General features: G+C 41.3%; 15 protein-coding genes, 1 long non-coding RNA gene and 1 other non-coding gene across 58 annotated transcripts in view; 9 read left to right on the forward strand and 8 right to left on the reverse strand.

Annotated features, from left to right (window-relative positions):
• fbrsl1 (fibrosin-like 1) overlaps positions 1-12,939 on the forward strand; it is a 274,086-nt gene extending 261,147 nt beyond the window's left edge. For 9 of the 13 annotated variants that reach the window (XM_051423587.1, XM_051423589.1, XM_051423591.1 and 6 more), the window contains 10 exons: positions 3,212-3,262; positions 3,471-3,566; positions 4,667-4,738; positions 5,065-5,094; positions 5,404-5,475; positions 6,252-6,384; positions 7,140-7,223; positions 8,471-8,554; positions 9,363-9,609; positions 10,441-12,939. In XM_051423587.1, coding sequence (XP_051279547.1) covers positions 3,212-3,262; positions 3,471-3,566; positions 4,667-4,738; positions 5,065-5,094; positions 5,404-5,475; positions 6,252-6,384; positions 7,140-7,223; positions 8,471-8,554; positions 9,363-9,609; positions 10,441-11,743 — 2,172 coding nt within the window. In that variant the 3' untranslated portion in view covers positions 11,744-12,939. The remainder of the gene's footprint in view (positions 1-3,211; positions 3,263-3,470; positions 3,567-4,666; positions 4,739-5,064; positions 5,095-5,403; positions 5,476-6,251; positions 6,385-7,139; positions 7,224-8,470; positions 8,555-9,362; positions 9,610-10,440) is intronic. The other 4 variants (XM_051423588.1, XM_051423597.1, XM_051423598.1 and 1 more) reach the window with 4 other exon arrangements.
• Positions 12,940-25,943: 13,004 nt separating this feature from the next.
• On the forward strand, positions 25,944-39,442 carry chfr (checkpoint with forkhead and ring finger domains, E3 ubiquitin protein ligase). Its single transcript, XM_051423400.1, has 18 exons — positions 25,944-26,064; positions 26,992-27,117; positions 27,851-27,950; positions 28,161-28,267; positions 28,367-28,423; positions 28,533-28,730; positions 30,630-30,713; positions 31,187-31,361; positions 31,508-31,662; positions 31,871-32,033; positions 33,384-33,583; positions 33,779-33,895; positions 34,221-34,304; positions 34,761-34,831; positions 35,237-35,324; positions 35,523-35,630; positions 35,765-35,837; positions 36,077-39,442. The coding sequence occupies exons 2-18, from the start codon at positions 27,012-27,014 to the stop codon at positions 36,117-36,119; spliced, it is 1,929 nt and encodes a 642-aa protein (XP_051279360.1). The 5' UTR covers positions 25,944-26,064; positions 26,992-27,011; the 3' UTR covers positions 36,120-39,442.
• An 82-nt stretch (positions 39,443-39,524) lies between these two features.
• On the reverse strand, positions 39,525-60,695 carry si:dkey-112e17.1 (uncharacterized). The gene is made up of 7 exons (XM_051423398.1): positions 60,525-60,695; positions 49,946-50,922; positions 47,549-47,600; positions 46,033-46,156; positions 44,543-44,685; positions 41,850-42,086; positions 39,525-40,978 (listed from the first exon to the last, which is right to left on the reverse strand). The coding sequence occupies exons 1-7, from the start codon at positions 60,603-60,605 to the stop codon at positions 40,289-40,291; spliced, it is 2,304 nt and encodes a 767-aa protein (XP_051279358.1). The 5' UTR covers positions 60,606-60,695; the 3' UTR covers positions 39,525-40,288.
• A 2,176-nt stretch (positions 60,696-62,871) lies between these two features.
• Positions 62,872-80,130, forward strand: golga3 (golgin A3). Of its 2 annotated transcripts, none has more exons than XM_051423391.1 (24): positions 62,872-63,107; positions 64,307-64,600; positions 66,336-66,617; positions 67,555-67,667; positions 68,872-69,593; positions 69,816-69,924; positions 70,483-70,789; positions 70,957-71,159; positions 71,251-71,388; positions 71,553-71,714; positions 71,820-72,188; positions 72,547-72,624; positions 73,700-73,963; positions 74,104-74,198; positions 74,530-74,746; positions 75,157-75,300; positions 75,501-75,698; positions 75,850-75,966; positions 76,262-76,401; positions 76,515-76,647; positions 76,878-77,000; positions 77,189-77,353; positions 77,882-78,048; positions 78,175-80,130. In XM_051423391.1, the coding sequence occupies exons 2-24, from the start codon at positions 64,429-64,431 to the stop codon at positions 78,362-78,364; spliced, it is 4,608 nt and encodes a 1,535-aa protein (XP_051279351.1). In that variant the 5' UTR covers positions 62,872-63,107; positions 64,307-64,428; the 3' UTR covers positions 78,365-80,130. The 2 variants fall into 2 exon arrangements, with proteins under 2 accessions (XP_051279351.1, XP_051279352.1); XM_051423392.1 differs by having other exon boundaries at positions 66,336-66,491.
• Positions 80,131-80,236: 106 nt separating this feature from the next.
• Positions 80,237-94,466, forward strand: ankle2 (ankyrin repeat and LEM domain containing 2). 5 transcript variants are annotated; one of them, XM_051423394.1, is made up of 13 exons: positions 80,237-80,330; positions 82,747-83,256; positions 84,585-84,779; positions 85,158-85,342; positions 85,940-86,128; positions 86,222-86,344; positions 86,745-86,808; positions 87,517-87,696; positions 87,795-87,897; positions 88,638-88,828; positions 89,773-90,676; positions 91,367-91,498; positions 92,441-94,466. In XM_051423394.1, exons 2-13 carry the CDS (start codon positions 82,758-82,760, stop codon positions 92,649-92,651), a joined length of 2,976 nt encoding a protein of 991 aa, XP_051279354.1. In that variant the 5' UTR covers positions 80,237-80,330; positions 82,747-82,757; the 3' UTR covers positions 92,652-94,466. The 5 variants fall into 5 exon arrangements, with proteins under 5 accessions (XP_051279354.1, XP_051279355.1, XP_051279357.1 ...); XM_051423395.1 differs by lacking the exon at positions 80,237-80,330 and adding an exon at positions 80,916-80,938; XM_051423397.1 differs by lacking the exon at positions 80,237-80,330 and adding an exon at positions 81,432-81,582 and having other exon boundaries at positions 92,376-92,507.
• Positions 94,467-94,538: 72 nt separating this feature from the next.
• On the reverse strand, positions 94,539-98,801 carry pgam5 (PGAM family member 5, serine/threonine protein phosphatase, mitochondrial). Of its 4 annotated transcripts, none has more exons than XM_051423404.1 (6): positions 98,282-98,801; positions 97,625-97,797; positions 97,309-97,434; positions 96,506-96,594; positions 95,490-95,620; positions 94,539-95,074 (listed from the first exon to the last, which is right to left on the reverse strand). In XM_051423404.1, the coding sequence occupies exons 1-6, from the start codon at positions 98,509-98,511 to the stop codon at positions 94,924-94,926; spliced, it is 900 nt and encodes a 299-aa protein (XP_051279364.1). In that variant the 5' UTR covers positions 98,512-98,801; the 3' UTR covers positions 94,539-94,923. The 4 variants fall into 4 exon arrangements, with proteins under 4 accessions (XP_051279364.1, XP_051279363.1, XP_051279362.1 ...); XM_051423403.1 differs by having other exon boundaries at positions 95,490-95,623; XM_051423402.1 differs by having other exon boundaries at positions 96,506-96,598; positions 97,307-97,434; positions 98,282-98,800.
• Positions 98,802-99,537: 736 nt separating this feature from the next.
• Positions 99,538-163,956, forward strand: zdhhc8b (zinc finger DHHC-type palmitoyltransferase 8b). Its single transcript, XM_051423399.1, has 11 exons — positions 99,538-99,893; positions 149,502-149,623; positions 153,400-153,557; positions 154,393-154,565; positions 154,736-154,838; positions 155,232-155,323; positions 156,769-156,901; positions 157,801-157,906; positions 159,082-159,188; positions 159,376-160,442; positions 160,985-163,956. The coding sequence occupies exons 1-11, from the start codon at positions 99,790-99,792 to the stop codon at positions 161,115-161,117; spliced, it is 2,298 nt and encodes a 765-aa protein (XP_051279359.1). The 5' UTR covers positions 99,538-99,789; the 3' UTR covers positions 161,118-163,956.
• A 269-nt stretch (positions 163,957-164,225) lies between these two features.
• On the reverse strand, positions 164,226-168,935 carry ranbp1 (RAN binding protein 1). Its single transcript, XM_051423405.1, has 6 exons — positions 168,785-168,935; positions 167,090-167,214; positions 166,758-166,915; positions 166,327-166,455; positions 166,045-166,104; positions 164,226-165,484 (listed from the first exon to the last, which is right to left on the reverse strand). Exons 1-6 carry the CDS (start codon positions 168,797-168,799, stop codon positions 165,333-165,335), a joined length of 639 nt encoding a protein of 212 aa, XP_051279365.1. The 5' UTR covers positions 168,800-168,935; the 3' UTR covers positions 164,226-165,332.
• Positions 165,682-165,810, reverse strand: LOC127376737 (small nucleolar RNA SNORA77). The gene has a single exon (XR_007887564.1). It is a non-coding gene; the product is annotated as a small nucleolar RNA SNORA77 (small nucleolar RNA).
• A 769-nt stretch (positions 168,936-169,704) lies between the features above and the next one.
• Positions 169,705-174,393, forward strand: trmt2a (tRNA methyltransferase 2 homolog A). 2 transcript variants are annotated; one of them, XM_051421936.1, is made up of 12 exons: positions 169,705-169,817; positions 170,307-170,927; positions 171,211-171,319; positions 171,445-171,626; positions 171,854-171,968; positions 172,065-172,180; positions 172,287-172,398; positions 172,525-172,647; positions 172,911-172,986; positions 173,190-173,306; positions 173,390-173,486; positions 173,640-174,393. In XM_051421936.1, the coding sequence occupies exons 2-12, from the start codon at positions 170,311-170,313 to the stop codon at positions 173,815-173,817; spliced, it is 1,842 nt and encodes a 613-aa protein (XP_051277896.1). In that variant the 5' UTR covers positions 169,705-169,817; positions 170,307-170,310; the 3' UTR covers positions 173,818-174,393. The 2 variants fall into 2 exon arrangements, with proteins under 2 accessions (XP_051277896.1, XP_051277897.1); XM_051421937.1 differs by having other exon boundaries at positions 169,724-169,809.
• Positions 174,382-186,324, reverse strand: dgcr8 (DGCR8 microprocessor complex subunit). The gene is made up of 14 exons (XM_051421935.1): positions 186,190-186,324; positions 184,858-185,823; positions 183,161-183,323; positions 182,287-182,429; positions 181,610-181,949; positions 181,305-181,502; positions 180,862-180,963; positions 180,431-180,529; positions 179,998-180,080; positions 179,686-179,786; positions 177,896-178,002; positions 177,580-177,707; positions 177,077-177,190; positions 174,382-176,334 (listed from the first exon to the last, which is right to left on the reverse strand). Exons 2-14 carry the CDS (start codon positions 185,542-185,544, stop codon positions 176,251-176,253), a joined length of 2,349 nt encoding a protein of 782 aa, XP_051277895.1. The 5' UTR covers positions 185,545-185,823; positions 186,190-186,324; the 3' UTR covers positions 174,382-176,250.
• An 819-nt stretch (positions 186,325-187,143) lies between these two features.
• On the reverse strand, positions 187,144-206,313 carry tango2 (transport and golgi organization 2 homolog (Drosophila)). Of its 5 annotated transcripts, none has more exons than XM_051422930.1 (10): positions 206,117-206,284; positions 205,526-205,589; positions 205,126-205,257; positions 199,529-199,617; positions 197,371-197,490; positions 197,000-197,117; positions 191,099-191,166; positions 190,742-190,895; positions 189,326-189,430; positions 187,144-188,875 (listed from the first exon to the last, which is right to left on the reverse strand). In XM_051422930.1, the coding sequence occupies exons 3-10, from the start codon at positions 205,179-205,181 to the stop codon at positions 188,755-188,757; spliced, it is 831 nt and encodes a 276-aa protein (XP_051278890.1). In that variant the 5' UTR covers positions 205,182-205,257; positions 205,526-205,589; positions 206,117-206,284; the 3' UTR covers positions 187,144-188,754. The 5 variants fall into 5 exon arrangements, with proteins under 5 accessions (XP_051278890.1, XP_051278893.1, XP_051278895.1 ...); XM_051422933.1 differs by having other exon boundaries at positions 205,526-205,661; XM_051422935.1 differs by having other exon boundaries at positions 190,742-190,892; positions 206,117-206,283.
• An 856-nt stretch (positions 206,314-207,169) lies between these two features.
• On the forward strand, positions 207,170-406,114 carry arvcfb (ARVCF delta catenin family member b). 13 transcript variants are annotated; one of them, XM_051421939.1, is made up of 23 exons: positions 207,170-207,554; positions 249,542-249,626; positions 281,334-281,429; positions 286,885-286,975; positions 287,935-288,154; positions 329,826-329,984; positions 330,617-330,637; positions 335,823-336,463; positions 343,602-344,107; positions 354,507-354,690; positions 361,560-361,677; positions 361,850-362,021; positions 364,086-364,103; positions 366,272-366,343; positions 389,156-389,283; positions 390,993-391,143; positions 391,641-391,833; positions 392,986-393,097; positions 393,577-393,664; positions 395,113-395,166; positions 397,210-397,304; positions 399,244-399,356; positions 403,045-406,114. In XM_051421939.1, the coding sequence occupies exons 5-22, from the start codon at positions 287,963-287,965 to the stop codon at positions 399,343-399,345; spliced, it is 3,006 nt and encodes a 1,001-aa protein (XP_051277899.1). In that variant the 5' UTR covers positions 207,170-207,554; positions 249,542-249,626; positions 281,334-281,429; positions 286,885-286,975; positions 287,935-287,962; the 3' UTR covers positions 399,346-399,356; positions 403,045-406,114. The 13 variants fall into 13 exon arrangements, with proteins under 13 accessions (XP_051277899.1, XP_051277906.1, XP_051277901.1 ...); XM_051421946.1 differs by lacking the exon at positions 399,244-399,356; XM_051421941.1 differs by lacking the exon at positions 364,086-364,103.
• A 1,625-nt stretch (positions 406,115-407,739) lies between these two features.
• txnrd2.2 (thioredoxin reductase 2, tandem duplicate 2) lies at positions 407,740-430,410 on the forward strand. The gene is made up of 17 exons (XM_051422911.1): positions 407,740-407,858; positions 408,881-408,946; positions 409,034-409,090; positions 409,204-409,348; positions 409,593-409,667; positions 411,042-411,120; positions 411,655-411,717; positions 412,011-412,081; positions 416,555-416,574; positions 416,877-416,968; positions 417,064-417,238; positions 422,721-422,857; positions 424,856-424,951; positions 425,525-425,617; positions 426,771-426,842; positions 427,311-427,408; positions 428,059-430,410. Exons 1-17 carry the CDS (start codon positions 407,777-407,779, stop codon positions 428,180-428,182), a joined length of 1,545 nt encoding a protein of 514 aa, XP_051278871.1. The 5' UTR covers positions 407,740-407,776; the 3' UTR covers positions 428,183-430,410.
• Positions 430,411-439,131: 8,721 nt separating this feature from the next.
• On the forward strand, positions 439,132-464,129 carry gnb1l (guanine nucleotide binding protein (G protein), beta polypeptide 1-like). Of its 4 annotated transcripts, none has more exons than XM_051423067.1 (8): positions 439,158-439,247; positions 442,810-442,872; positions 445,769-445,940; positions 446,291-446,416; positions 446,705-446,867; positions 449,657-449,749; positions 455,919-456,134; positions 461,901-464,129. In XM_051423067.1, the coding sequence occupies exons 3-8, from the start codon at positions 445,831-445,833 to the stop codon at positions 462,177-462,179; spliced, it is 987 nt and encodes a 328-aa protein (XP_051279027.1). In that variant the 5' UTR covers positions 439,158-439,247; positions 442,810-442,872; positions 445,769-445,830; the 3' UTR covers positions 462,180-464,129. The 4 variants fall into 4 exon arrangements, with proteins under 4 accessions (XP_051279025.1, XP_051279027.1, XP_051279026.1 ...); XM_051423066.1 differs by lacking the exon at positions 442,810-442,872 and adding an exon at positions 445,159-445,289 and having other exon boundaries at positions 439,161-439,247; XM_051423065.1 differs by lacking the exon at positions 442,810-442,872 and having other exon boundaries at positions 439,132-439,247.
• A 3,959-nt stretch (positions 464,130-468,088) lies between these two features.
• On the reverse strand, positions 468,089-478,358 carry tbx1 (T-box transcription factor 1). Of its 2 annotated transcripts, none has more exons than XM_051421397.1 (8): positions 477,677-478,358; positions 476,101-476,491; positions 473,652-473,753; positions 473,079-473,250; positions 471,946-472,101; positions 470,756-470,823; positions 470,045-470,145; positions 468,089-469,178 (listed from the first exon to the last, which is right to left on the reverse strand). In XM_051421397.1, exons 1-8 carry the CDS (start codon positions 477,858-477,860, stop codon positions 468,796-468,798), a joined length of 1,557 nt encoding a protein of 518 aa, XP_051277357.1. In that variant the 5' UTR covers positions 477,861-478,358; the 3' UTR covers positions 468,089-468,795. The 2 variants fall into 2 exon arrangements, with proteins under 2 accessions (XP_051277357.1, XP_051277358.1); XM_051421398.1 differs by having other exon boundaries at positions 476,101-476,440; positions 477,677-478,357.
• Positions 478,359-544,757: 66,399 nt separating this feature from the next.
• On the reverse strand, positions 544,758-545,606 carry LOC127375502 (uncharacterized). The gene is made up of 2 exons (XR_007887374.1): positions 545,482-545,606; positions 544,758-545,398 (listed from the first exon to the last, which is right to left on the reverse strand). It is a non-coding gene; the product is annotated as an uncharacterized LOC127375502 (long non-coding RNA).
• Positions 545,607-576,716: the final 31,110 nt, after the last annotated feature.

The following is a 576,716-nucleotide window of genomic DNA, read 5'->3' on the forward strand; positions in this document are numbered from 1 at the left end:
TATATTTTCATGTTTTGCAACTTCTTCATCCATAGGGAAATTATTTATAAAATTGCACATCCTCATTATGCATCATTTTTCATAGAGGCCCTTTTTCTGACTCGTACGTCAGCAGGCCAGTGTTACCCAATTTAATTTAAATTATTAACCTCCTTTTTAACTTTGACATAGATTTTGCTGTTCAGTGTTTGCTGAGGATCAAAAAAGGGTGATTGCCTTAAGGCAGGCTTTTCAATTGTTTGCATATGGCTGTGTTTTAAATGGTTTTGAATGTTTTCATTTGCCTGTTCACAAAGAGCAACAAAGGCGCCGTCAAAAAGATCTGTCTGTCTGTCTGTCTGTCTGTCTGTCTGTGTGTGTGTGTGTGCGCGCGTACGCGTGCGTGCGTGCGTGCGAATAAATGTATTCCTACAGACTTGTATATTTGTGTGAAAGTTCCTTGCCACGTGTGTGTGTGTGTGTGTGTGTGTGTGTGTGTGTGTGTGTGTGTGTGTGTGTGTGTGTGTGTGTGTGTGTGTGTGTGTGTGTGTGTGTGTGTGTGTGTGTGTGTGTGTGTGTGTGTGTGTGTCGTGTGTGTGTGTGTGTGCACAATTCAAAGGCAACCGTACTTGCCAATGACAAATTCAAAGCCTTGCAGTTGGTCAAATGACTTCATTGTGAATGAAGCAAGGATGACATCACTGCAAAACTGTTTTGAATATGTTTGTAATTGCTTCCCTGCTTTGACTGCCATCAAGTCTGGGGGTGGGGGTGTCTAACACTAGCTCTAAGATTAGTACAGAGGAAAAAAGGTTATGACTATACATCCATCATTTCGATCTCTGACAGTCAATTCAAACATTTATAGCTTTTTGGCATTAGTCTAATAGATCCAATCCATTGTGTCATGACCTCTGTGGTCCCGTAAAGGCTAAGATTATCCCCATCCTGTACATTAGAAATCAAAGCTCTGGTATTTATGACACAGTCTCAGATAAGACTAAAGGCTATGCCGTTATCTGGTCTGCTGTTCATTCCTGACATGGTAGGAATTATATACAGCACACAGTCCTGTCTTTGAAGATGAAAGAGCTGATTTTCCTCATCTCACTAATGCTGCCATTATGTAGCCCGTGATGTACATGCCCCCCATCTCTTGTTGTGTTGTTACAATGGAATTTGAGACTGCCATTAATGTCTTGTTTTTTTCCTTTTAATTGAAACTGTGTTGTTACTTAACGTATGCCTTTCCCCCTCCCTTCCTACCCTCAGTAATAATGCTGTTTTTCTTCTCTTTGTTGTTTGCTTAGAGAGCCAGGAGTAATGATGATGTTGTGGTTGTTTTTACTGTATTGTCATGAAAAGGCAAACCAAGTATGGCCCAGTTGTGCAGCCTCTCTCTCTCTCTCTCTCTCTCTCTCTCTCTCTCTCTCTCTCTCTCTCCGTCTCTCTCACTCTCTTTTATTTTCTACTGCTCTCTAGACGCTCCATGTCATTTCAACTATGTAACAGTCCTTGGCTAATGGTTGTAATTAATGAAATTATGAAGCCTCTATTTTTGTTTATTGTTCAACGCCCTCAAGCAGCTGGCTTGCCAAATGGCAGCACCAAGTGTCTTTTCTACCCCGCCCCCTTGCCCCTGCCATGTCTTTGGACAAGGAATATCCTTAATTGTTATAAGATGAAATATTAAGCTTTAATTAGCCAAAGCTGTTTACTCTAAAACTGTGACAGGCACCATAAATTACAAGGGCAAGAGTTTTGTTTTTTTCTTTTTTTCTTTCTCTACAAGGCCATAAAGCGGCCAAATTCCCTCTCCCAGTGTCAGACATTAAACAGGCCGCGCCTTCAGAAATGCAGAGGAGCTGTTTAATGAGCTCGGAAGCTGGCTCGGCGTTTCCTCTCAGTAGGCTGTCTGTCTTTGATTTGGGCCCATTATCGCCCACAAACACACAAGGCCGCCAACACCATCACTGCCGCTGCGGCCATTTTGCGTGCAGATGTGAATGGCCCTGCTTCAACAGAGGGCCCCTGACCCAAACTCTGTGTCTGCACCAGCAGCTTAGCCAACCCTGCACCCGCTCCCCCCTCAACCACCCGTGTCGCTGCACGCGCGCACCCACAGAAACACTGATTCATACCCACTCATTTTCCTGTTTTATGTAAACCCAAAACGTCTGCGCCTGCCAAGAGAGCTTTGTGAAAACACTCGCAAAAAGTACCTGCAAATGGTTTGTGTATTTGCGGAAAAGGAATAAGTTACTGTCACTTGTAATTAGCCTGTTTCAAAATAGAGAGCCAGTATTGGCTTGTGAACAGACGTACAAAGTCCCCATTCATACATGGGGCAACCTTCTCGGTTCTCTTCCTCCCTCTGCTCCTTCTCAGCTTACTGACTAGATTCCCATGTGTTCAGGACATGATCAGGACATAGTTTTTTTTAAGGCAAATTCCAATTGAAATCGTTGTGGTAGGCATAAGCTCTGCTTCCTCACATCAATTCAGCTTGTCAAGGTTACATCAGTTTCATGCTGAGATGTCCTGAATTAGCTTCTAACCATTGCAAATGTCATCTACTCTATTCAGTTTCAATCATAAAAGACAGACACACAGGATGCTCTATATGTTCTTTCCATGATTTTACGCACAGAGAAGAGGCCTGTTTTTTGACTAAATCCCTTTTGAAGTCTGGTTTTTTAACACCCAAATCAAGCTGTATGTCTCCACGTATTGCGCTCTCATCTATACCATCAAGGCTCATTGTAAAAAAAAATAAAAAAATAAGCCATAGCAGTCAAAAGCAATTAGATTCACATTTCTACAAATTTTCCAGTGAATAGAAACAACTGGTCTGGTTTTAAAATGGTCTGATTCCCAAGCCGGGCCTCCACGCCCAACGTCTGTATGCTCAATTGGAAAATCATGCAGGCTGTCTTCATCTTGGCAGTCTGCTAAAGCGGTCGTATTGTTAGTAATTTAACTGCCTATCTGACCATGCAGTTTAAGTAAACCCATGACCGGTGCAAGCCAGCTGCTTTACTCTAGGGCTTATTATTCTGGATCAAAACCCTGCTTATTACCAGTTACAGATGTTGATCATGTGTTTTGTTTTTGTGATGTAAAAATAATGAGACCTTATTATTAAAGAAAGCTTTTGCATGAAGGATTTTGGTAAAGTAGATCATTTTGTGGGCTTTTTCTTTCTAATTCTTTCCTTTCCTATCTCTTCCAGTTCGACAAATACACCCCCAAACTGGACAATCCATTCATCAGACATTCAAATGTGAGTTTTTTTTTTATTTAACATCTCTAATTTGAATTTGTTATTTGCATTTGGCAAATCAAATATTTTACATATTTGAATGTTGCCATGACAGCATTTATTGTGGCTGTGGTTTTGCGTGTACATTATGCTTGAGTCCTGTATGTATCTCTGTATGATTCTGTTATGTGTCTTTTTGTGTCTTCCATCCTTCCTCTTCTCTCCCCAGTTCTTCCCCTCCTATCCCCCCACCATGCCAGGCATGCCCCCGCTGCTCCCACACTCAGGACCCTTCAGCTCGCTGCAAGGAGCCTTCCAGCCCAAGGTCAGCCCCACATCCCTACCCTCAACCCACGATCTACAAACAGGCAGAGAATTAAAGGAAGCACGGGCACAAAATAAATCACATAAGCTTGTACACAACTGAAGCAAAAACTCACTTATAGCACACTTTTTTTTTCTTAACTGGACCTGAACCAGGGTCAGCTTTGTGCTGACCTGAGCTGTGACAGGCCATGCCAAAGATAAGAAAGTGATGCCTGTCTGCTTTGGAAAGCAAAGGAGAGAAGATGCAGCGGCGGTGGGGATGCGAGGGATGGGAAGGGGTGGGAGGGTGTGAGTCTGTCTGGCAGATGCCCAGCGGCTGTGACCCGGTGTAAGCCACCAATCAAAGCTAGCCTAAATCCGCTGGCCCTATTCCCAGGGGGCTCCGTCATGGAGGGGCCCTTTTGTCAAAGGCCCCTCCAGATGGTTCAAGGAACAGTCTTATGCCTCCAAAGCCCCTGCTAAGTATTCTTGGAGAGGAGCTTGTGGGGGGAGGGCTAGGGATGTGTATTTGTTTGTGGGGGCTGGTGACCCAGGTCACGCTGCAGGATCCTCATATCCCTGATGTACAGTAGGGATGGATTAATAAGGCTGATCTAGGCACTTGCGCTCCAAAGACTTAAAGTGGAGATCGGAGAGATCAGAGATGTGTTACTGTGGCAAGGCTCAGGGCCTGCAGCATTATTGCAGTTTTATCTACTGACATCAGCCATACAGTAGCAGTTGTTGAGGATTAGTGTGCTATAGTGCTACTGAAGGAGGATATAAAGTTCGAGTGATGCTGGCATCACTAGCTCAAGGATCTCCATGGTTTTGAAACCATGCCACTGACATCAATGCTGAGTTGTTCTAATGTATATCTACATTGCGTGTGAGAACACTGAGATAGTGAGAGTGAAAGTTAGGATTATAATTCTCAAAGGGAAAAAATTACAATTAAACAGTGCTTTTCCTTTTTATGATGGCGTATATGGGATTAAAATACCTGCTAAAGTTTTGTGTATGCTATAGTTTCTTTCTTTTATCTATAAATATTTTAACTACTGTAAATCTGGTTGATCACCAAGCATCTCTTTCCCTTTGTGTCTCTCTCTCTGTCAGGCATCTAATCCCATCGATGTAGCGGCACGTCCTGGAGCAGTACCTCACACACTCCTACAGAAGGATCCACGGGTAAGCATCAGGCCGAATGCATCCGAACGAATCTCTCCCGCTCTGCTCCTTCTGGTGAAAGCCACACATGTGCCGTACATGCAGTATGTGTCTCAGAGAGACGTGAATGCATGTATTTGCATTTTATGAGACAGTATTTCTCCTCATGCATCTCTATGGACACATTTATCCAAAGTGCCTAAAAGTAAAGATGTGCATTTTTTAAAATGGAAAGTCCCAGTGTGAATTGCCTCCCAACACTGGTGATTTTTGAGCTCTGCAGAACTGCACATTTTGGCTACTTATCTTTGTTGTTGGTGATTATGATTGTCTGTTTGTCCATACAGATAACAGATCCATTCAGGACATCTGTTAGGGTAAGTGGTCGCCTTGTGCATCTTTTGTTAAATGTTTCATCTCTCTGGCCAGGCCACAAAGTCTAAAACTGCAAATTCTTCAACAATTTCAGATCAAGGAAATGCAGGGTTTTGGCTGCATTTAAGGTTAGCTTTGAGGTCTCTATTGGGCTAAAGTCGGGGTTAGATTTTCTTAATCCGTTGCCTGGTTGAAAATTCTGACGAGTTCCCACTTTGTAGTTTGGCCAGAAAATCTCAATGCCAGAATCCATTTTTAGCTCCCTATATCAAAGCCAGCAGGCTAACCTCAGTTTCTCTCTAAATTTTTAGAAACCTGGCAAGTGGTGCGCAGTGCATGTCCAGATCGCATGGCAGATCTACCACCACCAGCAGAAAATGAAGGTGCGTGAGATGGATAATGATGTCTTGCAGGAATCTTGCTGTCATTTAAAACCAGATAAAGTGTATTGCTAATGGAGTAAGTAGGGCTGATCATGTCATAGTTGGATTTTTGCTTGTAAAATGATCTATAATCTTGTTACTGGATTCAGAGAGACCATGTGGGTGGGAAAAGGCAGATTACAAAAAAGAAACAGAAGGCTGTAATAGTTAATAACGATCGGAAATCCAACAAAAATATGTCTTAAAAATACCACATTCTCAAAAATACAGTAAGAAGGTTACACTTCCTAAGCATAAGGTCTTATGCATGGCTCACTCTGCTTAAAGAAAAATGGGCAAATCATAAATTGACACAATTATAGCACTCAGGTGACTGAATTAGCAGTTGACGTAATAGTTTTATTGACCAAAATGCAACAAGACAAAAAATGCTTGTCTGCAAATACTCCTCTTACTGACGGAGGACGGTGTGGCCTCGCCATGGAGATCCTCTGCTAATGCCACTGGCCCGGTGGTGTCAGTTCTTCTTGGGCCTTGAACCCCTGTTACCAAGGATTTAGTGTCCCTAATCAGCTTACATATATTTGTTATAACACAGTTGGATTGGAGACATGGAGCCTTTGTTGATGTATCTGTCCTTCTCTGATCTCTCACCCAGTGTAGCCGAGGGTAAATCCCTCTGACTCTGCCGTTGGAAATGTGTGGTACTGTTTTCTACCGACCTAATTTTCTTTGTCTGTCTCCCTCTCCTTTTTCTCTGCCTCTCTCGACTACAGCAAATGCAGCTGGATCCTCACAAACTAGACATGAATGGGAAGCTGGACCTGTTCAGTCGACCCCCAGCTCCAGGAGTCTTCCCTGGGTTCCCGTACCCCCATGACCTGGCACGACCCCTCTTCTCTTCCACAGGTCAGTAGGGTCTCCCAGTACCCTGAGGAGAGAACTGAACTGAACCCTCAAAGACAAATCATTCAAAAACACTAAAATGATCCCATTTTCGAATCAGTCCGATGCCAGTTTTGTCTTTATGCAAATGAGCATTTATAGCCACATTTTGAAATTATTCCTCCGCCACTGTAATGAAATGGCATCATTTTTTTCTCTCCTCTCATGTAATGTTCACTTAATTATAGAGCTTTTGTAGCAAATGTTTTGCCAGTAAAGGGAGTCAGATATGTCTATGAATATGGATGACTCTCGGTTAGGTAATTGACTGATTTGCCCTGCGTTGGAGGGCAACAAAGAGGCGAACGCCCTTTGACTGGTAATTATGCAGTGGTGTGTCAGAGGCACTCCTGTAATTGGTTCATTCATTAACAATTCATGGAATATGGGTGATGGTAACAGTGTTTTGTGAAAGAGGCCAGCTTCAGGAACTGACCTCAATAAGCCACTATAGATTCACACACAAACATGCAACAGCTCAAATAAAAGCTAATTTGCTCCATCTCTAACTCACATATATATTCAACAGGTTTGTGATGCTGTTGCAGAAAAATACCTGTGGATATTTACTCACATTTACATTTTTAGTCCTGGCTAATCACAGGGGTCAGGATTGTGTTTGTTTTGGATGGAGAATAATCTCTGCATGGCTAATTAGAGAATTTATAACTGTCTGATTGGATAATAATAACACTGTTACATCCTGTCCATTCTGATAGGCTCTGGCCACCCAGCTCCCTCTCCATACGGCCCCGCCCCCCACCCCAGCGGCTTCCTGCCTCCGAGCCATTTGGCAGGTAAGTGTAAGTAACTCCATGTTCAATTTTTTTTTAGACATTTATCTCCTCCTCTTTCTCTCACTCTCTATCTCTCTCTCTTTTGCACTCATGTTTTAAACACATTACAAGCCACCAAGGGTAATTTAAAGCCTAGATATGTCTAGTTTTCATCTCAGGTTCATTTGAATGTTAATATGGAGTCCAGCTGGCCACTGTAGTCAGTGGGTTGCGGCACTCCTTGAGTACATTCAGAGTTCATGGTAATGGAGAATGTAGCCATCCCATAATCAGACAGTATGATTCATAACACAGCCTTCAATAAAATAGCTAGCCTAGTATTCGGTCTCCCCTCATTTGTTTAGACAACCAACATGCAGAGCCGCAGCATACACAACACTATTTTCTACATGCTTCCAAAGTTGATTTTGTAGTTCACATGAAGAATGGAAGGAAGATAGTGTTGTTGGACTTATTTGTGCATTTATTTTTTTATGCATTCATTTATTTTCCTCCATTCTATCTGAGACACTGTGTGGGTTCAGAGTGGCAAGTTGATTTCATGGAATAAGCCCTTGAGTCAATCCATTTTGTGCTTATGAATACATGGTGCACTGAGGGGGAAGATTTAGCGAACTATTTTTTTTCTTTCCTGTCCGGGGAATTCATGTGTGAGGCAGAGGAGATTTCGCAATTGTTGTCTTTTCTGATATATCAACAAGCCGCAGAGCTGAAAATCCTTAAACCCTAATCTGTTGAGAAGTTCCACATTTCCTGATGGATTTTTGCTGAATTAAAATGGGACTGCAAATTAACAGTTGATGAATGTTATTCACTGACTTCTCTGGGTAAATATTTGTGCTATTCCTATAAATTCGAAGGCTCTAGTGTGCGTCAGCGGAGCCCATCAGACACTGATTCTCCAGTTAAATCATTGTGGTCTGTCTAGCCTAATTTTTACAGCCTCCAGTTCCCCTGTCCTACCACAGTCTATTTCCATCTCAGCTCCAACAACTCAAAACTAATTTCCCCATCAAGCAGCGTTGTTCCATTAGCCCCAGCAAGGTCAGAGACACTCCACTCCAGTTAGTGGCAGTGAATCCAGCATCCAAGTGACCTGGCTACTGCAGGATTACCAGGCAGAGAGCTAGGGCGGCAGCGCTAAAAAACCACAGCTCGCTTGTAAGAGAAAAGCCGAGTGGAACGGGTTGGTGTTGGGGTGAGCACCGCTAGCCAGCCCCCCCCTTTGCTAATCCCTGTTTGGCATTTTACAGATCCTTTCAGTCGCTCCAGTTCCTTTGGCGGCCTCGGCAACCTTTCAAGCAGTGCCTTCGGAGGATTAGGCAACCCCTCGCTTGGTAAGCGCTGGCCCCCTCTCCTCCTCCACCGCTCCCCCCTTCAATCTGGCCCCTATGGCCAGTAACAGAACAGAGCAGGGCAGCGTTAGACCACAGGGAGAGCCAGGAGGGGAGGAAAAAAAATTCAAGACACTTAGCTCTAGTTTCTGTGTCAAAACAGCCATAGCCCAGGGAAGCCCAACTAGGCAGTTCAACACACCACAGCAAACCTCCTCCCTGCCTCCACTTCATCCACCAACCATGTCCCCAACAGCCTGGCTTTAATCTGGCTGCGCTGCTGCCAACAGGCACTCTCAGGTCCGCTGTTTGGTGGCAGTTCATCAATTAATTATTTGACAAGCCCCTTCTGCACCACCATGGAGGGCTTTCTCTTCCCCCCCTGCATCCTTCTCTCTATGCCTTTCTCTCTTTCTCTTCATCCCTCCTATTTTTGTGTGCCAAATCGGTCACCCTGTTGTGAAAATGGATGTGATTGGAATAGACATGCTGTGGAATGCTAAGGTCTCCCTTGGCTTTTCACAGCCCTCAACTCCAGAGGGCAAGTGAGTCTCCCCTGTTCATCCAGACCAAAAAAAAAGGGAGGGGGGAAAGCCCTTTAGTCCAAAAGCAAATGAGTAGTTTTTTTTTCTCTGGTGGGGGGAGCCATTAACCTCTAACTCTTTCAAACAGCTTCAGTGAGAGAACCTCCAGAGACAAAGACAAAAGCAGCTTTTGTTGTCGAGTCTTTCTCATCTTATGTGTCCTCAAGAAGGTTTTGTGCCCAATTAACTTACAGTGGGTCCCACGCCTTTCTTCCCCTTCCCTCCAGGGTCCAACAATATGTTTGGCACCAAGGAGGGGCCAGGAGGACTGCCCACGTTTGGCAGCCCCCACCACGACACCTGGAACAGACTTCGACGCACCCCGCCGTCTTTCCCCACTCCGCCACAGTGGCCGAAAACCGCAGACGCAGAGAGGAGCAGCTCAGCCAACAGCCATGAGAGAGAGAGAGAAAGAGAACGGGAAAGAGAGAAAAGAGACCCGTCTATCGGTAAAGAGGAGAAGGATAAAGACAGGTGAGTTTGAGGCAGATGCAAATATACTTTTTATGTATTATTATGTAGGTATTATTTAGAGGATATTAGCTTTCAGTTTAACTCAGTGAAAAATAATATTTCTGCAGTAATTCAATTACCCTTATTTTTGCTTTCATCACAACTCAACATTTGAACCAGGACTTCACTTCAATGTATTTTTTCAAAGCATCATGTGATTCCCCCAACAGGGTAACTTAGATTTATTTGTTGTAATAAAGGTATCTCACTCACAACAAATGTAAAACACAGAAATTGTGAATACTTGAAAACACATAACAAAGCTACTCAAATACATGATTGCAACTCTAAAGACATGGCCACAATAATGATCCCCTTTACAGCTAGCATTACCATATATACAAGATGGTTAAATTATCTTTGGACAGAACAAAAACACTTGAATCCCCCAAATTAGCTCTGGAGATGGAAAGATTAACTGTTAAAGACAAATATAAAATGTGACAATTCTCCACTCCATTACTAGTATCCGTGGAAACGGAGATAAATTGAATCCGTGGATCTAACAAGGAAACACAAATCAAACGGGCAACAGGCAGCTGTGAGAGAAGCTATCTGTCAAAAATTAATTGGAAGGATCTCTGTGGATGATATTCTACCAAAAAAAACATAGGTTTACTTTCAAATTTAAAACCAGTAATCATTATCAGGGGGAGACAAGAGCAGGGTAACCTGTATTTTTAAACAGAATTATAAGTCAGATTTGTTTTGGGAAACTTAATCAAGGTAAATTATGCCAACCCACCTACATGATGCTTGTCTTAACTGGCTCTTAACATTATGTTATTACAGGGATTCTGTGGATCGCAACCGCCACTCCAACCGTTCATCTCCAGCTTCTGCACCAGTCAGCTACCAGATCAGCAGCCTGATTCGCTCGAACAGCCAGAACTCCAGTGATTCGGGTCGACATCACACTGGCAGTGTAGACCGGGTCCGTGAGGCAGAGAAGGAGCTGCTGGAGCGCCACAGAGAGTCTTCCACGCTGGCTGACGTGAAGGTGAAGGAGAGCCGCTCGCCTGGCAAGGAGATGCTCGAGAGGAGATCCTCAGAAGACTCTATCAAACCCGCTCAACGTTCTCCTTCTCCATACTCCAAGGCAGTGATCAATGAGCAGGGCATGAAGATGGCAGGTGGTCCCCCACCTACACTCAAGGACAGCGAGAGGAAAGAGCCCCCACCTGCTGAGCTCCTCCACAAGGTTAAAAATGACATGAAGATTAAGGAGGAGAGGAAGGAGGAGCAGGAGGTCATGGTGGTGAGTTCCGAGCCTGCCCCCCAACCGCCAGGCCAAGCTCTTCCTGCTCACATCAGCCAACCTGCAAACCCGCACCACCACCACCCACCTTTGTCCCAGCAGCCCCCTCTTCCCTCACCACGTGGCAGTGACATCCCAGCACCTGGCATGCATGGTGTCCCCATGGCACACTCTCTGCCCATTTCCATGAGTGCCATGCCCCAGATGGGCAGCCTCAATGTGCTAGACCGTGCTCGCATGGCTCCTTTCATGGGAGTGAGCCCCCTGGCAGGAAGAGAGCGCCTGCCCCACCCTGCCTTCCCTTGGGACCCACTTAGAGAGGCCTATCGCAGCCTGGACCTGCAGCGGCGCATGGACTTCCAGCTCAGGGCCGAACAAGGACATCGCTTCCCCAGTGTGTACGAGCAGGAACGAGCCTACCGCGAGAGGGAGGCTCATGACTACTCTCACCACGAGCACCTGTTGGAGGTGCGCAGGGAGCATGAGAGGATGAGACAGCAGGCAGAGGAGCGAGAGCGCCTCCACCTGAGGGAGGAGCTGGACAGAGCACGCCTCCATCAGCTGCACCAGTCCCCCATGGAGGGCCATCTACCCCACATGCCCCCCTTTATGCCCCACCTAGGTGGCATGCCCTACCCTAGACTCAGCCCCTCCACAGGTCACAATGGCCCTTTGAACAGAACACCCCCCACTGCTGCACTCAGTGCGCCCCCGCCCCTCGTGCCAGCCGGCAGTGCCAGGCCAGCCTCGCCCAGGAGGACTACCCCCCTCACCACCACCCAGGACCCACGGGACTACTCCCCATCTCGCAACCCCAAAGAGGTAGAGGCTCGGTAGCTTCTTAGAAAAGTGCACAAAGTCTTACTAGACACACTCACAAGTCTCACTCCCCTAATCTGAAATCTTCTTGTGAACAAAATGCACTGCTCTTCACCCGAGAAGAGCAAAACTTCCTAAGGGAAAGGGTATGATTGTACAAAGTAAAGGTGTGTAAGGCTGATTAAGCACATGCCATGACTTTATTTTTAGTGGACTGGAGGTTGAATAATGTCGGTAAAGAGAACACAAATATGTGTATGTTTATATCCGACTTAAATATTTGATAATTATTAATATATTAATCCAATACCTTTTTTCAGCTTTGTGCGAAAAGAGAGGTCCTGAAATGAGTTTGTACATTTCCTATCCTTGTTCCATGTATAGATATCATTTCTATGAATTTTATGTATTTTGTGCATTAGTCACGGCTTTTACAATATTTATCCCAGTTGATTGTGAGACATATCCATTATGACACACTGTAAAGACTGGATTTTGGTTTCAACCTTCAGTAATTTAACCTCATGGTACCAGGATATCCTCAATGATGACAATGTACAATGTTACATTACCAATTTTTTTTGTTAATTTGTTTTGCCTTTGAGATATGCAGATAAATATATATTATGAGGTCTTTGTTCAGTCTCTGTAAAGAAAACTGATGTAAATATCTTGTTGATATTCCTTCGCTGCAAAATTACTGTGTAAATTTATTAGTCTTTTTAACCATTTCTAGAAAAACAAAATTAAATGAAACATGGGGAGTCACTTCCCTGTTGAATATCATGGCAACAGAAAAGCCTGGCCAATTGACGGGAAGTATGACGGGAGGGTGTTGTAAGGAGGCCTAGAAGGATCATCTGCAATCTATGCAAAGCAGCACACAGCACCCTAATGAAGAGATCACGTGGAGGGAGCAGACGATACTGGTGAAACGGAGAGAAACTTGGATTAACACATGTTTATATTGTCAATGAAATAATGATGGAATTATTAAAAGACTTCCAAGTCACAAACTGGACCAGCCCCAGACAGACAAGAAGGACACTTTTTAGTGGGCAGCAAAAGGACTTTCTCTGTCAACCTTGTGGTGTTGTGCAGTTGTTTTTCTTAGACTCTTGTATACAAAACAAGTAGAGTTTTAGGCGTGCAAAAAAATGAAAATGAACATTCATGGTTTAAAATGTACGGAATAAAGTTTGGACCTAATGTCATACATTTGTTGCTTGTTTTTCATCCTAGTGCTCACTGTCAGTACTGACTACAAGTACTGAATTTGTCTGTAAGCCAAACCTGCTGAGTGGAATGCTGATGTGAGGTTGATAGGTCTGCCAATAACGCTTTTGCCACAGTTTTCAGCATTAGATCATCAGAGTATTTGCTCATCTGATATCAAGCTATTACTTTAAAATCATAAAGGTAACAGACTTGGCTGCCATAGTAGCCTAAGCCATCAGATCATTTGACCATAATCTGTCATACATGGGCTGCAGAGCTCTTCAGAGGGGATCGATGAGATTGGGCCAAGGCAATATAGGGAGGGACTAATAGGACATTGATTTCGTATGAAAGCAGGTTTTGAGTGTTTGTGTTGCAGGTAACCGGTATTGACTGGCAGCCCAGCGGCATATTGACCCGCGGTCTGGACTCATTAAGAGGAGCAATGCCTGGGAGGCAGGCTATCGGATGGTAGAGGAGAGGCTCTTCTTTCTTCTCATAAGCCTCCTCTCCTCATGCACACCACTCATCTGCTTTTCTAATGAGGCCGGAAGGCGCTCTGGAGTGGGCTGCTGAGGGAGCCCTGAGGCGCCCCATCCTGTTATTGACAAGACCTCGGCTGTGCTTGCCGCCTGTCCAGAGACGGCCAATTCATCCTGATAATGCCCCGACTACTCATCTCGCTGCTGTGTGCCGTGAGACCCACCAATCCTGTCCCATGGTATCAGCCCATAATGACAGCGTGGATCAAACCGCGGCCAGGTCATTAGGGGATGTTATTGAAAATCAATGGCGCTCCTGTGTCTCACACACTCCAGCAGGGTTTTTTAAAAGGGCTCCTTGAAAAGACTGTTTGCCAGAATGGGGCTGGCATATTGGGAAGACTTAAATCACTATCACTTTCAATTTAGGCTCCCAGTAATTGAGCCACATATTCCTCCGACGGGTAGCATCTGTCAGTGGCCAGCGCTGTGTGCTTTTAGTCCTAATCATCTAGTCAACAACAGGTACTTAACCCCTGTACTTGTTACCGCATAGTGATTTTTCCTGTAACTATTATTTACCAAGCAAGCTTTGGTAGAAGAAAAACACACACCTTACATTTCCCCCCGACTCAATCACTGTCCTGTCCTCTATCCATTTTATGCCTGAGTGTGGAACGGCCCTCCGGAGATGAAAAGCTCCATCAATTTCACTCATCGTCTGGCAAGGTCAATTTATTTCAGCACACAGTCCATCATCAGATAGGAATCAATTGACACATTGCCTAGCATATCCAACCCAAGGTGGATTATTACAGGTTCTGCAATTGTCAGCTCTTTTCTACAGCTATTCTTCATGTGTCCAAGCTTTTTTTTTTTTTTTTTTTTTGGCTGGGATTGTTCATGATTTTCTGTATTTACTTGTTCATAATTTGGAACACATTTCCTATTTGATGGAACATTGTTACAGTGACAGGCCTTCATATAGCAGCTTGTCACGAAAAAGCAACTGTGATACAAGATTGTGGGTTGTTGTTTTTTTTTTTACACATTTCACCACTATAATCCCAATTAATAGGATACGGTGGTATCTGAGGTAAGACATTGTTTTATTGTTCCACTAATCCTCTTCATTTATCTGTGAGAAACCTCAATGCTGAGGGTTTGGGATTGAATTTTCATGGTCTCAAATACCTCCAAAAAGTACTTGGCACAGAGCTCACCCCAGATTCAGCGAACAGTGGGACAGGCCTGAGGGGCTTTTATAGAGCACAATGGCAGCTAATAACACAGTGCCAAGCTAATAAGATGGGCAACAAATGAATGGTTCGGTCCAAGCTCCTTTTCTCTCTTGCTCACTCTTCCCCCGCTGATAAAACATGTATGAAAGCGTTTTTGAGCCGCTATGTAGTGGCTCCCTAGACTTTTTCCTCAGCGAGAGCTAATGCATTAGTTCCCATTTGAAGGCTGTTTTGAAATGGAGATTGGTAATGAGACGGGAGGCCCCCGCCATGATCACATTTGGATTGCTGGGGCTTCAGCTGGGCCTGGTGATTTGGGAGACCATGGCTCTGCTCGGAGTTCAAGCCCATCTCTCTGCAGGGGTTAGCAAACCCTGACGAGAGCCATTCTAAACCACTAAACTATATCTGAACTGTGAACTGAGGGAGAGTGCACCAAGTCAAGAGCTTTGGCTTTGGATCCCTGTCACGGCGCTCTTTGTAAACTGCATGTTGTTTTGACCACCTAAAAAGGCTAGCAGCATACATCCTTCCATGTTGCCATCTTTTTTTAGCCCTCAATGTCAACAGAGCGGCAGCTGACAGAAAGCAGGCCAGTCAGCGGTTAAGGAGCTGACTTGGAAACAGCCAAATGGTGTGAATTCCGGACCCTGGTGACAAAGTGCTGTCTAATGTCTTTGCACCTCTGGACCTATGACAAATATTCCGGCTGTCTCATTCCACCACCAAGATGGCTGTGCAAGGAGACCAGCCAAAGCAGCCTAGGAGAAAGAATATATTGTAAATCACTCACAGAGGAACCTCAGAGAGCACGATGTGAGACAGGGAGGAGTAGAAGAGAATTAAGGGAGATGGAAAAGGAGGAGGTCCAGAACAGCCACCAGCCAAAATAAGTTTTCCACTTTGATTCAATTTTGAGGATTTTTCCAGCCTTTAGTGGAACCTCACAATCTCCCACACTGGCCATATTATATACACAAGCCATAAAAATGAATAACATTTATGCAGCTGGGTGCATCTGGCAGCGATAGTCCTCTCATTCAGGGACCCACAGGATGGCACTGTGCCGCCACACCACCCTCTCTGTTCTATGTATGGGCACTAGACAAGAGAAGACTTAAGGGAGGGGTGGGTGGTGTAAAGGGAGGCTCTCAAATGCTTCGAATGAGTTTAAAAAAATAAGAGATTTCAAGGCAAATGGAGGCCATACGTGGCTCGTCCAATTTGGCACAGCCAATGCACATGATTAGCCGTAGAGACGTTAATCAAAAGTGGCTCAGTATTTGAAGGGGCGGTGAGAGGCACTGCCAGCTGGTGACAACATGGCTTGTGTGCACGGGCCAAGAGTGAAGTTTATTTGAATATGGATCTTGCCGTGACCGTATTTCTCCAGAGCTCAGTTAGCAGAGCGTTCCTTGGCTCATCACTGGGATCGCCTCAGAGCCGCTTGGCATCCGGGAAGGCGGAAGTTTTTCCAAGCCGCAGAATGAGAATTACGATTTAGTCCATCCCCTCTGGTGGTGTGGGCATATTCATAAGCATTTATTCAGTTTGACGCTGGCAGAAACGCAACACCTAGCTCTTGGCATCCATGTGTGAGGATTTCCTTTCCAATATGAAATTATGAAATTGACAGAAAGGTTGTTTTTACAGCCTATGAATTAATAACACATTTAAAAATAAAACATCCTATCTTTACACATAAAACCATGCTAGCCCTCTACTATAAACACAGAGCTTAAATGTTAAACTGTCAGTGTTCACTTAGAGCCGGGGCTCAGGTCGGAATACGACCACCAGTACTCTAAACCAGCAACAGCACTGTATCTGTCTTGACCTTTAATGAGTAATAAGGGTGGTTTTTGTTTGGTGCAATTTCGTAAATTACCAATAATTGAGCTATGTTTTTTAGATTAGATGTAATTAACAATATATATAATATATTAACATATACAGTTACTTTTATTATTAGGACTCATTATATAAAATATATCCCTTTCGGAGGCCTAATGATCTAAGCAACAAACATAGTCCTACTTGGTTGTGTGTGTGTGTGTGTGTGTGTGTGTGTGTGTGTGTGGTATTGAAGTTACCAAATGTTTCCCTTGTAAAATTTTTTATTTAGGAAACAAATCAATCTTCTTTAGGGGAGGGCACATTTCAGTGTGCATCAAGTGGACACAGTTTGCATGAATATATATATGATATTATTTATGATAATCAAAAGTTGCTAATAATACCTGCAGTCAGATCATATTTCAACACAAGAATAATCAAAACCAGCAGCGGTACTTGTAACCGTGGTTCAATCCCTGGACCAGCAGGAAAAATCTGGATGGTAGCCATAATGGGCTTACATTATACTAAACCTTATAATTTCCAGAATACCAAAATTTTACATTATGATTAGTATAAATACCTTCAGTAATGTCAAAAACCTAAAAAAAACATTACACATATTGAACATTTTATTAGTATTTTATTATGTTATGTATATTGGCGAGTGGCACAACAAAGTCTCACCATGCTCAGGTTTTAATGTGTTTATCAAAGTGAGATGTTTCAGTTTTAAATACATTATAGGTTGTTGTTATGTCATATGTCAGCCTGATTTAAAAAAAGAAAGAAAGAAATATGAAATCAGTGCTCAGACTGTAGCCAACTCCCATTGTTCACTTAAAGAAGCTGGCTCATAGAGCTGACTCGTTCATGAACAACCCATCACTACTGTGTGAGGAAAGTTAACTAACTGGAAATATTAGCTAGCTTTAAAGTTAGCTAATATTTTATATTATTTGTTGCTAACTTTAAAGTTTAATTTAAAAGTTATTTAAGTTTTTAGAGTTATCATTTTAATACTGGCCTCAAGAGTTCTATAAATACAAGCTAAGTCATTAATAATGAGTCAGTAACTTTTGATTGTTAGTTCAGTCATTTTGTCACTAAAGCAACTTGCACAGTAAAAATAAAGTGATGAAATTATTCTTATGCTGGCTGTAAATGCAGTACATAGTGAATGATACTCCAAACCCAGCCATGGTTGTCCAGGATTAATTATGGATAAATAAATCCTGCATTCCCACTTAAATTATCTCTGACTGCATCCTCTGAATCAATTTTTTCCTTCAAAGCAAACTAAACATACTTTTATAACTGAAAATGGAAATGCAGGTCAACCAAGTTATGTCAGCATCAAGGTTACTCAGTGGCAACCAATGATAAATCTGAGTTGGCGAACAAACAATTAGACAACAATGCCATATACTGAATGATACAATGTCTATCTGGAACATAATGTTTGTGTCAGTCAGTATGGCAAAAGGAGACACTGTTAAAGGAAGTTCACTGCCCTTGAGCATGTGAATAACATATGAAACAACAAAAATAATGCTCTAGTACACTGCACCTGCAGTTACCGTTTCTTTCAGTTTGGTTTATGGCACTCAGCATCCCTGTGTGAGGTCGTACTCTTGATGCATATTTGATTCTTATTGCTTCTCTCAGCACAGGAAGGTCCGCACTCCTGTGCATAGACTAGCCACTGGTGTTACTGCATTTATGTCATCAACAACTTATAAACCTCACTCACCAAAATATCAAAAGAGGCTATAATAAGGTGGAAAAGGGCAGGGGGATCATATTCTTCATGAGACTGGCTTCGACAAGGCTTCTCAGCATTCCAGGCCTGGCTTTGCTTGCCTCCCATGCTTCTTTGGAAATTTGTCTGGCAGCAAACATGCTTTGAAAGGCTCTTATCTCCTATCTGGGCAGGAGTTCCATGCACCAAGATAACAAACCCTATCTTATCTCGCTGTGTTCGTTAATGTCACAGCTTAAGGGGCTTGTTCTTCCACTTGCAATGGGGCTTGCAGAGCGGATTGTTTGCAGATTAGTCAACACAGGCCTCTGGAGGTCTTGGAGCACGTTCAAAATGCTTGTCTTGTCCCACAGACGTTCTTGTATACGCGCATTGGTGTATTGGCTGCCTCCCACTTTCCTGTGTCAAATGGCAGGAGTACCACGCAATGGTTGGTAGGCATCATTACACACAGTGAGATCTACAGTAATACTTATCACATCAGACAAGCCAGTCGTACAGGCCAAAACAAAACTGTGCACGATAGCCACCCAAGGCCAACTATGTTGTTAAATGTTTTGGGGATGACTTGTTATTTTTTTGTTTTTGATTAGCCCAGAGGCATAATCAGAGATACATTTTGAAACAACGTCTATTTGAGCTTATCAACCTAGGAAAACATTCAGCCTGTAATAGTTCATGTATTTTGTCCAGTCTGTGTGGCCAGATTCACGATCCTCCCTTTGTGACACAAGAGACCAGGCAAAGCTCCATTGACTTCAGCCATCTGGCTATCTCACACAACCCTTGGCTACACAGTGGCTCACTCAGCGATTGATTGGGGTGTTGAAGGCCAGCTATTTAACACATCAGAACAACAAGTACTGCTATCAAGCTGGCCCTTCTCATGCCTCGTTTCTGTGCCGCCCAAGAATGTCTCTTATCTCTTCCTCTCTGCTTGTTGGTTTAAGCCAGACAGCATATGCCTGCATTCCCCATGTAATACACCGTTGTGCTTTTGGTAGAACCCTGACAGATTCACAGGTTGCAGCTGTGATCTGATGGGGGGCTGTAACCCTTGTGTTGGTGGGTAAAAAGTGGGCCTCTAAAAAAGAAAATCTGCTCCCATATTGCAGCCTCTGGGAAGAATGTAACACCAGGGCATTTTCTTCCACCAAAAGACTGACAGATGAGAATAAAGCTCTGCGTTCCATATCATTAAATCCCACTCTCTCACCTGATTACATTCTTATTAGTGCCTCCATTCTTCTCCCATTATTGTTACTTCTAGTGAAACAGGCCTGATAATGTGCACTCACTCGCTAGATGCACAACCTGCTCATTCCCATCTCTGATTCTTTGTTGTTGCCGAATGGTTTTTAAATGAAAAGTGTGAGTGCGGTGTAATTATAATTCTGGGGGTATTATGAAATCAAATATCACAATGAATGTAATTTTATTTGCTTGTAATCTCTCTCACCCAGGCTAATAGGCGTTTTCAAAGGGCACGCTCGGGGGGTTTAAACGGCGGACCGTCTCTAAATAGAATGGCTGCTCTGCTCTCTTGCTCTCCGGCTCTGTTCTTTTGTCTTTGATATGCAGGCAAAGAGCTTGACAGTCTGGGAGACGTGGGAGATTTGTCGGCCTGTGATCTCCATGCCTCTCTGACAAATGAGCGCCTTTGGCAGGGCTGCTGGAGGTAAGGCTTCTCTGCCCTGCTGGAATCCTGATGAGACTACACTGGAGCTGCTGGTAATGAAGCCGGGGCACAGGACCAAACTGCTGCCAGAATTGACCTTTAATCTACACACATGCAGGTCATTTGGCATGCTATGACTCAAAATTGCACATACCTTTTTGCTATCATGTCTAGCACATTTTTCAGAAAGATGTTGCAAAAATGGGCCTAAACACACAATTTAAATTCTTATAGCAATGCATTTGCCACATTTTTAAAAGCACATTTAAACTAAAAATACTAATTCAATAATGTTATGGCCGAGACAAATTTTATATTTCCTAACAATCAGAGGTGGCTGATGTTTTGTCTGTATTCATATTTGACTTGTGGGGTAATTTAGGATGCAATCACCATCCAGTCAATCTTCATTACATTGGACTCAACTGCTCCACCAAGCACACAATTGCTTGACATTGATTTCGCAGATTCTTTCAGTCCATGTAATTCCTCTTATAGAGTATGGTGAAGATCTCTCCTTTGGTATGTCTGTGCAAAGTAAGATGTTAACAAATTATGACCCAAAAATTTGAATCCCCCAAGGAATGTTCTAATTTCAGCCCCACAGTGAGTAGGAAATAGCTGATATTGATTCTGGACATTCCAATTCCATACAGGAATCTCAAACCCACAGTGCTCACTCAGTGCAGCCCAACATGGTTGCCTTTGATTTCAGCTCTCGACTTCAAGGGGGCTGAGTAATGATTCATAGGAAGAACAAGCACTACCCCTTGTGGCCCAGTTGGCCCAGTGCAGCATGGGTAAATGGCACCTCCAGCTGCTTCTGGGCCCCTCCTGATAAGTTAACCTTGTGATAACATGCTAATGCCTGATTAATGTTGCCGTAATTAGACACAGCTTTTCACACTCAGTTAAGAGGACATCCTCCAGCAATTAGCCTGAGCCAGAGAGAGATAATTTCAGAGAGCACAGCAGAATCACGTTCTCAGCTCGCCTTCATTCCCTCTTGGCAACATTAAGGTTTATTTTCTCATTATTTCATTTAATTACCCGTTTGATGTTTTATACAGCTGCCACAAGTAATCTTTGATCCAATTAGGAAATGCTGATTGACAGCATGGGTGTGGGATTCAATAAGCTGCATTCAATTTACCGTTGTGACCTTATCAGAGGATCTGCAGAGGATTCTGTGTTCAACATTGAATGCCAACTAAAAATATAATAATTTCCCTTAAGTATTCTGCGTGGATGGCACACCTTTATATGTAGACGTGTGTGTGTGTGTGTGTGTGTGTGTGTGTGTGTGTGTGTGTGTGTGCGTGCATGTATGTGTGCCTGTAAGTATTAGTCTGTAAGAGGCCAGCATGTGTTTTCTTCACCAGACATCTAACAATGAGGAATGAACACATTAGTGAGGAGAGGCCCCTGTACTCACCAGCCCCCACACTGCCCATTAATAATGCACTGCCAGGGAATAGATGGGGATTTGCAGAGATTAGTCCTGCATTAAGGACTCGCTTGCTATTTCCATTAGAGAGACATGTTGGTCTTTCTTAAACAAGAAAGATCAGCCCACTTGTAATTGGACTATAAAATCCTATATCAAAATTGTCAGTGTTCCCACAAAGGCAGCTGTATAATTTCCTTTCAATGTGAGCAGTGACCGAAGCCTGCAGGATTTATTATATATGTGGACATGGTGAATGCTGTTAGTATGAAACGAGGTACAATGAGGTTTTGTATTATTGCAACGACTCAAATACTCTGTGACAAGCATTTAAACCATTTTTTTTTTGGAGGCAGACACAAGTTGTGAACAAGACATATCAGCTGTAGGATTTAGTGCCATCTAGCGGTGTGGTTGCGATTTCCTCGCTTCACCCTCCCTTTCTAAGCTCAAATAAGAAACTACGTTGACTGCGAAATGAATTAAAAACATGAGCCCTATCTAGAGCCAGTGTTTGATTTGTCTGTTCTGCTCTACTCTAGAAACAGGGCAGACTCCATGGAAGGCAACCCACAGCATCTGAAGATAGTAATAGCTCATTCTAACATAACAAAAACACAACGATTCTTATTTAAGTGATTATACCTATGGCTATTATATTCTATTTCTGCCAATAAAGCCTCATAAATGTGGCCTTTAAAGTTGATATGGTAAACTTGTTAAAAGTTCCTTATTTACACATTCAGCAATAACTAATATTGCTCATTAGCATTCATTTGGAGCCATGTATCTGGCCATCTGGCAAATGTTAGTCCAATATTCACTCTCTCGACCAACTCCTGAAGAAAATATCTAGTTTTTAGCTGCTAAAAATCCACTATCACCAGCTAGTCTCTAACTGTGTCTGTTTGCCGTTTGTGTACAGTGAGTTTTTAGAGCTTTTCAACTGAATGTCCTTGTAAAAAACAGATATTAATTAGTTTGTGTTTCCTTATACATTTACTGGAAAATCTGGAGGGTGTATATAATAAACATAATTTTTGCTTTCTGAACCTCTTTCCAGAACATATGGAGCGTCCGACACTCCCACATACAAGGTACAGGTGAAACAGGGTACAGATTTCTTCATTGCATTTCATTTAATGCAGCGGTCAAGAATATAGGAGTGGTGTAATTTAACAGGATATAATGTAAGTCCTGATAAGCAACAGTTTGCATTGGGTATTTTACAGTTCAGACACTTTTTAAATAATAACTAAATTATTGTTTGTCTATAAATGAATGAATATGAGGTAAAGCAGGATTTGTAAAGATGAGTAAAGAAACACATTTAGCATTTACAAGTGATGATATGTGACATGTGACATGTGACATGTGACATACATTGAAAAATGAGGATATATGAACATATGGAGCATGGCATTATACAAGCAGAGCTATGATGTAGTGTTTGCATTAGCTGACAATCAATCATATTGCTGCAGCTGTATTAATGCCATCATAAAACACTCACTCTGCTGATACACTCATTCCAAACTAGGACCTCATCACTATGTGTTATATTTTGGGCATTGTTGATTTTTTATGTATGGGTTTGTAGTCCTGCATTCAGAATCCTAAGTGAAAGTACTAAGTATTGTCAGCAAGTACAGTTAAAGTACTCATTCCACAGGTAAATGGGATATATTATTATATGGTATTATTAAATTGTTAATACTGATGCAACACTAAGTCGCATTTTGTTGTTGTAGTGACTGGTTGGACCTAGTTTTAATTACTTTATAGACAGTTTAGTCCAGTAGTTCCAAATCTAGGGGTTTGGCCCCTTCAAAGCGTCACAAGATAAATCTAAGTGATCATGAGATAATTGATGGGGTTGAAAAATTTCTGCTGATTAAATTTATATATATCTATTGGGCTTTGTTGTAATCTGTAATTTGACCTTTTTCAGCCTCACTTTAAATTAAACCATCTAAGAAGAAATATCTCTTTGGTGGAACTACTAACAGGTCATAGACATCTGAAATTCAAAAAGGGGGCCTAACCAGACTAGACACTGAGGTCACAAGTCAAAAAGGTTTCGTAATGAACTATATTTTATAAACAAAATATATTTAGTGTAAAATCTGATCTGAAAATATAACTAGTATGACTAGTATATTGGTTAGATAAATGTAGTGGAGTAAAATGTACAGTATTTCCCTTGTATATAAGAGGAATAAAGTAGCATAAAATGAAAAGTACTAGTTCCTCAAAATTTTACTGAAGTACAATACTTGAGTACATTAAGTTACTTTGTAACACTGTCTGAAAAACTGTAGTAATAATTTGCACCAGTAATCTTCTTTAAGCCATCTTAATGAGTCTGTATGTCATTTCTGTTGAGCTGCACAGTCATATCTGTAATTGTGAATGTGATAAATGTTCTCCTGAAAGCAGAAAAAGTGTGACTCAAACCTATGATGTCATCAGCATTTGAACAATGAATCAGGGGTTAATTTCTCTGAAATGGTTGACGATTTGTTTTCCTTATGAGCCTAAAATGAGCTGTTAGGGTAATTCTAATAAAATATAAAATGAACACGGACCATGTGTGTGTTCCTGAATGTCAAAAAACATTTTTCAAAGCTTGCTGTTGTAGACACCAACCTTTCAGGGAGGAGCTGGTTTATATGAATTCACTCTGCTTTTAAAAATTTAACTTGAACCTTATTAAGTGTAAGGCTGAAAAGATCTGAACTGAAATTGATCCTACCAACAAGTATAGAACAAACATTGAACATCATATCCTGTGTGACCCCTTAACTGCAGTATGCTGAACTATGATTTCTGTCTGCTGTTACATTCCGATTGTGTACACAATTTAATCGGTGTGTGCGTATCAGTAATCTGATACAGAAACATTTTCTGGATATGAACATATAATGAGCTGCGAACAGATACAAATGACCTCCAAATTGGAACACTTGGGCATGTTGAATGGACTGTGTGTGATAAATGTTGTAGCAGAGCCTCTTGCCCCTGCAATCTGCCTCACTGTACTTTCTTATTCATCACTTTTATCATTTTACATTTAGATTTTGTTGTTTAAGTTGAAGAACGTACTGCCTTTGATTAGGACCTGTCTTGTCATTCCCAAAAGATAAAGGAAGAAGAAGGTTCATTTTCAGTTCTTCTATCAAAGTCTGAGAGGAATAGGAGAGACCAGAGGAACCCTGATGAATTTTGAGGAGAGGCAGAGATGTATTTTGCATCATATCCCCTGAACCAAACATGATAATACAGACAAGCTGATGTCTTCCCGACTCTGATACTCAAGGATTGGTACCATATACACCACCATCATAAACTGATCAACATTTAATCCTTATTGATCTTACTATTATAAAAGGGATGTAAGCTGAACTTGTTTTAGAGTCTCTTTTGGTGTATTGCTCCTGAAGTGAAAGCGCTGACCGCAGAGAAGCAGGAAACCTTCTTCTCTCTGCTCGTTAGATGCTGCCAGAAGGAGTTTCAACCAAATCATTGCAAGGATGTTAACAACAGCTGGAAGAAATGTGTAACTATCACAACCACCTGGGTTTGGGGGGAAGAATAAAGGCTAGTTGTAGCAATTTAATCAGTTCAGCTTATTTGATGAAGTACTTGCATTATTGCAATTGCAATTTTTGGGTTGTATCCCCACGGCTCATGACTGAATGCATGTAAGTCCCTTTGGATACAAACGTCAGCTAAATAAATGTAATGCAATGTAATGGCGAATAATGAATAATGATTTAACATGAAGTGAAAAAGTTCAATCTCATCCTCTGTCTGCTGATTTTGATTAGTAAATGATTTTGACTGAACTCTTTACATTTTCACTGTAGGTACCTGCCTGATGCCTTTAGAGCAACTTATGCCAAAAAATAAAGGAGAGCGTTCCCAAATAACTTCTCCTCACCTCTTTGATTTGTCAGTTAATCCAAAGTGGAGATAAAAGGCTCCAGCAAATAGCTGCAGACAGGGACTGTCAGTAATACCCTTTTCTGGGCCAGTCTAATAAAAGTTTAAATAGTCAAAAAAAAAAAGCTGCATAAAGATGAGGAGTGGGTGAAAACAGTTTTTCACAGTAACCATAAAAACCAAGAATTATTCTGAACATTTACTAAATGAAAAATAAAAGTTAAATACACAGGTGCAGTTTGTGCATGACATTCTTATCACTGACTAGGTATTACAAATGTGCATTCTGTGTGCTTAACATTTGTTGCTTGCTGGGTGTAACAGAAATGTCTTTTGTACCACATGATACAAACTCCAAATACAAACTCTATTTTCCAGCATCAATTTATCTGATACAATAGTGGCTATGTGTGCATGCACTCAGGCCACTTAATGTATGTCTTAGGTTGTATTAAATTCAGCATGTGACACTTATTAGGTTACATATTATTAAATACCATTATTATTATATAGTATTGGACCTGCCAGTGAATAGTGTCTGCTTTTGTGTGAGGGTGTACACCCTCACACTTTAAAGCCACACTCAGGCTGCCCCTCCTCCATCAGCTGATGACGGTATATAATGTCAACCCTGAGCTGGGCAGGAAGTGCATCTTGTGTTTAGCTGGAACATGAGGGGAAGAAGCGGTTTTATACAGCGCTATCGGGACAACAAACTAAGCTTTTGACGGTAAAGTAACCGTTTCAGACATGAGATAAGAATAATGCTGCGGGCGTATCTGGTCTGTTCCCGATTACCTCTGGTAACCAGGATGGTCGGCTGCTAATGCTAGCTAGTTTGTTAGCTTACTGTTATTATTGAGCGAAGTTGTGTGTGTTCGCGTTATGTGTTATGATATCCCACAGCATGCGTATTATGAAACATTTTATCAAATTAGTTTATAATTGACGCTTGAAATTACTACGTTTTACCAGCTTGTCACACGAAAAAGTCAGCTAATGACGCGAGATGGCTAGTAAGCTCTGGAAAAGCTAACTAACAGTTAGGTCTCGGTAGCAGGTTTTCCCCCAGTGGGTGCGAAACCAAACCTGATGGAAACTCTAACTCTCCTAATGTATCCTTGCTTTTTTGGCAAGGTGAATATCTTTCCTAACAAGGCTCATATTCTTTTATGAATCGTTAAAGTTCCCTTCTGACTTCGGCACACGTAAAACATGATATAACCAACAGCACTGGACTTAAAACCACTCAAAATGTACGTTTTGACATAAGATAATAGTTGGACTTAAATACGAAACAGTTACTTATATACAGAATATGTGCAAAGTGGTGTTTTAGATGACTGCCGAAATTAAGATTGGATATATATTCTTGGTTTGGATAGTTTATATCATGTTTTATGAAAAGATGTCTATGAGGGTATGATTTTAACCTAATTTGGCTTTTGATATCAGAACCCTGGCAACAATGCATAGTTGGTTTGACATATTAGTAACTAACTCTACTGACCAAATAAGGTTTTGATTACACGCCATACTGATGATTCTTTCACTTTCTCTTTGCTACCATTAAACAATGCCAGAAAAAGTGATATCACGACAGAGTATTTAATTTAGTTGAACATTACTGAGCTTGTTTTCTTATAACTTCTTACAGGGAAAAAAAAACACTGGAAGATGGACACTTATAGAAGAGGACAACCGTGGGGAAAGCTAGTCAAAGTGGACTCCAGTGAAACTGTCCTGCTTTTCAACAAGGAATGCACTGTTGGCAGAAAAAAAGGTGGGTTAGTCTCTGTATTTTATGGATTGAACAATACAGATTTGTCTTCACCTTAAATCTTATTTCATAAAACGTTGTGAAATTTTTTTTATCCTGCTTTATAAAGCTCTAAATGTGGTGATGGAAACAGACAAGACAGTCCCGTCTGTGGAATAGACTTTGCTGTCAGTGTCTGGAGGAGCCTTTAAAAACCTCCCCCTTGAAAACACAAAGACTTCTTTAGTGCACCAAACTTAGACAGCCCCTTGTGATGATAACAAAAGGCTTCCATTGAGAACATGTGTGCGGAATATTAAGTAGATTTTTTTTTTTTTGTATGGGTTTTGCTTAAGAAAAGGTTAGGCCTATATTTCCCCCTGTGTCTGCTTTGTTGTCGGGAGCTTTTGGGCTCCACGTTTTTGCAATGCAAAGTGACTAGCCTTAATTGGTTAGCTTATGTCTGGGTAGTGAAAGGTATAAAAAAACATCATTACAAGGTAAATCTTAATAGTACTTATTTTAAAAGATAGGCTGACAATCTTATATATGGCAACTATATTGCCATGTTGCTAGAATTGCTAAGAATTTGTTTTGGAATGGGTAGAGGTAGAAAAAAACACATTAAAATGTAAACACATGTTTTCATACTCTTGACAGATACATATATTACATATTAGTACCCAAAAGGGGTGCAAAAAGCTAAAATGTAATCTGATTGTGTTTTCATGGTGGTGCTTTATTATTTTCTTGCCAGGATGTTATCTGTCCTTTCCAGCCAACAAACTGGTATCAGGGGAGCACTGCAAGATTGTGCAAGATGAAAGCTCAGGGCTGGTGTGGCTTGAAGACATGAGGTACTGTATACTGAATATTCACCCATCAGTGAATTATAACTGCAGTACAAAACTAGAGCATCATGTGCTTGTGTCCTGGTGGACTGAGCTGAATAATGTATGTTCTGTGAGGCAAACATTTGAAATGTGTTTGAAAGGAAGACTAAACTTGTTTTTTCAGAGCTGTTCAAGTGTGAAACACATTTTAATTACATGCTTGTTTGTCTGTAGCACTAATGGCACAATGATCAACATGTCCACGGTCAAGAAACAAACTCACATGCTGCAGAGTGGGGATGTCATCCACTTTGTGTACAGGAAAAGTGAGCCAGAACAAAGTGAGTCGTTTTTTTTTTTTTTTTTTTGCCAAGAGAATAAAGTTTATATAAATCTATAACAAGGAAAGACAGACTACATCTTCTCTTGTCACCCTGTAGACATCGCCTATGTTTACCACTCAATCAAAATGGAGCAGGCTATTTCACAACATTATGGTAAGTAGTCGGGTAATTACCCACGACTCCTTTTGTTGAATGCAAGCACTTTTATTCCACAGCTATACTTTGCCTCACTAGTAACCCCCATCCTCTGTCTAAACTTCAGACATGGACAGTTCTGCCCACAGTCATGTTCCTGTTCCACCTTCAGAGATGTCACTCTCTGTGGAGCCTGTAATGCTCACAAAGGCTCCTCATGACCCAACTCAGGAGGAACCTCAGCCCTCCACCTCCACTTCCCACTTCTGCATCGGGAGTCCTACCACTTCTGGTCTCATGGCAACCACAGCCTGTCCTGCCCCTGGTAGGTTCTCTGCTAACACACTGCTGAAGAGGGGTCATCCATTGTGATGGGAGGGAGGACTTTTTCTTTTCTTCTTCTCTATCCCTCTGGAAATTCAGGGTGAATCATCTTCTATACATTCAACTTTATACATTTGCTATGTGAAGTTTTTATTAATTTATGTAGATTCATTTTTAATGATTGGGTGTTCTCAACCTTTCTGATTGTTAAAAAAAGATTTCTGAGTACCACCTTCCCGAGTAAATAGGAGGAAAAAAAACAGCATGACCAAAAATAAACTGGACTGTAAATATATGTTATCCCACTGTCAGCTGTAATGGCCTAAAATAAATATTCTGCTTACCCTCAGTGAAACTCTTGGGCTTACTACTGGGAGATAATGAGATCAAGTTGTGGTGGTATGGGCTGACGTGCAGAGTAACATTCAAAGTAGCTTTGAGTTTGTTCTTTGCCACAATGGAAAACCCTGACTCATAACTCTGGAGCTTCAGTGGTTTTAGTGCCTAATTTGACAGGATTTTACCACATTCAACTCACGGTGCTTTCGGCTCAGCGTCACTGGCTGCCATTTTGAATATATATACCTCACCACAGTTTGGAGCTTTTACAGGCGCAAGTTTGTTTTCATTTCAAAAACTGATCCATTTTGTATCACTGGTTTACACGTTACCTAGCTAACAGTGGCAAAACATGTTTGTCTCTACCTGAGGATGTGTCGGGATTGGAGTGATGATATTCAAACATAACTGTTAAATCATGCATTTATAATTAAACTTTTGTTATTTTTCATTTATGTGCATTCTTGAACATATTTAGATATGAAAATAACTAGTATTGTAAATTACCCAAAACAATTATTTTAAATTATAATCCAACCATTGTTCTGTGGTTAGCTTCTGGACTATTTCTTCTTCAAAAATCACAATATTTTCAATTCTTTCATCCTCCTGTCTTCAGTCTTTCTAAGCTAAGCAAACCGGCTCCTGGCTGTTGCTTCATGTTTGACAGATATGAGAGTGTTATCGATCTTCTCAGCAAAAAGGTGCATTAGCAGATTTCTCCAAATGTCAAATTATTCATTTTAATCACTCTAGTAGCAACATACGCTATGTTATATTAGCCTATGGCCTCAGCATACGCTATACTGGATTAACCCATTAGGAATTTTGATTGTCCAAAGTAGTGATGGTTGATATAGCTTTAAAATAATATAATATTGCATTAACACAGCATATAGAATGGTAATATAATCGTAATAACATAATTTCAGCCTCTGTATTTTTGGTAGCGACCGATTCAGGATTCACAGGATGAACAGACAGAGAGGCAGTGTTGTGGCAGATTACAGCTGATCCATACTGAACTTTAAACTAACTTCAAACTGTATAGAAGGTTTTTACAACATTGGGACATGCTGCACTGGTTAATTACCCTCAAAGTGATTTATGGTTGATTGAACTAAGCTCAGTCAGGTCCTGGTGTGAATCGTCTTGTGTAGTTAGTAGATTATGGAGTTTTGTGTTGTAGGGCCTCTGCTTTTCTTCTCTAATGGTTAATATTATCAAGCTCCTTTACCAGAACAACTACAGAAATTGCTCCTTTACCGGAACTAACTCCTCCACAGTGACACCAGTAGCAACCTTCACATTTGCTTTTAGCCATGTGTGTGGCTGCTGTAAACAGTCATAATGTAAACCACATTGCAATAATGGTTTGCTATGACAAATTTCTATTACATAAAGTTGCATACCAGTACTATTATGAGCAATATGATATGATACACCCCACATCAAAGTATTTTCAACAAAATTATTTAATCATCTGTGTATGTTTTTGAAAAAAGCAGTTTGAAGTCCTAACAACATTATTTGACCTATCTCTGTTCATTCATCCTAACAGGCCAAGCTAAAGACGCTTCCCCGGCACAAGAAAAAGACACAGACAGCATGGAGCCAGAAAACAAGAGGAGGAAAACTGATGACGGTATTAACCTGTTTTTTTTCTTGATATATCACATTATTTTTGTGGCGGTGCAATGACCAGCATAAGCAACATTCTGATTTTGTATTTTCCCGCCCTCCAAATGTGTATGCCTTTGGCTGCAAATTATTGTGCTGTGTGTTCATGTTGTACTGCTTGGCACCAGAAAACAATATAATGTCCTGTAGGACCTGATTACTACTAAACAACTAATGTTGTAGTGCTTCACTGTGATTGGCACAGTCTGATGTGACTGGCTGAGAGTGTATTTATTCATCACCAGCACAGACATGAACCAGTCCGAGTGAACCACACTGGCCGTTGTGCTTGCATGAATAAAATGGGGCCCATTGTGTCTGACCAGAGCTTTACTTAAAGCTTTTGTCCAAACCCCAAAAACTTCTTTTCAACTTCAAGCCAAACCAGACAACTGCCATTATTATTATTAGCATGTAATATACAGTTATTGTTTACAGATAAAGATTATGATTTGGGCCTGCCACACACCTCCAGTACAGAAGTGGTCGGGTCAACTAAGGGAAGTCTTGGGAGTCTTTTGTCTAAACCACCAGTGGAAGGGGCTAAGACAGACAAGATGGAGGAGAGCCTGACATGTGTTATTTGCCAGGACCTACTGCATGACTGTGTAAGGTAAGATCTCAAGGACTGTGGCATTCAAACAGATATCTAAAGTCAGGGGCTTGAATCCTACTTTGTGGTCCTGTAAGACACTTTGTACGTCCACTTAATGTCAACAGTGTGCGAGTTTGACTCTAAGCCTCTTGTTTTTGCTTTAGCTTGCAGCCTTGCATGCATGTCTTCTGTGCTGCCTGCTACTCAGGCTGGATGGAGCGTTCTTCTCTTTGCCCCACCTGCCGCTGCCCCGTGGAGAGGATTCGTAAGAACCACATCCTCAACAACCTGGTGGAGGCCTACCTCATTCAGCACCCAGGTTTGCACAGATAAAGATTGAATTTAATAGAATCTTTTAATCATGACACACTTGCACTTCATTTTATTATAAATGCCAGCACCTTTATTGCCTTCAGCTGAAAAGATTCAGGGGAAAATTACATATAGAGCTTTTTAAAATTGTCAGCCAAATGTAGCTGTGGCTGACCCTGTCTGTATACGTTTGTGTGTCCACTTCTGTCCCACAGAAAAGTGTCGCAGTGAGGAGGACCTGAAGAGTATGGAAAGCCGTAACAAGATAACTCAGGACATGTTACAGCCAAAAGTTGAGCGCTCGTTCTCTGATGAGGAGGGCAGCTCAGATTATCTCTTTGAGCTCTCTGACAATGACAGTGACTCTTCAGACATTAGGTAAAATGTCTAATTGTTTGTATTTGTTGGAAACCAGTTTTAATCTTGATTTAGTTATTCTTTTAATGAAAATATATTAGTTTTAGTAACATTTTAATCATAAAAAAACAAACGTTTTAGTTTTCATCTGTGAAATTTTTGTCTATTTTTGGTCACACATTCTGAACAATTTGAGTCTTTGTAGTGTACAGTTACTATGGTTACAGGTGTGGTTCTCGTCTATTCCAAGTTTAATAGAAAAGGCACTGGTACACAAGTGTGACATACACAGTAATGATATCTGTTTGAACAGAACCGCTCACACTCTGTTATTTTGCTCAACTAGCATTAGCATTACTAAAGCTACTTGTTTTCTCCACTGCAGAAGAGCCAATCATTCAGAAGCTGGATTAACTCACTTCACTAAAATATTTATCGTTGTCTGGGTTTAACTTGAGAGTAGAATTTAACTTGGAGCGGCTGTGACTCAGTGGCAGAGCGGGTCAGCCACTAATCGGAAGGTTGTTGGTTTGATCCCTGGCTCCTCCCGCCACGTGTCGAAGTATCCTTGAGCAAGATACTGAACCCCGAATTGAATTGTGTGAATGTTTATGAATGGGTTAGTTCCTGTTCAATGGACTTTGCTATCACTGAGTGAATTTGTGTCAAAGGGCGAATGTGGCATGTAGTGTTAAAGCGCTTTGAGGGGTCGGAAGACTAGAAAGGCGTTATACAAGTACAGGTCTGCCATTTAGAAGCTAAAACATCAGATAATGTAGTGATAATTCTTTAGCAAACATCTAGAGGAATATTTTAGATTGTTGACTGCTAATATTAATCCTGGAACTTACTTAGTTCCATGTTGCTATCAGAAGAAGGAATGAGACTGAAAGTAACCTTAACGTTACATCCACAGTACCTGATAAAGTTACATTAGCTTAACTTTTAAAAAAAACGTCAGTGTTCTGCCTGCCTTTTATTGTAGTGTGTCCCAGCTATTTTGTTGACACATCTAATTCTCAGGGAGACTGTGATGAATTTAGTCCATGAAGACTTTTTTTTAATGCCATAAACAAGAATTAACACTGTAGGAAGTGGAGTATAAAATATATTTATTGTGTTGCATAGGCAATTATTTAAAAATGGACCTAAAATTAGATGTAAAATATCTTAAATTAAACAAAAACTTTACTTTGTGAAAATGTTCCCAGGTCTACAGGTAAATAAAGTGTGTATTCATGCACTGTTTAAAAAAAAAAAAATTCACGAACTATGAAAATCATCAGTGGCATAAGAATATCATGACATGGGAAAATTCTGCTTCTTTAGTAACCAAGTTCTCCACTTGATGATTTTCTCTTGTGTTTTCAGTCAACCTCTCGTGGTGTGCAGACAGTGTCCAGGCTACAGGAGTGACATCAGTCAGGTCCTGTTTGCTACAGGTTCAAACTACTGGCTCCCTGGTCTGCCAGCTCCACCGCCAATACCTCCTCCACCCAAACCAGCAACTGAGGATGGATCTGCTAAACCCACAGGGGAGCAGCCCTCAACGTCCTCTGATCTCCCATCAGGTGATTATAAGTGTAGATTAGATTGGAAGATCAGTAGCTAAAGTTACACTTTTCACTCAATGGTACATTGCAGGGTACAGCATTCTGTTATAATCCTAATGCCAAAAACATTACAGTGTGTGTCTGCCTTCCATTTAAGATCTGCATGTCTTAGCTCCTGTCTCCAACCTTTTTCTGCTCCCGTTCTGTCTGCAGCTCCTCAGGAGTACCGCTGCCCCCCTCAGGGCTGCCATCTCATCTGCACCTGCTGCCTCCAGCCAATGCCAGACAGACGGGGCGAGCTAAACAGCCAGCAGGTTATTGCTCAACAATGTGAGTGGTCCCTGGGCTTGTTAGTACCTCTGCAGACATGTAATGTAATGTGGTTGATAAAATTATAGTCATTCAAATTACAGGTAACTACAGTGACATAGAAAGGGACTTGATATAGGAAATTTAAAATTCATACATTATATAAGTTAGTCAGGGCTTGTAAATTTAAATTGTGTAAGGCATAAAGACATATTTGATACACATACGCAGAGGTATGCAATACATGTAAAATCACCTGATACTTAAACTTTACCAACCATTCACATGCATTGTTGCACAAACTCCATTATGCACCTCATATACATGATGTGCTGTGTGTTGGCAGGTATGCTGTGCCAGCGACCCTTCTGTCATATGTACTGGGGTTGCCAGAGGATTGGCTGTCAAGGCTGTCTGGCTCGATTCAGTGGTATGTATCTGTTTCAGCAAAACAGCCCCAGGGGGATCTGCACCCTTAGGCTTATTGCTGGCTAGCAGGGTTCAACCAGTATGGTATTTTTTGGCTGATGCCAACATGCCTTTAATTAAAGAAGCTGATTCCTAAATAATGTCCAAATGCAGTATCTGAAATAATACATTTGCAGACTGGAAAAGTGATGAAACATATTCCTGCATGGGTTTTTTTTTTTTTTTTTTAAACTCAGCATTTCACAGCAGAATAAATGTTGGCGTTTTCCTTTTTATAACAGGTGCAGTCTAGAATCTGTATAATGTCTCAACATGTACGCATAAAATGTGCATCATATGTGCATCATAACCTGCAAACCTAAAAAACATCTGTGATTTAGCTGTCTCGGATATTTATCTGTTGGAGTTTGCTAAATGTTTTGTAGTTCGAATCCCCTTTTTGTTCTTTTTTTTTCAGAGCTCAATCTGACAGACAAATGCCTGGATGGTGTGCTAAATAACAACAACTATGAATCAGAGATCCTTCAGGTAAAGTGGACATGTCAAATATTCCAATGATATTATTATTATTATTATTATTATTATTTATTATTTTATTTTGTTGGTCCGTTATTTATTTGTATATTAGAATGCGTTGCTTGTTTAGATCAGTGGCATAGATGATGCTGTATTCTCGGTGGTTGGTTCTGACCGGGCCACCTGCTTCCAAACGTGTTTGCCTTCATCACGCTCCAAGACACTTTGGATCTGTGTCCACCAAACAGCTTGTGCCACTCTAAGCTAAATTAACTCTCCGAATTACAACATGTTAATTGCATCAACTAAAGCTCCTATAATTAGCAAACTTTGGACGCCACTTCTATATCTGCACCAACTCCTATGCATATGCAATGTTAAGTTGTTTTTGTTTGTGTGTTTCCATCCTTCCAACAGAACTACCTGTCCTCTAGAGGGAAGTCGTGGAGAGATCTGCACCAGGAGTCTTTGCAGAGCTTACAGCAGGGAAACTACTACCTGACAGGTGAGCCTGCAGATAAAAACCCAAGGCTCTTTTATTATTATTAAGTGGTGGATTTTGATACAGATACATTTGGAAGATCCACTGTGACACATTGCCTCGTTCCCTACCATTTAGCACATACAATGTCCAGACTGTCCTATTTTAAAAAAAAAAAAAAAAGAGTGAATATATCCTGTCCTTTTTAACTGACTCTGTCAGATTGTCGTATCTCTGCAAATGCCATCGTGTGCTTCTGCTGCGGCCTGCGAGCATTCAAGGAGCTCGCCTACAAGTACAGACAGAACATCACGCCATCTGAACTGCCAGGTCAGACAAACCCAAATTATTTTTTATAGAGCCATCTTTATTAGCATTTCAGCTTTTTACACATTAAGGGGTTACATTTATCCTAAATGTTTGTTGTACTCACGCAATAACTTCACTTAATGTTCTTTCCTCAGCTGCTGTAACATCTCGTCCTGACTGTTACTGGGGACGCAACTGTCGCACGCAGGTGAAGGCACATCATGCGACGTAAGTCTTCCTTTAAATCTGTTAGCTCTGACTGTACTTTGGACAGACATGACAGAGATGTGCTACGCATGTTGTTCACTTGTTTTACCACTAGAAGGAGTCCTTGTATAAATTTGGTCCTATAGTTCCTCATGTCTACTGTTTGTGTGTGTAAGATGCTTCATGCCATATCTATGGTTTTCATGTTTTTACAGGCAGCACTTAATCTATACGGTTTCTTTTCTTTACTTATATTTCAGGAAATTCAACCACATATGTGAGCAGACACGTTTCAAGAGCTGAAGGACCAGAGTGGTTTGTTTCTTGTGTCAAATGTAGATAACCGAGCATCTCATAGACATGATCTTATTAAGTTTTGTTGTCTGTTACAGCTTACCGCCTTCCAGATGTTATGCAATAACCTCATGCAGATATTACAATCAATATCCATTTACAATAGTGACCAGTGTCTTACTTGACACAGGGCTGTGTGAAATAATGCTATGCACAATAACATTAAAGTTCAATGTTTACTTAAGGTTTGAGCTGCTTTTTAAGTTAAGGCCTGTGAGGGCTTTTAACGCTAGCCACCATTTAAATTTAGATACATTTTGTCAGTGGCTCATGTCTGTCTACCAGGTAACCAACCACCAACTGTTAGAGTAATTTATTTGTTTGTTAAAAATGCTTCCTGATTTGTCCTCCAGCCTAGGTGACAAAAATGTTAGTTGTCTCAGATTAAGAGTGAGTGAGGCAATCTGTTTGGATTAAGGCCATTTATACGCTTACACATGGTGAGCATGTTTTTTATATATTTTCTTCTTCCAGCCTTGGTAATTTAGGCTAACAACACCAGATGTATATTTACCTTCTTTACTTGTGATGTATTTTACTAATCTTATGAAACGTAGAGTGAAGAATCCAGGGCTTCCTACAATATAATGCCGATGAAAACATCTATCACAGTTATTAGTAGCACCCGTTTGGGCCAAGAAATGAGTTGTTTCCATGATCCAACCTTTTGAACTATATTATGAAGTGAAAATGTCTCACCTCTAGGGACTTAGTGTGTTCCCAGGCGAGGCCAAAAAGCCACGTTAAAGCCCCACATACATACTAGGATAAATTCATAATCCCATGTGATATTTGTACAGGTTTGGGAAGGGGATCAATGTGTTGTAACACTGTCAGAGGGCATGGGGGCCTCTGTTGTATGCTTTGCTCTGGATAATCATCTCCATGGTGATTTAAAAAGTAGTGTAGAAAGGGACGCTTGCTCAGATCTTGTAGTAAGAGCTGAGCTGTGATAAAATGCACAGCTTTAGTCCATATAGAGAAGAAAAAATAGACTGCACTTCAGGCAACCTCTAACGGTTGAATATGCTGAAAGTGGTGCTGCTTTTAGTGGCATTGGCCCATGGAGTAGTTTCCATGTGCAGACGTCTGCAGGATGCACTTGCAGAACAGAGAATTGTGCCAATACAACAGTATGATCTGTTGTGTTCCAGTTATGTATAACTTATAGCTTACCTTGCAAGAATTTGGATAGAGGTTTATTCAAATGTTTTCGAGACATTAGTTGATCAGTGTGTGGTTAGATTTTCTCTGGTTCCTCAGGTACACAAAGCTGCTGTTTTAGCTTAACCATGTTTGTTGGTTAGAAAATGTCTGTGTCAACATGTAAGAGCTGTCACTGTTCAGTGACAGTGTAGAATCTAATGACTTCTCACCTATGACTATCATCACCCAAGTGTCAGTAAGTCCCCACCATGAAAACATGCACAGCTTGTATTGATGTCTACTAAAAAATCAAAATTGACAAATCAGCCATAGTTTCTAGCGTAGTCCAATAAGAACACCCAGACATTAGTTTCAAGAGGCCTTATATATTGGAATACGAGGATCATGTAGTAGTCTCTATTTTCCCCTTTTTTTTGTAGGATCACTATTATTCGTGTATAGAAAATGCTGGTGGGCATGTGAAGAATGTGGGTGTAGAAAATGTTAAAAGTGGGCCTTATCTTGCTATTTAGTACATTTTGTATAATTTCACACACAAAGGTTGGGCTTATTGTTCCATTTGTATTCTTTTTTTTTGGTGGCTTTAGAAGGATGCGTACTAAATGTCTAAAAATGTTTGTTTATTTTGTACAACTATGAGGATATTTGCACATAACTGTTCTCTCTCTCAAATGGAAAGTCTACAAGGTTATGATATGAACCCAACATCCTAGAGGAGCTGTCTTTATCCAGTGTATGTGATGTCAATACTCATAATATCTCATTTGTAATCATGTGAAGAGTTTAAATCCAAAATGACATATACATCAAAGAGAAGGAAAATATAACTTTTATCCTTGATTGTGCTGAATGTTAGAAGATTATATGCATTTTTGTTATCTAGTTCTTAGCATTACCCATAGTGAATATGGATACAGTGTGTGTTGTTTTGGAATTTAACTCTTCAATTTTTTCGTTGTGTTGTTGGGAAATTGGGGTTGTGAATGGGCCCTTTGCTAACCTCTGCCAGAGCTCCTGGCTTAATTTGTGGTATTAGCAAGGTGGTTTAGGTTTATTTTTCTGTGTATTTTTTTTTTTTTTTTACCTCTTCTATCACGGTGGGTCCACACTGGCATTCCTTAGCGGCTCAGGCCCTCAGCACAAACCCAGTCGATCCCCCAACAGAGTGGCTGAGTTTTAATTATTCCCTACCGGAGATCTTGGCACCATAAGCCAACAACAGTCCCAAGCCGCTCCAATCAGGAATTGGTATTAAAGAGGCTTTGGAGGAGTGCTTTGCATTCTCCCTGGGGTGGGGTATGTTGTATACTAAGGCAAATATTTACTCACTTTGTGTGCAAAAGTCTGGACCAGGCTGCTCAGCAGTATGGAAGAGGCAGGTTTCATTCTACCTCATCACAGCTCCCAGTAACATGGGAGACTGAACAGGCATCAATCACCATCAGTTCAAAGCTGGGAAAGCATCCGCTATATGAGGGATGGAAGTCCTTGCTAGTGCCTGTAAACTTTGTATGCAATGCACTATTTGGACAGATTAGATTATCTAGACTATAATCAGCTTCTACTAGAATAGCACTAGGCACATGTATAGTTTTGTGAGGACAAATACATTTGATATATGCCTCTTTACCCTGTATGTTACCCTGTACGTTGTATTAGCAATGCTGAAATTGTCTTTGAAATGCGTATGGATCTGATTTGCTGTTTTATCTTAACAAATTAAAAGACTGATTTAGCTTTCTGTAGTAACCGATTTGCTTTTTTTTTTTTTCCAATACCTTCAAGTCCCTGTCCACTTAAAAATGTGTTCAGCTTAATGGTACTTCACTTGGGTGCTTCACTGCGCACAATGATGCATGTGCAGAGTTTGACACTAGACGGCTGTTTTCACATTCATCTGCTAATGGTGGAAAGTTGCTGGCAGCGAAGTAGAAGACATGGCAGTGAAATAAAACAAGTTGCATAGTTATAATAGATTCTGGATTTCTCATGAGTATACATGTGTCACTTATTGTAAATAGAGTAAAGCCTTATTTTTTTCTTCCTTTGCATTTGTATTGCCATCTTTCCTGAAGAATGAGTGCTGGATTAAAAAACTCACAAGATCCTGTGATTCCAGAATGGCAGTTTTTTTTTAGGTTCCTATTGATTGTTTAACATCTCGAATCAGATCAAGGACACAACATGTGAATGACATAACCTTTATTAAAACTTAACATTAATTCATAACTCATTTTAAATACTATGATTGCTAATTATCTTTTTTATACTACATAATAGTGTAAATTAGTACTCTATATGCTTTTACTCACTGTTATGATTTCCCTTTTATAATCCAGTATGAGCCTTAGGAGTACATACTGTATGCATACACTGTTGCAACATTTATATTAATGTACGATCTATGCTCTGCAGAACACTTTTGGGTAATAAGTAATTGTATAAGCATTTATTAGCCTGTGCTAAAAAAAAAAAACACATTAAGGAAAAAGCAGGAATCTGGCACAAGGCAGCACAAAATCCACAATGAATGAGCTACTGAAAGCAAAGTGCAATGGTTGGAGTATTGTAAATAGCGTCAAACTGGTTAATAAATCTGGTTAAAAAGTGCTCCTAAGAGTTTGGGGTTATGGAATACTCACTCAGAAAATACTTTTTTGTTCATGTTGGCAATCAGTCATCTTTTTTTTAACAAATAATACCACAGCAGTCAGTGCCTTGGCTTAGTAAGCAGCATATTATTCCATCTTTGTCATAACACAACTTTATAAAAATAGAAAACAACTAGTGAAAAGCAGGAGGCTACAGTATATGTAGTAATCATTTTGTAAAAGTTGATTTCAGATGTTAAAGAAGTAGGTTATATATTTCAGTGGCACTAACAGAGTTCAGAAATGCATAACTGGCCCACCAGAGTCCCTGCTCTTTTCTCCAACTTAAAGCCCGTCTGGTCACATCTGGTTGATCACACTGCACAGCACTGTGGACTGACTGAGAGACGGCTGGCTGTCACTGACTGTGTTTGCCTCGGTCATGGTGTTAAGCGCGTTGGAAGGGAGTGGACCAACCCCTCCTGACACCTGGCTACCCCATGGCCTCCACTCTGGTCTGGCCCTCTGGCTCTGGGGACTGAGGCTGGTGCTTCCAACGACAGGCCTTTTCCCCTCATGTGTCCCCTTAACCAATCCATTCAGCACGGTGGAGGCAGAGGTCTGGTCCAGGTGCTCAGCTGAGACCAGAGGCTGCCGGTCCTCCTCCTCAGAGATTGCAAACACCGGCACGCTGATGTGATCGCCCTCACCTGGGAACTCGCGCCTCTCACTCTGACACTGGGTAGAGGAAGAAGACCCAGGGCTGTGTTCAGATGGTGAGCCCTGGGCATGAGGAACCCCGGAGGCCTTTATTGGGTCTGCCGTCCCAGAGAGAAGGCCAAAGCAAGGCCCTGTGAAGCGCGAGCGGCGCAGGTTGCTGGTGGAGTTGAGACGACGTTGCCTCTGGGCAGGCTGCGTAAGGGGGTAGGAGGCATTGCTGATGGATGAGTCAGAGATGGTGCTGTTGTCTGCCTTGGCCTCCAGGTGAACATCAGAGAAGACCTTCCTGCTGTCAGCCCCTCTGCAGTCAGCTACCAAACTGGATGGAGCCTGCAATGATATAAGACTGTTTGTAGACCCTCAAGACTTTTACAGACATTTAGACTGGAGAAAAGGCAATTCTGTAATTAATTACACTAAAGATGGCTCCATTCCATTCAACTGTCCCAGTAAGGCCGCCAGTGAGCCAGCAGGCACAATATCAGGACCCTGTAGCCATTTTAATGTTCTAAATCATAGCTGTGCTTTTAATGCTATAAAAAGTAATTGTGATGTGTGTAAATGCTATTCTGCATGCCCCAAAACAACAAGAAAATACTACTGTTGAATAAAAGAAGAGGAGGTTTTGATAATAAATATACAGCTGTGTCGATGGTGATTTCGGAAACAGAGCTTGTTCCTGCTATTGAAATCATTTCTCCCTAAAATCTAGTTTTCCCTAAATCAATGGAACAGATAACAGGATAGAATAATCTGTCAATTCAAATGAAATTTCAACAGTTTCAAGAATTTTCTTAAAGGGGCAGTTCACCCAAATTACCAAAAAACATTTTCTTACTTACTCCTGGTGGTATCAACAAATAAAATCCAACCTATTTCTATGTGTAAAGGTTTTGAGAAATCCATATCTGGAATTTCTACATCCAACTCGGTAATGTATGAAAAAATCCATCACTTGTCTTTCGAGACCCGATGTCCTGGTTACTCTAGAGAACACTTGTTTTATTGATAATCAAAACTAACTGCATTAATAAAGTAGGAAGTCAGTTTTTCTTTTAAGTCAAGTAAGTAAACTTTACAGAGACGAGATCATTTACTGTAAACAAATGAAATCATCATTCGACACACTCCACTGACCACTCCTCATCACATGCAATGAACAGTCCTGGGTGTGAAAACATCAAAAGGTTTTAGTACTGACGCTGTCCACCAGCTTGGTGAAGGGACTAGTGGAGTTCCAGCTGCACCACTTCTTATGCAGCTGTGGCAGTGGAGGGAGGAAGTCCTGGAAGGTGCGTACGCTCCATGCTCTCGGCCTGGCACCGCTGCCGTCCTTGGTGGACCTGGCACTAGAGGGTGACGTGGTGGAGTCTGGTGAGGGCCAGTCACCTGCAGGGCTGGGACCAGTGTCACTGTGCCGCAGAAACCTCTCCCGCCGCTAGGAGACACAGAATGCATAAATGTATAAATTAAAATGTGTAGTCCAGGCCTGTCTGCAGAGGGCTTTTAACATAACATACCCATTAGAAGCTATATCATCAGCTGGGTCTTCAGCTGTCTCAGAAGACTATATTAAGAGGTGCTTAAAAAATGCTAATTTTGTCCATGATGTATATGATCCCCCAGCTGCTCAGTGTCCAGAAGCAAAGACTGTGGTTCCACATGTGAAAATGTGTTCACTTGTGAATACCAAGCAAGAAAGTGCTGAAGAAATACAGTTTAGCTTTGGTAGAACAAAGGCTAAAAAACACGAGTATCCTAGAAAGTATAAACAACCTAATTAGGGATGAAGACGGCTCACATATAAGAGGTGGCATTATGCTCAAGTACTCAACTGCAGCTGCAATGGTCAATGACCTGCACAGAGCAGCAGGCTTGTTATTGAATCATGCACGCATCTTTGGTGTTGGTATTTGGTATATTTCATTTGAAGCCAAGCCAAGAGACGAAAGTTGGTTGACAAAAATAAAAATGTATCGCTGCATGCAAGAATCTAGTAGTCGGGGTAGGAATATTGGGAACTGACCGGCTGCCAGTCTGCTGGTTGCACCTGCTACATTACCTCCTCACACCTGAATTTCTCCCTGCAGATTGTGTTGTGTACTACATTTATGGATTAACAAGACCGAACAGTGCTGATTAGCTTGGCCCGCTCAGTCACACAGCCAGCCAGCCAGCTAAGCGCGTGTGGCTCACGTACTGATCTCAATCATTATTTATTAAGTATATTAAAGCTGTCAAGAGAACAGCAGGGGCTTTGGAACGTGTTGTGGTGTTGTGTATGCACCACTCTTACCATCTGAACTGTACAATACAGGTCCAAACAAATGTCTGTTTGAGAGAAACTGTACTGCGACTGCGAAGTCATATTTACTTGAGCAACCAGGAGAGGTTAATTGTGATTGTGACAGGTTAGATGTGCAAAGTGCATGTTATCCTCGCTGATCGGTCAGCTGCTGTTGATCAGGGGAGGGGGAAGGTTTTAGGGGTTGCAACCATCAGACACAGAACGAGTCCAGATAATCCTTCAGAGTCACTAGCAGCTAGCTTTGTCTAGACAAGAATTAGCTAGGGGTTTAAATAAAATGTTCTTTTGGTTACTTAAGCCCCACAAACACAATGGCAACTTTTAGATTTGACACACGAGGTGAAAAATCAGCCACCAAACACAATCACTCACAAAGTGTGGTTCCAAAGGTGGGGTCTGAGACCCTTAATGGCTGCTTGGAGACACTCAATATATGCCCCAGACAAAAAATTACAAACAGCTGAAATAGGTCAGTATTAAGTTTTGGATAGCGAGGAATGTACAATAGCATTTTGATCCAGACTTCTCTGTCTTTATCTCATCACCCGGCCTACAGCAAGAAAGGTTTTAAAGTCTCCTCATTGCTTTACTGTAACAGAACTTAAGCTCCTCCTAAGAGAGGTTGTTATAAATAACAAAAACATTATTAATACGTGTTCATATTTGAGGGTGTCTGGCATGAAAATACCTCGCTAACCTGCAAGTTTACCTGGCAATGACATCGAGAAGATAAATTTGGCATTTTTCAGTGCCATCATTAGACCAAGCAACATTTGTCAAACATTATTTACATGGACATCTGCATTGAGGACACACACAGGCAGACCACACACTGTGTGCCAAAGCGCACATGACACACACACACACAGACACAACCACACACACACACACACACACACACACACAATTGGAGCTGGGAATCTGGCTCTGTAGATAATACTCCATTAGCCTAGGCTGCAGAAAAGCTTGCCAGTCCTTCAAAAAGCTGCCAGAGCTGTTTTATGCCAACACTTATTCCAAGAGAATACAAAAGAGAGAAGAGAAAAAAATGCCTGGTCGAACTGTTGCTTCTTCCTCAACGCTCCTCCCATCTTTTTAATTATCCTCATTTCCCATTTATGTCCTCATAGTTTTCATAGTTTTAGACTGTACTATGCGTACGCCAATAAACTGGTGTCAGTCTTATTAGGAACACTGGGTCAATTCAAAGCACTGAATGCCCCGTCACCTCTGATGTTCATTGGTTCAGGTATCATTTCCCTAAAGCGAGGAGATCACCCACTGAGAGTTTGGCCTCAAGATTAAAAAGACATTTTCACTGTTCACTGTATAGCTACGTTCAGATAGAGAGAAGTCTGTCTCAGGCAGAGTGTTGAAGTTACACCATTGGTCTGTCGAGTGTTGCCAATTATCACTAAACACAGTCTACAGCTGATGCTGATGGGAATGCTGCAACGTATTGGACAAATGTAACTGATATTGTCACCCATAAAGCCAAAGCATGTAGCTTTTTAGGGCTCCTGAATGTTGCTTAATAGAGGGCAACACAGGCAATACAACTGTTTTTGCAGGAAACTGGGCCTTACTGTATGGGGTGAGAAAGGTAGCCTGCTTGGGCTAGGGGCTGAAGATACAATGAAAACCTCATCCGCACCAAGGTCAAGTTCAGTCAAACCGCTGCAGGAAAGGTCCACTTCTGCATTCTGGGAAATGTCACCACCAGCACTGCCTGCAGAGAAACAGAAAAAAATGCAGACAAAATATATTGAGTACTGTGATGAGCATTTGTATACATAAGTTCAAATCCAAGCAATTTCAGAGAAATCAGTTATTATTTGCACTATTTACACAGTTTTGGACTATAATTACATACACATTCAAACAGTTTTCACCATTAAAAATGTATTTGTACCAATGCTCCACCTTGATTTCATGCTGCCTGCATCTTTAACTAAGGACTGTAAGCAGTAGGGCTTATGATGTTGTACTGCAATTTAACTGGTTCAGTGAAACAACATGCAGAGTAGGCTAATCTCAACTCCTTCACTGTTTATAGGCTGTGTGTTTTGGTGTAAACTCCTTACACCATGACTGGAACACATGGAGAATGGGACTGTACTCCCCTGTTGTTCAAACTACTCCCAGGCTGCTTTGTGGGTTAAATGCCACAACCCACAAATCTCTCAGCCTGTTTTCAGTCCCACAGAGAGAGAGTGAGAGAGAGAGGAGAGAGAATGAGAGAGAGAGGAGAGAGAAAGAGAGAGAGAAGCCTTTGGACTGTTCCAGGATCAAGCTGCTGCAAAACAAATGTAATTTTCCTTTCCATTAAAAACTCTACACACTGACCCCTCATACATAGTTTGTTTTCATTTAAAGTAATATCTTGTGCCATATTTAAAACACAATAGTGATTCAACTTATAAATGGTTCATGAAAACTTGTAACGGTCAGTGTTAAGTCAATCTTTCCTAGGAAAACTCCTGGAAGGCAGGAGAGATTTCCTGTTTCCATTTCCCGAAACAGCAGTGGCAATTTGCTTGGAATAAATAGAAGAAGAACTGGGTGGTTAGCATTAGCAGAGATAACCACCATAGATGAGCATAGAAAGAGCACCACCTAGAGATACTCATTCGCAGAAAATCCAGTCCCACACTGTTTGACTGACAAGGCATCTCCTGAAAAATGTCAAGGCAATCGAGGCACATTCCTCAAACCCCAGGCCTTCACTTTTAAACCACAGCACTAAAACTTTATCAGATCATTGCTTTGCCAGGAAATGAATTAATGGCAGATTTATATTCCTGGAGGTATTATTATCATTCCTAAAATGATTGTAGTCAAAAGTCTAAACACGTTGTTTAAATATAAATCAAAATGATTGACATGCAGTTATGTGCAATTGTGGCCTTTGGGCTTGCTGCAATAGTGTACAACTTAGAAGTTTGCAAGAGGAACTGAGATTAACCACAAAGTACCTTAAATTGTTTTTTTAAAGGGCCAACATTAGCAATCAAATACATGAGTCTATCCACTGTGTGTGTGCATTCATGTGTGTGCAGGTGCGCGTCCTCTCAACCTGTGTGCGGTGGGATGTCGTTATTGTTGTCCTGCTCCGTGGTCGCCTCCAGGTTGGTCTGATTCTCAGCCATCAGCTGAAGCTCGCTGACCTCAGCCCCGGTGTTCTGGACTCCCTCTGGCACCTACAACACAAGCACACAGCACCACGTCATTCAGTTCATCCACGGTGCTTCGTCATGATACCAGCAGTGCAAACATGCTCAGAGAGAATCAACCTATGGTGTCTTGGATTGCACAGAGCCATAGCACAGCACATTGGCAGTCAAATCAAATGCATGTATACATTGAATGTTTACATGGTATATAAAGAATACTATCTAACAGTGTTACATTTATTCAGTTCAAATCACACTAATGTGATGTCTATTTTTAGTTATATCCTTGTAGTTAAACTACTATGATGATGATGAATCTTTTTTCATTTGGTTAGGCACTTAACTTGATTTGTCTAAAACGTCTAAAATGTCCGTTATAATTTCCAGCGCAAGTTGATGTCTTCAAATGTTTTTTCTCAATGTCCAAAAAACATAGATATTCAGTTTACTATTGTATATGACACAGAAAGAATCAAATCCCTACTTTTGAGAAGCTGAAACCAAATAATGTTTGGAGATGTAAATGGAAACAATAATTGATTATTTGACTAATTGTTGAGTGCAGAGTACTCCAACAATGTAGCATTTCACCCCTATAAACACATTTTTTTATTCCAGGCATTCTTCATCCTTCAACCTGGTGCCTACATTACCCATAATGCAACTCGACCGCCAACAGTTCAGGTCAGAGATTGAGGTGTGTTGTGCTAGAGCTACCTAGTGTTTTGAGCTGCAAGCTTGCAGCAGAGATGAGGCGCTGGCAAGAGTGATCTGCTTAACTCCACAACTCCAGATTTGTTTCACTTTCAAACTAGTGTTCGTCCCCAACCGATGCTGACTCAAGCAACATATCTTGAGAACATTCAGACAATGTCAAGTTTCATGCACCTGTAAACAGATTTTCCAAGTGTAAGTGTAGTTTTTAAAGTGTAAAATTGGTGCTGCGATTCAAGATGTAATTGTTACTAAGACACAACTGACAGGGATAATGAGAGATAATGTTACTGATATACAGCCTTTAGGGTGTCACAGAAATGTATGTAAAGAATCTAAATAAGAGCAAGTGCCAATTTCAGCAGTTTAAAGCTCATAATGATGCAAATCACTATAACACATATTTTAAAATCCCTCCTGCTTCATCATCAGGTTGATCAAAACTTTGTGAACTATATAACCTGGTGTGAACCTGAGGTAGTATGGCTATGGTGGAATTGAAGGGTGCAGTGCTACAACAGTAGACTGTGTTGGCTTCAGTGGCAAAAAAGAAGGAATATTAAAATATGATCCCAGATAAAGCTCTGTTTTTAGAGGAATGTCTGACAAATAAGGCAATAGAGAGAGAAAGACAGGTAGGGGAGGAGAGGGAGTGACATGCAGAGAGGACAAAGGGAGAAGAAATGGAAAGATTAGTGTCTGTACCTCAGAGTTGCTGGATGCACAGGAGCTGGCTCTTTTTGGACACAGTTTGGGTCTGGAAAACATACAGTACCACAGCAATTCGGTTTATAATTACAGACATATCCAAAAACCAGCTTTTTATGAATGTCCCCTATTTTTTCCACTCTTGGCTGAGTTTTCCCAAGAATAAAAATCATTCTGGTGTTCACAGTTTGACCAGAAATGTAAAATAGGACACTGCATACAACTGTACCAAAAAGAGATCTTTTTGACATAGTAACCACCTCACTCAATATATAATAGCTCCAACATACCCGTGGCTATTTCCCCTTCAATGGTTGCTCTATTGTGGTGTTGGATGATTAAGCAGAATGCACCACAATCTTGCATTCACACATACCACAACTCCTGCAGTTCACATAGTAGTTGTTATTGCTATTGCATTGCTTTTTTCCCTGTAAGGATGCACCAGTCACTTTATCACTGCTGATAGCCATGTTCAGTATTTGTTTCCACAGACACACTAGTGGCTATTAGATTCTTTTACAAATTACTAATATCACTTACTTATTTTACCATGCTTTTCTGTCATATTCTTAAGCCCATATGAACCAATGAAGCTTGCAGAAATAATTGAGCAAGTACCCTGTTATTAAAAATTACCCTTACAGCTGAATGAGTTCATTACCAGCCACGGGTCATCTTAGGGCAACCCCAGCTGTGACTCTCATCCACCTTTGGCTGTTTTCTGACCAGAGGGGAACTTGGGAGTTAATCTCACTGGTGCAAAACTAGCAAGATCTAAACTAGATCGCCAGGCTAGTTGTTTTCCAATGGTTCCTGTGAACTCATTTAAATTAATAGGGAACAACAGAATGAAGGGGAAAAAACAGCAACTGAGGCTGCTCATGAGCTTGACGTTTCATGGTAATGCATTTCCTGGCTTCTGAATGACTCGTGTTGTTGTTCTTGCTAATTACACTTTCATTTTATTGAACACGTGTTTCCAATTTCCATGTCATTAATACTGAGAACCCATGGAGTTATTAGTGCCTAACAGATGAGTTGGAGACACTGAGCTGCATTTGAAATTAACACAAATCATATTAAACAGGGGTGTTTCTCACAGCAAGCACAACACCAAGGCTAAACCTAAATCTAAACCTTCCTGGTTTTTGAATCTATCTAGACCAGTAGGATAAAACAGCCACCTTGTCAGAGCAGATAGTATTACAAACATCCAAACCTAACCCCTCAGCTTGTGTTCATTGTCCCCTGGGATGGACAAGAGGGAAAAGCTTGTAAATTACACCTTTTGATTGTCTGAGAATGCTATTTGTACCGAACTCACATTGAGTTTTAATTCTCCTCGTTGTCCCTCTTCCCCTCATTTCCCCGCCCATTCACTTTCATGCAGCCTCTGTGTTTTTGTGTGCTGGAATTGATGCCAGGTGCTGTACCTTGAATGCCCCGCTGTCTATGGTGAGAATGCTCCACATCAAGGAAGCCGCACAGTTGCAGCCAAACCCAACTAATCTCCAAGGGTCACCACATCAGGGAATGAGGCTTCCAGCTGAGTCAACATAACAAAGTGGTGACTGTGTATGTGCAAGTGGGTGCATCTGCACATTTACTCTTCGATCAACCCATTTTAATTCATGGGAGAAATCAAAGGTAAGACTTTTCTCAAGAGAATATCTATTGTGGACCTTGAGGGTTTATCTTTATGAAGCTTTTATCTGAGAAAACCAGATACTGTACATTTTTTAAAAAAGACTAAAGAGTCTACAGTCATGCTGGCGGTTCTATAAGGCTGTACTTAAACACACGGTGCTTTGAGCTTTATGGTATTGTCAAGCTCACAGTGACAATGCTAACATTTAGCAGGTATACTGTTCACCAACTTATTTTAGCTTGTTAGAATGATAATATTTACTAAGAGGCAGCAAGCTAAGTACAGTGAAGGCTGGTAGGAATGTTATTAGTTTTGCAGGTTTTTGGCCACTGGACAAATGACACTTTCAGTCTGATGATGGGAATAGATGATGGGAATAGATGACGGGATCAACAAATAATCATTCGCCTATATCTTCTGGGGACCATGAATGCCTGTACCAAAGTTCAAGTATGTCAATCTGAATGCTGTTGAAACATTTCAATCTGAATTAAAAATGTCAAACTGCTGGTGGCGCTAGATATAAATTCAAGGGATCACCAAAGTCATTAGGATATATCTTCCGAGGAACAGGAATGTTTGTACAAAATGTTCTGCTAATGCATCAACTTTGAGCTTAGGTAGCAACCATAATTTAATTAAATTTTATGGTGTTGTTGCAATTCAGTAACAGTCAAGTTAAGTCAAACTGTATTGGATTAAGTCTACTATATGGTGGTTACATCAAATAGTTCTTCTGTTACCTGAAAACGATGCAGAGGGCACTTGTAAGTATCATAGCGAAGAAGGCAGCTCCACTCACAGCAGCCAACAGAGAGTCTACCTTGCCGGCTGTGGGAGCGGAGGCACGGTGGTCCCCCCCTGGCTCAGTCAGATTGTGGTAGTGGAAAAGAAGAGCGAAGCCGCGGCCCCAGTGGGTGGTGGTGATGAGCTCCATGATGACCTCCACCATCTCCTGGCTAGAGCCGAAAACCAGCTGACTGCTAGGTGGCCGGTTGGACCCACAGAACCTGGAGGAGAACGTTATGAGGTCTGAGATGTAGAGGACATCATGGGGGCAGGCGTCAAGCACAGAGTGCTGGGTTTCAGGGCTCACAGCTGGAGTGTCAGTTGAGTGTGGCGAGGCAAGCGTGGTTTCCTCCACAGTTGTGCTTGGATGGGAACTGGGGTTGACGTCTCCCCTGAGGTGGGACGAGGAGGCAGAGTTGACAGCCTTGTCCCCTGGAGGTGCAGCCCCAGGTAGGAGGAGAAGAGATGGAGGAGGTGGCGAAGACAGAACCGAGGAGATCTCTGCAGATCTTTTGGCAGAATTTGAGACTTTGGCTATCTCCATCTTTGTGGACTGTTCCTGGACCACTACTTGCTTGACCTCACCATCTTGGGAGGACTGCTGAGTCTTTGTGACATCCCCTACACTCCGAAGCATAGGATCTTTAGCTTCTGAGGAAGTTTCATCAGCCACTAAGCTGTCAGGAGTGAAAGTCACCTCTTCCTCTGCCTCATCCTCTTCAAAATTAGAGAAAGCAGAGTACTGTGCGGCCGCATCATGGCTTTCAAACACGTCAAAGTCAAATATCTCCAGAATAAGCTGGTAATCAACAGGCACAAAGAACTGCCAAACACAGTGTGTCCCCGAGGAGTAGTTGTAGGGGAAGCCAGGGGACAGAATGAGGCCTTGGACATCCACCACATCCACCTTGGCACCACAGTCAAAGTATACCTGTAACACGAATCACATTAAGTTAATCCTGTCAGAATTTAACGCTGCTTTTAAAAGGCACTATGAGCACATTTTAAGGTTTGTTCTAGGCACTTACTGACAATACAATACTGACACCCCCCACCCCCCTCAGAGTGACAATGAACATGAGTCATACAGCTCTACAGTTAGAGCTCAACACAAATACTGCCAAGGTTAAGGCTTTTGATTCCCACTGGCACCACATAGCATTCATGTCATTCTTCAGCATTATGTTTAAAGTGTTGACCAGAATTATGTTACACTCTGTCTAAATTCTGATTTGAGTCATGTATTCAGATAATGGCCACTAAGTGATTAAGTTCTCTGTGTCAAAGGCACCAACAACCAAGGTACCTATCAGCAAATAATACACTCGACTTGTGGTCTGATTACTCACTGACATAAACCAGCTTGAAACTGAACTATTCAACCCTGCTTTTCTGCCTTTATATCAAAGTCTGTGTTTTGCCTGTATTGCCTGCTTGGGTAACCCTGGGGAGGGTATTTCTTCAAACATACTAGCTGTAATTCTTCCCAGGTGTGTGGGGATGTAAGGGGGACCTGGGGCCTAAGCAGAGGCAGATGTGTTGCTGGGCCGGGGAGCTGAGGACCAGACCATTGTAGGGGGCCTGTGTGTTTATGAGCTTTCCTGTTGGCCTCAGTTCTGGACTGTGGGAATGACCCAGACTGGTGGACCCCCATGCCAGACAGGTAACAAACCAATGCCCGCAGGCGACGCTTGTGCTTTGGACTAGACTAAAAGCATGAGAGATCATTTTGAGAATGCATTTTAGATTGAGGGGGGCAAAGAGGGCAACAGGGACACAGTCGACAGAGCCAGACAGTCACTTTGATTGCTCCATGGACCATATATCCCCATCTGAATGCATTTATCAAAGGCATTCCTCTTTCAGTATATCTTAAATAGCCAAATATACATGTAATTTTCAATCATGACTTGAAGAGAGGACCACTGGCAGTTGGATGACCCTCCAGTCATCAGGATCAAACCAAAAGCCCTCTCCATAGTTGATACAGCTGAGAGCCTCACAGCCAGGCCACAACATATTACTGACAAATGGAAGGTCAGAGAGGGTAAGGAGGGAAGCACGATCGACGTAACTAAAGACAATAATGTGTGTGCTTGTGTGTGTGTGCTTGTGTGTGTGTGTGTGTGTGTTCTGTTGGATGTTAAAAGTAAGAGGTTAAACCTGCAGTGCAGAACTTTTGTCTCCCCCTCTAGCAGTGAGCAATATTACACAAAACAGACAAGAATTTGACTGATGCCAGGAGAACGTTATTGGCCTGGCTGCATTGTGCCAACTGTGAAGTTGATGGAGGAGGGATAATGGTATGGGGCTGTTTTTCAGGGTTTGGGCTAGGCACCTTATATCCAGTGAAGGACTACATTAATGCTTTAGCATATCAAAAGGCCCTTTTCTGTTCAAACATGACTGTGCCCCAGCGCACAAAGTAAGGTCCATAAAGACATGGTTTGATGAGTTCAGTGTGGAAGAACTTGACTGGCCTGCACAGAGCCCTGACCTCAACCCCATCGAGCACCTTTGGGATGAACTGGAACGGAGATTGCGAGCCAGGCCTTCTCGTCCAACATCAGTGCTTGATAACATAAATGTTCTTATGGACACAAATTCCCACAGAAACACTCCAAAATCTTGTGGAAAGCCTTTCAAGAAGAGTGGAAGCTGTTATAGCTGCAAAAGGTGGACCAACTCCATATTAAAGTATATGTATTTGAATACAATGTCATTTCAGTCCCTGTTGGTATTATGGTCAGGTAGCCGAATACTTTTGTCCATATAGTGTACAACCATTGGCCAACAGAATAATAGATATGCTTAGTGATTCTCCGACAACTCCGGAGTTACTTCCCGTAGTCCGGCCAGTGCTTAACCGAATGGCCCTGGGAGCCGGGACGGTTTGATGGCGGGTCTACGAAGTAGAGGATGGAGTTGGAGAATAATCTGATTCTGTACGGGTGAACTATGAAATATGGACCTCTAGGCTCGTTGCCAGGGGTTGGCAAGCTAATCGACCACCACTCTAGGATGACTGGGCCTCTTCCACTGGTGAGTAGAAGCGCCCACATTGCTGGTTGATGTAAAACACATCAATAATGGTGCTCCATCACCACAGACACCAGATTCAAATACTCCATATACCACGAAATACAGGGAGATTTACCTGGCAATGATAGGCTTAATCAGAATTGCCTGAACTCATCTGGCAAGGGCTTGAATGTACTCCAGCTTTAAGACATATTGCTTTCCGAGTGATTTTGTTCTGATATTGGAGTTTCATTCAAGAAAAGATCATCAAAAATCACCATCTGCCCTTAACAATGATATATGGTAAAGAAAAAAAAGAAAAAAAGCATAAGCAACAGGTCCACACCTGAACTTAAATTAAATGATCATTACATGATGATTTTCCTTAGACTCGTCTGTGACCTCAGCACTCTGTATCTTACTCAGAATTATATTTGTGATCTTACAGGTGTCTACTTTCTGCCATGAATGATAAAATATTTGCCCTGGGCAAAATCAGTGTTTATGCGTCTGATATTTCCACAAACTGGGCTGCTTTTCTACTCTCTGTCTATGCTGGGCCGTACTGTATGTTAAGTCCACTGCTCAGGGCATGCCAGTGGCAGGCACAGTCTGAACTCCATTAAAATTTTGGTTACGTCTCAGGCAAACATTTAATCTTTCCCGGCAGACAGCGGTCTGTCGGATGGCAAGAATACTTTCAAAGGTACAACAAGCTGCTTACAAAACATTTTAATCGTCACCCAAAGGATTGTGTACAGAACGCTAATGCGGGTTTGCAACAGACAAATTCAAATTCAAATGTTTGAATGTGAAACAAATCAGCCTGCTATAGTAAAAGCCAAAAGTCTTCTTAAAACTGCACATTTTGAATATCAATTTTTCAAATTACCACAATTCTGATATAAATTTTTATCATTATAGTCCTTTAATGATAGTTTTATTTTGTGGTTTTTCTCTCTGACTGACATTTGGAAGTAATTACATTAGCTTATGACATACATTTGCACTGCCTACACACTTCACAATCAATTAATGTGCTACAGCAAAGAATTACACGGATGACATTTGAACGGGCCAAATGCCATTCCTGCTGAGGTTAGAGAGAGTAAGCCGATTTGGGGTTCACACTGTTTGCAGCAATGTTGCGCAATGAGGGGAACCACTTCACAACATGGGGGCATAACAGGGGGAAGAGAAGGACACCGTGTCCCTTTTTCAGGGCAAAAATGACCAGTGGTGAGAGAATGTATGTTTGCTCATTTCTCTCTGCTTTGTTGCTGCTTTGCTGGCCTTTCCTAAAATTGCCTTACAAACTTGTTTCACTCTGTTTTCGTCACCCTACAGTAGATAAATCAATGAAACTTTAAAGGGTAAAAAAAAAAAAATAATAGATGCTGCAAAAACGTTTCTTGTATGATGCGAAATTTTGCATCTGATGAAAGAAAACCGTGTCATGGATAGAGACTGTGTCATCTCTCCCACCAGGACGAGGCGGCCGGGAGGTCCCCAGCACCCTGGGATGTGCATGCTAGACTACACATGAAAGGGCCCCAAAGTGCCACAGTGTCGAATGGAAATGGGACATTCTTATAATGCCAAACATCTCAGTTCCGTTACATCACAGGCCGCTCCACTGGCAGGCCGCTAATTATTCAAGGATGCCTTTTCTCATGGCGGAACAATGGGCCGCAGTGCCATTTTGGTGAGCCACTCCACAAACGGGGAGGGCGGATAATATTTTAATGAAGTGATGCTAATAAGTACAAGGCAAGCTGAAAGTTTACATAAGAGCCGGCTGGTCATTGCGCCCCAGTTGTGCCACTGACAGGGGCTTCCCTGGACAGAAGTAGATCAACTGAGCACATAATTGTCTAAAATGACTTGTTCAGTGAAACATCAGACCAGCTGCTGTCATTACTAGGAGGCCCTGCACAAATAGTATTGTTCTATCGTTTTCACTTTGCATCAGTACATCTTTTTTTAAAATCAATCACATTCCACGATGGGGTTCATAAGTGTCTAATTACCGCAGAGGCTACGTTAAATCCACTAACTGATGAATTTGTATAGCACCATTACATTATCTATACACCACTATATTAGAATATTATATTAAAATTGAATCTAAATATTATTTATTATTAAAAATATTATTTAAAACTAATAAAAACATGGGGGGAATAGATATGAGATGAACAAAAAAGAAAAAGGTAGTTTTTACAAACTTGTATCTGAGCATTAAACTTAAATTCTGGGGGGGGCTAAAAGAATATCATCCGAGCTTGTACCTGTTACAAAAAACAATTCCTTTTAGACTTTGATTTGTAGTGTAACAGTGAACAAGCTAAAAAAAAACACTACTTGTCAGTATACCTTTATTTGACAAAACAGAAGTCTGCAGTCTGACCTAACTGTTGGCTGTAACATGTTTTTGGTTTTTTTTTAAACCACCCAGGCTGACGACACCACTGTGAAAACTCTGTAACACGAGCTGGCTTCTGCTGAAGTACTGTTAAAACACACACACACACACACACCCACACCCCCACACACCCACACACACACACACACACACACACACACACACACACACACACTCTGCCTCTCATGCACAAACAGCCCAGGACTGGCTCATAAACAGGCAGGCGGGCCCCTCAAAAGGGGGCAGGAATCCTCACCAGCCCTGTTTACTGGAGGAGAAAAGTGACACTGCTTCACAGGCTAGTGCTTGAGCATCAGCAGTCCACTCAGGATGCTTCACAATCGCACTCAATGTCTCACATTTGTACCAATATCAACATAGTACACCTTTGTGGACCAGTAGTTTGTAGCCTGCGCTGAATGAAATGTCCATTATCTTTAATTGAATCAAGTCATTTGACAGTCAGGGTCTGAGATCTGAGTGATACAGACCTGAGGAGAAAAACTATAAAAAAAATATAGTCAATAATATAATGCAGCTTCATATCAGTCATATTAGAACAGACAGAAAAAGTGAAATAGAAAATGTAAGAATTTATGCTGTAAAATCAATGGCAGGGATGAGACTAATCTTACCACAAATCAAATTAAAGCTGGAGCTGGAGCTGGAGCTTGCAGGGTACACAGAACATAGAAAATGTCACGAACTGCTCCTCTTTTCAAAAAAAAAAAAAAAACCACTGGTTTCTCCCATCATACCAATCATAAACAGAGAAAAAGAAGTCAGAATGGGATTTTTGAGTCAGCAGCTGCAACTCAATGTCAGCCAGATGCCTCATTTGTGTTTTTATATTTTGTACAGCTCCTTCCAAATACACAGATAGAAAACAAGCTCCTTGAGGTCATTCTCCACAGCTGTGAAAAGCGCTGATACTCGAGCCAAGGATTTATCACATATCTCCCCTGTGATGTCAATGCCTCTCCTGGTGGGCTCATGTCAGTGGCTCTGGTTCAAGCCAGGGTGAGTTTACAAACAACTGGTGTGGCGGCCTGATTAAGCCCAGGCATTTCTAGGGTCGCCCTCATTGGCCACTGTGGCGCTGGCTCAGCACATTTCCACCACCGTGCGCATCGTGAGTGACTTATGAAAGGCCTCTTTGAGCCCATCCATGTTCGATCAACATTTTATTTACAGAGCAATCACAGGACATTCACAGTAGCCTACATGGAAAAGTGGAACGCTGGAAATTATTACTGCTGTGGTCCTCAAACTCGCAAGGATATACGACCGGGTGAGCGAGAGGACAGATGCAGGCTCTCTCTTCCGTGTTTGTGGTGTAAAACCTATTAACATATTTCTTCTTAAAGGAGCTGCTGCTGTGGTAGCTGTTAAACCTATGGAGCCCTGTGGTAAATCATGACCTTATCTCCACAGTGGTTTCAACCAGTTTGGAGAAATCTTTTCCAGATTTTGGAATGCGGTCCAGTGAATGCATCAATGATAATTAGTCCGTCGGCAGCACCTCGGTGAGGAGCCCAATCTCGTAGGCTGGGCTGCACTGTACTGACATAATTAAACTGCAATCAATCAGAGTCATTTCCAAGTGCAACCACAGCATCAAAATTGCCAGACAAGCTTAATTTTTTAATATCTTCTCCAGCAACACTTAAATATAGTATGTTTTCTGACAACTGTCGTCAAAGCTGAACCACTCTTCTTCAAAATGTAGTGATCTAACTTTGTTCTTCAGAGGAAATCCTACAATCAGCATTAGGTTGAAGTCCTCCAAATTTAAATGATATATTTTAATTTAATTTATCTTCTTGTGTCTACTGAGCCTATTTCACCTTAGCTGTTCTTGTGCATTGACTCAGCCACAGTATGTGCCTCTTATGTATTAGCATTATATTTGAGACATAGAGCTAAGCATCTGATTTTCCAAAAAATAAATACCAGGCGACCTTTAAAAAACCCAGAAGGTTGTTTAACAAAACCTACTGCTGTTCTAAAGGTATCTCAAGAATCCGCAAAGACTTTTCTAACCATCTGGATGAAAAAAAGAGTCCCTCTGCTGCACGACCAGAAAGACTTTTATCCTGTTTGTCAAGTTGTGACTCTATTTGCAAAACAGGAAGCCGGAAATGACATATTTATTTTTCTCTGCTTTGTTTTGGTTTTTTTGTCATTATGGAAATACCTTAAGAATAGTGTTAAGTTTTGTTGAACTGGGTTTTTCAAAGATGCCTGGCATTTAGATGCCTAGCATACATACATATATAATACACATCTAGCATTAAAAAAAATACACACACATACATATATGTGTGTGTGTGTGTGTGTGTGTGTGCATGTGTGTTTATGAGATAAAATAAGCATCCCTAGTGCGGTACTGTCACTGTCACACCTTCAACTGAGGGAAGTGAAGCAAATGCTGCTACTACAGCTTTTATTGTGAAAGCTAAAATGTTTTTATCAGCCATTAACTCAGTGTGGTTCAGCCACCTGAAAACCTCATTCAGTATAAGCAAAAGCAGCATCTTAAAGTTTTGATGCTACCGCAGACAGTATTGAAAACAAAGTTTGTTTTCTACTGAACAATCGACAGGACTGCATCTACAACAGGACGACTTTCACTTACTCTGTTCATCACTCTGTCTCTAGCCCTGGTCTTTTCATCTTCCCTAAAGTCCCACTGCAGTTCATGAACACACTGTGACATGTTTATCTGTTGACACACTGAGTATCTGTTGTCAGACAATCCATAGGAGGAATAAGTGAATTTACAGTTCACTGGGGTCCTACAACTCAATTCAATTGGAGATGAATGTCCCCTCTTTCCACCGCAAATAAAACCTTCTGAAAGACAGAGAGGAGCCACAAAACAACGATCAAATTCACTCTCCCTCGTCCACAGTGCTGAATTGTGGACAGACAGACTTGGATGCCTCCCTTTTTTTCTGAGGGGGATAGAATAAATCCCAAGCTTGTTTATGCTGTTCCAAAAATCAACTTAATACAAAAGGGGAGCGGAGGACAAAGACATCATTTACCGTGCCCCCTCAGGCAGATAATTGCAAAGATAGTGAGCACCCTATGCACACAGGAACTAAAGCTGGAGATGCTGACAATTCAATATACCAAGGGCTTTTGTTGTCTAGTTCCAAGAATTGTGCTGCTGAGCTGCCATTGTCCATCAGCCGAAGAGGACAATTCTTGACAGGTGGAAGCTTCTCATAGCTGACAGTGTGTTCTTGATGTCCTAGAGGAGATCTATGTCAAGGGTGATCCTTATATGTTGTAACACCAGCCACTATCCCACATGCAGGACATTATTTTGCATCACACATTTAATCAGAATCCACAGCAATATATGAGACCCTTTGGAAAGACTTGTCCCCAGCAGGGACAGCTTACATTGCTAGGGATGGACATGACACTCCAACACAATACATCGTCTAGCTATTACAGACAGTGTTTGCTGTTCTGAGCAATGAGCCACCACTGTTACTTTCTTCAGGAGCAAGTACCATGGAGTCTATGTAAACATGATTGCTCCAGGTGGCTGACATTGTACATCAACAAGTCCTGTCCTCCTTAGTCACATGTGGGGTTATTCTTATGGTGCAGGTATCCATATAAACCGAAATTATAGAGTGACACAGGTTATGGCATCTCAACAACTTTTAAACCTCAACCAATCAGCTCTAAAGCACCCATACACGGCTAAGCCAAACAAACCTGGCAGGAGCTTTGACAATACCACAGGAGAAGCTAAAACATGTCCAACATGAATCAGAGCCTTGATTGAATGAAAAACATGCCCGAGAAGCAACCCCAGACTGTTTGCTGTTCCTGTTTCTTCAGACACAAACTTTTGATCATGAGCCCCTCGCATGTCAGAGGCAAAGCTTGGGAATTCGCCTCAATGAGTATGAAAAGTGCAACATAAGGTTTACATGCTCTCAATGTGGTTCTCATTTCAGCAGTTTAGACTCTGCATGCCATTCTCTAACTCTGTGAAGTGCAATAACATCAAAACATGCCAGTGCCATCAAAACATCCCTTTGAAAGCCCTGGAGGATGCAATGTGACACGAAGTTGGGAAATGTTTCAATACAGCCAAAAGCTTTCCGAATTTGGCCGAGAATGCCAAAGGTGGACAAGAGTAAGTCAGCATGATGTAAGGTGATTAAAAAAAGTTTGGCTATGGCTAACGCTACTGGTTTTTTTTCTGGATTTAACTGTTTGGGGGTGTTAAATAAACACATGGGATATTTTTATAAAACAAACAAAGAAACCAAACTTCCCTCTTCGAAATGCAAACCGTACTTTAAAAAGAAACATTTACAGTAGTGTATAGGTATGCTACATGAGGCGGATGTGCTATTGGCTAAATGTTAAGGACAGACATTGTTTCAGATCACCAGCTCACTATAAAACCATTTTGATAACCTCCTTATATTTGTTTCCAACACAACTTTCGTAATTACAGAGGCAGCGTAAGAGGAGGTAATGTTACGTCCTTTTCTGTTATCAAACAGAACGTGCGCAAAACTCAATTGTAAAAATTGTAAATTTAAAAGTCCATCGCTAACAGCTAAACTTTTCTACACTTCAATAAATGGGTTTAGAGGTTTTCCGATGCAGAGTTGTTTTGTGTTACAGTCGGCTTAAATGTTATCTAACATAAAGCATTTACAGTATTAAAAATGTCAACTTTTAAAAAGTGTCTCATACGCACCGCTTCTTTCTACCGCCTACAGCAGTGTACTGTATTTTGGTCGTACGAAATCGTTGACAGAACAGACGAACTAGATTTCAATTTTAAATGTAGCGTACGCAAGAGTTCCCTTGGGCATGGGATGTCTGCCGAAATGAATAGTAGCATCTAACCTTTCCTAACATAACTTGCTTCAAGTCCCTTGGGGTCGGAATGTTTGCTGAGAAGGAAACAATTGTTGAATATCAAGGTTTACAAACGGAGTTCGTGGCTTGATACTCTCCATGCAAGTCAGCACGGTACTCAACTCACTGGAGGTAAAGCTTGTGAATTATTGTCAGCTTATTGTCAACAAATGAAAACTTACTTTCTGTGCAACGCATCCCATCACGAAGAGTAGATATGTTGTCACAAAAACATGCGCCCCAAGCGACGTAACACAAGTCATTTTCTTCTAGTTGTTCCTTTTTAATGCGACGCACAGTGAACCGTATCCCGCTCCTCTGCTTCCCTCTCATTCACCTGAAGTATCGGGAGCGCGCTTCCATCGTTCATGGGCGAACTCGAACACAGGACCAGACCCCTACATGAAAACTCTGCTGCTCTTTACTTTATGCTAACTTAACTATTATTTGGGACATTTGTTTTGAAATCTAATTAAAAACTTTATATTGCGTGAGTGTATGACTGTAGTTCCAGCCAGTACAATTAATGACCATACACTTATATGATTAGGTTTAGTTATTATATTTCTCTAGCCTCCCATTCCATACTTCATCCAATCTAGCAGATACACAATGTGATGTTAATAAAGGATTAGGATTTTTTTTCCTTCAGTTTCTTTCAATCTGCTTGCCTCATGCATAAAGCAATGCGCAGATTGTTTTATTTGTGGTAGACTATCGTTTTAGCTGCCTATATGTAATCAGTGCAGTCTGAATGAATGAATACACGAATGAATTAACAATTATTTCGTCTGTCTTTCAGAATTCTATTTTAGCCCTTGTAAAGCAGTCTAAAGAGTAAGCAAATCAAATAGGCCTAGTCATTGTTGCACCATAATTTATAGAGACTTATAGCCTCATTTTGAACTATTTTTCTTAAACTTGTGCACAATACGTTTTGTGTCTGTGTGCTTCTACCACCCTATTTGTGTATGTTTATATATGCATGAATCAGATTGATTCCAAAAGATTATATCAACTTGATATAACTTATTTAACTTGAATTTGGTTTGAGTTCTTTAATAACCAGAACAAATGGGCCTACTTATATTTCATTTAGTAAGATAAAGAAAACACAGGGGGGCTTGCTTTGTTTCTTCTGATGTGCTATTACTACATTCTTTAGAGAGCCATCCTGTAGGCTATGTCTTTGGGAGAGCACCAAATCTCAGAGACTCAACTGGTAGATCTGGTAGATACCAGTGTCAGTGACATTAAGGAAGGTATATGCACACTGTTTAATTTTACTCCAAAGTGACGTCCTTCAACCACCCTCACTCGGGATATCAAACATGCATCCTTGTAGAATAATGCAGAGGAAGAGATCTAAAAAAAAAGAATATATATAGTTAATATTGAGGGCTATTGGGAACACAGACTGGAGACATTCACTCCTTACAAAGTTTAGCAGCTTCCATTTCATTATTCTGATGGATTACATTTTGGGGTGCAGAAAAGGAAACAATTGTGGGGAAAATTAGGGTGGTCTATATGTTTTCAGTCCATTCAGTCTGTGTCTTATGTCTAAGACAGTGACATTCTTAATACTACCACTAGATGGCACCAAAATAAGACAGTTTGAAATCTTACAGTGGCTTAGTCATTTTTTATATTTAACCTTTTCATTAAAAATGACAATTTTACCCATGACCATATACTTTTATTTGCACTAAAATGGTATGTGGGTTACACTAGTTTGACTTTGTCCTTTGACTGGAGACTTTGATGTAATATGCCTGGCACTTTACACCTTACATCAGATCACTGTTTGTTGTCTTATAGTGGGAACTCTGCAGAGGGACCCTGCACTGGATGGTGTTTATTAGTTTGAGGATCCTGTTGTGGATGTTGGTGGCAGGGCCCTTAGGGGTGTCTATGGCTGGGGGTTGTGATCTCAGCCAGTCCTCAATGTGCTGGTAATGTAGGAGTATGCTACATGGAGACATGTATCACACATGTTAGTTTATTATTATTACATACACGATGTGATTAGAGAAAATGTATTAAATCCTGCAAGATATTTATTTTATTGTATTTTCTTATACAGGTGACAGCACGGTGTCACTAGTAGAAATATTCTTGCATACACAAAATCAACCGATGATGATGAGCCTCGAGGACATATGCAATTCAACAAATTGCGTCAATGGGCGACGATGATAGATATTTTGAATAAAAGGCCAATGCAAATATGTAATCTTAATTTAAGTCCTCTATGTGAAATAATCCATTATAATCTCATTACACTGAGCAGTGGCATTATATAATGATGTGCGTATTAATTCAATCCATTCATTCTGTGCAGCATATGGCGGCAGGCTCTGAAACTGGCACTGGCAGCATGTAAAGGCACTTCTGGTGACACCCGCAGCTGCAGGCTCGCTGCAGGATGCCACAGCAGAAAAGCTGGGCGCAGCTCTTTTACCACAAGAGTGAAGCACTGTACCACATCCGACCGATCCACCAATAGTATTGTCCGTTCCACATTATAGTTCGTGTAAGAAATGTATCGTCGCCATACGCCTTTGCAATATGACTCTATCGTGGAATTAGGTTAATAGGTTTTTGTATTTAAGATCAAAACGTTGTGAGTATACACAGCAGACACTCCGTTGTCTGACAGGGTATTTGTTATTCCAGATGTGTATGCGCCCTCTGTTTCTAGTCGGACAGATAAGGGACGGAAACCAAACAGCCACGTAGAGAAAGGCGAAGCTCGCAAAGAGGTGAGCATTTATTGTCCTTTGTAACATTTACTGATATTGTCATTTTATAATTTGCACTCGAGGGTCGTAAGGGACAGAAGGTAATTCGTTAATTTATTTAAATATTTGAGAAATCCCACATCTACACAGGCGCTGGCGGTTCTAGCTAGCGAGTTAGCCAATTTAGCTTGACAGCTCCCGTCATAAACACCAGCTAGCTGTCTCGCTAGCATCGCGAGCTAGTTTTATCCACCTACCTTTTAAGTCTACCCTCCTCATTAGCCGGCTCAGCTTTACTAAACCCAGTCAGCACCTGACAATGTGACAGCCTGTAACGTTACATTCACGTTTATCAGTGACTCCATCAGTGCTGAACAGAGGCTAGCGAAGTAACCCAGCTACTGTCAGATGACGTTTGCTAACCTAGCAACCCAGCCTTGGAGTCAAAGGTTATCATTAATGGCTAAAGTGACAGATAGCATATAGTAATGATATAACTCTGGGCATGCGGGAGTTTTGAATTATGATGCTGTCACCACAGTTTGAGCCATCAACTGCGACCCTCCCGCCCCCCCAATGAAGAGAGAACATAATAGCAGACTCGTTAAACTCTTAACGTTCAGAAACATAAACCGGAGGCTTGCCTGTCGACAAATGTACACAATGTCTAAGTATGGTGTGTATTTTTCTAAATTATTTGTGCAAATTCGACCAACATATATCAGAATCAGAAACTGCTGCTCTCCCAGTTCAACGGATATTCCCCACATTCAAGTTAAAGTGTGGAATAAAGAAAGGCTTGGGTTTAACTGTCAGACCAAATCTGTCAGTCTCATGTTTAGCTCTTTATAGGCTTTTTTTTACAATCTGTTGACGAGACAAACATGTGCCGTGCATGTCTCATCATATGACAGTTTTGGCCTGTCATATCTGTTTCTCCGTATGTAAAAGTATAATAATTCAATGCTAGCTGCCAGGTAATCTATATTTAACGCGACACAATCTACTTAACGTTAACTACCTAGCCAGCTTGTTAGCCCTTGACTTTAGCTTATGGTTAAATGAAAGCGCGCTGTGTTGTTACATAACGTTATGACCGTCTCCTCCTGAGAAGCTACAACTTCTTCTATGATGCAGATTGATCTTTATAACTTGTCATATTCTCCAAACAAGACTCATATTATAAGCCAGATGTTAAAGTCAATGTTTTCTCTCCTCAGTGTTGTCTGTGTTCAGAAGTGTTCCTGGACACTGACATGCTCCCAGCTGGCCTGCCTCCTAAGAAGATGGTTTTGTGAGAAGTTCTTAATACACTGGCACCAGCAGACTGTTCAACTTCTTAATGCGAATGGATACTAACAAATCAGAAACAGCTACAATGGAGACTAACACTTATCAAGAAGCCCACGTTATGAAATCCAAAGAGGCTGAAGGTCATACTGTGGACGCTAAAACACAATTGAAACAACAAGGACTGGAGAACACGCAAAACGTAAAAGAGGATATTCACAATGGTGAGTACTGATGTTGTTTCAATAGAATATGATTAGGTTTCATTGTGTGTATGTTTAGAAATTATATATATTCATGTGACACTACCACCCTCGGACCAAATGGACCCAAAGCTGGATGCTATGCATTGGTAGAGCTGTGCTACTTGGGGGGGGGGACTAACTAAACAAAATGAATATCTTTAAAAAATAAAGGCCATCTGAATATGCAATGATTCCTATGCCAAAATTTAGTGTGTACATATGTAGCCCAACCTCAGGGAAGTATTGTTACAGTACCTAAAGCCTGTAGAGGGCTGGTCCTATTTGAAAGCAGTACTCATCATTTTGGTTGGACATTGGTTGTCTGTGGGCAGGTTAGTTAGAAACTTAGATTTTATTAAATGTTTCATTAATAGCAAACATGCTTGGGTAGGTAATGTTAAACAGCCCTTTTGAAATGATCGCTTCGTTTTAGGATTCATTTTGTGTTGGGCCTATTTATAACATATTCCTGCTAGAATGACTGTCCTTGTGCTATGATTAGCTTGTTTCCAACTCTGCTCTCTGATCTGCAAAGTCCTTTCCCCTTTAGGGAAATTACTGGTATTTCTTTTATCTAACAATTGTATCCTGCCATGCATGACCTGTTTTTGTGACTACTACAAGGCCTGAGGCCTTCTGCTAATGTGTGAAACTGAATTTAAATTAGTAATCATCAGGGGGGCACTATGCTTACAGTCTACAGTGTTTAAGCTTCAGGAGAAAAAAGCAGGGTGGTGTGAAAATTACTGAAAATACATTTTCGAGCCTTCAGTACTTCAGTAAAACAACGTTCAAAATCAAAGCAGCAGAGAGAGAGAGAGAGAGAGAGAGAGAAAGAAAGATATCCTCAAAGGTTATTTTCTTAGACATGATGAAGCTCCCCCAGAGTGCCGAAAGACCTGTTTTTCCAGGCTGAACAGAACTCCTCATGACTACTATGTTGATTTTGATGTTTCAAATCAATGAAATTGGGCTTCATTTTCAATTGAAGGCAGTTTATTTCAATGGTAATATGAATGTGTATTTGGCAAATATTGTATGTAACAATGTTTGAATTTGTATTTTAAGCCTCTGAAAACTTGGTTTCAAATCTCTCTATAACATTAAATATTCACAACTAAATAAGCGACAATTAAAGTTGAAGTTTTGGGAGTTTGGCGTTCCTTTGACCAGCTAAGATTTTAACACTTAAACTCAACTTATCTCATACAGCAGGACTGTGTCCGTTTGGTTTGATTAGATTTGTTTCACAGTGGCCTGGCAACCTTAAGCAAGCAATTCCCCAACTGTTATCAGCTTTTGATTCAACTACTGATAAATTCTGATTGGTACATAGACATACTGTGTGTGTCACCACCATTTCCCCCGCTAATCTCTTTTCACTTTAAACCAGTGAGAAGAGCACAGACAAAACACAGACCAAACTGTTTTATGGCAGAAAATTGTGTTTTTGTTTGACCTACTTCGCCATAGTTTAAAGCTACCTTTAAACGTGATTAACCTGCAAGATGTGCCCCAATTGTGCTCCCTTATACAACAATAGGTGCCGCATGAATGTTGCAAGTACCTTTTTCCCTTAAGCTATTGTAGCTTGACAAAGTCGCCCAGCCAGCTTGCCAAGTGCAATAACTTTCATTTTGCAATGTAGTTCACAAGAACCCCTCATGACTAATTGTTACATTCCTCTGGGCTTCTCTTCCCCCTTCCCTTTCAGGTCCTGTCAGTTCAGATGTGATGCCAAATGGAGACGGACTAGCAGAAGGCTTCGGTGCTGCAGGGAACACTCATATAAATGGCTCCCTGCCTCCACCACCACCTCCCCAGAGCACCAGCTCCCCTGTCAACTCCCAGATCCAAGAGCCCTCCCCAGGTGTGGCTTCTTATCCACCCATGATGCTAGAGAAGTCTGAGGGAGCTAGTGCTGAGGTCACGGTTCACACGAGTGATTCATTGCAGTCACTCAGACTCAGTATGCCTATGCAGGAGACTCAATTGTGTAAGCATAAACTCGTGTGGAGTGAATGCCCCCTCTATTATCCCTCCTTCCCCTATATTTTAACCTCATTTTGCTGTGGGATGTTTTGCTTTTTTGGCTCATCTACGCATCCTTTTTTAACTCCATTGTCTGTGTATTCTCTGAACAAAAGGATTCACTGAGAATTTCTTTTAGTTGTTTGAGTCTACCCCCTTTCAGCAACTCGCACAGGCATTTGATTGCTTGATTAGAATTTGGTGTGGGTGCTTTATTTGGAACACGGTTTGGACTAATGGCTGCATTTTGGAACTAATCCTTCTGTTATGGTATTTTTTGGTGGTATTTTAAAGTCAGGCACAGTTGCCTTGTTCAGTTATGAAATGTAATATTTTTAGGCATGGCATAAACTGTGGTGATTTTGCCTGGCTTCACATTGTAACTCCCACACATAATATGAACGTGACTGATCCAATGTACATCTGTTTAATGCAGTCTTCATTTAACTCATTCCAATATTGCGTTAAAGCTTGTTATATGTGCGTAACCTAACCAAGCAAATAAAGACAGTGATACAGCATGGGGCATGCTTTAGATATATGGGTGTAACGTGTGGTGTAACACCCATACTGTTGCCTGCAACTCTGCAATAGCTGTCAGGTAAAATTGAGTTGTTTGTGACCTACTAGTCACTGTGGCTTGTACTTAAAAAAATGTTTCCCAGGGAACAAGAACTCCAATTTGAATAATTTGTTTACTGTGGAGGATAGGATTCCGGACAGCTTCACTCTTATATACCATACACAACCAACATAATACAAGCATTTACATTGAATCAGTGATAAAGCTCAACTCTTACAGTCATATAAAACCTGGTCTTGTGTATATAAAGTGGTGTAGTTGTGCAGTATGTGATGATTGGGAACATTCCTCTTTTTGGCTTAACATACTTTCCCTTTAGCCAACCAGAAGCCCTTGTTGGAGATGGAGAATGAGGAGAGGATTCGGCTAGAAGCTCGCCGGCGTCTGGAGGAGCAACTCAAACAGTACAGAGTGCAGAGACATAAGGAGAGGGTGAGTGAATGGAATAGCTGTCTTTTTAACTCTTTTTCCATTAGCCTTCGTGGTCCTCATGTTTCCTCAACTAGCATCGACATTATTTAATTGTGTGATTTCTCCATTTGACAACTATTTATTTTGATGGGGTATATGCAGCATTCAACTTGTGCTTCATGCCTGTAGAAAGACTTGCTCTCAGCTGAAGTAGGCAGCTAAACACGCTGCTTTCTTGGAGAATGTAACCCAAAGGATAAACAGTTTAAGAGCTATACAGTCCACAGCTTTTCAATTTGGAGAAGTGTTCAGCATGGTTGCAGGTTTGTCTCCAGACTGCCCTATATTTGTGTGTTTGTTCTGTTTCTGTCTCTGCTTTTCCTAATTCATACTTTGCACGTGACGTCACTACTACTAGCTGGCAGGCAAGAACATCGTTCTCCAGCAACGAAACCCAGTAAACTAATCAAGGATCTTGCCAGGACGTCGCCAGTTTTACTATACAAAAGTATATATATATATCATATGTACGTGATTTGATATGATATGATGAGAAGAAGAATACACGTTACAGTACACACGTTACTGTTGTACTGCGTCTACTTACTTACTTACGTACAGTTACTTTGCATACATACTATCGTACAGTTATTACTACTACATTAACGTTACAACCCAACAGATTGCTAACAGGATTAAAGGCATTTCGCTGCCCCAGCTGCCAATGTTTGACATCCTGCTAGCCATATATGATACAGCCTAGTTGGCATAAGGTTTTTTTTAAACTAACGTTACTTATCAAGCTGTCATGCGCGGGCAGGCAGGGTGTACATATTCAGATGAAGACTTCATCACACGACAGAACAGATGACACTTTGTGTATAGCTACAAACATGCAAACGTTAGCGGGTAACATTAGCTAGCTAACTAGTAACACTCACATTTGCTTTGATTATGAAGATATTCCTGTTTTTCATCTCCATTACGACAGCGTTGTTAACCTATAGCTATAGGTACTTTTGTAGGCTTTCATTTTTTGTGCGGTGTCAGGTGATGTATATATGTAAATATATATGTTTCTTGCCCGCCAGGTAACCATGGTAATCACGTGAGTGCAAAGTATGAATTGAATACATTTTACTGTGTCTTTCAAGTTGGGCAATCTTGTGTCAGATGTTGTCAGGATGCCTGTACCATGGATTCCTTTCTTTCTATCTGTTTCTAGTCTCACCGCACTACCCCCAAGAGCAGGCCATTCAGCACTCTGGATCCAGAGCTCATGCTGCATCCTGAGGCTCTGCCTAGGGCCAACACCGTTGCCATGACCAAGGAGTATTCTTTCCTGAGGACCAGTGTCCCCCGTGGTCCCAAACTGGGTAGCTTGGGAATTCCACCTTCCAAGGAGAGAAAGTCCAGATCACCCCGCCCGAACAAGATCCACTCCTTGGCTGACTACAAGTCTCCTGAGAATGATGGTGGAGGTGGAGGAGGTGGTGGAGTAAGAACAGCAGACAACACCATGAGCTCCCTCCAGTCCACCATTAGCTCAGTGTCCACCCTGTCTGAGGTCAGTGTGATGTCTGAAGGCAGTACCTGCGAGACAGAGACACCGCCCGGCGCTTCGCTCCAAGGCGGGGACAGTGTGTCAGAAATTGATGGCAGTGAATCAGGAACGAGGCCAGGGAATGATGGCAACGACAGTGACAGCTCGTCTTACAGCAGTGTGTCTACCAGGGGGACATACGGCATGCTCTCCGCAGCAGTGGAAAGGCAGCGGGGGCCCTACACAGTGGAGGGGAGGGAGATTGCCCCAGAGGCCATGGGTCAGTTCCCCTCCCTGCAGGAGGTGCTGCAGGCAGCCAGTGAAGAGCAGCACCTGCTGGAACTGGAGCAGGACAGAGAAGGGACAGCGGAGCCTCGCAGCCGCAGGGACAGCTTCTCCAGCAGGTATTTGTCAACATCAGATAGGGAGGGAATAAATGAATGACTACAATCAGCAATTGTAGGCATTAGTGTTGTGTTTACTGCCAAATTTAAGCCAGTAAATTTACATTGAGATACTGCTTGATGAGAACTGCAATTCCTCACACTGAAGGGGCTGGTAATAATTAAGAATGTTAGACGGTTAATTACAAATCCTAATTGTAATGTTATTGACATTTGTTTCAGTGTCTCTTTGGAGAGTTCAGTGATGGGCCATGATGAAATGCTGCAGGTGTTGAAAGAGAAAATGAGACTGGAGGGTCAGCTGGAATCTTTGTCTTCTGAGGCTAATCAGGTAATATAACACACCGATTTCTGTAATCACATTTTCCATTTCCTTCTACACAAATCACCCATCCATACACACTCCGTACCGGAGTGGTCCAGATAACAAGGCAAATACTCATCGAACATCCATTACAGACTACACTCTCAAAAATTAGCATCAACTTGAGTCAATCTGTCTTTCAGTTTCACGTACAGTTAGTTGTTAATGCTAACCCAAGGACATGTCTTAAAAAAACACATTAACTATAGAATTAATATATGTTTGCAAATGTTTGATCTGCTAAATGGATAAGTAAAAGTTTACTGTGTTGTTTTTCCAGAGTAGTATTTGTATTGAGTGTCGTTTTTTTTTAATTACCCACTTTATGATGCTAACAGTGCTAGCTGTGTTATTACAAATAATCAACTTTGCCTGTAAATGTCAGTATTGATACTGAACTCACACCTTCCAAGATACGATAAAATGGTTGTTAACTTACCTGGACGGGCCGTCCAGGTGACACTATATTGGAAACACCAAGAATAATTTGGTGCATGTGCTGACCACGCTTGTCCTGTCCTTCAGGCTCTCAAGGAGAAGACAGAGCTTCAGGCCCAGCTCGCTACAGTGAATGCTCAGCTGCAGGCTAAGAAGGAGGAGGCTCAGTTCAGCCAGGAGAAGCAGAGCGCCCTTACTACAGAGGTTGGCACACTGCGGCAGAACTGCAGCCAGCTAGAGAAGGCCATGGTGGAGCTCCAGGGAAGTCTGGAGAGCAAGAATGCCAGTCTGGCTTCTCTAAGCAATGACCTGAAGGTGGCTGAAGACCAGTATAACAGGCTGATGGGGAAGGTGGAGGAGATGCAAAACACTGTAGCCTTGAGAGACAATACAGGTGAGTGATGGAGACCCAGAGAACTGAGTGTAACAATGGTCAACATTTCTGATTGTGCTTTGAGTTAATAAACCAGACAATATAGTTGTGGAGAACACACTGATTACTGGTTTGCATATCCACTCAGCATTAAATGAGGCGTTTTGGTCTCAACTGCACTTTTGCAGTTCAGGATTTGCGTCAGCAGATGGGTGGACTTCAGAGCCAACTTCAACAGGTCCAGCTGGAGCGCAGCACCCTGCAGAGCCGTTTGAAGACCTCCCAGGCTGAAATTGACTCACTCCAGCAGCTCAGACAGTGGTACCAGCAGCAGCTAGCACTGGCCCAGGAGGCAAGAGTACGACTGCAAAGTGAAATGGCCAACATGCAGGTATGGCTGACACTAAAGCAGTTATTTTTTCATCAAGGCTTGACAATTGTCAGAAAAGACATGACACTTTTGTTGTTTTTTTCTCTCCCAGGCTGGGCAGATGACGCAGATCGGTGTTGTGGAGCATCTGAAGCTGGAGAACGTGACTCTGTCCCACCAACTCACTGAGACCCAACACCGCTCCATCAAAGACAAAGAGCGTATTGCTGTGCAGCTGCAGAGCATTGAGGTAAACTCTCTTTTCTGAATATGCTATCATTAGGTTTGTAAAGTCTATATATCCACTTAGGAAACAACCCATATAGTCAAGGATAGATAAAAGTAAGCTTTTCTAAATTACCAAGTCTAATGTTTTTGATAAATATGTCTCTGTTTTTCCTGTCTGTGACTTAGGCTGACATGCTGACCCAGGAAGCTAATTACAAGCAGATCCAGGATGCAAAGACCATGGTGGAAGATGATCTGCAGCACAAACTGGACGAGTTTGAGGAAGAGCGAGAACGCTTATTGAAACTGGCCAACACGGCCAGCACCCTTGAAAGGGAACTAGAGCAGGTAGTCATGCCAATGACTGTAACAGTAATTTGTTTTCCACATTGTATGGGCAGTATAATTCTTGTTGTATTCTGCTCTAAACTGCCTTTCAAACTTCCCACTTAGGTGAGGTTGACACTTTCCCAGAAGGACTTGCAGCTGCAGTCACTTCAGAAAGAGCATCTGGAGCTGATGCGCCAGCTGACCACCACTCAGGAGAATCTGCACACCAAAGAGCAGTCCATCAACCAGCTAGAGGCCCGCTACCTGGAGCTGGAGGCCCAGCTGGCCGAGCTACAGACAGAGAGCAGCGCCAAGGATGACACCATCCAGTACCTCCAGAACGAGAAGATTGTCTTGGAGGTAGCGCTGCAGGCAGCCCGGGCCGACAAGAGCCAACTTGACGACAATGCAGAACGGCTTGGAGAGGAGGTTCTGGTGGCTTCAGATGTCTTGGATCAGCTCAGACAGGAAGTCCAAATCAAAGCCAATCAGGTAGGAGAAGGGAGGTGAAAAATAATCCCAAACATGATTAAATCATTACCAGTAATGCATAATCAAATATTGACATTCCCTTGTGGGCATCATTAGATTCCTATCTACCTCTGTAGTAACACCTCCAGTCAGATATGTTATGGTTTAATACTTTCTCAGTCATGGTGAGCAGCCGTTCTTTTGGCTATAAACCTCAGTAGGAATTGCTGAGCTGCAAGTGACTTGGTTTGCCATGACGTGTGTGTGTTCCATTCAGCTGAAGCGGTGATCAGTTGTACAAAAAACATTCAAGTAGCATTTTGTTCTACCCTCACCAACAACATGTAGTGAATAACGAAGGGCCTTTGCTTTGTTACAGATTGAAACTCTTCAACAGGAAAATAGCTCGTTGAAGAAACAAGCTCAGAAACTGAAGGAGCAGTTCCAGCAACAAAAGGTAAGTCATCTCCCTTGCTCTTACAAGGGATCATGTACAGCTCTACTTTTACTGAGTAAAGTTAATAGAAAGCAAGGAGAAGTGTAGACTGTGTAGACTTTGCGTACATTTCTAAAACACTTGTCAGGAATCCACCAGCTGGCTTAGGCGGACGGTGTCGTGGGAGGATGTATTGTAGAGCCAGATGGCTGTCGTCTCAGAAGAGAGCTGGTCGACACGCCTCAGTAGATTGAGCAGCGGTGGATGCTGCTCATTTTGCATTGACAGGCTTTCATAAAGAGGGTGGAGTTTATTGACAGAATGACATAAATGTGAATTATGTTTGATTGCTTTGAAGACTTGAGTTTTTGTGGACCCTTCAGGCTCATGCATTAACATTCATCTTCGTCCATCAATTTGCATTGGGACTGCTTAATTCAGCAATCCATTAAAAACCTCTGGTGATAAAGACGAGACATTTGGAAGCAAACTAATATGTCTCTTCTCTGCATCTAAAGTAACTACGTGAGGTACTGTAGCATGACTGATGCCACCCATTAAAAGTGTGCAGGATACTGGGAGACGAGGAATATGATGTATTTGCTTTCACTTGTGGAGATGCTTGGTCTACCAAGTGACTCTGGTTGCAGTGTGTTTCAAACTTGATCCTCTTTTCTGTGTTCCTACATGATACAGCTGCACGTGGCACAGCTGTACCTGCATTAACATTTGTAAAGCAATTAGAATATATTAGAAGCTTAAAAGCTCTACATGAACTAAAACCACCTCCATCACAGCTTTCCTTTGGTGGTTTCCTGTGAATATTTTGTGAAATGTCCGTATGATATGCGTGTTCCTGTTAGGAACAAACACAAGGCTGTTTGGGCAGAAAAAGTAAAGGCTGTACAACTCGTTATGTGTAGATGATGCAGTGTGGCATTCAATTCCTGTTGCAGCCCTCTCTCCTTCACTGTTTCTGCAGTATGTTGTGAAATGTCTTTTGCTTACTGTCTCAGTCAAGAGAACAACTTACACTCGTTGAAAGGAGAGCGGATATTCACTTCATTAGTAAGATGCACTGTTACTTACTTTACAGGTGATGGTGGAAGCCTACCGTCGGGACGCCAGCTCCAAAGACCAGCTGATCAGTGAGCTCAAGTCCACCAAAAAGCGTCTGTTGTCGGAGGTGAAGGACCTGAAGCAGGAGCTGCTGGACGTTCAGGGTGAGAAGCAGAAGGTAGAGCTGGAGCATGCCCGGCTGCAGAAGGAGGTGGTGAGAGTCCAGGAGCAGATGAGCAACATGGAGGCCCATCTGCAAACCATTCAGACAGAGAGGGATCATCTTGAAACCCAGTTCCAGGTAATTCTACATTTTGTTCAATACTTCTTATCAAATTTAGGTAAATGTTGATGTTTTGGGTGTGGTATACGCAGGTCAAAGTAAACAGTTTGTTTTAGTGTAAATCCTGTAATGTAAAGTATTAATTTTTCCCACTTCAGTCTCTACAGTTTGATCAGAGCCAGCTAGCTGCAGTGACAGAAGAGAACGAAAGCCTGAGGAAACAGGTGGAGCAAATGGAGTCAGGAGCCAAAAAGTGAGTCATGTGCTGCATAGAGATTTGGGGAGCTTGAATGATGCCCACAGTAATCACTTGGAGCATGATGCCTATCTCTGTTGTCAAGTGTTATTTATAAATAGAGGTTATTGCTTATACAATTCCTGATCTCCACATATGAGTCAGTACGTGGTTCGAAAAGTACATCTATCCAGATCATTACGCTCTATTTGTGTGTTATCTATATCTGTACATTAAGACAGTTAACATTTTGAGCTTGTATTCATGTGTATGTATGGTGTGCTGGCAGAGCAACCTGTTTTCTCCATGGACATTTTGAACTTTTTCATTTCTTCTACGCATCAAATAGGGCCATCTCAGAGCAGAAGGTGCGCGTGAAGCGGCTGGGGACAGATTTAACCAGTGCTCAGAAGGAGATGAAGGCCAAACACAAGGCCTACGAGAACGCTGTGGGCATCCTCAGCAGGAGGCTCCAAGAGGCTCTGACTGACAAAGAGACGGCCGAGGCAGAGCTGGTCAAACTCAAGGCCCAGGTGTCGGATGGGGGCAACAGCCAGGCCTTACAGGTACCGTATAAACCTGCCAGTCAGCAGAACATTACAGCAATTGAAAATAGGATGTAGAAGTGGGACTCTAGACCTAAGGGAGTAGGGGTATGTGGTCCATAACAACTGTTTTTCTAATAAGTCAGTATTTATCATTGCTAACTAGAGTAAACTGCACATTCTATGCAGTGAGCTTGTACTATAAGCACTTCTCCATAATCTTAATGAGAAATGAATTTAAAAGCCCTGTTTTTCTCTTGCTTTTGTCCATAAAAACAAGAATACCACTTTAAAACCATCCCTTCTGTCTATCCTTGACCTCAACTCATATTTCTTTATAATAAAGATATTTGTCATTTCATTGTGAATAATGCTGGTATAACGGCGCCTGTTGAATAACCGAAATGTGTGTGGTGTTATTTATCATCCAGGAAAAGATTAAGGTTCTGCAAGCTGAGCTGCAAGTGGTGAGCAACAGCAAGTCTATGCTAGAGAAGGAGCTGCAGGAAGTGATCACCCTCACCTCCACAGAACTGGAGGAGTACCAGGAGAAGGTCATGGAGCTCGAGGATGAGGTGAACAATGATAATGTTGTGTCAGTTTGTGTTAGTATGTTTGGATTTTTTAACAGAATTGCTCTTTGGTTCTAAAAGGAAATGATTGTTTCCTGTATTTTTTCATTTTGTGACACTGATCACAACCCAGAACGAGCGTTTCTGTAATCAATCAATTCATATATGTCATGTTGAATTAATGGCGTGAATTGATTTCACAGCTTCAAGAGTCACGATGCTTCAAGAAGCGGATTCGGAAGTTAGAAGATGCCAACAAGAAGCTGGCACTTGAGCTGGAACATGAAAAAGGGAAATTGGCTGGATTGGCGCAGTCCCACAATACACTGCGGGAGCATTCCAACATCTTGGAGTCTGCCTTAGCTAAGAGAGAGGCAGATCTTGTCCAGCTCAACTTACAGGTGAAAAATGTGTTTGCATCTTATTATGTTTATGTTTTTGTATTACCCCCGTGTTGAAAAGTGTTTGCCAAAATAGAAACATTTGTTTGAGAAATATGCACTTTTAATATCTATAAACATAACATTGTTTTCCCATTCATGCTTTTGACAGGTTCAAGCTGTTCTGAAACGTAAAGAGGAGGAGGACCAGCAAATGAAGCAGGTGGTACAAACTCTGCAGCTTGCTTTGGAAAAAGAGAAAACCAAAGTCAAGGACCTGAAAGAACAGGTAGGGGCTCTAAGGCAGACATCAGGATGTACCATGTCATGCAATATGTACTCTTGTTTTTAAATCGAAATGCCCACTGAACATCATTTTTATTTTTTTCTTTCAAACGATTCCAAAGAGTCATTTAAATGTATTTGAATATTTATTTTGAGATTATTTGTTTGGCATAAAGCACAATAAAAAGCCTCTTGAAAATATAAAAGTTAGAAAGCTGAACTGTAGTAAGTCCACTAGCTTTTATCATTTGCCCATTGGGGGGGTCTTTTGGGCTGTAATGATGTTATATGTCCTTTAGGTGGCAGCAGCAAAGGCTGAAGCGGCCCACAATAGACGGCACTACAGGGCAGCTATGTTGGAGCTGTCAGAGATCAAGAAGGACCTGCAGGCCAAAGAGGACCTGGTCAAAGCTCTGCAGAGTGAATCCCACAAACTACAGTATGTGCATTTGAAGTTTCATTAAATACAGAGACTTGTGTCAAATTACTTTATTCAATCTAATATTGAGTTGCAAATTCTGCAGTAGTTCTTAACACTGTGGTACTCTGCAGGGCTCAGGATGAACAACATGCACAGGAGGTTTCCAGGTTCCAAGAGGAGCTGGCTGAGGCCCATTCACAGCTCCAGATCCTCCAGAAACAACTAGATGAGGAACTGTCCAAACAGCCCCTCACTAACCAGGAGGTAAGGATTCTGAGCAAGGGTTAGACTTTAGTATATCTATAGTATATCTTCACAAAGCGAAGCCATGGTACACCTAATATGACACACAATGAATGGAGTTTGTTGATTATAATAGTTTATAGGGTTACAGTTCTTTAAAACCAGTTACAGCCTTAGATTGACCCATCTCTTGTTGTTATTGGAGAACATCTCTCTGTGACACTGATGTCTAACATCGACCGCTTGTTCAGGTTGAGGACCTGAAGTGGGAGGTGGAGCAGAGGCAGAGGGAGATAGAGGCTCAGAAGCAGCAGCTGGAGATGATGGAGGAGTGTCAACACAGGGAGCTGGACAACCTACAGAGAGCTCTGCAGGCAAGTATTCACTTGAGTGTAAATTATAAACAAACGCAAAGCTCCCAAGTATACCTCACTTCTTAACTAGATGTTGAATAAAAAATAAAATGTTGCCATATTTGCAAATGCACAGGATTACTTTTGCTAAAGTAAACAGTTTGTTACAAACAGTGTTCATGACTAACAAAGATTACTTTCTGTCTCAGAGCATCAAAGTGGAGCTGGAGTCGGTACAGGAGGAGCTGAGCGGCACCCGGAAGGACAAGTTTATGCTGCAGGCCAAAGTGGGCGAGCTGAGGAACAGCATGAAGACGGTCCTGCTGCAGAACCAGCAACTCAAACAGGACCTCAAACAGACCCGTCTGAGGAAGGTAGGGCCCCTTACTTTTCTCATGAAAGTGAGAAATTGTTATTTCCTGTGACAGTTTTAGTGCGTTTGTAGACACAGCACTGCCCTGCCAGCAAATGTTTGTACACATTTGAATGGTATTTGCATTTGCTTATTTGTCATAATTTACGCCAACATATCAAATGGGCCTACTCATATAATGGTCAGACTCTAATTTGAGTTGCTCTTTAATTGTCGTCTATGGCATTAAGGCTTACAGATGCTTAGAATATTTAACATTACTAAAATATATCAGCTTTCATCAGACACAATTTAAAAAAAGACATTATAACTGCAGTAATTAAAAAATAATGTCAGTATTTTTAGCATTTCACATGGATAGCAGTGAGAACTGGCTGGTTTTTACACAACTGGGGTATTAGAAATGCTTATAAAGCCCCTATCCTCTCTATATAAATATTTAATGGCCAAAGTATAATACCAAATAAGAAGTGCCTGCTGAAGATAAATGACTAAATACATCCCTGTAATGATGGTTTTGTTGGAGCAGCAGCGCATGGAACTGAAGAGTGAGGGGAACCCATCCAACCCAGTGACTCCAGTCAAGATCCCAGACTGCCCAGTGCCTGCCTCTCTGTTGGATGAGTTGCTGAAACCATCAACTTCTGTCAACAAGGAGCCCCTCAACAACCTGCACAACTGTCTACGGCAGCTCAAGTAAGACTCAAATGACTCGGTTAACATTATCAACATACCTACATGACTACCTACTTTTTGTTACTGTGCTGAGCATCTATCCAAATGCCAGAATGTATTCAGTCTGTAATGATTCTTTTTTCACAGGGAGGAGATGGACAGCCTCCAAAGGCAGATGGAGGAACACACAGTAACGGTACATGAGTCAATGAGCTCGTGGACAAACACAGAGGAGGAACTGGCTCAACTGGGGATTCAAAACATCTCCAAATCATCAACACCACTAAACAACATGGTGGCGGAAAATAACAATGAAGCTGAAGAGCCGCAATCATAACAGAAGAACTTTTCTCAGGCCAATAGAGGGAGAGTGGAGTTTTATCCACAAAGGCACTTTTAGCCCCTTATTCCCTTTCTCTTTTCTTAACAATTGCTGCCAACATTTGGCATTCTCCCATCAGCACAGAAGTGCTTTCGCAGAGTAATACTTTATATACCATAGCTTTATTCTTTGCTCTTTATTTGACGGTTGTTTATATTTTGTTATGCTGTTGTCACATTTATTTATTTAGAGTTAAGGAATGACAACTTATCTGACAGCCTCTCCAAGAGGATCCCCCATCTTCAGTTTTGTTATAGATACACATGGTCTAGTTGTTTAACTGATCTGTTGGGCCAGTTTTCCCCTGTTGAGTCAGCAGTTTTCCACACTAAAAGGTATTTAGTCATCATCCGCCTCGTAATATGAAATCAGTGGCTTGGATGCTGCTTCATAATGGCTGACATTATTTCAAAAAGTGTTTTTAGTGACAGAAACAAACCATGATTCTGCACAGACTGGCTATGAACTGTTCTTCCATTTCTTTGTGCCTGTGTACAAGCAAAGTTGCTCATATATGATTTAACTGAGGTGATTGGTTTCACATCCACATGGTTTCCAAGCAGTTATTGATGAAACATCATCACTCCTCTTCATGAAGTTAAGTCGTGCACAATTGTGGTCAGTTGTTTTTGTATCGCCTCGTGTTAAAATGCAGTGTTTCTTACATTGGTTGTAACCATATCACCTTTGGGTTCTTAAGCTCTAAAAACATTAATCTCAGTTCTCTATGGAGGTGTTTTGTCTAGCATGGACTGCAGTAATCTGTACTCAAAAAAGCCTTAAGCAATCTTGAATATGCTGTAATGGTCTAAGTTGGTTTGAATGAGTGTATTTCTGCTTAGGGTGTGTGCAAGATGTAACATGTTGTATTGTATATGCGTGCAAATCCTTACTGAAGAATGGTGTGTTGTAAAATAAGTGGGTTACATCAACTGACATTGCACAGAAAACTTTAAGTGACTGAGTGAGAAAGTTGTAAGATGAAGCAGAAATTGTACTTCTTCTAACAGCAGGTGCAATCAGATGTGTTCATTTTCTGTTACGTTTGGTACATACTCTATTTACAAAAAAAATGATTACCCCTGAATCAGATGTTATACTTGTTTTATGGATGTTTCATGGGTAAGGGAATAAGTTTATTGTTTCCAGAGGTTAATATATAAATACACTTCCTTTTTTTGTATGATTGTAAAGTCATAATTGTTTAATAGTGTAACAAAGATAAAATACAAGATCTCAAATACAAACCATAAATCAAAGCTGATAGTATTTCTGCTACAGCTGCACTAAACCTTCAGTGGAGAGGGGTCATTGGCTGGTACAGTAGCTTTCTGCATGCAACTGTGCTACAGCTGCTGTGTTGCTGATCATTCCCACACTGAAAAACTTTTTTTTTTTTTTAAAAACACCGTTGTATGCTTGTGAATTTCCAAAGGGACAATAAATATTTTGAGGAATGCTTATTGAGACAAATAACAACAAATATATTGATATACTGTGTACTGAAAAATATTTTGGACTGTATCTTCCAAACTACCTTTCACTGTAACGTTAGGTAGTATGTAATAACATTGCTAGGGTACCTGCGCTCAATGCATAAACCTTGCCGTATCTGCTTTTTTTTTTCTTTTTCAAAGATTGGAATTGATTCATTCCTGTTTTAACATTTGTGTTGGGAGATGTGATTGTATTTATCATAAAATTGCACTATTCATCTGTCATGGCAGTTTGTGCTCATTCAGTGAATACTGTGTACAAAGACTATAAATATGTCTCAAGTTCTGCCCTATTCCCCCACATTTACGCCGTCATTTTGTTCAGGCGCTATGTTAGACGGAACCGGGTCCTCGCTCTCTGCATTTTGAAACCGTCGCGGTGAGAAGACACCTAGCAACAGTAGCCGGGGAGAGAGGAGGAGGAGGTGGGCATGGCACTATATATAAAATATATTTTCAACCAGCAGTTCACTACAGTTAACGGTGGTAACTTGTTTTATGGTTATGTGTGCGGTAAGAGTGAAAACTGTTCTTACCGTACGAATGAACATGCGCTATTGCTAACCGGTGGCATGAGTGATTAGCTTCCTGCTTCGCTAAGTGGCTAATGACTGTTAGCATGCCTGTCAAACTACAAAAGCGTCCAATACTGGACCGTGCAGCCAACGTTGTCCTCGCGTTAGTTGTCTTTGCTTCGACCATTAACAAAGATTGGTCTCTATATAACGTTATGTAACTCGTGTTTCTTTTTTTCTGCTATGAGAATCTTGAGAATCGTCAGGACTTGTTTTTGGTTTGCTTCATACATGCCCGGCCAAGTTGGCCTGCATACAAGGGATTGTGCCAACACGAAACATCTTTATTGTGTTTATACCAACATTACATGTCCACCAATTCGTCATTTGTATTAACCTTAAATAGGTCAATGTGTTACTCATGAAACCCCAGACGTGAGCTCGCTAGGTTATCGTTTCCTTGGATTAGTCACGTCTGCTGTGTGAGAGCATGATGCTACATTCACAACTCTGGGAAAGTATGTAAATATGAGAGACGTACTCAAATGTTTTTTCGTTTGTTTGTTTTTTTTTTTTCATGGACCTGCTTTGTGAGATTCATGATGTAATAGAACACGAATTGCGTCTGATTAACGTAATTTGTTGTGGCATGGCTTTTAACAGGAAGTGTTAAAAGTAGTTTGATATTGATATTGTAGCTTAAAGAAAAATACCGGACATGTGCATAATGTGTTAACCACAAGGACCAGCAAGCCAATTTTGAGTGATGCTTTATGAGAATGGTATAGTTAAAAACAATAGCCGTGTTTCGATGATTGATGTAGTGTAGATGGAGTTAAGCGATTACATTCTTCAGTATAATGTCGGCGTAAAGTATTTAGAAAGTTATCTAGTCCATCGCTGCTTAGAGTTGTAGAGAGAATAGTGAAAAGTCACTTTGTGTTCAGCGGCTTTCACCTTCAAGTCGTCTACATTTGAGTTTTCCCACAGGTCGGGAATGCAACGTGCGCCCTCCCTTTAAACTGAGCATGCGCAGAACATGTTGTAAACAATGAGACTATTCCAGACCGTCTTCAGCTTTGTGTCTACCCAACAGTTTATCTGTGCACAACTAACAACGATTTCGCATAGTTCCTCGTATATGAAATAAAAATGTCCCGTGGTAAGTATAGGTGCACATTTGTTACTAGATGTCATCACGTACACTTTGATTTTTATCGGCATCATCACCACGAAGACGTATCAAATTTGTTACGTTACAGCCCGAAAACCCACCTCGATGACATACTTGGGCGTGACAGCATGCGAATGAACCGACTATTATTGTTATAATGTATCCAGGTTTCTATGTATTTGTAATGGTTAACCTCCCTGCTACAATTGCGTGGTTTACTCTGTGTAGATTTCCATCTGAGCACTTTCCCTCATGCTAGCTTTGTCAGGCACACTCCCCGGCTGCTAAAGCTGACTTGTGGGTTAGCAAGCTAGCTAGCAGATGCTAGTCCAACATTAGTGTGGTGGGTTCTGATGTTGTTATTTGTTGGTTAGAAATATGGGTATTTCGATGTAAGTAGCACCTGCATCATTTCATTGCAGAGACTTCCATTTGAAAAAGACTTTGTAGCTGTTTAGCACACACGAGCGATGTAATTGTGCAACCTACCTGGAAACGCTTGACACTGAAGGGCAAGGGTTTACTTGTCTTGCAGTCTGTGTTATATTTTACAATGTGTGGTAGCTTTTAGTATGCAAAAGATGGGTAGCATTTAATGTATGTGCATACAGCTGTTTAAGGCTGCTGGATTGCTAATTTGGGGGCAATATAGTGGAAGGTACGTTAAAAGCATACTAAACTCAATTTGTCATTTAATTTAGTGTTTTGCTAACGTCTTGGTTCAGTATTAGCTTTATGATTGATGAAATAAAGTTATGCATTCAGATGGTCTAAAGGCAGGTGGTAAACATTTTTTTTTTTTTTAAATGTATGATTGTTATTAATAATTAATGGTAGTGGAGCTGTACGGATGAGGAAACATATTAGCAAAACCAGAAGACCAATATTTATGTATGTTTTTTGTGTCTAAATTAGATTTATTATAGTCTGCCTAGAACTGTCATTTTAAATTGGCATTCTCAAGTATTGAAGAAATCATTCAGGATTTTTGATTGATTGATACAGCAGAATTATATATTATGATTCTTGATATTTAGTTTAAAAAATCTGGATCGCTAATAACAAACTAATGCCAAGCATCACATGGTGGTTCATTTTAATTAACAATTACTGGTCATAATTGCGTGTATTGTAATGTGTGGTTTGTTGTAGGGAGCTGAAGCATGGAGGCGGTTCTGAGCAGGCTGAGGGGGCTAAGTGCTGATGAACTGCGTGAGGAGTTTACCCGAGCAGACCTCCAGTGCGGCCCTATCACAGCTACCACCCGAGCCACCTTTGAAAGGAAGTTAGCCCGAGTCTTGGCTGGGCCAGAGAGCAGTGCCACTGAATCGGACAGTTCTTCAGCAGGCGTCTCGGGTTATGTGGCCTCCGTTGCCGAACATGCCAAACCTGTGTCATGTGCCACCTCAGCAGTTGCACCCACCACTGCTGCAAGAAGCAGCAAGCCCACTGAGACTGCCAGTGAAGAATTGGACTTTGGCTATGGTGTGGGTCTCAACCCTCCAGACGAAGAGGAGATCTCAGAAAAGACGATCTCAGGCAGCGCTGCTGAAGGCAGTAACTCTCAGTCCAAAACAGAAACCCCTTCAAAGTCGGCACAAGTTTCTCCAACCTTTTATTTTGGAGTATGTCCACTGTGGGAGGATGTTTTGGCTAGAAATGGTAAGAGCCTCATCTTGTTACTTTGTGTGGTGTCATACAGACTTCAGTGTTACATATTGAGTTTGTAAAAGTTACATCTCAGCTCAGAATCGCGTGCATGGTCTTAATCCCTTAATTTTGGAATATGCAGGAAAAAGTTTAAATGAGTGTAGACGATACCTTCAAAATGTGACTAGACCTCATAATATGTAGTTGTAAATTCAGCATCATTTTACACAATCTGAATTTATTCCACAAGTACTCAATATATTGATTATCAGTCTAAACATAAAAATATAGTTGTAAAATTGAAAAAGCCTGCAGGTTACCACTATTCAGTTATATCATCACTTGATATCAAGAACTCAGTAAGGTTAGATTAATAATATAGTTTTTGTAATGCATAAATGTATGTTTTGCTGTCCGAACACTTATACAATCAGGGTATTGGTAACTAATTCAAACAATTAATTTATTGGTGTGCAACAACACCATTCTGGTTTAGTTTACTGACCATTGCCACAGGTTCATAAAGACAATTTTCATCTAAATGATAGAGACAATCAGTTATTTTGCTGTTACAATAAAATGCCAATACTAAATAGACCATAGAATTTAAAACAGAAGAATTGAATTTAAATAACTTAAGATCTTGCTGTTACACTGGAAACATACATGTTAAATATATAAATTCAATTCAAATTATTTAATCTTATCATTTAAAAAAATTACCCAAACATTTTGTGTAACTACAATAAATGTAAATTCTTCATTCATTTCGTATTGCCTCAGCCTTAAAGAAAACACACAAGCTATTTTCTCTAATAAGTTTCACTTTTGGCTTTATACTGACTAGAGGCTAAAGTCCGCCTTAAACGAATATTATGTTGTTTGTTTAATCGTAATATCTACTGTGTTGTCCAGTTTCTTTATTTGTTTAGAAGTACTGGCTGCTGAAGTAGTCTGACATCCACATGTGTTTGCTAAGTGGATGAAAACATTTGTTGTCATTTCTTTGGTGGTAAGCAGCAGGGCAGTAGGATTGCCTGACCTCTCTGGAATAGAGTATTGATCTAAATTAATCTTGAGCTACCACAAAAATCAATGCTGGTAATGTTAATCTGTCAGGGCAGGTTTTTATTGCCATTTCGTAGATCCTCATCAAAATATGACTTTACAGGCTGACTGGACAAAAAGAATGCAAAAAAAATTCCCTCAATTACCAGTTTAAATGCTGCATTAACAAACAGTAAAAATTAAACAGCAACAATTAATCAGGTACTCATCATGTAGAAACATTGAAAATGTGAAATAATAAGCTGATTCTGAGACGTGTTTTTTTTCTGCAGAGAGAGCACATGTGTACACAGATAAGAAAGATGCCCTTCAAGCTGTAAAGCAGATGAAGGGAGCCCGCTTCAAAGCCTTCCCCAATCGCGAGGATGCTGAGAAGTTTGCTAAGGGGATCTGTGACTATTTCCCTTCTCCCAACAAATGTACACCCTGTGTATCTCCTGTCAAACCAGGCCTGGTCATTAGTAAAGGTAAGTAGATACGATGTCTGAGACCTCTGTAGAAAGGGCCCTAAAATACACATATATATATATGTATATATATATATATTCAAATCATGTGACCAAAACAGAAAAACAAACAGACGCATGGGGCACACCAGCCCTTAAATATAAAGTGTTTGTGCCTGTCCTGTAACCTGGGTGGACCACAGAGGTTGTTAGACAGAACCATTCAAGAAGTCGTAGTTGGAAATTGTTCGGAAAAGAGTAGGCATTTTCAGAAATTACTCGCCAGGTGATTGGATGAACCTTCTGTCTATCGCAGTACTTCCTCAAAGGACACTTATTGTAACCCAGCTGCCTCGCAAGGTTACCTGTCCTTCACTCTATTCTCCCTCTCCACACCAGACAACATGGAGGTTGATACCGTCAACCGGGAGCGAGCCAACAGTTTCAAGAGCCCACGCACACAGGACCTGACCGCCAAGCTGAGGAAAGCTGTGGAGAAGGGGGATGAGGTGGTCTTTAGCGAGCTGGTGTGGACCAACCCTCGCTATCTCATTGGCTCAGGGGATAATCCCACTATTGTGCAGGTGAGAATTTAAAGTTAATTTCTTTGTTCAGGTTGTTAAACCAGTCAAACAAAGAGGCAGCATTGTTTGAGCTTGTTTTTGCAGTTTTTCACGCTCTGTGGAAACTCCAACTCATTACTATTAATAGAGATGCATAGCCTTTCTTGGAACGTTATTTGTTGATACATAAACGTCTTTTCTACATCAGCGCCAACCTTTCAGCTAATGCCCTTGTCAAGTTTGCAGTTGCTAAGATGAAGACAAACATGACCGTGTGTGTGTGTGTGTGTGTGTGTGTGCGCGTGTGTGTGTGCGCGTGTAATGAAGGTTTTTCTTTCTTGTTTGTCTTAAATTCAAAGTTTTAAATCAGTCTTTAGATGTTGGTATTTTAAACTTGCAAACTTGATGCTACTACTTTTATAAATACCAACTGCTGTTTCTAATCCCTAGTCCTAAAAAAATTAAATAAATATTGGGTGATACATCCCTAACTTCAGGAGGTGAAGTTCAGGTCAGATGCTGCTTTTAAACAAAATGAAGCACCCTTTCCTGTTGACAGGAGATTAAAGAGGATTGTGTCCTGATCCATAGAGTTGTTCCCTTGTTTTGTCTGGTTAGGAGGGCTGCCGGTACAATGTCATGCACGTGGCTGCCAAGGAGAACCAGGCAGGAATTGCCCAACTGCTGCTCGACACCTTGGAAAACCCAGAGTTTATGCGGCTCATGTACCCAGACGACCAGGAAGTTATGCTGCAGAAACGTATCCGCTACATTGTAGATCTTTACCTCAACACTCCAGATAAGGCTGTAAGCTCTTTTACCATACCAGCTAAAGCAGATTAAATTATATTCTTTAAACATGTAACATTGTATCTTGCTTTGTTTGTCTGTATGTTCCAGGGCTTTGAAACACCACTTCACTTTGCCTGTAAGTTTGGGTGCCCAGACGTGGTCAATGTCCTGTGCTCGCATCCTGACATCGATAAGAATTGCAAGAACAAGGATGGCCACAGGCCATGTGATGTAAGGAGTTTTTTTTTTTTAACCCTTATTTATTCAACTTAGTAACATGAACACATAGTGAGAGAACCTCCAACTGTGGGTTATTACACAAAGTATTTGTGAACCTGTACATGTACGTATGGAAGCTGTCTAGCAGCTGCTCAGCTTTGCACAGTACTGCTGAACACTGACATCCTGCCAGTCGTTGCTGAGGGAGGTAGAGTTATGCTTACCCAGGTTTTTGAAGCTGTGACCTTTTAGCTTGCTTTTTAAATCTTTTGGCAGCAATCACTCACTGCACATTGAAGGCTAAACATAGATGAGCATGAGCAAATTCTTTCCCCAGCTAATCCAGCAACAGTTGTATGTTGTCAGCTGTACATACTGTATCCTCAATTGTTCTTTTTTTTTCTTTCCACAGGTTATTTGTAGCAGAAAAAATAAAACACAAGAAGTGAAGCAGAAGATAAGTGACTATTTGGAGGGTAAGGAAACACATTTCTTAAACCATTACAGGTTATTATTCCTATTCTCACCTGTTTCCTGAAGCACACCGACAAGTGCCATGTAGTGAACTGCTGATTAAATATAAGCAGCATGTTACATCATGTAGTTTGAATTTGGCTCTGTGCCTCAACCTTGATGGGTTTTTTTTCTATTTATCTGTCCTGTTTGTCATGGCGTGAGCCATGTTGACTGATAAAGCTGAAAACATCATTAGTAGGTTAAGGTGCTATGGACTGGTGTAATTGGGTTAGTGTGACTTTCTGTGGGTGCTATTGAGTTAACAGTCAGTCTGAGGTGTGAAAAAGAAAGAAGTTTGATAAATCTGACAGTGGCAAAGTAAGACTGGCACTGCTGAATTTGGTGTGTGAGCATGGCATTTGGCAAGAAGTTCAGCATACTGTATATCTTTACTCACTGTTTCAAGTAGACTGCCAGCTTAAGATTTGATTCCCACTGGTGCCAGCCTCATTGAAAATGAATGCAGTTGGGTGCCCTTTTGGAGTGTGTGCCCTATGTGCCAGCACTCTGTCCTTGCTGTGGCCTGGATTTGATTCTGGCCCGTTGCCCTTTGCTGCGGCTCATCCCTTCTCTCTCTCCCCCTCTTCCTGTATATCTTTAGCTGTCTCTATAGAATAAATGTCCATCGAACATGTTATCTAACCTTCAAATTGTCCGTTGTCTCACAGACCGCTGCTATATTCCTTTGCTGAGGGCGGCTGACAACACGTCTCAGCCCATCATTGGTGCTCTGTGGTCACCTGAGTCTTCAGAAAGTCTCTCGCTGATCCAGCGTCATACAAGAAGCCCTATGGATCCAGTGATGACTGTCACAGCCTTTGCTGGTCCCTTGAGCCCTTCTAAAGCAAGTTATTTTACCTGATTGCCTGTCTGTGCCTACTCAAGTCCAACACTACATCATTAAAACAATTTATTGACCAGAACTTCTCGTTTCTCCTGCAGGCAGATGATTTTCGTCGGTCCTGGAAAACGCCTCCGAGAGACCGGGCAGAGCTTTTCCACCACATTCTTAAATCTGATCCTGACCGTGGGGCAGAGAGAGTGGGCAGGTAGGTCCAAAACATTACTCTCTACATGTATTACTAAGATATTTTGACCCAGTTGAAGGGTGACACTACTGGGCTTATTGCTTTTGATTGTGATGAAGATAATAAACAGGAGGAAATAGATTTTGCATGTCTGGTCATGTACTACACACCCTGGGATCAAACCTGGTTCATCCTTTGTTAAATGTCATCTCCACTCTCTCTCATAGAACATTTTTGCTTACCTCATTGATATAAATGGGGTGGTCAAAATAATAAAAACACCTGTTAGTATAGCTCAATACAATTCAACAGCACCACAAACTACAGCCTCCAAAATGACAATACAGTTGATTCAACACCTCCTGAAACTTTTTTTTTTGTTTTTTAAACTAAACATTGTAACTGTCATGAAAGTAGGATTTATTGTAGGGCCGTTGTATTAGACTGCTTTAGTTTTAGCTAAGTGTAACAAACTGGCAACTTAGTGCAATTCCTTCTCCACTTCATGCAGTTAGTACAAGGAGAACGGCAACAAAATGAATCTGAATATAATAGTTTGCCTTGAAAGTATCAAATTAGTAGTTGGCTGAAGAGCACTGTTGAATAATGTGTAGCATAAGAAAATATTTGATATCAGGCAAATATTAAACCTATATTATTCCTTCTCCAGCAACTATGATAACACCATTTTTGAAATAATACAGAGATCTGAATGAATTCTTTGTTAAATAATCTAAACAATGAGTCTCTTTTATCTACAGAGACCTGGCTCATGTGATGGGCCACCCATGGGCTGAGTACTGGGACTTTCTAGACAGTTTTGTGGATCTGTCGTCAGCTGAGGGGCTGCGCAAGCTGGACGAGTACCTCAGCAAGAGGGATTTCAGCCCTCTGGTCCATGAAGAGGCTGGGGAGAATGAAACCAGCAACAGGTTCAAAACCCCCTCTCCAGGTACCTTCACCTTCTTTACAGTTTATCAGGGAAGCTACTTGGGAATCGGACTAGTTAATTCAGTCATGGAAACAAATGACTGAATATCCTGGAAAGAATTTATGTTGTCCTGAAATGTTTTTATTTTAGCCCAACAGATTGCCTACATAAACCTAGGTGTGTATTTTGTCTAACACTCGACTGTCGATGGTCATATCTACATGCATACAGCCTATACGTTATCAATTTTACGTTTGTTGTTGATAAATACATGCACAGCAATGTTAATTGTATGTGCAACAAACCCTTTAAATGTCCCTTGTGTAACATTTAGGAGGCTCTATTGGCAGAAATGAAACATAATATTTATAGGCACATTTTAATTGGTGAATAATCACTTGAATATAGAAATTATGTTTTTGTTACCTTAGAATGAGCCGCTGGTTACTTTCCATGAAGCCCGCTATGTTGAACCGCCATGTTTCTACGGTAGCCCTAGAAGGGACAAACACTGGCTTTAGATTGGGGTGCTTTTCACTGTCTCCTTCACGCTTGGAAGGGGAGGTTAAAATTAGGAACTTGCAATCTGTAACTACACCACTAGATGCCACTTAATCCCTTGGACCTTTGAATTTCTACTTCTATTAACTGGCTAATAGGAGAGAAGAGATCTTTTCTGTAAAATAATTATTATTATTAATTTATTAATAAACTAGGCCTTGTGCTATCCTGTATTGTCAAGAAAAACTCCTGGAAAAAGATTTCTTTAATAAAGTGGGAACCCTGTCCAGATAATTCTCCCTGATAGTTTATTCAGTCGCCTGTTACTTGGCATTGTATTGTAATCAGTGCAGTGCTTTCATGTGTAGTTTCTTGTCAGATATGAAAAACACAAAGCTTAGTACAAAGCTACATAATCTCCTGCAAAGAATTATATGATAAAATGACATCGTAATAATGACTAGTTATATGTCTGTGTGGGGCATCCTCCCTGCTTGCAGGCAAGCCCAAGAAGTTCTGCAACTCCATCTCTGTTGGTGCCTTCCTGGACGAGGGGGATGACATCAGCCTTGAGGAGATGAAGAACCGTCAGAACGCAGCACTCACCAGCATCACCTCCTCTGCTGCATCCAAGGACGGCCTGAAGGGAGCAGTGGGTGGCCGTGAGTTTCACATCCTGCCCATCGCACTGCACCACCGTGGGGCCGACCTGATCGAGACGGCGGCCGAGCAAGACCTGCTGTGCTGCTGCGATGACGGCCTCCTGTCGCCCGGCGTAGTCTGCAAAAATGGGGTGTGCTCCTCCTCCAGAGATAGGACTCACAATGGAGACAAGGTGACCCCTCGCACCTCCCCGTCCTCCTCCTGCCTGCTGTCGCCCATCTCCAACCTTATGGTGGAGTTTGAGCGCATGTCGCTGCAAGAGCCGCTAGACAGCCCCACCACCAGCTGCAGGGAGAGGAGGAGCAGTGGCGGGAGCCGCCACAGGGATGTCCGGGACTCCTCCTCGGCCACAGACCTTAGCTCTGGGCTGAACCGTCTGTCTCTTGGTCACAGCAGTCAGGACAGTGAGACCGTTGAGGGGCCAGGCTGGAGAACAGAGGGAGGAGGAGAGACAGAGGAGAGGCGCAGCAGTGGCAGCTCAGAGGAGTACTTTGAAGTAGAGGAGAGTCTGGAGGTGCTGGGCAGGACTAGGGGGTCAGTTTCAGGGGGGCGCAACTTCTGTGCTAGGTCCAAGTCATGGGACCACGGGGGAAGGGACCTGAGCAGCTCAGGATCCTCTGGGTCCTCCTATAAGTCCTTAGATAACTCCAATGAGTTCCTACCCAGGACCCCACCGCACATTAGAAGAGGACTTTTCATTGAAGGGTGAGTCACACTGGTTTCTTTGCAAAGGCCATAATGGGGTTGTCTTACATGTTGAAGGAACTTGAAGCTATTCAAACAGAAAATTTCCCAGATAATATTTTACAAGATGGTGATGATGTGTCACAATATTTACACTTGATATCCCAATTGGAAAGAAGCAGCGAGTTTTGTCTAATATTTCAGGGGTACTTGTATTATTTTAGTCCAGACAAGTTTTCTGTAATACTAGTTGACAAATGCTTAATCAGTTTACAAAAAAAACAATGTAAAGGCAGAATGAGAAAAACTGTGTATAGACTCAAAACTAATCCAAATAATCCCCTTCAATCACCCACTAGTAGTGTGTTGTGGTGTCTGCAGAGACCCGTACTTTCTTATTTTGCTGTGTCTGGGACTTTTCTGGGCGTCAGCGTTTGTGCAGTGAGTGTGTAGCCCACAGCCAATAATAACCTGGGTCGGGACTCTATAAAAACGACCAGATTCCAGATCTTAAGCATCCAAGGGGGCTGGTGAGGAGGTTCCAACTTTGAATGTAAAACAAACTGCAACAGACAAATCCTACTATTTCTGCTCTTAACTGCTATTAGGGAAATGTGACAGGCAGCCAGATACAAAAAGGGTTGATGATCCCCCAAACCTATGACTTACAATCATGGTAATACAGTATATTAATCTTGTGTGTTTTTACAGGGATTCACCAAGCAAGTTGGACAGAGAGGTCTGGTCAGCAATAGAAGGCATAGACGTCGATCCCCAGAAGTATCCCAGCATTCAGAAGTGGAAGAGCACAATGAAGTCGTACTCTGGATCAGACATGCAGAGGTTAGTCGGCTTGGCTGACATTTTATTGCAATGCATATTATTTTCTATGGATGGTTTACTGATTTTACTGTGTGTTTATGGTGCCGTCCTAGCCTAAAAAGTGAGGTTCTCAGTGGCTGATTAAATCAGATTAAAGGTTAAGTACTGGAATACTTATTTATTGTGTGGGGAAACAATTCAGCTTCTGAGTTCCTTTTGTCAGAGAAATGCATGGCCATGATATTATAGACTACATTTCACAATTTCAAAGTTTTCTAGATACTGGCATGGTAGATATACTATATATATAGTAGATATAATGCTTCATGCACACATTTACTGTCTCTCAAATATTCCTGTGTTGAAACGTAAAAGCTTTGAAACGGTAATCAGTTTGTCTGTACCGAGGTTGTTAATAGTCTTCCTACACCACACTGAAATGACTTCTCTGGCCAGCCATCTAAAATGGTTACTATAGGTGGACAATACTGACTACCCGATACTTCGTACTTCAGTCACTTGTTATAGGGTGTAATACTCTAGTCACAAGACATTTTTAGGAATTAGTAGTGAGGTGCCAGCCATTGTGAAAGAGTTTGTGCTCTTCAGGCTTTTCATGAAGTAGTGTCAGGTGCATGCAGACAAAATCAAAAAATGGAAGAGGCTCTAGATGCAAAAATTTGGGTGCTATCATCAGCACCAGCATCAGCGTTCTATGACTTGTTTGTCATGTTTTGTCACCCTTCACATATGAAGGTGAGGTGTTGTTTCAGTGTGTGGGCAATAAATCTGAAAGAGCATGAATCAGCACCAGGTACTGTAATTGTTCAGTCACTGGAGTTGATAAACAACCATCTCAACCCTATGTAGCTATAACTGTACTAATCTTTCCTTTCAGTATTAGTACCAAAAGAGCAATGCTGTAAATGTAATCGCTGACTGGTGTTAACGTGTGTCATCTAGCTGGCCCAGCCCGGCGGTGGTAAAACCACGACTCAGGATGCAGCATCAGACTCCGGTCTCTCCAGTCAGCGGCCTGATGTCTCCCACCGGTCGCTTCAGTCCAGCCCGGCACGCCGCCTCACCGGACTTCAGCCCCAGCCGTTACAGCCCTGCCAATGCTAGCTACATCCAGCGCATCCGCCTCAAGCACTTGAACGAGCCACCAATCTAACTGCCCACGGCTCTCCTGCCTCCCATCACTTACGGCCATACCCTCTCCAAGATCCCACCCTCTCCTTCCCACTACAAACCCAGCTGCACCAAGGTGGCTACACCAGAGCTCAGAAACCACATACCTAACAGAAATATGCACAAGTGTCTGGAAGATTTGTATTAATGATGTATGGTACTACTCCTATGTAATACAGAAATTCTCATCACGTTGGGTTGTGATGTACACTCAAGACTTTAAAAAGGAAAAAAAGAAACCTTGATAATTTATGTACTGTATGGGTGTGGACCATGTTGAATTGACGGTAATGTTATTTGTGGCAAGTGTGAAGCACCTGTATCATAGCCTGAGTCAACTTTTTTGAATATCGTGAATACAAGTCGCACTCCCCAAAGTTAGTTCATCACTAAAACCTTAGTGTGGAATCCTCAATAGGATTCTCTCACTGAAGATGTTCTTAAAAAAAGTAAAATGTCAATATTTTAAAAGTTATTTTTTGTATGTTGGTCAGTAGCACAAAATTTAAATGTTTTTATTAATGGTGTTAAAACCGACTGCCATTTCCTATGTTTTCCTCAGTTCAGGAATTGCCTTAATTTTCTGAAGTGATGGACCAGTTTCTGTCAGTTTGGACACTCTCTAGTTCATACATGAAATATCTGGAAATGGCGACCTCACTGGCTGCATTGGTCCAGATGATTACGGCAAACATGGGAAAAACTGATAAGACTGAAATCTTCCATGTTTTTTTTATTTTGTTCTTTAATAAATGCATACATTGTCCATCTTTTCTCGGTGGTTCCTGGACATGTCTTGACTTTTCCTTTCTGCCACTACCTGTGGCCTTAGACTGTGCAATTTTTATTTTTTCTCTGAAATATCATTCATTCACAAGCATCTCCAACAGTGCGAGTATGAATGACAAAACACACCCATCAGTAAGTGTAATTTCAAATTTGTCTTGCCTGGTCTAAACCTCAAAATTACCCGGTCTGGGACCACCTTAAAGCTGTAGTAAGTGATTTTCAACCACTAGGGGGCAGAAAGACTCCAAAACTAACTCAAGGGTAACAGAACCCTGATATAATTATGAGCTTATTATGACCATCTTGTTAACAAAAACATGCCTTACACATACAGGGAACCCAACGGAGTATCTGAGTAGATGGAGTTGGGTGTTAATTCCCAGTGGGATCAGCAGTACTCACACCCTTTTCACATTACAAGTAGTTTGATTCAGTGTTAATTTAAAAACTAGCACTTAATAGAGCTTTAATGCCCAAAGTTATGTCATGAATCTCGTAGGTAGTTCAGACTGGCTTAAAGTAAACTCGTACACGTGGTAGGTTCTTGCAGTTCTCCAAAACATGGTGGAATTAGCACAATCCTGCTGTATCCAAATTATTTACAACTTTGAGTTAGAGTCACTGCTGTATGAGAGTTTATCAGCTATGTCTATGACAAAAATAGCCAATCATTTTAAATATTCAGATTGCCACTCTACTTGAGAGAAACCAGTGTTCTGAATGTAATTTTTTTGTGAACTAAACCTTTATGTGAGAGCACAAACTACTTCACTGAGAAGATTGTATTGTCATCCTTGTGCTCTCAGGTGACAACAGATCTAATTCTGGTCTCTGAATGTTTATGAATGTGGAACTTTGCAAAAATGCACCTAAAAAACTTAAAACATGCTTCTTGTGCTTTCAGCATTCTGTGCTTTATTAAAAATTAACTTTCATGGTGAATTCTCTTTCTGTATGTCTAGACTTCATTTGCTTTCAATTAATCAATAAAAACATCACTCCTACTTTACTGCCAATGTGTCTATGTGCTTTTTCTGAAGATAGTTCAATTTATTTTAAGGAAAGAAATGTTGACAAAAACTGAGGCAGTCATTTTATTTTATTTACTATAGCTGCACCATACAACACATAAACCTCGCTTCAGCATACTGTAATGACATAAGCTGAGAGCAAGAGTTGCATTTACAACAGCTATACAAATACAACTTTTTTGGTTTAAAAATCAGTCGTGTAAAAATCCTGTTACATTCAGGAGGAGTGGCTATGCAGCTGTTAAACACTTCTGCTGGCGTTCTATGGCACAGACGTAAACGTAACCACAGAGTCTCTCATTACATGATGGAAGTTCAATTACAAAGTAATAACAACAGTAATTTTCAAGACACTTAAGGAGAAAACTGAGCTTTGACCCTGTGACCAAATGACTGGGCACCAAGAGTCCCAGAAACCTGCGATACGGTGGGCCATCAGGTCCGTGTTAGTTTGTCCGGGGGCATGAATCCCGAGTCTCCCAGAGTTCTGAGGGCCACCCTGCCGCTAGGGCGGATGGTGAGCCACGTGATGCTGCCGTTGTTCAAGCCCATACGCAACCAACCCTCTGCAGGGAACTGCAGAGCCCTGAGAGAACAAAAGCAACATATCAGCAGCTGAGAATGAGCATCTGAATACTGGATCTACTTTACGTGGCACTTAAAAAACTAATAATTTCATTTGAGGGGGACACCGTCTTGTAAATAGTAGCACGGAGTATTTGAAACCCTTGTCATATTTAACTAAATGTCCCTTTTAACCAGACCCAAAGGACATGCAGTCACCAAGAAAAGGCACATGGCTGTATGTAGCAGCTAGAATATTTAAATTAAACAAGAATTTTCATTTAAGGATTCTGTTAAAAGCACAACGACACAAGTGAAGCACATATTCAATAAAAAAAAATTGACACATAATTTAAACACAATGGTTTTGCAAAGCAAGAAGGCCACACTCTAGCCTCGGCTGAGCCGTGACCACCGAGACCGCCGGCGACACAAACCTGCAGACAAAATAACGGATGACATTGGCATGACACACGATGATCTCGTAGCTGTCCTCCTTCTGCTTGGGGTCAGCCCGGTGGATGTAGCGGCGGAAGGCTGCCTCAATACGCGCTCCGTCTTCGTGGTACTGCTGGAGGATGGTAGAGAGGTTGAAAGCCACCATTGTCACATGAAAGGATTCTGTTTGAACCCCTCAGTCAGTACAGAGTCAATACATGATGCTGCTGTGCATTGTAGGGAATGTATGAAGAGTTTCATTCCAAAATGAGGCCTACTATATGGAAAACGTTACTTCTACTAAAGGCTGAATCAGCACTGCTGCATTGCTCTCTTTAGGCAGTATTAGTGGTTACATTCACATTAGTGAATAATGAATTGTGTTTTAGAGTAAGGCATTACTGAATCCTACATGGGTTGTTCATAGGATTGTTCCATTAATAATTCTGTTTTCATGCAATAAAGCAAAGGTCAGGACAGTGTCTTGGTTAATCTGGCTAATCCACAGACCTCACTGTCAGTTTTCTTTGTAACAACTTCTCAGTGAAAGTAACCAGGGAAGTGAATCTGGAAATATTGAATATTTATTTGTATTTGATTTCAAAAGGTGTGAAGAAAACCGAAAACTACCTGCATGGCTAGAGAGATCATTGGAGATCATTTTGCAGTTGGGTAAACCAAAGCCTTCATGTCCTCAATAATAAAAATAACATTTACCAACGGATTATATAACAATGGCAAAATGCCCATTTAAACAAATACACTAAAATAAAAAGCTGCCAGACTCTTTTAAATGTTGGCATTTTGGAAAGTAACTCTTGCTATGAGCCATTCCCGTGGCAGTGCACTGATGTATTGGCAGATTTTTGCAGCTGTAAGCCTTAACACGCACTTGACAGGACACCTGCACACACATAGACAGCAGAAAGTGACCCGAACAAGGATATGAAAATATAGAAAATCCATCATGCTTACAGCCCGCTCTAGAGGTAGAGTGGGTGTAGCTTTGCCTCACCACAGCATCGGGCTTCCAGTGAGTGACAGGTGGAACCGGTTCAATAGGTGCGCCCTCTCTCAGCAAATCACAGCTCAACAGCTCCACTCCTGGACCCGTATGACAGTTAGGGCGCAGGGAAAATATTTTAATATGCATTTGTGATGTTCAGCATTTCTACACCAGCTTTAACTGGTGATGCACTAGTCTCAGCTTGCTAAACAGGAAAAAATTAACAGGATGCAAAAAAGATAAACAGAATATGATTAGCCAACGTATCTTAATTGTGTTACGTACGTGTCAAGCAGATACGTATGTAAGAGGGAAAATGTGTCATTTACAGCATTGTGGAAACATTGTAATTAAATCTTTTAAGACTTTTAACTATTAAGGGGCCAAACACAGATATTTGAAGTAGCATATATGCTGGCCAAAATTACATAGGTACATTATTATTTCGTAATCGTTGTGTAATTTGTCCAATAAAACTATTTTACACCAAATACCCATATCAACTCAAAATTAGCAAACCAGAACTAAAAAATTACCATCGGGAAAAAAGTGCATCAATGTGAGAAACCAAAAACTACTTTAGCTGAGGACTGCTTTTAACAACCACAACTATAACTAAATATATGAAGGATGTGGATATACAGCTAACATCTAGTACACACTGGAGCTGAAAAACAAGATTACACCAATACTTTCAACCTTAGTTTCAGCTGGTTTTGTTTAACTGATATTGTTCATATAAAATTAATCCTATGAAAACCCATAAACTGAAACAGTGCTTTGGGCGACAGAAATAAACTTCTATCCACTACCTGGGAGATGTTTGCTGATGATATGTGCCGTCTCTGTAGCCCTGGCCATGCTGGAGTGGACCAGAACATCATACTTCAGTCCCAACGCTGCCAACCGCTTGCCCGTGAGCTCAGCCTGCTCACGACCTGTAAATGGAGACGCAAAGGTCATTATAACAAATGGCTGGTCTGTCAGAAACAGCCAGCTAACAGAGACTGCAATGCTGTAATACTATCAGAGCCAGAACTGCAGCTTATGTGCTCTGTGTTTGACTGAAATTACTCTCCAGACTGCTGCCTGGTCAACTTTCCAGGTGACATAAGGGCAGATAAGGACCTAATGGAGTGAGGATCCTCTCCTTGTCGCTGTTCCCACTCAGGTTGTACTGGGAGTGTCTGATGAGGAGGATGTTGCGCGTAGCTTTTGGTTTGCCGTTGTCCTGCTCTGAGCTGGGGTCTTCAGTTGCAGTCTCTTTCTTCTTCCCATTGGTCAGTGTAGACGGGTCTCTCCTGAACAGAGTTAAGACGAGGTGATCTTGAGATTAGAAGTGGCTTTGTCTGACATGGTTAACTTGAGGGATGGAAAACTAGGTTAACAAAACTATGATTGAAGATATTTATCAGTATGATAGTGTGAGGAACTTCCACACACCTGGACTCAGTTTTAAAAACTGTATTTGTTGCTCTTGTAAACAACAATAAGGTTCATTACACCCTCACACAGGTTTATCACCCTTAGATTCGGTATGGATCCAATACTTCAATTCAATTTCGCAGGATATTAAAATGTAGTCCAATATGAACTTCCACCCAATTCAACCGTATCACCATGGTAGACAGTGTATTATTACATTGGTATATATTTGACAGAGATGTGACGTGGCGTTCAACCCATATAAAAGCTACAGGAGGTAAATGGAGGTAATGTAACAGTACTAGGTTAGCCACCTTCAATAACCAAACAATACGAGACAACGCGTGCAGAGGGGCTTACTTATCCCAGTTGAAGTCCCAGGAGTGTCCAGTCGGGGCTGGTGTGTGGCTGGCAGGTGTCCACGCCGGCTGCGCAGCTTGAAGAACGGTGAATCTGGACCACCGACTGGCCGCCTCTCCGCGCTGCTCACCGAAATATCCGCGGGAGTCGGCGGCCGCAGCCGCGAACACGAGGACGGCAGAGCCTCCAGCGAACCCGCAAATAAGTTTAAAAGTCTTCCTGTACGACATCCTGCGAGACGCCGAAGAAGCAAACTACTGCTAGCTAATTAGCTCAGCTTAACTGGTTTACCGTGAACAAGGTGTAACGCCGTCCTCCTCACAAATAAATGGATTTATTTCGCTGAATGGCGTTTCAGTGTCAACTCCAACTCCAGCAAGGGAAACAAAATACGATTTTTGTGGTATAAATATCTAACAGGCGGCGGCTCTTGCCCAGAAACTAAAAATACAGCCCGGCACAAGAGATAGCAAGCTAATCTAGACAGTTTCCCACAAACATTACGGTGGCTCGCCCCAGCCAAAACACTTGGCCTTTGCAATTCGCATAAACCCCGACATGTGCCACTTGATGGCGCTCTAATCCCTAAATCCACAGCAGTAGCCCTGATTACTTTCCGCTCTCTGTTAGTGGCACTGTAAGCTCCATTCAACATGTAATGTTTAAGCGGGGCTAATTATGTTTGAGCTCCTGAGACACTGGTTTACAGTTATAACCCGCACAAAGCGACACATATTCCCGGCTCCTTTCAGTAGTTTATTTTGGTGATAGAGGGCTGTGGATGTAATGGGTAATGTCATTTTATAGATGTCCGTTGGTATACAATAACCACACCGAATTTGAGAGTGGTCGTCGACCCTTTATAAAAAACCTATCATACATTGTTTGACCGTGTGTGTACGCGTGTAGGTAAACAAAGCAACAATAAACCGCCAGATTGTAAATGAAGTTTGGTGTTGCACTCACACACTGCAGTGCAGCTTCCAGACCATTGAACAGCTATACACTTAAGTCCTCTTAAACTTCGGGACACTTTTTGATATTAAATTAATTTAATATACAGTTACATTGTTATAGCCTGAGAGCATTTGGGAGAGAAGTAGATTTTTATATATATATATATATATATATATATATATTCGCGGAAACTCCGGTTAAGATAAAAGAAGTGCAGAGTGACTGTGTCTTCCGACGACATGCAGCCTGATCAGGTCCGATCATTCTCTCATGAAGACGCTTGCAGGGTTTGCACACAGAGGCTCCACCTTTTCAAGCGGTTCAGTGACCTCAGCAGTGGGCTGGATTGGAAGGGTGGGATTTCTAGGCTTTCAGAGAGCTTGGTGTATTCCTGCCTCTCTGTCCTAGGATCTATGCGGCTTCAGCGATAGCAAACACGGACTGGTTGTACCTTTAATAGCCATAGAAAGGCCTATATACTGCATACCGGATCCCTTTTCTACATGCGACTCCAATCGGAATAAATAATTGAGGAATGTGGAAATTACAGAATGCCCAACAGCGCTGGAAAGAGATTTAAACCCACCAAATACATCCCAGTGTCCACTGCTGCCACACTCCTTGTGGGATCGACCACTTTATTTTTCGTTTTCACGTAAGTTTGCATCGCTTCTTGTTCTCAATCGTTGGACGCCGGGGTTTTCATACACTGTGTGCCTCCACATTGCACAGGCAGGAGTGGATTTGCAGCTCGAAGTTTGCATGTGTGGATTCAGTCACTTAGGTAGAATAAGTGTATCTATAAGAGTGTATCTATCCCAACGGGGGATCTCGCAGCGGTTTTGAAATGGGTTTGCAAAAAGCAGCCTTGTATGCTGCTTTCATGGGCAGCCTGAGACAGACCATTGAGCCATTATACCTGCAAGGCAAACTTCCTATAAGCCGGGCAAGTTCAACAGCGCTATGATCCTGCAGGAGAACACATCTTAGGCCGCAGATACTCACTTTCCATTGAAGAAATGCCGCAGGCAGTTAGTTGATACTATTAAAATGGTTGCGCTGGCCCAGCAGGCTGTTGTGTTTGACTCATGCACACTCAGTTGGGACAGTTACAGTGCCACACAACCTATCCAGAAGCATTAGAATCATTCTAGGCTTGAGGCTCGCAGAGTGAAGCCCCAGCTAGGTCTACAGAGCCACCATGTCTCACCTAATGTGTATGCAGTAATTTAGGTTTTCCCTTTGGAGGAAATGAGAATTATGGACAACCTGTGACCAAGGCCAGCAGGTCCTTGCACTCTCAGGAGCGGATATTAATTCAGTTCAAGTGAATTTCTGTGTTCTGACATGCAGGTGACAGTGCTTCATCCACAACAGCAATCAGGTTCATTACACAGTCACATAGCCAGCATCACAATCATGCCAAGGACTCCCCCCCCCCCACGTGGGACGGCTTTCATCCCAGGCCCCTCCATCTGATGAATTAGGAGCACTGTAGGAAGGGAGATAACAGCAGACACAGTGATGTCTCTGGTCTGAATCTTCATCGCCACATATTTTCATCTATTGTTAACACCCCCCCCAGGTGAATGGATTATCAGTGAAATCAACACGTCATCAAGGAACCCTCAGGGGGGTTGAAAATCATTTTTGAAAACCTCTGACCTGGACTGAGGACTGTAGGGATGAATCATCCAACCTTTACCCTGTGCAGTCATTTTGTCTGCCAAAGAATAATGTGATTGTTCACCCTCCAATGTGAAGGGTTTTACATTGTTTTAAAGACCTTGTGTCACTGTGGCTGATGGGAACATGTTGGATGTGTAGGCCATGTGTGTATTTGCTTTATAAGCTATTTCTATAATTATAAATACATTTTTACTTAATGTGTCTCCAGTTAATAGCTGTAGTGGATGTAGGGTTGTGTGTACCATTTAAATCATTTATTGCTTGTTGACACTAGATCTGTAATGGATGCAAAAGTGCGATTCAGTGTGTGTTCTTGACTTGTATGAACAAGATTTGTCCCACCCGGACAAATGCAGGAAGACATGGAAAATGCTTTAGCTGCACCCTGAGTGGTTTTGCACTGTCAGTCTCAGGTCAATGACTGAGTCTGAAGGAAACATATGGTGTTTGTGGGTTGTGTCGGCAGGTTGGATTGTAGCTTTAAAAATCCCCAGCACTCCTTGGTGCACTGTCTAGGGCTTTACATAAACAAATGGCCTGATTTACAAGTCTTGATTTAGAACAATACGCTATGATTTAATAAGAGATCTGCATTTCAGATATATTGTTCACTCATAGCAGTCAGAATCTTTGCTGCCTAGAGGTTTTTGAAAAATAATATTGGGGCCTCTTGTGTTGGGGTTCACTTCAATTCACACATTAAGGATCATCCCCCGGCAGATGGTTCAAGGGTAAGGATTAAGACTTTACTCTGTTGCTCCTTCATTTGCCAGTAAAAGGTCCAGGGGATTGAGTCACATATAATAGGACCCCCTGGGGAGCCGTGAACTAGGCCATGCCTCCTCATTCTCAAACACACATTGAGTCCATTATGTTGAACCCAGTCTAGCCTTGTCTTTGGCCTGAGTGCAAAGCTACACATTTACAGTGCAAGCCACAGGACAGTGGTATACCTTGATCTAAACTGTCTTAAGCAGAATTACATATAACAAGTGCAAAAGCAGGGACATTTTACATTTCTATGTCACCGACAGCCACAAACATAAGACAGGCAGGGGTTAAAACTACTAGACCCTCATATACACTCATGCCAGGCACACAAATCTTTTTATATTCCAAGGCCAGAGTGTGTTAAAGGTCTCACTGTTGCCAGCAGGCCACTTGGTGTCATATGGGCAATGGAGGATGAGATTTGGGGCCAGCACTGGCTCCCACACACACTGTCCATGGTGTGTTTCTGTGTTTGGCTTACTGACGCCTGACAGTTTGTGTTTCCCACAGAGATTGAATTAGAACACATTAGAACAGAATTATTTATATCTCCACCACAACTCATCACAAAAAATACAGATGATAAATTAAGCTTTTAGTCATGGATTAGCCAGCATAATATTATCCCAGCCTTATCTGGGTATATAGTGAGATTCTATTATGCAGTAGCTTAGACCCCTTGCTATGTCTAAATTTGTCCCAGCTCTGTTTGGCTGCAATGGAGAAGCTTTTTTACCTTTCAGTAATTCCTTAGAATGGCTTCATCACTGGCCTTGACCATATGCCAAATGAATAACTTGTTAAGGAAACAGAGCGGCAAGGCTGGCCGTTATCATTTGTTGCTAAGCCTAATAGTCCATACTTTAGAGCATGCATGGATAGATGTGTGGGAACTATCAATTGATCATCTGGACAAGACCTGCGTTCAGCAGTTTTTGCTGTGTGGATGTGAATTATGAGAGAGGTAGTCAGTGGTGGCAGTTGGAGCCAGCATATCACCAGGCTGAGAGCAGAGCTGCACAAGAGAGCAGGCCTGACAGGAATCTAATCTTCAGCTTCCACATCTGTTTCCTCCTTTTCACTGTATATCCATTGAATCAGGCTTCATTCAGCTCCTACTGCATGCATTGTTTTGCGTTTGTGCTCCACTCAAAGGTTCATGTAGAGATTTTTAAAGGTATTTCCGATTCTTGGTTGAGAGAGTTCAATATAGGAAAGAAGGATGACCGTTAATCATGATGTATTGTTAAAACAAGTGCTCCTATATTTAACCTCTTTGGTTCTACATGTTGGTACTATATGGTTTCCTTAAACGGTTCAGTGGTATACAGGGTTAATTATATAGAACCTCTGTTTTACTGTGAACTATATGGGAAACAAGTGGCCACATTTACACAGCACAGGATTTTTAAAATCTTTTCTCAGAAAAAGTCTTGTAGTATAGAAGTGTAGTATTCCTCTGTTAATCTAAAGGAATACAGAGACACTGATACAAAGAATGCATAATAAAACTGAGCCACTTAACTGTTTCAAAGAACATCATGTACAAATCTAATATTGAACCTTTTTGTGCCAAATATTTTTAACTGTACGATTATCCTATTTAGCCTAGCAACTTTACATTCAACATATGGGCAAGCCCAGAGGGGGTGTTGGTAATCTCACAGTCCACCCCCCCACCCCTCCCCTCCCCTGTGTACACCTCGGCTGTATGTAACATTGTGGTTTTCCCTGTCTTATTAATTGAAGGTCTAAAAGCATAATTGAATGTTTGTTCATTGATCCTAATCCGCATGCTGTGTGTGATGATGTATGTTGAGCTGCTGTCGTCTTTTTGTCAAGGGGCTTTTCGGTAAATAAGCTTGTAACCATTAACGCCTCACTGCTTGGTATTAGTGTCCATTAGAGCCGGTGTGCCTTCCTCCTGTGTGGCGTTAGTGGCTTGGAGGCGCCCCGTGTTTGACTGTAGTTAAATCAATTGTTGGTTAGAGTCGTCCTGTTTACGCTGGGTGCGCAAAGCCAGCCCATCTTGGCTGCCTGTTTTAAATATTGCTCATGTGACATTGGGACTGATTTGTGTTTAGTTTGTTTATTTAAATGTGTGATTGAGAATATATTGCCAAGTTTGAGACGTCACAGGGGCAGAGCATTTCTCGGAAGGAGGAAATTGCCAATTGACGTGTTATTAATACGCCGTTGTAGATCTGCCTGTGCTCATGAACAAGCATCTATCAAATCTAGAAACCAGAGGATCTCAACCTCCCTGGTGTGCTACTCATGCACAGCATACTGACAAATGAGCAGGGCCCTTTGACATGCTCACACAACTTTGACCTCCAATCAGCCTTTACAAAAATATTCCATGATTCCCACGAGAGCAGCAAATTTCAGCTCTTAAGGCAGGCTCATCAGTATTCAGTATAAATCTTCTTTTATTTATCGTCCACATGTCCTGCCATCATCTGAAAATCTGAAATATTATTATTTTGTCCTCACACACTGTCACAGCATTGGATTTCAGCCCTTCATCTGAGTTAGGTAAGGAGCTATCCTGCCCCCATGTCACACAGAGGATAAAAATGTGATTATCTTGACCAAAAGCAGCCGATAGACACACAAGCTCACCATGGCCAACATATTTCCTTGGCCTATTCATAAAATCTAAAAGTCTCGTGGTTTGTTCGAGATAACTGCTGTATTTTTTTTCTCACTGGGGCTAAAACCAGCAGCAGGTCGTGTGGTGTGACTAGCTTTGTCAGATGATTAGATAAAGGTGTAATTTCCTCTGCAGCTCCTCATCCATCAGCACCGTGGAGTGAGGGCCTGGAGACGAGTGCAGTGCAGGGTTGTGTCACCTCTGTTTTCAGAAGGTACTTAAGGTGACAGGCAATAATAACTGGAGGAGAGGGTCACATTTATAAATTTTCCTTTTTGTCTGTGTGGTGGTTTATGGTTAATTTGCATTCGTATTGTGGTTTATGGTTTACCACAAGGCATGTTTCCAACCCGATCAGCACACATTGTAGACCTATCCCCTGCAGCTTCACAGCCTTAAAGGATCTTTTTTTTTTTACTTTATTTTACTTCAACCTGGCGTATTACCTATACATTTGGTGTTTGTTGCTCTATGGGTCACGCTTACTTTGCAATCTCTACCTTTGTTGTAGAGATGTAGAGTGACAGACTTAATTTACTTTATTTTCTTTGGTATTTATACTGGCAAATAGTCTGTAGTCTGTGTTGTGTCCCATCCCCCAATGTCCTCATTTCATCAAGCAAAGAAGCAAAACTCCTTTGAAATTCTGTTTCTTTGATACCGTCATGTAGCTCCAATCTGAGGTACTTTCTATTTAAACCCACCAGTATTGTATTGTTTCCATTTCTAATGTAGAACATTACTACTCAGGAACTACACTACAGTTATGAGTATGAGATAGATTTCAGTGTAAAAGAATGAATGAATTTACCCATTAGTGTATTAGAATGTATGTATGTATGTACGTACAAGGGTTCCTTTTATAATCCAAGGCTTGACTCTCAAGGCATTGCCTTTACATAGTTACACAATTTACTACCTAATCAAAATGAATCCTTCCAGCATGGCTGTAGGGGCGGAAATGATGGTCTGTCGGTTGGTCGGTCGATCACTTTGGTCCAGCCTGAAATATCTCAACCACTATTGGATGGATTGCTGTAACATTTAGTACAGGCCTTCATGGTCCCTGTTGCACGACTGTGTCTAATTACAGCCTTATAGAGCCACTAGACTAGACTTGCTGTATGCTCGTCTTGTTTTTAGTTTTCAGAGGTTGATGTAATTGTCAAATGTTTGAGCATGCTCATGTTCAGCTTTTAACATTCAAAAATAAGATAAGTCATGTAGCTAGCCTCTGTGGTAGGATTAAAAAAACCATTTCTGGAATACCATTATTGTTTTATGGATTCAGAAAGTCATCCACATTCATCGCATTTATAGGCTAAAGAAAAAACTATTTTGGAATGATCATCTTGTAAATGTCAGCCGGAGTGAATTTAAGAGTTGTTACACATGCATTGACTTTGATCTGTTGTGTCATTGCTGTACGTCTTGTACAAAATTCAAAGATCATCTTGGATGGATTCTGTTGATGTTCTGAAAATGTCTCCTATCAAAGATCAAAGTCTTGTTTCAAACAGCGGAGCCAACAGGAGAACTAGCATGCGGGAGTTTGACATGTCTGAATGGGTTCCATGGCTCTTGCAGTATATTTTTATCTTGACAGCAATGATGTGATCAAATGGGAGTTTCAGACAAATTGATCTAACACAGTGTGGTTCTTAAGGGACCTCTGAATGGGACTGTTTTGGCTTGGAGCAAACCATTACCAAACAGCTAATACATCCAAGATACACACACACACACACACACACACACACACACACACACACACACACACACACACACACACACACACACACACACAAACCAGTCCTGTCCGCCATGGCGGGGAACTGCCATATATCTGTCGAGCCAAGGTATGTCCAGCTGTTGTGTCTCCTCAGAGTAAAGCAGAGAGAGTAGAGTTCTATAGAGTAGTGGCTCTAACTGGGGGGGTCAGGACTCCAACGAAGGTCCTTTTAAAGACTGCAGAAAAATAGTCTGTTTGTCTATTGTTGTTGTGTTGATGATAGAATTACCTGGGTGGACACTTTGTGTAGACCGCCATCTCTCCTGCCTGCAGCCCTAGACAGACCCAACCTGCAGTGCAGTCAGTGGCCAGTATACAAAGGCAAACTTACACTGAAGATAAAAGTAATTAACTGCCACCTCGTCTTCCTACATCAAGGTTCAAGTAGGGCCAAGGTTCAACAGGCTGCTTTCATGCAGTCAGAACAGTCTGTCTCCATCGGTATTGATGAGTGAGAGAGGCCCAGAGAATAAAAGGCCAGGTCTTCTAATCTCATTCTATCCCAGCCGTCCTGTCACTGCTTGACATCTAGGTTAAGATAATGCTGACAGATCCTCTTCCCTGGCTCTCTACTGTGCATCTGTGAGCTGGGCAACTGCCTACTGTACATGGCACACAAACACAAACTGGTGCCAACTTTAAATTGCATCAAGTTTCAAGTTGAGACAAGTTTTCTTAATTTAGTTCCCCTGTCATTTCCAACAAAATCAACATTCCTGTCACCTGCTTTACAAGATGAACACAGTTATTACATTGTAGATGGTTTGCTGTTCCATGTATTGATCATATTTGTAGTAAATAATAAGCTTGTCAAACTTAAGAGCAACAGTTTCCTCTATATACAATGTGTTCCCTGTTTCTTGGAAGGATTTAAATGGTTGCAACAGAGTGCCAATTTCCAGTAAAATTCCACTAATTTGCATAAGACCATATGTCTTTAACTGGGTGAGATCGATGTTTGCAGATTGCATGATCTAATTGTGCTTCATGTTCTTAGCATGATTTTCAAGCACATAATAGCGATCAGTGCTTTCTAAAATTAGTCCCTTCCTCTTTCTGCCCAGCTCTGAACTTGTATTTTGCTTGTGCACTCTTTTGTAATATGCATAAATTAAACCAATTTAACATGCCTTGAAGAAGGAAGGCTTGAAATGTGTTAAAGTTGTCCGAATGTGTCATCTGTGCTCTGGATCAATAGAGTTCATTTTGTTTCACTGCAGCTCGTGACTGTGTTCCTTTCTCTATTTCTATTTAAAGTCATTTTTGGTTTCTCTGAAGCAGTAACTTTCTGGAGCTCTGGCGCTTGCCAAAAAAGTAAATTGTGCCCTGTGATGCCATAGTTGAGCTAAATGGATCCATGTGGATTCAGTGCACAGCAGTGTGTGGGCGAAAAGTGCGGGAAAGTGCAGCGAGGTGCTCTCAGAGTTTGCTGTACTCCACCACCCTCCCACCAGCCGAATAAGCTGAGGCCGCCTGGAAAGTCTCCTCTTGGGGAACATGTGGGATTAATTTAGACCTCCAGCCTCTCCCTCCATGGGTGTCTCCACCCTGTTTCCCCTCATGTTGTTTTGCCAGAGGGAGACCATGACTGGTAATAAGTAGAAACAGAGCTCTGTGCCTTAACACCCTTGGCCGGAGTGGCTTTCTGAGAGATCAAGGAATCTGTAGCAAGCCGAGGCTTTCCGTGTTTACAAGAGTGAAGCAGTGTCCATCTCTGGGACACAGTGGAAGACAGGCAGATAGACTCTGTGATTAAAAGGGCCGGTCTTCCGCATCTTTGCCACTTTTTGAAGTAAGTGGTTTTAGTTCTGTGGAGATGAGTGGGCACAGCAAACAAAGCCACCACTTATTCATCTGCGTAGAAGAGAGTAACCACTTAGCTACTGTAGACCAAGATATCAACATTTTTGACTTATGTGACTACAGCATCCTTTAAATTATTCTGATGATCGTTTTAGTGGGAAAATGTAAAATTTTAATACATTTATAGGAAAAATTGACAAAATTCCAGTCTGTATGGTGCGTATTGATGTCAGCTGAAATGTCTTTTTGATACTACCACTTAAATCTTTCTTTAATCTTTCAATTCATTCAATTGATATTTTAATAACAATGTATCAAGTGAAAACAATGTCGCAAGAATGTGGAAGTGGTCACTCGTAGTGATGAACCTACAGAGAAATTATCACCTGAATCTGCAGCTCCCCTCCGCCCACAACTTGGTTTGGTTCACTAACTGCTCTCATAACATTGTTCTTTACCACAGCAGGCAGCCATAAAAAAACACTATATGCTACCCACAGACCCAGTTATTACCCTCAGGTGTTGGTAGAGACCAAACACACAGCTAAAAGGGGAGTGAATATTGGACTTATATTCACCAGGTGGTCAGAAACACGACTGGATGTGAAAATAAGAGTGGCGCAAAAATAAATTATTGCAGGTTTAAAGCTTCTGTGATAAATATGTTAACAATGGATCAGATAACAACATGTATGTGAAAGGGGTCGCTTGAAGCGATGAGCCCACATAGAATTCATTCACTCATTATTTCGGTTTTTACGGCCTGAAACTTTATTGTTTTGGTTCACTTTCACCAGTGTCATCAGTATCACTTCCAGACACAGCAGGAATAAAAGCTCTATAAAACTGCTGTAGCCTATCCTGCCTGCCTAACATTAAATGACTGACGGGCAAAGTTAGCTACTAGCTGGTGAATACAGTGAAGCGTTTAGATCTACAGAGTAGTAAATATTGGACTTACGTTCATTAGTTGGTCAGAAACAAGAATGAATGGTAATGTTTAATGCTCTGTGTCTGCCACTGTTTGCTCACATGTTTTGCCATAATATCAATGTAAAAAATCACTTAATGCTGGTTTAAGTAAAAATCAACTGCTGTCAATTGGATCATTTCTTGCCAAATATAACGTTATATTATTATAGATTCTAAAGCAAACATAACACTCCAGGCTAAGATTGTTCTTATATATCCGTCTGAAGTACTTGTGCGAGGTGACATTCTATTAATACAAGTGGTCTTCTTTGAAGCCATGGATCCAGAGGGCTCCAGCCAGGCTTGCCTCTGTTAGACTTTTGCCCAGTCCCTTTGTAGTTCACTGTGACAACTGAGACAACCTTATGCTGTCAGGCCTGTCACATGCTATTATTTCACACCTCTCTGGACAGTTTATGAATAGGCATCAGTTTTATATTCATATTTATTAGAGCTTGACCTGCCAAATGTCATGCACTTAAAGAAAGAAACCTCATATCTTGCTCATAAACCTATATACAAATATGTGTTGTCCTTAGAACCACCCCACGGTGGGGGTTTTTAGCTTTAACTTCTCAGAAGTTGTTTTCTTACAAAACCTTTTATATACATATATACAGTGATTCAGTGTGTTGTGCGTTAGCTGCTTTTTGCCTTACACCCAAGCTTCACCTTTTTAGCTTTCACCCACTCTCCATCATCCATTCTCGTATCTGAAATTGTAATCTACCTCTATCCACACATATGAAAAGGCAAATGCATCCCTGTGATTTATTTATATTTTGCTGGACTAAACAGATTTGTCTATTGAACCCTAGCCAATATGCTATGCTACTGCTATAATGCAGAGACAGACCATAAACCCCCCAAAAAGCTTCACCATGAACCAGGTCTATTTAAAAGAATGGCATCATGCTTGACAGTGAGGATATTTTAAAATGAGGTTAAATTCACAATGGACAAATGTATTCAGCCCTCAGGCCTTCACCATTCTCTACGGATTCCAGGTCCACTTCTACCTCATAGTGAATGTCTGAGTGTCATAAGAAAAGAAATCTCTGGCATAGTTTGAATCTTAAAGCTAGAAGAAGCTAAAAGAAGGATCTATTGGTTATTTATAGGGATGTTTTCATTAGCGTATAATCACCTATAAATAAGAATCGTTGTGGTTTTATTAATGTAGATTGAGCTGTGTATCTACAGAGGGAGCGGGTCCTCTTCTACAGAGTCCGCCGTGTTGTATTGCCATGTTTCTACAGTAGCCCAGAATGAACAAACCAAACTGTCAGTGGATAGGGCATTTCACCTTTTTTTTGTTGAATTGGCAGCCACTGTAGTTTCACCCACTTGCTTGGAAATGGAGGCGTGCAGAGTATTCAGTTGGTTACAATCTGCATCCTTACTGCTGTCACTAAATCCGACACACTGGTCCTTTCACTTTTGCACCAACAATTGTTTTGTTTAGCTATTGTTCAAGCCAGTGAAGAGACCCATTTATGCAGCTGTGCAATTTTTATTATACAATTGGACAGACAATATAAAAATGTGTAATGAATTAACACTCTTGGTAGTGTGGAAGGAAGTTGATGACCGCATCTGTGACAGACGCAGTGCTCTGAAGCTTCTGCTGGAGAGCACACCGCCAGCTTTAAGCTTTCTTTGGGGCAGTAGTAGCAGTTGGAGACACGATGGTCAGTGATGCACATACAGAACTACAGTACCTAATGCAATCGAAACAAAAACAAAGCTGTTCCCTGGCTCTATTAGTAATAATGTACACAGCCATTTTTCACATTTTAATGATATGGGTCTGTTAAGCACTTTAATTGGGTGGTCTGGATGTTTTTGTTAGGCAGTGTGCAGTGTGGTTCTGCAGCTCTCAATATGCTTTGGCCTCATCCTGCCTTATCTCTTCCAGGGTGAGGATGTTTTCTGTTTGTTTTGCCTCTTGTCTCAGGGGAATTTACCGTTCACTAAATCCTGTCCCCGAAAAACGATCGTCCATACCAAGCCACAGCAGGTCTGTTAAGCGTTACATTTCTCCATAAGGCGCAGCAGTGTGCACGGGGCTGTTGTAAGAGCAAAAGTGTGTATGGATTAAACAGTCATACTTTCACTTTATCACATTTATTTAGCTTATATCTAAAGTGACTTATGATAAGTGCAGACAACCATGTGGATACAATGCAAAGAATTGCAAGAATCATACAAGGACATCAACTTCATCAAATACATTGAACTGCTTCAAGTGCTACAAGAGCTTACGTAGACTACTGGCACTAAGCATTTCTGCACTGCAATACAAGAACAATGCTGATTCTTAATTTCCATGTCTTTCACATTATCAGTTGTAAAAAAAAATCTGCTTGGACAGTTATAGCTAGAACATAGACACCTGCTCTTGTATGCCTCTGAAATCAAGGACCTGTTGTTTGAGTGGTAAATCTGCCACCATAATTATTGTAAACTGCATATGTGCTGACACTGGAAAGCTTGGCAGACGTAGAAATGTAACTAATCGGGGCGGGGCTCAGTGAGCGGTTATTGGGCAGTCTGGATGTTTTTGTAAGGCAGTGTGCCATGTGGTTGTGCAGCCTTAAGTGCTTGAAGTCCTCTATTACTTGAAATCCCAGGGAAGGAGCTTCATCCTGCCTTATCTCCTCCTGAGGATGTTTTCTGTTTGTTTTGCCTCTTGTCTCGGGTGTATTGACTGAAATTGTCCATCCTGAGAGATGGGCTGGAACCAAGAGCCTGAGCTTTTTGGTAAAACAGTTAATGCAAGCTCAGACCTCACCAACTGACCATACTGCACAGAAATTTAGCTCTGGCCGAAGTGCAAATTATCAACAATGATAATGAGTGATGAACTAAACCAGAGCCCTTGGGAGTCCATGGTGTGAGTGCTTCACAGCAGTGCCACTTTACCCCAAATGTGCATCTTAGTTGGAGTTTTAATCCGACCGGCACACAGCAGTGATCTGGCTGCACTCAGTAGTTCTCCAGCCTAAAACCATTTGATCAGAAATGACATGAACAGCAGACTTTGTTATTTTCAAAGTCTGTTGCACAGCACCCTGCCCTCATTACTACTGCCACCATGTGCATTCTCAGCAGTGTGAATAATTGCTAAGGTCCTGATTAAACTGCTGGGGAACTATTAGCCACCCAGCCAAATCCAGCTGATCCCTCAAATTGTTTTAATAGAATTCCCTGTTAACATCGGGGCCACCCTACACCCTTAAAAGGTTTTAATTTCTAATAAGTCACATAAAATAATGGCTCCAAATAGCTGATCTTCAGTATTTAGTTGATCCCAGGGTTTGACAGGTCCATGGTTGGGGAGCACATCTCTCTACTGAGGGTGCCATCCTTTCCAGCTGCGTGTTGTTTGATCTACAATGTCTGTGAATGTGCTGCCAGACTGACCAAGTTTGGCCGTGTTGAAGTTCCAGTCAAATATTTACTCAGCTCAATATCTCAAGACCTCTCCTCTTCTCTCTCTGACAGATACACTACTTCAATTCCACTTTACCCACATAAGTTTAATAATGCTGCAGTTATAATGTACCTCCTTGCATTATTCCCATGAGCACGCTGGCTTTTACCATCACTGAATATCGGGGCCAGATAACCTGTGAATATCAATTAGTTTGTTTTATCGATCCTAATGCAAGGCCATAATGCAGCTCGGTACTCACAGCCATCCTTAATTCATTTCCTATTCTGATCCTGCACATCCTACTCTGCCATGTGTTTTGTGAGGATGGTGGCTACTGTCAGTTTGCATTTTTCCCCCAGCTGTACTCACCTCCATGGAAGTTTTAATCTGGCCATGGTTTAAATGAAGAGCAGCAGGCTGAAGTTAGGTTGGCTTGACAGTAACAAGTGCTGCACAAACACCTGTGATGAGTATATTCATGCCTGTCAATCCCAAAGCATGATGCCATGTTTGAGTCCCTGCTTTCAGTTTGTAAAAAGAGAAAATGTCTGAGGAGATGCACGTTTTCATCTTCTCACTGTGGCAGGTTAAAGCTCCCCCGATACGTGCCTGAGGGTTTAGCCTGCCCTGCGCAATATATCTTGCTTCATGTTAATGAAATCAGAGCTTATCTGCGACGAGCCCCGGCGTTCCTCGTTCCTAAGCATATTCCTGCCTGCACTAATGCGCTGGGTGCTGCAAATTGAGAAGTTCCCCCTGAGAATCTGTGCAGAATGTTATTAGTGAGTCTTAGGTCTTCCCTGGAGACCTCTGTCACGGTTTACTTTCAGAACAAAGTTTTATTTCCTGGTTTGTCAAGAATCTCTGGTTGTCAGATGTACTTTCTTGAAAAAGGAAAGTTTTAATGCCAATTTAATTTAGGTTTTTAAGTTTTTGGATTATCCCAGCATTACAGTATTACTGTTACACATTTCTGACATATTTCTTGCATATGTCTGTATTTCTAAACATTTTCTTAAATAAAAAGTAAAATCTTTTTTTCCAAGGTGATGGAGCTTACTGTGATGTTCACAATATGTGCAATAAACAACATATATTAATTGCACTGTGCAGGTCACAGTCGCCCTTGCTGCAGGAAATCTACACTGTTTTTAGTTGGGGTTAAATTGTCCTTGGTGTTTTTAGGGATCTTTTAGAAGCCTGAGTGTAGGAACTGGAGATAGATGACCCACCAGATAGCCACAACTCCAATCAACAACATTGTGACTTATTTGATTGAAAGCCCCAAATGAATAGATTTCCCAAAACCGAGGTGGAGGAGCAGGAATCGCAGAGAAACTGCTGAACAGTCGAAAAACTACACCTGGCTCAGGGAAGCACCAACTACATAAACAATTGGGGAGGATAGTGCAGAAGTAGCAACAGTACAGCTGTCTCAACCCCTGAGCTAAGTTAAGACTCAAAGGAGTCCGTACGCAAGTGTGGCTCAAATGTCAAGCTTCAGCCTGAACCCTAGAAAGACGTCCACTCAGCTCTGACAGTGACGGGCAAGGAGTTGGAGTTGTTGTGTCTGGAGTGGCTGACAAAAGGTCTGTCCCTCAGCACAGGGTGACAGGGAATGTGACAACAGCTGGCCATGAAGCGTGCTTTCATGTGGCATGGGTTGAGGTGCGGTGGCAGCTGGAACAGGAGAGTACTGATACAGATATGCAGAGCAGCAACTAAAGACAAGAAAATGGGAAAAACCAATCTGCATCCATGCATCAGCCTCCTGCTTCTACTGTAGATTTTTAGACCATCACTAGTATAAATCTGAGCATCTGTCTCACAATTTCAGGAGCCCGCCATGATGTTGATCATGTTGACTTTAACATATTTGTCTGTCGCCACTGTCTGCAGTCTGTAAAATCTTTGTAATGCATAATTTGTTATGGTAACAAGCAGAAAGAGGCTTTTCACATGGGAGAAAAATACAATCCATGAAGATAACTTTACATACAGTGGGTATGGAAAGTATTCAGACCCCTTTCAATTTTTCACTCTTTGTTTCATTGCAGCCATTTACTAAAATCAAAAAAGTTAATTTTATTTCTCATTAATGTAAACTCAGCACCCCATCTTGACAGAAAAAAACAGAAATGTAGACATTTTTGCAAATTTATTAAAAAAGAAAAACTGAAATATCACATGGTCATAAGTATTCAGACCCTTTGCTGTGACACTCATATTTAACTCACATACTGTCCATTTCTTCTGATCCTCCTTGAGATGGTTCTGTTCCTTCATTGGAGTCCAGCTGTGTTTAATTAAACTGATTGGACTTGATTAGGAAAGGCACACACCTGTCTATATAAGACCTTACAGCTCACAGTGCATGTCAGAGCAAATGAGAATCATGAGGTCGAAGGAACTGCCCAAGGAGCTCAGAGACAGAATTGTGGCAAGGCACAGATCTGGCCAAGGTTACAAAAGAATTTCTGCAGCACTCAAGGTTCCTAAGAGCACAGTGGCCTCCATAATCCTTAAATGGAAGAAGTTTGGGACGACCAGAACTCTTCCTAGACCTGGCCGTCCAGCCAAACTGAGCAGTTGTGGGAGAAGAGCCTTGGTGAGAGAGGTAAAGAAGAACCCAAAGATCACTGTGGCTGAGCTCCAGAGATGCAGTAGGGAGATGGGAGAAAGTTCCACAAAGTCAACTATCACTGCAGCCCTGCACCAGCTGGGGCTTTATGGCAGAGTGGCCCGACGGAAGCCTCTCCTCAGTGCAAGACATATTAAAAGCCCACATAGAGTTTGCCAAAAAACACAGGAAGGACTCCCAGACTATGAGAAAGAAGATTCTCTGGTCTGATGAGACCAAGATTGAACTTTTTGGCGTTAATTCTAAGCGGTATGTGTGGAGAAAACCAGGCACTGCTTATCACCTGCCCAATACAATCCCAACAGTGAAACATGGTGGTGGCAGCATCATGCTATGGGGATGTTTTTCAGCTGCAGGGACAGGACGACTGGTTGCAATTGAAGGAAAGATGAATGCGGCCAAGTACAGAGAGATCCTGGAAGAAAACCTCTTCCAGAGTACTCAGGACCTCAGACTGGGCTGAAGGTTCACCTTCCAACAAGACAATAACCCTAAGCACACAGCTAAAATAACAAAGGAGTGGCTTCGGAACAACTCTGTGACCATTCTTGACTGGCCCAGCCAGAGCCCTGACCCAATTGAGCATCTCTGGAGAGATCTGAAAATGACTGTCCACCAACGTTCACCATCCAACCTGACAGAACTGGAGAGGATCTGCAAGGAAGAATGGCAGAGGATCCCCAAATCCAGGTGTGAAAAACTTGTTGCATCATTCCCAAGAAGACTCATGGCTGTAGTAGCTCAAAAGGGTGCTTCTACTCAATACTGAGCAAAGGGTCTGAATACTTATGACCATGTGATATTTCAGTTTTTCTTTTTTAATTTGCAAAAAATTTCTACATTTCTGTTTTTTTTTCTGTCAAGATGGGGAGTGTACATTAATGAGAAATAAAATGAACTTTTTTGATTTTAGCAAATGGCTGCAATGAAACAAAGAGTGAAAAATTTAAAGGGGTCTGAATACTTTCCGTACCCACTGTATGTACAGTAGATGAATTGTTTGAGAAATAACCGTTCTATTTTAAATGTATAGCAACCAAATCTGGTGGAAACACTACTTGTTTCATATGTCAGAAGTGCAATAATTGTATCTGAATGTGAAGATGCACAAATGCATATCCTTACTGATGCATAACGTTTTGGTGGGATTTAGCTTAATTGTATTAATTATGTGTAAGTGTAACAATTTTACAGACAGAAAATTTCAAGCATTTAGCGCTCTCAGATAATTAGATTCTTGGCAGGAAGGATAAGCTTCTGAAATGGCAGTTCCACCACACAACACCCATGCTCTGTTAAATTAAAGGACAGGAATAGCAAAATATTTACATATTTGTACTGTACCTTAGCAAAGCAGTACATTAGAGTGAATTTATATGGCTAGCTTCAAAGCATTGATAAACTATACAGTTTGTGAAATCCTATAGGCTGTGGCACATCAGTCACATCAGATGTGGCTTTCAGTGACTGGACAGTAACCAGTTTTCAGGTCGGTGCTGCTAATAGACTCTCTGGGTCACGTCCTCCCATCAACCTCCTAGCTTGGCCTGACCTCACACCTCGTATACACATGCATTTACAAAGACAAAAAACACATGGTGCTGTGTAAAAGACTGATTGTTTCAGACGTTGAAAGGCCTTACCAGTCTTTTCTCTTTCACATAGCCTGAGAACTTTTTATTTTATTTTGTTATAACAACTTAGCAAGGACATTAAGCATGGCTGCAGGAAAAGGGCTGTATACTGTGACTCTCCACACTTCTATGCATTTCATTAGTATAATCGTTGTATAATCACTTCTCCATGGCCCGCAGGGTCAAAATTCAATGTGACTTAGCCTGTGTGTCAGCAAGAGCAGTCAGACATGTGATACTGTCTGCCTCTGAAGTAGAGTTGTGTTTTGATGCAGTGTTTGCAGACATGTGGCTCTGCCCCGAGACCAGTGTCGACAAGGAGGGAGGCTGCTGGTGCTGCCAACACATTTTTCAGGCCCTGTTGAGGTGATGCCTCGTGGTGCGCTTAATGAAGCACATGCAGAATGAGCAGGGGTATTGATCTTCCCCCCATGGGTTATGCATGAAGCAGGAGCTAATTATTTTCTGATATAATCTGAGTTCATGTAGGCAGCGTTGCATGACTGAATCTTTTTTACTCTGGGTTTATTTTAATAGCATACAGGACCAGTGTGTAGGATTTAGTGGCATCTAGCGGTGAAGTTGTAGATTACAGCTATTTGAATACAGCTCAGCCTTCCATGCATGTTGGAGAAAATGGGAAAGGCCTCATCTAGAGCCAGTGTTTGGTTTGTCTGTTCTGGGCTACTGTAGAAACATGGCAGTTTTAAGAAGAGGACTCACTCCCTGTGTAGATAAAAACAGCTCATGCTAAGGTAACAACAACACACTGGTTCTTATTTTCAGGTGATTAGACACTAATGAAAACATACCTATGACTATTATATTAAATTTCTGCCAATAGATCCTCCTAAATGTTACACACTGGACCTTTATGGTAATTGTTTTGGTTTTACGAGCCACAACCTAAGTGTTTTCTGGCAGCTCTTATTAGTCTAAACAACTCAGTGTTTCAGTATTAACTGTAATTGACATTTCATTTGTTGGTAGATTAATAAGGGGGATGAGATTAGTTGGATGCAACGAGGTGCAGTACCCATTGATCTGTCAAATTCCCTATAGCTCAAAAGGAACCACCTCACTCCTCTGTCAGGCAACGCCTCACCTACAAGGCTTTATGCCACAAGATCTTCAATCTGTAGCCAGTTTTTGGTCACTTTCCTGGGATCATAATCTGTCAAACACTGTTACAGAGAATGACATGTGTCCACAGCTGCTCCAGGTGCCTCCAAGGGAAGAGCTAAACTTAAGCTTTAGTGCAGACTTTCAACAAAGATGTCTGGTTTTTAGTTAGAGGCTGTAATATCAATCCATTAGCAAACCAGTGACTAGGTCTAACCATACAGCTAAGCATAATTCCTTATGCTGATGAGTCATGCTCTTTCAGAGCAACAGACTTTCTCTTGTCCTTATCTGCCCCGCATACAGACCCCTTAATACATGATAAGTGTGTTTACTGCTCAGTCGTTAGCAGTGTGTGTTACTGCTTTACATTCAGTGTGTGTATCAGAGCCCAGAGAGCCCGCGACAAGGACTGCCATTCAAGCACTTCACTGTGCTCATTTACAATCTGCTCTCCACATTGCCAGGCTAAGTGGTGACTGAGTGAGGCCTATTTTTAACTCCCCCCTGTAACTGGAGCACACTCTCTCATTGAAATGGCTAACAGGGCTTAAAGGCAGGTAGTTGTCAATCAGCAACTATGGACACATAGTTGTAGTTTATGTTCATTTCCCCTACCTTTTCCTCCTTTCCCTCTTTTAATACACAGACAAAAGTGGCTCTTTTTTTTAATTTAAAGCTGGGATCTGCGCTTTACGGTAAATATTGCTTCTGGGAACATTTAGGAGTTTAACTTGGCTGTGAGATCAGGAATCTCAGTCGCTTGTTGGGCTCACTGAGTTGGCCGCCTGCCAGCCCTTATCTTCGAACCATATCCAGAGGACATTTTTATCACCCTTCCAAGGGCCCGACACAGCCTGGCCAGTTTACTGAGCAAACAGCTCTGATAAACTTTTATCTTCCTCCACTTGAACATTTCAGCCAAATACATCATCAGGTATAGGAAAGTGCAAACATCAATAAATATTGTGACTCTTCTGCCTCTTGATGGAGATGTTTACTTCTTGGCGACATCACAAGCTGTTCCTATTCACAGAGTTCTTCCTCACATAAGGTTTGAGCACCTGGTGATCATCAGTCGACTTGTAATGCCTGGCTGTGGCTGTGACCTGTCTCCACTGGGTATGAATGGAACAGATGGGCCTGGGGCTTAAGTGGGGAAGTGACTCTGTTGATGACACCTGTGCATCACAAGTGCGCTTCGTGCTCTCGGAGCTGCGTACGCACACACACACACACACACACACACACACACACACACACACACACACACACACACACACACACACACACACACACACACACTGATCTCGTAATGTAGGCTGAGGTCAGATCAGTCTCAGCCAGATGGGCATAATTAGTTGATGTGAGAAAACATAAGTCACAGAGTTAAGGTAAAATATGTAATCCCTGCATATTTGTCCTGTTGGTTTTCCATTTACAGAAAGGGCAATGGCAGAATTTTTTTCCCCCTTTATTTTTTGATAGGGCAGCTTGAGAGATAGACAGGAAAAGAGGAGAGAGAGGGGATGACACGTAGCAAATCAGGTCCGATTCAAACCCATTGTCACTGCAGCAAGGACTCAGCCTTGGTACATGGGGTGCCAGCTCTACCAGGTGAGCTGCCATGGCACCCAGCAAGGCATAATATTAACACAGTGATTTGATTTCTGTTTTATATGCTAATTCACAATTCAACTACAGGCCACAGTTATGTCTAATTTTTCAAAGACTCAGTAATTTAATGTGATAGCTGAGCATTGTAATTATAGCAAACTTTACTAAATAGTTCATTTGTTGGGGACTATTTTCAGATGTGGACTGATACACATTTGCTGCTATAGTGAGTATTTATGCCACCAGGACAGTGTATTAGCGATCGACTCAAATTAAAGTCCCCATGTTTATCACAATGAAGAAACATTTGATTGACATTTCATTGATGTTTTTTTAATAGTTTTTGGAGGTCTATGGAACTTATGCTTGAACAATGGGAAAAAAATGTAATATTTGGACTCTAAAGACCTGTCCTCTTTAAGTGCAACAAACTGTTAAACAAAATAGTTTGCCTTTTGGCCCAGCTCTTAAAATTCACCATCAGCCAGACCTATTGCATGATGTTTAGTAAATGCCTATTAGTAAACCGAGCAAATAAATTAAAATGGAGGAGCACTATAGCAAGCAAAGCCGTGCTGCTCAGATAATCACGACTCTGAAGCATCTGCAAAGCAGTGTGTGGATTTTGGGTTGGATTTTTGAAAAAGTGACAGCCATAGTCAACATATTATAACAGGGTAATGTTCAATTAATTGTTAGTTTGGGTGGTTTTCATTCAGTTGTTAACAATAAATAATACATGAAATAACAACCTATCCTCTAAACCTACTGAACTATAAGGCTAAACAAACACAGCAAGTGTGTGTCTCAAGTGGGTCCCTAACCTCAAAACAGCAAATCACTTCAGAAGTAGAAAAAAATGTGGCACACCATCAAACAATGTCTGTAGAGCTTTACATTTAATTCAAATATTAGAGGTTGTCAGTCATCTCTGAGTACTGGGAACATTTCTGAAAACCTCTTTAAACTTGGCTCACTATTTCTACCAGTCTAGAAACTCATCTTTGCTGAGTCATGGCTGGACTGTACTGAAATATGGGTTCTGGGATGCTGAGGCGGTAGCTTGTCAAATACAGACATTTCTACGTCAAGAAGCTGTGACACAGCACAGTTTAGATCAATCTGAATATAGCAGACTTCCTCGTTAGCCCATAATGGAGATCAGTCCTCTGTTCTCCTCTTACACCTGCTGCGTTTCAGAGAAAATGGAGTGTCTTAGCAGCACTCTGTTGCTCGGGTGCTGCCAGTCTCTCCCATGCCAGTGCCTAATGAGGCTTGCATTATACTGCAGCTGGCAGAGGCCTGGTCCCAACACCGGATACTGAATCAGAAGGTGAGGCTCAGGGCCCTGCTGGAGGCTTGTCTCTTTCTAGAGACCACCGTCCAGGCAGTTTTTATACCAACACACACACACACACACACACACGCACGCACGCAAGCACACACACACACACCTGTCCTTGCACATGATGAAGGCCTAAATTAATTTGAACTGAAATGTTAGCTGTGATTTAGGTATTTCTGAACTTAAAATAGGGATATATTAGTATCATCACTGCATATCCATCACATGGAAACATCAGCCTAACAACATATCTTCAGTACAAGTACAGTTTCTTTACTGAAAAGTTAAAAATCCTAACTTAAGGTCCACTTACTTTCCAAGGTCAAGTATTAGCGTTTACAGTGAGCCTTGGTATGACTAAGCATTAATTGTTAAGTTTAAGAAGTTAAAAAGATGCAAATGTAGACATATGAACTGTATTTATTATTAATTAACATTGCTAAATTGTTTCTTTTGCTAGCTGCTCTCCAGCTAGCAGGCAGAGATAGCAAACAAGCCAGCTAGCTAGAAGTCTAGCTAGCATGTCAGTAAAACATGGATAAAAGATGGCTGAAGCAACAGTAGCCTACTCAATAACCATAATGACTTTATTGAAATAACGTATATTCAGTACAGTACAGTACATTGTGTGTAGCACTGAGAGTAGCAGCCAATGAATCTCTGTGGGAGGCTGTGTTCAGTCTGGAAGGGACAACCATGCAGGATAACACTGCTGATGCCTACACCCACACACACCTGCCCCAAGCCATGCTTATACATTTAAACAAACACAAAGAGACACACACACACACACACACACACACACACACACACACACACACACACAGTTGGCAGTGGCTGGTTATCATGTATAAACTGAGTCTACTGGAAAAACAGTGGCAGCTGGAGAAACTGGACACTGCTTTACTAAGCAGGGTTAAACAGTAAAATGCAGCCGGTTGTTGTAACATTTTGGGCCCTACTCTGCTGCATGAATACGATAATGTTGCTCCAAAGCCTGCATTCAATTCCTGCAAGGCACAACAACAGTTCAAATCTCTGGTGTCCCACAGAGAAAATTAGATTTTGGGGTGTAACAAGTCACACCAAGAGACTGACACTACAATTACAGCTTCCCTGTGCAGAAAAATAAAACCTTACAGCAGTCGTTTAGCTATAGAATGATAACCTTTGTTGCTGTGATATGATAGATTTTATTTCCAAAGGTCTACACTAACCACATTTAACAATTCAGTTGGATGGGTTTCAAATTATTTATTGGGTCTTTAGCAGAGCCTGGTCATGTTGCATTGTAATGACTGTTGTTATTGAAATGGCTAATTGATTTGCAGAGAGTCGCTCTTTGCAAATTGGAAGACTTTTAAACCGCTGTTATCTCTTTCTTCTTGTTTAGTCCACTGCTTTTCATTTAATAATGCAGGCAGAGTGACAATCACTTTCATGAGTCTGTAATGAATTATCGTAGCTAGTGTCGTGTGTGTGTGTGTGTGTGTGTGTGTGTGTGTGTGTGTGTGTGTCAGCACTTTAGAGAGAGCACAGTTTATCTGCCACCAGGTTGAACACCACCTCTCCATACTTGCAAATCATGGACACCAGCTTAATGGCTTATCTCCATCCCTTTGTTAAGTCAACCTTCTCAGCATGAAATTGTTGCAGTCATTATAATAGTGTCAGCAGGCACGGCGATATCCCTCTTGGCATAAAGTTGTGGGTGTTTTATTAGATTGACCCCAGAGGGCAGAGGTGAGCTTTGAGGTACAGAGAAGCAGAGTCAGCGTTAAGAAGAAACACGACGTGCTGTTCGCTTTGTGCTAAACTCCAAATGTAGGCATTTAAACACAAAGGTGCACTGACATTTCTCCCACTGTGAGACCTAACAGCTTGAATAGACAGAACAAACACATAGGAGTTTACTAAACAAGCTGTTCGCACACAGTCCTGGGGCATGCCCAGGGCAAGGTGCTTAACTAAGGCTTCAGCTTGTTATGGTTTTTTTGCTATGCAGCTGTGTGTGTGTGTGTGTGTGTGTGTGTGTGTGTGTGTGTGTGTGTGTGTGTGTGTGTGTGTGTGTGTGTGTGTGTATGTATGTGTGTGTGTCTCTTTGTGTGAACTTTGACCTGTCACAGCTATAAAAAGGTGTGAAGTCATGGCAAGGTGACAGTGAATGCAAGGCCTAGTTTTCCCTGACTAATCCCTGCAGGATGGGACGCCTGGCTCCACATAATCACAGTGCACTGATTATGTTCCTGTTACGGCCCATTGTATCAGCACATTCTGCTCCTTTTATATAATATTATCTGCTGTTTAATGGATGCCTTTATGCGAAGCACATTTCTGGAGCCAACCATACCAAATATGTAGGCACTCTCCCGGTGCTGTAATGTACTGCTTTTATCCAAAGTGCCTTCATTAGAGGGCATACATACTGTATTTAGTATGGGTAGCTTCAGGGATAATGGAAACACTATCTTTGGCAGCGTGAAAGCAGTGCAAGATAAACCAGACTAAAGTTAGTTTGCAGCATTTCAAATGGAGACACGTCAGTCCAGTTTTACCTTGTTGCCAGGCAATCAGGCTCTAAGCAGGACATAGCTCACCAACCTTTAATTTAGCACTACCTGGCTCTATTGACTGTGTGTGCACTACTCATTATACTGAAGAGCAACTGGAGTCAACCAAAATGGGTTGCACCACACTAGGTAGTTCCAATGTAGAGATTAGCTGTCACTAAATATCTAAATATAATTGTTGCAAAGCTAATTAAACTGACTGACAAAACTTGCTTGTACGACCCATTAAGAATATAAGAGGTGGTACGGCATATGGCCAGCATACCTGACCGGGCAGCTGTTAAATAATGATGTCAACTGGTATGCCTTAAAACTACCAGTATATTTAACAAAAGTAACATAATATACCATCAATGTATTATATATATATATACTATTATATAAGTGTGTAGGAGAAACTACAGTGACTGTGAAACTTGCGAAAGGCCCAACCAAGAGCCATCGTTATTCCTTTCTGGACTACTGTAGAAACATGGCAGTCGAAATGGAAAACTCTGCAGAAGAGGCTCCCCCTGTAGATAGAAACAGCTCATTCTAAGGTAAAAAAAACACAACGATTCTCATTTTCAGGTGATAATACACTAATGAAAACATAGCCATGTATATTCTTTTCCATTTCTGATAATAGATCCTCCTAAATGTTACACGCTGGACCTTTTCAAAAGACCAATCTATAAGATTCAGTGGCTTCTAGCGTGAAGTTGCAGATTGCAGCCAACTGAATACCGTTTGCCTTCCAAGAGTGTAGAAGAAACTACGGTGGCTTCAGAACTCACAGAAAACTTGAGAGGCCCAATCTACTTCCAGTTTTTAGTTTGTCCGTTCTGACCTACTGAAACATTGCAGTTCTGTAGATAACAGCGGCTCATTCTAAGGTAACATACAGGTTCTGGCATGACACTAGTCTGTCTGTCTATCAGGAAACTCTGTAAATCACCAAAAGACATCAGAGGGAAAACCAGAAAAAAGTTTCTCCATAAAAACTTAACCAGTTTCCCCAACTTCACAGTACATAGGCAGCTGATGTGTGCTGATTACATATTGTTAAATGGCAGACTGACTGAAATAGAATAAGTTAGTCTTACATTTGGCAGCTATAAATATTTTATGGCCTTCAATGGAAAACTCTTTTTCTCTTTGTTCTGAACAACTGAAACAAGAACGGGCTCTGTGTTAGATTGGGAAATGGCTGTGATGAAGGGAGTACTGTACAATTTGGCAGCTGTGTATTTCAAAAGGAAGAGCTTTTAGTCGCAAGTTGACAGGTCACTTTAATGCTAGATTGGTGGTAGGAGACAGAGGGTGGGGGGGATCCAAAGCCTGTCATGTTGTTTCCTCTACTATCTCTGTAATTTGCTTTGCTTGGTTATGCGAGGAGGTGTGGTGTCACTGTTGGAGGGAGATGGATAGCCGTAGAGGATGACGTCCAATACATTACATGAGTCACAAGTAAATAATGTGTGAGGACGCTAGTTGATGAAGATGTAGAGATTAAGATAAATGCAGTTTCTTGCAGTGTAATGTCCTCTGCAAAAAAACCTTTGTCATTAGAATTCAATTAATATGCGTTGTAAAAGCCAAAAACATCTTCCACTGTGACGATTTTCAACCTTGCTTTGTTGACAATGTGGGCTGTTTTTTGTGTGGAAAATGTGTCCAATTATTGCCGCACTCCTCCACTCAAAATGTCACGCAGCTCCCTGACCATAGAGCCATTTCACCGTTGAGGAGTGAGACATTTGAGGTGAAGTCCTACTTGTTTCAACGGCAGACAAATGTTCACTCACCCTCTGGCATTAAAGCCTGAGTGTGTGGGTAGGTGGAAAGGGAGGATGGAAGCAGAGGGAGATGAGACAAGAGGCCCTGTGTGTTTTCCTAGAAGCTGCCAGTAATCAGAGCGACTGCTTGTGCCAGAGTTCTGCACTATAGCTGTTTAGTAATTATTGTCATGAGCACTAGGTTACTACCTTATATTGATTCTCTTGGTTGCAACACCACATTCATAATAAAGTGAGAGATGAAAAGAAAATCTCCTTCCCCTTGGCTGTTATTTTCTCACCAAGCAATTTTCTGTCTCACAAAGGCATTTTAGTCTGTTCTACAACATGTCTGTGTGCTGCAATCATGACCGTTGCACCTTTCAGGTGGGACACCCACTAGATGCAGCTTTTCCGAGGACACCTCACGGTAATGGGTATCATTTCTGTCCTTGGTTACAGTAATAATGTGGCTCATTCAGCTGCTGACACCACAACCATCGACAGAAATGTCAAGCATGTTTGATGACGATCAGCACATCCCTGATGAGGTCAAGAGCAAGGGAGGAATATGACGTTGACTCTGTTGATGTGCAGGTCCTGGAAGCTTCTCCTGTCGTCTAGGGGGTGCTTGACCTTGACTGTTAGAATGTATTTCTGCTAAAAGATCAAACAGCAAGCGAAGAGCAACACAGAAGAAGAAGGGAGTCAGGGTACATTAGCCTAGATGTGGGAGCAAATACGGCATGGCATTGATGCTGGGTGTATCTGGGTTACACAGAAAACAATAGGCACAAGTGATTTGACTCCAGGTGTATGCTAATTATTGTGTTTGCACTATAATTTAGCCCTCTTTATAATTAATCACTACGACAAGTGAAGCATGTCATACTTTTTCTTGATAACAGTGAAATCTTAAGGAGCTGATTTGAAACCAGCCCGATTATTCATTATTTCTTAACGTCAGTAATTTATGGATTTGCCATAAATGATCCAATCACATCTCTGCAGACATCTTGATGAGATAGCCACTGCTGCTGGACTGGTATCATTCAAATAAATAAGGGTGCTGCGTTTCTTCATGCACGTCAGTCTGAACGTGGCCTAATGGCTAAAGAGCCAACACCAGACAGAACCAGGCTCCTCTGGTGCAAATGGGGATGCTACGTTCTTTTAAAAGGTTCCCAAGTTAGAACTTAATTAGCATGTGTTGTTGCCTGAGAAATCACTAAATTTCAAGACAAAGCTGAACTCTTAACCTTGAGCTTCAAAGTGGCTCTGGTTATAATTGTCTGTTCAACATCTACAAAGACATACAAACGGCTGTGTGTAAAGTGGTGGTATTCGCGGTGGGACCTCCCACCCATGCTGCCCCAGAAGCCTCTTTCTCCTACCTGCTGCTGGGTCGTCATATTTTCCACCGCGGGTTGAAGCAACAGACCATCCAGGCTCAATAGAGCCTCCATTCATTCATTGAACCAAGGGAGGGAGGTGGAGGCTGCACCCAGTAACGGCTGCTGTTCTCCTCTCCTCGTGAATAGGTGTGGATGTAAAAGGTTCTGACTCATGAACTGTTCGTTTTATTCATGGCTCAGGAGAGACCAGCGCTGGTTATAATCCAGACTCAGGGGAGGTTATGTGGAATGAAAAAGAGAGGCAGCATTGTTGCGTGGAAAGAGACAGGCTTTGCTCTGTTTGCGGTTGTTTTTTTAATGAGATCCTTCATTCGCGAATGTGTGTTTACTGTAAAGCCCTCCTGCCAGTTAGTCTGAAATGCACTGATGAGCAAGGTGTTGCTCTACTGAAGATCTCAAAAAAAGTGTGAATGTTACACTGCTGATCCAACATGCGCCAGCATGGGAATGAAAAAGAGCTTTTTATGATCAGATTCCTGGTGTTACAAATTGCCTTCATGCATATGTGATTTTGGCCCTTCACCCCTTTGCCCGCCTCTCACTATATGATTAATGGTTCAGGGATGAGATGAGTGCCTGTGGCTGACAGTGGAACAATTAATACCCCACTCTGCTTCTTTTCTCTGCAGACTGAATGAGACTGAGCCACCCTACCCTTCAGTGACTGTCAGAAAATTGCAGAACACAAGTAGACAGGGCCAGTAAACAAGAGAAATAATCCTCTAATTAAATCTTTTTTGGCTGGAAAGTGGGAACGTTAAAGTTTTTCTACAGTGTACTTTTAATAGTCCAGCCAGGTAGCGGAAACAGATCAAGAAAATGTCTGTTTCAAAGGCCTACAATCAACTGATTGACAGAAATAGCTTGTGAAGAGCGAGTAACATCCCCAACACACACACACACACCACCGCCAGCTCTCTAAACCAGCCATAAGAGACGCACTGTGAAGTCTCTACTCCAGTTGGCTGTCTGCCACCGTCACAAATTGAACGAGAATTGAATCTCCTCGCCATTTGTACACTCACTGAAAAAGCTGCATTACCTCGGCAGATGCAGATTTAAAAAAAAAAAATTTCCAATGCTAAAAAGTCATTTTAACACTCCCAACGGTATTTCACATGTTTGCAATTCTTGCTATAAACCATCAACATCTGACATGAAGCCAAAAGCTCAGCCCTCCCCAGGGAAGCAATATTTCACTTCAAGGAATCCCTTTGCTGATTCAATCTACTTAAATCTGGAAAATGACTTGAATTCTTGCATGTCCTGCCAGAAGGGAGGTGGTTTGCGTCAGATAAACTCTTTGGCTTTTACTGCAACGTTTTAGGCTGTGAGCTGACACTTTTACCAAGAGGAAACTACACAGAGTTCAGCACATATATGTCAAGAATACAAGACTATAAATATCAGAGGAAGATGGAGAGATGTGTTATTTCAAGTGATAGATAGTGTCATAAAGCGTTCGCTGACAAGACGTGGAGTTTTAAAGCCGATTATATCGAGACGGAGTTTGCTTTCTATGAAGCAGGGGAATAAAGAAAAGCAAGTGGAGTCATGGCTGGGTTACGACAGGGAAGAGAGAACTAGTAAAGTCCTGGAAGTAGCAGAGCAGATTACAGAGAGTGCAGAGTTGAACCTTTTACTCACTCAAGAAGAATCAAATAGAAAAAACCTCATTCATTGGTGCCTCCTTTTGACTGACCTTATGCCTGCCAAGGCGAGGGGAGTAAGTGAAGGTTTTGGCTTATGGAGAAAGATTTCTTTGGAAGTAAGATCAGAAAATGCCCTCTGCATCCGGTTGCATCCTATTGCATCAAGCTGGGTTGTGTGAATTGGCTCAGTGTGTTTCACCTGCAGTGAGTACACAGAGAGGGGAAGCCCGGCTTTGCCTATATTTGTTCTCCATACACTTGTTATCAGTGACGGGAAGCCTTTCTCTGCTTTAAACCTTTCATTTTTTCCTTTGGTTGCTCTTCAGGTACTCATTTCACATCAGAGATTCAGCTCACTGTGGAGTGTCATGGGACACACTGATGGTGTCAGGCCTGCTGTAGTAGTCACAATGAGTGTGCTGTTCAGTCTGAGGCCCGGTGGGCAGAACAGCATGGATATGGCTCATCATTCACTGATAATGTCGTAAAAGGGCAGTACTCCAGTTTCATGTTGATACGTACTGGGGCAGAGCAAAGTGTCCATGCAGGCTGGTCAGCTGAGTCTCAGATGTTACAAACTGTTTCTGCATAAAGTCATCGTGGAAAGGCATGAATTTATGGGCAGCACAGATTGAGAAATATAGCTAAAGCATTCCAGATTAACTCCAGCTCATTTAGTGTTTTATTGCCTTGTTCTCCCATTATTAGATTTTCACAGTATATTGACTCAGCAAACTAACACGCTTGGATTTAATTGTCATTTGACAGTCCATTTCATTTTATAAATCATCTGTAGAGGCCCACAAATGCAGGAAATTATGCAAAGGTACACTTGTTTCTTGTGTGCAGAGCCCCACAGATAAATAATCTGTAATAGAATCATCAGTGTGTACTTTATATATTTGTTTTTGTACTCATAATTTCAGCAGACAGGCGTATGGAAATAATCAACCCTTTTAATATTGTATTGCACAGTTAATTATAGATTAGGTGTATCATGAGTCCACAACTGCCAAGCTATGAATCTAGAATAAATTGTTTTTTTTCACGATTCAGTATATCAACAACCTCTATTATGTGTAACCAGTCACAGCTTCTGAATGTGCAATGGACTGAAGCAGACTGAGAACACTTAAGGAAAGTAGATTTGTACCAAGAGACAATAAGCAGCCCTCCATCAGAAACCACAGGGGTGTAGGTTGGGTGGGTGCGTGTTTTTTTGAGGCACTGGGGAGATCCACAGATGTGAAACACAGCTAGCAAGCTCATGATTGCTTCTGTTTAGAATCTCTGGCTCTCCATTCCTGCTAAGGTCAGCACTTTCAGAAGTGTTTATTATTGGTCATCAGTGCAAATTGACCTTCGAAAGTTGAACCTTCTTGCTTTTGGGACCAGTCACTTTCTCACAATTGATATGTTTTTGTCCTGTGAAACAGAGACACATCTTGAATATTTCTCCTATTATTATGTCTGACTTGTAAGATAGTTGCAACTCTGAAGCACAGATATGAGCCGTGTGTATCTGTCTGTGTGAGGTATATCAAAGGGTCACTGTGTGAATCCACTGGTTTGTTCCTCACCCTCAGGTGGTAGAAGTCTCACCACACCCGCTGATACCCAATGACAGTCTGTCCACCCTTTTGTGTCCCACATGGAGTGTCACGCCACTGAGGTCACTGCCATATCTGTTTCCTCTCTGTCTGCCTATCGGTCACTGTCATCTCTCAGTGGACGTTTGCAGAGCTTCTGTGTCACTGCGACTCAGCACCAGAAGAAAGAGTATGGACACAAAGTGACGAGTGTTTCTCTGCCAAGTCATGAAGGGTGCAGCGCCACACTCTTTCTCGCTGATGAGATCCAGTTTTTTGGATCTCAGAGTAAATATTCAGCCCCAGGGATGTTGGGATGGGTTTAGCTTTGATATGTCCCAAACATTTCCCTCCCAGATGGTTCTTTTAACTGTTATAGATGCAGTTTAAAGGAGGATTTTATTAATTGCACTTCACCATGAGCACATACAGCCTCTGCCTTAGCTAAGCCATGCTTTTAAAGGTCCAGAGTGTAACATTTAGGAGGATCTATTGGCAGGGATGGAATAGGTATGTTTTCATTAGTGTTACCTCACCTGAAAATAAGAATCATGTTTTTGTTTTCTTAGCGCAAACCTTAGTGATCTAGCACCATCATCAAATCAAAATGTGAATTTCTTCAATACTCTTATTTATGAACAAATAACCTGTAAAACTATTGGTATTCCCATCAACCTCATCTGTACTTGGTGCTTAGTTACAATGATACCATGCTAACAAGCTAAACTAAGATGGTGAACATGGAACATAATATCTGCTATGTATCAGTTAGCATTGTTTTTGTGCACATTAGCATGCTGACATTAGCATTTGTCTCAAACCATTCCTGTGCCTATAGTCTCACTTTCTCTCTTTATGGTTTTCAATGGAAAGCTTTAGTGACCCATGATGCCTTTTCATAGGATTTTACACTTTTGTGAGATTAAACATTTGCGGGGAGACAAAGACATGTGATTTTTTAGGCATAATAATATATTCAAGCATATTGAATGTTAGCGCGTACAGAAATCTGCAGCCTCACTACAAAAAAACATATTAACTTCAAAATCCTTTAAACCCAAGTCATTGCTGTGTACTGTTTTGTACATGGCGAACTAGTCAGGTCACGCCACAAAAGAAAAAACGTGGGCTTTTGAGAAAGCCAGGAACACTGTCCCACACTCAGATACCCCCGGCCTGTTCCTTCTTTTTTGTATGTTGCAGAGCTGATGCAGCCCATGCATGTCACATTGTGTGCTCAACAAAAGCCAAGACCACACAGGCTAAACAAAACTCTTATTTAGAAAGGTCGTGATTGTGCTTGTGTGAATAGCTGGCTCCCCAGACTAGCCCAGGGGCCTGTCAGCCTTATTCCCCCTTTAACAACGTAACACATTTGGACTGCTACAATAGAATTTATGTCTGCTTGCTCTCTGGCTCCTCCACCCACTTACGGCGATAGGAGTGGAAGGATTACTCTCTCTGCATTTTTCAAGGCAGAATCCAGACCCCACTGGTTCTTAGAAGAAATTGTTTTCATTACAGCTTTTCAAACAGTGCCCTGAGCCATTCTGTCAGTGCGATAGGGGAAACTTGGTGGTATTGAAAACGAGACAAATTGGTTTCTGGCCCAAAGGGAAAAGTATAATTAGCAGAGCTCAAACTCTGCTGCATTCGTGAGAGCTTTGGTTTGCCGTACTGTGCTTTTGCCATGACGATTCTATACTCAAAGGGTGCAATCAATCCGTCTTGTGGCTCCTGTCAAAGCCACTCACCCCGCCATTAGTGTCCACCAGGTGCTGCACTGCCTGATGGGACTCTTAGTTTTCAAGAGGACTTGGAAAAAACAAAAAACAAAGGAGACTCTAAAGTAAATCTTGTAATCCCCTCCTTTCCTTTAAACTCTTCCTCCTCCTGTGATTCCAACACTTTTCTGGCATCCATGTTGCCTAAGCACTCTGAGTGAACTCTGTGTGAAGACATTTCCTCAATCTGGGATCAAGGAGATCTCCCCTCTTTGCTGCCCTGATTGTTAATGACTCAGCTTCATACAATAGGAGCAGAAGTGCAGATGGTGCAGAATGATAGAGCTGATAAAAACTCAGCCCATCCAGAAATACTCTGGAAGACTATATCCTCTCCTTCATTAACTGCTTAGCTGGAAAAAAAAAGAAGCACCTTTTTCTCTCCCTGACATAGAGACCGGGACTCTCTGCCACCAAGCTGCAAGGTCCAGCTTCTTAATAGGGCTTAAAATCGGCTCCTAGATGCTCTGTCCTTATCGCTATGGCAACTCTTGGTCTTTATAAGTTTAAAATTCTGATCTATATTTATACAATGCTGAATCTATTCTATTCTATTCACAATATCTAATTCTTGCATTGTAGTCTTCGAGGACCACAACAGAAATGTGTCTCTTGTGCCAATTATGTAGATTTCAGGCCTTGAGGCATTTATGAGTGTACTGGTTAATATTGTTAATCATCTCTTGGTTTTAATGACTTTACACACAGCTAAATGTGATACTAAATTGAATGGGTAGTACCAATTTACCATTGTATTTGAAAATAGCCTGCTCAGTCAAACACTTCAGCACTCTCTCCGAGGGAAGGGTGGTGAAAGCTTTGGTTTCTTAAGTGGTTTTCCTCATGCAGATTTCCACAGCTCATTCAGGACTCAATGCTTTGTTTCTCTGCCCATAATCCAGGAAAGGCCGACACAAGGAAGAAAAACAGGGGGAAAACACATACAGTAGAGAGTGGGAGAGGAGAAAGAGGGTTGGGATTCCAATGGATGGATTGAAGAGGATTTGGTCCTTTAAATAGAAGCACCTGTTCATCTGGGATTAGTAGGAAGCAGAGCTCTATTTTGGTTCAGTGGGGATGTTTGCCCATCACGCCCTGGGTCCTAATGGGTGCCTGGGTGTGAAGCAGATTCCTTGTGCCCTCATGTAGGGTTATGGTGTGTGAGGACTTGATATCTGGGTTGACACCAGGATATTGCTGGTGCAGATGCCTGGACCAACTGGGAGAAGCTCTGTCCTTCTTCAGCAAATGCCATTAAGATGCCCCAGAGTAAAACACTTGCTGATCATTGGCTAACAGCAGAACTACCGGCAAGCTCCCTGGTACAAATGTTTATATAGCTGTGTTAATTATAAATGAGAACATGTTAGAAAAAGCATGCATAAACTGGATGAATGCAGGTTTGACTGGCCTTACAGGGGTTGTGTTAATGAGGGAGATTGAAGAGCTGTGAAGGTGTGCAGATCTCACATCACAACAGTTGAAAATGCTGCTGCAAATGCTATGCAAACACTGGCATGAGCAATAAATTGTGAACTTTTTGTTCATACGTGTATATACAGATTAGATACAGTTGTTGCAGTTGACAACTGGTATAAGTGTAAGGCAACAGCTCAGCATTTTGGGAAATACACTTATTGGCTTAGAGGTACATGAGAAGATTAATACCACTCTTAAATCTGTAACATAAAGGAAATTGCTAAAGACAACTTAGCTTAGCATTTAGCCTGGAAACAGCTAGCCAGCCTCTGTCCAGTGGAAACAGTCCACTTCCAGCACCTATAAAGCTCATAAATGAATGCCATTTTACAGAGGGGTCATGTGCTGGACTATTTACTGGTTGCCAGGTTATCAGTGCAAACTCCAGAGAGTTACAGTTATGTGTTTACCAAACAGACATGAGAGTGGCATTTAAGCCAATGAGGAAGTTAGTGTTCCATTAGTTCTATTTTTTGACCCGCTGGTGATTTTGAGCTTCCACTTTCACCCATAGTGGATTCCTTACTTCATCTTAACAAGGCCTCCTCCCTTTAGGCCAAACAGGGATTTTCTGGTTTCATTATTATATGGAAAAGATGACGGCAAGCGGAAAAACCCAGATCCAGGCTTCAGAAAAAAAAACTTCCACCAGAGACCTGATAAAAGGATGCACATGTTCACTCAGCCATACAGCTTTGGTGGTTCTTCTATGTGGGATGCATTTGGATTCACAACACGTGCAGCGCATACAGTATGTGGACACATGACCACCACGAAATATGGCTTGAGTGAGTGAGTCCTCAATGCATTCTGGATGCACTCATGCCTGCGTCCACTGTGAAGGTATTTTGTTACTGCAATTTGTTGACTATAACATCATGTAGCAAAGTATTGCCTTAGACGAAAGTCATTTAAATGCCAAATTAAGTTGGAACAACACTTGACAACTATTCCATTGTTGCTGCCAATTGACTATGGTTTTAACCTGATTATATGTGGGTTTTCACATGCAATTCACCGACACCATGCTCAGAAGACCATTATTAATAATGGTTAACGTTATTTGTCAAAATTATTTTACAACATATCAAAATGACTGTTTCTTTAAACATCCAGCTCTAATTGTTTTCAGAGTATTGGCTTAGCCCCACCCAGCCTACTCAAGGGGATTTTTTTTGGCTGGCTTCAAACAGACTAAATCACAGATGACTCTACTCCACCTATAATTGGGTCAGCATGTGTATTTATAGACAGAATATGTCTTTCCAAACACATAAAAAACGAAACAGAGCTAGTTGCACTAAATGGCCTGAGCTGTGCTCTAAGTAAACACCAGCTATTATCAGTTTCGCTCATTAGCGTCCTGTGAAACGACCACTTAGAGCATCACCCAGAATTTAACACTCAACTGTTGGATGTCTAAGCTGTAATAAAACTGCAAGGAATGAGCAAAAGCAGATGCACTCAGTGTTGGTTTGTGTTACTGTGCAAAGTAGAGGACTAGCAAATAAATCTTTATCCTTCTCACCTTCTCCAGGGCTGTACTCTCAGAGTAACAGGAGTTGATACGGTGAAAGAGCAAAATACATTTATCTTAATAAAGCCCATCAGTCTTCATTCCAGCATGTCACCATTTCCCTACTTCCCATCACTGCGTTGAGCCTTTCAGCAAAAGATATACCCATGAATCACTTAACAATTCCATAATGAAATCCCACACCCTTAACGTGAATATGTTGTTATTGTAAAAGCCTAGCAGGGCAGCCCTGGAGTCCCCCTTATTGAATCAGCAGTGACCTGACATCAGCGTTTATCCCTGCATATGGCTCCGGCTAGGCTCCCGCTGCTCTGACTTTCCAGCTCTTGCCTGCCGTGTCTGCAGGCAAACAGACCTCAACAGCCGCCTAAGAGGATCAGACCTTACATATTGCTCCACAATTTCATTAAGGGTCACAATTCGCAGGGCTGTCAGCGCCATAATAAACTCCCCAGTTCAGCCGGAGCAGATGGCGGGACCCAGGCGTCGAGGGAGAGGAATCTAGAGGAATCCCCTTAATAACAGAAGTAGGCCAGCAGCAGGCGCTTTAGAAGATAACTCCTGCCTTTTCATATGATATTCACAAGATCCTTTGGTGTGTGAGTTGAGCCAGATAAAACTGTTAATCTATTTATATTTATATACTTATTTGGCTGAGCTTCCTTCAAACAATTTAGTAAAATATAACTTTTTTTTATCTCATTATGCATTCAAAATTGTTTTTGGACAGGCTGAAATGTTGTCTGTAAAATATAAAAAATATAGTCCTAAAAGTATTGATCCTGCTCTCTGAGTTGGTTGAAAATTGATAGTTTAATTTTTCTAGATGCCTCATTTTCTAGCTGACTCATGCTAACATTTTCAGCTTATATTAGAGCAGATAAACACTTTTTAATCCTTGCCTTACACTTTTTCTCTTGTGTTTTGGGTTTTTCAAAGGCTCAAAGAAACACTCCATCCTTTAAACTTTCTAGTGAGTATTTCTCTTATAGGCATGGAGAAATCCAACGCTTGTCAGGTTGATATGATTGGACAGTTCTAGAAAACAGACAATTACATTACTTTGCAGCTAAAATGATTTGTGTCAGAATCTAACCAGAATTTGTCTGATCTGGTCTGGACCAGGCACACTGACATTCTAACTAACCACTCACATATGGAATAGGCAGTATCAGTATCATTGTATCAGTTGTGATACAACTCCTGCTTTCCCTGTATCTTGCATGCCACAGGGCGCTTATTTAGCCCAACCACTTCTAACTGCTATCCATCTCTCTTATATTTCACTCAGCAGGTTCTTAAATGTTCCCTCGGAAAGAATGGGTGCTCCATTGAATCTGCATCACAGCAGGAGCTCTTTTTTCGGGTGGTGGAGCCTGGATGCTGTAACTGTCCCTATGAGGGTTTAACGTCATCGACCTATATTTACATCTGTCTACTGGCAACAAGTTTGCCAACTAAGCAAGGCTCACTGAGCAGTGGCGTGTGAATTGGCACTTGATGTGAAAGAACATATTGATGCTCTCCGTACAACGCTAACACTGCTGTAGCATCAATTATGCAACCATTCAGTGTTAGTGTGAATGTGCCCAGTCATGTATGTGCCGTCATGCCGTTCTGTGCACTGACTTGCTGTACGCTGGAGCTACAGAGCTTGCATTGAAGACAGGTCAACCCAGTTTTCTGACCCTCCCACCCTCTGTCTGTCCCTCTCTTTGTCCCCAAGTTCCCAGAGAACACTGGTGGGATTCTGCCCAGTGCTACCAGCCTCTGTTTCTAAAAGGAATCATTGTCTTGTCTTATTGAAGCTCGGTAAATCAATAGGACTCTTTGTTCCCTCTGCAGCATGTAGGACGAGGAGCCCCAGCCCGTACTGACGTGTCACGATTGCGGCCTGCTGAGCATAGACTCAGACAAATTTGAGTCTTCTGTGCTTTTAGAAAAGATGCAAAAAGGGGCCCCAAACCCGGGAGCTATCAAAACAGAGAAGGAACAGGGAACTATGATATCACAGAGCTTCCATACTTCCATACTATCTCCTCAGAGGTTTCCCATCTTGCTCATTCTCTCTCTCTCTCTCTCTCTCTCTCTCTCTCTCTCTCTCTCTCTCTCTCTCTCTCTCTCTCTCTCTCTCTCTCTCTCTCTCTCTCTGAGCCTCTGTGAATATGTGTGCCTGCTTCCCTATGTCACACATGCTCATCCATATGTACTGTACATATGGTTTGCACACACATCTGGGAGCAAGTATGCATACTCTTGCCTTTGAAACAGTGTGTGTGGATGTTCATAAATTCAGCTTTGTGTGTGTGTGCGTGCTTAGCCTCTCTCCAGTCCCCCCAGCTGATCTAGATCACCTCCCTTGCTGGATAAAAAATCCCCCGTTTGACAATATACAATTAAGATTCCTGCAGATCTGAAGGGGCCACTGATGAGTTCCTTCAGTAGGAGAGAGGAGAGAGGGAGGCGTGGAGACAGAGATGAAGGAGGAGAAGGAGAGGGTAGGAGGAAGAAGAGAGAAGGAGGCGGAGGGGGGGGTTCTTCAAGAAGGTTTAGTGAAAGCACCTGTGTCAGCTCCGGGGCTCATGATGGATGAAGAGGAACAACTGAGAATGAGAAGAAGGGAGGGGGACGGAGCAAGTTTCAGCTCAAAGTGAAGGACGAGTTGGACTCCTGCAAATTCTTCACTTTATGCTGTTCAGCAGACACATCACTGGGGATGGGGTTAATTTATGTTAAATCCACGCAATTCAGGAAGGAGATTCTTTTGAAAAGTCCCAAGATGGATTTTTTTTTTTTGCCCTGAAAAGCTTCTCAAATCCAAACATGCTCTAATTTAATCCAATTCGCCTGCTTAAACCTCTGCAACTCTGTTGTGCCTCAATTTACATTTTCAGTGGAGTGAATTTAAAGTTGCTGCTTGTGTTTTGAAATCAATAAATCATTACCACATTCATTTTTACACATGGAAAGAAACAGCTAGATTGGCAGCTTCTACTGGGTCTTAACTGCATGCCAGCTGGCTGGGTTTGTTGGGAGTTTTGCTTTATAGCACAAATGTTCATTAATGGTTCAAAACGGGATTAGGAGGTAGAGTTTGTTGGTAGTGGTAATTAGTGAGCTGTGGAGACACATGTAGGCAGATTGTGTTACCGTTGGACAAAGCCAGACTAGCTGTTACCCCCGTCTTTACACTAAGCTAAGCTAATGATCACTCGGCTGTAGCTTCATATTTAACGGGGAAAGGTAAGAGTGGTATCGGTCTTAGTTAATACGTTTATTCCCCCAAACACTGGATCATATTACAGAAATTGAATCTGCCGTGCATTCTGACATCACATAGTTTGTAAGAGCTCACAGGTAATTTGACAAAATATATTGATGTTCACAAAGGCTACAACAAGCACCTTTTCACTGAAATGCGCACATGCACTCCTACGCTAACCGTAGCTATTTTCCACCTACAATTGTAGGCATCAGATCAGAACCCACAGGGAAGCACATCTGGACGTCAGTGGCGGGAGAGCAGGTCTGATCCCAGGCCTAGTCTGTTATAATACATCCAGGCATGTGGGCTGCTGTGGAGGATAGGCTATTATTGAGCCCACCACCACCACACGACAGAAACCTCCCTTCAGAGACTGAGGCCACACTACACATGGAACACATGCACCATACTGTAAATAAAAAAAAGAAAATCATCTATTATGCTTTGAAAAACCTGTGAGGCAGCAGTGTTTTCACCCAGTTTCCTGAACAAAGGCTTCTTGTGCTGCATTGAAACTCTATATAAAGACGTGTGTGGGTCTCTTGTTTTAATAAAACCAAAGTTATATATTTTAAGCATTCACCTTGCACACTTAGACATTTTCGGCACATTTTTAAAACCTTAGAAAAAATATGTGGAAAGACATGTCCCTTTTTGTGTTTTAATTTTAATATTACATTCGTAATATTCAGCAAATGATTGTGAGTAGTGTGCAGCAGCACTGCTCCACCCTCCCTCACAGTGCACCATGGTATTTTGTGCTAAATATACATTCAATCTGACTGCAGATTCAATCTCTTTCCACATCTGTCAGTGGCTCTATTGAATTGGAAAGCACAGCATTATGAGAAGCATATGGACAATCACTTAGGATTAAGAATTTCATATTGCAACGCTGGCTCTGAATATTCCATCATATTGTCTTGAAAGTCCAATAATGACTTTTTTAGCATGATGTCAAATCTGTCAGAGGTGAGCGGAAGGCCAAATCGCTCCAAATGAAATAGGTATTAAGCCTTGAGACTGGGTTGGACTGTTGGAGCTGAAAGAAGGGTATTTTCAGTTGGTGCAGAAATGACATGAGTTTACTAGTAACTCTGTGTATCTGGGTGTATTAAAGTTACTGCTGTAGTTGAATTGAAAGATAATAATATTCTCTGTTTGCAAAGCTGAACTGATGTTTTACCACTCCCTGTGCTTGTGAAGTTCAAATTCTTTAGTATCCACTTATAATGCAAGGTACTAGGTGAGCCAAGTGTGAAAATAGCTTAAAAACATGATGTATACACTGAATGTTTTTTCCTGTGGTGCCTGAAAGCTGTGAAAGCTGAGGGTGTTTTCATATCTAACACAAGCAGAAGATATTAGGCAATTTTTGGCTTTCTTTTCTGACTTTTACATAGGGGAATTTTATCACACGTTCTGACTATTTCTGGCAGTTGTTGCCTCACAAGTTGAGTCTACACAGGACTCTCCAGGATCATTCCCAAAACCTTCACTATCTCCTGGTATCTGACTCAAATCTTTGGCTGTAAGGGAGGAGGACTGTGTGGACATCTCCCCTTGTTTTATTATACCCATCAAGTCTTGTGCCATCCATCTCTGCCAACCTCTGTACCAGCCAGGGCCTGTGTGTGTGTACATTAAACTGATTGATGAACAGTTCATTAGGCTGATGGGCTCTGCAGGGGCAGACAAGCATCCGGCAACAAGAAGTGGATTTAAAATGCAACCAGAATTTGCTGCGGCTTGCTGCCGGCGGCGTTAGGGGTTCAGCATGACTCTGCAGCCTTTGTGATAGATTTTTGTGCTGTGAATATGAAAATACATTATAATTGCTATTAGTTAAAAACATAGCTGAGGTTTGTTTAAATAGTAACTGCCATTGTGGTACACATTTTAGGGGTTGGTTATGTGATTAAGTGGATTAGCAGGTGTTTGACTTGTGAAAACGACACTGTTTGCCCATCCCATTTAATCAGTGGTTTTTGGAAAGGTGTTTGAGTGTTGTACTGTAAATATCACCAGGACCAGAAGGAAGGCAGGCAAGCAGCTGATCCACCACTAACTGCCAACAGTGCCCACAGAGAAGCAACATGACTGTACATAGCATGGTGTGAATGTGTGTGTGTTTAACCTTTATTTATCCAAAGAACAAACTTATCACATGTTTTCTGACAGCTCTTCATATTAATGGACTCTTCAAGTCAGCATCAGCTCCAGTCCTCAAATATTGGAATCAGTTCTGGCCCCTCAGAAAATAATCAAACCTAGGTCACAAGGTCTTCTACACACCATGCTACTGCTTCTGTTTGTGTGTTTAAGTTAAAACCTGGTGTGACTGTGTGTGTGTGTGTGTGTGTGTTTGTGTTTGTGTTTGTGTGTGTGTTTTCATGTGCACTGTATCCCTGATTAAACTCTCCACAATCTCCACACTGTGCCTACTGCAGACTGAGAGGATTGCTCTGTTCTCTGGAGAGCAGCTTGTGTGTGTCCAGTCCAAGCTCAGCCTCGGCTTCCTGCAGGAAGTGAGAAGAGAATTGGACTGACCTCACTGGTGTGGCGAAGGCAGCTTGCAGATGGCGCTTGCAGATAAATAGGCATAACAGTCATAATTGTGTCAGAGAGAGCAGGGTGGGGCGGGGAGGAGGTGGAGGGTCATTGTGCATTAAGTCATGGACATTAAGGTCAACGACTTGTCCCGCTTCTTAAAACTCTATCAGGGGTTTGTGTTTATCTGACTTTTAGGTTCTGCCTGCTGTATCTCTGGAGAACCTCCTCAGGTTTCAGCTCAGTTCCTCTTATCTCTCTTCTTCCTGGAACTGCTGAGTCTTCACCGGCCGGGTGCTGGCAGAGAGGATTTGGCATTGTTGCCCTTTGCTTTGGTGGAGAATGAATCTACATTTACCAAAGCTCATTGACTGGCATCTATCTGGTAGATGTGTTGGATAAGAAACAGGGACTTCAAACATACTTCTTGTTGTTAGATTTGTTAGTTTTTGTTGTTAGAATTGTTATTTGAAAATCAGTTGAAGTTTGATTAGAACACAAAAGCTCATTCTTGATCTTAGGAGCAATTGTTTGTTGAAATAATCGTAACTCAAGGCCCCTTACTTGCTTTTTCCAGAGACATTCATCGGTTTGCTCTATTGTCATGGAGTTTCTTTGGTCTTAATGTACTGTAAAATACATTGGAAAGATACGCAGATGAAAGGTGGCACACATCTTTACAGCCTTCTTTTATGATCTAGACTTTAACCCTCCAAAATGTGTATTTGTATATGAGGCCTGGCCACAACCGCATTTAAAAGTCCAGTGTGTAACATTTAGGAGTATCTATTGGCAGAAATTGAATATAATATTCATAGGTATGTCACTCAAAGCAGTCATGCCCTTTTAACTTTAAGCCTTAAAGTTATGCACAGTTATAATGAACAGGGAAATTGGCGATCGAGACCTAAACGTTTTTTTTTTTTTTTTTTTGCACCAGACTGTAAACATGATTATTTCTACTGTAAAGTTGGTGCATTGTAATATGGGGCCTTACGGAGATGGATCACTTTTGTAGCCGGCCTCAAGTGGCCGCTCAGCGAACTACACAACACTTACACCCAGCACCTAATTACCTGACAACAGGCTGCTGAAACAGACTGAAGGGCTCTGTCTGTCGCCTCTTTGAGTCATAACTCTTGAAGCTCTTGACAGTGGCCACACATACAGGCCGCTATGCTCGGAGCTTAGAATAAGAGTTGCTAGGAATGTGACACATAGCAAGCCAACTTCTGCAGGCATTGCTTTCCCTTCGTACATATCAGCCTGGCAACTGAACGAGCAGCCCCGTCGGTTGTCTGAAGCAAGGGCCGTCTGAGGCGTCCATGTTAGCTGAATCCACCCACTCATCCCTCCACAAAAGCCAATATCCAGATTAGGTTTCATACAGATGCATATTTCAAACTGGCAGAGCTTAACATGGACACAGAGGCAACAGTTGCACTGGCGGAGCAGGCTGTCCTTGCTACTGTGGTCTAAATACCCACAGATATTTACTGTACTTGTCTAGTTAAGCCTCAGTGTCTTAGGCCCCGTAAGCCTCATTTATTCCAACTGACCCATGGCACTGTACTGGTTTTCCAGATTCCCACGGGGTGCCTGAAAGACAGGCCGCACATGTGTCATCACTCCTTGGGGAGATTGCACTACCCACCAGGCCATACACCACACTGTGTTTGTTGTGCCAGTTTATGTACACATGTCAGTGCAAACTGTTTTTCATTAGGAAAAGTGATTGACATTTGTTTTATTGGATTATGAGAGCAGACGTTGTTGATTTGTTTGAGGTTTAGGCTACTGAGTGTGTGACGACATTGTGTGTGTGTGTGTGTGTGTCTGTGTGTGTGTGTGTGTGTGTGTGTGTGTGTGTGTGTGTGTGTGTGTGTGTGTGTGTGTGTGTATTTATTTTATTAAAAAGACAGTAGTAGGAGGATAAAGGGGAAAAAGGTGACACTAACCCTGTACCTTGACACACACACACACACACACACACACACACACACACACACACACACACACACACACACACACACACACACACACACACTAGCAAGCACACACACTAACTTATTCCTCTCCCATTAGAAAAATGTGACATCTGCTCCCACAAACTGCTTACCCACATTAAGAGGAAACGCTGCAGGGAATATGAATGAATGTTTGTTATCCAAAGTCAGATTATGTTAGAGTCAGTGTTACAAAAAACTAAATCCTACTCTGTTTCAGTTGAATGACCAGTCACCATGCATTTTTTAAATGTAATTTTAGATTTTTGATGAATTTTTTTAGCTCAAAGGTGAGTTATGTAGCAGCTGTAAATATAGCTTCGGAATGAAACTGTTCATTTAAACATGAGCCTCATATGTATGGAGCCAGGCAACGTTTGTAATAGTATCAGTGCTCACTGTGCTTATTTACAGTGTGATGTAATTTAGTGTGGTAGGTGGTTAGACTACATCTGTGGCTAAGGGGGAAAAGAAATGTTTTTTTCCTCTGGACAGTTCTCCTCTTTTCTTCTTTCTGCAGACAATAAGAACTAGGTTATGAATATGTAAATTACAAAAGGGCAATGTTTGGGGGGCAAAGCATTTTATTTCATTTCAAATGGACCTCTTATGCAATTATGAAAATGCAAATTACATTGAGAGCTCAGAGATATAATTCAGATGGAATACAGTACCCTGCAGCTGCACAGGTCCCCCCTCTGCTGCGTTGTCCTAGAGTGAAGTCAACCATTCCTCAAGGCTGTCTCCTCATCAATAAACAGAGCTGAATTGGGACTTGACTTGTGTTTCCAAATCTCTTAATTTCTATTAATTTTGCAAGTCTGTTCATGTATAATAAACATAAAAAACTTAGAAGTCCCCCTTCTCTTGGATGCTTTTGTTTGCTGAAGATTTTCATATAACATTTGTAGGTTTCAACTTCTTTGAGATTTGCTGTTTTTTCTTTTTGATATGTATATATAACTGTTAATTATACTGGATTGATAACATGACTGCACATGCATAGATTGAAGCTTGACCAGATGGATTCTTGCACTGTTTTGTGAGTCCAGCTGCCTGGCAAGGTTAGGTAGGTGAGACAAAAAAAGAAAATTTTAAGACATCATTTTGGGTTCTGGGAACTTGTGATGACCATTATTTACTATGTTCTGACATTTTATAGATTAAAGGCAAAGAAATTTAAATTAAATACATACTCTTAAAGTAAATGCACAACTAAGAAAATTGTTGTGTGGGTTCAAAAAAAGAGAAAATACCCATCCCTAATGAATAACTTAGGGCTTGAGGAAATGAATATCACGACACCCAGTCAATCTGTGCAGCTCTGCCTCTCATCTGACCTGCCTAGAGCTGCTCTGCTCCACGCCTCCAGCAAACATAACCGCTGTCTGCGCTGACAACAGGCCTGCTGCTGCTGTGTGTGTTTGTGTGTGGAATACTAAATGCCATGTGTGTGAAGGCAGAGACTCAGCGATGTGTTTGCGTCAGAGATTGGCAGGTCCCTGGGGATTTGGCAGCGAGTCATTCTGCCGTTCATGAATCCTACGAGGAGTAAAATAAGTTTGACAGAATTTAAAGAGTCTGTGTGAATCTGGAAAATAACCACAGGAGTGTTTCAGCTGGCGCAGGGCTTCTGTGGGCGAAAATGGGGGGAAAAGTATGTGGATGGACTGTTAATCATGGGGGCCCGGTGAGACAGATGTGAAAAGATTTCTTAATATGGCATGTGGATCAGGACTGAAACATAATGATTGAGCCCTCGGTCTCATTTCCTTATAGAATATTAAACGATTCCCATTTTTTACATCATAATGAGAATTCACTTCCTGGAGGGTGAAATGACACCTGCCTTGCAACAGATTCTGGATCAGTGGGTCTCAGCAGGCAGTCTGCAGGAGAACAGGCCTCCCATGTGCGTCCCACTGGGTTCAGCGTTAATGAACTAATCAATGGTATGGTGTTCTCACTGTGTGCTGAATACATTACTGTAAGTGTTCCCAGAGGCCTGGCAGTGTTACAGGTGTCATTCATGCTCAAGCATTATAGTCAGAAATGGCTTCATTTCTGATCCTGATAATAGATGCTATATTGTTCCTATACAGAACATCTCTGACTTTGAACATTTGAATACTAACAGAAATATTGAATATAATAAATATAGGGATCGTGTATGCTAACCTTAGAATGTTCCGTTTTTATCTACAGACGTTGCAGGTTACCATCCATAGAGGCCGCCATTTGAACTGCCATGTTTCCGGCCCAGAACTGGCCTCACTGGCCGTAGATAGGACATTTCGGGAAATTTCACGGCCACTTTAATTTCTCCTACATAGGTCACAGCATGTTCTCATTACCAGGTTGTCAAATACAGAGAATAGAATAGTAGTGTTCAGTTAGTTGCAATCTGCAACTTCACAGCTAGATTCTGTTAAATCCTACACACTGGCTGCCTGACCCTGTGAAAATATAATGAAGGAAAACAGAACTAAAGGATTTGTTTCTTTTCATTTAGAATCAAATTTCAGTTTGATAGTCCTCTCCTGTTCTCCTTCAAAAGCGAATAAGCACTACTTTATTTGATTTTAAACTTAATATTGACTGAAAAGCAGAGTATTACTGCTATCTCTGGTCAAAAGTCTGAAATGTCACAGTGTATTGACTCACTGGAGTAGACTTGTGTATCCTGCAGCGAGATATGAAGTTAAAGTACTGGACGTCTGCAAAAAGAGCTCTGCCTCTGCCGCAACAATTATGACCATTCTTTTTTTAATCTGTCTTTTGTGAGTTTCCAAATTATATGGAAGTGGAATACTAAATAACTGGCATGCCCCTGTAATTATCACACACAATATTGTGTTTCTAGATTGGATATAAAAGCAGCTAATCAACAAGAGGATGAAAAACGTTGAATCTTAACAAGCAAGCAAACAACGATTGCGCCCATAATAATGGATTAGAGCTGACTGACATGAATGTCACTGAGCCGCTTTCAACTCCTGAATGAATCAGACACATATTGTGCATATTAGTCCATCTCCCTTCATTCACAAAAACTGATGAAAACGCCTTCATGTTGGACTAAGAAAAGTGTTACCTGCCAGTGTCGGTGCCAAAAGGATTGACTCCATTTTCTCTTTGATGGTTGTTCAGACTCTACCCTCCACACAAGACCCCCCCCCATCTAGAGCCACTAAAAGAACAGATAAGAGCAACTTCAAAGACAAGGGCTGCTCCTATCCGAAGGCAAGCAAATGAAGGACAGGAAGATTTGAGTAGCCAAATAGCTTTGGGGTGTGTAGCGAGCATGTAGGCTGCTTTCTATGGTATATGTGCCTTATTTAAATATATAACTGTGCCAACAGACCAGTCCTACCACCTTAAAAAGCTTTAAGTTCTTCATCAAGCAATTATTTACTTTACAAAGACCACAGAGGGTTTTCCTCCCTCTATAGGTTTTCCACAGCAGCGGGGGTAGAGGCTTCATTTCAAAGAGTTCCACACAGATTCTGTTTAATCAGTGGGCTCAAGCCTGGGTTTTTTAGGGTGGCTGGCAATCAGCTGAATTTTTAAGACAGGATTTGTGTCCAGGCTTTTTTTTTTTTTTTTTTGAAAGACAGCTGGGTTATCATCACCAGAAAGCCCAGGCATTTTCTCTAATCTTAATACTCAACTAGAGACACCCCTACTGCTGCAGTGACTGAGAAGGCTATCAGATACCCTAGGCTAAGATTCTGCCTTTCAGCTCCTAAGCTGATGCTGAACGGAGCTAAGTGTGTGTTTGTGGCTGTCTGTGTGTATTATATGATTTCACTGTATGCCTCTGTGGTGGATATCAGATGAAGTATCTGTGTTATCCAGAAATGAGATGGGGCCTGCAAGAGAAGGGAAAACTGGTTCCTCTTTACAACTTTATAGTGAGTTAAAGCTGCAGTTTACATGAAACCAATCCCAGTTTGTGGTGGTTGATTTTTACTGCACACGACTTGACCAGAAAAGGAAGGAAAGAAAACATTAAATAAAAGCTGCAGTTCTTTTTTTCTTTGTTTTGTATTATTAAGAGTTTTTGGCTACAAGCTATAAACACGCTCCTAAAGTTGCTATGGTGACTTTAGCAAACAGTCAGGTCTCCACCTGTGGAAGTCCACTCTCCTTTAAGCTCTTTTTTTGGTCTCCACCGACTTCTGACAGAAATACCTGGCTCTGTGTTCCCCAGCTAGTCGGCAACTTTGTCTGCATGCTTTAGCTGGAAACAGGGCCGATGACAGCAGTCAGTCTGAACCTGAACAATAAAGTTGGGGGCCATAAACGAGTGAGCAAAGTGAGCTGCAGTCGGGTGATAATTCTCTGTGGATTCGTCACTACACCTTTTACAAGGAAAGCTGCAGAAAGAGAGTCCAAACTCATTATGACTTTAACGATGCTAATGTATGAAGACAAGGTGAACGCTGCTGTGTGGAAGGGGTGTACCCTGTGGTAGCAGTCTGCCTCATGTAGATTAAGGTTAGTGAGGGGAACGGTGTGTTGCTCTGCCAGCTTGAGCTGTGGATTATTCCTCTTTAAGCTCTTTTTTTTTCTACCTTGCTCTTTCCCCTATTTCAGCCAGGAGCTGAACTGTGATTTTCATTTATTTTATTCCTCAGCATGAACGTTATCTTTACACTTCTGTCGTGACAGTGTGCTGTGCATGTTCAGGGGCTTTTTTAGCTGGCGTTGTAAATTCAGATTGGCTGGAGGGTGCCCGTCTCGTTACCTCTCCAGCTCCTGTTTGCAGGCATTTTAATTACCACAGAGAATCCAGGACTCTCTTCCACTTTGGCCAGCCTCAGGACTGTAAGCTAGGACACAACCAAACTCATTATATTACTGCACTTTTGGCAGCAGAAGCTCCCAGCTTTATAAACTTGGTCCAAACTTTTTGACTAGGCGGAGGCTTTTCTGCCCCAGTTGAGGTATCATGGTTACACAAGCAGTAAAAGTGGCTTGTAAACAGTGTCGATAAGCACTCTGTGGTTATTTGTTACTCCTACACAATTAACCAATGTCTGTGCCTTAATCAGACTTTTTCTCAGTCACATTTTACTCCCACACTGTCTGCTCCCTGGCTCCTAAAATGGTTGCTGTCAGCTGCGCTCCATTTTTCCTTCTCTCTGGCTCGACTGTATCACACTGTTGGCAAAAATACATGAACCTCTGACAAGCGAGTAAATTGGGATTTTGTAAGACGGTGGAGCTGCATGCTATTGCTTTTCTTTGATCAATTTTTTTAGCGTTTGTACCTTGTCTACTTGCTGCCAAAGCTGTGATGACACAGCACCGTACTACTCACTACAGTCGCCTGCGTATTTGGCAATTCCACTGAAATGTACTTTGAGGTTGTTATCTTGCAAAAGTAAATATGCGCCATAAAATAAGCCACTGAAACTGCATTTAGAGAAAAAGTTGTAGCAAAACTTAAATTACCAAGTGTTTAGTTTGTGAGACAGAACTTTTTCTTCATTTTTATCTGATATAAGTATGAAACATATGATTATTCTAAATAGAAGCACACTGATGGAGACAAAAATGGTTGAAGTTGTAAACTTTACATCAAGTACAAAAGTGGATATTCTTCAGAGGTCTGGCCAATCCATTCTAGCAGATGCTGATATTTCAGTCTGGACCAAAGTGGTGGACCTACATTGCAATCCCTAGAGCCACACTGCTAAAATATATATAAAAAAACAAAAACAAAACACCAAAAAACCTGATGAGATAATTAAAGGCTCATTGCATCCTCAGACAGTTTAGCCTTCATAATGGGATCACAAACAATACTTGGCATGTGATTTCCTTGTTATTGTCTTATTATCTAATTATAATAAAGTGTATCTCTGCCTTTAATGAGTTTAGAATATACTTGTAATACATCATTGAGGTATTGATTATAATGTGAGCTACATTTTCCAGTGAGGCGTATAAAATCAACTCCCAACATTGTCCTGATATGTTGCAGTGATATCTTGGAAGAATGAATAGAGCCCACACTAGCCCTGACAAAGCTGTGGACTAGTGCAGACTGGTTATGAGTGGCCACCGCACCCCCGTTAGCGCCTCTCTATTCTCTGTCAGTGGCTCTCTAGAGCCACAGCTCTGAATAATTCAACAAAGCAAAAGAGGACTGGTGGAGCAGGTGGGGGGGATATGGATTGAAGATGATCTCAGGGCACAGGTACCGGGAAATTAACTTTTTGACGTCAGAATAAGCTGGAGAAGCACACTTGAAGTGCGTGTACATGTGCAAGTGAATATGGGTGTATTAGTCATTATGTCAGGAGAGGGAGCTGGAAACAAGTGAGGGTCTCTCTTTGAATTCTCCCTCTATTGCAAGATACTTTATTAATTCATAAATTCTCTCTGAGTCTCTGACCTGCAGGATCTCTGCTGTGTGTCCAACCGTAGGCGTTAACGCTTCTTCATTCTGACGGTGTTTCATCTCTAGAGAGACCACACAAACAGTTGGCTTGAAAGATAGCTCCCTAGGAGGTACACAGCGACTTGACATTTGAGTCCAGGTGATTGAGCAGGGCTGTGGGTGTGATTCAGGGGTCTCCACAGTTGAATATTTCACAGCGCTGACTGAGTTATGACTTGCAGGCAGTGGAGAAGGTCAGTCTTGGCGTAAAATGTTGGTGGAATTTAAAGGAGGTTCTCAATTGATACATTTTGCTCAATGACACTTGGCCCATCACTTTAGTCCAGACACAATTTCTCAACTACAGGTTGAACTGCTGTGACATTTTGTACAAACATTTCCATTTCTACTGGATTAAAATACAAATTAAGCAAGTAATGGTCTTTGAGATAACTGCATTAGTTTTATTTTATGAAACAACAACAACATCTTTTTTGCACACGTAATTCTAAAAGAGCCTTTCAGGCTAAGGATTAACACTTTAGTTAAATAATTTCACATTGAGTCACAGTTATCCCGCTAATTAGCAAAAATTACAATATTATTAGGATTAATATCAAGCTGGCTCAAATTCTGTCATCCACTGTTTACCTTATTTAATTCGCTCTCTGTAATCAGCTCTCCAGTTGTAGTTATAACCAAGAACAGAGACTGTAATGTGTGTGACTATGTGTCACATGATAAACAGAAAGCATCCTAATCTCTGTCCCTTCATTTGTGTCCCTAGGTGCCCCTGGTTGACAAAGGTAATCTCTCCCGCTGTCCCTCTCTACAATGGCCTGGTCTTCCTCTTCGTCTTGGCCAACTTCAGCATGGCAACCTTCATGGACCCTGGTGTTTACCCCAGAGGTTAGTATGCATGTGTGTGGCAAAAAGCTTTAGTGTCTTTAAATGGTAAATTATGTTTCTAACTTAAAAAGATTTCTGGGGAAAAACAGCATTACTTACAATATTCGTTTGACATTTAAAAAATATTAGCATCCATCATAGTGTATGTGCACACAAGTATGAGTAATGTTTCCTCCCTGTGAGTCCTCATATGGAGGGCACACCTTTAATAGCAGCGCATTTATCAGAGCACCACATTGTCTCAGAACCTCATATTCCGCTTTACAGCCTGTTAAAGTCCACATGCAAGACACTGGTGGAAGTTATACAAGCCTTTATACTACAAGGTGTACAGTGTATCTCTCAGCTGCTCAGCCTGTCAAACAAGCTGCACTGACTTATGCTTCTGATGCAGGCTTCTTGTCCTCAGCCTTATCCGGGTTAAGTAATAATGATTGAACTCATCCCCAGGGATGTTCGTAATGCGCTTGTAAATGATAAGCACCTGTCTTCAGGAAGAGCTTTCTCTGCCCATAAAGAGGTAATAATCATCAGGTTGTATAAAGTGCAGGTTATCTGCCTCCCCAGAGGTGGCAGTGTCCTTCTACTGCCACTACCCTGCTGAGTTTTATAGGCTACTGAGAGATGAGGAGTTTTATCTCACAGGCAGCAGAGTCACCACTAAAGTTTTGATTTAAAAAAATGAAGAACTGACATAGCCATTAACTGACATCTGCTCAGAAAATCACTCTGTCATCCAGATTGTAAAAGTGAGAATGAAAGGTTGGTGTGTACTAAGGATTTTTCCATTCAGGTCATTGACGCATGGTACAGCGATTTATTGTCATTTTCTTTTGGGGGGGAAACTGCAAAATGAGGTAATAGACAGATGAAAGAGGTGATTGTGGCTAATAGGGCTACATGGTTACAAGCAAAAATATCAGACAGTTCTGCAATTTTTACAGTTTAGTTCAATTTTGCCAAATGTACTGCAATTTGCAGAAGTCAGTAATATTTTCAGTTAGAAAAGTTTCCTCTGTGGTTGAAATGTGCTTTAACATTATGCAGGATCTCAGGCTTGTCTGAATGACCAGTTAATCTTAAATTTATTTGGTCAACATACTGTTGACTAGCACAAAAATTGTAACGTAATTGCGATGCAGTGATTTTTCTTTATGGTCACCTAATATGATTTGACCTGTAAACAGGAAGTGGAGTGACAAAACTATACTGTTTGCCACAAATCAGTATTTTATATCAACAGTGGGTCAATTACCATATTTAATGTAGTCGATAGTGACAAACCGACAGATAATTACTACCAGACTCTGCAGTTTCTCTTCAGTTCTATGAAACGTTTTAGCACCTTTCAGCTTTATTTTGGCAACTTTACTCTTTTGGTTCAGTCTAACCTTTCCCATTAGCGTAGTTTCCAGCTTCAGGAAGCAGCTGTTTTTAACTCAATGTTCTGATAACCCCCCTGTATACTACCTGTTCAGGGCAACAGACAAAGTAAGCAACTAGCTGGTGAACATAGAAGAGCATTTAGCAGCTAAAGAACATATTTTTTTGAGGACCTAGTGGAGACCAGAACGAGTCAAAAGAAGAGTAAATAATGAACTGTCAGGTTGCAAGAAACAGGATTTCAAATGAATATTAATGCATTTTGGTAGATGGGTAAATCGGCAACTGTTGCTAACATGTTCAACTTTATAATGAGATAATATGTCCATTTTGTGTTTACAGCTTGTTCTGCTGTCCCCTAGTGGCCATCTATTAATACTACTTTTAGTTTAGCATATGTAACATTTAGCTCAACAGAACACAGCGTGTCTACGTTTCACAATCACAGGATGAAAGGATGATCCGTTCAACATACAACATAGTAAACAGGAGTCATGTCAACATTAAGTTTGTTAAGAGTTGCTAAAGTTAGCCACCATAAGCCACCTACTGATCACAACAATAGAACTTTTTCACATCAGCCATTTTAACACGAAGTTTAAACAGTAGTTTAAACACAAGTAGTTTAAACACAAGTGCTACCAATGATACTAATTAAAGTTGTGATATATTACATTTATAGTCATTGTGCTGCTCTCGAAGGGCAGGCCAGCGGCTTACATAGCGTGTCTGTGTGTGTGTGTGTGTGACTGGGTGAATGAGAGGCCAATTTTAAAGCGCTTTGTCTGTTAAGGTAGAAAAGCGCCATGTAAGTGCAGTCCATTCACCATTCACTGTTCTCAACAGCTGTTGAGTTTCTGAGAGCAAGACATGTTATCCTAGTCAGCAGCTACAGTCAATGTTAGCCATGTACGTGTAAAAACTGTGTGGATGAGGGTTTTTAGTGCTGATTTTATTGCTGAAAGGTCAATGGTTTGATCCCCATTAGTAGCCATTCATGCTGCCAAAGTGTCATTGAGCAAAATACCCAAAACAGTGCGAGTTGCCTATCTCATCTAGATACACAGTTTATCCTTTCATGAGGGACGATACACTTGTAATCAATGGCAAACACTTGTGCATGCATGCTCAGACACAAAGACACACACACCCACACACATATTGATGCTGTGATGGGTAATAATTGCAGTAAAATGATGTTGGATATGTCCTCAGAATGCTTCTCAGCCACTGAGTATTCCAAAGAAAAGCCATAATGCCATTAATATTCCACCTGACCCTCACGCGAGCAATCGTTTTATCAAAGAAGGTGTCTTTGTACGTATATACTATACGTACACAGTAAGATGTACCTCATCATGAATAAATTAGTAAATAAGCAGTAAATGCAAACCAACAATTTTAGTGAAAATACTGAATTTGTTTCACTTATTTCAGGCAAAAAGTGATTGTAATTTAATTGGACTGCGTGTTATTTTTGCAGTGTAAATGCATATTGTATGAAATAGGCCACTGCTTTGTCTGCTGAATACTTCTTGCATTGAGCGTTTGTAGAAAAGAGGCTGTTGGAGGAGGTGCAGGCGTAACTGTTGTTTGTGCCTGTTGGTTTGGCAGGCGGTTTACCTTTAAAATCTATTTGAAGAGACTTGACAGCCATAATAACAGAGCAATCTCTGCTTATGGAACTGTTTATTTCTGTGCTCTACCTTTGTTTCTCTCTTGTTTTGTCTTTTCACTCTCTCTTGCTTCCTGGTTGTCTGTGTGTGTTCAGCTACCTGGATCTCCCTGCAGTTATTATTATACTGTGAAATTATTCTCTCAGGTTGGTGCTCTGTGTAGATTGCGTGAATGTGCCCTTTGATCAGCTGAAAGACATTTTATTTTGCTCTGCAGCTCCAAAGGAAAAAGCTCTGTCGTAAGAAAGTAGCACCCTGTACAAAGCTGTTTGATTGACTGCAGAGGACAATGAATATGCCACTTGTTCTCTCATACTGTAGTTTAGAGGTTATGGGTCTATGTTCAGGTCAAAAAAACAGAAGGCACCAACTCTGCCAGGGTTAGAGGTTGAATTTCCATTTAAAAAACCTCTTCCATTCTGATAATGTATGAAATGAAACAGCATCTGCTATACACGAATCAGCCTTAATGTTGAAAGCAGAACAATCAGGTCACGTCTATAAAAATGCTGTTGTCTCTGCTCTGCTGTTGTCCCTGTCAAATGGAATCATCAATCAAAACCATGCCTTTTTTTTTCTGTGTTTGTGTTTGTTTTTCTCACTCTACCATATGCATCTGTGCCCTGCTAATGTGCTTCTGTGTGTGTGTGTGTGTGTGTGTGTGTGTGTGTGTGTGTGTGTGTGTGTGTGTGTGTGTGTGTGTGTGTTTCCCCGCAGCGGACGAGGACGAGGACAAGGACGATGATTTCCGAGCGCCGCTCTACAAGAACGTGGAGATCAAGGGCATTCAAGTCCGGATGAAGTGGTGTGCCACCTGTCACTTCTACCGGCCGCCTCGCTGCTCGCACTGCAGCGTCTGTGACAACTGTGTGGAGGTGTGTGTGTGTGTGTGTGTGTGTGTGTGAATACAAATGTGCAAAAAGATAGACTGTTTTATGTTCAGTATACATTCATACACTGAAATCTAATCATGCATCAAGGTTAGACTGATTTATCAGGTCAATATTAGCTTTTGCTGTTCTGTTAGCACTGGGCATGTCTGATCTGATATATTTGTTTGTACATAGTTTGTATGTTCTGTCCTTTTAAAGAATAAAAAAACAATATATATAAATAATTTCTTAATATCTATGTCTTGTTGGCAAAATAAATATTCATCATTACAGATCATAATTACTGGCATAAATCTAGAAATTGGCAGCTTCAACCGTAAAATCAGTATTATTATCAGTAATAGCTTTACAGCAGCAATAACATTCTCATGTTGGTCTGACAAATGTACACACACACACACACACACACACACACACACACACACACACACACACACACACACACATAAGGACATTAATACACACCCACACACAGGGTGCAGAATTACACAGGTTGTATTCCTGCATCCTGTTTACTTCTACATTTTAATTTAAAAAAGGCTGAATGTTTGACTGTCAAAACAAATGATAAAAATTGGGACTGTAAAAGCCTAGTTTAGAATTTCATTATGACCCCTTGCAACCTTGTTGTACAACCAAGAACATTGTGTTCCTTAATTTGGCTTGCCTTATTAGTGGAGATGTAAATTAGTGCCAGTGATAAGAGACAATGCATGGGACAAATGTATGAACTTAAATTTACAATAAGATTTAAAGCTTTAGGCTCAGTTTTAGGTCACATCATTTAATTTAATCTCCCTCCTCCCTCCCTCCTCAGGACTTCGACCACCACTGTCCCTGGGTAAACAACTGCATTGGACGGAGGAACTATCGCTACTTCTTCCTTTTCTTGCTGTCACTGAGCATCCACATGGTGGGAGTTTTCTCCTTTGGCCTCATCTTTGTCCTTCACCACCGAGAGAGACTGGGAGCACTGCACACCACTGTCACGTATCCTTCCCCTGCAAAGCCAAGTTCTTTTCTTCAATGACCGATTTTGTTGGTTGTCTATTTCATTTTTCAGAATAATGTTTCCTGGGCTGTCTAGAGGTTGTGTAGAGTTATTCTTACAGTGTATTTGGTATTCTTATATTGTTGTTGAGCTTAACCTTTGTGTCCAGTCTGGTGGTGATGTGTATAGCAGGGCTTTTCTTTATTCCAGTCATGGGACTCACAGGTTTCCATATGGTGCTCGTAGCTCGAGGTCGAACCACCAACGAACAGGTGAGGAGCTGCTGACTTGCTTGTTCTGAATATACACACACAAACAATCATTTGCCCATAATTTATCCAGCCAAAGTCAACAGAGCTGTGCAGCCCTACTTCACACTCACACAGATCCAAGCATTCCCACCCGGAGCCGCCTGACTGTTGGCACCTGGGCTGCACACACAGTAGAATAATACACTCCAATTAGTCCAATTAATTTGCAGAAATATGTTTAATAAAGATAACCACCCACGCAGTTAAAGGAATATGCTTCAGCAACATGAATCACCCTCTTTGTATTCAAGCACTGGACCTCTGTGTATATATGTGTGTATGTACATGTGTGTGTGCACTGTGGCCTTGTGCTTCCTTTGCTGCTGACTCTAAACAAGGTGTTGTGTTCCTCAGGTGACGGGCAAGTTTCGTGGAGGAGTAAATCCCTTCACTAAGGGTTGCTGTGGCAACGTGGAGTATGTCTTATGTAGTCCCCTGGCACCTAGGTAAGATGCTTTACAATGCTGCTGTGTGTGTGTGTGTGTGTGTGTGTGTGTGTGTGTGTGTGTGTGTGTGTGTGTGTGTGTGTGTGTGTGTGTGTGTGTGTGTTTGTGTGTGTATGAATGGTAGATGCTTTTCAGGTTGTTTTTTTGTAAGTACACATTTAACTCTCAGGGATTTTTATTCAGTAGTGTTGTATTCCTGCTTTGAGAGAATACGTTGGTTTAAATGCAGATGTGTGTGTGTGTGTCCGTGTGTCCATCATAGCCCATAACATCAATGCCATTGCACCAGTGCAGCACCATGTAACTGCAACAATAACACAGACTGCAGCAATGTACGTGGGTGTGCATACGAGTGTATGCACGTGTTCTTGGTGGTTGTGGAGGTGCGTATCCAGTTATGCCTGAAAGCAGCCAGCAACCCTGGGGGAAGGCAGATGGCTGAAAGAATTGAATCACTCTGTAGAACAACAGTTAATGGGAAACGGAGCACAGAGGTAGTCAATGTGCTTTTTACACACACACACACACACACACGCACACACACACACATACAAGATTGCTAAAAACCCATGAACACCAGTTTTACAACCTATAGGGATGAGTCCAATTCCATAAAAATCAACAGTGCGACTGCAGAGACAACAGCAGGTGGGGGTGAAATGCTGTGCTACAAGCATCTGCCGTTAAGTTGTTGCATAATCCCTGGTGGGGGGTTTTTGATTTACCGCACCACTGACTCAAACCATGTTGGACCTGACTGCTACTGAATGAACTGTTAGAGTAGTATCTTTAAATTTCCACACTAACCATTAAATGTTAAAAGAGATCACAGTGACAGTATTTAATTATGAAAAAACCCTTAAGACTAATTTAGAGGATGTTTTTCTGTCGGGAAGTTGTGTTTGAAATGTCTGTTTTAAACTGTGTGACTAGCCAAATGGGATTATGCAAAGTGATTAACTTACTTAATCATTGTACTCCGCACTGTATGTCTCTGGAAGGCCAAATGAGTTGACAGTGGAGTATATGGTGTAGTATATCAAGTAGGAGCAGAGTACTGAAATAGCATTAGGAATGATGGCTGGGTTTTTGTTTTTTTCATTGATTCAAAAATACTTTATTCAGTCTGGTACAACTTAAGAAGTTAATTTGTGTAAAAAAAAAAAAAAAAAAAGGAAAGTAAAATTAAAGACTTGATCGTAAAGAGACTTAAAGAATAGGTAGGGCTTTCTGACAGGAATTGAATTTGATGTGCAGCATTTTGCATGAGCTGTGTATACTTTGATGTAAGTAGTAATAGTACATTTTGTACTGTTTGGCTCTGTCACTAAGTTGCAATCCTGGTTGTATCACTAAACATTCCTAATGCAATGGCATTGTTGAGCGCTGGACTATTCTAAAAATTGTAGAATGTTTGTTTATGCCTGTTGCCCATATTTGTGCAGGTACATGTTGGACCCCAGGAAAAAGCCCCATGCGAAAATTCAGCCCCCATTCATCAGACCTGACCTGTCAGAAAGGCAGATCACCATCAAGGTCAGCGACAACGGCATCCACACCACCATCATCAGCTCCAAGGTGAGCTGTTCACAATTACTACAGAGCTTTGCACTGTTGTTTTCCTGTTACTCCATCATCCAACTGACCTACATTTAGTCCCTCTTCTGCGGCAGTGTAAGCATTTCCTCTTGTTTTATTCCCATAGTGTCATGTCACAAATGTGTAACATGGTGTATCCCCAGTTGTGTTCCTACTTTCCTATTTTAATACAGGCTCATGCTCAAAGATAACATATAAAAGGATACAATAGCTCATTAAAGCTAGATATATTGGAGAATTTTCTCTTGCTAAAAATGACATTATTAGACACTCACAGACAGAGGGGAAATTAATTTGACAATTTTTTACCCTAAGGGATATACTATCACTATAAGGGTGGTTTTAATGGCAAACATCCAAAAATAATATAAAAAACGTACACAATTTAGTGGTGACAGTAGTAGTTTTATATTTTTCAAATGAATGACTATTGTGTGATTGTGTGCTCAATGTGCTTGATGTTTTACATTGATTTTTATGTTTTAGTTTAGCATTGTGGGTAATGTAGTCACCATATTTTGACAAGCAAGAAGAATTTGTGGAATAAAAAAGATGATATCTCTGGTTGATTTCTTCCTCGTGAGTCCGAGCATTACAAAAGCTCAATGCTAAATGTGTTGAGTACTCTTTTAAGATGAAAAAAGAGAGAACAAAATACTCATCCAACTCTGAGATCATTTCCTCTCATCATTTCCACACCATTTACTAGAATAAATTTAAGCTCAAGTAGAGCAGCTGCCTAGTGCAGCTTTGCTACCCTACAGCCATCTGTGAGAGTTGTATTGGTGCATCCCCAATACTAACACATGCTGTCCTCTATTTCATCTGCTGTTCCCCCACCTGTTCTGGATGCTAACACCCTGCTCTCCTCCCTGCAGTCCAAAAGCAGCCTGGACGGCCTGGACGACAAAGAAACCCAACCACCGCTGCCGCCCAAAGCTGACAGGTACAACCAGCTGAAAAGCCAGCTGACCTCCAGCGAAGGTAAGAAACACAAGAGCACAGCCCCTCTGTGTTTTCACCAGCAACTCTCCTGTCAGTCATCATCAATCCCATTTCTCTTTCCTGTCAGGGTGTGCCAAACCGCAATTCCCCAAACTCCCTCTGTACATCACCAGTGTCCCAGTGTGTGACATGGTGCTAGTTTAGCGTGATAAATGTCTGTCCCAGTGGAAGGTCAATGGCCTTATTTATGCTGGGCCTGAGAATAACCATGATTTGTAGTGAGGAGGCGAGCCCTGTTCACGGAATCAGTACCAGATTTGTGGCACAGTGGCGAGATTTCAGAGTGAATCATTGCAATATGAATCACCACCTTTTTGTTCGTGGTGTATAACAATAGGAGCTCTTTCAAATGGAGGGATGGGAGAGGACTATGGTCTAGAATCAGGACTCTAACTAAATGAAAATGCCTGACTGCCTTTGGAATGGTCATTTGTTTCTGCATAAAATAGGATCTGTGACAGATTCTATTTTTCTGGGGCTTTTACAGTTTTACACAGTGTTAGCCAGTGGTACTGTGTTCTTTATACTGCTGCATTTAACAGTATGTGGTGTCAATAATATATAGTTTAGAACCTACAACAGCAGGTTCCCTCCAGAGGATCTCCAGTGTCATGGTGCATTATGTCAGGGAGTGAACATTTTCTACTCTTCCATGGAATACTATTGCTGCCTGGTGGTACTCCAAAGTACTGCAGTTGGTCTAAATAGATTGCCTCCATTAAAGCAAGTTAGGGGACTCATCATTTGTGGAAATAAGTGTTCTTTGCATATTCTTCAGAGACACTCATGCACCAGTGCACAGGAGCAGCTACTTGCTAAGAAGTGACTTGGGATTTCAGGCTCTGCTTAAGGATAAGGTAGTTTGTCGGGGATGGACAGCTGGCTGCTGCAGGACTCGAATGTGTTACATATCAGTTACAGAAAAGACCACGTGACCACCCACCCACTCCAATTCATTTTCATTCTGTAGCAATTGTGATGGTGTGGGTTTCAAGAACTCAATCCCTACAGCCTATTTATTACTCTGATAATAGAATTCAGCTCTGAGGTCTTTTCCTTTCTCCCAGAAATGACTTTCAATCAGAGCTGGTATAATAGTGTATTTCTATATCTCTACATTGTTAACTCCGGTCTTCTTTCAATGTTTGTTGTAGAGAGTTCTCTTTCTGGTAAGACCCACCCTTCCACTCCAGCCATGTACAAATTCAGGCCGTCCTTTGGCACCATGCCTAAAGTCCATTACCACACTGCTGGAGAGAAGGTAAGATATGATTTGTTTAATACTTATGTATGAGGTAGATCTTTAATATACTATCATTATTATTATGTATGATTAGTAATATCCCAGGGGTTCACTGTCTGGGGCAACAGCTTCAGTAGCAGTTGTTAAGGACTTCATTCACAATTCCACTTAGATTTGACGTGTTACTATGCTCTTTACTCCTCAGATTATCATGCCAGATGAACGGAAGACCTCAGCCATCTTGGAAGAGGGTGTCCGTGGTCATGATTACCGATCTGAGCCAAACCTGGACCTGCCGGAGTACACCAATGCTCCCCTCCACCGCACCTTCCAGTCCTCCCCCCTCCAGCTGGACTCTGACCCCATCAACTCCCGCTCTCTTAGCCTGAAGCAGGGTCAACGCCGGCCGGAGAAGGGCCAGCTCCCAGCCCTGCAGCCGCAGACAGTCACTTCCACCCCGTATAAGAGTGTCTTCTCGCCCAACACACTCTCTAACCGTAACGGCAGCCTGTCTTATGACAGCCTGCTCAACCCTAGCATCTCGCCAGCCACTGCCAGTGAGTGCATGGCCCATCGTGGTATGCCATCCATGGGGTTCCACTCGCCCTACCTGCCCACCAAAATGTGCCACATCCGGGAACCTGAAATGCAAAGGCACCAGGTTGCTCCCACCTACAGTCCAGTGATGCCACCAAGGGGGGTGGGAAGGCAGTCCCCTCACTCAAGGGACAGGGACCCATCCCCGGTGCGCTACGACAACCTCTCCCAGACCATCATGGCCTCCATCCAGGAGCGAAAGGAAATGGAGGAGAGGGAGAAGCGGCAGATGCTGCATGGGCGCTCCCAGACCCATATCTATGCCCAGGACTCTGGTGTGTTTGATGGGGGCTATGGCCTACCCCCCAATGTTTGCTACCCAGATGGGCCACGTGGCCCTGGTTCCAGAGGCCCAACACCCCCAGCCTACGGAGGCTCCAGGGACAACCTGATGGGGGTCGGGCTAGTGAGCTATGGCCAACGAACCCCTGTGTTACGTCATGCCGGCTCAACGCTGGGCCGCGCCCCTAGGACTTCATCCACCTCCCTGCACACAGATCACAGTAGTACCAACAGCAGCCACAGCAGGGCCACTGCCCCAGAGGGCCTCTATCGCTCCCCAGCCCACCAGCCACACTCCCCTGCTATGCCCCGATCCCCCTCCTACTCCCACCAGAAACTCTCCTACATCAGTGCCCATGAGAGGACAGACTCACCTCGTCTGGGGGGTCCAAGGTATGAAACCTGACGTTGCCCCTGTGGGACTGCATGCATTATACTGAGCCAGTGGGGACTGGTGGGCTCCTTCTGCTGGACACAAACAGCAAATTATGAGCACTAGTGTACTAGTCCTAAATGTGGCAATGTGTAGCATTTGTGTATGGTCTATGGTATTTGTCCAGCAGTTATGTCAATTTATTCATATAAAGTGCTGTCTGGTGTGGATTCTTACATGTTCTGTTCTGATTTATGTTTGCCTTTCTAGTAAAATATTATTTTTTGTATCATTTCACGAATGTCAGATGAATAAAGTTGTGTGACTCCTCATTTCTTTTTCTTTTGCATGCTTTTCATCTACTCGTCTAACATTTCCAAGCCTTTTGCTTCACTAACAAGTACACTTTCCAGTAATCACCCATACTGTTGTTCTGTTTTTGCCATTTAAAACTGTCATGCACCATAAAATTAATCTGCATGCTGCCACAACCTCTTATTGTTTGCTTTGTATTTGGCTCTTTGTGTTGAATCATCTTCTCTGTTCTTCTCTTTCCACTCAGAGAGGCCATGAAAGTTAATGGGCAGATGGACTGCCACCCCAGTGCCCAGGGTGCCACCCACAGCCCCAGTCGCCACAGTAATGTCAAAAAGGTGACAGGCGTCGGAGGCACTACGTATGAGATATCAGTGTGAGCAGGGACACCGCATCCACCAACAGCGACAGCCACCCAGCTACAAAGAGATTCTCTCCTCTTTGTTATTTTTGTGAAGTCTAGATAGCGGCCAGTCAGGGGCACATAGCACTCCCTGTATTGGAGTTATTATCCAATCAGAGGATCTGTCTGCTCCTTTGTGGGTCTGTCTAGCCAAATGCCCGTGTATGTTTGTACGGCAGGGGTTGTTTGTCAGTTGAGACCACTGCAGGCTTTATGTGTGAGGAGTGTCTTGTCATTAACATTTTGTGGCTCATCATCTTGGTCGTAAAAGTGGACCGTCCAAACAGAACGTCAATGTTATTACTGTTGTCTCTCAGCCGTGGTCATTAAGTGTACGGTGTTCCAAATGTCACACACAAACTTTGCTCTGAAGGCTGAACAAAAACCCTGCAGATGAATCATACGCCGACATCCTAACCGTGGACCTCTGAGAGAAGACTAGCGTCCTTTCCGACTCAGTTGACCTCAAGAAGTCAAGGTGCTTCACATTAACTTGTACTGTTCGTGCTCAACATATTTAGTGTTTGGAGTTGAGAGGTGATGGAGGGCAGATCAGTTAGATCAGCAGCCACTGCAACTGATGAGGAGCTGGGAAAGGAGAGGGGAAAGCCATCGTATCATATCTGGTGGTTGCATTCCAAATTCATTGAGAAAGGCTTGCTTTTAATTAAAAGTCAAATAAACTAAGTTAAGTAAAATTAAGTTCATTCTTTGTCAAAAAGACATTTCTCAGGAATGAATGCAACCAGCAGAGATGTTAATTCATACATTATGAATGTCTCCTTCTTTGTCTCAGTTGAGAGTAGACTTTTAGGGCTTAGGTATAGCTTAGCCTGCTTTATTCCGTTCGCGTCATCACAGGTGTCTGTTTGTTCTCGTGAAGTTCAGTTTGGTGATTTCAACATGACCCATGACACAAGCGCTGGGCAGATACATCAGCGTTCTGAAAGTAAGAATACCTCATCCTGACGGTTCTCACCAAGTTCAGAACGAGTCCAGCCTTGCACAACCAAAACAACTTTTCTGTTTATGTTTAGTCTAAAAAAAAAAAAAAAAAAAGAACATTTGTTTAGTACGTAAGGTAGGTTTGTGTTATAACCATAGGAATGGAATTGTGAAGTGAAACAAGCCATTGTCCCATGTAGTAAAATCAAGATAATTGGTTATCCGTTCATTATTTTGTAGTTTTTTTAATCGGTTTGTTTCCTTTTTATATACCCAACCTTTCAAAAACTATGTTTGATACATCTTTTTTATACAGATAATTAAGCGTGGAATGGATGTTTTATTTTGAGTGGAGTTTTTGTTGATAAATTATAAATTCAGTAAATAAATGAGATTGTGATAATGGTTAAAATCCATAAAGTAAATATATCTTATTCTACCTTTGCAGTGTAAAAAAAAAAAAAAGTATGATGAAATGTAACTACAAGATGTGTGATCTGAGGAAGTGAAATATTAAAGTCCGTCTTTGACTTGTGAACAGTCACATGATCCACACTGAACAGTCCACATGTGCTGTACACAGGTCAATGCTTGGGCTCTCAATAGAAACTGCCTTGAGATTACAGTGCCAAACGTTGACACCCCTTAATTACTGAAAGAGCGTAAATGGGTGAGTGTCACAGCGATATCACGCAGACTGAAAATGTCACATCGATTTGCAGCAGCTGTCTGGTACAGCTCCAGTATTACCTGCTACTCAGCGTTCAAACTGAACTTTTTTTTTTGCTGTTAATTGAAAAGAGTCTCATAACATTTATTACTTCTGATCATAAAATGAACTGAAAATATCTAAGTGGAAGGTTTTCATTTATATTCAGCACCAACTGAATATGAAATACATGGATATAAAGTGGTGGATTTGGTCCAGCTACATTCACATTAAGAATAAACCGTTGTTGCCTTTCAAGAGGAAAAGTTATGTTTCATAAACAATGAAATGTGGCTACTTGAAAAACTATTGTACACTAAGGGACAGTGAAATAACATTAGTGTTTTGTATTAAGCTTGGCAAAACTTAAGACTGGGGAAATTTCAAACTTCAAAAGTTCTGGAAGAAAGGCCAATGTTTACGGTAATTAATTGCTGTGCTTAATTTTTGAATTAGATTTTACAGGATTTTCCTTTCTTCCCATTTCTGATTCCTCCATAGATTCCTTTCTGCAGAGATCAGAGTGTAAAGGCCTGTAGCTGTGGTAGAGTTGCTTTCTGACATGGTTGGATGTTATCAAAACTCGCTGTAGTTGCAACCTTCTGGCCAGTATGGTCTTCTTTTAAGGTCTCACCCAGCTGCCTTAGCATGAACACAGTAATGTGAGCCTGGATACTCTATTTAAGTCATGTATTTCTGAATCGTTAAACAGTGTCTCTGTTGTAAGGCTGCGGTATACAGGGCTACTTATTTGCAAATCTGAGTGTCAGTGGAACAGCTAACTGGAACATTTTGAAATACCTGAACAGATTGTCAGCTGCTGAGTTGCCTGAAAATACCCCAGTATATCATGACTCTCAGACCCCCATTTGACCACATATCAAAACCCTATCGATGTCATTCCTCTTTAAGATGACTGCCATTAGTCCAAGGTTATTTTTTGGAATGGACATCACTGCAGGTCAGGGACCATTCCTGACAGTCAGCAATGAATCTGTTCCATCAGCCACAAGCTGATTTTGTTTTCTGAAACTCAAATAGAAAATTCAATATGTATTAAAATATAGAATATACTATAAATGTACATGCGTTCCTATTTTTGTGAAGAGGAAAGATTTCCCAATGACCTGAGCAGAGTAAATAAAGTTTCCAACTCTTTGAATGAATGGGATTGATTCTTGTTGATAAGAAGATTCAGTGTGGGCCACCTGCACAACATTAATACATCATTAACTCTTTCTTCAGGCCACCGCTGTTGCATAACGGTTGAATTGACATTTTATATAAAAATTTAATCCACACATATGCCAAGTAGTTTGCATATGACCAGTCACAAGATCTTGTTTCAACTCCTACAACACAATTGTTTGAATATATGCACTTTTTTTTAGCTATCCTAGAAAACAAGCAATTTTTTTGTGAACGCAAACATGTGGTCTTTGACAACTTTTATTCGAAGGTGGAGGAAACATTTCCAATCATTTGAGTGCAAATGAAAAGCAATATTTCATCCATATACATGTATTTACAGATGCACTGGCACTTAGATGCGCTTTAGAGGCAAGGTTAAGAACTCAATTAGTGGAAAGAAAAGGAGAGGGTGGTGAGCACACAGATCAGATAGGGCACACTCTGTTACATATACTCTACATGCTTCAAGTCTGGGAATGTTATGATCTAAAGAATACAAACTTGATTTCCTGGTGAGGAACTTAAGTCAAGCGTAGCTGCACCTAACTCTGATGAACCGTTGACTTTGGACTTTATGGTGTTCAGATATTTAAAACAAAAAAAAAGGAAATAGAAAAAAAAATGAATGCTTAGCTAAGTGCATCTGATCGCCTATCAGTCAGCTATCAGTGGACACTGCCATCTGCCGCACCCATCTGATGCCCCTCAACCATATGGAGTGGATTCCTCTTCTAGTCAGTTCCCAACAGAACTGATCAAAAGAAGGAAGCAAGAACTATTTCTACAAGGCATCCACTGAAAAGTCTTGACCTTACTTGCTGTGTCTAACCGTGGAAGCATTGACAGTGGACAGGGTAAGAAGGCCCACTGAGATGCATCATGAGATTTTACATTTACAATGCACCTACATAATGCCTGGTCCCTGACCCTGTGCTGCTAACAAGCAGGCTACATTATCCCCTCTACAAACAAACTCTGCTTCAGAATAACAAAAACAAACAAAAAAAAAATAATACCCCAATGTGGGAATTATCACTATCACAAGCCTCTTTTCACAGTTTGTCAAATGTAACATTGAACTGTAGATGACGAGGATGGAAAGCGTGGCATTCCATGGTGCAGAGGGAAAGGGGTGGGAGGGAACGGGCTGCTTTTTTTTCTCATAAATTCACTATCTTGTTTATTTTTTCCCTCCCCAGTGGCATCAAGGACTTGTGATCTTGAGGCAAAACAGATAATAAAAAAACTAATAATATGCAAGTGTCCAAATTCAGTTCATTTAGAGTCTATTGTAGAAAAAGAGGAAAAACTGATAAGTTGAAGATCAGCAAAGCAAGTTCTTGGTTCTCAATTCTTCTCCTCGGCCTTCACCTCCTTTTTCTCTTCTTCTTTCTTCTCAGTCTCATTTTTGTCCTCTTCCTTCTTTCCTTCTGAAGCCTTTTCTTTTACAGAGAGTTCCTCCAGCTTCTCTGCCACTTTGTTTGCGCTATCAGTGTTGCCTGTGACAAAACAGTAAAATGTGCTGTCAACTAAAAAGCTATAAAAAGGTTAAACAACATTCCTGTTATTTTCACTTTGCATCTCAACTCACTGTTTTAAAAAGTCCCCACATCTTCACACAGCCACTGTATTTCATTTATGATTTAAGGTGGACCAAGTGACCTTTTGCTATTGTGGTCCTGTACAAAATCTCAATTGTAATGTAGCAGAACATAGTGACACCGGCCTTTTAGAAAGTCAGTAAAGTGTTACATTCTGCATGTTCATGTAGCAGACAGAAAAAGTTCCAGGCTGGAGTGAGCAGCAAAGAACAGAGTGAGTCTGCATGTTACCCCTAGTTTGAGTTTAATTTAAAACAGGTCTCAGTACACATTACTCAAACCTGAGTACAACAGTGTATTGGGGCATTATCATGTCAAATGGATTACAGCTTCTAGTAAGCCAATGCACTCTTTGCTAAAGTAGTTCACATTTTAATTAAGTAAAACATATCTCATCTCACCTGTATGTCATCAAGTTTACACATTACATTAGCAAACATTTTAAAAGTTTCACATACCTAGAGTTTTTCTGACCTCCTCCTTGCACTCATCAAACTTCCCCTTGAACTTCTGAGCATCTGTAAACAGAACAGAAAATTAGTATACATCCTCATTATGAGGATATAATGAGGCTGATTAATCACCAAATTAGAAAACCAGTAAGATATAGCTTCTGTGTCGTGTTGCCCAAACTTTAGATGGAAAATGGCTTGTCACTTCAGTGTGATCGTTTTATAATGCAAATTAAATACTAGTTTGAGTATCTTTCAATTGTAATATTGGATTAGATGTATACTTACTTTCTGCGTTTAAAAAGCGTATTGCCAAGAGTTCAGGTTTGGGGCATTCATCAGCATAATCTGCTAGTGTGTTCCACACCCATGCCCTGTCGCTGCCTGCATTGGGCTTCAGCTCCATTGCAGTTGTAACTGTAGTTCACAAGAGGGGGAACAAGGTTGACAAAAAAGGCAAAATTATATAGCACATACCTTGTCTCACATTAAGTGGTCACACCATTGTTAGCTGGACTGCTTATACTGATGGCTAATTGTAGAATCGGAAGATGTTGATGTAAAATTTAATGTATCCTAAACTGGCCAGTGAACATAACCATCATAGTTTGGGATTTCAAAGATAACGTCTGGATTGGTGAGAACACAAAGATGGTGAATACCAGTCAAATAACCAGCAGACTGCAGCGTGATAGCAAGAGTTCCTTTGTTTGACTCACTGTGATGATTGGCACAAATCTTCAAGGTTCGGTCTCTCCTCATCAGGAGGCGGATTGTGCCCTTCTCTTTGTGTTTCAGCAGCTTGACGTCGCCGGTTCCTCTCTCCTTCCACTCCGGTGGGTCGTTCTCAGAGGCAAAACGATATAGTTTGGCCCGCCTGGGAAAACAGTGGGATACTTAATTAACAGGATGCCATTTCTAATGAAGACACCAATGTACTGGTCTACCAAACAGTCCCAGATGCCTGGCCAGCAAAATGTATATTAGATCACAACAATTGTGTGACAAATAACACTTGAGTGAACATAAAAAGATTATTAAAGCAACTTACATTTTGAAGAGCTCCTCCTCATCCTCTTCTAATGTTTTCACATCCTGCTCAGGAAGGGACACGATGGGCTCAAAGTGGGGATCATGATTAGAGTCCTCTGTAGTGGTTTCGTGGTCTTCCGGTTCCTAAAAGGAAAAGCAAGAGAATGAGATACCTCAAAAAGAAAACCCTTCTGTAGTTATCTGTGTCAGAGTGAGTTAGAAGTCATTAGGCATGTGGTATCTTTCAGCGTGATTCTTTGAAACTCACTGGAACAAAGTGACTTCTGACAACTGACCAACAGGCCATGGATGCTTCAATGGAGGGATTTAAGGGCTCATTGGTTAAGTATAGCTTTTGTAGGGGGAACTGGCAAAGCCTTTAGTAAAGCGTTGTTGCTGAGCCAAGCATCTTTAATTCTATTTGGGGTTGAATGTTCTCACGTTGATGTGTGCACGATTAAATGTACATTATTGATATTGCAAGAACGTACATCACCTTCATACAGAAAACGACTGAGGACAAAGGCGGCTATCCACAAAGAAAATGTGCAAGTTCACGATTAGTGACAAAGTGTGAAAAGAGCCCACAGTCAATAACTCATGTGCAGTATCATTTCAAACACGACACTGAGCACACGCGGGAGATTTCCTCGGTGGCAAACACACTTCTAGCCTATCAAGCTACTAGTTAGCGACATAGCATGTTAGCTGCATCTCAATGTAACGATGAAATCTTTGTGCCTTAGCTAAAAGAGGTAAGCTACATCTGCTGCTGGCGTTAAAGATGCCAGACGCAATAACGTATAATTAATTAAGGCCACTAGCTTGGATGAAGAGGTGGATTTTTTTAAACGTTGTTTCTTTTGGTCGTAGTTACACTGTACTTCATTAATGTTAACTAATAGTTGTTGAACTTTGTTTTTCTAAGACAACTCATTGTGAAGTTGCCTAGCTAGGTGATGAGGCCTAATATAAGCGGGCTAGTCCCGAGCTAATCGTTCGGCTCTTTGCACCGCGGTGTGTGTCACTAACTAATAACATACTTAATTTGACTATAATTTATATGATATAATTTGTGGGCTAACTGGCACCCCAGTCAATGTAGCCGTGTTACAGTTAACTGCCCGGTAATACGCAGTCACTGGCTCCAGCGCCCTGCTATTGAGCTAACATTAGCCAACTTATGTTAGCAACTGTTGTGTTTGCCAGACAAAGGCAACCCAGCTAACCAGCTAACCTCATTGTCTTTGGCCAGCAGGTTACACGCAGTTTGTGAAATACCCTGTTCAAACGACTGCCAAAGTTTAGTTCAATCGTAAGGACGATGTGTCCATTGCCTTCCTGAGCTAATGATCCCAGTGTGAGGCTAATGTTAACATGCTGCCTGGCTGCACACTTCAGAGTACTTCTGAGCTCGTCAGCGTTCAACTCTGAAGAAATGCTGCAGAGTTTCAAACCTTACACTGGAAGCACCGGACATTTCTAGCTTCCTGCCATGAAGTTCACAAGCTTTTATTACATCCTATAGCCGTGAAATTAGACCAATTAGCTGTTCTGGCATCACGAAAAGACAACATCATTGTCGGCATTTGTAGCTCGCAGCTTCTTTTACCAACTTTGACGAATTACGACATATAAACTACCATGTGTGTCACTAAATTCCGGGTTCAAAGCAAACATAATGCATTCGATGACCTAAAATGAGTGACCTTACCTTCGGGTCTGCCATATTAATGTAGATGTTTGTAGATTATGGAAGTAGTTAGATAGATTCAAATCCCAGACTGGCCGCCGTTTCCCTTCAGCTACTCTCACTTCCTGCTGCAGCTTTCGCGCGCCGAATTTCCTACGTATGCCCGCGCCCACATTGTGACAGCGCGCGCACCGCCTCTCTCGGACTGCCTGCATCAACCTCACATACATTGTCTGACTATTGATTACTAATGCAAACATGTGCCCGTTTGTATTATGCACAATATATATGCTTTAATATGTTGATATGTGAATGAATTCTTCTGTCAATAAAGAGAAAACAATACCTCAAACTGGCTCAGTATAAGTAAGTAAACCATTATGCTGCCAAATAAATATTGTGTGTGTGTGTGTGTGTGTGTGTGTTATGATTTTTCAGTTTTAAAATGAGCTACGACCACTATAGCCCCCTTGTTCCACTCTATGCATCATGTATGTATTACTTGGTCCTAACTTGATAAAGCACACATTTATTTATTTATTTATTTATTATATAGAATGCAACATTTGAGCTCATTATAACTTTAAGTGAGAAAGGCCTTCAACTATACTTTAACTAAAGGCCTCAACGTGATGCAGGTATGACACGTTTATAATGTGCTGTAGTGGTGCATATAGTATAAAGAACAATCAATAATCACAAACAAATGAAAGTGGAGTCAGGAGGTCTGATACCCCCGGGGCAGTTATGGGATTATGAATGCACCTAGTTCTAGTTGGTGGGGGGAAATAAAAAAGGTTAATGGGAAAACTGAAGTCCTTTCAACGCATTAAAAACAATACAAGTCACAAGTATATAGGCCTAGGAAGTATATACCGTCAATGTTCAACACACGTCAAATGAAACGATATGGACGTGACGCGCGAGCCCCGAAATGACGGCCACCACTGCCACTTTAACAAAGTTCAGAGTTCACCGCTGCACGTGGTTCAATCAACATGGCTGCGCCCTGAACGTTTCACTAAGAAGTGGATTTGAAAGTAAAAGTAAGGAGGTAAGGCACTTGAAAAACGTTATCTGGACTGACAGTGAATGTAGCCATTTCTGATATTTAGCACGACAGCGAACGACAGACTGTCAGATATTAAATTAGACAGCGACGAACTGTTTGTTTCTAAAGAAGAAAGAACGCAGCTGCAGTGAACATGAGAGACCTCTGTATGCACAACAAGTGATGGGGGTGTCTTTACCGTGACACAGCGCGAAAAATAAAGTCCTTAAATGATATAAATTATTATTCACAGAGCTACATTCAAGTTTTTAAACGTTTTTTTTTTTAACTTTCACCGTTACATTTGGATTTTTAAAGTTATTGTAACCATTATTAAAAAGCTACAACGTCTCCCAAACCAAACCTGACATTTAACAAATAAAACTAGTGTCTTGTAATGTTGAAAAGACTCTCAGAGCTAACACGTTGTCCTTTTTAAAAGTGAACCTGTATCAGTCTGCTCATTGGATTGTTAATTCTACCACCCAACAGAGTGATGGCAGATGTTAGTGGCAGCCAGGTGGCTGATCCTCCACCATCAAAGGAGGAGAAGTCTGATGACCTCCCCCAGGACTCCCACAATGATGAGGATGTCAAAGCTGAGGGCGAGACAGAGGCAGCCTCTGACCCCAGCATGTACCGCTACATCAAAGAGGACCTCTTCACATCAGAGATCTACAAAGTGGAGATCAGGAATCTACCCAAGTTCACCGGCTTTAACGACCTGAAGAAGTTCCTGGCCAAACACAGCCTCAACCCGCACAAAATCAAGTTGTTTGGCAAGCAGACGTTTGCTTTCGTCACCTTCAAGAACGAGGAAGAGCGCGACAAGGCCATGAAGATGGTTCATGGCATGCAGTGGAAGGGCCAGGTGCTGAGCGTCAGGCTGGCCAAACCTAAAGCAGACCCCATCCAGAGGAAGAGGAAGCAGGAGGAAGGGGAGGGTGCAGGAGGAGGGCAGCCGGCATCCAAGCGGACAGAGGGAGACGAGGAAGAGGAGCCGCTCAGTGTCCAGATAGCCAACGTGGTGACTCCTCTGTGGAACGTGCCTTATGAGGAGCAGCTGAGGAGGAAGGAGCAGGAGGTGGTGGGGGTTCTGCAGAGGCTGGCCAGGTGAGTGGTGTCATTAATGTACAGTCTGCTGCATACCAGTGGTACCATGTGTGTCCATAACAGGAGTTGTGCAGTATTAACACTAAATTTCAGACCAAATATATGTTAATGGAGGTCAATATCTTATTTATGGAAGCTCCTGACAGCCCCAGTATTCTGTGTCCTCATTGAATAACTTTTTTTTATATACCATAATACCTTAATTCTTATCAGCAGAAAACACTTAAAAAGAGTATTCAGAACATCACATTAAACCAATATACTACACTTGTGTCTTTTTCAGAGAGATTGGCAGCACCAACAAGGCCATGTTGCCGTGGCTGTTTGCACAGAAAGGGAAATATAACAAAATGTGTTGTCCTCTGGAAACTATCCGGCCATCTCCTACACAGGTTTGTTCCTTTTTATTTCTCATAACTTATTACAAAAGTGTACTCTGTAGTTTTACACCTTGGAGTGCAGTAGTGTCTAATATTCCCCTAATCCCTTTCACATTTCTCCACTTGCATCTCGGCAGACAGAGTACAGAAACAAGTGCGAGTTCCTCATTTCGGTGGGTGCAGACGGCGAGGATAAGACCATCGGTTTCCGCCTGGGAAAATATAAAGGCGGCTCCTGTGCTGTGGTCGGGCCAGCCGAGACGCGCCATGTCTCGGCCGAGGCCAAGAGAGTGGTCAGCGAGTTTCAGAAGTTCATCAGGTATTATAACATGATCGTCCACAGCAAGTTATATGGAGAACAGAACATTTTAGATTTCATTTGTCTGCGGCCATGAGACTTGGATTTAATTTAGCTTGTTTGGATGTCCTGTGTCACTGGATCTGCATCAGAGCCTAGTCTGAACCCAGAATACTAAAATAGTTGAAAAATACTCACACACACATTCCCTCTATTGTATTTAATCTCATCATTATTTTTGCACACAGGACGACCCCATACTCTGTGTACAGTCCTGAAACATATGAAGGACACTGGAAGCAGCTGACTGTACGGACCACAAGGACCAAACAAGCCATGGCTGTAGTGTTCTTCAACCCACAGGTGAGGAACTGTTTGGTGTGTGAGCCTGCTTTCGGAGTCACACATTGTTAGATTTCTCCTTTTTTGATGTCTTTTGCTTGTTTAATGACACTCTAGAAACTTGATGAGGAGGAAGTCGGCGCACTGAAGAGCTCCATGAGGAAGCACTTCACAGAAGGAGAGGGGAAAGAGAGTGGAGTAACCTCTCTTTACTTTGTTAGAGAGGGTCAGAGGTAAGAAAAAACAAAAACACGATGCTTCATGAGTCAAGTTTAAAAAATGCAGGACAAACTATAAATCACTGAATATTGCACTAAACTTGTGTTTTCTGCTTCCAAGGACTTCACCTAACATAGAGGACTTGCCCTGTGAGCTGGTGGCTGGAGAGGGCTGCATTCACGAGGAGCTCCTGGGTCTAAAGTTCAGAATATCTCCTCATTCTTTCTTCCAGGTAAGAAATATCTGCTGCAAAGACTTCCAGAAACACATGCTCCTTTCCAGCTAATTCATGCGATTTCAGTCACTTCCTGTTTGCACAAACTTTGCCAGTGTTGAGTGTGTCTGTGTTGCCTGGCAGGTGAACACAGGAGCTGCAGAGGTGCTGTACTCTGCTGTGGGGGAATGGGCCCAGCTGGATCAGGATAGCACAGTACTGGATGTGTGCTGTGGGACAGGGACCATCGGCATCTCTCTGGCTAAGGTAACATTAGTTGTCTGTAACAGAAACGTAACTTGCTGGCAACCTTTTTTATGTATACCTTGGTATTAGTAAGACTTCCCTAAGATTACTTACTGTATGAAATGCCGCATTGAATACCGCACTTGCACTATATTGAATCGATAATGTCCCCTTGCAAACAGCGACCTCTGCACTATTTTAAATAGCTGTGTCAGGGTTGGTACAAGCATTGGAAATGGAGGCTCTGGCAGGTTTTGACGTTTTTTGTTGACTTTTATCTCTAGAGGGTGAAGAAGGTGATTGGGATCGAGCTCTGCCAGGAAGCAGTGGAGGATGCCAAAGTTAATGCAAAGCTCAATGGTAAGAGATCAGATAACGTCAAACTACCGCCAGTGATTTGTGTGTGAAATGTGAATATTTAAAATGGAGGATGGTGAGTATTGAGGATGTCAGAAATGTATTGTAGAAATCAGGAATATTTTGTGTTTCCCCCTCAATGTTGTCGGGGTGCATAAGTCCTGTTCAGGCTTTTTGATCAGTTATTCATTTGTTTGTATTCAAAGGTCTAAGCAATGTTGAGTTTCACTGTGGAAAAGCCGAGGACGTGTTCCCAAACATTCTCAATGCTCTGGTGTCACCCAACATCACAGCCATCGTGGATCCACCGAGGGCAGGCCTACGTAAGTGAACAGCCAAGAACACTGAAGTGAATCTCACTCAACTTCAAGGTGTCACATAATAAGAGTTGTTGTTTTTAACACAGATTCCAAGGTGATACTTGCCATCAGGAGGGCAGAGCATCTGAAGAGGCTGGTTTACGTGGCATGCAATGCTAAGGCTGCCATGAACAACTTCATTGAGTGAGTCATTGTGTTTTAAAGCAGCAGTTGGGATTTGTTTTGTGGGTGCGAGAGGATTATCTGACACGTCAAAGTAAAACGAAACCCTGCATGAATGGGTGTATCATTTTGAAAGGTGGCAGATCTGAGGTTGGAAATTTTTTTTGTCTGTAGTCTGTGCAGAGCGCCATCCAACAGAGTTCACGGGGCCCCCTTCCGTCCGGTGCGAGCCATGGCCGTGGATCTGTTCCCTCAGACCATGCACGTTGAGATGCTTCTGTTGCTGGAGAGAGTGGACTACAATTCCCAGCAGCAGCAGACCAGCAGCACTCAGGAAAAGACAGGGTCTTAGCCTTTATAGGAGACCCTGTACAATTTGATAGAGCATGGGCTCTCTATAGTAGAAATGTACACACACCCTCAGTGCTAAAATTAATTACAATAGCTTTCTTTCCTCTGTCATTTCTCTTAGTAACTGCACAGCCTTACAGTCTTAACTTTAAAAGGGTCACTAAATCCAAATAACAACTTACCAGTGTCCCATCCAGTTTTGTCCTCTTATCCCATAATGCAATAATTTGTGCTTCAAATAAATGTGTTAATACAGTATTCATTGCAGTGCATTTGTTTTATGGGCAGTGACCCTTTGCCTATTCTTCCTTGTTTAGTTTGAGAATCTTTGTAAAAGTAGTAGTTTGTCATGGCGTATGTCTAAAAGCTGTAATGCTACCTAGACTACCTAAATGTTTTTGGTTTACTGAAATTTTCACATACCTTGTTCCAACTTTTAAGGATAATGCAGCACAGATTGGGTACTGTGGAATTGATAGCTTTTCCTATTATAGTGTCACCTTAGTTTACCTTCCTCTTGTTTCTGTTCTGTTCAATCATTCTGCGACTGAATAAAACAAAGCCCTTCTCGTCATTAGTCAAGACATTTTATTTTGCATAACAAATATCACTGAAGTCATGGAGCTCAGGTTGCAATACATACTTCATTTTCTAGGCAGCAACATATCAAACAATTCATTGGTACAACTCAACAGCAACACATGTAAAAGCAGTATTTTTTTTTTCCTCTTCTCACACCAACACACACTTGGCAAGACAACAAACGCACAGCGGGGAAAGCACATTCTTAAAGCAATCTACATTATCACTACAGCCTTGTGTTAAAACTGTGTCCTTGGGTATTTTGTAGAAAAACCACAGGCCAAATACTTGACAGAATGCACAGCAGTTTCTATTTTGTTCCAGCAAGTAATGAGTCTGTATTTTCCTGTGTTAGATGATTCTACTGTACAGTTTGCAGCAACATTATTCTATAAAATGCATAAGACTGTATGTAAGCTTTGGTATACACAGTTTCATCAGCTTGTGTTGGACTAAACGACTTGATTGTATTTTGTTCAGGTCAGTGTACCAACTACATTTTGCAAGGCTGCCTTTTGAAAAATGTATTCTACTTGTCATCAGAAAATATGATCAACTTTCACAATGATGGCAAACGTACACAAAATACACAATCCATTAAGACGAGTCTTAAAAATCTGCACATGCTGTAGGCTTTTTCCTCTAAAGTAACTGATGTTTTACAGGCTGTCTTCATTAAAATACTAAACTTGCTAAAGAATAAATGCTTTATCAAGTAAAGGGGGCTTGGTCTTTCCACTTCCTGCTGAAGGGTGTTTTAGGTCCAATGTACTGTATATACTCTGAGCCCTTCATGAAATGAATTAACTAAGGCAACATGTAGCCAACATGATTTCTTAAGGGCACCAAAAATGAAAAGCTACTGAAATGTACCAAGTGGTTAGTTGGTGTGCATGGCATTAGTACTTTAATAAAAAGATAGCAAGAACTAAGAGCATAAAAGAAACAATCCTGTAACTTAAACACGACAGTAATGTGTGGCCCTGTGTTTGGGTTTACTGCAGTGTTAGCATGGGGAGCAGGACGTTTCTTGTATTGCCAAAGCAAAAAGAGGAGAAAAAGAAGGGAAAAAAGGCAACAAGTTCCTCCAAATACAAAAGTCCTCCCAAATATCCCAAAAGCAGTTGGTTACTATACCAACAGCATGATCAGTCAACAAAAATATCTGACAGGACACAAGTGCATAACAATAGTTCTGAATAGTGATCACTTCACAACGCATGTTTTTAAATCGTGCAAACCAAGACAGCAACTGTCCATTTTGAGGAAAAACAAAACGGCATATTTTGTGTTTGTCTACCAAAATATCCATTACACCAACCAGTAAAATACCCAATAAACAAGTAACTTTGTTTCCTAATTAAATGAATGGTATAAATACACAAGTGTTAGTAGTCCCTTTCAAATACTTGAAGCAAAAACAAAACCAATAGGTGCTGGTACTCTAAGATTGCGACTCTTTATAATGACACTTTAAAAACAAAACCAAGGTGTGCTGAAGCATGCATTTCTTATTTTGATGTGGTTCATCTGTTATCAAGCCATGTTAACTTCTCTGCAGCCCGGTTAATTTTCTTTTTCTAGTGCCACAGCGAGGATGCATCTAGAGAGGTAGACGATATTTGCTCTACTGTCTGTTGTGCATTTAGTCCTACCCTTACATCTACCAGCTGAACCAATAAAACGTGGGCGAAGGAAGCAAGCAGTTCTACCGGCCTGGTCAATGTGTAACTATATTGCCATTAGATCTCAGTGATGCATAATTAAGTGAGGAAGGTGGTGAAGGATGGTGGTGTGTGATGTCTGACAGTGACTGGGTTTCAGTGCCGTGGTTCATCAGTGATTCAGAGACTTAAACGTCAACAGTGCAGAGGGGTTCGCTCCCTGGCTGGGCAGACTCCATTATGGTCATCTTGGGTTTCTTCCTAGTTTCCTCCTGGTATAGAAATACAATAAAAGTAACCATAATATGAGGAGTACATTCTGAAAATGCTACAAGATGTTAAAAATGAGAACGCTAAATCTATTCTCAATTCTAAAATATACAAATCCTGGCAGAAGACATGTAATTTTGTTTGCCACAGACTGACAGCTACTTTAATCAAGACGTGTAAAAATATGTCCATCTTCTATGCCTCGAGCATCAATAGAGAAGAGCATCCCAACCCAACTAATTGAGACCCTGCAGATTTCCTGTTTGCCCAAATGATATTCTGGGCTTCATTTGGAAAAAACTACCACTTCATCTTTCCTTCAATGAGCTCTCTGGTGACAAAAGTTCTTCTACAACAAAGTTTTTAAGTTGTTGGCAAGGAAAGAAAGAAAGGATGAACAAAAGCCCAAAACAAGCCACTTCACACGAGAAGTCCTACAGTACAGAAAGAAAAAAAAAATGCTCACACAGTAGGCATTTATCACTGCAGCCATACTGGCTCACTGTCACACTGTTGTGGCTTACTGGGACACTTTAATAAAACAAAGCTATCTTTAATGTTATTGGTATGACCTGCTATTTGGCTCATTACTATACTTTTCTTCATGTTAGAAAATACAAATGAAAATCTAACTACTGAGTTGCACATCAGCTACATAACGTTGGGATGGGGGTTGTGGAAGACAGGATAAATGTTAAAACACTTGTTAAAATTAAAATGACATTAAAATAAAGATTTTCTCACCCTCTGCGTGGCTAGTTTCCTCATCTCTTCTTGCAGTTTGTTCAAGATATGAAGGTTTGGCTTGTTCTTTTTGGCATACTGCTGGAGCTCGATCACACTCTTGTCACAGTTCTCCTGCAAATGATCAGTGGTTTTAAAACTCATGGAGATGAGCTTGCAAAATGAAGAAACATCTTCATTACCAGCACATCACCACTCACATCTGGTTCCTCTCTGATGTGGCAGGTAGTAAAGTTAACCAAGCAACAAGCCAGTCGAGCATTACAACTGAAATGGCCTAATAGCTGACTCACGACAGTTACAGTTTTATGATGAAAGACGTTTAATTGTTACCAAGGTCCTACTGTTGACCTCTACAATCCACAAACCTCACAACCAAAATGGTCGATTTATTTTTTTTTTTTTATAAACTGTAAATAAAGCTCAACACAAAACATAAATACAACCAAACTCTTCCATGAATACAAAAGTGTTTTTTTATAATTGCTAAAGAGTGTACCTACCTTCTTGACCATCTTATTGCTCTCTCTGCCATACATGCGCAGCAGTGAGCCCCAGTTCTTGACGTGAGGATGAAGCATCTGCAAGATCTTCTGAGATGCTAGTTGTTTGCCAACCCTCTTGTTCTTGCCTGGTGGCAAATGTACAAAACGTGTCACTGAAAGCTACATGTACGTTACTAGTCTGTAAAGTTAGTTAGCTCCACAAGGTGAAACAAAACGAACATGGTAATTAAAAACAGACACCCAACTCTTTAGCTCTACACATTGACTGGTTCAGTCTCACCATGCCAATAGATGAGGATTACAGTCTACTTACACCAGCCACGCACAGTGTGCTTCCCACATGTCATCACATATTCACTCTTCTGGTTTTTCCCTGGGATCACCTCAAATTTAATGCTGGTGTCTCCCATCCCATGGTTTCTACAGGAAAGAAAACAATACATTTTAAATAAATATCTGCAACCCGGCACTTTGTTGTCCCATTTAAATCAAGTAGCAACAGTGAAAGATGGCAGAGTTGTTGTGACGGGTGGTGTGAAAGCTCACCAGCAGCTTTAAACATGATTGGCAATGCCAACAAAGACAGTCTCTATTCAGCAAAGCAAACCCCAAGCAAACGGAACATTCTCAACAGCAGAGTACAGAGACAACATGATATTAATATTTATAGTTACCAACATATCACATAGGGTTCGTACACCCTGTTAAGAGTACAGTGTTTCCTCTATCTTGATTTTGGAGCGGCGGCTCGCCGCTGTTAAATTTCTGCCGCCACGGTATCAGAAATGGTAAATGGTAATGGACCTGTACTTGTATAGCGCCTTTCTAGTCTTCCGACCACTAAGCGCTTTTACACTACGTGCCTTATTACCCTTTCCACACATTCACTCATGATGGCAAAGTCCATCGAACAGAAACAAACATTCATACACATTCACACCGATGCATGGCATCGGGATGGTTTCGTATCTTGCTCAAGGATACTTCGACATGTGGCACCAGGAGCGGGGGATCGAACCCACAACTTTCCGATTAAGGAACGACCCGCTCTGCCTCTGAGCCACAGCCGCCCTAATGGGCAGACACACAATGTAGTCACGGTTGCCTTTTAAATGATCCTGCCGACATAATGCACCCCCGTTGGCTGCCGCTCACATTGCAATTTAACAACAAGTAGAACTATTCAGAGGTTATTGGGGCTGTCCAGTTTAACTCCACATACTGTGTGTTTTTGTTGTTTCTTCCAAGTCGACTATTAAACTAACAGCTCCACCAAAAACGTCACCGCGGTGGGTCCGTTTTAATTGGACAACGTTCAACTTGTCAGTTCTCAGCTCAACGCCCTGATATCAAACATCTGGAAACATTAAAAGGGTAAATATATTTGTTTGTGTTGCAGCGAAGTGTCAGTTCTGTTTCCTACGTAAAACGCTTGCAGGTGTGACGGGACGGGGGGCAGGCCAGCCCCCACTGCTAAAAAAAAAAAATCCTAGAGGAAACACTGGAGTAAATCCAAGCATTTCCAGAAGCTCAAAGCCTTTATCATCATATCTAAATTGTTACTGTTATTAACTTTGATATATTTTGATCATGATTATTTAATGCTCAGTCATTTCCAGAGTAAGGGATCAACAGAGGACTAATCTAGCTATGACTGATGAGTAAACATGGCAGGAGACAGACAGATATGATGACAGGAGGGTTTCATTTCAAATATTAAAAAAGGTTTCTAGTTTACACAAGGGATTGTGTAGATGAAACACCAGATTATGTTAAAAACCAACAATTTTTCAAAAAATATATATTCAAACTCAAGCACATTACTAACTTTGTAAAAATAACGGTTCCAATTAAGCATTTTCTAAACCGTCGGGATGTTGTAAACCAACTGATCACAATATGGCAAATAAAGTAATAACACTTGTGTTCAATGAACAATATGATCATATAATCTATGTGGTCTATTGAAACACAAATACAAGTGTTACTCAAACCTACAATAACTGTTATGTTGGTTAATGTAGATAGGTTAAAAAAAAAAAAAAAAAAAAATGACAAACCAGAAATGATCATATATTAGTGGCATCATGCATTTCCTCTTACCTTTTAAGGCACTCATGAAGAATCTGATATGGCGAAAGTAGTCCTGCTTTGTTGGTCAGCTCATATACTCTTGAGTCTTCTATACTGATATGATTAAAATACTGCGGAGCAGAGGTACATGTAATGTTACAATTGTTCAGTAAATATGCATCAGCTTTCAAGGGAAACACATTCTACCATCAGCCACAATTCTTGGTGTCAAAAATCCCATTGCCTGTCTTTAATGTTAGAGATGGGCACTTGAACTTAAAAAAAAAGATTCCAGGTACAAGAACATAAATAAATGTCAAAAACAGGAAAGAAAAGAAGTACCTCCAGTTCATCGCCCTCAACAGGCTTCTCCTCTGAGGTCTGCTTCACAAAGTCAGGGATGAGGATTTCCAGTGTGGCTCGAGCTGAAGTTCACACAAAAATTAAAAGTGAGGGCAGAACTAGTGACGCATTATAACATGCAAACTTACCAGTGCATAGTCTCATCTAATACATCTAATTCAGTTTGATTAATATACATCAACACCAAGTTAGTTCTTTATGAGAAGCCCTTAAACTGATTTAATTGTCGTTCATTTATGACAAACTGACAATTGTAACAATACATTTACAATTATGGGGATTTAAAAATTCCTCCAGAGGATCTCACCATCTCATTAACCACTGTCACTAGTACCCCTGAGCTAACACAGTGCATATTCAGTTGGGACATACACAAACCACAATGCTAAGTACTGTAAATAAAAGAATTTACCAGCTTTATTCTTGGCAAGTTTTTTACTGCTTGCTGTTCCTGTACCGTAAGTTACTCCATCTATAATGACCGACGCTCCAAAGGGTTCACTTGGGTTCTCTGTGGGGCACACAAATTGAGTTTGATTTTATATGAATCATATTCAAAACTTAATTTATAAGGAGGCAACAGCAATACTTGTGTGCACACATGAATATTTCTGTGACTACAGAGAGGGGTAATACATGTATGTATGTATGTATGTATGTATGTATGTATGTATGTATGTATGTATGTATGTATGTATGTATGTATACAATAGATTTACATCACAATATATATTTTTTAATTTAGGTTTTTTAAGTTAAATAATATATTACTGACAAGGCAGAAGTGGCATAGGACTTAAAATACTTTAATAACATCAAGACACTTACAAAAGAAGAACTTACCACATTCAAAAAAGTTGTAAACAGGTCGAACCTTTAGGACACGTTGCATATATTCATGCAAGATGCAAACTTCAGACTTTCCGTTAGGGTTGATGACAAATTCTGTTAAAATAAGAACAAATGCATCAAAATTCCGCAAACACTTCAACAATTTTATGTCACAATCAGAAATAATATACTGTTTACTACACTTTGATTTTGACCCTTTTTACAAAAACAAAGCTGACAATTAGCAAGTTCCTTTAACTATACTGCAGAAGAACACAAGACAAAAGGAAGAAATCATCCATGTTTTGTTATTTTTAATAGCTTTTTAGATGACCACGGAGTTCTGGTTTTTTATGCTTTCATTGGTTACCGATAATGAAAACTAACACCCCCGCCTTCTTCTTGAAAAGCACAAGTTTTATGAAATTCAGAAAGTATAACTCTATAACAGTTACCTTTCTTAGTGGGTGCATCCTGGACTGACAGTGTGATGAGTTTCTGGTTAGCAGGCAGGATAGGTCTCTCGGACTCTGCCTGTTTCCTCTTCATGTCTCTGTTGAACTGCCTTCGCTCAGCCCAGGTACGAAACTTCTTTACAGTGACTTGTTCAAAGTCAAAGCATTTTTCGAGGTACAAGCGAAAATCTTCAAGTTCTGTGAGGAAGTTTCGTAAAGTTAGATCACGTAATGAAAGACCACATAAAACAAAAGCATGACCTTTCAAAAACCATCACTGACAATGTGCTGTGAAAAGCGCTTACCTATGGACTCGTCCTTGCACACCTCCACCTTGGCCTTGACTTGTCCTAAGGCTCCTTGGGCAGTGTCGAAGGGGCGGTGCCCTTTAACCTGCAGGCTGTTATTAGTGGCACCCTCTCCATCTGGGCCACCGTCAGTCAGGCTGGAGGGAGGGACGGCATCCTGCTCCTCCCCTGTAGCCTCTGATTTGCCTGCTCCCTCTTCACCGTTTGCCTCCTCACTGGGCTTGACTGGAGATACCTCTGCATTAAGTGTCATCTCTCCATTCAGCTCCTTTAACTCCTGATCCTTCATTTTCTTGTAGTGTAAGCATGGGATGCTGCTGGTAGGAGGGTCATGTTTCTGTATCAAAAAAGAAGACAGAGTTGTCACAAAAAGTCTTTAACAGTATTGTCAGTGTGTCAATTCTCTGTAAACCTGACTTAACTTGACCCCTTTGCCAATATTGGCAGGGTTGCCGGTTTCACACCAAGCTCAACTGCTTGTGAAATCAAATTATATATATATATATATATATATATATATATATATATATATAAAAACTTACTTACAATAAACCTATATTTATTTTTTATATTTATATTCTGTTTAGACCTAACACAGAGCTGCCCCAACAAATAATAAGATCGAAATCCCAAAAGAAATTAATAAGACATGACACTTGTGTTCTTCATCTTACCCGAATACTACCAGTCCCAAGGAAGTAGGGTCTTGACCAGGTTACCACCCTGGTCTCTCTGTGCAGGTAGACTGGAATGCCTGAGTTATGGAATGTCATGATCCATCCATCAGGTAGAGGCTCAGTGGGAGGACGACCCCGACCTAGCATAGGAGAAAATGTAAATGTAATGCAAAGCAGACATTGATTACTTTATGTGTGAGGCTGCTCTAACCTGTTAATACGGGCACTGAGATAAAAAGCAAGACATTCTGTGACGCATACACGCTGCAGTGTGTGCAGAACTTTAGATTACCCAAAACTAATTCAGCTGAAACGTTTATCTCGGTGTTACATACTATACACACTGCCAGCAGTTTAGTGTGAGACTTGTGAATTTACCCACTAACGTTACTTCTTACAGCTTTGTTGGATTAATGAAGTATAACACCATGTTACAGTTACAAAGCTTAAACAATTGTTTTATCACTGATCTACAGAGCTTTTAAACAAGCAATTTGGATACTCATTCAAGTTTTTTAGTATTTTTTAAAAATCAGTTTACAAATCTTACTAGTTCAGTGAATCCTTGCATGTAGTGTTTTGTATCTCACCAGCTGACCAAGTGCATATATTAAAAGATATTTCAGAGAACTACAATCGAAAAGAGGGTAACTTGGTTGTCCATTTAAGTTGTGCAGGTCTTACCACTTCTGCTAACCAAATTGCCCAGGAGAAACTGTGTACTGTAATCCAAATCAGCAATGCAAGCAATTGTGTAACATAACACTATAACTAAAAACACAATGCCATCCTATATTCTATAATACTGAAACCACTCCATTGCACCTTCTGTGACAGTACCCAACCCTGAACAGACATATCCACCACTCACTCTTCAGGACAGTCTTAATTTTGGTCATCATGGGCTGAACACCTCCTTCACCGTCTGACTGATGATCACTGTCCCCGCCATACTTGTCCTCTGCTGGACGCATCTTTTTTGGGACTGGCATGCCCTCCTCCAGCAGAGCATCGACATCATTGTCAAACTCCTCCTGGAAGAGTCAATGGTTAAGGCCGGGAGAGAAGGATGGGTCACCAGTTTAAGGGAGTTTTGAATGTTTTGCCTGAGAAGAACTGATGTAATGCCATTGGTGGAGATAAAAACAAAGGCAGTCTACCACAATATAGGAAAAAATTATCAGCTCAACTTTTGAAGCATAAAAGTTAAATACACCTGAATTTTGAAATATATTAACATTGAATCTATATATTAACTACTATTTTTGCATCAAAAGGAAACCCAGCATTTAATAGAAGAAATTAAAAATGGCACTAACCTCTTCCAGCATGTCACTTATCATTTCAGTAATACAAAACAAAGAAATAAACAAAATGCAAACAAACATTTATTTAAATGAATGCTGCTTAATGGAACATTTGACTCTGGTTTATCCAGTCACACTGATAGAGGAAAGGTCTCAAGTGATCATTAGTCATTTTTCTTGCCATGTAGTTGTTTTTGCTTTTTTACTGGTCCTTTGATTCAGTTATAGCTATACTTAATATATACTACAGGTTCCCAAATAAATAGTTTATTTTAATCCATAGTTATCTTGATTGTTCCATTATTCCCTGTAGCCAATAGCATAGCCATAAACATACAACCCAGCTTGTATTTGTATTAGCAGAAGAAAAGAACCTGCCAGCTGTCCTATTAGCATCAAATACATAAAATGCTGTTTTGCAATTAACATTTATAACTATTGGGAGGTTATAATTTGTTAGATAATATTTGTATCTCAATGTAAACAGCAAGCATCACAGCGACATCTGTGGATTATCTATGGTTACCAGGACAGTGTTTTCAGAATCAATAGTGGCTGTTGTAGTTTGATTTCTGATGCTTTCAAGGCACAATCCAATACCATTCAACTGACATAAAACTAAAATGATCTGCATGACTACTAGATACAACTTTTTTTGGGGTGATCGGACACCAGGGAGGCAGTTAAGTAGCAACATTCTCTTTGGCACAAGATATGTTTATAGAAGTGCGATCTCAATTTGGAAAACCACTAACATTAGGCTGCAATCCCAACAGAAACTGCAGGGGCTACACTGCTTTAGAGAGTTGCTCAAGGTATTAGTAAGAGGGCAGGATCCAGAAAGTCCATAACCATTTTTATAATTAGACATCAGTCAGTTTATGATATTATGAAAGAATGATATTACAGCAGCAATCATTTCTCCTTAATCTAAAACAGTGAAGTAAACAGTAAATTGTGCTGGTCATGTTATATGTTATATTCTAAAGAGAATTAGCACCTGCATATATTTGACTGACCTACTATAGGTTGTCAGATGATGCGTTACAGAATTTCTCTTTTTGTTGCCATGTCTGCACCCCTGCTGTGCCATCGCAGTGGTCTCAGTGAGATGACATTTAATGAAACAGCACTTATAATGCCCTCTTTTGTGACTGTACTGTATGGGCTGTAATAGGCCAACATTATTTCTGTAAAAGGACAAATTGGTGGTGTAGCTGATAATGACAAGCGGTAACTGCAGACATAAGAACAGACGTACCTCATAGGAGTAAGCCACGGCCTCGTCATCTGCTTGCTCCTGCTGTACTATGACCTCAGACTTAAAGCCGCCATGCTCCCCATCGTCATTATCCAAGAAGTTCTCGTAGAAGTCATCCAACTCATCCAGGACAGCGAACTCTACCTTGTTTTCCAGGTCTACCTCAGCCTCCTCGGATGTTATGCCTGTTGTGTTTCCTGCTCCAGAGCTACCCTCAGCTACCTCCTGCTCACTAGTCGAGTCATGCAACTCACCATTCAAGCTGTCTAAGCCGTCATCACTTCCTCCCTCCTGCCCTTCACCTGTGTACAAAACCTTCCTGTCTTTGCTACTGCTGCTTTCAGTGAAGCTCACACTGATCTTAACGTCTCTGAGCAGTTTGAGGTCTGGTAAAAAATTGGTGACCGGGGGAGCGTGGCGGGCTGTTCTGGGGCACGGTGGGTTGGGACTGGCCTCATCTGAGAGGTGGCTACAGAAAGTTACTGAGCCCATGCTGAGGGGCTCCTGTGGCTGGGCTTCCCCGTCCCCTGGGGTGTATGTGTATCCATCACCACCAGAGCTAACGTCCATTACCTCTGCGTCACTGGACGTTTGCAGGGGAGGTGGTGGAGGTGCTCTGCCCTCATCTTGGCCAAAATCATCAGGTGGCTCCAAGGGGAGAGGGGGTAGAACATCATCTACTTCCATTCCTTCTGTTTTACCAACTACAACTTATACGGACTGAATAATTATTCTAAAATCTGACCTGCTTAGAGACTTTCTTCTTATCTAAACCCAGAATGCATGCAGAAGCACATCCCTGTATAGACCACGTACCAGAGGTGAAAATGCTAAGCTGACTACATTGTTCTTTTCATTAATGTAGACAGCTTTCAGAATCACTGTCTCAATTATTGGAAATCACAATGCATTCAGCTTAATATGGGATCTAGGCACTGATCATCCTCCACTGGTATCTTCTGGTAGCTAGAAAAAAGGACCGGTGAGAGTAAGAGGTCAGTTTGTGCAACTTTATGACTGATGACAATATCTCTAACAAATTACTACTAAGGTTACTATGTAGCGGCGGGAAATTGACTTCAACTCTACATATGGGTCCCTATGCTGAATAATATGATTAACCTTTATCCAAGTTCAAATAACAAGTAAATGCACCCAAAGAGAAGAACCTCGTTTTAGCGCATATGCTCAGTCTACAGCAGCACAGCGGGCCCCTGGTGAGGTTAACATCAATGCTAACATGCTAGCAAGCAACCATCAGACTGTGCGGATACCCGCGTCTGCAGAAATAGTCAGCGAGCCTAAAAAACAGTTAGCTACAGAAATACTCACCGATAAATATGACACGGCTGTCTCCTATTGGCACCTAACTACCTTTCTAAATTATTTTAATTTTCGACGCGCCGCCATACTGCCTCAGTTGCAGCCCCGCCATCTTGAAGAAAACCACAGCGGCAAACCAGCTCACGCCCCGCCTCCCAGTGCCGGCTTTTTCATAATTGATCGATCAACGAGCCAATCACAACGTCCTTCTACGACGTCTTCCCAAATGATTTAACCAATCAGCATAATAGCATGACACATTTCTTGACAGATGAGCAACATGTTAACATGTAAACGCCGGAATAAATCCCAAAAATGGAAGACTGGAAACATGTTCTGTAGAAATTCACTTCACAGTCGACCTGTTTATTGATTATATGTGTCAGGGAAATAACATAAACGTGCCACCTGCACAGGTTCTGCACCACACATTACACCAAGAGGACAAAAACTGGGAGTCTCTTTTTGAAGGTGTTTGGTCTTTGTACCAAAGATGCACTACACAACTCTTATTACAACCATGAACCCATTTTCTTTGTCAGGTATTGTTAGGTATTTGTGTTGTGGTTTTCTTGTGTTCTCTCACCGCCACTGTCTTTGAAGTAAAATATTCCGAGTAGAAAATGTATTGCACTACAGTATCTGTTTTAATTATACAGTCTATGGTAGCATCCTAAAGGTCTTGAGGGGCAGACTACATGAGGATCATGTGAATCGCAATATCTCGAATTGCCAGTTGGGGTCACTGTTCACTAACAGTAGTAGTAGCCCAGAGTTGTTCAGTTACATTCATTTTCCCCACTAAAAAATACAGTAATATTAGAGATGGGATATTAAATCAATGTTTTAATTTATATAAAGCATCTCAGAATATCATAATAGAAGTTTCATATCAGAAGTTTAGCTCAAATTCAATTCAAGAGCAGCAAGTTTTCATCTTTTTAAGAACATTTTAAGTCAATGCAGTGTTGACTGAATGTCTTTAATAATCTTACAATCTTGTACAGCAGTAATTTTGACTTTTCAAAGTAGGAAAAACACAGGTGTTACAAATAACAATAACAAGGAACCAGAAACCAAAGAAGCTAAATTCAACCAGAATTAATTTTATTATTTGCACCTGTACATTGACTACTGTGACATGTCAAAATGTCACATGTGAAAAAAAATCTTTTTGTGGAGAATAAAGTCTACTATACGTTGCCTGGGACCACCACGTGGCTCCATGAAAGCTCCACACACTGACAGCAGATCAAAGAAAGAAATATTCATAAGTCATATCAAGTGTGGGTTCTGCTTTCATGGGTACCTGAAGAGTTCACATTAACCGAGGGGACCACTGGTTAAGTGTGTCCTCACTGAAATACCACTCTACACACAAGATAGTGGAAATAAATGTAGCTTTAAAAACTTTTTAGTCCTGTATGTATAAGGGCCACAACGAATTGATGACAGATATTAAATATTTGCATGTAGCTTTATCCAGTTTTAAAACACTTAATAGCTTTCTTCAGGTTAGTAAGTGTGAATAATTTTCCTGTTGAATTGGTGTCCAAAGGCCTGTATGAGTGACATGTGTGGGTAAAAGGAACATGGAAAGCTTAAGTAAAAGGGAGAGTCAGCTGTCTATTTGACACAGAGTGAAATGCACTAAATAGATGCTTACTAAAAAGAAACTTGGGGTTCCTCACAGTATGTTTGTGTAATATGCCAGCAGTTATTCTATATATATCTATATGAGTGTTTGGATAAATTGTTTTTATTGTCAAGCAGCTGTAAAATGCATTGTTCTACCATGGAAACAGTCAGAGATCTAGAGCCTGAAACTATTTGCATTCAACACTGAAATACGTGTTGTAACCAACACTGAGACTACTGTTGTGCAGGGCTGGGGCATATATAATGAATTACCTGTAACGGGGTAACAGTAATCAGAAATTTAAAAAGTAGTTGGTAACTCAGTGTGACAATTACTTTGAACTTAAATCAGATTACACATTCTCTAGGAAAATTTAGGGGAAATCCTATTGTGTAAAACAGTAAATCATTTGCAGGATTTTTAAATTAAAACAAGATTTGGTGTAGGGAAAGGATGCTATTTTTAACTGCAGTTGAGAAATTGTGCATAAAGTGTATCATGTCATATGATGGATTTAAAGGGAGAAAATCTGACACCAACAAGAATAAATTAAATCGCATTAAAATAATCTTGTGCACAACAGTATTGATTGCAGTTCAAAGCAGGTTGCCAGCAATCTGTAATGGATGAGACTTTTTGGAGCAGCCCAACCCTGCTGTTTTGTGACATGTAGGTAAAATATGTTCTTCTACAAAACTACAAATGTTCTTTGGCAATCTTTTAAATTAGCACACATTTTCAAAAGATGCATTTTAACTTAAATCAAGAATAAGAAATACATGTCACTGATGTCAATGAGGCAGCTAGTACCGACTAGCTGAAGAAAAAAGTGCAGATGAGTCGTCATGTTCACATAGCTGCTACGGCGAAGTGCAGCTGGGGGGGTAGAGAGAGTGGTGCAGAAAGGCACAGAGCGGGTCTTCTCCATCATGTCTTCACACCTGCAGCTGGAACTGGAAAGAACTGGTGCTCCACTTGCTTGTATCACAGTTGAGCATGGTGCGCTCTGTGAAGGTCACATTACCTTCTGCGTCTATCAGGATAATTGTATTGGTCCTAAATGGGCAGGGACACAGGGGACACAAGGATAACATATAAAATTAATGACTGAAAATGAAAAGAAGAAAGCAGAAAGGGGGCGGGAGTAACACTGATCAACAGCTGTAATCATTTAAAAGTCACATTTTCATATTTGAGGTGTTCTGCAAAAAAACATTTTTCAAGAATGAGCGGGCAGTGGCAGACAGTGTCTTGGTAAAGGACTCTTGGATAGGACTCTGGCAAAGACTGACCCTCTTGACCTTTTGGCTAAAGGATAGTCTCTGTACCCACTAATCCACTGTAGCATCACAGTGCAGACGATACCCTTTCATTTTCTTGCTGTGGAGGATTGATTACACCAGGGACTTTTGTGTATCAATACTTTCTATCATCTTGCAGGCGAACACAGCCCTGTCAGTCACCTCAGGTGGAAATAGAGGTTTGGCGTGGGTGGAAGACACTGACCTTGTGCCATAATGAGGGGAGCGAACACACACCGCTGACAGGGCCTGGATCATGGGCTTGCTGTAACCATCACCCTGGCTCTCCTGAGCAGGATCAGGTGTGTTCCTGTTAAACAAACCCACAATAAAAACCTGTGTATCATTTCTGTCAAATTGCCCATGCAGTACGTTGAAGTCAGCAATCAACTGATCCATAATATCAATAAATCCTGTAATATAAGCACAAAGGGTCCCTCAATCTGCCTTGTCCTTGTGATATCTGAAACTCTGTTGTAGCTCTGTGCTTTCAGTCGCTCAAGAGAGAATTTATTTCTACAACCGGAGTCTAGGTCTTGCAAGATTGGCTGTCATTTCTATCAGTTATGAAAAACATTTTACTTAACATTGTCTTGTTGAGACACGTGGCTGTCAGGACAAACACAGCTTTGCATCTGAGTGCTTGGTGAATCCACAACCACTACTAAGCAGACAGATTTTAAACAAATCCCCAGTTTGACCCCATTATCTTAACCACATATTTAGGAATAAAAACCATGCACATTAAACTAAATGTAATGTTCATAATGCCTATTGCATCGTTTCTCCGTTAAAGGAATAGTTGAACATTTTGGGAAATACACTTTCTTGCTGAGAGTCATTAGTAAACATGAAGGTACAGCCAAAAGCTGGTTAGTCTAGCTTAGCACAAAGACAGAGTAAACAGAGCCTGGCTTTGTCCAGTGGTAACAAAATCCACTTGCCGGTACCTCTGAAGCTTACTAATTAGCATGTCATATCTTGGTAGAGCACAATAACTTCCTGAAGCCTCAGCTGGGTTGTCTGACAACCTCATGGTGCTGCCAAGATAAAACTACAACTTGTTGTTTTTACTTACAGTTCCATATTTACCATACAGACACGAGGGTACGGATTATCAATACTCTCATCCAACTCTCAGCAACAAAGTGAATTGCTGTATTTCCCAAAATGTCAATGTTTCTCACACCCTTCTGGCATAACGCAACATCATGCGAAAGCCCAAATCTTATCAAGGGGTCAGCTAGTCCCCTACAGCAGCTCATTCAGAGCCCAGACACAGCATCTATAATACCTGGTATGTTCCTGCGACTCTGTCCAGTTCTTTGCACTCTGAATCAATTAGAGTTTGACCCCACACTTGGCCCCTGACCTGCTTAAATTCTGCAATGGTCACTATCAACATACATACATACATATATACAGTACAACTGACTGGAGATGAAAATAACCAACATTTGTGACACTATCAATGGCAAGTCATCCCTATTTAACCCATAGGCTTGTTTTACATCCAACACAAAGCCTTTAAATGTATAGAGATTATTCATAAACTAATATCAAGATGAAATGTTGTTATGATGTGTGAATCTAAAGCAGTGTTTAAATGTTCACCACTCACAGTTCCTCATTATTGAGGACGTTGAGCAGCTCTTGCACCAGTCCATCGCAGGACAGAGACTGGTCGTTGACAGCGCTGGTGAAGTGACGCTTGCCTTGCAGCAGTTTCCTCCATGGAGTGTCCAGCAACGAATTACTCAAGCCATAGATTCCTGCTGAGGGGCACATGAAAAATACAGACAAATATATACACTAGTAAGCTCTGTTAGTGACCTTATGGCACATGCTCCAATAAATAGACAATCTGAGAGCAGTATCAATGTGGAAATGTCAGGCTAACATGAATGGGCCATAGGCCGAGAGGAGAGGTAAATGTGAAATGAACGGTTTCTACAGCAACCATATTAAAAACACAGACCTGGTTTTAGATGGATGGGTTCAGGGCTGCCTCTGTTTCCATAGTAACACACAATGTCTTGTTTGGCTCTACATGGGACACAGTAAGATGGAAAATTAGACATTGCATTTAGTGATGATTAACCTTGTTTAGGTCTCATTATGAAGGCTGTGTCAAGAGTCATAATGCTTCTATGCTCTCGAAATAAATGCAAAAACAGCAATGTTCAAAGGAGCACAAAGGGGAATCATAAAATGGGTGCTCAGGGTGAAAGAGAATATCAGCAGCGCACCATACAGTATTCTTTAATTTTCTTTTTCTCCTGGAAAACAGGAATTAAGAAGCCTGTTTCATTTGTAGAGGCAATTCAAATGGGAAAACACCCAACACCATAGTTAATTGCAGCATTTAAATCTATCCTAAAGGAACAACTGGATAAAATTAAAGCTTCAAAATACAAATTAGTGCTGCAAACACCTTTGACTACCACAAAACCCGTTAGTTACAGTGTTAGATCTCTTTGCAAAGTCCTCAGTTAGAGGGAATTTATTCAGTCTGAAAAATCTGTCTGACATCAAGGGCATCTGTGACGGCTTTGGTACAGGAGAGTGAATAATAAATTATGACCAAATCCTTTGAACCAGCAGGGGAATGAATTTTTTGATGTCAATTTTATGACAGCCATACCAGTGGCATCAGTCAATCTGAAATGTGGTGCAACACTGCTTCAACATCTAACTTGGAAAGTTTCCCAGTCAAGAGCTGGCAAGGAAGGAACAGAATATGCTGCTGGGCTTGTAGCTCTGCCACACACTTTATTGGATAGTTTTAAAAGCCATAATACAAATCGTCCTTTGGTCTATACCCTATATCACCATAAGCAGCACTGTGAAACCTATTAACAACGATTTCATATCAGATTTTTATAGCTGATCTGAGTTGATCGACAGAAGATTAACCAACAACTACTCCGATAATTGATCAAATGTTTGATTCCCTTTTCAAGTAAAAAGGCCCAAGTTGGACTCTTCCCGCTTCTCGACGTGAAGATTTGCAGCTGTTCTCTGCCTTATATCACTGCAAATTTAATGTCTTTAAACTGGTGGACGGACAAAAGAAGCAATTTGAAGACGTCACATCGGACTATTAGATTAGACCTAACAACTGAGTAATTAATTGAAAAAATACTCTGTAGATAAATGATGAAAATAATCCTTAGTTGCAGCCCTAGTGATGTTTAAGCCCTACAACACCCAGATAACCCCAGTATATGAAGTACTATGTATATGAAAAAAACATGAATTTCACCTACAAGGTTGCTGTTGGGTTGGGTTGAGATGCGATTGAAATTATTAAGCATAAATACAAAATGGACCGCTTCATGTAAATGAATAATTTAGTATATTTTGCTTATTTGTTTATCAAAGTTAGACTTCACTAAGTCTTTATACGATGAAACGCTCATCTTCGTTTTCCTATTAGATCAACCCAACTACATAGACAGAATGATGTAAGAGATGCTGTGACATGATGATACATTTTAACATGTAGGTGGTGACTGGACTAATTAAAATCATCTCATCTGATTAGTCATTTTATTATTTTGTACATCATAACTCAGTCCGCTCTTTCCTCTGGGACAGTTCTTTCCGACCTCTGCAAACTACCAAAGACTGAGGGAATAACATGATGACACAGACTGACACTCACACAGACTCTCATTCCCTACAAATGATTAGTGATAAACTTGCTGTGCAGAGGTCGTTCTTTACTGTTTGCGCAAGGACTCCTCTGTCTTGTGTAAATTTCCCGGAGCAGAGCATTTTCTAAAGGCACAACAATATGTGTCTGAGCAGCTGTGAGAGAATCCTCAAAGCCGTAGGTTGACATTACACTATCTCTCTGACAACAACAAAGACCGTAATATTGTTTCCAGCTTGTATCCAAACCCAGCTGAACAGTCTGAATAAACAACGGCTTTTTCTGGGTGCCTGTGGTTACTATGAACACAGCAGCACTGGCCAATGTTGACTTGGGTGATAGCACTCATCCCTCATACATGCATGTGCACAGTGGCTGCTCAATGGGAACCAGATGGTACTGTAACCTGAAGGGAAACGGAAGAATCTGTGAAGCGTCTGTCAGCAACGCAACGCAATTTTGATGTTTGTTATTGTGACCTGAACTCAACAATACCTGAAAGAGCTTGTGTCTTATGCATACACTTTGCCTGTGATATGCATCAAATTGAGCACCGTAGTAGCAGGTGAAGGATTTGCAGAGAGATAGCTCTACTTCTGCTATTTGAAATTGGCTAGAATATTGAAAGTCCCATCAGGTGTGCTGTGGCTTGATTTGGGCTCAGATGAGGGAACAGCAGGAGGTCAAGGCCACTGGGCAGAGAAAGAACGAGGAGGGAAGATTCGAAAACAGGCTTTTTCAGATCTCAGTCAGAGAGGTGAATCAGTATGCTGGCTGGGAGACGTTCTAATGAAGAGTCGTCTATTGAGGCTGCAGAGCAGTTTCCCCATCCCCAGCTGTGGTGTAGTTGCCTGGAGATGGTTGGATGAGCTTTCAACATTATCAGTTCAGAATGTAGATAGGCATGTTGGTGTGGGCTCCTGGGTAGCAACAACATGTACTCTTGCAATCACACACATCTGTGCATGTACACCCACACATGCTGACATTAAAAGGCATGGAATGGGGGGAAAAAACACTTGTTTGTAATCATTTTTAGCCATGCTATTTTACAGCTCTATGGTTGGTCTGTCAGAGTGAAATATCTCAAAAGCTACTGGATAGATTACCATGACATTTGATTTTGAACATGGTAAAAGCATTCTGAAATGATCATTTTGCACAAAACCCTGCTGTGGCACAGCCTTACAAAGCTGCTAGCAAGGCTGTAGACTCTTATTATGTTTAGATACACAGTAAAATTATGAACTTGATTTAATTATTATGAATAATAATAATAACATATCCATGTGGTACTCTATTTCAACATCAGCTACTGTATGTGACCTCAAGGTGGCTGCAGACTTGATAGGATCTGTTCTTATATAACTTTAGTAACAAAATCACACCCGACCTAGAAAAGTTAGCTAATCAAAATCAGACTTTTATGGAAAGTCAATTCAGGGAAATGTAGTCGGATTCAGATCTCCTTCTGATGTAAAATATGACCCCATGCTAACCACTGTAAAGCCAAAATAAACATTATTTGGATTTTTGTGGCAATCTTTGGACATCTGGATTCACTCAATGAACAATGCAGGCTATATTTACCGCGATCACCTTTTAACTAACTGCTAATTCTTTTCAGCACAAAAACATGTTCTGTTCTACTCAAAGAGAGTGTCTTTTCCCCACAGGTAATCTTACTAGCGCTTGGAAAAAACAAACACTACAAGTTGTTCCTCTTTAAACAGAGTTCATCCACCCCTGATACTCCACCCCTGGAATGTGCATATCTGCTGCACCGCTGTTTTTCTTCTTCAGCTCAAACAAGTTTCTGCCAAGAATTACTACACATGGTTTGAGGCCATAAGATTGAACCACTTTCTAACGTTGTTTTTATAAAGCAGCCACACTCTGCTCGACTGAAACTGCATTAAGCGAGGCATTTTTTTGCAGGCAAACATCAGAGGAGATAGTCATTAAAATGGATAATCTCTGGGCATTGACTTTAAAGCGAGAGTGACATAAAGTGGGATCAAAAACCAAAGCTATAGGAAAGACAGATGAAATGTTGGATATGGAGCCTTGAGGGCATCAAGCAGAGAATATCTCAGATCAAAATTTAAATATATATGGCAGTTGCTCCACTGAGGGAGAATTCAGTGCGATGCTTTGGGAAATGACCAAATCACTCCAGCTCAACCCAACATGATTAAAGATTATTAATCAAGGCAGTATTAGTCGAACAAGCATCACAATTAAAGAGTAGCAATACATAAATCATGGCCTGACTGCCTCTGGGTTGTGTATTCGGTGTACATCCTTTCTCTCATATGCATCTCTGTGTGGGTGATCCCTCTCACTAACTGAGTGAAGACAGAGAAGGCTTAAAAATGGTGGGCACATCTTCCCCCACCGCCACCTCATCATAAATCACGTCTTTGGTTACAGATGGATGAGGAATCCTCTAATTGTAATATAGAGCTACTCTCTATCCACCAGATGTAGTTATTGATTCGGAAAGAAACTAGACGCCTTATTTCCTCTGGGCTGCAGGACGCACTACAGTGGGAAACAAATTGACTGGTAATGACGGTGTTTATTAAAAAGATGTAGGCTTGCTTTGTGTCACTCTGTGTCATCTCTATCTGCAGTGAACGCGGCTCCCATCAGACAGGTATTAGTGGAAAAAGCATATACAGTATCTTTCAAAGCAGGAGCCCCCAGATAACAGCCCAGCCAAAGTGGAAGACAGGCATTATTACAACATAAACATTTGGCTTCGCTGGCGTCTCACGAGCATGAGGTGGTACCTCATTCTTTCATTTAAGAGGAATGCAGTGGGGGCGGTGCAGCTGTAACTACGGTTCCTGGTCTTAACAAGGACATTTGCATATCTTGATGGCTTTAGCCTATCAAAGAAACAACAGTCGAACCATCAAGCTGCTGTTTAGTCCTATGTGAAAAGAGAAAAAAAAAGAGGCTTCAAAGGCTGAATACTGATATTCCTGGAATGAGGCTGCAAATAGCTTACAATCTGTGCTGATGTTAAATACCAGGAAAGACTAAAACTTCTCCTTTGAAACTTGCATGTTTCTTCTTGACTGCATTTTCCTCAGTTCACTAAATCCCTCCCCCAAACAGTGATAATCCAATCATAGCATAGCAACCATAACCTGGAACTACCCAGGTCTGGGTCAAGCCTGTGGCTCTTTGCTGCATGTCGTCCCCTCTCTCTCCCCGTTACGTGTCTATCCTGCCCTCTTAAGCCCTGCCCACCCACCACCCAAAAAAATATGATGTGCCTAATACAGCAGAAAACCAATGCATCTCTCTAACCCAAAAGCAATGCTAAAAAATGTGGAGGAAGGGATGAACAAGCATAAGAAAATCCCTTCTGAGACGATATCCTGCTTGAGGCCAAGTTACCAGGATACACGGATCATGACACCAAACTCCACCGTGGAAACCCTGATTTCCCCCCCCTCCCCCAGCAGGGATACAGTTTGGTAGGGGTGTGTGTTGGAGCTGAACCTCCAACCTCTCACTGGCAGAAACTGAGACCCGTTTCCATGCCAATTGTCTACAGGGGCCTTCACCATGACAGCTATCTTGGTGTGCACTGATCCCACTTTGATTTTTCTCCCTTAAACAGATCACCAAATTCACTCAAGTCAGGCTGGGCAAGGCAGACGAGGGAAGAAGAAAAAAAGAAAAGCCCCTCATTATTTTTAATGCTGTCTCGTTTTTCTTTGTCTGAAACCCTGAAATATGAACAGGTGTTCCTTTAGAATTTTAATGCGGGCTCTTTCACAGCTCAGCGGCTGAGATTTCTTTTCTGTTCTGCCTGCATAGCACACCAGAGATGAAGACACTACCTTTGTGGTTTCATTCCGAGGTAAGGCCAGAACTCCGAGGAACAGAGTTACATCCCAAAAATCTCTGGAGTTAGATTTCTTTAGTATGCAAGAATATGCCAATGGTACTTCATGACACCCACACAGTGCAATAAAGAACTTGTCTTAACATATAATATATTACGTATTGTTCCCGACTCTCTGGAATAAATTTCATGTCGGGAAATATATTGCATTGAGAATTCTTACTGACTTTACTGGAAGTGTTGTTTTGTGTTGAAATGTAAAGATTCTCACACTGTTAACACATCTTTGACTCAGCTTTATCAGCTGATGAACCATACGCTCAGATGAATTTCACCTGACCACACCTTTCACTCACTTGAATTCTGCTGTGATGAGGTTGAAGCCGTTGTACAAATGGCTTTCTGTCGACACCTTCTTCAGGTAGGAGTAGCTGTCCTGATCCTTGTCCATCAGGTAGTTAGACACTAGAAATCCTGCACAACGACAAAGGTAAATAGAAATGGTTCTGTCATTATGCATTCAATAAACCCAGCCTAGTTGTTAATAATATGTTAAAATATGTACATACACATAATAAAAAAAGATGAATATGTGAAGCACAAAAGATGTCGTGAGCAATGTTGTGCTTAAAATGGATTCGTAATGTGTAAGCAACATGCAAGATACTTCACGGGAGACTGTAGAGACTTGAGATGCATGATGTTTGACTTTTCATGGCCTGCTCACCTCTTCCTTGCGCGTCAGGGTTGGGACGTCCCTCCATGTAGTTGGTGATTGCAGCCAGCTTGCCCCGCTTGCTGATCCCCAGCCATGATCCTCCTTCCTTACCATATTCCAGATCCAGGCCTGGTTAAAACAAAAGTAGTTTATGAAACACATATGATATTATATTGATGAAAATAACTAACAACTCTGAAAAAGAAAATAAGGGATCCTAACTTCACTGCAGGGTGGAACAGTGCGTCATCCATACTTCTGAACAATTCCCACAAAATACTAAACCCTATTAGTATCCATACATTAGGCATTTCCCATGTTTCTGCAATTTCCCACAATGTTTTCAGGGCCGTCAGTTCCACATAGGTCAGTCTCCCTTAAGAAGTGCATTGGATAACAAATTATTTACAAGTATAATTTTCATGATGTTTCCTGGAATGAACTATGTAATTTGGTAGTAATTATGGGGAAATCGAGACAGTGTTCAACTGGCAGACTTCCAACTGATTAACTATAATTAATAGCTGCTGTCTTTAGCTCAAACACAGCAGGTCAGCTGAACATGCAAAAATGTGAAATTTGCCAATGAGTCAACAGGCAAGCAAACAAGCCAACCTATGAAAAACACCAATATTTCAATGATAAACAAATAAGGAATAATTCCTTTAAATTAGCTTTTTTTAGCTAACAATTGTTCGCAGGAAACTTCCTTGAACATTTACAGACCTGTAAAAAAATATATATATATAGCATTACTTAACATGGACCTTAATCTCATAGGTCTCTCTTTATCCATTTTACAACGTTTGTCTTACAACAATGCCCTTGGCAATGCTGACCCTCCATCTGCAAGTTTCAAAGCAAAATGTCTGGAAAACTGAACTACATCTGATCAAATACACAACTGAAAAAATGATGTTATCTCCACTGACTGTCACTGACATTAAGGAGTAGTATAGTATAGTATAAGAGGTACATTGATTTGATTGGACTACACTCGTGTAGCTTTGGCAGTAATGAAATAAACTCAATCCATCAGTAACGTTGTCTTCTTTCTGCATTCCACTTCTTCATACAGCATGGAAAAAGGTGGGGCACTCAAAGTCTGCTGCACTTCCTGGTGATCAATAAAGACAGGTCCACTTACACTGACAGTGACCAAGAGAGCCACACGGTCTTACTCCTCTGGGGGTTGAGTGGAAAGCTAACCCGATCCCACTGGGAGCTATAGCTTACTTCCCTTCTCGTCATGCTATGTCTCCTTCAGGGCCCTGCCTCCGTACCCCCCCTAGCCCTGCAGATAAGGCAGGGCCATTTATTTCTGTCACATCGCATAAAAGCAGCCATCAATTAAGGGCCCACTACTGGAGTCCTGACCCCTCTATTACAGAGGGGAGAAGGAGACGGATGAACAACGAGGCTATCTCTGTGTTTCCTCCTTCAGCAAAAAAAAAGGATGATTGATTTCCTCTGCTTGGCTATAATGTGTATTAGACATCAGTCAATTAAATATAGTTTACTGCGGGTGGGGATGTCCTGTGACGGAGTAGAGGAGAATTGGATTCTGGGGTGAAGGAGACAGATTTTTCCTTGATTATTGAAAGCCATTTAAACCTTGAATAAAAGCCAAAATCTGCTGCAGTTTCACATAGTCACAGAGCAAAGATGTTTTAAAGTCTAACATATTCCATTTGTCTAGATTTAAAACAAACTCAGTTCATCAGTTAAACATTTAATCTGTAGTTAATTGTGGTTTTTGTTACGATTTTGACCAGGTCTCCCTTGCAAAAGAGCCTTCCAACCTTAATCTTATTCTTTATTGCTACTATTTTTTGTGTGTATGTAAAGCACTTTGTAAACATTGTTTTTTAAAAAAGTGCTATTTAAAAAAAGTGCTATACAAATAAAGTTATTTTATTAATCATAGGGCTTAAATAAAGATCAAATAGATAGAAAGCCAGACTTTATCCAGTCACTGCTATTTACTTTACTCTTAATAATTTGTATTTGTGTTCTAAAAGGGGGAAAAATGGGTGAAATATATCCTTACTGATTGAACATGTATTGTGTCTTGATAACCCAATAAAGATATATATGGAAAAATGCGTGATTTGTGCTGACATTTGTGCTGTAGTGAAATGGTGAGTGGTGAGCTGGAATAACTCACCGCTGAGGATCTCATTGTTGGTCCCCCAGAAGTCCGCAGGCTTGGACGGCCTGTTGTAGAACTCATCTCTGTTTGCAGCCAAAATTAGCCTGAGGAGAGGGAGGGAGAGAGGTTTAGTTTGTTTAGCTTTTTTTCATTCGCTCTTGATGTAAACCATTGAGGTACGACCACTGGTCTCAACAGCAGCTCCATCACCAACGACTCCTTCATCATTATCAATACATGCTATCCCACCCCAGAAGTTAATGAGTTGGTAGACGGACAGACTTTACCGCGGACTCCTGGGCACAGCGTTAAATATTTACTGTAACAACCCCAGTCTCTCTCCCCGACTTTATAAAGGCCTCAGATGTGTCCGGGAGTCTTCAAGTACAGTGATGTTACAAATTGATTGAGCGGGATGCAGAGGATACAAAAGGTCGAGGTTACATGGAGGAGGAGGTGCTTTGATGGCGACCAAAGAAGAGAGGATCAAAAGAAGTGTGACATCAAAAGGCCAAGCCAATATAAAAGTTAGTCAGTCAGTCTTAATAGAGAAGGAAGTAAAGTAAGCAAGTAAAGTGAAACAGAACTTCAAGTTCAACAGGTTGTACAGGTACAGCTCTGTACACGAGCTGTGTCAGTGTAATACAGCTGCTTGGCGCAATTTCTTTTTGTGATTCTTTATGTTTTTGTAAGCTTTACTTACAATTTGAATTACTATGACCGCTTTCAATAATTATAATAATAATACAAATGTTTTAGTTGTAGGAGTGACTTCTCCTTTCTTTCAGAAAGCCATCGGTTACAACCACATCAGTGCATAATAAATAACTACTTAGAGACAGGGGTGGGCGAAAATGAATAACATTATACTGTAACCATCACACTGTTGCATCTGTACTGATGTTGTTATATCTAGTCTATCTGTTATATATAAGTATTCACATAATACAAAGTCAAACAAAATCCTACAAAACCATATACTTTCTCACATTTTAGCCCTTTGTCTAAAATCCAAATCGGATTTCTTTAAAACAATTTAAAAACAGAAACACTTATTTATATAGGCTAAATTACAATTTGCCTCAGGGGGGCTTTGCACCCTCTGTCTGACCCTCAAATTTGATTGAGGAAAAGCAAAAGGAAAACTCAGGCAGAGGGGGGAATAGCTCTCCCAGGATGGAGAGACATGCAATAGATGTTGCAAGCACAGAACAAACCAAAAAAAAAAAAAAAAACACATTTTATCTCATCTTCATCTTTTTTACAAAGCTGTTTGTGCCTGCCTTGCTTCACTTACCACTGCAGGTGTTCTGCCCAATTTTAAATCTGTTTTTATTGCAAGGCTATGAAACAAACATTTACTTTACTGCTACAAACAATTGTAAACAGCCTGAACAAGATTGTGATCTGATAATGAAAATAAATCAGCTTGAATGTTGAGTCTGTAGTCAGTCAATGCATTACACTTTGACCTGCAATTTTATGCAGGGTGCCATTACGTTCAAGGACATTAACAACTGGAATGTGACCTGTGTCTAATGCAACATCAGCCATTAGTTTCTACATGCCTTTACTAGCAGGTCACTACTGTCAATCCTATAACAAGGAAACGCAACCTCACTTATTTATATACATACATACATACATACATACATACATACATACATACACACAATCAGCTTCTGTTTACAATTCACATGCACACAGCAACATTCAGCTCATCCCACCCATTCAGCAGTTATGAAACACAGGAAACAATTATTCCCTTGCTCAGAGGAAAATATGAACTCTCACCATTGGACCCTGTGACTTTAGTAAACATGAGTTAGCATTTTAGCAAAGAGACACACTCTAGGCTTATGTATTATATGCTGTGTTCGAATGCAATACACCAACATGTGTTTATCTTTGTCAATAAAACTTGTACATTTATAGAATTTGAGTTAAAGATCATTGAGATATGGATTTAAACACAGCTGAAAGGCATGTATACTCCCTTTGGGCAAACTATGCAGGCTGAAAAGGGGAGGGCAATAAAATGTATTGACCTCTATAATAGCTGTATGTACCTTCTGAGCTTGGCAATGGCCTCCCTATTAATCTTTCAGGGTGAGAGCTTGGATCCTGTTAAGAGCAAACAAATAAACCAAACTGACCTAATAGGGGTCGACCTCTGTGCATCAAGGGCTAATGATAGCTTGTTCCCATGGCACTGTGTGAGCCACCACTGGTCCAGAAAACAAAGCTAACACTAATGATGCTACACCAGAGAGAGCATCTGCTATCTGATCCTGAGGGGAAAATCACACGCGAGCAGCCCTGATCACAGTCGGCCAGCTGCATCATATAAGAGGGATGGTGAGAAGCAGAGAAGTATCAAAGCTCTTCATGAATATTGAACCTTTTTTTGGGGATTCAATAAACACAGTGACTTGTGGACTTGGCAGCAGCCACTGGGTTGCTGTGGGATTATGTATTCAAGGATATTAATGAGTGCCATAGGATCATTCCCTATAATTTATGTGAGCCTTTGACCTTTCATCTTGCATTAACTTCACGTCAAAGTTCCACCAGACCAACCATTTGGTCCAAGTCAAAGTATTTCAGCAACTAGTGGGAAGTCTATGAAAATTTGTTGTAGATGGAAACGAGGCAGCTCGACAAAATCATGAGAGAATCCATCTTGCCAGACTTCAATCATTGTGTTTGTGGTCCAACTACAGTGGTACTGGACCAATCAGCATCCTTTGAGAAAGAACTGGCAGCCAAGGTGGTGTGCGCTAGGTACACAGTGAGAAAACACAAAATTGTTGGCTCCCATAGAGGCTAGCGTAGATGCTGCTAGCATCAGTTATATCAGAACTGGAGAGTATTTCTTAATTGAAAGAAGTGAAGGCTTTTCTCAATGTTTCTTTCCTGTTCTTCCGACTTTAGTAAGAGTTTGATTATGGTATTTGGTTCATTGATCTGATTGGTTGAAGTTTCCCCGTGATAGAGAGGTGGTTCATCCAATTCCCTGCCGAGTATTTTTTTAAAGAGCGTGCCCCTTTCCAAACTGTTTCCAACAACGACTTCCCAGATGGTTCTTGAAAGCGAAAACTTTAACATGCTTGCAGCACTACAATAAAAGTTAAGGGTCCTCAAAATCATTAGGATTCATCCTCTGGATATCTGTACACAATTTCATGGCAATCCATCCCAAGTTAAGACATGCTACTGCAGTGCAGTCCTGGTTTACAAATCTTGTTCTCCAGATTTAAGAACAGGTACAGACCCAAAGAATGTAACATCATCATGATTGATCAATGATTCTTTTTTTTACCATATTGTGCAGCCCTAGTCTGGACCAAAGTGGCGGCCTGACCAACTGACAATGCTCTCCCTGGAGCCACGCTGCTAATGTGACTAAAAGTGTTAATATGTAATTGGCAGGCTGCCATGATATACAATAAGAAAATTCATGCTATCAAGAAGATCAGTGTTTTAGGCTTTTGACACTCCATAGGCTTTTCTCTTAAGCCAGCGTTGGGGCAAAATGTCAACTTGCTTACAGCACATATCAAAATTTAACTGGCAGTTTGCCTCGAGTGACATCATACTGCTAAGGGGATAAACAATTTTATCCTCAGCTCTATGGAAAAACTTTCAGTGTATTTCTTTAATCCATTACCTTTGTTTTTTGGGGGACTCTAGGGACTGCAATTCGAGGTGTTGGTGTTTAAATGACACTGACTAGCCTAAAGGAAGTGCTACAATTACAGGTCAAGTTCATATTACAGAGCTGGATGGTTGATTGCAGCACTACTTTTATTCTGAGCAGCAGAAAAAGTCAAAATAATAAATAAAAAAAACATTGCAGGCTAGAAAATTGAGTTTTGAAATCCAGAAATCTCAGCATGTGGGTAATCACTGAGTCATTTGTGCTGAACAACATGAACCCATTTAACCCCCGCAGGTACAATTCTGCCATTTTGTGCTGTGGGAGTGTAATAATTGTACTTAATGAAACTTTAATCTTGCCTTCAACCCAATTTAGTCCAAGTATGTGCGGCACATTCTTTTTGATTTACACATCACTGCAGCATAACAGAACTACTTCTGAAACTAGCAGTCTATATATAGTACTGATGTAACCACATTAGGACACAGTACGTTTCACCTTTCCCCAGGTTCAGGTCTGAGTCAGTACTCATACCACACCTCTGCTGTGATCTCCTTAGGCGGGGTCAGACTCCCAGAGGGAAGGACAGAGATGGACCATGGCCAGGTAGAGAGCTCACTCTCTAGCTCAGGGGAATTATAATAAGCTGGACCCGACATCGCCCCTGTAACTCACACTGACTGCTCATACTGCACTAGTCTGTGCGGTCCACTGAAAGAGCGTTTACTGCTGGGCAGGGCACATGGAGGTTGCACAAAGATTCACTTAGCACTTTAAAATGGTAGATTTTAGCAAGAGATGTGATGTATTTTCGTAAGTATCATGTCTAACTTCATTATGTGCCCAATATAGAGGGCTATACATGTCATCCCATGAACACTTGGGCCGTGGCAAAGACTGACACCTCCAAAATCTGATGTCCCTTAGTTCCACATGTTTAGAAAATACATGATAAAACAACAGATCCTCTTTCCTTAACTCCCTTATTACTTTACCACCATTTGTGTGTTTGCACCTCTGCTCAGTGGCACACTGGAACAAGATGAAAACGCAGAACCTTGCAGCATTGTCAGAGTCTGACGGCAGTGATTTATCAACCTGAAAGGGTGTTCCACTTATATTTGTTTTTATTTTTAAAATTTGTGTCGGTATGTTCTGTAGCTGCATGTTCCAACAATTCACTGAAGCTATATGATGCAAACTGAGTGAAATATTCAATTCCAGCACTGTGGGGTTTCTTTTGTAGCCGCATCAAAAAGAAATATCATGCATAATTTGTATACACATTTCCCAAAGAGCCAGCCTGACATATTGGGGATCTTTTTAAAAAATAGCCTCACAACTGTATCAGGTTGTATCACACGGTGGGTAAGTGAGGATTTAAAAGGTGCTTATGATGTTTGATCCATATCTTGGTGTTTTTCCACTCGTTGCTCAATAATATTCTTTGGCTGCTCTACCGGAGAGTGCCCTTAAACCAGATGCTCTACTAGCTCCAAGGGTGCAGTTCTGTGTGTGTGACTGTGCTCTCTGTCCTCTGTGCATGAAGAGGGTTTGTTTGAAGGTATTAGGATTTTTGGTTAGGATTTTGTAGAACCAAGTTTTGGTGTACTGAGTAATTCTGGCTAGCCTCCTTCATATGTTATATGTTTATATGTATCCTTTGTTTGTTAAAAAACTGCTTATAAGTCTGAGACAATGTTTCCCAAACAGCTGTAGATAGAATAAGTGCAATTGAGATTTTTCTGCACATGATGCATTTCATGATTATTCAGGAGCAGGATCTATGTTGTGACATCATATATGACATATCATATTCCTTGCCAGTCGTTTCTTTTGGATTCCCCCTTACTGTACTGCATGGATGACCAAATTAAGCTTCTTAAATATACTTACATTGCACTGAGAACAGAAAAGCATCAAAGTTTGTTTTAACGGGTTAATGGCTCACCTGTAGGCATTTTTGGATGCAGGACGGGGGTCAAACTTGAAGAAAATTATACACATGGATGTACTGGGGGGGTCAGGGGATTAATGACAAGGTTTCACTCAATCCACATCTGCCTTCAAATAGTTGTCATATCTGACAAAGACAAGAAAAAAGAAAAAGAAATGTGTTTAGTTCTGGCATGGGTGTGTGGGAGTGCGGTGAAATAAAGACATGTGTTGTGAAACAAGATCATGACCTGGGTTTGTTCAAACTGTGCAATATTATACAGATTAAGAAGAGCAGCTAAAGGGTTTCTTCACTGTCTGTGTTCATAGAGAACGTATTGGGAAGAAAAATACTTGTATGTGCCACATCTTTATGATGCACTCATCAGAACACATACACTTATTTCAGTACTTACATGGCTGTAGGGCAAACAAAAGGACCATCCAGAGGGCATGCTGTGTGTGTGTGCCTCTGTGAACCTGGCCCATGTTCAGAATAGCAAGTGTTAGGAATAGTATCACGAAGATTTATTATCTTTAGGATTCTTGTTACTGTAATGAGTGCAAAGGTAGCAATTAAGTAAGATAGGTTCAGAAGCTCCTCCATGAGTCACAATGTCATTCAATGATGTGCTGGGTAATAATCTGATACTACAGATTACTGTAGCACTTTACCAAGCTAAAAGTTATACTATTATATTATTTATTAGACAGGTAACATTGACGGCAAGTTAACAGTCTAATAACAAGCTATTAATAGTTGCTACAGCCCTGGTTCAAGATGAGCTAGCCAAATAGCATAGTCGCTATATGTTATGTATAAACAACTCTCGCCTTGCAGATCAAACTGGTTAAGTAACATCATGACATACGACTAGTTCTGCCTCTACCAACAAACTAGTTTCAGCATTACTTGGTAACCTGAGCAAAAACTAGCTATCGTTAGCATTTTACAGTCACACGTAACAATGGCAGAGAGACTAACCAGGCGGACGTTAGCTACCTACCTAAACTTAGTTAAGCGCCACACATTAAACTGCAGATGTTTGTCCGCTGTCTTCAACTGTTGAAGAGTGTGTGGTGTCGGCTAGTTGTACTCACTGTCCCTTTACACTCGTTGTTGACAACTAAAAGGAAGTGTTCACATTGAGTGTCCTCGATTTGTTTCTCCGGTCGTCTCATAAGCCTTCACAGCGGATGCGAGGGTTTATTCTTCGGCGTTGTCCAGAATCCCGCCCACCCCGCCACTGTAAATACATAAAACGAGTGCACTTCCAACAGAGCTCTGAAGTTGGCTGTAATTGGTCAGTTCACAAGCATTGCGTTTCCTGTTGGACATAGCTGCATTCAAAATAAAAGCATTGATCGTATAAACATGTTTTGGTGAAATTACTTACATTATGGATTTTAGGGATGGCTTGTTGAGACCGCAACAACATTTTGAGCGCGCAAAACATTATTAGGGATAGATAGATAGAGAGATAGATAGAGGGAGAAGATAGATAGATAGATAGATAGATTACTCCAATGTTAAACACATAGCACAGTACTCTGACGCTTGTAGACTGTTTTAAAATGTAAAACCAAACCAATTATTTCTTCTGCAAGGATCTAGACATATTGCACTGTATAATCTATGTTTTACAGTGTGTCGCTTTGAAAACGTTTACTTTGAAAAAAATATTCACTAGAGATTTTCTTTGTATTTGTGCTGACTTGACGATGCCACAGTACCAGTAAATTATTATAACAATAGATGTGCCGAATCAGGGGAAACAAAGTACGGACGAGATGATGAAATAAAATAATATAAGATATAATTGAGACATACGAGGGACTGATATTCTGTGTTTTGTGGCATTTAATGGGCGAGTTAACAGGATACTTTTTGGATGTAATTATAGCACTGAGTATTAACCATATGAGAACAATTTAAAGTGATAATAAGAATACATTCCTTGATTGTTAATTTCTAGATAAAATGATCAACAACAACAACAACAACAATAAAAAAATCAATCAGTGATTGTCCTCCAGTACAGTGCGCGTGGTGATGGGGCGGAGACACTTGCTGTGACCGACAGCATCCAGCACTGGTGCGGATGAGAGGGACAGAGGCTGCTCTGCCTTTTCATACAAAGCAGCGGCGCAGTTACTAATAATTAACAACCAACGACAGTCGCTTCGAGGACAAGAAACAACTTTTAGATCAGTTAGGACACTTCGGGGTTTTTTTTACGTGCGCGCGCGTGACTGAAGGGACGCGCGAGCAGCTACCTGACCACTACAATTTGAGATTTGGACGGTTGTAACAGTAGTAACGTTACCCCTGCAGCAGCCAAGTTGCAGGCACAATAACGTTCATTCAGCCGAGGCTCGGACTACAGCACATCACACGGGGGAGTCTCTTCTCTTCGGGAACGAGGATGAACAACAGAAACTGAGGTAACGTCAACGCAGATACGTGTGGTGATTACCTTGCAACGCCAAGTTTTAGCCTGTGCCGTTACAACTCAGGAGGAGGGTGTGACAACAATGTTATAACAGTAGTGTAATAAGAATGTAAACTGACATAGGAAAAGCTGAAAATAAACCGTGGGCTGCTTCACGGATGAACGAGCGGGTGCTCAGATGAGGAGTATTGATTAGGGTACACGGACCCGGTGTGTTTGAAAAGATTTATCATGCTTTTGTGAAATAGTCGGTGTTTTTTTTTTGATGTGGTACGACAAAGGGAGCTAGATGTTATGCTGCTGAATAGCTTATTGTATCAAATTCGTGTATAAAACGTAATTTATTCTGTGTGTTGGTGTGTTGTTGTAAGCTCTTATCGCTAATGGATGCAGTCAAAGGCGAGCGCGAGCCCGCAACGAGCTGTCAATCATCTCATCCTCACTAGTCCATTGTTTTGCCCCTCCTGTTTGTGAGTGAGTTACCATGGAGAGTCTTCCGGTTTCTCTCCTCTAATTACCTTATTTGGAGAAGGGGCGGCAGTCTGTCAGGGGCCGGACTGACGGTGTTGTTGGGTTAATAGTGCTGTATTCAATGTCCCATGCGAGCAGCAGCCGGCAGAATGACTGAACGCTTCAAAACAACGACCTGAGCTCAGGCCATTACGGAGCCTCAAATGAAGTTCTTAGTAGACTTTGATTGGTGCTGGTCAGCTTTTTCACACCCAGCTAGCACTAATGGCCTCAGGATGTGCTTGGATGCAATTATAGCAATTAATTGTGAGCATGTGCAGTTAATTTGCATTGGCTTATTCTTGAGTTTGAATGTCCTCCACACGAAACCTTTGAAATACTGAACACACACCCTGCTGTAAGAAGCTTCTGGTTTTGGTCGGGTTTAATGTAGCACTGCTTGTGGGGAAAATACTCTTAGAGTGGGAAAGGTGCACATATTGCAATAGCCCATCTCTAATATATAACCTTAATGCCCTTAATAAGATAATATATTATTTTTAATAAATAAGGATAGATTGTTAAAAGAGATCTGTGTGATTTGCAGATTTAAGAAACCCAACAGGCTATGTTGGTCCATATATTTTGGTCAGTGCATATAGCAGGTTCACCCATCGCCATCATTTAAGACATTAACGACAGCCGCATGGTTGTACTTCATAATGTCTCTTATTCACATATTGTTCACACATTGTCATACTCCTGCCTGTAGGACCATGGCAAACGGTAAACTGGAAATGCAATGCCAAAGTTTGAATCATTTTTATATAAAATGAACATACAAGGTTAGTCAGCAGTATAGCACAACTGTGTGTGGACAGTGTAGTGTGGGGTGTTGTGAAGTATGGAACAAACAGCTAAGCAAAACTAGAAAAAGGGTTGCAGGTGCAGGAAAAGAGACACAGATCACTGGGGGCTACATGGTAGTGAGCGCTGAGGCCAGGTGCTCCAGATTTCGCCTGCCAACTCACTCAAGGACCTTCTCACTATATGTGCACTATGTTAACAGTTTTGTTTTTTTTTTTTGTAAGGGAAATGATTGCTGCAAAAGCTATTTTTCAGCAGTTCTGTTTTGTATGGGAGGCCTGTATGTGTACAACGATCACACTCGCAAAGGTCTCCTCAGATGCTACTATGTCAGCACATCTTCACTTTCACAGAATACATTTGGGGCTCATTGGTAATCAGGTAGCAGCTCATTCAGAACACAAAATATTTGCAACTCAAACACGGAGCAGTCTCTGGACAGGATGAGAATTTCCACACCACCTGTGACTGTGCTGAAGACTGAAAAATGCTCCATAACCGGTGGTAAACAAGAAGACTTCTCATGAATGCTAATGTGAAAAAAAATTGGTTTGTCTGTTTCCTGCTTAAGTTATCACGCTTTCCTGTATGCCGACCAAATATAACAACTTTGTTTTGTCCTCTATTATATATTCAGTTTTTCCTCAGGCAAAAAAAAGTGTTAAAATTCACTACCATAATGACCAGTTAAAAAACGAATTAATGACCAACAAAACATAGCTGCATATTGTGGAGAATCATTATATCGCTTTTTTTACCCAGCAGATCGGACCCCAGCTGATCTGCTGTTTCTTTGAACTAGACTTTTTGTTGAAGGAACCAATTCTTATATCACCACTTGAAGATCTTAAAGGTTAAAATGTCATTTTTCTAATGGACTTGACAAGACCTGAGGTCAGTTTTAATCTCAAGAGCAGTTCATGCTCTAATGCACCAATTTATTAGGAAGTGCGGTGCCTGAAGAAGATGTAGTATTCCTTACTGTCAGCCCTGGAGCATGTTGGCAATTTGGATATAAATGTAGAAGCTGGTTACTGTCAGATCCTGTCCTTGTCTCATGTCTGCAGGAACTAACTTGCCATGTCACTGTCTGAGTAGGATTCTCTGCTCTGAAAACCAGGCTTTCGATACATTCATTTTCTATATTGCCGATACTGTTCAAAATTGTGGGGGAGCTGGAGCCTATCCCTGCATACACTGGGCTAAATAACTACACCTTGGACAGGTGGGTCACAAGTGTATCACAGAGGGATAATCATGTCTTAGTGCTCCTGCGACAGTGAGTCATAGAACAAGATTATGATTGAAATGCTGCTAAACCACCTGTTTCACCATACCTTTTTTAGCAATGTATTAGTCAGAAATCTATTTCTCTGCTTCTATGCAGCCATTGCAAAAACATTTGTATAATCTATTTAAAATGAAATCACTCTGCTAGTGGAAGAGATGGAGGAGTTGTCTGCTGCCACTGGTGTTTATTTCTGTGTGTTGGCCTCATGGTAGGCAACAGATACAAGACAAGACAGTATCTGCTCCATAAGGGCTGCAGACTGACCTTGTGCTCCCACGCTTGTGTGAAATGTTTCCAGGGACAACGAAGTTGGCAGGAAAAAAACATAGCAAGAAGGCTGTTTTATGTGACATAAAGGTCTTGGGTGTTTAAGTGTTTCTGATGGCTGAGACATTTCTTGTCAAAACAGCTAGTATGGCCAATATTTTGTATTGTTATTTACATCAGAAGTCGTCTTGGCACTTGAAAAAGAACTAGCAGAGGAAAAAAGAAGTCTCCATGCATTAATTGGTTTTGCAACACACTGCAATAACAGTTGCAATGCACTGCAATAGACCATGGGTATTTTAAGGCAAAAACCTCCACAGATTAAGTATATGCAGACAATGAGTATTCCTAACAGAGTCTCTATAGGCTGGATCATATCATGTAATGCTGAATTTTCAGTAGGGCATGTTGAGTGACAACATTTATTACTGCCTTTAAATAAAAGACGAATCCACTAAAACAATAACAACAACAAACAAATCAAGGAATTTTTTTTTTTAATTCTATACATTTCCTCGCAGATTTTTGTCTGAACAAAAAGGCCAGCTGATACTTGAGATGGATCATTTCCAGATGCTAATTTACCACACCAGAGAAACTGTCTTCCCAACCCCTTTGGCTGTTTTATTTTACTTTTTCACCCAAGTATTTGTTACTGGACTAAGCCAGCCATTTTAATCACACCATAAAGCTCCCCAACAGTAGCAGCAGGGGAATGTTCTCTCTGCATCAGTTGTCGAGAGCCCTAATTGCAATTTTCTTTTTGTCATTTTAAAATGATAAGGTTTTTAGAGCCTACCTTTATTTTTTTTTACAAGTGTGCAGTTTCAGCTCTAACAATAGAGAAGAAATTACCCTTTGCATATGCACATACGTATATTACCACTCTACATTGAGAGCCAATGTTATGTTAATCATATTAGCCTTATACCTACATACCTCATTATAGTTTCATGGTCAGTGTAGCATTTCATTAGTGTGCGTGGGAATTATAAGGAATTATAGAGCAGTAGCATTATTAGGCCTACACAGAGGACGATTGTAAATGATATGCTTCACCCTTGAGTGCTTATTGGATGAAGTTGTTTTCAAAATGTATGCAGTATTTCTTGACTGGGTCACGTACTAGTGATTGTTAATTATCAGCAAAGGTATTATAGTGCACATGAATTATTTCAAGTGACACTCACAGGCTTGTTCCTGCGTGTTCAGTGCAAATGGAGACTAAAATGATTGTGATTCCGAGTTCTTCTGCTCTGTTGGATCATGTGGCTGTTGTGAGCTGACTGAAGCGGTTTGTGATAGCGAGTGGTCAGGGGAAAGCCAGTCCGGAGCCAGAGTGAATGGTTCTTTGTGGGACAGACACCTGCAGAGCTCTGCCTCCTGCTCCTGAAGTGATTAACATGCACCTCCAACCTCCCTGGCCTTCCCGCTCCCCAGTCCCTCGGCCACCCATCCTGGCACTGCTCTGTTGTCTTGGCACCTGTTCTACATCGCCCATCCTGCAAAGGCTATAACTCATGTCTTTGTTTGGGCTGCGCAAACACCGTGTGATTGCAGAACTGTGTTAGAATTGTATCGATTGCCTCTGTCATGGGGTTAAATTTAGATGTTTTGTAAGAGGTAGACACCGTGGCTTTGTTTTAACAGGGGATTTTGTGATGGTGCAAAATGTAGCTTTTTTTATGTCCGTTTTTAAAAGTATTTGCTTTTTCTGGTTAGCCAGTGGAAAGAGAGTAGGGTCGCTTATTTTTCTGCCAGAAAAGTACAAAAGCAAGTAAGCCTACTTGTACGGTAAACTGAACTCCCTTTTGCTCAGAATAATAAAGTAAACAGTAGGCCACTGTAACTGTAACTGTTTAAAAAAAGGTGCAGGTAAAAAATCTATAGTCGTATCTGTAAGAAAGCCACACGGATAGTGAAATGTTAACTTCATCTTCAGTATTTCAGCATTCGCACTTAACTTTAGTAAAGTGTGAACAAACAGAATAGGGTCCAATTTAATGCTAACTTTAAATGTTAGGCAGCTAATATGCTGTTAAAGATCAGCTTGCAATATTGTGTTTGTCACCAACAGTAGCATTAGCCTGTTATCCTGAGCAGGAAGAAGCCTAGAAATAAAATGAATGTTTTGTTTTTATTTTTTGTGTTTCCAGGTTTTCATGGCAGATATGCACACATAATTCACTAAACTCACTAACTCACTAAACACTGGTACTGACAACACAATAAGTTTATTGTATGTTTATTTTGTAGGATATATTAACATCTGTTCCACATGGTTTATATCTGTTAAGGACTAAACCAGAATTCTTCATTACTCCCATCACAACTTTGTCTATAGTGGAGATATTTTCAGTCTGCAGTTGTTTGCTATGAGTCATATTGTCAGTATCTTTCTTTTTTTTTTCAGTCTGACGTTGTGTTGTAACCTTAAACGCGAGGGTCAGTGCAGGCAGCTCTCTGCTGCTAGACGTACGATGATGCTTGTGTCAAAATTGGTTTTAAATTAGATTTTCGTGGCATCATCTCTGTACCCAATTGTTGAGACCTCGGATGGGGTTGTTATTAGAAGATCAGCTGGCCTGTGCTTTGTAACATGCTGACTTGCTGATAATCCACTCCCCATTCTTACGCCCTCCCTGTCATGGGCTCTGCATTAACATAGAGCACTGATTGAATTCCTCTCCTGAATCGTCCTGAAACCTGTCTGCCCCCCTCTCCACTCTCTCCCCCTCCCTCAGTGCATTGTTATAGCAGTATACCTTTATTTTCCCTGTACTGAATACTGTATGTGTAATGTTTGTGTTTTTTATCTGATGGCTTCCACTTGAGACGGTGATCAAACAGAACTATGGATGATGGTCATGTGTCTGTCTGTCCATACTCTGCACCCCCCACCACGGCCTCCTCCTCTGCTCCCAGACTTGGGTTTTGAGGATTAACCCCGTCCTCTACATACTGGCCCTCGATTATGTCCAGGGATAAGAGCTGCTTAATTGTAATCACTGGAGCTGTCCTGAGCAGTGTCAACACAAGAACATGCCACACACTGGAGATGGATATTTACTAGAACATGGAAAAGCAACATTTCCCAACCTGCTCAGAAACTCCAAGATGACCACATTTTCTCACTAACTGACTATCTCTGCAAAGGAGGTTATGTTTTTATTCATATTTTTCTGTTTGTCATTTAGCAGCAAACTACTTGTCATATCTAAATGAAATTCATTGAATAGTTCCTCTTTTAATTATACACTCTTAGAAGTAGAAACGCCTCGAGGAACCTTTTGGGGTTCCTTACCATTGTCACTGTGGAGGAACCTTTACAGTTCAAAAAGGTTCCTTGAGGAGGGAAGTTTCTACTGGAGAACATATTATTATTATTATTATTATTATTATTATTATTATTATTATTATTATTATTATTGTTATTATTATTTAAATTATTTTTATTATTGCACAAATATTATGTAATGACACATATAATTCAAGACAGAATGCTGATGAATGTATTTTCCTCTCTTTTTTCTTTTACAAATGGTTTCTCCAGCACAATGCTTAAACTTGAAATTCAATTCAAGACTACAGAAAAACAAAATCCTCCAGGTCCAGGAACCCCCAAGCAAGCAAAGTTCATTGAATATCCCTAGAGTTACTTGAGAATGATAGGCGCTGACCTCTGAGGTGTAAAAAGAACAGTGACTCACCATATATCTATCCATTTAGACATGGCATGGCCTTTATGATATAAAGTGGCATCATTTAATATTCAGCAATTACAACCAAAGTTAAATGACCCACCAACACAAGTGTTCCTGCAAATTATTATTAACAAGGTGATGTGACAAATGATAATTTTTGAAGTTGAGTATGACTCACTTGACATTTTGTAAAATCTTTCATAATTTGTAATGTCTCTGGATCTGTGCTTTTTATTGAAAAGCTCTAACGAGCTGAAAACATTTACTGTAATCTACTGTGGCATCTGCTACACTGGTGTCACACTTCGGTCAATTGATATCTCAGTGACCAAAAATAATGTAAATTGTTTTGAATTCATTGACATATTTTATAGTTGCAGATCTTCAGAGTACGTATTTGCCTGCAGCCTTTCTCGCAGATAATTTGTGGCTTTGGTCCTATTTGACGTTCGCACCGGAGCTTGAAAGTGTGAAATGAAGTTGGCACATCATTAGATGGTTCAAGGGGGGATAAGGCACCTGAACAGTATTTGTAATTTGTTTGCTTTAGAAGGTAATTGCTTCACAAAGAAAGGTCGGGGGAACTTGATGAGATAGTACAACACTTAAACTATTTCTCTGTAGCGCGTGTAGTCAGAATTTCTGTAAACTGGGGTCAGCACACCAAGGTCTTTGCCTTCTCCTGAGATCCGATGAACAGTGCAGTGAAGTGTTATGCCTTTCCTTTGTGTGGTGAATGCACATGGCGAGGATCACACATTATTTTTCAAAATAATGGTTGAGTTGACTCCATTTGATCCATTTATGACTCTGATTCATGAAGGTTTTTGAATCACTCATGGTCAAGTGCTATGTTGATGGGTATTTGACTTTGGCAAAGCTGTATTTTTTGGATTTGCTTGGATACAATCTTTATGCTCAGCCGTAGAATGGAGAGCTTCCACTTTGGCTACCTCAAGGTTGCATTTCTGCTCTTTCTTGCTGACTTCGTTGGACCCAGATGAGCAGCAAAAAGTGATTCATGGGTAGGTGGCATGTAGTGAGATGCAGTGTGGGAAAACCCTGTCCTCTTGAACTTTCTACTGAGTGCAGGCCCGGCCTCTGGAGAGTACAGCTTGGTGTCTGTTCCACTGAAAAGGACATCTTTATGCCAAAAAACCCTCAAATGAAGATTTTTAAAGGAACAAGTAAATTGAGAAAACGCTCATGTTAAAGGCAGTCTAGCGGAACAGGTTGGCCATCTGGCATTTCAGTCGTGTCAGAGCTGAGGTCAAATCTCAGGCGACCTGTCCTTGGTGCACTACACCATCAGAGCCAATTACTGGCCTCTTAGAATCCCCCTCGAATGCACTTTGTCCCATTTTCCCTCTACAGTGTTTGGATGTTAATACTAGGATGTACTTACAATGACTAGTTCAGTTGCTGTGACATATTAATTGTGTTTTTATTGTGTGTGTTATCACCCCCTCTATATAACAATTATGAGTTAAAACATTTTTAGAAATGGTAACATATAAGACTAGTTTAGATATTCTCAAGCAACCAACCTATCTATCTACCAACCTACCCATGTTTTTATCTGTTAAGATGCATCTGTCAAAGTCAAAGTACTGTTGAGAGTTGCACAATGCGCAGTACCGATGGGACAGGATGTACTGATCGGGCAGTACAGCCAGCCAATCATAATGTATTCATCATTTCATAAGCAAAACCCCAGAGATTTAATTTGCTATAATCATCAGTGATTTTACTCTAACCTAATTTAGATGTGGAATGGAAGGCCAACTAACTTTCTCTTCTAGTTACATTTTATTAAGCAGATAAACATTATGAATATTGTTGTCACTTGCAAAATCTCCAGGCATACAGCCCACTGACAGCATGGGAGTCCTGAAACTGTACTTGAAAGGACACACAGAGAAGCAGCCAACAACGGTTTCAGTCTCGAGAGAGAAAAAAAATCCTCACGGTTGTAAATGTATGCAGAATATGAGTGAACCTCATTAGAGATTTATATACATAAGTTCTTTCCTTTGACTGCATTAATGTTTGCTCTCCTGCTGCGCTGAGCAAAATTATTTAGTTTGCCTGAGCATTTACAGGAAGTGTAATTGAGGTTTGGTAGGTAAGATAGAACACATTAATCAATTTGGGGATTTAACAAAAAATTCATAGCATAAATACAAATGAGAGCAATTACAGCTTTAAGGGAATAATGAGATCAATGTTTCAGAATTTATTTTTGAAATCAGTAGTGAATAATGCTTTATTTTTAATGAGCTACAAAGACAGAAACTAAAGACCCTTGTTTTCTCAGTAATAACCTCAATGTCCATTATTTCCTGGAAACAGATTCTTTTGAATTAAAGTCTTGTTCATGACAGTAATTTCTCTACTGACATACCATGAAAGCAATCATTTCACATTCCTTTAGAGTTGTTGCATGATGGGAAATTAAAAAGTACCTAACCTAAAGAAACATTTATTTTCTTTCTGGCTGAGAGTCAGATGAGGAGATTTCTACCACTCTCACACCATCTGTATGTTACATGTTAACTACATCCAGATTCTTGTTAGCTTAGCATAGCATAAAGACTAGAGTGGGAAACAGCTACCCTTGCGCTGTCAAAGGTAAAAAAAAATCTGCCTACCAGCACCTCGAAAACGGACTAAAAACATTGCATTTGTTTAATTGTAAGTGGTTATTTGCTGCTGAAACTGAATTGCATTCCTCCTTTTAATTGGGAATTATCTGTGATGAGTAGTATTTGAATTCTCGCATATAAGCAGAAAAACAACACACATTCTGCCTGTCCATTTCCATATTGGTCACTCTGGCCAAGCAGCAACGTGACAGCTAATTTATGTGGAGGTCATGCGAGATGGCCTCATGAAGAGGCTGTCAAATAAAGACAGGAAAATGTTTTTCTCCCCTACTTAAGAGCTGGCAGCAAATATAAAGGGACACTGTCAGAACATGAATGTGGCGGAGGAGATGCCAGCGTATTCATCAATGCCGGGCATTATGTGTGGGAGGGTTTTTGATGTGCAGGGCTCGCGCTGCAGCGGTCTTCTGTGGAGGGTGAAAGCCAGGAGCTTTGCCCAGCTGGGACTGAGCGATGGTGGATGCAAGCTGTCTTTTCTGCCTCCTACAGCAGAAAGTTCTTCTAGGACTAGAAGAGAAATGACTAGAGTGTGGAGGTATACCATCCCATTACGAGGGATTTTAGTGATTGGAAGTGACTCGTTTTGAGTTTGTGACAGCGTAATTGGAAACCTCACTTAAGAGCTTTTTTGGATGCTAGCTCATTAATAAAGCATGTTTTCCCTCTTCCTATCTCTATTTGAAGTCTGTGTTTCTCAGATGCAGAGCTCTGTGTACCATGGAGGAGCACTGCAAATGAGTGTCTCTGTGCCACCCAGTGTTATGGTTGTGATGAAATCAATTGTGGCTGCTGCAGAGCTTTGCAGCATAGAGGGCAGTGCTGCAGTGTGTATGAGGTTCCTTAAGCCATGGAGCCAGATGTACTGCACTAATGTACATGCTACACACACACACACACACACACACACACACACACACACACACACACACACACACACACACACACACACACACACAAAATGTCCTTAGCAGACACATCATATGAGACAATAGGACAAATCAAGCTTACTCAGCACTAGAACCCACAAACAGCAATTAGCCTGAATTCAATGGTTGATAATTCTCCAACAAGAGCTTGGCTAAGCCTTTTTATGCCCTAGTTTGACAAGTGTGTTGAATAAATTCAACCACTTCACATGTCCTCTGTTGTTGCCATGGTGTCCGCACTAACTTGTCATCATCATATTTGCGGGAAATACTGTAATCCTCTTATTCTGCTAGTATCCCCACTGCAACTACTATTCAGTCAGGCTCTGGCCGAGCTCCTGCTGTGTGAGCCTCTATTTGTGTCGAAATGTTAGACTTGCATTACCTCCGCTCTTCAGCAGGTTCACTGGAGTCATCCTGCGGCAGCACCACCACAGAGCATCATGGGAGCCCGCAGGCACCACCACGGCATAAAATGATGTGGATCGATCCGTGCAAGCCAAATGTACATCTCCTCCATGCCTGTGTGGAAATCAGAGCCCCAGCGATTGAGCTGTTCCCGCGGACAGCCTCTTCTTCCATTTCAGTTGAGCTCTTTGATAGTGCTGCAGGCCCAGGGGTAGGTGCTGTTGGATGGGTCATGGGTGTTCACTCTGCAGTTCCATGCAAGCCGCACAGACCCGACAGGAGGCCTCAGCTACTGGAGGTCCATAAGGAAGGAGGGAGTGAGGGAGGGAGCAAGAATAGAGAGAACACTTGGTATTACTGGAGCTCAGATTGATTTAATCATTCAGAGCATTTGTTGGGGGTTGTGTAGTGTGTGTGTGTGTGTGTGTTGGAGGGGTATAGAGGTGGGAGAGCTGGCTCTAGGGAAAAAAGGGTTCACTAATAATGATAAGAGCACGAACCACTAACCTTGGCATAGTTGGTGCTGTGTCTCTCTGCTCCAATGCAATGCAGCAGCTGTAAGTTTTAACTATAAATGAACTCCAGTGTACACTGATGTGATATCTTGATAAATAACACCTCTTTTTTGTAAGAGGAGAAATCCCTTTCAGTAATGTTTTTTTTTATTATTAAAGTCTAGTGAGGAAAAGGAATAGTTCATGGTTCAATTCCCATTAAGACATTTAAAATATATGTATAAACAGGACATTTATTTAACATTGACTTACAGTATTATCACCTTGGCAACGTGTTAGCAACAGTAACCTATTAATACATCCAACAGCATTAGTATTCATTTGGATTTGTGTGTCTGGCAAACTGATGAATGTTAACAGACCAAAACAGTAAGTTGCTGGCCATATAACCAAAATAATTAGCTGAAAGACAGTAAAACACTGAGCTCAGAGGGGTTGCAAAGTCAGGTGATCGTTTTCTGTGGGTATGTCTTTAAAAGAGGCCACTGTGACATCAAATTTAGTCATGTGATCCAGCAACTCACTTCACCCTCCAATGCCAAGCGTGAAGGAGAAACTACAGTGGCTGCGAAATGCATGAAAAGTGTGAACGCCCCTATCTAGAGCCAGTGTTTGGTTTGTCCCTTCTGGGCTACTGTAGAAACCTGGCAGTTCAACATGACGGACTCCATGGAAGGCGACCCATGGTGTCTATAGATATCAAGGGCTCATTGTAAGGTAACCAAAACACAACAATCAGCTGATTATACACTAATGAAAACATACCTATGAATACTATTTTCCATTTTTGCCAATATATCTTAAATGTTACACATTGGACCTTTAATACAAGTATATTGATTATGTGTAGCATTAAAAAAAAGATGGTAAATTTAAGGTTGGTTGCTCCATCACATCATGACTTGTAGAACTGTGAGGCATTATGGACGGATGAAAGCAAACCCTCTTAGAGAAATGTCTAACTAAAACAAATGTTTCAGTAAATGGGGTTATATTGCCAGAACACTGAGTTGTTTCTTTTAGGCTGTATGAAAAAAACAAAAACAAGCTAAATGATAAGATTGATTCCACAGCACTGGCTTACTCATCCTCTACATGCTGATATCAATTCAGTATGTCACTCTGTCACAAACACCCCCACCACCCCACCCTGCCTTTTTCTTCACTGAATCACTTCAAACAGATGCTGGCACCATGAATGACAGTACAGTGAGTAAAGTATGGATGCAGGGAATGAGATTGAACGGTAACTGATCCCTTGGTATTGCTGGCATGGTATGGCAGAGGACGAAGCCACGGCCCACAGGGACAGGTTAGCTCAAAACATTTGTCATGGCGAATGATGTAATGGGCTTTGTGCTTTGTTAAAGGATTGTGTGTGTTGATTTATTCGTGACTGTGCACCGACATACCGTATGACATATGCCCAAGCTCTCCCCTCCTTAGACACTGAGATCCCATGCTGCTGGCTCTGGCTGAATTCATTAAAATTTCTAGCAATATTTCTACTCTCTCTCTCACTTAATGCAAATCATCGTGGATTGGATGATAAGAGTTGTGTGTAACCTTGCACTACATAGCGAGGCTATCCCCTTTCTCATATTCACTGGCTTTAATGAGATCTCTCTCTCTCTCTCTCTGTGTTTGTGTGTTTTGAGATTTTAAACAACCTACAGCATATTTAGCATTCAGAGAGTGCATCTCACCTAATATTATTTAGGCTGATATGAGGTGAGATGAATGTTGTTTATCTTCAGTTATATTAGAGCTGCACTTGTTAATATTTCTACTTTTACAATGGATTAAATGAAATGTGTAATGTGAGAGGGGTCACTTGTAGTGTCAAACCCTCAGAGAATTATCACCCAAGTCTGTATTCAACTATACTATATGTACTACTTTATACGTATACTACAGTATGTATATACAACTAGAGTTGTCTTCATCTAAATTAGTGTTTTTCATCTGTCAATTAATTATTTTGGTAAACAACAGACTATAACTAAATGAATACTAATGTTTCTCTGAGTCTGCTGGATGTGTAAATAGGCTATGTAGGCAACTGTAACGGTTTGCTAACACGTTAGCTATAATACCTTTGTAAGTTGAAAATATGCTAATGTGGTTATCATTAGCTCTTTCGGCTCATTGTTTTGGTTTTCAGGACTACAGCTTTACAGTTTTGTTCATTCTCACAGCTCTTCTAGCTGCAGCAGGCAGCTGTTGGAGGTCTGAAAAAAATCCACTGTGTGCTACTTACTAACATTAAACGGCCGACAGCCTAAGTTAGCAATAGCTGTTGAATGCAGTGGAGCACTCAGCAGCTAATAAGTTTCCCTCAGCAGTTGAGTTTTGCGACCAACTTAAAAAGAGCATAAATGGGCACCCCTGTAGCTCACCAGGTGGAGCGCGTGTGTCAAGGCTCAGTTCTTACCTCAGCAGGCCAGGTTCAAGCCTGGCCAGAGCCCCTTATGTCCCTCCCCTCTCTCTCTACCCTGCCTTTCCTGTCTGTCTCGACTGCCCTGTCCAATACAGAGAAATGCCAAATATATATATATGTATATTTAAAGAAAAATAGCACTTACTGACATACGTTCGCCAGGTGGCCAGAAACACAACTTCAGATAAATACTAATGTTGTTCTGCATCTTGTGGATGTGTAAATAAACAAATGTTTGCTGACACTTCATAAGGTGATAATATGCCAATGTTGTGTTTACTTGTTACTCTGGTAAGCTACAGTGTGTTCTCATACTGACATGAAAGGTGACTTGAAGCTGCGATAAGGCTACTTTGTCCACCTTTTCCTTCCTTTCAGTCACTACTATCTCTCTATCGCACTACTAAAAAAAAAATCAAACAACCTTTATATAAAGTGTGAAAGCTGCCTTATTCTCCACTAATAAGACCTAAAAATCTTTCTTGGCTTCATGAGAAGCATTTTTCTTCATGAATGAGATGGCATTTACTTTTCTCACAAAATTAATTACCACTCACTTGGACTTGCAGAGTTCTCCAGTAAGAGTTAATGATTAATATCAAAAGAAGTGTAAGCTAGTGTTATTTCTTTGGAGGGAGTGAAAACTACTTGCACAGTCTATCCATCAAACAAGTGTGTGCTTTCGAATATTCTCAGATGTCTCAAATAGTTTTCTTGTTTGAAGTGTAACCCATCATTTTCAGTATGTTTTAGATATGCATCATGCTTTCAAGTCATGCTCTATTTAACAAAGTCATTCAAAAAAATATGAATAAAGAAGACATCTTCTAACCTTTGTTCGCTCTTCAATTTTTCTCCTTAATGGAAATTAATCTTAACTGAGATCGTCATTCCTGACCTTTTCAAAACTTTGCCAAGTGCAGAGATTAAAATAAAGAGGAGAAATCATGATTTTCATACAAACGCACCCCTGTTTGACCTTGGGGAATGCATTAATTTAAGCTCCACAGACCCAATGTAATAATCCTACCCCATATGCTGAGATCTTACCCACTTCTATCACAAACATACACTTCACCCCATCACTATTAAACCCCCAGATGTTCCTCTGCCAGCACTGTTTAATATGCAGAAAGAATCTGAAAATAATTAAACTCTACGACAAGTGAAATGACCCCAATTACCTCATTCTAGCTGTGGTAGCAGCGTGGACACAAGTACTGCACTGCACTGCATGGTTTGGGCACTGCAAATGTCAGGATCTCTGCAGAATCACAGCATGTTTTCCCTAATCAGGATTATGCACTCAGGCACACAAGGTGTAAACAGCTCATCGGAAAAAAGAGAATACATTTGCTCTTTTGTTGCCCTGCTATGTAATTTTTTGTAGCTCTGTCTTTTATTGCCCTGCAGAGATTATAGCTGCAGTACAAGATGGTGTAGATTAAGTTAATTCTCTGAAATTACAGTGCAGTCAACTGTTTAAACAAGTTTCTAAATACAGAGTAATCCTTTAGACTGTGTCTGCGTAAACTGTTTCAGGCAAGAATGGTCACAGCTTGAAATGGCCTCAAATAATCTCCTGTCTCAATATAATGGTGTATGTTAATCTGTTGTTTCCTGTTACTCTGTCTACACTACACTGCCCACAAATAAGCAACGTTGGTTGCACCAGGGGGATTTAGAATGTATATTACAGTGCTGCAAATCAATTGGTTGACCTCAGGCAATGCAGATATCTGAATACAGTTTGACACCAATTCCAAATAGCATGCCATCCTCTTGCATGTCTCTCCCCCTTTGTAACTGCTCCCGCTGGGTCTGCAATCTGCATTCAGCTGTTCAGGACAGCATATGAATATTCTGAGCAGTTCTTTTGCATACACAGCAAAGCAAAGCAAAACAAACCCTATCGTGACATTCACTAAAAGATGCCGAGAGGCAACCAGTTGTCAGAGAACTCGCTGTGCAAGGAGATGGCCCACATTGCACACCCAGAGACCCATCTCTCTGTGAGAATGATTGACAGGGCTTCAGCACTGTAACAGGGCAGGCCTTTACCATGTTCCATATTTGTGATGAAAATTTGTCCCTGTCTTCCTCCCCCTCATCTCCTCTTCCTTCTTGTTCCATCCTAATCTGCTCTTATGGGTCTCAGCCCGTGGCGTCTTAAACCCCTCCGTCTCCAACAGCTGCCGAGGACAGGGAGGTATAGAGAGATTAAATGAGTCTTTGCAGCACCCCAAAAGGAATCTCACATGCCTCTCTGCTCTCTGCCTCTAGCCCCTGCTAGTGTCTTTGATCTATTGCATTTTCCAACCTAGTCGAGTCCCACTGGGTGCAAGGGGGTTCCTACACATGGCAACCTACATACAGTCCTCTTTAGACTTTATGATGGCTGTTGAGCTTATCAGTGTTGTTTAGTTCAGATAAAAGACTGCTTTCAAGCTCATAGAGCCATTTCATTGAGAGCTTCTTGCTTGTGCTTCTTGCATTGTCACCTTTTTTCACTGTACTATATGCTGGTGATTCTAGACTTACTACTCATGGGTGCATTGCCATTATTGGTTTCCTTTCTTTTTCTGCTTTATGGTCTCTCATACACAGACTTAGTGGGTGTCAGTGCAGGGCATGGATAAAAAAGTGGAGAACTGAGATCCACTAGTCCAAGACATGATGACCAACCTCTGGGGAATGCCTGTCGCCTCACATTAGCTATTTGCAAATGAATGAGCGTGGATGTAATTTATTTCCCTTTCTCCTCTAGTACAAGGCAAACACACAGACCTGTTAAACAAGTAAGGAACAATAGCACTTTCCCTTTCTCCTGCATACTTGCTGCCTTTCATCCAACCTCTTTGTTGAAACCATTTCAGCATTGGCCATTTCTGACACTCACTGTAGACTTCTCTACTTGTAAATGCAAACACGTTAAAAACCTAGCTTTCCACATGAATGTGAAAATTAATATCAAGCTCTAACAATGCCAACAGGAATCAAAATATGCTCCCATATTATTGCACTGTGTGACCTGTTTGTAATATCTGTTTGTAACATATGGTGATGTCTGCCAAGCATGTACTGCATTTACTTCTAAAATCTGTTTGTGAGCAGAGATGATGTATTAAGTCACACTATGGAACACATTTCTCTTACATAGAAGCAGAGGAAAGCCTCACTAGCTGGCACATGATGGAAATTGAAGCAGTGCATGTGAAATCTCAGGGCTGCTGTAACCCTGGTAACGTTCAGAGGGAATTTGGAGGATGGGTGATAGATTATTCTCAGTGAGTATCCACTAAGCTAATACAGTCTGTTCCTCAAATGTGTGTGTAATTTTCACATTTGGTCCTATACAAGCCTCCTGTGGCTTTTAATTTCAGTTTACCAGTACTGAAGTGAGCCTAGATATCAGGGAAAGATTATGTGGCTATTCAGTAGTCAGTGTGTTGCAAAATGTTGCAGGAGAGGCTGTACTCTAGTATAAACCTTACGATATGTAATATGGAATATTTTTCTTACCTTCAAATATTGTTATCTCTTTCATCTTAGCTTCGCTAACTACATTTGATATGTTGAATATAAAATCGTATTTTATTCATTTATGAATAATGCGTATACTGTCAGTCTCCTTGAAGTACCGCTGGATGTACCCATGTGCTGGAAAATAGTGATCTGCTACATGTGCAACCACAGACGTAGTGTCTGGTTATGTTTGAATGCTGCTGCTTTGGTTTCATATTAGGCTCAGTTCCTTTAATGCATATTTGCTTCTTTACATTTACTGTCAAAACAAAGTAAATGGCAAATGGCCTGTACTTTAATAGTGCCTTTGTTGTCTTCCGGCCACTCAAAGCGCTGTACACTACATGCCACATTTACCCATTCACAGGCCATCACAAACGGAAACTAATAAATTCATGAACTTTCATACATCAATGCACAGTATCGGGAGCAATTTGGGGTTCAGTATTTTGCTCAAGGACGCTTTAACATGCTGTTGGAAGAGCCGGGGATCGAACCACCAACCTTCCGATTTGTGGACGACCCGCTTTATCTCCTTTTTCTCATCTGTGTTGATGAAATATGGATTTATTTCGACCAAACCAGAATTGGTGATTGTGAACCTTGGAAAGATTAGATTACTATTATTATTATTATTATTATTATTATTATTATTATTATTATTACTAAATGATATGGAACGTTAAATTAAAATATTTGTCTACAGAGTCACGAGCGATAGCAATATTGTGGATATTTCTAGTTGAACAAAAGGTCTATCTTTGTAGGGATTCTTTCCATAATATTGTCAGACACTTAGAATAACAATCTGAATCTGTCAGTGGTAAAATCAAGCACTTTAAGTGGACATTCTTAGGCGAATTCGTCCCCAAGGGTTTATTTTAGCCAAGCCACTGTTGGTGGTTGTTGGAAAGACTGTGGAGAGACTAACCAAGGTGGTTTTGGTAAGTTTTATTTTGATTCTGCCCAGTCCAGTTATCGGCGAGGTAAAATTATTGCTTTTGTCTCTGAAGTCTGGTGTGCTGTAGCAGCCATTTGTTTGTGTGACATCTAATAGCAGTGAATTTTTTATGTATAACCTTTAATAAATCCAAAGGGCATTTTTCAAACAATGTCTACAGTTTTAAAAATATTGAACTTTTAAACTTTTTAAAATAGGAAAGTCATAATTTCTTGGGCCGCTAAGAATAACAGCAGTATTTTTTCTCCCATATACTTGGGTGTCTGGTATTACCCTTATGTCTATAAATCTCTGTGATGTTTATTGAAAAAACAAGCAGTTATTATGAATGCATTTACATTCTAGCAGGACTGAGACTGAGACTCATCTGGCTGCCAGTATGGTGGCTGTTGGAGGTTGTGACTGCAGGATCTCAATATAGTTTATAGAAAATACCTACCTACCTGCAGCACCTTTAATCCAAGCACATGAATGTTAGTATTGGTCTGAAACAATACCATCATTTGTTGTACATTTATTGTGCTTGCCAAATAGGATACAGGGCTAAACCAATCATTGAGACTTGCTTGAGTAGTGATCTTGAAATGTTCTGCACAGTTTGAGAGCTCTTTTACCCGACCAAGAAGCAATATTTATTAGGACACACTGCTTTGTTGTCCTGTGGATTCCCCTGTCTAGAGGATTACATTGAGATAAGGCTTCCATTCATCTGTCCGCACTCTCCTTTACGCTATATCCTTTAAGTTAGCAGGTCACCGGAACCCTTGACCCAGAGGTGCTTTTCATTTTCTGCCTGGTCTCCCTACACCAGTCATTTGACTCCAGGAGCCTCATTTGCCTGCACCATCATGACCATCATTACATTGAGTGCAAAAATACATTAGCTCTTACTGGGAGCCGCTAAGCTTATGCCCATCTGCCGCTAGCGAGGGATTAATTAAATGATTCTGCCTGGCCTATTACCTTGTTATACCTTTTGTCATCTGTTTGGTGAGGATACTGAGATTTCTGTGTGCTATACACATTTTTCTGAATATAAGTGCTATTGTTGCATGTATCTGGGAGGATTCAGTTTGTAGCCCATTTTACTTAGGCTTTATTAGGCAAATGGATACAGGGTGCCTAGGAAACCATTACTGAAGGATAGGTAGTGTGATTCATAAGGGCCGCCATTTATTATAGTTTGCCGTTATGACAGAGGCCTATATGGAAGTCAGTAACAATCATGTTTTTATATTTGAATACATTACAAGCTTCATGTTGTTCCTGCGTGCTCTGTGCTTTGTTCCATCATACTGTGTGGGCCATAATCAGTCATTATTATGTGCACCAGCCATGTTCTGCCACACACTGCATTATCCCAGCACTGTTGCATGTTTACAGCTCAATAAATGTTATACTTACAGTTAGTACTCTGCTCACACATGGTCAAATAAGCAGAACTAAAGGACATCTCCAGAGTTTACCTCTAAGAAGACTGTCTACTTGCCTTAGTAATATTAACAAGACATGAGGCTGAAGGGATGAAACAGGAAGGCTGACAGTGATGCACACAGAAGAAAGGGTTCTGATGGATTCAATCTCAAAGCACCTGGGGAACATGGACGTTATTCAAATTACTTTTACACACTAGCGATAAGAGAACTTAAAGGGTTTCCAATTAGCGCTGACCTTTTCTTTTTGAAATCTTGGGATCAGATAGTGTTGCTCTCTGCGACTGTAGTCATTTGGTCAAACTGAAGATGATGATTTCAGAGACAAGGTCCATTATATTTATATTTTTGTGGCACCCTCCATGACTGCGGGTGTTCTTGAAGCAAAAGGAGTGAAAAATGGATTAGTACCCATCCTATAGAATATAATGGTCTTATTTTCAGCACATCATTTTACATTTAAACGACTGACAAAATGGTCAGACCAAGGGGAAAGAAATACCCTTCCGGGAGGATGTTCTTTGAGGAGTGAAGAAACACAATTTTACAGTGACGGAGCTCAGTATTTAGAACCACTGAATCAGAATGCAAGCGTGCAATTCTAATTTGGGCTTAATTTGATTTGCATTCGTTTGGAAGTCCCACTGCTCCCCAGTGACCGTATTACTGAGCTGCCATATAGGCACAAGATGCTCCCAGCCTGCTCCTGTAGACCACATAAGAACCATTAGTAAGGAAATGAAATCCTGAATTGGTTTGTTGATTAATTTTATTTTATGAATCTTCATCAAATAGACCAAACCTGGAGTGCAATATAGTTTTTGTTTAGTTTTTGTTAGTTTCTGTATTAGTATTTATTTTTTATTGTGACATGGGGAGCATTTGTCAGGGTAAGATAAGACATTCAGAATATGCATTACAGTACAAACACAACACTTTGCACAGAATATGTGCAAAGTGCTTATGCTTATGCTTGGAATAGTGCCATGGGAATCTTCTGTCGATAATTAGTTATGATGTTTTTCATGCTAAAACAAAATAAAGTTTTTCTTCAAAAATTTCTTTCATACATTTTTATTAGATTCCATTGTTAAAGTAAATGTTGTACTCATGTTTGTCATGTGCACACACGTACAGCGTCACTCTGTGTTTATATCTGCTAGTGTGTGTGTGTAAGTGAGAGCTGCTGTCCAAGTGTTAGAGATTAATCGGTTTAGTGAAAAGAGAGCTAATTATAGTAGAGTGGGACCTGTACTCCAGATCACTGTTTCTCTCTCTCTCTGTCACACACACACACCTACACACACACACACTACATATAAATACAGGGAAATTAAAACTTATTCAGCATCTTGAATCTAGGAGCAGTCAAATGAAACCATGCTCTTACTCTGGCTCGATGAGTGGATTTTGCAATACTACCATGCAAACAAAGAGGGGCCCCACAGGTGACAGGCTTTACTGGTTTCAATGAAGTCGAATGTACGTCCATTTGTACATGAGAGCAGGCTTACAGGTTTCAATTTTAAACTCATAAAAGCTGAGAACTGAGGCATGGTTGACAACTCCAGCGTTCACTTGTTGTAATTATTGTATTGTATTATATTCCTTGGACTGCCTTTGTAGATACCTCAGTTTGAGTATTGTTTGCGCCATATGCTTGTTTGGTCTGTTATGATGGAAGTCTGGCCTTTATACTCCCTGGAGGCCCTGTGGCCATATGTGTGCCTCGCTCCAGCCTCCACAGTTGGACTGCGTCCTCTTGTATTGGCTAACGACTACTCAAAAAATATATCAAGCTCCTCAATAAAACACAGTGAAGTACTACTTGGGTGTCTGGCATTCCTTTTACCTATTCTCCCTGGGGAGGAATCAAGGTACTTCATAAAGAATTCATGAAATACAGTGGAGACCCTTGTGAATCACTCCAAAAATGGATGAATGTCTAAAGAATTTATGTTAGGGTAGAAATTGAATATAGAAAAGAAGCATACTGGGAGCCAGATTTAGTGTGTGCAAATACTCCTTCTTTTTTTTTAGTATTGGGCTACGTCTTTCTGTGTGACCTCTGTAATCCTAAAGCTGCTGACCAATCCCCAGTGTGGCTCACAGCCCGCTCCTTCACCCCGGTGACAAGTCGTTTAACAACGCTGACTCCAACAACGGACAAGCCCCTGTTTGCCCAGCAGCCATCGATGTGGCCTGTCTGGAAATATTGAGGTCAGGCTAAGCCACTCTGCAGCGGTTTCTAGGGCACGACACATATCAGAACTGCGGCAGAGTTGAAATCTAGTTCAAACAGCAGCTGGGGGAGGTAGGGGAGGTGCGTGATGTCAGCTAAGTCCCCCAAATAGGAACGCTACCACCTCCCTCCATCCCACCCACTTCATAACCAGAGTGTAGGGACAAATGGCTCACCCTGGTGGGGTGTCAATTGGACCTACAGGAGGCTGCATGAAGTTAATGTGGATAAGTGGTTAAGCTGCACTGTGGGATCGGACCTTTCACCATGCTATTTGACAGCACCTACAAGTGTGTGGAATTGAAAATGAGAACCTGGGCTGAACCCTCTTCAGATCCACATGTGGACAAGTTGTGCAGTGCCTCTGTGTATTAGCCACTCAGATTGTTCACCGATTAAAGCTCCTTATGTCCCTGCCCACATTTTGATCCTACACTAAGACTGCGGTTTTTAAATAACACAGAATCTGCTTATTTTTTTATGAGCAGGAGTTCTTACACTGTCAGCTTTTTTTATAGTAATAAAAAGTGTTATGTAAGGAACTTAACTACAAGGGAAAATGGTCTTCTCCCTTACTACTATTGCCATTTTTATGAGAAAATGAAATGGCTTGACTTTTTTTCTGGCAGATCTTAAGGGACAGAACCTCACAGGTTATTATCACCCTGCGAAAAGGTTACAAATCAATACTTGTCATGACAGCAAAATTGTCTTTTTTCAAGTACAGCTCTGCTATAAAATGAGAATGTGTAATCTCTTCCTCCTCCCCTCCTCCTTCAAAGCTCTGGACATGATAATCTGACAGAGTCAGATTGATAGTTTTTTTTCTTTTTGATACAGTTTGTGGATTTTTGGATTTGTGATATAACTACAGTTTGGGTACAAGATAACCAGGGCACTGACAAAGCAGATCTGTCTAGATACCGGGTTGCAGTGATTATTTGGGAGAGCGTGCCAGCTGTAGTGACATACAGGACTGGATAAAATTAAGACAGTGATCATTTACAAAACATATTGGATAGTTTTCAATTAGTGAGGGCAGGGCAGTCATTAGGAATATTGATTTTTCATCATTTTTATATTGAGTGTTTTTTCCCTTTGCATTTTTCAAGGCACTCCGTAACATTATCTGCTAAGTCGAGCTCCACTCCCTTCAGGCTGGAATAGGGCTGCATGACAATCATTTTAACTATCATTTATTTATCATTCTGTTGATCAACTAATTAATTAATTGACTCATTATTTCAGCTTGGCTGTAGTTATGCAGTGTTTATGTGAGATAGGAATATTCACTAAATGGCACGAGATCTTAAAGCAGTGACTTGGAAAGGTTAATTTCATCAAGGACTAATTCTTTCTAATAAGGTCCAGTGTGTAACATTTAGGAGGATCTATTGGCAGAAATGGAATATTATTATATTGTATAGTCATTTGAAAATAAGAATAATTGGTTTTGCTACCTTAGAATGAGCTGCAGGTAACATTCTGTGGCCACCATGTTTCTACAGTAGTCCAGAATGGACAAACACTAAAAAACTGAAACATTGTAACTGTGCTTTTCTCTTAACAGACATTTTTGGAAGTTTTTCTTTCAAAATAAAAGTCAGACATCAGATAGCTAAGCATTTAAAATTGATTTGTTTGTTTTTTTTGACCACACACTCTGAGATCCATTCAGAAGAAGAGACCCAAAAGTGGGTTGAGAAAGCATATTTTGAAGGACCAGTGTGTAGGATTTAGTGGCATCTAGCAGTGCAGATTGCAGGCAGCTGAACAAGCACCAATAAATGCTACTGTTACACTACCTGCCCAACACCTGACAGACAGAGAAGTTTGCAATTAGCTGGTGAAGATAATGAGGCATTTTGGAGCCAGATAAGCCAGATAATTCCCTCAACAGTTGTTAGAGACCAGACCTGAGGTAAAAAGAGGGTGTAAAGGAGGGTGAATATTGGACTGACATTCATCAGGAGGACAGCCAATAAGCCATAACATTAAGGCAGGTTTGAAAATAATGACACTGTATGTTTTGTTTACTACTTCCAGTCATAACTGGAGCCAACAAAGAGTCATATCTGGTATTGTATCTGATCTCATAGTATTGCATGTCATTGTATATTATTAGCAGTAGTTAATGTTAATATTATTCCATGCATCTTTTGTTGTTGTGTACCTTTGTAAAGTACTGTATGACACGTACTGTTGTACTGTATCATGTTCTATTGCACTGTACCTTACTTTGCTATACCATGATTCCGTCATACTGAATCTTCCTTATTTTTTATTTTCACTTTATATTCAGTAACTGTAAACTCAAATAATCATCTCCTCCATGACATATCTCCCATCATATATACTGAGATTGTGCTGAAAGTGACAAGTTCACACCTCCACCGTGCTTTTTATGTCTTCTGTGTCTGTCATCTCTCCTTTATCTAACCCTAACCCTTTGTCTTTTAACCCTTCCCCTCGATTTCTCTTAACCTTGCTGTTACCATAGCCACACTATCAACTGCTTCCAACATATGGAAGGTGATCAAGTTTGAAATGACATATCTCTCTAAGATGAAATCTTGCTGCAGAAGAAATTCTTTCTTAACACAGTGCAAGGATTTGCTCTCCTAGATACTATTTCCCTGCTTTCAAATTTCCTATTCAATACTATCACACTTATTGTAGTTTTTTTCTATCATACTCCATTTCCCTCCATCTCATTTTTTCAGCTCTCTCTCTGTAAAGATTTCCATGGTTCAACAGATATTTTGTGAATAGGGTAGCTTCCGTTTTGATGTACAGATTTATGTTGAGCTTTGCTGGTTGTCAAAAGCAGGCTCAGATATGTCCAACACGAGGAAGAAACATTTTAAGGTTTGGGGCAATAATTTCCAGTTCCTTTTAATAATCTTGAACAGTTTCTTGAGTAATTTCCCTCTCCTGTGGAGGTCTGTTGATTATAGCGTTGCTGCTCGGCTTAGAGCCCAGGCCAAACTGACAGGTGTAGGAGTGTTAGGAGAGCCTTGGCGGAGTTAATTTGGATTAACTGCCTTGGCGTCGAATAGGAGGCGTTTTTCTACAGTGGGCTTTATCTTCAGCACAGCTCTTCAGGCAGGATTCAGTCTTCCCTCATGTATCTGGGAAAATGCCAGAGATGATGGCTGGGGTCCGACGGGTACCCCCTGCTTCTGTTGCTTATTGTGCTTCCACCCCAGACTGACACGAGCCAAGGCTTGACGATGTACAGCTGTGACAGTGACAGAGTCATTGATGAGGAATAGTCATAGCCGTGTGCTGTGTGATTGACAGGGAAACCCGCAGGACTGACACCACCTGAATTAATCTTTCCTGTGTATACATGGTGTGTACATGGTACATTATCATTATTTCCCCATATATTTAAATATATAAACTTGCTTGCCAAGAAATCTTCAGCTCCCCACACTCAGATGTATTCAGACATAATTGAAGGTTTTAATTTGTGCTTTTGCTTGCGTGGGACCAGGTAAAGCCTCGACAGCTCCTTGGCCCTGAACGACCATCCATCCATTGCTACTGAGGCAGAGTGAGTGAGGCTTGTTGCAGCCTCTGATTCATCTTGCCTGTATGCACTCCCATGAAATGCCCACAGTTACTTTCACCTGCATTCCAGTTGGCCGTGTGTCTGTTTGCCCTGTTTGGTGATGCATGGGTCTGTTTATGGGCTGCTATTTTAGGAGGTGCCTCCCTGAATTTATCATTACTTGGGTCAGTGCGATACTAGTAGACTGGTGCTGGTACATGCAAAGATAATAGCGTGCAATCTAAAATACCATTTTACAACCAGTTAAACCTGCACTGATTTGTGTTTTTGGCCTCTTTGGAGCAGTAGAACAAGCTGAAAACACATTTATATTCTATTTCCTTAAAAAGTTGACATGGTGGATGTGTTAGCAAACAATTGCCTTTTTACACAACATTGTATTTCATTTGGAGTCATGTTCTTGGCCACCTGATATTATTAATATTTGCTCTGTTTTTAGCTTTGTTTTGTGTTCTACCAACTCCTGAGGAACATAACTGGCTCTGTAGCAGATAAATGCTCCACTATGTTCACCAGCTAGTCTATAACTTTGTCTGTCTGCTGTCTGGTGCTGGGAGCCTAAAATGTAAACATTTTTTTTTTCTTGTATCCAAGCCACTCTGACTGTTTTTATTAAAGGCCAATATCAAGAGACGATTTGCCTTTCTAATTAGATTTAATACCACTTACCAACCAAACTGTTTGTCCCATTAACTATTTAATTCAAATGCTCATGTGGTTTACCATTATGCATGAAACCCAAAATAGGGGTGCATGATATATATGGGTTGGGATAAATGTATATTATTATGAAAATTAAATTATAATATTACCATCAATTGATAATAATAATTTATTTTTCATTCATAAAAGCCAAAGTGAAGTTTTTGTGAAGTGTTTTGATAGAAAAAAAAAAAAGAACATTCGGTGAAATGACACTCAGTCAAAATGAGTGATTCATATATCTCTGTATTATGCATTTAAAGCTAAACTGTGTTTTGAATTCGCTCTGGTATGATGTCAGGGCAAGATGGGCTAACAGGTTGCAAATAATTCACCCAGCATTAGTGTTGGAAAACCATTCCAGATCTCTGCCATCTGGATGATCTTAGTCAGAAGCAGAGTTTACCAGTTGCAAATATGTAATAGAACATTTGCCAGGTCAAGTCAGGTATGTAACAGGTGTTACTGGATTTTCTGTTATGGAGCTTAACATAGAGAGAGGGAGAGAAATGATTAGATATCCAGAGATAAAGCTATCAGAGAAGGTAAGAATGCATTGTGTAATGTTACCCTGTTACTCTCTTACGTGTATTAACCCTGACAGATTTGGCTTTCTCTTTGAATATGTTGAAATAGGGAGATATCATTGTTGGCTTAAAATTATTCTAGAGTTGACTAATCAGGAAGAATAATTGTCATATTCCATCATTTTTATGTAAAGTGATGCAGGGAATAGATTTGTGAATACCTAAGTCAACCTCCCTTATGAGGAAATATGTGCAGACATTATGGAAAGGGTAATGGTTGTAATATATCTGATATTAAAACATCGCTTTTGTAGCCGAGGTCTGGCTTCATCACGATACTGAATAAATGTTAAGAACGGGATGAAACGTCTGTGCAAATGGATGAGTTTAATATTGTCGATGAAGCCTTGGTCCCTTCAATTACAGATTTTCGGGGTTGATTAAAATGTCAGTTAGCTCTCATACTTTTAAGCTCAAATGTAGAATGTGTGGAATTCCGACACATACACTCACACAGACAGTGAGGTTATGAAATCTAAAAATGCTGAAAGGTATGAAAAGGTTTTAGTGGTCAAGAAGTGGTAAAATATTTGCAGGATGACTGTTTCGACCCCTTCAAACCAGATATTTTGACTGTTGTTTTAGCCACTGGTTTCCTCTGAGGATATACTCTTGCTGTTGAACTTGGACCAGGCCGCTGCATATTTCTAGAAGAAAAATACAGTAAATTAGATATATGTTTTTCTAAAAGTAAAGTGGTGTAGTCCATTATACTCTGCTGTAGAGTGCGGGGTTGTGTGTTTTTTTCATTAAAGATACTGGCTGTAACATTAGATATGTTTACATTTAGATGACATCTAAGTGATTTAAAAAGCAATGTTTATTCGGTTTGTGGTTACAATCTTTCTACATATAAAAAATAAATTCACTGTATTTCATCCTGGATGATGGCAATGAAGAGAAAACAGCAGTAAACATGTCATACACCACCAGTGAAGCATTTACCCCCTGGGCTGTGTAGAGATAGCTGTTTTTCAAGGAACTCCAAATTGTGAGAATCATGTGGTGTACAGTGATAGTCCTGCTAATGTGAAACTGTTGAAATACCACAAAAACCTTTATTTGTTGGGGATGTTTGAACTTTAAATATAATGCAAAGTCCTATCAGTGTGTTTTTTTTGAAAAGCATAGTGTGACTTATTGTTGTGAGGTTAATCACTCATCACAAGTTCTATTACAGAGGAGTGACATATAGATGATGACAAACAAGCGATGAATAGACTTTCCACTGTCCCTGTGTGGATGTTAAAGTGATGGAAATAGTTGTTCTCTCCCTGCATGTCTGTGCTGAGAGATAATACAAAGATACAAAAAAAATAAGATGGACTGATAACTGATGATAAAACATGAAACTTAAACTTTCTGAAAATGGAAAATAGGATATTCCAGCAGCAGTAACCTTGTTTAGTTTTTCTTCTATTGGCCTACTTAAAGTGAAGTGTACTGTTAGTGCCCCCCCCTTGTGGGTCACATTCCCATCCAAGTACTTGTCACTCATCTGTATTGAGACATGATGTAGCCAAGGGCTGAGGTAACCTGTATAAATAACAGACACTGAAGCCAGCACAGAAACTGCTACAGTAATGCAATAAATCAATGCCCATAATTGTATTTTCCAACTGGTTAGTTTCTTCTTTCTTTACTTTCACCACTGTTGTTATGGCTTACCTATGATGTGGCCATTAACTGACATTAAGGGATAAGACTGGTGATTATTTTTTTCTCAACAAATCCCATAAAGACTGAAACCATCTCCATTGTCCAAAATGTTGATACGTACTTTCAATGCATTTGTTGACAAAAGCAAAAGTACAAAATTTATAGTCACTACCAACCAAGGTGTGTAAACATTGTTAAAGCACTGTAAATGTATTTACCTTATCAGATATATTAACATAAAAAACAAAGCCTTAACAGGGCAAAATGACAGAGCTTTAAATGCCCATGTGGTGGTGACTAAACTGTTCATAAAAGCCTTGTTAAATGGCACATGGCAAATCACACATGCTGTGATTCTTTCTGTAATATCAAGTGTGTGTTTGCATGTGTGTATGTGTGTGCGCGTTTTTGGACGCATGAATGAGAGGGTTGCTGAGCAAGTGTATGACTGAAGGAGCTAGTGAATGAGCAAATGGTCGAGCGAGCAAGTGCCTGAGCAAGTGACTTAGTCGAGTGTGTGGGTGAGCGACTGAGCAAACGAGACAGTGTTTGCACGAGTGCGTGAGTGAGTGATTCATTATTATTGATACAGTGTGTTTTCTCTCAGTGTTACTGTCAGTGTTGCTGCAATGTGTTTAATGTCTGTCTGCCTGCCAAAGGTCTGCAATCCAGCATAATAGAGCATGCTGTCGCTGTAACTGGTGCAACAGTCTGAGTAGCTGCACTGCCCACAGCTCTTAGCCTCACTACACGCTGCAGTGATCTCTGCTCACATCTCTCCTCTCCCTTGAGAGATTCTCGACTTTTCTCCGACCTGTGCTAGATCTTTGCCATGGATGACAGGGCCGGCGGAGCAGCAGCAAGGGCAGGCCCTCGTTCAATTACCTGACTCCTGCAACTCTAATAGGGGAGTTTATGCAGCCTTCCTGACACTGGCAGAGGGAATTTGCTTCATTTCTGCTCTGTTCGATATGCGAACTGGTCTGGTGAAGTGCCAAAGTGCCAAACTGTATTATAGTAGTGTCAAGTGAACACACAGCAACTTCTGTCTTGGGTGTTTCGGCATATACTATATTCTTACCATTGAACTCATTTCCATGCAGTATAGTTTACTTCTGCCATATCCCAGTGTGGTCCCATTATGATCATCAAGTTAACTTCATTCTTTATTTTTAGATTCAGCTTTGCCTTACAGTTGAATTATGCTCACATTTTATTGCAGTGATTTAACATCTATACAATTTTCCCCCTATGTCAAAGTATGGCAAAATATTATTCGTATAATAAATAAAATATTATTTGTTTGTTGTTTGTTGACCTTTGTTCTCAAGCACAGCACAGTATTCATCCTGTTCATACTGAGATCCCTTTCTAACACGCTTCCATTGTAAGTTATGGGGGACAGAATTCACTGTTCCTGTTTTGTGTAAAAATGTATTCCATCTGATGCTAATAGAGTCCAATCAAGGAGGTATCTTCTGAAGTTTTTTTTGTGTAAAATGTCTCTTTAACTAACAGAGAGAAGCAAAGGGAATTCCATACTACAGACAGTAATTCTGGAAAATATACACTTGATTTGTCTAACTCAAACTGTTGAAGCCTCAAATTATTTTCACCTTTTGACACAGGATGAGGAGTATGGATTTTGCCCCCCATCATTTATATTGGAAGCACGTTATCTCTTAATGGTCAGCATTAACACAAGGAATGATTACAGCAAGCAAAAACTGCCCGGTTTGCTATTATTCACTCAGCATTGAACTGTTCAATGGTTTGCCGTCCATACAACCCTTAAAAAAGGCATTTACTGTTTCCACCTCATAAAAAAATCCAGAATTCATGAATATGCAAATTTAGTTCATAAATAAAGTTTTTTCAGTGTTTGTACACTTGTGGTTTCACCAACATCACATTTGTTAATTGACTTCCAAACTATATGTGATATCACAAATCATGCTTATTGGCCTACCCCTTAAAATCAGATTTTTATTGAGCACCTTTCAGCATCTTTCTACTTTCAGCAGATGAATGTGAAAACATCCTCAATACTGTACAGTGAAGCTCAAATATCCAACTGTAGGACCAAGAAGAAAAACATATTTTTGAGTGGAGGGGGACTTAAATAAACACAACAGTGGCTATAGTAATATTCTTGATTTCTTGCCTTCCTCAAAAACATAAAATCTTCTCTGAAAACTACAGCATGACTATCTTTGACATGGTAATTAATGTTTTCAGAGATGGAGATCTCATATATTCCTTTTATCCTCTCATGTCTTTGCAGGATCACACATCACAGCGTGTTGCGTATGATCAGGGGCAAGACCTCTTAGTGGCTGGGAGGATTCACACACAGCCTCCCTCCAGAGCTACATGCTTCCTAGGGTGCAGCGGAGAAGCCAGCTGATTTAGAAATATGAACTGCAGCCTCCTCTGGCTCTTTAAAGCTTAGTCAGGGTGCACACAGACCCATTTGTTGGGGCTTGCTCTATAAAATCTATTACCAGACCGGTTCTGTATGTTTTCACCTTGTTTTTTATGGTTTGTGTCCTCAGCATGGGGCAGTGAGGACAAAGCAAAGACAAACACCGCCTTTTCCTTGTGCTATATTGAACTTGGCATGCAAAAGCATAGAATTTGAAACTGGAGGGAGCCGTGTGTGCTGGGGGTTGAGAGTATATTCCACACGCATAAAAATTATGTCAGATCCCTCACATTCCAAGCAAGCAAAATACGCTGGGCTATACTGAGAAATCCCCCTCATTTTCCAGGCAGCTGGAGCCACATTTGATGACTCTGCAACATTAGCAAGATAAGCCGACTAATTAGTGTTAAACACCTGAGCTCCAACAATAGCACCTCGCTGTTTCTTCCAGCCACGGTGCAGCAGCAGAAGAAGAAATCAGAGCTGCGTCTCTGCCAGCGTGCTAGAATGTGTTCACACCCATAGAGGGCAGCTGTGCTCTCCACAATTTCTCCTCTTTGACTAATAGAGTAGCAGACACACACAGAGTAGGAGAGATAGAACACAAGTTATGCAAAGAGGTGGTGTGTTTCCCTGTGTGACCGGCCTGGCTTGCTCATAGTGCTCAGATAGAGTCCATTTCTTCTGTGTTGTTTATGGCTTCCGCCTATTGGAGTGTGTGTGAAGCAGCATGCAAGTCCCTAATAAAGCCAGGCATCTGCCAGAGACAATACATGAGCTTGTTTTGATGCTGAGCTCTCTCATACTTACTTTGTATCTCCCTCTCTCTCCCTCTATCTGAATCTCTCTAACTTAAATGAAGTCGTATAACTAGGTTCTGGAACAAAGACCATGCCCTACACTCATCTCATTTCCGCTCAAAACATACTTAAGCACACCTTATCCGTTCACTCCCTCCTTGACTAATTTTCCACATCTCTCCCCCATGACCCCTTTCTTTTTCTCTCCCTCTCTTATCCAAATACAGGAACCACTAGGGCTCTCTACAAGAGATACAAAGAGACAGTCCCCCACTCAGTCTCACAACCCACTCGGTTTCCTCTTACCATCGTGCCAAACCCCTCCATCCATTCATGCATCCGCCAACAAACCTTTATCCCTCAACCTTCAACCCTTCATCCCTGAACTCTCATCCCTTCTTCCCTTCATCCCTCATCCCTCAACGCTCGACCCTACCCCCCATACCTTCATCCCTCATCCCTTCATCCCTCATCTCCATCCCTTCATCCCTCAAGCCCTTCCCCTCAGCCCTCAGTATACCACATTGGTTCACATTTGTTCATTACGTGCAATAAACTTTTCTAATTTCATACATTCGATGGCATGGTCTTTGTTAGTAAAAAACTTTTATATAGCCATCAACATGGCCAAGCTCGCTATGCAGACGAGCAAGCATTGATTACCACTACCTTAAATGATTGGCAGTAATGAATCATAACGCAGTGAATGGTCGGTTCCTGACACTGGGGCACTGAATGCAGGCTGAAAAAAAAAAAGGCAGCTCCTTGCAGACCGTGGCTACAGCTGAGCTGTTGTTCTCTGGCAATCGGGGAAAAGACTCTTGTAGATGTAATATGTTTTCGTCAAGCAGCAGAGGCAGAGAGAGGGGAGAGACAGCGCGAGATCTGGCATGAAATCAGCTCTATGTAGTCAGGGTCCTGGCAGACACTGGACTGTAATAAACTAAACAATATCACATTAACACTCAAGGTCCGCCATTAATGGGCCCAGCTTTGGCCAGCAGACGATATTGTACATACACACATGCGCACACACACCACTCTAAGTGCGCACTGTCTCTCCACTGACTATTTAATTCCGCGGCTGATAATTATAACTGTTATCTGTTGCCTCTGAAAAATTATTGAGCTTGTCAGCACCCATTAATTTACTCTGTATCATAAATTAAGTGGCACGGGCTGCGTTTTATCCCCTACTTGCTGGAGTAAATGGAGGCAGTTTTTCCAGAGGCTAAGTCTGCTTTACTGTACTGTATGTCACACATGACAGACTTTTGTTCTGCTTCCCTGTTGTTTAAAAGCCTGGAGAAAATGAGTCGGAGATAAATTAGCCACAGTCGAATGTGTGCAGCTCTGAACTGGAATGATTATGTGTCATCTATGCAGAGCGTTGGAGCTGTGAGTTCACATGCAAATGAAGAAACAATTTGCTTTTTAACCATACATATATAGCAACTCCAGAGACCTCTAACTGTCTGTTTTATGATCTATGTCCTGGAAAATGTCAGTTTATGTTAACTATGGTAGCCTCACTTTACCATGTGTTAGCAGAAAAGTGGTTGCCTGAAACCCAAGCTACAGGGAGCATTCATCAGCAAGCCAGTTACATACTGCTGCGGCTGTATGTCCCACCTGTTGCTGCAAGATGATTGGTACTCGAGTTAAAATGAATCATGTACCTCAAATCAGCCGGTGAACAGCAGCAAAGCCATGTGGCTGCCGGCCGGGTAGAAAAGACATGATTTATAGGCTTCTATTGTGTATTGCACTCAGGCAGCGCATTGTGCATCCACCTCCGTCTCTGAGAATAGCCGTCAGTCAAGATGCTAAGGCTCACTTGCTGTAAATGTCTTGGGTGGGTGGGTGGAGGGGGGGGGACCTTTTTTAACCTCAAATCTGCACAAATTGTCTCAGATGTATGCTGTCTATCTCAGGCTGTAGCACATCAGGACAACTCAAGTTCCAGGCAATATTCAGCAACATTTTGGCAGGATGCAGTGAGAGTGTAAGAGTAAGAGGCGGGGTCCACCCTGCGTAGGTCACCAGTCCATCAGTGGGGCGCCACTGCGGAGTATCTGCTTCAACTAACCTGCATGTCTATTTGGACGGGGAATAAAAGAATCATCTAGAATCATAATTGCTGAATATTTAACAATACACCAGATTTCTTTTTAATGTGTGCCTTGTTTGGGTTGACAGTGAGTGAACAGTCCTGCAGGATTTGGATGGATAAACAACCACAACTCTTGTTTCAAGAGAGAAGGAGAGTGTTGATGCTCTTTGACAGCAGCACAGACAGCCTGCCACAAAACTCTCTCATGAGGGAGAACCACGGAGATGTGGAAAGTCCACTACTGCTCCCCAAATCCCTCCCAACACTTCCTTTATCCCCTGTCTACTTACTTATTTAATATCCTTCTCTCCTTTTCCCCACCATTCTTTTCCTTTTTATCCTTCTCTTGCACTATTCCTGTCTCCTTTTCTATACCCTCTCTTACCACCATGTCTTATTTTGGATTCCCTCTTCTGGCAGCCTACAGACACCAGTTAAATTGGATGTAGCTTGTGTGGCTGATACAACACCAACATAAAGATGTGATATTCATTTCTGCAAACAGACAAGGGTGTCACATCCTGGCTGTGTTGGGGAGATGTAGGTCTGTTTGTGAGCCGTAATGAATTGAATGTACAGGTCTTAGTGTTTGTGTGTGTGTGTGTGTGCTATTGTGGTCCGTTATCCAAACTTGTGAGGCTCATTATCTGAGCAGTGTGCTATCATTTCCGATAAAGGTTTGACAGCCTACCATACATTAGTCTACAGTTTGGCCCGCTTTGCTACCCAGCAAAGGAAGTCCTCGTTTGAAAGACTAAAACTTCATAGCTCACTTTGAGACGCTTGGCCCATTTCCTGTCTACCTCTGCCATATTTCCTGCTCTCTTATTGTCTTCTCTTTGCGCTTCCATCTCGACAGCTTTCAGCCCGTGCTCTGCCACAAAGACTAATAAAACCAAAAACATATTGTTGTATCATGTGATGAGCAGAGCAGCCTTTGTCCGTTTATCCACCTGCTGCAGCACAGAACTGATATGATTCAGCACAATGTGGTCTGTTTACCTTTATGTAATAGTTTGGGCTATTTATGCAGCTTTAACTTTGGAAGCTGCCACTCTGAATACCAATCTCCTCTGTAGCGCTGCATTGCCGCTGCCTCTGCACGGGTATTTACCGCCCCTGGATGGGTCCTAGACTCAGATATATGGCTGAAGGCTTAAATAGATGTCAGAAAGGTCTGCACTTGCACTTTCTATTGGGAGAATTCAATATTGTGTAACTTTGTTGGGTGAGAACGGAGAGGGGAGGTGAAGTGGGGCTGAGGATATAAATGGACAGAAATGCACTGAATGTGCAAAGATATTCTGGACATGGTATTGAGTTGCAGCCTCTTTTGTGCAATTTAAAAATCTAACTCGCCCGCTTCTCTTTTGTGACAAGTAAAGATTTTGCAAGGGAAGTCAATAGGGATAATGGCCTTTACCTGAAATCACCTCAACTTTGTACCAATATTTTGTTCATTTATATTTGACTCAGGGCTCATAAATGACTGCTGCGTGTGAGTGTTCAAACTTGAGACAAATTCCAATCAGTGGGGTGAAATAGCAATTAAATATTGAATCTTAAACGTAGGAAGCCAGACAGACTGGGTGCAAAGGGAGGGGTTGGTGTTAGAGTGTATGAGTGTGTGTAAAAACTCAGGGACAATACAGTAGATTTTTGTTTGCATTTGTGAGTGCCACAGATAGGGGGTCGGGCGGGGAAGAGATTCCACGGAGCATTAAGTCTGTCTGAATGGGTTTTCACTCTGTCAGAGCACGCTGCGCTCCAGTTTTCATAACAGCATTGAATCACCATTTCCATTTCTCTAATTCTTTCCATCTTTTGTTGCAGGCAGCAGACTTGGCAACTATTGTTTGACACGTTGCTTGTGCCAGAGAAAGCTATGTGTGTGTGTGTGTGTGTGTGTGTGTGTGTGTGTGTGCATCAGTGTGTGTGGGAGAGCTGCAACTGGCTAATCCATAAGCCACAATAGGAGACTGCTGCTTTAATGCCATATCAAGTGGAATTGTCCACATTTCTCTTTGCCTGTATCCATTTTCCAACCTATCAGAGGTGAGATTGGAGGTTAAACAGAAACCTGGCCAGGACTTTTTATTTAGCTGCTATTGAATTGATACAAAAAGTAAAAGCATTATTTATCACACTGACAATAATGCTTTGTGAGAGCCTAGAATCAGGAAGTTATGCATGAAGAACTATGTTAATTTAAGAACAGAAAAATGAAATGAGTGTTTTGAGGATTTTCTGCAACAGCAGCAATAAGCTTCTTATTAATCTGTGCACCCAAGATAAATGAATAATTTATGTCTGAAGATGGAGAAGGAGACAATAGGTCATAAAGTCAAATGTTACCGTACCTGTATTAAATCTGTTCTATAGTTTGAAGAAATTGGATCTGCAGTCTACAGAGAGTCATTTTTACACTGAAGGGAATCATGACAGAAACTTTTTCACTTCAAAACCATTGAATCCTGCCTTAGAGGCACTTTTACTAGTTTCCATTATGCCTCAGCTGAATTATTTTTGAGGAAAATCAATTCTATCAAGGTGAGCTTTGGAAGAGGTGTTTTAGTATTAACATTCATAAGAATATCAATCAGCCAGCCACTCTGGGTGTGTGAAAAGACTAGGGAACAAAAGTTCTGATGGCTTTTTTCCTTTCTCTAGACAGGGCTTTAATTCTGGTTGTTTTTACAGTAAGACCCCCTCCAGCCCGACTCCCCCACCCTCACTATCCCTTGATCCCATTAGCATTAAACTCATGGGACCTCTGATAAACCATGCAAGGTCACTGAGTCATTGACAAAAGACCCCGGCTAAAGTCGCCGTTTCTTGGTATGAAGTTCTAGAGCCTCATGGGCAAATAATGCAAATTTAAGTGAGTAGTTCAACATTTTGGGAAATATCTTACTTGCTTTCTTGCCTAGAGAAGATGTCACTCATGTGTCTGTGGACAAAGTATAAAGCTAGATCCAGGAGAGTGTTAGCTTGCCTTAGCTTAGACTAGAAACAGGGAAAAACGCTAACACTGTGCATGTGGGAACGTTAGCCTTCTGAAAAGAATCACATCTGTTAACTCCCTCCCTGTCCCTGTGTGTGTGTGTGTGTGTGTGTGTGTGTGTGAGAGAAGAGTACTGTCATTGATAAAGAAGCCAGATCTCTCTTGCAAATGACTTCCATGTTATGTCATCTGTCAGTATCAATTAACCTCCAGCCACTAAGTCTGAAGAGGTCCGAAGCCAAGCTCTGCTGAAGCCAAGAACTGCAGACGGTGAGGATTGTCAGGGGTGCTGAAAACCTTGAAAAATAGACACGCTGCAGGTTTGAATCCTGTACCATATGGGAAAATCAATGCAGGGAATGTGGAAGATGAAAGGCCTGACCTGTTGTGTCTAGTAATTAGTTTAAGTGATTGGTGTTGTTTATTTGTTAAAAAAGATGCGATGAAGCCCGGTTTCATGTGAAAAAAGATGAATTCTCCCACTGCGCAGTGTGTTTTTAGCTGTACGCCGTCTCCTCTACCACCACCCCTTACTACGTGTGTTCCTATGGTAACAGAGAACATACTTGCTGGCACTTCAAAATAGTGTTTATCTTTTAGCTCTGTCAGTGATATGCTTTTGCAGCAGAACCCCTGCTGATGGATTTGGATCTGAAATTTCTACCATTAAACAATAAGTGTGTCAAAGCCACAGCTATGAAACTAATAAAACCAGTTCAAACGTCTCTCACAGAATGTACACTGTGAAGAAAATTCAATTGTGTCTTTGGGTGTGGGTGCAATCTATATTTACAATAAATTGTATCTATGTAATCTGGGACATATATATTTTTTAAGGTTTGTTAAGATTGAATTGGATTATATAGTTTTCTCTTGTCACTCAACTGTCCACAATCTGGGACAAACAGATCATTTTGTTGTTTGTTATCGTCAGTGACAGTCGCTTCACCAATGGGCCAATCTCCCCAAAAAGTGCCCCCATGCAGCTAGGAAAATCCAGGGCCCATCCTGCCTGTCCTCCCCCTTCCCCTCGTCACCCAGCCTCTGTTTCCAGCAGGTGATCAGACACACATGCAGCAGGTTTTGGGCCAGGGGTTACACTGTGTCTGTGGACTGTGTCTATGTGCTTAACATACTGTACGTACAGGAATGTGTGGTATGACTGCAACTAACAATTATTTCCATTAGCTGCTGATTATTTCTCAATCAGTCGATACAGTTTTTGACCTATAAGATGTTATGAGTGAAAACATAGTGAGAAAATAATTTCTCTATTCTCTAGAGGCCAAGTGAACATCTTCAAACACTTTACTATCATGTAAGACAAAGAAAAGCAGCACATCCCTTTATTTGGGATGTTGGAACCACCAAATGTTTGGTATTTTTCTAGTAATCTAATATTTATTTCAGCTCCAGTTTGTGCTGCTGTTGAGCAGAGTGGTGGGTGATGTAGAGGATTATAAGAAATTATTCTAGAATTTATTTCCTGTAATTAATGGTGTAATTGATTGGTATAACTGGTGTAACTGATTGTAATTGTATCCCTTCACAATTCCTTAAAGTTTCCTCTTATCAAGTGTGTAAACCACACTGGAAAATGCTATTTTTCCAGAATAGAGGTAATCTCACCTCACTACCAATTACCTGAGATATCACACAGAGGCACATCAGAAGAGAAATAAGTAAAGTAACTGTATTAATTTCCCATTCCAAAGACTGTGCTGACAAACATGGTCAAAAACAGAACATCTGGTACCAGTGCTACCATATTGTAGTAATGTCTAAACAGTTTATTTAGTGGCAGTATGGCGCCGGTCCAGTGCGCCCTAACAGAAAGTACTGAATCGAATTCGTGCCTCGTCTGAGTTTGTGCCGTGCAACGTTTTGTTCCTGTTTGCCTTAACCTCCCCTCTCACCTCTATGTCAGCTTTCTCAAATGCATTGTATGTTAGAACAAAGTCTAGATTTTCTGTCAGACCAGCAGGGGCTGCCTGGATGTTTCTGCCTGGACGCTTTCCAGGTGACCACCAGACTGTGACCAAGGCTCGGGCTTGGGAGTTGTGGCTGTGTGTGTGTGTGTGTGTGTGTGTGTGTGTGTGTGTGTGTGTGTGTGTGTGTGTGAGGGGATTGGGTCTGCCTGCTGAAGATGTAGTGGCGGGCTCCTCCGACCCCTCAGAGCTCCATCTGGACCGCGGGGGACTGTCATTTAGGAGTGCAGGGCCTGAGCGGAGGAGCAAATTGCTTTTTAATCGATCATATTCCCAGTAAAAGCGACTCCCAGCAGCCACTTGCCTACTTTCCATTCTATTTATGGAAGCTCTCTGCTCTGATTGTGTGTGTGTGTGTGTGTGTGTGTGTGTGTGTGTGAGGGAGGGAGGGAGAGAGAGACAGAAAAGGGAGACAGTAGAAAGGTGAGTTTTGTTGTCCAGTCAGTAAAAACAGAATCACGTTTTCCACTCTTCTCTTAGTCTAGCCTTGTGTGTGGATGAATTTTTGCTCATTAAAATCAGAGTACTACAAGGACCTTGTAATACTCATGTGGTTAGATATGAAGGCTGATGGCAAGCTGTTTTGATAGCAAGCTGTTTCTTTGTATCTGCAGAAGGAAGTGATTCCAGGGCAATGAAACATGAGCATCAGACACTGCTCTATTAACAACAAAAAGAAACCCCTCCCCACCATTCAATACCACAGAGCCACAGTCAAACATGTCATGTACTTTTATAGAAGCCCAACAATGCTGTAATGTGATCGTTTTCCCAGCTCCAGTTTCTTGCATCTATTTTGAGTTTGATGCCCAGTGTTGAGTCTCACACTAACAGGCGCTACTGTGCGTGCACGGGTAATAAATTATGACTCAGCCCAATGCCGCGACTGATTGTTGGATCCATTTTCTAAGATGCTGTTGTTTCTAACTAATCTGCCCCCCAGGGCTCTTGAAAAGGAAGTTTAAGTCTGTATTTGCTTGCTCTGTAGAACTGTTTTTTTTTGGTTTCTTTTCATAAAGCATTGAATCAACCTCTTTGTAAAAACAAAAAAAAGCTTCAGCTGTAATGGTGTCACATAAAGGATCCTGCAGAATGAGCAACACCAGTGAATGAGGCCGCTGCTTGCAAGCACTCCTGTCAGTTTTCCTTTGCAGGCTCCCAGGAATTGTAAATGTCGTCACATTCTCAACAAGACAGGTTTCTGCTATTTGCTGAAAATTTGTTTTGGGGTGTGCTTTTTTTTCTCTGCAGTGCGCCAGAAAAATGTACAACTATTTAATATGACTTTGTAGAAGTTGCAAAGACAGGACCTCAATTAGAGGAGAGCAAAGTTATTTGGAACTATCTGTTTTTATTTATTTATTTATTTTACTTTGGCTCTGAGAGTTCGACACACTGGAGGAAAATAACATGCAAATGGACAAAACAGAAGCAACGAAGAAAGCAGCTGCACTAATTTGACAACACATGCACTGAATTTAGAAAACAAAATGCTGCAAATGACACGGATGAAACACCTTCATCAGTTTAACAACACATACATGACATAACAAAATGCACTGTCAATACATACAACACAAATAAAGAGACACACACACAGTGCAAAAACAGACAACAGCCGAATATAGAAGTGTGCAGCAAAAAGAGACAGCACAAACAAATAAAGAAATGCACCTAAAATTCAAACACAACTAAATACAGTTCAATCAGGAGGGACTTAATTGAAAAGAGCTTAAAGAGCAATTCAGTTAATTTATTTGACATGGTGCACAATAGAAAAGTTGAAGAAATATGAGAAGAGTGTTTGGCGATTAGACCCTGTCATGAGTACAGCTGCAATGATCGATTAGTTGTAAACTTTTAAATGAATTCTCAGTTATTTTTATAATCGATTTTTGGGGGCTTTTTGCCTTTATTGGACAGGACAGCTGAAGATTGACAGGAAAGGGGGTAGAGAAAGGGAATGGACTTGAACCCATGGCCGCTGTAGCAAGGACCCAGCCTTGGTACATGGTGAGCCAGTTCTACTAAGTGACCTATAGGGTGCCCCAACATTTTTCACCATTTTACTGGCATTTTACAGACTGAAGAATTTAAAAAGTTAGTCACAGCCCTAATGTTGACTTCACAGGAATACCCCTGATGGAGTCTAGACACGGGTGGTGGTGAAGAGCAGTGGCTGAAGATCTGGATGGATGAGATGTGGACTCATGGGGCACTGGATGTGATCAGAACTGGAGGTGAAAGTTGAAAGGGGGCGGAGGAGGGTTGCATTGATCTGACAATAAAATGACAGCTGACAGCAGCAGAGAAACAGTAACTATACGATTGGATCACATGGGTAGTGGCCAAATCTGACTGGTTTAACTGAAAGAGTGAACAGTCAGCTGATTGAGTTGGAAGCGGGATATTTGGTTGTGTTTTCTCTAGTGCAGCCTGTTTTGCCATGCATTACATGTGTTGTCCAATGGTTGAAGATTGGGGAGGTTTGTTATCTTTATTAGCTTGTGTTTTGTTTTGTTGCAGTGTGACAAGCTCTCTGGGTTTTTAATGGGTGTCGGCAACATCTGGCGTCCCTGGATTCTGCCTGATTGTGACCTTTAACATGTCGGCTGTACTGCTCAGCTTACACCGTTAGGAGTGGGAGACAGAGTGAATTAAAGAGCTCAGAGTGAGGGGAGCCAGAGGAAGGATGGAGAGGTATGTCAGGTACTCGGCTGGAGGGCCTGTATTCTCTCTGTCAGTATCTTGTCACAGTCTCGGCCCCTGACCAAACAGGACATGAGCCTCGCCACCCTATGCTTCTGTCTGGCTCTGCTGCCGTCCTCATATACCATTCATAGTTTTTATTCCGGTAGTTCTCTGTTGTTTACCACTTCTCCTCTGAATGCTTGGTGTGTATTCTACCACAATGATCTTCAGCATCGTTCCTATACAGACTAGAGGCAGACTGATACAGTGTTGGTCTTAAATTATGAATCTGATAGCCGCCACTCAATACTGTCAACCTCTGATCTGCCAGAGCTTTAACCACAGCTTGTCACTATGGTGATGTTATTATTAAAGTAACATGTCTGGCCAGAGAAGGGTTTTTACTCAGCAGCATCAGTATGTCAGTCTGTAAAATGTGCAGTGGGACTAAGGCTCAATTGCATTGAAGTGATTGCTTTGATTCACTGCCGTTAAAATGAATCCTAAAAAGTTTTCACAGTTTTTCCCTGTTTCCAGTCTTTGTGCTAAGCTAAGTTAGCTGACTGCTGGCGATCGCTTCATGCTCAGCGTACAGGTGTGAGTGTGGTGTCAGCCTTCTCATCTCCCAGCAGGAAAGCGAATGAGTGTATTTCCCAAAAGTGTCAAAGTTGTCCTTTTCTTGCTTGTATTCACACGAGTTACACATAGGTCTAAAATGTCTCTTGCTCTGTTTTCCAGGTGCAGCAGCTCAAGTGTCGTGGCTCCGGTGTGATAAATGTCAACCTGTCCTGATATTTGTATGGGTCTTTCTCCTCAACCAAAGGTGAGTACATTCTCCTTTCACACAGGTGTGTGTGCTGTGGTTTACTGTTACTGGTGGAATTGTATAACAGGTGCTGCACTCATGACTTTGCAGTGGTCAGACCTCTTTTCTCAAATATGCTAAAAGTCCATAAAAAGCTGAAGTAAGAGTGCAAATGATGAATTACAGACATGACATGTGGTTTAATGGTTTGGGCTCATAAACCTTTAGGCTGAGGAAGAGATGACTTTGGTTTTATCACAGTAAGTCCAGCAGTGCAGTGCATTTATAGGTGAATATCAAAGCACTTTGAGATGTAGTTGATTTCTAACTTGAATCATCTGAGTAGCTGATACCTCTTTTGGCATGATGGATCCTAATCTTCCATTGAGAATAAAGTGAACAAGTTAGTTATTTGTGCTGGTAAGTCCCCATTTACAGCCATCAGTTTTAAATCAATACACAATCTCAGCTACTATATCCTGTTTTTGGGGATTTCTTCGAAAAATTCCAAGTAACTCCTGTATGTGACCCAGATCTTTTAAACAATTTTCTTGGGTTGCCCTTGCTTTCACTATCTTCCAAAATACTGATGTTCTTGTTTCAAAGAGGTAAAGTTTCTTGTCACCTGACAAACAATTCAGGCCTTGATGTTGGTTGCCAGGGAGCTTTAAACTGAAGTTGAACCTATTTGTGGAAGCTCTGTTTCCCCCCCACAAAAAACCAAACAAAAAGCAGCAAAACAGCCAGCCTGTTCTTTGGTCACTTTGAAAAGAGGACTCTCTTTAGCTACTGATTTACGAGAACGTCGAGTCACTAGATTAAGTTGTTGGCAGCTAAAAGCGGTCATTTGCGTAGTTTGGCTGAGGAAAAAGTGGATCCCAACTCCAGGTCATGTTTTGTTTCTGTCTTGGTCTTGTACTTTTTCGTTTAATGGGACTGAGCTACTGCGCTGGCTGTTCTTGGGGGAGCAGTACATCACCAGAGCTGCATCGGTGCACCTCATCCAGGAGTTACGGCCTGGCCTCGGATGAGATATCAGCTTTAAGACTTGGCATGAGGGGAAGATTTAAAGACTTGCAAAAAAAAAAAAGAAATTCACACAAAATGGTGAAGACAGCCAGGCTCTGACATGCAGTTATTGAAAGCACCGGGACAGGAGATTAACCCACCCACCCCCCTCGGGCTTTCCCCCGGTTGGACCCTTCTCCCCCAAAGGCTGCTAGGACAGAACCACTGAGTGATTCCTCACTATCATCTGCTGCTTCACTGCCTGTTAGCATTTTACAGTATACAGCTAAAAGCACAAATGTTGTTAGTTTGTTTTATGATTTCATATTTCATTATCTCACTCTCCTAAGCCCTAAAAATCCTTCCTTTATGATTCATCAAGGTGGAAATAAGTGGCCATCTGTGGACTGAATGTTTACAGCGGATTGGCTTTAAGAGAGGTCAAATCACGGACACACACTCAGTTGCGCCTTAAGCACCCTACAGTTCAACCAGGAGTCATTCAGTGGATGATGTTTGAGAACTTTTTGAACCACAGTCTGTCCAAATTATTTATGAAAGCAATTTATATTCCTTTCCGGAGAGAATTTGCACAAGCAAAGTAAGGTTAGGACTGTACAGCACAATTATTTGAATATTACAACATCCTATACAGTTTTCCTGTGAGTAATGTGAACTTTAGCAACATCTACTGTTTGACTTTCTGAAAGATCAAACAGAGCAATCACTTTTCCACGTCCCCTTTATGACTTCAGTTTAGCTAGATTACACTGTTTTTCAGTCACACAGCAGTGTGTGATCAAAGCTGAATGGAATCTTACGCAGGGAGATTTTTCCAGTTATATTTAATGTTCACATCAGCCTTCACTTCACCTGCAGAAAATGTCAGGGTACAAGAGGTTCAACTTGTAACCCTTACCAAGTAAATGCTAGTCAAAGAAGGTTAAGTGCAGTTATCCATCCACGAGCCCCGCCTCTCAAATCACAGTAGTTTTATCCTTGAATCTTCGGCTCTCCAAAATGGCATCGGTTTAATTAACTCTCTGGAGCCTCTCTAAGAAAGGCCATTTTAATAGAATGTGGGAATGCATATTAATCTACTGGCAGGGGACCAATTATGGTTGACTGTCATTGCGTACGTTGATTGTGTGGGCTAATATGACCTCTCCAAACCTATCCTCAGCGATTAAACTCTCATGTTATTAGGTTTCATGTAGTTAAACTTCAAAATATAGGAAAACAGCCTTTTACGTATCATGGATGAAGATAGTTTAGACATTTCAGTGCTTTTATATTGTAAATTCGGAGTAGATGTACACGCAACAGGGCAGCACAATTTAAAACTAGCATATTATCATCCAGGAGCTTGACAGTGTGTTATTTATTTAATCATGGCCTGTAAACAGTGTTTATAGCATTTATGGTAGCATGTAATACCACTTACTCTAAATCCAGTGTTTTTAGTATATCATTATCCATTGGAATGGAAAGAAAATTGCTAACGATTTATGAGTGCATTTAGAGTAGAAATTCACCACTATATTATCTTTTTGTGTTTGTAACATAATTGGGATCTCAATGGGTTAATAGAGCAGTATCACTTAGTTAATTAATTGATTTGTTTTCCAAACATTTGCTGGTTAAAGCTTCTCTAATGTTATTTGCTTTTCTTTGTCATATCTAATTGTAAACTAAATATTTCTGGGGTTTGGTGCTGTGAGTTGAATAAGATCATTTCAATACATCATATTGGGAAATTATTTTTTGTTATTTTGTTGTTTTTATTATTTGTAGGCTAAATAATGAATCCATTAATAGAGAAAATAATCAGCAAAATAATCGTTACTTATTCTTCTGACATTTTTGACATGCTACTAAAAACTCTATCAAGTGGATGTAGTGCATTTTATATGACATGAAATAGTGCACCCTGCAAACAAGCTAGCTAGCCGTGGTACATAATACAACTAATACTGCTGTATTAGTTGTATTATGTTTACTGTAACTTGGCCAGTTCGTGAGAGATAAGCCTGAGTCAATAAATAGCATCATGGTAAAAGAAACAGGTCCCATCATTCCTTCACCCACCCACTTCGCTTAACTAGTCAGTTTCAGTGTTGTCTGGCTGAGCTCAGTTCCATCAAGTTATATCTGTGGACATGTTGAGCAGAAAAACTGTGTCAGTGAGTGTGCCTGTGACTATTTAGACTTTCAGTTTCCACTCGGGTCACCCATGCTTGTTCTATTTTGGATAGAAGTGTTCACCAAATGGCATACATTATAAGTTGGCTCGGCTCTGTCCTGCTCTTCAGCTGAATGGAAATGAAAATTGTTCCGGAAAAGTTTTGAAGTTACTTTTCCTGACTGTGGTGTTGAATGTGCAGAGGAGGACTTTTAATAAGGCAGTCTCAGCCAGGAGTCACACAGACTGTCTCTAAGGGCCAACAGGCCCGTAGCCATGAACTCCCAGCTTTCCCACTGTTACACTACTTTATTCTCTCTCTCTCTCTCTCTCTCTCTCTCTCTCTCTCTCTCTCTCTCTCTCTCTCTCTCTCTCTCTCTCTTCCAGTGACACCTTTGAGAAAAGCTGGTGTTTTGTTTTAATTTGAGGGAAGAGGGACTGCTGGCCCACAGCCCAGTGATCCGCATTGACCTGTTTTCCAAATAATTAAGATAGAAGAGAATTCATTAAAGTTAATTATGCTTTTTTATAGTTCGGATACACACTCATTCAATTTTATTTTGGTCCCCTTCCTGCCTCTTTCACATTACATTTTTTTACATGATTAATAAGAGCAATTCAACAAGAGAATTGCTGCCCCATGTGACATTTAGGCCATGTCGCCTATGAAATGATTTCTTGTCATACAGTCCCCAAGCTTCAGGAAGTGTTCAAATATTGTTTATCACTCATTTTGATTCATTAGGTGTCAGAATGAGCCTGAGGCCACTGTTTATCATTTTATGCTCTGAGGGCATATTAATGGGCCAGGGAAAACGACTTTAATAAGTTAATGTAAACCAAGAGAGAAGAGCTTTTTTATGACTGGATCTGGCAGTGTGAATTGGTTGAGACAGAGGGTGAAATGAGTTTGTAGCCATGCAGTCAGCTCCAGTCCACAGTCGAATTTGCAATCTTTTAAGCAAATTAGAGGTTGTAATGATAAAGCCTTCAACTTCTTCCTGTCTGCATTTACTACAGTAATGAGTCTAACCACACTCGTAACATCCCATTCCCAACATTTCATCTGCGGCAAAGCACTCACAGTGAAAAAGTGGTTTTCCACCTCCTTAGAAGATTGCATGTTTGACTTGAGAAAAAAAATGAGAATGGAGCTGGAGGTATGGCTAGTGTCAAGCTGATATTTGCAGAGGCTCCAGATGTGAATGTGGTCAGGTTCAGTTGTAACTCTGAAGCAAAGTTCCTGTGTGTTTGCTGCATAGTCAACCTGCCACTATAAATATATTCTTGTTCTTGTCGCTGGTCACATTATTAAGACTTTAGAAACGTTTTGGAACCAACTGTTCCATTTCATTGGAGTTGTTTGTATAGCATGGAGGCATTATGTTTACAGCAGCTCTCAGTAATAATTATATCCTCCAGAGTAGTGGGGAGAGAATTAGCTCCATTGGGCCTTGCTTCATGGGGGATGATTGTGGGTGTTTTATTAAAGAGTCACAAATTATGGTGGCACCCCAGGAGGATTGCTTCTTCAGTTGTCTTCAGTTTGTGACATTGCCACTCTACTGTTACTGTGGTGCAGTGATAAGTGGCTGTGTTTTCCCTAAGCTTTTCTTCTGTAGTATTGGTATGGAGAGTTTGGATTCTTGGTCTGATGGCCGGAAAGGTCACACTCCACCCTGACTGTGTTTCTAATTTCTTTCCAGCACTAACAGTGATAATAATAAAACAGAGCATAGACAATAGATCATGGATAAGTACATTATTGTTTAATATAATATGGAAAAAAATTTACCTACTTCCTGCAAGAGCTAACTTTATTATATGACTTAGCATTATCACTGATACTAGCTGCCTTTCCTCACTGGATTTCCATGTGTCATGTTAGCTAGAGCTGACAGAGGTCTATCAACGAGCAGTGTAATAAAAAAAGGTTTGGAAATGTGAGGATGAGGGAGATATTTATTATTATTTATTTATTTATTTCCACCAAGTTGCTCTATTTATTACTGAAATGTCCATTGTAAGCAGCTGTGGGTAACAAGAATATACATTATGAAATATATCAGCTCACGCTATACAATGACTAATTGCATTCTCATTTGATACTTTTCAATATTTGCTATGCATCTCCACAGACAGCTGTTGATTAAGAACCCATCAGGATAGCAATTCATATAAAAACAATACAAAAACTTGGTTTTTCCATAACAAAGCCCATTAAGAGAAAACTACATTTGCATGCCCCACCAGCGATATTTCTCACTGTCAAGTAGGCCTACATCTTATATGCTTCATACACATCGTTTACTATGTTATTTGCAATAGTAATTAGCATACTACCTCATGCTCTGGCAGAGCTTGCTGTTTATTTACAGCGTGTGCATTGTTATGGAGGGTAGTGCAGCGTTGCCCTTGCTGTGGTGTTTTGAGACTAGATTTGGATGCGTGGTGGTGATGCAGCAGAGGGTGGCAGCGGCAGAGAACCGGCGAGCGTGACTAATCCGGGGATCTCCTGTGTGGTGTGTGCACTGCTAGCCGTCCTTCACGCCTCAGGCCTCCCTGAAGGGGACCGCACACACCAATATGGAGTGGGGGAGATATGATTTGGAGATAGCGTTGCATGGATCTCAGTGAATTATCACCCCATAGAGTGTAGTTCAGACTTTCATTAAGGAGCCCAGCAGGTAGCCTACAAACTTTGCTGTTCTTTTAGTTACCTGTCATTTCACTTTGTATAGCATTACTTTGTATTTTCAGCAGAAATGGGCACAAAATAATGAAAATACATCTGAGATTCTGTTCATGTTGCTACAGCCAATGTATTGGCACATGTCTTTGTGAACATTCCGTGTGTCCTCAAATTGGCCATTCAGTGGTTTTTATGTGGGTGCCATTTGTTGTGGGTGTCACTGTATCAACAATTAAGGCAGTATAAGTTATTCTATTTGCACTCAAATTCATTTCTCAGGTGCAGTTCTTTTAGCTTGACTCTGCGCGCCATAAAACATGAAACACAATTGCTCGTGTTTGTAGGGTGTTGGGAAGCTGGTGAGGGCTCTTATAAAGCCTGGTTGGTCATAAGGGCTGTGGAGAAGGACGGGTGTAGGATGAATCTGTTGTCCAGGTGAATTTCCTTACGGACAGGTGCGAAAGAAGCAGCTGGTCCATTATGAACACAAATGTAGTTTTTTATATTTTTGTAAGAATATTTGAGACGGTTGAGTTTTTGTTTTAATGTTTCATCCTTTACATTCATTATACAAAGTCTGTGAACTCTTTTGACTGCACAGCCTGCAACTTTATTTGAATTCACTGTTAGCTACAGTCCTTCAGAGACCTGCTAATTCTGTTTTAACGCTGCAGTTGTCATTTTGCCTGTCATTACAAAACTGACAAAAATGATATATGAGAACACTGAACAAAGCCTTGCCTTCTTATGTGCCAAAAGAGAGGAATTGGGTTTGTACAGTTCCTCAGAATGAATTGGATTTCTTTGTTATCATTCAGCTACAACAAGTGAAACTCAAGTTATCTCGTTCTGATTGCTTCCCAACTGGCCTGAGCTCCTTCATGTTATACACTATTCTGGAACTACTAATATATTCATTGGTTGTATGTGAAAGAAAGAAAACAATGCAATCCGGCTGAATCAAATATTATTTTATTGTTATTGTTGCCAGCAGACAGGTAACAAAGATTTAAGGCTCAGTTCAAATCCAGGTTGTCAGTTACATGGTGTATGCACACAATCTTTTGTTACAGAAGTTCTGAACACAACACTGACATATCATAAGCCTTGAAGTTGATATGGTGAACATACATGGAGCAACGCTAGCATTCATTTGGGGTCTTTCTGGCCACCTGACCTGAAGTCCAATATTGACTCTACTTTTGCTCTCCTTTGGTCTCCCCCAACTCCTCAGAAAAATATGTGGCTCTTTAGCAGCTCAGTGCTCCACTATGTTTGCCAACAGTTTGTGTTGAGTGACTTTAACAGAACTTTTTTGCTGAAAATTCATTGGGGGTTTGTCACAAGTGACACCCTTCTCATGTTGTTCATAGAATAATATATAAAAGCTTTAACTTTGTAAGAATAAAAACAACATTGATGGATAAAGGTTTATCCATCATAGCAGTGGTGGATCAAACTGAATTACTTTGTAAATTATTGCATGATATTCCAATATTTTCCAACATATCAGTCAGGAATGTGGCATAGAAATTCTTAAAGTAAACACACACATGTCTGTACAAATAAGTGTGAATGGGTCCGTTGCTCTTTCTTGGGCTGCAAGCGTCTTTTAAAACTTCTAGCAGTAGGCCTAGCTCCATCTGGTTCTCTTTTTCACTGTCTCTTTGTAGACAGAATGACCCAGTGAAGCCAGGCCAGAATAAATCTCTGTGTGCTGACTCTGCCCATGCTGGCTCCAGATACAGCCTGCTACCTTCATGCTTCTTTTATTGTAAATTTGAAACCCAAGTATCATTTTCTTCCACCAGCTGAACACTGTGTGCTTTCATCTCTCACAACAACCCTGTATTTTATGTGTGCGTTGTAAATTTACTTTCGTCATGGTATTTTGGTGTAATTAGCTAGTTTGGTGTATATATGTGTGTGTGCTCAAGCATATATACAATGTGTGAATGTGAGTGCAGCGTGAGTTGGGAAAGAGAGGAAGGAAAGGAGTTTAGCCTCCTGATCTCACGCCGCAGAAACACTGTACTGGAATGTTAATTGGTATGACTGGTCTGCCTCACAGATAACACACAAGGCTGCTTTTTAATAAACCAAAGATCAGGATGTCCCTCTGTCTCGCCCCACTGAGACAAGGAAGAGGAGGAGGGAAATGGTGTTTGCTGGAATCTCTTTTCCCTTCCTGTCTCTACCCCACACATCTCATTGTTTGATAGCAAATAGAAAAACAGAAGTATAACAGAGCGTGAGGTGATTCACGGGGAGACTCAAAGCACATGTATTATTGAGAACTAAGCGGCAAGGTTTCAAAGTTATGCTAATGAGGAACCTTTTAGTGCTACAAATCTAACCGTCATTTGAATCATTTCTCTGCCCTCCTCTTCTTCCCTTTCTCATCCGTTCTTTCTTTTTTCCATCTTCTATCCATTCTACAAGAGTCACACATTCAAGGACGCAGCGTTGGCGTGAAGCCGGGCACATGCTGTTTATGGGAGGTGATGGTAGATAAGACAGCAGCTACAGAAAGCTCAACACAGACCTCTGACCGGAGGCTTCTCCTCCCACATGCAACCTATAATAAAGAGCTCATTTTATGTTTACCTCCTGCTCCTTTACATATATACATTTATTCTTTCGAACGCATATACAATATGGAGATCTGTATAGATGTACTGTATGTATGGATGTATGCATACATATGTAGCACACACATACCCCCACACAATTATCCCTTTACATCCAAACATGATATCTATAATAGAACTGAAATATATTTAATCCTGGAATCATGTAGCAAAATAATTTTGCGTCTGCATCTGTGTGATGAAGTGTGTTCATATTTAACACATAATCCATTAAACACCAAGCAAAGACTCTAATATTGTGAATTTAAGCTATATGAACAATTTAAAGGCAATTTCACACAGTATTCAATGTGTATACCCCAAACTTTTATTCTTTGCAGGTCAGGAGTGCTGCTGAAACAGCAATTAGACCACGGGGCACTAAAACGCCTTCAAAATGATTTCACTAACAAAGACCACGCCAATGGCTGTATGGAATAAGAAAAATGTTATTACACGTTATGAACATATGAGGAATACTGGGAGGGAAAGGGTCGAGGGATGGAAGGGATGAAAGGATGATGGGGTAGGGGTCGAGGGATGGGGGAAAGGGTCGAGGATCGAGGGATGAGGGGGTATAGGAAGGACGGGTGAGGGTTGATAGAAAGTTGAGAAAAGCTGGTAGGATAGGTGGTTGGAGGGAGGAGTTCGGCGAGATGATCAGGAGGAACAGAGTGGGTGTTGAGACGCTGAGTGGGGGAACCGTCTCTTATATCTTCGTGAGCCCCAGTGGTTCCTGTATTTGGATAAGAGAGGGAAAACAAAAAGAAAGAAGGGGATTGGGGGGAGGGATGTAGCAAATTAGTCAAGGAGGGAGTGAACGGATAAGGTGTGCTTAAATATGTTTTGAGCGGAAATGAGATGAGTTTGGGGCGTGGTCTTTCTTCCCGACCTAGTTATAAAACTTCATACAATTAAATTATTCATGCATACTTGAGTGGAGTCTGATCAAAACATTTTGTTGGAAACAAGTTGAGTGTCAAACAAACTGCATATTACATTACGTTATATGAGAAAAGGTTGATGTTGACTGGCTGATATCTTTTATCTTAAAAATAATTGTAATTAATTTGAAAACCAATAGGTAGCCAGTGCAGGGATGCCAGGATCTGTGAAATAATGTCTCTTTGTTGTAGTTAAAACCCTGGTGGCTGCGTTTTTATTTAACTATAAAATAGAATATAGAACGGGATAAAGATTTCTGCAGAGAGCGGGGAGTTACAATAGTCATGTTGACAGGTGAGCAAGGTGAATATCCAGAGAGAAACAGTCTTAGCTTTGAAATGTTTCTGAGATGCAGAAAACAAGACTGAACCATAGATTTGATGTGTTTATCTAGGCTGAAGCTGCAGTCAGAGATGACACCAAGATTCTTGCAATGTGGGGTTACAGCAAAAGAGAGACAGCTGCAAGGCTTCCATCCAAATGAAACCCATATTTTACAGTGAATCTTCAGAGAATCAACAATAAAATGTGAATTTGTGCATGTTTCCATCCACTACTTTTATGCAAGTATTCAGAGTTGCTTCACTGACATAAGTAGCAGGTGGCACTAATTCTCCAGTGGGCTGCCATTATACCATTGCAGAAGAAGAGGGTGCAACAAGATGACGTAATTAAAAGATGGAAAGACTGCAATAAAAGATGTGATTATATCCAAACTGGAATGTCGTGGAGGTGAAAAGCAGAAAATTGAGGCATGATTTTGAGGTAAAATAAAACCATGTTTCTGTGTAACTCTACACCCAGAGGCAGAATGCAGTGAGTTGAAATAAGAGCAAAAGAAACCATGTTTGGACTCTACAACCTCCCAGTGCTTCCAGTGTCAATAAGCTCTCTCACATTAGATTTGGTGAGCTCTAAAAGTTATTTTGGAGCACCAGCACTGACTGCTGTTATCGTTTTATATGAAAGAGGACCAGGCTCCAGGGATTATACTCTTATAAATGCAGTGTAAACACAAGGCGGTGGATGAGGCGTGCCTTGATTGTAAGTAACAAATGAAGGAGCTTGTCCACAGATGCTGAGATGGATTGAGTTTGTGTTTATATATTTCTTATTTTGTTGACTGTTTATGTGTTTCTAAGCAACTGTATTGATGAACATATTCTATCTTATCTGAAACTGAACTTGGACATATGCAATATTTATTCTGATTTTCCTCCCTCAACTTGTCCTAAATTGCTGCTATTCTAAGCTTTGAGAATTGTACTGATGATGTCTCAGCTAAATGCAGTTTGAAATTCTTTCCCACAAAGCTCACCACCATGATTCTTAGGGAAAGCTGTTTTGAATATTCAGGACAAAGTATGCAATTTTTAGTGCATAAGTATTGACTTTTAAAACTCTCTTTAAAATGATATTCCTTTTAACCCATTCCAGATGTCCATAAAACAGAGAAAGACATTGTTTTCTATGTCTTCACCTGTTTTAGGGGTTGTATTTAGTTTTAAGTTAAAGAAACATTTGGGCATTTTGGGAAATCTGTTTATCTGCTTTCTTTATGTGTTAGATGAGAAGATCAATGCCATTCTCCTGACTATATAAGGCTACAGCGAGCAGACAGTTAGCATAGTTTAGCATAAAGACTGAAAACACAACAGCCTGACTGTCCAGAGTTTAAGAAAACTGTCTATTAGAACCTCCAATGCTCACAAATTGACATGACTTACTTTGTAAAATCCCTTCAGTGTTAAAATGACAGTGTGTGGTCTTATCACAACAAGGGCGTGGTATCTTCTTACTCCAGCAACATTCAAATCTCTTGTTGCCTGGCAACTTAGCAGTGACGACAGGACTTCATATAACGTGTGAATCAGTGAGTTTTAGAGGTGCTGATTTAGTTACCTTTGGACTGAGTCAGACTAGCTGTTTCCAATCTGTGTCAAATCTTAACAGCTGCTGTCTATTGTTGTATGTGTTAGGACAGACATCCATCTTCTCATCTAACTCTTGTCGAGAAAGCAAATAAGCTTTTTCCCAAAACTGTCAAACTTTTGTTAGGAGGACATCAAACATTAGGCAATCTGCATGTAAATATACAGTATAAAGTGATACGAAGTGTGTAAGTGTAAGTTTTTTCAAATTGGCACCCTCTCGTAGCTGTAATTGAAGAGAACAGAGAGCAAGCCCCTCTCAAGTACATGAGCTCTAATTTCAACAAGCACAACGCTGAAGTGACGTGCAGAAAGATCCTCTATTATCTCCAGTGGAAACAACAGAACAATGCATATGGAGAGCACTTTGTATATGAAGAGCACACATATGGGTCAAGAAGTACATTTCCTCTGTCATGATGATGTGTCAGATGTGTATTTTTTGTATCAGTGTAGTCACAGTGGTACATTTAGATTTATTCACACCAAAGGAACTGGCCAGTGCAAGCTTAGACTTCCACCAAGCTGCTCCACTGCTGCAGTTAGTAGTTAAGCTGCTTCAGTGAAGGATATTTGATTAACAGATACAGAGGGTAGTGAGCGTATTACCACTTTATTCCTTCCACGATAAATTATTGATCTATCGCTCAACACTTTTTTAACAGACAAGGGAGGATCAAAACGTAACACCGTGACGTTTTCCAGGCAGGAGCTGATTTTGTTTGATTGCTGAAGGGTGACAATTTTTCACTTCACTGACTCCCAGTATGGGCCCACAGCAAGACCTCTAGGCTCCAAAGAGACCACACATGGAGGTGGAAAGGGATGGTGGAGGTTAGCAGTCTCTGCCTTGACTGATCTCTGTCATCCTTTTCAGGTGGCTTGTAGGCAGTCTGTTGGTGTCAACCCCCTATGGCCACAGTCATACTAGATCACCAGCTAAAGACGTTTACACTACATACTCTGTACAAGTTACTGATGAAAGCTGACAACTGGGAGAGAAAATCTCCCAAAATGTATTCCATATTGGTGATCCTAGGTTGTAATGTGAGACACAACAACCAACAGTTGATTTAGAGCTTTGGTGACCAAAGACTACCTGTGTGGTATCACACAGTGTACAGTATAGAGACCAGTATCCATTAATGATAAAGGAAGCATGTGATCAGATTGTCCAGTGGCCAAACAACGCATTATAGTGCAACAACTCAAACAAGAACTGATTGTTTTTTTATTTATTTTTTTTATCGGGAAATTTCTACAAAAATTCTTGCATTTCAGTTTGTAGTTTTAAAGCAGTAGTAATGATTTAGTGTTGCACTTATATAAAGAAGATTTGCTGCAGTATGTCAAGCTCTAACAAACTTCACGTCCTAGCTTGTAACACAGGCTTTCCGTGTGAAAATTGTTGGAGTGCCCCTTTAACATTAGCTTTAGAAACTGAAAAAGAATTCCCATAGATAACCCATGTGATGCAGCACATCCACTCAGAGGTGGTGATGTGCAATATGTAGAAGGGCCAGCTGATATAAATTGGTCTAATCTACACCTGTTCTCCATCGCCAGATGATGTAGAACAGGCAAACAGTGTGAAACAGAGTAAAATGAGACCGAGCTTCTCTAACTTAAAGACCCCTGTCTCATTCTCTCTCCCTCTCTCTTTCTCTGAATGAGGGAAGCAGAGTTGGGCCAGGGTTGACCGCTCCCTCTGTTCACCCTCACCTTCATTGTCCTCCCTTTATTCTCTCGCTAAACGCCACTCATGGCATCACTGCTCTCATAGACCCCCCCGGAGAGGCCACTGAATGACCGGGGCATCAAAAGAAGAGTAAAAACAAAGTTCGGAAGTATTAGTGTTACTTCCCTTCATCTCCTGGGATACAGAGGGAGAATCAATAGTTTTTCATTAACCAGTCTTCCTCCATATACACAAGTAGGTATAGCCTCGGGTGCCAGTAAATGCTCTACTGATAGTTTTTGTGGGTGATATCTCTCTCTTTCACACTCACACAAATACACATTTTACCAGACACACAAACACTTGCTATCAAGAAGTTCAACTCACTTTAACTGACAAATTGTGTTGTGTCAAACCAATTCATTTTGGAATTTTATAAATAATTTATAATTTCTCTCAGCAGGTTGTTGAGAATCCTCTAAAGCCATTATATATCTCCCTAAAGGAATTGAGAATAATTGTACTTTTACTTCACTACATTAAAGTGCTTTACTAATTACTTTTTCAAACTAAATTTTATACAGACAAAACATTTAATAAAAGATATGATCACCTTCTAAAATGTAATTTTGTTAAAAATTCAACGACCAAAAGTAGTTAAAATCAGCTCCATCTTGACCAACTTTAGCATTAAAGTACCACTTACATATCAGTAATTAGAAGGGTATACTGGTAGCCACTCTCCTCTATGACTCTTTTTTTTGATACTTGTAGTAATAGTAATTTGTTGCTAATACTTGTGTACTTTTAGTGAAGTGGTTTTTATTGCAATGTTAAATGCAGACATACAAATACAGGAGTCATTTTATACTGTGCTATTGCTACTTAGGTGAATGATTTAAATAATAATGTAAAAAGTAAGAAAACGTACTTAGCAGCCACTCAATAGAGCTCTGTACGTTGCTTTCTCGTTTGGTATATTTCTCCTCCCTAACAGATCTACAGCATCTCACATCTCTGTCTCTAAACACAATGTAGCCAGTGTTTTGAATGACCTTGCTCCTTGTACAGTGCCAACCTCCCCTCCGTAATAGATTAATCTCTCTTTTCCTGTGTGGGCTTACACACTGTGGCCCATGTGTTGCAAACACAAGGTGATACTGTGCAGCTTTATATTCTCTGTTAATGTTGTTTGTTTCGCTCAAGGCTCTCCGAGGATTGGAGCTAGCAGCACATGTTAAGGAACAACATCTGTCATACCTGAGTGTGGGGAAGTGGTATGTTTTGTTCGTGCACACCTGCTACAGCTGTTGCAGCTGGCATTGTCAACTATTGCTATGGTGGTTGACTTTTGGCAGTATGGGATTTATCTGGGTATGTATGACCACCACTGCCTTTCCTGTCATCTGCCTTGTAGGCATGTCTCTACTGATGGCATACACATTAAGAGGGCTGAACAGGAAGCCTGGCCAAATTCCCTTTTCTGTTCCGTAAAACCAAGGGGGGAAAAAAACACTGCATCTCGCTATGATGAGAAGCCAAACATGTAAGTGATGCAGAGGCTGAATTATTTCTCACAGAGAACAACTGGTGAAATAATGAGTTCAAATTATCCAAGATGGAGAACTGATTCAGAGGAGGTGATTATCACAGCCAATGAAGGCTGAAATTGAGCAAATGATTAGGAATGAATGCATTATTAATGCTGATACAGGGAGTTATGCTGCTTGTACAAAACGTTAGTCTCAGACCACAATGGCAACCACAGCAACAAGGGGTGTTGTAACCTCCTTTTACATGGAGCCCACAACTCAATCAAGTAAGGAAGCTGCACTGATTCGCCCATCCTTCAAAATCCACCTAAAACTTAAAATATTTTGCCAACCGACTAGATTTTTAGAATAGAAAAGAACCTCTGAATGAGGTTGGTGACCTGCCAAAGTGGCTGGTAGAGCAGACAGATTTACTGGCCGCATCCAAAATTTATCAGCATTTGGCTGGTGGTAATTTGCTGCCCTGAAGGGGAGATGAAGGCGGGATGTCTGCCATGGCTTCGCCTGGATCCAGATGGCCCAAGACAGAAGGGGATGGATGCAAGCACTTTATCAGCAGCCTATGTTCCATAAGCCACTCAAAGGCTAAAGTACAAACAAATGCAACTACATGTAAGTTTGCCAAAGTTTCCCTATTCATTTTATTATGCTCTGCTCTATGTATGACAATAGTATACTGCCTGTTCAATAGTTGCACATAGTGTTTGATTGTTACTGGGGAAGAAATTAACTTTAATTCAGAGGTACATTGTGCACCCTTGATCCAATTTTTAGGGGCATTTTGGGAGACTTTTATAGAACAGTAAAATAACACATTGTCAGAGCACATTAGCCAAAAACTAATTTGTACCAATTATTTGCATCTCTTTGTTCAATTTAATCGCAAGCTTCTTTTATTTTTCATTAGTTGGAACTGGGAATGGTGTGTACAGAGGAGTTTGGGGCTGGCTTCCCACCACATCTGCTGTTCTGTAATCCATCTCTCATCCACAATACTGGTCATTTTTTTCATCTTTGATGTTGACACAGTTGTTTGTCTTTGGCTGGAATTATTTTCTACTGCTAGTTTCATGGTGCCAAGATTTCCCTTAGCCTCAGGCTGTGATTTCTGATCTAATCCTGCTTCGTATGCTAACCAAAAACGATAGAAAGACTTTCACAGTCATAGGCCTCAATGATTTACCTACAGTGACCCGTAGAGGTCACTCTTCAAATTTCAATATGCATATTTGACAACTCAACAAGTAAATTGAGAGCAATGTGTGATGCAAAAAAGACCCAATAATTATCTATGTGTTTTTCATTTCACAAGAATTTTATGAAAAGAGCATTTCATACAAAAGGCAATTTAAAGTGCTTAACATTACACATAAAATGGCATGTCTGATGTTGAGAAATTAAATAGCATGGAAGAAATGAGCCGAAGTGCAACATGCATTTGAAATTAATCAGATTTGGGATCAGCTCAAAGTTTATTCCAATTATATAAGCACTGAGGAAATACTGTTCAATGCCAAAAAATTGTGAATTTTAACTCACGTACTCACTTTAACTTCTTCAATGTTCTTGAGAAAACAAGCAGTGAAGTAGGAGCAAAGTTAACTCAAAAACCTTGATCACGTTATTTATAAATTTTTGTTTGTATGAATGCCTTCTTGCAGTCTTATGTGTTGAGTTGGATCATTATGAGCAAAGCAAACTTAGTGCATTTAGTGTCCAAATTAGCCAAAACATTTTCTTTTGTTTGTCTTGAGTGCCTGTTAATTTCTGACATTATCATCAGTGGTAGAAGAAGTATTCAGATTCTCTACTTAAATAGAAGTTATTAAAAATGAGAGAATCATCATCTAAATGTAGGCTACTTTAAGGTCCTGTGTGTAACATTTAGGAGGATCTATTGGCAGAAATAAAATATAATATTCATAGGTTTTCATTCGTGTATAATCATCTAAAAATAAGAATCTTCATTACTTTCAAATGAGCCTTTTATTTCTGCAGACGCCGTGGGTCACATGGAGGCTGCCATGTTGAGCCATGTTTCAACAGTAGCCCAGAACGGACAAACCAAACATTGGCTCTAGATAGGGTCCTTTGTGGCCACCTAGTTTCTCCCTCGTGCTTGGAAAGAAAGGGTGAAGTGAGTACACTGCTAGATGCCACTGAATCCTATACACTGAACCTTAAGTATTAAAGTATGCAGCCAAATTGCTGCTCTCAGTGTTTTATTACATTATTAGATTACTGATTGATATTGTAGTTATTCCAGATTGAGCTCACTTTAACTACTTTATACTGTAAGATAGTTGAATCTACAAGAATTTAGCATATTTCATAAACCAAGCTAACCATCTCTGGCTGCAGTGCTGGCATTTAGGCTGCTTTTATGCTAATGCTGACCTAAGTGACGGTTTGCTCAGATACTTCACAGGAGCTAAGCAAACCCCTGCTGGAGTGGCATTAATCCTTTCATTTAACTCTGGGCAAGACAGCAAATAAGCGCATTTTCCAAATAAATGTAGTGGGTAAAAAGAAGGATACAAAATTTCCCAGTAGGCTATAATTTGGTGTACAATGTAGCAGAAAATGGAAATACTCAAAACTGTGTTTAAGTACAGCACTTCAGTAAATGTACCTAATTTCCACGGCTGCATATACAGTACTCTTCCATTGTCCCTGAGACTAATTCCGGTATGTTTATAGTGCTTGGTGGTTAAAGGACACGTTTCTGTATAAAATGTGCGATTAAATGCACCATGGAGACCAAAGGAGTCTTGTTTTAATATATTTTGGCAATCAGAGGGTTGAAGCAGTCTGACTGTTCGGAGAACACATGCAGCATGAACTCACCTCGCAGCTCCCTAAGAGTTGAAGCCTGTGTGAACCAGACTGCACATCAGTAATCTCGAGTCATGCACCATACTGCTCTGTGTGCCCTGGAGGATGCCCCAAAATAAGACGCCAGAGTGTGGAAACCAAGCACAGTTGATGCGAAGAAGTTGAAGGAGAACGGCAACCTCCGTCACTTCTCATACCCTTTGTGAGCTTAATGCTAATTAGGAGTTCTTTGTTTGTATCAACTTACATTTGGGACTTACACAGTCTGAGAAATCTGTTGCAGATTTAACTGTCAGCACTTTGATCAAAGTGATTAGAATGAGGCCTCCTGTCTAAGCAAACACGCTCTCGCTCCTTCCCAGCTAAGATATGTGCCTAATTTGTGTTTAGTTTTGGTGAAACCCTACAGCAGCTGACTCTGAACTAGCCCGAAGAGCCTCACCGTTAAGGCTTTAGCTCCTTTAAGGATGCTGTACATGCATCATTTTGAAATTGGATGGCCATGTCCTTAGTTTGCCGTTTATTTCCCCAGACACTTGTGTAATTGCCATTCCCAAAATGCTCTTTGATTCCTGTTACGGTGTCGGACAGCTATTGTGCCATTGACTCCATGTCAGGAATCATTCAGCTCATTTACTTTGCAAAACGATACAATCCCACATTCCAGAGTATATTGTCTGCCTGCTGTTTTTGAAAGCATGAAGCATATCTATCTGATTTGATTGTTGGAATATGATACATGATGAAAGCTGATATCTGTTTTAAAATCTTTGTTTGAACTTTATCTTTGCAATCAAGTGTAATTCAGTGCCTGTAATTGGATTTGTCTTCTCTGAGATTTGAATGACGTCTTATCTCTGCTGTTAGACCTGTTTTGCTGCCATTTACACCACAAAGAAGCCCCTTTTTACCAATCAATACCGTACATTGTGTGTGTAATCATGTTTCTTGTAAAACATTGTCACAGTGCTGAAAAAGAGCGTTCCAAATCCAAATGTGGCAAATGGCCTCCTTACAATCCTGTCAATACTCTCTATGTACCTGTTAAGTGTAAATTTTTGATTATTTTTTTTGCTTTGTTTCCTGCCGTTTTCGTGTGATAAGACCCTAACAGTTTTTCACAGGTGTTACTGGGATGCGTGCCAGCGTTGCTCATTGTCATCGAGACACGTCCTCCACAAGTGTGTGGCCAGTTATCCTAGTTTATGAATGAGGGTGGACATGCTCTAGTTCAATCAATGCCACTTAACGTCTCGGCTCATTTCTTTCTCCTCCACCTCTTCCTCCTCCGGGTTTTCTCCTCTTCCTTCTCCTGCGCGTGCAGCATCACAGTAGCTTTGGTAATACACACAGAGTAAGCCAGCTATTGGCCATACTTGGTGAAGGGCTTATTTGGATTATGCTGTTTACACATATCTTTGATACTCTGTGATTGAGTCTCACTGTCACCATGAATAAACCAATTATTGGAGTACCAGCGTCCAGCCTTCCCTTGACTGTGTGTAGTGGTTACCTGAAATACACATAAAATAAGTAATCATCTTTATCCTTCTTGAGACATGCACTGTAATCTGTAAACATTCTGGCAATTTTACTTTTTGACTTCATGTTTAAAAAGAAGTCCAGAGTCATTTTAGCAATCTGCCTACTTTTGACTGATTCCAATGCATTTCCTAAATGCCTTAAGTGTGTCTTAACACAGTGACATTGTCAGTAAAAGCACGCACAAGACTCCAACTTTCTTAATTAGTTAGAATTTGTGTGAAGGTACACCTTGATTAAGGTCACTTTGAAGCTGCAGATTTAATTCTGAAGGTACACTTTGCAAGTTACACAGGATACACAAGCTGAGTATGTTTGATGGTGTAATTAGCAACCTTGTCTCCAAAAAATCTTTGTACTACTAAGTTTCCACCATAACTACATTGCAGTGCCCCGGACTTTTAGTAAACATATCTGCAAAGTCCTAAAATGTTCATAAATGGACAACATTGAGTTTTTCATTTGCTTGTGCTCTGGTCAGAAACATGACGTGTTTACTGTAGAAACAGGGAGGACTGCGTAGAACAGGACCCGCTCCCTCTGTAGATAAAAACCCTAATTCTAAAGTAATGAAAACATAAAGATTATTTTTAGGTGATTATACACGAACAAGTGAATTTCCCTGGTGTTGCACCAAGTTTATCTTACTATGAATATTATATTCGGTTTCTGCCTATAGATCCTCTTAAATGAAAATAATCCAGCCAGCAATTACATCACATTTCTACCGGAACATAAAAAATAAAAATTGCGTATATATGTTGTTTGTTTTTACTATAACAGAAAGATAAACCCAACAATGTTACAGGCTCCATGTCTAAGAAAGGCTATTTATATTAACAGTAGTTATTGTTGAGAGGTCAAGGAAATAAGAACCAAACTGTGTGAGTTCTGCAAGGATTGTCATCAAGTCAAACACAGAAAAACCGATCCAGGTTGTTGCTGTTGAAATAGGCCAGCAGCAGTTGGAAGTGCTTGAAACTGGGAGTTATGCACACTGTTTAACACTGGAATAAAAGGACATTTTAACTGTATTTGAAGTCATGACGTTAGCTTAATTCATCTAGAGCCTGCTTACTTGTGTAACAGTGTGATCTTGATAACCTCAGTTTTAATATGTGTGAATTTGTTCACTTTAACAGTCGAGTGTCACAAAATGTAGCCTCTTGCAGTGTGACTCTATTTAGTCTCGTGCTGTGCTCTGTGTGTGTGTGTGTGTGTGTGTGTGTGTGTGTTTGCATTTGTTGCCAGGGCTCCCACACAGTCCCCTTGAAAAGAGCAGTGGTATTTTATTCCAGGAGGGGGCAACGCTCTGACCCCAGGGGGGAGCCGAGGCAGTGCAGGGTCAATCGAGATGTACCGCCTCAGCTGCACAATCTGACAGACCTAATGAAGCTATTTGTAATGGGATTCTCTGCCTTCAGCTCCAGCCCTGTTATCAGTGACCAAGCAAGCTCGCTACAGCGGGGCTGAGGCCAGCTCATCAGTGCATCATTCTTCCAGTGTCTTCTGGGTGCTGAACAAATGATCACATGAGGTTGAGTGGACTGTGGCTTTGACATTAAGACTGTTTGTTACAATACCAGATCGATTATTTGTAGAGGACATAGCTGTCAGTGTTATAATTAACACTTGCTCTAGTCTGGGACAAGATGCGTTTGTGGTACGTCTTTACATTAAAATACATTAGAATGTTGCTACTGAAGACAACATTAAAGGACCAGTGTGTAGGATTTAGTGGCATATAGTGGTGTAGTTGCTGATTGCAACTCCCTCGCTTCCCTTTCAAGTATGCAGGAGAAACCGCAATGGCCGTTAAACGCAAATGGTTATTGTTGACTAGAGCTGGTCTGGGCGTCTGTAGATAAAGTGGTTCATGCTAAGGTAACGAAAACACAATTTTCAGGTGATTATACACTAATGGAAACATAATTATTAATATTATATTCCATTTCCGCCAATAGATCCTTCTAAATGTTACACACTGGACCTTTGAGCAAACTGAAGATAGATATCTGCTTCTTTCCAGCAAAGTCCACTGCAAACCTCCTCACTGCGGTCCCCACTCTCCTTTGACCCTCTATATCACATCGCGTAAAAGAATGGTAATCCAGTTAATGTGGGTTAAATAATTAGAAGGCAATATGGCTAATTACATACATTTTATGATGGTAGTAATAAGGTGGGAAATTGCTAAACTCTAATTCACAACCTGACATTGACCCCTCCAGTACACATCCATCTTTAGTGTAAATACTGTCCATTCCTGTACCATTCCCCATGTGTCTTCTTCCCTCCACTGGCTGTACTGACCTGACCTCTAGCTCACAATATGGCCATAAACAAATGCTTAGATCAAATTTCAAGTTTAATTGCTCTCCCACTTTGAAAGGACATTGTATCTCTCAAGAATATATTTGATGCCTAATAGCTTTGAATTCTCTGAGATGCTTAGGAAGTATTGATTCACATCAACATATCAACAACCCCCCGACCCCTTCGTGATATTAATGTTCCTGTGCATTGATCCAGGATTTTCCCAGGATTCAGTTCTTTTTTTCCCCCCTGTGAGGTCCGTGCCCACCTCCGCAAGGCTCTACTCATCTCTGAGATATTAATTGCAGTTCCCAAATCAGCTGCCTGCTCCACCCCATTGTAACAGTGGAAGCACTGTTTAATCACCCGGATAGTTCTGAGAGATTCTTCCGGGCTTTGCACAGATTAAGAGGACATTACCTAGAAATGAGGGAGAGAAAATGGTCTACAGATTTTTAAATACTCACTGGAGAGCCTCAGTCTGATGGGCTTTTATTTAGGCAATTTACCTTTTTGCCTATATTTATCCATGGACAGGCTTTATACTCGTTTTTTCCCTCTCATATTCATGCTTTTACACACACTGACACCTGTGAGCTGCTCCAGAGAAGGTGGCCTCGTGCTTTTGAGGTTATATGCCTTGCTCAAAGGAGTTGTTGCGACAGGAGAGTGCTGCAGTAAAAACATAAATAAAAAAGCTGCACTCTCTGGGCCTTCATCTGACACGGTTGAGAACTCCTATGCCAAAGCTTGAGTACAGTAAGATGTTTTTGATCTTCCACACTGACAAATTGCCCGAAACACATGTTCTTGTTTTTCTGACATTTGTTGATTTGTTTTTGTTGACGACTGTTAAATTTAGGACGAATTTCTGTCATGCACTGATGCTGAAGGCTTTTTTTTCTCAGCACTCGAGGTAACTTCAGGTCTTTCACATCAATGTCAGTGAGTGCTGGCAGCAGAAATTATGCCTGCCTGACTCTCTTTCTCACTCTTATTGACTTCTCTTTGCCTCTCGATCTCTCCTGTCTTTAATGGTTGTCAGCGCTGATGCATGTTTGTCACATGACGCCTATCGCACAGCAGCAGCCAGTTTTTCCATCCGGTCCAAAAAAGCTGCAAACACACAAAGCACAACAAAGGAAGGATGCAAATCTTTACAAAAGGCATTCTTTGGATTCATCACTCTGACTCTGGTAAACACTATTAACAATAGCCTTTTTGTAAACAAAATGGCTGGTAGTAGCTCTTCACCAGAAAAGAGTGTTTTTATCTAGAATAGTTAATGATTCATTTGGGTAAACAAGGATTTAATTGTCCCTCAGTGTGCAAAGCCCTGACATTTTATGTTAAATTATAGCTATAAAACTCTGGGCAGCCCTGAGTTGCATCTCAGTGCCAAGCTGGCATAGACTGTGGGACCTGCTCAGTTCAAATCTGGACTAGATTGAGGTAAGGCAAAATGTTCATATTGATCTCAGAAGAAAAGAACATATCTCTAATATTGGTTTTGATTTTATTCACTTAACTGGAATTTTATGATTTTATCTCAGAAACACATGAACAACCTGTAGTATAATACTCCGTGTAAAGACAGAACCAGAACCCACATCACCTTTGTTTGACAGCAGTGACATTTAGATTCAGCTGCATCTAGGTTAGATTGATTTGAGGTATGACTCTGCAAACCCACTCAAAGGTAGTAGATGCAGGGCTTTGGTCTGAGACTTTTTTCATCAATAGTGAAGGAGCAGAGCAGGCAGGACTGTGCCGAAGAGTGAGGAGTGATGGATTGAGGCTCCCTGTCTTGCAGAGTGACGGCTCAGAGGCAGTGTGTGTTACCCTTCCATCAGCCCCTCTCTTTCTCATCGGCCTTCCTGCTTCCTGCCACGGCCCCAGCCTGCACATTGGGAAAGAATATCGATACAATACAAATGAGATGGTCCGTTCTCCATAGTTTTCATCTCTCCCTCCATCACCTTCCACCTCTCCAAACGGAGTGCAGTGTCCTCCACTGTTGTCTCATAGAAGCTTGAAAGTAAAGGCGTGCAAAGGAATAACACTGATGATAACAGCGCAGGTGAAACAGGCTAAAGATTTGACATTTCTGGAATTGCACCTAGCCTACAGTTTTTTCTTTCTTGTTGAGAGTTAGATAATAAGATTGACACTACTCCTGTGTCTACGATAAGTATGAAGCTACAGCCAGCAGCTGTTGAAGTGAAGTGTAAAAAACAAGAAATGGACTGGTACATTCAATTAGTTTTTTTGATGGGGTTTATTATTTTAAAATCTTCACTATCCAGCAACTTTCAGCAGGTCTTCATGTAGGCCACCACACAGCATGTGGTTATTACAGTCCCAACTGTATGAAAATCATGCAAAATGGAATCTGTTATAGTGCACATTTCCTTTTGAACTCTTCTTCGGATGAGGATTTTCATTGTTGCAGTGAATTACTGCTGGAAAATGGAAATATGCAGTAGTCAAATAATTGAATCCAAGACTATGCAGATGTACGTCTGGAAGTCTCATGAGTGGGTTTTTCCTTCTGCAGGAATGAAAGGTGGTTGTGGGTTAGCGGTGTCATCATACATGACTAAAAAAGAGACAAGGGCCCCTTGTGAAATGCTGTAGTTGTTGCTTTGGTATGTTCTTTAAGTCTCCAGTGGCCAGTTTCACTCCAGATGAGCCGCCTTTCCGTGGCCAGTTCAGGAAATTGTTCTCTTGTTTCTAAAAATAGCTGCTTTCTTTTTTAACAGAAATGTGATGGTGGCTAATTACATTTGGCTGAATTCCCTTCCTGCCTTGGGGGAAAGTGCAGTGGTTTCAAGAGCCAAACTGTCACTCAGTCGATGTTAGAGGCTTCGACTGATTAGTAATTCTCAGTCCAGAGCTTTCTGAAGTTTGTTAAATGTAGATGTTATGTTTTAAGATGTAATTACCACTTCCTTTTTTGGGGACAGAAGTTAATTATCAAGGCAGACTTCCTGACGAGAGCTGTCGCTGTCAGTGTGATGACCTTCACGCTGGAAGTCCACTCCACACACACATCCAGTTTGAAGCCTCACTCCACATGAATGACCGTGTTGTTGTTGTGTTTTTTTCCCCCAGTTAACTGCAATTAGACTTAGGATTGTCAACAATTAATCAGTTGTTCTCCCCTGGAGTTTTCATCCGCGTGCTACTGCTAACAATATGTCCTTCTTAATTACACAGTAATCGGCATAAACAAAGTGTTTATTGTTGTGTAATGAACTGTGGCTCATAGCGAAAAAACAAGAAAGGGAGGCAAAGTGGGAAGAATCTCGGTCACCTCTAATTCAGTGATGTTAGCCGGGATATAGAGCATCGCTTGAACACACTTAGAGTCAATTTCCAGTCTTTTTCATCTTAGAACGACATAATAGCTTAAAGCCTTTGTATATATGTCCTATCAGTCAGGGTCCATTAGGGAAAAGTCTGTAAATAAATGCTTTTCTGACAGTGTAATCAATGTTTTTGCATTATGATGACTCATAGTTTAACCACGTCTTTTATACATGCAGTTGTAAGTGTGACTTACTTGGTGTGACGGTGCTTCAACTCACCACCGCTGCAAATAGAGGCAGCTGATAACATCCCAGAACAATGTTTGATCTCTTCACGGCTTTGACACCCCTAACACACACACACACCTTCCTCCTTCTCTGCCCATCTCACCATCCCTCTGTCCCACTGCTCATTCTCTGATACCCCAGATAACGTCTTCTGCTGTCTTTGTAGATACCGATGAGAGGCAAGTGTTTCGCCAGGCTGCGGTGGTACACATTACATAATTGACAAGTGCAGAGTTGGGGCTGCCCGTCATGCACAAATCCCAGCACAGATCTTTTATTCAAAGCAGCAGCGCGTAAAAAAACTCCTCCTCGCCAGGTTCTGTTGTTCTATCAGGGAGACTGATCCTCCATATGTTTCAGACGAGGCTGAGGGTGGACGGGGTTGAATTCACAATCACCCTCCCTGGGGTAGACCTGCACACTCACTCACCCACACACACCTAAAAGAGTTCCAAAAATCTATACTCCGCGCTTTAATCAATCATCACCTGAATCTTATCACTCAATGCTGCTAAAACTGAGATTATCTGATACATCAAAGTTTTATCATTCAAGGGCTTTACGTTGCCTACCATTCATCAAATTGTGACAGGATTTGTTTTGGGTTGGAGCTATTAATCATTTTGACGGAAAAGGTGTCAGCTTTTTTTACCGAGGGTGGATGACTTCATTTGTACACTACTTTCAACAGCAAAATATTATGTTCTTTATGTGGAAAATTAGGACGACTGATTTCCTGACTCTTTAGACAGAGAACATAGGCTCATAGTTCTGCAAATATCACTACTGTCACTGCTATTACTTCCACTGCCTCTAATAATTACATATCAGTGTAAATGTTCAGTAGATAAAACATATTCCTGCTAACTTCACCTGGCAAGTCTAAATCTGAATTTTGTTCCAGAGACAGTTATAACTCTGTGTCAGAGGAGAGATGAGTGGACTCAGCAAACTGAGACGGTTCAGGTGGTAACCGATTTCTCACTGTGCCAGAGGTCTTATTAACCCCTCGGCCATGACCAGGGCATCGGGCAGAAAGGCAGAAAGATAGCTGTGTATACGGCAGGTTATTGCTTTTTGTCCTTGCTTTCTTTTGGCACAACCACTAAGAATAAAGATGGGCTGGAATTTGAACTCAGTGCTTTCTTGGTTGGTAGATTTGCTTCTGTCTGACCTAAAACTAAATAAATGACATACTGTACACCCAAAATGTTTGCCAACCAATAGAACAGATATAAAGTATGTGAGGATGGACTACCTATGTATGAAACGTTAAAAAATTAAAATAATAAACCAATATCAAACCCTGTACTTTTAGTAATCGACTTGTCGAGCACCCGGTTGGCTCGGTGGGTGGGGCTGGCGACCCATGTATCGAGGCTGAGTCCTTGCTGCAGCGGCCCAGGGTTCGAATCCGACCTGCGGCCCTTTGCTGCGTGTCATCCCCTCTCTCTACTCCCCTTTCCTGTCTATCTTCAGCTTTATCTATCAAATAAAGGCAATAAAAGGCCCCCCCAAAAAAATCGACTTGTTCTGTAACAGATTATCAGCATTTTGGATTATCAATACTTTTCAGGGGGCTTTAAGACTACTAAGCTGTGTTCAAAACAACATTAGCACTGCATTAAAAATGCAATACAGTAACCCAAGCTGTCTCCAATAAAACACTTATTTGGTTGGCCAACATATTTGTATTGCAGGCTTTAAAGTCCTGGATCTATATTTTAATCCAACCTTTCTGGTTTGTATTTTATTGTCTGATTGGTTCTTACAGCAGCACTCCCTCACTGGAAAATGCTTTATTTAATACATTCAATGAAAGCTTTTTGACAAAGTTGAATAGCAAAGACAGAAGCTTGAAAACAAGGCAATATCCCTGTTTTTAGCTGTTCACGCATTATCATGGTATTATAAACTGTGGACAGTTTTCAGGATAACTAACTACTATGGGTAGTTTGAGGTGAGATACTAGGTGTTCAGACTACATTCTTTTAGCAAGTAGCACCAAGCTGCATAATTGAATCTCCAATCTACGTAGTTTTTCTATTACAAGTATACATTAATGACCTTCAGTCCATCTGTAACTAGTTCAGTTTCCTTCCCTTCTATAGAAATATCCACATCCAGACTACCGGCTTCAGTTGAACAATTTAACAAGCTGATTAGTTTCTGCAGGCATTTTCAAACCATTGTGGTTAGCTTAATCGAGGGCTGTATACACCACTGAAGGATAGGATTGTACCTACCTATGTACCAATGTACTACTGAAACTGAGGTGTCTTTTCTTCTCCAGAGAATCTATTATTAGCTACTGTCACAAGGTCAAAGAGTGCAATGGGGAGCTCAAACACTGATGCATGAAGCAAGATGCTTCCCCACGTTGGATATGTAATACCTGAGTCATCATTAGTTGTAATACCAAGGCCATGGCTTGTGGGTTGCATTACTGATCACACATTCAACTTTCAAAGTAGCCTGCTGTAATATGTACAAAAAAAACTATAATTGTGCACAGCCCGAAGCACAAACAGGCCAATCAATTTCTCCTTCCCAATTTCCAAACTTCTCAGTGAGCTTTGTTACTTTGTTTTGGCAGGAAATCTTTCTCTCTTTGCCAGGCCTCTTTTTTTCTATTAGTCTTTCTTTATTCACATCTGGAGAGGCGGTAAGTCCTGATAGGACAGAATCATTTCTTCCTGCCTTAAATTAAAGGAACTTCAGCCAAGGTCAGCTCTCTAGGATGAGCGCACAGAATTCTAAAGCCCGAACCACTAAAACCCCGAACCGCCCAGCCTGCCTGTTTGTCTGGACTAATGATGATGGACTGTAACTTTCATTCGCAATACACAATTAGCTGCTGCTCCCTGCAAACACAGCTTTCACACACACAGGACAAGCATTTGTAGCACAATGTGTCTTAGCTCTGCTTTCAGCTAAACAATTACCTGAAAATACAGAGTTGTCAAGGGATACTGTTGGTGCGCAGAGAGCTAAACCAGCTCCAATAGGTTTTTCAGTTTTATTAGACTGTATACTGAGGATAGAGAGGAGTGAAGAATAGTATGAGTCCTATGTAAACCTGAAGCACAACAGTACCCCATGTACTGGATTTAGCTGCTGAGAAGTGTCCACATATCAAAATGTCTTTGCTAACATGTAAAACTATTTCTTTAGCCATGACCACAATCGTCCCCTAACCATAAAAAAAATATTTGGGTGCCTAACCTTTAACCAAACCCAGCTTATGGAGAGGGGGCAAATGAGAAAATGCTCATATGAATCGTCTTTGTAATATTCTGTCTGATGTGTTTTGGAAGGCACTGATGAATGGGACACCCTTGTGACAGGGACACTAGATCAGAAAGAACCATATGGGTCCTTTTGAAAGCTTTGTCTAACAACCTGTTTTGTAATTTTGGTCTTGTTGGAGATCAACCCACACATACAGTATCCTTACATAATTAATGCTTCCACTTACATTTTATTTGTCACATTTAGCATTTCATTTACAATGTGCATAGTTGTCCAAACCATTACTCAAGTGGCTTACTGCATTCACAAGTAACCTGCACACACAGAGAGGACTATGAAATTACTCCTTTATGCATACACAAATGCAGGCAAGCAGTGTCTGCTTATCCGCTTGGTCATTTATACGTGACTGCAGTTATTCTGTGTGAGTGTGCAGAGGCACTGACAGCTGAGGAAAGACCTTCATCAGTGTAACAATCCCCAGACAGTCAGCCCTTCAGTCAGTCAGTCAGCTAGCTAACCCTCGCTCTGCATTTATTATTAATCACAGAATTACACTGGGGCGCTCTCCAAACGATGTGGGTTGACAGGGGACAAGTCATGATAGAATATGCAGTTGTCTGCATAATGCACAGCAGGTGGGGTATCAGACGCTGATATGAAGCACAAATATTGCATGAGGTTTCTGCAGTTATTACTGTTAGATGATGGTGGTGGGATCAGGGGCAGTGATGTAGATTGTCAACACACAGAACCACGAGCAGAGAAAATGAATCTGACTGGGTGCTGTGTAAATAAGTCTGATTAGATGTGGGTATTGGGAGTATGCAATTCTATCTTCTTGAAGCATAGCCACTGATTTTTTTTTTTTAAATCTTCATTTCCACACAGAAGTGATTCCTTGTCTTGTTATCCATACTTATTTCTTAGAGCTGCCAGACACAGACCTTAGAAGCATTATGACCTATAATGCTTGAACAGTATGTCAGTGCTGTGTCAGAATTGGCCATTTATCAAAACCTCTTTAGCCACAGAAACCTTTGACTGCCACTCAGAATAATCACAGTCTCCCACTATTGATCTCTGATCAGCTCCACAGGATCAGCTAGGAGGTTAAGTGCCGTTAGCTGAGGGGGGTGCAGCCATCATTCATTAATTTTTCATCATCACTGACCATCAACCTTCCCAAACCAAAGGAAAAACTCACTTACAAGGGCATTGCATCACATTAAGTAGAATAAAATGTGTATTAATCAAAGTGCTACTTTGAGCTGTGACTGTGTGTCGAGATAATCTCCATTCAGGAGCGATGTAAGGGCTCGTCCAGAACCGGAGAGAGAGAGACAGAGAGAGTCGAGGTGATAACTAATGCGCCCGGGCTTAGCTTCACCTTTGATGTTTGTACCAGAAATCCAAGGTGCTCAGAGCCTATCTGTCCTTGAAGTGAACACACCCAGGAATCCCTGGAGAGGCAGAGATATTCTAATCCGAAAGCCAGCTAAAACCTAGAGAGGAAAGTTGACTTTGTATCGATTTCTTTTCTAACTCACTGTGGGTGTCTTCTGATCATAGTTAATGAAACATTGCATGGCTTCACTACTCACTGATGCATATTTGGCCTGAAGTCAGAGCTGCATCTGGAGACACTTATCATGTGGAGAGCTGCCTATACATTAAAGCTTAAAGCAGTAGTTCACATTTCTGGATTATTTAAAGCATGAATTCATGCAGTTTAAACTCATGAGAAGTCAGCTGGCCATATTTACTTTTTCGGGTTTTCACAGGAATGTCTTAATATGCATGTGGATGTAACATCAAAACCAACTTTTGTTCTTTCATATTTAATCTACCTAATAGACAAGTAACTTTTGCACTTTTTAAACATTTCTATCAAGAATCATTTTTAACCCCAGTTGAATATGCAGAGCAGCTAATAATTTAGAATGAACTGCTCATGAACTCATTTTGGGAATTGCAGTTTTTAAATAAATATTCGACTAAACAGAAGTGTTACTTGAAGTATGAGGCAATTTTTAAGGAACCATTACATCCCAATAAACCCATAGTCTTGATGTAAAAGTTGGGTTGTGAGGACGCGTGCGTAAGGCCATGTTTGATTTCATCATCAGTGACATCTTCAAGGGTGCAGTCAATCCAGCGGTTTTGCTGCCAGACTTTTGTTTTCTCAGCCATCAAAGGCAGCAGAGCCTCTGGATAGGTTGGTGTGTATGGCAGGATGATTCATCCCATTGTATGAAGCATCAAAACGCTGCAGTATTGGACACTGGTCTTTTTTTGTGCCTGTGATGTCTATATTTCATAGGTGGTGCAGTGTGAATACTAAGGTCAGGCTGACATATTGGTTTATTGAGGGTATCGAGTAAGTGCTGCCTCATTATTAAGAATCAGATATTGGCCAGACAACCCTCTGCCTCATATATTTAGTGAAGAATTGATCAGTACACTAGTCCTTTTGTGAAGTTCCTAGCCTGCAATTATTCTTATTACTGTAGCACCAGTAATAGATGTCCTTATAGATTACTTGTTGCATATAATTGCATATTTGTATAATTACTTTCTTGGGTTTCTTTGGAGCATATTAGTGTTTGGAGAAATGCTGAGTTAATGAGTTAATGTTTTGTTTTTTGCCATCAGTACAACTCAAATCTACAGTCAGCACCACATGAAAATGCTTTTTACGAAGGGACTTCACAGAAGTAGTAATCCTAAATTCCTCAGACAAAGACGTGTCTGAGGGGAGTTCACAGATGTATTTTAGGGCAAGACCTAATTTAGCATTGAACTTAATCACTTAAATGTTGAAATCAATTTAAGATAGGATAAAATAGGAGTGATGTGATCATGCTTCCCTGAATAATTAACATCCTTGATGCCACATTTTGGACCAAATGCAATCGAGAGAGAACTCTGGCTTATACGTGGTTTAAATAAAAGCATGGATAACTTTCTCCAGATTAGATACGTCATTTGATATATTAACTTGATATGTTTTTTAAGTGTAGAAAGCAAGGCTGTACAACCTTCTTGGCTGGAGCATCAAAACTGAGGTTGGATTTAAATAGGACTCCCAGATTTCTAGACACATGCTCAACATTTATTATGGATCCACTCAATGGAGCTTGGAGAGCCAAATTAAAGGATCTCTGATTTACTGTAGTTTAGCAGCAGAAAATGGTTGGACATCCAGCAGTTATTGAGAGTGCCAACACTGGTGTTATGGGTACATACAGCATGCTGTCATCTGTATTAAACAAAAAACAATATTTGATTTCCAAATTATATCCCCAAAAGGATAGCATATAAACTAAAAAAAGAAAGCAGAAGTGAACCTGAAACTGAACCTTGTGGCACATCACATGTGAAGGGCAGTAGAGGATGAAGCATTACCAAGTTCAGAGGGTACGATGAGAGAGTACAGTTGTGTACCCACTGTAATTCATTTATATGTGTCTCTGCATTACATAAGAGATTTATATTAACAATGCACTGTCAGCGGGTTGGCTGAATACTTTTTCCATGTCCTTGTGTTTTTTATCTACAGATCTCCCCAGGCGGACTGAATAAACGAGTTGATTCTAACAGAGCTACGCTTGTCCTCAGTCTACTTGTGGTCTGACGGCACTCACCGACATCAAAGGTACACCCGCCTTTCTCTCTACACCTCCAGCCTCCTTTAATCACTTTGTTCAGCTCATCATTGCAGTAATTACATTTCCTGACAGTTTTTTGGGGGGTTTGCAAATCCAAGACTTCACTTGCTCTGTTATCTCTCCTTGAGGCAGCTTCACTTCACTTCACTTTGTCGCTAAGGTACCTTGTATGATTTTTATTTCAATACATTCAGGAGCTCTTTCCTTCAGGAAATATGCTCTGAATTTAATAATTCACCCAGTTGAATCAACTCAGGTAAATGTCAGTTGAAAATTGGTTTTTCTCTTGACAGCTTTTAGTGTATTTTAGAGCTGAACAGGAGAGGACGTTTGTTCTGGTCCAGTGTCACCTGTTGTGAGATACAACCTCACACACCTAATTACCATTTGGATGTCTTATGTGCTCCAAAAGACTTTCTCTGTTTTGTATACCTCTGCTTTAAAAACTTGGAAAGACTCTTTTGTGCCTTTCTCTCTTTAAAAAGTAGGACACAGAGTACATTATGGCTAATTGAAATACTGACTGATGTTTATGTCTATTAAAGCTTTGTGCATTGCTTTTTAGGAAAATTATTCCCTTATAAAGATCTAGATGCTACTCAACTCTAAACCATGATCTTCTTACTGTAGTTGATCTTAAGCTATTTTTATAGTCCCTGTTCAAGAATTGGTGTAAAACGGAAGGAAGAGAAGGCATTTAAAACAGATTTTAGAGGCTTTGTACATCCCATACAGAATTCTGTATCGTGTTTCTTCTGTGATAAAATACATGACTATCTATAAGTCGTAATGAACTGTTACAGCTTCAAAGAGATGAACTAAATGTATATTTGCATTTAAAAGTATGTTTGTATGTGTTTGTTTATGTGTGTGTGTTTGTCAGTGTTTTCCGGCCTGAAATCCTCCACATAGCGAGGCGGTTCAAAGAAAAGGGATGAAATAAAATATGGATGGTAAACAACAGCTGCATTTCTTTTCTTCTAGCTGTGAAAGTGATCAGCTATGGACTCCATGCACCTCGCTAAGCTTTGCTTATCCTAGCATCACTGAACAATACCCCTCTGGGCATTAACACTCGCTTTAATGTTCCTCAAAGCAATGACTTGAATCCTAAATTGAAGGATGGTTCATTCCTGGTGACAGGACATTTCTGTTGCATCTTTTATAAGTTAGTCACTTATTGTAACGGTCCTGTGCTACTTAGACTATTAGATATTTATTGGAAATGACAATCATCTTTCATTAATTACAAGGTAACCTACCGAGTATAGTGATTTTAGCTAATACTGTGAAAAAGCTGCCACTTACATCCATTGGGTTTTATTTTCTTTAAAAAAAACTGTTAATTTATTAATAAAACAAACTTTTCAAATTTTTCAATGACAGTTGAAGACTTGGGTTTGCTTTGCTGCTATACTCTCTTAAAAACATTTTGAAAATGGCAACATTTACCTACAGTTGTCAGGTCTGTCATCCAGTGACGAGTAAAAGCTTTGTTTTCTTCTCATGAGTAGGACTAATTCAAGTTGACTTTCATGTTCATGAGTAGTGCTTTTAACGAATCGCAAAACTCATAAAAACCTTCCTGTTGGTGAGCAGAAATTCCCAACACGGCATATTGTAATTATGATGAATCACTTTACTGTCAGTCACTCTCTGCAAGAGCTTTGACATATTGGACAGCTTAGCCAAGGAGAAAAATTCTCTTAAGAGCCTGAATATTAGTGGCTCTGAAAAGGGCAGTTTAAGGCAGAGCAATACCCCCTTATATCACCTATTTGCCTTTTTACTATATGAAAGTATTATCATCAACAGTTAACACAGGTAGATTAAAGACTGCTTCCACCACCACATCCACGCAAATGCACACACAGTAGGAAGAGGAGCAGGTGTTTATAAGTCCCCAACTGTGCCACGGAGAGCTGCATCCTCAGATGGGCATCAGATGGGTTTAGACAAGGAATTAATTTGAGCTGCAATTACACCCTCTGGAAAGGGGTAAATTGGTGGTGAGGGGGGAGGAAGGACCCCACCACCCACCAAGTCCCTAATCAGGTGAATGTTTCTAACCCAATATCAGGCACTGATGGTCACACTCAATTATCCTCATCCTTTACCTCCCAATCTGTTCCCCTATCCCCCTGATAACCCCTACTCAAACCACTCAAGACACACCGCTTCTTCTCTGGGCGGCCTCATCAGTAGCTATAGTCCTCCTTTGTCCCTGCTCCTATTCCTGATATGAGACAAAAGTGAAAGCAAGAATTTACATTTTGGGAAATATTCTAATTTGCTTTCTTGCTGAGAGTTAAAGGAGAAGATTGATACCATATAAGGCTATAGTCAGCAGCAAGTTAGCGTAGCTTAGCATAAAGACTGGAAACGGGGAAACAACAAACATGGTTCTGTTAAATAGAAAACGTACCTATCAGCATCTCTAAAGCTCTCTAAACATGTTATACTTGTTTGTTTGGTCCATTGTTGCAGCAAGAAAGTAGTAATCTCAGCCAAGAAATAGTCAGGTACAACCCCTCAAGTTTTTACACTTATTATTTTGTACTGATTAAACAAACAAGATATAACATGGTAATTAGTTTTTTCATTTTGGACAGAACCTGGCTAGCTTTTAACACTAAATAAGCTGCGCTAATGAACTACAGACATGAGAGTGTTAATCTATTGGGAAAAAAAGCTAACTGATGCATTTCCCAAAATGTTGACATGTTGCTTTAAGATCGGCATTACTGAAATGTAAAGTTAAAATTATTTCAGGGTGCCACCTCATTTTACTCCTTAAATTCACAAGACACCCACAGGCCTTGTGGTTAAAGCTGCACTTGGCATATTTCCACACTAGTGGTTTCAAAGGGGCAGTGCTAGTGAGACATAACAGCAATAAATCTAGTTGTATATTGTCAGTCGACTATACACAGCAGAATCATACCAACCGGCCCAGTTTGTGATGCTTTTCACCAGAGGATACCAAAGGAACAAGAGAGGCAGAAGATCAAATGTTGGCCATTCTAGTTTGCTCTGGTCAGAGCATTGCATGTTGCTCGAGGCAGAAAAGTTTCCATATACACAAAGCAAGAATTTTATCTTGGCAATGGGGGAATCAACAAGGTTTTAGTTCAGACAGATAGGACTTTCTTCTCCCTCGCAGCCCTATTTTTGTGATTTAGTTGTGGTGTCATATAGCAAGATAACCAGACCTCTAGCTGCTTACTCATTTAAGGCTGTTCTTGAGAATATCATCACTTAAATGCTTGCCAGTTTGCTACAGAGAGGGGTATGATGGCAAAGGGTCTTGTCATTTGAAGATTTGTTTTAGGGGAGGACCTGATGAATAAGGTGCCAAGGATTTAATACTGGATTTTCCAGCAAGCCTTTGAAGTGAGCGAACGCTGCATCTCATCTGCCGATCCACGCTCAAAATTGTGGTCGTGTGTGTGTGTGTGGGGGGATATATTTATTACTGGGCTATTTTTAGAGCTGAGGGTTTGTGCTGAAGTGCATTTATACTTGAGGAAAAGCCTTGCAGCAGCTGGTAGTGAGGTGCCACATCTACTCTACACATGGAATATGAACCTGTTTTTCATTTTAATTAAAGATGTTTATGCCTTAAGAGTAGTCAAATCTAACACACTTCCCTAATTAAACATTTCATCTCTTTGATTAGTTATCATCCCCTCCACTCATAAACTTCCAATGGTGGCATCCACCAATGACACTTCTGCCCTTGGAGTTGTACTTTGATATGTTTCCACCACATAAAGTTTGGACTAACTAGAGCGTGTGGTAATTGAGAATGGGGTTAAATGTGCAGACCATGGCTGTGTTTTTATCCCCTCTGACTCGGGCCATTAGCAAACATCTGCTGAACCAAAGCTTTAAAAAAAATAACCAGGGCTGTCATGGTTGCGGAGGGGAATTCTTTAGACGCCCCTCCCTGTGCTATTTTAAGTAGGCCCAGAAGTTTGTGTTTAATGATAAGCTGTGGGGCGTAGCTGACATGCCTGCCATAATATTCCCTTTATGACTCAGGAAGCAATGGTTACGTTGGCCCCCAACCCTCTAGGGGTGTGAATCATTAGAGTCCGTCATCAAGTATGTCCAATCAACATGGCTTATGGTAATCTATTGCTGTCGGTTATCTCAATTAGTGGATGGCTTTGTAAATAGAAAAGGATGCTATTTTTGCGAGTAGTCATCATTACCCAGCACTGTTTCCATTTTGAACCTAAATAACCAGCTGATGACTGTAAACTCATGCCAGTATTTTAGTGAGAAGGAAGGGTAGATCTCTGGTTTGAGAATGAAAAAACTGGCTAAATAGAATGAGATCATATTCTCATACAGGGATAAATATATTCACATGGATGTGGAGTTTAACTTTGAAAACACAGGCTCCTCAGCATGTATTGCTTTGTGAGAAAGAGTGAAGGAAGAGTGGTGTCAGACTCCACTCCACTCCAGATAAATAAATGATCAGCACGCAACAAACATCAAAGAGGGATTGTGTGCTTCAAAGGGAATGAGGGCCTCACACTCACCAGGTCCTATAGTGAAAAATGAATCTTGTGTATACGTACACACACACACACACACACACACACACACACACACACACACACACACACACACACACACACACACACACACACACACTCTCTGTTTCTGTAATCCGACCTGTTTGAGATTCTAATGGTTGCATCTGCATTGATCATTCCCTGCTGAGCCAAACCACCCCTCCTCAATCTTTGTCTGTTTCAGTGACAGGAACAGCTAGAAAATACCCAAAATGCTTTGATATAATGTCCTTCCTGACTCTGTGTAATTTCTTGGTTTTTGTAAAATACCTTCTTGTTTAACATTTTAGTGCCAAAATAAGCACTCACCTTACATCTCTGTTTTAAAGAGCTAATTCCTAATCTGAGACATCTTGGAGACAAGGAGTCATCTCACCACAGTTATTTTGTTATTCAAAGGTTTTTATGCTGACTGGCTGAATTGCTTAAAAAACACGTCTTTCACTCTATGATTGAGCAGTCCAGTCCAAGGCCAAGGTTGAAAACCTAGCCTTAAAAATAGACCTGTGCTTTGAGTAAAGGTAATTTATGACAACAGTAAAATAAATCAACAAATAAATAATGAACTAAAGCAAATATATAAATAAATATATGGTGAACAAACTATAGATGTTTATTTTGAAATGTACATAGATGATACTGTGTACCTGTTTGGTGAGATTTGGGTTTACCATAAAGTCAAATACAAAGCAGAACTGCAGGAGTCCAAAACAATTTTCCCTACAGGGACATTAAAGTATATTCTATATTATTCTATTCTAACCATGTGCTGTGTGTTGCTTTTCATTTCTGTTTTAACCTCTGGCTTTTTCTCTTTTGTCTTCCCTTTGTCTTTCTTTCCCCTCTCTCCCAGCTCTCTGTTCTTCTTGCTGTCTCATCCTTCTGCTTCTGTTAGAGTGGGGGATGTCTGTTTTCTAACACCTCTCAGCCTGCTTATCTACTAGGTCTGTATTGTTCTGGATTGGTATTTCCAACCCCATTTGTTATTGTGCCGTCAACCCCCTTGATATCATGTCACCATCAGTTATGGATATCAGGGTGTGTGTGACTGTGATACACACTGTGGCTTGCAACTGTTATCTGGAAATCATGATGTACAGTGTATATGTGTGATACCAGGGGCTGGTGTCCGTGTGGCTGGCTGTGGGAAGCTTGCATGTGTTGGATTTGTGCCTGCAACAGTGCTTGTGTGTCACAATGCATTATGGCTCTGTGCATGACTATATCCAATAACAGCGCCATTCCGCCACGCTGGATATTATTGTTCATTCTGGGGTGCGATCATTCCTTTCCACCTTTTGGATGTCCAGAAACAAGAATCTTTGTTTTTGTGAGTGTGCACTGTGCTGTTTCATTCCCTTTGTTGTACTTGGAATTGGTGGACCATATTTCCATTTTGCTGCAGATGTCCCGGCAAAACTGTATTGAATTTTATCTGTGGTGCCAGGATTGTCTTAATTACAAGAGAGGCTCAAACCTCTGAAAGTGAAAACATAATTAGCACCCAGCAGAGAATCCTTTCAGCTTAAAGTCTTTGCTATGCTGGGCATGAAGTATCAGAAACTTCCCCATGTAAATTGTGGAAAGAATTTGAGCTTGTCCATTTAGGGTATTGGTGCAGTCTAACTTGAACCCATTTGACTGTAACAGATTCTCTCTATACTATGACCCTACCTCCCCAGTGATCCAGTCAACCATCATAATTGTTCCATTTTGATGTGTCATGTTGGTTTCATGTTGCTTGTGCTGTATGCCAAATCATCAATTTCCCATTTTGGCCAATAAGTAAGTCTTGTACTTGACTTTGAATTTGAGGCATGCCGCTCACCCAGTCTTCTGGGTGTCTTTAATGACGTGGTGCCCCCTCCTCCCCCTTCTCTTCCCTCCCTTCCCAAATTGGAAGATCTGTACAACTGCAACCAACACTGGACATGGAGGACTATGATGTTCGCTCGGCTGCCAGCATCCTGGCTTCGGTGAAAGAGCAGGAGGCACGTTTTGAGCAGCTGACCCGAGCCCTTGAGGAGGAGCGTCGCAACGTCACTCTGCAGTTAGAGCGCGCAAACCTGCCTCCAAACCCCCCTACCAGCCAACCGCTAGCATGGCAGCAGGTGGTGATGCAGGTAAATGATGCCAGCATGCTGGCCAACCCCCCCCGTCATTTTCAAACACCTACCTGCGCTACCATGTGTGTGCCTCCCTGCCAGCCCCTCTAAAGCGACATTCTCACAGTAGTTTCCTACTTCCATCTGAGCAAGCTCTTTCCACCTTCATGTTTACTCACGGTCAGTGCTTTTCATCACTGGTGGGACTCAATAATCTCTCTGTTCAATTTCTCTGTGATTAGGGGAACTTGTTCCCTTTGTCTGTACCCACTGTCCTGAATGTTGTGCAATAATCTGCCCTGTGGTGACTCATCTTTAAAAGCGAGAATCATGATGAGATTCAACCTCTCATTCTGCCTTCTTTCGCTTCCTCCTTCAATGACACTGCCTGCCATACAATCCCATCTTCTTTCGCCCACTGGTTTTTGATATGTCCGGTGGTGCTGCTGATTGGATGTGGCCTTTCACCCAGCTCTGGCCATCGTCTGATGGACATTAGAGTCCTGGTCAGGGCTCCTGTCAATGCTGGCCGACTCTGCAGGAGCAGGAAATGTAAGATGTAGAAATGAGACAGCTGTAATCCCCTAAAAATGTCAACAATCACAACAGCTCATTGATTTACAAACTGTTAGCTGCCACAGTGACAAATGTTACAGTAACAGTCCACTCTTCTTCTGCTTATAACTACATAACAATATAACATCTTATTGTTGAGGGTATTTTCAGCCTGTTCAGACTGACACACTCGGTTGTGTGGATATTCTCCCAGTGTTTTTATTCTTGGGTATGATCACCTCTATGAGGAAGCCCTTTCAGACGGTACACATGTTTTACTAATGAGAATGTGAAAGCACAATTTGGCAATGCAGCACCTGTAGCACTTAGATACATCACCTTTAATCATGGTAAAGGAGACAGGTATTATTGATAGAGCAAGACTTGCAGAGATGGAATTGTTTTGCCAACATTTGCCTGCAGTTGCATTTGCCTGCAGTCACATTTTGTTAACAGTCGGTGTCAGTGTTCATTTTTAAAGGGCTTGCTGCCAATTTGGCCTCATGAAGGGATAATGAAGAAGAAGCAGGAAAAGCATAGCAGGGCAAAGTAAACTTGTCATCCTCTCACCCACCACAGGGGTAATCTCTGTTTATATATGTTTGTGTGTGTGTGCGTAAAGAGAGAGAGAGAGAGAGAGAGAGAGTGCGATATTCTTCCCTCCACATAAACTGGTCCATGATTTACTGGACAGCGCTTAACATGACAGGGCAGTGAATTAACCTGCTCGCTCATGCTATCAATCGTAGATCAGACTCATAGATACCCCATCCACCCCCCTTGCTGTATGTACATTGTGGGGCCAATTGGGCATAACAGGCTACAGCTCACGTAACCATGCCCCATTTTACATCCCTTTGAAATATCATTCGATCACCCAGCATTGGACTGTCTGCTTTATTATAAATGCCAAAGCAAAGTAGATGTGTGTGTGTGTGTGTGTGTGTGTGTGTGTGTGTGTGTGTGTGTGTGTATGTGTATATTGGGTGGTCAGTGTCTGGTCTAGGGCAAACAGCACCTGAGTGCTTGGCAGGACATGTGCTCTGTCTTGGGCCAGAAGGTGCTGTGTTGTGTGTAAGTGTGTATGTGTGTGTGTGTGTGTGTGTGTGTGTGTGTGTGTGTGTGCTGCACCTGGAGACCCACTCCTTCACATAATGAGAAGGTATGAGCGATGAGGAATGTATCAGGTTGTTCTCTTTCTCTCTTTCTCCTCCTTGCTTCCCCACACACTTGCACCCCAGGCTGCTTGATGGATTAAAATGGAGCATGGATCAGTAACTGGAGGTTCAGATTTTCAACCTTAGGGCCAGACTCAATGAGCCTTACCATTATTTAAAGTTGGGGTCAGAAAAGGAAAAGTGGACCAAGTCTGATTAATAAAATCAAATGCAAGAAGATGCCTAATGAGAGTGATAAGTCACTGATCTAGATAGCGCTGTGCTACACGGTGCTCACCTCGAGACAGATTGGGTCTAAACACCAGCGGGCAGCGAACGCTTTTATCTGCCTTCATCATTCAGATCAGTATTGTCAGCGTTTTATCACAGTCGAGCTAGAGAGAGCAGGTTCAGTTCCCAGAGATTGGTGCAGATTACTTCACACACATCAGCACAGCACCGTATGATTGGTCACTTCAAACAGTGCTCTGAAACTCTCAACACTACTTGCTTCTTTCATCAATCCCCCCACCCTCAGTTTGTTGAGTTTAACGCAGCAGGCTCTTCTGTCCAGTGCAGCCTGGATGTGGCGTGAGGCATGGCCCTGGACAGTAGCCAAATGATTCAGATAAGTCATACAGTGACAAGTTTGACAGTGTAATGCGGAAAAATATAGCAGTCCCCTTCAAATTTAAAGTCAAGAAGATTTGTAGCCTTTCTATATGTTGAGTCTGTGAGAAAGCTTTGCCTAATGTTCATGTGAACATAAACGTTTTGCACAATAAGGAATAGTATTTAGAGGTGTGGCTCTGGAGATGGCAATGTTGATTAGTTGCAGGGGCGGATCTAGAGTAGTGCCATGGGGTGGCAGCTGCTAGCCCTGCAATTAAATCAGCATATATTTCTGACATCAATGAAAGTCTCCATGCCACCCTCTTGTCATCCCACGAATATTTCTTTAAATCCGCCCTGGTTTGTTGGTCCGTCCACCACTTTGGTCTAGACTGTAATGTGAAATATAATAAAATCTCAGCAACTAGGCTGCTGGATGGATTATGCGTGAAGAAGATAAATCCTGATGATCATCTGACTTGTCACCTAGCACCACCAGCAGGTCAAATTTTTCACTGATCTCGTGAAATATATTGATATTTCCCAAATGCACTGGCACAGCATTGGACTGATATTCATGGTTCCCAGATTCTGACTTCTTAGTGCCATTATCTGGTCAAAATATTAATGTGCCCAATGGCTTACCTTATACCTGCCAAATTAATAACATTACCAGAAGTTTCAGCTATACATTGTATTTAGTAACAATTAGCAAATGTTACATTAAATGGTGAAAATGGTAAACAAACATTTAGCTCTTGGTCTTGTTGAACCATTAAGAAAATTTGAGACTAGTGTGTCTATTCCATGTTGTTTTCTTTGCTAGCTAAAGATCCTGCATATACATTTATATTTGTGGAGACAAAATAATCCCACATAAGAAAATTAGCTCCAACCACTAATAAATCACCCTCTGATATTAACACAAATCGCCCTCCTTAGCTGGAGTGAAAAAACAACTGAATAGGATTAAAGAATATTGTGGTTCAACATGTTTCAAATATCAATTTATGAAATTTGTTTTGGCCCTGCATGATGTAAACACAGGGTATAAAAAGGTAGATCACTACAAGACACTTTGTTTTGGAACAAAAGGTGTGCAAGAAGTTCTTGTAAACAGCACTGCCCTACTTTCTGAGACCTTACTAATTGAATTCTGATCCTCATTCACTTCAGTATAACACTTTATGAATTGCCGCCAAGGAAGAGAATTAGAGTGTTTACGCTGTGCTGCCCGGTGAGAAACATTAGAACAATGCTGTCGGACACTTAGCTTTCCTGATGTAATTATCAGTAGAGATTCAGTGACACGGACCGAGACGCCTTTGAATCTGGATCCGTCTACAGTCCCTACATGTGACTACTCACATGCTAAGATCCTACCCTTTCTTCATTTGATATTGCGTTTGCCTGTGGTAATTGATTTTTGCCTGAAGGAGTGTTATCGCCAAGGCTCTGAAAGGTCAAGTGGTGCATGGTGACAGTTCTATGTGTGGAGAAAGGCAGACAGCACTCAGACAACCACGTCTGTTTTGGAGCTAAGGGAGAAGGTGACCTCATTTCATATACACCAGACGCCTAATCTACCCACGGCTGCTGCCCAGCACATGCACAGATCCCATCTCGTGATGCATACAATCACCCGGCTTCATTGAAAAGGAAATTCAGGATTATTTCTCGCACTGTGGATATCATTAAATGTTGGTGTTTGGTATTCTGATGCTATATTCAGCGGGCTTCTAGCATTGCAGGCGCATATCATCCCCCTGTGCAAATGTTGTGGGAAGTTTTTCAAAGGCTTGTGAGGTTTGGAGAGAAGGAACAGTGCAGCCTTTGATCTCTGCTGCTGTCTGTGGTGAAGATGTACAGGCCCTGCGATGGCACTACAGCTCTCAACCAACAATCGCTTCAGCTACCCTCCACCCACTTTCATCCCCACAGCCCCCCCCAAACCCTGTCTAAGCACAATGGACACAAAGGGTGCTATAGGGACAGAAGATCTATCCTTCCACTGGCAGGGCGCGGGAGCCCCTGTACCCTCGTAAATCACCTGCCTAACAATGAGCCTTGGTGTACCCCTCCCCTCCTCTATCTTCCCCTGCCTTTTTCTCTCACTGTGCCATCAGGAACCTCCTCTCCTCTCATAAACACCCTAATTACCTTGGTGTAAAAGTGCCTCCTCTGTTTATTTTTGTATACCACACTGTTCCCGTACCCTCCTGCACCACCCTCCTCTTATATTGTAGTTTCATGGAGCAGCCGGCAGGAAAGTCACATTTAAATTCTAATATTGTTGCTCCTTGTTTTCCACGTTTCCATATGGAACATCTAATCATGCTTCGTAGCAGTTTAAAGGTTACCTGGTCCTATATTAGCGATGTAAAGGAATACAAATATATTGTGCATTGTGAATAGCATCTTAATGTATGCTGCAGAGGCCTGACGAGGTACAATTATAGAATTATTCCATTAGAAAGGTACAAAGAGAAAAGATTTTCTGTAGTTATTTTCTACCAATCTCACACATTTGTGAGGGTCCACTGCTCCACTTAGGCAGGTCTACATTAGACATACAGTACTGAATGGAATTCAAATAGAAGAGTAGATTGTACCATAAACTCGGTTAGGTTGGTGGTTAAATTCTCAGCTCTTCCTAACAGCATGTCAAGGTGTAAAGGACTCAAAAGGCAATGCAGTTCATTAACATATCCGATAAATAGATCAAGCATTTAAGGAGTAAAAACCTCTTGCTTCTTCCAATTAAATTGCTTAAACTTCAGCTCAAATGCGCATAGCGTGCCCCTGTTCTCTAGGTTATCTTTTATTCACTCGACTTCAACATTAGGAGTCAAGTTTAGAGGCGATGGCCCATGAATCACACTGCTAACTGCTCAAGGTAGGGGGTAAGTCATTTCCGTGTCTCAGCTCGGTACAGGGGCTGACATGGAAGGACAGGAATTTTTACTCAAGGTTGGGGTTGCGCATATTCTTCTTGTTCATACGAACAGGAGGAAAGAGGTTTGAAGGGGAGGCAGCAGAAAAGCCTTTTGTACTGTAGGCTATTTATATTCCTCTGGGGCGGCTCAAACCTTCATCCTTCAAACCAGCCCCAATGCTGGTGGACTTAATGCCTGTCCTGGTGCACCTCCCTGCCATTTGATCACAATCCATTAAACCATTATGCTCACTAAAAGCACTAAGAGGGGTATCTGAAAACTGCTTCCATTTCCTTGACCAGACAACCACTCTGTGTTCTTGCATAGGTGAACAGACAGGCTAAATGTTTCTGAAGGGCACTGCCTGAAAGTTTTTGGACAACATGGAAGTCTGCATATCTACTTGAAGATGGTAGTCTAAACAGACTGTCGGGTTTGGCCGTTAAGTTCAGAGACTGAATTGTAGCCCATGTGTTAAAAATAAAGCCCCTCTCCTTCACAGGACCCCAGTGCCACCTGAGGAATGTGACCTCACCCTTCGCAGTGTCCAGCAGGATAAGCAAACAAGGCTGACCCCTTTCACCTGGAATTGAAAACAGTCTTAGGACTTTGTAGTAGGGCTGGAGGTGTTCTTCAAAGTCTTGATTTAATTATCCTCATGAGCTTAATATACTGGTGCGACATTTTTACTACATGACTTACAAGCATGTAAACGGTCATCAAATGAGGAACAGAGGCAGCACTGAGTCTTGTTTTGGGAGGATTGCAGGAGTAACTTTATTGGGCAGAGAATTCCTTAAGACTGCAAATGCCTTAATGGCATAGGGGACTTAGAGCTAAGGATTTCTTTTCAATTCCACCCCATTATGTTCTATGAAGGTTGCTAACGTGAATATTTAAGTTAGGTTCCCCAAATTCTAAACTGCAAAACTTTGTCACTCAGCAGATAATGTTAATTTCAAAATAGAAATGGACATTTGTGAAAAACTTTTGGATGCCAGATTTATATTCACAATTCCTGGAAAGCTCAAGCTCACACAACTAAATCAGACAAATCAACTAAAGCAGTCTGAAAAGGTCCCCTCAAGACCCACAAACTAAATAGCAGATGAATAACTCTGGAATTCTCAGTACTTTTTAGTGCTAACAGAAGCAAACCTCTTGGTATTTGCTAGTTCCAGTAAATACTCGCTCTTCCACCTGTGTGCTTTAGAGGGATTATCAACAGATTCATTCTTTGAATGTATGTGCAGCAGTAGTTTACAGGTGGTACAGCATCAGATTATAGCAATTAAGTCAGAACCACACATCCATCCATCGTTTCTGCACTCTGGCTGACTGACTATATGAGTTCTGGCATTGCCTCAGGCTAAGGCACACTACACTGCTGGACAGACTATAAAAAGACTGAACATCACAGAGTGTGGAATTTGCAAACCTTTGCTGTTCGTGTCACAGAGTTGCACACGCACTTCGTCTAAAATTCATGTAATTTGTCTTAAGCTGAAGCCAGGCAGTGGGGCCCTCTTATATGTTGGCACTTTTGAGAAAGGGTGAAGTGGAAAGAAATGGGGCTTGGTATGTGAACTGTCTCACAATGAGTATCTAAGAGTTTTTCTCGTGTAGAGGGTGATGGTAATAGCGCAGGAATGTGTGAAAAGACGGGCACCACTCTTGACAGCCCTTCTCCGAGTGCCTCATTCAGGCTGATCTGTGGGTGCTGAATAAGGACATTTATACCAAACACATAAAAAAATTACAAATGCAGCTAACCTTCATCACTTTTATTTATTAATTTCTAAACAACATGACACAACTATCAGAATTGCTTAGGTGATTGTCAAAAGCTGTGAATCATGAGCCAACATGTAAACATATTCTGAGTTTTACCTCTAAAAACAGATGATATTTTAGGTGGCGCATCTGTCAACAGTCAAAGATAAGAAGAATCTCTAAATTTGACATTTAGAACAACTGATTAAATGTGTTCAATTTTAGACATTAAACTACCAATAGAAATACTCCATTTCAAATCCAAAGGGTATGTTCAACTAAAATAAAGAAAGTTGATGATTAGCAGCATGTCAGCCTCAGACTGATTCAGATTCTCGTGCCTCATTCAGTGTCCCAATTACGCATGACAAGATGAAAAACTAGGAAATGCCTAATCCATTTATAGTTGTATAACACATCTTCCTGTTCAATTACAGTATTGCCACATAAAAACAGGAAATAGAACCTTTTGATCTGAAGTGATGTCATTTAAACAGAGCTTTATTTCCCTAAATGAAGGGAAAATTGCCTTTTTTGCAAGACAAAAGCCCCCAATAGATTGGACTCTAATCCTGTGCATCGCTGAGTAGCCATTTTTCAAGGGGAAAATAAAACATGATAGTAAGAGTCATTAGATAAGGGCTTTTTTGCAAGCTGTGCCATTGTTAGAATAAACAGCAGTCAGCCTGTAGCAGAGCAGAACATCTTGGCCTGTAGACTCTCACACATACTGTACATTCATTTTCCTCCAGACCCCTACACTGTGCAGCCATTGTCTTAGAGAACTTAGAGCAGCAAAGTCAGTATTATCTTTAAAATCACTTTTTATGCGTTTTGTCTTTTGCTTACATGCTTTGTTTATAGTGGGATATTTGGTTGAACTTACCTCTTTATTAAAGTTTGAAGGTAAAGTAGTGTTTCCCAATGAAATGTATTCTTGGCACAGTGGAAAAGCTTTTGAAGTACTTACTTACAAATGTTGGTGTTATTAAAGTCTCATTTGAAACTCAAGATTATAAAAACATTATTTTTTGTAATGAAACGCCTTATATATTTTTTAAACTGCTAGTCGCTCCTCCCTTCAGTGTACTTGTGGTATCTGCTTTTGCTCCTCTTTCCATCTCTCTGTTTTTCCATGCATCTGGCATCTTGAATGGAAGCGAAAAACATGATTTTAACAGATGCAGCTTCATTGGAGGTGTCTGGCTGTCAAAGCACGCCTTGTTGCTGAACATTAACCTTTGTACCATCTGTTTCATACCATATAGTCTGACAGAGTAAAGCTGACTTCAGGAGCTTTGATTACAACTCCTGGATTATTCATACACCTTGTACATTTATTTTACAAGGCCCAGGCGTAGGTTGGCTAGACTCAAGAGAATATAGCTTTTGTCTGACAGTAGCAGGTATTCCTCGAAACGCTATATATACGTCATCAACCTGTGATGCTGAACACATTCCATGAAATTATGTTAAATATACTTTTTGGGGATTTTTGGTCTACCTCAACCTGTCCTGACGATTCTTTTTACTTTAGTTGCACATATTTTACATTTTCCTGAACCGGATGCTTTTTTAACAATCACATGCATCAGTGGGTTGCACCAGTCTGTATATGAAATGAGCAAAAGCATTTTTTAGCCCTGTAAGCAATGTGGTTCGACTACTTTGTGGCTCTTTATAATACATCACTGTTGTCAAAGGTCCCTAAAACGATAATTCCAATATTAAACTCTGAAATGGACACAGGTAAAACACACATGTACAGATATATATATAAAATAAAGAGCAATGCTTCTTCTCTTATACGCTCCCATGAGTATTCCAGAGCACATAATGGATTTTTAAACAGGGTTATGAAACTCACTCAACGCTTAAATGGTTTAAATGGAATGAGATATTGCAAATCACATAAGAGAAAGAAATGCACCGCAATTGAAGTTACAAGACATGTTTTTAAAGCCACTTTTTTGGAGGTAATGTTGGTTGGCTGCATTTGTAATGGTAGGCTATTGTTGTAAGTAAATAGATCTAAATGTAATGGTGCATGGCGAGCCAGGTCTTTCATTAAGAACAAATGGAGCAGTAACGTTCGGGGAGATGAAATACCAGGCTTGTGGAATGCAAAACCTCAGCCATTTCCCCTCCGTTTGGGATTTCTCCTTTTTCTCTGGTTTCTTTTTTTAGTCCAGTCATTCTTTTACTGTCTTCTGTAAGTCCAGACGCCTCTCAAAGTTGTCTTTAGTTAAGCTTCCATCTACGTTATTAGATTAACATTCCTTCTCAGTCTTGGTCACAGTCATAGATGTTTGAATGTGAATTCTTTCACGTACGTCCCACCCCTCCCTTATATCAAGTGCAGCGAGAGGAACTGGGACAAAGAGGTAGAGAAAAGGAGATGTGTGTGTGTGTGTGTGTGTGTGTGTGTGTGTGTAGGGTGTAAAAATTTGCAGAGTACTGGGTGCCTTTGCCTCAATAGGGGCAACTTTTGTTGTGTGTGTAAGCCCCTGCCCCCCCCTTTCCTCGTCTCTCTCTGTCTATGCCAACAAGGGGGAGGGGTCGATGGGTTGACAGACAGACGCAGCTGGAGTGTATAGAGGGAGCTGGTCCCACCCCACTAAGATGCCAGACATAGACCCAATGAGAGAGAGAGAGAGAGAGAGAGAGAGAGAGAGAGAGAGAGAGAGAGAGCTGCTACTCTTCCTGGTGCCTGTCTGGGAACCCTCTTTCTATTAACCCACCTCCTCTTTCCCCCCTTTTCTCTCAGCCCCAGAGGTTTTTGTTCTCTCTCTGGCTAACTTTTTTGTTGAGTGAGTGCGTGTGCGTGTGAATGCACACAGTTCGGTGCAGCTTTTTCTTGGATTCCTGTTTTTCGTCAGAGAGGGGGGAATTCTGCAGGGGCAACGGCTCCCTGTGCCCTCCATCTCTCTCCATCCCTTACATACGTACAGCATCTCTGCAAGGGAGAAAGCAGGGTCCCCCTTTTTTCAGCTGTGTCAATCCAGCCTGAGATAGCCAGAATTACACTGGATGTAGGGAGATTTTACTGCCAAAATAAAAGCATGACTTTTCCACAAAAAAAAAAAAAGGCAAAGCACACATTTGTCAACCGGTCTACTTAATGCCATACATTTAAATAAAAGCTTTCAGCCGCACTGCTACTGTGTTTGGTCATAAATCCAAATTCCTTTTAGTCTTATTTGACATTCTCATGTTATTTGAAAGGAACACCTTTTGTCAAGTACAGCAAAAACATTTAGAAAATGATAGCTATTAGTCCTGAATAGTACTATTCACCTACTACATTATTATAGGTGTATGTGTTTATGTCTGCAGACCTCCAATATGGCCAACAAGTGCATTATGAAGCTTGTACTGTCAACGACGAACAAATTACTAATGACTGTTATTATTCTTTTAATTCAGGAGTTAGCTACAAGTACAAGTGTCTTGTAAGAAATGTCTTGAAACGTATGACCTTGACTGTTGGTATTAAATTGACATGTTTATTGAGTCATTTTGTTTATTACAGCTGACATTTGTACATGTATGGTTACACTGGCTGTACTGTTAACTACTTTTAACAACAGCTACTAGTAGCTTGGTATGTTGCTTTCTTTGCTAGGTTAGCTTGCAGAACATGATTGAATTTTGTTGTGGATTTGAGACCTTGGCTACATGGAAAGTAACAAGTTAATATCTTATTCTTTTGTCACAACATACACTCAACCTACACCTTGAACCGTAAGCATTTCTGCCTGTTGTTTCAAATGCAACCATCGTTCTTTGGTTGCTAGCAGATACGCAAAGACCACGCAACCGTAAAAGTTGTGTTTGCAAGCGCGTGTATAGTAAATAGTCGCCGTTTTATTTTGAAAGGCAGAGCGCCACACTTCCTGCACTGCTCTAGCTAACTGTGTCTGGCTGCACACTGCTGAGCAGAGGATGGCTGCCTGCGTCTGAGCTGCTGCCTCTGCGCTCACAGAGGGAAAACTCAACGTAAATAGACCAGGAAAACGTGTGGAGACGAGAGGAGGAGAGGAGGGAAAGGAGAACTTTTCCAAAAGGAGGAAATAGTTGTCACACATTACCCCGGGAGGTTTTTATTTTGTCGGGAACGAAAGGGGGATTTTAAACCATGCCTGCTGAAGTGAAACAGGTTAGTGTTGCTGTGCCTGCCGGTCTCCTCTCTCTCTCTACTCTCATCGTATCTTCAGCCTCTCTCTGACTCTTCTTGTCTTTCTCCTCCTCCTAATTGATTCCTCATTGTTTGGATTGTGTTGCATACCTATCATTTTTATCCTTGAACATCACTCTTAATGTCTTTTCTGTAGCTTGTTTTCACCCAGTTCAATACATGAGAGCAGAGATTCTCATATCGATGTCCTTCAGGATTACAGTGCGCCTGTGTGTAATGGGTGTTCACATGTAGTCTGTGTGCATGTGTGTATGTGGGAAGCATGCATGTGTACAGGCTGCTGCATGACATCAGATACAATAAGGACTATGTACTTCCACAACTTAGTGACCATTTCATGTTGTAAATAGTCATGACCATGAGATGTGTTTAGTGGTGGTCCTGTGTGTGTGTGTGTGTGTGTGTGTGTGTGTGTGTGTGTGTGTGTGTGTGTTGCCTTGCAGTCAAGCAGTGCTGTGACTTATGAGTTCCCTGACACATTCATGGGCTTAGCAGTGTCAGTACCACCTATAGAATGACTGGTGTGATCATGGGACATGCGGTGAAGTATTGGAAGTTTGTCCCTGATCATCGCCTGCGAGGCTCTGAATGAGCCCAGGCGAGGATTTATAGCCTGTGGGCTGTAGTGCCAATTGTGTGAGAGACATGGCATTAAACCCTTTTGTCTTTCACTTGCACAGATACCGCAGGAATGTGCTTTTGTTAGCTCTTGCGAGTGTGTTACTGTGTCTGTGTGGGTGTGTGCGTACCAGGGCATGATGTGCATACATTATTGGAAGTGTTCCCTGTGTTTGAAGCACATCCACAGGCAGCCTACACCATCACAACGCTCTTTTCCCCGCCAAGCTTGGCAGCGCTCAGATGCTCAAAAAAGGAAGACAGACATCCAAAAAGAAAGAAAGTGGGGAAAAAAAATCTGATTGAATAAGGTCAACTTATCATCAGCGCCGCTCTCCTCCGCTGGGCTGAGAGGGGTGGAGTTACAAAACCCCTGTCTGGCAGACAAAAACATTCTGTCAGCTCTCCACGTTGCTCTGATAATAGTACGTTAACAGTTGCCCCTGTGGATGAGTGCCACCAGATAACTGGAGGAGCCTCTGCCAAAAAGAGAAGCTGTTTTTCTCCCTCACACACTCTTTGTTCTTTCCATCCGTTGGTTTTGATAAGTTTGAAAGCTGGACTCCAAGTGCAAGCCACTGGATCAAAAGCAGGGCAAAAGTTGTATGTTGGAATCCTGGCTTGGATTATGTGAATGGGATGAAATGCATGTTTCCAGATGCATCCCAAAATGGGTCGAGGATGCCTCCCTGTGACCGTGACCCCCACAAGACCGAGATAGTTGGCATACTTAAGGGCAGGCAAGCATCGTGACGTGACCTTTTCAACTCAGCTGGACATTCCTGAGCTAGGGACCACCTGCTTGTGTGAGGGGGGGGGGGTCAACGTGTTTTCAAGTCACACTTGGATCAATTTCAGTGGCTCAGTTTTTGCTGTTGGGCCATTGAGGATTAGGATTGGAACAGGAGTTGAGTTGTCATTTGAGCCTCTTGTAGGTGCCACTTTGATGCTCTATACTGTACTCTCTGTCTCTGAGGGTGTCCAATTGCTTAAAATCAGTTTTAATACTCAGAAGAAAGTAGCCAGCAAGGGGACACGAGAGAGATGCTTATCTGCCTTGACCTCATCTTTATGCTGCAGCAGAGCTTATGGTAAATGAGTTTTAGCCCACTGAAGATTACTGCATAGCCCTCAATTAGTGTGGGTGCCTCCACCAGACCATGTCTGAGTTAAATATAAACTGGCCTCTATTTTAGAACTTTACAGCAGCAGGGTAGCGCCCAAATCCTCCAAATTTAGTTGCAGAGGCCGTAGCATCTTGTGCTCATGAAAAATAGAAGAACAGATTTGTCGTGAAGGAGAAAGGAAAACATTATGAATAATCCAGTAGTCATCATCTTGCCAAGGTCTATCAAAAACCTGACTCCTCCGCAAGCTAGAATGACCCGCCTGAATAACAAAATAATTCATCAGAGATTCAGCCAAAGACTAAAGGAGGTCTTGTCTTCAGACTGCAGGTTGCTGCCAGACTTCTGACAGCTAGCGGGGCCTTCAGCTGCAGCAACTGAGCGCTCCCCCTTCTCCGATGCTGTTTGATTTCTTACCGAAATTAAAAATCCATCAAACTTCTCTCCATCTTTTTTCTTTGGGGGTGTTTTTGTATGACGGCTCGACCATCCTTTGCACATTCTTTTCCATTCCTTTCCCCAGGCTCCCCTTTTGTGCGTGCAGAAGATGTTGTGAAGATCAATATTTGAAGACATGTAGAGCATGAGGAGTGGAGGTCATACAAGAATAATGCCAGTGACCGGAAACATATGAACGGTCAATAGCTGTGCAGACTGCATCAATGCAAGGGGCATTTACTGGGGGGGTTGGGTGCAGGATGGGAGATGGGGGGGGGAGTCATGAGTGCCTGTTGTGTTTTGAAGGCGAGAGGATATGATCATATGGTGGTAAGTGCCTGGTGACTGGTGATACCAGATGGCCTTCCCCTCACACAGCCTGGCCATACTCCCCATGTTTCCCATACCGTTCCCATGGCTTCTCCTATCGTATGACCCATGACACAACATGGCTTGACGTGTTACATTATCTGCCACCCCGCCCACCATCTACCCGAGAGCCGCCTTGCCTACCATCCTACCCACCTTCTTCTTTCACTGGGTGCCTGTTTTTGGTTTGAAGTAACCTGAACTGAGTTTACATGTGAACAGCTGAGACCATATATGTACCTCAACATGATAACTACCCGTCTGCCATCCACAAGGCATCCTAAGCACGCTACATGTATGCTCCCCAGTCCAGCATATAAGAGCTCAGTCAAATAGTTTGCAGATACTGCTTTGTGATCTTTTAAAGTGCCTTGAAGTATCACAAATATGTATTTTGGGCAAAAAAAAAGACGCTTTATTATACACAGTATCATAATACTATACTATACTATACTATAACAACCGATATCTTAATGTGTATGATGATTTTGTCTTTTATCTGTTAGGTTTACGCTTCTATCCTCTAATGGAATATATGTTAAGCAAAACTGCCACACATTTGCTGGCTCCATCTTCTCAACTGAAAGGATTTGCTACATTTCTCTGGTTTAGAAATTGAAAATCCGAAAATATCTCTCAACTATTGGACACACAAAACAAGCAATTGAAAGATGCTACCATGGGTTCTGGGAAATAGTTTGCGAGAAATTTTTCACAATTTTTGGACGTTTTACAGACTAAGCAATTACCCAATTTAGGGTCGCAGCAAGGATTAACAGTTACATTTTCTTTATGAATCTATTCATTGTTTTGTCCATCAACTGTCTCAAGCTCAAAGGTATCCAGTTGACCATCATTGAAGATGAAGAAAATATTCAAATGTAAAATAGTGAGTTTTGGGGATTTTTGTGACATACTTAACAATCAGAATTGCTTCCAATCTATTTTCTGTCAATTCACTGATTGAGTAATCGACCATCATTTTAGCTATAAATAATTTATACACCCCTATTTTGATTGCCTTATACAGGATTGTGCTTTTGAAAAGTGGGCTACAATTCCTGTAGTTATTTTATGAAAGAGAGTTGGATTTACTTGGATTTAATTTCCTGATGCAACACTATACCAGACATCTGGTCCACCAAGTGGGGTAAAACAAACACTGAGAAATATGTGCAAATCCTATTTGACCCCAGAGTGTATTACACTTTACTATACATAGTTACTACATACATTCATTTTATGTTCTTGCTCTGTATCATATGAACACACCCTCACGTTTTGGGCGTGTACCATGTGGTTGTGTTCTGTGGAGGATTAGGGGTCTATGCCACTCAACCCTTGGCACTACACATATCCCCCCCTCTCGTCTGCCTTGGCTTCCCCTCTATCTGTCCTAACCCATTTGGCTGGCTGACAGTGTGACCGATGCAGGCCTGCACTCGCTCACTCACTGTCTGACCACTGGCGAGGACCATAATGCTCTCTCAGCTTTCATCATCACGCTGATGGAATTAAAAAAAGGTGAGTGGCAGTAAATTGGAAGGCTGCAGGGGGGTGAGAGATACTGGAGATGGATGCTTTTCCTGCTGCTATGTTTGGAAACGGCATTGGGGAGAAGAAGCATCGCATTAATGAGATGGCAGCTTATTATCTCGCTGGCGCTGTTGTTTTTTTTTTTACCTATTCAGCTCTAACAGAGTGCCTGTTATCAAAAAAATGTGTGCAGGGTGCATACAGTATGCAATCCTGTATGCATGCATATATTTCATGTACATCTTTTATAACATTACATTGTGTTTCCCTGCTTTACATTTTGTACAATGAACTTCCAGTCACTTCGTAATGACTAATTGGCTGATTGAGATTTTTTTGTGCTTTTCCTCCTGCCGAATGCATTAAAAACCTCCAGAGGGTAGGTGTAGACACGGTGTCGGCCCACTCTAGCTTCCACACACACACACACACACACACACACACACACACACACACACACACACACACACACACACATATACACTGGAGGCTACAGAGGAACATCAATTGGATCCCTGGCTTATTTACTCAGTGTTTGTCTTCAGGCTACAGACAGAGTAGCCCTGTTTATAAGGGAGTGGGATTCATGGTTTCCTTGACTGTGTCCAATAAACACCTTTCTATCTGTGCTGCTGGAAGCCAGCAACAAGAGCCGTGTTTTTCGATCGGGCAGATAAGAAAGCCACTTGCACCAGAGAAAGCAGAAGAGGCTCAGCAACACAGTGGCTGACCAGTAAGCTAGAACATTAGACTCTAGATAAAGTTGTGCTACCAGGCACATCAGGGTTGCATTTTAGTGACAATATTTACATGATAATCTCATATCCTGCTGGTGGTGTGATTACATAATGGCAACAGTTTGGTTATTACACAACCCGATGCTCTAATTTAAGAGATATAAACACCACTCTCCTGCTAGAATGAAACCATGATCAGTCAGGTCTGATTATTAGCAATATTGTCAAAAGATCTTTGTAGTGCTAATGATGGGGCACTGAACCGATTAAAAGCAGCTTTATACAGGAGTGGACTAGGGGTCACCGACAAAGAAAAGGACTCTTCATCTTAATGCTGTCAGGTTGACCCTCACAGTGTGGGTGTATGTGTTTGTGCAAATCTTCCAACCCACTTGGGTTTGTATGTGTCACCACTGTTATTGGGTTTGTTGCAGGGACTGTGGTTAAAGTTGCAGATGTGACAGTAATTTGGGCAGCACCCAGTAAGCCTTAATTCTGGTTATTGATGACACCATGGGCTGAAAATTCCCATTTTCCCAGCATCTCTACCGTAGAAAAACTGGCAATGTGAGTGTTGTTGTACAGAGGTGCTGTAGTTGAATTTGTATAATGTTGATAGTAAAGATTTAATTTCCGCTAGGGGAACAAAGCAATTGTTCAAGTGCATTAGATGGACTGAAAGAACAGAGTATAAGACCATACAGGGGAAGTTCATTCCTCTTATACCTTCCTTCCTTTTCCCTGTATTCGTGCGCTCCATGCTGGGAACACTGCTGCCACCCAGACCTTCAGTTTGAGAGGGGTCGGACTCTGGGGCCTTTTCAAAAGAACTGGGGCTTCTTTGACAGTTATGTATAGTTCATATAGGCTCCACCCCCTCCGTCCTGCAGCTGGGGACCTCTTAGAGGGGCCCTGAGGGGGAAGGTCAAAGTCCTCATAAAGCTTCTCTCAACCAGAAATGCAGGAACAAACGCCTCCCTACTTCTCTCTTTCTCTTTTTAACCCCCTCCAGTACCGTCCACATTGTACTAGGCAGTACATGCAGTGCAGCCGCGGGGGCTGGGGGAGCTGGAGATGGCTCAGGCTCCTCTTGCGTGTTTAGTCTGGAACTTTCTTTTGAGGGATTAGCCCACTTCCTGTCTCTGGGCCGGCCGCTGGAAGTAGTTGGGATGCTGGAGAGCATCGATCCTCCATCCTCCAGCATTGTACCATCTGTCTCATGCTGCCTTTTGGGATTAATAATTCCCTCTGACAGCTCTTTAGCAGGGTCTATCAGTGCCGGCTGACCATTCAGATTACACTGACATGTTGCAGTGTTGAGGAGCTTGTATGAGGCATCTCTGATTTATTTAGTTTAACTGCTATAAAGAGTCATCACAATCGTTGGGTTTTTGAAAATCGATTGAAGCTATAACAGATTTTTTTGATGGAAGCAACCAGCTACAGATATGTGCACTAACAGTGATACATTTCCAATCAAAATGGAGAAAAAATAATTAAGCAAATCCATGTGTTTATCGAATATGTCATACTTACCCGACTAAATGTTGCCAAGTTTGTGGCTCTGAAGTAGGGACTGGTTGAATGAGGCATATAACAGTGAGTGACCAGCTGTGTACTTCAATGTGCTCATGAGTAACCTATCTGTTGGCACTGTTCATCTGTAAACAGATACTATAAATGTAACTGTAAATGTCAAATCTATTGCACAGAACATTGTTTCAGTAACTTAAAGTTTATGTCAAACATCAGCGCACTACTTCTGTCACAAACCTAAAGAGATGTATTCCACTGTGCAGTACTGTATATTGATAGACTTTGTAAATTCACCACACTCAACGTTTTTTTTGTTTGTTCACATAAGATAACATCAGCAATTGTAGTCAAATAGGCAAGAAACTCATAATTGCAATGTAGATGCTATCAATCTAGATAATCCTTATGTGGCAGTAACAGTTTTTTTGTTTTTTGAATTGTGATTGTGTTGACTGATTTATCTGTGATGATTGTTTTAGCAAAATGCTCACATTGTCCCTTCAAAACCCAGTATACATCTAACTGTAGTAGATCCATGTTTTGCTTACTCAGAGCTCAGTCACAAAGCCTGTAGGGAGTTTGAAGTGAGGACTGGCTGTTACTGACCCGCTGGCGGTTGAAGTGCACTGATGAGGTCCGGCACTTCATTAGAATGCTGCTCCGAATCCCGCAACGCACAATAGTGGCTGTTACTGCTGATGGCTGGGGTCCAGGGAGAAAAATAAAAGAGAATGCTAGAAGAGGAAAGACTGAGAGGGAAAGTCCAAACCACTGTAAGCTGACCGGCCTTGGGGCCACAACGGCCCCTGCTACACATAGCCTCTGCTGTAGCAGCCACAGCTCTGGCCCCAACACTGCCTGCACACAAACATTATGCTAACCAGTGGCAAGAGTTCAGCCAAACCAAGAACAGAACCTCCTAAAATGAGAAAGATAAACCAGTTCTTGGCATTCATAGCACTGCTGATTCTCCACGCAGACAACGTTTTGTACACTTCAATGGTTTCTACAATAGAGGTATCTAGACACTGGGCTGGCTGTCATATGGCATTACATGTGATGGCACAGTATTGTTACTCATCTTCCCATCTTCTCTTGATATGTGCTCAGCCCATTCCCAGAAGAGCCACTGGTGAACAATGGAGTGATGCGCCTCCTCGCACATTCCACAAGGCTCTATTGGGCTGTCTAATGAACCTGCAGCATGCGTGGCCTGCAGTGGCTGGTGGGGCTCCACGAAAATGCCATCTCGCCCCATCACACCCCCTCATATTTAATTTGTTTGGAATGTGTAATAGGCTGTGAAGTGGAGCGTGGTGCAGTGTTGATCAGTGCCAACCAGGTCTGCGGATATGGAGGGACAGGTGCCAGCCATCCGTGGAAGGTGCTGTACTTAACACTCTGCGCTGGGTTGGAGAGTGTACAATCCTGGCCCTGTGGTGTGGGCTTTTAGAGCTGCCAGTATCCTGTTGCTCCAGCCAAGCAAGCTTTTAGTTTAGTAATAGGACATCGTAGCTGTATGTTCTTTTTCTGAAGAGGGGGCAGCTGAAAGTTGGAGAAAAAAAGGTTGTGTCAGGATTCAATCGCAGGCCAGTCGAGCCACAGTAGACACTTGTGCTGTAACTCAATCCTGCACGATTAGAGGGAAATCATACCCGGGGACACGTAGAGAGCAAAACAAAATAAACCTATTTTCTCAATAGTGGTGCCATTTTCCTACAGCTATTATATTCTGCTAACATATAACACATCATATATATAATGTATTGATGTAATATCCTACATATAGAAGCTGAAATAACATGTTTGCTTTATAAGATAATAATATACAGGGAGAGTTTCATTGTCGGAGAGAGTGGACAGTCATGACCTGATGGTGGAGGTACATTAGCTACTGAGCCACTAGAACACCCTGTCTTCCATCATTATTTGTGCTTTTACATGTCCCAAAAGGGACTACAGTGACATAAATAGTTCTACAGCTTAACAGTGCTTGTAGACTTTGTGGGAGAAAAAATACACCTCTCAAGATTGATACTGCATTGCCTCTAAAACATATATTTTCCTAACTGGACCTTTGGCCGCCATCACCATTGAGCTCACATGGGTATTTATTTCCCTATGGCTGCTCTAAGTTGCTGTTGGTTACCAAGCTGCTTTGCTGGATCCTTGGAGATTCAAGAAGGCTCTCAATTTAATACCCTGGTTGGTCAGCAGCTGTACTATGGCATGGCATTTTCCTTTTTACCTCAGCACATTTAGAACATGTGGAAAAGAGTGCACTAAACCCTGCAACGTTCTCAAAGTTAAGCAAACAAGGCCTGTTGACACAGACCTCCTTGAGTTCCCAAATTCTTTCCATCATATTGTAGTACAGTTAAGAGAGGCTTAATCCAATAAAACCCACTCTTCGCCTGCTTTGTGCACTGTCTCTCTGAATCTGGCTCTGAGTGTGTGTGTGTGGGGTGGTTTCAGTAAGTTCCTGGGAAGGAGTGGCCAGCTGTAGCCTCTGTTGTTCAGGCCACAAGGGAACACAAGGAGTGTTTTTGGGGTCATGGAGCAGCTACATTCCAGACTTGAATGCTCAGATGGGAGCACTCATTCTGCAGTTTCCACCTCCACTGTTTTCCCTGTGTCACTTATCCACAGTCCTTGAAGCATAATGTCCCTGAAACCCTTGTGCTAATTAAAGCTGCTGGTGTCTGTAACTGGCCAGCAGAACATGTATCAATGCCCTCCTTGTGCATTACACAAGTGTCATTTACCGGTGAGCCAGAAGTCACAGGAGACCAGACTGAGTGCACTCTTTCCTTGATCCTTCATGTTCTCACAACGCTCATGTTGTGACTTTAACAAGGTCTTGTTATAGTTTTGTACTGTTAATGCCGATGAAAGTGAAATGCACTGAGTTCTTTACCACCTTCTGTAATTACTCGCAGAAATTAACTCAGATGATACTTTCTACAGTCAAGGAAAGATTTTAGGAGGGGAATTGACTTTAGTCCTGTGGTGCGAAGTGCAAGACAAGCCAGCAATGCCATGTAGTGTTATTTGACACATCAGGCATGATGCGCCCAAGGTATGGTAGCAGGAATGTGCCAATTGCGATAAGAGTGCTGCGTGTTGATGTACATAGATGCTGGCAAATCGGACAGAAGTGTACCCTGACACATGTACAGATGTGTCGAAACACAACGCCTTTGCTAGCTGACACAGCTAACACAACCGATCCTGAGACCTAGACACAGCAGTGGGTCCGTGCTATCCTTTTAGCCCTGACCCCAACCTGAGGTCACCTGATCACCTCACAGATGAGGGCTTTATTCAATGATGTAACAAATTCAACTGAGAAACCATTTATAGATAAAAAAGTCAAATGGAAATGCTTGCTGATCCAGTGAATCAAATTCAGGACAAATCCATGTTACATTGATGCATAATTCTGTATACCCAATATGGCCGGTCATTGATTGCTATTGCTCACCCAGACACTCCCTCACAGGTGAGGGCCTTATTCAGTGAAGTAACAAATCTTTTGTAAATTCAATTGAAAAATTGCTAATAGATAGAATAATCCAATTGGAATGTTAGTGCTTGGCTGTTCTGCTGACAAAGTGAAATCCTGTAAATACAACATTACTTTTGATAGAGATACCATCATCTTACAGTATATTGACATATAGCTCAACCCTACTGATAATATGATTGTAAATATAGTGTTGTATTTGCATGAATGAATGATGACTTAAACAGCATTAGCATTGTCAATGTGTAACCTAAAAAACTGACGAATGGGTAGTGTACCCACCTATGGCAAATGTGTCCGTTTCAGTGTTTCACCAACGGTTTAATCCTGATTTATTGATTAAAAAATATTGTGGGTTTCAGTCTTAAATAATTCATTACTGCTGTATTTTTTTTTAGTTCTACAGTTTTACAAATAATGAATGTGCAAATTTGTTCATGTTCTGCCATATTAGCAATGACAAATTGCCTGCATTCTCCAAAGAGTCTACAATTATTCCAACCAGCCTCACTGTAATATGGTCATCGCAGCAGGAGCTGAGAGTTGGATACAAAATCTATGGGACAGCCTTCAAAGAGAAAGCTATTGTCTCCCCTGCCACATTGCGGTGTGGAAATCACAGTGGGCACGCGCACAGAGACCGATCTGAAATTACAGGCCTCCATCCACGCTTTGCAATCTGAGGCTTGCAGGCAGCAGGACTGGCATGATGTCCCAGGCCCTCCGACCCTGGAGTCCCGAAGCCACAAGCTGCTGCTGTTGTACTGTACTTCAGTCTCTGTGGCAAACAAGCCTCCTGTATTCTCTATCCAACATACACCAACAAATCTAATTAACCTTCCCTCTCAGCTGAACGCTCCTGCCTCTCCTCTACCACAGCTGTGTACTTTGAGAAGTCCTCACTGCTTTGATTGCTCTTTCTTCCTGAGCGTTTGGACACTGAAACCTTGGTGCCAGTTAGTGGGACCTGTTGTTTCAGAGGTAGTCATATTATGTTGGGCTTGCCCTGTTTTGGGGTTTCATGGGTGCTAAGTTGTGCAGTGTCTAGAGCAGGTGGTGCTGAGAAAGACTTTCTTTGCCTTTTCACTGCACATAACCTCTCCAGGGAGGAGCTATAGTCTGCAAGATGGAGTTTAACTAGGTTTCTTTGGTACATTTACTATACAGAGGCTGCGTGTTTTTGTGTTTGTGTGCATTGTAGATGCTGAATGAATGTTACAGATGCTTCTGTGTATTCCTGTGTACTGTGTATATTTGGCAGTGTTTGTGAACTTTGCTAGAGGCAGCATTGCAGCATAGTGCAGTGAGGTTCTGAAGTGGGTCAGCCTCTCTGTAGTGCTGAAGCTCCTGTTCGCTCTCAGAGGAGCATGTGAGAACAAAAAAAAAATATAGCCAGGAGAACTCTGCCATCACCATCACTGTGACTACACACATTTCTGTCCCCTGTGGACACGGAGAAGCTAAAAAATGATACAAGATACCTGCATTCTGGATTAATGCTCCCATGGTGATGTATTCTGAAAAGTCATCCATCTGTCTTTGCTATGCATATTCAGAGGTTGGCTCCGCATATACTAGTTCTCCACTACTTCTCACTGGTGTCACAGTAAGCCCAATTTGTTCAAGTGCAGCTTTTGTTTCATTGGAATTTTAATATTGTTTTTGAGTATGTTTCATAATGAAGCAATTGTAGATATGCAGCAGATTCACTGTCAGTATGATTTTTTGTTTATATGGATATGTTTCTCTCTAGAAGTTACATCTTTTGGCTTGGGGTTTCAGCTTGGCTGCTTTGAATGATGAACATTTGGCTGCTCATGGATCTTCCAGTCCTCCCTGGCAGGCAGAGCTGCCTTAATTGTTGCATGCCTCTGGAACGTGCCTCGCTAATGGGGCTGTTGGAGTCCCAATCAGTCAGCGCTGTGTTTTCTGTCTTTGACATCCCAGCTTGAGCATGCAGGGCAGCCTTGATGATGCAACAAAGTGCTTTGGTTTGGTGACGCCACTCAGGAGGCTGTGGCCTGAAGGAACGATATCTTTTTCATGCCTCTTTCAGGCCCTGTGATGCCAAACTTGGATCCAGCAGAGATGACGTTTTATGTTAATGTCTGCTGGGTCTGTTTTTGTGTTTGTTGCCTGGCTGGTCTTGTGAAACAACGGGTGTGATGAAATATGACAGCCATGCACTCAGACAGTTACGGAGACTAATTTCTCAGACTGTGACAACCTAATTCACGCTCAATATGCAGAGAATTTGTTTTGATGTTACTTCAGAAAATCCTCAATGGGGAGGCTTGTTTGGTTGATGCCATTACTGATGCTGCTATCCTCTGTAGTGTGTAGCTCAGTAAACATTCCATCATAGCTGATTGACATCACTTAGCACAGGTAAAAGACCCTACATAGATTGCAGTCAGGGTCCTGTTAAACTCCAGAGATTTGAACAGTAGGAGCCTATTGCTCATTCCCTGGATTTATTGCAGATTAAATCAGGAATGCCAGCATCTTTTCATTGAAAGTGTCCAAGGGCTGACTCATTGTGTGTTTTCCCACAAGTCTATTGAGGTGATTTGGGAAACAGCAGTGGTCTAATACCGCAAATGAGTCATGATCCCTGTGATGGGCCCCTCCCCCTGCCGATCTCCATCTCTATCTACTCAACAGTCCAGGGCCTCCGGAGCTGCGGAGCAGCTGATGAGAGGAGGTTTAACCATTCAGACCAAAATGAGCATTATTATTTCACTACTCACTGGCATTCCCTTTGCTCCCCTCTGTTGCTTAATCTTTATTTTGGCTTTAGAACAAGTACTGAAACTCCTGGCAAGGAAAAGGAACCTCTAATAGGGGGAGATGTGAGCACCTTGTCACCATATGGGGCTCGGAATTCCACCGAATTGCTCTCTAATCTCCACAACATGTTAGGAATTTGAAGCCCTTGTTTTTCAGGAGAAAATAGCAGTCCACTCACCACGTGTCTTCTCTTTTGGCATGCAGTGTGGAAGTGGCATTTGTAGCACTCCTATAGCACTCCTGTAGACTTTTGAAACATGTACATGGGTGACCTACTGTGTCTATGTTGTTGGTTGTGGGACACTCCTCTTTTGGTCCAGAAACTGATAAATGATGACACAGGCCCTGGTTCTAGCACGGGCAGATGTGGACAAAGACAGGGCAGAGTTGGGAGTGCTGGTAGGTTTTCTGATTTGTGGGCTTGGCTGATAAGGTGTCTACTCTGCTGAAGTAAAGTAGTTATGTGCCAGATATCGTTGCCCTATTTTTGTGGTGTGATGCACTGCCGGGCAGTGAAGCAGTTCAGCAGTTTGCTATTGTTCCGAAAGGTCCTTCACTGACTCGCTAAATGACTGCTGGTGATTCAAGGCTGTCTGCTTCCCAGACCAACTGATGTCCTCATCTCTAGTTTGGGCTTTTATTCCCCTAGCTGGTAGGAGATTTTAAGTGGTGTGGAATGGGTCAGAACAATCTATTGCATTACTCATTATTTTCCAAGTTCACATATTGATTGTATAATGTTTTTAGTTGGAATTCCCAGGGCAATGTTTGATCTCTGTAGTTGTTTCATTTATTTTTCCTACATTTACATTTTTGTTTTATAATTTTAGTCATTACAATTTCCATTAAAACTGTAATCTAGAAATTGAACACAAGCTTAACTTTGTGGTGATTAAAATATGTTCTCTGGAATCTTTTAGCAACATACAGTAGCTGTTACAGTTTCATTATCAAGGTGGTGGCATATTTGCTGTGTTTAAAAAAAGATATGACAGTGTTGCTTTTCCATGAAACAGTTAGATATGGCTTCTGTTTGTGGTACAGCCTAGAGTCAACACAAATTGACTGCAGTTTATGTGACACAGCGTCACTCTGAGAGATGTTGTTATTTGTGGGGGCATCAAATCTGGAAGAAGTATGTCACAGGGTTGTGTTTTTGTGGCTTTTAGGGTGGGGATCTATTGGCTTCTTATTACAAGACAAAGTCAGTTATGTGTAAACAGTGAGAGTCATCATTTTCTTTCCCAGTGTGTGGAGAATCATTTGTGGTGGAGTTGCATACAGTTGCTTTTTGCATCCGTGAATCATAATCTGGAACAGGCTCTTCCCTGTTTGATACATTCCGCAGGTTTAGCAGAGGTCTTCCGATATCATTCTTCTTCAGTCTTTGTTCACTGCATCACTGGCCGGAAAAAGTTGTTTTCATCATTTTGAGATATTGCTTAGTTCTTTCCTGAGGCCAATGGACTAATGGGCTTTGGTCTGTGGAATCCACTCCAGTGTTTTCTCCCTCATTGGGCCATTTGCTGAGGCCCCAGTGGGGCAGACAACAATAGGCTTCATATGAAATATTCACCATGACTGGGGCATTCCAGCAAGCAGTCGATCTGTTCACAGCACTTTAGTGGTTAGATAAAAATCTGCTCCGATTGAAGAGAAAAACACAACTTCAATGCTTCCAGGGATCCAAAATAAGATTGAGTGTTCATTTTGTTATTGGATGGTGCCTGCCTGCTATCTGGCACGCAATGCTTATGGCCCTGTCTTGTCTCTGTTTGTCTCAGTCAGGATTTCAGCTTAATGAAATGAGGGTGCATCCGGAGTCCTGAATTAGATGTGAAACAATTGTTACGTATCTTATTTATTTGCTGAAATTGCTATGGCAGAGGGACCGGCCTGCATGTCTGCCAGTCTTAGTGAGAGGGCGACGCTCCACAGTGCTCAGGTGGTAGCAGCCTGGACAGTGTGCAGATGCTCCCAGTAATTGCAGTGAAATCTGGGGATGTGTCATGTAGGGGAGAGGTGTGAGTTTCAGTGTCAGGGTTGTCTCTCTCGCCGTGTTCCAAACTCTGCTGTCAAACACAAACACAAATCCCTGATTAAGGAACCACCTGCATGGCTGAACTGATGTAGACCAGAGAAGTCAGGTGTGCACATAAATTCTACAAAAACCCTACTTGTTGGCGTTACTGACGAACCCTCTTACTCATTTGGCTATGAAGGGTTTAGATGAGAACTGACTTTTCAAGAAATCCGCTGTGTGCCATTTCAGGATATGTATTTAAAGATTTAAAGATTGGGCTTGACCAATGTTGTTTTGTTTTTAAATCCAAGAATGGAACCTACGTGAACATTTTATTCACAGCAGGGTAGAAACCAGCTGAGCCATTATCATATCAATTAAATGTCATTTTACCTCTTATAGCAAGTTGCTTCAGTTAACCACACAGAATTTTATTAAAAATGTGAGTGATTTTTCTTTGTAACTTCACTCAAAGACATTTTTTTAAGCATAATGCATGGACATCATTATCAACACTGTCAGTGGGCAGTGTTGTTTCCTACACGGTTTGTAATGTGTCACAGACCACCTTTGTGTATGAAGTTCACATTCCTGCTGAGGCATAAAGGAAGAGCACAGTGCTAAGGCCACAAAAGCACAGGATGTTAGCATGTATTGTAGTTAATGCTGTTGGTGTCGGTCCAGCCCTCCAAGTCAGTTCCCTACGCAGTGCTTTTGTAACCTCTGCAATCCTGTGTGAAAAGCTGACTAGGACCTTTTGAGAAACTTGCATATCTGCCTCTTTTCTAGCAGTGTAAAGCTGACAAAAAGCCCTGTGGTTATATTCCGTTTTCCCAGAGAAAGATTTGCTTTCGATTGTGTTACTGCTTTTCTTTTGCCAAAGCTGGCTTCTTACAGCTCTTTCTCGAGGAGGATTATTGGAAAAGGCTGTCACTGTCCAGTAATTTTTTTTATACTCGCAAATAAAAGTACTGTGGCAGCGGTGTGTTTGTGTGTGTGTGTGTGTGTGTGCACAGCTGTTTGTGTTTGAAAGAAGAGAGAATTGCCTTACTGTTGGCTACTGCTGACAGAAATATCTTGTGAGAGAGAACGTTAGTGTGCCTAACCAATATATTTAGACTTTGATTTAAAATGAGATATTGGCCAGTCAGCCCTGTCCAGCTCTAATATGAAGGACGTTCCTCTGTGACCACAGCTAGTGAACGTTTTTATGATTATTACCCTAATCATAAAAAAACAATGTCTTAGTGGGCAAATTATTCCAGTGAGCTTTAGGAGTCTTGGTCTGTAAAACCTGCTGTGAAAGCGGTCTCACCCTGCTTTAAGGAGCTCCTTGCACACCTTCAGCAACTTCACGATTCTTGCTTTAATAGAACATTTTAGTGTCTGATTTTGTAAGTGCTGTTTGGGAATATTTTCCAGCCAGTCTTCCTCTACCCATAAAGAACTTGTGTGTGTGTCTGAGTCTATGCAGTACATGTATCTGGATCGGGATCCAACGTTGTAGTGAGTTATTTTTGGGCTCCACTTACATGCTGCAGAACTCATTGCACAGCAGTAAGAGCTGTTGAATGCAGTACCCGCCCCCAAAACCCCCCTTTTGACAAAAGCTCTCCACACACTCAGCCTGGCTGCAGTCATCTCACACCCTCCACTCTATTTTAAGCCTTCAGACAGAGACCCGCTCCCCCTTGAGTGGTCCCCACTCTCTCTGTGTGGGCCAGAGCATGGGCCTCTGTTCAACCCAGACATTTACACACACACACAAAGCAGCTCCTGCCAGCTGGTGCAAAGGTAATAGCAGAGGTAACCCTCCGGATGGTGCAGCCTCACTAAACCTCTACCCTGGTTATACACTGAAAGCATGAGCAGCATGCTTACTAAAGTTGACTTTCTTTCAGGAGAGTTGACATAGTTGTCAGGGCTGTGCAGTTTACTTTCTTTATTCATTCTATGAATGTGGACTGAAACAGGCTAACCTTGGATTGAATTTCTATGGACATTTTCTTGCATTTTAAGTTAATTAACCACTGGTTGAATCGCAACAAAAGCAAACCTGCTATACACCTTCAGAACATCACTTTTTTTTTAACTTTTCTTTAAATTTTCACTGACAGCTAGGACTATGGATTATTTTATTATTCCTGCATTTTGCTTTCCAGACACAAAAAAGCATTCACACTTGTAATAATTACAGTAACAGTGTTATATAACTTCAGCAGATCTGTACCAGTAAGCCGCTCTTTCTTGATGAATTCAGTTTACCAGGGTGGGGTTGGATTCCACAGTGGGCAGACAGCAGGAAAGCAGAGCGCACCCGCGTTTCCTTCCCGTCTGCATGCAGTTTGCCCGGCTCCCACATTGCTTATAATGCTATGCCAGCAAAACCCCACTTACCATTTCAAATAGTTCAGATAAACAAGTACCCAGGGTTAAGGACATTGTGTATCCCCACTCTGCAGACATTAGTATGAGTTGTCACAGCCTATTGACTTGGTATAAGGTTTCAAGGTTTCAAATTCTCAACAGTGTTTCTAAGTAGCTGGTGGGGCATAATGCTTTTTATCAGATGATATCCATCCACTCCAAATGTTAGGTTAAGTGTGTCATTTAGAAAAACTTCAAGAGATGATTTGAATGGGAAAGTACCCATACGACAAATTCTTAAATAAATCTAATGTTTCCAACCACAAATACACTAAAGTGATTAACACACTGTATCTTGGTTTCAGGTTTCATCAAATTTGCTAAACATCCTTAGTCATCGACCTTGGAAAGTACCCCTTTTTTTGTCAATTAGGAGAGGGGGATGAGGTTAAATTGATTTGAGTGGCTGTATGGCATCAGAATTGTAGCTAATCAGATGACTGGTGCTCACCGGACATCCTCTGTCTGAAAGAGACAAAAACACACAAGCTCCTCAGTGTTCCTGATAATCACAGCTGTAGACAGCGAGGCGCAGTGGCTCTATCAGCTGCTCTTGCAGTCCCTTCTCCTGGTATTGGAAAGGCCTGAAGCAGCACTCACCGAAGTGTGCAATGATGACTGTTGTTCTTTGCATAATTACTATTAGATTACCCTTGTCCCCCTGGGTTAAAATAGTTACGTTGTGGATCTATTACAGAGTGGCATCTGAAGATCCCCAAAGGTCCTTGAGGAGGTTCCAAGGGGCCTCCAGCAACATCAACAATAGTTTAATGTTTTCATTACTCACACAAATGATCCTCAGCACAGTCAGTGTAAATGTGACTACTACAATCACATGTTTCTCTTTTTACAACTGTCATCCCCTTTGCCTGTCTCTCCTCTTCATCTACTGTACATGCCTTGGACGACAGAATGTTATTTGAGAGGGAAAAGGATAATTCCCGTTCATTACAAATTCTCTTATTTTCTTAGTTTTGGACATAATTTCTATCGTTCGATCTGACATAACTACAACAGTCGAACTGGGCACAAATCACAATATCACTGTCAGACAGGTTGTAAACAAGCCAACAGATTAGCAGGATTATCGAAATGACTTCATTTTAAGGTAAAACCTGGAGTAACTGCATCCCAAATGTTGGTTATAATCCCTCATTGCCAAGGAAAACCATGTGTGTGCACTATAGCAACTGCAGTGGGATAGTTTGGGCAATACTTTTGCTGTTGGCCTTCATTTTCTCTTCCATATAAATTTGGCTTACCTGAGGGTTTGTTTAAAGTCTGTATGATGATCTGACTGCTTATATTTCCAACCCTGCCCAACATGTTTTTAGCGATGTTGACACCTTGCCAGATCTCATCAGCTAACTTTGTGACTACAATATTATTACCAGTATGAATGGTGGTGGCCAAAGCTGCAAAAACAAACATACACCTAAGTTGTAAAGACATCGAAATTATCCTTTAAAGTAAATCCATAGTGTGAGTAGGTCTCGGCAATATCTAGAAGCCAAGCACCAGACTGTGGGTGGGTTTGGGATTAGGAGCAGCTCTGGCTGATGTCCCAGAGGGCTCTGAAGGGTTGGGTTGAGATTTCCTTCCTGTAGGGAATCATGATATCTGTCATCCTAACTACTCTGACCCATCTCTTAATAGGAGAGTTTAGAGTCTGTGGGCTGTCATCACTGCTCTTCCAGTTAACAGCTATTTTGGGTCAAGATCCTGTTTACTGGATACCAAAATCTTCAGAAGTCAGCATTTCCTGTTGCACAGAAAGTACTGTACAGCAGCTGGAGGAGGGGGTTGTTTCATCTCGAGGGGAGATGATAGAGACATTTGTGTGTTTGTGTGTGTGTGTGTGTGTGTGTGTGTGTGTGTGTGTGTGTGTGTGTGTGTGTGTGTGTGTGTGCACGTTTGGTTGATTAAAGTCTGGGCGGGGGGTTAGCAGCCAGATGCTAGGCCTGCAGCTGGCTGGCTGAGTGGGAGGGGAGCTACATTGAAAAGCAGCAGTGCCAGCAAAGTGGGGCTTAACCAGACACTGAGAGGAGATAATCCATATTTCATCTGCATCCTCCTCTTCCTCCCAACCACCTGCAGAGCAACACAACACACAGACCCAGAGCATGAATAGTGCATGACACAGAAATAAAATTTGAAAAGTGCTAATGACTGAAGGGAAGAAAAAGATCCCCTTTCAGATCCAACACCTTGGGGGATCCTCAGAACTCTGGAATTACTCTATTAGATAGTGAGATCCGAAGTTGCCTCGTCTGCCAAACAAACAAAAAAAACCTCCACCCACACCCACCCTGTTGCCCCTCCTTCTTATGCAGCAATGTAGCATGCACCGCTTGAGTTTGGATCCGGCCAAAAGGCATTACTCTGCATTCATAATATATACTCTCTGGAGCGCTCTCCTGATCATTCAAAATGATGATGTTTGATGAGTTTTTTTGATGAGTTTTTCTGATATTTTTAATTCATCTAACAAATGTTTGGGATTAAACCAAACTTTATAGTGAATGAGCCTTAGCTTAAAAAATGCTATTTATTTTTATACCAATGCTCTTGCTCAAATGTACTGCTTGTTTAGCATGGGGGGAAAAAAGGCACGGTACCAACACTATACTTTAGATATCTGCCTAGTTTCAAATATTCATCAGCTTGCTGCTTTGAAAGTAAGCTTAAAAGACTCTCTTGCTCGCTTAGCGTCACACACACACACACACACACACACACGCACATGCACACACACACACACACACACACACACACACACACACACACACAGTCCACACACACACACACACACACACACAGTCACACAGCACCACAACGAGGGCCTTGTCTATTGTCTCTCTGCATTTTTATCCCCCACTCAATATTCAGAGGAAATCAGGTAGACTTGTTTCCATTAGCTTGTAAATGAGATGTTGCTTTTTGTGGCGCTATTAATTTCTGATTAAAAATCTTAACTGCAACACAATGTCATCTGCAGCAAACCAATACCTCCTGTTCCAATCCAATTTAGCGCTGTTTACCTTTTCCAGAGGAAGTGGAATACATTAGGTACCAGATATGGTGGCCTTGCCTTTCTCTCCTTCTCACTTGACTTCATAGCAATGCAGACTAAGACTCGCTGTTTTTCACTTCCAACTCTGCAAGATGAGAGGGAGCTCTGTCTTTGTTTTGGAGTGATGTGGAGGTCACAGTGTCTGTGTACTCTGGTTGACCCACAGATTTCAGATCTGTGGTAGTCTTTTAACATTAAGCTCTGGCTCCGAACTGCTCAAACTCTGAGGGAGTGTTTGAGCAGAAGGCTGCTTCGGTCCTCTATCATCTAACTGTAAATGACCGTCTGATGGAGGAACGCTTCTTCTTTATCATCATGTTAACATTTAATATTGTAATATTTTATGGCGTCAGACGGTTAAGATGCCTTTAATCGATGACATGCAGAAAAGGGCCACAGGTCAGACTCGAACCCTGGGCCACTGCAGCCGGGACTCAACCTTGGTATATGGGGCTATCCAGGTGCCCTGGTTGACAATTACTTTGATTCTTTTGATTCGTCTCACATGTGGTTACATACTGTGTACTGATCAATACTACAGCACAGGCTCTCATAGTTATTTTTGTTATTATTAGCATTTGGTGGAGAGTGTCCACAGTCAAATGATCCAAATGGGTCGTTTGTGGCTGTCTTTAACTCTATAAATGCCAAAAAGACAAACAAATGAAAGTTAAACAGGTTAATAAAATGGGTAAAAACTGCACAATAGACCTTTTTCACAGCAGCAATTTTTTATGAAATAATAGGTTAAACACAAGTGTTACCAATGATACTAATTAAGGCTCTGTTGAGTGCATTCACAATAGCAGCACCCTGACCTCGTCTGACTTGAATGACACAGAACCTTAATTAGTATCATTGGTAATACCCGTGTTTACCCTATTATTTCATGTCAAAAAGGCTGCTGTAAAAAAGATCTATGCTCTAAATAAATCCGGTTTGAAAATATCTTGTAATGTTCTTTTTGTTTTGCCCAGATGGAAGCACTCAGAGTGAGAGAGCAGAGCACTGCACTGACCTGATGTATGCCCCTGTGCACACCTACTCACCCACACACACAGACACACACATTCACTACACAAGGCCTTTTGAACAGAGCAGAGCAGTGTAGATGTGATATCACATTTCTTTTCATGTGACAGAGAGAGAATAATAAATAAAGTAACAGGGCCGTAGCTCAAGCCTCCTGATAGATTTATCCAACTGCACAATGGCTCCTTTATGAGACACATATACATCCAACCTCACCTTATCTTACGACCCATTGAAGGATAGCAGTAAATTGGCAAGGATTTCTCCACCGGCCAGTTCTCATGGCTTGTCCTCTGCCTCTGGCTCTGACGCCACGCCATTGCCCGCAAAATGAGCCTAATCCTTTACCACGCGGTTGGCACAAGGCTGTAAAAATATCCCCAGAGGAGGGTTAATCACGTTTGACCGAGTGCATATTTGAAAAGCAGTCACAGTTATTGTGATGGACTGTTAGCTCTGCGAGGTGTTTTCTACGTGCGCAACAGTTTTTCAGAGCAGAGTTCTAGTGATGGTGGAGGTGTCTTGGGGTTCCAGGGCTCCTTCCAGGTTATAGGGGTTTCCTGTCAAAATGAGGAGTAGTTTAATTTGCTCCAAACTGTCCAACTAGAGAACGCATTAGAGTAAATGCAGTCACAATTTTCCTTCTCACCTCTATTACCTCCCTAGGGGCTGTGTAGACATTTATGCAGTTTGGAAGTAAATCATTAAAAGCACAAAATGTGTCAAACCACTCAAACAGTTGCTGACCTATGAAATAAGGCACTGTTTTGATGACATACATCCTGCCCTCCCCTTGTAGAGAATCCCCTACGCACCCTACCACCGCAGTCCCAGTGGAGGGCATTTAGTATCTTTCCGAAAACAGTGAGAGCACCCTGCTAAGCCTGTTAGTAGTCCTCCTTTATAACTACCTCAGGCTTTACTGTTTTCTACACAAGAGAGACAGAAAGAAAGCCAGAGATGGAGGAAGGTGGGGGGTAAATTTCTGTTAAATGGGTGACCCTGCGGCTGCACATGCAGGCAGATTTTGGAGAAAGGGTGTCTGGGGGACAATAAGTGTTGCACTGGTAGCCCCGACAGGAAGTGGAGCATATGTCCCCTTTCCAACTCCCTAAATCTCAAGTAGACCTCACATGAACTGAGCTTCTGGCAAAGCCTGTCTCACAGCCTCCTCCACACATTGCAATCTCCCCCCCCTCCAATCACCAGCACTCTGACGGAGTCATACTGACAGTGATCCCGAGGCCGAGGGGAGGGGCGCTGCAAATAACCCACCCTCTGGGAACCCTGAGTTACGCCATCACAGCAAACCCACCACCACTCCGCCCACCGACTGTGGCCAGCTACCACTAATCTGCCTCCACAGTGCGGAATTCTTCTTTTTCAGTCTCTCTCTCTCATGGCCGCACCCGCTGTCCAAACAATCAAACCCTGGCCATGAGTGCTGACCCCTCTCCGAGGCTCATTGTTTTAGTTTTTCTCTACAGGCTCCATGTGGTTTCTCCTCCTTTTGTTTTTTATTTATCATCCTCCTCCCCCTCTCTGTCTCTTCAGCTACTTACTGAAAATCTGCACAACTTATTTATCTTCCTGCTGCTCGGGTTGCTGTGTGCTACCATGAATTCCATGTTGAGAGTGACTTTCTGCACGTTTGACTCCTAATCTGACTCCAGGCCTTGAATTGCGAGGAAAACAGATGTGGTATGTGACTCCATGTGTGCTAGTGTGTATGTACGTATGGTGTATAATTGATGGCATATGTAAGAAATTACCCAAGGTTTCAAAACATCTCCCTGCCAATTTGAATGGTAATATTAGCCTTTTCAGAGATTAAGGTGTTGTCAAATGCTGCCACGGGTCCATCTGTCACTAGATAGTTGGTTCGCAGTGGGAAAATGTGGTCGCGATTCCCCGTCGTGAAGCAATCAAGCTTTAGCTGCAGGTTTGTTTGTCTTTTTGGCTGGGCGGTTGGTTGTGAGGCTTGGAGGTGGCCTCTGTCTTTGAGGGTCTGAGCCTGTCAAGCGGCTTGGCTTACCCAAGTTTTGTCTGGGCACTGGTACAGTGGAACAAAAGGGCACGTTGACGGAGGGTGGCGTCGGGGAGGGGAGTAAACGGGGGCTCCAGGGAAAAGGTAGAAAAAGCAGGACTGGGGTGGGAAATGATGGAGGCGTCTGAAACCAGGAGGCCAAGCGTGAAAGAGATGAGGAGGGAGAGGAGCCCAGATTTGGCCCAGGATCAGTCGCCAGAGAAGGAGAGATTAAGGTCCCATCATTCCCAGCTGCATCATCAGGGCTTTGGCCCTCTCCCCTACAGTTATTTGTGTGTTTGTGTGTGCTTTACCCCTTAAAACTGCGGCACGCACATAAACCAACACCAGATCAGCTGGACTTCCAATCATATCAGAGAGTTGGGACCTCTGTGCCATCTGTAAGTGAGATGAGGCCTGCCTGGCTGGCCTTGGATAGGAGTGAATGCTCCCCACTCTCTCCTTTTTCACCCTGGGAGAGCATGCTGCTTTGGGCTTATGCCATGCATTGTCAGCCTCTCTAGTTCCCCTTCCTCTACTTGACTTCCCTTCTGCCTCCGTTTCATTCCACAAACAAGCCTTGTTTTGGCTGGATGTTTGGATCACACGGCCACGGTTCACAGTTGTTGTTTTTTTACAGGTCACCCTAGTGCTCTATGCTCTCACACACTCCCTCTTTCTCTCTCATTCTCTTTTGAACTTCATCATGTGATTCTTTGCTGTGGAGAGCTGCCGAGAGGGCAGGTGGTAGAAACAGAAGGGGCTGATGGGAAATTGGACAACCCAAGGTTAGCCAGGCGATCTTTGCTGGAGGATTAATTGTGTAAGAGCCATGTAATGATTGCTGGCATGTCTCCGGAGTGAAATCCTGTTAGTCACTGCACAGGGGTCAGGCTAAGACTGAGCATGTCGTGTATGTGTGTGTGTGGATGAGGAAGGAAGGTGACTCTGATCATGCTGGTATGCATGACCAGGTGGCGATCTGACAGGTTCTGTTGTCTCAACCTGAAAGTAACCACGAGCTCCCTCCCACTGTGTTCAGACTGAGACATGTATATCGAATTTCTGCTCACTGAGGTTGCGTAGTAGTGAGAGGGAAAACTGTCCTCATGTATACCTGCAGTAACTGACAACAAGAAATATGTGGTGCTGATAATAAGAATAATTTCTTGTAGATGATTGGCTTTCTAGATCTCAATATCTCTTTGGACTTGTCCTCTAGCTTTAAAAGCTCTATAAAAAAGATTTAACTTTTAGAGGCTGATATTTGCAACCTAATTATTCCTGTACTGTATACAGGACTGTGTATTGAACCTCAATACCTTTTAGGTACCCACCAAAATGGGTATGTAACCCCTTAAAAAGAAGACTGTCAAGTACCGAGTGCTGATATTGAACATCTTCTCAGATTCCTTTCATTCATTCTGTATTTTATTTCAGTCTGTGTTTATATTTGGTGTCTAGCCTCTGACCTCATCCCTCCCCACAAAAGAAACAGCAAGGACTGCCGAGGTGCCCCTGAGCAAGGCACCTAACCCCAAAAAACCGCTCATGGGACGCTGCTAACGTGGCAGCCCATCACTCGACCTTCTTTCTCCATGTTTGCATGTCCACAAGCCCTGCATGTACATGAGTGTGCATTTCAGCCTGTGTGTGTATAAAAATAAAAAAGAGTGAAAAAAAAAAGGAATTCCTCCTATAGGGGATTAATAAAGTAAATCTTAAATCTTAAATCTTAACTTCCCAAAGGGAACTCAGAACATACAGGTGGAAACTGGGATGGATATTTGAGAACTTTGGCCTGAAAAAAGGGCTTTGTAGGAAAACAATTCCTTCCCAGAGCTAATGCTTTGGGAATAAAAGGTTTTAGTACTGATACAAAAAACCCAGGTATCATATGGACCTAGTGCTGAAAAAGGATATCCAGCCCTTACTGTATGGTTAGGAATTATTTACAGTGTTTTAGAATAAAATAGTCCCAATGCCAAAATAAGGTTATTTTTGATATATTATGTTAGTAATATATAAATAGATTTAACTTTTTTTTGTGGCATTTGGTGCATTTTATTAAATAGTGACAGTGTTGTATGGTATGCATCTTAACCACTAGACCACCAAGATGCCCCCACTCTTTTTTGTCATTTAACAAATGCCAACCTGCTTAATGTGTACGTGTCGAATTAGAAATTTTGTGTACATAAAATATAGTATAAAATTTGAAAGTTTACCTGATTTAGATCAGCAAATCTGTTCACAGATTAAGGTTAAGAATCTGATCAAGACATTTTTATACTTACTGCTACATTTCAGTCAGAAGTACTGAAAACGTATTGAGCCCTAATACTGTATACTTCCTATTATTAGTACTAATACTATCACTCGAGCATCAATAAAAGGGAGTGTTTGCACTATATACCTTGGACACCTACCGTGAGGATGACTCATTCTCTTTACTCCAACTGAAGTTTTCTTGTTGTGATTCTGTCCTGGGGGAAGGAAAGCCCCTTATCTGCGTACACTCTCCTTTTCCATCATTTCACTCTATCTCTCCATCCTCAGACGACACTGAGCAGCTTATTGAACACAGATGATGAATGGGTGTGGATTGATGGCAGATAGCAGGCCGCCGCTAATTGACACCGCTGTATCACTTCATCTCCCGTCTTTGTATTCTCCTCCTCCTCCTTCTTTTCTTTTCGAAGCACAGCAATCCATTACGGTTCAGATTAGTCGCTCTTAAGGAGCCGTATTGCCCCTGCATGATCCATTGTAATGAAATATACTCCACAGGAGATTGCTCAAGGGCTCTTTTCAAGGGTATTGTTTTTTGGAGGCATTGATCGCGTTGTTTGTGGTTGAGTTATGGAAGAGCACAAGTTCTTAAGTCTCTTTTAGTTGTTGGCATAGTGCTTTGATGTTATTTAATGTAATGTAGCAAAAGTAGCTATAAAATTGTCTTTGTTACAAGTACAGGCACACTCCAAGCCTAATTCATACAGGAGTTAGCCATTGTAGCGGTCTTCTTTGTCTAGGACCTGATCAGAAAGGTGAGATCTTCCTAATAGTGCTAGTCAAAGTCAACCACACCGGACTGGATAAAGTGCAGGTTGTACAAACCCTTAGGCCTTCTTGAGAGCTAAATCCCTGCTTGTTTGACACCTCAGCCTCAAAACAGAAGTGATTTAACTGGCAAAGCTCTCGCAAGCTCTTTTCTCCTCATCAGAAGTGGGGTCCGGCTCTTAGCAGGGCTTTTTAGGCTAGGAATGGCAAGGAGACAAACACTCTTGTCGCTTTGTTATTTACTTGGGCCCAGGAACCCTAAGGTGTGTATTATTCTCTGGATAAACCTGATCCTTAACAGATAGCTTGCCTTGGCTTCCAGGTGCTCTTAATGTGTTTTCATCCTCTTTATCCCGGTTTGACTCTAGCTGACACACACTTTCACATCTTCATGGCACGCTGTTCACTAATTGTTCAGTGGAACAGGTTCCTTCAAATGCTCTGCACAAGGGATCCTCTGGTGTTTTTTTTGGATCCAGCTGGTTGGGACGTTTAGCCTGCAACCGTAAGATCATGAGCTCACCTATCCAACCTTGAGGTTTCCACTATTCTACTGGCTAATACAAACCACTTCAGCAAGATTTGCATGTACTCGAACCCCCTCCCTTCCCACGTTCTCTCTCCTACCCTTCTGCCACTTACTCATTCATCTCTCTGAGGTCAGCCATTAACTCACTGCGCTTCACTTCTCCCGCCCTTGACTAAAGGGTATGCTTTCCTGAGTCTCCTCGACTCAGAATCAGCTTCGTATTCCCCCGGGACCATCAGACAGCCGTGCTAGCCCATGGCCAGACGGCTTTTAATCATTTATTTAGGGCCTGTAATGTCGAGTTCAACTCCACTCTCTCCCTTAGTGCTCTCAGAAACGAGAAGGAGTGAGCAAGGAAAGTGAACGAGAGACACCGCATTAAGCTTGGATCAAGAAGCCAGTTTGTCAGCGAGCCTCTAAGGATCCCTCCTTCCTCTCTGTCCACTGTGTTTTAAACTAGTGAAGGGTGGTGCTTTTATAACATATAGCTGTTTTGGCGGCATATCCTCTGGGTTCATCCAGTGAGCCTTCAAAGGAATGAAACATCATAGGAATGCAGTTAATTTGTCAAGATTGCATTAGCAGGGAGCCGAAGAGGTGGAATATACACTGTGATTATCCTTACTTAGTAAAGAAAAGCTTATACACACAGTATGCCTCATCCTGTACAAAATGAAAGAGATAAAATCCTGCCATTGAAGGTCTAATGGACTGTTGTGTTTCTTTAACACTATTCAGTTGTTTCTTTATGGAGTGTTCACAAAGAGACACAACGCTAAGAAGAAATGCATCACTGTATTTCAATGGAACAATGTGACTTGTAGTAATGTGACCTGGCTGCAACAGTTCCACTTTAGTCCCCACCTGTCAAATTGCAGCGAGCAGCCAATGAGTGACAGCAGACCTGGAATAACTACGTATATTCCAACATACCTTGCATTTTCAGTGAGCCTTGCCTTTCTGTGTCTTAGGCCTTATTTTGGTTGATAAATTCATCTTTAATTCTCCATGTGGCATTAAAAACAGTGTACATTTTTACACACGCAGAGACTTTGCAAATAAAGTATTACCCATTGTTTTCAGCACTGGGTGCCAACAGGTCTACTTCGCATTTATAATTAAACAGAACAAGGATGTTGATTGGAGGCAACTAATCAGCACTGACCTTTTCTGAATACCATTAGAAGGCCTTTCCCAGCAGAGCCGTGCTGTTTAGCCTGAGGTCAGTTATAAAAAATATCTTTTTCCTCAGCTCAGCAGTGCTTGTGTGTAAATAAATGTGTCTCTTTCTATGCAGCAGATAGCCTCCCCAGTCATTAACCCCGATAATGGGACTTTGGAACCTTTCTCCAAGTATAATGACCTAACTCAGAGTGCTAATTGACTCTAAGTTACTAGATAGAGTGGAGCAGGTAAATGGGGAAAGTTTTAATTTGCTTTGTGTTGAACAAGGATATGCATACACCCAATACAAGGGCCCAGGCCCTTTTCCCAGCAGGGACATGGAGGCTGGAGGGTTGTGGGATTAGAGAAAAAGATAAAAAGTGCAAACTTTTGACTGATCAGCAAGAAGGACTGGAGATCAATGAGGACTGTGTGGGGCTTTGAAGCCTGAGAGGAGTTGGCCAATCAATCGAGAACTGCTCACTTGTTAGTGTCTTCCAAGACGCGAAGAAAACAAGCACTCCCTCCCACCATAAGGCGTCGCTTGTAGTGTTTCAGCAAAACACAGTGGAGAACAACTCTGAAACTTTTCCTCCTGCTCTCTACTTGGCCTTCACTCCGTCTCTCCCTCCAGCTTGGTGTAATTGGTCGGGCAAAATAGTTTTCTACGTGAGGTGAATAGTTATAGATAATAAAGCTTTGATCTTTTATTTTTGGATTAAGTTTAATGGGGGTCAAAAAGTGTAAGCTAAAAACTGCATTTAGAACATTAATTGGTTGGTTTTTTGTCACATTTATAAATAAAATGACATTTACCCAGCACAATTAAAGGAATAGGAAGTGCACACAATAGTAATGGTATGTCAGACACCTTGAAAAAACCCTTAGGGTCTGTTACAGCAATCTGGAATAAGTATGTAAGTAGGTATACAATTCCTTGCTTCTTCTTTTTACCCATTAAAAGAAAACTGTCATACTCCAACTCTGTCCCTCTCTGTCCTCCCTATTACTTTCGATTTCCTCTCCCTCTCTTGGCTCCGGGCTGTTTTGGTTATCAATGATTGCCTCAAATGCTTTCCTTCCCCTCTCCATCACGAGAGCTGTAATTCTGTCACACTCATGCACAGCAGCAGGTCACGCCAGGGCGTTGCAACTCCGACCACTGACTTCATATCATATTCCATCAGCAGGAAATGCAGCGGGAAGCACATATTTCTCACACATTCACACAGGGTCAGGTGGGGTATGAGGGACTCTATACTCACTTTCATCCTTAGCCCATGGACACTTTTTTCCCTCAAATCCATGGCCTCCCAATGAAATATGAATCAAAAACAGTCCTCCAGGCTTTTGCTTGCCTTGAAAAAAGCTTTAACTCAATTTGAAGTCTCAAGAGGTGAGGAGTTGGTAGCTACCCTGCATTGCAGTGTTTGGATATAATATCAGGGCCAAATAAATAATGGACTGTCAGGACTAGAAACAAACTATAATAGTACCTTTTTTGTGTTTTTTTTTATAATACTATATAGCGATTGTCAACAGTGTGTGTGCTTACATATGTATTATTTGGAGTGCTGGTTTAAGCTGTTTTGTGGAAGCTAGTCTTGTTACATTTGAGTGTTTTTTTATTTTTTCATTTGCATATCTTTAACCTATTCATACTGTATACTACTTTGTCATGTGCAGATATTATAGCAATCAATGATTTAAATAACATTTGTACTGAATGTCATTGAACCATATCTGGGGTTTTCACATAATTGTCTAGTATCAATGTTCTGTAATGATGGGCCTCTTAGTGGTTCTTACAGTGCCTGGATTGAGAGTACCAAGTATATTTTATCCAAATTGTATCATTCTTTTTGAAAAATGGAACATGTTACACTGTGCAAGCAAGTCTGAATGACGCTTAAATAATTAGTACGTTATCTACTTGGATGGACTGAGTATATTTGACAAAGAGAGTCAGTAAACATTGATAATGTATTTTAAAAATATTGCCAATTTTTAAATGACATTTGTTTTATTACAAGTATTATTATGTTTGCGGTGATTTTATTCTGCACATTTCATCAGAAACACCTTTCATTCATCTCCTCGTCTCAGTATATTTTAGTGCTGTTATTTTATTCACATTATTATTCATGTACTGTGTTTCACACTTTCCATCTCTAGTTGATGCTTGAGTGTCGCATTGCAAATTGCGGGTGGCATTATATTTAATACCCTTCATTTGCAATGTTCTTATTTATGCTCTATTTTTCTCTGCTGGATTCTAATATAATTTGTTATTGCAGTGGCCCAATTAAAGTTTCATCTTGTCGTATATCTTATGGAAGATTACCTGGATGTTGTGCTGTTTTTCGCTACGCTGTCTAACAACAAATATGAAAATCTATCCGTTAACTCCTGATTGTCTAACTTCTCTTTTTTCCCTGTCTGTGCAGGAGCAGAGCCCCAGTAACGCCACATCCCTGGCTATGATGCAGGAGCCGCAGGAGGTGGTGGAAGAGACGGTCACCATAGAGGAGGACCCCGGCACCCCCACCTCCCACGTCTCGGTGGTCACCTCTGATGATGGCACCACACGGCGCACAGAAACCAAGGTAAGACACCACAGTGCACTCAGCTGAGTTACACCCTACAAGCAGAGGTTGGCGCTGATTCTGTAAACTGAGTGATGGAAATACAGATAAATACCAGAAAAAGAGTTATATTTACATTTGTTGATTTTCAAACATACTGTACTCTTTGGGTGTTGATTATCAAGTATATTCATACCATTGTGATGTTAGATTCTGTTTGAAATGCTACTAGGCAAAATTTATATAATCTACTGTACAGAGCTGATATCCAGCTTGGTACCGACTATCTCACGTGAGCAGGACACCTTAGAGCAGTTGCACTGTCGTGGCAAAGAGATCCTGTTGAGCTCATAGCAGCAAAGAAAACCCCCAAAAGTCACTTTGATCCATTTCAATATTGCTCCAAATAATGCTTATGGATTACCACTTCCAAAAATCACAGCACTGTACCTCCACTCCCAGACTTCCACCCTGAAAAACTCTAAATCCCATAATCCTACAGCCCAAAGTGGTTTCATCTCCCTCTCATGGCATTATTTATTTAATTATTTTGTTATTATGAGCCAGCTCCCTTTGTGTTCTCCTAGTTTTGTGCTTCTTAAAAGCTCTTTTGTTGATTCGTCCTCTACTGTGTTCTGTTGTTTTTCTGTAAGGACTTGTCAACTAACGTGAAGGTGAGTGGACCTTTATACCAGTATGGCTTTTCCCACCACGCCACCATTTTATGTGTGCCCATACAGGCTACAGCAGCAGTATGCAACACAGTCTGCTTCATCACAAGCCAAATAATACCGCAGTCTGTACTCTAAAGTACTTCTCAGTTCACTGCTTTTTGCTTTCACCTTCTGGGATAAGACCCATTCTCTTCTTTATTATTACTTTTGCATGGTCTTCTGTCTCTCTTTTCTCTTACTTTATTTCTCTCTTATAAATTCTATCTTACAACATCCCTCATTGACATTACGGGCGGTACAAAATACCACTGCTCAGCAGCAGAAACTCGTTATACATCCCCATACATAGGATTGTTGATATGAGGGAGGAAGTGTCTTTACTTGGTAACTAGAATCTTGCAATTACATCCTGAGGGCACACCATAAAACCCTGTGTCAGGACTCAGAAATTATAATTTCAATGACTTTTTAAAATGTGTTACTGATTAAGATTTGGTTTTTGCCAACTGTAGCCTTGGATTAGCTGCGTTTTTATTTTTGAATGGTATGAATTACCATTTTTTAATACATTTTGCACATTGGCTCCCCAAAGTGATTTGCTACCATTTTGAAGACCCCAATACAGAAAAATGCTGTTGCTGAAACCAGAATGTATCGGGTTGGGAATTCGAAAGATTGTGTGCCTGTTTATTGTTTTGGGTGACAGTCTGCCTTTCACTTTTAAGTTTTAATTCATCACCATGGAAAAGAGTTCCCACCAGAATCCACACCAGATTTCCATTTGAAAAAATCCAGTATATTTACGACATCTTAGAAGTGAGGTGGGGGTTGGAAGTTCTTCCCTTTTGCTTCCGCATTTTAAAAAATACCCTCAAAGATGAGCTTATATTGCGGGATTCGGATGTAAACGTAGCTACAGTCAGCTGCTGCTGCTGTAGACTTCCAGAGGAGAGGAGAGTGCTGTGTGGAGCTCCTACCCTAGGGACTGTGAAACTGTAATTAAAAAGCTTGGTCTAATCCCTCATCAGGGAGGGCCCATTGCCCTCCAGCCTGTTTACTGCGAGGGGATTGGCCACACACACTCACTCACATGATTTTAGGCATTCATACTGTACACAGAACTTCTTCTTAGGGAAGTGCAGTAAAACATCACACTAATCAAGGGCTTTGCTACTGAGGAAGGGAATAGGAAGGACACTCCTTTAAAGGGTCTGCACCCTGCTGGGAGGAGGGATCGGGTGTTTTCTGGAAGTGACTTTGGGGAGAAAAGCAGATTAATGTTCAGGGTGAACTTCTGAAAGCCAACGTCTCGGCGGTGGCAAATGGAACCAGGCCCATCCGAGAGTTTACTTGAAGAAACCCCTCTGCTTGTCTTCCTCACTTTCCCTCCGTCTTCTTTTCCTCTCCGCATCTCCTCTCCCTGGCTCACTTTCATGGGTTGTTTTTCACCATCTCTCCTTTTTCTATCTCTCTCTTCATTTCGCAGCAACTCACAGTTTTATTTATGTGCTTATCTGTTCTTTTGAACCAGTCTTGCCATACTGTCTAATGCTAACACACTCCTTTCCCTTGATGGTTATCCCCCATCTGACTGCTGGAAGATGAAACACAGAAGCTTCTCCCATCTTCCTGATTTGCAGGCAAAAAAGTTTTTCTGGTGGTAAACATGTTTCTAGCTGATTTAGTATCAGCGATATTACTAGTTAGAGAAACAGAAAAAATGGCACCAAGATGGAGCTACTGTCTATGAGAGAAAGTCAGGGTTTCAGCTGACAAATTTCTACAGTTTTCATGTACATAAAATCTATGGGCTTTTTGATTGCAGATTAGCTGCTGGTTCTATTTGCAGTCAGTTCAACTTATAGTGAACTGGCCTGGACTCTAAATGTGTGTACAAGTCTGAGCACACGTACGCGCTCAATTAGAACCGTGTCCGTCCTCCGGTCCCAGCATGCAGAGCTTTCCCTTGGCCATCATCCAGCCCTCTTTTCCTGCTGGCAGACACTCTGGATGGAAGACCAGTCATGTAGGAGGAAGAGCTCAGTTGGGCCAATAAAAGCGGAATTCCTCCTCTTTTCCTCTGGATATGAGCTAATGAGAGTTGAGGCAGACCACGCAAACAAATAAAAGCACTTTCACTACCCTGCACACAGTGGGGAGTCAACCTTGAATAGGTAGGGAATAGTTTATCAGGTACAGCAGTTGTGAAAAATGAAGTGTCACTGTTGAATAGAGCAGAATGTAGAACAGACACCTTTTCTACTCAGAGTGCATTACTTTCCTTTTATTTCAAACAGACTCTTTCAACTTCAGCAAGTACTACTAAAAAAAGTTACTGGGGCACAGCAAGAACACCATTCTCTCTCAAACTGCATGTAGCTTAAACGTGGGCAAGGTTGTGGCATTTTCCAGCCATGTGCATTACAGAGCTAAAATAACAGGGTGGATGTACATGCATAATGACGTCTAATAGAGTTTACTGAGAGCTCTACACACCCATCCCTCCAACTCTAGGTGACCAAAGTGGTCAAAACCATCACCCGCCGCACCTACCACCCACTGATGGTGACTAACAACTTGTTAGTGGAGTCCAGGCCTGCCACCCGGACCCCCACCCCGGTCTCCATTTCAACCCCCACCCCGTTGGAGACAGACCCAGTAAAGGACGCCGAACCCTGTGTGATTTTTGCTGTGTACTCACCTTCCCCTGCCTGCCTCCCTGTTCCTCTAACCCGTTCCTCATCGTGTTTTAAAGAGGCCCACATTCAGCCACTTAAGACTTTTTAACATTGTGGAGAAACTAGCAATTTCTACTTCCGTCGTCTTCGCAGATGCTCTTTAGATGGGCTGGAAATGAATCACAGGCTTCACTATCATGGGCTTCTTAAAGATCTGAATTACTACCTCTTCCTCTCCTGATAACCCCCCGGCCACCATGTCCATTTAAGCTCTCAATAAAGTGAATGCTGCAGAGGTTGTGAAACCTCTTACAGTGCTGTAAAGAGAACAGTTTGACGCCTGCCGCCTTCCCCTCTATTTTTAACAGTTATGATAAACAGTTAAAGCCTCTGTCTAACTGCTTGTGGTTGTTGCATACACTTTTCAATACAGCCGTGACTTTCCAAGCACTCACACATACAAATCTATAGTATTTCACACGTGCATATGCTCTCACACTCCACCATTTTAGCTATTCTCTTTTAGCCCTGTTTACCCCACTTCAGCATATTTCAGACACCCTTTTTGAAACGCAGGTCCCCCACCTCCCCCGTTTCCCCGTGTGCGACGGTTTAACGCCCTGTGAACTTAAGCGTACATCAAAGAGTGTTTGAAAACTGTGTGATGGCTCCCTTTGCAACCCTTGCAAATCGCCTAAAAAGCTGTGTTAGTACAAGGCAGCTGGGTATGTCAGGGCTGGGAAGCTGTAGCATTCAGTGTGCTCAGCTCTTATAGCCAGAATAGAATAGATAGAATAAAATATGGTGATAAATAAGAGGTGATAAAATTACCAAATATGAATAAAAACGTTGTGACATTATCCTCCATCTGGAAGGCTTAGGCTCCCTTGTGGAACCACATCGCTCAGGAAAATCAATAAAGCCTGTCTAAAACAAAGTAAAATTGTTATTTAATAAATGACATTTATTATATTGACATAAACGCTTCACGCAGGATGTGACATTCAGCTCTGGCCCCTGTAGTCCCCTTGAGGCGACGGTATGAACACCACAACAGCCTAGTTTGGGTTCTGTCATGGCTTACTACCGTGAATCAAGATGATGGAAGTGAGCTTGTTATTCCAAGGTCATACATATGCTTTAGCTAATGTGAATCAAGCAAATGAGCTCTTTATTTTTAACTGCACAAAGCCAAGGCGGACTGGCATCAGAAACACACGTAAATTAATCAGTAATTACTCTGAACATGGAAATGAACCTTGGCGTTCCTGAAATAGGCTTTGTTATGTAGCTCACAGTCAGGGTGTAATCAAGAAACAAGGCCAGCGAAGATTTCTATTTGTTTCAACCAAGTTAATGAGGATGCCGTGTTGAACAACCGATTTGTTGTTTATGCTTTTACTCTTGGCACCCTCTTCTGTTGCGAGGGTTAATGCTTCGTTGTGGTTTCTTGATTTTGTTGCATGCCTTTGCTTGCCTCTGATTAAAATCTAAATTATGGCATTGATGGGAAAATAAAGAAAGCATATTACAATTAAGGGGGCTGCTCTCGAAATTAAACCCATCAGATGAAAGAATGAAGAGTTTTTTGTTTTTTTCTTTCCCTAAGAAATTCAGACCTGCAGTCCACACTCGTCAAGTGGGAATGAACCTCTCTACAACACCTTGTCAGGCACAACACGAATTGCATCAGACCTGCACCCCTGCAGATGACTATTAATTTTCATCAACCTCATTAATTTTGAAGATGAATTTATAGCTGCGGACAAAATAGCCAATTATCGGCCACAGCAGAATTCACTGGGCAGCAAATTGGTTTCTGTATGGGTGGAGAGCCCAGGGAGGGAGGGAGGGAGGGAGAGAGAGGGGTTGCTGTCTATAATTCTCCTATCAGACTGCCTCACAGACAGCAGAGGAAGTAGAGTTGTTTAGCTATAGGATGAGGTGAGCGTGAGAGATAGATACATGCAGGTCTGGTTGTCACAGTCCTCCAGCTACAGTGGGATGCTACCCTGCTCCCTTGGGGACAAAGAGGATTCAAGGTCCAGTGCACTTCAAGATGGCTCTGTTACAGTACAATCCTGGAGACTCAGTCGACCAAGACACTCACTGTGTATAAGGAACATTGTGGGTTTAGATTTGGCTGACAGTATTTGTCTTGTAACAGATTATTATGTGTGCTGACTTTTTCCACTTTATAAGGCAACATTTATAATTTAAGGCAACACTAGTTGGTGACACAGGTATTACAATTGGATATTGGATTTTATGAAACATCATTTTCTGTCATTATAATACACAACAGTACTCCCCAGGGTTGAATTGAGTGAAATAACTCCAAAGTTGATTGAATTAACAAAAATGGATGAGTTTTCCTCTGCTTTAGGTGTGAAATGCATGTTGTCCCTAATCTTGACACAAAGACACAAACATGAAATGTTTGCTTTATTATCATTCTGTTATGTCGTGCCACACTTTCTGACAGGTGTCTCTGTTCCCCTCTACAGGTGACTAAGATGGTGAAGACGGTGACCACACGGACGGTACGTCAGGTGCCCCTGGGCCCAGATGGCTTGCCCCTGCCTGAGGGCTCGTCCCCACTAGGCAGCTACACCGACTCCATCGACCGGCGCTACATGAAAAACGGAGGTGACCGCTTCATCACACCTCAAGCAACCTCCACTCTGACGCGGTCCTACAACAACTCCTACAACGATTCATATGGCGAGACGCCTGAGAGCCAGTACGTTCGCCACTACGGCCTGCACGATGGCTACGCCGATTTGACAGACAACTACGGCAGCCTGTCGCGCGGCGTCAACTTCCGGCCACCGCGCTACCCCTTCCTGCCCAACAGCTACCGACCAGAGAACAGCTACACGTTGCCTATTCGTAAGGATGACTATGGCCACGTGGCCCAGCCCCAGGTGCCTATGGGTAGTAGCACTGTGGATCTGAACCGCTCACAGCCAGAGCGCTTCCAGCCCGAGCCATATGGCCTGGAGGATGATCGCCGCAGCTTGGGCCCTGAAGAGGAGGAGCCATATGAGCTGGAGCCCGACTACTCCACTGCCAACCGACGCACCCTGCAGGGGGCCAATCGGGGTCGCACCCACCGGGAACCCCTTCGTGACGGGCCTCGAGTCAGGTGAGGATAAATGCAAAAACCTTAACCTTAAAGTAGAGGATTGCTTTTAAACAGCAACACATGATCTGATATTCTACCTCAGAGCAATGATATTACACATATAATTCTGCAGTTGTTTTTATACATCAGTACCTGGTGTTAATACTTAAGTACCTGACAGGAGCTTGCGGGAGATAATGGTTTCATGAAGGTGTGCAAGTTCATACAGTATACATGTTTTTCTTTTTATGTTGGACAGTGAGTTCTTGTTTATATGCATGAGCACAGACTTTGCCTTGACACGAGAGTAGATCAGGCCTGTTAGGATGAGAGAGAATAAGGAATACTTGTCTTGTTCTCGCCATAAAAAAGACTACATTACACCGTGAGCAAGTAAACAGATGTCTCTTCTCCTTGAGCAACTTGCTTGAGAAGGGAAAGTGAAGAAAACAAGTCTTTGATTGCCATTTTCCTGCAAATGGATAGCGAACAAGTGTTTGTGTCAGAGGTAAAGAGGCGGGAATGATTTGAGACGTGAAGAGGGAGGGAACGGAGGATAGAACCTCTCAAACCTTTTCCTTTTTTGTGCAACCTTTATTGAGAGGAATATAACCCCTGGCTCCAGTGGGCTGAAAATAAAAAAGCCAGTTAACCTCCAACAATAAGATCCCAAAATGGACTCGTCTCCTAATAGCTACCAATCATCTCACTGCAGCCCAAAGGGGGGGCTTTGAAAAAATGTCCTCCCTCAAGTTAATTGAAGCAGGGGTCTGAAGTTGAGTTGGTGGGAAGTGTGTTTTAAAGACTTCTTTTCAAGCAGTGATCTGTAGCAGATGGATATTTTTAAGTTCTCTGCACTTTTCTGCCAATCTGAAGGCAAAATATTTGGGCCCGAAGCCCGATGTAAAGGAATAGAGCTAAGTGGGATGAGAAGCAGGAAACAGCAAGACAGAAAAGATTGTGTATGTGTGTCAAAGGTGACGCTGAATCTAGGTTTCCGGGTTTCTTGACAGATTTGGACCCTTCTTGATTAAGCTTATGTACACACACACACCCATGCACTCGCAAAGACCCATGCATTGATGTGCTTAAGGCACGAAAGAGCAGATGCCTAATCAGACTGTGTGGTTTTACACGCTTTTGACTTCAGTCTGACACTTAGACAGTATCTCTCTTTCTCACACACACACACATACACACACACACACACACACACACAGTCAATAAAAATCCACATCTTCAGAAAATGAGTCACTCCCCCATCCGCCTAGTGAGAGGCGCTTGCTGTGACAGGCAATTTGTAGCCTGCCTTACATGTGTCACAACACAGCCCCAACAGCCACATACACCCCTTCAGACACACACACACACACACACACACACAAACGCACAGACGCACAAACATGCACACACTGACAGCTGCTAACATGAATGCCCCAACACAAACACAAACGTTTGAAGCCACTCTTGAGTGACTGCTGCCTGGCTAATTGCAGCAGAAAAGAAACTCCAAATTTTCTTTTTTGTTTCTCCTGCACTCACATGAGCTGACATCAAAACACCATAACATCAGTATACCATAAGCGTTTTCTCTCTCTAAGGAACAGTGACAATCAGCCCTCCCAGAATGCCCAGGCTCCCCTGTGCACTCACATTGTGATTAGTATTCCTTCATGAAGGGAGCGACGACTCCAAAGTGCTGTAATGAATCTGGGAATTAAAGCGGTTTAATTACAGCTTATCATTCTCAGTAACGCTTTGACGAAAATGAAGATGTTTAGTGCTAAATCAGCTTCGTGCATCAGTACCGAGCGCTCATTTTGTCTCCGCCCTTGAGTCCATCATGTGTTGGGAATGATAATGTATCATTTCCTGATGGAGTTCCTTGGATGTGTGAGCATGCTTTACTCTTAGACTTTAGCATTACCATAGCTCTAATGTACAGATGGCTGTTGAATTAAAATATCAAACTGAATAAATGAGTGGAGACACATACCAAATGCAGAGGCTTCCATATGCGTCACAAGGGGTCACTGCATGCTTTGATGAGTATGAAAAGGATGTGAATCATATGCTTTTTGCAATGTGTCACACAGGGTTCTCTACCAAAACACCAAATGGGGGAAGATCTTTAGGTGACAATTTCTGATCTTTGTCATGGATCTATAAGCATATGTTACTTCAGTCTCTGCTTGTCTGAGTAGTCTTTATGACCGAAACCTCTTTCAAAATCACTTTGATCTGACGTTGTTGCTGAATCATAATAACGCAGTACACCTACATTGAAGCACCTGCATTTATTATGTATCTTTTCTCATTTAGTCACATTTTTTCCTTTATTGCCTGTCTGTAATAGTCAAGTGCAATTGGAGGTGAGAGGTCATGGAGGTGGTTTTGTTTTAGGGTCCTGCTGAATAACTATGGTGCTAGCAGGGTGTCATTAGCTGAGTTACCAGGCAAGCTGCCACAGGGTGTGTATGAGGCAGTAAGGAAAAGGACCCAAATCCAGACAACCGGGCAGAGGGGAACTATTTTAATAGTAAAATTATGATACATAGGCTTACAGGCAACGGCAGCAAGTCAGGGTTCAGGGTACGGGTTGAGGAGGCATGGATGAGAGTCAGATACAGTTGAGCAGGTGGATGTGGGAGTCAGGTGACCACGATTGATGGGAAAGTCTGAGTGGACAGGTGGAGAACAGCAATAAAGCGTAATAGAGATGCATGGGCCTGGTGAAGAGGGAATGGGTCTGAAGATAGGAACAGAGAGGCATTTTATTTTTATAAAATCCCTGTGAAACTTTGCTTTAAAAAACTGTTAATCAAAAAAGGTTATTATTTACCTCAACAGTATATATATTAGAGGCAGCAAGAATATAGCTACTGAGGGAGGGAGAGAAGGGCATCTCTTTATCCTTTATTTCTGCTCAGGTTTTGCAGTTAATGAACATCTCTCTCTTTCTCTGTCTCTCTCTCTCTCCTGTCCCCTCACCTCACTGTCTGTGTATGACAGTGTGTGTATGCATGCCCACCTTTCTGTGGGGTGTGTGGGTGTGTGTGGGTGTGGGTGTGTGTATGTGTGTCCTAATGCCAGTGTGATTAATAGCTGCTTTTGAACTCTGTCAGACTACAGGGGCGTCTTTAAGCCAATCTCTAATGGCTCATCTCTCCTTGGGCGACCGGTCTGCTGCGCCTGTATCCGGGGGTCACCACACACACATATATACATAGAAACACACACGCATACTCACTTGAGCACACGCACACTCATCCCTTAATTGAGAGGGGGCGTCTCGTTCTAATCCAGCAGTGTCTGTAGGGAAAGGCCTGTGGAAGAGAACAGACAGTAGCCATTGCAGCCCCTACTCCCCCTTCTCCCCCTCGATCCTGCCAAGAGGCTTTCACTGAGAGTTGAACATTCCATTTAATACTATACCCCCCGCCCCAGCATGTTTGAGGTTTCTCAGAAGCATCTCCTTAATTTAGACGGAACTTTGAGCAATGTCACTCTCCTTTAATTGAACGAAAACAAGCAGTGGTGGCAGTGGATAATGGCATCAGAACAGCCTGAGAAATTAGAAAGTAACAAGACGTAAACACTCCAGCTTTGCTGTTTTTTTTCTATTCTTTCTTCAAGACTCTTGTGCATCATAAAACAATTATTGCCCATAATACAAAATGAGCAGTCTGCTCGGCAGGGACAGTCAGTGAACAGCTCATAAACACAGCAGAGATGTTATGTGTACATATGAGATGCAAACATCTTCTTGCGAGTGTGTAATCCTTTTCAGTTGATCTCCTTTTATGGGCCTGCTGAAGAAGAGGGTCAGGCACAGCCGCGATTGAAGGATGATGAAAGTTATTGACAGAAGATGAAGCAATAGCGAGAATGTGTTGAAGTTTGTGGACATGCATATATCTCATATCGGCTCTATCTGTTTATCTTGTCTTCTATTCTTTATGTCTTAGAAGAAAAACAAGCCCACACACACAAACACACACACAATGTATTGACGAGCGCACAGATACACAGAAATAGCCCAGACATTTAGCAGCTCCATTAACATGAGGAGAGTGATCTGCTGTAATCATGCTCGGAGCATCGCGTCTTGCGGCGGAGAGCCCTTTCACATCCTATGAATATACCCCTCCCTGTACACACAATGGCGCCAATTTAAATGCAAATCCTGACATTCCCATCACTCAGCCTCACGACGCCAGCTTTACCAAAAGCCCTGCCGCATCGGCCCAGATCTAAATGAGCCACGATCTATCTGCTCAACTGTACATCTCATCTGTGTGTTGAAGTGTGTGCGAGAAACATAGTGTGACAGATAATGAGAGAGAAAGTCAAAGAGAGAGAGAAATACTGTGCATGAAAGAGCTGGTGTTTATGCATGTAGGTCTATGTGACAGTGATGATGCTGCGATTGTATACTGCCCTTTCTTTGGAGGGTTATTCCTGCCTCCCGTTGCCTTGTCATGTCCAATATCCCGCAGCAATCGAAAGCTGGATGATGTCCACCGAGTGTGGAAGTGAGTGTTTAGATCTCGATGTACGCAAGGAAGCATTTACTAACCGCCAGCACGTGCACACATAGTCACAAATTTCCCTCTTTTTCCATGCAGTCTGTCATGAAGCTCAGTGCTTTCGCCAAACCTCAGAGTTGCCGACCTTCTCCAAATGATGTGCTGTAATCAAGCTCTCAATTGGCCCCTCCTTCCATACTGTGGTTACAGGCTGCTCTCAAAGCTGGAAAACTACTTTTAAAGGAAGAGTAAACCGTGATGAAACGTCATATCCATTCTAGTTTAGGTTAGCTGTGTTCAAGTCAATGTCTTTTTTGTCTGGCAGAACACCTGTTTGAAAAGACATTAGACCTTCAGAGTCACAGCTGTTCTTGACATGTGCCCATGACACCCAAAGCTTGTCCTGCAACTTTTGTCATAACCATTCCACACTGTGGTTCTTGGAACTTGGTTTGTGTTGCTTGCAGCATTTGGACACAAGACCGTACTCGACTGCAGTGGTGCCTCACTCCATCTCTATTAATCCTCTTTCCATCCATCTGAATAGGGGATTTAGTATCTTGTTACATTGTCCATGCAGGAGTCTTCCTCACAGTTCATCTTGTATCGATTTCCCTGGCAGTAAAATGCACAAAGTCGTGCCATAAAAGCCAATATGTTACTGCAAAGCTTGTGTAAAAGAAAAAAAAATCAACACAGGAATACACCAAAGCCAAGGCAAGATGACAAGCAGAGCCCCCCCCCCGCATGCTTGGGAAGAACTGTAAAAACACATAATTAACATAAAACTCATTAAAATTAGAGCTTGGTCTGGAATTTCCTGCCAACCACCAGCGATAGCCGCCATTTTGCTGCACCACCAACCACCATACATCAAAGATGGTGAGAGGAGGCCAACTGGATTATGTAACGAGGATAAACAAGTCTCAAGCTGAGGGGTGGGTGGGGGGATGATAAAGGCTGTGCACAAGTACACAACCCTAATTAAATTCCTTTCCCAATGTCATAACTTTTCCTACCAAATATTCTCCCATCCATGTTTTAAAAAGGAAGCTTTTTTTTTTTTTGTTAAACAAGTTGAAAAGAACAGTCTTTGCAACTTTTCTGTCAGTTTGAAATGTTACTCCCTGGGCTCCATCCTCGGAGTTGGCCCTACAAGTGAAGAATTGTTCCCATGATTAAAGATCTTACAGTGAAATAAGTAGCCTGCACTCCAGCAACAAATGATCTGTCATTGGAATTCCACGCCTATATTTTCACCCATGTTCCGATAGAGAATTGATGAGGCTGCGTTTGGAGTAAAGAACCCTAGAGAACTGACTGTAGATCATAGAGTCTGGGAGGTAATAGAGAATCGTTGAAGGGAACCCCATACACACCCTCGAAAAGCAACTCCCCTCTTCCTCCCCCAGAGGCCACCACTTATTTCCGTCACAGAAAATGAGTAGAGCTCAATAATGTTCAAGTCCCATGCCCTAACAGTAGTAATGCTAATGAGGCTAATGCTAGCAGAGAAGTCCCAGAGAGATTCTCATTAACATTTTAGCAACTGCACGCTAGTGTTCAGCACTGTGAGCAAAGGGAGCCCTGGGGGCATCATAGGGGCTCATAGTCCTCCCTCTGGGGACAGCACAGCTCTTTTCTCAGCTCCCTGGGGGAAAATATATGAAATCCCTTCTCTACTGTATATGGTGGCTTCCTACAAAAAAACTTCATAAGATTTTCCATCAATCCTTTTTCTTTAGTATTGCCTCTGTGTCTTTGTGAACTGCCTGTTTTTACTGCAATCGTTTCCTGTTTCTCAATCACTCTCCCTAAAGCTGCGTTTCCACCACAGGAACTTTCCCCAAGGACTAGAATCCTTTGGCGGCACTCAGTGCATTTCCACCACAAGGACCAGGGTTTAAATTAAGTTCTGAGGACATTATTTTACCCCCCAAAAAGTCCCTGCTCAGAAGGTAGTACTTTCCAAAAGTATAGGAACCTTGGGGGTGTGCACGTTTCTGATTGGTCGAGTACTAGCAGCATTTTATTTCAGCCACCATTTTTAAAACTCTGCAGACTCAAACCAGTTGTTTTTTGTTCATTGTGCTTTGACATATGGACATGGACATGGGCAGAAGAAGACATATGATGGACTACTGAAAGAAACTGTTTCTTGAAAAGTAGTTTGTGTAACTAAAGGTTCTAGGTACACTACTTTGGATGGAAATGTGTCTTAAAACTTCATGCTTGTTGAAGTCTGACATGTTTGTTGCTATCACCTGACAGGGAGGAATAATAAGTATAATGTTGCTTACCATATCACCCTTATCCCCACCGCAGTCCCTCTGACAGACCTGTTAATAACAGATCCAAACCACAGATCACCTTGTCTCTTTTCTTCACTCTCTGTCCTGCACTCCCCCCTTTTTCCTCTCCATCGCCCACAACTTTTCACCTCTCACTCACCCTGTCCTCTGTTTTTCCTTTTCCCCTCATTAGTCAGTGGCATTCACCTCACTTGGCTTCTCCCAAAGTCTTTCCTCCGGCTGCCTAATTCTTCTCTCAGACAAATCTGTCTGAGTCACCCTCCATTTACCTCGTCCATCTCCCTTGTCCTCACCGTCCTCTCTTCTTTCGTCTTCCAGAGGGTACCCAGACGACCCCATTGAGGCAGAGCTGATCGATGAGCGCCACCCTTACATCCACGGCATGTATTCAGCACCACTGGCCCAGCCGGAGAGGGGGAGCATGGCCAGTCTGGACCGCATGGGCGGCCGGCGCTCTCCATCCATTGACAGCATCCGCAAGGACCCGCGCTGGCGTGACCCAGATCTCCCCGAGGTCATCGCCATGCTGGGCCACCCCATTGACCCGGTCAAGTCCAACGCTGCTGCCTACCTGCAGCACCTGTGCTATGAAAATGACAAGATTAAGAAGGATGTGCGTCAGCTGAAGGGGATTCCTGTTCTGGTGGGCCTTCTGGACCATCCCAAATCTGAAGTCCACCGCAAGGCTTGTGGTGCCCTGCGCAACATCTCTTACGGCAAGGACAATGACAACAAGGTGGCCATCAAGAACTGTGACGGCATCCCGGCCCTCGTCCGCCTGCTGAGGAAGACCAATGACATGGAGGTTCGAGAGCTCATCACTGGTAAGAATAAACATTTCTATATTAAACACAAACAAAAGACACAAGAGAATGTGATGAGGTTCAAGCAAAACAATTTACCAAAATGAAACAAGAAAGGGCAACTTTATCCTTTAAACTGCTCATAATAGGATCAGAATTATTCCAAGTACCTTGCAGAGTAGATTGTTTGGAATATGTGCTATGGAATGTCCCTGCCATAGGTAAACAATTCTTATATTATGCAGAAACACCTGTATGGTACTTTTGCAGCCAAGCCTGTTGGCTGTCTTCCTCACTGACTCCAGGATTGCTCTTTCTGTCTGCCTAATTAGTCTCAACTCTCCTGCATGTACAGACAGTATAAGCGTGCTTCTTTGAAGCCTTTTAAGCTGATATGATAGTACCTTAGTGTGCCAGTCCTTTCCAATTACTGGCTGCCTATTTCCAATCACTTATATATTCCATCCAGGAATATACTGAGTTGGCTGCCATAATCCCGTACTCTGCATAGTAATACAGGGCTGAGTCATCCGATATTAAGAAGCAGATTTTGTTTGTATTTTCCACACATGACTTGATTTGCAGCAGCATTCTCAGTGTGCTATTTTCAAATCTTAGACCCCTGACACTATTTGATAAGCATTCCATATGGAAAGATACTGTACTTGCTGAATTAGCATTGAGTTTTGTACTCCCTATACACTAGTGAGGGGAGATAACAATGCAGTCAAAGCTGCAATTAGTCATTCTTTTAATTCTAGTGAAGACACATTTTGAGTAAATTGTCTTGGAGATTTCTCACCACTTGTAAAAAAGAGAAACCGTCGTTAATGAGATAATTAGTCGGTAACACAGCCATTTCTTTTCAGTGAAGGGTCGAAAGAATTCTAGATTTAGAATTTAAAACAAACATAGAGATATTCCATTACTTTAGCCGTATTGCACACTGTACTGTGAGCAGAAATAGAAAGTGGAATGATCCATAGAAAAGCAGATGGCATATAAACATTGATTTTAGAAGAACAAGCCATTAGCTGCATTGTGTAATGAAATATGTTTTAATTCCTTTAAGAGGAGCTATTGCTCCAAATGCCATGATAGGGTTTCTTCTCCTTGACCTCGTAAATGTCAACTGGGGAATACAGTGTTGTGTTTGTGAGTGTGTGTGTGTGTGTGTGTGTGTGTGTGTGTGTGTGTGTGTGTGTGTGTTCAGCTAATCCCCAACATGATTGGTTTGACCTGACACACTTTGGCTGGTATGCACGCTTTGCCATCTGAGTAGGGGCTTTTGTTTTCAGTGCACATGTGTGAAAAATGAGAACCACTTCAAAGTGAGATATTTGACCTTTGAAAAGTAACCCAAAGACATAAAGGTGGTTACTTTTTAGTTAATTTTACAGTTTAGAAAGTGCTGAACAATATGCAAAATAATAATATTGCCATTTATTTGACAGATATTGTGATATGAATCTAGATTTAAGTGAGAATGGTAATTTTTGTATTTCATTTTCACCAAAAAAAATAAAAAATAAAATGAAGATGATAAAGATGTGTCTGTACCAAACAAGAACGTTATGTCTGGGGAATATGATTTGTTGGCCGGGGGATCACAATGCTTCATTTCTAATGGTATGTTGTGACACATTTTATCTTTTTAAAAAACTTGCAGCTCCTGCTTTTTGGATACTGGGCCATATTGGATTTCCATATTGCGATTAATTGTTCAGCCCTAAGTTTTGGGGAAGAATTTGTTCAAGCTGTGTTTTGGCAGCAGCTGGATGTCATCTTATGAAGATCTGTAAGTGTGACTGTGAGAATGAATATCAATAAGATATTGACTATTGATGGCTTCAATCCGGATGTATTGATAGTGATATTGGTCCTTTAAAAAACATTCTTGAACTGTAGTATGCATACATACATGTCTTTGTGTGAGTGTATGTTTACGTGTGTGTGTAGCTTTCCTTTGCTGTGACAGAGATGTCGCGGTGAGCGATGACTGTGCCGCAGCAGAAATGATTGCCTTTACAGCAGCGTGTTGCTCTTCATCGTAGCTAAAAATAACCCTGCACCACAAGACAAGGAGGACAGAATGGAGGGAGCCTTTTTTTTCTCTCACTCATTATCCACCCTCCCTCGCTCAATCTAATTTTTTCTCTCCTTCATTCATTATCTACACTCTCACTGATTCTCTCTCTCTCTCTCTCTCTCTCTCTCTGTGTGTTTTTCTCCCTATCCTCTCTCTCACTCTCTCTTTCTCTTTCTCTGTCTGTCTCCAGCTTTAGGTTTCCATCACCGGGGCTCTGGCCCCAGTGAAAACAGGCCAGTCACAATGCAAGCTCAGCTTACAGCCTCAGCCCATGTGGCTAGAATTGGCTGTGTTTTTCTACAATTAAGTATGGGTTTTAAATATAGGCCCCCTTTTCTTAGTCCATGTGTTTTAAGAGTTTGCTGTTGAAGTTTGTGCTGTCCCCATAAAACCACAGAGAGCTCTGTTTTCTGCAGGGGGAAATGGGTGACGTGGAACGAACCAAGTTGTTTTATTTTCCAATGCACAAGACAGACAGACAGACCGACCAGTTGTTCATATTTTTAGAGCTTTGTACTGTTCAGAGTGATTTTATTTTCCCTCCCAGTAGGCTCTGGGCTGTTTGTGCCCTCCAGCAATCCCCACCCTGGAAATGTCGATTATTAAGCGGATTTGTCTCCTCATTTTCCTGCAGGAATTGTTTAGAGTTTTGTGGACTGACACTCAGGCAGGTGCTCGCTACACGTCTTTGTCGTTTGGATGAAAAATGCTCATAGGGCAAGTTGGCAGGCCTTTAAGCTAGAAGAGAGATGATGTCTAGAGGCTTTGTGGGTTTTTTTGAATTTAACTTAATATATACAGCATAATTTAGTGGATTATTTGGTGTTACCTTACACAGGGCAACCAGCAAACAATATTTTGCACACTCTTTCAGTGTTTTTGAATTCGACCATTTTAATGAAAAATTTGCATCAATTGATTTTCGTTTTACCACTCGGGGACAGCGCAATAAACTGTAAACACAGCATTGTCATATTATTACCTGAAGTTGTCATAATTAATGTGTTAACAACCAGTTGTCTAGAGCGTGGCCTCTCTGCATGCAGGCCTGCTTGAAGGCCTTACTGGGACACTTGATGGAACTTCAGCCATGGTTAGTGTTATTAATTACACCTGTGCTCTTCCTGCTATGACGAGTCAAAATGTCTGCTGTGAGAGAGGTCTACCAGCAGGTTTGACAGAAGTGAAAATGCATTTTAGATTTTAAATCAAACTGGACACAAATAAATGGAATAAAAAACGCACGGTTGGTCATGTTTTTCATTTGACCCAGAACCACTCCCAACACGGGAGCGGCAGACAAGCATTGACTTATAAATCACAGCTGTTGAACAGTGAAGGACGCTGAAGGACAGCGATCACTGTACTGTACTGTACTGTATCGAAATCTAATCATGTGAATCTAATCTGAAGAATACAAATCTAATTGAAATAAGATTCCCAGCTCTATTATATTCTCGTTACTGTCACTTATTCTAACATATGCAAGCAATGCTGCATTAAATCAAAGTGTTACCATAGATAACGAGTGGAGCACTGATTTCCAATAAGCATGTGGATAACTGGACCTTACAGTTCAGTTCTTGCTCAGTATACTGGTCTCAATACAGTTTGAACATATATATAGTGTGTTCCTTGATGTACTGTTATATAGGATACACACATACACACACACACACACACACACACACACACACACTTATGTGTGACTCAAACTCATGGACATGGTCCTTATGATGATGTAGAATATAGTGAAGTCATTTCCGAGAGGGGCAACATAACCGAGGTCCCCCACCATGATCCATGAGACAACCTGCTGAGTTCATCATTGGCATACCTGTGTGTGTGTGTGTGTGTGTGTGTGTGTGTGTGTGTGTGTGTGTGTGTGTGTGTGTGTGTGTGTGTGTGTGTGTATATGTGTGCATATTGCACATTTTGCCTAGCCTTGCCTACCTCATTTCATTAACTGCTCTCTGGGGATTGACCTCAGCATATACACACACACATACACACATACACATAAATCTTCCATTTCTCTTACTTTAGTGGATGTTAGCCATAGCAGACAACAGAGTCCACTTAATGAGGCCTGCTCCTCCTCTTCCTCCCCTCCTCTCATGTCTCTCACTTGCCCTCTCCCTTTTTTCTAAACTGTGCCTCTCTCCATCTTTACCACTGAGAGTGTGATGGATGGCATAAGGGGTGAAGAGGAGAAGGACAGGAGGGAGGAGGAGGAGGAGGAGGAGGAGGAGAACGGTAATGGGCAGAACTAAGTTAATAGCCCAGCTAGAAGAGCAACATGCCTGCTAGTGGTGCCTGAAAAATTTAATTAGCCTTAGCCGCAGCTCCAGTCCCAGTCCCATTCCTGGTCCCAGTCCCTCCAGCCCTCACATGCAGGTATCACAGAGAGGGGGTGTAGAAGAAAGAAAAAGAAGTGAATAGAGAAACAGGAGGGTAACATTTGCTTAATACTCCGCTCACAACTTGTCTCCTCTGCTCCTCATCTTGTCATTTACTCTGACGAATACACACACACTGTTTTGATCTAAGCGGTGTTGGGTTATGTCAAGCTCTGACAACAATCTGACAAATCCAAGCTGTCTGTTTGTGGCAATAAATGATTGAAGAGGCAAGTAACAATGCACGTGTTCAACATGCCTTGTGGCTGGATTGGTTTTACAACAAAGACAACAAAGCCAAATCACAGGTTTATGGGAAAACATAGTGAAAGATTGTTGCTACATGTATAACAGATCACAGTGTTTTTCCTCTGAAGTTTTTCCTATGCATTTTATTATTTAAGGAGATTGAAGCATAGCATATGTATACGAACTTCCTCAGAGATATTTTTATAGCTGAATGAGCTCTGTTTACAGGAATATATCACAATATATTTTACAGCATTCATTTTATTACATGCTGCTTTTTAGATGGTTTCCTTCCCTCAAACAGACTGTTTACCCTTTTAGAACATTTTCAGCAGATAAACAACATCAATAAACCAAAGGAATAACTTGAAATCTTGAAAGCAGTTTGACTTAGTAGATATAGAAGGTCATGATAAAGTCTTGGAGTTTTATATTATGGCCCTGCTGGGAATCCCGACTTTGTTAGACAAAAAACTTGGGAGAAAAGACAATATAATGAAGATCATAATTCACTATTCGAGGTCCTTTTTCCTACCATGAATATAGACACAAAACACTTCCAGATATAAGAGCTATCATCTTGTTAGAAAGCACACTCAAATTTATGGCAGGCAGCCTGGTTAACATTATTCTGTGAAAAAGAGGTGTGTTTGTTTTGGTTGATGAGTTTGTAGGTTGGTGTCAGGCCTGTTTTATTCAATTAAACGCTAACAAAACCAAGGAAATGATATTGATGTTGGAACAAGCAGGCAGATTCACCAACAAGTAGCTACTAATGGGGAGTATATTGAAGTTGTAAAAGAATATGAATACCCAGGGACAGTTCAATATGGGACAGTGTTCCTGATCTTTTCAAAGTCAAAAGACTTATTGATGTAGTAGTTTCATGCAGTGTTGTTGTTAACACTCAAGGTACGGCCAATGTCATATCATCAACAGAATGTCACATTGATGTCACCAGACATTGTGGTTTAGCGAGCAGCTGGCCTATGTTTGAAGGTATTTACTGACTGACTGAGGTGGTCTCGTCCACACAGTGAAGCTGCACTGTAAGCTGACTGTGGGCTTACCTGTTGATAATGTTAGCAAACCAGCTAAGAAAACAAAACATGTAAATAACTTTAGAGTAACTGGAAGTTGAATTTCTCCTCTTTTTGTAGAGCTTAGCTGGCTGCCCACACCTTCAGCACCTGCACCAAGCTTGTATCCTTCAGCAGTCAGACCCCCAAAATGTTAAGTAGATGAGGCGTTACTGGGATCTGTTGTGTCAGAAAGGTGTGGACAGGATCCAGACGGCCTTTCTTATCCAATAGACATTCTTCAGTTTTCAACCAGCTGCCAGCGGCATCACACCTCTCTTTCACTGATGATGTGGAGCTTTATTGTTTTGAGGGATGCATTTTTGGACAGATGAGCTAAGCTACAATCAATCAGAGTATATGTGTTGATGAAACTCTGTAAAATCAGATGATGAAATCTAACAAATCCAAACTATCACAGTCCAGATAGTACAATAGGTAGTCCAGGTGTAAAAGGAGCCATTGACACCACAATTGCATGGTATCTGCCTCGGAGACAGGACGGGAGGACGTCCCCTACACACCCACCTCTGACAGGCTGACAAAAGACAGCAAATGGACTAAACCTGATATAGAGTCACTGGCCTGAAACAGTGGCAGGACACGGAATGGAGATCGTCACTTCCACAGCACTCTGTCATCTTAAATAACATTGTGTCTGTGGGCTGTATGCCTGTCGTACTTGATGGATCACAGCCACGCCACAGACATGCCTTTTCCTCCCCTCTGGCATATGTGATCAGTGTAGAGCTGACTGATTCCACGGGCCTGAGCAGTGTTTCAGCTGGAATACTGGAGGTGATGGTGGACAGCCGGAGGGGTGCGCATAGAAAGTTTGCATGGAGGGAACTTTTGCATCAATGTGCTGGTGTCTCTCTTTACTTTAAAATACTGAGGTGTACGTGAACGCTTATTTTCTTTGCTTAGGTGCTGGCCAAGACAAGTCAGAGATAGATGGTGGTATATTTTACATTTTATATACAGAAATACATTTCCAACCATGTTGGATGCGAGCTGTTGAACCTGTTTTATGATGATGTGGAAACAATAACGCTTAATGTGCACAGTGTAAATTAGAGGCATCACGCACCATTAATCTCATGGCAGGGTGTACAGAAAAGGTTTTTACATCAGGCTTGAATGTTAAACTTGATATCATACAAATTTATGAGGACGATTTCTTTTGTGGATTATTAATGTACTGTTTGTTTCTTCCTCCTAGGCAGAAAATGTATGGCACATTGCAGAGCGTATTTAATATTTCCCACACACTTCACTTCAAGTTTTCTTTATTCACCGCTTGTCCTCCTTTAGCTCACATTGCTCCTCATATGTTGTCTGTATGCTGGATATTGCTTGTCACAAGTAAAACTGATGCTAATGACACAACAGTGGAGGTAATCAAGCTGTCGGCCTGGCAGGCAGGCATGGATGAATGTTAGCTAGCCGTCAAAATACCGACATACACGCACCACAGGAGCACATTTGTTGTTAATGTGATTCATGCCTGGATGCTGATACTTCTTCGCATCCTCTCATGCATGTGGTTGAAATAAATGACAAAATTGACGCTGTAGAAAGAGAGTGGTGGAAATATGCACCAGGGAGGGAGTGGATGTTTCATCGAAAACAATACTTTGTGAGTGCTAAAAGTCCACTAAGAGTTTAAAAGAGCAATCACCGCATGTAAAATATGTAAAATACCAAACAACAGAATAAAATAGCAAAACTAATTACTTAGCATGGGCTCTCTAACCCCTGCATACATGCAAATATGTTTAAACACGTACTAATTCTGTGCTACACTTTCAGAAAACAGTTTAAAGATGTCTTTGACTGCTACCAGAAATGCTTATGAATTAGTCAGACACCATTGACTGAACCATTGTCAGAGCACATTGTGAAGTGTTTTATAAAAGTGTAGAAGTACATATTAACACATTAAGAATTGAAGCTCTTATGGTGTGAATGTGGGTGCTTCTATTCAGTAGGAACAGATGTCTCAGGTAATAGTTTCAGGGTCTACTTTATTATTTTCAACCAAAAGCACAAAAATGTGCAATAAGTCGAAGCAGGAAAGGAACTTGAAGGTAGAATAAACTATAGCCTGAAGTACAGTAAAATGTGAACAATGCTGACCACTGATCCAACATCTACACACAGAAAATGACACACACCTGGGTTGAACCATGGGTAGATCCGGGTGGATAACGATACGGAATCAAGGCAGAAAACAAGCAAGTAAACAATACTGGTGAAATTTCTTTAATCAGCACTTCAATTATGCTGATGGAAGAACATCCATATGTCTAAATAACATCTCAGCTTGTTTTTGTCTGAGTTAAACATACCGTGAAAGTGCTTGAAAAAAAAAAATCGATTTTGAATTTGTAGAGCTATGAAATTTACAGTAAACACGTGAAGCACAAAATTAAACCAGGCTTCATTCCACAATGTAATTACCTGAACAATGGTTGTTTAGGGCTTTGGGGACATTTTGCCCTGAAATTAGTCTGCCAGGCAGTGTTTACGCTCAGGACAAAATCTGTTCCCAACAGGCTCTGTGATTCAAGTTGATAGTTTGAGGTAGGGTGTGATGTTATTGATGGTTCATACAAGACCTGGGTCTATAGGAATCTATAAGGAATCAGATCATCCACACTGACCAAAATGTTAAATCTTCTCACTGCACGGAACACTATAAAAGTCCCATAAACATGATCTGTTAAGCACACAGGATTACATAAAGTTGGCTTGAGGATTTAGTGTGTGTTCAATCCTGCATCACACTTGGGATTTGTGTGTGAAAGTGGCCTAGAGCAGAGCCACACCTCAGCTTTCACATCTAATAGCTTCCCAGTAAGATACTGGTAGCCTGGTAGTCTCTGACGCACAGGAAGCCAGTCTAGTCACCAAGTGTAACCACAGAGGGAACGGAGGCACGGTGTTTCCTCTTGGTTTGATAATGCAGTTAATGCAGGGATTTGACAAAGAGAGGCTGAAGTGACAGAGGTCATGAACCGCATTCAAACTTAAAATACCACAAGAACACAGTATGTAGATAAGTCTAATGAGTATTTTTTATTTTTTATTTTTTTCAATGTCTTGGCGAAGGAAACCAGTTTTCTCCAGGCACAACCACACCAGAAGGACTGGATTTATTTTTAGCCCGGGCCTGTCTGCGGATACTTTTTTTTTCCCGGTGTGAGGAGAACATGATTTAACAGAGGAAATATTGACCATCTGGAAAATGTACAGAAACCATTTTAAAGAACGGGGCGAGGAAGTGTGACAGTTTCACTGCTCCGCTAATAGTCTGTTTTTGTGGGGCAAGAGGGAATCATATATACAAACCAATACACATATTTTTAGATTCAGTAGGACTTGCACTTTCTGAGGATAAACAAATAAACTTCCATCAATTCACTTTGAAATCACAGGAGAAAAGACGCTCCTTAGAACTTGGGGCACCTGGATAGCTCACCTGGTAGAGCTGTCCTTGCTATAGTGAGAGCTCTCTACACATCAATAGCACATTGCAAACATAGAACTAATTTGGCATACTTTTACCAGTAGTGTAGATTTTCACCCCTACTTTGAACAAGTTGTTGTAAGTTGCTCTAGATAAGAATGTCCGCTAAATGCCTGAATTTAAAAGGAGAAAAGAAAGAGGGTGATACGTTGTAGGAGACAGAGAGTCCTGGGGGACAGGTTAATAAAAACACTTTTTTTTTTTTTTTTTGGGTGTACATTTTTTTCTCTCCTAAAAACCAGAGTCTGCCTTGCCCCAGCGCTTCCATGTGTCTGAGTGAAAACCCATCTGATGCTTTAACACAGCATTTTATTTTTGTGGGGCTGGCTGCCTGGCTACACTGCCAAAAATGCCCTCCTCTCTGCTTTGTCTGGCTGCTCTCTTATGTGAACCCTCATGATGCACATGCCCGGCTCAATTCAATTTACAGCTTTTGCAGATGTATAACATAGGCTGCCTGTTACAGAGAGGTGCAAGGTAAATAATGCTTGGATTGTTTGGACGAGAAAAAAACAGGAGGTGATAAATCTGTGTGCTGTCTGCTAAAGTACTTAATTTCAATTGATCCTGTACTTACACAGTATCTACGGAATATGGATGCATTAAAGTCCACTTGGGATATTATGCCATTAATGATACTGCACTAGTTGGGAAATGACATAAAGTATCATAAGGTTACTGTAACCTCATTATTCCTAGAGCAATGTTATGCAAATACTATAGACATATCACTGTCTTCTATAAACTCAGTATTGATTGCAGCATAGTGGTAGTCAGCAAAGCCATCATGGGAGAATCATGACGCTATCGCTGTGATTATTTTATACAGTGAAATATGGCCAGATGATATCATGGCTGGCTAATGAACAACCAATTTTGTTGTATTATTTTTTTTCAGATGTGGTTTACTGCCAGTCACAATGTGGTATTGATTGCAATCTTAAAGTCTGCACTGCAGGATGTTTGGCTGCTATACTGTCGTTATATTGCATCACCTTCACTCACTTTCACCCTCCTTTTAATATGTCTTTTAATTTCTTTCTTATTCTCCTCCCTCTCCTGCTCTCTACAGGAACCCTGTGGAATCTGTCGTCCTATGAACCCCTGAAGATGGTGATCATTAACCACGGCCTGCAGACCCTGACCAACGAGGTCATCATCCCTCACTCGGGGTGGGAGCACGAGCCGAACGAGGACTCGAAGCCCCGCGACGCTGAGTGGACCACCGTCTTCAAGAACACCTCCGGCTGCCTCAGGTAGGGTTAGCTTAAAAGTGGGAACATGAATCGAGCTGATGTTGATTCATTAAACATGGTTTCTGAATTTAGATATGGATCTTTGAGAGATGTACCACAGGTGGGGGAAGTTGAGGAATACAAGTACATCATTTTACAAGGATTTGATTTCACCCCGTCCCATGAACTAAATGGTTGTTTTAGTGTCTTTTCTAAAATAGGCATTTTTCACTATTGCCTGTTTACAGCAGATTCTGTTGAAGAAAATGATCTGCAGATTGAGAGATAATTAAAGTAATCACTGGCTGCAGCCCTGCACTGAATGTCCCCTGATTAGCAAAGCAAGATAATCAATTTAAATGAAAAGTTCAACACATACTTCCAAATATTGGATACGGAAGGTTAGTAACAGAAATTATTGGCTTGCTTTTATTAAGTGGATGAAATACTGAAAGCTAAGTGAGGAAGGACACAGCCAGACATTTGACAAAACTGTGGGGACAGATGGCAGATTTATTCAGGTTAAAGTCAGTTCAGAGGACATATTTTAGAGATCATCCTGGATTTTATAGAGGGGACACTTAACACGCCCAGGGCCTTGAAAGTTTGTTTTTACTAAGATACCAGTTGTAGCGGGAGACAGGTGTGAGGTATATGAGACTACATATGTACTCTTGCTGACCCAGGGTCAGATTTAAGTTCTTTGGGTACTAAAAGAATTTATGATATGGCAAATGCTGTGTTCTTCTGTCCCGGCCCGTATGTATGTGTATGTGAAGTATGTTGGAAGTCTGTCTGCAGGAGGATTGCTGGGAGACTTTGATCTGTGGCTTTAGGAAAACATTACACTATTAAATGTTAGTACTACTAGCACATACACATACACAGACACACAGTGCACTGTGTTAAGAACATCTACTGTAGTTTGTAAATGTTTCTGTGTTTGTCTCTTGTCATTCTAATATGAACTGGGTAACTTTGTTACCACTCCACCCTGGGGCCAATGAGCAGCATTAGGTGCAAACTAAACACGTTACAATTAAATAATCTCCAGATGTAATTAGTCTTTGTTTAGACTGAGGAAAGATAAATTGAGCCCACAGTGCAAATCAGGGTTTATTTTTGTTGGTAAGAAAAACATCATGCAAACATTTGTATTAATCGGGATGGAAAAACATGAACTTTTATACGAGTGCGTCATTTAACTTTATATATGGGAATGAGTCCCACTCTGCTGTGACTGTTTTCAGTGATGGCAACCGAAACCTTGAGTTGTTCTTAGGTCAGTCATTCAAAATGGTGTTAACTTCTCCATTTCCACATCGACAGACCTCACTGTTAAAGTGGTGTGACTCACAAGGGCATTCTGCTGACCCTTTCTGGTACATTTGTTTTAAGAACTGAAGGTCTGCTTTAGTCTTAGGGGGCTCTAGCCTGAGATAATAGCATGAGTGTACCCTTACTTAAACCTCTTACATACACATACTTTGGAAGAGGACATAACAACTGGTAAGGCCTCGATGAACTTTGCAGACCAGTCACATTGCTCTCTCCAGATAAAAGAAAGCTACAGGACTATTGTTTGGCTTGAACCTCTTACTGGACTACATTACTTTTCTTCTGATGCATTCACCTTACAGTATGATTTCACTGTGGGTGCTCACAGATGAGCTTGAGAATCAGAATCAGCACTTATCTTAATACTTATTTTTTTGTTTTAAAACAGTCAAATAACATCATCTCATTGACAAATATTTATTTCAGTTGTCATGCAGAAGGATACAAAAACACAAAACAGTTATGTTATTAATTAATACATACACATATTTAAGGGGGAAACATTATAGCCTTTTCAAGTTGCTGCTCTGTTAAAGTCTTTGATAGATCTACAATCAGTACATCAATTTCTAAGGGTTTTTGATGTTATACATAACAGTAAACTGAATATTTTCGGATTTTAGACTGTCAGCGGTCAGCAAAACAAGCAATTTAAAGATGTCAGCTTGGGTTTTAGGAAATTGTAATGGGCACTTTTCAGTGTTTTCTGACATTTTATTGACTAAATGGCGAATTCTTTTATCCAGAAAACAATTGGCAGGTTAATCAATAATGAAAACGATCATTTTATTGCAGCTCTGCATCAGTTACCTAAAAGCTTTCCTTTTTGAAAATGATGCACTCTGCACATTTAGTGCAAACAAGCATCAGCTGAATACCTAATATTCAAATTGAATGCAATTTCTGTGTCAGGGAAAAATCAAGTATGCCTCAAAAACTGTAAAACATCAGTCAAACATCCTCTCTGCCTTGCTTTTAAATCCTTTCATCAACCAAGGATGGCAATTCGAGTCTTGAATTCCTGTTATTAACTTCCAAGTAGTTTCCCCTCTCCAAGTATCTCCTCTCTCCTACCTTCCCTCCTGAATCTGTCATTTTGGCTTCAACTCAGAATGACAGACTGTAGTAAATTGTGAAAGACAGAGAGTGTGTACGTGGTTTATCACACCCGGCTGTGCTGTCTCCTCTCGGCCAAGCTCGTCTAGACTGTAATGCCGGGCAGAACGTCTCCTGGAGTAGATGCCGCGGCATGCTGGTTGACATCCAGGACAATATAACATCCAAATCCAGCTCAGACAGAAAGTACCAGAATGTATTTCACACATTAGTGCTTTGCATTAGATAGTTTCCAGCTAGTTTTCTCGGGCTGTAGGAAGTGTGGAAACTTACTCATGATTTTAGGACATTTTCTGCTGAGTTGAAGAGCAGCATTAACGAACCAAGAGGGAATAAATGAAAGCGCTCTGATGGAGGAAAGTCATACAGAAGTCATGGAATTTTACATCAGGGCCACAGTAGGAATCCTGCTCTCGCTGCCTCTCATTGTGTTTTGCATGATTTCTTTCATTATCTGTCACACTCTCTTTTTTTTTGTGTCCGTGTATAGTGTGTTTGTGTTTTTCACTGTCTTCCCAAACATTATATCCAAACCTTGTCATCCCCGATGCCACGTATCTCATAGATCACAATATCTCCCAGTCGCTCTCACTCCCTCGACCCTTGATGCAGGCGCTGCTGACGAGAATGGGTCTCTATGGCAACGGTCACCAAGCCCACAGTTGCCTAGACGCAGGGTTTGTGCGCTGGGGAGAAGTGCTGATGCCAGGGAGAATCTGTTTACTCACACCAACAGAGACACAGCTTACACCTCAATAAAGTCGAGGATGGTTTTATTATAATGGCCTCCTCTGTCGATAGGGCCAGCTTATTTACAGTGTTTACACTGTGGGCTCAGGGAAGGAGAAACTGTGTATGTGTATATGTGTGTTGTCTTTGGTGGTTTGTTGAGGATGTATACTAGGGTTGGGCATCAAGAGCTGGTTCTGAATTAGAACTGGTCCCTGTACAAGAATGAGAATATAAGTGCTTTCCAGTTCTACAATAAGCTGTCGGCACCAGTGCTTACACATGTCAGACTGGAGGTAGAGTTTACTAGTGTGGCTGATTTGAACAAAAGACAAGAATGATTTAGGGACATTGAGTCACTGTGCAGAAAAAAGGCTGTCAAACACTGCAAAGCATTTCCTTCAGCTGGGTTTAAGAATGCAGGATTTTTCATGTCCCCAGTAATGGTTGTAACACCCCAGACTCACATACTGTTAGGAGTAAAGTGTCCAACCATAAACACTCCACTTATTCATTATTGCAACAAATATGTATGAGATTAAAGCAGCTGTACAGGTTCTCAAGTTCATTTATAGAAATTTCAACCCGACATATTTCTTTCATCAACATCACAATCTGTCCCAGCAACTGCTGCAGCTTCTGTGTCAACTGAAAATGACAGTGACTCAGTAATACTCACTACTAATACTGATTACTGGTTATAGGGCAAAATAACCCCACCTCCCAAACAGTAAAAGGCCAACATGAACTTGACTGAAATTCGGACATTAGCTAAAGTCTGCTGATATTAAAGATGAATTTAACATATTGTAGTTTATTTTCTCACTCAGATAATATAATAAGAATGTGAACAGGGATTAAATTAGAGAATCCATAAACCGAAGCAGAAATCCAATCAGAATTGATAAAACCTAAGGGATACCCAACCCCAGGGTACACATATGGTCTTGCAGTGTTGCCATTGACCTTGCAGGGCAATCGCAGAGGTCAGCCACGTCTTCATCCATCTCCATCAGTCTCCATCAGTCCTGCTCCAGTCTATTCGTCCCAGCTGCTCTATTGTCCTCTGATGGCCACATGACTCTGAGTGACCTTCACACCCACACTTCATCTGATAGAGCAGACACACTAAAGACACATCAAGATCACAGTGACAGGCTGTCAGTGCACCTTCTTATTCTTTTAGCATCTAATAATAAAACATTCCTCACAGCAGTCACTAGTCCAGACATAATGAGACCAGAAAAAGGCATAATACGAGAGAATGACAAGAGAACAGCACATTGAAAGCCAACAATGTTGCAGAGATAGGTATTTACAGAGGAGTAAAGACCTTGTGCTTTTCAATGAAACTTTGTTTCTTCAATTACTGCACTTGGTTGCCACAGAAAAGAGAATGTCCTTGTTTCTCTCTTTTGGTATTTTGTAAATGTATTCTTTGACCATCAGAATATGAGAGGAAACATAATCTTGTCAATGATGTCATGGGAAAGCAAACTATCTACTGTTTAATGAGGAAAGAAAAAGGTTTTCCCTGGACTAGGCATTTCTAAAATGGCTCTAGAAATGTTGGGGCCATTGGATGATACCAGTATTGCTAGTATTAGTCTGAATAAGCACATTAGATAAATGACAGAAATTTCTTCTGCATGTTTCAAACACATGCATATCCTATATACTACCTCATCTAAACTACTGTGAATTTGTGGATTATGAGATTTAGCCAGTGGTTGCCAGGGAGGACCAAGGGTGCTGCAAAATTAGCTCATTTCCATTTTTTCCAGTACATAAAATATATAATACAGATGAAATATGTTTATTTTTATTTTTATTGCCTTTAATCGATATCGACAGCTGGGGATTGACAGGAAAGGGGGGAGAGAGAGGGAGAATGACATGCAGCAAAGGGCCACAGGTCAGAGTCGAACCGATGGCCCTTCCAGCAAGGACTCAGCAAGCCTTGATACATGGGGTACCAGCTCTACCAGGTGAGCTGTCCGGGTGCCCCTACAGTAAATGTTTAGTAACCTGTCACTACATAACATTTTTGTATTACACTTTCGAAACAGCAGAAATAAGCAACAAACATTATACGAGTATTGACGAGCTAAACGCTGACATGCTCACAATGACAATGCTAACATGCTTATGTTTACCAGGTATACTTGAATGGTCACAATCATAGTGTAGCATGCTCACATTTGCTAAGTGGCAACACAACGTAACCTACAGATGAAGTTGATGGAAATGTCATTAGCTTGATTTCTTGATATCTGATTGCATTAGAAGGTTACTTACATGGAGAGAAAGTGCAGTAACACAGTAACAGACGGTAAACTCCCAGATAATCAATAGTCACCAGTACCTATAGAACTGTCCAGTGACAGCAGCACCTTTCCGCTCTGTCTCCTCTGACAGATGTACCGTCCATAAACCTTCCACCAAGACAACTGCTCCCTGAAAGACTCTTGGAAATGAAACAGCTGACAATAAAACTCTTCTGTCTGTCTGACGGGCGCTCCTCTGGATCTGTTTACAGGGGAGGTGGTGACCGTTTTTCTGACAGCTGAAGACGGATGGGTTTGGTTTATGAGCGGGTCCAGATGGCCGTTGCTGTCTGCCTGGTCCTTACCAAAGTTTAGTTTTAATTAGCACAAATGGTTCTGTGGGGCATAGACAAATGGCAGATATACTCATACACTGACCAAGAAGATCATCAGCTGTAAGGCAGGCGATGTGGGTGGGTGTGTGTGTGTGTGTGTGTGTGTGTGTGTGTGTGTGTGTGTGTGTGTGTGTGTGTGTATGGAGATCTACTCATTGTGTAGGTCACAAGTTGGGAGTATACATCCATTTTGACTCGTAAATGAATATTAAGTGAAGAAGGACTATTCAAATACGGCACAATATGACTTTGCAGTTGTGTCCTTTTTTGTTAAAGCAAAACATCCACATGTGTAGCAGTGCTGGATGGGATATGTGTTTCAGTCCACACAGCACAGTAAAGCACTGCAGCTCTGCTTACCTCCGCACGGCTGCCACTCTTCCACAGGACTAACTGGGGGTCGGCTAATGGGATTATGTTGGTTGGAAGCCCTCATAAATGAAGTCCCTGGTGAAGAGTGGGGAGCCCCAGCTATCCCTTAACCCTCTTTAAAGCCTCGCCTTTCACAGTCAGTCAGACAGCCGCACTAAGACTGCACCAGCTCTGCTGCTGTGCTTAGGGGAGCTGTGCTCAGGGCGCTAGCTGACGTAACTTGGATGGCATTTCCCTTTGTAGCAAAAATGAAATTTATATTCATCATTTTCTTAAGATTATTCCCAAAGCAGTGGGGCTTTATTACATTGTACTCTTGAGGCAGACAGGGAGGATAAAGGCCATGGGTCACGTGCAAACCAGAAAATGACATGGGTGGGTTTTTGGTTTGCTGAGCTTTTTCACTGCCATACATCTGTCAGTTATTGTTATGTAAACTTCTTCCTTTGGGGACCTGAGATGAAAATATGTTGAATACTGATACTGAAAGAAACCCAACTCCAATATTGTATGGCACAAGTTTTTAATGTTTTGTTTGCTTTTATATCGTAGAGCTGTGTTGCAAATCCTATTTCCGCAGGTTTGGCAAGTTCAGAGCAGGTGTATGTGCTGCCACCATTGTATTTATCACAGGTTGATGACTCTCTTATGCCTACTGACTTCTTTCCAACAGAAATGTGAGCTCAGACGGTGCAGAGGCTCGGCGCAGACTGAGGGAATGCGAGGGATTGGTGGACGCCTTGCTGCACGCTCTCCAATCAGCTGTAGGGAAGAAAGACATGGACAACAAGGTAGGACAATGCTTGACTCGCCTACTAAAACACACATTAGTTATTTCAGATGGTACAGCATATGGCCTCTGTCCTCAGCTTTTTGTTTAATCGTTACTGAGATCATGTTGAAGTACCACACAGACACACTTGTAGATGATTCAGAGACTTCTCTGTCTCTCTTTTCTCCTAGTCTGTGGAGAACTGTGTTTGTATTATGAGGAACCTGTCCTACCACGTCCACAAAGAGGTGCCGGGGGCCGAAAAGTTCCAGGACCCATCAGTGCTACAGGCCCCTGGCTCAGCAGGACCACAGAGGAAGAAGAAGGATGATGCTGGCTGCTTTGGAGGCAAGAAGGCCAAAGGTGAGAAGGAGGAAAGAGTGAGATAGATAAAATAATAATCACCAATAATAACCAATAATCAGAATAGTACATTTGAGGTATTCCAAAATTAGATTTCTGCCTCTTCAGTAAAACATCTACTACTGCAAAATTGAGTAAGAGTAGAAAATGTAATTGTAAAAAAAAAAACAGGAAATGTATTATAAGTCTCTTTTAACTCAGCGGTAGGAGCTGCATGTAGTGTTTTCATAGTCCTAATTATTGCTTTGACCTTTTGCCTTTTAATTTTTTTTCATTAAATCTGTAGGATGTAAAAAATAATTGACAGAGAACAGAGCAGTTGTTCCAACAGCTGGATTGCTGAGATACCATTATTTTCTTTGTTGTTCTCCTGTTCTTTGTTATATTTCAGTTAATTGTTGCTTTTATATGAGCGCTGGGCTCATACAAATCCTCTTTGACAATGGCAACATAGAAAATGTGACGTAATCTGTCACATCTAATGCGCATATAGACTATATATTTTCTCAAATGCAATTCTCTTTTCTTGACATTCTCCTAAAAATAGCATATAAATTCGACATACATTAGTTTATCTGTTTGCTCGTTTGGTGATTGAGCCAGAAAACACATTTTTATATTGTACATTCAACATTACTGTCCTTATGGTTTGTATGTAGGATTTAAAATATTCTTAAAAATGCAGCGAGTAAACACATCACATACAAGGACACTTAAACCAAATCAGGTAAACAACAAATCCGCAGCATCAGTTTGAATTTAGCACTGTCACAGTAACCTCACGTTCAATGCAAGACTATGATGAGACATTTATGTTCAACCACTTCTGTAATGGACGTCTATTATGGCACCGTCTGCCACATCAGGAGCTTCTTGACATTATTGGCTGTCTTTAACAGATGCGCCATGTACGCATGTGTTGTTAGTGGCGTCTTAATCAGCATTCTCCCAGGCTGTTAGCTAAACGACGCTGTTATCTCCCTGCTGTACAACAATAATGGCTGCCATTAATCAGTCAGCCAATGAGGCGTCACTACCAGCCAGTAACCCTCGACCTCTAACGACTCTTTGGAGAATCCTTTTGGTTCAGGGGTCAGGACAACACAGTAGGTTACAAGTATACAGATTTATAAAGATACCAATTAACCACATGAACACTTTCACACACACATTGAATAATGAGGTGTGTTTAGCCGCTGCAGACCCTGAAGGTGTTCTTTGACAAAACGGGGCTCAGGTACAGAAACATTAAATGCACTATAAAGGAGCATGGAGGTGGGTAGTTAAGCAGCACCGTTGTCAATATGCTTGGTAATTTGTTACCTTAAGTAGGCTAAGTTTGGCCTCCTCTTCAGTTTAATGTCACATTCAGTATGAAATATACTATTGTGATCAACACACACTTAGCAGCTTGTGCTTTGTTTTACCTAATAAACAGTCTGACTCTTGGCTGTTTTTTCCATCTCTTGGAGCACATTTCTGTTCTTCCTACGCAGTGATTTTAATGAAGCACTTATACAAACGCTGGCAGTTTGAGCAGTTTTTATGTATATGTTTCACTGTGACTGTCTATTCTGCCCTTCTATCTGACAGTGGAAGCAGATTCCTTTCTTTCTCAGTCTTTTTCATTCTTGCCTTTCTTTCTCGCTTGCTAGCTTATCATTGCATCTTTCACTCTTTTCTGGCTATTTGACTGTTTCTTTCTGCCTTTCCCTTTCTCTCTAAAAAGCCATCCCACTGATGCCGACTCTTTGAACATGCTTCCCAGAGAACACCTATGGACTGCTAATGGCTCCACATCTAGCCTCTTTTCAATCTTAAAAGTCCTCTTTCTCCTTTCTCCCTTTGCTCTCTCCTTCTTTCTCTATTCTGGCCCTTTTTCTCCATCCCCTTCACTCTTTCACCTTCCCAGTCCAGTAAAAGATTACTTGTTTTTGTGAGAAACTGTTCACATCTATTGCACAGCTTCTTGACACGTGCACACGTCTTTTTCACCATGCCTCTTCTCTCTTCTCCCTGCTTTGTGTTTTTTGGCAATGCTGCTGCTTCCTTGGCTAACTATAGAGGAATGGTTTAATCAAGGTGAGTGTCCCCCCTTCAACCCTTCTCACTTCAGATCTCCCCCTCCTCTCCATCCTCCCCCTCTCCTCCTCCTCATACTCCTTCCCCCCGGCTGTAGAATGTAGTTAGAAGTAGTTTTGGGTGTCCTCCAAAAACCTGAGTAAGTTACAAGGACTTCAGAAAATTAGGGTGTTTCACTCATTCCACATGCATTCCTTCCCCATACCGACCTGCCTACTGAATATTGTAGACTCCACCCGTCCCAACCTTCACATTTTGTTAGAATTAGTTGTTGCTTGGTCCTCTAAGGTAGGCGAAAGGTAAATGCAGCACTTGGTGAAAAAGGTAAGTCCATCAGTGTCTGTCAGGATGTAAAGTAGAGCTTGACTAATATAATGAGTCAAAGAAAATCAAAACCTAAAATCTTTCACCAAAAAGTGTTTTTGTGTCAGTCTATGATGAGGTGTACTGCCCTTTAGACTCCAGATAAAACTAATTCCCACAGCTAAGAAAAACTGCTCACCCTCTGTGTTGAGTTTAAACATAAATGTCAAGCTCTGCTGCAGACCCTGTAACTGTGTGTTTGTTTCTGTGTGTGTATGCAGGCTTTGAATCATATAGATAATTGATTTGTATCGAAGCCGCCAATATCCAAGATTATGTGCCACGATTTGCTTCCCAGCTAAAATGTAGAGGTTGTCATTATTATAACCAAGACATAGTTCTTTACTAGTTGGATAAGCCCTAAAGGAATAGTTTGACATTTTGGGAAATACTCCTATTTACTTTCTTACAGAGAGTTAGACCACTGTCATGTCAGTGTATTAATTATGAAGCTAGATCCAGAGGTCACTTAGCTTTTATGAAGATTGAAATTGGTGGAAATAGCTAGCCTGACTCTTTCCAGATAAAAACATTGTGGGTTTTATCCGAATTAAACAAACGTGTGAATTAGTTAGGTAAAACCTGTTATTAGTCAGGTGCTGGAAGGCAGATTTTGTTATCACAATACAAAACAATGCTTACTGTATCACCTTCTGTCTGTAGCTTTATATTTAGCGTACAACAACACAAGACTGATGTTGCTCTCATCATCTGACTCTTGGCAAGAAAGTCAGTAAGTGTATTTCCCATAATATCGGCCCATTACTTTGAGGTGCTTTCAGACAGCATGGGTGGCAGGGTGCATTCCACCGCCATGGTTACTAGCTAACTTCCATCGCTGTTACATTTGAAAAAAATCAAAGTGTTGTTAATAGCTTGCTGTCTGAAAGCACCTTGTGACAATGGAATAGTGAAGCTGCCCTCTCAGGTCAAAGTATCCTAATATCAGAAAGTAAATGTTCTACTGATGCACATAATAATTTATAATAATAACTAATAATTCAAAATGAGCTTACCATAATTAGCATAATGTTTATCATTTATATATGAATTCATATATATTATATTAGAGAAGGGCAGCACTAACTAGATGATATCTTGTTTCCCAATATCATCTGACCTTGATTCAGGCAACTTAAATGTATGAGCTTGTTTCCTGAGGGACAGGAATAAAAATATAAATTCAGAGGAATCAGCTTTTTTGTCTCTGTATCTCTGTACTGTCTCATGGGCATGTCCATGTGCATGTGCGATGACCATTAGCTGGCTGAGCCACAATCACCCACACTCCTCCCACTGCATCTCCGCTCCTCCACTGCATTATTCAAGGGGTTTGTCTTCTCAGGAAGTATTGTTGTTACAGTGGGAGAGTGTTTGTATGTGTGGAAAGAAGGTGTATGCTGTCACATGAATGCAAGACCACACATTCATACAGTTTCTAGTATATACCCCAATTCATCTTTGTGAACACACTAGTGGTCTATAGCATACAGTGTGGAATGTATGTGTGTTGAACACCTCATGCCTATAGCTCTCTGTACTGTGCATACATGCAAACATTCATACATTTCCATGGGTGTGTACACCTGGATTAGACCGATATGTCAGTTCAGAGACAAAGAGGCTGTTTTACCATGAAAATAATGCAGCTATGATGAAAAGTTTAAAGACGCTGAATATAAGCTACTTGCAGCCTTGCTTACCCATACCGGTCTAAGCTTGGTGTCAACGACATTGTATTTTATAATCCAGTTGTTTTAGGATATGACACTAACATCGTCCTCCCTCCTCTCTCCTCTACCCAGGCAGAAAAAACGGTGAGAACGACAAAAACTACGACACATTGGATCTGCCCAAGCGCGCAGAGCCGTCAAAAGGTAGGCGTCGTCTGTCAAGCAAGACATCCCTCTGTTAACACCTTGATTCCTGAGCGAGAATATTCCAGAGGAAAGCGAGTTTGGGAATAACTCGCCTCATTTAGATGTCATGCTGCAGGAGAAGACAGAGAGGAAATGAGTCAGATGTTGGACAGCTGGTGAAGACATGAGTGTGATATGTTTGGTTGGAGGGAGGTCAGGTGTGTTGGTCAACAAAAGCGTGGGAGGTCTTTGACGGCGAAAGAAAGTTTGATGGTTTTGTGGCTTCACTGTGGCTGTTGATTGTTGGCAGCTTGTGAGAACATCGCCTCTGTAAGCCGTCTTTTTTGTTGATGATTTTGTATTCCTGCAACAAATCACTGGTTGACTACTGAGCCCAAGAACATATAGTTGATGAATTAGTCAGTGGAAAGAAAATCAGCTCCTATTTTGATAATCAGTTTATCATTGCGTAATTGTTCAAGAAGAAATGCCAATAATTTTCTAGTTCTGGATGTTAATTGAATATAGATCAATTTGAAGATGTGAGCTTCAGAAAATGTTTCACAGCTGTCTGACATTTTACAAATCAAATGATTAATCAAATAATTTATTGATCAAGAAAATGTTGGGTAAATATGAAGGTAATGCCAGAAGTGAACCTAGACTGGAGAGAATCTAATCTAATAAGAGTATTCCCACAATGTCAAGGTATCCTGTAATGAATCTAATCGTTAGTTGCAGTCAATCAAGTGATTTAAATCCCTTCAAATCAAGGTACTTCATAACATTTCAAATTCCTACAAATCCAATACTGCTGTAAATAAGGCTTGTTTATTAGGCATAGCTACCTTGGTATGGACAGGATAGAAAATCCAGCTTGGTGGCTGTCCATCTCTCTAGTGGTGTCATCATATTGCCCAACTCTAAGTGAGCGTACAAGCCATAGTGCAGCATCTACAGCATTGGACCGACCTTAACATTACTGAAACTGTATGTCAGCCACACACAAAGCTGGGTAAAAAGAGTTGTTCTGGCTGCTATTTAAAATGTTGAATGCACTGCTGTTGGGTCATGAAGTTCAAGGGAGTGTGCTTTTATTGACTATATTCAGAGAACAGTAACTGTCTCCTCTCCTCTCTCAGTTTGTGCACCCCATTGGTAGAGATAAATGGCAAACTCACCACGTGGAGGTTTGAGGTGTACAGCTCTGTCCCCGGACTCTGCAACTGGTTCTAGCAATCGTGTGTGACTAACTGTGTGTCTGTGCACTCATTCCCTCTTTGCTTTTTGGCACTGACAGGCAGTTGTAACAGTCATAAAAGCAAATTAGTATGCAACACGCACATCAGTGCATCCGGACGCTAATAGAATGTGTACTTGCTTGTGTGTGAGTCTGTATAATACCTTCCTCTGTGGAAAGGTGCGTGTGTGGCTGTCCATCTGTCTAGTGGTGTCTATGGAATTTGGCTGCACTTGTTACACAACCTTATGTGCTATTTACACATCAGCACCTTCGTCAACGTCTAGTGGCAGGCACTCAAAGTCAATACCACTTCCTGTTTGATTATTAATTAGCCACATTAACACGGCAAAGTGGGCTCTCATTAAACTAGATCACAATTAATTGCTGTGCTTTTCCAAGTTAAGCCGATTTTGCCTTTTTTTCATCACTCCTAAAGTAAAGGGAAGCAGATGAGCTCCAAGGATGATAATTAATATTTTCCACTCATTGGGTTTTCATGGGTAAAAGCCAAGCTGGCATACTGCAACTGTGGATCTATAGTGGTTACAATTGTGGATGCGATTACGTTACACAATGCGCTAACAACACCCTTCGGAGTTTTGAATCCGAAGAAAGCAATTATGGTTATAGGCCTAAATGTCATGCACAGTTGAAATGTGTGTGGGGCTTCACGTTGGAGAGAGCGCTCGACATTTTCTTGCTCGCAGACAGACAAATCATAGTTGACGTTTATTAGCTCAACACACAGGCGAATAACAACAGTGAGGTGCATGGATAATAAGCTTAATCACTCGAGCAAAACCCACATTGACTTTTACAGCACATTTATCACTTTTTCGTCTTCGGGAAACATGGGAGGTGAAAGTGCCGGTGACTGCAAGACCATTCAAGTAATATGGGTGCCTTGTTTGTTTGTCTATGAAAATGTATGTTTGTGTGGGTTCAGCCACCATCACATCCCCTGGTCATCTGTGGAGAGTTTACAGAGAGTGATAGAGAGAGCAGCTCTCATTCTGTGGCGATGGCTAAAGGAGATAGGGGAGATTACATGTGTATCCTGGTGCTGATCTGATGTCAGACAGAGAGAGGTCAACGCTGGGACTAGGCAGGACCTGGCATTGGGAAATGATTAATCTTTTTGTTTTTGTGTGGATGTGTATGTGTTAGATAGAGATAGAGAAGAAGACAAGAGAACCAAGCTTGATGGATAATTTTTTGAAGGTTGAAGACAGTAGTCTTTTTTTAATTGGAGAGAGTCTTGAATATCTTTAAACTTTGTTAATAGATTTTTTTGCCGCATGAGGATGAAGGAACAATCTGTAAACACACATCATTGACAAATTATCACTTTATGAAGGTGTTATAGAGAACAAACAGTCAACATTTGCTTATTTACACACCCAGCCGACTCAGAGCAATGTTAGCATTCATTTGGAGTCATGTTTCTGTCCACCTGATGAATGTAAGTCCAATATTTACTCTCTTTTTAATTGTCCAACACCTCCTGAGAGAAATATCTCTCTCTTTAGCAGCTAAATGTTTCTCCATGGCATGTCTGTCTACACCTGGCATTAAAATGCTTCTTGGGTGATCCGATCACAAGTATGTCTCCTCATGTGTCTCAAGTGACCACTTGTAATCAGATCTCACTTTCCTGCTCATCATTTCCATTTACAAAGACCAAATGCGTTGTTGTTACTTCCTGTACCTAGTCTGCTGAAGAAGTTTGTAAGACCTTGCTCCGTGGTAAAAAATTGGTGTTCCAGGCAAATCAAATCGCCCAAGATGTTTGATGCACTCGTGATATATCGGTTTTCAAACATTTCAGATATCATGGACAAAGCCCATGATACCCTGTTGTCCCCTGTGGCGTGACATCAATTGAGTAGGCGGTCCTTCAGCAGATTATTAAAAGAATTTGGCCATATGAGTCCAATGTGGTCTGAACGATTGAATCTCAATGTGTATTGAATGTGTCTTGGGTACATTCACACCTGTACTTTGCCAGCTACTCGCTAACTTTGTCTGTCTGATGTTTGGTGCTAAGCAGATGGCGAACAGCTACCTGTGAGTGTGATTTGAGGCTGATTAGTTGAGTGCCATAAAACCAAAACAATATGCTACAGTTGAGGGATAATTCTCTGAATGTTTATCACTACAAGTGACTCCTTTCACATTAAATGTAGTAATTTGATTCATTGCTATATTTAAATCTTTCCCATTCTTATTTTAAAGAAGATTAAATTTAATCATGATGAAGCACTAAAACTTTCCTTTGAAATCCAGACACTGATATTTTTTACAGACTTTTTTGGAGTTCCTCAAAGGCCCAGTGTGTAATAATACTCATAGATTTGTTTTCATTAGTGTATAATCACCTGAAAATAAGAATGTTTTTGTTACCTTAAAATTATTTTTATTTACAGATGGTGCTAAATCCTACACACTGGTCCTTTAAAGAAATAGAATGACATTTGTGGAAATACACTTATTTGAGTTACATAAAAAGATCAATACTACTCTCATGTCTGTACGGTAAATATGAACTCTATAGAGAGTCTATAATAGCTTTGCATAAAGACTGGAAGCAGATGGAAATAGCTAGCCCAGTTAGCTACAAAAAACAATTGTAAATCATCAATTTGTGATTTTTCAGAGGCTTGTGCTGGACTATTTCTAATTTCCAGTGACTTATTGGAGTCTTGTCCTCACTGTGAAGTTGCCAAACAAGTAGTGATTTAACTCTCTGCGAAAAAAGTGAATAACTGCCTATTTCTCCAAGACCTGTTGCTTTAAGGCAGACTGAAGCAAGATGAATAAATAATGAATGTCCTTTCTCCAAAACAAAAGGTAAAATAGTTTTATATTGTAACACCACTGCAACACGTCTAGACTGTGGTTCACACCCCATCCCCTACCAAATACAACACTGGTCTTTTGTTACCATGACGATAACTGACTTCAGCACCATAGACTGCGGTTCGTGTGAGATCTCCTACCAACAGCCAATGTTGTTTTCTTTTAACCATAACCGTCTTTTATCTTTCCCTAACCCTAACCAAGTAGTTTTAGTTTCAGAAGGAACTGAAAAAACAAAAAAAAGTTATAAAGAATTGTTGGTTTGACAGTCTGACACCCCAGATGCTACAAAAAGTCCCAAATCAGCATGACTGAAGGTTGAAGGCTTACAAGCATTAACCCAGACTCATGTGGATAGAGCAAACAAATGGATATTCATTATTAGCCAAACATCAATGCCTGCTCTTCTGCACTGATTAAAAACTCTGCTGACCCAAAAAAATCAATGTGTTTTTTCATCTAATAAACTTGTGTTGCCAGTTTCTCAGTTGTTGTGATTTGTCATTCTAGTTGATTATGTGGCCACTTTATCCACCCTAATTGATTCAGTGAGTTATTTCGTCCGTGTAGTTGCACCAAAAAGGGGACCTGTTGCAGGCACATACATCAGTAGAGAAGTTACTGGTAGCACATTATTCATGCCGCCCAGAACAGAGGCAGAGAAAGAGAGAGGAGTGGCTGTAACAAAAGTAATTAAGAAGTGTGAAAAGACGCGTTTCATTAAAGAGCCAGTGACTGCGGCAGCCCCTGAGATGATGAAACATTTTCCCAGCAGTTAATTGAAACCACTGTGTAAACCTTTAGATTGGAGAAAGGTCAGGTGAGGGGAGGAAGCAGGGGGGAGAGGAGAAGGCCTGATGTGTGATGACTTAGAGTGTGTGCAGGTTTTGCTTCCTCTTCGGAGGTTAACAAAAAGCTTCAGGAAACTCTGAAAATGACAGATTTTCCCTTTGCTGAGGTTTCCCTCAACCTGAGGAGGAGGTTGAGAGAATACAGGAACAGTTGTTGGCTGTCCTGAGAGAAACATGGTGCTTCAAATTAATTAGCCTTTACTTTTCATGCAGCCTTCATCTCTTCCTCCCCCTCCCCTCTTCATCTGCTCTCTCTTCCGCTCGTCTCTCTTCACTGTATTGTCAGAGCAGTGTCACGATGCAGGAGAGCGAAAAGAGCCTCACATCCTCTCTGAGCATGTGGGTGTATTTTCAATGAACTCCAGCAAGCAAATCAAATGTGTACAAGTGCTCAGATCCCGGCAAATCTAAGAAAGAAATCGTTTGACCTTGACAGATAAGGCCTTTTTTCTGAGATGTACGTACATACAGCTCAGCTTGTAAAAGTTGTTTCAGACAGCTTAAGATGACCTCAGTTTTTGTCTGTAGCAAGGCAACTGTAAACAGGACTTACATGTGTCTACGTGCACATATTATCAGTGAGGTCCGGTGCCATAACTCTCAAAATTCACTAGTATTTTTTCTTAACAAGACTAAAGCTTTGATCATACTTAAGTACCGACATACTGCAATCAGGGATATGTGTATGCAGACATGTGAGAGGAAAAGTCAGGGAATGGCCAAAGTCATTAGAATTCATCATCCGGGAACCATGAATGTATCAAATTGTGTAATAAAGTAAAACACATTGACCGTGAATATATGTAAAATATTTCAGTCTGGACCAAAGTGAAGGACCAGCTGACCGACCAACGCTGCTGGCATGTCTAAAGTAAAAATCACATCTGAGTTGTTGGTATAAAGGTTCCTTTGTGGCCACATTCATTTTATATAGTGTATCAACCTACCCTTGATGCACCATTATAGTGATGTCAATCAAAAGTATGCATGCACTGTCAACTTTACATATCAGTGAACTCTTGATTGGCTTTTACCTTTTACCTCCTGGCCAGCACGCTACCAACTAGTATATTTTTTATATGAGGGAATAATTGGAAACTTTGTGACTGAATGCAGTTTCCTCTGGCAGAGCTTATTCCCGCTATGATGAATATTTTTGTCAAACTGCTTGTAGTTCCTAGTGAGGCTGATTGATCACAACTGCATTATATAGTGTTAATTAGTCATATCTGACAATAAGGGCAATCTGACTAAGCAATAAAGGCCTTGTGTTTGAAAAGCCTCACTGCTTTCCATGAGCTTGCCCCCTTGCTCTCGCTCTTTCTCTTTCTACCTCGCTTACTAATTCTCATTTCTCTTCCTCTCTGCCACTTCAGTACTCTCTCCATCTCTGGGAGATTTATTGTGCTCCCCTCGCCTCACAAACACACACCAAGCAATTGAGAAAACAGCAGCGTTTACCAAGACGACAACTGGGTAACACGTCTCACTGCTTTGTCTTGCAAGCTGAGCATTTAATTTGTGGAGAGGTCTTAGCGTTGACAAACAACACTAGTGCGAGCTGTTATGTATTGCATTGTATAACTCTCTTTGATATCATCCCACTGGAGATCTCCATTTGTAGTATAATGAACACTGACTGTTTTGCTATCGGAGTCATCTCTGTCTCGGATGCATCTCAGCTCTTGAAGTCTGAGAAGTCAGAGGCTCAATTGAATTAAGGAAAATGGAGCTACGCTTTCATTGTCTGTGCCATTGTCGCCACACACGGAGGAGATATATTTCACTTGATGGTTCCGTTGTATGAATCTGATTCTTCTAATCCTCTCTGCAATATCTCTGTGGCTCATAAGCTGTGGCAAGAAAAACAATCATCTTGCCCAAAGGCATGATGAACGTCCTGCCGCAGTGAGCAAATATGTTCAAGAAGATCCATTTTTTAAGATAAAGCATCTTTGCGTCATTAACTTCTGCCAAGTCTCACAGTAGCACAATTCCAATGGGAGGGAAAGTTTTGGTCTGCTCTGTATCTGCTTTACACCCCAAGTTAAAGCAAAGGATCATGAATAATTTACTCTCCATCCCGAATTCCAAGCAGCGGTCTTATGTATGCACTCTCCGTTTTCATGGCTGTGGAATTTAACACCCAGATAGTGAACGCTGACTGCTGGCCTTGCTGAGTTCTTGCTAGCTCACAGCCTGTGGATCACTTTGGTGAATCACTTACCCTTTTGTTCAGAATAAATACATCACCCAGTTCCTCCAGTTGTATCCCCCCTCACCTCCTCTTCCTCACTTCCTGCCGTCACATTTCACAGCGAAGTGAGATCCCAAATGACGATGACTACCCCATGAACGTCTGCACCAGGACGCACACAGATGGAATGTCACATACACGAAGCATGCACACAAACATAAAGGATGCATATAAACATACAACACTTGCACGGACACATGCTCATGGACATTCACACCTACTTTCTCACTCTCAACTTCTCTGCTATCTTGACACATAGCGTCCACTCAACACAGAGTTGGATCCAGACTGTCTGGCACCTTATATCACTCTCCGTCTCTTTGTGGTTGCAGTCATTAAATTTCTTTTGGCATCGCACCTTCCTTATGCCAGATATACAGTGTGTTGCATCGCCTCGTTTTCTATACTGGATGCCATCACGTCCAGAGGGAAGTTTATCCTCCTCTAAGAAAAGGAGGCCAGTGTATCACGAGGTGTGAGGAGTGACTAATTAGTTTCATATTTCAGTTCAATTTCTGCCATAACCTTCAAATGGAGAGGCAAAGCTAAATTGGATACAAACAAACAAAACCCAGACATATTGTATCTCAGGAGACCTCCTTGTTAAATTAAGGATAAATAAATATAAACAAAAACCTAGAACCAAAACATCAGACATAATCATGCTCCTCTGGAATTTCCACCCAAACTGTTTATATGTAATTATAGTTTCCTGCGCTGAACAACTTTGCACAGGAGTGTACAGCACAAGATAATTGATGCCTGTGAGTCAAGGCACAGATGTTATATTTAACACTTTCTTCATGCATCTTGGGCAGATTTGATATCAGCTCTGATATCAAAAAAGTCAAGTGGAAATGCAGCCAAGAAACATTCGAGACAGATTGAAATAAACTTGCTGATATGCATTCTAGCCAGCCATTGAAAATATGTGAATTCATCCATCGTTTGTTGTGTACGTAATCTTCACTTCGTCCAACTGTGAACTGTGAAAGTAGCTACCTGTTAGTTAAACAAGAATTAGACCTCTTTCTCCCTGTTACATTAAAGCGTCAGGAAGGAAGCGGCTCCAGCTATTTTGAAACTTGTGGTGGTGCAGAAGGCATTGAGTGTATGTGTAGCGTTAAACTGATCCCTGATAAGTGCAGCAATTGAATGACGACAATTATCTTTATGGGTTAGAGAGCAGCATTGAATTAGGGCTTTTCCATTAGCACTTGCCTACCATGGTCAAACCATGCCACGCTGATTTGCATTTCCATTACCAGTTTAAACACGCCGAGTTGTGCCACGGCGCCCAAGATAGACTTTCTCCGGAGTAGAGCCAAAACATGCCCGACCCGACTCTAAGTGGGACGTACATGAGAGCAGACACAGAAGTTTTTAAGTCTCTTGAGTCTTCAGCTCTCAGTACTTTTGTAGCTTCTAACTGAAAGTTTAGATTTATTTCACTGGTTAATGTTCGCTATCAGCTGTATAGGAGTCGTGTTGTTGTGGAAATGCAAATCCCTGCCGTAATTGGTTGGCGCGCCAAATCATGCTGTGTCGAGCCAAGCAGCACATCTGTATGGAAAAATGCCAAATGAGTGCCCATGATTAGAACCTTTGTCTTAGTTGTTGCCTATCCATGTGTTTGTGTTGGTTGATGATTAGTTGTTAGCTGGCTAGCTAAGCTGTATTTCTCTACTTCTGGGATTTTTAGAACAGCTTTAGATGCCGCTAGCCTCTGGACTGGAGTAGTGCCAACCCAGGCTTGAAATGCTGGGAAAAGCAAGTCTGGAATAGAGACACATACATGTTGAAATAAAAGTACTAAAATCTAGATATCATCTGGATACAAGACGCTTGAACTGTAAAAATGAGTCCTCTTATGTGGCATTGAAGTAACTGGACCCAGTTGTCTTTTTTGTGCACGGCAGCAGTGTAGATGCAGATGTATGCATACGTTTGTCTGTAAAACATACCAACATGTTAAAAGCCCCCCCCCCCCAAAACCAACCAACCATCCCACCTGAGATTAAAACTGAATCCCGCTGTGTCAGACCAGCTGTTGGGTGTGCCACTGAGCCTGCTCAGCTGGCCAGGGTTAGCCTGACACTCCTCACATGCCAATCACTTTCCTTCCTTTGTTGTTGATAATAAAACTTAGCACAACACAGAAAAGGGGCTAATTATGTGAATAGCCAGCGGCTTGCAGCTGACATTTTAGCTACTGCAACTCCCCACCCCCCCCAGCTCCCCGCCGGTCTCTCATGAGCTGTTTCACACAGGCAGTGATGAAAAGGAGTGATAATAAGGCGAGGAGGAGTAAAAAAACAAATGAGGGGAGCGAGAGGTTTATTTAAGTGGGACCACCTTGTGTTTTGTTGGAAATACAAAGAGGTTTGCATAATAATGCTATTCCTAGGAGGTCTCGTGGAGAGTGGCTGCTCTACACATCATTAGTGGAATAAAGTCCTTGCAGATTACCATGTGTGTTTGTGTGTGTGTTGATGCATGGCAGCATTTATCCACCTGTGTTTGGCAAAGGATAGTGGGGCGCCTCTAATTCCTTGCACTTCCTCTGTGGCAGTGTATAAACTTAACAGCACCTCCACCCACTACGGTAGCAGTGATCAACAGTTTCTCAAGTTTTTTAAACTTTCCTTTAACCCAAAAAACTCAGGGCCCCCAATCAGTGTTCCGCCTCCTACGAGGCTCTGTGGGATTTTAAAAAGTGCTGGAAATCCACAGTAGCCAGCAACATCAGGCTCCTAAGATGATCAACCATGTCATTCGCCTCCCCCATCTCCTCAAACCTGAGCAGTTGGAGAAAAGTGATAATTATGAGACAAGAACGATTCCAGAGAAGTAGGAGGCAGTGCAGTGAGATTTACTTGCCAATTGGAGCCTTTGTTTGGCCGTGTTCGAGGCACAAGAGCGCTGCTTCCTGTTTCTACGAGAGACGCTTTACTCTAATTAAAAGCAGATTAATGGTGCACTGACTGGCATCGCTGGAGCTACAACAGAGGCTTAGTGAGGGGGAAAAACGCCCCCCTCCAGAATTTGCCACTGTCCTGGTACTGGTAAAAAGTACATGAAATATTGGTCGTAAACAGTCTAGACTGTTGTTAACAGGAGCGCCTAAATGCACCCTAAGGACCGCTGTCCTTGTGTACAATCGAAGGAGAGGGTCAGATGGAGCAGAGAGGAGTTCAGCAGTGGCAGGCGTCCAATCAAACTGTCCCTCCACTGAGATTTTACTCTGAGCATAAAATCTGTGAGAGTTAAATTGTGTATCAGGGAAGCATGACGATTTAGGTTATATTTTAGGGATATACTCTTTGCGACATACAGTTTATGCACTCCTTGCCAGCATGTAAGCAGAAGAGTGGAAAGGCCAAGGTCCCAGTGCTTTAACAATATTCCAAAAATGAGAAGATGAGTATAAGACGGGGGAAGTATAAACAGTCTAAGGAGAAAGATGTAAGCTTCTATTTATGTAAGAGAGCGAGAGGAGTGAGTGGGAAGAGGGCGACATGAAACGCTTTTTTTTGTGGTGAGTTTTTCAGCATCCACAGCCAATCTGTTTGACTGGTCTATAATCACAAGTATTTTGGATTTTAATGTGCGTTTGATTTTATGATGGGTTCATTTAAGCCGGCGGGGGCAGATCATCTCATCCTCACTGCCTTTCATTTGACTCTCATAAGCACACAGACATACACACACGCACACGTCCAAATCCTAATTCATACAGCTGTCCACAAACACAGTCTCTCACACACACACACACACACACACACACACACACACACAAACTCATTTACGCACAAAACTGCTCTGTCAAACTCTGACCATGAGGGTGGTATTATGTGGCTATTAGGGGTGGTATTGTTTGTCAGGGTGAGAATATTACCTGGGAAAATTTACCACAGCATCAGCTACGAGTGTGTGTGTGTGTGTGTGTGTGTGTGTGTGTGTGTGTGTGTGTGTGTGTGTGTGTGAGGGGAGAAAAACATAGACTGTCATCCTCCAAGGCGAGAGTTAATCCAGAGTATCCATCACACTTCAGCGTGCCATTTCACAAAGAGGGGGCTGGCGAGGCTGCAGGGAGCGTTAAATGAGAGATGGGTGCTGACACCGACCCAGACACAGGAAATCCCTCCACCGTCAAACACCATCACAGCCATCATCACGCATTCCAGATGCAGACTCTAGCCGTAGACGGAGGGTGCACTTGTTCAGGGGCTACTAGTCGGGCGTTGGAGCACCAGCTAGGTGGAGGTCAGGATGTTTTAATTGGCCTGAATTAAAGGAGAAATACAGCCAACAGTAAAACCAGAAACCATGTACATTTCCTCATATTTTATTGAGGTGCATAGCCTGTATATCGACACTCAGCAACTCCTCACCTCTTCCTCAATTTGTCACATAAAGGCGTGGATGGTTGGCTCTAAAAGTACTCACCATCTGCTGGTGCTAGCAAAGGAACCCAATCAAAATCTTTCTTAACCCCCCCCAACTTTGTTACTGTTGCTATGCCTGTCAAGCATTTTTTGATAGCTTTTGGTAGATGTTTATTATTAGTTATTGCCAACAACATATATTGGTATCAGCAGCTTTAACCCCAAAACAGACATTAATGCAGCTCTAGTCTGTGTGTGTGCGTTTAAGCCTTATTCCTTTCCATGATTTGGCCCAGGCTCCGATCAACCCACCCCACCCTGCTTCGGTCTAAGGCCTCTATCTTCAGCCCTCGTTCCAGTCATTGCCATATCTCTATTACCCCCCCCACACACACACACACACACACACCCACACAAGCAGTCCATGGGATTATCTAGGCTTATTCCCGAAGGCTGGACACCCAACCTCCAAACCCCCATCCCAAACTGCAGAGTACATCATTTAGCTTGTGCTGCAGTGCATCACTTTTTATTCTGGTAGATTGTAGATGGCTTTTTCTTTTCTTCTTTCCCCTCTTCTTACTGTCTTGTTGCCCTGACATGATCCATCTCTGTGGACTATTTACCAGACAGCTGTCCCATCCACCATACAACATTCATAGCTCAAATATACTCACCATTTCCTCTATCTCTCTATCCCCCCTTAACCTCTTTACTCCTTCTACCCTTTCCTCCCCCTCACCCATCTACATTATTCCTTTCTTCCTCTGTCACTCATATTTTCTCCTTCTTCCTCTTCATTCTCCTCCCCTCTCACAGCCTTACTTTATCCTCTCCTTTCTCTTTTGCCTCTGTACTCTAATTCCTACCAACCCCACCCCTATCTATCGCCCCATCACCTCTCTATTTCTCATCCTCCCTGTCCTCCCCTTCCTTCTCCTCCTCCTCTCCCCTCCTCTGCTGCTGCACTATTTCCCAGTGAAATCCCTGTCAGATGTAGGTAGATGTAACGTGTTGGGAATCGACTGTACGTTGGAATTTGTGGTGAAAGCACAACACCGCCCTGACAACTTAAGCTTGTTTTTCATCCTTTGCAGGCTCAGGTGAGCGACTAAAACTGCCAAACAGGAAATAGGAAACATTGCCGCCCCACCCCCCTCCGCAGCTTTTCTCTGTGGGCCCCCCCTCTCTTTATCTTTATCTTTTTCTCTCTCTCTCTCTCTACCTATTTCTTCCCCTCTATCTCTTGCTCTCTGGAAGGCTCGTGCTGTTGCCTGAGTTTCTAGTTTCGTTTGTGTCTGGATGAGGACGTGACTTGCCTGGGTAAAGACAGCAGGCACTCAAGGTGATGCTGAAACATACTCCACTCTAACAAACACTCACACACACACACACACAAACACACACACACACACACACACGCACACACACACACACACACACAGTCATTCGCACTAATATGCTCTAAAGCAGATACACACGTCTCTCCACTCTGAAGCACTTGAGTGTCTGAGGGAGCTGTTGCTGCTAAACACAAACCTACACACAGCACAAGCAGGGCTCTGCCACTAATTGCAGCCCTCAGGCTAGCATTTTGGCCAGTTGCTGTGGAATTATGGGAATTGTAGGTGAGGTTGAGAAAGGTCTCCATTTAAAGCTGCTTTGGTTGCCAATTTGGCTTGCTTGTCACTGTCTTTGTATTATTTGTCTTTAAGACATGGCCTCCGAAGGAAGTGCATCACCTAAAGTTGCTGCGTTATGTAAAATGCAGATCGAAAAGCAGTTTGTTCCTTTTCCTCGTTATGCTGTTGCCCGTCTCACATGAGCATCAAATGAACAGATTTGTTAGTGCCAATGGAAAGGGGTTTCCATAGCAACCCTAGTACTACCATCATGTACCCTTTCATCTCTACATATTGTCTACATCAATAGGAAGAGCAGTTTTGGCACGTCTGCTGTATTCTGCGTTTGTGGTAGAGATATGGGAGGTTGCAAGAGAGACAGACTGAGAGAAACAAAGACAAAGATGGTGGGAGAAGGTGAGAAAAAGGAAAGAAGAAAGAGATAAACAGGGAGAGAAAATGTTCTCAGCACAGTAGCAGGCTCCTCTATCTGTTCTCCATCTGCAACCAACTTAATAGCACAGTCCTATATCTGCATAGTCCTATATCTGCAATGTGTGTGTTTGTGTGTGGGCAGTATGTAGGATTAGTAGTCAGTCAGTCTGGCAGCTTCAGCTTCATGGCTGAGTGTGTAAACTGTACACCAATATGAGACAGGGAAAGATTGCCATGTTTATGACTCGCAAGGGTTCACATCATCAGACAACTCAAGATGGCTGCAGAGAATTAGACTGAATTACAACAAACTCCCCCTTTCTGTCTTGCATATTTTTGTTACTATTTTTCCCTCTCTGTTTTTCAAGGAGTTGGTTACATTCTGTTTAAATGTGGGTGTGAAATGATTTTCATCGCTGATAAAAATGCAAGTTCACCAAAGCTGAGCAATCTCCGACTTGCATCTGACGGTCGGCTGACATGCGTTGACCCATTCAGATAGACCGCAAATACTGGTTTGACCTGGGTCAGTGTGTCTGTCTGAATCTGGTATTTTTGTGCTTTTGTTCGATATTGGAGATTTCAACTTAGTGGGCGTTCCGACTGAAATAAGCCCTGTGTTAAAACAATGGAGAGGGCTGCATTTGTGGTGCTGCTTCAGGTGAGAAAGTCCAGTATGAGTAACAGATCTGTGAATTTAAAGGCTTACCAGACTTAAAAACATGGCACAGTGATACAATACTCTGACACAGGATTTTATAACTCGGGAGAGTTATCACAGCAGCAATAACTTTATTTTTGTTATCTCATCAATGGCGAGGTAAACGATAGAAATACAGCGTTCACATCATAAAGTAATCCACCAGTAATGTGTGCTTGCATGTATGTGACTGGTCACCACAGCACCATGGCAGATGACTTCACATTGCGTCAAAAGCTGAACCTGGTTGTGCAGCCTTACTTTGATTGACTCATATTGGAAACACCAAAAAAAACAATTGCTAAGTAGCTATTGCTGATTGCATGAGTGAGTTGTGTGAGAGTTAAAAAAATACTGTAGATGGTCAATATAATAGCTCTTTATTTGTTAAATTAGTGTTGAATTACTTTCAACAGCAAAGTTCAGCTGACATGAGGCATGTTTGTTTGCATTCTATGTATTATTTGGCTTCTAGAAAAACTAAATAATACTTTGAAAACTTTGGAGTTAAGATAACTCCCACATACTGTGACCACAGCATAGCAATGATAACAATGATGAGAGGTCGTCCTAATTGTGAAAAAAATACCAGCAGGATATGCACTTATCCTGGTAATGTATACTTATATGCTATACTTGTATATCTCCTCCTTTAACAGACTCTATAATGTTTGGTTACAGTGCTGTTTTCAAGTGCTGTCACACATATTGTAATTCAGATTTGAGTGCACACGACTGGTCCTATAAAGTGGTAAATACAACTTTGAAAATGGAATTTACGTCTTTCCCCCAAGTCCATTTTGTCATTATTTCCAACTAAAAGCACCTGGATCCATGACATGCAGCTTTTATCTGTGCCAATATGGAAGTAGCAGCACTTGGTTACAGCGTAAAGCAGAGGGAGAACAAGTGCCTTGTGCACAAACAAGCAATCTCTACTACATGACAACTATGTTTAAACATTCAGCAATATTAACTTTGAAAGCCATTTGTTGAATAGTGGCAAATTGTTATGAAAGGCTTTTTCCTAGTCTACACAACTTGAAAAGTGACATATCTTGTCAATATGTTTTTCATCCGAAGGGAAATAATATCTCCACCTGACAGAGATTCTAATAAAACACCCTCACCTCAGGCCCTGAAACACTATTACATTAGCACGAGGAACATTGGAAACAAACAACCAGAGCATTACCACTGTTGATCCACAGAGAGGCCGGATAGCTGCAAGGCACATTCTTGAGTGAGCCACAGAAAACCTAATACAACGGTGGCTCAAGAGTGAGAGACCCACTGGCTTGTGTTTCTGTCTAAAGTTCAGGGGTTGAAGCGGGAGAGATGGAGCATTTCCGATGGACTTTAAAGGAGTGCTTGGACGTTTCAGACAATTTGGTGTCAGTTTGTCAGTGTTTTTTTGCTACCGGTGTTGATGTGTTCTCTCTGGACTAAAAGCCCACAGCAGGACTTTGCTGGCCTATCAGCACAGGAAAGAGGAAGTACTCCCCTGTCACTGCAGAAGCAGCTTGCTGAAAAGGGTCCTGTTGTGCTAAATGGTAGGAAACAAGCTTTCATGGAACAGATTTTTGGTAGTGCTGGAGCAGGACCCCTGTTGTGAAATGGCTAAGATAGGGGGTGCAGAGAGGTCTGTGCTGTATGTTTGCCTTGTGCCTTCAGCGACATCTCGCCCTCTCTGTACACTCTGCCCCTCTCCCCAACTCACCCTCCCTTCCCTTTAACCATCCCCATCACACCAGGACATCTTTGTGGCCCAAAGCTGATGGGTAGCTGTCCAAGAGATGGGCTAGTTGCCACATTCTGCTTCTCTTTGTCAACATCCAACAAACTAAGGCCAAACCACCGTGTGGGTATGCTAATGTGTGGTGCCCTGGGGCTGCCCATAGAGATGCCAATCTGCCACAGGGGCCAACCGGGTACGAGAAGGGAAAATTAAGCTTTGACTCCTGGACCCTGTCAGTTTGAAGGGGTGACTGGGGGGTGAACGGCCTTTGCAGCCTGGCAGTGCACTCTGTTTTGGCTCCGCTTGGCTCCAAGTCTGTCGGTAGGGCTGTGGAGAGAAAGGGAATGTGAGCCTCCATCACATGGTCTCCCTCCGGTTGAAGATGAGGACACTTGCGTGTTTTAAATCGACTAAAACAGACATGGGTCAAATTGTATTTGCAAAAGAATGTTTGTCTTCAGTGTGACCCACATGGAGTAGTAGCTTTTCTCAGAGGTTCACCACAACAGAAAGGACACCAGAAAGCAATGGAAAGAGAACTTGAAGTGTATTTTCTTGTGATTTATACCCAACACTGACATACGTCTCTTGTCTTGGCAAGACATTCACACCTGACATTAAGATGCATCTCCAGAAGGCAAATGGAAAATGAAAATGTCTCATCCACCTGTCAATACTTAATGCAAGTCACCACCTCTAGTTATACTTAAACTTATACTTATATAAGATCAATTGTACCGATCCCCAAGGACACTGATTTATTTGCATATATTCCTCGACTGAAACCATTCAGTAACGTTTATGTATACATGTTTCCCCAAAAGAAAGAAATCTAACACTGCAGTAGCAATAAAAAGGGTCACATCTTGATCATTTTGTCGTCATTTTATTGACAATTTGGCAAATAAACCCTCCATTTACTGTATGTCCTTCTTACATGTACATTGGAAACATAATTTGGCCTAATGAGCTACTTCATGGCTGGTTTGGCTGTATTTCCAGGTGGTTTATATGCCTTATGGCCTGTCCAATTATAATTATCTATCATGCATTGGAATTCTGACAGTGCCTGTAAACTCCTTCCATCTGGTGCTCTTACAAGCAGTGTATAAAAAAAAGCATTATTTGCAGAACTATATGACTCTAGGCAGAACTGTTGAAGGCTTTTCTCATGCCCCTGGGAACCCTGCCAATTTACTTGTTTTGTTTACATGGCTCCACCGTTCACCTTTTTGGTTTTTAATGAACCCGAAAGAGTCACCATTATTATACCAGTGCCATACTACTTTTAATGATGTGCTGTTTTAGCCATCGCCCCATTGTGACTCTTCATTAGCGCTATAGCACTATATGGCAGCATGTACTTATATAAAGACACTCTTACATAAAAAGGGGGCTGACAGGGTTAAACATGCATGAGTTACAGATGTGGAATGAGATTGGAGACTCGAGGACTTGAGATGTCCCCACTGGAATGGCCTCATTTATTTATGCATGTGTTTCATAGAGGGAGAATGTGACCCTGTGGTCAGCACTGCTCTGTATTTCTCCTTTCTTTTCCTTACTAGTCGTCAGTGTCTCTGCCTTTCTGTGACACTTACCTGAACAGACTGAATAATGAGAGTGACAGCAGATAGCTCCTTCTCCTGCCGTACTGGAGACGGTACATTACCAGAATTTCAATTAACCAGAAGTCAGGAGTGCAAAGAGCAGAGGCTGTGTGTTATTACAATATTCCTATGAACGTAGAATCACTACGAAAGAGCAAAAACCTGATACAGAGAAATAACTGAGCATGACAGATAGGAAGGATTTTTAAAAATATTCTGCTGTTTTTGATTTTTTTCCATCTGCCTCTCTCTTTATCTTCCTCAATCTCTGTCCAGTCTTTCACAGCGCTGTAAAACTCCCCCATGAGTTGTAGAAAGTGATACGCCATCATGTCCCCCTGATTCGATGGAAGTGCTGTGTGCTGGAAATGGAGCAGTAAATAAATGGAGATAGTACAGCGCTTGTGTAGAAGGAGGAAGAAACGTGTTGTAGGCAGACTGGATCGATGAACATCACTTTTTGACATGCCCGGCCGAGGGCTTGGGGTGTTTGTGGATTTGTGTGTGTGTACGGTGGTGTTTACAGAGGTGTGTATCCAGTTCTGCACAAATGCAGCCAACTGTCCCGGAGGAAGGCAGATGGCTGAGAGAATTGAGTTAGTGAGGTGTTCGTCTGAGTTTGTGAGTCTGTGAGAAGAGTCTTCATTATGTTCACATGCGTGTATGAATGTGTATGTCCCTTCCTCACCCATCAGTTAATCCATTATCATTTACCGGCCTGTCACACCGCTACACCTTGGCTTTAATTGCAGCCAATAGTGAAGCTACTTGAACCAAATGAATGCTTTAGCTCTGCACTGAGCACTCAATCACTTCAACCTAACTTTGTTTCTAACCCAGTTTTCACACACTGCAGCGCCACAAAGCCCCTTCTCTTCAGTTCCCGGGCACTAATTGAGCTTCGCCTCAATTGCTGGAGTTGTCACTGTCGTCTTCTGCTTTGAAAAGTAACCTGCTGCTCCTCCCCTCTCACCTCATTTAGCGATGAGCACAGATCTCCCGAGCATTTTGTGCACACGTTACAGACTGTGCACATTTGTATTTGTGTGTGTGTGTGTGTGTGTGTGTGTGTGTGTGTGTGAGAGAGAGAGATAGAGACACGAAGCTGGGAGTCTATGCGTGTGTTTGTCCTTCAGCACAGGTTATGAAGCAGAGCTCAGCAGGAGTCCTGTAAGGGGGCCACGGTTGTGTGTGATTTTCTGCCACGCCGACACGCAAGCGGGGGAAATAGACACGCTGGGATCAGCTCACTGGAAGTTGACACACGTTAGTTACAATATAATGTATTCATTTACAGATCTTCTTCTATTTTTGTATCGTTGGCTCGGTGTGTGTATGTGTGTTTGTGTGTTAGGTGGTTGGAGGTCATTGGCTGCTTTGTCTAGATATGCAATGGTGGAACATAAGGTATTCGTCATTTTGAGGTAATCTTGCACTTTTTACTACACTGCCTTTATCAGCTAAAGTTACTGTGCAGATCAATATTGCTCATACACAACATATACATGAGCAATTTTTATAGGTTATACTGCACAACATTATGTAATATGAATAGAATAAACTACACTTAAATCAATTGAAACATTAAAATTCTGCTTACGGCAATATTAACGTATATAATACAGTAATATATGGAATATGTATATAGTTCTTATTATGCAGGGGTCATTTTACTTGCAACAAGTACTTTTGATACTTTAAACTTGCAATAACAATTTGTTTGGCTACTTTAGAGAATAATTAACTTTAAAGTTGACAGTTTACAAATCCAGCAGATACAGAGCAACATTAGAGTTCATTTGGAGACTTCTTTATGTCCACCTGATGAATGTAAGTCCAATATTAACACCAACTCCTAAGGGAAATATCAGGCTCTTAAGCTGTTAACTAGTTGCTATCTTTGTCTGTCTATTGTTTGGTGCCATGCAGATGCACACAGTGGGTTTATCAGAGCCAGAGCTTTTTTATTGAAAACAGCACAACAACACTAATGAGAGCGGTGAGAGTGAACCAAAACAGTGAAGTTACAGACCGGAAAACCAAAACGTTGAGCTGGAAGAAGCTAAGCTAAAGCTCAAAGCTCCGTAAAGTTGAGGGGAACTGCAGACTGGGGTGAGTTTGTCAGTACGAGGCGACCCCTTTCACATATATGTAGTCATTTGATCCATTGTTTTTATGAAAATAATGATTATAGTTTCTTTATATATATTTTGCTAATATCCAACATTTTCAGTACACAATTTTTTCATTGATGTATGCCTACTTTAACTTAAGAATCTGTGTACGTTTTCCACCACTGGTGCCAGAGCCACTAGCTGTGCACCCAATTGATGCTCGAAAAGAGAGGATACTCAGTGTTCTGTGCTAACTAAAAAAGAACTGCACTTGCATACGCTCCGCACTGTACCACTGGATACCTCCGTATTTAAGTAATCTCATCATGTTTGCAGTCTGTCACAAAATATAGGGCTTTGGGTTGCCCTGAGCAGAGCCTAGGTCACATCACAGTGACAACTCATCTCCCCCTCTGAATTGTAATTCTGCCTAACAAACTGACAACTAGCAGGCCAAAAGGCTAGCAAGAGATGACTGATGACAACAAGAACAACACTAAAGTATACGGCTGCCAACAGAGCTCGACCGGGCTAGTGCTATTCGAAGAGACCTAAGGCACTTGGTGCTGACATTAAGCCCCTGCTAAGGACGCAGAGTGAAAGCTCTGGCAGAGATATTCTCTGGCTCAACAGCAAGAAATTCCACTAAGGATAAAGGAATTAGTTTACAGGCCCAGTGAATTTCCCTCCACTCTCATCCTCCTTTGTTGAGCAGTACATATCTGTTTTTTGTCCTGAGTCCTTCATTTGTAAAACACCAATTTCATAAGTCGCATCAGTTGGTTGCCAAACCAAGACCACAGGAATTACAAGACGGATGTGGATTTGCACATTATATTACAAAAATGCTATCATAAGAGGCACAGTCTTAGAGTGCTAGTGAACTGGCAACAAAGGTTCAACATGGCTGACATTTTGTGCAGGGAAAATCTGCCACAGAGATGAAGTGTCTGTCAACAGGACTATCGCAAGATGGTCTCCAGTTTGCTGAGTGTGCACCCAGTAGGGCCAGAAATATGACGAGCATGCAGAATGTTGCTGAGTGTCTGGTTTGCAGACTCTCCCCTCTTGCGTAGCCCCGAGAAAACCTATTGATGCGATTCATGCTTTAGCACGTGTTTACAACCAAGGTCTTGTGCATGACAACTCCTGCTTCTGCTGCTTCTTTGAAAGTAAGTTCAAAATTCTGAAGCAGCACCCACAGTAACATCCTCCCAGCCTGGCAGTTCCTCCCACACACATTCTGGAGCAGGCCTGGCAAGATCTTGGTGAGGGGAAATTCCGCAGGGATGAAAACCCTGCTTTTTGAGTGTTAACAACTATGTAGCTGTGTCTGAATCTGGCAATCTCAGAGAGTGCCCAGGCTTCCGCTCACTGCAAATTATGGGTGTGAGATGTGGATTTAGACGCACAAATGTCAGTTTGTTGGTTTCCATTGTACCTCACAAGCACACAAATGACACTCTTCCCTCTGTGACTGTTTTCTTTTCTTCTACTGAAAAAAGTAAGTCAATAAAAAAAGAAGACGTTACCTTAAGATGCCCTCTAAAGGCTTTTGATTCATACTTTTATACTTGGACTCAAATCCCACTCATATTACAAAAAGATTCTCTTTGTCTACGTCTCAAAAAATGTACTGAGGGCCTTGTCAGCCCTTGCGCATCAATCAAATAGGGTTACCATATATCCCTGCCCACATAATACAGGGGTTTTCAAAAAGAACCTTGGAAATACTGGCCTCAGAAGACATGGGAAGAAACAGTGGGTTATATTTTCTTTAATTTGAGCCTGGAGGGATAGAAGGATTTGAAATTGCTTGTGTGTGTATTATATTGGATAGGAAGGAAGCTGCTGGTGAAATGGTATTTCTGTTAAAGAAGATTTTAGCCACCAGTTTCAAAGCATCAGCTAACTTGTGATCCGGACTTCAGAAGTCTGTTAAAGCCTCAGTGACTAATAGCAGAACGAGCCCCCCATTGAAGCACTGTGGCTTTCTTTTCATACCTTTCTCTAAAGACATTAACTTTCTACTTTTGCCACAGATAAATGGACTGTCACTGTGACAACAAAACATGGATTTTACATAAATTTTGAAGCTGAGTGCTTCATTGTTGCATTTTTTACATGACTACTTCTTAAAATTGATGTAAAATAAAAACCTGAACTTGTATGTAGGCACCACAATATAAATCAAAATAGTAACGAATTGTTTTGCTCAAGCCATCACAATCTGTCTTCCCTTACTCGGGTGTGATGTATCCCGCCATAAAAAATGTATGACTCCCTCCAGTGATGCGAACAGCTCAAAATGACCTTGACAGGAGAATCATCCTCACTCTAAAATATCTACCTTTTTAATTGAATTGTTTTGTGTCTTGTTGAACTCTTGTAAAGCACTTAGTGACGAACCTGTTTGTGCGAAATAAGAAAAACCCCGGATGAATAAATTTGATTTGATGTGATTCGATGCCTCTGTCTCTCCCTGTGCCTGCACTGTCTAATAGCTGATAATGTAATTACGTTTCCATCAGAGGGAGGCCTAATGATTGACTGTGGTGGAATGTGTTATGTGCTAGTGAGATAAACCTCCCTCTCGAACGCTCTGGGTTTGATCAGGGCTGTCGGATCAATAATTTCTCCTTCTTGTTCTCCTCATTTATAATACTGAAGTATATTCAATCATAATGCTTTAGTATTACTAAGATATTACCAGCATTTCTTAATAAAAGTGTTGCAGGCGATTGTGAAACCAGCTTGGATTTTCATGTGTGCTGTTGAATTGTTACCAAGGTTGTCCACTGTTACCTCAGGTATTGTGCATTACGGTAAACCCAAGCTTCTTCCCTGTTTCCCCTTGCCAAAGAAATTTCCCTATGGTCTGAGATCAACCTCAGCACTGTACTGCCGGTACCTTCACACAGACTAATTGGCCTGCCTGTCTTGCCAGAGAGTCTAACCAGTGTGTGTGTGTGTGTGTGTGTGTGTGTGTGTGTTTCTCTGTATTTCCCTGCAGGCTTTGAGCTGCTGTATCAGCCGGAAGTAGTGAGGCTCTACCTGTCTCTGCTGACGGAGAGCCAGAACTACAACACCCTGGAGGCCGCTGCTGGAGCCCTGCAAAACCTCAGCGCTGGACAATGGACCGTGAGTCCAGGGTTGGGGAGGGTACAACACGCACACACTGTGCTCTGTCTGACTTTTTTTTACTTCTATATTGCTTTGTTGCAACTTCTGTCCTCATCATTGACCTTCCAGTAGCAGATATCTTGGATTGGAGTAAAAATACACACTGATGGCTTAAAAGGAAACAAGACCTGCCTCCAGAGGTGCTTAGATTTACTTTAACAACATGCAATGTCTGCAAACCGTATAGCAACTGTGTAAGCTGAAATAAATGTTTAGACACAATTAAGGCAGCAGGTAGCTCAGACACAGTCTTTTCATTGCTAGTTCTTTCTTTGTCTTTCTCAACCTTCCCTCTTATTGTGATTACAGAGTTATATAACTAATGAACATCAAACTTTCATCCCTATGCCTCTGATGATGGATAATGTGAGAACCTCTACAGCCAGGACCAGACATTTATTCCAATTAGAGCGTCTGTGGAGCTGCTGAGAGGCTGTCTGGCTTGCAGGCAGCAGTGAATTATCAACAGGGACGGCTAGTTGTCAGATGCCAGTTTACGCGCAGCACCCCGGGCAAGAGCGGTCACTTATGTTTTTCAGCAGTCTGGCTTTATTCAGCCCAAAGCAGCATTATCACGGCAGTGCTTCTCTTAACACCCATGTGTCAGACTGTAAACACATCCGTCAGTCCCCTGAATTCATCAGCAGCTCAGAGCCTTTCTACCTCGATTGAACTACACCTGAACTCTTTGGATTTTAGTAGTTTCATGAGTTAACATCCAACCCTGAGTCTCACACTTTGTGTTAATAATTCAGTAGTAGTGATTTTCAGCTAACATTTTGAGGAGATATCCTCCTTTACCTTCTACATATTTTTTTCATGTTGAAGCTGATAAGAATGCTCAGGAACCTATGGAGCAGCTAACCCATCAGGATTTAACATTTGGTGGCTGGACAAAGCATGTCCCTGCTCCTATGAGAGGATATGAGGGCTTCTTCTTGAAATCCTCCTCCTTCTGTGCTACTGCTTAGCTCTGTTCCACTGAATTGACCTGCTTTTAAAGGCTTACTATTGCCATCTGGTGGCTATGCTGTGCCTTATGAAGTGTCTTCTGCTTAATTACATCTCTTGGGGTACAAGTGCTTAGAAGAGAAGCCCTTTTATGTCAAGCTTAATGTTTCATGTTACAAAAAAATGAGAAGTAAAATCTACTGATGTTTGAATTAAGACAAATTATATCACATGTCCATTCAGTGCCCCACTGTGTAATGTTGTGAATTAGTCAAGCCCAAGGAGCAGTGCTGAGCTGCCTTGTAGTTAGTGATTGAATGATGTGTCTGTGTGTGTGTGTGTGTGTGTGTGTGTGTGTGTGTGTGTGTGTGTGTGTGTGTGTGTGTGTGTGTGTGTGTGTGTGTGTGTGTGTGTGTGTGTGTGTGTGTGTATGGGTTGTGTGTTTGTGTGTGAGTATGAAGGCATATATCAGAAATGTCCTCCCCTCTCTCAACTGGTGTCACGGAGGTGACCTGGACTCCTCCAGTGGAGCTTTTCCAGTGGTCAAAAGTAAAGCTGTGTGGTAATGTTGGGCAACTCCTTGGTGGGAATCTGTAGGTCTGCATGAATGTCAAACAGGATGCTGCTGACAGTGTGTGTTCACTCAGCCTACCCTAGAGGTTAAAGGTTGTAATGTGAAAAAAGTGGTCATGCGGTGCCCTCTGTCTGCCCTCCAGTGGTCCAACTACATCCGAGCCACCGTGCGCAAGGAGAAAGGTCTTCCCATCCTGGTGGAGCTGCTGCGCTCCGACTCTGACAAGGTGGTCCGAGCCGTGGCCATCGCCCTGCGCAACCTGTCCATCGACCGCCGCAACAAGGACCTTATTGGTACAAAAGCTTAGCAAAACAACACAAACTGATTTAAGATTTTATCAGAAATAGTTAAATACTCATATGTACACTGAAAGTGTTACTGGTGGCTGTAATTATTCCCCCTGTCCATACCAGCTTTGAAGAGATTTCTTCATAATGAGATTCTGTTGTAAGAAATGGGAACAAATTATACAGTTGTCAGACTACTGAAGAGTCATATTAGCTTCAGCTAAACTTTACAATGTATTTTTTACATGAAAGAAGGACTGTAAAAACAGCTAATAAAATGAGTGTAACATTAACTGTTTCCAAAGCAATTTTATTGAATCAAGTCAAGATAGTAGAAGAAACTGAGTCACAAGATTCAGTACTGTACTACATGACTTTCTAAGGCATTTTCAATAATATACCTAGCAGCAAATTTTTTGATTGAATTTGATGACATTACATATTAAATCTTATTATTACAGCCCTATCACCTTGTTAACCTTTAAAAATCATTCTCCTTACAGGAAGCTATGCCATGCGGGACTTGGTGAGCAACCTGCCAAGCGGCCAGCAGCGGCCAGCCAAAAACCTGGAGGAGGACACTGTGGTCGCCATCCTCAACACCATCCACGAGATTGTCACTGACAGCTCTGAAAACGCTCGCTCCCTCATCCAGGCCCAGGCTATTGAGAAACTGGTTGCCATCAACAGGACCAGGTAAGACTTTATATACACATATTGCACCATGAACTGTCACTTTGCAACATGTGAAGAGTAACTATTTCTACGTTGAGTCATCCAAACCAGCAGCCTGTCTTATTTGGAATGATTTATGGTTGAAGGTCGAAATTTGCAGAGGACTTTATGTAGTAATTAGGCTACTTTTTATACATATGCAGCCCCAAATATACACTCAACACTGACAGGGCTGTTGCCAAGCTGCCTGATGAATACTTAGTTTTCTTGTGTGTTTTTATCATCAGTCTCATACTGTAGGTCAAAAAGATTGTACTGCAGACAGACCAAACACAACCCATATCTATGTAAACCATGCCTGAAGTGTGGGTATACCATAGAGACATTATACATGTAATAATTACAGTATGACCTTGAATGCAATTTGCATCATGAACCGTTCTATTAGTATTCATGGAGGATAATGTAATGTGTCTCTAATGGCCCAAGCTTGGCTACCACAATACTATACTCTAACGAGCCCGAGCCCACACACTCCACCAACCACCACACATTCATTAACAGGCTTTTAGATCTGCAGGGCATTGTTATAGGAGGGTTGCTTCTAAAGCTGCTGCATGTACAAATAAGTGAGTAGTCGTACCTTTAATGCTGGAGTTCTCCTAATAGATATTAATGTAGATATTCAACAGGTGTCTTTATATTACCACAATGTTAACCATTCCAAAACGAAGTGCGTCTGCGCCACACTTTTAATTTAAGATCAATAGCACTTTTCAAAGGCTCGTCCTTGTGTGGTGAAGTATTGATCACACGGAGAGTCCCGCTAACTAGCATGAATATACATAGTTCATTCACAGACCAAATAGCTGCGTTTCCTCTCAGCCTCATGAGATTGGCTTTCTTTGAAGTGAGCCCCCCACCCACATGTAATTAATACTGGTGGCTCAGAGGTAGCTAATGAAAGGAAATGTGCACTCATCTGGCTATGAATTAAAAACTAGACCCTGGAGCCACTCAGGGGACTCAGCGTCTTTGAATAAAGAGATTGATTGCCGCAGCGGCTTGCTAGCCTACCCAGTCATCACTGTTTGGGAAGTTAGATGAGGTTTCTGACTTTAATTGCTGTAGTTATTTCTTCATGTATTTCCTCCTTTTCGTGCCCCCTTTCAGCCAATCAGCTCGCGAAACGAAGGCGGCGTCCCACGTGCTGCAGACTGTCTGGAGTTATAAGGAGCTGAGAAACGCTTTGACCAAGGACGGCTGGAACAAGAGCCATTTCCAGGTACAGAACTGTAATGGGGGAAGTTATCCTTCACACAATCTGAATCATTTAATGTCAATGTAATGTCATGTTAGAAAATATATTATTTAAACATTTAGAGACCCAACATTTATAGAAGAACAAAAAGTATTAATAGCATCTTTAGCCACTGTAAAATAATTCGAGCTTATAGTAATAAATTCAGTGTGTGTGTGTGTGTGTGTGTGTGTGTGTGTGAACCATATTATTATTATTATTATGAGTTTAAAACATAAAGGCATAACTAACCGACACACAAAGTCTTCATATCCTGTTGCTAATCACAGTTGATGTTAGATGTCAACTTCAAAATATTTTTCTGTCAACCTGCATAAAGAGTCATTCTCTTTCAATCCTAACCTGGCACTGAGAGAGAAAATGAATTCCCTGTTTTCTGCATGTTCCTGTTTGAGGTGCATGATGCTGTGTTCACATGTGGCTTGCTCTGCTTCTTCTCTCAGCCCACGGTGACAGCCACCCCTAAAGCAACCAAGAATGGCAAGCCAGGCTACGACGACACCACCCTACCCCTGATGGAGAAGAACCAAGGTCAGTTAAAGTGTGTGTGTGTGTGTGTGTGTGTGTGTGTGTGTGTGTGTGTGTGTGTGTGTTTGTGACTATTGCGGTTTTCGCCTGTTTAGAGGACCAAGGGGGTGGGATAAGGTAGAGAAGATCCCAGGGGTCCTCAGCAAAATAACAATTAAATGTCACCTTTATTTAATTCACAAGAGTCTGAAGACCGCATGGGGTCCAGTGTGCAATTTATAGGATAAGGTGGTCAATAAAAAACACGAAAAGAACAAAACAGGCTTTCAGCCCCGAGCCCATTGGTTCCTAGTGAAAATGTAAATCTTTAAAAACAGGTCATGAACATTCACCACCATTTGAAATAGAGATTCAGAGATTTCCTAAAATAGTTGGACTTTGTATTTTTTGGCAAATGTTCCTATGAAGTAAATAGTGCATTTTTGGGGGACTATTTTCAGCCATGGATACACAATTGGTGCTCTGTTGAGTATTTTCAGTAGCAGGACAATGTACTATACTGGATTGACTCAAAATAAATACAAAATGTATGTGTTTTTAATAGTTTTTGGACAAAACATTGACCTCTGTTTATTGAAAATAAGTAATAAAAATAAATAAATACCACCAGATTTGCCCTTTAACAAACCCTATGTGAGGCAGTTCAATTACTGTAAATACAAGTCAGGGCATCCCGCCTGTATAGTCCTCAAAGCAGGTTCAAACTAAATACTAACAGAACCTTCTTGAAAACAGTGTGTGATCCTGTGTGTCCACGTTGCTGAGGTCATGTCTGTTTTTTCTCATGGCTATATTGAAGCGCTGTGCTTGCCACATTACTACTCTCATCCTCTGTGTGGTAAAGCTGTGGTGTGTTATATGTTGCAAATAAAGAACATAGAATGGGAGATGGAGCTTTGAGCAGCATACCACTGCTGTTGAACCAAAACTTTCAGCCCTCCAAAAGTTAATTTTGACAAAGTATAAAAAAAAGTCCCTATTTCAGATGCTGAACTCTTTTTTTTTAATCGTGGGTTTTAAATTGACGTAATAGGGTCAGAGATAATGAAATTTCCCCCACCCTTAAATACGTGTGTATAGCTGTATGAGTAAAACTGGGATAGAGGTTTTGTATAACAGCAGCAGTATACATATGAGGGGGATGGCGGGGGACTTGTGCAGTACATTGGCCCAACAACAAACATCTCTTTGACAGAGGAGTCAATAGCGAAGCAGCACTTTAATGTCCTGATTTTTGGCCTAGCGCCTCATTTTTTTTTGTTTTGTTTTGTTTTGTTTTTTTGCATCCATACATGCACATGAATCGCGGCGCTCATGCCTTCCCACTCTCAGTTTGCATTATTCAATCACTGGCCGAGAACCATTACCCTGAAAAGCAGCAGCGTTTTGGCTCAATGACTCAGTTTGTGTGTGTGCCTTTTTTGTACAAATGGCATATGAATGCTTTTCAGGCACCAGGAAATGTGGCAGTGGTGATATGATACCTATGGATGAGCTGGGTCCAGGTAAGAGCCAGACTGCATGACCGTTCTTAGCCAAAGAAGAGCTAGCTCTCCTCTAATCTCCCTCCAGTGTCCAATAGTGTCTTCTCTGATTCGACTTGTCTTCCACTAGTTCTTTAGCCGTTGCCAGGATGTTATATTTAAACTGGAAAATCAAACCATTCAACACTATGATCTCGGCATGATGGCTTTGGACCGAGCTTCAGACATGACGCTCTTTGATGCTGTATGCAAGACCCCTCTCTTAAAAGATGTTTGTACTAAACTGGGCCTTCATTAGGAGCTCAACACCAGAAGGTGTGGGTGGTTCTCCACTTAATAAATACACTCTTAATATATCATAGTGCAGTTTTCATCTGCTGTGCTTCTTTCAAAGTAAATAATCCTGCTGTTGTTCAAAATATAGAAATGCTACTTTGACAAATGTTTGTGAAATCAAGAATTTTGGGACTCTTGGGGGTAATAGATAGAATAAGAGTTTTTTTAGAGGTACTTTTTTACCCTGTTACCCAAAGATACCTTCTTAGGGTATATCATGCTGGTTTTCCCCCATCCTTTGGGCACTATTTATCAGACGTCTAACAAACCCTCCTAGGAATTGTGCTGAAAGTTAAATTAGGACTAAAAACATTCAAGGGAATTCTAACATTGACGTTTAACAAGGAGAGGGAATCCCAGGAGATAATCTGATGTCGCTTCAGAACATTCAGAGCTGTTAAGTAACTATGTAACTAATGATGACGTATTGTAGTTTTCTGGCAGTTGCAGTATGAAATGTTAAACGGTAGTAAAATGCAAAATGCAGAAAATAGCAAGATTTTTTATGTGTAGACTTTATCAGGGCAAAAAGGTATTAATTGATCCCATGGTGATACCAGTAAGCCATTTTACATACTACACTGTAAGTGAATACTGGAAACCACTAGTGCAGTTTAAACAATAAATCTATATGCAATTTAAATGAGAGATTAGCTGTGTAACAAATCATGAACAGCTCTGTCCAATCACATTGTTTTACTGTGCCAATACTAGCGCTACACTTTGCATGTACTGTGCAGCATAGCACACACAGCAATGATATTCCTACACTACACGTCCTGTTAACTTAATGTGACTTTTACAGATGGGGATAAACTATACAGCATGATATCTTTTTAACTCTGCCATTCTCAATTGTCAATTTCTATGAACAAATAGATTAATGAATCACAGATAAATAACCCCACAGATTTGGATGAATGCACTTCACACTGAGTGGTGGAGAAATAAATGAATCTGTGAATGAATCGTTATCTGAGGAGCTGTACGAGTTTGATTTATTACTGCTGAACTTGTTGGTTGTACTCAATCGTTGCTGTTGCAAAGATACATTTTCCCTGTGCCCTGAGGCTGAGAGGTCCGCAGTTTTTGCGGAGAAGACATGTACTTTCTTTTGTATCTCACACGTCAGTCAAAAAAAACAACCAATATTTGCCACAATAATGTCAGTTCCATCAATGAATGTCTCATCTCCCATCTCATCGTCTCTAAAAGCCTTATTTTGGGGAATAGTTAGGGAATCTCCAGAGCTCTCCTAAGTATTTGCTATGATAGGAGTCATTTTCAGGGTTAAGAATGTTGATAAAATGCTTGAACTCCTAATCCTGAGCGAAGGACCAAATACAGTGTTTTGTCACTCTGAGAAGATTCCTTTGTCTGCGCTGTTTGATAAATACTGAGCCTGAGCTGGAATATGTGAGAGTGCATTATGGAGACAGGGTCAAATACCACTTGCAGATACTTCATCTAGTTTGTTTTAAACCTACTGTGGTGGTAAATAATGTGAGTGCCAGGAAGTTTAGACAAGTACAAGCTAAGAATGTGCTGTTTAGTCTACTTTTCTGTGTCCAACAACTTCCCGGCACTCTCAGAAGTGTTCCAGTGCAGAAAGCCTTTCAGTCTCTCACTCCACACAGGTTAAGTCAACACTATAAATGATCTGACACTGTTTTTATTTAATCGAGGATAGCGAGGAATTAACTGACTTTTGTTCTCTGACCTCATTAGATGGTTACTCCACCATTGACCAGAGGGACAAGGACTGCAAATACAAGCCAACAGGCGACGGCTCAGTGGACCTGACAGAACGAGAGCCATTAAAGGTACAAGCAGGTCCTCCTCCGGTCCCGTGGGGGATCAGGGAATAGAGGATGAAATAATGATGTCTCATTGAAATGTTATCAAATGTCCTCTCCCTCTGTGTCTCTCTCTTTCCCTCTCACTTCATGTTTTCTGCGGTGGTCCTCATTAGAAGCTCTTAATCCTATTGATTCTTTAAAGAGGCTGGAAGTTGTCATTGTCTGTTGCCGCAACAGCTCAGTGCTGTGGACAGCCTCAGATCTGCCACCAGTTAATTGAGTGTAAGCTTTTGGCATAATTAATCTGAGACTGATTAAAAGAACTGCCAACAACTGCTCCTCGTGGAGACGACCCTTGCCTTGGCAGTGAACAGACTGCCGCATTATCAAGTGGTCGCCGGCTGATCAGAAAGTCGTTTCACACTGCAACCAAAGTTTGTTTATTGTTGAGCTGATTGGCAATCCAGCCTCAAAGAGAAGTCACAGGATAATAGCCTCAGAGGATGTCTGACATGTGTCAGGCAGTACTTTTTGTAGTTCATATTTGATCTACTTTAGTGCTAGATAGATGTTCCTTGTGGTGTTGTAAAACTTATGCAATCAAGAGTCCATTAAAGTCAGTTTAGCATACAGTATGCTTCTCAATGCAGGATAAAACTAACTCTTAAAAATCTTTCAGTCAGCAGAGCTAATAGTCCAGTTAATAATCTGCAGTGACTATTTATCTGGATTACAATAAAGCATTAATTTGCCATTGGTAGGTAATTACTCATGTGTTTTAAATTGGGTACATTTTTATTTCAATTCATACTGCAAAAAGTGTACAGTTCAGTATCTTAAAGTGAACCTATGTAACTTTTGTCCTCTGTGACCACTACTGACAGTCATGAGCTAATGGTAAATGCTAAGCTGTTGTTGCACCTCAGACCTTTGGCTTGTCAGAAATGGGTTGAGTTGCAGCTTCAGCCACACCCAACAGTGATGTCACAGTGCACCGACTACACCCTGGAGTACATCTCTACATCACAGCATCAAGTTAAGAAGTTAAACCACTGGAGTTCGGTATTAAACACAATTTAACTGATGTCTTTCTACATTGACATCATGTCAGTATAGCTGTAAATTAAGAGGGAATTCAAATGGAATCAAAGATAGCTGATTCAAAAAGCGTACTTTTAAAGAATTATTGCAATTAAAAGAGCTCCCTCTCTTTCTGCAGCTTATGAAAACATGAAACCTGTATTTTTGATATTATTATTACTCGACATGTTATAGGTCAATCAGGGAGATCCTCAGTTTTTACTCTTCAGGGCGTCCATTTGTAAAACCAACATGAAAACCTGCTTCTTAACACAACTTTTTCATTTGTCTAGTTTTTGGTATCACATGATGTCTTATAGCTGTTCAGAGGCTTTTACACCAAAACAAATGCACATTTTTTCCAATTCAAAAATAAAAATAAAGCAGCAATGTATGGCAGCTATGGGCTTCTTCAGTACACAACACTGACCTCAGGTTTCAGTAAATTTAAGATGATGTTTAGGTAAACTACTAAACCAGTTAGTTTTACTGTCGCAACCTTAAAGGGCAGATACTGTAACCAGCCATAGACAGCACAGCAAACAGTTGTGTTTCTCTTTAGAGTGTACAGGCCAGCATTACTCCAAATGTTTTCTAAGTCTGCCGCCTGTTCTTCCCAGAGGTGTTCTACCCGCTTTGAATGCAACTTGGCTGTCAAAACTGCTCTCTCCCTCTTTCAGTTGCATGGTTTGGTTTGCTGTGTTGTAATCACTCTGACTTCTTTCCAAGCTTTCCTTGAGACAGGGAACTAACATTGGCTTCTCTGATCCTGGATGCATGTGTGTGTGTGTGTGTGTGGGTGTTGTGTTCGCGCGCAAGCATATTTGTGAAATGTATTGACCTCTTTTTGTTTTGTTTTTAACCCGTCCTCCTGTGGCCACAGAATGACACAAATAGGAAACACTATATCAGGAGTAACAGGCCTGCGGTCAGTCTGGTGGACGCTTGTGATGTTAAACCCCAGCCTGTTGACTCCTGGGTCTAAATGCATGCATGGTAGGTCTGAAAAATATAAGCACAACAAAAATAACAACCTTCACCTTTTCGGTTGCATTATATCCTTTTCATCCCCTGTCTGTTCAACGTTTCCGCCTGTGTTCCTTTCACCCTCACACTGTAGTACCATGTAGACCTTCTGTCACCCTGCACCCAGAGCAGTCAGCTGGAGAGTCACAAGAAAATTTACATAATTCACTTTCAGCTCAATTTTAAGGTTTAATTTTCTTTCTTTTTTTTTGTAGAATTTCATAAATGTATACATTGTGTCTGAGTTACTCATATTTACAGAGACTTTTATGTTGCACACACTTGCAGATGAGCTCCAAAAAATGTAATTACAAGATAAATTTCAAAAGAAGAAGAGATTTCTAAAATACACTGACAACCCTAACTAGGCACAGAAGGCCTGTCAAGCTTTAGATTTCTCCACTTGTTGATGCAGTTTGCATGGGGTTGTAGTTAGGGTGATTCTTGGCGCTTAAAGGGTTTGTAGTGTTATGTCCTTTTTTCCAAAACCAAAACTGCAAGAGCAAAGGTGTAAGGAACGGTGTGTGTTTACCTGCTAATGAAGCTTCAATCATTAGCATGCCTGTCGAACTAATTTACTACCTACCCCAGTAACTGAGGGTCACTTCCAAAGCCAAGGAGCACATAATTAACTAACGAGTTTGTGGGATTACAGTCTAAAAAGGCCTGGTTCACAACTTGCATGTCAGAGTTAAGAGCTCCGTCCTGCTCTTTGTAACCAGTACTCCAGCTACAAACATATCGTTTGAAAATACTAACTAGTATGTAAGATGAGCAACCAATCGGGATTGTATTAGAATGAAATACAAATTCATTTTCCTGGTCATAATTGTAATACTACAACTAACTAACTCTACAAAGATACAAAAACATTTTTTATTTCCATGTCTTCTACATCAATCATTAACTGGTGAGGGTGCTAACTGTTTCCTGAAACATTCAGCTTTAGTTTCAGGACAATATTATTACTTACTCAGGGTGATCAATGGTGTTGTAAAAGAGACCAACATGACTTTCCTGTCTGTAATACACGTAGAAAGTAGACAGGCTTTGGTGTCTGTTTACAATTCAGCACCACCTGTCTGATTGAAATGTACGCCTAGCTTAACTCACTACTTCCCCTGACAGCCTTTGCTGAAATTGGTCGCAAATGATGAAGGGGAATCATTCTTCTGCACTTCAGATGGCTCCTCCAGGGACTGAGTTATCCTTTAATGAAAAGCAGTAGGGAGAAAGAAACATCACACACACACACACACACATACACACACACACACAGAATCTCTTCTCTGTCTACATTCGCCATACACACCATTTCTTTGGTCAAAGCAAGATGACTTCAGATAAATAATTCATGTAAGTTTATAAGTTGATGATGGAAGCCAAGACATATAATGTGTGCACACACAGATTCAAACATTTTCGACTCACACATAATATGTCCAAGGCAGAGATGTAATGGAGGGTGAGCTCACATAAATTCAGTTTACATATACCTTGAGGTCAGACGTGGTTGATCTGAATATTTTGGGTTAGAAAACATTGTATAAATGATTACTAAGTGGCTTCTTATGTAACTCAGATGATCATATTTCCATGTAAATTACAGAAAGAAAGAAATTCAGCCTCTCTTTGTGGTTGAGAGATTTCCAAAAATGTCTTTTTTAGAATAATCAAATGTATCAGTCTGAGTGAATAGAGCTAATGTCACTAATGTATAATGAAGGCTTTCTGTTGAAACTGTTGGTTTTCTTTCATTAGAAATACTACCCCCCTGTATTACAAGAGGAGCTGAATTTCTTCTTTCTTTTCATTTTTTCATGCAGCTTGGCTGTTTGGCAACAGTTACACAAGTCACAAGGAAATACATCTAAATTAATAATGCCCTTAAACCTGTACATATTTTATTTGCGAAGCTGCAAGCTGATCTCGGTGAGCTTCAGTAGTTGTCACTACTCTGTCAGCAGCATTTATCTCCTCCTGCCTCCTCCTCACCGCTGTTGTCCTCTCCTGTGCCAGAGGCTTCTTGTCAGACCTCACTGTCTTCCTCATCGTCATCATCTTATCCAAGTCATCTTTGTCAGTGGCCATCCACTCAATTCTTTCATCTCCATCCACTGCATTATCACAGGAAATACATCACTCTCGACTCGTATTATTTGTGGTATTCACTGTCATTTTGTAAGTAAAAAGAAATGCTATAGGTAATGTTAACCATAAGGTAGGTCATTTTAATTTAATTTAGCACAAGCAGGATTTCATCCAACACACTGAGCATCTGTTTTGCTCTCTTTTGCCTCCATTTGCCATCTGGACTAACATGATTGAAGCATTTGTTGACAGTGATGTAATTTGTCAAGTACTGCGATGATGCCAACTGATTGTCTTCCTGTCTGACATGAAAGCACAAACGCAGTTTCATTCTAAATTCACACCCATTGACGGCTAAATGTGGTACCCACTCTACAAACATGAAATGTTTAAGGAAAAGGCTTATGAGATTCTACATTTTTCTTATTGTCAACAAATCCCATGAAAAGACCAAAACTAACAATGTGATCCCACTATATACTGATATATCTTATTCCTTTATACCAGTGGTTCTCAACCTGGGGTCCGGGGACTTCCGGGGGTCCTTGAGGGGGTTCTAGGGGGTCCCCCGAAACAAGAACGATAATTGTGTGTTAATCTGCATCTGAAAATAGATGGCAACAAATGCACTATTTATCATTGTTTGAGATATCGTGGGTGATAGCAACATTAAGAGGTGGGGTGTTACATGTAAAAAAGAAAATCATCAATACAAATCTCAAGTGTAGCGTTCCTATAGAGGTGCTGCAGCACTGTACTTCCTGTTTGCATCACATGTTTGCATCACATCCAACACATTCTAACTTTAGAAAGTTGTGTTAGCAAACAGTTGCATATTTGAAGTCTTGTTTTTGGCCACTTAGCGAATGTAAATCCAAGATTCAATCTCCTCTTAGCTCTGTTTTGGTCAACACTAAGTCCTGAGGGAAATATGTGGCTCTTTAGCTGCTAAATGCTCCACTATGTTCACTAGTCATTACGTATACATTTAGTTTTTGTTTGTTGTTTGGTGCTGTGTAGGTGGCGTAAAGTGGGCTAACAGAGCTATTAAAACAGCTGTGCTCCACCAGCTGCATGCTGTGGCTGGACATGAGGTTGATGAGAACAGTGAGAATGAACCAAAAAAGTAAAAAACATAGCAAAACAATGCTAAAATACCCCATAGAGCTGAGAGGAACTGCAGAATCGGGTAATAATACTACAAGTGACCCCTTTCACATTACACATAGTTATTAATATTGATTGGTGCAGCTTTACAGATTTTTAGATCTTCATTATAAACGAATGGACTTGGCGTTGAGTGCCACAGTCACGGTAAGGAAGTCTACGGACTAACTCATTGTTGGTTTTGGTATTTACATTTTTTGTCCATCATTTTATTTTAAGTTGGTAACAAAAAACATAATAATGAATAATGGGGCGTTTGTCCCGTAAATCACTGTATAGTATTTAAGTTATTATTCATTATGATAGATTATTGTCATCATTATCTTGGATATGTAGCTTTTGTTAATTCAGACTGTATGGGTGGCTCTTCTAATATTTTTCTCTCTTCCATGTGCTTCAGGCTTAAAATAACAACAGCGTGACACCCCAGCTAGAAGAGGATCTCTCATATCACCACTGCCATTTCACATGGAGCTCATCTTTGGAGTTGGACTTTGTACAGAAAAGAGGATTTTAAAAAAATAATGATCACAACAGCAACTACCCAGAAGCAGCCAGCATTCTCATGCTTTTCAGAAAAAATTTCAAAAAAAAAGAATAAAAAGTGACTATTCCTACTACTTTCACATATCCACATTCCCACTGGACATCATGTGAATTTTACAGTGTTGACTCTTGTTGAGCTCTACCAGTGACAAGAAACTAAAAGAGGCCGGTGCTGGTGAAGGAATGGACGTATGAAGGGCAGACAAAGCGAAGTAAGGGAAGTGAATGGGAAAGGAACGTGTGTTGGAAGGAAACCTGTAGAAGAAACGGGAAATGGATGTTTTTTCATTTCAGTGTTCACATCTGGAAGAATTTCATGGCTCAATTTTGTGGGTTTTGGAGAATTTTACTTTCAGTTTGTTGTCAAGCTTTGGTATATTGATGTGAACAGGAATGGACTGGCGTGTTTGAAGGTCACTGAATGTTTACAGATTGGTGGCGTGGACATGAGGAAGGAAAAAGAGAGAAACCGAGCCTGAGAAGAGCTGTAGCATAGTGGACAAACATGTACTCCCAGCAGCCTGCTCTCATACACTTACAATCCATTTGGTTCACTGTGTTTTTTCAAAAAAAGAAAAGTGCACTGAGATGCTTTGAAATCAAAAGTGGTTAACAGGTGATTGATGTCCATTTTATAAAGTGAGGAGTGTGCAAGTTGTGGTCTGGAGAAAGGAAAGTGACAGAGTGTGTACATCAGATGGAGCAACAGTTTCTGTTCACACTGCATCGCAAAAGTAATCTAAAATGGAAACAAAACTTTCTGTTTCATCGTGGTCAGCATGTGTGAGCCGAGTGGTATGTTGACCCTCAGTCACAGAGCTGTGGTTACTTGTGTGACCACTCAGGTTGTGTGGCGACGCAGTTTCACAAGTTCCCTGGCTGGTTGCTCTTTGTCAGTGATGTGTATTAAAGAGGATATAAGGCATTCTGTTTATAAATGATTTGTGTTTTTGGAAAGAGAGACAGAAGTTTGTTCTCTTGTTGAAAGGATAGATCTAAAAGCATTTTTTTTTATTTTTGTTGGGTTTTATATAAATGTATATTAGGGTCAAAAGAAAAAAAAAGAAAAATGAAGGAAAAAAACAACAAAAATTACCGACTTCTTAGTTGTATATTAATATCACATTGTTTGGAAAGCACATCTCATTTGATAAAGGCTCACCATGTTTGTAAACAAGAAATAACCACGTAACTTAAATGTGTGTCAAATATTGTCGAGTTACGCCGACGATCACCTATTTATATTTTGTATTTGTCAAAAAAAAGTTACAGAAAAAAGTTTATCTGCAGTGTTCTTTCTAAAGGCGATGAATTACGTGTTGTCTGACAGCACCTGCATCATCGAAATAGACACTCTGGAGGGGGCCAAGAGGTCAGACAAAGGATAGACAAGAGATGGCAGTGTCAATAAAAGTCCCTTCATTTTTCTTCCCGATGCATTCAGACCAAGTTACCGCCAACCCTGAACCCTCCTTCACCGGCGCATCTTAAAGAGAAACATTCAGTTGTGAGCATGAAGAAAAAGTGTACAGATGTTTATATTCTATTCTTTCCAAGTGCCAGTTTTTTGTGGTGTCATTTGGATATTAACTAATTCATTCATGTGCAGGATGAGAATACAAATGGACGAGGTTCTGGATGTTCAAGACAAAATAAAAGAGTTGCATCACACTGTACAAAACAAAACATCAAATTTGGTCATATAGTATATATTTTTACAACGTTTTAGGGTGGGCGGTTGTGATGTAGAAAAGCAAAGAGACACAGAATCATATGGCCATTTTTCGCTTGCTTGGTGAGACTGCGCACACAATCTAGTGATAATGTGTACAGTCTCCTCTCCAGTCTCCCGATTCCCTGTGGACAGGAGACAGAATCCAATCCGAGTTGGTATCACTCATGCGTCATCAAGGCGAACGGCATGTGCCTGCATTGAAGTCTGATTTTTCTTTGTGACGTATGTGACTTTATAAAGCTTGCCTATTTTACACAGTGTTTACAAAGATGTACGTTGTGGTAAAAATCAATAAACTACAAAAAAACATACTGTATAAATTTTAATTTCAGAGGTTAAAAAAAAGTTATAATAATACCCAGCATCCCTTTTGTGTGTCCTCAGAAGTGTGTGCTTTCATTGGACAATACTGAACCCTTGCAACAAAGACCCATATGACTGTCTATTCCTGACTGCACTTTGCAGTGCCACAACCAAAGGATCTGGAGTTGTATTTACATGCATTCATAAAAGAGGTCACTGGTTTTGTGGATGTGCGGTGTACATTTACGAAACAAAGAGCCAAGCAACTGTGCTGTAAAATCAATGCAGGACACGGACACACATCAAATCAAACAAACCTACCTGTGTAGATATAACTGATTCAAGACCGTCAAAATAAAGTAACTGTAACACTCAGTAGCAGATGTGTTTGTACCTATCATGTGCCTTAACCTTTTCCATGGTAGATAAAGATAAGTGTTTTATATAACTTTATTCCTCCCCCTATCAACTGTCATCTCTCCATCCTGTCTGTTCACCTCTCCCCTGTTTTCCTCCTGTGTCCCCCTCCCTCCCTTTTTCCTCCACTCCACTCACTCATTCATTCATCCTGCACCCCCATCCCACCCCACTGTCCCCACAACCCCGAGTAGTTTAGACTGTTGGTGGGTTTCTGCCTTGTATTACGTTGTATTATAAACTTTTAAAAAGATAGTCATTTGGAAAATGGTTTTGATTTCCTAGAGGAGTAAAGTTGTTAATGCTTTCGTAGCGAGCAGAAGCGATGCCACAGTGACAGAATGTATTATGTTAATTTTACTAATACCCTACCCAGAGGCAAATATTACGCTTGTTAAACATAACGGAAAAATACTGGTTTGTAGAGTATAAGTTTGGTGTGTTTTCAATAAATCATGCCTGGAAAGAAGGTGCTCGACTCTGTGTCTTGTTTTACATTATGTTATTCATTTCCAGTAAGACTCAAGGTCTAATGTTATGATAGCAGCCCCTAGAGGCTACAATGCTCAATTACAATCCATGGAACTACTGTAATAGTAAATAGTCCTTATAAAAACATTTGACTGTGTATTATAAAAGGAAATCGGGAGGACACTGTTTCTGGAAAAAGATGTTGCTGTTGAATTTTTACATTACATTTTTTAATACTCTAATACGAGCACAAATTAAATTCAGTTCACCTCCATTGTACTGGGATGGAAGCAGACATCTGCCTCAGCACCTGTATAAAGTACAAAGCTATCTGCGTGGCTGTACACCAAAGAGGTAAGTGAGAAAGTCTTCAGACTTTAAGTAAACATACCCTTTAAAGTGTTCAATATAGATTTATACATAATAAATGCAGTCTATGTTGTTGAGAGCTATTTTCCTCAATCATTTTATGCTTTTGCTTTTGGTCTGTCACACTGTAGATCAAGTCATCTACTTATATCATATATCACGTAGTATGAGGCAATGTCATAATAAGACAAGAGTGCCAGTAATCCAGATGACCATGGTTCAATTCTCACTGTGAAAGCATTAGCCCCTACTGAATTATCCTGGAATAAGCCACTGAATTCCCTCCAGCTGGTGTCTGAATCAGCCTTATATCACTTGGTTCCATTTATATATAAAAAAAAAGTCTATGATCTGCCAGACAAAATGCCACTCCAATTTTACCACTGGAACATTTTACACTATATGAATATGAGCCAACAAATGAAAATTCAAAAATCCATGACATGAGTAAGAGTGCATTTGGAAAAATGTATTCAAAAGCCTCTTCCCTGTTACAAAAAATGATTACTGTTAATTTCATATGGGAGTGTAAATGCACTGTGAAACAAATCTAATGTAATAATGTTTGACCTTTAAGAGACAAAGATTCTGCTCTTAACCATTGTGAATGAGAATATCAATAAACATTGTTTCCTGTATCCCCTGTTCCTGTAGCTTGTGTAGACCTTTTAACAGCTGACCTTTATGTGTTATATTCAGAAGACGCACAGGTCGAACTAATAACTCTAAAGATGGCTCAGGTGTTCCAGTAAGTCATGAGAGCAGCCAGCACATGTACCAGGCCCTGGAACAAGACCATCATTAATATTATCAGTAACACCTTTGTTTTCCCTGCTGGTGTAGCATGTGTTACTTTTGTGTACAGAAACTGATGTAGCAAAACATTCAGTTATTTTCTGGAAGTGCTGAGACATTTGACCAATTTCATTTTACCATTTCAGAGGAGAGGGAGTCCAATTAGTCAGTATAATCATTTTAAACCATATTAGCATATGTTTGTAGCCTACATGTTCATCATATTATCTACATGTAATATAAGGCAGAAATGTGAAGTATACCTTCATGCATAATATGTCCATAAATAGTTTGCATAAAATCTCTGGAATGGATTATCTCATTATATTTATTGACAATTAAATGTTTGATTTATTATGAACAATATATTATTTATGGACACATTTTATTGACTAGATTATTGAAAAAGTTTCATTTCGATTGCGCACGACCGATTTCTTTTCAGGCGATTCTCTAGCCACCACATATCCGGCTGGGGCTCTTTCACAATGACAACATGGCTGCCTTCTGCAGGGGCAGACACCGGTGGAAAAGGACTAACGTTAGTTGTTTGCATGTTTTGACAAGAAACCTGACAGGTAACAATATCTAGCTGAGCTATTGTAGATATATGTAGATACGGAGGACGGAGCGGGGTCAGGTTAATAGCTGGAGTTGTTTCTGCTAGCACACAGATAAACTACAAACAGCTACTGTAAGTGTGCTGGAGCTGCTGTTAGTTTTATCCTGTTCATTACCGTAAACTACATTCACCTGCTGTCGTCTCCGGTAGAATGGAGTCGACTACATTAGAAAACGCATCTTTCTCGGCCGCCGTATTATGCTTCTCGGCCATATTAAGCAGCAGAGCTCTGGAGTCCTGAAACCAGTGGACCTTTAGGGAGGAGCAGCTCTTCCAGCAGCTGAGGAACAGACCTGGCACAGCGCTTTGGGAACTGTCTGTGGTTAGACTTTGATCAACCTCGGCTCTTCCCAGAATAACTTAGAAATGGTGTTTAAAAAAAAAAAAATACTGTTTTGTTGCTGAAATGCTCTACAAATCCACTTTCCACAGCATAGGTACAACCGACCCTCCATAACCCTTGCTGGGATAAACACTGAAACCCATTATTTAAAGCTGCAGTAGAAAGCTTTTATAAAATTAGCTTTTTGTTATATTTATTGAAACGTTCACTATATCCTGACACTGGGAATCAGACTCAACAATCAACCATCTTCAAGCCACCAGCCCAAAGTGTCTTTCCATCTTTCTTGGCTCTGATGGGTTGTTTTTGAGCCAGAGGAACCCTATTTTGAAGATTATCTGTGTCCTGTACCACAGGATATAGTGAAAGTTTCAGAACATATGACAAAAGGTTCATTTTATTAAAAAATGACCCACTGCAGCTTTAAGATTAATAGTGTTCTGTGTTGTATACTGAACTAATAGGTGTTTCTGAAAGTGTTGTTCTACCTACGTTCAAATTGAACTGCCAGATGTGTTGATGGTGGAGTTTAGTGTGCCAGTCTCCCCAGAGGAGAGATGTTCATATATGTAAATGCAACACTAATAGGTTCATAACTTTACTGTTTACTATTCATGATCTCATATGCTCAACAGGAAAGTATGACTATGACCTGGTGGTTATTGGTGGTGGGTCAGGAGGCCTTGCCTGTTCTAAAGAAGGTGAGATCTTTTGAAATGCATATTATGCCTTAATCTTTCTGTAAGTATGTATGATTTCTATCTAAGACATTGTATCCATAATTACAGCGGCACAGGTGGGACAGAAAGTTGCTGTTTTAGATTATGTGGAGCCATCTCTTAAAGGTAAAATATATTTTTTTCAACCTGTTGTGTAAGTGGATTTTAAAAACTACAATTTTTTTCTGAAGATTTAAAGACACCATTGTTAAACCCTCTGGAAATGCTTTTCCAAACAGGCACCAAGTGGGGTCTCGGTGGTACATGTGTTAATGTTGGCTGCATTCCTAAGAAGCTCATGCACCAGGCTGCTCTACTTGGCAGTGCAGTCAAAGATGCTAAGAAGTATGGCTGGCAGATCTCAGGGCCAGTCTGCCATGACTGGTAGGTCAATCAAAAGTTTTCCTTGTCTATGAGTAGGTAAATAGCACCATCTAGTGATGGAGTCGCGGTAGGTGCTTTAATGGTTCCTTGATAGGCCGAACAGTTAGATCAAATTATAGTTTGGTCAGATTTGAATTTGAAAGCATAAAGCATCTTTTCCTCCGTATACTGTCAGATTGTTCAGGTCCATATATAATGAATATTATTTTTATATATTCTATATTACCTGTGGTGTGTTTTCCAGGGCCACCATGGCAGAGGCTGTTCAGAACCACGTCCGGTCTCTGAACTGGGGTCACAGAGTTCAGCTCCAGGACAAGTAAGTGACAACCATCTTGCTTTATTCAGACTTATTTATTTTAATGATGTTTCATTTAATAATGAATTTAGCTGCAGTAATGTAGGCAGGGACTTTTGATTTGAGGGTTAGTTTAGCTGGCCTTAAGGAGTTTCAGTAGAGTTTTTATGACCCATTACATTTTAAATGTTTACACCCTGCCAGTGTCTTTTTCACAGTTACTAAATGCATGTGCAGAATACCAACTTAATCATTAATGTGATGTGTTATCTGCGCTCTCTGTCGGGCCTTTAAAATCGATCACCTCATGCAATGTACAATAAATATGATGTGTTGTCTCACTCATCTATCGTCTGTCGCACTTCTCCCCTCACTGTAGCATTGTTTGTTCCATGATAAACAGAATAAACATAAGAATTAAAATAATAGAATATTTCTATTGAGATGTGTTTTTCTTCAGCGGTTTCTCATTTTTATGACTTGAAATCTTGCTGAAGGCTCTACATGTCAGTTGGATTGAGAGTCAGCGACCACATGTTGATTGAGTGGCTGGCTGGAGGGCAAACAGGTGTTAACCTCTGTGTGAATGTGCCCAAGCTTAACCTAACATGTTTTCAATCCAATGAGGTTGTTTGTTTGGACACAGCCTATTAGTAAAAGTTCTTATATGATTTAATTTCCTTTTAATTAACAATTAGCCCTGAGAGGCTTTCAGAACAGCACCGAGGCATTGTTAACCATAGTGCAGTGGTGTATTAATTACAAGTATAATAAAAAGGGGCGCAGATGTTAAATGAATGTCTCAATTTTAATCAGTAATAATGAAGTTAGATTTTACTGCAAGCAATAAAGTCCTGTTGGTGTGAGTAATACTTAACAGTTAGCACATGAAAATTTTAAATAGCAGTTGTTTGCAGAGAGGTTTTGCATTGTACATGCTCATACCAACTGATGAATTCAAAAAGGTATTTTTAAACAAATTAATTTACAATTTAAAAACCCTAATTAAATGAAGTGGAGGGCTGAATTTATGATGTAACAATTGATTTAAATTGTGAGTTTCCACTTTAAAATCAAAACAAAATATAGAAATGTCTTTTAAAACCCCCCATGCAGTACGTCCCCATTGTTGATCCAGATGCTCAGTATGTACTGATCCATAAAGAGATATAGCTCAACATTCATTCTATATCCCCTCTCCTTCTGCTAGTAAAAAAAGAATAATAACACCTGTCTTTTGAGTTAAATTTGAGTTACAGTAGATTAAATGTAGAGAATGTACAGTGAGAATTTAGCAGGAAATAAGTGAGAGGAATGATGAATGTGGTTACGAGTAAATCCACAACAGTTTATGCACCACCAGGAGCAACCAGCTGTTTATTGTCTGTCTTACAGGAAGGTGAAGTACCTGAACCTCAAAGGAAGCCTGGTGGATGAACATACTGTTAAAGGATTAACTAAAGCAGGGAAAGAGGTGGGCGACATATTTCTTAATGAGACATTTAGTTATACATCAGTCCCAAAGTGATCATTGAGTTATTGGGAATCTAATCCAAAAATGTATTAATTACTTTGAAAAGAAAACCTGTTTTGTATGCTTGTTTTTATGTAGCTGATGATATAGCATATATCAATTGTGTAATATTATTTCATCCTACTCTATGTTTGCATATAGCTCCCTTGTGTGCGTGTTTATAATCAAATTACATTTTGCTAGCACTTTGTATTTTTTGTTACTTTCTCATCAGTTCATTGTAAAAAAATGTAAATACATTTCATATGTTTCTTTCTGCTTCTTATGAAATTGTTAAATTTGAAGTGCAAACTTTGAATTCAATCAACTTGGGAATCCTAGTTTATATGGACACATCTATACCTACCGAGAGTGCTAGGGATTTCAAGGTGTTTCTGTCATCATCTTAATGCAGAATATGAAAATGTTGTTGTTGTTTTTTTGAGGGATCTGAACAAAGGCTGTTACTTCACATTTCCCTCCTCTCTCATACAGACAATCCTGACTGCCAAAAACATTGTAATCGCCACTGGTGGACGGCCCAAGTACCCCACAAACGTAAGTAGCATTGCAATCATCGTTCCTCCAAGATGTGTCTCTTTTTCTCTGCCAGCTTTCTGGTTGGTTGGTTACCAGCTAGACAAACAAATGAGAAAGAGATACCTTACTGCAACAGAGCAACCAAAACCACTGAAGTGATTTAGAATATGGTTTGGAGGCATTACACTATGGCACACATACAAGTCTTAACACACAAAAAATGCCTGATTTTAAAGAGCAAATTGTTTGTTGTGTGTTCATATTATTGAAAGATCTGTTGATAGATGATAGTTCTCGAACTCTTGTTATAGATCCCTGGAGCAATGGAGCACGGCATTACCAGTGACGACATCTTCTGGCTGAAGAAGTCGCCCGGGAAATCGTAAGGACGCCTTCACACCTGCCTACTTACACATACACACGTATTAAATTATTTTATTATTATATTATTATTATTATTATTATTATTATTATAATTAAGCAGATAGTACACAGTCAGTGCCCTCTACGTCTGATTAAATGCTGTAGTGATGTAAAGTAAAAAGTCCTGATAATTTGGGTGATTTTTTTTCAACGAACATCAACACCAATATTTTGTTACTGCTTCAGCTCCAAAATAATATCCTTCTTGAGTGCATGCTTTCTAGTACGTGTAGGATTGTTGGCGTCGCCTTCTGTACATTGAGCTACGAGGGAAACAGAACCTCGGACCTCTGCAGTATTAATGCCTTGCTCTAACAACTCACCGCACTACCTTTGCTCGCTGACACGACACGTCCCACACTGTCACGCACTGTAATCATGCATCAGTGACATGCAGTTTGTTTTTCTCCCTTCCTGTCAGCCTGTCTTCGCCTCATGATTCAGATTAGCAGCGTGCATCCTGACCTTTACAGAACAAGCCCTTTAATCCAGCCATTTAGCCGCTGTCATCACCTGGTTAATTGGTCTTTCCCTGATGTTTCCTCTTGGCACCACGTGCAGACGGTGACTAGTGGTTGTGGTATACCTGGGTTGTGGTTGTTGTTTGCCTCACGGTGACAGATAAGCGGAAATAATGATTCCAATATTTAAGCTTCATATATAGGTTGTCTGCACCTAGGGCATGGAGTTTTTAATTGTTTTTAATTATATAGTTTTTTCTGTGTTGACTAATAATTAGCGGTTGTGTATTTCTCTCAGTTCGTATGCAGAACTTTTTAAAATCTTTTTGAGGACCATCAGTTCCCTCCATAATTTTAGCTCCAAAATGTGTGGTATTCCAATGTAGTGTATGTATACTAATATGTTTGCTATTCTGGTTTTTGACCACTTGGTGGCAATACAAAATCATTTATAGTTTACAAATCAACACAAATGCACTGTAACCATCCTCAAACAATTGCCACTGTAGCATTCACCCATTCAACAACACACCTTTGTATAAATGTAGTAGAATTATCCACTCAGAAACACTTGAGCTTAGGAAGTCCTTTGATCTAAGAGTGTGATGGTTAGTGGAGTCCTCTACCTCCCTGCAGGCTGTAAGGGGTTAGCTGTGGGTTAGCATTAGCTTTAGCTTTCTCTATAAGGGCCCTTAACCACACACACTCCAGCCGGTGATGTTGTTGTGCTGCAGAGCTATCAGCTGTGCAGGTGAGGTCCGAGAGGCTGTTTCTACCAGCAGGGCTGGTGTGGGAGGGGGTCCAGGTGATTGATGAGTGTCTAATGGATCTTGGAGCACATACACACCTGAGTGACAGATTTGGCCCCAGGAGCCGAAGCCCAGAGCTCATCATCGTGCTATCAGGAGAAAGCAATGAGCACGTGCCAGTAGGACTGTGATACTGGTCTGAGAATAGGCCAGTACTTGAATCAGTTGGGGCATTATGAGGGTTTGTGCTGTGGGTCTAACTCTGCTTTGTGTTGTTGTCCATAGTGGACAAAGATCTCACTTCCCGGGAATATCTTTCAGCAGTTTTATGGCAAAGCGTCACAGATGGCTGCAGCAGTTGTAGAGAAACAAAACATACACAGGCTCTATTTTGCATACATGCTCTCTGTGTCTGTGTAATACCATGAACAGCGTAACAGAATGTTCCACACAAGCCAACACGGTCTCAATAGTACACTCTAGCATTGCAAGATACACAGCAGCCCTGCCACACATACCTGCTCCTAATTGACAGATTCATGTATCAAAATAAATAGATGTGTGAATTTGTGCTGACTGAATGGAAAAAAATCTGGTCTAAAATGTAAAAAATCTATTGTTTAAAGTAACACTGACAGTAAACAGAGTGAGAAATGTGTGTACCTTCCTTGTCTAGAAAGAAAAGAGGAAGTAAAACTAGAGCAACAAGTTTATGAAATAAAAAGGTCAATATACCTTTTTTACCTCTCCTTTATAGAAAATTGTATGAATTACACACAAAAACATGTACTTCCATAAAAATATATTGAGAACTTTTCAAGAAGTCTAGGAAAAATAGAAAAGAGAACACCAAGTGTTATCATGTAAGTATCAAAATAAAAACCTCTGCTAAATCCACAAGATTTTACAGAGCTTCAAATTGTTTTACCACAATATACTGGTCTAATTAATGCATTTTATGAAATTATTATATCTCCCAATTAAGTGTCATCCACTTCAGAGAAGTAACTGCATGTGCTGTTTTTGTTTAAATACAGTATGTATTAATTGTATGCAAGATTAATATTAGTGAATAATACCACTTGCCAATCAGAGGCTCCTCTGAAAACTTTAAAATTTGTTCATGGAACAAGAAACATATTTAGGCATTTAAATGGAAAAGTGCTCATTAAGAAGAAGTTTTTCAATGCAGAGATCAGAAGAATTCCATGCATGGAACTTTTTTTCCCCATCTAAACATTAATGGACAATACATGCATTAGTTGTTGTATTTAGAATTGAATGGTTAAAAGGTTGGCCTTTGCATACTTGTTGCATTGTCATGAGGTCCATGTAGCTTTGGCAAGAATGAAAACCAAAACAGTGACTCAAGTACGTGTGGCCCATGAGACTGTTGGCAAACTGAAATGCCTCCAGGAAGTTTAAACAACCCTTAATAAATCTATCTAAGTTGGACTCCCATCCAACCATTTCAACAAAACCGCTCATCACATCACATCCCATCACTCACTCACCATAGACAGGAGTATCCAAAGCTCATGTTTATCAGTGTTGGGCCTTCTGAAGAACTACCCAAGGTTAACAGGCAGCCACAGACAGTCAATGGCAAACCTCCTTCCTCAGGAGTTGTGAGTCCATTGAAACCTTGGCTTGAGCCCCCGACCACATGCTACCACTCCACTGAGCCAAACCTCATAGTTTTATAATGTTTCTGTTTGTTGTGTGGCTCGTGTCCACTTCCTATTAGAGTTCATGAGATGTTAACCACTAGACAGCCTCCCCCTTTTTTTTAACTGTTTGATGCCTGTGATTTTTTTATGTCACTTTGTTCAAGACATGGATAAAAATCTGAAAACGTGAGGAACAGGAAAAGGATTAACATTGCCACATTTTGGTACAGCTGATAACAGGATCTGGCTTTTCCTACGCTTTCAAATTAAATTGTTAAAGCAAGACTGTCAGATAAGTTTCCCCCCAGGCCGCCTAAACAGTGTATGCATTGATTACTGTAAGACAATACAGGAATGGGTTGTACATGACCTGGATACAATTGTCCCCTGTTCTCTTTGAATATCTGGCTGATAAACAGAATAAAGTGTATGTTTCAGAAGTTTTACACTCACTGTACTTTCATTAGGAAGGTGGATCAACTTTTTGTATGGTTGAATATATTTAGTGGTTTTCATATTTCAGAAAGTAGAGAGGTGGTTAGGTAACTTTCCAAATAATGCATAAAAGGTCTTCAGTAGCAAACGTCAATGTCTCCATGGCCTGGCAGCTTGAGAAGCTATTCAGCCACTGATTAACAGTTGGTGCTTCAGATCTTTTAAGAGCAATATAATATTTAGCCTGTAGGATACAAAGACCATATTCACTCTTCACGCTGTTGCTTCTGTTTCTTGTCCCTTAAATATCACCATTGTTAAAAGGGTTAAGACGGGTTGTAAGGGATCTCTAGCATCAACTTGTAGTTGAAAAATGTAGCAGCTGTACAGACTCCAGACCAGTATACAATGCGAAGGAATAAGGGCTAGGGGAAAGGAGACTTTTCAGTGATGAAAGTGTAGAATCAAGCTAAAGCTCTTTGCCTAATCTTCTTTAAGCCACCCCACAATACGTGCTAAGAGCAGCCGGGCACTGGGGCTTTTAGTGGTTAGTGTTAGCATGGACAAGGGCAGGATGTGCCGCAGGCAGCCCGAGCTGTCAGGTGGAGCAGACCTCAGGGAAGGAGGTCTGGGTTGGAAAGGTAAAAACAAGGGAGAGAAGGGCCTCATGCATGCGGGTGATGGGCGTCACTCAGCCGGCTGATGTGTGGACTTGAGCCCTGAACATGGCACACCCCATCTGCAGGGATTAGCCTAAACACTGTCAATTAGCCCTCCTCAACGCCACTGATCTCAGGGCTGGATTAGAAGTGTGATTCACCTGGACCACACACACATACACTTGACACTGCAAGTGCACGCACGGACGCACGCACGAACGCACACACACACACAGAGCTTTTCCTGTCCCTGTTTTCTAAATTTTCTTCACACCTCTTCCCTTTGAGCTTAAGAAGTTTTGTAGTTCATCACCTCTCTAATTGTAGGATTTAAAGTAAACATTTTCAACTTTGGACTTGCTTTATTTTATTTGGCCAAAGTGTATTGCACAAATGATGAAATGTATTTTTATTGTATTATTTGTACGTCTAAGAGCTTCTCTCTCTCTACGTTGCAGGCTTGTGGTTGGAGCCAGCTGTATCCTTTTTCTGGCAGAGAACTTGTAAATGGAGCCACTGTATAAAGTCCACTGGTTGTCACTGGTAAAAATGATATTGGCAACAGACCAGTTTCAAATAGTATTTCTGAATAACTCATTGCACTTGTTTTAAACTCGGGGTGCCATATTTGCAATACTACTGTGACTGTGATTTCCCTTCTTTGTAAGCTACATTCCTATTGGGCAAGTGTCAGTCTTTATGTGTTATGGGCACACATGAGGTGCTGCTGTACATGCAAATCAACAACAGTACTATAATCCTCAGCCTGATGTTGCTCAGATGTGGCTCTGGAGTGTGCAGGCTTCCTCACTGGCATTGGCTTGGACACCACAGTGATGGTTCGCAGCATCGCCCTCCGGGGGTTTGATCAGGTATTGCTCCCTGAACTACAGTTCTGCATATTCTGGACTTCATGATTGTGAATTTTGCCATGGTTGAAGGTGGATATTCTCTTTTGGTTTTGCAGCAAATGTCAGGTCTAGTGACAGACTACATGGAGACATATGGGACCAAGTTTGCATGGAAGTGTGTCCCAAAGAGAGTGGACAAACTCTCCTCAGGAGCTCTGCAGGTGACCTGGACTGATACCCACACGGGCAACGAACACAAGGACACCTACGACTCTGTGTTATGGGCAGTTGGTGAGTCTTTGTGGGTCCACATCTTGGGGTCGGTTCACTTAAATCTGAAACAAGCCTGAATTCATGTATTAATGAAACCCCTCTCACCCAGTCCACATGGAGGCCAGAGGGGCCAGGTTGTTGTTGTTATTGTTGTTTATTGTTGTTGTTGCTTATGGACATGTGAGGAGAGGAGATGCCAAGACTTTAGACTTGAGACTTTAGTCAAAAGAATTTGAGCTCAAGACTTGACCTGGACTTGACTGCTGTGAGTCTTGACATGTTTTAAGACTTAAAAGCAAAAACATTAGAATGTCAAGTTTTGCCCTGATAAAATCCAGCATCAAGCATTTCTTGCATAGCCTCACACTTTGGATATAACACTCTTAACATAGGATTGAAAGGAAAATGTTCAAATCTGTGTTACTGTAATATGACTGACCTGAAATTCTTAAGACCTCTGTCTTGACTTTGACTTTCCCTTAAAGACTGAAAAATATTTAGTAGGTCACATTCCTTTTAATTATGAGGGTCCCCTATTACAGCAACAACAATCAACCAATAAACACCTTAATTATGACCTTATTGTATAGTAAAGTGCAGTAAGGAACTGCTTCTCCCTTTTTTTTATTACATGTAATGCACCACCCATATTGTTTCCCACATATCTCCCTGAAATAAAACACTGGTATGACTATTCTCCCTGCCACCATCAATTTCATTGTCATCCTCAATAGAGTGCAGTGTCAGCAGATAGCAGAGGAATCAAGGCTGAAAACAAAGTAATAAAGTCTGAGTGATGGGAATGGCCAGGGGAAGTGTTAATCACCCACCGCTGGCTCTCTGGTTGGAGAGGGACAGGACGGGGCAGGATGCACCCAGGCACAGGGTCACTGCGTTCCCCTCTTTGTTCTCCCTCTCTGGGCCTTCCTGCCCATGCCAGCCCTGCGGAAACCAACCCTGCATCTGTCACTGCCATCCCTGCCCGCGGCTCTCAGCCTGCCATTACCACCTCCTCCTCCTCCTCCTCGTCCTCTTTCACATCTATCCATTCTCTATTCTATCATTTCACCTCTCCCGTTCCACCCGCAGTATGAGTAACAATGGAGGGAACATCCGTCAGGGCCGCTGCCATCGGTTTATTTGTGTTGAGCCGTTTCAAAGACAAGGCAGTGCTTCTGAAAATTTGGCTGCCAGGCTTTTCCAATGCCTACTTCACTAGACTGTTGCTTTATTTGAGCGTTGTGTGAGAGAGAGAGAAGGGAAGAGGGTCCTCCTCTCTTGCTCTATGCGTGTGACAGCGACAAGGATGTGCGTGACCCTGCAGCTGAGATGACGTTCGTTCTTCCCTCCTGTGGCTCAATTCCCACATCGTCTCAGCGTGAGACTGCTGGTGAGAATGACATTTGCATTGAGTGCATATATCAGTAGGTATTCTGACATGCGTGAGCTGCTGCAACCCCTACGCTTCCTATATTCATTAGAGTGAGAGTTCTCACCCAAACCCAGAGAAGCACTTGACATTTTGGGACCTGGCAAAAGCAGGATTTCAAATGATTCTTTATTCCAATTTACAGTGCAAAGATATTTTAGCATTTTTCATGTAAATTTTACATTAAATGAAGAAAATTATTAGTTCCATCATCATCCATCATTACTGTTTTTATTATTGTGCTTTTGCGTACCATGTGAGGTGCCTTTTTAAAGCAAGAGTATTACTATTATTATTCTATTGCATATTAAAAGGCTTCCCTGAAATACTTGTAACACCAGCAGCAATATCCTTGTGTTAGTGCTACTAGTTAAAACCTTGGAAGACCCAGCTATATATCCATGACCGCTTTTGTTCCCATACAGTTTAGTGAGAACAAGTTAGAACGTGGCCTCTGCTCTTTGATGTGAGCATGCAGGAGTTATGAGTACAAGGCCACTTCCTTTTACTGTGACCTTACACTAGGGGCCAGGCAGGGTCCCAGGCCTCTGTGGAGTTATTAAAGGCCAGAGGGGACCGGGGGACAGTATCACCACTGTCTGCCACATCCTTCTCCTAGGCCCTGCCTCGCTCCACCTTTCCCCTGCTCCTTCCTGGCCTCATGGCCGCTCCCATGTCCAGGTGTGCCCGCAGAAACACACCAGGAAACAGAACATTTCCATGCTTCCTGTCTGCATGCGGACAGTGGACACATTAGTCTTCCTCCTCACTGGGCCCTACAGTACTCAAGGATGTCATTTAAAAACATTTCCTAGTTTTTTTTTAGAGGACATTTGCCTGTCTCAGTTTTATAAGTTACTGATGACACCCCTGGATGTTGTTTTTCTGTCTCTCAATCTGTCTGTATTACCCTGGAATTGAGGGAATAGCATTTTAAGTGATTGAAAATAGTCTTATTCCCTTTCTAGAGATGGTTTTGGGCAAGAACATAGTTACTGTGAGACACTGAATATCGTAATTCAATATTCCTGTTACTAACAAATTAGGATGTGACTTTGTGCAAGTTGACAAGAAAGTTAAAAAGACTGTCCTCTTTCGGTCAAAAACTCTTAATTAATCTGATTCGTCTGGACTCCGGGCGTGATTTGATTCGATTTGATGGACAGTGCTGAGAACATAAGCAGACAAACCCACAATTGTCATCACATTTTGATTAAAATCTTGCTAAAGTCTGATTAGTGCTCAGAGGTGCATGACATCATCTTTTTCCAACTAAGCCCCCTCAAAACAAATACAGAAATCTCTCCAATGAAATAACCAAATTGGTCTAACTTCTCACAGTGAAAAACTGATTGTGAAAATCTAAAACTCTGAATTAAAATTAAATTAAAATTAAACTCTGTCTGCAATGTTTGTGTTCTTAATGCTCAGATGAGTAGAATCAGCTGAAAAGCTGAAAGCTACAAATGATAGTGGTGACTTCGTAGATTAAGTTTTGGTTTGCACACACCTCATTTCTGGACACATATTGAACAGTGATGATATTAAAACACACCTAACTGAATAAATGTAATGCAATGTCTGTAATGAGAATGTTCCCATTCTCTTGGTATATTTCATTACGCACAGGCGTTTTTTTTTTTTTTTTTACAGCTAGGGAGCGTTTTATCGATTTGCATCTTAAAATCTTTTTTGGCCTGAATTAGAACTCAAAATCAATTTTTGACATCCTGCCCGATATATCCCCCAAGAACCCCCTCCCCCGCATTGCTCTCCCTTTTGTCTTTGTTCATTTGATTGATCAGATAAGCGTCCGACTCATTTCAGCTTGTGGTGGGTTGTTGTGGCTAATTAGCCTAGCAGTCTAGAGGCTTCCTCTTAATGTCACAACAGGCTTTGTTCAGATTGGCCTATCGTGTGTGTGTGTGTGTGTGTGTGTGTGTGTGTGTGTGTGTGTGTGTGTGTGTGTGTGTGTGTGTGTGTGTGTGTGTGTGTGTGTGTGTGTGTGTGTGTGTGTGTGTGTGTGTGTGTGTGTGTGTGTGTGTGTGTGTGTGTGTGTGTGTGTGAGCTCCAACCAAGTCCCTTATCAGCCAGCTCACTGTTGTTGTGTCCTCAGCGTACAATGGAGCTCCAGTCACTGCTACAGTACAGCAGTGACTGGAGCAACAGACAGGAAGGCCAGATATGTAAAGACAAAGTCTATACTTACCAGTCAGATCCTACCGATATGGGTTTTTGTCGTGCAGTAGTGATATTTTTGCAGTAATTGATGCTGTAATTCAGTATTTTCAAAGCAGAACGTATCAAGTATTTGATGTTTCAGCTGCAGAAATGTATTCTTGTCAGGGAGGTAAAGCCTCAACAGGATGTAGACCACTATGGGGACAAAAACTCTGTTGAAGCTCTAAGACTAAAGAAACCCTTTATTTTAACCCTCTGTTTTAGTATTTATAACTTATATGAATACTTCATAAATTCTTTCTGTCACACTGTAATGTTATCAGCAGATATAAGAACACATTTGTCATTATATTTGTCATCAGTTATAACTTCCTCTATGAAACAACTGTAACTGGTGTTTAAATGTAATAAATAATTGAAAACACAGTATGACATAGCTGTAGATATCTATTGATATGATAAGACACACAAACACATCTTACAGTGTATTAGAATGCAGGTTAACACTGTTAATAAATAAATAAATAAAAACTCATGAAGACATGTGAAGCTTCGAGGCTGGAAATAACCAAACAAAAGCTCAAGGTTCACTTACTGAAATATGACCAGGAGCTGACAGCTACATTATAGTGTGTTACAATTTCTAAATTGTTTATTTTCTTCCTCTGAATTTAAAATTGAACCAGTTGAAATATGGCCGTTTCACCCACCACACTCAATCTAAGGGGATATTCTGAATATATATTTGTTTAGTAGATAGATAATTCCACTATAATTCACTTGAAATGACACCAGTTGGACAATGATGTGTATGCAGACTATTCCAGTGGACAAGAAAATATGTAAAGTCTTGCTTTTGGGAATTGGCCATGACTGCCTAACTTACCTTCTCTCCTCCTCTGTGCTCTTCCTTCAACCACCCATGCTGCGGCGCACTAGACAGGTCTCTGAAGCCCCCCTGGTCTGAGAAGAGGGTGGGGGGGGTTGTTCTTCGGCTCCAGCCAGGAAAAAGGGTCTCGGGGGTTTGTTATTTTTGCTGTCCGATAGCATCTACATGGGTAGCTCAGTGCGGGGTGTTTATTATGCTACCCAGGCGGGTTGTGAGTAGCTATGGAGAGGAGGGGGGAGCGAGTGGTCCACGCACCATCACCATAGAGACTCTGTGTCGACAGCATCAGTCAGCCGTCCCCCAGGAAGTGTCAGAAATCACACCTTGGAGTGTCCCGGGGGTTGATGGGATACCGATTCCCAGCTGCTCATCATTCTCCTCCTCTCAAGCTCTCTTAGCTGGCCAGATGTTGTTGTTTTCTAATTTAAGAATTCTAAATTAGGTATGACCTTCATTTTTATTTTAAGGTGTTTTATTATTTGAGCAGTTTTTTGTTAACTAGTTAATTGGTTGTTTTGCCCGAAAAAGTTCAAAACCCAGAGATATTTAATTTACAATGATATAACAAATCCTCACATTTTAGAGGCTGGTACCGGCTAAAGTTTGGCATTTTTAGCCACACTAGCAGCCAATTGTAGGGATGGAAAGACTCTTATCATGCAAGTCAGTTGAAGTGATGAAACAATTCTTGAGGGTAAATCATGCGACCTTATTGTTTTAGTGAGTCCTCACTCTTTCCACTCTGTCTACACTGGCTTTATTTGCATGCTACTAGGTGTATTAGGAACAGTGGACAGCTTTGCAGCATATATTAGGCTTTCTGTAACTACTGTAATTCTTGTACAAGGCTCTCTGTGTTGGATGGGCAGTGGTGGCCTTCAAACCTATGCAGAATGTGTTATGAACACTGAACAGTGAGCCTCTTTCCTCTCCCGCACCTCTTTCTCTCCTGAGATGTAATGTAATATTCTCCTTGTGTTGTTTCCTTCCATTGAACTCAGGCAGAGCCCCTGAAACCAAAGCCCTGGGCCTGGACAAGCTTGGTGTGCAACTCAACAAGGAGACGGGGAAAATAGTCGTGGGCGCTGACGAATCCACCTCGGTGCCGAACATCTATGCTTTCGGTGACATCAGCGAGGTAGGCATTGTCAACAGACACCACACTGACAGCAGAAACAGCCCTGATAACAAAGATAAAAAACAAAGTCATAGATGGAAAAACACTACCTAATTATTAGTCTTTATTTGGACAGTAAAAATCACTGTGCCAGTTCCTGTAAGTCCGTCAAACATCATCATCAGATCACCATGACAGAAAATGCTGAAATTAATTGATTGGAATAAATTGTAGTAAGTAGTAAGTCTTGTTAACACTTGACATCAGAGATGTAATGGGTGCTAAACTAATGTTGACCTCCAGCTCATATGCCAATATGAAAAAAAAAAAGTTTATATTCATCCCTCCTTTAAAATAGTATACTAATTTTTCTTACATTTGTTTTCTTTCACTAAAATATACAGTAGGTCCTTACTATGAAGATCATAGAGATTTGTAGTAGGGATGCACGATAATTATCGGGGCAGATGAGTTATCGGCCAATAATAGGAAATGTATATGATTACGAATTATCGGGATAATTAAATTACAGCCGATGAATTACCCGTCCATAATAATAAGAATTTATTTTGGATTATTATGCAAATCGATTGATAGGCTTTATGTTCTATGAAAGTCAAAGTATATTTTTTGATGTACTTAAAAAAAAAAGTAAATGAGTGGATAAAGTTTAGATTAGGCTCTAGATATAAAAAGTACTTTAACCTTGTGTTTTGTTGATATCGGCTTTACTTCCTCATTGTTTGGGGTCTCCTAAAACCCTATGCTGTAAGTATAAATATCATAACAATATTGGTAAAATCAACCGTTTTTTCATCTTTAAAAGGTAAATTTTCTTTTCTTCTGCCCTTATTCAAACCAAATGTGTAGGGAAAAAAAGTTTGGAAAACATTTGATGAAAGTGGCTAAATATAGAAATGATCATAGTTATTATTTCAAAAATAATCTTAATTAAATTAAAGGTATGACATTCATTTGTGCAAACATAATAGACATACCAGCAACTACTACAGAGTATTAAGTGAAGCTATTCTAACCAGCCTTCATATAATAATTGGCATTGCTGCTGTGTGTTCCAGGCTCCACCAGCCATGTTAATACTAGTTCTACCTGCTGCATGTAATGTTGTTTTTTCACCGCGACCAGCTGTGTGCTTCCTTCCTGCCTCCCAGGCCTCCTGACACACACACACTCTTTGTGATTGACAGTTTGCTTTGATGAGTCGTACTTCACCCCAATCTGTCTGTCAGCTTTTCACAGCAACGATGAGGCTTTTTTATTCCTTTTTCTTTTTTTAAGTAGGAGGGTTGATATCTCAATTTGTCCAGTGCTTTGTTGGGCTTTGTTTTTTCTCCTCAGAAAACGGTGCCAAGAAATGCATTATAATGACGAATGACAGTTACTGGAATACCAGAGCACACATCCACATACATGCAGAGGTGCAGGAGATGTTTAGGACAACAGGATGTGTAGTGGAAACTTAACAGGTTTTAGTCATGTCTTTAGAATTGCCCTGCAGCCCTACTGTTTCCTGGGCCATTCAGGTGTGTGTGTGTGTGTGTGTGTGTGTGTGTGTGTGTGTGTGTGTGTGTGTGTCTGTGTGTGTGTGTGTCTGTGTGTCTGTCTGTCTGTCTGTGTGTCTGTGTGTCTGTCTGTCTGTGTGTCTGTCTGTGTGTCTGTGTGTGTGTATCCAAGACTGTGTTTGTCTGTTTTGGCTGACATCCAGAACGATAAAGGCAAAAACAAAGAAGCAAAGGTTTTCTCAGAGCTAGATGGTTTAAATGTTGAGCACTTATGATAGTCACTGACTCATGGTCCACATTGTCTCTGTGTGTTTGTATTTACACTATTTCAGCACTGACTATCAATGTGTGTAGTCATAAATGAGTAACCAAATGGTTTAAACTTAGACTGCTGTTACTTACATTGAGATCAAGAAATCTTAAGAACTAGATCTACATACATAATGCATTTGAGCTACAGAAATGCTGAAGTAAATTAAATTGTCTCTTTCTTTAGGGTCGTCCTGAATTGACCCCAACAGCTATTAAAGCGGGAAAGCTCCTCGCCCGCAGACTGGCTGGTCACAGCACTGAGCTCATGAACTACGACAACGTAAGACACACACACTGAGAGGCTGATCCTTTCCCTCAGTCCCTCCACAGCTTGTGTCTGTGTGGCATTTATTTTGAGACTATTGTTTTATGCTTAATTTGAGGCTAATTATAACCTTCACTGGTGTTTTGTGGTTGAGGTCTCTGATATACCCACATATCTTGCTGTACCTCCAGCCTCTTCTCAAGATGAATCATTGAATAAACATACTGACATTTTCCAAAATGTCATCATCATTCTTTATCATCGCTATATATTTACATTTCAGCTCTTCTGCAAGTCTTATTGGAGGTTTTATTTCAGTGATGAGTATCTTTATATTCATATTAGGGGGATTATTAAGACTGATACGTCTGAAAAATATTATTTATACCCTCCATGGTATTGAAATATAAAGCAAAAGCAATCAATACTCTGTAATACATGAAATATTTCAGACCTGAAAAAGGTCCAGAAACTGTCAAAAGAGTTATAAAATAGGAAATAATGATTATTTTATCATTTTTTTATGATTTATTTTCTCAGTAATCACTTGGTTAATAAAATGTCATGTATAATGTGTCTGTCTGTCAGGTGGCCACCACGGTGTTCACCCCCCTCGAATATGGCTGTGTGGGTTTATCTGAGGAGGAGGCTGAGAAGAGGCATGGAAAAGACAGTATAGAGGTAAAATAGATGTGGTAGATGTGACGCTATAATACAGCTGTAAACAGTGAACTTTCAACTAAATATTTCTAGAATGAATTTGTAGTATGTTGAATAAAAGCCCTTCATATGTCCACATTTCAAGTTAAAATACAACTGCACTCTTAACACAGAACTGCTGTAGCATGGTCAACAAGTGTGACTGTAACTGTGATATGTTATGAGTTTTGTTTCTTCACCAATAAATATGTGCCACACATGCACAAAGAAAGGTACACAGGCAGTGTTGGTGGCTTGTTGTTACCGTCAACCTGTAGAAAAGCTACAATGATCCATAACCCATAAACAAACATTGACTCACGCATACAATGCAGCAGCAAGCAGCTCTATATATTACGTGCTCACGTAGATGAGCGGCGTGCCAGATGCTAGCCAACACCTGCACGAGGCCGCTGATAAACGGTTTAGCCGGCGAGGTGGGGCTCCTTGCCGTGACTGACAGGCGAGCAGGAGGCCTGATTGAGGTGTGTATGGGGTGATGACAGGCGCGCTGAGATCTGAGGAGGAGCTGTAGCACCGGCCCCCGACAGCTGCACGGCCCTCACAACTTGTGTCGGCACGTTCGCCCGTAGAATAAAACACACTACACACACGTTTTCAGTGAAGAGTTTGAAATCAGTCACTATCATGGGCAAGCATAGATATCTTTATTCTGTATGTATATTCTCTATGTGTGTTTGAGTAGCTCATAAGGCGTGAGGGCAAGAGATTTAGAATCAGAATGTAATCACGATTAAACGAAAAGGGTATCAAACCTGATACTAAATTTAACATATGATTTTGTCTTATGCTATTGTAAAAAAAAAAAAAATTCTCATTCGGAATGCTGTATTGTCTGCAAAGCATTTTTTGTTGACTGTTCACGTGTTCTTTCAGTTGCTATTTTCAGAAAAAGGGAATTCATCACTGTACAAAATGTGGACAAGCAGAGATCAGCATCCTTGCTGGAAACTCCCTCAGAGTTTTTGTTTGCACATTAGTACGCTCTGCTGGTTAAAGCAAAGATCACTGTGAAGTACGGATTGGCTGTAGGCAGAACACAAGATAAATCTGAGGACCACAGTAATACTTTCTTTGTAATTTCTGCTGACATAATTCATCTCTCTCTGTGTAGGTCTACCATGCTTTCTACAAGCCTCTGGAATTCACTGTAGCAGAGCGTGACGCCAGCCAGTGTTACTTAAAGGTAGGGTTGGACTGCAGCGTTTTTTATATGTATTTTTGAGGAGATTTTGTTGGCATTTTATATTTATAATTTAGTTCTTTCCACAGTATGTTTGTGTGAGACTCACTGTTTGTGCATGCATGTAGATGAAGGGCAGGAGTAGTGGGGCCTCCTGAAGCAAGTTGGTGGGGTTATACTGCTGTTCGAACGACATTTTCAGTGGGGTTGACTCAAGACATGAAACAGTCTGAACTGTCGAACCATTAAGTAATCTTGCCAACCTTTGATGTGTTCACCTGTGGTCTAGAGAGCCAGCTTTTGGGATCAACCGGCTCTACCAACCAAAAAGCTAAAAATAATCCTAAAATGCAGTGGTTTGACAGCTACAACCAAAAGCAGATGAGAGAGCCATGTGGAGCAAAACAAGTGAAGGGTACACAGCTACAGCTAACACCACGTTGGCTTAAATTCAGTTTTCTACCTCCTTAGGTGGTATGTGAGCGGGGTGGAGACCAGAAGATCCTGGGTCTGCACTTCACAGGTCCAAACGCTGGAGAAATGACACAAGGCTTTGCTCTGGGCTTTCAGTGAGTTTAATAAATCCTAAAATGTATTGACGGTAAAGTTGGTGTTTTTCGTGCATGTATGCCATATGGAACAACCATCCAAACAGTTATGGTGTTCAGTTGATGTGTTTTAACTCTCAAACTCACCAAGATGTGCAGAATGGAATGGAATTTTCTAGGATTCGATGGTCCTGATTACTTTCACTCATGCATTCAGCAAACCAAACATTAAAATGTTAGACACCAATGTAAAATATACTTATTTTGTCTGCTTTAGGCGATGTGGTATTGGTCACTTTTATTTGAACATATTATTATTATTATTATTATTATTATTATTATTATTATTATTATTATTATTATTATATATCATTAGAAAGGCCCACAGGCCCTTTTTGGAATTTCTAAAGTTAGAACACCTGACTTACAAGGTGTTATGCAAACAATGAACTGCCTTAATGAAACTATGAAAATAATTATAGCTGGGTCTTTACTCAGGTCCTTAAGAGAAAAAAGCTTTTGTTTCAAAACAAGACCATACCACACAAACTGATAATGAGAAGAAATGACAGGACTTACTCAAGGATAATAGATCATACAGTAGTCAGTCATGAGAGAGTGTGACTAAAAGCAACTTGAATGACCTCTCTGTGTGTCTGTATGTGTCTCAGGTGTGGAGCAACGTATTCCCACCTGTTGCAGACAGTAGGCATCCACCCAACCTGTGCCGAGGAGGTGGTCAAGGTCAACATCACAAAACGTTCCGGCTTGGACGCCACGGTCACCGGCTGCTGAGGTTAAGCACCTCGGCCTCTGAACACGAGTGAGCACACAAGGTCCCTCTGTGGCTTTAGAAAGAAGTTAACTTTGGTTTATTCTGCTTTTTCTCCTCGTCCCTCTCCTATATGGCCCCAAAATGGCCCCCAGTTTTACGGTGCTCTCTGAGATCTCTCTAAACTCTCTTCAGTCCTGCAGGTCATCACTGGCCGCCCAGGTTAGTGTTACTGACACATCATGTGATAACCAAGACTATGATTATCTCATACACATGCAGGTTGTGAGTGTATGTTCTAAAAGCACAGGGCTATAGATCAGGTTAGTGAGAGCTCTGGCTGCAGAGCGAGCGTCTTTTAAATAAACAGGCTCATCAATCAGAATTAAGGCCTGCGCGCAGGGTTTTGTTGAAATCGTACGAGAACCGTGGACTGAGCCTTAACGTTTTTCTGAATATATATTCTGCAAATATTGTTGTTTCTCTGGCTGTACTTCCTGTCCATTAGTCTTGGAGGTGACACATACCATACACCCCCACAACCCCCTCCCCCTATGACACTGATGGATAGCCCCAGGGCCGTCGCCGCAGCGACACCGCCCCATTTCCCATGGACACACACAAACAGTCGGTGGGCCGCCTGTCAGTCAGCCAGCTAAGACCTGGCCAGGGAGCTCCGGCTTGTTTAGAGCCCAGCAGACCCCTTCCTTTTCCTCCCATGCCCTTATCCATCCCACCGCACGAAAGAATACAGAGGGACTCCAAACATGTGCTGTCAAAAGCTGTGTGGATGCCACAGCCCAGGCACAGGGCAACTCTACCCATTGACATCAGTGCTGTGAGAGCTCTGCTAGAACTGTACTACTCAGCCTCATCCAAAGGTGGCACTATTGCCCTCCAGTTCTCCCCCTTTTTTTGGAAGACCAGATAAAGTAGTCACTGGATAAAACATAAGCCTGAATACATTCAGGTTGCACATTTAATCCCTTTAATCCCTATAAAAGATATGTGCTATTGGATGACGTTTGAAGGCAGACTGGCTTTATTGGTGCCAAACTGATAAGGGTTATCTGTTGTGTATTTACATGGATGGCAGGTAAGGCCTAAAGAGTCATCACCCTAGAAGATAAGGCAAGTTGTTTATATCAATAAAGCAGTAACAGTGAGCCAAAGTGCTCAAATGTTCAACCTGCTGGCTCTACTGGACATCTTGGGTTTATTAAGTAGAGGATGAGGAGGAGGCGGAGGAGGAGGACTGTCAATAATGTGCATTGCTACAGAAATTGGGGGACCTAAGAGGAGGCTGCTGGGCGTAGTTTATTATTTTTTTTAAGTCTAATCTGCCCAGTCTGATTAATGTTTTCGATGAGGGGAGTGACAGTGTGCCAGGAGACGGAGAGAGGAAAGAGAGAGAGAAAGAGAGGTACCAGGTTTATTTGGACCTGGGCCAGAGGAGAGAGAGCCGAGTTTCAGTCCTGGTTAGGGAGGGAAGGGGGGATTCCTGTGTGCTCTGTTCAGGGCTGAGGTGCTGACTGAAGGACCCTGACCTCCGCTCAGCAGGAACAGCTTGACTCTATCACTCGGAGCACAGAGGGCTCACATGCTGCAGCACTGCACGGCAGGGGCCTGGGGGGCTCAGGGTGGAGGGGGCTTAGGATGGCCAGGGGACGGACAGAGCCAACCAACCAGCCAACCAACACAACACTGAGCGGTAGCGGTGTGTTTGCCCAGGGTAATTGAGTCTATGTTCCTGTGCTTAACGAGCCACTTCAGAGACCTCAGGGTGGACCCAAGGCAACGTGAGGGAAGTTATTGAGGCCATCAGTGTAACTGTAATGTCTGTTTGCTTTTTACCCTCCACTTCCCTTCTGCCTTTTCTCATCCGCTTTATTATTTTATACACAGTGTGGCTGCTCACATCCTCAAAAATGAAATAGTATTCAATTCATATTATGAAATCGGTCCAATTTGAATGATCTGTTCATTGTTGTCACTCCAGGCCCAAGACTTGACCAGTTAGCCTCAGCTGTGCCCCACAGACGGGGGAGGTCAGGGTTCAACTTTCAGGTCGGCCAGCTAATGATGACCTGCGCTAAAACCCACAACTGGGGAGTGCAGGCCTGATGTCACCTGGCTGCCAACTTTTCTAGTTGTAAATAGAGAAGTGTAATTTTCCATTAAAGCTTTGTTATACATAATTTATATGTAAAGTAATGCACAGTGTCACCATTAAAGTAATGATTCCCACTGACTGAGTGTTCTGTGTTCTACATAAATGACTGCATGGTTGCTTGCATCTGTATCGTGTGTCCATGTGCATGAATGTGTACACATATACACATAGGCATACAGCACATGTGTGGAAAGAGTTTCTTTTCACCAGGCTATGTTTATTTTATAAAAACAAAATGTATACTCTTGCTGAGAGTAGATGAAACTGATAGCTGTGTTACAGAAAAAAAATACTGCAGTAAAAAAAGAATATGTAAAGTATAATTGCATGTACTTAAAGTAATAGTACAACATTTTAAAAAATGTGTTTGTTTTCTTTCTTGCCAAGAATTAGATGAGAAGATTAACACCACTCAGGTTAATATGGAATTACATGGCTGAGTCTTAATATTGACCAGTGTTACAAGGGGTGGTCACACTTTGACCCGGAGTCGTTTCTGCTGACAGGCTGCTCTGCTATGCGGCCCTGTCACTCAACCTTCAGCACCAACAATGGCAGAAATTCCACTGTGTTTGTTTTGTTAAGGACAGAGCTCTCTGAAACCCCTGAACCTCCTCAGGATCCACAGCAGCCTCACTCACCCTGAGAATGAAGCGGGTGTCAGCCATAACCCAGACAGCAGGAGTAAAGTTCAACCACCATCTCAAGAATAGGCAGTCCCATTTAGCAGTTGTGTCTCTTCTGTCCCTCCACAATGGAGCAAATAAGCTAAATCCACCTTGAAATGCACTTAGTAGAACATGTCAACATGTCAGGGTGCGCTCGGTTCTTCGCTCTTTCTTAATCCAGCCCATTGAATGCTGACAGTTGTCTGTGACTCAGACATTCACAAGGCCTTTGTGACTTCAGGTCTTGAGCTCTAGCAGCCACGCTGGAAGAGCAGAACCCTAAGACACACGTTAAAACACACATACTGGATATACAGCCCCACAACCGGAGCAAAAGCCTCAGGAGGAGGAGAAACCGATACATACCTTGTGTAAACATTAGCGAAAAAATGACGCTAGGAACAGAAAAGGCTCAACCTAGGCGAGGATTATCCCTGAGAAATGAATAGGGGCCAATTATGACTGCTCTGTTGTACTGCCAGTATCTGGCTCAAGAGCTGTCAGCCTGAGATGCCTGCAGGGCCTGGACGGGGGTGTGGTGGCTGGGGTCCTCAGGAGGCTTGATATAGAAAAAAAAGGGGATCTTAGACTGGTAAGCCATGGTGAATCTCCTAACTAGACTTAGGTGCTTTCTCCCTCATTTGGCCTCCCAAGTTCAAGACAATTAGCTCAAAGAACCCACTGAAGCCATGCACTAAGCCTAATGGTAGGCTCACAAAAACAACCATGGGAAAAAGGGTGTTGAGATGAGCTGGTGTGATTTCCTTTCATTTGCTCTATGAATATACACAGTTTACAGTAACCACCACTACTTCTGTGGGCACTCCCCAGTCCAAAGGCACATTTTAATCTTGACACTGGATTGTCACTCTGCCTGCAGTCTGAATACTCCCCATCAGGAATGTCAAGGTTCTCTTGATTGTTTCAACGATCTTAAGACCACATATTTGATCTTGCTACAACTGTAGCTTCTAGAAAGATTCAGTCCCCGAGTTCCCTCCCTTCTCAACTTCTCATTCAACCACAAACATTGGGGAAAAAGTCGCAGAGGTCAGTTCTTGTCAGAGTGGCGTCCTGTTGGTAGCCCGGTAGAGGTGAGGGCCTGTGAAATGAGCTTATCTGACCCCAGATAAGAACAGGATACCCTCAGGAATGGTCTAAACTCAATACACATGTGTCCTTTATCTGAGGAGAAGTGGGTGTTTGAAAAGGAGTTAGATCTAGCGCTGCGGTTAGGCCGGATCTATCTCAACCGGTCCAACCGACCACAGCCTTACATAGGACACCAGTGCCTATGGCCAACAGTAACAAGGATGTGCTACAATGTCATAGTTTGTGGTTCCAATCTCCAGACGTCACTAAGAGAGCTATTACGATCAGCAACCTCAACTCCTAAATCATTTAGTCAGGTCTGTTGCCACACAGGAAGCTGTCTTATTACCTCTGGAAGCTGTACAAAGATTTACTGAGCCGATGTCTGATGACGGCACACAACAAAGGACCAGTGTTTGTGTGTGTACACATGCCAAACCACACCAACTGGGACGATAGCAGTCTGCTTGCAAAAGCAACACAACACACTGATGTTTGGATCTAAACAAGACGTGTCTGGCAATCTGTATTTGGACTGAGGAATTATGATTATGTTGTTGTACTTCTAACAAACTCTTAATCATTGTCTGTTTGATCAGCTAAACTTTTTTCATCAAAACAGATGACATGTAGATTAATTGCTCAATTAATTCCATAGTTGTTCAGTACTGCATTGCTTTGTGGTTGCTTTGTATGCACTGGAATGAAACATTGCAGCAGGGTTTAAACCCAGTTTAGATAAGCCTAAGAAACTGAATCTTAAAAGGAATCTTCTAAAATTTCCTTTACAAAGCTACAAGTCAAAGTCTGACACAAAAAAAATTATTCAAATACCCTGAAGCAAAAATATATATTTCAAGTACATGTGAAATCATACATGTGGACTATGGTAATACAGTACAAATACTTTAGGCCGAAAAAGCTTTACATTTTACTGTAGGTTGGCATTAACCACAGCCTACAGTGTGTCAAACTGTGATGTCAAAGTGTGTTGCAGTTTGACTCTGATCCTGTTCATGATACCAAGGAACTGCTTGATTTATTGTAAAACTAGTTAAGTTAACTCTGGAAGCCAGCCTTAATAGCAACAGGATAGTCTGAAGGGATTAGGGACTAGATGGAAGTTTCCATTATGTGAGAATTATGTTTTATGAAACAAAATGTTCCTTAAATAAGCATGGCATTTTTGATTATGTTCATTTATGAAACTAAAAATGTGATGCATGTATAATAAAATGATAGGCGCTTGTAAAAGTAAAAGTATTTATCAAATATCTGCTGTTGTCTGAATTTGAAAGACATGGGCTTTAACATTCATAACTGCACTGATCAAACCCTGGTATTGATGGAGATAATCAACTTAACAAAGTAACAAACTACTTCATTACACCTCCTAAAGGTTTTCCAAAACACTAGCAGCTATAAACACCAACTTGACAGTTTCCTTCTGAATGTGTCTGCTCTGGGGCTCTGGTGTTATCAGTCTGAGTTACATCACATAAATCAAAGTACCTTCCAGTGCCATGATGGCTTCCCACTCTGCAGACAAAACATCTGGCTGGAACTGCATGGGACTGAGCTCAGCGCGTAACCAGCGGGATTGCAATTACTGCTGCTGTTCCCTGTCCATAAACATGCATATAGTCAGAATACACACAGGCTGAGCTGCAGAGACGGTCTTGTTATGTGATGCAGAAGGACTGCATGCTGGGCTCGCCTTCCGGCTGCTGTCGATGCCTCTCTGATTGATTCTGTCTCTGCTGTTTAGCCAATAAAAGCTCTGTGTGGTGGGACGAGGGGCTTGTGAATGAATCACACACACACACACACACACACACACACACACACACACACACTCTGCATGCAGTGTGTATCTGCTAGCTTTGCTTCTGGAGCTCACAGTTATGCCTGCCTGTGTTTATTTGTTGGTCACTGATCTGATGAGAGATGGCTTTCGTGGTATGTTTTGTATGTGTGTGTGTGTGTGTGTGTGTGTATGAGGTGGTTTGTGTGGGGGCAGGTGGGAATGTGAATGCGTGGGTGTGTCAGCAACATGAGCTCTCTTGCATACGGCCTGTATTTGAATGTCCACACACACTGCCTGTTTGAATGGCATGGTGTGGGTATACTGTAAGCCTGCATTCAGTACACATTAGCGTTCCCTAAAAATAAAGCTGTGGAGACCTATACCTCTGCTCTGTCTTTCCAAAACAAATTCAACATTTTCAGACAGTTCTATAACAGGAGCGTCACTGTCGCAGCCAAGCTATGGTACACACACACACACACATACACACAGACCAATGTATATATAGCCAGCTCAGTAATTAGCCCTCACAAAGTGACCTTTGGCCTGAATGTTATCCTGTATGACAAATGAAGTTGCAGCAGCAACATGAAGAGTGGTCATTAGTGTATGTCGAGGCGTATACTGGAAGAGGAGGCATGGCATGCGTATCAACTCACTCATCTGGGTTCTGTCCACCAAATGGCATTTTTAGACTGTCTTTATCTTTGTTCCTTTTGCGTGCCAATGGCACAAAGATGACCCCAGCCTTCAGATGATAAAGTGCTGGGTACTGGCAAAAATGTAAGCTTTGATGCGAACCTGATGTAAAGATCTATTGTTGCCATATACCAAACATTTTCTTTAAAAATAAATGCAAACTTCAATCAAAAATCTTTTTCAATTAATTTTACCATCAAAGAAAGAAAGACTAGCCACATGCCAAAACATAACTCTGGAACAATTTAGAGCTAATAAGTAGTTATTTAAATGATAATTATTATTTGATTCCTTGTCAAGAGTTAAATGATTGATACCATTCTCACATGTGGACTAAGACAGACTGCTGCTGGAGTCAGGAGGTGATTAACTTCGTTTAGTTTAAAATCTGGAAGCAGGGTGAAATTATTAGACGGCATATTCCATAACCTCGTCGTTTTTACATTTAAGTTCTTGTTTAGGTGGAATAAACACGAAGTATTATTTGATTAAGTCTTTAATCAATTAACTAATTTGTAATATTTAGAAGTGTTGTGGTGTTTTAAACTTTACACAGAGCCAGGCTATGCTAAGCTAATCATCTCCTGGCTCCAGCTCCATACTTTAATGCTGCAGTGTTGTTGCATTGTGGCAAAAAAGGCAAGAACAGGACAACATCCTATTATTCCAACTTTTTGACAGCCACGCATTATTCCAAGATTGACCCCCTCTGCTTGCATTGTTGTCACACCGTTTAAATAACCCAAATGAGCTACTTTTGCTGTGTAACATATCTGGAGCGGTTGTTAATGTGAATGTTAAGTAAAACTTTTATTTATATCTAACTAATGATGGTGGCTTTGCAAGAATTTTGCCATCAGTTTGTTGACACTTTCCCCAGTGGAAGATAAAGTAGCTGTCTTGGAATTACAGCAAGGAAGTTGACAAGAACATTTTCTAATTACAAAGACTTGAGAAATACAGTGAGTAGGTGCATTTCCTTGAAAGTCAAACTCTTACTCCTTAAGTGCAACTGGAAGACGGAGACATTTTTGAACAAAAAACATAAAAATTGTGTGTTATCTCCAGATATTTTCATGTATGCATCAGTGCCATTAACCAAAGACGAGTAAAGATGAGTAAATACTCATTCTACAATCACTGTAGAGTATATATGCTATTAAACAAGGTATTGGGAGCAAATTGAATAGCTTGCATGTGACACTGAGACAAATTGTTTCATCACATTACATGTATGTGCATTGAGTGTATTAGTATAAAGGACAACTGATGAAGAGGATAAACTTTAAGACATGCTTACTCCTGACTGTAATATCAGAGGGGGGTCAGAGATAATAATTTCTGCTTAATACTCCCAGTGGACACGACCATGAGAAACAGCTCCATCACTGAAGAGGAGTATCAAAAAGAACTGATAAGAATATTAACTTTAGACACTGGGTGCCTCCCCTTCTTCACTATTCCAAGGGAGGATGGTTCACTGGTGCTGATAGTGCCTGTGCATCAGGCTTTCACCTTCCTGCTACACACTGATTCATTAAACTTGTATTTTGTTCTATTGCTCAAAGTGACAGGCAGGCCAGTCACTCCTCGCCCTCCCTGAGATCTCTCCATTCACACCTGCAAAGATGCCCAAGTAAAACATGAGCCGGGGAGGCCTCACCATCACATGCTATGATGCTTGCACATTCAACACATACTCCCATACACAGAATCTTCTCCTTCTGTTCTGATAATTTTATGCATACCTGTCCACTCACATGCAGAAAGTTCAGGGCGATGTAAAGTTGCACATACACATTCATTCTTGTGTCCAACTGGTAGTAAAGTGCCATACTTAAGGGGACCTTCAAAGGAGAATCCATCCTGTTTTGTTCATTGGTGGTGATTTTTCTTAATCACATAACACCTAAAACATCAACATGTTTCCGCTATGACTTGCTAGAAGATTACTGTATCAAAAACATTAACACTTCAGGTTTTGCTGTCAGTCCCGAGGATACATTTTACACCCATTTTAATAGCTTCAGTCACCCAGAATTGAATGCAGTGACAGACATATTGGGTTCAGAGCATGGGGTATGTCTGCAAAACGTTTTTTGTATCCACAGACTTGTTCGTCCTTGCCTAAACTTCATACCACTTCACTGAATATTATCAAAAGCAACATTAATGAGGCCTCTGTGCCACTGCAGTCTCCCAGTAAACCCGACAGTGTTATGCAATATCAATGCCTGTCTTGCTGCTACAATGTAATTTATTAAATTCAAAGTTTACAGTAAACTGGATGTCAGGTGTGTGTTAGCTTCAACAAAGGTTTGAAAATCCCATTCTTTGTGTGAACTTTCAATGCAGCATGGAAATTTAAGAACCAGGTTCTTCAACACAAAATCAGTAGGAAATATAAAATGTATAAACAACAATTTGGACTGAGCTAATCTACCTATTTCCCTCCGTTTCCATTCTTCCACTATAGCTAAGCTAACCGGCTACTTCATATTTAGCTCACAGATATGAGAGTGGTATCGAACTTCTCATCTAACTCTCTGACAATCAGTGAATCGTTACATGAAGCATCACACTATTCCTTTAAAGAACTTTTAAGACTCCTTTCAAGACTTTTGCATGAATAAAGGTCCAACATACTGTTTAATATGGAATATTTTCTGTCTGGTATGTAATTAGTTAAATTTCACATTTAGAAACCCAGTAGAGAAGTATTGTGTGCTCTATATGATTGTATAGCTTATGTTGCTTTAATGCCCTGTTATGTCAGTAAAGAAAATTCCTCCTGCTCATCGTGCTCTTCTCTTGGTACAGTAGCTCTCTGTGTCCACACTATGTATTCATTACTTTACGGTCTGTCTCGGGGGACTTAAAAGCACTGTCTAGTGTTCCTCCCTGGAGTTTTGCCCTCCATGGTGTACAGTGCAGTACCTCTCCATGATGAGAGAGGAGCCTGGTAGCGTGTCCATCTATTTCTATCTCTCTGTGGTCTGGCTGCTGCTCCGGCTGACCCACAGCCTTTCTAATTTGGTGATGAGCTGTAAAGTGACCCCATGGCCGGGTGGCTGGAGCGAGAGTGGGATTCCAGGGATTTCCTTACCAGGCAGTCTCTTGGGTTGGATGGATGATACTGTATACACACCCCAACCCTGTCACACACACCCCGCCCTCTCCCTCTCCTCTTCCTCCTCGGACCCACGGGGAGACCAAGGCTCCAGCTCTCAAGTGCACCCTGGCATTGTCCCGTACACCCTCCCTGCCCCTGGGTAAGCTGAGATGCCAGGAATAATTGATGATGATGTAGGCCATGGTATCTGTCCAGGCAGGGCAGCGGACACTTTCTCCCACCTCCTGCTGAGGGGTTACCCTCCTGCCACCTCCATTTGCACTAATTGGTTTAAACTCACTCCTGCTCTACAACCCTCACCCACTCACCCTTTTCATGTATGTCATTAAGTGCTTATGTATTTCATCTAACTCATTAGTAAATTAGATATACTGATAATCCTCCTCCACTCTCTATCCAAAATATTGTGTGTCTCGTTTAGCATCATTAGGTATTATGGTATGTCTAGGAGGTGAGAATGTAATTTTAGTGGTGTCACGTAGATTAAAATGAATGCACTGCGTCAGAGGCTATGTGTGCCCCCGCCCCGATGAAGGCTTCATAGGACAAAATGTTACTATTTACTTGTCCAAATAAATTCAGGTGTATGTGGGGTATTTTCTCTCCCTGTTTTTTAAGGTTAAATGAGTCTCTAACCCACTGTGCTGTACACGCTATGCACCTTCTCCCACTGAGCCACCTGTATTCCTTATTGTTTCATTTCAGAGTGCAGCAGGGGGACTGGCTGACTCTAATCCACGGCCACAGAAGAGGTTTAAAACACTCTGGTTTCATCTAATCTTCCAGCTCAGACCTAGCCGAGCTTGAAACCCGCTTTCTCCATGATAGGAATGGACAAATAAAGGTCTCTCCCAGCACTCGTATGAAAGGGGCCTGTGTGCTCTGTGGATTAGGGCCCGGTGTTTTCTCTGTCTCTCTTTCTCCATTAGACTGAAAAGGATGAAAAAAAAAATAAAGACTCTCCTGTTCATGCAGTATTGTAAGGCTTTGCAAGTTCTATAGTTATCGTTCAGTTCTGATGTTTTTTTTAGTTTGTTAGTGTTTAGCAGCCCATTATAGAAGTAGTAGTAGTTCTTCTTTGTCAATCATATCATAAAAAGAATTTGAATTATATATCAGAGCGCTGTGCTCCTCTCTGTTTATCCAAACTAAACCTAACCATTAGTTTTTGTTTATCCAGCCTAGTCAATATTTTCATAGCTTCATTTTTAATCTCCGCAAAGTGACACCTCATAATAGAAATACCCCGACGCACAGATGCATAAACATGTAGCGAACGCACACAAACGGGCAGGCAGTCATACCAGGTTAGAGAGAGAGAGAGAGAGAGAGAGAGAGAGAGAGAGAGAGAGAGAGAGAGAGAGAGAAATGACTCTTTTGTACAGGCACTTCCATGGGCAGCTCATCGGCTGTAAACAGAGGTCCTTGAACTCCGGCGCATGTTTTGTATCCCTTCCTCGCTGAGCTGTCCGCCTCTCTCTGACTACTGTCCACACACCGCTGTCTCACTGAAATGGTATTTTGTGAAGTTTTGTTAAAGCTCTCCTTTTTATTGTAACTAGTGACGTTACTTTACCCCGCGTTAACGCCTGTCACACAGTAACAACATAGTGTAGCTGCTAGCTTGTTGCTAAACGTACTGTAAATAACACGCGACTGACAATTTAACTTGAGTTCTCATACTTTTCTGTTTTCAGCCCAACATTGTATTTAAATGCTTTCGCCTCAGAACCAATGGACACTGTTTTGAACCTTGATGTCCTCCGTTTGAGTCGCACGGAGACACGAACAAGCTCGAACACAACAATAATAAGCTCCGCTTCTCGTAACGTTACGTCCTTGTTGTCCTTTGTGGTTTAAAGCCCGTCCTCATGTTTACATCAGTAACATAAATCAGATCGATCAACTATATGATATGTCTGATCGTGGCTATGTCTGTTTAAGAGTGCTGTACATGAAAAGGAACTGTATAATTAACGAACAATTAGTAGTACAATAAGAACGAAACAATGGCAGTGCCATGTAAAATGCTTTCGTAATTAGCGTTAATTAACTTACGTGTTAAACCTCCGATCAGATTCCAGCAGAATATACTTTAGAGAGCTGTACTGAACAATGTATATGATTATGGAAGTCGAGCCTTATTTTAATATGCGTATTTGATGGCTCTTATCGTTACTAGAAGTCAGTGAGTACATGTATCAGCCAACTGCCTCAGTTTTGAATGAAGTTTGCTGTGACTGTTCTTGGTAAGCTTATTAAATATCTCGGAACTAGCTGTAATGAATCTTTATTTTGGGAGAAAGGGGTGTGTGGGAGAACTCAGCAGATACAAAAATGAGTTAATGGATTTCTTAAAGGTCCAGAGTGTACCAATTAGGAGGATCTATTAGCAGAAATGGGATATAATATTCATAAGTATATGTATGTATGTGTATATGTTTTCATTAGTGTATAATCACCTGAAATTAAGAATCCTTTTGTTACCTTAGAATGAGCTGTTTCTATCTACAGACGGGTCACCTTCCGTGGAGGCCGCTGTGTTGGACCGCCATGTTTCTACAGTAGCCCAGAACGGACAAACCAACAGCTGGCTCTAGATAGGGCCATCCACGTTTTTCATAAAACCTGCTAAAATAGCCGATTGACTCCTTTCCCGTTGCCAGTAGACAAGTTAGCTTTTTTCCCCCTGATATGTCACGTGTATTACAACTGCTTTGGAATAAAGGGTTATTATACAGCAGAAAGCAGCGCGGAGGCCAGTGACATTGGTGAGGTGGTTACTTTTTTTAATATCTTTTACGCCAGTCTCTCTTTTAAAGTCAACGCTGAGGAATCAGGAAAAGCTCTCTCAGCTTGTTGTCTGGCCAGCGTTGCATCTCACACAATACAAAGAACAAATGGCCATTGCACATTGTTCTCATAGACTGTAAAAAATAATACATAATCACTATTTTCACACCAACATCCGGAACTCCAACACACATCATAGTGTCAATAGGAGCGAAATTAGAGTGTCCACCCAGGCGTCACATTGATTGGAGCTAGAGCTGATAAATATGCTTGTTTGGATGGAGATTGTTTTATTTTTAAAAAGCAGTAGTGTGGATTTTGCCCAAGACTGCTGTGGAGTCATTTGACCTGGGGATGAATGCTGCTTGTACCCTGTGAAAGGGGCTTATATATGAGTGCTTGTTAGTTGTGAAATGCTTCATGGAGCTATGATAATGCACAACTGTAGTAGTACTAGTGTTGCTTTTGTTCAGCCTGCCTATTTATAGGAGCTTTTCAAAGTTGGTAGGACTCCGGAAGCTGTTGACCATGTCCGCATAGTTCGCACTCTGTCAAACCTTTCACCGTCCATTACTTAGTCTTCATGCAGTCACTCATCACACCCCTGAAAATGACTGACAGTTGTAACACTGGGGGTTGTGCTGTTTGACAAAGTGTAACATCTTGTTGTTCTCTATGTTCTTTATCCCCTCTTGCATGATGTCATATGGGGATTATGGCACAATAAACATTGACTTGTTTTCATATCTTTGCTGTATAGACAGCAAAATCTCTATAATCCAAACCCCATCACACCCGTAATGCGTGGAGATGTATGATGACACTTGAGCTGTCGACCCTCTTGTGTCCCTTTATCCTCTAGTGTCCAGGTAAATGACCTCATGGAGGAAATGGGTGATAATGCAAACAGATAAGGCTCCTGGTACCTGTTGACCACAGTCAGGACCTCCTAAAACAGGACCCTCTGACACAATGCTCCATCAGTGCCTGCCTCAATGACACCCACAAGGCATTTAGCCCTTATCTGCAATGGCCCCTGCTTAGCATTCACGCCATTCACGCGAACAATGCCACCTCTTCCCACTCACTGGATCTGTGACTGACAGTGGGTGTTGGTGCACTTGTGTCTGACTTCAGCCTCTATCTGACGCTGGACTGTTTATCCAGTCCAGATAACCCCACCAAGACACAATAAAGGGCGTGTGTCTTCCTCGCCACTTCCCATGTTGTTTGTGTAACTGGACTTTTATAATGGACCTCGCTCTCTATTTGGCAGGTTGGTTTCCTCCTCAGAAGGATCTGTATTAGCTGGGGGGAAGCTTAGGGCAAAAAAAAAAAAAGGCTGACTAATGATCACAGAGCCAGCTCACCACCCTCTGACTGACCAGCCAGCGAGGTGGAAATGCCCCCTTGGCGAGACGGTGAAAAGCAGGGAAACGGCAGATAAGACCATTGCATGCGATAAACAGCAGAATGAATAATAGCTGGGGTATAATGTAGCAGGAATGGATGGATTAGGCGTCTTTCTCGTTGAAGAAAAGAAATACTATTGGTTTAAAAGGTTCTAACATTGGCTTTTCATTGGAAGGCCTATCTAGAATGCAGCTTTTGAGTTATGTGTAATCTACTTTCAGTTTTCATCATGCAGCTCAGATCTCATATTTGACGAGGCTGATATCAGCACGGGATCTTGGGATCCCATGCCTCCATAATGGCTCCTGGGAAGCTGGGGCATTATAAAGCTTCTGTAATAAACCCCTGTGATCAGTATACCCCCCCCCTCGCCCACCACCACCCCAGTCTCTGCTCTTATTTATGAATGGCAGAATTTGACAAGGGGGCAGTTCAAGTGGGTAGCTGCCGATCACATGATACCAGCATTAAAGAGCCTAGCAAGGAATGCGGGCACCCCCCCCCCCCCACTCCAAAAAAAAAAAAACTTTGATGCCCCATACCCTCTCTGTCCCCTCCCCCCAAGCCCCCTCATATGCGCTGCGATGCTGAGGAGAGGAATGGGTGCTACAGTCGAAGGGTTGGTGGGGGGGGTGGGGGGCACAGATAGTGGCTGCGTTTGATCTGAAGGTCGCCAGCCCCTTGCTGGTGTTGAGAGATCCTTGGCGGACGAGGCTGGCTCTTATTTAATAACATGAAGGGGAAGCGGACCTTTCTCTCATAATTAGGCCTAATTACCCAGTAGGTGTGGACAGACGGCCCAAGAAGAGACAAACTGCCTTTATCCATGGACTTAGAGTCAGATTACCCCAGAGCTGTCTTATCTGTTACAGGGCCAACAGGAGCCTCAATCTTCCTCTGCTGCCTCTTCCCACTGGCTCCCATATCCAGCTCAGGTATATTAATCAGTCAATCTGATTTATTATGGCCTGTCCACCACACACAAGTTTAATAAGATCTAGCCAGTTACCCCGTTCTGTAATGTCTGTGGACATGTTTAATAAGAAAGTTCCCCCGACCTATTTGGATATTTATCTATTGCTCAATCACTTTATGGAAGCTTCTTAGGTTCATTAAAACTGCTTGGTGGAGACAATTTCATGTAACTAAGTTACTTGTCCTTGAGGGTATTTGACCAGAGCCAAGGTAGCTTTGCATTTACTCGAGATGTTTTCTTGTCAGACTTGAAAAGTGACCGGCTTGATTGTTTGCCCCTCTCTGTTAGCAAGGAACAATTTGAGGGTCCTTGCAAATAGATTTGAGTGACACCCTGCCACCGTCTTGTTTGTTTTCAGTGTCTGTCTCTCCCTTCCTGAGCAGCCTGCTTGTTTGTATTTGGGTTTGTGGGTGACTCACTTGCAGCCACCACAACAGACCTATTGTTGGGGGCAATTCAGACACTGGAAATGCTGACGCCTGGAAAAAAGAAGGAAAAGTCCACAGAGGGAGCAGTGGCAAGAGAAAAGTGGCCATTATATTAAAATTTCAGATACAAGTTTGGTTTTACAGTCCCCAAGTGACATCTACGTCACTGTCCACAACTTTTGTCTGTGATTGACAGTGAGCTGTGATTGTCATTGGAGAGTCCCTTTCAGCCACTGGCCTTGAGACAATGAAAACAGCCAGTTGGAGGCTGCCACTGTGTCCGTGACTCACAGCTCCATGCAGGCCTGCTGCAAGAGGACAATAAGGGACGCTTAATCCACCTGTTATCAGGGTGAGCCTCACTCTGTCACACTCTCACACAGGCACAGGACTCTGGCTCAGGAATGCAGTCTTACCCACCCATTCACAGGAGGAGCAGCTTAACTGATAGACCCTCACAAAAACTCTGTTGACAGTTTTTTGCCATTTTCTTCACACCACACAAAAACAAGTTTGTACAGTTGTAGGCTGAAGAGCTTCCTGTTGTCTTAGTTCATAGATATGAGTGATACCTAATGGTCAGTACATTATGCAAACGGCTATATGCTTTGAACGATGGCAAATATAAAGCAAATGGTTTTGGTCATATTTTCTATAGGGAGCATGGAAAAAGTGCTCCATTCTCCAAGCATGCAGTGTGTAAACTGATAGTAAAGCTGATGGGTCTGATGGGTTTCCTTGCAAGTCCATCAGACTGCAGTGTTGTGTCCTTAATTAGGCAGGCTGGTCAGGGGTCTCTGTTTCTCCGCTTCACAGATTCACATGGACAATTTAACCACTAACCTCCTGAGATGAGTTGCTCCTGAATGCCTCTGGCTCCAGTTTCAGCATCTGCTGATTGCAGGGAGCAAGGGTTATGATAAGTAAAAGTGGAGGACTGTGTGTGTGTGTGTGTGTGTGTGTGTGGGGTGTGTGGTGTGTGGTGTGTGTGTGTGTGTGTGTGGGGGGGGGGTCCACATAGAAGCTCACTAATTAACACACTATGTATTGTTTGTGGTGGTTTTACAGGGGTTTCTGTGCTGTGCTTATTCTTGGCTAGGGGCTTTAACTTCCTGGAGGCTCTTGCTAGTTGCCTGGCAACATCGCTGCATTGTGCAGAATAAACAAATTAGATTTAGAGGTACTGGTAGGTAGATTTTTAAACAGAGACAGGCTAGCTGTTTCTCTGTTTCCTCCTCACCTAACTCTCAAAGTTCCTTTGTGTTCATGTGAGCTACTTTCGTTCTGTAACCTTTAGTGGTGTGGTTTGGCTGTCTTTGGTCTTTTTGGAAAAGTCACATTTAGGATTTGTTCTGGCGGGTAGAAACTGTTGCATAACGGAAACAGGCATTGTAACTCATTTATTTCTTGTGCAATGCAGAGAACATATGAGAAATATCTCGTTTTTACTATTTTGCAGTTTGCACAATACATTTTTTTATGTTACATTATTTATGTATATACATATGATAGTAGAATAAGCCACTATAAGCATATATAAAGGCCCTCATGTCATACAGAGAAATAAATACTATCATAAATACTATCATTTACTGTGAAACTGCAAGATCCGCAAAAGATACCATGCTTTCTGGGTAATAACTGTTCTAATTTGAATACACTGTCAGTCACTTTTTGCATGAACAGGTTCAGGGCACCTGTGATTCTAAACATAATAAGCGTTGTAGAAAAGGGACTGATAGATGGATATGAGCTACCTGAAGTCACTTACATGTGATTGTGCTGCAATTTAATGTTGAGGAATCATTTCCTTGCAGCATACCTGTGGTCGGTTGGGTTTCCTCATCTGCCCGGCATACAAACGACATAAAAGCCTGACTGAATGCCTCTGGGACAACGGCTGTTGATCACAAGAGCAGTGAGAATCCTGGATCTCCGACTGTTTACTGTAATTAAGCTGTCAGGGGTTGTGATTTATGACGTATTGAGTAAGAGAGGTGTTATCATGTAGACTAGGAGCAGGAAGACGCAGCGAGAGAGAGAGAGAGAGAGAGAGAGAGAGAGAGATAGAGATAGAGAGCCACAGGGTTTGTAGCTACTAACAATAGAGAAAGTACAGACAGTCCATTAAACACAACTGTCTGCTGTGTGGAAGTGAAGGCCTTCAAGGCAAAATGGAGCTACTTTCTGACAGTCTCCTCTCAGTGTTTGTGCAAAAACAAAATAAGTTGATTTGGGATTTTAGGCTGCACTTTCATCTTATTGTATTCCCCTGAAAGAGTCCAATTAACCTGATTTGAATAGAAGATTTCTCATTTATGCTGAAAAGGCGGCACAGTATCGTTTAAAGTTTTTGTTGGCAAAGTACTGACTGGAGCTCAAACTGCAGTTGCCACTTAGCTCACTTTTTCTTGTTGTCTGTTTCAGTGGGTGTCGTGACATGTGCTCACAGCCTCCCTGCGTCCTTACATTGATTGCACGACCCAGGGATGTCTCGTCCTGCTCCGTCTCCCATCTACACCCTGAGGGGGGCTGGCGGGCCCCTCAACACCCTCCACTTTAGCTGCCATGGAGGGGACACTCCCCTCCTATTTTCTGGGTGAGTCATTTATCTCAACATTTATAATTTTGACTCTTCGTCCTCCCCGGTGAAGTTTTTTTTTTTCTTCCTCTCTTTGTTAGTAGTATTTTTCACACACAATTTAGTGCTTCATTTTGTCCATCATGGCTGCTATATTGCACGCAGCAGTAGATACCAACCAACCAATTAGAATGCACTTCAATTTTTAAAACATGTACAGAGTTTGGAGGCCAGCTGTTAAAGCACCACACACCAAAAGAGTTTGGACAAAAGGATGTTCATACAAACGTATGGGTGCAGAACACTGTTGACTATACTGTATGAATAATATAAACAGCCTTCATAAAGCATCCTGCTGGGTTTTGCAGGTCAGGGAAGGGTGCCATCCATATCTGGAACCTGAACACCAGGAGGCCTGAGAGGATTCTGGAGGGTCATTCTGGAAGCTCGGTCATCTGGGTCAGCACAGTGCAGGCTAGAGATACCCTCATCAGGTGAGGATGGCTGTTCTCTTGGTCTCCTAACTTTCTGATTACATACTCATCCTTCTCTTACTGTTGCTGTTAAATCATTTGTGAATGCAAAATATTATTTGTACCTTAGATGTTAAGTATGGAATTTAGGGTTTTCTGTTTAACTAAGCTTTTCAGTGACTAACCAACCTGTGGTGATTAAATAATTTAATAGTAAAATGTATTGTCACTCAGGTTTTTAAATATGCTAATAATACGATTATTAAATTAAAAAAATAAAAAAAGATTTTTGTTCCATTGGTGGAGCAGTCAGGGACGGGACATGCAGATCTGTCTGTGGGATCTGAGCCAAGGTCGCAGTGAGGTGGTGGACTCTGTGTGGACCGGCAGTGTTGGATTTTGCCAGTGCTCCATGCTGGAGACGAGCCCTGAAAACTACCTGCTGGCCTTTGCTGGACAACAGACAGAGGAGGTAAGGAATGTAAAGTCTAAATAGTATGCATGCTTTAACCCATTTATAAATTAGCGACGAGTCTATTTTGCAACCTGACTCTCACACAGTGCATGCTGGGATGTGCTCCAGCCCATTGCAACCTTGAAAATGATAACTGCATATAAAAAATGGATGCAGGAAAGGTCTCTTTTGAAGTTATTAAATTCCAGATAAGGACTCCACATAGCCAGTTTAAAACTGATCAATATGTATAAATGGCTCAATAATGATGCTTTTATGGTTTGTTTACCTTTCATTTATTATTAAGGAGGGTTTTGAGGGTTTTCTATTTTAGTGAGGAGAAATGAATGAGGAACCCTCCTGATCAAAGTGTCCACTGGCACATGTTCTATGTTTCTGTTTATTGGCAGGTGGGAGGTGGGATGGTTAATCGGTCTGACTTTAGTATAAAAAAATGCCAACCTGTATGAACCTGACCAGACTTGCTTGTTGCCAGTTTGCTGGATTGACTTTAAGCGTTCACACATATTTGTGGCTTTTAGTATCGTTTAGTAGGTTAGTGGAAAATTGGAGGTCCCACAGAAAGAGATGTTCCCTTACATCAAACCCCTGTCATCTTTTCCTGTTATCACACTGTGATCGTTTGCATGTGGTCTGATCCATAAATATGAAATGGCCTGAATTTAACCAGGTGACAAACATAATATTTTTAGCCGTGCGTCAATGAATGTGTCGTGAGTGAGTCAACGTGACATGGTGAGCATGCAGTTTGCAGCCAGGGAACTGTCAAACGGCAATCTAAACAGCATCATTAACAAACCAGACTTCATGTCATGAGTCAGCATGCACACTGCAAGAACAGGAACTTAATACCAGCCACCAGCTAAATGTCAGTTAATTTTGGCTGTGGCTAGTAACATGCCATTCAGTGTATCTGTTTGTCTAAAACAGCAATTAGGTCTGTGAGGGCCTAAGAAAGTGATTTTTATAAAGTAACTTCTGCTGTGGCTGATGAAAGAGTCAACGTGGCCATTCACAGTTTTAATATTTCAGGGTTAAAAAGAGAATTCCCAAACCTGAAGAGACTGCACAATGGAATGAGATCACAGTTCTGTCTGCACAGCATGTCTTATAGTTAATGCTCAACACCCACAAGCCTGTACGGTTTTGTGTGGAGTGAGGGAGGATGGGGGAGAGGGCAGACAGCATCTTTTATTGCCTCCAGATTCATGTTACTTGCTTCGCTGTGGAGGAGCCACACTTGAAAGGGACGGAGCGGTCACCTGATCCAGCCAAACGTGCCTCTGCTAACCCCAGTCCAGCAGGCCAGGCATCAGGGCGCCTGTGACTCCCAGCACCTCAATAATGCCATTGTCCCAACAGACACAGAAACACACACACACACACACACACACACCCACACCCATACAAGGTAGACCAAAACAGGCCACAGACGATTTTGTCATTCGGTCTCCCCACCCCATTCCACAGACATAAGTGGCCAAGACAATTTCTTATCACGTATCCGCAAATAAAACACCCTCATAAATGACTCCCCTCAAGAAACAATACATTTGCACTTTGCCACAAAACATGCACAATGGCTTGATTTAGTGCCACAGGCAATATGAAGACAGGTCAATATTTAGGTATGTAACCAAGAAAACGGAATAATTCCTTCTCAGCTATTTCAGGTGGTTTTACTGTTTACTGCTCACAGCGAGATTGCTGGCAGCAGATTACTGCTGTGGCAGAAACATTAATTAATAGTGTGGGTGTTTTATTTATGGGCAGTGTGATGCCACACAAGAACAGTGATCACCTGAGGCACAGTGAAGTCCTTAAAGGCCCTCTTTGTCAGGCACGCAGAGGTAAACTTGCAGGACAGATGTGGCCTTGCGCTAAAATACAGATCGCTTCCCTTAAAGGGCTGTTTAATCTGAGGCCTAATGAGGATGAATATGCGGATCATCAGTGCAGAGGAAGTCAAAGGAATGAGTTTTGGTAGTGATGTGGGTACACACATACAAAGGCACATGCTTTATCACTGGCTTCATTAGACTGTGTATTTTATCAGAATCAGTGCCAATGTGTGCAGGAAAACACCATTCATGTCACAGGGTCAGGCTTTAGCAGGATTTATTATAGACAGCGGGGCGGCTGCTCTGGACTGATGGATGGTACTGTACTGCTGGTTGGAGGCACTCTGATCTGCGGAGGTCCTGAACCACAATGACAGATTCAGGTTGCTGCTTTGTTATGTGAATGCAGAAGACAAACAAATCATGACTCGGCAGACAGCTTGTAGATAAATAAACGTACAACTGCAATTTACTGTGTAACTATAACTGGCCCACAATAATGAAAATGGCATCACAACAAAAATAATGAAAACCGATATATTAAAACATAAATACCTTATAGATATATTGGATAAATTCCTAAAACATGTGAAACAGAAATATGAAAGTCTGCCTGGCAGCTGCAGGTTGTGCTCTCAGAGCTTGGATGGGCAAATGACTCACAGTTTAGCCTAGAAATGTAGCCAGTGGGGAGAGTATGAGCAGTTTAACACCCAAAAATGCACAGAAATCAAGTGAGATGAGGCTGCAGGCTGAATACTACAAGGGAGCAACGCCTCATGGTTAACATACCTGCTTAATTTCATTGTCATTGTGAGCATGCTGGTGTTAGCATTCAGCCCAAAGCACCGCTGTGTCCAAGTACTGCATCACAGAACTGCTAGAATGTGAAGGTGAATAGGCCAGCTACTTCTGTGAGTTTTAATTGTCACGTGTTCTCTGCAGATCAAGATTATTGAGCTACTCAGTAAGACCCCAGTCTGCACCCTGGTACCTGATGCTAAGCTGGGGATGGTCATGTGTCTCAAACTGTGGCAGGTAAGCACCAGACGTTCCTATCACGTGTCATTTTAACAGAAAGTGTTGCAGTGCTTTTAACTTAACCCCCAGAAAAGTAGCAATTTGTCTCCATCTCAGGTTCAAGGAGTTCACCTTGGCAGCCATTATCAAAAGCAGGAGATTCTCTACCTTCTCTTTCCTCCTTGTTCTAAATGGTACTTTTTCACAGCTTACCTGCTTTATTCTGATTGGCCAGCCGCCCATTACAAGATGCAATAATAGAAAAGTCAACAAAAATATGAGAGATGTGGCACATGATTTACAGCCCAACATCTCGTTCTGGGCCATTTTTCCAAGCGTTTCCTCTCAGCTGGCAGCGAGTTCCAACGCTGTAATTAGAGCGTTTGGAAGGGCCGGGGGTTCACAGCCATATATCAGCCTGCAGCTGTGCATCCAATCTGATGCAAGCAGAAAGTAAGCTTTCTGTTTTGTAAATGCTGTCGAAAGTTTTATTTTCCAGCCATTAACGAGACCCTGTAATTATTTTCATGGTTAATTATTAACTCTTTGGGTTTGAGGCTTTAGGGGACAGAGTGGGGTTTCAGACTTATGCAAGACTGTGGATGGTTTGAACAAATTTTATGATCTGTTACAGTTTACAGGCAACAGAAATCAAAACACAGCTTATCATTTTAAAGCCAAAATGAGGCAAATTGTTGGCCTGTGCGCATTCAGTCCTGTATTCCTGTAATACTAATTAGAGTTACTTAAATAGCTACAAAAACCATAAAGGTGACATTGTGTTTGTGAACTTATTATAGAGACATGAAGGCAAGTTAGAGAGTCTCACAGTGCATGCTGACATTGTTTTTGTGTTATTCTTTGTCTCCCTTTGATTTCACTGTTACACCCACCTTTCATCATCTGATTTATGAACCAATGCTGGTTCAGTGTTGAGTGCCAGGAAACATAATGATCAATTATATCATTATAAATTATATAATATCATTGTAATACAGCACAGGCAGCTGTCTGACTTCAAAGCCGAAGGGCCCAGGTGATTCTAAATCATTTCAGGCTGATTCCTTTCAAGGCCTCGGCATGTTCATCTGTTACGCTGACTGAGCGACTCGAGAGGTCCAAGCAGTGGAAAAAGACTGAAACACCCAGTCCGACTGTCTGTCTGTCTGTCTGTCTGTCTGTCTGTCTGTCTGTCTGTCTGTCTCTGTGTGTGTGTGTGTGTGTGTGTGTGTGTGTGTGTGTGTGTGTGTGTGTGTGTGTTTTTGTGTGTGTGTGTGTGTGTGTTTTTGTGTGTGTGCGTGTGTTAACCCTCTTTCAAACACACAACTCTACCCACAGACAGAATGACAGAATGTCTGTCAGTCATAAGAAGAAAAAATGTTCATGTTGTCTTTCACATCAGATGCTCATATGCTACCCACTGTTTCCTTAACCTCTCACAGCAGGAGGCAACAGCTGACACCATCACCCCTCTCTCCACCCTGTCTCTCTCTATCACACACACTCACAAGGAAGAAGCCACTGACAATGATCTCCACTCTGTCTTCCCTCTCGCCATCCCTCCCTCTCTTCTTCCCACCGTTGAGACGAGAAGTGATTATCCTCCATTATTTCCAAGACAGACTCAGCAACAGATTTATTGTCGGGCCTTTAAGCCCTCTCTGCCGGAGTTTATGGAAAAGATTAAACGCAGTGTTAAACTGCACTTTCTTCTCAATTCAGCTTCCCTTCAGCAAAATCCCACCCAGCCCTGAGTTCCTACACTGGGATATGTCTTAAAGGTGACAGAACTATCTGGTTTCTCTGAATCTGCTTGGCTGTGAAGCGATGAACAATACGGGCGAACGTGGAGGAGGAAAGTGCCTCCACATGTGGCTTTGACGTGTGCAGGGATGTAGGGCTTGGCCAGGGGGACAGTATTGATGTATGATGTGCAAGGCTTTTAATGTGAACAGAGGCTGGCGGGGAAAAGGAAATGTTCCTATACAGATATCCATCACTCTCAGCTCATCACCTTGCTGCCTCGTGGCCATGACATCATAGTGGACCGGGACACAAACCGGAGGAAACGATTGGTTCCTTATGTTGAAGCAGTGCCTGCCTGAGGCCTGTGGCGGCCACATCAGCAAACAAGCTGTTGGTCTCTGAGTTGTTCATGGTTTTGGAAGGACTTACCACATAAGGAAATGACATGGAAATGTTTGCTAAATATACAATAACTTTGGAATTGTCACATACTTCTCTCTAATTGCATTTAGATTTTATTTATTTGTGTTTTTTATTGCATTAGTTTATTTGACAGCGATGGTGCTCATTAATCAACAGAGAAAATATTGTTAGTGAGCCAGAATTAGCCTAAAAGCCTAATATTCAGCTGTTGTCCTAGGCCAGATGTTAGAAGGGGACCCTTGAAATGAAATAATACGACATGTCTTTTAAAATTCATATATACAATGTAATGAATATACACTAAATAGTACAGCACACGTCCACCAATAAATACTGCCACAGTACAACACATGGCAGTTAGCTATAGTCCATAAAACAATATAAAAACATAAACCTTTGATCACTCACTAGGAGACTAGAAGTTGTCCAGAATGTGTGCCTCATGGAGGCCTCTACTACTTATTTTTTGGCCAAATTTAAGCCAATACATAACAGGCTATATATGAGCATTTACCTTTCAGAAGGGCTGTAAATGAATACAGGGCTACTGTAACAGCAGTAGAGTACTTATATTAAGAGGTGATGATTTGACTCAATTAAAATAATTTTGGCGTGCAAAGCATGATAAGTGACATCTTTTTCCTTTCTTCGGCTGCTCAGAAGACATTGTGCAATGCACAGACTGGCTGGATTTAACAAATACAAATTATATCTTTGCAGCTGCATTTTTGACAAATTTCAAGTCAAATAGTGGCTTTCTGTAATTAATCAAGATGTCTGGTCATGCACACTGAAAACTAGTGAAATCTAATATGTTGCATATGTAAAATGTTGCAGTAATATTTTAGTTTAATGCTGTTCAAGGGCTCCTAATGAACAACAGATTTAGAAGCATCTAGGGCATACAGACTATTGACTGACTGACTGAGAGATAATGAAATTAAGAAGGAGGTTTTGTATAAGTTAGAAATTGCAAGAAATAGAGCTGTAACGATTAGGCAATTAAGCACTGTAACTTTTTTGATGATAAATTCACCCTTTAGGCCATTTTTCAAAGATAGGATGCCAAACATCACCTAGTTCCATCTTCTCAACTGTGAGGATCTGCGGCTTTTCTTAGTTTTATTTATTCCTTTGCATTGCACTGCTGGTCTGACAAAACAAACTATTGATAGATGAGACCTTGGTCTCTGGAAAATTGTGATCAATTTTTCCTGACATTTTATCGACCAAACTGTTAATTATTCACAGAATAATAAGCAAATTAATGAACATAATCTTTACTTTTAGCCCTAGCAGATAAACTTTAATATGGAGATCTATTTTTAGCTTGCAGCCGGAAAACTCTGAGGACCTACACCTGATTTAGATGTAATGGTTCAGCAAATATAGTCATGTTGTCTCTATTTGATAGAGCTCGTTTAGTGCCACCATAGGGTCTATCTTTGTACTTTCTGTAGCCTCAGCAGCAGGGGTATTTTAAGCCTTTTTAGTCTCCAATATTTTAGAATACGAGAACTAAGAAAACAAAAACTTGATGTGCAAAAGTTTTGGTGGTCTGAACCGACAGCCTGAGCGACCAACAGACTGGACACAGATCTATAAAAAAGGGCCTTCAGTTTGCAGGCTTGAGTGGTTGCATTGTTAATTATAATAATAATGATTTTATGTTGTTTACACATTACTGCCCTTCTTAAGTACAGAAAGAAACAGCACACAGGTTGAGGCCTAACTAGTAGGCATTCTAGAGAAGATCCAGCTTCACTACTCACTCCTCTTCAACCAGCTTCCATCCATCTGTCTTTCCAGCTGTTCTGTAGTGATGAATCTGCTCCCAGAGCCCCAGCCCCACTCCAGCAGAGAGCCCTCTTGTAGAAAGGCCTGTGGAGGATATAATGAATTAGGTGTCTACCCAGGGTTCCCCGACCTCCGACCCATGACATCATCAATCAAGGAGGTCCTACACTTAAGTGAAACGGTGGGCCCCAAGCCTGGAACGCTTAGCCTGGGCCCTGCCGGCAAGCAGGGGCCACTGATTTTCACTTGTTTTTATTTGTTTTCATAATCCCTTCGTGTTCGTCCTCGCTGATGTGTTTGGAAGGAATACAAGACTCTGTCTATAATTTGTTTAAAGCTGGAAGAAGAGAAATATAGAGCGTTAAGTGAGAAGAGGACTTGAAGATGGATGAAAAAATGGCAGACATGGCCCCCTCGCACATATGGAAAAAATTTCTTTTCCTCCTTGCTTCTGCAGGGCACAGTGCTTTTGCTGGAGGCCTGATGGTATTTTTAAAGCAAAGGCACAAGTCAGGATGAAGTGTATATCTGTGCTGTGTGTTCATAGGTCATTGAAATGTATTGTGTTGTTCCTCCGGCCAGTGTGAAGTCTTGGAAAAGTTTAAATCGTTGTTTGGATAACACCTCAGGCATATGTGGAAGTGAAGGGGAGTGTTCTATTTAGCAAGAGGCATGGCACTTTATATGTCTGCACAGAGGAATTGTGGGATTTTGGGGAAAGCAGGATGGAGGTTAGATGTCACCAATCGTCCCCCCCCTCCTCCCTCTCTTCTCGCTCTCCTTCAGGTCCTTCCTTTCTTTCCTCTGCCATTTCGAAAATATATGAAGTCCTCGGTTTTTATCAGTTCACCTTTATGTTCTCGTTCACAGAGGGGATTTACAAGCTCACTGTATCCCTCCACACAACCTCTGCACACGTTTGAGCCTACACACTCATATAAAAGAAGCTAGCTAGCACAGAGAGTTTATCTGTGACTCCCAACCGAGGGAAGGCTCCACTTTATCGTTCTTTTTAAATGTTATACTGCTTATTTTTCTCTTCTTATATGCATAGAAATGCATTCTGTGCTTGGGGCAGGTTGCTCTTTATATACCACAAAACCTAAACTGGCACTATTTAAGGTAGTGCCGGTTTAGGTTTTGCATCTGATGCCTGTTTGTGCACCTGGTTTCATTTCATTTCACGCGATTTGAAAGATTTACTGTGATGGTTTCACCAGTTGTAAACACTGGGGCTGGATCTGTAATGTCCTAGGGTGAAATGGGGATGAAATAAGACTATAGGGTGTTTTTTGTTTATTACTTTGTTTTAGTATGTGAGCATTAGTTGATTTATTGATTAGTTCAAATGAATGCATATTAATTAATTTCATATTAATAATTAACTTCCCTTTCTCTGTTTTGTATAATTATATAGTGATTTGGGGGAGGTTTCAGCAGTTGTTCAGACACAAGATCTGGGAAACTATAATGGGCATTTTTCTGACATTTGATAGACTAAATGATAAAAAAAATTCCTATATCAATGTTATAATATATAACATTTGAAGTAATTTCGTTTTATTTGTTCAAATAAACAATAAATATTTCCCTGTGTTTAAATGTAGAATTTGCAGTAATATTACTGATAAGCTATAGTTTAAACAATGCACTGCAAATGTAAGACAGCTAATTTTATCATTATAGTGTAAAAGGTGTCATTAAAATGTTGTGTATAACTCAACAATAGAAGTAGAGCATACTTAGTCAAAAAGAAAGATGAATAATATAAAATATACCACATATACAAAAAAAAAACTAAATAACAGTCAAAACTAATGTGGTTAATGAATTTGAGTTTTAAGTTATTTAAATAAACCATCCTTTTTAGAGGATAAATAGGTTTTGCCGTCTGATAGCTCAGTATATGTATCAGGGCCGGCAGCGAGGCTTGTGGCTCAGTAATATAGATGAGGAGCAAAGTGAAGAGTGGTGTAATGGAGTGCTGGAAAGAGAGAGCAGCAGGCTGACGAATGGAGCCCACGGCGTCTTTCCGAGTGTCAGCGGGAGCTTCCAGAATGATAACCTCTGCTCCGCTCAGCTTCCAGCATCACGTAGTGGTTTCTGTGGTTTTTACTACACAGCTCTCATCTGATGTCTTACCGCACACTCCTCTTTGTGTTCTCTCTTCCCACCTCTCTGTCCCTCCTCCTTTCTCTTATCGTTCCTCCCTCACTTCCAGCCAGACTCGGGGCCCGGACCTCTCCTGTTGGCTGGATACGAGGACGGTTCCCTGTTGCTGTGGGATGTAACCCAGAGGTCCAAGCTGAGCCAAGCCAAAGCCCACCCTGAGCCTGTCATGTGCCTGACCTTTGACACCGAGCGTCTGAGGGGCATATCGGGCTCTTCTGAGAAGAAACTCTCCTCCTGGATGCTGGACAGACAGAACAACCTGCAGGTCAGCAGAGGACAGGCTTAGAGTGGATAATGTTGTCTAATCCAGTGGTTCCAAACTTTCTGTGTCTGATTAACACCCACAGCTCTGTCCGTGGTGTTCACCAATGTACCCCTCCATCGATACCACCCAACATGTTCCAAATTAGAATTGATTTTAAACTGGTTGTTATTTAACACCATCAGCTGGACATTTAAACCATTTATTTATCTACTCATTTCCACCATTTATCCATTATTTTGATCTTTTCACCATTTTTAACGCTTTAAGCTGACATTTTAATTATTTATCTATAGTTACAGCTATCTGTTTATTAATTACTTTTAGCAGTATATTTTTATCCATTACTAATAGCCTTTTCACAATTTTTGCAATACGTTTTAACTGTTTATGTGGTGCTTGTAGCAAACTGTATCAACCATTTATCCATTAGATAACTATTGAAACAGTAAATCCATTACATTTACCTAACTATTTAAATTGCATATCCATTACTTGAGCTAACAGTTTAGACCACTGAGCTTGTTTGCTAGCTACTTTTCGTGCAATTCAATTGCAACATGTAGTGTTCAGATGTTACTCAATGTGTGGATATTTTTTTTTTATCAAATCATAATACTTTAGTTGTAGTTATTATGGTTGTGCAATTGTACACACTTTTCCAGGCCCATCTTGGCAACTGCAGAAATATCTTCTGGGGTAAACTACACCAAATTAGGTAATCATTATAATGTACAACTCCCCGCCTACTAACTAATTGTTGCACAAGAGAGTCAGCTGAATGCCATAAAATATTAGAGAAAGCTAATGGTGGAGGTGGGAGGAGAGGAGCATTCCCTTTCTCTAGGCTCTCTTGGAAAACATCAGGGGCCAAAGAGGAAGAGGCTCAGCAGGGCTTCGGGGGCCATAAATCAGCTGCTGGTTACACAGCGTTGGCAGGGCCAGGGGCCAAGGGCCGGGCTGAGGCTGTCACTCCAGACTCAAACCACCTACACATACACACACACACACACACACACACACACACACACACACACACACACACACACACACCCAGACATATAGTCACACATTACGCTTGAATAACATATAGACGCATCACAAAATGTAATTTTACTTTTTATTGTATAGTAATTAATAGAAAAATGTAGCAGTTAAAAAAAGCAACAAATATAACATAACATTGCTGACACCAGGATACTATGGAGATGCATACTTACCTTGTACCTTACAGTACATACAGGTTCTCACACACACATAAATACTTTGGAGTGGATGCACTAAAGCCCATACCAGAGCATCCTCTGCCACACCAAAAGAGATCACATCAGCTTTGTACCATAATTCATTTTGCATAACAGCCAATGCTTCAGAGACTTAACGCCTCATTTGAAGCTCTATTTTCTCTTGATTTCATGAGCAAAAGGGAATGCTCCCATTTTGCAGCCAACCCCCATGAATCAGAGCAGAAAGGAACCTGAGGCTGATATAGTACACTCCGGCACAGTGAAGGGGTATTATTCTTTCCGAGGCTTTTTACAAATGAATGCTTGAATTAGAAATATTTGCAAAGCCCCATTTTTTTCACCCTGAAAATGCGTCTAGAAAAACACTACGAAGGATTTGATTCAATATACCAAAAACAGGAGGAGAGTGGTTATTTGGTTTATTTTGCTCAAGCAACAAAATATTGATTCAGCATGTAATCCAGGATGAGGATGACAGGAAAAAAGCACAAGGAGAGGGAAAAGATCCAACAGGGGCTTTTAAATTATCCTGAAGTGCAGCTCAGTGTGACGTCCAGACAGCTATCCTCAGTTCTTCCCACAAAAGTATTTTTGTGTGGCAGCAGTAAGGGGGCGGGAGGACCTGCTGGGTGGCGGACCCAGGCCCCGGGTCCTGACGGACGACCCGTGAGAGGTAATAAAAATATCAAAACCTCGGAGGCCCCTTAACTAAACAAAAAACACATCTGCAGTAAAGGGAACAGTAGTTCACAGTGGGAGGCTGCAATAAAGGCTGAGGAGGCTATAAGTGCCACAGCATCCCACTTCCCACAAATTACCCTTGCGATACAGTCCAGTGTAGTGGAACTGGCTGGCAAGGAAGATAGATGCTTTTTGTGAAATGGAGGGGAAACTGGATGTGACACAACACAGTGCAGTTATGATTTAGTGAAGCTGAAAGGCTGTGAAGTGAGCTTATCAAGCCCAGATAAAGACAGATAGCCTCAGGAATGGAGGTTAATGTATTACACATGGCTCCCAGAGGCCTTTATCTCCTATTTGACCTGGCTGGCCTGATATCTTTTCATAGCAATGAGGCATCATTTTCAGCCTGTTTTCTCCTTTTCTTCTAGCGTACATTTCTGTGAATGTTGTCAGGGTGAGACTATGAGGGCGTGGCTGTTGGGGCTTACAAGCTGTTAAGCCAGATGGACGTATATTTAGGCGGACACTCAAATGCATTGACAAGTGCAGTGACGGGTTCCTCCAGGACAAAGAGAAAGACAGAGGTCGCAGACTGGAAAAAAAAGAAAGCGAGTATAGACAGAGGAAGATTAGCAGTGTAAATCAAGCATGGCTGACAGCAAGCTATTTCTGAGGCTGATGACAAGTTCTCTGCAGGTGGAACTCCTGCCTCTCATCTTCACTACTTCATCTACATGGTGCCTTCTGTGAATGCTTGCACCCGTTCAGCCAGACCTGACCTGAGTTATAGGTCAGGTCATATCACACCCAAGCTCAGTCTGCCATTGGACAGATGTATGCATGAGCTGCTGTCATAAAAATGATTGCCCTCCCCATCCTCTTCTCTCTTTTCTGAATGGGTCTGCTCACCTGTTTGACACATCCATCTCCTGTCAGCCGGAGCCAAGCTCTGACAGGCAAGGTGACAAAAGGCTGTAATCTCCCCGCTGCTGAGTGTGATTCAGGGACAGGGTGTGTCAGAAATACCTGCGAAAAGCCTCCCAGCCGCTAGGCTCGAGTGAGTGAGCGATGATGGGAAGTTTCAGTAGACGAGCGTGAACGCCAAGATCCGTGCCAAGACTGAGGGGAGAGACGGGGCGAAAAGTGGAGCAAGGCTTGAGTGAGATCTGCCAAGTGGACGCTCCTTTTGAACGTCTCCTCCGTCGGTGAGACGCTACAAAAGAGGACCCTGAAGTGCGAGTTTGTGTTGGATCTGTCGTAGGCCGCAAAAGTCTAGTGGGCCCAGCTGCTGAGCAGAGCTGGTAGCCTCCTGACAGCTGAGAAATCTGGCATTGATACAGCAAACCTGCTGTGTGTGTGTGTGTGTGTGTGTGTGTGTGTGTGTGTGTGTGTGTGTGTGTGTGTGTGTGTGTGTGTGTGTGTGTGTGTGTGTGTGTGTGTGTGTGTGTGTGTGCTGTAACACAGGCAAGGAAGGAGTGTTCAAACAAAGAAATGATGAAGCCCAAAGAGGAGTTCTGTCTCTGATGAGATAGTAAGGAAGCAAGGAGAAGAAAAATGAGGCGTCAAATAAAAGGAGCCAAGACTCCCCAGTTAGAGCTAATGGATTTCATTACAGATTGAGACCTGGTTAATGGCTGCGCTGGAAGCCAGCAGCACTTTCTTGGTATTCATTCAGCAGTGCTGTGACTCTGCAGCAAGAACAGCATTGCTGCTGCTAGAGAACATGGAATAAAAATTACAGCACAATTTAGAGAATTTCCTTTTTAAGAACAAACAGAGTTATCCTAATATTGAGAAATAACATTGTCAAGGGCTAATTGTCTTTTTTATTATGCATTAATTTTCCCACTGTTTTCTCAATGATAATGGATAAGTAATTTAGTCTATAAAATCATCATGTTTTCCCAGTGCAAGGGGACAACATCAGATTGACTTGCCTTACTGACAGTCTTAAATCCAAAGATAATCAATTTATGATAATAGAAGATTGTTACCACTATCATGTCTGTCTGGTGAAGATGGTTAGCTTAGACTGGTAATGGGGAAATGGGTAGCCTGACGTCAAAGTATTACACTAGAAATTGATTTTAAATTACTTAAATGATTAATCGGTTATTAAAATTATTGGCGACTAATTTTCTGATGAATAATTCATTTAAATCATTTTGTTATTATTATATTATATCCAAAAATCTGTTCATGTGCTGCAGTGTAAAGCAAACATGGGCAGATGCTAGTGTAAATTAATAAAACTAATACTTTCAGGCAGCAACTTAGCTCAGGAACTAGCACATGAGCACCATTCATTTTAAGTTATAGCACGGGCTGACCTTTTTTCTCACCGCTTTTCTTTCTACTTTCTCAGACTGTAGAAAGTAAAAACAATTAGCCAGCCAGCCACGCTGAATGACCATTACCGCACCATTAGCCATTTACTACTTACAATTGACCCTTTAATGAAACAAATGCCTTTTTCCTGACACAAACTATGGGAAGCAAAACAAACAAAAACAGACACTTAAACCCATCATTATCAGGCCTCTAATGCAAACCAGATGGAGAGAGGCAGGGGCATACCAACTTCTTGAGGTAATAACAAAGCTCCAAACAATCTTTCACCCCCTGGGTTTCTTTGTATCAGTGTATCTGGCTTGTTTGGTCTAACCAACTACACTCCGTGGTACCAGCGATGATGGTTTGATTAACAAAGAAATAAAAAGAAATCACATCACTGCCTGTTCTGAACTTAGCTTTCTCGCTCTGTTTTGATCAATGACATTCCTCCCTGCTCCCTCTCTCCCTTGCATTCCACTTTATCCACTTGGGCTATGAGTACCTGGCTTATATCTTCCACATGCAGCTTGTGGATGGTTCCTGCCCGGAACAGGAGCATGCAGATAAATTCTCCACCGTCTCCTCCCAACCAAAGGCCATTAGTCTCCCTAGACACAACTTATGAAGTCAATTTTACGCTGTCCAGTTTGATTTCAGCTCCCATATCCAGATGTTTGTGTCCCATCTGCAGGTCCAGCAGAGATCCCTAGCTTGCAGGAAGAGCACGTTCGCTCCCCAGGAATGCCCACCACAGCAAGCCCTTCAGATAGTGATCTTAGCCACCATTCATTATAATATGTCAGAATGTTGCCCCTTTAGAGAGATTGATACAGTCCGTGGGACTCTGTAGATCACAGGGAGAGGGAGCTGTGGCTAATCTTAAGCAGGCAGACGTTACAACAGTGTATTTATCGGGTCCCTTCTCTCGCTGACCAGACCTTTCAGTGCGAATGTAATTCATCAGAGGCGTTTAAAGCAACAAGGCCTCTGCAAACAAGTATTTCAGCGAGATGGTCTCTGTTGCAAACTGTGACAAAGGTAACTCAAGCCCAGTCGTGCTTCCAGAATAGGCCTCCCTAACTCCAAACCAAATAGTGGGACGCAGAGAGATTTGCTCACAGCCCTCGTGCCATAATGTTTTATGGCCGATGACTGAGTCCCAAGAGTCTACAGCCAGGTTCAACAGACATCCAACCTCACACTTGGACCTCAGTCATCAGATCAGCTGATAGTCTCTCCCCTTCGGTGTTTGTGTTGGCCTCAGTTTCCTAGACGGCAGTGATTAATCGTCTTACTGACCTAATTAGTTTGTCTGATTATTTTTGTCTTCTTATTTGCATGAACAATAAATTAGTTTGGTTTTAAATTTCTCAGACACCACAAAGAAACTACTACTCAGCGTCCTTGGCCTTTGCATATGGAAGTGTTTGTAATACATGTAAAAGTACATGGTTCTAACCCGCAAACACCTGCTAAAATCCTTTTCCTCTTTGTGGTCTTACAGCTCCAGGACTGTGTGACGCTGGTCAACCCTGGGGTTTCCCAGCTGTGTATCAGGGGGGACGGTAAGCTTCTGGCGTCGGCTGGCTGGGACCATCGGGTGCGGGTATTTGGGTGGAAGAAGCTGCGACCGCTGGCTGTGCTTCAGTACCACACTGACATGGTGCAAAGCGTTGCCTTCTCTGACCACCAGGACCCCAGACAAAGACTGCTGGCTGGTGGGTCCAAGGACCAGCGGATAAGCCTGTGGTCAATATACAACGAGGGAGCTGACACTGGCTGAGCCTTTTGAGCTTTGGGAGGATATATGGACTTTTAATCAATACTGTCTTAACCCTCAATTGCAATGATGGTGGTGTGACCCAAAATGGTGTCAGTGGCCAAAAATTAGACAATAGTCCAGATCAATGGCTCAATATCTAGATATATGGACTATTATACCTGTCTCTTGATATCAAGGTCTTGGATTAATGTCGCCATCTGGCAGCAAGCGATATTGAAGCATGCATAAATAACAATGGCTTAATAAATGTTTTGTTATTATTTCACCTGAGCTATAAAGATACAGTAGTAAAATAATAGAAATACATTTATGTGACACACTTCAAGTTGTTTGCATTCATAAAAACAGTAGCATCCACAAGGAAGCTGAGCTTGACTAGTGACTAACCTGGTGAATAAAGCGCCTGTTGTCCATATCGGTATGAGTTCAAAATCATCCGACACGACGAGCCACCCCTTTTCTTTATTTTTAATAGCTAATGTGCCTCACATTACGGTAAACAATGCATCCTGCTGCAGGATTCCTGAGAATAGACACTGGTCAAATATGCTGTGCAGCATAATATCCTGAATAAGAACTGGTGTTTGAAATCAATCATAGCTGATTATATTTAGTTCTTATATAAACTAAAATTACAGGAATTACTGCAATTATTTTACATATTGTACATTTTCTTTAATAAGACTTTTTCATGTAGCAGTCATGAGAGTATAGATCTCTGCCCACCAGTATGACTGCTGTTGGAGACTGTGACATCAACTGTAGGACAATAATGAGTGTGCAATTAATGTGAAGATCATAAAACATAAAGTTAAGACAGAGGCCTCATTATCACAACATAATTCAGTATTTCCAGTGTGTAAACAAATATGTACACCTTCAAATATTTAGACATAGTCCATCTTAAAATGTGAGGCCAGGTAAAATATCTGCTATATTTGAAATAGTTCATTAGGACTTTTGTAGCCCTCTGTTTGCTAAAGCCTTTTGTGAGGCTCTGTGCAGCTATGTGATTGTGTTGACTTATCTGATGGGAGTTTTGCTCCAGTGAATTTGAATTTGAGGTATACGACGCACCTGAGCAGCTATGTAATCTTGTGTTGTTATTCTAGCAGTTCTTGGCTTAACACACAGGCCCTCCAGCCTGACCTGAGCAGTATTTGTCAAACAAGGTTAATCACAGCAGGGGCATAAAGAACAGAGAGCTGTTGGTTTAGTGGAGGTGCTGATCTGCAGATGCTCTCCTTGGTCCAGGCTCTCCTTGATCTGTTTAGAAGCTGATTTTGTTTTTCTTAAGTATTAACTCTTAGAAAATCAAAAAGATCAGAAAGAATGAGGAACTATACATTAACTGCTAAAGAATTTCAAATAAGTAGTTAAGTAAATAATAAAACCATTGTTAACTCCTGCATTTACTCCATACGTAATGCTAAATACAGATGTCTTTTTTAAGAAACTGACATTTGTCATGAACAAGGCCAAGGGTCTTGTTGTGAAAGTCCCAGGGAAGATAGAGAGGTGTTGTTTTTCTGTCCACTGTCTCTAATAATATTTCTGTGTCAATGAGCAGCATGGGAGCTTGTGTGTTACAACACCGTGCCGAGAGGCCGGGGGCCGGGGCTTCAAACGTTAGACATTCTGCTTCATAAAGGCTTTGTCTCCTGGGATGACCCCAAGTTGAGAAGCTCATCATGCCGTACAGGAAAGGCCTGAGAAATCAAAGGGCCAGACTAGCATAATGGCCACGAATCATTAGCAAACAGAGGAAAGACAAGGTCATTCGCTAGACAAGCTGCCTTGCTGTGTCGCTACTGGAAAAAGAGTCTGTAACTGCAGGTTTTGTTCGTTTTCTTGCTTATATTCAAATGTATTTTTTAGATGTTTGTACTTGTTAAAAACCCTCTGATGTAATTTTAAAAAAATACATGGAATAAAACCTTTTTTTTTCACTTCTTTTTTTCAAGTGCCTGGTTTTAATGACATGTTTTCCATGTTCCCCGCAGAGCTCCAGCTATACCTTTTGTCCCTGACCCCGTTGGTGACATGTTGCATTCATAACAGCTTCCTAACTCTCCTGTTGGCTTTGAACAAACACTAGAGGTGGCGTGGGCCAGCTTCCGTCCGTTCTCTGATAAATCAAATGCTGGGTCCATTGGTGCAGATGTCTGCTGAATGGAGCAGGCGGCAGCCCACCAGCTTTAGAAGTGCCTGGCAGGGTGGCGGTGGACCTCATAAATCACTTCATAATGGATCATTTAGGAAGTCAATAAATGGACAGGGAGGCAGGCTGCACAATAGGCCCTGTGCTTCACTTATCACCTAACGTGTGTCTTCCTTGGCCTTGAGGGTCAGGGGTCAGCCTGGCTTTGGGACAGGACATAATCCAGTGGGTTAGAACAGGACGTAATCCATTGGGTTGTGTGAATGTGTGTGTGTATGGTTGATACTGTCGTTCTCTGGGCCTGTGGGTGTATTCGTGAACATGTAAGACGCCACACTGACCTTGATTATTTAGAAAACATAAATGGTGAAAGAAAAAGGATTTGAAGAAAATAATCCCCTCTGTGTAAGCCAAAACCAGCATTTTGCCTCACAGTTAAGTTGGTTTTATTTATTTTTTCAAATGTGACTTAATACGAATGTATCAAGGCTCTCGCCCAGTTGTGATGATGTGTTTTGATGTTCCGCATAAAATGTCCGTCAGCAACCTCATGCGCACCATAAACCGTAGCACCTTTTGTATTAGTGGAGAGGCCATGGGGGGGGGAAATGTGAAACACGTGTTCTGTTGTTTAGGTGGAGGACTCTGGTTGGTTTACCTGGCTTGTTTTTAATAACTGTCCCCAGACAGGGCAGGCAGGCGAGGCTCAGCAGCAGAAATGTACACAGAGGTGATGGGAACGAATCGAGGCCCCGATAGTCCTGTCACAACAGATGTTCCAGATGCAGCTGAGTGTCAAATGATGCCTCAGGTTGCATTATCATCAATCCTCTACCTCTTCATACTTCAATGGCAAGTCCTTGGCACCATGTCTCCTGGAGTCTGACATCTGGGCACATGTAGTGTGCCGCAATACAACTGGGCCTAAGCAGGTTGCTCTTTTCCTCTGTGTGAAATGAAGGATACATTGAAATGTGCTTGAAAATGGCAGAGGCCTGTTGAAAGCATCTTGGAGCTTATTCGGGTGCATATGTAGAAATGAAATGTGGAAAATGTTTTCTATTACAGGCCTATACTGACTGTAGTAATTGATATTGAGATGCAATTCATTATAATTCCTCCAGTAGGCGCAATTTCTCTGATTTGCCAGTTGGAATAAAATCGTTTATTTGAATTTAGTTTGCAAGGATTTCAAATATCTATAATCTCAGCCTTTTAAACTGTATTTTTATCTTAATTCAGTTAAAAAAAAAAAAAAAAAAAGCTTCTAGAAGGTGCTAAAGACTAAAAATAGTCTATTTACAGGTCCCATTAAAATGTAGGGCAGGGTTATAAAATGAGGGCAGCCTCAGGCTTCAATGTCAAGTCTCCCCACACTGATGCACCAGGGAAACCATTTATTAAGAGCACAACATATGAAGAACATTTTCATTGCTGGATATGGTTTGGTACAAACGTGTTAATAGTGTGGGTTAGACAGAGGGCTGCTTCTTTATTGCAGTGGTGAGATTGAACTAATTTACTCAAGTACGGTACTTAACTACAAAACCTGAGGTATTTATGGTTTACTTACTTAAGCATTTACATTTCATGCTACTTTATAATTCACCGCACTACAAGTCAAAGGCATTTACTTTACAGATTAAGATTTCACATGCAAGATGCTCATAAAATATAATTCAGTATATTAAATGAAACTACCCAGCAGTAAGCTATATAAAGTTCTTAGAGTTAAGCCCACCGTTACAAACTACAACAGCAAAATGCTGCTTAATGTGATAATAATCCACTTAGAATAATACTTCCTGTTATTACTTTTTTTTGTGATCATGTAGCCTACTTAAGTTGTATTTAAATACTTCATCCAACCCTGCTTTATTGTTAGCTCACTGTGCTAACAGTACATTCACTTAATGAAGGCCAGTTGGCCCCTACAGCCTTACACTGGGTCTTTAGACTGGGTCCTCAGCAGTCCTTGGGTACTGGAAGCCCCAGGTCTGGATGTAATGGAGGGTATTAGTGTACCCTTTTAGCAGAATAAGTTTGGATAAAGTATCTTGGTGGAATATATGAGGATTATTTACTATTAACAGGGAGGAACTTACTTATTCAATTATTTCCCCCCTTATTGCGTTCACTGACATGGTCACAGTTATGGACGTGTTTCCTCTGTGTCGTGAAACCTATAATTAGTCCGAATATCGCCTTTTGACCCTTCTTCCCCCCTGTATAACCCCCCCCCCACGAGCAGCGGCGCTTCGTGGTGCTGCCCGGCTTCCAGCACCTGCAGGCCACCGTCGGTGCGCAGCGGGCGGCTTCCTGAGCAGACTGCACAGGGACATCTCAGGTTGTTTGGGCTTTATGTGGGAAAATATAATATTTTTGGAAATATTTAAATTAGTTCTAGTCGGTATTTGGCTTCATTATGACTGACGTGATTTTTTAAAAATGTATTTTAATAAAACTAACTAAAACTAATAATACCAATAGCCTATTAAAATAGCAAACCAGGAAATAAAATATATAATGTAATATGAATCCCTCTTAACTTTATTGTCGAATATCACGTTTTTCATGAGGCTAAGTAGTTAGCATAAACATTTCAAGCTAGCTTAAAATGAATTGTGTGAACTGTTACGACCTCATTGTGCATATTGGAGTCATAATAAAGTAAATAGTGTCACAGCCTTAGTCACAGCCCAAACAACCCCAAAATGGTACAACCAATTAGTCGGCGTTTAAATGTGTGGAAACATTATTTAACCTTTGACACCTTTACAAGCCATTAAACAGTCAGAGGTCAGGCGCCCTCGGGCGTCCTCCTCCTTTCCCGCTGCTCTCCGCTCAATGGCAGCTGGCTTCAAGGAGGAAAAATACACTATTGAAATGAATCATTAGGGTACGTTTCCCTTTGTATCGTGACAGGCACAAATCCCAAAGCAGACTTCTTTTTTCCCCATTGAGATTAACCTTGACAACAAAGCATTCGTAATAGGACTTCAAATAGCGGATGGAAATGGCTGCACAGATAGGAGGGTGACATTCTTTAAATATCACTCAACTGTCCCATTAAATATGAGCAATGATATCCCTTTGTGGAGAGGGGAAATGTAAATGACAGGGGTTCTTGTTTTCTGGGAAGTAAATCCATCAGAACACACATTTCAGAATTTAGATAAATAAAATACATACATTTTTACCAAATGATTTTTCGCAATAGTATGATTAATATATTAAATGTCCAATAAGCCATATAATAGTTAATCAATTAAAATTATTAATATCATGTTATGGTTTTAAGCGCCTATCTTTAAAAAAAAATGACTTGTTGCTACAGATTTGATTCATTAACCAGTAAAGACTTTAACAGAAAGTTGCAGTCTGTAATGTGACCACAGCTACTCAACTGCACACATGGTTTACCTAAACTAAAAGAGGGAAGTGTGTGTAGGAAGTATGGTCAATGAGTCCCGCATTCGTGTGTGTGTGTGTGTATGCTTTTTTTCAGGGAACCAGGTGCAGATTTCAACATTTGAACTATAGTGCAGTCTAATGTTTAGACAGCCTCCAAATCCTGACTACCAATGACTGCAGGAACAGCGGACACCTCAGCCCAATTCAACAGGGAAAATCCGGTCGGAGAAACCTGAACAATGCTATCAGTTAGGTACGTTTTTTTTTTTAACCCTCCCCCCTCAGTAGTGCAACAGCAGACAGAGCTTTGAATGGAAGATCTGCTCAAAGACAGTTTTTTTTATGAATTACAAGAATTTAATATTTATTTTACAGATACAGAACAGTCATTCTGCTTCATTTATTTACTTTGAATTGCTGCAAGTCAGTGCCATGGTACAAGCTTCTCAGAGCGGCTCAAGATGTTCAGAACGTTTCAAAATCAAATCTCTTATTTTTTTTCCTCAAACAAAAACATTTCGATGTGTTTCGACACCCTCTCTGATGAGCTCAACATGCAAACATCTCGTCTACCTAGAAGGTTGATGGACTATATAACATATGGCTTTTTTGAAAGCAATAAAAACAAGGCAAATCAAAAAGTGCATTCAACACAAAAAAAAAAAAAAAAAAAGAATTCAATTCCAGTCTGTGATCAAAGGTAATGTCCATGTCAAGGAGAGGTCCCTCCTGTCTCCTCTGTTTGCTGGCTCAATGTCTGCGCCGCTCAGGTAAGAGCTGACCTGATGTGGAGCTATTGCCATTTGGGTTCAAAGGTCAAAGCTGACCCCTTCAAGGACTCAGAGCAGGTGCCCGTGCTTAACGCAAAGATGCATTTCCTTTAAATAAATACGGCAGGGTTTATCCAGCAGAAAGAAGTTTCAGCCCGTAGACGCACCCCACAGGTTGCGTAAGCCATCAACAGACAGGACTGTGTTGCCTTTCCTGCCTATTTCCGTTCCCACAAAGCTGTGCGCCGTCAGCCCTAGTCGGCAGCAGTCATTATCTGGGCCCGTAGTCATAGTTAGAGGGGCCACTGGTGGCTGAGTACATGTTAGCTGTGGCTGGGTTCATGTGGTGGTGGTACGTGTGTCCTCTGATGCTGGGTAAAGGATAGGGCGACGGCCTGGTCTTGGCTCCCAGGTAGTGTTCATAGGTGGTGGGGTACTTGTAAGGGTGGTGGTGCAGGGTGTCCGGGGGCAGAGGATGGGGGTCTGACCGAAGGTCATGGGGAGGGCTGGGTCGTCCACCAGTGAGCGGGACGGCGTGGAGGCCTCCTGGGACGGGCAAGGCGGGGCTGAGGACCCGGGACATCAGTTGGTGAGCCGGGTCGGCATGTATAGGCGTGCCGCTGGGGTCTCGCTCGTACTCCCGCCTACTGTCCTCTGTGCAGGGAGAGATATGAGAACAGGCAGAGTGAGTCAATGTTGTGCATACTTTGTACAAGCAGGTTGTGTGTATTTCTCTTAACACTGAGTGTGTTCATTTCTGCTCTGCAAACGACAGAAGGTTAGGACAGGTACAGATATTTCTCATACTGATAGCAGTGTTTTTGGGTTGAAACCAAGAGTTTGCACAATAAATCACACACAATACACAATAGCACTACCCCTAAAATTAGAAGCATATATTATAAATATTAATTTATTTATATATTATTAATTGAAAGCATTGTTCAAATCATTAAGTCTGCATTGAAACACATCATTCTATCATTAAAAAATATTCATGCACATTAAAATAATGCATTTCACTCAAAATGTTGCAGCATAAATTCTAAATTCTATCTAATAATAATAATTTCACACTAGAAATCATTGTTTATTTATAGAATTCCTTCAGATGCATGAGAAGCTTTTTTTTAAATAAATATCTAAATTGATCACATTATTATTATTATTGAACTGATAAATAAAACCATCATGTCAAGAAAATATCATTTTCATTGCAGTTTTTACTGTGTTACGAAGCTGTGGTCAGTTATATAATAGCAGAAGAACCTCTATCATGCCTGCATTGGATGACACTGACCGGCTGATATTTGATGTTTAATTAAGAGCCAGTATTGGCCTGATACTGCGAATGCACCACTGCACTTCAGTTAAGGATGGAAAATTCAGACAAAATTAGGTGACATATGCCAACAATTGAAAGTGAAACATTTCAACAGGCTGAACAACATAACATGACTGTGTTTCTTGTTTGATAGCAGGCATGAGTTTTGAAATGAAACAAAGAGCGAGCTGCAGACCTTTCTCTGTGCCGTTCTGCTGAGAGGGAGATGACATTGGGTTTCTTGTTCTGGCAAAGGCACTCATTATTGGCAGAGAGCCTGGCCTGTGATTCCTGGGCCTGGAGCAGGGAGAATGGATACAGTTACATACTCATTTAATGAATGTCAAGGGCACAATTTCTTTATTATATATTAAAATGATGAATGCACATTTTAAGAGTTTACACTGATGCATGTAATGAGCATTTACACATTGACAGGCCCCCAATTTACAATGACTAAAATGTGAAGCAACCTATTACATGACTCAGATTGGCCTGTTCTATAAAATAATCAAAAACTCCCATAAACATCAGTAATCGCTTCAGTTAATGCTTTTAAGAAAAAAGAAAAGGTAAATTGCAGAGCTGGATGAACAACATTTGGAATAAGCATTTGCATTGCTGACTATACCAGATGGGTGGGGTTTAATCCATTGTGACAATTACGAGAGTGTCTGGTAATTTGTCAATGACAGAAAAGCACAGTCGATTGACTTTCAAACAACATCCAGTGATTTCTTAACTTCATGGCACTCATTGTGTTCTTTTATGTGGCAAACTCCACCCACCTGGCACCTGTTTGAGATAAAACAAACGGCAAAACTATTTTGCAAATGCCCTGACATTTTTTTTTACACCATGTGGAAACATGCCATTAAGACTGTATTGTTTGAGTGTAAACGCTCACCAGTCCTCTGGGTCACAGTCCCTGAAGCCCTTTGCAAAGGGATTGCTGGCTATCTTCAGCTGTGTGATCTGAAATCCAGAGCACAACATAAAATAAACCTCAGCGCTGCATTCTGTAGCCAGACACAAGCTCATTTCCATTTCTAAATGGTCATTGCATTGGATTTCTATTAGACAGGACAGCAGTGATAGGCAAGCATCGTGGACTGAGAGTTTTAGGTGGAAAATCTGCTCTGAAAACAATCACAGATCAAATCAAAGACTGCTGTCTTTAATAAAATATGTAACAGTTCCTGGTCTGTCATGCTTCCATTCAATGTTATTTAAAACACAAGTGCCAGTTAATACAGAGCATATATTGTTGTAGACTGTTTATTTCTAAACTCTTTTGTAACATTTACAGATGCTTAGACTCACTTGTAGATTCCCATAGTCCACAACTTAAGTTGTTCATAGTCATAACGTGAATAGTTTGTCACCATAATCCTCATAGTTTCACTGTGTTTCAAAGTCCATTTTGCTCTTTTGTGTCATTTTGTCTCATATTATCACATTATAAAGGCAATAAATGACCCACTGTAAGTGTAAAAGTAATTTCCACTTTGGAGAATCTGTGACATTTACCATCCAGTAGATCAGAGTTGTTTTATTCTCTAGCCTGATCACCATGTGGCCACGGGAATATTCCAACAACAATAACGCACCTATTCCCGCACTCCTCACTATCACTTGTAAATGGCTGATAGGATTGTATTCTAATGTTTCCCCTCGTTACAAGTCGCTCTGAATAACCGATGAATGCACTGATGTGTGAATCTAAACAGCCTGATGGAAAACAGGGCAGAAAGGGGAGCACAGCTGTGCGCGCAGAGCAGAGGCAACATTTACGCACAAAAAGCGCACAATGGAAAAGATGATAGCACACCTAACGGAACACAACCGATTCATTCGTTAATGTTTGTACACCGGGTAGCAAGGCAATCACAAAACGGGCTATTTTTTCATTATTCATTTATTAACAGTTGGGTTGAAAGCCACCTTTTTATAGGCTATTACTCTGTGGTCACACTCAGTGTACCCATAATGTTTCAACGAATATATAGCCTATATTTATATGCCTTTAGAATCAGGCCACAACACTCACATGGTTGCCGTTAGCGACTTTCATACACGGTAATAAAAGCGTCTTACCCGGTGGTTCTGGTACGCTGTGACCGCTGTGAAGCGGGTTTCCTCAAAAACGAAGGTTTTGTAATTCTCTTCGGCGTATTTCTCGCTGTCCTTGCGGGGGTCCACGTAGACCACATGGAACCTGGGCTGGTAGCGGTGCATGGAGTTCAGAATGATCTGCAAACACCAGAGGATTCATCAGCACTCATACAGAATGATAATGCAACCCGGTACTGGAGGAGTGAAGGCTTCAGTTGCAGAAGTCAGAATGTTTTATTTTAATCATAATAAATACAACTGAGTAAATAATAAATAAATGATGGTTCGATAAAGAAAAAATAAATATCGTAAAGACCAAACAAAATTTTAAAAATGATCTTATTTACTAAGTATATAAAAAAAAACCTGCAGCCATCTCCAAAATGCATATTTGTGGATATAAGCAGTGTCAATAAAATACCAATAAATGCATCACAGGAGTCCTCCTGTTAAATCCATTTAAACCCGTGACATTTATTTAAATATTTAAAGACAACTTGAGAATATTTTATCAGCATAATTCTCATTTTAAGGCCTAATGATGGTCTTCAACTAATCGTTTCAGGCCCATGGTGGACTCTCTATATGTGGTAAAATAACCCCCGAAACTCCAGAATCTCCCGTTTTCTTTCAGATTTCACCACTAATGCAGTGACACACGGAAACACTCCGGCAGAATGGAAGATCAAGCGGGAAGGGCTGAACTCATTTCCAGTGGTGAAATATTCCGCTTCCTTGCCGTCATTTTTGGAGCAAAGCCTGATGCACAGCGCCATTTGTGTGGACAGAAAATAGGCTTTTGGCAACATCTGACTATTAGTCCAAATATCAAGATTTACTACTGTTAAATCATTTGTGTCAATCAGTGGCGAATAAAAATGCTCAACCTCTCCTTACACAGTAATAATCTTCCTGCTGAGTTTACAGCTTGTACAGTTTACAGTATTGTTGACCCCTGAAGTGTTCACTAAAACCTCACACTATGGTGTTAAATAACCCCGCTCATTACAGTTAATTACATTCCTGCCTGTTTTTACTAACTTATTGGGGTGCCGTTGCTCTGTTAGTCTTTTTTTTTTGTGCGCATTTATTTTCAGTGGTGTTAGCCTACTCACATGGCCGTTGTCATCCAGCAGGTTGTTGGTGAGTTTGAGTTTATCAAAAGAGACAATCTGCTTCATCCACTGGGCGCCCTTGGCCGGAGAGTCCGGGTGGTAGTGGACCCTGCCCGGTGTGGCGGGGTCCGCTTTACCGGCAACCAGCCACGATGAGCTGTGGAAAGCGTACCTGTAAGATCGAGAAAAAGTTCATTAGACATGAGGTTCCCACTGTCCTACATTATTCACTTACAATAAAAGTCGCCTAGTCACCATACAAAATGCCCATGCATGCGTAATGTATGAATGGGGACACACTGAGCCTATAGAGAAATGACAATGAAAAAGATAAGACATTGAATGTATCTCCAATAGTCACCAATATATTTCGAGCATAAACTGGTTAATTGGAAATATTTATAGAGGTTCTAGTCCAACCGTGTATAGTAAAAACACACGTGCATGTTTGTATTCATGAATTCATTCTTATATTTATTTGTTTATTTGTTTATTTGAAAGTGGAGTTTCAGACTGCACAGTGTGAGTTGTGCAGCTCACTAATGTTTCATCCAAAGACATCCAAAAAGTTACCTGTAACGTTTGTCGTCCACAGGCAGGAAGTCCATCAGGAGCATGTAGTCCGCCATGGGATCCATCCCAAATATTTTCACTTGGAAAGTTGGAAACATTCTCCTGGCAAAGAAAAAAAACACAGGGCGGCTGTTAAATCTGGGCTTTAAATTGTTGTTACTGCTGCTTGCTTTGGGTGCACATTTAGTTTTTATGTGCTACTTTGTGTGTGTGTGTGTGTGTGTGGACGGTGGTGTTCAACTGTTGTCAGTGGAGCCAACAAATGATTTTAGCCAAAGTATTTGTATTTTTTTTAGAAAGTCATCCTGTTCGCAGAGACACATGCAGCTTCAGGCCGTTCAGAGCTTCGTTTGGCCCGAGCTGCAGGCTACAAGCAGACAGGAGCTCCGAGCTATTGGAACTGACGTGACTCAGTCCGTGCGTAACCATCTGAAACTCTCCCTGATCTGAACGGAGCTTTGCGCTTGTTGCCTTTTAGCACCGCGTTTGTAATTTCTGGCAAGACGCTTCAACTTCTCTTCTGCTCTTTTGACGAGTTCCAGACACATGAAGGCCCTGCACACGCGCAGATGGGCGTTATTTGGGTAGCTCGAGGTGTGGCACTCTTTAGAGAGAGTCTGAACATTTTATCATTGGGATCGAGAGGAGAAGAATATCCAGAATTAAATCTGTAGGCTATTAAAAATACACCAGGGAAGCTTTAGAGGCACGTGTTCTCTGCGTGCTGATATATTTGTGACTTTTATTCACGTATTAACAACTTTTATTATCCTTTCTCCGCAGAAATTTGATTTGAATCCCTTTTTGGATGTTTTGCTTGAAGTTTCGGTATTGGAGCGGCTCGGCGGGCGCACACAAACATTTGTCCCCCCCTCCAACTAATCTAGACTACTATCCATATCCCCAAAAACATCAGCTGAAAGTTGAGTAATCCACCGAGTCAGTGAAAGGGATCCTAAAATCAACGCTCAATTAACGTCAGTGTTGTGGCTAGGTGAGACTGAAGGAGCTTTTAAAGTGCTCTGCTGCAGATCTCCTTTCTCCTGTCAGACAGCAGAGCGGGGAAACTCAACCCTCACTTTCAGGATTAAATCAATTATCCCATGCCTCTTTATATTACTGCTATACAGAAAAAAATCAGGGCGCCATTTGGTGACGCTTATACATAATTAGCGTTTTCTGGTTGAAAATAATAATACTAGTGCAGCATTTTACCGGCTCTCAACGAGGGTCAGAGGTCAACTGGTGAGATTTATGTCTTAAGGATACAAGCAGCTCGACACCAGCAGAATAAATGATCAATTCTGCAATTAATAATGGCCTCTCTAATTTGTGTAAAATTTGGAAACTAATAACACAAAATCGACCAAATTCTTTAAATGAACATACTTTGTTTTTTAATTACTAATATTCACGCAGTTTATGTAACCAAAACGAATTTTCGTGTGACAGGAGAGGAAAGGGAGGGAAGCAGACAGACACTCCTATAATTAGGAAATAATAAAAAAAAAAAGGTAAACACGTGTCGAGGCCCGAATAAAAACCAGAGTGTGACACTGTAATCGGCTTGTGGGAACTGATCTTCGTTCACACATGTAAAGACTCTCGCAGATTAAAGGCCATAATGTTCCGTATAACAGCGGTGCGTAAAATTTAATCTGACAGTGAAGAAAACCAGCCGAGAGTCACAGTTATCCTCACTGGATCTATTAAACGCATTAGGATCAGATCAACAGGGTGTTTACAGCTGACACATCCACATACAAGCCTCCATGAGTCTGACTTCAAAGCAGTAGACCTGAACTGCTCGCCTCACAGCTTTAATATTTTATAAAGAATAATATTTTATTAAAAACAATATTTTTTATTAAGAATAATATTTAATAAAGCCAAATGCTCTGACGCGCGGACAAAAACGATGACGTCAGTGTTTTATAATTTAATTCATCCGGATTGTAAACAAACATTTTAGTTCTAAATGTGCAAAAAGCAACATTATAATTTCTGTTAACTGTTCTAATTCAAAATAGTTTTACCAGTTTGGGCCCATAAATGTGTTATTTGAAGTAAGAGAAAACAACATAGTTGAATAGTGAAAAAGTCCAGAAGAAGAATATATAAAGAAAAATATATTAAATATATTTGATGAAACTCCTTTATCCTCATTTTAGTTTGGTACTGTTTGCAATGATATTTATTTTCAAATAAAAATACATAAAAGGAAATCGAACCATGTATATCTGATTGGCTTCAGCAGCATAAATACTCAAATATTTAAATTTTACATAAAAAAAACTTCTGTCTTTTAATGCCATTGTTGTATCTTTGTGCAGGACATCGAGTAATATTATAAGCTACAATAAAGCCGACTCTGCTCGGTATTTTCTGTCGGATCTGTCCGAGAGTGTAAAGTAACTTCCAGCCTGTGGCCTGTGGAGAATGTGCTCACCTGCCAGCCTTGGTAACGATCATCTCCGTGCCCAGCTGATTAAACTCGTCCCATAAAGCTTTCATCTCCAGCTGGACGTTAATGTTGGCCACTTTGGGGTTCTTCTTCACGATAGATTTGCTGTTCGGTGTGGAATTGGAGGACGACGAGGAGCAGTTGGGAGTCCCGTTGTCACTCGGCGGGGCCTGGCCCGGGTTAGACCCCGGGTAGTTGTAGTTGTGCTGGGCGGCCGGGCAGGGCTCGAAGTGGGACTCATGTTGGCTGTAGGGGTCCCCGGGGGACGGCGAGAGGTGGTAGCCCCCCGGCGTGTTGAGGCTGCTCAGGCTGCTCGTCGTGAAGGCTGCAACATCGCAAAAATGGGACAGCTGCGTCAGCCACGGACTGGATATGGCTGAAATCATCCCAAAAAACTGGATTTACTAAATATGCCTTGCACTTTAAGTCGGTTAGAACACAGATAGTAAAAACAGAAGCAGGACTCGGGGATCTCCAGATGAAGATGTCACGCACAAATGCACCCCTTTCGGTTTAAAGGTTTCCGTGTCGGCTGCTTATTAATCCCTGAGGTTGAATCCACTGCCAGCATACTACAGGCTGCCTGCTCTAAAATAGCAAACGTCCCAATAGTGACGAAATGTTTCCAAAAAGCCGCAATGCTCGCGTAAAATCGCGGAACTATTCGCGCAAACGAGCTTCGATGCGTGTGAATGAGTTTTTGCTTTGGATCGATTGCGCTCTGAGCGGCCTCTGTTGTGCGCTGCTGCAGTGTGTGTAGCACACTGCAACCCAGTCTCCTCTCTTATCTGACGCAGAGGGCCTCCCCTTTGCGATAAAACCGGTTCTTATTTCTATTTAGATAAGGAACTGCAGGTAATGTGCCTTTTCCTCGCCTTGGGACGAGACTGATTGACAGAGAAGTGCGCCCCTTTTTAATGGGCTTTCCGGCACCCATTTAACTTTTGGATAAGGGTATCGCCCACATCACCCCCGTTAGCAAACAATAGAGGATCTGGCCGGCAGAGCGGAGTGTAAAGGGTCTACAAGGTAAACACATTGATTTGCATGAACAAACAAACAGGCAGCAGGTGACTGTTGCTTTCTCGTATTGGATAAATAGATCTATGGAATGGATATACAGCCCCCTGCGAGCTGGATATGCGTATTATGGTGTGTTTTTACCATTACGCACAGGGTGCCCGTGGAAACCCTCCTCCTCTTGGCTTCATTTTCAATGTATATGATCCTGTCCACGAATTAAAGTTGACTCTTTGTCAAATGCTTTGGGGTTTTTTTCCACCCTGGCTGCTTTGTATGCAGACTTCTCCCTGATGGTGGCCACTAGGACTGAATTTGCATTATTTTTTCATACTGGGCCAATCGTTTCACAATTTCCTTTTACAGTAATTTTATCCCTGCGTTGAAAACAACGCACATATGAGTGGTTTTGCGCTTTGAATTCAGTTGCGCGTTTTGTAAATAAGCGTGAGTAAGCGAGCAGATGCAAGGGTCTTATATAATTTCGGCTGAGATGTATACATGCTACAGCAGCTCTGTGGGCATCAACAAACAGATTTACCTTCCATTTCCCGGGTGACAGTGCTGTAGTGCATTTTAAAGGAACTGTGGTTGTGTAGGTCTGGCTTGTCCAGGCCGGTGCTCTGTTTGTCAAACGCTGCGTTTCCTGCTTGCTCTGCAGCCGAAATCAGAGAGGCAATACTGAAAGCATTTGCCTTTGGAGAGAGGGGACCGCCGTCGTCCATAGGCAAGGGATCGAGTCGGGAAAAGGCGTCCCTCCTCCACCTCCTCCTCCGCTTTCCAACCGCGCAGAAAGCAGGAGAAGGCTGTGCACAATGGGGAAGAACATGCGCCAAAAATGGGGTTTTCACATTCCGCCACCGGCGCTCCGTGGGTGCGAGAGTCTGGGCTAGACTTTTCTTAAAATATTCCCACGGCTACTGTGAAGACGCGAAAAGCTCCCCGGTGTTCAGATTCATCTGGTGAACCCCTGGACACGTCCCGGTGTCAAAACATAGTTCAGCCGCAGAGAAGGGAGAGAGAGCCTGCCTTGTTTCTCCTCTGATCGGCGGCGGGGTGGTGTCATCTGAGTCCTGCCTTGAGGAGAAGCTACTACTGCTACGAGAATGTCAAAAGTGAGCGAGATCCACGCCTCCCCCTGCACCACTAGGAAAAAGTGTCTGCGCTCTGCACTGGATGTTTTATTTCAATAAGACTGTGTCAGTCATTTGAATTCAACTCCAACGTCATTGCAATGTCCGGCTTCAAAGTGCGCCACTTTTCCAGTAAATGATGGGCCCTATATATGCGTTTGCATATTTTAGCTGTCCAAGCCCAGATAGAGCTGCTCCTGCCCCCAGTCTGCCTGGAACTCCAGGGGCTGCAGTGCAAAAAATATACACATTTCTTTTACGCCAAGAGTTCACTCTGAAAATGTAGTTTTCTTTAAACAGGGGTTGGAAATAAAAGATATAAAATGTAAGAATATAAGTCAATTCACACTGTTTACTTTAGTTTCAAATGTGGGTGTTTTGTGAATCATATAACACACAAATAAGAATAAAGCTTTTGATTAAATCAATGAAGAACATACGGATCCAGGAAACAATGAGATTGGAACAAGTTAGAGGTGGCAGATATGTTACTTTATTTAATGAATGAGTCACCAGACATTCAGTTGACACCAACCACATAAAGAGTTGTTTTTCACACCGAGCATCCATCTGTACGCTTACTCATCCGTCTCCTAGGACACTTGAACAAAAGCAGTATAATGTATGCTATTGCGTAATTTCACGCGATTTGATCTGAGCTTTACGCAGCCCCTTGCCTCCTCTTTAAGTAGCTTGCACCCACAAAGACACCGATTTTTTTACCGAGCAGAAACGCCATCCCTGCAGTCAGTAAACAGAATAAACACACGTGGCACTTCTGCTGGACTTGACCTCCGCCTTGCGCCTCCACCATCGCCTTGTTGGCTCTCAGCTTATCGAGGTTGAGCTTTAATGTGCAGCAAACCGAAGATGTGTTTTGTTGGAGCTGCTGCGATAGCGACCGGATAGTCTAATTTACACTGCAGTCATTGAATTAAGTGTGAAGGCAGCAGCGGGGTTCTAATGGGATAAAGCCGTTAGAGGATTAGCCCTATTTGTTTTGGATGTTTCTCCATGGGAGGCAGGGAGCATAAATAAACTACTGCAATATGTTGTTTAGATACATAGATAGATAGATAGATAGATAGATAGATAGATAGATGTAACTCAAACTCAGAGCACTGTTTATTCATTGAGTAGGGGGCATTAGAGCCCCCCTACTCTATAGCCTGTGTGCATTGATTACTCTATAAAGGAAATCACGCGTGGCGCAGTCACAACCAGTGTAAACCATCGCCCAGACGATGTATTCCTCCCAGTGTGTGCCGGGCTGTTTTATCAGATATGATGCCATCGATACCGACTCACTTCATCATTGCCAAGTCGGAAGCCTCCTTTGTAAATACTCAGGTGATAACAGACAAAATACAGGAGCAGATCAAAATGGGAAGAGACTGTGTTGGAATTCGCTCGCAGGCCTCAGCAGCGGCCAGAGCACAGCGGAGGCATTCAACGGCGCACTACTCAACATAAAGACTGACTTTATGTGAAATATTAAAAGGAAAAAATACACTTGTTTACCCCCCCTCCTCCTCCTTTCTCTCTCTCACACACGCACACACACACACACACACACACACACACACACACACACACACACACACACACACACACACACACACACACACACACAAAAACCCTCCCCAAGAAAAATATGCCGTGGAAGTAGAGTATGTGCCAGGTAATTAAATCGAAAGCTCACAATAAATAAAATCAGTAAGTACTTATTAACTGCGTAAAATACACATATTAAGGCTTTCTTAGAATGCCGATTCTTTCAGTGGGCTTCCATATAAGTGGGTAAGCTATGAATCACCCAAGGAAACACATTCTGTGCAGCTAGAGCCTGGCAGTAGCACCACGGGAGGTAAACGTTTCCATGAAGTGTAAAAAGCTCGCTGCAAACCCTCTATAAAAGTGCATCCACACGCACATTTGAACGCCGCCTGTACTGGTGATTTTTCGTTCTAGCACCCAAGCAGCTCAACAGCACAACCATTTTTAATCTGGTAAAATAGAGTTTGATGTTTTTTCTTCCCCCCTTGACTTTATTACCTCATGCGCTGCGGACTGTGTCCTCAGGAGTTTAGCACATATGAGCCAAAGCTGACAACAAGCAGACAAAGTGAGCAAAGTACGCGAACAGCCCTCGCTGATTAGAGGATACAGGCCTGAACCCCGACTGCACCGTTTCTCCCTCTCTGACTGATGGAGACAGAGGAGCACGGCCACACTGTACACTCACATCTCTCTGTCTCTAACCAGACCACTGCATGTTTGTCTGTTTTTATTGAACCTGTGATGGTGTTCTAATTATTCTTCTCACTGTGGCCAGAGTGGGGATTTATTTAGTTTAATAAATTGTTTAAATGATTTGAGAACTGCAGGCCTTCATATAACCTAGTCCTTAAAGAATACTCAGGGACACGCTTGTTATAAATTACTGCTCAACAGACGTCTTCTTAAAGTGGATTCAATTGGATGTTTTTGTATGAATTTCCAGAAGAACTCTCATTAAAAATTGCAACACTTTGCGGTCCACGTTTACATGAACTTCCTGTGGACGTGTATTAATTTCGACATGTTATTTCGTTGTTTAATGTAGTTAATTAGTGCATCCGCTAAACAAATTTGCCCACACTTGAGCTTTGCTGCCGGCATGCTTTCCATCTTCACATCTCGACTGAAACTTGGAAAGTGAAAGAACACTCCGAATTTTATAGATTTTAATTCTTTTTAGGAGTAAAATGTTGGATATGTTACATTTTTATTTTGCAAAGAAAATATTATTATATTATTCTACTGTTTTATGTCCATAAGCCAGTGCTCTGGTCCATGGATATGACAGGAGCCAACAGAAGGCAAACCTGTCTGCTCTCCGTGGGATTTAACGTGCGCTTTTACGCGCAAACAAACAGTTGTTTGATAAAAAAAAAACTCTACCGATAAAAAAAAAAAAAACGGATTGCACTTGTTGTTGATTTTCTTCTTGTTGTGTTTTAGAGGAGAATCGGAATCTTGTTTTCCTCATGTGGTGCAGGAGAGGCCTGTGTGGTCCTGTGCGTCCTGTGCGTCCTGTGGTGGTTATATGACAAATCACCAAACCAAAAATAATAATAATACTCCCGCCCATGCCTCATTAAAAGGCACAGATCTCGTAAACGCCAAAGCTCTGCGGCTGCTGTTTTTGTCTTTTTATTAAACAGAGATATGATTAGGTCATCGGTATATCTGGCAGGACCTGTGGGCGCTCTCTTTCTCACCCCGCTCCCCTTTATCCTTCCCCTTCTCCTTCCCTCACAGTGAAACAGCATAGAATCTCCTTTGATGTTTTTATGCTCGTGTTGTGGAGATATTTATTTCTCCACTCTTTAATTTAATGAGTCTGTCTCAGCCGCAATCAGGCTGATAAAATGATTACACGCTCACATCATTTAACAGATAATAAATCACGGGTTATTCCACCCATCATAAAAACAATGATTTTCACATTCGTGTTGCGTGACTGAAGCTGCAGGGAGCGACGCTGTTAAACTCTATCCTATCTAAATATTAGTGTAAATCCCTGAATAAGAAGCAGAGGAAGCGAGCAGTTGACCGCTGACAGCAGAGGGCCCGGGGTGTCCCCTCTCTCCGCGGGGCTTTAGGAAATGCTCGGAGAGGCGCAGGTATGCAGGAGGAAACATTCAAGAAGGTGCCTCAGCTATCTATAGGACCTCCGACCGGCCGTCAATATGAGGCCAATTTACATAGAAATAAAAACCCATTCTATATCCGGAAGAAAAAAAAAAGGCATGTCCCTAAATAAGTTATCAGTTAGTATTGAGCGCACACCTTCTGAATAAGCTTAATGAACACACGGGAATGGAAATATTGAGTAAACCTATCGGGAAAAAACGCTTTCAAATAAATGTAGTACGTGTTCTTTTATTACGTTTACATTCTATATTTATTTATATGTCGACACAGTCAATGAAAAATCCCTATATAGTATATTTTAACAATTGACTGTGGTGGTGAATAGCGACATTAATAAGCCTTTTAACTATATGTTAATATTAATAATAATAATAATAATAATAATAATAGCAATGATTATAGTATCCTATGATTAATAGGGACTTTCAGTTTAGCCTATATCACTGTAGGATTTAATTTAATTACAAGTGAATCATTGTTTTTCGGATGAGTTGTCGAAGATACAATATATAATAATATAAGGATACCAGGTAGTACATAAACCTTTTTGCAAAATGCAAAATCTATAATTTTTTTTAAATTAAAGTTTTTTTTTTCTTTGTGTGCAGGTGCAAGCAGTCTGTTGCCTTAAAGCACCAGCACTGGATTCATTTCGTCTGTTGCCTAAATGTTGTGAATGCCTTCATTCACTCCTCCGGCTAAAAAATGTCCACCTCCTTTCCCGAAATGAAAAGTCCACATCAGCGAGAATACTAATTGGAGTTTTTCCAGTAAAAACGTCCAAACATTTTACCACAGTGATGAATATTTGTCCGATGTCTATCAGTATTTGTTTTTCCTTATTTGTAGGATAATTTCATTTCTATCATCTGTCACTGAGTGGTTAGTCGGATATTTAGAAGACTTCTCCGTGGCGTTGGTTGGTCTGCCATCATGAATACATTCAAAAGTTGTCGCTCCAGTGTTGCAGAAGTTTGTTATTATGTGCGAATGTATGCACGCTGATAAAAACAAGACAGTATTACTGTGTTTATTTGTGCACGCACGCACGCACAGATTGCAGCAGGGTGGTTTACTGATGCGACTGTGTGCTCACATTGTGCTACAGATGTTTGCAGATCCACATCGTCCTTCAGAAGCCTTCCAGTCATGCGTAAAGGCGACCACAGTACACTAATCCTATGGTCAATTTCAATAGATGTGTCATAATAATACAAATATGCTACACCCCCTGAAATGAATATAATAGGAATAATATAATAAGATACCAAAATACCATGAAATAACAGTAAAGTCACTGTAAGATCTAATACTAATAATATTAACTTCTTGTGGATAACACAGTGAATTTCTGTTTCTGAAAAAAATGAACCCAAACACATTTCCTTGTTGGCATATAAATGTAGTTTTCCTGTTCAGCCTGGCTCTCTTTGTATTTTGGGGTCGATCATAAAAGGACATAAAAAACACAATGGAAATGAACACAATGGTTGACCAAAAGGTGAAAATCATGATTCCCTCGTGTCTGTTCCAGGCAAATTCCAACATATATTCCCACACACATTGTTAAAACATGGGAAAACAGGCTGCAGACCTTTTAAAATTATTCATTTTAAAATCTCAGAGGGAGCACTAACATCTTTTAGAAAAACAACATTACTATAAAATGATGGAAAATCACGTTTTAAAATGATATTCTAACAAATTTCAGAAAATGTTCCTTCAGATGTGAGTTTTTTTTTCTTTCACTTGGTTTATACATCATAGCCCATAATGTGAAATATATGCTTTGTGCTTGAAAACCTATTTTTTTCTTCGTCTTTATAGATTCTGAGGTTTGACGACTTCACTACCTGATCTATTTGTCCAAGCAGCCGTGCAGAAATAAAAAGAGACAAAGCAAGAAAAGCACAATTTTCACTTTCTCCCTCCCCCTTTTGCAGTTGTCTGGGAAGATATGTGCCACCGCTATTTGTTTATTTTGGGAAGGAAGGTCCTCTCTCCACATGTCTTCTCTGAGTTAACGAATATGGGGCTGACAGCTGCCAACTGTGCCCTTCAACAGGCTCTGTGCAGCCTGGTCGATGCAGGCCGGCCTCGACGCTCTGCTCCCTTCAGCCCCACCATGACATTCTGCTCCCTTCAGCCCCACCATGACACTCTGCTCCCTTCAGCCCCACCACACCTGAAGCAACACTGTAAAGGACAGAGAGGGGAGCAGCCAGTTATCATCCAACTAGCAGGACGTTACTGTAAGACACATTCTAATGGTAGCATGGGGAAATGCCCAAAAGTGTATTTCTTTATTTTATCAGGACAGGAAGATGGTAATGTATACATATGTTTATATGTTATACTTCTGAATAGTCCTTTCAGAGTTGTTATCAGTGTTAATCAAGTTGAATTTCTCATGGAGGGATTGAGAAAGAGCAAAAACAGTTTGGAATGTCTGTGTAGGACATAGGAAGGGTGGGGTGGGGTGGGGTGGGGGTTGCTTGGAGTCAGATCCCTTTTCAAAATCACTTCTTCTCTTTCCCTCCCGTCTTTGTTTTAAAACTGGGAAGCTTTTAGCTTTTGAAAAGTATCCTTTCCCTATCTGTTGCGCGGCGGCCCCAGTCGTCATCACCTTGCCGCTCCCCACAGCCCTATTGGAGCGCCGGTAAATAGCTGGCATTCCTGCCACAAAGAACCGATGATGTGGGCCCGGGGCCTCCGTGATCTCCCCAAATTAATTAAGGCCTTTCTTCTCCCCGAGCAGGATCCGCGGCCTTTGTCTCTCTAATACATCTTAAGCCCGGTATTAAATGCAAGGGCAGAGTCTGCGCTCATTATAAATCTGTCACTGCCTGCTTTGCTCTTCTCGGCCCCGGCCCGTGATCCTAAATAGGCTTCAGTGTAGCAGGGAAGCCATCCTCCAGCCTGGCTCTCGCCCCTTGCCTCCTCCTTATCTGCAGCCCCTCCATGCTCCCTACTGGCTTGGTATTTATTTGAATATGAGAAGGCCTGCTTGTTGTTTCTGGCAGAGGGGGATCAGGGCTGAGACTCCCCACCACCACTACCACCACTACCTCATGCCCCTCAACCCCCCAACTTCTTCCATCCCTTCGTCCCCACAACGCTCACTCCATCTGTCCCTCCTCAGCCACCCTGGCTCGTTCACTCTTCACCAGCCTCTGTATTCGTGAACTTGAACCACAGACCACTAAGTCAAAGGCCATTACAGACAGGCCCACTGTGCGTGTGTATGACTGTGTGTGTTTGAGTGCATGCGTGCATATCCCATTAACAACTTTTCCTCTCTAGCTGAAATTAAAAACTGTTCGCAGAGGTAATGTGCAAGCCAGCGGTGGCCAGAGTCTGCCCCTTTTTCTCCCAAGCGCTCAGCTGAGTGAATATTTCCTTCAAAGTCACTCTGGTCAGTAAATGCACCTTTCAGAGGGTGATATTTCTTCCTCCTCCTCATTTTTGCTTGCACGATAGCTCTGTCCCTGTGGCCCATCTGAAGAAAGGCTCAAACCTCGACGGTCAGTGAGATGATGAGTCCTCCGGCAAGTCTCCAATTTGAAACGCTGAAGGTGTTTAGTGGGGTTTTAACGCGGCAATTCGCTCTGTGACAGCAGGATCAGGCAGGAACGCCTCATACCAGCAGCAGGAAGTGGATGACATGTCCATTAGAGAAGCCCCCACACCATCCCCAGACAGTGAAATTAGGGGATCAGAGGCGTGCAGAGATTTGACCTTGAGGAATGCCAGTACCACACCCCCGGCTGGAAATGTGTAGCAGAGGAGACAGGAAAATGAGCTACAATGTGGCTTTTTGTTTGGGCGTACAGGAGATTTGAGTTGAAGGAGGACTATCAGGCCTTCCTGTGCTCCTCTTCCAAGATGAAGAAGCAGGAAGTCACACAGGAGGTAAACAATGTGCAGAATGGAGCCAATACCAAGGTCTGGAACCACCCCCATCATTCCTGTTGGCATGGCTCCGGGCCAGTTGATAATGGACCTGGCGCCCACTAAACACCCGGCTTCCATGTTGCAAAAATTTCCCCACCTTAAAAAATGTTTACATTCAACATAGCTCGGTAAGGAATGACCTGCAGACTTCACTCGGTGGTGGTTTTGTTTGGATCAGCCATATCTCAGGTCTTTAGGCTGTGCTTCAGGTCACAGATCTTGCTCTGTGCGTCTTGTCACTCAGTCACTCAGAGAATCTGTCAAAAGCAGCCTCCACCAATCAGAGCGAGCACCGGGCTGTCTGATACTGATTACAGCGATTCATCATGTAAGGAACTCCCTGCCACCACATGTTTGTTTTGATCTCTTCCTCTCCAGCACGGTGACAGTGAAAGATGAGGGACCATGTGGCCGGGCCGGCACAGCGCCATGGAAACCGGCAGCTTAAGCAGCAGCTCTGGGTCCCAGCAGAGCTCTGTGCGCTGGCCACAGCCCCAGCTCGGAGCTTCATGTTCAGGCTGGGAAAGAGGAAGCTCAGGAGGGCGTCGGGGAGATTTGGCCGGCTGGCTAATTGCAGACCCAAAAGTGTAACTTTAGGTGATAGGGGGATTAAGGCATGTTGACTTGTGTTCACTGGGGGGCTAAACTGACACTCAGTTCCCCCAGAGCGGACAGTTCCTGAAACCCCCTGGAGTTGGCTGGGGGGTCTGGGTCACATTAAGGGGGTACTGTGTTGCCTACTAGGGCAGACCACATGACCAGCTCCTCTAAAACAAGCACTGCTGTGTCCATAATGTCAAACACTTCCTCCATCTGCATCCATTAGCCAGCTCTGGAGGTGGCGAGGAACATTTTAGAGCTGAAGGAAAACAAAGGGTCCAGAGATTACGAGACCCTGGTATAATGAAAAAGTTCCTTCGCCTATTGTACTGAAGCAGTCAAAGAATTTACTCCAGGAATCCATTCATTTTGGAAATACTGATAAGCTTCTATGTTTCTATGAAATAGTATTTAATAGTATATTAATAGTATATTAATAATTAAAAAATGAATAGTATATTGCTGGAAATTAGAATATTATTTAATTATATTATTGGTGTAATGTATAAAATCCAATCAGAAGAATGAACTAAAATTATACTAAAAATAAAAAATTTCTAGCTATATTTAAAATACATTGTATGTAATGTAAATGTTTTTACTCACATTAGGTTTAAAATTTGGTTAAATGACACTTAATGAAATATAGTTGAGACAAAAATGTACCTTTTCATACAGTACACACATGGACTTTTATTAATAAAATTGAAAATGTAATGCATTTTTTGTTTCAATTCCAGATACTTTTTAATCTAAATGTAATACTTATCCTTCTAAAAAATATATTTTAAAAGAAAAATTCAGATCATATTTATAAAGAAACGCTATATAACATAACATATAAAATAATTAATTTATTGTTCATAAGAAAATTAAATTCACACATCTTTCAGAATACTTGCTAGGAATTTGTTTTATTGAGTAAATCATTGAGAACACATACAACTCTTGTGATGAATAACTTAACTGTAAAACACACACATACAAACCTGATATGCTGTACAGTCATGTGACTAATGTGGCTAAATCGCAAATAATATATTTTTAATTAATTGAAAATAAAAAATGCGTTTATCTGTGCAGCTGGCACTATAGAACATCTAAATGACAAAGTTTTAACTATAAAAAGGGACAAGAGAACCACATAAATTACAATTAGCAAAGCCAATAACCCTAAGAAACATAGATGTTTCATAATCCAAAATCCTGATGACATAAATTCAATAAAATTTTAAACCAGAGGTGGTTTTGAGTTTTATTTCTTGGCTCATGTTTGCTGTTGATTCAAAGTTCCTTGAGTGTGTCTACCACAGATTGAAATATTTATTTACTTTATTTACTCTGATATTACTCTACTGCAGCCATGCTTTTATATACGTATTCCACAGGCCCCTACCGTCCTCTCCTGCTGTAAAATATGGGTGGACCCTCTGACAGATGAACCAAGCAGCACAGACAGGCAGAAAACTTTCTCGTCATGCGTGTTGCAGTAACCTCCCATGTGGCTTACACTGAGAGGGCCTAAACACTGGAGTCAAACTAAATGTGGAAAAAAAATAGCCCTTGTGTTTGGGTCTGATTTCTCAGCTCATTAATCTTGACTGTAGTCATACGTTGCGTCTCGCTGGCTGGCGTATTTTCAGTCAGCTTGAATGTAATGATATTTATTAGAACATGTCCTCGCTTGCTGGATGTCTCTTACCGTATCTGACATCACTGTCCTAGATACCGAGTTGTGTTTACATATGACTAAGAGGAAGAGGGTTGGACATCAGTATTGTTCACTTTGTGCTTTGTCCCCCTTTGCAAATAATTTTTTTAATTTAACCTATTTTTTCTTTCCTAAAATCCCCTTTGCAAATAATTATTTTAATTTAACCTATTTTTTCTTTCCTAAAATCCCCTTTGCTGATCTGCCCATGAAGGCAACATGATTGCAAATGTGCATTAAAAAGCTATGTACATAAGCAAATCTAAAAAATAATAACAAAAATTACATAAACAAAATAATATTAACCATAAGAATAAACCTACTTTTTACACACTTTTCTTTTCATTAAACCCTTTTAATCCTGTTGAAACTTGATATCTTTGTTGTGGCTGACCTGCCTGTGAAAGCATCATGATATCAAACCAACATTACATTATTGGTTAGGGCAAAATCTCCACTTACCAGGATTCACATGCTTTATTTGTATACTCAATAGGGTATACTGTAGATAGGCCAGATATTTTAGTTAATTTTCAGTTAATTATCTAGTCAAGGTACGAGGGGGTAGCATTAAAAAAAAACAACAGAAGACAACAGATGAAATGCTTGCAAACTATCTCTAAAATGTTATTCTTCTACTGGCTCCAGAAAGAAATCACTGCCTTTCTCACTTCCAGCTCGACTGCTGATCCGTGCTGAACCCTGTGCAGCAGGTTGACTGAAGAGAATGTTTGGCTAGAGAGACAGTATGTGAGTGTGTGTATATGTGTGTGTGTGTATGTCTGTTACAGGCCTTGGAAAAAGCAGTAGCTCCCCTGTGTGGTTTGCTCGTGTAAGAGCACCTGGCACCGCAGGGGGAGAGGTGGGCATTTGGGTACCAAGACAGAACCTGCACAGCTCCACTGGCAACAGCGAGAGGTAGGACTATGACTCCTGTGATGAGGCACTGACGCGAAGAAATGCTCTCCTCTCTCGCCCTAGTGTAACGTGCCCGGATAAAAGCAGCCACTTGATTGGAAGTGAAGCATTGCTGATAATCTCTAGAATCTAATCTGCTGCAGTGAGTTAGCATGCATATAATACATGCATTACACCCTCCGTGTTTAACCCTCAGCCTGAGTTCTTGTTGTTGAAAGCACACCTATAAAAGCCTCTGTCATCACCTGTCTCTTCATGTGACATATGACAACAACTCCCCCAATACACATACACACACAAATGCCTGCATGCATACACATTCGCAAAGGAATTACTAGAGCTAAAAAACAATTACTCAACTCTTTGTTACCAGTTACTTGTTACAATCCATGTCTTTCAAGTTTCTGTGATGTTTTAGCTAACATGACGTACACGCTCAAGCAGGAATACGCACATGCATGTGAAGCTACTTGCTCATATGCACACAGAGTTATTTGGCTAGTGGCCCTTTGGTTCAAGTTGATGTTTGGGGTGAGCCGTGATGTTGCGTAGCTTCAGAGGCCACCTAATGCAGGATCAGGTGTCTCCGTCCATATCAGATGCCTGCGTGGAGTGGATGGATAGCTTCATATGGCATGTGCCCTCTCTGGACACTGGACACTTCAACACCCCCTCAGCCTCCCACCCTCCAAATATTTACCTGACATGTCTCCGTGGGTGGCGGCCCATCTAAAGAAACATGTATACACACATTCACATTGATGGATTTTTTTTGCACACAGATATACACACTAGGGTTTTACTGATTTGTGTTTTGAAAGCCGATATGGATGCTGTTTGGCCTGAAGCTGTCAGTTCTGTATTTTTTACTTTTACCATTTTCATACAAAAATGTATACACAAAAAAAATACCATTATGAAGGTTATAATTCGTCTGGAATAGCATCATCATGTGAGTTCATAACTGCCCAGTATAGATTTAAATGAAGGAGTTTCCAACGACAACCGGTGTTGTACTGATCAAATATTCCCAAATTCTCAGAAAGGTATTCCAATGATATAAAACCCAATACACACACTAGCAGATAAATACGCACACACACATACCTGCACACATGCTTAAACACAAGTCCATTCCCGCGTCAGGCCTCATTGGTGTCGACACTTTGAAGTTGTCGGCTGCTTGTTTACTGATGCAAATTAGCAGGTAGGGTTCCTTCAGAGGAGCAGAGAGCGTGGCAGCGTCGTGGGTGGTAGGTCCTACTTCTAACACTGCACCCCAACTCATCTTCTTCCAGCCCCCCCCAATCTGCACCCCACTCCAGTGAAGGAATGCTTTCAGCTGGACTCACCTGGTAGAAGGGCTTAGGTCAGGCCTCCAGTGGCTGAAGTGAGGGGACTGTGTGGCTTGGAGCAGCTTGGCCTCCTGGTGCTAAATTCTGTGACTGTTCATTGATAGAATTTTGCTACATTCCTTTTTTTTCAACATAATAAGCTAAATGTACCATTTAAAAATGTAATGTATTTAATGTCTCCTATGTGTACAGTTTCTTTTCTATCCTAACCTATTGTGTGGCTGAAGTAGCCATATTTACCCACAGAAATCAATAGTAACTACCATTAATCTTATCCAACTATTTACAACATACATAACAATGAGTCTGAAAATAGATTGTTGTAATAGCTTAATGGCCCTTTCCGGAAAAATTTCAAATTTGAGGTATATTCACATTTTTGCACGACTAATTGATTGTAAAAATGAATGTTATCTAATTTAATTTAGTAAACAAGTAGTAGTAGTTGTTATATCAAACTACTACTGTCATGTTGGTAAGCAGCATATATACAATTTTACACTTCCCTATCCAGGGAGGCATTATAGAACACAAATATTATGAACGTAAAAATGTTACAACTTGTCCACATATTTTTTTATGACATTTGAGTTATTACATTATCAGCTGCCAGAAAGTAATTACACATTGTTTTCCAATTTCAGGTATTCTGGTTGTGCTGAGCAGAAACAGGAAATGGGAATGAGCTTAATACTTGGACAGAGAACCGTCTGCCTGACCAAATACGAAGAGTAAACAGGAGAGGGCCCCCCGGGATCCCTGCTGCTGCTGCTGCTGCTGCTTTCAATGGTGAGAACGCCACACTCTACCTATTCCCACTTACTGATGCAAACACACTGTGCTGCCATGTACGGCTAGCTGCATTGTGTGAGTGTGAATGATGAATGCTGCTGTGTATTCTAGTTATGGTGATTGTGTGCAGACAAATTATTATTTTAATAAGAAACTGCAGAAGCTGTTTTAGTTAAACATGTTTTGTGTTAGGCTAACAGTTTCTGATGTTTGTGTGTGTGTGTGTGTGTGTGTGTGTGTGTGTGTGTGTGTGTGTGTGTGTGTGTGTGCAGAAAAGCAGATGATGACTGATGATCTGTGGAAATGTCAAGATATTCACAACAAGAAAACAAACTTTGCAGTCCCCCCTTGACTTAAGAGTAATGAGCATGCATCACTCCATCATAATCTGTGAACACAATCAATGGCATACAAGTCCCTGTGCACCCCCTTTAGGCCAGTTTGTGTAGTGTTGAAAAAGTTAAAATGAAGCACATCCTTCCCTAAGTTTTGACAAAGTGTAATCAGCAGGTATTGTGACTTTGGGATCTAAAATATTGGACAGTTGCTCATGTACAGGTGTATCTGTGTGTTATGGATCCAGGATGAGGTTTCTGCTTATGCATGCATGTGTGTGTCTGTGGGTGGAGGAAAGTTTGCTTTGAAGGCAGGTCATTACCCTGAACCCCCCCCCACTCCACCTTCCTCTTCTATACCCCCATCACCCTCCCAGTGGCTTGTGACAGCCGTCAGTGTCAGTCACTTAGTGCAATGGTGTGTGTTGGTGTGTGTGTGTGTGTGTGTGTGTGTGTGTGTGTGTGTGTGTGTGTAGGATTGTTTGCATTTGGGCTGGCTGAGTAAACAGGGCTCAGGTTACCTCTGAAGGCTTTTCCATAGCATTCGTTCCAATTTAAATGTGGAAAAATATCACATGGGTGACAGGGGAGTACATTACTTGGTAGCACCAGATCACATTCGTTTTCATGTACAATGTGGGGTCAGATCACATGTTGGCATGTGATGAAACTCTTAATGCATCCATGGGTGAACCTCAGCATGCTGTCTGGGTTTTTCAGTGTGTCTGATATGCATGTTAATCATCCCTCACATTTGAGAATATGAGACTTCAGCTTGTGTTTGCTCCTTTATACCCACATCGAATTATGTGTGTACACAATGCACACGCACAAAAATGGCTTCTGTCCACAGGTATTCACATCCTGTTAGATAGCAAGAATTTGCTATCCATGCTAAAATACTAATTAAAATACAGAAAAGCAGTTAATCCTGGTCTTTCTCCTCAAATAGTTTATTGACAGCTGGCCATCAATAAAATGGTGGGTTCAGTTTTGCCAGTTAACACAAGCCGAGGGCATCCAGGTGAAATAATGCACTCTAAACTTGTATTCAGATTGAATGCAAAGCAGGCTTTATTTTATATTTTTTGTATTTTCTGCTTTATTTGATTTGACTACAGGGTGTCTGTTTCTCACCTAAATACAGTCAAAGAATGTGACAGTATAGATGTTGCAGCCAGCCAGAAAGTGGCACTTCTTTTAAAACTTCAAAGGAACTCTAGTTGTTACTCATATTTTCCTTCACATGCACACAATGTTGCTCCTGCTGTCTTTGTACATCTATTAGGTGCAGTCATTTCCAACTCAAGGAGAGGCATCTTCCCCTCGGTTTTCACTGCCGCTGTTTCAAGCTGTTTATTTTTACCCATTTCAAAAAAGACCTAGAGTGACATTACGACAGTTAAAGCATATTTTTTATGTCTTCTGTGTCTGATCCCTGTCAGCTCTGTGATTATCACTAAGACACCTGCAAGCACAGGTAAGTGAGACAGACAGACACACTCACACTCACACACACACACACACACACACACACACACACACACACATACATACATACACACACATATATGCTAATGAGCCTGTGAGACCCCCCCGGCTATGTAATGTGCTTCCTCTCTTTACGTTTCGACATTCCTGAGTGTTGCAGAAAGCGAGTTATGGGGTTTGTGTGAGTAGTGTTAAAAGAAAGATCAACAATCTGTGAGGACACAATATCACTTTGCACTGTACTCCCAAACTGTTATTGCAATTACAAACCAAATATTAGACAGATGTATATAATTAAATTCCTTTAATTCTTCTTTTATTTTCTAATTGATATAGTACACCATTTTACCACAGGAATCGTCTATTAGCACATTTTTATATTATATTCCACATGAGCATTTATATTGCGCTCACATGGTGCATTTTCCTGAAAAACTGTATGAGGGAGTCAATAGGGGCCCAACAGCAGATTTTTGCCCCGGGGCCCTATAACTGGTTAATTTGTCCATGCTCATGGTCTAAGTGCTGTTTCAGAGGTCTGCATAGTACAACCCTACCACTGATCATCTTATTTAACTTTCTTTCCTCTTGTGTCTTTGGCTTTCCGTCTCACTATTTCTCTATTTTTCTGTCTCTCTATCTGTCTCCCACCTCCCCACCAACCACCTCTCTCTCTCCCAGTCAGTTGATTTATCCCCAGCTCTGTTTTCCCTGGACCACATGGTCCGGCAGTTTGCCCTAACTCCACTCATCCAGAACCGATGTCATTCAGATCCAGTTAAATAAATGGCCCTATAAATTTCCTCCAATAATAAGCCCGGGTGCTGCTGGAATGTGCGGCAGCTCGTTGGGGACGGGAAGGGTGGGTGTAGGGGTGAGAAATCCATGCAACCCAAAGACCCAGACACCTCGGACCAGTGTGAGAAAGCATGGCTGCTGTATAAATGAAGAGGAATCTGGGTTGAGCAAGTGTGTGTGTGTGTGTGTGTGTGTGTCGAGCTGCAGTACGAGTGGGTGTGCGGGAAGTGGGGGAGTTCCAGGCCCCTGTCTGTCTCCCTACCTGGAACGAGACCTCAGGGACACTTTAAATCAGCCCACCCAGAGACAGAGACACCAATCAGTCCTCTGTCAGACCCGGCTAAATCAAGTTAAGTCAAGTGTGTACGTGTGTGCATGTGCTTCAGCGCATGTGCGTGTATCTGCACACGTGCGCCTAAAAATGTATGTTACAGAATCTGAGAGCTAACTCAATTACAAGCCCGCATTTATAATCATCACCATCACTGTCATCACACAGCCAACACTTCTGAATCTACTGTATATTCTATGAATGAACATGGAAGTAATAAGTTAAAATGTCAAACTTGGACAATGTTGACAAATGACTGAGTGTCTATCGGTGTGCATGCACACACAAGTAAGTGGCAAAGGATTGTGGTAGGAACCCATGAAAGACGAGCGGGGAGGGACTTGATCTTTAAATTAGAAATAAATTGCCTCTGTCATATAAAAACTTGTAATTCCAGTTATAGTGTTTTTAAATGGATCCTGGCATGCTGTGTAACTATGTAACAGGATCCTAGTGTCAGAGAATTATCCATTAAGTCATTAGCAATTCAAAGAGAGTTACGCATTCTCATCTATGTTTTCTTGTCAGTCTGAAAATGTGGCCCAGTAGTAGTGTGTGTGTGTGTGTGTGTGTGTGTGTGTGTGTGTGTGTGTGTGTGTGTGTGTGTGCATAAAATAATTAGCTAAATCAGCTAAATTTAATTAGTTATTTGAACGTAGATCTTTTATCAGCTTTTGTTAGCTGAGAAGGCAGTTTACCAACTAATTACCAAGTATGTACCAACCTAATAATAAGATGAGCAGCTGAAGTTAAGAAATGTTAATTGAATATGCATCAGTATTGGAGAAATATGCAAATAACAGCTGCAGCATTCTTTCATTTGCACACATTATGTTTGACTACTTACTGTAGAACTGTCAACAGAGAAGACTTTTCATTCTGTTGGTCTTGCTGAACTGCAAAAGTCTCCTTCATTTTAACTGGAAAAAGTGTCATTTGACATGGACAGTGAGAGATCTGTCACCGTCAGAGCTAAGTGAGTCTATGTGTTTTGCCAACCTGGACCCTTATCCAAAATAGAACCAGCTACTGGAACCCAACCCTATTATTCCATTTAAATCTATAGTTATTATTGCATTATCTACTAATTTAAACCTACATCATGACTTGAACTTTGACCTTACAATCCAATCCACTTTAAAGAGGGTGAATTCTGCTGTCAATTGTTGTTCTTATTCAATCAGTCACTGTCTGTGTGTTTACCTTCAGCTGATTTATTGGCTCTTCACTGCAGTAGCTGGCTGGCAGCACATGAGAAAAATGTCTGACCCCCACACTGCTCCGCCGCAATGACTCTCTGTGGGAAACAGGGAAACTCAATATTATTTCTCCCACCAACAGGGGGATGCGCTTAATACAAAGGAGTCGGGTGGCTGGGTGGTGGGGGATGCTGCTGGTGGTGGTGGGGGGGAGTCCTGTGGTTGTCGCGTTCATTTCACGCCACAGCAGCACTGACAGCTGAGAAACAGACAGATTGGGTACATCAAAGAGCTCCCATGCCCCTCCTCCAGTGTCATATAAGAACTTGTCGGGCGCCTTCCACCCACCACGGTGCAAACGACATTACCTGGCACTGTAAAACAAACATACCCAGCCTGGCTTTGAGCTGAAGGAACTTTATTTCAAAGAAAGGTAAGCTACCATTTCCACTGACCTGGAGGTTCTGGAGGGGTGTTGTGGGCGGGTGAAGGAGGTGGAGGGTGACAACCCCCCTCCAACTCTACACTCCACACTGTCCGACTCCCTCTACCTTGTCCAGTTCTGGAGCTGAGTGACTGGCCCACTGTGCGATGTCAGTGACCCGAAACCCATTTACTGCCTTAAATCGCTGCCCCCACCTCCACCTCTCTCCAACGACACACTACCACCCTCCTGTCCGTCGCCTCCAGAAGATGACAAATCACCCTCAGCTCCTTAAATGGGGCTGAGACCCCGCACGGCTCCTGGTCCCCTCCCTACAGCCTGCCCTGTCTGCTTAGAGAGAGGATCCTTCATCCTGGAATGAGGCAGTGGACCTCCAACCCCTCCACCCACAAGAGCTCTAGCTTATATCTATGTGTTTATCAAATCTACATGGAGAAAATAAACATTGTTTGAGCGGGATGTTGACAGATTGGCTGGAAATATGAACGTCAGCCATAGTGGAAGGAAGTAGGCATTTATCACTAGGAGGATGGATACTGTTTTATGTGTGTGTATGTGTGTGTGTGTGTATACACCTGTGTGTGTATGTTACATCCCTGTTGCATGAAATAATCCATCTGAATGTGTGTTTTTGCATATCTGTCTCTGTGTAGCTTATGTGTGCATACCTGTTGCATGAATTGAATGGTCTGTGTGTGTGTGCATGTGTACAGCTGTGTGTGTGTGTGTGTGTGTGCTTACTACATAACCGTCTGGCTCCCATGTGAGGCAGTAAATCTATCATTCCTGCTGCGTTTACCTACCACTTCACAGAGCTGTATGTCCAGTGTAAACAACGTTTATCACTGCATGCAAATGAGCCTGTAAGCCGCAGCCTCCACAAAGGCCCCATTCACTCCCAGCATGGCGTTTTACCAGCACGGTGAATCCGATACCCCAGATTACAGGTTTATTCCCAGGCTTTGTGTGCTGCTTTACTGTCACTCATGCTTCACAACGGTTCCCTCCAAACGTCATTTTACAAACAATACCCGTTTTCTGCAGCCGTTATTAGAGTTATGACCAATACCAGTCCACATAAATGTCATGTTTCAATGTTGACGGGCCTGCTGTGAACATGAGAGACAAGATTTATCTCCTCTCCACCCTCCTCTCCTCCTTTTTTCACCTTCAATTTCCTCTTCTTGTAACTCCTTTCTCCCTAACTTGTTTTTGCTCTTTTCCTCCTGCCTGCACCCTCTCAAGGAGGTGGAGGTATGTGTTGATTGTAGTAATTTTGCTCTTGCAGTGCACTCTGCTGTCCTTGGGGAACAGCACCATGGTTAGACTGTTATGTCTGTCATGTGTATATGGCCAACATTTTATTAAAAACCCTATCTGATCTAGTTAAGGTTATTCACCTCTGATGTGATGAAAAACTGGATAAAGCTATAATACACCAGTGATTGGATTCCACATCAACATTTTTAGTATAATAAGTATGACCACTACCCCATTTTAGTTTCAGTGTCCCATCTTATCATCTTTGACATAAAGTTAAACTTGGCCATTAGCATTCGTCAGCCTTCAAACCCTCACACTGGCTGAAGCCTGAACAACAGCAGCACGTGTTGCTGTAAAATACGACTTATGGCCCCAGTGGGAGGTAGAAAAGATTTATAGGACACTAATAAGCACTATCTCCTCTGCAGATCACACTACAAGACACTGTGTGTGCTTGTGTGTGTGTGTGTGTGTGTGTGTGTGTGTGTGTGTGTGTGTGTGGGGTGTGTTGTGTGAGGAGAGAGAGAGAGAGAGAGAGAGAGAGAGAGAGAGAGAGACACGGAGAACAAAAAGTGTGCACGTACAGATACCCACAGTGTATGTGTCTGTGGTTTAAGATAATGTAATATAATATGGGAAACTAAAACTGGAATGTGGAGCAGTAAAATAGCAGTAAAATTGAAAATAACTGTGAATATACAGTAGAGGATGACTGGACCTAATAACTCAAATGTGACAAGAACACACTAAGTGAAAATATGTATGAAAATCTATGAAATTTTGGAGGTGCACAGGATATAAGAAGACAAATGGGAAAAAAAGAAGATATATGTAATGTGTATGTTCAAATAAATATATCAAAATGGTTTCAGTAATATTACTGTTGAATCTAAGGTTTTTAAGTTAGTTGATATAGGAAGAATATGAAGCTTTTGGGTCTTTTTCTTCCATTTTCTCTCCAGAGATCAGTAACTGGAACACTATCCCATATTCATCTGTTTGTAACTTATGAACAGTGTTAACTACTGTATCTCCTGATTTCATGGGAACAGATGTGTCAGTTTGGAAAGTACAAAATGTAACTGTAAGTTGTACATTTGACTAACTGACTGAAAACAAAGTGTGTGAAAAGCTTCTATGTTCAAGAATGCCCTCTTCAGTGCTGTACAGAGCTCTTAGGACAGGTAGATTGGTGGCTTGCAATATGGGATTATAGGTTAGAGCAGAAAGTAGGCAGTTCACACTAGGCTGTTATTCATTGTGCGTGGGACCTGACATTGCCACCTGGTAGTGGTTTAAAAGGTTGTGAGTTGCAATACAGGCAAAAGTTCAACTTTATGCAGATGTCCTCTGGCGCAGTGAGAGCGACAGCCAGGCGAGTGCCGACCACACTCATTTTGACTCCCACAGAAACAGAGGCAAATAGTTGCTTCCATCACTTCCAGTGCAGATATTGGAGTGTTCAGTCTTTCCCGCTCATCATTGTATTACAACAGTTTCATTACTGCAAGATAAAAAAAGACCAAAAAAAAAGCTATTCTGTACTTCAGAAACAAACTGTACAACAGGAAATGAACAACTTCCCATGTGACATACCCACAGACCTACAGCTTCATGAAACTATACCACTTTGTATCAGTATGTGTGAATGCAGCGTTACACGCACAATTTTGCAGCAGTAACTTGCCAAGCCTTCTCTTCCCAAAAGGCCTTTTGACAGATCAAGCCTCTCTGCTCTGAGCCAGACATCCCATTCTCAGAGGAATGGCTCTAATAAAGACACTTCATGCTTTCACATCCAGGCCGGCTCTGTGCGAGCAGTGTGTGAGGTTAGGGCATGCTCCCTGTCAGCACTGCTTTCGGGTTGACACTGCTGCCTCCTGGTAAGAGCTGTCTTTGGCCGAGCAACAATACCATCAAATCTGACACTCTCACCCAAAAAGAGAGAAAGAGCTAATATGCTGACGTTTTAAGAGTGTGTATGTGTGGGTCTGTATGTATAAATGCACCCATTTGCCCTTATTTGTCGTGTCCCTGTCTGTCTGTGTGTGTTCACCTGTGACCGTGACTATTCATCAGAAAGAGATGAGCTCATGAGGGTGGGTCCGACTGAGGGATTGGTGAGTGTATGGGCTTGCGGCCTGTTTCAAATCCAAGGTTAATCCTGGCCTTTCACACTGGAGAGTCTAGTTAATAGAGAGCGTGCTGGGTGGGTAGGGAATGGAGTGGCAGAAAGACAAATTATGATTGGAATAGTACATGTTTGAAAACACAGTGAGGATCTGAAAGTATAAACCTTTAGTTGGTTTTTGACAATTAGCATTTTTGATCATATCAAACCTCTGAAGTTGCAAAGTCAGTGGAGCTGCTGGTTGCAGTGTAAATCTTTGCTGAAAACAGTTGTCAGCTGCAGCTTGAAACCGTTAATCAACACGGCAATGGGCTTTTTCTGTAATGGGGGGTAATTGTGCCGAGCCATGCTGTGAAGAGCCACAAGCAGGCAATCCACATTGGCATGTAGTGACTCAACTGGTCTTACATTACGCTGTAGTAGACAGCGTTGCTTATCTTGCTCACCTTAATAATGTGTAGGGCGGTCTCTAGCCACTGAAAGCTGCAGAGAAAAAATGCTGAGGGGTGAAGTTGTGACTCCTTAATTGCATATCTCTCTTGATACTTGTATGACGACACATATTTGAGGCAGTCGAGTGACTGGGATGACATGACTCTGTTAGGGTGTGTGTTAGTGGCAGCTAAGCAGTAGTGGAATGTCATCACAGCCTAGCTTGGCATGGAAAGGCTAAAGTGGACTGACCCAGGCCAGTGGAAAAACCCTATGAAGTTATACTTATACTTATAACTTCAGATGAGGGGAACTCCAGAGTTGGGTGGTTATTCTGTGGGTTTGTCACTACCAGTGACCCCTTTCACATAACAGCCATTTCATTCCTTGTTAATATAAAAAATATTGATTAGCAGTTTTTATGTGTACATACCTTTGACTTTTTCTTATCACAAAACTTTTTTTTTTGTTTGTTTTTTTTTACTGGTGCATTTCATATTGCATGCACGTTCAAGCCTACCGTTGTGGGATTTAATAATGGGGCTTTTACCTCTGGAAGCCTAGATACCTGAAATAAGTCCTCCTGCTTTGTAACTATTGAACTAAAAGAGGGGAAGGAGTGTGAAGAAAGGAGGGTTCCAGTACTGCCATTGCTTCCAGTTACACACAAACCACTCATATGTACACATGTCGTGCCACCATCCCCAAACCTCAGGCACACACTCCCTCTCAGGATTCATATGTGCTTCTTGGCAGCAGCTGCAGCGCTTTGTACTGTGGGGTTAGCTGTGTGTGTGTGTGTGTGTGTTCGTGATTCACTGTGTGTGTGTGTACTCTCCCACTGGCACAGCTGACAGGGCATTAAACCACTCTGAGCAGCATGTAGCCACTGGCATGTAGTCTTCAGGGGATTTAGAGGGCAGAGAAAGTCACTATGTTTTTCTCCTGGTTGCCCCCCCCCCACACACACACACACTTCCTTTCTTTAATGTGGGTGTCCCTCCCTTTACTGTTCTCAGACATGTGCGCACACACACTTAGACACTTTCAAAAAGGTGAAAATCCTTTGCAAATGATGAAATCCATCCTTTGAGGTTTACTTTCCTGCTTCCCAGAGTCTCTCTTTCTCTCTCTTGCCTGATTGATTGTTTCGCCCCGTTTTCGTCAACAGAGAATTCCACAGGAAACGACGGTAATTAAGACATACTGATGCTGAATACATCTATTTGCTTTTCCGAAATGATCATTAGCAAAATTCGGCTGCAGTCGTTCATCACTGTACAACCGCACTTGGCATCGGACACACACGCTCGCTGCGGGCCTATCCCAGCATTTCTCTTGGCGATGACTTCATTAGAGCTCGATTTGCCGTCCTGTAAACATGTGTCTCTCTGGGAGATATGATATAATGCCTGGACTGGACTAACTGGTCATCTGTCTTCCATACACATGGTAAAGCATAACATCCCAAAGCGAAACAAGGAGGTAGACAAAGTACTGGAATCAACATTAACTTCTGCATGCTGATAAGTTAGTGTTAGCTTTATAATAGGCCTGATGATGTATTTTCATAGAAATATGAGGCAATTAGCAAAGTTCGTAAGAGGCTCAACACTCAAGTGAAGCCTGGAAAATTGTGTCACCATAATGATACACTGAAAACAGTTGAGGAGGAACACAGAAATACTACAGAATAATTGCACCCATTAAAGATAAATGATCCTCACTTTTTGTGTTAGGAAGTGTGAACTTTAATAATACAGCAGCTATTGTGTATCATTTTCCATTTTTCAAAAAAGAATTAAAGTTTTTGAATATATTTTCTTTTAACCAAAAATGTATTTAAATTTTAGTTTGACATTAGATTCAAAGGAATCTTTCTTGGTTATCTGTGCATGTGCACATCTTTGCTGCTCACGTTTTTTTGTTGTTGAAGCAACGTTCCTGTGTTCCCAGATCGCAGCAATTACTATAAATAAAAAAATAACTGAAAATAAGACGCAAGCTGTTATTGGAGTTTTCCTTTGAGGTACAGTCTCATAAATTACCACAAAATTTAATTCACACCTCTGAGACAGTGTTTTTATCACTCACGTTCAAAACTGCTTGCCTCCCAGACTAGTGCACACAGAAGCCCAATCAGTGGGGAGGAGCACACACCCTGCAGCTCTGGAAAATATAATACGGTCTAATGCATCTTTCACTTTTAGGCTGCGTCCAGACAGCTTTATATTTAGAAGAAGCCAAAGGAAGTCTTCAACCTGTAATGTCTGTTGCCAGCCCTTTAAACACTGTAGAGATCTGTCAAGATACTGCAGCCATCCACAGGGAGTTGATCCAGTGTAATGATTGCTCTGCAGGAATGAACAGTCTTGTGCTATGGGAGAGCTGACAACCTGCAGCGTTTCATTCCACCAAAACACTGCAGCAGGTGAGTTCGCTCTCCTGTCAAGGTGCGCTTACAACTGAAATCACCTGACCCAAACCTCAGATTATTCGAAAAAAGAGGACACAGAGGAGTAGATCAGATTTGCAATATCTTGCATGCTTTTTGAAGATTTCTTACTCAGTATGTTCATTTCAAGAAATCATGCTTGGATAAAAGCCTACTGTACAACACAGTCGAAGGCAAAAGAAGAGCAGAAATTGTGTGATTGCAAAACAAACTATCCACACATGACAACACTACCAAAACAAACACAACCAGACCAGAAACCAGATCAACGAACATAACCAGCCTAACAAACTCGCTGCTGTCTGAATTAAATGGGTGAAAACTGTACTGGCTTGAGCAGCAGCATACCAAGTGAGCATCAAGTGTAACAACATTCAGAAGTGTTGGCACATCAAAAACTCTTTTGATCCATCTGTGCAAGTTATTTGTATTGATTTATCCCCTCCACCGCTGCCTCTCTTATGGTCTTAGAGTTGGCTAAGAGTATTGATTTACAGTCTGCTGGGGTAGTGTTTGAGAATGGAGGGATTTGACTTTAATGGTGAGAGTGTGTGTGCTGAGAGCTTCATTTCCAGCTCTTACACTGATTCACTGCCAGTGTGTCACTCTCATAGACACACAGAGACACACACATACTCATACACACATATCCATGTCTCTACTGCTGTTTAGCGCTGCACTCTGACCTGAAAGCACAGCGAGATCACCGTAAATTACTGATCATTTGAAGTGAAGGGAGCCTGTAGTTTGTGTGTGTGTGTGTGTGTGTGCGTGTGCATGCTTAGTTGTAGCAGTAAAACACTGTGTGCAAACAAAATGGTGAAACAGTGATTTACGAGGGACTGCAGGATGACTTCTTAGATGCTCCTCCAGGTTATTTTACAATCAAAGACAAACTCATAAATCAATCTCAGCAGTAGATTAATGGCCAATGTTATCTTCAACCATGTTAGTGAGACATGTTTTAGACCCCAGATGAGTGAAAGTGTGAAAAGGACAATTCTGGCAAGTTCAAGTGTAATTGAAATGATATAGATAGCAAAAAAACACCAAAATAAACCATCTGTATGAAGCGCATGATAGTGATAGGTGAGTTTTTAAAAATGGGATGATCCAGAAACGTATGACTTTGGTATAAAACAAGACCCAAGCATGGTGTGACTTTTGTATGTCGCCGACATACAAAACATAGTTCAATATAAATAAATTGTTCAAGACACAATTAAGTGTTTTAGTGTTTGATGTTTTTTTACATTATTTAGGGTTTTTATACCAAACATAATGTAAAATTATAGTATTCTTGGAATTATAAGGTTAACATATAGGTATAATTACATTGATTAATTAAATTAATTTACTACCAGTCATAGGTCAAAACATTGCTACATTTTGTTGAATGATAAAAGCCAGAAGTGGCACTTAATGAAGAGCTGTTTGGGAGCCCAAAAAAACTTAATACTGAGCTGAGCCAAATGATCTGGTTCACTAAAAAGAGCAGCGGTTCCCATGATTAACGTGTGAAGACAGATGCCTAACCAGCCAGGATGATGCCAATAATAAGTAGCAACTGATACAGTAGCCACCTGTGCACAAAGTGTCAGTATCTAGTAGCAAAATATGGTTTTGCAAGAATTATATTCTTTAATATAAAAGTGAGCCCATGTAACCTGAGGAGCAGCCACTGTGGCCACAAGCCACAGGAATAACAGCAGTGAATGCTACTGTTACACGTAACAGCAACAGTTGCATTTGATTTCAACTTTTCACAAGACTGTGTTATTACAAAGCTACTTAATTGCATTTTAAAGCAAAACAGGGTAAATACAATTTTAATTTAATTTGTAGTTTAACATAATGATTTTCAGAGATACATCAGTTCAAAGTGACGGCAGTAGTAGATTTATATGCAAGTATTTCCCTTCAAGCTGCACTGGGTCCTAGACGCAGTGAATAATATCTGTCAGGAAGCTGTGTTGACATGTGCCTGGAGATGTGTCAATCATTTTGTCTCTTATTTTACAGCATGTTGTCTCTGTTGCTGAATCATTTTCTCTGTTAAGCAACAGTGAAGAGGAGAAAAAAGAGCAGGCGCTCCGGCACTTGTTGTGACTTGCAGCATCCAGTAAAAGGAAAGAGGCAATTACAGAGCATGGTTTCTGAAGAAATGAGGATCCAACAGTGGTTTCCATGTCTGCATCAACAAACACAACATTTGAATGTAATAAAAATACTGGATGTCCAAATATTTTATGTAATAAACATATTTCAGCTCAACATATGACTCTTAAAAGAGTACTCCACTGATTTAGCATTGCACTCCTATAACATTGTCACAGCCTACAGAGGTCTGGTAATATCACTTCTTCCTAGCTCCACACCCCCAGATTTACAAACTTCTTCGGCCCCAACTGACACTGACTCAAGTGACATCACTTGAGGCTATTTATCAGACTTCTCGCAGTCCCTCCAGAAGGCTTTATACAGCTTTCTTTCACATCTGCAGTAATACTCAGAAAGATCTGTTAAAAGACTTTCCACTTTGAATATATGTTTAAAAGCTTACTTAAATGAACAAGCTGACAACTGTGAAGTTCACAGTGCAGTTTATTTTATTTTTTTCATTTCCCAGACATTACTGTTAATGGAGCAAATAACTACAACTGTGATAAAACTGGCCCTTAATTAAGAGATATCTTAAAACAGGTTGACGTATATTTCACATTATTTAAGCTTTATGGTCAGATTTTTCCACTGGCGCTCACTGAGAGGACTGGCTATGACTTATAGTTGACTACAAAACAGAGAAATGAAAATGAATGATGGTGATTTGGCACCGAGACTGAGTGGGACTAAGAAAGATGAATGAAGTTTATGACAATGCGCTGCCACGCTTTGATGGTGTTGGCCAGAACAACATGCATGCGGGTATCTTTATTAAAGTGAATTACTGATGAATTGTCGTCATGCATGAATCATATGTTAATAATTGCCTAATTGTACACATGATCCATGATGATAAAGATACAGAAAAATAGAAATGATTGTCTAATTAAGAGAAGCTAAACTCTCCCTGGCTCCCCTGTAGTCTGCACCCGGACTGAAAAGCATCTGTTTGAAGTGTGCAGGCTTTTTCTCTTTACATTGGTTTAACTTCCTCTTTATCTGACTTGGGAAGTAACAGTAACAATGCAAATGACAAATTCATTTAATAATAAAGTGTACATTGTGTTTGACAGTGCAATCCTTCCCTCTTGTACAAATGCATGGGGGTCTACATGTGTGGCCATTTGAGCCCCAAATGTCATGTTACTGAGAACACTTACAAGGGAAATGAACTGTTTGGTGTATTTTCACAGATTAAACTCTAAATACTGTATTTTTACCATTGAGATTCGTTGTATTTGAGAATCCATAAAAAAAACTAGTGAAACAGACACAGACCACATTGTGCCACATTAAAAGAAATGGAAGGTTACTGTTGTTCATTTAATACTGAAATATAAACAGTTGGACATTTCAGTTCCAAGCCTGTTTCCTCTTTAAAATAATTCTGCATGGCTAGCCTCTGGAGGATGCACATTTGAGGATCTGTGGTCCGTGGGGTCTCATCTAAGTTTCCAGAGGTTAACCTGATGTCCTGTGAGACCCCAAAGGATCCCGGGGAAGACTTTTGGAAGGGGTTCCTCTGTGTGTGTTTTAAACCCCACTTCCCCCTCCAACATCTCAGGAGGTCCGGGCCAGGCCTGGCAGCCCCTCAAAGACGCCCTTCTTTTGCCCTGCGCCCCTGGGGAGGGCAGCCCCCGACTTTTATGCAAAGTCAACAAGCCCTAATTGTGGGATCAGCTTACAAGCTAAATTCTTCTTGAGCCCATTAACAACTGCAGTTAATTATAAGTCAGGCGGAGGGGTGTTTGAGTGTGAGTGACAGCGAGAAGAGGCCATTTAGAAACACAGCGGAAGGAGAAGGGGGAAAAAAAGCCTGGAAACATTTCAAGTTACATCACAGATACAATACGCACACGCATGCACACAGGCGCATTAGACTTTCTTAGGCGGACCTCCCAGACTACAGTAAATCTCTTCTTCATTGGTCTTTGTGGCAAGGATTTGCTCTAATGAAGGAGGGGATCAGAGCAGTGACTCACACATTGTCCGAGTCACAATAAGACCAATTTTCCTCCAGCTTCAGTGTGTAAGCTTGACAGTAGGATCAATTTGCCCTCTAATTATACTCTTGGACAGCTGAGTGCACATTAATCTAAAAATAAGACAGTCACATGAGGAAGTGGTCCATCACACTGTGGCAAAAACAGGTTCAGTGAATGAAAGCTGGCAGGTTAACTGTCCCAGGTACAAGCTATGTGCCATAAGCAAAGGTTGCTATATATCTACAGTATATATGCCATGTGTGGGTATAAAAACTGCTAAAGAGACAGTTTTTGGCAACACGTCAACTTTCTGTCTTTCTTTGGAAATCCGGCCTATAAAAATGTACATTGACAGGCAGGTGTATAAATTGATGGTTTTACATTTGCTTTTTATAATCGTATCTTAAAATGAAGCCCTAAAGACAAATTTGGATTATTTTATATACAGGAAGACAAGATGCATGCCAAATTCCCTACAACTTTTTCCACTGTTTGACAAGTCCCAGCATGGCACTCTCTGTCATGCTGGGATAGTTCATTCTTTTTTTTTTAAATGCTGTTTTCATAATCGTCGTCCTTTTATATAAACTGCCTGTTGTTAGACAGCCTCGGTCTTTCAAATGACATAGCGCGTTTCTTCAGCTTCATCACTCCATGGAAGTTGTGAGGGCGTAGAAAGCAGTGACAGTGTGGTGAACAGAGGCACCATCAGGCCTCGTGGCTCTAAGTCTACTTTATTGAATTCTCTGTTGTCTTTATGAAGGCCAGGCTAAAACGGGGCCAACAGGTGCCAGTCACAAGTGGGATGAGCATTAGGATGTTCCTTTTGACCCCAAAGGGTGATTGGACAGCTGCAGTGTCTGAGTATGGGTGGGTTGGTGGCGGGGGTGTGTGGGTGAGGATTGAATGAGTTCACTAGGTTACAGACATGGTGTTTCCAGGTCAAGGCCATAGAAAGGCTAGAAAAGCATTAAGAACTTTCTGTGGATGTCTGAGGTGGACCCTCAACAGTGTTCCGTCTGAACCACAGCACTCGTCTTAAAGGTCCAGTTTCTACAGTAGCCCAGCAGGGGCAAATTACGTACTGGCTCTAGATAGCGTTTACATTTTTTTGCGCGTTTTGCGAACACTGTAGTTTCTCCTTTGTGCTTGGAAGGGTGGGGTGAAGCGAGGCAGTTGCTATCTGCAACTAGATGCCACTAAACCTTAAATACTGGACCTTTTAAGCTTGTCGTCTTCCATGAAACTCAGTAACTAAGCGAGAAGAGAGACTTGATCAAGGATGTCCAAGAACTCAGTGACACAGAGCCTGTTGTTTTTCACAGCAGCTCAGCACAAGTCTAGCTTATACAAATTTTAATCAGTTTCACACCAAGGTTCAGATTTTACATATAAGATAAGAAGAGCACTGGCTTTGGATCAGTTCTTGGTACCAGTCGACACCCTGACTCCCCGACTAAAATATATTTTAAGCCCATAACCAGTCAATAACCAAGCTGTGTTTTCTAAATGTTCTGTACTAAATATTTACCTTCACATGATGGGTGGGTCAATGTGGGAAAATGTCTAAAACCTTTCTAAGGGCACCATAGATAGATGCAATTGTATTAGCTACTTATTGTAGAATATGTATGTATGTGCTGCAGTAGTTGCAGTCTTTTACTTGAATCATTCATACATACAGAAAATTTTAAAATATTATAGGGCAAAGGCATAGAATAATCAGAATTTGATCATATATCAAGCAGAAAATATGTAAAGTCAGTTTCTGAACTGTTTCAGACAACACTACACTGGCTAGACTGACCTTGTCAGAGGTTCTTTCCAGGAGTGTTGACTTTGATTTCCTTGGAAAGTTGAGTAAACTATATTGTAGGAATAAAAACGGTGCACCAACAGAGTTCGCTTGTCTTAACCCTCCTCCGTGTGCCTTGACTTGGTCAGCCAAGAATAGAAGAAAGTGGGGGACACAGCCAGTGTATGGATGTGTTTATTAACGATCCCAAGGCAACAGCAGAGCAAATCGCTGGCACCATGCTCTGTCCACCTCTCTCTCCCTCTTCACTCACTTCACTCTCTCTCTCTTGGACTCTCTCTTCTTCACTCACCCTGGTACATTCTCCTCACCCTTACGTCTCTCTCAGTTCCAGCTGCAGACAAGGAAAACCCCAAACCAGTTGGCCAGGGAGCCTGTCAGCCAGTCGGCCGGCCAGTCTGCCCTGCAGAGGGCCCTGCCAATCATCGTCTGGTTCTTCTCATACTGTTTTGCACGAGTCTTTCCATTGCACAAGTTCCACGATGTACCTCCTGGGGGTTAAACCAATACACATGTTTGAAGGCTCATACCATTAGTTCTCACAGAAATATTTCATACTGAGCATCAGTAAAGAAGGCAGGGATTTAAAGTTTCCTGTAGTTTAAGTAACAATTTAACATAAGTATAAGTACATTTCATTAAAGTTCTAAATCTGATAGCTCTATCATAAAGCATTCTATGTTTATTAAGATGAAATGGCTCAGAAAGGATGACCCATTAGATTTTTTAAATGCTGAGTAGTAGTGGACAATTTGTCTCTGTGTGAATAATAAATGCACATGTAATCATATGTTTATTATGACTTTTTGTGAAGTGTAGTTTCCAAGTTAATCTCATTAGATATGGTGAGGGTAACAGTAGCATGTTCATGTCATTATGTGTTTTAGTCAGTCACATCTAAAGCAGCCATAAACTAGTTAAGTTAATTAATTCCTCAGAGTCAACCTGCAGCAGTTATGTTTGCACCTGTGCACACAATTACTGTATACTGCACATCTGTGTGTCTCTCTCTGTGTGTGCTTATATGTTTTCCTAACCTTTCTTCATCAAAGGGAGGTTTTCTGAGTACACATGCTTCTGTTTGACAATGCCCTGTTTCATAATCTTAGATACACTGAGCGGCACATAATAACATTGCTGAGGGATGAGAGACTATCACGGATTCCCTGCACGGCTTTTGCCAAAGACTTTGTGTCACTAATTCAAGTGTGTGCTGCTGTCACTGCTGTGACAACAAGGCAATGTGTGATAACATCTTGATTCTGCCAAGAGGCTGCAATTTTCACTTTAATGCAGCCAGTCTGAGAAGAAATACTACACTTTACCAAAAGCTAGCATCATGTGTCACCATATAATTATACTGTAGGTTGATAGTAGCAGGGCAGAGATTGCATAGTGCAACTTCATCGTTAGATGCCACTAAATCATACACACTGGTTAAAAACTGACCACAAAAAACTATTTAGAGAAAACTATAGAAAAAGCGTTCTTTACTTACAGTATTTGGAAACTTTGTTCTGTTGTCGGCAGGCATTTGGCCTAAAAGTCCTTTTTCACAGCAGATGTCTGTATCGGTCAGCAATAAAAGCACATGGAACTCCTACTGTTAATGATTGCTCCGTTTCATTAGCCAGCACAGCGGAATGTTATTTATGTTAATTACACCTGTGCTTCTCCTGCTACCAACAGTCAAACTGTCTGCTGTAAAAAGTGTATCGTCTACATTGTAACTAGCTTCCCACCTGCTTGTTACATATTACTTATACCTGCTTATTTACTGTTCAATATATGCAGTCAATATTTACAGCTGTGTCCTATGCCTCTGTTTCACTGTGGTTGCCGTCCTCTTGGCTCCCATCATTCCTAAGATCTTCTGAGTCTGGTCCAACCCTTACAGTTGCCTTTACTATTCATCTCTGGCACTGTGCTTAGAGGTAACACATACCAGTTAGTTTCACACAGGATGGGGACTGCAACGTTGGCTGCTTTCTATTTCACCAACATGCTTCCTCGCTTCCCTCAGTCACATCTTTTCTTGCTCCTCTGATTTCAGATGCCAGAGCGGGGCCAAAGCCAGGTTTTAGAAACAGTCTAAAGAAGCCCAAAAAAACATGACTGACAAAGCCCTCTGAGAACAATCAGGAAGAATTTTGACTCTAAAGATGACTACAATCCTAAAAGAAGCACTAAAAACTTTTTTAGTGTAATTTATTTTGACTTTTCTTATAAGGTTGAGCAGTGAGTGCAGTACAAACAGTACAAAACAAAACAGCATATTTCCTGACCAAGTGTAATTTATGTGTAACTGTTTAATGTAAACTCATATTATTTTTTAATAAAGACTTTGGTCAGATCCTCCTGTGAGGTCTAGAAGTAATTACAGTTTCAGAAAGAAAACACGTCTGATGACTGTTGCTTCAATACCGATTATAAATTGTAATAAATTGTCACTGTCACGCAATGTGACTGTGACAATTCATGTACTGTCAATATTACCCATCTACTTATCTACTTACTATTTATTTGCGCGGACTAGTCCCTGTGTGTTTTGGCTTGACAGTTTGGAGCATGACTCGTTTGTTTACCGAGCATTAGAAAGGTGCTCATAGTCACACAGTGCATATGACTGTTCCCATTGAGAAGCTAGCCTCCTGAAACAATACAGTAGACAGCAGAGTGGTTATGATGTGTTCAAGAGAATAATGGTGAGTGTAAGCCAGATAATTACTGTACTGAACTGTAAATGCTTATTATGTATAATTCAGTTGACACCAATGAGGACATCGGGAGAGAGTAGTCCTACCTGTGTGCTCTCACACAAATACATATTCAAGGAACATGGGAAAACATAGAAGATGCATGGGCACAAAACAGTGTAAGGAAAGGTACATTTTACAGGAACATACTGTACAATCTCCAGTATGTTGCCTGTGTGGAGGACATCTGAAACCATAAGCAAAGTAGTTGAAACATGGAATGAAACATAAGCTGTCAGGAAAAGATACCCTTAGGGAAGTATCCATTGATTGAGGTATGTCATGTATAACTTAACACCACTGAATAGTCTTACTGCCCCATGCATCTGTATGTTTTATGACAGATGTGTGAGGTAGCACTCATGGAGATGAATGACAACACGTGTAACCTCGCTCACAGTGACAGAATGGTAACTGATCCCCAGCAAACCAGTGGAGGCAGATGACTGAAAAAGTCCAAGTCAAATGGTGGAAAAAATCATTCCTCATTTATACAGATTTGGGCGGCTCAGAATTTGACCAGACCCACTGCGCTCCTTTATCAGGAAAAACCCAAGAGGCTTTACTGCAGTGCGTGATGCAGCATTCTGCTCTCTTCTGTTTGTCTAATCCCCTTTACACCAAGTGCACCTGGCATGCTCAAGTGCTTAAGTGCTTATTTTGTATTCTGTTTTAGTTGTCCTAGTATTAGGTTTTTTTGCCAGTCTAGAGGTTAGTGGAAATTCTCCTTTTTTTAAACATGAACTGTGCAGATGGTTGTTCACTGGTCTGGATCCTCAACTTTCTGTATAATTCATGATCCAATGTATACAATGGTGATGAAAAATAGTCCTGACAAAAATGAGCAAACTAATCTCTTCTACTGAGACTTTTCAGAGGTCTGTGGGTACCGGGTTTGTAATTGTATCTACTGCTTTCATGAAATAGCCACAGCCTTGCACTCTTGAGTCCGACATTGGCACAAACTCTCACTGTCTCGCGCCTCCTCTGCCTTTATATGTCATCAAACTCCAGATGGAGGAATTACAGCCCTTCAGACCAGCTTCAGCTCTGCATGAAAAAAATGCAGTCCTCTTGAATGATTTAAATGAGAGTCAGACTGTACGCTGATCAGCGGTTATCAGTGGATACTAGCTGCAGTTTGGTTGATGGTCAGACTACTTGCAGTATGTCTCACAGATTGGTTTGCATATTAATTTAAATGCTTTTCATTCTCCAGTTGTTTCTACTGTTGTGAGCTGACATCTAAACACTATTTTGGAAGGATGATGAAGAGTCAGTTGTTTTTCTTACATTCAGTGCTTGCACATTCTGTTAGCATTCCCTGCAATATAATACACACACACACACACACACACACACACACACACACACACACACACACACACACACACACACACACATATATATATATATGTATATTCAACCCCCAGTATATACTGAGGTAACAACCCTATCACTATTGACAACATTCTCATCCCTGTGCCAATAACCAACTGATATGATACGTAATTTTAACCTTGAAAAACCTAACATAGAGTATACACTGCACTGTACAAATAATGCATTGAAAAGAAATAGTTTATCCTTTGTAACAAGTCAAATTACATGATACCTCTATAGTAGCAACTGGCAAAAAGGTCAACATTTGTAAATGGAACAGAGTGAAATTTCAAGACCTTCATTCAGTCGTCAGTCTTTCCATCTGTGTCTCTGTCTCCTAAGCCTGAGGTGTGCTGTGGCATGCATGGTGTGAGAAATCAGGCCCTGGCGATCTGCCAAGCCAGTCGTCAAACAAAGAATTGATGCACTGCCCTCTGGGCTTTTCCTGCCCGTCTTTACAGTAACTAGTATGAAACCTTCCTCAGCCAACTGCTACAAAAACACCAGGCTACGAGTTTGGAGATATGGGGGTGGACTGGGAGGGGGCATCTTGATAATACAATGCTTTAAAAAAAAAAAACTCAGATTCAGTGTTAAATGTCATTCCCTGTAGGAACACAAACTCCTTTGCTTCTAAATTACAATTTATATGTAGAATGTTATTTTATAGGGGTGACAAATTGCAGGTATCTCTTGTGGCTTTGGGTGAGAGTCTCCGGCGGCCTGCCAGCTTGCTGAATGGGAGCCAGGGTTTTTGACTGACTGCTGCACCTGACCGTGCACAATCCCCGAGATCAGCTGCCATCACAGGCAGTCTACCAATGAAAATAAGCGTACTGAGAATGTCCCACCCACTTGGCATTTCCAACCAATGATGATGACTCTGTAGAAAGTATGTCCAAGCATCCATTTTTCTTCCTTCCTGTAAGCCTTGTTAATGAGATGATGAATGATGTTGTATCTCCCAGAAAGATGGCCACACACACAAACCTGCTACCTGGGATTTATACATTCACAGGCAGTTATGTAGGTCATTTTTCTCTGATATTGTTCTGCTGTTTATCTACAGTTATTCTTTCTGTTTGTATCTGTCTCAAGTGATGTTTAATGTCACAGGGAGTTCCCTCTGTGTTGTTTTAGCTTTATCTTGGATACTGTGCAGCTGGCAACAATTGAATTTGATCACTGAGATAAATTTCTGACACCTTATTTATAAGATCATTATGTTAGGATAAGTGTGAGACAAGAGGAAGGTTTCTTCTTTCTTATTTTGCAACTTCAGAAGTATGACAAACAGAAGGCATCCTGTGTTAAGCTACATTTTTACTTATAGTTGGCAGTAGCAAACTTTGGACACACTGGAAGACAAAAAATTGCAGGGAAAGGGGAACCATTTTGCTGTTATTATTCTCAAATCACACCTCACGTTTATAGAGGCACTGATTTTACATGTCAGAGTCAACTGTGAGTGACAGGGTGTACTACACAGCCTGTGAAAGTAGCTGTATAATATCTTCTGTGGCTCTGGAGGAGCTTTGTCAAGTCAAGTACATCACTTGAGTGTTCTCAGATTGGGCTTTGGGCATTCTTTTTGGCTACACTAGCGGTTCACCACTTTGGTCCAGACTGAAATATTGGATGGATTGTCATGAAATTTAGTACAGACATTCATGCTGGATAAATTGTAATAACTTTGGTGAGCCCTTAACGTTTCATCTAGTGCCACAATCAAGTCAAATTGTCCAATACCATATCTGTTCTTTATGTTTAGTGCTAGTACATGCTAACATGCTTAACTAAAATAGAGATGCTGTTTAGAAATGATACCAGCTTAACATCTGCAATGTTAGCACTGTCATTTTGAGCATTGTGGCTGTAGACTCGTATTGTGGTCTGTCTCTGGCAAGTAAACCCAACCTTTATTAACTTGCAATACTAAATTGTTGGAGTGCCTCTTTAAATGTAAAACTGAGTGAAGAAATCATTTACAGCTTAAAATGCTGTTGAAAAGAAGAAGTCAGAAGTTCAAACAGAGAAGCAACATGTGGCCAATCAGTTTCTGTGTACCTGTTTAATGTTGGGGCCGACGCACAGGGCTCCCTGATTCTGCTGGTTTGGACTCGCTGATGTAAACAGAGTATGACTTTAGCTTTTTGTTCTCCACCGCCACTCTTACACTTGCATGCTTACAGCGCTCGCAAACACATGCTGTTACTCTTGCTTAAAAACACGCACGCACTCTGTTGTATCTTTCACTTGAGTGAGGTCTTGAGCCCAGCTGTGTGTAATGCATAAACCAGAGATGTTCAGTCTGGCTTGCATGCTAATTGCCTGTGGGGCTCTTCTCCATGCAACGCTCCTGACTAGACCACCCATGGTGAGGAGAGGGTGCATTCGTCTCCATTTCAATAAAGCGTGTCATTATCTCCTTGCCTGTGATGTGCCACTGCACCACTAAAAGATAAATGCTGTAATAACATCCAAGACGTCTCTAAGGAAATGTGATTGATGTTGCTGACTTTGTTGGATAGACACTTAACTGGTTAGAAATGTGTGATAGTGCATTATTGAGAGTTTGTGTCTTTGTTTTTCTGTTCTAACGTTAAGATATATTTAGATTAGACCTCTACCCTGCTAGGTCTGGCCCAGCTGGTTTTGCAGGCACAGGGAGGATTTGGGGGTAACGCATGATTGGAAGTAGGTGGTGCTTGATACTCGAAAAGCCGCTGCTGAGCGTGAGCAGACTTCCCTCCTCCTCTGACAAAATCCTCTTTGGCCACGGGCTCTCCCGTATGCCAAGGCCTGCTGAGAAGGGCCTGAGCTAAACCAACAACTGGGCTCCTTGATGAAAGGGGCGAGCAGCAGGGGGGGGCACACCATGAACCCAGGGTCATCCCACAATCCTGATGACTCTATCCCCGGTTCCCCTTTCACTGGCACATAGTATACACCACCAAAGCATAAACCTCACCACAGGGTGCTGATGTTCTTTTAACTTCTCTCAGCTAAACTGAGCAGAACTGTTGTGACCTGAGCTCAGCTACACTGGCTCTGCACATACACACTACATAGTACATACTGTTGAATAGTGGTGGAAAGGAATAATGTGATCTGACACAGAATAGGTGCTGGTGAGAACCGTGAAAAATACAGCAAATTAAATAGTTCAAAACTGCTTTTCCTTGTGTGAGCCAAATGTGTGCATGTGTGTATCTCGGTGCCTGTGTACTCTGGTGAACCCAGGGCTGCAAGCTGCTTCAGAAATTGAAGATGAGCCCTCCAACCCTTTATGTGGAAATCTCGTTTGTCTCGTTTTTCATTTGTGATGTGTGTCAAAAGGCAAGACGGATGTGAGCTCCCGCCAGCTCGATTGACCCAGAACTTGACTGTCAACTGTGAAAATCTGGGCGGGGTTGGACGATGAGGCTTTTTGTCTTGCAGATACAGTATGACATGAATGTGTTTGTCTTCCATGCAGACAGTGTGTGTGTGTCAGTGTGGGAAGAGGCGGGGTGGGGGGGCTTCTTAGTTGAGACAAAGACACAACAGGGCCGTCACAACTGAGATAAAAAACGCCGCTCATCGTCACCGTGTTGCAATGTTTGAAACAGTGGGAGTGGAAAGAAAGCATAAGAAAATGTAAAGTGACCACCCAAGGTTGAGAATATAGCTGCAGGGAACAACGGCTTGTGAGCAAGAGAGATCTTGGCTCCTGACATGTCCCTGCAGCAGGCTAGAAGACTTCCTGAAGATAAGACAAAGTATTTCTGCAATCCACCAAAGAAGAAATAAATCATCTAAAAACAGTTTCTAGCTGCACATTCGTTTTCAAGGCTCACTTTTGATTATGCGATTCCAATGAAAGCAGCAGAAACAAACACAGCTTTGTACCAGGGCATGCTATTTGTTTTCCTTCAAGCACACCACATTTTGCACCGCTCCAGAGGACGTGAGGCGTGACAGAATATACATATGATTTTATTTCTCTGATCACAGGGTCTTTTTTTCCCCCTCCTGTTTTTTTGCATATGGAGCTCATCAAAGATGAACGACTTGTTAATGCTGGGATTGCTCAGCTGGAAAGTTGTTTTCAAGCACTAGGCCATTGAAGAAACACAATGTAATAAAACACCAGCTAGTGCTGCTTCTTTGAGCTTCAGAGCTTTTCCCTTCCACAAAGAAGTCAATCTTTAAAAAGCTTTTGCTTGCAGAGCGGAGCACAGAAAAGCTTCTTAGAGCAGGTCTGCATCACTGTTGCTCAGATAAGGATCAGGAGGCATGATTGTACTGTGAGCTTTGTAGCATTAGCATGTAGACAACCCGAGTCAACCTGAGCACACAGGCTGAAGTGTCTCAGTTTTCTCCCAGACATGTTTTAACACTGGAAACTCTCTGCGGCTGCATCATGGTGGTCTACACTAGCCTTTGGAGGCCACTGTGCTTGTGTGCAATGGCCAACTGAGACACATTGTCCTTGGACAGAAGTGTTCATGTCCTCTTCCCTAAGCAGCTGCCTCATTGAAACCCTTCGAGAAGATTTGCAAGCCATGAAACACTAAAAGGGGAAAGTGTGTTGGCATGAGAATATGGTTATTGTAGGAATGCTGGTGTTGTGGAAAGTGCAGTAAAGAGTGCAACACTAAGCCTGTGTGCAGCTGCACTTGGTGCAAGCCACCACTGAGTTGTCTGCGTGTTTCAGTGAAAGTTCTAGTTTGAGTAATTTTGGATGATGTAGATAACAAAAGGATTAGGGTGGCCGTGACCTGCGTTAAATACAAAACTTACACCAACACGCCAAGCTTCGCATGCTGCATAGTGTACAGTCAATGTGCACATCTCATGCACAGACACACACTCACACGCACTTAACAGGTGTAATTACCCTTGTGAGTACTTGTTGATTCATGTGAAAGGTGTGTTATGGATTCACACAGAGCTCTTCAGCATTAGTGAAGAGCAGCAGAGTTACTGATTCACTGATCATGTTACACTGCAGTAAGCAGTCAGACAGAGACACACTTAGTGGAAGCTGAAACTCATATAGCAGGAGACAAACATGGCAGACTGACTTTTTTCTGCCTTAGCAAACTGTTCTGCTCTGGTTCCTGCTGTCTGACACAGACTAAATCACAGGCAATGAGATATAAGTTCATAAAGGCATCATTACTGTCATGCATGAACTCCCATAGCCACAGTTTTATTTCTCTCATTGTTTTAGTGGGGAGTTCAAAATAAAATGACTTAAAACAATAGTTTCAAAAGACTATATGGATACTGAAGCAGGTTTTCCTTGCTGTAATCATTCTATATTAAAAAGGCTATGATACCCACTTGATTTGTCTACCTGAGACAGCTAAAGCCTCCAATTAGCATCAGCTAAAATTTGGAAAGTATTTATGTACAACAAGGGATCTCTTCAAGGCCAGTATGAACATGAGGACTTATTTTTACCAAACAAAAACTGTTTACATACAGGCACCTGACTATTATTTTACTTGACAAATGTTAACCTATTCTTTAAAGGACCAGTGTGCAGGATTTAGTGGCATCTTGTGGTGAGATTACACATTGCAACCAACTGAAACCCCCTGTTTGGTTTGTCCATTCTGGGCTACTGTAGAAACATGGCAGTTCATGACTCCCTCTGTAGATAAAAAAAAACGCTCATTCTAAGGTGACAAAAACACAATTCTTACTTTTATACACAAAAACTATACCTATGAATATTATACAATCAACCCTACTGACTTTGGTGATCCCCTGTCTTTTTTCTTCTAGCGCCACCTTAAGGCTTAAAACTAATGACACTACCCCCAGTCTCAGCTGTACTTTTTGTTTAATGCCAATTTTAAAATGTTACCATGCTAACATGCTAAAATAGATGAATGGATGGATACTTTATCCTGGGGGACAATTTTCAGGTCACAGCAGCAGTACACAAACAAACCACAAAGCTAAGATAATGAACATGGTGTACATGCTACTAAACATCAGCATGTTAGCATGCTAGCATTGGCATTTTGCTCAAAGCAACTATTTGCAGCATTATTAGCCTAAGCTCTGTAAGTATGGTGTACAGCCTCATAGAGCTGCTGGCGTGGCTGTACCCTGTTTGAAGACAATCCATTATCCACAAACACTTTTTCTTGCCAATGGAAAAACATATTTCCGTAAATAGGATTCTTACTTAAAAATGCCTGATTAGTAATGAACCAAAAATAGCAAACCATTGCATGTTACCATGTTTGGGTCAATGAATTACATTCCAGTCACAAGACATCACTGGTGACAAAATTCTCAAATGTAAAAAAAATTACAAGAGAGGTACAAACCAGAGCGTGCTACACTGCTCACTCACACTGCTGCACAGCCAAGTACATGATGTGAATGGCTATAAGCACTCAAATACTTAACACTCGTGCACACTCACGCACACAAAAGTAACACATGGATACACACCCTAACACACACTGACACTAATGCAGACTGTATGTTCTGCATTGCCACTACTTTATCTACTAACACAGAGAATAGATGTTTATTGTGCTAATGTGTCCAATTTGGAACAATCCAACATGATCTGCAAGACAGGCGGAGAGCAGAAATGTATGTGGAGGAATGTTTAGTTTATGAGCTTTGAAATGTCTCTCAAGGAAACTCATGGTTCGATGTGTGTTTTGCCAGTTTAAACACATTACTGTAACTCTGCTGCATGCTGGAGTTCCCATGAGGTCCCCTGCAGGTTTATTCAAACATATTATGTGTACAGAAAGACACTGACATCATTATGATACAATCTCACTCAGGGGAAATTGCATTCACTCGTCACTCTAATGCAGCAGCTCTGATCCTCTGACACTGGTAGCACTTCTTCTGCTTTCCTGGACAGTGAAGACTGGATAGTTTTGCCTGAAGGCAGCCAAATGGTTTCCTTGTTTAGATTCTCTCTCTCTCTCTCTCTCTCTCTCTCTCTCTCTCTCTGCCTCTCCTTCTCTGTCTCATAATGTTCATTTGAATATTTGGCAGCTGACTCATGACACCAGCAGTCATTCATGCTCATTCACAACATCTTGATAGTGTGTATATATCACCTGTTTGGATGACTGACAGCTCCTACCAGCAAGGGTGTAATTAATCAGAACAAAGCCGTGCCATGCCTCTGACAGCTGTGATTGATTGGGGAAGTTGCTCAAGCTGACTGGGTTTGTCAGGTCAAAGTTATGAATGTCATTGGGAATGCTGGAAAAGAGCCAGTGACAGTGCACTGTACCTGTGTGATTGATAACAAGGCAGGTAATGGCTATTTGTTGTCTGATCTGGAATGTGTCGGCCTGAAGCACAATGGTTATTTACGCACAGTATTTGTCTTGCGTCGAGACTTCTCAAAGATGTCAAGTGAGGAAAAAGCTGTAAAATTCTCTGCCAGTAGAGTATCATGCTGCTGCTGCTCTTTGCTTTTCCATTACGTGGCTATTAATGAATCTTAGTAGTGAGTTATGCAATCGCTCAGTGAGCTTGGCAGTGCGCTCCAGACTCATTTGTCAATTTTTTTGATTGTACAGAGATTATATTTCAATGTACAGCAATAACAAATTAAGATATAAACACACAAGCCATGTACACTTGCTAAGAAAATATCATCTTCCTTCCCTGTGATCGCTTTCTTTGTCCCTTGTCTGAAGTCCAAAAATAACATTTCCTCTCACACTATTTAACGCGTTTCCTGTTACACTTAATTTGGGTTTCTTGTGATTTATGACTCTGTTTTTATGATATTCTGTTGATAGTGTTGGGTGCTGAGAAGAAACTTGGAGGATTGGGTGGGATGGGTTCCAGTGAGATGCGCTGTGGTTCTCTGCCAAAAGCCATGTTTCCACTGTATGGTATGGCATGGCTTTACTAACGACTGATACCAAAAAAAGGTACAGGTACACAACTTTTTCAGTGGAAAACCAAAACAGGGCGATGTTAATGTTAACAAAGAGGTGAGTTACCACACAATCTACTGTCTGTGACTCAAGGCTTCTGGACAGCAGCCAGCGCCTTACCTGCATACCTGGTTGATTAATAACGGTCAAACTCTCACCCATGCTTTCAAAGAGAAACATCTGGCGTATGGATATTGTGTATATCTGATAAGACATTTAGCAGATACCTCTCAAGCAGAATGATAATGCTTAAAGCAACATCAAAAACACAAAGTGGGTTCATGCTTAAAAGGACGTTAAAAGGATTGCCATGAAATTCTATGCAGACATTCATGGTTCCCAGAGACTGAAGCCTACTGACTTTCGTGATCCACCACAAGGTTGACATTTTTAGTTGCAAAGACCTTCATTCCTGCACCACCTTCTGGACCATTTTTACATTTTCTTCACCAGACTGCAAAGGATCAAAAACACATTCTGGACATCTTATCTGACACTTACAGCCTCACAGAGATGCCAGTATGGTTGTAAACTCTTAGTCTTGTTCCGAACCGCACAGGTTGGAACCGATTATCACATTCAAGAAATGGCCACTTGCTAGGAATCAAAATATGACAAATATTGTTTCATGTTTTTGGGTAACCAGTTCTTTAAATTGAAACTCTATGTTGGTATTTATGCTGAAATGGGTGAATAGTAGGATTTGAATTGTTAAAGGGCCCATCATGAAGCATGGATTCATATTCTTGAGGATGTTTGAGGTACATACAAAGGATGGATTGAATCCTGTCCCAGCTGGTTTCACTTCCTCTCCCTTCTTCCACTAACTTTTAACTGCCCTCCAATAAGCTGGAAACTCACATCAGGGGATAATAAATACAATTGCTCAAACATGAGCATGAATTAGCTTTGGATGTAGTTAAACATGTCTGGCCAGGTTTAGCAGCAACCCATAAAAACCTGAGTCCCATTTACTGACAGTGTAACACAGAAGTTAAAGGGCAATATTACACTATTTAAGAGTTGATTCGAGTTCTACTTGTGATCTAAACGCTGACTGTATTTCTGATGTAAAACATATTCAAGTACAACAGACTGGTTGCTGGCAAATCTTTCTCCAGAATGACAGACCCCACCTTTAATATCTTCTGCAAAGGTTAATTACTCTGGCGATTATGTAGAGTATTTTGGAGCCTTATGAAAAGTGCCTAAAAATCTCAGTGAGTGCAAAATAAGAAATATAAGGTGTCCAAAGTGTCCAAACTGTGTGGTTAAAAGTGAGCTTGGGAGTCAGGTTGATGTATAGCTTGTATATGTTGGTTTGTTAGCTTCAGATTGTCTGCTGTGTGGTTGCTGACATACTGCTTGTAGCATGGCCGTTGGCAGGGCCAGCCAGGGATAATAATTCAATCTCCCCATTCACTCCACCCACAACAGACCATTGAACATAATGCATACAGTATATGACTGTACGTATTATGTTCAATTGCGTTTTATTTGCTGTTTATGCCAGTAAAATGTATTTTACTTTTAGTTTAAACAAACATCCCAAATAGCACAATCTTTTTTTTTTTTTACTAACTTCACTTCTACCCCAGAGTTTTGGTGCTTTCTTGTCTTGCAGGTTCTCATGGATCCTGGTAGTGCCTGCTGCCATGGTCCTGCTTGAACCCCGTTGCTAATATGACTGATATTATTGTTGTTATTATTATTCATCCCCCATCGTTGTGGCTATTGTCATTGTCGTCATTGTCATCATCATTTGTCATCTCTACTAGTATAGTTGTTGCTATTGTTGTTGCTGCTTCTGTCTCATTAAAGGAAGTTTTTCCGTGCCGCTGTCACTAAGTGCTTGCTCATGGTGGGAACTGTTGGGTCTCTGTAAATAATTTATTATTGTAAATAGAGGAGTACGAAAAAAAAAAAGTTTCCTGAGACAACTTTTGTTATGAATTGGTGCTATACAAATATAATAGAATCGAACATTGTGTTGATGTGTATGGCTAAACGTTTGCGACAACATAATACAACATCAGGCAACACACTGCGTTTGTCAAACACATAGTGCTAGAACACATTCCTGGTAGATCACCTGTGAATGAAGTCTAATGTTTACTATCGCGATTGTCACAATAAAAGATAAAATGTATGCCACAATGATAACTTTCCAGAGCTGTAAAGTCACATCATCACAATATTAAAAGAGATTTTGCAATGTTTTGGAATCTCAAAACCTTCATCATCTCATAGATGCCTAAAACAACATGCCTGCACCAACAGCCCCTTGCATTTTTTAAACGCAATCATCTTTCTCAACCCCATTGTTCTCTGTACTGTCAGTGTTGCAGTTCAGACACAAGAGCCACTTCAATTAACCATTTTAAAACTGCTAATGTGCTTCAGTAGCCATTATTCCAGTTTTCATGCCATAAGTAGTGGTTCTTGTACCTGTACATTCTTCTATAGTCAGTTGTTTTGGTGCACCAGACCATTTTTCCCACTAAGAAAGAGGCCGGAGGCCAATGTGAAGGCCAGGGTCTGGATGACAGCACATGTGCTGCTGCCATGTCTGCTTTGTTCTGCCTTCTCTACCTCCAATCCTTCACACCATTGGCTGTCAATGGGTAGGTCAGTGGATGACCCCGCTGTTAAGCCACAAGCTTTATAAATGGACACGCTAGCTGAAGCGACTCAGTCAGGATGGAAATGCACGCTTCGGAGATAAACGTAGCTGAAATTCAGAGTATGATCAAGGGTGGTGGTGTAGATAATTAATGATTTCTCTTTTTCCGTGCTGGAAAAAAAGCCCCCGCCCCCTGTCGCTACAGCTGACCAACATTAGTAATAAATTCCTCATGGTTTGACAACATGTTGGGTGGACTTTCTGGCCCGGCTAAGGCTCAGCACTGTATAGCCCCTCATTGTCCCATAGGTTTTACATTACAGTTGGGATTGAGTAAGTCCCAGAGAGATCAGGATCCCACGTTAACTCTCTCTATTTTTTTCTCCCACTCTCTCGCACTCTCACGAACGCACGCACACACGCATGCTTTCCCCCCTTTTCGGGCTTTGCTCCCACACACTGCTCTAGGTCAGAAAAGCTGATCTACAAATCCAGCCTGTTAAGAGAAGAAATACAAGCTGCTATTGAATTAGCACTGCAGTTGTGTTTGTATCATGATGACATGTTAGTACATGTTTTCCTCTGCTGAGTAAAACTGTTGACCTCAGTGCACCCCAGCTGCCAAGGAGCTGAGCACAGATCTGAAAATATCTGTCATAGTTACAAAACATTATGTTTCTGTCACTAATTCAGTTTTTGATTAATTTTTTTGTATTAACTGTTGCATTATCTTTCTGAAGGCCATGAGAAGAAAGTGTTTAACAGTAATTTTGTCTTGTCATTGAAAAACTCTGAGTGCACCTTAACTGGCATATTTATTGCTTTGCTGTATGTCATAATTCTTCTTCAGGCCTGGAGGGACAGGATTTATTAGAGAAAAATGGGAAGTTCACAGTTGGACCTCAATGAGTTTGGAACTGTAGATAGAGGAGGACTCGATAGATACTGTCTGTCCTAAGTGTCCTCTCCTTGGATGGCAGGTGTCTTAGGGGCTGTATGAAAATTATTAGTGGGGTGGGGTCAGAACTGGGGGAGAACTGCATTTTATCTTTTTGCTGAATGAGGGTAGATCAAAAAACTATTTGTGAACATGCTGACACATAATAATCACCTATTAAATTAATATGTAGAAGCAAGGAGTTGCTTATTTACACATCCAGCAGTTAAGAACATTATCATCCATTTCGAGTCTGCCCACCTGACAATGTAAGTCCAGTTCATTCTCTTTTTCTTCTGTTTTGGTCTCAACAACTCCTGAGGGAAACATCTGGCTCGTCAACTACTAAATTCTCCACTATGTTCACCAGCCAGCTGCTGATTTTTAAAGCTTGTTTGTTTAAAGTAAAAACCCTAAACAATGAGCTGAAACTCACTATAAAGCTCCATAAAGTTGAGAGGAGCTGCAGATTCAGGTGATTATTTTCTGCAGGATCATCACTACGGGTGACTCCTTTTGCCACTTTGTGAAATACACTGGGCACACCATCTTACAATAATTTATGCTTTGGCTTTTAGTTATTAATGGTAAAATTAAATAGACCAATTCAAGTCATGATATATTAAAACGTTGAAACAAGTTGAAGTTAAAGTTACTCTAAAAAGGTACATACAGTTCAACCCCAATCATTTTCATACAGTCCCTTAATAAGAAGCATTGCCTGACAGCCACGAGTCATGGTTTTTTGCATCTGGTGGTATTTATTCACGCACTGTCACCAGTATGACCAGCAGTTTGGAGCAGAACCAGTTAATTTTGGTGTCAGTCGGTGTCTTAGAAAGAAATAAAACTGCATCTAAATTTCTTAAAAACGTAAGAACCCCATTAATTTATAATTTGGGACTCATAAGGCAACTATGAAAACTATTCCCACATTAATTGAAAATAACCCCAAAGGGGGGAGTACATCGGAGTAATAATGGGATCTTTTCATGACAAATATTTGGATTACCCTGACACCAAAAAAGCTTTTAAAAATTTGAGATCTTGATCTTTGTTTGAAGACGCCTTGCTCTCATCTCAGCGTCAGTCACTTGGGGCAATTTTACTATTTGCCTGTCGAAGCACATCTGTCCCATCTGGATCGAAGTGGTTTCTGTATGTGGGTCTTATTACAGTGAGGTAGCAGCGGGACTAAGAGTCTAATGTTTTAAAAGAAGGGGAATACTTGCCCTTTTTAGCACTTGCATGTACTGGTGTAAACCATGTCTTTTTTTCTTATTGTTTTCTTTGCTTGCTATTGACTAACCTTTCTAGTAAGTATATATTACGTGCAGTTATGCTATTAACACTGCACTGACAGCTTGTACTCTGTATTGTTACTACAGTATTTTGTTTTTCAAGTGGAATAGTGGATACAACAGAGCCGAACTAAGCCAGATTAAAACAAAGATGCCATCAGATTGAATTTTTCATGTCATCCTCTGTGTCAAACAGACGAAATGGAGTAGTGCCATAACACTTTTCTCTTGCCGTCATTCTCCAAAGCCTTGCCATTAGCACAAACAAGCTTAAGAGTACAATGATCACATTTACGCCTTTACGCCATCTCTCAGCACCTGCTTAGGGAGGGGCAGGAAGCTGAGCATCCTGTACAGAGCATTATACAGTACTTGGTCTTGGCCATATGCCACGCAAACCTTGCACTGTTTTCATACCCTGCTGCTATATCTTGCTATTAGTTTAAAGTTGTAAAAACTACATGGTGAAAAAAAAAGGCCACATCCCTATTCCATAAATCACTTTTCAGGATATCCTGTAGAATCCACAGAGTAAATGTCACAGGTATTGGTTTAAGCCAGGATCTTCTCTCCTGATATGTGTCAAAGTGATGGAACTGTCACTTACTGCCGTACTGTTGATTTTTCTTCAAACACTGCCGATACTGCTGTTCCAATCTTAATCAGTTGTTTGATGTTGGTTGGAAGTTTGCCCCTAATAAGCTTGCTGCCTCTGAAAGCTTGCCGCTTCGCTTTCTCTTTTTAGTTTGCAAGGCAAGAGAGTTCCTAAATGGGTGATGCGATCAAAGTAGTAGCTGAAAAAGACCACAAAACCTCTCTGAATCGTAGTGTGACACCCAGATTGCAGATTCAAATTAGCATCATGTGAAATTCAAAAGCAGGGATGCTGATGAAAGCACATTCTTCTTCTTTCCAAATATTATTGGGTTATGCTCCAACTACTCTTCAAAGCACTACAAAATCAAGCAAAAATATTATTTTGTGATGCATCAGTTGACCTGTAGCTTTGCAGTATAATTTTTACATTTTAGTTGTCTCGAACATTCCAGAGGTTTGGACCGGAGTCTGCAAATTAAGTCATTTCCTCACAGCAGGTATACATCGAATCAATCACACAGCAGTCATGTTGCATGAGCAGGAGGGAAAGGTGTCTTTGGTGGTGCACATCAGCTGACAGCCCATGTAAATGCAAAATGGGCAACATTGTTGGATATTTGAGGATTTGTCAAAAAAAACCCAGCTAAGTTGATCTAATCTAACTTTATCTTCTAAACTGTTTAGAAGTTAACTTTGTTTACATGAAAGCATTTGATTATGGTTGCCTAAATGTTTGTGGTTGCCTCATGGTGTGGCTATTCTTAATTCCATAATGTCTTATTTAGGCCATTATAAACAATACCTTTGTCCCAGCTTTGGTAAATTCCAAATCTGCAGCATATTTACCAGAAATGCACAGATTTGGAAATTCTGCACCGATGCCAATGTTTAAAATGACAATTTGTCTGATGCCTTTTTTTTTGGCGTCATTTATTCGCCAGGAAAACAAGGAGATCTATAAAGATAAGTGTCTCTACTTTTTGCAGGTCAGTCTATTTCTCCTCTCATTCAGCATGTGAGATGCAGAGCAGTGGAGCAGTTTTCATGCAGTTTTTGCCATGGCTGGAAAATGGAGTTGATTATTTCTCAAATAAGCAAGTTGGAAATAGATAAACAGATAAACATCGGCCACCGATACCGATGTTTGGCTGGTATGTTGGTGTATCCCTAATATTTACTGATTAGTACATTATGGTGAATACAACTTTTGCAGCATAATGGGTGGATGTTTCCATGGCCCGTTATTCCGAAACCTACCCAAACTGCCACTGTTTCACAACACTATGTATTTATTATTGTTTCTATGATGGAAGTCACCTGATGAAGCTCAACTGATGTTTGCATATAAAAATACACTGAGATAACAATGGCAAAAATGGGACAATGGGCAATCAGAGCAGTGGGTTTTTGTTTTCGAGATAACGGGATGTTGGACAAATGGGTTTTTGGTCAAATGGGACATATAATGACTACTGGGGTGTTGAAATTATAGGCTATTAGAAACAATGGGCAATCCTTGTATAATGAAATATAGGGGAAGTACAGTTAACTCATCTCTACATTTGTGATTTTGTGCAATTACAAAATAAGAGTAAAGGTTTAGAACATAAATTATAAGCTATATGTTCACTCTATTGACTACATGCAGAAAACATGCCAAATATTAATTCAGTATTAATCAACACTTATTTTCAGTACTAGATTTCTGGGGTCAAATCTTCTACATTTTTGTCTTCTTTTTACTTCAGTTAGTGGGTGGGACTATTGTACTGTGCATAACTAAGGAGAAACTGTGAGAAAGAAAAACAGCCGTGTTTGCGCCTCGTTCCATGAGTAAGTGTAAGCTGTCTCTGAGGTGAATGAAGTGGTATATTTATAGGTTTGCCTTCATACCCTTGCGATGCACATCAGGTTAGAAAAATAACTGCTTTCAGTTTGAATTGATTGATTGCTAAGAGGAGCTTCTGCTGTTTCAGTCCAAACACCCCTAAATCAAACTTGTCACAAATTTCCGGATTTAACAAGGCATCCCGAACTGAAGGAGAAGAGAGACAAAAATCTATTATGAGCAAACTCTGCTAAAGGTTATTTTTCAAATCTGTGATAAGGATCTAAGAACAATTCTCAGACTGCAGGCAAACTAACATGTAGGGTGTGTATTTATGGATACATTTTACAGCAGCTGATAGAGAAACATTGCAAGGGTAAAAAATGAATGCAGAGGACTTCAAACATTTCCTAGTTGTACATAAGAAACCACTAGAACTGACTCACTCAGATTTTTTAATGTTAGTTGTTAGACACACTTTAATCCAAACATTTTGACGATCACAGAACTATTTTTTATGGCAGACATTTTGGCTCTGCTCTACATATTCCTTGTTAGAAAACCAGCAGGGAGTAAAGTGAATACAACTGGTTAGAAATGACATATGTGTTTTCTGTCACAGGATCACAGGGGTCAAGTCGAGGCTCCTCTAGTGGATTTACAATCCATCTGGGGGTTCGGGTGTACTCTGTTCAAAACATCAGCTTCACTTGGCTATTTTCACTACTAATAATCTTTATGATTAAGCACATACAGAACTTCATATTTTAGAGTAAACTGATTACGTAATACCTGAGCAATGTAGATTCTTTTCACTTGCACCAGTTAATGCCTTGATACTGCAACAGATTTAGTTTTGAATCATACTTTGAAGTGATAGTGGCCTAAACACACTGGATTATATACTATCTACTATCTAACTATTGTCATAAAATTAGTAATAAATTAGTTGTCATGTATCCATAATGCCTTATGCACTTGTAAACCATACTGCAGAAATAAAGAAGTCTCCTAATTTGTGTGATAATTAAAACTTACTACTACTAATTCTATATGTATACGAATACATTACAGCAACTCCTAACAAACAGCAGCCCACCAGTACAAACTCAGGATGCGCAGCTAAACATTGGCTCAAACCCACAGAACTTTTTTAGATATAATGAATATCTCAAAGTTGACAAAAATACCCATTATGCCAGGCTGAATTTTGGGGAAATCAGTTTAAAAGGATGCATACGATATCTAGAATATTTCCTTCTGATGGAACAATTAATTGGTCAGACAAAAAAGGACAATTTGCTGGCATTTTGAGATAATTGGCATTGGCCGATGTCTGTGCTCACAAAATGTTTGCAGGTAGCCTATGAGTGAGTTTCGGGAAGGTGGTGAAAGAGTTTCGAGCCCTGTACTGTAACTCTCATGCATCCTGCTATAAACGTTTCCCTAATCACTGTCGTCTTTTTCTAAATGTAAACAAGTTTCTCCCATCCTAAATGAAAGCAAATCTAATGTAAAACCGTTACTGGCTAGCTACTTTTCTTTTCTTTGATATGAGCATTACATATTGACCATTGGCTGCCCTCCTCTCTAAATACAGGCATCGGCATCGGCCATTGAAAAACCCATATCGGTCAACCACTATTAAAAAGCATGGAGGAAATGTCAGTGTAAACACCACAACCCCTGTAGTAGGTTCAGTGAAGAGCTGGAACAAGCACACTGGAGCTGCTACGGTGAACGAGCTGTGTGTCGAGGGGAAGCGAGCAGATACTTCTGAAGATGCAATAAACATCATAATCTTATGATCTATTTTACGACGACAAGCCTGCCCAGTTATCTAGTTACACAGTTACACCACTGAAACTGAGAAATGAGTTATAGGAAGCCAGAGCGGTGGCTTTTAAATCAGTCGCTATTCTCTAACCCAATCATTGTGCTTCAGAGTAAAACACAGCGCCTACTGTACTGTCGATCTTTCCACTGAAACTCCTCATTGAGAATTATTACTTAAAAAAAAAAAAAAAAATCGGCAGTAAAAATGTTTGCTTAAGTTTGGTCCACGGTTCACATGTGTGCCAAACCATATGGGGTGGTCTGTAAGGGATTACGGATTGACTATGATCTGTTGCACCACTAATGCTGTCTGTTATATGTAAAGGTCAAATGTCATTACTTTCTCAAATAAAAATGATATACATAGGTGCTGTTAAAAATAAGATATTGTCCACTTTGTATTGGCAATAGCTTTGACAAATGAGGAGGACAGATGATAAAGTTTGGATTCAGTTTCTGTTGGGCAGCCTTCAGAGCTGAACACACTAACTGAAGGTCCTGTATCTGTGAGGCTGCCTGTCTGTCCACCTGGAGCCCATCATGGCTGCCACTGCAGGCCTGGCAGCTGCAGCACTGCACTCTGGGATACCGGACACCCCGAGATGACGACTCTGATGAATCTGTCTGCTCCTTGCCCTGTGGCCCCCATCAGATCCATCCTACTGGGAAACAAGTGTGTCTGACTGACCCAGACCAAACACGCTGCCTGGCTCACACACACACACTGACTCAAACACACACTTCCCGTGGCCTCTACTGCATGCCACACCATTAATACCAATTGGCCTTTCTTTATGGCTACAAATATTTTTCACATGTTCCTATCATCCTCCGAGATCATCTTGAATTTCCGTGGCCACAACAAAAGCACACAAGTCCTTGTACTCTGGAGTGAAAAACCACAGGATGCTCAGCCTGGGATATTTGTTAACATGATTTGTGAAACTTTTCAGACCGCAAGACAGACTGCAGCGGAGAGTTGCACCGTGTGTGGGTGGAGAAGAACTCAGATCCCCCTGTGCCACGTTTGATGGTCCCTATATTGTGTCTACAACATAGCTAGCAGGGGAGTCTGTTAAATGCCAATCAGCCCACACACACACACACACACACACACACACACACACACACACACACACACACACACACACACACAGAGGCTCATTGTCAAAATAACATGGAGCAGTGAGGTGTTTGCTCTTGACATATCAACAAACAGGACGAGATGATATCGCTGGAACCATTGCTCGCAGTAAAGGAGAGAAAAGAATTACAAAGAAGACAGTAAAACGTGTCATTCTGTGAGATATAATAATATCTACAATTATTAAGTCCTAATAAAAAACAGATACTGGGCTCACATGTCAACATGTCAACAGATCCATCTCCATCACAACTGAGCAAATGACACCAGTGGCCTAGGTCCTACCAGTGTTCCATATTTTTTATATATGTATATATATTGTGATTTTAATAATTATTTCTGTGTACTTTACACATTCAATATCTGCTGCATGTCTACTGTAAAGGTTGTGAAGCAGTTTTGTGATTTCTTTCTAAATAAAGGTAACATGACTTGACTCACGAGTCACAGACACAGGAAGCTTGTGTCAATGGTTTGCGAGCAAACATTGCTTCACTTTAAAAGGTCACACACCACAAAGGTGCAGGAGCGCATTGTTCTACATCAACAGGATTGAGGATGCAGTGAGGTTGCATGCAACAATACTTAACTGTGCCTCAGTGGTGGGACAGCAGCAAGCACCAACTTACAGCCTTTCCCACTGGAGGAATTTTGGACTTACAAATCTCCAGTGTTGCCCTGTAAATCATTTTGGCGTACTTCTGCCATAATTGCTGTTGACAGAACAACAACAGAGCAATTAGATCTAGTTGAGTCTTGTTCCTGTTGTGCGAGTGTGTGTGTGTGTGTGTGTGTGTGTGTGTGTGTGTGTGTGTGTGACTGTGTACACATGTGTGTTTTATGGCGAGCCAGCCTCATCCTCCCAGCCCCACCCTGGACTCCTGGATGGTTCCTGGCCCTGGGCTTGTTTTGAGTCAGATGGTTTGTCAGTAAGCGGGAAGCCCCGATGCCTCAGTGCTGTTTACTTTTCACTCAGCATATTAGGTATGGCTTCACTCTACCCTGATGCTGGTATCAGCTGGGCAGGCGTGCGTGTGTGTACTTTTGTCTGTGTCTTTGCATGCACATGCGCAAACCTTGCGTGTGTATTCATATGTTGTTTCCTATGCCATCCCACTGCCATCCCACTGCCAAGACTCACACCCCACAAGCACACCACTTTGATGAGTTTATCAGATGGAAATTTCATGCCAACCCCCTGAACCCGTTCTCCTCCTCCTCCTCAATCTCTTCCACACACTGTCAACATCACGTTCATATTTATATTGGTGTCTGGCACAGATACAGATCCAAGACTGTCGCTGGAGAGTTATCGCTTTAACTATAGTACGTAGTCATACTGCATAAACAAAAATAAAGACAACAATCAGTAGTACACGTGAAAGCAGAGATAGTCTTTGAGCAGAAGCCATTCACTCTCACTATATATAAACAAAATGCATCTATGAGTTCATCCAAAGTAACAGGAATCAGCTTGAATTCCTAGACTGCCAACATTACTCAAACAGGAAGTAGGACTGCTTGACTGTGGCAATAAAAAGAAGAAATTAATAATGTGAGATCCAGGTTAGTACTATAGCTGGCCTAGAGTTGAAGATGAAGGCAGGTTACTGAGGTCCAGACCAAGGTTAGCAGCAGGAGGCATGATGGGTGAGTATGAGATGTGGTCAGGGGATGAGACGGGTCTAGGGGCAAGTGGGGGGTGTTCTGGGAGTTGTTTTTTTTCTATAATGACAGGGTGCTGGGCAGCTGGATCCTGTTTTCCAGTGCGATCGGGGAGTGTAGCAGGGCATGGACAGCTCCGTCTGTGGGCCCTGTGTTCATTAGTGGAGCAGCACTGCAGCACTGGGGGTGATTCACAAGCATATCAAGTTTAAAAGAAATGCCTGGCCACAGAGGGATTTTCCTGCTCGGCCAGAGTGTGTGTGTGTGTGTGTGTGTGTGTGTGTGTGTGTGTGTGTGTGTGTAGGGAGGGGAGTGGGGTGGTAGAGCAAAGTGGGATGGGATCAAGGGAATGGAATTAGTAAACTTCAATTGGAAAACTTCCCCGCATCCGAGGAGACGCTTAAAAGTCATCCTCGATTGGACTTTGACAAGCATCCAGGACACTCCTGTTCTCTGTCTGTTCCATAAAACATGCTGAGACATTTTGGGGGTTTTGCCCTAAATTCACTGATGTGTTTGGGTGTTTTTTTTATCTGTCCTGCTCATCTTGTGATTATTTGGAGACCTGGGTCCTGTGCTTATGTATGTTTGTCAGTGTTTTTCCCCTGACGCTGCACTGCGCGGCCGCTGGTCCAGGCACAGTGCCAGTCGATCAGGTTTCACTCTGCTTGTGTTTGCTTCTCTGACTGGCTTGGCAGAAACCAATAAACACCACACTCCCACTCTTATACCTCCTTCTCCGTCTCACAAAGAAAAAAAAAAAAGACCATTCTCTGCCAAAGCACACAAGGCACTATGGACTGATTTGATTTTTTTTTCCAGTTCTTTTTCCTCTTTGTTGAAATTCCTTGCATACTTGGAAGTAGGCAGTGTGCAACTTAACAATTAAAGCTCAAACATCAGGCAGAATAAGACTGACCTATTCCGCATATCACCGTAATTAGATCCATTTTTCTGTGATGCCACCGAGCCATTTGTCTTCGGTGAGACCGCAGGGTGACTTTGGGGTGGTCGTTTGGTGTTTGAGCCCAGGCCACCTCCGCTGAATGTTTGAATCTGGACAGATCTGGATTGAATTGGTGCCCCGCTCCTCCTCTCACCCCCACCTTCTTTTGTTTAATGTGGTTTTTAACTGCAGCAAGGCACATGTGGCTTGTATTGTTCTGCTCACAGTTTGACCCCCATCAAACTCATTATCAGTATCAAAATTGCTTTAATCGCCAAGTACAATAAATAGAGTGAAGCTTGTCCTGATGGCACTGATGACATACCAACATGTTACCTTGTAACATACTGACACATGGTGCTAGCTTTAACACAACGCAAAGCAGTATTTCAGTATGGCTACAGCACCAGACTGAGTGTAGTACTTGAAATTTGCACATTTGTATCATGAATACTTTATTTGCTGTTGTTTATTTAAAACAAAAAATATTTTTTGCTGAGACCTATATATAATGTCTTTGGTGTTGTTTTAACTTGTGCACAAAATTTGAATTACCAACAAGATGAAATGTAAGCTTTATGAACGTGAATTTTTGGGTTCAACTCATGTTGGTATTGTAAAAGACGATAGTCAACCGTACCAGACTGTAGTCAATAGACAATTGTCTGAAAAATGTCCCATTGGACTGAAAGCCCATTTGTCTGACAGTCCATTACCAGAAAACAAAAGTCTACTGCTCTGAAGATATTTTCCGAAAATACACACTCTCTCTGGAATCGATATAGAGGAAGGCAAAGTCAGGTGACCTTCATTGTCATGGTAACAATAATACAGATGTGGTTAATGTTGTGAAACAGTCAGAGTTTGGTTAGGTTTAGGCATCAAAAGCTTAGGTATAGGAAAAGATAATGGTTTGGGTTAAATTATGTTAATTAAGTTATGTACGCAAGTTGGTGATACCAGAGTGTGTAATATCAAAACAACAGGCATTCAGATCAATGAAAAACTGTTTTCGGAATAATGGGCTGGCGGTCCAAGAGGACATTTTTCGGACATTTGGGGTTTTAGAATAATGGGCCGTCGGGAACAATGGCATGACTTGTTGGGAGTTGGACAAATCTGGTCATTTGCAGTCACCATAAGTGTCCATAAAGAGTCCATTTACACAGCTTAGACAGCTAACGCAGCTAGAGAAGGCCTACCTAGGATGTGTGATGAACGCAGCAATACTTGTGTGATAGCTGCAGATGACTAAGCAGCTTGACATAATATTAATGAAAAATATGTTGTCGGAATCAGTGCTAGCATTAGCAAACTATGTTCATCTTTCCGAGTAGTAGTAGTAACACGTCTCCTAGCAATGCCTGCCAGTGATTCCATGGGAAACGCCCACCCAAAGGCCTGAATAGACACTTTCCACAAACATGTCTAAAAATAGGCTTTTATTCTCTTTTGAGAAATGTGCACAATAGCTGCAGTATTACTATAGTTTATTTTGAAGTACACAAAAAGTGAGGAAAAATCTCAATTTCAGTTTGACATCAGTGCATCAGAAACAAAGAACTGATGTTTTGGTTACAGCAGTTGGGTTTATCTTTCTATTTAACCATTCAAAACACATTGTCAACAGTCTTGCTTCCCCCTTAGCTGTGCCAAAAAGGATTTCCATTATGCAGATAATTAATTATCACTCTTTCTTCCCCATCTGTTTTTGTAACAAAATTACGTATTTCAAAAGGCTCAGGACCAAATTTTTGACCCCCGCATGTGAAAATCTACATGCCCTCATATCTGTTAAGCTGTGAGTGGAGATCTTTTCTTTTCCTTTTTTTCTTTTCTTTTCTGAGGTTTTTATCTCCCTCTCTATCTCTACTGACAATACGCCACCATGCCTCCATAGTGGCATACTTGCCCAAGACGTCAGTGTTTTGAGAATACACAGTCAGGAACCTGTGAAGCGTACACGTGTGCAATGGCTGTATGTGCAAAGATATTAACGTACTGTGCACACATACATAGATACACACATTTAGTCTAAGTACAATGGAACTGTACCAGTTGGACTAGTTGCTTTCTGTGAAGGCCAACACAAAGAGCCTGTCATGTGAAGACAGCATAGAGGAACATAGATCTTCCACAGTCTGGTACGGTTGACTTTATTTGACAACATGCAAACTATGTTTATCTTACTCCCATGCAGTTATGCCTGGCATTTGCGCAAGCATTATGCCGAGTTTCCACATCCAGCAAACCACATGAAAAAAGACTTAACTGTGTAGACTAATTCACTAATGGTTATGTATGTCATAATGGACATGAAATACGGTAAGATCTCTCAGTTCTTTTCTTGGTAAATAATCATTATTAATGAATTTTCTGGTGATTATTTAGTGGGCACGGTAGTTTGACCTCCTCTCAGCTTCTCTCTGAAACTCATTCAGACCGTATCGCCCTTACCTCTTCTCCCCAAAAAGCCCCATAAATCACTTTCCTGTAAACAGTAGTGACACACAGCCTGATGTGTACTTCGATATATATTTAGGAGACCACAAGGCCTGAAATCTGAGCCTGCTTGTGTTTGGAGACAAACTGTAGTGAGTCGTCTCACATGTGCTTTGGGTGCAGAGTTGTTCCTCTGTGTGCGCGTTTGTGTGGTTTGTGTCGCTCTCTCCGCTCACAGAGCTATAAGTACATGTTGTACACAGATGGCATCAAGCTAATTTGTTCTTATTGTTACAAATTATGTTGTCGCACTTAAGCGTGGTAATGCTACCAGTAACAATAACACAGATCCAGACCGGGCCGCGGCTGGAGCAGCTGCGTGACGCCACTGCTGGCCTGGCTGGCTGTAGAGAGTTACTCAGTGGGAATGGTTCTTGGTGTAAACACACTCTTGGCAGGACATATGGCATGGGCCTGCAGACAAACCTACTGGAATGGCAGTTAAATAACATTCACCTCATAGCTCAAATAACTTTAAGATATTAGGCTTCACAATAAACATCCACACCTCGGACACATTTGATGATCAGATGTGGGAGATGCTCCTATCCAGACAAAGAGTAAAATGTTAGAATCAGACGACACTGCTAACTTTACAGAAACTGATAATGAGTACTGGCACACAGACAACAATTTTAACAAATGTATGTGTAATCACACAATATTATTTATAATAGAGAGGTCCAGGAGAAGCCAACTGTACTTTCAGACATGTCTGACCAAGTGCTTGGGTCACTTTTAGGTAAGAGTCACAAAAGCAATGTTAAAACAGTAGACTGGGCCTCCTAGTAACATTTCTCTAATACTTCCAATGTCGCTCATGTATGTACAGTATGGATTGCTGACCGGTCAAAGTTTAGCTTAACACACACACAAAGAGAAATTAAACAGCTAATTTAATGTACTATATAAATGCAGTACTGTCTTATAATATAAAAAGTAAAAACACTGCAATCACTGTGAATGAGACTATTTTAACCTCTATAAAAATTAGCTGTATCTATATTCAACTTTTGAAATAATGAAGTTAATTAAGTAATACCCTTTTGTTTTTTCTTTCTTTAAAAAGACAATTTTAATTGTCACGTCTTGATCCATTATTATTGACGTCTTTGATTGTACAGTGAGCATTTTTATCAGTGTGTGGCTGTATAGTTTGTCTTCTATTTGAAAACCTAAAATAAAAGAAAAAGAATTTTCACCAAAACACTTCATATTCTGCATATGAATAAATAAATCCTAACAAGGTAGCAGATTTCTCTAATAAAAGGAAATTTATTAGGACGAGGGCAGGATAAGCGTCCCTTGCACTCCCAGTGGTCATTAATTAAAGGTACCCTGTGGAGTTTTTGACCAATAGCAGCACTATGTAGCAATATTTTCATGCTCAGGTTTTCATGGCTCGGGTCCCACAATCACAAGTACTCTGGTGATGCAATACATATTCCTGACAATTGTTTCATGCTATTTCAGTGATTAACGGTTGACAGTGATAACATGGCCAGAAACAGCAAAGTCAGTCAGAAGGCTAGCTAGTTAACATGGAAGTAAACAATTCAAGGTTTTTTGTGTTTTTCTTTTTCTGAAAAATGTTTTCGGCAGAAGGCAGTTCACTCATCACATTTGTTAGACCTTAAAAACACACACAGTGCTTCTCTGTTTTGGTGAGAAGCACTGAAAGTAAACAGAAACTCTGTTTGTTTACAAGAGAACTCCACATAGCACATTTAAGGTTTCAACAGCAAAATAAGTTTAAAAAGTTGTTACTGATGGAGCCTGTGAGAGAACATCACCAAATATCATGCCATGTCATCATTGCTGCCTTTTCCGTAATACTCTTGTCATGTCTGAATAACAGTACAATCAACATTTAAATAATGGACATCTATGTCTGAATGACAAAAAACATCACTTCAACAACAATGTTGTGTATTCCAAAGGGCTTAAGGCTTTGTCTTTCTGTCCTAGATGTAAGCACTTAATTATGTCTCTGTGTGTGTAACATGAACACCAATAGAGGCTTGTCATCAGGTGCTAGCTGGGTCTGGGCCTGTGTTGCCCTCTCAACACCGGATGACAACTGGCAACCAGGCTCCTGAAACCCAGGAGAAGCGTTGAAAATGTCTCTGATTACATCCCATTATTAATTGTGAGAGCAACAAGCAGTAACTGGAGTGATCATTTTTCTGAGCTTTTTTTTTGCCGGCGACAAACCCAGCTTTGGCCTCCTGTTATCTCCCTAATCCTATCTCATCCCTTTCCTGTCCGCATTGGCTCAATATTGTAGCTCTGAACTTGACCCAAAATGGCAGAAAGAGAGAATATGGGAGGAAGGAGGGATAAGTGGGGAGTGAATAAGGGGCTGGGGACAGATTTAGGGGCCTGACTGGCAGTGGCCATGAGGGGGTTCCCCATGGATCCGTCTTAGGCCCAGGTGCAGCTTTTTAATGAAGATGGTGGAGTTAGAGAGAGGGAAATACGCTTTGAATACCATCCCCATGTGAAGTTTCACTCAACACTGTGGCCCTCTTTGACCCCGGATTAGTTTCCTCTTCCAGGTTTAGAAGCAGGATGCTGACCCCCGGCACCACCCCCTCCGCTACCTGTACGCCAAGAGATAGCTGTTTCCCTGGGGACAGATATCGCGGTCGCGCCTTTTGTCTGGATTGAAGCCAGCTTGGACGTCTCACAACAGCGTAGGTGCCCATCTGGCAGGGCAGACAGGAAGCTTTGTTCACTGTCCTGACCCATCCATCCAGTCCTTTGTAATGCTGTATGTTCGTCATGTTCTGCATTATGTTTGTCTTTGGTGTTTTCCATGCAATTTTAAAGAGCAAATGTTTTTGTATTAACCTTTTCCAGATCATCTCCATCATAGATGTTGCTTTGTTTATCTGTCATGCATTATAAATGTCCTTTCTTTCCACAATGACTGAGTGAATTCTACCATATTTTTAACTTTTATCAATCAGATAAAAGGATGTACTTAAACAGAGACGCTCCATGTAATCTTTAAAAATTCAATAACATCAGCAAGGTTTCTATGCTTGCATTAGCACATGTTGCATCTGTCCTCTTTGTGTGTGTTTTTCTCTTGTATCTGATGAAACCTAATAATGAAATTCCACGCATAGAGCTTGGGAGTGTGTGAGGAGTTCCAGATAACAGGCTGGGCTGGCTCGAGGGCATTAACCACTGTTTGTTCTAGATCGCTGCTTGTTTATTTTGGGACCAAACGTGTGTTAGTGATCTTGGGCAACGGCTGGCTGCATGTCCTCTGCTAATTATGCTGGAGCTGGCGATGTGTAGATCCTCAGAGCATCCGCCTCCTTTAGATTTGGCGGAGATAAGTGTGTGTGTGGGGGAGGTGTGTTGGAGGTGAGACTGGAAGTGGTGAAAGGGTGTTTGCAGGCTGAGAATGTGGCTGTGGTTATACACACACCTTGTCTGCGTTCTTTCTCTCTCTCTCTCTCTCTCTCTCTCTCTCTCTCTCTCTCTCTCTCTCTCTCTCTCTCTCTCTCTCTCTCTTCCTGGGTTGATTGTGCTGCCTGTCTGCTTTATCTGTCCTCATATCTTCACTGGCTTCCTAACACCTGTTGATAAAAGACATCCTCACCTGTCAGCAGCAGCCACCCAGCCATTCGTGGGCCTGATCCTTAGAAGAGCCGAAAACACTGAATGTGTCTCTCCCTCTCTTTGTAGTTACTTAGCTGCTTCTCTTAAAGGGAAACTTTGCCAACTTTCGACCAGCTTTGTATCATTACAATATGGGTAGTATATGTGAATGAACAATGTTTACCTTCTCTCCATGTTGCCCGCACCCAGAGCTCCCCTCTCTTCCAGATGACACGAAACACAAAAAGTCAGCCAAAAACGCATGTCTCTGACATTTGCCTCTCTCAATCCGACTGTCTATGAAAACAATTTGGGAGTACACTGTAGTTTGAACAACAGCCTTAGAGCCTTGGACAGTTGGATCGAGAGGGAGGGTCTAACAAAAATATTCTTTTGAACTGCATTATGGGGAAACCAGTTTTGGGAGCTCGACCGTTATAGGGATTAAAAGTCAGTATATCTCAGTTTCTGCTGTTTCAATTTACCTCTGAAGAGTTTTTTTGTAGGGAGCAGGGGATTCTAAACCGAAAAACACACCTGCACTTGTAGCAGGGTCCTGCTGGACCACGTTTATTAGGCAAACTGAAATACATATTTTTGTTTTCCATTGGTATAACTTGAAATGCTGCTGTTTAGTTGAGTTACAGATTGTACCTTTTGAAAGTGAGCTAACTTTAGTGTTGTTTGGACTAGCGACAGCGATGACCCACTGACAGCTGTGTGTGGCAAAACAGCATTTTTATTGGAGTGTAAGTGATATGGTTCTCAAGGCTCTGACAGTCATGCAGCGTATGATGCGCGTTAACAAACCTGCATCTGTTTCTTTGTAAATTTCCACATGCTAGCAGCGCCTTGACAAATGTTATCTCTCCAGAAAAGCAACGGTTTTATCACATCCACCCCTGCAGATCATCCTGGCTACTGAACCTTCACTACCTCCCTGTATGGTGCATTTTAATGTGCTCGGGTGTTGTTTCAAGGTCAGAAGATAGGAGAGCGACCGACATGTTGACCGACGATGTTTGAGACTGATACTGGTGCAGATTTTAGAAAAGAAAAAATTGACTGATTATTTATATGGTGGCAAATATTTTGAAATGTTGCACTGATATGACAAAACAAAGTTACTCAGAAGGCTGCTTTTTTAAACAAATAACTTAAATAAAGAATATTTACGTTAAAGGCCACTACTTCCCTCCCTCTCTGTTTCTCTCTACCCTGTCATTCCTTTTTTTTTATATTTCATTCTCCTGCTGTCCTACCTGCTTTTTAAAAACAGTACTAAGAAGAAAAAAAGACCTGAGAAATATCATCATCTAAGATTGCCTTTAGTTAAGTAAAGTGCTGTTTGTGCTGTACGTGCATACGTGTGTGTACGTTCCAGATGAACGTGTGCTAGATGTGTGTGTCACTAAGGTGAATGGAGGTGGCAGGGTGCTAACAGCTGAAGACAGGTTTCAAGGCAGTGAGGTTACAATTGGTGTTAATAGATGCCTTCCTAAGGAGCAGATCACAATACACATTAAAACAGCCTGTGCTCACTCCCTTTCTCAAGCTGTGTTTTAGGGTGTGTTTATGTGTTAACCACAAATTGATTGATTTATTTTCTACGCAGTGTGAGACAAGGTCTCAGAGCAGCAGGCAATTGCAGTATGTTCTGAAATTTAGGAGGAAAAACTAATATGATGCTTGGATCTTTGAGGGAGAAAAAGGAAGGAAAACACGGCAAGGGTCAAGATTATCTCTGATTTTCATTTTGTTCTTCTGCTTCAGTTACATTTGTAGGATTTGTAGTTAGCATTAAGCCACAGAGTTGGCAGCATGTTTGGAAAAATCTGGTTTTTTACACGGTTGCATGGAAACAAAACAGTAACTATGTTTTAATTTCCTATTTGTTTACATCAAATAAAATGAGATGAGATTAAACTTGATTTGTATGAAGGATTTGTGTTACACCAGCACAAGAAATATACAAGACAAACGATACAACTAAGTAAAGGTGAGTACAAGAAAAAAAATCAAAAAATGCTATAAATCAAACATAGAAAGCTATACCCAGTATACCACAGACAAGTGTACAGACATACAGTAAGTGTTATGTTCATATTTTTGTCTTTCCTAATTCTATTTCTCCTTTTGCTTGCTACATTAAATCTCTATCAGGGTTTGAAAGATACACGTTTTGCATTAATAATATTTTATATAGCCTACTATACAGTGTGTTTAGTAATTTTGAAAGAAAAAAAAGTTCCCTGGGCTAATCCTATGTGTACATTGTCACAGACACAACAATAGACCATAAATTGCAGCACAGATTTTAAAAAAACTTCTGAATAATGGCCTAGTGTAGTCTCGCTCTACTGTATTGTGTATCACCGCTTCCTGCAGGCCTCCTCTCCTGTAGTTCTGGTTAGGCACAGCCAGGCTAACCTACAGCATAGACCTGTGCAGCTGACACCCAGCAGCCTCTGGGAGTTGACAAATGGAAAAAGGCCTGAAGATGAATGAAGCACAATTACCTGAGGTAACAAATGTTCCTAATGATTTATGCCCGGCTCGGGTTGCTTTATTTTTGCCTGGGTACAATTCTCCAGGAGGACAGTGGTGGTGGTGCTAACCCCCGGGGCTGCTCTGTGCTGATGCTCAGACAGCGGGCTTGTAGACATTGACTAATGGGCTATGTGAGACCACCGCCATTGATATTTACCTCATTTCTCCTCACCCGAACACTGTCTCAACGACGTCAAGGCTAGCCATCATCCTTTGAGTTTTTTGTTTCTTTTTTCAAGCCTATAGGTATGGGTGATGCCAGGGGCCCCCTCGCTTGCTTCTCCTAAAGGCCCACCCATTGGTGCCCCAGGGCAGAGGAGAGAGAGGGAGAAGGTGAGAAGGAGATGGAGAGGGGAAAGGGTCAAACTAAAAGCTTCAGGCATTGTGAAGAAACACACACTTCTCTGTGTTTTCACTTGTCTGCTTGATGAACTATCATTCCCACTACATGGCTGAGGAAAGAAAGGACACATGGTTTTTTACACTTGGTGTGATGGGAATAAATTGCAGTCATAAAACACCCTCAAATATGGTTCTCCTGACTTCTTTTAACAGCTGAGTCTGGGTTGACTTGAGGGCATTACCACTGTTTATTTGAGATCTTACATTTTAGCCCAGCTGGATAGAGTATTCATGACTGGAATTATTAATACCCTTCATGTGAATGTTAACAACACTTCAGGGTTGATGTTACTACAATAACTGAATAAATAGGAAAAAATATGTAGGAGATTATGGAAAATTTGGTATTTAATGCATTTTATTGCCCCCAGTTGCAATACAACACACCTGTACATGTGCATTTGGTCCAAAGCTACCGCTAACCTAACTAGCTAACAGCAGGTACAATCCGCAGCAGCCAGAGGACATCAGAGGGAAAACCAGAAAACATTTTCTCCATAGAATATCATACAGTGTCACTAAAATCACTAAAAGTTACACAGGTGTGCTGGGCACAGAGCGGGAATAACAGAGGCACAATTCAACCTATGATTTGGAAGATTTCAAGGTAGAAAAGTTACATAATGTTCCTTTAATGTGATTTTAACACACCGATACTGCCAAAAACTGCAACTAGAATGCATTGTACACTCTTTTGATTGCCAGTAGCAATATTGTAACCCCTATTTGCTAATATATTAAATATTCCTACATGTTCTGATAATAATTCTAGGTTCCAGGCATTTCATGCCTATCATCATCTTAAATGTTTTTCCTAATAAAAAAGGTCCGTAATTATATGGTCTACAGTCCAATCCAGCTCCCAAAAGAAGTGAATCTGGGTAAAAATGAGACTTTCCTCACTTTTGACTTTCTTGTGATGATATTTGGACCCTACACACATCTCTCTCTGCATCTTTCTTTCACACACACATACACAGTCAGTTGACAGTCAGGAAAAGGCTCTACTTGGAGCCCTGAGGCCATGTGGAAGTTCTCACCTCACTTTTTATATGTGAGTTATTACCTCTTTGATACCTTGGCGCAGTGCTTGTGAAAGTTATGAGATTTGAAACGCTAGTTGTGTGCAGAGTTGAAAACCTATTCTCTGATTACAAACCTCTGGCCCAGGTGGTCTCTCTCAAACTCCAGACACTAACTTAACTACCATTGTGAAAAATAAGACCCACGATCCATATTTATAGTGGAACCTCTCCCATTCTCTCACTCTCTCTCTCACTGGATGACAAATGGTTAGAGTGATACATTCATCAAGATCAGATTCATTGCGAAATAATGCAGAGTCTTTTTAAATAAGCTTTACAAGTTCAGGGAAGCGCTTCACAGGAGGTACTAATTTGTCTGTTCAATGATATTAATCACCTAATTGAAAAATGGTTCCACTGAGACTTAAGTGTCAACAGAGGCGTGGCAAAACGATATAACTGATTATTCAATTGAAACCATTAACCGAAGCAGCTCTTATTATGATAAATCATGCAGGAAACCTAAACAAGTCCAGCTCAGTGGTTCGCTATTAATGAATATTACCCAATTTTAACCTTGTGTGATTTATGTATTGTTTGGTAATCATAAGAGGTGCAACCTCTGAAATGTTAAATAGATATTTAAACATGGATCAGGTTTCTCAGTGTATTGCTCAGTGCATTCTCTATACTGTACAGTACCTCAGGCTCAGTGCTATATGTAGCATTTTAACATCAATAAGTCTTTTACACATCAATCAGAGACCCAAGTACTGCAAGAAATCTAGGTCACTGTTAGGAAAATTGGCAGGCTTAAATGAGCTGCACTTCATTTTACCAGTCACCTCAAGTGTTGGGCAAATTACTTGAAAATGTGACTCATTGGCTACATTACTTTTGTAACCTAGCATAACTCAGTCAAAGATGCCTTTAAACAACTACAAATCCTTCACACACACATTTTGTATTTTAAAAAAAGATAAAGAAAACAAGACATCCACAACAACGTTAGCTTGCATAAAGGGCTCCATACATCCCACAAATAAACACGACTTTCACCCAGGCGGCCGCTGTCTGTGTCCCGTATGAAACCAAAAGTCAACATCGACTTATTATTTTAATCCAAAGCACGATCTTTTCTTAAACCTAACAAAGTTAAACCAGTGTGAAAAACTGAAAATAATAGAACTTTGCACTTTAATGCCTTACACCACTCGTCACTAAAAATAAGGCATTATTAAGACATTTGGAAATTATTGTTTCACTTTAATGGACGGAACATGGTGCTGTATTTCTGGTGCAGTCAGAAATTCACTTTTTCACGTTTTGACTAAAGTAGTGCCTGTACATAAAAATAAGATTACTTTACTTCACTAAATGACTTCCATAAATGGCCACATGACTATAGTTGGTGGAATTCTTTTCCATCCAGCATACTTAAAACACTGTGACAGTGTTGAAGAAAAACTGCTAACTTTAGCACTGATGTAAAATATATAGTCTATGTCATCTCCTATGTTTACAGTAACTACATCAAGGCACATGTGAGTTTAAATGCATGACATGTGATGGTGCCACTACCATATAAAATATCCTTTATTCAGAGTTTATCATTTACAAATAACACTTTATAGATCACTCATAAGCCAATAATAAGATTTTTTTTCATTTAAGCAGGAAGTCTTGAGACATAAAGTCATATAAAAAAGCTTGATAGTTATAATATGAATGCTATTGAACGATAATACAGTTCAGCCATGTATCATTAGCCATGTATTACCCATCAATCCATCCAAGTGCCACACATACCTACACCCACACAGACATATACACATAGTCATGAGTCTACGAAAAGTAGTCCCATGTGCTCACATGCATGTACAGGCACATGGTAAATATAATACAGATGCTTCTTATAGAAATACACTGCTGTTGTATACATACTCCTACAAACACACTCACACGTTGTGTCACAGTGGTATGTTTCATTCACAGGGCCTGTGAGGAGCTGAAATATAGGGGGGACTGATGGGAGGACATGGATATGTGGGTGGAGCCGCACCGACCCTTTCATCTGCGGTCCTGTTCATCCTCACTCCCCCTGCCCTTCGTCTGGGGAGATGCCTGTCACAAATCCCTTCCCTGCATGTCAGAGACACCCGTTGCCTTATAGACACGACCCAATGGTACACTCACTCTGTAGGAGCTGAAGCTGACATCTGGAACGCAGAGACAAAGGTGAAACATGGGAGCGCACTGATACATGCTGGGTAATGTGGCTCATTTCTCAGAAAGCACATACTGTAAGGTGGTGAGTGTAGGTCTTGAAACAGGTTTGGTCTTTTTTTGCTGTAAGAAAAGATATCAGATTACACAACAATCAAGATGGCAGATATAAAAGGCTGCAGACATAATCTCATCTTTCCTTTTTCTTGCTACACAGGTTTTCATTATTGTTTTAGGCTGTCATATCAACATCTATTCTAAATGCTTGTTGGGTCACTCTAATTTATGACAGACCTGTTTCCAACAACTCCCCCTCGTCCTTTTTCCTCCTCTGCTTTCTGCACCTCCTCATGTCCCCCTCTCCTTTCCCCTTTCCAGTCCCCTCATTTAATGGGGATCGAGTGGAGTGAAAGTTAGATGTGACCTCTCTCCAACCACATGAAGCTCTTCAAGCTCATGCTACTGCTGTGGTTGATGTCCGCAGGCGCCGCTTTGTGTTTGCATTCAAAATACCAGGCTTCAAGTTGAGAAGTAGCCATCAACTTTGCTGGGCAGTCTGCACGGAACTACCTGTCCTCCCCCTGCAGCTACAAGTGGAATGATTTTATGTGGTAGACAGAGATAATCTGATGGTTTAGCTTTTAATATGTTGGTGAAATTTAGATTTTTTTTGGTGGGCTGGAAATAATACCAATGTTTCTCTCGTGTTTTTTGTACAACACCAGGAAGACTCCCAGCCGAAAAACATCTCTAGCCCCGGGGGAATCTGTCTCAGTTCCTGTGCAAATAAATAACAGCACATTCAGTCAAGACAAAACAGCAATTATCTAGGAGAGAGAGCGAGGGAGAAGAAGAGAGCAGGCTTCACAAACCAATATTTTCATGTTCTCCACTGTTCTGTCTTTACATGTTCCCTGCATCTGTTTTTGTGGCACAGTTGGCAGTTTGCTCCCACTGATAAATGTGCATGGATTTGCGCCGTAAACTTCTCCATGCAGTTTGCCGTGTTTGCATAAATACTGTTTAACACTTTGATGATCATAGGGTCTTTATGAACTGATCCCTCAGCGAGAGACTGCTATTATCCCAAAAGACAACAGGAGTTCATTTTGAGTTCTGTTGACACTAAAGTCTGAGCTGAAAACCATGTCTGTGCGGTTGTTTCAGGCTCTGTTGCTGTACAAATGCAGGCATGTTTCTCTACAAATAAGTCTGTGTATAAATTCAGTCTTAAGCCTGGCTGACAGCGCAGTATGATTTTTGACGATGCCTGGCATGAAAGCCTCTCCACCCTGTTTTAAGTAATGAGAGATTACAGGTAATCTCCTTGTAATGGCAGGTTGGCATTTCACTACAACAGGCACTTCTGAGGCACTGTGGGAGATGTTGTTTTTGACCTAAAAGCCTCTTAATCCTTTCTCAACATTTTAATTGGTTCATTGATCAGAGCAGAAAGGACCTTGACTAACTCAACCAGTTCTGGTGGTGTATTGTTCTGTTTGTGCATATATTGGCACTGATGTGTGTCTACTTGCAAGCACATACATACAGTATGTACCGGTACATGCATCTGCAGCCACTGAGGCTCATGGGTACTGTAGTTTTAGTGGTAAATTGACATACCAAACTAAAGAAGATTGTATCTTTAAGTTATCCAGGAGACGGCTGTGCTTCTGTGTTGAGGATCCTGTTACTTTTTTCCATGAGGCACGTGTGTTTAGTTGGGTATAGCAAACCCTTGTAATGCCACATGTTACTTTTTATTTTTATTCAAATTTTAGCAGTGTCAGCAGATGTATTGGGGATCCTGAAAAAACGTACCCCGACAGAAGTAACAAAGGAACGGTTTGATATGAATTTGCCAAAATACTCACAAGAGTGAATTCTAAAAAAAAAAACTACTCGAGTGACATTACTTGAGGCAATTTATCAGACTTTGTGCAGCTGTCTCCGGAGCCACAAAATATTTTATAAAAGGTTTTTTCACTTATGCAGTAGTACCCCCCAAGAAAGGTAAGAATAGTTTAAGAAAAATTCTGTTTGTATGAGTGGTTTTTGCATCAGGCCCGTCATTACAAGTAAACTTAAAAATGTATAGTGGAGTATAGTTTAGTTTATGAGTTTTATACCAGTTTATTAGAGTTCACTTTGATAATGTAAGAAAGAACACATGTTGCACTTATAAGATGACAAGGCATGGCAGTGGGGGTCTCCTGTCGGCAGCCATTCTGATGAAACAAAACAACCAATTTCGTTTTCTCACTCAGCTGTGTAAGTTCCACTTCCTGCAACAGGTGGGTGAGATGTTTTTAAAGTCCAATGTAGTGATTTGATTTAAATGGCGTATTGCTAGAAAGACTGTAATAATAACCCCTCTTCCCTGTTTTGGTAATTCAGAAGTATAATGATGATGGGGGAAGGGAGTGGTAGCTTGCCAGTAAAAATGTGTGTGTGTGTTTTGTGTGTGTGTGTGTGTGTGTGTGTGTGTGTGTGTGTGTGTGTGTGTGTGTGTAAAGTAAGCAGCCTGTTTTCCTCCTAATTTTCTCTCTGCCTCCCAAAGCGTGATCTGCTATCGTTCACTGTAAAGCCTAGTGTGCCTTCAGTGGCGACATTAAAGGAAATAGATACAACAACAGTCACAGATTGAACTTGCGGCACCCTCTAAGAACCATTATTGATCTGCTCTCTTCCATGCTCAATTATGTTGTTCTGGAGGGAAAGCTGAGCTTTTCTTTGGCGTCCTCTGTGGTCTTAGTGAGTGTTTGTGTTGTGTGCTCTGCGAGCTCATGCCAGGCAGATGTAAGGGATGGATTTGCTCACGCCGCTGCCAAATCACAGTTGTCTTTTCAAGGCCCCTGACACCGAGATATATGGTTATCCGCAGCAAATATAGCCCCTTTCAATCCGATTACAGTGCAACTGGTTGCACTCTGCAAATAAACCTGTATGGCTGAGATGGAGGACATACCAACCTGTACACTACAAAAAATATGTACAATCACTGGATGTTTAAAAAAGGTTTTTGGAAGATCATGTTTGTTTAGGTAGATAAATAAGTAAAAGACACAATTTTATATGTTTCCAGTTAAAATGCAACTCGATTTAAGGTGTTTTTTTTTTATTTCCGCAGAAACCCCCTTATCTAATGATAACTTTTTGCACCAAACTTACTTGTGAAAAGGGACATTTTTTGGCAGTGTGTTATTTTAGTATGCCCACTCTGTTAGTATAGTCTTACTCAAATGATCCCAAATGAATAACCCCTGTGTGCTGGCTCTTCACAGGAAGACGATGATAAAGTTCTCACATTAAAACGTGGCATCGGTGACGTGTTTATTCTGCGCTAGCATTTCATACGTGCCAGCCAAGAGCAGCAATGGGGGTGCTTTCCATCGCTGTTCAGTAAATATTCAGCAGCCTTTGTGTGATTCACCTGAAAGGTCATAAAGCAGCATGTCCAGTCATTGCTCAGCCCTATGCTGATTGGCTGGCTGCCTGCTCTTCATTGTTGAGTGCTTATACTGAGCAGTAGGCTGTACTGATTTGCTGTTTGGAGAAGATTTAGACCTGTCACACACATGCACACTCACACACGCACACAGCGGTTTTAAGGCAGTGAGGGTTATAGGATTATAAAGAGGAGAAGTGAAAATTCCTGTTTGGGAGATCTGCTGAGGCTTAAGTTTCCCCATCACACATGTCACAGTGGAAAAACTCCCAGGAGGAGGTGGGGATCGAAGCGTCAATCCCACACTAGGCTAAGGGTAAACACAGAGGTATTCAATGACCCAAACAGTGCTCTCTGGTTTTCTTTTAGCTCAGCTTGTGTTTCTTGCTTATGTCACCCTGAATGGTAACGTTGCCACGCAACTATATATTTACTCTTATTGCAGTAAGAACATACCTGAATACTTTTCATGACATAAAAGCCAGTGGAGCATATGCTTTCCTGTGATCAAGCTGCAAAACCCAAACCTGTTGTTAATCTGTCTAATAGAAATGTGCTTCAGAACAGCGATAGCTAATAATAGCAGCCAGTAATAATAAAATAAATTATAAGAATATATAATACATAAAAAAAGATGAGGATCATAACATTTGCAACATTTGCAATGTGAACCTTAAATGTTTTTGTTACAGGCACCAGTGCACAAAACACAGGGTGTACCAGAATGAACATGTTATCCACCAGATTAAAAGCAAGTGGCACATATGCAAAAACATAATACACAGAAGGATTTATCTCCATCCTCCCGTATTTGTGAGATAAAGTTGTAAAACAGTCTCCCGCTCCTCCAAGAAAAGCTTCCAGTTTTGTTTGGAGAGTGCTGCAGCTACAAGAGAACATGCATTACAAAGCAGGAGCACTTGAGTGACTAAGCTAGATGTCATCGTCAGGAAAAGAGAGAGAGAGAGAGAGAGAGAGAGAGAGAGAGAGAGAGAGAGAGAGACTGCAGGGGCCTGTAACAACAGAGAGAACACTCAACTCACCACCGACCGTCATCTGAAATGGCTGCATGTGTCAACACCTCCAAGAATCACTGTTCCTACTTCAGTGTGTGTGTGTGTGTGTGTGTGTGTGTGTGTGTGTGTGTGTGTGTGTGTGTGTGTGTGTGAAATGAGTGTCGTCACCTGAGCATACAGCACTAGCAGTACAGAGGGATCTGAAGGGTATGAATCTGTATGTTTTGCAGAGGTGTACGTGTGCGTGCATGCTTGTATGCCATCATTTCAATTCCTTTATGTCTCTCTGTGTGCGTATAACAGATGTTTGTGTAAATTGGATGAGTGTCTGAGTAAGTGTGTTCATATATGTTTGTGGGAATTTGTGTTACATGTATGTGTACATACACATAAATTATTAGTGTGTTAGGGATGGTACTTACAATACATTCAAAATCCTGTTTTCCCATTTTGTTTCTCTTTAAGCAGCTTTAAGGTTGTTAAAATGATCTAATCCCACACTGTCTGTTGGTATCATAAATACACATTATAATAATATGTATCAGCTTGTTTCAAATCTTTATTAATGCTATATAATCGTTGACACTGAGAGAACCCAAACTTTTAAATGGAAAAATTGTAGAAGTCTTGTGCACGATTTTATGCACAGTTGCCTTCGAACACACAACCATATATATGTTACCTTTAGAAACTTTGGGATGTCCACTAGACTTTAATAGTTAATTGTACAGATGTTTTAACCAAAATAAATAACCAAATAAACATCGCTTACCACTCTTACACTGGTGTATTAAATAAAAAGCTACAGCCAGGAGGTCGTTAGCTTAGCTTAGCTTAGCATAAAGCCAGAAAAAAAGATGACCTGGATCTAAGGCTGGCTCAAAGCAATCAAGTAAATATTGTTTCCTGAAATGTTGAACTATTGCTTTAAGGGGTGGTTAAAAAGAGGGACTGCCCTCCTTTTCATTGTAGAAGTTTCTCACACTTTCTCTCTTTCTGCTTCATCATTTTTTTTAACCACAGGGTGCATCTCCTGGTTTCTGCCAAGGGAACATTACAGTCATTGAGAGAGGACTCATCCTGCTTCCATTCCCACACTACAATCTGGCTCCCAAAACTCAGCACAAAATATGCACACACTAAAGACACAATAATCAAACTTATTTACATGCAAAAATCTCTATTTACAGCTACCCTAGCTTGACATTGTTTCGAGAATGGAAGACTCACAATACATGCAGTTATATCAATGTGTAAACACAGACAAGGGTGATGTTAAACTTAGTAAAGCACTGCAATAATAAAATAACATATATTTTACTTAAAAGCTTTTTCTGACTACTAGCAGCAGAGTTTGTCCAGTGATGTTCAGGACAAAATGTCCAGAAGTGAAAATGACACCATGACACTAACTGGCACTTCTGTTGACCTTTTCACATGAAAGAAAAATATACGGAGGATTTAATGTACTCTACACCTCATTTAACACTACCGAAGCTTAAGAAATTCAACCATCCATGATAATATTTGATTCTGCAGCTAGAGCCGGGCAGTGGAGGTGATGTTGAGATCAGTCTTTGGCATGCTGTGCCCCTCCAGGTCGGCCAGAGTTTAGCTAAGCAATGTGGGAGCAGAACAGTCCTGAATGTTCTGTTTTGTCCTCAGGTGAGTTAAGGGCATGGATGATCTCCGTCTTCAGCCAGTGCAGGGCTTGGCATTGCTGGGAGTGGTGCTGGTGTTAGTGGGAGCCCTGACTCTGAGAATGAGGTCATGGCACAGGGAGTCCAGTGTTCCCCCTCGGCTCTGTCGGGCCCTGAGGCTCCTTCACATCTGTGTGCCGTCTGACCCAGCGGCAGGCAGCTGCTCCCTCTCATTATACCCCCTAATGGATGGATCCGTTTCCCTCTGACCTCATCCTCCCTCCACAACAACATCCCTCCATCGCTCCGTCCTGATACCCCTTCATCCAGACATAGACCCCCTTTTCTTGCACATCTGAAGGGCTGAGCAGGCAAAACTTGGCCTGCAGTGGAAACAGGAGTAATCCCCACAGCTCACAGATTACAGTGTAATTATTAAATATATACTGTATCAGTAAAATACTTACTGAGGACCTATGTGAAAGTACAAGAGAATATGGTAGGTAAGAAGGGGGGGTAACTTTATGTTTAAAGCAGCTATACTGGCCACCTGTTGAATTCATACTCCAAACAAAAAGGGGTCAGCATATCACTAGAAGGTTGAGGTGTCCAAAAATGTCATAAGAAACAAAGAAATCCACAGTCCCTAGGTCTTTTTTTTTTTTCAACAAACATATTAGCGCTATCAGTAGCTTTTCACAATTAACAACTTTTTTAAGCTATTGCTAAAAAGCCAACATCAGCAATAAGTAAACAGCTGTTTAGTTACCAGTCTAGAAGAAAGCTCTGAAAAGTGAAAGTGATTCCAATGTTTACTCTAGTTTTGCTTTTTTTCTATCTCTTCTTTCTTTGCTATGTTTCTCGCCCCCGGGGCGGTGATGCTTCTTCTTCCTCTCAGGTTGGACTGATGGCAGCCTGGACGCTGCAGTCACTCACTATCGCCTCTTGTGGTACAAAGTGATATTACGAGATGAGACAGGCCGTGGCTAGCTGGTTAGCATGCCAACTTCAGTAGAGATCTCTGCAACAAAATACATTGAGGTCTTTGACATAACTTCAAAATTGTTGATGATTTTAGTTGATCTTTATGTTTTTAACCAAAATCTTTACATATGGCTCCTTTTTAGAGAGGAAGGGTACGGTTATATTAATGGCTAACAAGGCAAGAATTGGTCAGTAATATTGAAATTAAATTATTTCATTTTTATATATAATTGATTTTAAAATTATGATATATTCACGAATACCTAAATCACAAGGTAAATGTCCTGCTTATTATTAATATAGTTTATTTTATTTTATTTTTTACAGTTTTTTTGTACATCATTGTTGTTGCTGGGAAACAAAAAATCTAAGACTATGGGAAGAAGTGTGTGCCTTTACAGTTATAGCTATATAATAGTTATGAAAGTGTTGTTACAGAGTATACTAAATTTATACAAAGTTGTACCCGGTAAGTGATTCATAACCCGTATGTAATAAACATTTAGACTGTAATGTGGCCTGTAATCATACAGAAACGTCAAATAATTGTTAAACGTCCTGTTAACGTTCTCTTGTATAAATGGCTTGTGGTTTTAAGGATCATCGACATAAACTAACTAGGTCATACTTTATTTGTAGAGTACATTTGTTTTTCTTCACAATAAAAGCAATATGCATACAAAAGGCATGCATGCCTGTTATTTTAAACAGGAAATACTTGCTGACACATTCATATTCACTCATAAACAGCTTTTCAATGTTTTAATTGTTTTCCTCTTCATCCATATTATTCCTTGTTAAAAGTGAGCGTCACTGAAGGACATATCACCCTCAGGTCTTCATTCCTTCAAGATCTCTCTACAACAACACATAACAACAATGCATAGCTGTAAGTATTTTCACCTAGTGACTAATTGTGTGTGTGTGTGTGTGTGTGTGTGTGTGTGTGTGTGTGTGTAGGTGTGTGTGTGTATGTGTGCATGTGTGTGAGCATCAGTGTGTGGCATTTATCTTGTGTCCAGTCCATTGAGAGGGGAAAGAAAAGGCTGGGGAAGAAAAAGGGAGCTATGTTCTCTTCAGGGCTCTCCACCTGTGTTTGCCACTGAGTAAACAGGAGCTGTTGTCACGAGTGGAAGACAGCTTGCGGTTTGCTCTTTGGAATTGAATTTCAAGCTCTCTCGGCTCTTTTGATTTCGTTGGCGAAGGAAAAGCGAGCTATCAACACACCCTCCCGTCGCGGCTTCTCCCGAGGCGTGATGGATAGAATCAGCAAGGCCTTGGTCTAGCCCAGATATTTGTCTTTATCATTACCACAGGCCCATTGCGTTTGAAGCGCTGTCTAAGAGGCAGACTCTGACTATTTATAGGCTGGGAGGCTTTTTCAGCGAGCTCATCTCCTCTCATCTCATCTCCTCGCGACTCATCTTAGATTTGCTGAGATGCAGACTGAGGAATTGCTCTTTTATCGTACAGCTTCTGTGTTTATTACCGAGCGGCTCCGATCCATCACTCCCGTTGGTTAGCCGCAGGTCTTAGACCTATAGATCAACAAGTGTGGCTGGTTGGGCAATGCCTGGTGATCAATGGCTTGAGGTGTAGACCAAAAGAGGGGGAAACGAGAGAGAAAAGAAGATGAATGAAGAAGCAGAGAATTGAAAGACAGAGAGAAAGTAAATTGGAGTCAGTGATAAGCTCCTCTGCAGATGGAGGGAATCCAAAAAAGTAGAAAATGGGAGGTATAATGGGGCTTGTGATGATCCATGGGAGATCTTGAATGCATTTCAGTGATGCAATTCCTGGCATACTTGAGTGTGTATGAATGTGTGTGCGGAGGGTGGGGGTGTGGGGTTAGACAGAAAAAGGACAAAATAAAAGTGCAATGGCAAAACATTTGGTTGCTGAGCAACAGGACTTCAAGCAACGGTAGTAGTGAGTTATGAAGAATGGTGGTGCATGACTCGACTTCCCCGATCTGGTTTCAGAACGGTGTCGGGGCGGGGCGGCAGGGGGGGACAAAGACAGGGAAATGTCTCCACCTGTCCTGATTTGTCAGGGCCAGTGAACAATGACACCGGCCGCTACAGACTTTGTCTCTAGGGGCCTGACCCTGGCATATCAACAGGGGCCCCAGACTGGGCTAAGGTTTAGGGGTCTCTTGTTAGTTTTGGGGTCCATCCAAGTCATTTACACAGCATGTAATCTGAATATGAGCTCATTACATTGTCTTATCATATGTCTGCGAGGTGGTTTGCAGTCTGAGAGGCTTACCACTGAAAGTAGGGAAAGCCAGGATGTGTGAGGGGGTCAGTGGAGGAAGTACTCAGATCCTAAGAGTCAATACTACTATTAAAATACTCCATTACAAGTAAAAGTCATGCATCAACAAGGAACTTTCATTTTGTGTTGATTCTGGCGGCCCCTGTGGACAAAAGCAGTGATATTTTCACTGCCTCGTTTCATTGATTTCAAGGGGAACTCAATGGCAGGCATTAGGAATAACTATATGGTCTTGTGTGCTTATGTAGGTCATATAGAGGCCTCAGTATTAAATTGAGACAAACTAGCTACTTTCATAACAAGCTAAGAACTCCTTGTTGTAGGCTTAACTAAAACTACATAAGTATATTTCAGCTAAATGTGCTTAAAGTATCAAAACTAAACTTAAACATTCTGCAGGAAAACATTATTAGATTTTTGATGTAGATGCATCAATGTGTTAGCAGCATTTTACTGCTGTATGTGCTGTTGTTGCTTTACTTACTTACTATACATAGGTATTTAGTCCAGTGGTTTTCAGCCTGGTGGTTGGGCCCCTCCCAAGGGTCACATGATAAATCTGAGGTGTCAGGAGACGCTTAATGGGCTTAAGAGTTCTGCTTCTCAAATTTGTATTAATTTTCTTTCTTACTTTTCTTTAAATGTAGCTGTTTTTGTGAAGCATTTGAGAATTGTACCTCTTTGGGCCTCAAACAGTTGATGAAACCATCTAGTTAGTTAGTTAGTTAGTTAGTCAGTTAAGTTAAGAGAGAAATATATTAAGTGAAGAGAGGAATATACGTATGGGCTTTTCTGGGTAAATAGAAATGATAACTTTCAGATAAATGTAGTGGAGTGAAAAGTACAATATTTACCTCTGAAATGGAGTGAAGTAGAAGTATAAACTAGCATAAAATGCAAATACTTAAGTGAAGTAACACTGAAAGGGGACAGAGGGTTAACAGAAAACAATGGGATGTAAAAAGAAAAAAAAGAAAAAAGAAGAGGTATTGAGACAGCTGTAAGGAGAGAATCCCTAAAGTTGTTACGCTGAAAAAAAAGACAGTGGTGGCACTGCTCTCTCTGTATTTTCCGTACGGCTCCAGTATTTCACTCTCCTTCCTTCCTCCTACTTCTTTTCTCCTGCTGAGTATTTTATGTGTATATCTGTGTGTGTGTCCGTGGCCCGCAGAACTGCATCTGTCTGTCAGTCAATTTGTCAAACCCACCAGCTCGACAACACGCAGACAGACAGCAGACAAGGGTGAAGTTAATCCTGATGGTTTTGACAGTTCATCCCCTCCAACTCTGTGTCACTGGGAGCATCGTCTTCCAATTCCCTTCAACCCCAAACACCCTCACTTACACTTCATTTGATATTAAAAGATTTCATTTTACATCAGACTGATTTGCATTGAGTGTAAGAGGAGGATGAGGTCAGCCTGTGTGGGTTTTTGAGGGATGGTTCCAATACTTAATACTAGTATTTCGTACTGGCTGATGGTATTTTTATTCATTTGACTAATTCAAATTCAAATTAAATAAGAAATTGAGAAGTTACAAAAGATTTGTTATTAAAGATATTGCTTTAACACAATGGTTCCCAACCTTTTCCATATAGGACCCCTTTTCTATAATTAAATTCACTGATGACTCCTGCTTAAGTAACATATTTTATAGATATTTCATATTATATTAAAAACTGTACAGTTAGTAGTGAACTCTGTAACTGTAAGAAGTTTGGGCAAAATGAGTGATTTGGATACATTTTGAGCAGATTATTTCCTGTTTAGGGAACTTTTTATACAATTCACTGTCTGTATTATGTATTTTTTAATAATCATACCTAGTAACTAAGTACTTCTTTTTTGAAAAATTCTGTGTTTTCTTGTCTTGTCCCTGACGTTGGCCATTGTTTGTTCGTAGCAATTTAATTAATACTTTACATTTATTTTTCTTCACAGAAGTGAACCAAATGCTGAGATATAGGCCTACTGTGTATATACTGTGCATTTGGCAACCCCCATGGTTGGGAACTACTGCTTTAATATACAGAGCATCAACAGATACACTGATCATAATTAACCCAGGTTTTGTTAACACAGCACTAAACCAATAATGAAGAGGATCAGGTAAATATATTGAGGATCAGTTACCCTCTGAGAGTGAAAAATGACTAAATGTAGTCATAAAAACAATTCCACTCAAACTTTTCAAATAGTCTACAATACACCGTGAACTACAAAACCTGTCCAGAATTCTAGATGCTATTCATTGTTCATACAGAACTGGCTTAGCAAGTTCCAAAGTATGTCAGCATGTGATTGTAAGTTGGATTTTAGCATGAATTTGAATTAGAAAGTGTGTATTATGTATTAAATCAGAAATTACAGGTTATTTGTAACTTCAAGGCACCAGAATAACCATAGTCACTGAAAGTTAAGGCTTGGATGGGAATCAAAGGGTTTTTAATGTTCGTAAAGACACATGTCTGCGGGAGGATCATCACAACTTCTTTGAATATCATAAAGGGAAATATTCTATTTTGAAATACAATTTGGATTTTTACCATAACACCGCATGTACAAATGTTGTTTTAAGGATAAGAATGATTTTATACTATATTTTTCTCACTGTCTACAAGTACCATGAAAAGACAAAAGACAACAATGTGTTCATCTGTCTCTCAATACTTTTTGACTTTTCTACCCTGTCTGTTGCTCTTAGCCCTAAGCCCATTGGTTCCTACTGTAGACAATAGGGATTAAAAGGTCACACATATGTACTTGAATTCTTTCCCCAAACACCTGGGTACTGTAGGTTTTAGCAAACATTACTCAAACAGGAAATAGTGCCTTTGTTTTAGACTATTTTCAGCTGTGAATTAATACATCTGGTGCACTAGCCCAAATTCATTATAATGCAGGAACATGTCACTCATTTCTTCAGTAGAGAAATAAATAACACATGTATCAGCCTTTATTACACATTATTAGCATCAGTTCATTGTTGCTTTTGGTCTTTGTAGACATTTGTAGACAATAACAAATACACAGAAAACCACCTGACCTATCTTTGTACAAGTTCTCTGTGTACTGGTTTCCATCATGTTAAATATTTCCCTCAACAAAGTCTGAGTAACAGTATCAGATGCTGTACAGAGCCCACACTGAACATACCTTCACTGCTGTTCCGCCTGAGGCCACCTGGTTTAAACCAGGTAGCACCACTTGAGGCAGAGAGCGGGCAGAGGATCCCTCGGACGTACAGCTGAAAACCACTTCCTCAGATAGCCGTTCAAATAAGAGGTTAAGCCCTCGAAACACAGTGTACACTCCTATGCTGATTACAGTGAGCATGCATACCAGATGGGAAGCACACATGTTGTACTGTACCGTGGAGCAAGTCTGCTCAGTATTTTCACTCATTCTCAGCAGTGGAATTTAGATTGTAATGTGTTTTTTCCTTCCGCTAAGCCTCCAAATGACAGTGTCTTGTACAACAACACTGAGATGTGAATGTTTGCTGCTTGTTGGTATGTTGCTCAACACTGCTAAATAATTATAAGAATGAGGTTAGAAATCCGCCCATGTCTGCTCTGTCCCTGTATGTATGCGTTTGCTTAAAGGTGTGTGTTTAAAGCTTGTGATTATACACGTAATATGCACATGTGGATGTGTGCCTTTGTGGGTCAGTGTATGAGCAGTCTACAGGTGCACATGTGTTTGGATAGTTTGTCCTTAAAGGCATTTATTATTGATTTATTATTATTGATCACTTATTAAAGATTATTGATTTAAAAAAAGATCTAACATGAGTGAGCTTGAGAGGTGATTGTAGGCAGATTGTTCACCTTCTGACAGAGGCTGGCTATTTCCCTGTTTACAGTCCTAAACTGAACTAACCTTTTTTGCCAATTAATTGAGTAATTATTCTGGCTTCAGAAGACCTCCAAATTTGAAAAATGTCCAGTACAATTCCCTGACTACAAGATTATGTTTTCAAGTTTAGTTTTAGACCTTTGGCTGGACAATACAAGCAAAGATGTTTAATTACAATCATATAGACAGGCATTTGAGAAGCTGGGACCACTAAATGTTTGTCATTTTGTCGTGATAATTAATTAGCTATTAATTATTGTTTATCAAAATTGGTGTCAATATATGATAATAATAATAATAATAATAATACAATATATTTCTGTCAGTTGATCACTGTTAAACTCTATAATGAGTGTCGAATGGAGCAAAAGGCAGCATATCCATATGATATTGTTGTTGAACCACAGTGAATGGCTAGCATTCAGTTTATGGTAACAGTCAAATATTGTGTTAATGAAATGAAGCACAGGTGTGTTTGTGCATAATGCAGAGCAAATATTTACCAACTAAGGTGCAGGTGTATCATCCCAACAAGGATTCCTATTGCTTTCTAAGTAGAAATGCTGTTATTTGAAATTGAATTATACTGGCTGCCATACTGACAGTTAATAGCACAGCATAATTATACACCTGACACAAGACCAGCAGGACCACAAAATATGCAAAAGAGTAATATATATGTATATATATCATTATAATAACTTTTCACTTCAAAGACAGACAACTGGTGGAATATTTGGTAAACAGGATGCATCATTTTATTATGTTTTCCATACTTGTGGTAGATTGCACATCTCATTAATGGGCAATGTGAAAATACTATTCTCTGAAGATATTAAAATGAAATTGAGTTAAACAATCTAAAATGCTTCATGCTTTATTAGTATAATTCATTGATAATAGTTATTTTGGAGTGTTTTACAGTTTTTTCATAGTTTAAGGGGTGAGTTCAAAGAAAATATTACTCCATAGCCCAATCATTTTTGTACAGCCCCTAAAAGATAGTATCTGTATATCTTGTATGTCCCTCTTTCTGTCTGTTTTTAAATGTGACTTTCGGTCACACTGTGCACTCAGGCAGCATGGCGTACAGGAGAGCGTTTCATAACAAAAATGAGGTTTGGAGAAAACTAACAGTTCCTTCCTTCTTGGAGTTTGTGGGTGTCTGGACGATGTCAGTGTTATGCAGCAGACTCAACACTCGCTGTGCTGACAGCATGAGGCCTTGTCTGATAAGACAAGCCTGCTGCTTGCCTGGGCGGCCCTGTGCGGCTCCCCTGACACCTGCTGCAGCTCTTACTCTGGGTTAGTGTCAAAAGCCTTACACAGATATTATCTGACCAACATTTCCTGCTATAAATGCATACGTGTTTTGTGCCAAGGACCCACCTGAGCTGTGCTTATGAGTTCTGAAAGTGTTACTTATTATTGATGTCAATGTTGCTTTGAAACTGGGTCTTTCAAATGAAATCAAATTAAACCAACCAAGACTTTAAAATTATGAAATCAAATTACCAATTAATTCACTTTAATTCATTTCACTTCTTTTCCTTGACGTAACAATAGCAATGTCATGAGTAACTCCCTGACTCTCATCATTTGTTCTTATTTGTCTGACAGACGCCTCACATTACAGAGTTTCCTTCTCAGGTTTTTGCTATCAGTGCTTCATCTTGAAAGACTACCTGTCAAAAGCCTCGATTTCATCCATGACTGACTTTGTCAGCTCGCAGCAAGAAGACAGATTAATCTACTGTTTATTTAGCTTGCCAGGACAATCTGTCTCTAACTCAGCAGAGAGTGATATTGGATCCTTTCTGCCGTAAACACCAGTAATGTCACACTGAGGCTTACTTGTCAGGTACCTTTGTGTCTTGTTTCATTCATCATAGCAGAAGAAGCTTCAACACCTTGTTTAGCAACATTACAATCAGACAAACGGGTCAAGGGTCAAAAGCACAGGATACTGAGAGATACTGAAGATACACTGAATATTCATGAACACAATATGATACCTCTTTCCTTAAGGTATGCAGGATGTGGACAGTCAAACCAATGACAAATGACTGATTGCCTGCTTCAAAATGTTTTTAGCAAGATAATCTACTTAATTAGAACTTGATATGATTTTATCAAGATTATATTGTCTTTAATAGCAAAGTGTCTTTTAAAACATTTAAAGGATCACTACAACACTTTTACGCATTAATCAATTTACACTGAATTGATCTGAGAAAATAACCCTGATGATGTCATTAGGAGGTTTGACCTTTGAGATTTCAAAGCAAACAAAAAGCCTGCATTATTAACTGGTTTTGTGGAGTTTGAAAGACCCAACTGAGTTACATGGGAAATGCATGATCGGGTGTGATCTGGTAGTGACTAAAAGTTTGGATATCTCTCTGTTTGTCACAAATCCCCCAACTTTATGGAAGTAAATCACAGGAGTACCTTTAAATCATATCAGATTACAGTGAACATGTTGGGGGTAATACACAAATGCAGATGCAGCACCTGTAGACAGACATAAGAGAGCTGCCAGCAGTGTCTTTAAACCTCACTTGGTAGATTGAATTTGATATGCACAAAATAACTTAACCAGGTTAGGCACATGCTTTGTGTGAGAGAGCTGTGGTCAAGATTTACTCTGATGATAAAACGCTTACAGTGGCATGGAAACATCTTGCTCAGTCAGGTTTTGTCTGTTCTGTCTCAAAGGGTTTTGGGTACAATTTTATGTCAACAAACGACATGGTGGCAAACAGCGAGCTTGCACACATGACCACAATGATTAGATCTTTCCTTTCTTAGAATTAACCCACTGTTGCTCACTTGAGGATGTGGCAAGTGACTGGTTTCTCCAAGAGAACACAGAGACTCAACTCAGCTGTGTTCAAGTAAACAGTATAACCAGAATGAGACCTCAGCCAAAGCATGGTCAATACCTGGCCTACTCCATGCATGAAAATGCTGCCAGCAACATGTGCTGAGCTTTTCTCTTGAAGGAAAACTCCTGTTTTCAGGAACCTTGCCTCAGCTGCCAACGTTAACAAAGAGCTACGCCATGTTCCCCAAGATTAGCCAAGCACCAGCCCTCCTCACTCCAGTGCACAGGGTTGTCAGGGAGCAGGAGGCTCAGGGTGCTGTCACTTTGAATGACTCTATGAATAGGCCCGGGCCTTTTAGAGCACACTATCTGGCTGTAAGCTGTTTTGACATGGGCCCTAATACCTCTCTTGCACTTGGCCGAAGGGTTTGGGTTCAGAGCCCTGTTCATGAGGAGGAAAACTGCAGCGTTTGGCTGCTCACAGCCTGCAGAGACAAGAGTGGTGCTTTTCTGCCTGGCTGAGAAGGAATGACTGTGGCATGTGGCTCACACAGGGCTGGATAGATGTCAGTCACTGCTGCTCATCTCCCATCTCCCCCTCTGACCATCCGTCTGTCTGTCTGTCACTCTGTCTGTCTGCTTCCCTGATGGACTGTAGTAAATAGGGTGAGAAATAGATATATATGGTGTGTCTTGTGCTTTAGGATCCCTGAAATGAACATAAATAGAATGTGACTGAAACACAGACCCACCTTATCCCCCAAACACACACCTATGCTGAACTCTTAAGCAGTGTGTGTGAGTCATGTACTAAAGCTGAACAGAGGGATCCTGTTACAGCGCTTCAGACCTCCTTGATCTTAGGCTATGCAAGGCTCATTTAATTGTGAGCTCTTCTAAAAGCAGGAGCTTTAACTTGGCCAATCATAATATTAGTCCTGGTACCTCATAGTGCGCTTTTGAATAGACATTACTCCAGTTTCAAAACTTTTCTTCTACCTGAAAGCATAGCACAAATGTGTACTGTCTCATGGAAAATCAACATAATTAAAAAAAACGACAACGACTTAGCCAAAGTTATACATTGATTCCCAATGGGTCCTTGGTGACTGAAAATACATATACTATAGTACAGTACCATGTATAATAAAGTTTGGATAAATACATAGCATGTGCTGAATATAAAAGCTGGAAAGTCATGAACACTACAGCAGGTTGAGGCAGCAGATTGCCCTGGAGGTAAAGAGGCGGACATATAGTACATATCAATTTATTGTACCCACATTTTTATGGGTGGAATAGAGTTTAGTCTGACATGAATTTTTATGATTTCAATTCAGAGAACAACAAATGAAACTGTACAGTAATATCAGAGTTATATAAGTTGTGATATAATATATATGATATATTGTTTTGTTTTTATACATGTCAGTGGTAATCAGTGCATTCATTTTCATTTTCATTTATCTTCAAATTTATCTCATTCTTCATATTCTATTTGTTATAGACTTTTTATAAATGTTCTGCACTGATTTGTTATTTACGTAAATTTCATGTGTCAAGTTCTAAAACTTTGCACACCTGGTTGATTTAGATTGCAACTAACTGAACACTGCTTGTGTCTGTATTTGACGACCAGGGAATGAATGAATGGGCTGAGAAACTACAGTGGCCACAAAACTTGTGAAAAACGCGAAAGGTCCTATCTAGAGCCAGTGTTTAGTTTGTCTGTTCTGGGCTACTGTTGAAACATGGTTGTTTAACATGGCGGACACAATGGAAGAGCACCCACTCCCTCTGTAGATAAAAACAGCTCATTCTAAGGTAACGTAAACACAATGATTTTCAGGTTATTATACACTAATGAACCATTTCTGCCAAAAGCAGTGGGATAAACTGAAAACAGAACACTGCAAAAATGACTTTACATTTTAACTCACAATTCTTACGAACAGAATAGTGTGGGCCTACTGTCTGTACACTTTATGTTTATTACTGTTAACATCCCTATTCTTTTATCATTTTTACATCTTTTTAATATTTGCTACTGCCACAGCTTGCTTATAATAGTGTGACAATCTACAGAGACCATTACCATTTAATTTTACCAAGCAGGACACTAAAAGCCAGCATAAGAATTTTAACTCTTTGAAGAGATGACCATGGAGCTATGTGCATGTGTTGAGAATGCACGCACAGTGAGTCAAACTGTAAACTATTGTGAATATACAAACAATCTTAATCCTAAACAAACACCTAAGGGTGTATGGCTAAATCCTTAGCGGTGATGAAGTGGACTAAGCTCACTGTAAAGGGAACTACGGGGAGCTAAGGTAACACAAACAATGGCTGCAGATAAGGCTGGTTTGATCCACCGTGTGTGCTGCAGACCAAAGGCCCTCTTGATTTTGCCTCTGTGTTGCCTTACAGATAAAAGCCAGACCACAATAAGGCCACTGCAGTAAGCTACCACAGTGAGTTATTCTCTCTGTCAAACGTGTTTCTGTTGACTTGCTTGTTTGTTTATTGGTGGCTTGTCCCTTTGGAATTTGAGCTCTGATCCTACGCTAACAGTAAAACCCTGCGACAAAGCAAGAAAAGCGCTCTGGTTTCCTCCGTTTGATTCTTTGTCTGGGTATCACAGGTAAAGATCAAGAGAGAAAATATGCTCTCATTATAGATAGGCATGACAGGTAAGATGTTATGTAACATCTGATCTCTTCTCATCCTTTTATGCATTTTCATTCTGAACTTCCCAATAAGAGACAGTGCCTGTAAATTGTTTGTCTATGTGGTTTGCATCTATATACACATGGCAGATGTCTGTTAATGTGATTTTGACTAATTGCACTGAGACTTTCAAATTCCAAGGAAAACTCTTACTCGAAAACTTTTTTTCAAATGCCCATGTCCAGATTGTCTGAGTAGGAGCAGGCAGGGGATTTTTTTTTTATGCTTTTCAAATACTAAACTGGACCCAAACTGAGCTGTGCTGACTCACTGCTGTAAACTCAAACACACAACTGATCAGCCAAACATATTCTCTCATATAGTCTTTCCAGGAAAGCAGAACATAACCGCTCTTGTCCCAGGCGATCAGAAGGCTCCGCTGTGCATTACTGCCATCTAATGGTCAGCAGCTATACAACATTGCCTTTGCTCTCTTCCACACCAGTGAATAGGTAACTGTGTCAGCTGTTATACACGCTATAGCCCTGTAAAATAATTGTATGATTTAATTTTTGACATGCACAAAAGGCGTATGTTGCGCTGCTGCAGTTCATATGTGGTGGTCTCTTACTGACATTTCCATCCGTGTGTATGTGTGTGTTCCTAATCCTTTTCTGCTAAGACACCTGCCCAATTATTGTTAAGTAACAATTAAAATCATGAGCTGATTCAACCTTATCGGATCATGCCACCCCACCTCTTTTGTATCCATGGCTCAAGTGTCTTTGTGGCTTAATTACATGTATCAAACATCAAATAATGGCTGCAGCTGGCTCGTGGCTGTGTGTACAGTGCAATAACTCATAAACATTGCATTGTCACAAAAGCAAAAGCACAATGGCGATGGCAAAGAGTATCGGTTTCACAAGCACTGGTCAAATAGAGCTCCAAATGTAAGGAAATACTGACTGAGTGGTGGCGGGGAGATAAACACACACTTAAAAGCAGCACGTTGATACACTGTATCCGCTGTCAGAACAATTCACCTGCCGCCATCTCTCAGCGCCACCATTCACGGCCTCGCCATCTCTTTTCTGCCAGCGCAAATTGACATGTCATCACTTGACTATATTGATCAAACCTCAGGTGCAAAGTGGAGGCCCCCGCTGGACACCTTACCTATCTTTTTTTTGTCAAGCATTTTAAAGCCTCCCAGTTTCTTCAGAGATGTGACGCTCTCAGCCTCTTTAGAGTTCAGTGTGGGTAAACATGAGGCTGAAAGCTGCCATGGGCTCCTTTAGAAAACACTACAAAACTTGCTTTAACTGTAGCTAGCTGGCTTTCAGTGCCATACAAACACAGAGCTAATGTGATCCTGGCTAACCCCTGTGCCCACAGTGGTCACACTAGTGTTGTCTGCTGACAGCTCCTGTTAAGACTCTATTGTGTGGACATGGCCGTGGAAGACAAGAGGGGAGGTAGTTAAAAGCACAAAGGGGACATGGGTACACACTCCTTTCTTTCTCTCTCTCATCACAGCTGCCTTTTCTTCTGGCTGCTGCCGTGTCGATCATCCTTCATGAATGGGGATCCCCAGGCCTCTCCTCAGCTCCTGAGGACGGAGGGTGGTGGGGAATCTGGAGGGGGGTGGGGGCTCACCAAACTCCTGGACCGCCAAAAACAGGTGCAGGCCAAGATATGAGAGGCTCATAATGGTGCTGACAGATAGGTTGCTCTCAGAGACTCTGGATGGAGCTCAGTGGCTTCCTCAGTTGCTCCAGCTCCACTCTTCCTCTGGTCGTTTGTCTCAGGCTGTAGTTGCTGGAGCAAAGGTGTTGTTGTGCCTTGTCACTTTGCACAATTTCAAAGGAAAGGAAAGAAAAATAACCATGTAGTAAGGATGTATCTGTTTCCTTCGTAGTGTGATTCACCTAACCCCAACTCAGTTTAGTCCCACAGGTAGTTTCTCCTTTCATAGGACAAGCTTTTGTGTTTTCTTTCATCATGTCCTAATAAATTTAAATGCTTGTTTCTTTTGTCAGAGATTACTATTGATTTTCTTTTAAAGGCCAACTTTTCCCGAATTTAATTTCCCAAACAGTTAAAACACCAATTTATAACCTTTGGTACAAATAGGGATAGTAAGGAAGTTGTTATGACATTATTAACATTTGAAGAAGAACTAAAAGTTGTGCCAACAAACCAACAAAAGTGAATCCTTAAACAAAAGTTAGTGCTGATAACTTATTTTGTGTTCAGAGAGATGTAGATTCCCCTTGGCGGTACGAATTGATGCAAATTGCACAAATTTAAAATGTTTCCACTAGTGCAAAAAAATTCATACTTATCTTAGCACTTTATGTATCAATCCATACAGGATTGGTGCACCAGTTGCTAGCTATATTACAGCTAACGTCTGTACAGTTGGTACACTGCTGTTTGGGGTGAATAAAAACAGACTGTTCACGGGTGAAATTTGTGCTAAAGACACAAGGCAGATGATGAGAATGGTGTGGAACTCAGTCCATGTTCACTCTATATAAGACTCCTCTATGCAGTAAAATCTCATAACCAATTCAAAATAACTCTTTTTCATCATTAACGCATAGTTTAGGTAAGTTTTTCAGGTTTAAGTCAGCTCAACTTAAATGCTCCAGGTTCATAACTTATATTTATGAGTTCAGTCTTATACCCTGAAATAATGAGCTGACTAAATGTCCAGGTGAGTGTTCACATAGCTCTTAAAATAAAGTTGTTTCAGTTATATATAAACATTTTTAGCTTAGCTTACTTCCCAGTATGCATTGTAATTAGTATAAAATTAAAGCCTTCTTCTCTTAAGTTAAAGACAGTTATATGATGGAGGCTTGTTATGTTTCTTTTTACACGTCTCATGAGAGTCACATGGTCTTATCTCCCATGATGAAACCATGATGAAGATTGGATTTCAACTAGTTCTCCTACTCATCCAAGTTAGTTAAGTAGTATGTTCCAAGTGACATTGGTCTTATAGTCTGACTATAGTTATGAGTCAAATGAGACCAAATGTGACAGGAACAGATTTATTTATGGAAATGAATGTTAAGTTAAGTAAAAACTAAAAATGTCATGTAGGTGCAATTTACAAAATGTATAAACCTAAAATTGTATTAAAGTTTGTCGGCTTAACTTTTTCAATCTTTATAGTGCACGACAGCAGTTTATATCATGAAGGGCACAAGCTTTGTACTTCGCACTAAATTCTGCTCGCAAAAATGTTTCACGTCCTGTTTTGGGAGACTTAATCAGGCTTTCCATATTAAAAAATGCTAAAGGTCACTGAGGTCACAGAGACAAAGGCCTGTATGAGGGGAGTGGAAGCCCTGTGTGCCAGGGATGACAGATGCCTAGACGTGATTGGCCTGTTCCTGCACGGATGGGATTCGCTGTCAACAGGTCCCAATTAGTCCAATCAGAGTGGAAGGAAATGGCACAGAAAGGATACTTTGTTAGTGCCACTGTTTGTGAAGCTGGAGGCAAAAACAAAACACAATCGCTAGTTCTTTCTTCCCAACCCACTGGGCCGTACCAGATTCTATGGGGACAAATTAACTTGGGATTTAGACTTGTTGTAGTGTGTCGCTTTGTTGACACATGCTGCAGTACGGGGCTACATTGTTGCAGCCTTTAATGTTGCTGTTGATGTAAATATTGGCTTCTGCATTGCTTTTGTGTTTCTGAATACTATTCAATGACCAGAGCTACTTCCTGACACAAATGTGTCATCGAGAGCCTTTCAGATTGCGCACAAAGACAGCCGCAATCTAACCAGAAGGCTGGAGTTCATATGAATTCACATGAATGCTATTCATGTGAGGAAATTGTCAAGGCAGCCGAGAAGAAGTATGCACCACAAAAAACGGATGCTGAGTCATATTTGGAAAGTAAAACCATGTACTGAAATTGTGAGACACGTTTTGAAGCACTGGAAACATCTGACATCGTAGTGCCTTGGAAAAAAGTTAACAAAGTCGTATGGAAAAGGTATTAAAAATAGATGAAGTGTTGATCATTTTCTTTGTTGGATTAAAATAAAACAATTCCAATAACAATAAGCACGAGAATACTCTGACATGATCCCGTAAGCTAGGATCGGCTCCTTTTTTAGGAACTGGAAAGAATACAGAGATCCTTATCATCATGCTGAATACTATGCAGATAACAGAATGTATTCACATAATTAAATACAGTGAAAAGCAGGAAATCCAATGTCACATTAGGCTTCTTTTAAGCAAATAGCCATTCTGAGACCTTGACCTATAGGACTAATCAGCCAGGCTTTAGTGACTGATGAGACATTGACCCTTGACCTGAGGAAGTCATTTAGATGGAGAGGCAATGAAGGTCTGATTCATGGTCAGAGTATCAGTAGAGTCTTGATGCCAGGGACGGCAAAGGTGAGGATGGACAGGTAATTGGGGAGGTGGAGTGGGGATGTCTTCTTTCTCTGGACCTGCCACTCCCTTGTATCATATAGATAGGCTGTCTCAGGATCAGTGTATAATGCAGTGCAATTTAAGAGGTACACGCCAAAAGACTATATACCCATTTAGAGAAAACAGTTCCAACCAGTTTTTTTTTTAAGTAAAATGGTCGTTAAAACCTTTTATCAAAGCATATTTTGAATTGTATTCAGTGATTAATGTACTACACTGATGAGGAGCTATTGGCAGAAATGAAAATGAATATGCATAACTATGTTTCATTATAGTATAAGCACCCATTTCTATCTACAGACTCCACAGGTCGCTTTCCATGAAGTCCGCCACATTGAACCGTCATGTTTCGACAGAATCCCAGAAGGGACATTTCTTGGGCATTTTTCGACAAATATAGATGATTAGATCATTCTAAGCTCTGCTAAAATAATCCTGTAAAACAAAAAAAACAGAGTAATTATCTAAGATCTAATCAAACGCACTATCTCTATTGAAGGGATCTTACTGGCATCTCTCACAAAGAGAAATGTATTCTCCATCAGGTTTCGGTTTGTAATTCTTGGTGTAGAAACGCAGGGATTGCTGTGGATATGGTTTAGAGGCCCTGTATTATTTTGTACAGCATATTATTTTGGGGCTGTCTGGGCCCTTTAAAAGCGCTCCCACTAATATTATTACAGACATCCTATTGGAGCGTATTGTTGCGAATGGCCTGAGGAGCAGACGGATGCCAGCCTCCCATGGCCTGATCCTGGATTCCTCAGATATGGTTTTTCCACTGCACAAGTGTACCATGACACATGCTGACTACCACTGTGTGGCATGTTTTTCCATAGTGTTGTCCAGTTTGGTTAGGTTGAAGTAAAAATCTAAAAAATGTTTTGCTTATACAACACAATGATCAAATCCACTGCCTGATCATGCTTTTCTCTTTGCTCTTATGACCACCCAGCATTTGGTTGGCCAGTCCTGGAAAATATCCTTAGAAAATGATGGTATGTTTCCAGCAGCAGCAGTGTGATAAAACTGGAAAGATAGCATGAGTAATAATATTCTCTGTGGCAGTAAATAGAGTGCCACCTTCAGAAATCTCTGGAAAAAGTGATACCATACTGATACTGACAATGATCTCTGCAAAAACACCAAATAAGAGAAAAGATCTCACGCTACTGTAAGACAAAAGCCCACTAGTGTCAGGCCTACTTCACTACATGCCTGTTAAAGACCCCTTCTGCTCAAAAATGTGTTTGGCTTATTGTGACTTGGATGTTTGAGCTTCACTGTGCAGAATGATGTACAGTATGTGCAGAGTTTGACACTTTTTCTCACAGACTGTTTTCACATTCATTTGTTGAAGAAGGAACGTTTCTCCGTGCTCACCATAAATCTGTCTGAATCTGAGAAGACGTGCATGTACAAGCCAATCATGGTCCAGTATGTCACTTACATAAGTGTGATATGGAAATGTGAAACTACCAGTTCACATATGCTGAGAAAGGACTTTTAAGTGAAGTAGCAGAGATCTTGTGTCCAGTGGTTAAACATCTGAAGTGAAAAATATTTGTATATTCACAGATTGTAGATTTTTCAGTGAGGCTGAAGGAGTAGAATTTTTGTGGAAACCACATCAGACACAAATTACAATTCAAAGCGGAGCCTTTTTATGTGTCTTTAAACATGTCTAGAGGGGACTTTTATGGATACCAGTCGACAGTCAGAGTAATTTGACATAATAGGTCCAGTGTCAGTGCAGCATGGTACTGATAACTGTGATTACGGCACATTATTTTTGTTCTTAAAAGCCTCTCTCTATTATTCTATCATCAAATACTCAGTTACAAACACTCTGCACCATCACGTTGTCAGATAAAATTTTCCTCTGCATAAAACAGGATTTTTGATAGAAACTTCGTGTAAATGATCTAATAGAGCATGGCTTTCTGTGATTTGTCACTTTACACTCATCAAGGACAATTTCCCAGCGATCAGACAAACATCTGTTTTTTTCATGCAGCCATCATGTAGACTACCTTCCCAAAGATCACAGATGGAAAAATGAATGAACAACTGAAATGCAGAAATAGCTTCTCTGTTTTGATTTGATTCACTTTGCAAAACAGTTTAGTCTCAGAAAAGTGTGACAGCCTAAAAGAGAAAATAGAGCTTGTTATGAAGTGCCAGTCACTGGTTTCAGTCATCATGCTATCTCACTGTAAGAGGATACACTGAGTTTTAAGGTTATTTTAGGGTTCACAGTCACATCTAAGGACCTCAAGGATCTCTGGTTTTTCTTCGGTACGTCTGACGTACGACACTGAAGAATCTCTTTAAGATCAAAGCCTGGAGATCAAACACACTGCATCCATAGGAAGAAGGAGCACAGCAATATGGATCTCAATCACTGTCTGTCCCTTAAACCAGCAGGCCCAGAGAATCAGCTGAGTGTTATATGTAACCAGCTCCACAGGTACTGCTGTCTACCCTGCACAGACTCTGGTACAGCACCGCAAGGTGGCCCCAAGAGGCCCCAGCCCTGTGCTCTTGTTCCCATGGCTATTAATCAGCAGCCCTGTGGGAGCCAATCACACATCACTGAGGCCCCTGCAATCCTCAAATCCTGAGTCTACAACAGGACCAGGCTGGGGTGCCCATAGATACTGCCAGAGGATAAAAGGGACTCTGGGACAGGAGTATTAATTATCAATGGCCTTCATCTCAAGGAACCAAGGGTCAGCTCTATAACGAGCTTTCTCCCCTTTTCCAAAACATTAAGCCCAAGGCATCTTTTGTTATGGGCCGAACACACAGTCTTACACAACCAGGCAGAAATGTTTAGGACCCCTCTGAGATTTCCCCTTTAGGCAGTATTCTGAGAATGCAAGGGACTATATGTCATTTTATATGGAGAGTAAGAGTCTACCATTTGGGTTGGTAAAAAAAAAGGAAACGTGAGAAGAGAAACTTGTGACCAATAGTCAAGGATGTTTAATTCTGAGGATTTTGGTGGGTCAAGCATATATTATATACTCCCTAGATTTACTTTAAAATCCCCAACTGCCCTTACAATAAAACACACAACGCTAGCTGCTTGTTCAAGTTTTTAAAACAACCTATGAATGTGTGCGTGTTCTCCTGGCCCGGTTACTTGTCAGACCATGGACATGCAAATAACTGACTAGCCTCTCTAAGCATTACGCTTCTGCAGAACTCTATGTATTACTCTGTGTATGACTTTGACAGCAAAGAAAGCGGTTCACAGCAGTCTCCATTGGTTTCTTTAAAACATGCATGATCTGTGACTAACCTTTACTAGTTAAAGTAATCACCAAAGTTGTCAATAACCTAACCTTAATGAATAAGTTAGACATTTTGGGAAGTATGCTTTCACTTGAGATTGAGATTAATACATTGATACCACTCTCATATCTCTGGGTTAAGTACATTTAGTACACATTAGTTTAATTTAGCCTAAAGACTGGAAACAGTTGTTTTGTAGCCAGGCTAGGTGTTTCTAGGAACAGGAAACTTGGACTGTTGAATTTAAATATTCCTATTCAGAAAGTGCTCACATGATTTTTGTAATAGGCATCCTTGTTGTATTGAAGATCTGCTTCACAGTCATGCAGTTTTAGAGATTATTAGGAGTGAAAGCACAGAGAACCGAGATGTTCCAGTGCAGTAGTAAGGGTTTAACGGCCTTACCTAAGAGTATGTGGATAGCTGACCTGAAGAGGACAGTAAGACTGTGACTTGAAGCCAAATAATCATAGGTCATTTTTACAGGTAGAGGAAGTGAAGATATCTCTATCCTGAAGCTACATTCCTCCTGTTAGTCTGACTGACTGATTGGTTGCAAAGAGACCTTTGATGCTAAAGATGATGCACCAACTAGCTTCCTCCGTTTGAACAGTCAGGAGAAGACAGAACGCAACCACCTGCCAGTCAAACTTAATTTAGTGGAAGAGCCTATCTGGCCTGAAGCAGGGGGAGCTCCCAGCACTCTACCTGTCCAGCACTGATTGAAATAAAGTGAATGTCTGAGGGCTGAATGGCCCTGACAGAGCCATGAAACAACAGGGAGGTATAGTCACATACACACATCCCATGTTTGTGTAAGTGTGTCAGAGAGAGTTTGATGTGGGCTGTTGAGCATCTACTGCAGTGAGCGACACACCTTCCCAGTCTTAATAAGTCCCAGCGTGCTGCTAAACCAGCAACTCCTCTGTTATTCTTCCAGCAGCGTTCAGTCCACACTGACAGAGCTTCCCTTCACTAGCCAACCTCCCACAGCACACTGAGCCTGCAATACACACACATATTTCACAAGTATAAAGACACATGCATGAGTTACGGGATGGCAGTCATCAATGGAGAATATGGTTTGACCCTACGGTACAGGGCTTTAGGAGTGCTTTGAATGCATGATGTTAATGCAAAACAAATTATTCTTTCATACTGACCCAGGAGTGGAAAAGTGTCTCAAACATCATTTACAGTATAACTCCAAATTAGTGTGAGAATAAATGTAAAAAACTGTATGTACATGTTTGCGCCACATAGGGAACCAGTGCTGACAGGATTAGCCACACAGTAAGTGTGTAACATTAAATGTACATGATTAAATATGAGTAATATAAATTAGTATTTTTTTTAGTTTAAGAGTAAAATATATCCTCCTTGCACACAGACAACCTTTCAAACCTCTCAAACAAGTCTGTTGTTTTGTCTTTTCTATATTTCTGGGTAAATTAATAAGGTCCCATGGGTGCTCTAGTATGTAATTTATGGTCAAACAAAAACCGTTGAGACAAGGACTTATGGCCTGTGAATTGTTTGTGTTAGCTGCCCCATAAAAGGCATTACCTTGTCAGCCCCAGCAGTGTGCGGACAACCGTGTGAAGGAGGCGGAGTGTGTATATGAGTGTGGGTGTTGGAAAATCAGCTGCAGTCCATATGGGCAGCCTTTTAGCTCAACTCTTGCCACATCTCTAACCTGCCACTTGACTGAGATACCTGTAATATGGAGAGCTGTCTTAAGAAAGCAAGCTCACAAAATGCAGAAGTAACCAATAATAATGCCTGGCATCTAGAGTGTTTAATGAATCCAGTACAATCCATCCAGGGTGTTGTAGTTTATAAAAAAATGTATTCATAAAAAAAGAGCTAATGTTATTACAAACTCATAGTGTAGTAGTAGTAGCAGTAGCAGGTAGAGGTTGGTGGGGTGGTAGCAAGTTCTTATCAGACCTGCAATTAGCATTTACAAGTGTTTTTGTTGCCTTGTCTTAACAGTACTTTCAACATATTTATTTGCAACAAAAATAAATGACAGAATACATTGTTTCTAAGTACACAAACAGACACAGAGTTTTCTGATCACTTTTTATGATGTGAAAACAAGCTTTGGTTATCGCTGAAAGAAAGGCATTTTAACCCATCTGTGCCCAAAGACTATACTTAGTATTATAAGGAAAAATAAAAAAATTGTTCTGGGTCTTAAAAGTCCTGAAATTCAGTACTGACATACTTTGAGCAAGTATCTAACAGTATAGCTTTCTAATCAAAAATGCTAAAATTGTGTTTATTAATTGTTTCCATATAAAAAAATGTTTTGACATTATGTGTGCATATCTCTGTCATTTAACTTGTTATGAGTTCATCGATATCAAATACTTACTGTGCTATTTGCAGTTTCTGGGATACAGCCAATTTCTTATCATACTGTATTTAGTCTTTTGGCTCATGCAACACAGTTTTTTCCTAAAATGGTAGAAAATGCCCTAGAATAAACAGTAAAAATTGAGGAATATTACATAAATTTTGCACACAACTATTGCTAGTCAAAAACTATTCTAGGGCATTTTCTACTATATTAGGAAAAAACAGTAGTTGCATGTGCCCAAAGACTAAAGACGGTTTGACTCATTTTGAATGTCATGTCTTCAGATGTGTGCTTAGGGAGAGAAAAGTTCCACCAAATAAATTTCTGTTATGGGCACAAATAGGTTAAAACATTGGCATAAATAAACTTAGCGTGGATCAGGAATTTTGGTAAGTCCATCATCTGACAAACATGAATAAGTTGACCTTGAGTTAGGATAGTTTTGTCCAACTAAGGTCAAGAATTAACTCTCAAAGTTCAAACTATGGTGGGAAAATGCTCTTAGTTTTACAGTGTATACTCTACATGTATTCTAAATGCCTAACAACATCTATTAATGTGCCCTGTAGTTTGATAGGCAGAAACTGGAGCCAGCAGTGACAGTGGCTGTACTGGGGGCTAATTTCCCACAGTGGCCACCCACACTAAATATATATGCAGTCAGAGCAGGACACCTTCTCCTGTGTCATTATTAACATCATTAACATGCTTTTTGTTATTCTCATAAATGCTCTAATGAAAATGGTATTCTCATCAAAATTGGCCTCGAAAGTCCAGTTTGCAGATTTACCGCAAAATCTGTAATCACTGCTAACTCTGAGGTAATTCAACGCCTCCCATGAATTATGGCGATGACTTACCACCATGTGAGACGACGGCGTGTTTTAGCTTGTTTCCCAGGCTGTTTTTAGATGTGTTATGGTTGTGGGCATCAGTCATAATGCCAAGGTCATGGCTTCTAGATGACTTTTCCACTATTAGACCTCATTATAGCTCATTAGGCCTCAGCTGCTTGTCTCTTCACCCCTCATAACACGCTCACACACACATTTATACACATATAACCCTTGCTCCGGATGGACAGATGGACAGTCGCACATGCACACACAAACACACACATACAATACACAAACACAAATACAGCAGCCCCCGTCAAACACAGCCCGACCATGCCAAATGGCAAATAGCGGCGGCTGAGTGTTCCTAGAAACTGGTGTTTGGTAAACGGAGAAGGCTGGGAGTCAGGGAGTGGAGTGGGCGAGTGCAGCAGGTGGTTCGGTTTCAGGTCCCACTGGGTGCATTCCCTCACTCCAAACCACAGGCCAAGGTAGCACGGCTGTCTGGAAAACAAGTTCATCAACAGCTTCTGACACACTGCTGCTGTGCTGGGAGCAGGCGTAGGGGAGGTAGGGGTGACTGATGGGGGCTGTCTCGGGCCAGAGACCCATCACGACCCAGTCAGGCTTTTTCTGTCCCGCCTCTCCGAGTCGTACATTGGGCTCTGGCTTCTGCCATTAAAAACACTGAGTGAACTTTGTGAACAGACATTTAGTAAAAATCAAATGACAGAAGGATGGAGGTTTCTGGGAGGCTTCGGTTGTTGCTAATTATTGGTCTGTGAATTCTGGTTCCTAATGAGGACTAAAGAAACAGCGGATTCAAGTATTAGAATGGGTGAATGAGCTGGGCAAAAAAAAAGGGTAACTTTACAGCCTGTGTGTTATTTTTGTAGCCATCAGTCCAATCAGTAATAATAATACTCACAAAGATTATAGGTCTGGCATTTGCATTGGAGATTCGAGAACCATTCTCATGTGGCGAAAAACACAAGCAGGCAGACAATCATACAGTTTTTAAACAAAACCTCAGGTTAGCCAAACCCGTTTCAGAGAGAAAAGCCAAGCAGACTGTAAAGTTATTACCCAAACTGTTGAAACATCTCACAGTTTACAGACCAACGTCCTGATTCATCTTTGACCTACCATCCTTACCATAGCTTTGCACACACAGTTTTCATCTGCAATGTGGCATTATTATCTGCATTTCGGGTGTGTACTTTTTTTTTGCCTCCATATACTGAACATCTGATTGCTTGTGTTTCTTGTCATGTTGCCATGTCTGCAGATCTAAGCAGTTACTTTGGTGAGTATAATGTTATCATAACTGATAGAAAATATGACAAAAATATAAGTCCAAGGTGTAATTAATAAAAAGAAATCCTACAATAATATAGCTCCATAAACATGGGACCTTGCAAGTTTATACTGGATTTTCACCTCTTGTTTTGGCTTGACACCAGTACTGACCTACATACATTTACTTCCTGACAGCTAAATGCCACATGACTACATTGTACATGTTTGCCATTAAGGTAGGTGCAGGGGGTGCAGGTTCTTTGGCAGGGGGGATTGGTTGGTTTGACAGGTTCACGGGTCAGCGGTGTGGATGT

The sequence above is a fragment of the Dicentrarchus labrax genome, unplaced genomic scaffold (assembly GCF_905237075.1).
Source record: "Dicentrarchus labrax unplaced genomic scaffold, dlabrax2021, whole genome shotgun sequence".
NCBI classification, from domain to species: domain Eukaryota; kingdom Metazoa; phylum Chordata; class Actinopteri; family Moronidae; genus Dicentrarchus; species Dicentrarchus labrax.

Coding starts and splice junctions, on each gene's coding strand:
- dgcr8 (XM_051421935.1), bottom strand. CDS start 185,544: ATGGAAGTAGATGATGTTCTACCCCCTCTCCCCTTGGAGCCACCTGAT. Junction 183,324..184,857: donor CCGTGGCTTACTCCTATGAG/GTACGTCTGTTC, acceptor TGACTCTTCCAG/GAGGAGTTTGACAATGATGT. Junction 177,708..177,895: donor GCACACTGTGCGTGGCTGGT/GTAAGTAGACTG, acceptor ATTTGCCACCAG/GCAAGAACAAGAGGGTTGGC.
- gnb1l (XM_051423065.1), top strand. CDS start 445,831: ATGTCTCGTCCTGCTCCGTCTCCCATCTACACCCTGAGGGGGGCTGGC. Junction 446,868..449,656: donor CTGGACAACAGACAGAGGAG/GTAAGGAATGTA, acceptor TGTTCTCTGCAG/ATCAAGATTATTGAGCTACT. Junction 456,135..461,900: donor ACAGACAGAACAACCTGCAG/GTCAGCAGAGGA, acceptor GTGGTCTTACAG/CTCCAGGACTGTGTGACGCT.
- ranbp1 (XM_051423405.1), bottom strand. Junction 166,456..166,757: donor GATTTGTGCCAATCATCACA/GTGAGTCAAACA, acceptor TGTGAACTACAG/TTACAACTGCAATGGAGCTG. Junction 165,485..166,044: donor GGAGGTCAGAAAAACTCTAG/GTATGTGAAACT, acceptor GTTTTGTCACAG/GCAACACTGATAGCGCAAAC.
- chfr (XM_051423400.1), top strand. CDS start 27,012: ATGGACACTTATAGAAGAGGACAACCGTGGGGAAAGCTAGTCAAAGTG. Junction 28,268..28,366: donor GAAAAGTGAGCCAGAACAAA/GTGAGTCGTTTT, acceptor GTCACCCTGTAG/ACATCGCCTATGTTTACCAC. Junction 31,663..31,870: donor CTACCTCATTCAGCACCCAG/GTTTGCACAGAT, acceptor TCTGTCCCACAG/AAAAGTGTCGCAGTGAGGAG.
- si:dkey-112e17.1 (XM_051423398.1), bottom strand. CDS start 60,605: ATGACTTGTGTTACGTCGCTTGGGGCGCATGTTTTTGTGACAACATAT. Junction 47,601..49,945: donor GCCCTCTGCATCGTTTTCAG/GTAACAGAAGAA, acceptor TATGTTTTCCAG/ACCCAAACTGTGTCCAAAAA. Junction 44,686..46,032: donor CGACATCCCACCGCACACAG/GTTGAGAGGACG, acceptor GTTTCTCTGCAG/GCAGTGCTGGTGGTGACATT.
- tango2 (XM_051422934.1), bottom strand. CDS start 205,181: ATGTGTATAATTTTCTTCAAGTTTGACCCCCGTCCTGCATCCAAAAAT. Junction 197,491..199,528: donor CAACAATGAGATCCTCAGCG/GTGAGTTATTCC, acceptor TGTTTTAACCAG/GCCTGGATCTGGAATATGGT. Junction 190,896..191,098: donor ACCCATCCATCTAAAACCAG/GTCTGTGTTTTT, acceptor TGTGCCCCTCAG/CAGGAATCTATGGCTTGAGT.
- arvcfb (XM_051421939.1), top strand. CDS start 287,963: ATGGAGGACTATGATGTTCGCTCGGCTGCCAGCATCCTGGCTTCGGTG. Junction 391,144..391,640: donor CCGCAACAAGGACCTTATTG/GTACAAAAGCTT, acceptor TTCTCCTTACAG/GAAGCTATGCCATGCGGGAC. Junction 397,305..399,243: donor CAGAACGAGAGCCATTAAAG/GTACAAGCAGGT, acceptor CTGTGGCCACAG/AATGACACAAATAGGAAACA.
- tbx1 (XM_051421397.1), bottom strand. CDS start 477,860: ATGGACGACGGCGGTCCCCTCTCTCCAAAGGCAAATGCTTTCAGTATT. Junction 473,251..473,651: donor GTGGACGACAAACGTTACAG/GTAACTTTTTGG, acceptor TCGATCTTACAG/GTACGCTTTCCACAGCTCAT. Junction 472,102..473,078: donor TGCTGGATGACAACGGCCAT/GTGAGTAGGCTA, acceptor TGGTGTTTGCAG/ATCATTCTGAACTCCATGCA.
- pgam5 (XM_051423401.1), bottom strand. CDS start 98,511: ATGTCGTACAGGAAGACTTTTAAACTTATTTGCGGGTTCGCTGGAGGC. Junction 97,798..98,281: donor TGGGACTTCAACTGGGATAA/GTAAGCCCCTCT, acceptor AACTCTGTTCAG/GAGAGACCCGTCTACACTGA. Junction 95,075..95,489: donor ATCCGTTATTTTGTCTGCAG/GTTTGTGTCGCC, acceptor TTGTTCTCTCAG/GGCTCTGCAGTTCCCTGCAG.
- txnrd2.2 (XM_051422911.1), top strand. CDS start 407,777: ATGGCTGCCTTCTGCAGGGGCAGACACCGGTGGAAAAGGACTAACGTT. Junction 409,091..409,203: donor TGTGGAGCCATCTCTTAAAG/GTAAAATATATT, acceptor TTTTCCAAACAG/GCACCAAGTGGGGTCTCGGT. Junction 416,575..416,876: donor GCTTGTGGTTGGAGCCAGCT/GTATCCTTTTTC, acceptor GATGTTGCTCAG/ATGTGGCTCTGGAGTGTGCA.
- golga3 (XM_051423391.1), top strand. CDS start 64,429: ATGCGAATGGATACTAACAAATCAGAAACAGCTACAATGGAGACTAAC. Junction 69,925..70,482: donor TGTCTTCTGAGGCTAATCAG/GTAATATAACAC, acceptor CCTGTCCTTCAG/GCTCTCAAGGAGAAGACAGA. Junction 77,354..77,881: donor AACAGACCCGTCTGAGGAAG/GTAGGGCCCCTT, acceptor TTGTTGGAGCAG/CAGCGCATGGAACTGAAGAG.
- zdhhc8b (XM_051423399.1), top strand. CDS start 99,790: ATGCCCAACAGCGCTGGAAAGAGATTTAAACCCACCAAATACATCCCA. Junction 153,558..154,392: donor TCTGTGACAACTGTGTGGAG/GTGTGTGTGTGT, acceptor CTCCCTCCTCAG/GACTTCGACCACCACTGTCC. Junction 157,907..159,081: donor CCAGCTGACCTCCAGCGAAG/GTAAGAAACACA, acceptor TGTTTGTTGTAG/AGAGTTCTCTTTCTGGTAAG.
- ankle2 (XM_051423394.1), top strand. CDS start 82,758: ATGGAGGCGGTTCTGAGCAGGCTGAGGGGGCTAAGTGCTGATGAACTG. Junction 87,898..88,637: donor GGGGCAGAGAGAGTGGGCAG/GTAGGTCCAAAA, acceptor TTTTATCTACAG/AGACCTGGCTCATGTGATGG. Junction 91,499..92,440: donor TCTGGATCAGACATGCAGAG/GTTAGTCGGCTT, acceptor TGTGTCATCTAG/CTGGCCCAGCCCGGCGGTGG.
- trmt2a (XM_051421936.1), top strand. CDS start 170,311: ATGGCAGATGTTAGTGGCAGCCAGGTGGCTGATCCTCCACCATCAAAG. Junction 171,627..171,853: donor GAGTTTCAGAAGTTCATCAG/GTATTATAACAT, acceptor TTTTGCACACAG/GACGACCCCATACTCTGTGT. Junction 173,487..173,639: donor GCCATGAACAACTTCATTGA/GTGAGTCATTGT, acceptor TTTTGTCTGTAG/TCTGTGCAGAGCGCCATCCA.